The 533,388-nt window shown below is 41.5% G+C and overlaps 9 protein-coding genes across 20 annotated transcripts; 4 read left to right on the top strand and 5 right to left on the bottom strand.

The window, feature by feature from the left end:
* Positions 1-16,256: 16,256 nt before the first annotated feature.
* tmem151ba (transmembrane protein 151Ba) lies at positions 16,257-33,016 on the bottom strand. The gene is made up of 2 exons (XM_034162156.1): positions 32,711-33,016; positions 16,257-18,124 (listed from the first exon to the last, which is right to left on the bottom strand). The coding sequence occupies exons 1-2, from the start codon at positions 32,777-32,779 to the stop codon at positions 16,682-16,684; spliced, it is 1,512 nt and encodes a 503-aa protein (XP_034018047.1). The 5' UTR covers positions 32,780-33,016; the 3' UTR covers positions 16,257-16,681.
* A 21,656-nt stretch (positions 33,017-54,672) lies between these two features.
* nfkbie (nuclear factor of kappa light polypeptide gene enhancer in B-cells inhibitor, epsilon) lies at positions 54,673-85,831 on the top strand. Its single transcript, XM_034162157.1, has 6 exons — positions 54,673-55,283; positions 79,475-79,577; positions 81,625-81,835; positions 82,818-82,906; positions 84,320-84,568; positions 84,668-85,831. Exons 1-6 carry the CDS (start codon positions 54,970-54,972, stop codon positions 84,734-84,736), a joined length of 1,035 nt encoding a protein of 344 aa, XP_034018048.1. The 5' UTR covers positions 54,673-54,969; the 3' UTR covers positions 84,737-85,831.
* A 5,424-nt stretch (positions 85,832-91,255) lies between these two features.
* Positions 91,256-99,815, top strand: slc35b2 (solute carrier family 35 member B2). Its single transcript, XM_034162329.1, has 4 exons — positions 91,256-91,476; positions 94,332-94,519; positions 95,525-95,685; positions 98,534-99,815. The coding sequence occupies exons 1-4, from the start codon at positions 91,451-91,453 to the stop codon at positions 99,464-99,466; spliced, it is 1,308 nt and encodes a 435-aa protein (XP_034018220.1). The 5' UTR covers positions 91,256-91,450; the 3' UTR covers positions 99,467-99,815.
* An 8,405-nt stretch (positions 99,816-108,220) lies between these two features.
* hsp90ab1 (heat shock protein 90, alpha (cytosolic), class B member 1) lies at positions 108,221-115,613 on the bottom strand. The gene is made up of 12 exons (XM_034162568.1): positions 115,434-115,613; positions 114,711-114,851; positions 113,299-113,505; positions 112,933-113,092; positions 112,043-112,176; positions 111,667-111,960; positions 111,389-111,554; positions 111,109-111,299; positions 110,316-110,463; positions 109,958-110,226; positions 108,839-109,172; positions 108,221-108,759 (listed from the first exon to the last, which is right to left on the bottom strand). The coding sequence occupies exons 2-12, from the start codon at positions 114,849-114,851 to the stop codon at positions 108,641-108,643; spliced, it is 2,163 nt and encodes a 720-aa protein (XP_034018459.1). The 5' UTR covers positions 115,434-115,613; the 3' UTR covers positions 108,221-108,640.
* A 1,366-nt stretch (positions 115,614-116,979) lies between these two features.
* rbm25b (RNA binding motif protein 25b) lies at positions 116,980-130,907 on the top strand. 2 transcript variants are annotated; one of them, XM_034162135.1, is made up of 17 exons: positions 116,980-117,119; positions 117,461-117,564; positions 119,020-119,234; positions 119,500-119,557; positions 120,467-120,627; positions 120,756-120,935; positions 121,037-121,120; positions 124,855-125,114; positions 126,033-126,162; positions 127,940-128,029; positions 128,419-128,492; positions 128,660-128,810; positions 128,992-129,424; positions 129,560-129,855; positions 129,927-130,025; positions 130,102-130,149; positions 130,227-130,907. In XM_034162135.1, exons 2-17 carry the CDS (start codon positions 117,486-117,488, stop codon positions 130,317-130,319), a joined length of 2,451 nt encoding a protein of 816 aa, XP_034018026.1. In that variant the 5' UTR covers positions 116,980-117,119; positions 117,461-117,485; the 3' UTR covers positions 130,320-130,907. The 2 variants fall into 2 exon arrangements, with proteins under 2 accessions (XP_034018026.1, XP_034018025.1); XM_034162134.1 differs by having other exon boundaries at positions 116,990-117,119; positions 117,465-117,564.
* On the bottom strand, positions 130,710-146,467 carry eif2s1b (eukaryotic translation initiation factor 2, subunit 1 alpha b). The gene is made up of 8 exons (XM_034162137.1): positions 146,291-146,467; positions 139,656-139,898; positions 139,330-139,409; positions 138,780-138,931; positions 138,577-138,683; positions 137,984-138,081; positions 137,767-137,910; positions 130,710-131,494 (listed from the first exon to the last, which is right to left on the bottom strand). The coding sequence occupies exons 2-8, from the start codon at positions 139,894-139,896 to the stop codon at positions 131,369-131,371; spliced, it is 948 nt and encodes a 315-aa protein (XP_034018028.1). The 5' UTR covers positions 139,897-139,898; positions 146,291-146,467; the 3' UTR covers positions 130,710-131,368.
* A 40-nt stretch (positions 146,468-146,507) lies between these two features.
* atp6v1d (ATPase H+ transporting V1 subunit D) lies at positions 146,508-158,892 on the top strand. Its single transcript, XM_034162138.1, has 9 exons — positions 146,508-146,725; positions 149,816-149,933; positions 150,020-150,099; positions 150,176-150,243; positions 150,326-150,370; positions 150,460-150,563; positions 156,993-157,059; positions 157,135-157,213; positions 158,451-158,892. The coding sequence occupies exons 1-9, from the start codon at positions 146,685-146,687 to the stop codon at positions 158,593-158,595; spliced, it is 747 nt and encodes a 248-aa protein (XP_034018029.1). The 5' UTR covers positions 146,508-146,684; the 3' UTR covers positions 158,596-158,892.
* Positions 158,893-161,607: 2,715 nt separating this feature from the next.
* Positions 161,608-201,400, bottom strand: mpp5b (membrane protein, palmitoylated 5b (MAGUK p55 subfamily member 5)). Its single transcript, XM_034162136.1, has 14 exons — positions 201,263-201,400; positions 195,379-195,848; positions 190,686-190,894; positions 185,774-185,851; positions 181,625-181,747; positions 180,829-180,990; positions 169,578-169,655; positions 169,323-169,506; positions 167,932-168,000; positions 167,757-167,825; positions 167,019-167,180; positions 163,254-163,456; positions 162,560-162,670; positions 161,608-162,462 (listed from the first exon to the last, which is right to left on the bottom strand). The coding sequence occupies exons 2-14, from the start codon at positions 195,710-195,712 to the stop codon at positions 162,286-162,288; spliced, it is 1,959 nt and encodes a 652-aa protein (XP_034018027.1). The 5' UTR covers positions 195,713-195,848; positions 201,263-201,400; the 3' UTR covers positions 161,608-162,285.
* A 6,437-nt stretch (positions 201,401-207,837) lies between these two features.
* On the bottom strand, positions 207,838-513,234 carry gphnb (gephyrin b). Of its 11 annotated transcripts, none has more exons than XM_034162748.1 (25): positions 513,078-513,234; positions 418,853-418,931; positions 370,296-370,353; positions 370,119-370,211; positions 352,992-353,086; positions 352,853-352,919; positions 341,097-341,369; positions 330,235-330,369; positions 267,884-267,925; positions 262,379-262,453; positions 242,939-242,995; positions 239,473-239,515; positions 236,953-237,090; positions 233,330-233,461; positions 231,204-231,259; positions 230,093-230,212; positions 227,458-227,516; positions 224,830-224,983; positions 217,769-217,890; positions 217,525-217,612; positions 215,837-215,910; positions 215,496-215,563; positions 215,280-215,413; positions 210,870-210,966; positions 207,838-208,416 (listed from the first exon to the last, which is right to left on the bottom strand). In XM_034162748.1, the coding sequence occupies exons 1-25, from the start codon at positions 513,139-513,141 to the stop codon at positions 208,283-208,285; spliced, it is 2,457 nt and encodes an 818-aa protein (XP_034018639.1). In that variant the 5' UTR covers positions 513,142-513,234; the 3' UTR covers positions 207,838-208,282. The 11 variants fall into 11 exon arrangements, with proteins under 11 accessions (XP_034018639.1, XP_034018640.1, XP_034018641.1 ...); XM_034162749.1 differs by having other exon boundaries at positions 215,280-215,383; positions 513,078-513,233; XM_034162750.1 differs by having other exon boundaries at positions 215,280-215,383; positions 215,499-215,563; positions 513,078-513,233.
* Positions 513,235-533,388: the final 20,154 nt, after the last annotated feature.

Below are 533,388 nucleotides of genomic sequence, written 5' to 3'. Positions count from 1 at the left end.
CTGCACACTTAAAACAAGACAACAGTACAATGACGGAATGACCTGGTTCATCACAGCCACCTTCTCGGACCAGCCTAGATTTGATGTTTGATTTTATTATATTTATTTATTTGTTCATTAATTTGTATAATGTATAAACTAAAATTCACACAGTAGTGTTACTTATACATTTGAAATGTTTTACCTCAGTACGTTTTCTGTAGTTTTTTGTTTGTTTTTCCAAATCAGGATTTCCTTCCAGCAGATTTGGATGGGGGGGAGCCAAAACCATCTTTACTGTGACGTTCACATCCATTTTGTGTTATTTATCGTTAAACAGGATCTGATTTCCATGGCATCTATGAAATAGTAGCTGCTGCAAGTGGAAAGATAAATAAGTCAATTTCCCCAATTAACATGCTAATTCAAAAACAATAAATGCTATCATCTTATATGTCTCCAAACTAAAAGGAAATATAAGGAGAACAAACTGATTAAAATTTGGAGAAGTTTGATGCGACAGATGAACACAAAAAGTAACTTTGTTTTGCTTAAATATTATCTCAGAACTTCCAGGTGAACACTGCCACCTGCTGGACATGCCTGAGCTTGTTGCGGGGAATAATGTCAGATGCGTGATGGAATTTACATTGGAGCAAACAGTGGTGGTTATAGCTAACCAAAACGTTAGCATTGAGAAGTGCTAATCTTGAAACTAAAAAGTTAATTCGGTTAATGCTAAACTAATAAGCCACTAAAACATTTAGCTCAAGCTACTGTAAAACCACTAACATTTATTACATGAACTTAGCTTTGACTTGTTTTTATTGTTGTTGTTTTGTTTGTAAAACCCAGAAAAACACACCCCAAGAGCTAAAATAGTCAATTTTGCTGATTGGATTGGTGTATTTTGCCATTTAGACGAGGTGCTGTATTTTTAAAAATATGTTAGTGGAACTAAATTTAGTGGAAGCCCAATGGTTTTCAAAGTTAGCTGGAAAGCTTGTCCACTAAAGAACAAGTTAGTTTTGCTAATTAGCTGTTAGCTGATTAGCTGCGCCAACTACTGGGAGAAGGTTGAAGTTACATAGAGCTTGAAATGAGCTTGTTTGTTCACTTCTGTCATTTGTAAAGCCTAGAGCGGGTGGTCACCAAGTGAGTATAACTGTATGAAAATTCAGTAAGGTATATCGTATATATAATATTTCAATTCTAAGGAGGAACTATGCTAGTATACTACGGTATATTTAAATATCTAAAAAGGAAGAGTAAAATAGAAGAGTAAAAAAAAGAGTAGAGTAGAGCCACTTAGGTGCCTGGTCTTGAGAACCAGGGATGGTAGGTTGAAAAGCTTCCCATGGGAACTCTCCTTACCCACCCAAGCAGCTCAAGAAAAAAGGTATGACAATAATAAATAATAAGACATAAGAAAGATAAGACATCATATATATATATATATATATATATATATATAGGTCCATGACCTATACGGGATCTAGGCGCTCCCGCCATCACGAGCCTCCCAGCTGACTGGGTTATAGCAGTGGGTAGATGGGACTCATTAGCCCTGTTAAGGCGGTCCACCTAGGGGAAGGAAAACCCTGATTCCCACTTTAAGCAACGAGCGCAGGCGGGAAGGAAAGCCCTGCAGCGATGGGAAGAGGTGAAAACAGCAGGTGCATGATGGCACCGGGAGCTGCAGTCTCAATCCTGCATGCAGGCGGCTCAGGAACTATGGTCGTTTGATTGCTGACCCGAGACAACAGCATCATCCGGCAGGGCCCTGGGTGACCAAGCAGCCCTGTTTAGGGATAGCCCTGCTTGCTCCACATGGAGACAGACCTAGAAAAGGTGGTCTAAACATGGCTTGTCTCACTAGACCCGGTTGGCTCACCGCTGCCAACGGGCATCACTACACGCAGTGCGAAAAGAAAAAACAAAGAACCTGAAAATTGCGTGCTGGAATGTACGCACAATGATGGACTCAGACAATAGCGATCGTCCTCGAAGACGCTCAGCCTTAGTCGCCAAAGAGCTAGCAAGGCTTGACATAGACATTGCTGCACTTAGCGAGGTGTGCTTTGCAGACCAAGGGTCACCCACTGAGGAAGGCACAGGCTACACACTGTTCTGGACAGGGAAGGCTAAAGAAGATCGTCGACTCTCAGGGGTCGGGTTCATGATTAAGAGCGCTATAGCACATAGGTTACACAGTTTGCCAGTTGGACATTCTGACCGACTCATGTCACTCTGGCTCCCCATCAACAACAAGGATTTTGCCACTATTGTTAGTGTGTATGCCCCAACCATGCAGGCCGACATCGGAGTTAAGGAGGCTTTCTATAGCGATCTGCACAACCTTCTACAGCGCGTCGACACCCAGGACAAGCTCCTCATCATGGGAGATTTCAACGCCAGAGTGGGCCGCGACTCTGATGTATGGAAGGACATGCTAGGGAAACATGGCATAGGCAACTGTAACGACAATGGCCGCCTGCTGCTGGAGTTTTGCTCTGCACATGACTTGACGATCACCAACAGCCTGTTCCAACAGAAAGAGAGATTCAAAGCAACCTGGAGACACCCATGTTCCAAACACTGGCACCTTCTGGACTACGTTCTGACGCGACAGCGTGATAGAAGAGACGTACTGCATACCAGGGTGATGCCTAGCGCGGATTGCTATACGGATCATCGCTTGGTCCGTTCCAAGATTGCTTTCACTTTCAAGCCCCCTCCTAAGAAGAAAGGCCCACAGTTTAAGAAGCTACAAGTCCACAAGCTGCAAGACATAGACACAAAAAAGGAGTTCCAGGCCAAACTAGAGGAGAGACTGGGTGGAGAAGAAGGCCTGCCTGACGACCCTGAACAACAGTGGATGAGATTAAAGACCATCCTTCAGGAGACGGCAGCAGAAGTAGTGGGCTTCTCAGCCAGGAAAAATAAAGACTGGTTTGATGAGTCTGATGCACAAATCCAGGAACTACTAGAAAAGAAACGTGCATGCCACAAGACTCTTTTAGTTAAACCTGATGACCACTCTGCCAAGACAGCTTACAGAAATGCCTGCTCCACACTGCAAAGCAAGCTCCGCATACTGCAGAACGACTGGTGGCTAGCTTTTGCGGAGAAGACACAACAACATGCCGATGCCGGAGACATGCGCTCCTTTTATGAAGGCCTTAAGACCATCCATGGGCAAGCACATCAAGTGCAAGCACCCCTGCGCTCCTCAGACGGCTCCACCCTTCTGACGGACAAGGAAACCATTATGCAGCGTTGGTCAGAACACTTTGAAAACCTCTTCAGTGACAAGCGCACTGTGCAAGAGTCATCAATCGAGAAGATTCCCCAGGTGGAGGTGAAATGGGAACTTGATGACCCCCCAACACTTGAAGAGATCCGAAAGGCCACCACACAGCTGAATCCAGGGACGTCTCCTGGCATAGATAGCATCCCAGCAGAGGTGTACCAAAATGGAGGTGAGGCAGTCCTCAACAAGCTTCAGATTCTCTTCTCCAGTTGCTGGGAAAAGAGAATGGTTCCACATGACCTTCGGGATGCGGTCATTGTCTCCCTGTACAAGAACAAGGGTGACAAGTCCAACTGTTCTAATTACCGGGGTATCACTCTCATCTCAATAGCAGGTAAGATTTTGGCTCGAGTGCTGCTCAACAGGCTTACCCCTACCATAGCGCATGAAAATACTCCAGAGAGTCAGTGCGGATTTCGGGCCAACCTGGGAACAGATCCAGACAGATCCAGGAGAAGTGCAGAGAACAGAACATAGCCCTTTATGCAGCCTTCATAGACCTAACCAAGGCTTTTGACACGGTCAGTCGTGAGGGTTTGTGGAAGATTCTTGCATGCCTTGGCTGCCCTCCAAAGCTCCTCACCATCATCCGCCAGCTGCATGAAGGCCAGATGGAACAAGTGAAGTACAACGGGACTCTGTCCGGCAGCTTCCCCATCTCAAATGGCATCAAACAAGGTTGCATCCTCGCGCCCACTCTGTTCTCCATCTTCTTCAGCATGATGCTTCGTGAGGCCAAAGAAGACTTGACAGACGGCTTCTATATCCGCTTCAGAACCGACGGAAGTCTGTTTCTGCCTTCTGTCCCACACTAAGATCACAGAACAGCTAATCATGGAGCTGCTCTTCGCAGATGACTGCGCCCTCCTCGCCCATACGGAGCAAGCCTTGCAGCACATTGTCAACTGTTTTGCTGAAGCAGCAAGAGCCTTCGGCCTCACCATCAGCCTGAGAAAGACAGAAGTGCTATATCAAGCGGTCCCCCATACAGCATATACCCCACCCCAAATCAACATCGAGGGTACCAGCCTGAATGCAGTAGAGCACTTCACGTATTTCGGTAGTGTTATCTCAAACGACGCATCTGTTGCCAAGGACCTAGACAGTCGCCTTGCCAAGGCCAGCAGTTCTTTTGGTCGACTCTCTAAGAAAGTCTGGCAGAATCATGCACTGCGCCTTTCCACAAAAGTGCAGGTCTACAGAGCCATTGTGGTCCCTACCCTCCTGTATGGAGCTGAAACCTGGGTTCTGTATCGCCAGCAGATCAGATTACTGGAATGCTTTCATCAGCGTTGTCTCAGAAACATCTTCGGGATCAAGTGGCAGGACTACGTCTCAAATGAGGACATCCTTACCAGAGCCAAATTGCCCAGCATGGAGTCTATTATACTCAAACAACAGCTTCGTTGGGCAGGTCACGTAGCCAGGATGGATGATACACACATGCCGAAATTAATTCTCTTTGGTGAGCTCAAGGAAGGGAGACGAAACCAAGGGGCCCCCAAAAAGCGCTATAAGGACCAGCTGAAGAAACAGCTCTCCCTTGCAGGCATTCAGCATTAGTCATGGCGGCATCTAGCTACAGATAGACTCAGCTGGCGTTCCAGCGTCAAATCCGCCAGCCTGAAGTTTGAGGCAGAAAGAAGTGAGACCTCACGCCATAAGCGTCAAAGACAGAAAGAGCGGGCAGCAGCACAAGCCCAGCCTACTCAAGTGTTCATTTGCCCCAAGTGTAACAGGTCTTCTGCATCCTGCATCTGACTTTTCAGCCACCAGAGGGCTTGTAGAAAATAAACTAAAAAAAAAAAAGGCCTTCCCACTATCCTGAGGAAACTGCCAACAACAACAATATATATATATATATATATATATATATATATATATTAAGGGTAATAAACAACATATACAATAAATATGGTAGCAGGGGTGGTGGCCAAGTGGTTAATGCGCTTGGTTTCAGTTCGGAAGGTTCTGGGTTCAAATCCCACCTCTGCCACATTTCTCCATGTAATGTGGAGTTGCGTCAGGAAGGGCATCCGGCGTAAAACCTGTGCCAAATCAACATGCAGATCCACCTTGGATTTGCTGTGGCGACCCCGAGTGCAAACAAGGGAGCAGCCGAAGGGACTTACTATACAATAAATATGGTACTATATAATATACAGGAGAAGGTATTAAAATATAAATATTAATACAAGAGAAGATTGTAGTATAGGTAATTTAGTATGTAAACTAGTAGTAAAATTAAATTATTGTTAGTAGGCTAAGCTATAAATCTGGTATTTTATGATAGAAACAGAAGCTATGATGTAATGTGTATTGATATCTATCTAAAGTAACTCTGTTAGCATACTATAGGAAAATAAAAAGCATAATCTGTATGCTATCAAATGGAAACCTAAGAACGTAGGTACTATATGTTGATATCTTTGAAGGAACACATAAACTGATGAATCATTAAAAATGTACACCATGTAAAATAAAATTGTAAATAAAGAAAATAAGCTAGTTATAGTAGGAAGAGCTAAATTAGCCGTTAATAAGCCAACCATACCTAGCAAGCTAACAAGATAAACAAAAACGGTAATTAGTGTATAAAGTATAATAGCGTAGTTAAACCTATAATAATGGTATTAACAAATACCTATAAAAATAAATGTGGACAGAAGTATGAATTAATGTGTGTTATCTATGTCTAGTTTGCAAAGTGAGTGAATCTCAATTTATAGGACATGTAAAAATGATTTTTCACACACATTTTTGTGAACACTTCAGTTTATTGAGGTTTTCGGGTACACATTTGGGATTCAGACCTTTATATTGGAGATGTAACATCAAGGCAACGAGGTCGAGTTTAAACCTATACTAACAATTTTACGAGGCAGCCATAAAAATACTTCATGTAGTTCATGTACTTCATCAAAAATGACAATGAGAACTCAAGCTGCTCTGTAGGTTTATTTCAGCTAAAAGTACAGCAATCTGCATTTAAGAGAATACTGGTATTCCTTAAGATTAATAATCACTATCAAAAAGAGAGTGCAGTTTATTGTGAAAAGTCAAACAATAAGAGCCTCTTTTTTATGTATAAAATGTGTATTAAAGGAATCATTCAAAACAGTCACAAGGACGCTTTTAGCTGCGTCTCCTGAAACAATTGTATTGACGATTGTGACTCACACTCCGCACATGAAAAATGTCCCTGCACCAGTTACCTTGAAGTGGTTGTCACATTCAGCCAAGCACATTGCTAAAATAGTTACGGTATAATTCTGGCCTGTAGTCTCATAAGTACACAAAACCACAAACCCCAAAGCCTTCTTAAGTGAACAGTACACACGACAAATATTCTATTATCCTATTCTACGAAACACACGATGAAGGAGTCAGAGTTGTATAATGATTTTTTTAAACAGCTACTATCTCTTTATGACTTTCTATTAGCCTATCACTTATTTATTTATTTAATTGTTTTTACATCTGCGTCTGGTAAAATTTGTTAAATGTCAAGGTCATGGGCTAAGGTCAAAGTTTTTGCCCAGTGCTGGTATACAGTATATGCTAGGGCTGTACTCCGCCAGCGAAAGTTGGAGGAGGTAATGTTTTCACCTGTTTGTTTTTTTTGTTTGTCTGTTTGTGAACAGCCTGGAACCCACATTTTTTTTTTTTATATATATATCATTATGAAATTTTTATCGAAGATTCATATCCTGATAGACAAGAATGATTCAGTGTTCATGGTCATAGGTCAAAAGGCAAAGTCAGGAAAAATCTTGGAATATTAGAAAAATCCCTATTTTTTATCATTGAATGAATTTTCAGAAATTCACAACTCTGTCAAAAAAAGATCAAATTTCCTTGCATATTTGAGCATTATGTAGGATGGTATCCTTTATCAGTTGGCAAAGTTTGATCTAGATCTGATCCGGATTACAGATTTTGTGGCCATTTGAATTTAATATTGAACAGCCATTTGGTGTACATTTTGCATTATATCTCAATCAAAAATGTCTCAATCACTCTCATTTGTGACAATGAGATGCAGACTGGCACTTTGAATGAATAGACCAAGTTTGATCCCCATCTGATCGTTATTGCAGATTTAGCAAATATTTGATACTTTCTAACACTGAAAAGCCCTTTCGATTTGTATTTTGTATTATATTTTACCTTATGAAAAGCCACTTCTAACAGGACTTTGACCTTGAACATTTTTTCCAAGGTAAAAAAATTTGTGGAATTGTAAACTAGTGTTGGTGGAGGTTTGCGCTGTATGAGCACGGTGCTCTAGTTTGAAATGTATTCAAACTGACAAAACCTCTAATCGACCTAATCTTGCTCATCATACTATAACTTGAGGAATGTTTGTTTAATTGTATTTGTTTTACTGCTCATCTGAGGTTCTTGGGCCAAATTCCACCAAACGTACTGTGTACATGTAGGTTGACCCCAGAATTGCCCTTGTTTGAATTGTTTTGTCAAAGGTCACTGAGGAAAAAGTTCAAAATTTTAGTTTATCTGTTTGTTCCCATAATCCTGTGACTTCATGTGGCAGATTTCCACCAAACACGAGATGTGGATGACAGTCAACACTAGAATTGCCTTTTAAAAGGTTTATGTAGGTAAAGGTCAAGGTCATAGGGGTCAAATGTCAAAATATGATTTTCAGCTCTCATCTTCAACAAACCTGACACACACATATATATGTAGGCGGGCTCTGGAATTGCCCAGGTGAGATTAAATTTGCCAAAAAGTAAAGTCATCAAAATGTATGTTTTTCGCTCTAACTTGGCATGTGGTTTCGGAATTGTGCAGGAAGGATTGTGCAGTCACTGGGGTCAAGGTCATGTCTGCCTGTCTGTTTGTTGATGTACCCCTCCCAGGTCGTTTTGCTGATTTCACCCAAACTTGGTATGTCAGTGAAGTTTAACCCTGAAACTGCTATTTAAAAAAAAAAAATCAATTTAACAAAGGTCAAAGTCAAGGAATTTGATTTTCAACCCAATTTTGACCAAATCTGGCACATACTTAGGTGGATTTCAGAATTGTCCTGGCAAGGTCAACCAGAGGTCACTCATTTTGGTGAAGGTCTAAGTCACTAGAGTCAAATGTCAAATTGCTGTATCATTTACTGTCTTCATGCTCACAGGTATGCTGATGATGATGATGAATTCAGTCAGTGGTGCTCTGTGGATTGTCTGTTTTTTAGCTTTGTCCCTGTGATCCTAGCATATAATTTTTTTTAATTGGTTGAATTAAGTTTGAACTTAATTGAAAATAAATGCGTACTTACTGCACTTAGAAATGTTAAATAAATAGCTGTAAATTGTTTAAATATGCACTCCATTCTAAAAGAAAATCCTAACTATAATGGTCAGAGAACTATGAGGCCAGTGGCCAACAGAAGGCATATTAAGAAAAACAAAAATCATTCACTAATCATAATCACGGTAAAGAAATAATCATGATACTGAATTGGAGTAATATCACCCAGTGCTAGTATCGGTAATGAGTGACTATTTTGAAGAAGTAGCAAAAGATGATTGTAAATATAAAGTCACATATCTTTCTGTTGGTCATGTGACCTTTGGCCCTGTGTGACCTTGACAAAGTCACGGTCATAACTGTTCACTTCAAACAGTTTGGAGCCATTATGGAGTAAAGCTGGTGGAAGGGTTGTGTTTTAAGGATAATGTTTTTTGGTAAATGTTTATTCATTTCTTCCACATTATGTAAATGTCTCAGTGAAGTTTTTGGAAAGGATTTATCAGATTTTACCAATTTCACAGAAAGTTTGTTGACCATTTGCAACAGGATGTAAGAGCGAACCCAAACTAAAAGTTGTTTATCCACCACGTCCTTGTATAGTTTGGTTAGCGGGTCCCTTGTGGCATTTCCATGTTGTCCATCGTGATTTCCGTCGGACTCCACAGTTTCTCCCAACCACATTAAGCCAAATGTAGCCTGTGCCTTATTTACTGTTGCATGCTGGGAAATGATTAAGCCTGTAGTCTCTCTGTTTAAAATAAGAACGTAAAGAAAATTGGTCATTCCAATCTGCTAACAGCTATGACCATTCATTTAAATATTGTGTTGGTCAATTAGAATGTGTACTACATCTATTTCTGTAAGAGGTTTGTTTGGTGTTTTTACCCACAATTCCACTTTTATTTACAATTTTATTTACATTGATTTGGTGATGTTGCCTTTTAATTGCTTTGAACCAAACGGTTTGGGTGGATGTCCACAAGCCACTCACAACTTTTTAAGCGGGATTTTGCCTCGGTTGCTCTTTAAGAACTGCTGTAAATCACTCAGGTTTAAAGTGTTCTTGATCAAACACATTTGTTACATTTCAGTCCACATCTTTTTGTTTGTTCTTTGTTTTGTTTTTCTCTGGGATTCAGGTCGTTCCAGCATTTTGTTGTTTGTAAGCTATTACTTCACAACTTTGGATGTGTGTTTCGGTACTTGTCCTTTTGGACACAGTTGTGACTAAAACGTAAGCTTTCTAAATTCCTGAGGTGTTGCTTGAGAATTTCCAGAAGGTTTGTACTGCCATTAGCTTTTGGGCAAGGATGGTGGCCAAGCAGCTAATGTGCTTGTTTCCAAAGCAGAAGGTTCATGGTTCAAGACCACCCCAGCACATTCTCCATGTAATGTAGACTTGTGCCAGGAGGGGCATCCAGTGTGAAACACCACATTTCTGGCACTTAAAGGGGTTGATTTAAATCTGATTGATTTATTTCATGTCATTCCCAAAACACACCTATGAATAAGTACAACCCCTTTGTGCACCTTTTCACTAAAATTATGCATCATGTAATTAGTTGGATACTTAAGTCCAGAAGATGAACCTGAACACTATCCTGAGCTTTAAGGCACTTTGCATAGATCAAATGTTGGTTATGAAAAACCAAAGATAATTTCATTTTGTCAATTTGCTGAAGGAATCATTGAGATATACTTTATTTAATTTAATGATAGGTTGCTCTATTTACATGATAGCCCTGTCAAATTTACTAGAAACGTGTTTTCTTCCTCATAGCGTATGTAGCTACACGAACTGTGCAAAGTGTGAATTCTTCAGTGACACTCCATTTATGTTTGGCCGGTGTTTTGATTCTTTTCGTGCTGTGTGACCTCAATGTCAACTTTACATGAATACTTTTTAGCTAGTTAAATGGAAAGCATTAGACTTTTGAACGCTTTATGAATGAGAGATACAAATTTACTGTACATAAGTGTGACAAATCTTTGATTTCAGGTTAGTGACAAAATTGGCAAAGTTTAACTGGTTCCAGCAATCAAATTTTAGGATTTATCTACTTGTGTGTGTTTTCTAGTATGATGACTGAATGTCATTGAGTTTTGCATTGTTGCTCAGACAAAGCAGTCTATTGGAAGATGCTGCTGGGGGGTATGGGAAATTGTAGTTACCTTAAAAAAAAAAAAAAACTCCTAAATTTGAGAATTTGTCATGACTGAAAGTAAATCAATCAACATGTGTCAGAAATTACTTTTTATTAGTATAAATAAAGTTACAAAGAGGTCCAGCAAGTGACAAAAGTGCAAAGTTGTCTGCTTTCTGCTTTACAGTGCTGTTATTCTATTCATAGGATGGTCACAGGGGTTTGTCCATATCAGTGAAGCTCCATTATATATGGATTACACCAACTGATGGTCCTAATTGCACACTGATCTGGCAACAATACATGCTATATATCTGTTAGACCTCGTGTTTAGAACTGGTCTATAAATGCATGACTGGCGACTTGATTCGGGTCAAGTCAGGTCTTGGAGCAAGCAACCACACAGGCAGACAACCGGTCCATCATGTTTGCTTGAGTAGCCATCTGTCCACCACAGCTAGGCGAAACATGGACGTCCCCACCCAAGACTTCTCAAATGAGCTGTGCACTTATTTTCAACCTCTCATCTAATAGTAAAAGTAGTCTCACTTACTGAAAACTGTAGAAGGAACTGCAATGGTGAGTGCTTTTCATGACATTTATATAAAAAAATATAATTTATTTTGATTTTGGAAATTGTACATTTCTTGTCCATATCTAGTGTAACCAGATTTTAATGTAAACAATTAAAATGCACCAAAAAAAAGGGTTGTCTAAGAAACTACTGTACAAAAGACAGAAACTTTTTTTAAAGGGAATCCAGTTCATATTATTAAATCTGCCTGACCTGTCATAACGTCATAACGACTTTGCTCTGGCTGTGTGTCTGATATGAATCAGCAGCAGCACATAGATATATGAACACTAACAAGAAAAGAGTCTGATCTGTGGCGTTCTGTATATTTTAATGACTGAGGTGATTTACTTGTTATTACTAACACTTTCCTGTTCTAATCGTTTGTTAATTTTACACTAAAATGCATTTAATAGAAAATGCTAAGATTGAAACAAGTGTCTGTTCTAAATGTTAGCTTACTAGTTTAATCAATTTCAATTTATTAATTTATATAGCGCCATCTCACGGCATAGTCGCCCCAAGGCGCTTCACATAACACAATTTATGACAACACAAAGTAATTTAAAATCAAAATTTAAAATCAAAATGGCACAATAAAAAGGTAAAACACAGTAGAATAAAAAGAAATTACGAGGCAAAAAAAAACAGAATAGATTAATTACACAGTTAATTAGACAGTATTAATAAGACAGTCTAAAAAAAGTGGGTCTTCAGTCTTGATTTAAAAGTCTCCACCATGTCAGACTGCCCAATAACTGCAGGTAGATCATTCCAAAGAGTAGGGCCACGGTAGGAGAAGGCTCTATACCCCACAGACTTTTTATTCACCCTTGGAACACACAGAAGTCCTGCGTCCTGCGAACGCAAAGGCCGCTCAGGTACGTAGGGTTTAACCAAGTCCACCAGGTAGGAAGGAGCCAGTTCATGAGCAGTTTTATAGACCAGCAACAGGACTTTAACATCCAATCTGGCAAAAACTGGAAGCCAATGAAGGGACGCCAGAATGGGTGTAATGTGGTTTACTAGACTGAATTAAAAAAAATTACATTAAATGGGTCTTTGAGACTTTATATAAGACGTATTAAACCTGATGGATTCTGATGGCATTTGTGTGTTGTTATTTAGTTGGCTGTTATAAAAAGTGTACAGTTTCAGACATTGAAAAGTGATCTGACTGTGGATTCAGCTTGTCTGTCCTTTAGCCCCCCTATGCTAAATTATTCATCGACTGTGCTACTATATTTAGCAAACTGGGAGCGATAAAGTTATTGCAAGTAAGCCAATTCTAAGTCTACATTACAATATGTGCATGCATGCACACTCGTATTGGTAGCTCAGTAGATAGGAGCTCAATAGTTGGGCTATCATTCAATTCCTGGTGACAATACCTATCTGTATACTTGGACAATACTCATTGATGCAGCCCACCCAGCTGTAAATGGGTATGGTACCAGTCTTGGCTGGGTTAAGTAACCTATGGTGGACTGGGGTCCCATCCAGGGAGAGACTAAGTCTGATCTGCTTCACGCTACAGAATCCGGGAATAATTACAGCCACTAATGGGCTTCAGGACCCATGTAGGACTTGTTTTTTTATTACGCACGTAAATGGTGGTGTATTGGGCTTTCAGTAATTCCTCTGACCTATTCTTAACTGGGAGGCAAGAATGATTCAAACATTTTTAATAAAATAATTTGGTGCAGAAATTTTATTTAGAAGTTTTCTCAAATCAACATGGTCAGAAATATTCATATAGCTTCCTGGATGTCTCTTTGCAAGTTTCTCCTCCATCACATGCTTGTGGGCACCACCATGGGTGCCATCAACACATGCCTGGCAGATTTACAGTTGGTTGTTTGACCACTTATCTTGGCAGAATTGGTAGGGTTCAATAAAATTAGTTGGTTTCCTACCACAGACTCAGCTTTTAAGAACAGCCCAGATATTTTTTGACAGGGTTGAGGTTAGACCTATTGGAAGACCATGTCTTAAAGCTTCATGTCAGTCTGCTTTATCCATTCCACATTGAACTTGGATGTCTTTGGTGTCATTGTTTTGTTGGAGTACCAAGTTACATCCAATTTTAAATCATCTAGCTGACGGTTTGTGGTTTTGTTAAATAATTTGGACATACGAGGGCTGTCAATAAAGTAACGGTCCTTTTTATTTTTTTCAAAAACTATATGGATTTCATTCATATGTTTTTACGTCAGACATGCTTGAACCCTCGTGCGCATGCGTGAGTTTTTCCACGCCTGTCGGTGACGTCATTCGCCTGTGAGCACTCCTTGTGGGAGGAGTCGTCCAGCCCCTCGTCGGAATTCCTTTGTCTGAGAAGTTGCTGAGAGACTGGCGCGTTGTTTGATCAAAATTTTTTCTAAACCTATGAGACACATCGAAGTGGACACGGTTCGAAAAATTAAGCTGGTTTTCAGTGAAAATTTTAACGGCTGATGAGAGATTTTGAGGTGATTCTGTCGCTTTAAGGACTTCCCACGGTGCGAGACGTCGCTCAGCGCTCTCAGCCGCCGTCGTCAGCCTGTTCAAGCTGAAAACCTCCACATTTCAGGTTCTATTGATCCAGGACGTCGTGAGAGAACAGAGAAGTTTCAGAAGAAGTCGGTTTCAGCATTTTATCCGGATATTCCACTGTTAAAGGAGATTTTTTAATGAAAGACGTGCGGACGGGTCCGCGCGTCGGGACGCAGCCGCCGCAGCGCTCCGCCACAGGAAAAACACCTCTGTTGAAAGCCTTAAGGACAAGTTGGAACATGTCCTGCCTGTTAAACAATTTCTCATATACTCACTCCACTGAAAGCCATCAAAAGCCGCCTGGATTTTACAAATGGTTATCAACACGGAGGTGTTTTTCCTGTGCCGCCGCACCGCGTCGGCTGCGTCCTGACGCGCGGATCCGTCCGCACGTCTTTCATTAAAAAAATCTCCTTTAACAATGGAATATCCGGATAAAATGCTGAAACCGACTTCTTCTGAAACTTCTCTGTTCTCTCACGACGTCCTGGATCAATAGAGCCTGAAATGTGGAGGTTTTCAGCTTGAACAGGCTGACGACGGCGGCTGAGAGCGCTGAGCGACGTCTTGCACCGTGGGAAGTCCTTAAAGCGACAGAATCACCTCAAAATCTCTCATCAGCCGTTAAAATTTTCACTGAAAACCAGCTTAATTTTTCGAACCGTGTCCACTTCGATGTGTCTCACAGGTTTAGAAAAAATTTTGATCAAACAAAGCGCCAGTCTCTCAGCAACTTCTCAGACAAAGGAATTCCGACGAGGGGCTGGACGACTCCTCCCACAAGGAGTGCTCACAGGCGAATGACGTCACCGACAGGCGTGGAAAAACTCACGCATGCGCACGAGGGTTCAAGCATGTCTGACGTAAAAACATATGAATGAAATCCATATAGTTTTTGAAAAAAATAAAAAGGACCCTTACTTTATTGACAGCCCTCGTAGTTTTGCGTCTTTGTTATTCCTTCAGTAGTTTTTTTTCTTTGTCCATGTGTTGAGCTGCAAATTTGAATCAGTTTGAAGGAGTCATTTTTTTGGAGCAGTTGAGTGTTGACAGTAACACTGGTGTTCAAGGGGCTTCCGGTTTATAGCACATCTGTGCCTTGATGCTTCCTGATCATCCAGACCAATTTCCTCTCAGCTGAGGGTGACAGTTTGAAGCTTCTTTTAGACCTTGGCAATGTTCCACGCCTCCCAATAATTTGTACTTGCATAAAATTGTTTGACCTCATGATATTGGAATCTGCAGTTGTTTAGAAATGGCTCAAAGAGATATTTCTGACATGTAAAGCTACACTCATATGCTTGTTTTTCCTGTTACACTATATTGGGCAATCCTGTTAATGCTGTCAAACAAGCCTGCTTTATTTTGATACAGAGAAACTTGCAGCTGTACTGAGTCATGATTATGAACAGGAATTTAAGCGGGCACGCCAAGTTAAGACATTTTGGAATTTTCATCACTACTGAATTAATCTAAGTGGGTGTATGGATATTTTTGTCGCTGTGTAGATTTTTCTTTATTTATTACAGACGTACATTCATTCTACCCCAAAAAGACCAGTGGAATAAAATCATTGAAAGACCATTATTTCACCAACATTCATGACTATGATGAGTGTATTTAAATGTATGACCACAACAGTGTGTGTGTGAGTTTAAAAAATTAATTCAGTTCATTTCAGTTCAGACTTTAAATGATTGTACATACCCCTGCTTTGATTTTAGATTTTGGTACCTGATTGTGTACGATTGCGGGGTGAAATTGCATACCCAATCAAGTGTAATTGGCGGTAAATGTAGCGTTGTAGAACATTGTGGGCAATCGGGGAAAGTTTTAAACATGTTTTAAACATGTTTAAAACTTTTTGTTGCATTGGGATAAATCGTGAGCCAAACAAAAGTGGATAATTGGATTCATGTGGTGCAGATCAGAGGGTTATTTTGTGTAAAAGTAGCTGAAAGTGGACAAGCAGGGATAAGGAGGACATGGAATAAGCCTCCTGCTGATCCTCCTCTGTGACATGAAACCTGTGAAAAGCGTGTCGCATTTTTGATATTTTAACAGAGAAAGTTTGGCAATTTTGTAAAAGTGTGCAGAAAAAAGCATAAGTATCATTTTGCGCACGGTAATAGTAAGAACTGTGATTACATATGAATTTTGGCTGCTGCCTGATTTACTGCACTGACGTGATCATTTTTAATTCAGATTTTTATGATCGTTTTAGTATTTTGGTGTAACCGACTCACCCCGAGGTAGAGTTCATGACTTTGTGTGTGATGGTTGTTGGATTTTCCCTCATGATTCACACGACATGCACTGTTTGTTCCTGTTTTTCCATCACTTGTTCATTCATAATTCAGAAGTTAACAAGTTGTCATATTCCTTCTATTTCTTTGCATCTTTATAAGGTACCAGTGACCTAACCTACAGTTTGAGCTTCATATACTCCAGACATAATAATATCCTTGCAGATTGTCTGTGGCTGAGATCTACTGTACAAATATGGCATTTGCAGGAGAATACTACCCGCTAGGCTTCTTTCTTCATCTTCATAGAGGTTGTCTGCAGGTCAGTTTGGTATTTAAAGCCACATTTTAAACAACAGTCATATCAAGAGTATTAAATGTGTTTTCCCTGACATATTGAGTGTACTGAGAGGACTTTTCCAGGCATACGTTATGTCCGATTTGAGGTCATGGATTCTTTGGAAGTAGCTGAAGAAATCCTGATCTATGGTCACTTACGGGTGAGCCAGTAATCCTTGTTGTTAAAGGGAGAGGCAAATGTTTGAGGGTTATCTCCCTGTGCCCCCTTCAGTAAAGGGAATTATGACGTCCTTTCTCAGCCAGTAGGTGTGGCCGCCATCGATCATAGAGCGGTCTCAACACAGGAGCCATTTCTGTGCAGGGTGCGGTGGTTGTGGTTGAGGCAACCTTCACTGCTATGTACAATGAGCACTGGGAAGTACTGAGCATCCTGATAAGCTGGAGGGTTCTCCTCACTGGTCTGCTGGCCCGACAGGCATCGCGTGCTCTCTGACGGGCAGGACTGCTCGTTTAGGCTGCCGCCGCTCCTCCACAGGAAGCTGCATCGGGAGCCGTACAGCCGGCCCAGCGAGAAGCGGCTTGCGCTGAAGGGAATGCGCGGGCTCGCTGAGTTGCAGATGCTGAGAGCACTGCGAGAGAAGATGGAGGAGCTGCTGATGGCGCGGTGGCAGCGTTCACAGTTCTGCCTGTAGCTACTGTAGGTGCCACTTGTGGAGTAGTTATTGCAGCTCTCTGAGAACTGGGCCAGGTCCGTGAGAATGGCCTCCGAGTAGCTCGGTACCAGCTGTTGGTTGGAGCGGATGTGCCACTCCAACTCTGTGCTGTCAATTGTGTTGACCCGAGGGATGTGTCGGCAATATGGGCGATCTTCAGCTGCTGTCACCGCCACAAAGTCAAAGCCAAAGAGCTTCTCCACATGGTAGTGGACGTAGGCGGTATGGTACTCTGTAAACACCCGCAGAGGCCAGGAAAGGGTGACGGCAGCGGCCACCCAAAATGCGCAAGTGGATGTGTACCATGGAAGGTGGTTGGGGTCAGAAAAGGCAATCATAAACTCCTTAAAGTCTACATTCTTTAGATGCATTCCTTCGCGGGCCTCCATGTAGTCATCCAGGCCCTCGTTTTCTGTAAAAAAACGGGCCCGTTGAGTCAGGTACGAGTTCTCAGACTCCACATTGGCAAAGCTGAAGCACTTGGTGAATCTCAGCCTGGTGATGGGGAAGCCCTCCAGCCCCAGCAGGTGCTTTGAGACATCCTTAACGCCACAGTTCACATAGTCAAACTCTGCCTCGGCCACGTGGGTGTTGACTCGCTCATGGTAGACTTGTGTAGTGGTGTAGGCATCGCCGTTACGGTAGCGCGTCACCTGCCTGGTCCTCCTGACATAATGGTAACTGATGGCCTTCCACCAGATGCAAGGGGTTGTCTGCTGCATTCTCTGGATGCGCTCCGCCACGTTGTCCACATCCACCTTGTACTGCAACTCATTCCTGGTGTAGAAGTGCCAGCACTCCACCAGGTAGACCACGTACAGCATGACCAGGAAGGCCAGGGGGATGTAGATGTAGCCATTGGAGCAGGGACTGTCGTGGTACATCATGGACTTTCCTTTGTACGCGCTGTCGAAAGACAGACGCGTCACCTTGGTCACCTGACACCAAATCATGGCTCCGACACACCCATATATCAGCAGAGACAGCAGAAGACATTTCCAGTGGGTTTCCTGGCACAAAGATTTACTGAGGGTCTGTTTCAGTGGCCGCTGCTGCACAGAACATCAGACGACAACAACAATAAATCAGTTGAATAACACAACAGATGGATTTTCATTATACATTGTTCATTAAATCCAACTGTATTCTTGAGTGGAAAAATACAAAATACTTTACACTTCTTAGAAACTCAACTCAGTTACCTCATTAGCAATTAATTACCTCAACAAAGGTTATGTTACCATCAGTGTGTGTTTGTTGGGTTGATTGTGAGCACAAAACACTAAGAAGAACCTATTAAACAGTGGTCTTGGAGTCATTTTTGATCAGGATATGTCATTCAAAGCGCATATTAAACAAATATGTAGGACTGCTTTTTTGCATTTACGCAATATCTCTAAAATCAGAAAGGTCTTGTCTCAGAGTGATGCTGAAAAACTAATTCATGCATTTATTTCCTCTAGGCTGGACTATTGTAATTCATTATTATCAGGTTGTCCTAAAAGTTCCCTAAAAAGCCTTCAGTTAATTCAAAATGCTGCAGCTAGAGTACTGACAGGGGACTAGAAGGAGAGAGCATATCTCACCCATATTGGCCTCTCTTCATTGGCTTCCTGTTAATTCTAGAATAGAATTTAAAATTCTTCTTCTTACTTATAAGGTTTTGAATAATCAGGTCCCATCTTATCTTAGGGACCTCATAGTACCATATCACCCCAATAGAGCGCTTCGCTCTCAGACTGCAGGCTTACTTGTAGTTCCTAGGGTTTGTAAGAGTAGAATGGGAGGCAGAGCCTTCAGCTTTCAGGCTCCTCTCCTGTGGAACCAGCTCCCAGTTCAGATCAGGGAGACAGACACCCTCTCTACTTTTAAGATTAGGCTTAAAAATTTCCTTTTTGCTAAAGCTTATAGTTAGGGCTGGATCAGGTGACCCTGAACCATCCCTTAGTTATGCTGCTATAGACGTAGACTGCTGGGGGGTTCCAGTGATGCACTGTTTCTTTCTCTTTTTGCTCTGTATGCACCACTCTGCATTTAATCATTAGTGAGCGATCTCTGCTCCCCTCCACAGCATGTCTTTTTCCTGGTTCTCTCCCTCAGCCCCAACCAGTCCCAGCAGAAGACTGCCCCTCCCTGAGCCTGGTTCTGCTGGAGGTTTCTTCCTGTTAAAAGGGAGTTTTTCCTTCCCACTGTAGCCAAGTGCTTGCTCACAGGGGGTCGTTTTGACCGTTGGGGTTTTACATAATTATTGTATGGCCTTGCCTTACAATATAAAGCGCCTTGGGGCAACTGTTTGTTGTGATTTGGCGCTATATAAAAAAATTGATTGATTGATTGATTGGTCCTGATTTAAATGAATGAGTGATTCAAAGGACAGTGTTTAGGATCAAACACTCATGAATAGGTTCATGGGCATTGCCCTTTGATCCTGATTTCAGACTCAAAGGAATCACTATCAGCAATCAGGATCAATGTTGTGCAACTGTGATAGGCCAGGATTAGCATCAGAGTTCAGAGTACAGTATTGAAGATCAAAGGTAATCAATCAGGATCAGAGCTCAGGATCAAAGTTGTATGTAATGATCAGGATTAGATATCAGTGTCAGGACCCACTAACTAGGACCCACTGCTTCTGAGATCTGATAGGATCAGGCACACAGTAAACTTGCAGATATCAGTGTTCAGGCAAAAAAACAAAATCGTAAGGTCAGGAATCAGGATCAAAGTCAGTGATCGAGATCAGTGTTTGGGTACAGAAATAAAAAAAAAAGCTAAGGTAAGCAATCAGGATTGAAGTTCAAACTTCAGGCTCAGAGGTGTAGAAGATTATTAAAGATTAGTCATCAAAGTCAAACATCAAGATCGGTGATGGAGAAAAAATATCAGTGATCAGGTTCACAAGTCCGCAATCAGGGTTAAAGATCAATAACCAACATCTGTGTGATGTCTGTCAGCCACAGATCCAGAGCATTATGGCTTTGCTCAGGCAGTTCCTGTATGATACCTCAAATTTAAACTGTGGATTAGAATTAGGTTTGGAGTTTAACTAAATAAAGAGAATGTGATGGAGGTTTGAATCCTGTTGAGTATATTTTTTATAAAAACTTTATTGTAATTACTAAATGTACTGTAAATATGAGCAAATGTCTGTTAGGTATAAAATTAAAAACACTTAGGAACTGTGACTGGTTAATTAAATATTTAGGACAATATTCTGCATTCTAAGTGCTTTTTCATAGTTTATGCATGAAGTAAGCCAACTGCTTACATCCTGGTTTGTGTTGATAATCCAAATACTCTTTTTAAGAAAAGCTATATAAATATATTGTATGCAAGTCTGATTGAATAGTTATTTATCACACATTGGTACATTATATTTTGTAATTTAATTCAACTCTTTAGCTGCAGTATCTGATTACACTCTGGTATCACTAGTACTGGCCATCGTACCAGCAAATGAGACAGCATAGAGCCATAGGCGGAGACAGGGGATGTCTTTTAGGGGTATACCCCCCCTCACACATAGTCTTGACAGAAATTAGGCTTTTTGATGCTTTGAATGAAACAGACCAATTATTTGATTCATTGTTTTGAAACAGTGAAGCTATGAAATGAAACAGTTGTGTTAAGAAATGGTTCAATGTTTTGAAATGCTCAAAACACTATGATGATACCTCAAGGATAGTGGATAGTTTTCAAAAACTAAAAAAAGAGAGAAATTGTTTCAGAATATGGTTCAGAAAGACCTATTGATTTAGAAAGTAATTCTCCATTTCGAAACACTCAAAACACTTATGATGATAACATTAATAAGACAACAGAGATTCCTTTCTTGTGAAAATGTTTGTTTCAAAAAGCTCAACAAACCAAATTAAGCATTTTTTTTTTTTTTCAAAAACGGTTCATTATTTTGAAAGCTCAAAACAATGATGACATTTATTGGACAGTGGATGTGTATTTGTTCAGAAAATACTATGTTGAAAGTCTCCAAAAACAACAATGACAACAAATAAATAAATCAGTACAGCTAAAATTGAAATTAAAAATCAAAATTAAACAGTTGTTTCAAAAAAAGATTCACTGTTTTGAAATGCTCAAAAAAATTAATCAAATCAAATCAATTTTATTTATATAGCGCCAAATCACAACAAACAGTTGCCCCAAGGCGCTTTATATTGTAAGGCAAAGCCATACAATAATTACGGAAAAACCCCAACGGTCAAAACGACCCCCTGTGAGCAAGCACTTGGCGACAGTGGGAAGGAAAAACTCCCTTTTAACAGGAAGAAACTTCCAGCAGAACCAGGCTCAGGGAGGGGCAGTCTTCTGCTGGGACTGGTTGGGGCTGAGGGAGAGAATCAGGAAAAAGACATGCGGTGGAGGGGAGCAGAGATCAATCACTAATGATTAAATGCAGAGTGGTGCATACAGAGCAAAAAGAGAAAGAAACACACAGTGCATCATGGGAACCCCCCAGCAGTCTAAGTCTATAGCAGCATAACTAAGGGATGGTTCAGGGTCACCCGTCTGAGAGTGAAGCGCTCTATTGGGGTGATATGGTACTATGAGGTCCCTAAGATAAGATGGGACCTGATTATTCAAAACCTTATAAGTAAGAAGAATTTTCAATTCTATTCTAGAATTAACAGGAAGCCAATGAAGAGAAGCCAATATGGGTGAGATATGCTCTCTCCTTCTAGTCCCTGTCAGCACTCTAGCTGCAGCATTTTGAATTAACTGAAGGCTTTTCAGGGAACTTTTAGGACAACCTGATAATAATGAATTACAATAGTCCAGCCTAGAGGAAATAAATGCATGAATTAGTTTTTCAGCATCACTCTGAGACAAGACCTTTCTAATTTTAGAGATATTGCGCAAATGCAAAAAAACAGTCCTACATATTTGTTTAATATGCGCATTGAATGACATATCCTGATCAAAAACGACTCCAAGATTTCTCACAGTATTACTAGAGGTCAGGGTAATGCCATCCAGAGTAAGGATCTGGTTAGACACCATGTTTCTAAGATTTGTGGGGCCAAGTACAATAACTTCAGTTTTATCTGAGTTTAAAAGCAGGAAATTAGAGGTCATCCATGTCTTTATGTCTGTAAGACAATCCTGCAGTTTAGCTAATTGGTGTGTGTCCTCTGGCTTCATGGATAGATAAAGCTGGGTATCATTTGCGTAACAATGAAAATTTAAGCAATGCTGTCTAATAATACTGCCTAAGGGAAGCATGTATAAAGTGAATAAACTTGGTCCTAGCACAGAACCTTGTGGAACTCCATAATTAACCTTAGTCTGTGAAGAAGATTCCCCATTTACATGAACAAATTGTAATCTATTAGATAAATATGATTCAAACCACTGCAGCGCAGTGCCTTTAATACCTATAGCATGCTCTAACCTCTGTAATAAAATTTTATGGTCAACAGTATCAAAAGCAGCACAGAGGTCTAACAGAAAAGCACAGAGATGAGTCCACTGTCTGAGGCCATAAGAAGATAATTTGTAACCTTCACTAATGCTGTTTCTGTACTATGATGAATTCTAAAACCTGACTGAAACTCTTCAAATAGACCATTCCTCTGCAGATGATCAGTTAGCTGTTTTACAACTACCCTTTCAAGAATTTTTGAGAGAAAAGGAAGGTTGGAGATTGGCCTATAATTAGCTAAGATAGCTGGGTCAAGTGATGGCTTTTTAAGTAATGGTTTAATTACTGCCACCTTAAAAGCCTGTGGTACGTAGCCAACTAATAAAGATAGATTGATCATATTTAAGACCGAAGCATTAATTAATGGTAGGGCTTCCTTGAGCAGCCTGGTAGGAATGGGGTCTAATAGACATGTTGATGGTTTGGAGGAAGTAACTAATGAAAATAACTCAGACAGAACAATCGGAGAGAAAGAGTCTAACCAAATACCGGCATCACTGAAAGCAACCAAAGAGAACGATATGTCTTTGGGATGGTTATGAGTAATTTTTTCTCTAATAGTTAAAATTTTATTAGCAAAGAAAGTCATGAAGTCATTACTAGTTAAAGTTAAAGGAATACTCGGCTCAATAGAGCTCTGACTCTGTCATCCTGGCTACAGTGCTGAAAAGAAACCTGGGGTTGTTCTTATTTTCTTCAATTAGTGATGAGTAGTAAGATGTCCTAGCTTTACGGAGGGCTTTTTTATAGAGCAACAGACTCTTTTTCCAGGCTAAGTGAAGATCTTCTAAATTAGTGAAACGCCATTTCCTCTCCAACTTACGGGTTATCTGCTTTAAGCTGCAAGTTTGTGAGTTATACCATGGAGTCAGGCACTTCTGATTGAAGGCTCTCTTTTTCAGAGGAGCTACAGCATCCAAAGTTGTCCTCAAAGAGGATATAAAACTATTGACGAGATAATCTATCTCACTCACAGAGTTTAGGTAGCTACTCTGCCCTGTGTTGGTATATGGCATTGGAGAACATAAAGAAGGAATCATATCCTTAAACCTAGTTACAGCACTTTCTGAAAGACTTCTACTGTAATGAAACGTATTCCCCACTGCTGGGTAGTCCATCAGAGTAAATGTAAATGTTATTAAGAAATGATCAGACAGAAGGGGGTTTTCAGGGAATACTGTTAAGTCTTCAATTTCCATACCATAAGTCAGAACAAGATCTAAGGTATGATTAAAGTGGTGGGTGGACTCATTTACATTTTGAGCAAAGCCAATCGAGTCTAACAATAGATTAAATGCAGTGTTGAGGCTGTCATTCTCAGCATCTGTGTGGATGTTAAAATCGCCCACTATAATTATCTTATCTGAGCTAAGCACTAAAAGGTCCGAAAATTCACAGAGAAACTCACAGTAACGACCAGGTGGACGATAGATAACAACAAATAAAACTGGTTTTTGGGACTTCCAATTTGGATGGACAAGACTAAGAGTCAAGCTTTCAAATGAATTAAAGCTCTGTCTGGGTTTTTGATTAATTAATAAGCTGGAGTGGAAGATTGCTGCTAATCCTCCGCCTCGGCCCGTGCTACGAGCGTTCTGACAGTTAGTGTGACTCGGGGGTGTTGACTCATTTAAACTAACATATTCATCCTGCTGTAACTAGGTTTCTGTAAGGCAGAATAAATCAATATGTTGATCAATTATTATATCATTTACTAACAGAGACTTAGAAGAGAGAGATCTAATGTTTAATAGACCACATTTAACTGTTTTAGTCTGTGGTGGAGTTGAAGGTGCTATATTATTTTTTCTTTTTGAATTTTTATGCTTAAATAGATTTTTGCTGGTTATTGGTGGTCTGGGAGCAGGCACCGTCTCTACAGGGATGGGGTAATGAGGGGATGGCAGGGGGAGAGAAGCTGCAGAGAGGTGTGTAAGACTACAACTCTGCTTCCTGGTCCCAACCCTGGATAGTCACGGTTTGGAGGATTTAAGAAAATTGGCCAGATTTCTAGAAATGAGAGCTGCTCCATCCAAAGTGGGATGGATGCCGTCTCTCCTAACAAGACCAGGTTTTCCCCAGAAGCTTTGCCAATTATCTATGAAGCCCACCTCATTTTTTGGACACCACTCAGACAGCCAGCAGTTCAGGGAGAACATGTGGCTAATGAGAACAATTGCTTCTGATTGCAATTCAGTGTTCTGAAGCGCTTGAATAAATGAAACAATTTATCCAGGAAATGATTCATTGCTTTGAAATATTTTAAACACTAAATGAAGCACTTGCTTCATAAAAAGATAGATGACCTTGTTTTGAATGCAGATGCAGAATCAAATTGGGCAGAGGGCACAGGCTAATTTGGGGCATGCCCTAACACCTTTTGCTATTTGAAAAGTATCTGGCCCAGGGCATAAAGGGGTTGTATTTACCATGTTCTTTAGGCATAGGTATATGATATCCCAAACACATCAATCAATCGGAATGATACCTGCCCCTCCCTTTAAACCAGAGCATGCCAGCATTTCTGGAGAGTCCACAGATTATTGCCAACCTTTCACAGCGCACAGTGGACAGCGGCCACCAAAGCTCCCTGAGGTGAAGCAGTCCAACAGAAAGATGATGGCTGATGGTGATGGTCTTTATTTCATTCAGTGATTGTTCTCAGTTGACTTTCATTGTATATTTTACACATGTAATGTTAACTGTGTGCTTGAGAGAGAAGGAGCACACTCGTAAAATATGAGTTGTATTGGCCTCCATCCTATGAAGAATCTGTGAAGCAGGTGTCAAAGGTTTTGTGGTGTCTACGTATTATGATTATCAATCAACCTTTTTCTTATATAGCGCCAAATCACAACAAACAGTTGCCCCAAGGCGCCCAAAGTAGTTGGGTACTCACTCTACAGTAAGTCTTCTTCTTATAGAGCGTAGATTAATGTAAAATAATAATAAAAAAATTTTATTGCAGGGGCAGGCCCAACATTCCAAGTCAAGCAACCAGAAGAAGAAGGGAAAAAAACCCTCATAAAATAAAAAGCTGTCTAATCTCTCTGGCATCATAAAGCTGGTGCCATCTTTTATCACCTCGTGGCATTGCAAATCCCAGTGCAGGCTCTGCGGCCTAATCAAGCCTTCTGGGACCAACATCTAAAACCCACAGTCAAGATAGATTCAAGCCAAATTCAGTCACAGTCTTCACAACAGACATGGTGTGTCTAGGCAGGTCCAAAAGTATTCAGACAGTGACAGTTCCCCTCCCCCTGTGCATCACCACAATAGAGTTGAAATAAAGCAGTCACAAGATGCTTTGTAGTGTAGACTTTAAATGTTCATGCAAAGGGTTTTATAAAAACATGGATTAACGACCAATCAGAGATTTCTGATATCCGCCAATCTGGATCCGGATCACCTCCAAAATTGAAGTCATTCTTCAAATCGTATATAAAGGGAAATCTTGATCCAGAATCCGGATCACCTCCAAAATTCAGTGGAGTCTTCCATGCCCTAATATTTATTTGTAGTGCACATTTGGTGAGAATCCATGAAGTAGTTTTGACGTAATCCTTCAAAGCCTATATAAAGTGAAACTTGATCCAGAATCTGGCTCCAGATCACTTCCAAAATTTAATGGAGTCTTCCATGGCCTAATATTTATCTATGTTGAAAATTTAATCGAAATCCAAGCAGTATTTTTGACGTAATCCTGCTAAGAATAATCCTCCAAAGCTTATATAAAGTGAAACATGATCCAGAATCCAGATCCGGATCTGGATCAGCTCCAGAATTTAATGGAGTCATCCTTGCTCTAATATCTATCTGTGGTGAAACATTTGTCAAAATCCGTGCAGTAGTTTTGACGTACCCTTGCTAACAGACAGACAGACAAATAAATAAATAAATGTTAATGATTTTATTACGTCCTTGGCTGACGTAACCAGCCAGGAATTACAGACATTATTATGCATAGTCCATGTATTTTCAGAGCTCATAAATAATAGGACAAACTAAATATGAGGATTATTATTCACACAAATCATCACTTGTTATCTTTATATGCTTCAGGGGATGGATACATGAACATTTCCAACTCACTGGATACCTTTTGGACTTCACTTAATATGTCATTAACAAATGTAAACAGTGTGGTACTCTATGGTGAATGTCTCAAGTAGGACATTCTCAAAACCTGAGTGTCAGTACAATAAGGACAGTAGTGAAGGAAGCCACCAAGGCACCCATGACAACTCGAAAGGTGTTATAGGCCTTTGTGGCTGTGACTGGAGAAACTTTGCAGAGTGTAAATTTTGGTTTTTGCATCGCAAGTTGTTCAGTTTCATGGTGGAGTTGACTGAAGAAGAATACAAGAAAATGGATCAAATCCCTCACTAGTCTCATTTTTGCACATACTCACTTTTTGAGAACTATCCACTCCAGACAGATTTGCCATTCTGTTTGTATTTCTTAAAGACTGATGTAAATGAAGCCAAAGACGTGGAGTGACTTGGAAATGTTCATGTATCCATCCCCTGGATTCGTGTCAAGAAAAACGGCTGCAAAAGCGATCGCTCATATTAACGATAACAATCCTCATATTTCGTCTGTCGTATCACTTATGGGCTCTTTGACTAAAAGATGAAAGTGTACACAATAAATCAAGCACATCTTGATTGTTTCGTTTCCATTATGGTGGTGTACAGAAGCAAAATTACACTATATGAGGCAAAATTACATTATGTAAATAAATAAAGTGTCTTTCAGATCTGACTGTACGAATGTCAGCTATTTTAGATCAGCTTGAGAAAGCAGTTAAATATGCCTCTGTGTGTGCTCGCCGTGACCAAAAATAGTCAGCGTTCCCAGCTTGACTGCATTGTTGAAATGAATTCATGATGTCTGAGCTCTTCAAGCAGAGAAGAGCGTAAATAATAGATGCACTTTCTTCATAATTATCTTCCCCACCTTGCTCACATGCTTCATAAGTCCCTGTGCAGGCCAACACCCAAAGGGCAAAAGGGATTAACAGCGGAATTCCCTGTGGCGATGAGCGTACTGCGCAAAAACACTACACAGCTTGTGCAAACCTGGAACGACCATCAATATAATCATGTCAAATTTTATGGCTCCTTTTGAATTTATCGGCTTGTGTTTAAGTACCAGTTTGGTGGACGTGACTGGAGGATGGGTTTTTGCAGATACACAATACCTGCGTCAATTCAAAACATAATGCAAGACCAGCAAACATACCTTAAAATTACATCAGAAACAGGACTTGCAGATATGTACTGTAAAGCCACAGTGTGCAGGAGGTGAGGTTGCATTATGCCCCATCATAATTTGGCTGGTTTAGCTACTAAGATTCATGCACCCTTGCCTACTCTGTGATAAGCAACAATTCTGATCCTATAGCTTTGATGTTGCAGGTAAATGAACAGATGGTTATGAATTCTATATCCCATTTCTGTTCATAGATGCCCCTGAATCTCCATACTGTAGCTTTAAATTCAAGAGTTGTGTTTTTTTATTTGTTTCTTTCTTTGTTTTAATGAACACAGAAAATAAAGCCGCCTGTTAAAAAATGTTCCATCACAACCTTCTCGAATTCAGCCGCTGGTGCATTAACTATAAGTGCAACTTCATCGCACGTACACATTCTGCTGACACAGTAAGACCAGCAACGTTCCATAAAAAAAACCCTTTTAGCTAATATACAACACTGTGCAAAAGTCTTAAGCACCCTAATGTTATACTCATATACATATATGAGTTTTACTTTTTACAATTCATCTGAAATTCATATGTATATACAGTGAGGAAAATAAGTATTTGAACACCCTGCGCTTTTGCAAGTTCTCCCACTTAGAAATCATGGAGGGGTCTGAAATTTTCATCTTAGGTGCATGTCCACTGTGAGAGACATAATCTAAAAAAAAAAATCCGGAACTCACAATGGATTGATTTTTTTTTTTTAATAATTTATTTGTATGTTACTGCTGCAAATAAGTATTTGAACACCTACCAACCAGCAAGAATTCTGGCTCTCACAGACCTGTTAATTTTTCTTTAAGAAGCCCTCTTATTCTGCACTCTTTACTTGTATTAATTGCACCTGTTTAAACGTGTTACCTGTATAAAAGACACCTGTTCATACACTCAGTCAATCACACTCCAACCTGTCCACCATAGTCAAGACCAAAGAGTTGTCTACGGACACCAGGGACAAAACTGTAGACCCGCACAAGGCTGGGATGGACTACAGGACAACAGGCAAGCAGCTTGGTAGAACACAACAACTGTTATGATTATTTATTAGAAAGTGGAAGAAACACAAGATGACAGTCAATCTCCCTCGGTCTGGGATTCCATGCAAGATCTCACTTTGTGGGGTAAGGATGATTCTGAGAAAGCTCAGAACTACACAGGAGGATCTGGTCAGTGACCTGAAGAGAGCTGGGACCACAGTCAGATTACATTAGTAACACATGATGCTGTCATGGTTTAAAATCCTGCAGGGCAGCAAGGTCCCCCTGCTCAAGCCAGCACATGTCCAGGCCTGTTTGAAGTTCACCAGTGACCATCTGGATGATCCAGAGGAGGCATGGGAGAAGGTCATGTGGTCAGATGAGACCAGAATAGAGCTTTTTGGAATCAACTCCACTTAACCATTTTAGAGGATGAGAACAACCCCAAGAAAACCATCCCAACCATGAAGCATGGGGGTGGAAACATCATACTCTGGGGGTGCTCTTCTGCAAAGGGGACAGGATGACTGATCCGTATTGAAGGGAGGATGGATGGGGTCAAGTATTGCGAGATTTTGGCAAACAACCTCCTTCCCTCAGTAAGAGCATTGAAGATGGGTCATGGTTGGGTCTTACAGCATGACAATGACCCCAAACAGGAGGGGCTCCGTAAGAAGCATTTCAAGGTCCTGGAGTGGCCTGGCCAGTCTCCACCTGAACTCAATAGAAAATCTTTGGAGGGCACTGAAACTCCAAACCTGAAAGATCTAGAGAAGATCTGTATGGACCAAAATCCCTGCTGCAGTGTGTGCAAACCTAGTGAAAAACTACAGGAAACGTTTGACCTCTGTAATCGCAAACAAAGGCTACTGTACCAAATATTAACATTGATTTTCACAGGTGCTGAAATACTTATTTGTAGCAGTAACATACAAATAAATGATTAAAAAAAATCATACATTGTGATTTCTGGATTTTTTTTAGATCATGTCTCTCACAGTGGACATGCACCTAAGATGAAAATGTCAGGCCATGATTCCTCCATGATTTCTAAGTGGGAGAACTTGCAAAATCGCAGGGTGTTCAAATACTCATTTCCTCACTGTATATATATATACAACCCCTGGCAAAAATTATGGAATCACCGGCCTCCGAGGATGTTCATTCAGTTGTTTAATTTTGTAGAAAAAAAGCAGATCACAGACATGACACAAAACTAAAGTCATTTCAAATGGCAACTTTCTGGCTTTAAGAAACACTATAAGAAATCAAGAAAAAAAGATTGTGGCAGTCAGTAACGGTTACTTTTTTAGACCAAGCAGAGGAAAAAAATATGGAATCACCCAATTCTGAGGAAAAAATTATGGAATCACCCTGTAAATTTTCATCCCCAAAACTAACACCTGCATCATATCAGATCTGCTCATTAGTCTGCATCTAAAAAGGAGTGAACACACCTTGGAGAGCTGTTGCACCAAGTGGACTGACATGAATCATGGCTCCAACACGAGAGATGTCAATTGAAACAAAGGAGAGGATTATCAAACTCTTAAAATAGAGTAAATCATCACGCAATGTTGCAAAAGATGTTGGTTGTTCACAGTCAGCTGTGTCTAAACTCTGGACCAAATACAAACAACATGGGAAGGTTGTTAAAGGCAAACATACTGGTAGACCAAGGAAGACATCAAAGCGTCAAGACAGAAAACTTAAAGCAATATGTCTCAAAAATTGAAAAATGTACAACAAAACAAATGAGGAACGAATGGGAGGAAACTGGAGTCAACGTCTGTGACCGAATTGTAAGAAACCGCCTAAAGGAAATGGGATTTACATACAGAAAAGCTAAACGGAAGCCATCATTAACACCTAAACAGAAAAAACAAGGTTACAATGGGCTAAGGAAAAGCAATTGTGGACTGTGGATGACTGAATGAAAGTCATATTCAGTGATGAATCTCGAATCTGCATTGGGCAAGGTGATGATGCTGGAACTTTTGTTTGGTGCCTTTCCAATGAGATTTATAAAGATGACTGCCTGAAGAGAACATGTAAATTTCCACAGTCATTGATGATATGGGGCTGCATGTCAGGTAAAGGCACTGGGGAGATGGCTGTCATTACATCATCAATAAATGCACAAGTTTATGTTGATATTTTGGACAATTGAAAGGATGTTTGGGGATGATGAAATCATTTTTCAAGATGATAATGCATCTTGCCATAGAGCAAAAACTGCAAAAAAACATTGCTTGCAAAAAGACACATAGGGTCAATGTCAATGAGCAGATCTGATTTGATGCAGGTGTTAATTTGGGGGATGAAAATTTACAGGGTGATTCCATAATTTTTTCCTCAGAATTGAGTGATTCCATATTTTTTTCCTCTGCTTGGTCTAAAAAAGTAACCGTTACTGACTGTCACAATCTTTTTTTCTTGATTTCTTATAGTGTTTCTTAAAGCCAGAAAGTTGCCATTTGAAATGACTTTAGTTTTGTGTCATGTCTGTGATCTGCTTTTTTTCTACAAAATTAAACAACTGAATGAACATCCTCCGAGGCCGGTGATTCCATAATTTTTGCCAGGGGTTGTATATATATATATATATATATATATATATAATGGACTGCATTTATATAGCACTTTTCCATCTGCATCAGACGCTCAAAGCGCTTTACAATTATGCATCACATTCACCCCGATGTCAGGATGCTGCCATACAAGGCGCCCACTACACACCGGGAGCAATAGGGGATTAAAGGCCTTGCCCAAGGGCCCTGAGTGATTTTCCAGTATGGCGGGGATTTGAACCCATGATCTTCTGGACTCAAGCCCAACACCTTAACCACTAGACCATCACCTCCCCATTTTTTTTCTTAATAGTTCATCCAAAACAATTCACTTTACATTTCTTTTTTTATTTACTCTTAAATGCTGGATGGCGTCTATTATACAAATGATGAATGTTTATGAGTTCAATGGTATGAATATTTCATGAGGTGAAAGCTAGAACATACCTTTCAACGAGTGCAGTATTACTACTGTTACTTGATCTTTAGTTATTATAGACTATTTCTACAGTGCAGTATTACTACTGTTACTTGATCTTTACTTAGACTATTTCTACAGTGAAGTACTGTTAGTTGAGCAACAATGTCTTATGCAGGATCTTTACTTGTGGCTGAGTACTTCTACAGTGCAGCAGTATTCCTACTGTTGCTTGACCTTTACTTGTAACAGAGTCCTTTTACTGTGCAGTATTACTTGTGACAGAGTACTTCTACAGTGCAGTATTAGTACTGCTGCTGCTTGACTTTTACTTGTAACAGAGTATTTGTGCAGTGCAATATTAGTACTATTACTTAAGCAACAATGTCAATGCATAACCTTTACTTGTAATGGAGTACTTTTGCAGTGCAGTATTACTATTGGTACTTAAGCATCATCTATGCATGACTTTTACTTGTAACAGAGTACTTCTACAGTGCAGTATTAGTACTGCTGCTTGACCTTTATTTGGATCAGAGTAGTTCTACAGTGCAGTATTAGTACTTAGATAAACAATCAGAGTAACTTCTTCCACCAATGGGCGTGTCTTTGTGACATATGTCACAGACCTGTAAAACAAACATTTCAGGCCCAAATTTTGCTTTTACCATGATCGATTTAACACACAGATGTAGAATTGTCCAGCTTTTAGAATGTTCATCATGAAAAAAGCCTCCTATAGTTTGCTGCAAACATTAAATTAAAAACACATTCTGCACAACAAGACCCCTTTAAAAATTACGAGGATATTCCAGAGGCCTCTAAAGCCCACTTTGGAAACCATGCGGGAGGAGAATCACATAAGAAACCCACTTTATCACAAACATTCCGCGTATTTTGGACCCACTAATTAAAAGCATGACTCAGCAGAGTTGTTGTAATAAACGCTGAAGAAAAAAAAAAAAAATCACCTCCTCTCGGGGGCTGTCGGAGTCCTCCTCGGGGACGATGGTGGTTCTGTTTTCAGCTGCGGGGGACATGATGACAGCGGAACAAAAGCCGGGACATGGATCTCTTGTCGGGACGAGGGGTTTTCCAAATCAGGGCACAGATCAAACCCCGTGAGCATCATCCAAAAGGAAGCCAAAGCGAGACGCATCGTCCTGGCATGTTCCAGGTGAGAACACGTCACCGCGATGTGCAGCTTTTCGTCCGGTTATTGTGCGACACTCCTTCACAGGGATGGATGGAGAGATGGAGCGTGAGACAGGTTGAGATACATATAAGATACATATATATTTATTTCTATTTCCTTTCCAGTCATCAGGGTGTGAAGCAGAACAAAGACATCAGACAGCAGCACGTGCGACACCTCAAAGTAAATAACACCCAGCCCTGCTCAAGTCAATCAACCGACAGAGGCGGTGCAGAAGGGGGGGAAGCCCGCCCCCTGCGGGCTGCGTCACCTCATCTGCGGGCCAATCATCGCACGCCTTTTTCTTTTTTTTTTTTTCTTTTTTTTACAAATACAACAAAGGGTGGCGTAATAAAAGCGCCATGGCGAGAAATTTAAGCCATAAAAGATTAAATCAAATATCCAACCTCTTTATTGATCACATTATGATGGGAAGCAGCTGTAGTATAATGGACATCAGCATGGGAGTATGATCGGTTTCAAATATGGCGTTTGGGGCAGATTTGGTCTGAGAAATAAAAAAATGTAAAATAATAAATGTTCTTGTTTATTTGTTTGCTTTTATTTACATCCACCAAGGACATAATAAAATCATCTGCGTTTATTTATTTGTCTGTCTGCCTGTCTGTCGGTTAGCAGGATTATGTCAAAACTACTGCACGGATTTTGATGAAATTTTCAACACAGTCACATATTAGACCATGGAAGAATCCACCTCCAATTTTGGAGGTGATCTGGATCCGGATCCAGATTCTGGATCAAATTTCACTTTATATATGTTTTGAAGGATTATGTCAAAACTACTTCACGGATTCTCACCACATTTTCACCACAGATACATATTAGACCATGGAAGACTCATTAAATTTTGGAAGTAATCGTGAGCTGGATCCGGATTCTGGATCAAGATTCACTTTAGGCTTTGAAGGATTACATCAAAAGTACTTCACGGATTCTCATCAAATTTGCACCACAGATAAATACTAGGGCATGGAAGACTCCACTGGATTTTGGAGGTGATCTGGATCCGGATTCTGGATCAAGATTTCCCTTTATATAGGCTTTAAAGGTTTACGTCAAAACTATTTCACAGATTCTCATCAAATTTGCACCACAGATAAATATTAGGGCATGGATGACTCCACTGAATTTTGGAGGTGATCCAGATCCAGATTGACGGACATCAGAAATCTCTGATTGTTTTTAATGTGTTTTCCTGTGATTTACAGATCCAACATAGAATTAATGGAGTGAGTGGGTCTGCATAATTTCCATAAGCAACTTCATAAAAACTACTGCATATTCAGCTCTGAAATTTTGGTTTCTGATAGATAACAGATGACAGCGCTTTTCCATCTGCATCAGATGCTCAAAGCACTTTACAATTATGCCTCACATTCACTCCGATGTCAGGGTGCTGCCATACAAGGTGCTCACTACACACCGGGAGCAATAGGGGATTAAAGGCCTTGCCCAAGGGCCCTTAGTGATTTTCCAGTCAGGTGGGGATTTGAACCCATGATCTTCTGGACTCAAGCCCAACACATTAACCACTAGCCCAACATCCACTGAGCGGCAGTTCTCTGGATGAAATTGGTCTGGGTCTGGAACTGATGATGACAGAGGTCAGAGAAGAATTGCCAGGTTAGGTTGAGCTGATATATACGTATATATATATATATACATATATGACTGCTGGGATAGGCTCCACCCCCCTGTGACTCTTAATTGGAGTAAGCGGATATAGAAAATGGATGGATAGTTTGACTGGCATTTCTTTGTCTGTGGGCAGGATAACTCGGACAGTAATAAATGGATTTCAGTGGAATTTGTTGAGCAGATTGATTATATTCCTGGGAATAAGTGATTCAATTTTAGGGGTGAGCTGGAATATATTCTGGAACTGAGATGCAGAAAAATGTTTGGCAAGTAGCAACATTTTACTCAAAAAATTGTCAGAGGATGTTGGTGAAATTTGGTGAGCAGATTGATAATGTAGAAAATGACAGAAAAATGTTATGAATGAATTACGACATTTTATGAGCATATACCTAAATTCTTAGGAAATAAGTGAGATATATTTTTGGAAGTGACTCGGAATATCTTCTGTATCCAGGATCCGTATCACATCATCATATCTTCTAAGTCTTGATGCTAAATACATGTGAAAGTGTGTATTTTGGCAGTGGGGAACACAGGGCTTTGACGGAGGTATCCGTTCTCCGAGTGCCTTCACGTCTAACGTGTTTTCACTTTCTGAGTTCACATTTCGACTTTGTAACTGTACTGGACTCTGTGAAGCCAACACGACCCCTTGTAAAATGCTGGTATTGGCTCAAATACAGATACTTTGGTTCAGGACATTCAAAACTATTGTATTCTTTGAATAAGTGGCTTCCTGGTCAGGACAGAATGCAGCCAGTGGCTCTCGTCTAATTTGGTTTTGCGACCACTAATGTAGCTTGACACGTCTGTGGCTGAGACAACATGTACTCAAGCTTATTTTAGAAGTTGTACTAGCAAATGACTCTTAAACAGCAGTGAATGTTAAACATCCAGATTCCAACAAACCTCCGATGTGAGATCCCCATCATCAGCATCTGCATCTGTTGGGAAAGTGTAGTGACACGGACCCACAACAGGGGGCGTAAATGAACGGACAATAGAGGGAGTTAAATTAGAACACTTTACTGTTGTGAATGTCACAACCACACACAGCAGATTACAAAATGAATACAAGTCAACTAATGAAGGTGTCGTGTGGGCAGGCTCGACGAGAGGAGACGCCCGTCTGGAGATGAACCGGAACCACACGATTTCCACCGCCACCGAACCCGAAGGATACTGGAGCCGCCAAGTCCCGAAGTCCCCAGGTGGCCACCGTCTCAGCGTGTCGGATCTGGTACTGCTGGCGGAAAACATAGACAGTCAAGTGTGGGTGTGTGTACACCCCGTAACGATAATGGTGGGAATTCCACCTCCACCTTTAACACACACTCGTGCAGCGTCTATTTAACCACTTATCTGACGAGACGAAGGACGAAACAGTCGCGACCCATGCCGGTCTTCTGGTTGACAGCTGCAACACAATAGCTCTGGAAATCACTGAATGCTGGCAGAGAATATTACCTCTCACAGAAGTCGATATCTCGGCGATGTGGTGGAGGTGTCATCCTGCTTTTATCCCGGGTGAGATGCAGATGATCGGTGACAGCTGTCATAGTTGATGAGTGACAGCTGTCACCTCGGCTGTTCCTGACATCCAAGAGCCGGCGTACTGTCCAAGCCGGCTCCCCGTCGATGATACGGGCAGGAGGCGGCGCCGGACCGGGTGCACAGAGGGGTGAGGTGTGATGTGGTTTCAACCTGGAGACGTGAAAAACTGGATGGATCCGCAGTGAGGCCGGGAGTTGGAGCCTCACTGCGGAGGGACTGAGGACCTTGAGGATGCGGAACGGCCCTATGTAGCGGTCTTTCAACTTCGGGGAAGCCACTTGGAGAGGTATGTCCTTGGTAGATAGCCATACCTCCTGCCCGGGCTGGTATGCGGGGGCCGGGGACCGTCGACGTTCTGCATGGGCTTTTGCCCTCGTCCGGGCCCTCAACAAGGTCGAACGGGCGGTGCGCCACACCCGACGGCATCTCCGCAGGTGGGCCTGGACTGAGGGCACACCGACCTCTCCCTCCACCACAGGAAACAAAGGGGGTTGGTACCCCAGACACACCTCAAACGGGGAGAGGCCGGTGGCAGAGGAAGCTTGGCTGTTATGCGCGTACTCGATCCAGGCCAGGTGTTCACTCCAAGCCGTCGGGTGTGCGGATGTTGTACAACGCAGGGCCTGCTCCAACTCTTGATTGGGCCGTTCAGCCTGTCCGTTAGTCTGAGGGTGATACCCAGACGAGAGGCTCACGGTGGCCCCCAGTTCCCGGCAGAAACTCCTCCACACCTGCGAGGAGAACTGGGGACCGCGATCCGAAACGATGTCTGTTGGTATCCCATGCAGCCGGACGACATGGTGGACAAGGAGATCTGCCGTCTCCTGGGCCGATGGGAGCTTTGGGAGGGCCACGAAGTGGGCCGCCTTGGAGAACCGGTCCACTATCGTGAGGATGGTGGTGTGCCCCCGGGACGGCGGGAGGCCCGTGACAAAATCCAGACCGATGTGGGACCAGGGGCGATGAGGCACAGGAAGTGGCTGCTGGAGTCCCTGTGCCTTCTGGTGGTCCGCCTTGCCCCTGGCGCAGGTGGTGCAGGCCTGGATGTAAGCCCGGACGTCAGCCTCCAGAGACGCCCACCAGAAGCGCTGCCGGACCACTGCTACGGTCCTACGCACCCCTGGGTGGCAGGAGAGCTTGGACCCGTGACAGAAGTCCAGGACGGCAGCTCTGGCTTCTGGTGGGACGTATAGTCTGTTTCTCGGTCCTGTTCCGGGATCCGGGATCCGGGTTCCGTGCCAGGGCCTCCCGGACGGTCTTCTCCACGTCCCAGGTAAGGGTAGCCACGATAGTGGACTCCGGTAAGATGGGTTCCGGTGAATCCGACAGCTCGGTCTTGACTTCATGTTCATGCACCCGGGACAGGGCATCCGACCTCTGGTTTTTGGTCCCGGGGCGGTAAGTGATCCGGAAGTCAAAACGGCCGAAAAACAGTGACCAGCGGGCTTGCCTGGGGTTCAGTCGCTTGGCGGTCCTGATATACTCCAGGTTCCGGTGGTCAGTAAAAACCGTGAAAGGCACTGATGCTCCCTCCAGCAGGTGTCTCCACTCCTCAAGAGCCTCTTTCACTGCAAGGAGCTCTCGATTGCCCACGTCATAGTTCCGCTCTGCTGGGGTCAACCTGCGGGAGAAATAGGCACACGGGTGAAGAACCTTATCGGTCTCTCCGCTCTGGGATAGCACGGCTCCTATCCCTGAGTCAGAGGCGTCCACTTCAACCACAAACTGGCGACTAGGATCGGGCTGCACCAAGACGGGTGCAGTCGAGAAGCGCTGTTTCAACTCCCTGAACTCGGCATCGCACCGATCCGACCAGGTGAAGGGAACTTTTGGTGAGGTCAGGGCTGTCAGGGGGCTATACCCCTTAATGAACCTCCTGTAAAAATTTGCGAAGCCGAGGAACTGTTGCAGCTTCCTACGGCTCGTAGGTTGGGGCCAGTCTCTCACCGCTGCGACCTTGGCCGGATCCGGGGCTACGGAGTTGGAGGAGATGATAAACCCCAGGAAGGACAAAGAGGTGCGGTGAAACTCACACTTCTCGCCCTTCACAAACAGCCGATTCTCCAACAACCGCTGCAGGACCTGACGTACATGCCGTACATGGGTCTCAGGATCTGGAGAAAAAATGAGTATATCGTCCAGATATACGAAGACGAATCGGTGCAGGAAGTCCCGCAAGACGTCATTAACCAAAGCTTGGAACGTCGCGGGGGCGTTTGTGAGGCCGAACGGCATGACCAGGTACTCAAAATGACCTAACGGGGTGTTGAATGCCGTCTTCCATTCGTCTCCCTTCTGGACCCAAACTAGGTGGTATGCGTTCCTAAGATCCAGCTTTGTGAAGATTTTGGCTCCATGCAGGGGGGTGAACACCGAATCCAACAAAGGCAACGGGTATCGGTTGCAAACCGTGATCTCGTTCAGCCCCCGGTAATCAATGCATGGACGAAGACCGCCATCTTTTTTGCCCACAAAAAAGAAACCTGCTCCCATCGGGGAGGTGGAGTTACGAATCAGCCCGGCAGCTAAGGAGTCCCGGATGTAGGTCTCCATCGATTCGCGCTCAGGTCGGGAGAGGTTGTACAGCCTGCTGGACGGGAACTCCACGCCTGGCATCAAATCGATGGCACAATCGTACGGACGGTGCGGGGGAAGGGTGAGTGCCCGATCCTTGCTAAAAACGTCAGCAAGATCGTGGTACTCAACCGGCACCGCCGACAGATTGGGGGGAACTTTGACCTGCTCCTTAGCCTGGGAACCGGGAGGAACCGAGGATCCCAAACACACCCGATGGCAGGTCTCGCTCCACTGTACCACCACCCCGGATGGCCAATCAATCCGGGGATTGTGTTTTAGCATCCAGGGGAACCCCAGAATCACACGGGAGGTAGAGGGAGTCACAAAAAACTCAATCTCCTCCCGATGATTCCCTGACACTACCAGAGTTACTGGTAGTGTCCTGTGTGTGATTAAAGGGAGTAGGGTGCCATCTAGTGCTCGCACCTGCAATGGTGAAGGAAGCGCCACCAGAGGGAGCCCTACCTCCCTGGCCCATCTGCTGTCTAGCAGATTCCCTTCTGACCCTGTGTCTACCAGTGCTGGGGCCTGAAGGGTTAAATCCCCGCTAAGGATTGTAACTGGGAGCCGTGTGGAAATGTGTGTGTGTCCCACGTGAATTTCTTGGCCCACCCTAAGCCCAGTTTCTAGGGGCGGGCGTTGGTGTTTAACCGTTCAGGGCAGTCTCTCAATTGGTGCATAATTGAGCCTCAAACAAAACACGCCCCGCGGGGAAGCCTCCTCTGTCTATTCGGTGGTCTAAATGTGGCCCTGCTCGTGTCCATAGCTTCGTCAGCAGGGGGAGCTGTCGCCACACGGGGCGTAGAGGCCAGGGAGCGTGGGAAGGGCGGACCTTTTTCGGACCCGGAAGGAAGAGGGATGGCGCGCGCCCGGCCACGCCCTTCGTCTTGTTCCCAACGGCGTTCTTCCAACCGATTGTCTAACCGTATAACAAGATCGATAAGCCCATCTAATTCCCGCGGTTCATCCTTGGCCACCAGGTGCTCCTTCAGGACCAATGACAGTCCGTTTACGAAGGCGGCGCAGAGCGCAGCGTTATTCCAGCCGGACCTCGCAGCCGCAATGCGGAAGTCGACTGCATAAGCGGCTGCACTCCGGCGTCCCTGTCTCATTGACAGCAACACAGTCGAAGCGGTCTCTCCCCTGTTAGGGTGATCAAACACAGTCTTGAACTCCCTCACAAACCCAGTGTACGTGTGAAGGAGCCGTGAATTTTGCTCCCAAAGCGACATAGCCCAAGCGCATGCCTCTCCCCGAAGCAGATTAATCACATAAGCTACTTTACTAGCATCTGACGCGTACATGATGGGACGTTGTGCGAAGACGAGCGAACACTGCATGAGAAAGTCCGCGCACGTCTCCACACAACCTCCGTATGGCTCAGGGGGGCTTATGTATGCTTCAGGGGATGGTGGGAGGGGTTGTTGAACCACCACTGGAACATTCATATCCTGCACAGGGTCGGCAGGAGGAGGAGCTGCAGCAGCGCCCTGAGCACTCGCCGCCACCTGCGCGGAGAGAGCCTCCACCCTGCGGTTCAGGAGGATGTTTTGCTCGGTCATTTGATCCAACCGAGCCGTAAAGGCGGTGAGAATGTGCTGCAGCTCACCAATCACGCCTCCTGCAGACGCCTGCGCTCCCTGCTCTCCCATTGGTCGTTCAACAGCTGGGTGACGCCCCTCGGAGTCCATGACGCTGGCCGAGATATCCTGTTGGGAAAGTGTAGTGACACGGACCCACAACAGGGGGCGTAAATGAACGGACAATAGAGGGAGTTAAATTAGAACACTTTACTGTTGTGAATGTCACAACCACACACAGCAGATTACAAAATGAATACAAGTCAATTAATGAAGGTGTCATGTGGGCAGGCTCGACGATAGGAGACGCCCGTCTGGAGATGAACCGGAACCACATGATTTCCACCGCCACCGAACCCGAAGGATACTGGAGCCGCCAAGTCCCGAAGTCCCCAGGTGGCCACCGTCTCAGCGTGTCGGATCTGGTACTGCTGGCGGAAAACATAGACAGTCAAGTGTGGGTGTGTGTACACCCCGTAACGATAATGGTGGGAATTCCACCTCCACCTTTAACACACACTCGTGCAGCGTCTGTTTAACCACTTATCTGACGAGACGAAGGACGAAACAGTCGCGACCCACGCCGGTCTTCTGGTTGACAGCTGCAACACAATAGCTCTGGAAATCACTGAATGCTGGCAGAGAATATTACCTCTCACAGAAGTCGATATCTCGGCGATGTGGTGGAGGTGTCATCCTGCTTTTATCCCGGGTGAGATGCAGATGATCGGTGACAGCTGTCATAGTTGATGAGTGACAGCTGTCACCTCGGCTGTTCCTGTAGGCGGCAGCGCCCTCTCGTGCCTGAAGCCTGCACTTCAGGCAGGGCGCCCTCTGGTGGTGGGCCAGCAGTACCTCCTCTTTTGGCGGCCCACACAACAAGCATCATTATCATCATACAGAAATAATGTAGAAATTTAAAATATCAAAATTAATATAATTACAAACACATTCAAACAGGAACACTGACGTAAATTATATCCAAGTAAGTTGTACTGTGGATACAACCATCACTTTTTCCCCATCACTTGCTGTAGTTCAAATCAACACAGAACATGAAATTATGCAAAATCGGGGAACAGTCGCTGTTGCCATACGTTGGCACATCCACCACACAGTGGAACCATCATGGGTCCCTGATGGTATCCACCCAGGCACCGCTTAAAAGTAGGCAACTATCAGAACATCCAGGCAGTGGCGCCACCAGGGATTTTGGGCCACATGAAAATAAATCTTACTGGGCCACCCCCCCCCATATTATTTTGTCAGTATTATAATTGTATTAGGGGCATCTCTGGGCCCCTGTCAATCATGGATCCTTCGACTCCTCCTCCTTATTCTCTCCTTTTCAGCACCCCTTGTCCTTGGCCTTCTCCAACCGCTGGGATCATCAAAACTGAGGCACCCATGCTGGGTCATGCACAGAGAAATGTGGCACATGACCACAATGTTGTAGATGATGCTCCAAAATCATGAGCAGATATCATTAAGCACCTCATAGCAAAAAAAAAAAAGTCCTCATTAAACCAGCCATGCAATTTGATACTGCAAAGCGTGGGACGGCACATAAGGAAGGCTTCACAATATCTGGGAAATAAGAGCGTGCACTATTATTCAGTAGTTTATAAATGTTTTTAAAGCCTTGAAATCTTATTTCATGGGCACATGCTACCTCTCTGTGTTGCTCCCATTACGAGTCACGACAGCAGATCGTCTGTCCCCAAACCCTGTGCTCTGCATCTCTTCTGTCACACCAACCACTAATATTTGAGTAATGTGATCAAATTTTCTAGTATTAGTTAGAATTCTAGCACCTTCATATTTAGCCCATTTAACACTTCTAGTGCAATTTGAGACAGGCCAGAAAACAAAACATTATAGAATATACTCTGGATGAAACAAAGCATGTGTGGATGAACCATTGTTTATGCATCTGCAATGGACTAGTTAGGCCAAATCTTTGCAATATTATGCAACTGGAAGGAAAAAAATCCTCCTGCTAGTCTTTCTACTAATTAGATCAAATGATGAAAAAACTATCCACAGTGAACCAGAGATGCTATGTGAAGTGAAAATCGCAGCGGGCTCTTAACAGAACCATGTGGTACACTGGAAAAGAGTCTGTTGGATTTACATGATTTAAATGTGCACAATGGATCATGTGCAATCAAAGTACATATTTAATTAATGTTTCCTTTTTTCAATGTAAAGAACAACATATGACAATGATCACACAGTTTTTAAAAATGAAAAAACAAAACAAATTATCATCCAATTTTTTATTATTATTTTTACTTTTATTAAAATAATAATAAAACTTTAATTTTAAATTCAAATACTCTCACTTCAAGCCTCAGTTTAGCCATGACCTTAGTTCCGCTGGATGATGATTGTTATTTTTTCACTGTAGCTTTAAATTAAAGGCAAATAAAAAAAAAAAAACCTTTCAGATTAAAGGTTAGTTTCCCTCTGGTAGATCCCGAGCAGCCGGGAAAGCAGGCCGACTGGGTGACTGTGAGGAGGAAGCGTGGTTCTAAACAGAAGCCCCGTGTACACCGCCAACACGTTCACATTTCTAACCGTTTTTCCCCACTCGACGACACACCCGCCGAGGATCAAACTCTGGTTATTGGCGACTCTGTTTTGAGAAATGTGAAGTTAGCGACACCAGCAACCATAGTCAATTGTCTTCCGGGGGCCAGAGCAGGCGACATTGAAGGAAATTTGAAACTGCTGGCTAAGGCTAAGCGTAAATTTGGTAAGATTGTAATTCACGTCGGCAGTAATGACACCCGGTTACGCCAATCGGAGGTCACTAAAATTAACATTGAATCGTGTGTAACTTTGCAAAAACAATGTCGGACTCAGTAGTTTTCTCTGGGCCCCTCCCCAATCGGACCGGGAGTGACATGTTTAGCCGCATGTTCTCCTTGAATTGCTGGCTGTCTGAGTGGTGTCCAAAAAATGAGGTGGGCTTCATAGATAATTGGCAAAGCTTCTGGGGAAAACCTGGTCTTGTTAGGAGAGACGGCATTCATCCCACTTTGGATGGAGCAGCTCTCATTTCTAGAAATCTGGCCAATTTTCTTAAATCCTCGAAACCGTGACTATCCAGGGTTGGGACCAGGAAGCAGAGTTGTAGTCTTACACACCTCTCTGCAGCTTCTCTCCCCCTGCCATCCCCTCATTACCCCATCCCCGTAGAGATGGTGCCTGCTCCCAGACCACCAATAACCAGCAAAAATCTATTTAAACATAAAAATTCAAAAAGAAAAAAATAATATAGCACCTTCAACTGCACCACAGACTAAAACAGTTAAATGTGGTCTATTAAACATTAGGTCTCTCTCTTCTAAGTCCCTGTTAGTAAATTATATAATAATTGATCAACATATTGATTTATTCTGCCTTACAGAAACCTGGTTACAGCAGGATGAATATGTTAGTTTAAATGAGTCAACACCCCCGAGTCACACTAACTGCCAGAATGCTCGTAGCACGGGCCGAGGCGGAGGATTAGCAGCAATCTTCCATTCCAGCTTATTAATTAATCAAAAACCCAGACAGAGCTTTAATTCATTTGAAAGCTTGACTCTTAGTCTTGTCCATCCAAATTGGAAGTCCCAAAAACCAGTTTTATTTGTTATTATCTATCGTCCACCTGGTCGTTGCTGTGAGTTTCTCTGTGAATTTTCAGACCTTTTGTCTGACTTAGTGCTTAGCTCAGATAAGATAATTATAGTGGCCGATTTTAACATCCACACAGATGCTGAGAATGACAGCCTCAACACTGCATTTAATCTATTATTAGACTCAATTGGCTTTGCTCAAAATGTAAATGAGTCCACCCACCACTTTAATCATATCTTAGATCTTTGTTGTGGGCTGGGGTGTTTGGCTGGCTTGGTTTTTGTTTTCTGTTTCTCCCACCAGGTGGTATGCATTCAGGACTGAGTGGCTGAGCATTAGGACCTCACCCTGAACACCTGAGGCTTGTTTTCACATGCAGGTCATCAGGACTCACAGCTGTGGTGTATTTTGTCTTAATCAGAGATTGCTGCATTTAAACCTTGAATGCACAGTGTGTGATTGCCAGAGACTCGACCTTGTGAGCAGACGTGTGAGATCGGCGTCAGGAGAACAATCTCACCATCACGGACGCAGAGACCGCTCCAGGTTTGACGCCACAGTCTGTGAAGGAGGATTGGGTGAGGTCTCACGTTCTTCAGCACACTTCCTCAGGTAATTTGGTTTTGGTGACTTTTATGAAGTAATGACAGTGGATTTGGTGTCCCTCACACCTTGTGTTAGTGAGCTGTCACGTTATACTAATTGTCTAATCAGCCTCTGCTGCAGTGGAGATTTGAACTGAGTTGTTCCGTGCCTGCAGGGTGAGAAGCTGATGTATAGATTTAAGCCAGGAAGTGTTTGCTGATTGCGTGCACCTTTGAGTTGTGTCTCTCTGTGTGGAGTTGGACTCATGTTTTCTTTCTTCACAGACTTGGTTTGTCGCGGCCACCTGTGGGGTGTCGGCGGGGTCCCTGGGTCCGAACTGCTGTGGCTCCGGACCATTTGTGCTGTTAAGAGCGCGCCGTGTTTCCACCTCACCAGACCGCGGACTTTTTCGTTGTTTAGCACTACACACTGTTATGTTTATTAAATTCTGTTATCTTTTGAACCGTGCTCTGCTTATTTTATGCTGGGTCCTTTCAAACGTTGGGTCGGTGCTCCGACCGCGTCCGAAACATAACAATCTTGTTCTGACTTATGGTATGGAAATTGAAGACTTAACAGTATTCCCTGAAAACTCCCTTCTGTCTGATCATTTCTTAATAACATTTACATTTACTCTGATGGACTACCCAGCAGTGGGGAATAAGTTTCATTACACTAGAAGTTTTTCAGAAAGCGCTGTAACTAGGTTTAAGGATATGATTCCTTCTTTATGTTCTCTAATGCCATATACCAACACAGTGCAGAGTAGCTACCTAAACTCTGTAAGTGAGATAGAGTATCTCGTCAATAGTTTTACATCCTCATTGAAGACAACTTTGGATGCTGTAGCTCCTCTGAAAAAGAAAGCTTTAAATCAGAAGTGCCTGACTCCGTGGTATAACTCACAAACTCGCAGCTTAAAGCAGATAACCCGTAAGTTGGAGAGGAAATGGCGTCTCACTAATTTAGAAGATCTTCACTTAGCCTGGAAAAAGAGTCTGTTGCTCTATAAAAAAGCCCTCCATAAAGCTAGGACATCTTACTACTCATCACTAATTGAAGAAAATAAGAACAACCCCAGGTTTCTTTCTTTTCAGCACTGTAGCCAGGCTGACAAAGAGTCAGAGCTCTATTGAGCTGAGTATTCCTTTAACTTTAACTAGACTTTCTTTGCTAATAAAATTTTAACTATTAGAGAAAAAATTACTCATAACCATCCCAAAGACGTATCGTTATCTTTGGCTGTTTTCAGTGATGCCGGTATTTGGTTAGACTCTTTCTCTCAATCAATCAATCAATCAATCAACTTTTTTCTTGTATAGCGCCAAATCACAACAAACAGTTGCCCCAAGGCGCTCCACATTGCAAGGCAAGGCCATACAATAATTATGAAACACAGTCTACGTCTAAAGCAACATAACCAAGGGATGGTCCAGGGTCACCCGATCCAGCCCTAACTATAAGCCTTAGCGAAAAGGAAAGTTTTAAGCCTAATCTTAAAAGTAGAGAGGGTATCTGTCTCCCTGATCTGAATTGGGAGCTGGTTCCACAGGAGAGGAGCCTGAAAGCTGAAGGCTCTGCCTCCCATTCTACTCTTACAAACCCTAGGAACTACAAGTAAGCCCGCAGTCTGAGAGCGAAGCGCTCTAATGGGGTAATATGGTACTACGAGGTCCCTAAGATAAGATGGGACCTGATTATTCAAAACCTTATAAGTAAGAAGAAGAATTTTAAATTATATTCTAGCATTAACAGGAAGCCAATGAAGGGAGGCCAACACGGGTGAGATATGCTCTCTCCTGCTAGTCCCCGTCAGTACTCTAGCTGCAGCATTCTGAACCAACTGAAGGCTTTTTAGGGAACTTTTAGGACAACCTGATAATAATGAATTACAATAGTCCAGCCTAGAGGAAACAAATGCATGAATTAGTTTTTCAGCATCACTCTGAGACAAGACCTTTCTGATTTTAGAGATATTGCGTAAATGCAAAAAGGCAGTCCTACATATTTGTTTAATATGCGCTTTGAATGACATATCCTGATCAAAAATAACTCCAAGATTTCTCACAGTATTACTAGAGATCAGGGAAATGCCATCCAGAGTAACGATCTGGTTAGACACCATGCTTCTAAGATTTGTGGGGCCAAGTACAATAACTTCAGTTTTATCTGAGTTTAAAAGCAGGAAATTAGAGGTCATCCATGTCTTTATGTCTGTAAGACAATCCTGCAGTTTAGCTAATTGGTGCGTATCCTCTGGCTTCATGGATAGATAAAGCTGGGTATCATCTGCGTAACAATGAAAATTTAAGCAATACCGTCTAATAATACTGCCCAAGGGAAGCATGTATAAAGTGAATAAAATTGGTCCTAGCACAGAACCTTGTGGAACTCCATAATTAACTTTAGTCTGTGAAGAAGATTCCCCATTTACATGAACAAACTGTAATCTATTAGACAAATATGATTCAAACCACCGCAGCGCAATGCCTTTAATACCTATGACATGCTCTAATCTCTGTAATAAAATTTTATGGTCAACAGTATCAAAAGCAGCACTGAGGTCCAACAGAACAAGCACAGAGATAAGTCCACTGTCCGAAGCCATAAGAAGATCATTTGTAACCTTCACTAATGCTGTTTCTGTACTATGATGACTTCTAAAACCTGACTGAAACTCTTCAAATAGACCATTCCTCTGCAGGTGATCAGTTAGCTGTTTTACAACTACCCTCTCAAGAATCTTTGAGAGAAAAGGAAGGTTGGAGATTGGCCTATAATTAGCTAAGATAGCTGGGTCAAGTGATGGCTTTTTAAGTAATGGTTTAATTACTGCCACCTTAAAGGCCTGTGGTACATAACCAACTAACAAAGATAGATTGATCATATTTAAGATTGAAGCATTAAATAATGGTAGGACTTCCTTGAGCAGCCTGGCAGGAATGGGGTCTAATAAGCATGTTGATGGTTTGGATGAAGTAACTAATGAAAATAACTCAGACAGAACAATCGGAGAGAAAGAGTCTAACCAAATACCGGCATCACTGAAAGCAGCCAAAGATAACGATACATCTTTGGGATGGTTATGAGTAATTTTTTCTCTAATAGTCAAAATTTTGTTAGCAAAGAAAGTCATGAAGTCATTACTAGTTAAAGTTAATGGAATACTCAGCTCAATAGAGCTCTGACTCTTTGTCAGCCTGGCTACAGTGCTGAAAAGAAACCTGGGGTTGTTCTTATTTTCTTCAATTAGTGATGAGTAGAAAGATGTCCTAGCTTCACAAAGGGCTTTCTTATAGAGCAACAAACTCTTTTTCCAGGCTAAGTGAAGATCTTCTAAATTAGTGAGACGCCATTTCCTCTCCAACTTACGGGTTATCTGCTTTAAGCTACGAGTTTGTGAGTTATACCACGGAGTCAGACACTTCTGATTTAAAGCTCTCTTTTTCAGAGGAGCTACAGCATCCAAAGTTGTCTTCAATGAGGATGTAAAACTATTGACAAGATACTCTAACTCCCTTACAGAGTTTAGGTAGCTACTCTGCTCTGTGTTGGTATATGACATTAGAGAACATAAAGAAGGAATCATATCCTTAAACCTAGTTACAGCGCTTTCTGAAAGACTTCTAGTGTAATGAAACTTATTCCCCACTGCAGGGTAGTCCATCAGGGTAAATGTAAATGTTATTAAAAAATGATCAGACAAAAGGGAGTTTTCAGGGAATACTGTTAAGTCTTCTATTTCCATACCATAAGTCAGAACAAGATCTAAAATATGATTAAAGTGGTGGGTGGACTCATTTACTTTTTGAGCAAAGCCGATAGAGTCTAATAATAGATTAAATGCAGTGTTGAGGCTGTCATTCTCAGCATCTGTGTGGATGTTAAAATCGCCCACTATAATTATCTTATCTGAGCTAAGCACTAAGTCAGACAAAAGGTCTGAAAATTCACAGAGAAACTCACAGTAACGACCAGGTGGACGATAGATAATAACAAATAAAACTGGTTTTGGGACTTCCAATTTGGATGGACAAGACTAAGAGACAAGCTTTCAAATGAATTAAAGCTCTGTCTAGGTTTTTGATTAATTAATAAGCTGGAATGGAAGATTGCTGCTAATCCTCCGCCCCGGCCCGTGCTACGAGCATTCTGACAGTTAGTGTGACTCGGGGGTGTTGACTCATTTAAACTAACATATTCATCCCGCTGTAACCAAGTTTCTGTTAGGCAGAATAAATCAATACGTTGATCAATTATTATATCATTTACCAACAGGGACTTAGAAGAAAGAGACCTAATGTTTAATAGACCACATTTAACTGTTTTAGTCTGTGGTGCAATTGAAGGTGCTATATTATTTTTTCTTTTTGAATTTTTATGCTTAAATAGATTTTTGCTAGTTATTGGTGGTCTGGGAGCAGGCACCGTCTCTACGGGGATGGGGTAATAGGGGGATGGCAGGGGGAGAGAAGCTGCAGAGAGGTGTATAAGACCACAGCTCTGCCTCCTGGTCCCAACGCTAGACAGTCACAGTTTGGAGGATCCCAAAAAATTGGCCAGATTTCTAGAAATGAGAGCTGCTCCCTCTAAAGTGGGATGGATGCCGTCTCTCCTAACAAGACCAGGTTTTCCCCAGAAGCTTTGCCAATTATCAATGAAGCCCACCTCATTTTTTGGACACCACTCAGACAGCCAGCAATTCAAGGAGAACATGCGGCTAAACATGTCACTCCCGGTCTGATTGGGGAGGGGCCCAGAGAAAACAACAGAGTCCGACATTGTTTTTGCAAAGTTACACACCGATTCAATGTTAATTTTAGTGACCTCCGATTGGCGTAACCGAGTGTCATTACTGCCGACGTGAATTACAATCTTACCAAATTTACGCTTAGCCTTAGCCAGCAATTTCAAATGTCCTTTGATGTCGCCTGCTCTGGCCCCCGGAAGACAATTGACAATGGTTGCTGGTGTCGCTAACTTCACATTTCTCAAAACAGAGTCGCCAATAACCAGAGTTTGATCCTCGGCGAGTGTATCGTCGAGTGGGGAAAAACGGTTAGAGATGTGAACGGGTTGACGGTGTACACGGGGCTTCTGTTTAGGGCTACGCTTCCTCCTCACAGTCACCCAGTCAGCCTGCCTTCCCGACTGCACGGGGTCTGCCAGGGGGGAACTAACGGCGGCTAAGCTACCTTGGTCCGCACCGACTACAGGGGCCTGGCTAGCTGTAGAATTTTCCACGGTGCGGAGCCGAGCCTCCAATTCGCCCAGCCTGGCCTCCAAAGCTACGAATAAGCTGCACTTATTACATGTACCGTTACTGCTAAAAGAGGCCGAGGAATAACTAAACATTTCACACCCAGAGCAGAAAAGTACGGGAGAGACAGGAGAAGCCGCCATGCTAAAACGGCTAAGAGCTAGCAGCCACGCCAAGCTAGCGGATTCCCAAACAGGGAATCCGACACCAGACAGGCTGCGGAGCAGCACAGGCAACGCACGACAACAGTGCTAAAACAAAACAAAAATCCACTAGACAGGCTGTGGAGCAGCACAGGCAACGCACAACAACAGTGCTAAAAAACAAAATAAAATAAAAATAAAAATCCACTGGACAGGCTGTGGAGCAGCACAGGCAACGCACGACAACAGTGCTAAAACAAAACAAAAATCCACTAGACAGGCTGTGGAGCAGCACAGGTAACGCACGACAACAGTGCTAAAATAAAACAAAAATCCACTAGACAGGCTGTGGAGCAGCACAGGTAACGCACAACAACAGTGCTAAAAAATAAAATAAAATAAAAATAAAAATCCACTGGACAGGCTGTGGAGCAGCACAGGTAACGCACAACAACAGTGCCAAAAAATAAAATAAAATAAAAATAAAAATCCACTGGACAGGCTGTGGAGCAGCACAGGCAACGCACGACAACAGTGCTAAAACAAAATAAAAATCCACTAGACAGGCTGTGGAGCAGCACAGGTAACGCACGACAACAGTGCTAAAACAAAATAGAAATCCACTAGACAGGCTGTGGAGCAGCACAGGTAACGCACAACAACAGTGCTAAAACAAAATAAAAATCCACTAGACAGGCTGTGGAGCAGCACAGGTAACGCACGACAACAGTGCTAAAACAAAATAAAAATCCACTAGACAGGCTGTGGAGCAGCACAGGTAACGCACGACAACAGTGCTAAAACAAAATAAAAATCCACTGGACAGGCTGTGGAGCAGCACAGGTAACGCACAACAACAGTGCTAAAAAATAAAATAAAAATAAAAATCCACTGGACAGGCTGTGGAGCAGCACAGGCAACGCACGACAACAGTGCTAAAACAAAATAAAAATCCACTAGACAGGCTGTGGAGCAGCACAGGTAACGCACGACAACAGCGCTAAATAAAAATCCACTGGACAGGCTGTGGAGCAGCACAGGTAACGCACGACAACAGCGCCCAAAAAAATAAAATCAAAATCAAAATCCACTGGACAGGCTGTGGAGCAGCACAGGTAACGCACGACAACAGTGGTAAAAAATAAAATAAAAATCCACTGGACAGGCTGTGAAGCAGCACAGGTAACGCACGACAACAGTGCTAAAAAATAAAATAAAAATCCACTGGACAGGCTGTGGAGCAGCACAGGTAACGCACGACAACAGTGCTAAAAAAAAAAAATAATAATAAAATAAATAAAATAAAATAATAAAATAAAAATCCACTGGACAGGCTGCGGAGCAGCACAGGTAACACACGACAACAGTGGTAAAAAATAAATAAAAATCCACTAGACAGGCTGTGGAGCAGCACAGGTAACACACGACAACAGTGCCAAAAAAAATAAAATAAAAATCAAAATCCACTGGACAGGCTGTGGAGCAGCACAGGCAACGCACGACAACAGTGCTAAAACAAAATAAAAATCCACTAGACAGGCTGTGGAGCAGCACAGGTAACGCACAACAACAGTGCTAAAAAATAAAATAAAAATAAAAATCCACTGGACAGGCTGTGGAGCAGCACAGGTAACGCACAACAACAGTGCTAAAAAATAAAATAAAAATAAAAATCCACTGGACAGGCTGTGGAGCAGCACAGGCAACGCACGACAACAGTGCTAAAACAAAATAAAAATCCACTAGACAGGCTGTGGAGCAGCACAGGTAACGCACGACAACAGTGCTAAAACAAAATAGAAATCCACTAGACAGGCTGTGGAGCAGCACAGGTAACGCACGACAACAGTGCTAAAACAAAATAAAAATCCACTAGACAGGCTGTGGAGCAGCACAGGTAACGCACAACAACAGTGCTAAAACAAAATAAAAATCCACTAGACAGGCTGTGGAGCAGCACAGGTAACGCACGACAACAGTGCTAAAACAAAATAAAAATCCACTAGACAGGCTGTGGAGCAGCACAGGTAACGCACAACAACAGTGCTAAAACAAAATAAAAATCCACTGGACAGGCTGTGGAGCAGCACAGGTAACGCACAACAACAGTGCTAAAACAAAATAAAAATCCACTAGACAGGCTGTGGAGCAGCACAGGTAACGCACAACAACAGTGCTAAAACAAAATAAAAATCCACTAGACAGGCTGTGGAGCAGCACAGGTAACGCACAACAACAGTGCTAAAAAATAAAATAAAAATAAAAATCCACTGGACAGGCTGTGGAGCAGCACAGGCAACGCACGACAACAGTGCTAAAACAAAATAAAAATCCACTAGACAGGCTGTGGAGCAGCACAGGTAACGCACGACAACAGCGCCCAAAAAAATAAAATAAAAATCAAAATCCACTGGACAGGCTGTGGAGCAGCACAGGTAACGCACGACAACAGTGGTAAAAAATAAACAAAAATCCACTGGACAGGCTGTGGAGCAGCACAGGTAACGCACGACAACAGTGCTAAAAAAAAAAATAAAATAAAATAAAAATCCACTGGACAGGCTGCGGAGCAGCACAGGTAACACACGACAACAGTGGTAAAAAATAAAATAAAATAACTCAGATTGTTCTGTCTGAGTTATTTTCATTAGTTACTTCATCCAAACCATCAACATGTCTATTAGACCCCATTCCTACCAGGCTGCTCAAGGAAGCCCTACCATTATTTAATGCTTCGATCTTAAATATGATCAATTTATCTTTATTAGTTGGCTATGTACCACAGGCTTTTAAGGTGGCAGTAATTAAACCATTACTTAAAAAGCCATCACTTGACCCAGCATCTTAGCTAATTATAGGCCAATCTCCAACCTTCCTTTTCTCTCAAAAATTCTTGAAAGGGTAGTTGTAAAACAGCTAACTGATCATCTGCAGAGGAATGGTCTATTTGAAGAGTTTCAGTCAGGTTTTAGAATTCATCATAGTACAGAAACAGCATTAGTGAAGGTTACAAATGATCTTCTTATGGCCTCGGACAGTGGACTCATCTCTGTGCTTGTTCTGTTAGACCTCAGTGCTGCTTTTGATACTGTTGACCATAAAATTTTATTACAGAGATTAGAGCATGCCATAGGTATTAAAGGCACTGCGCTGCGGTGGTTTGAATCATATTTATCTAATAGATTACAATTTGTTCATGTTAATGGGGAATCTTCTTCACAGACTAAGGTTAATTATGGAGTTCCACAAGGTTCTGTGCTAGGACCAATTTTATTCACTTTATACATGCTTCCCTTAGGTAGTATTATTAGACGGCATTGCTTAAATTTTCATTGTTACGCAGATGATACCCAGCTTTATCTATCCATGAAGCCAGAGGACACACACCAATTAGCTAAACTGCAGGATTGTCTTACAGACATAAAGACATAGATGACCTCTAATTTCCTGCTTTTAAACTCAGATAAAACTGAAGTTATTGTACTTGGCCCCACAAATCTTAGAAACATGGTGTCTAACCAGATCCTTACTCTGGATGGCATTACCCTGACCTCTAGTAATACTGTGAGAAATCTTGGAGTCATTTTTGATCAGGATATGTCATTCAATGCGCATATTAAACAAATATGTAGGACTGCTTTTTTGCATTTACGCAATATCTCTAAAATTAGAAAGGTCTTGTCTCAGAGTGATGCTGAAAAACTAATTCATGCATTTATTTCCTCTAGGCTGGACTATTGTAATTCATTATTATCAGGTTGTCCTAAAAGTTCCCTGAAAAGCCTTCAGTTAATTCAAAATGCTGCAGCTAGAGTACTAACGGGGACTAGAAGGAGAGAGCATATCTCACCCATATTGGCCTCTCTTCATTGGCTTCCTGTTAATTCTAGAATAGAATTTAAAATTCTTCTTCTTACTTATAAGGTTTTGAATAATCAGGTCCCATCTTATCTTAGGGACCTCATAGTACCATATCACCCCAATAGAGCGCTTCGCTCTCAGACTGCAGGCTTACTTGTAGTTCCTAGGGTTTGTAAGAGTAGAATGGGAGGCAGAGCCTTCAACTTTCAGGCTCCTCTCCTGTGGAACCAACTCCCAATTCAGATCAGGGAGACAGACACCCTCTCTACTTTTAAGATTAGGCTTAAAACTTTCCTTTTTGCTAAAGCTTATAGTTAGGGCTGGATCAGGTGACCCTGAACCATCCCTTAGTTATGCTGCTATAGACTTAGACTGCTGGGGGGTTCCCATGATGCACTGAGTGTTTCTTTCTCTTTTTGCTCTGTATGCACCACTCTGCATTTAATCATTAGTGATTGATCTCTGCTCCCCTCCACAGCATGTCTTTTTCCTGGTTCTCTCCCTCAGCCCCAACCAGTCCCAGCAGAAGACTGCCCCTCCCTGAGCCTGGTTCTGCTGGAGGTTTCTTCCTGGAGTTTTTCCATCCCACTGTCGCCAAGTGCTTGCTCACAGGGGGTCGTTTTGACCGTTGGGGTTTTTACGTAATTATTGTATGGCCTTGCCTTACAATATAAAGCGCCTTGGGGCAACTGTTTGTTGTGATTTGGCGCTATATAAATAAAATTGATTGATTGATTGATTAAAGCACGTGTCGCTATCGTGCAGTTGAACGAAGGACATTGTCTATCGAGGGTTTTCTGTCTTGGAGTTTTATTTTGAAAATCATATGCGCGCGCGTGACCCTGCACGCGCACTGGGGATTCCCCCGCGTAACAAAAACAGCTTCGCCTTTCACGTGTCAGCTCTCTTCCTCTTATCGCGTTTCACTGCTCGTTTGTAGTTCTTCGAATAAAAAGCGATTTTAACGGCGTTTGGAATGTCTTCAGAAAAAGCACATTTAAGGTTTTTTTGCTTTGAGGTCGAGTGTGTTTATTGGGGTTAGGGTGGCATGCGACGCGTCGGCTGCTTCCGTTGGTTTCACGCTGCTTTCCTCGGCTTTCTGTCCTCGTAAAAGCGGCTCCGACGCCCGCGAGAAGGCTTCGAATCCTCGGGCAGAGCGGGTGGGAAAGCCAGCCGGGTCACCATGGCGAGAAACGAGGGCAAGAAAGACGACCTCCTGGAGGACAACCGAGCCGACTCCGGGATAGACTCGTACCGCTCTCTACTCAAGGACGAGCCCCGAGAACCGAGGTCCGGCCCGAGCGGGCCGAGGGACAAATTCTCCACCGCAGACGAGCGCCTGGACTCGGCGTACAGCTCCTCGTCCCTCACGGTGGACCTCCTGTCGGAGATCGTGGAGGGCTGCACGATTTCCAGCGTCCAGGAGGATCAGACACAGAACACTGAACTGACCGAGCAGGAGAACCTGCTCACCACCATCACTGAAGATGGAGACACGTAGGTTCCATTTTTATTCAGATAAGTTGTGGATTTTTCTGAAAAGTTGCAGAAAATCGGGGGATCGCTTTCAATTAAAAAGCAGGGGCTTTTTTTTTTTTTTTTTTTGGGTTATTACAAAATAATTTAGGGTTGTGTGTGCGAAGCATTAACTATGCGGTACCGTGGACAAACCGCATTTTGCTATTATTAGTAGGTCACCCATTGTTGTTTATTTTTAAACTACCCAACGTCACACTTCATGCACAACCCTAATGCCAAGTTTTGAGCTTGAAATTCATCACGTATGTCATATAAAACTTCAGTGCCCTGTTGTCACTCTTTATCTTGCAATAATCACAAGATTTGCCCTTCAGTCATGATGGGTTCTTACTGGGTGCCGTATGAAGTGATGGCGTATGATACCCTATCAATAGCCACTTCAATCCAGACTGCACTTCCAGTTATTCATGTACACTGGGTCCAATGTCTCTCGATTTCTATATACACAGTACAGTTTGCAGAGTAAACTATACTCGAGTTCCAGTCCAAATAGAGTTAAATATACTCGTTCACAGTGCTAAATCAACTCTATCACAGTGTAAAATTAAGTCTATCATGCTGTGAATGACTCTTATTGGAGTTGAAAAACTTGATTTGACAAGATGGTAGAGCTGATTTCACTCTATAATAGAGTGTATATAACTCTGGACTGGGACCACATGTTGTCCCAGCAGAGAATATTTTACTCTGCAAAATTTGCTGTGTACTACCTGTTCTTCCAGGACTTCCACTTGTGCTTGTATGCTGGTCTAACATGGTTTTAGATCTCTACTTCCAGATGATTCCTCCAACATTTCTAGTTTTACTTGCAGATTGGGCTAACGTGGTTATAGATGACAATGAACCAAGAATTCTTCCAACATTTTGCACACTGGAGCTAACGTGGTTGTAGACGTCTATGTACAAGGATTCTTCCAATATTTCTAGTTTTACATGCCCACTGGCTCCAGTGTGGTTGTAGATGTCTATGTACCAAGGATTCTAACCAACATTTCTAGTTTTATGCGCACACTAGATCTAACATGGTTGTAGATGTCTATGTACCAATGATTCTTCTAACATTTCTAGTTTTACGCGCACACTGGGTCTAACGTGGTTGTAGACGTTTATGTACCAAGGATTCTAACCAACATTTCTAGTGTTACACGCACACTGGATCTAACATGGTTGTAGACGTCTATGTACCAAGGATTCTTCCAACATTTCTAGTTTTACAAGCACACTGGGTGTAAATGTGGTTCTAGATGTTTGCTTCCCAATGATTCTTCCAGCTAGAACTTTAGTGCTGCATGGAGTATGCAAATATGTGATAATCTGGAATTACCTGCATTATTAGAACGCTAGTGTTTCTACTTTTCAGTGAACTTTAACCAGAGCCAATATCCTAATTATAACCATAAGCCATTTTAAGAAAAAGGCATTTGCAAGTTTGCTGGGCACTTGAGACGTCAGGTTTAGAGCCTCGTTCCGATACCAGAAGTGTACAGCAAACTTCCACAAATGGCGGCCAATATTGGGAGTGCACAATCTTGAGTTTGTCCTCTTTCACATACTGTGCAGAACACATGTACATTGTGTCCAGTGTGGGTCTAGACGTCTATCTCTTCTGTCACTGGCACTTACAGTTGTCAAACATGAACTGTCACTGAGCTCCTATTGGCTGCTAATACAGTTGATCTTTTAACTCAGGCATTAACATAAACTGAGGGTAGAATCAAGGTTTTCAAATCAAAAATTACCTCCACAGCTTAACCCTATACAAAGTTAACATAGTACAGTTCTGTTCCAGGTAGCAGTCTGCTGTAATTCTTATAGTGTAGATTACTTCCATCAGTGTGCAAAGCTGTTGTGTGCAATTTTGGAAGTGAGCCACATTAGAAGTATTGTTTAATTTTCAAGACTTTTTGTGCACTTCAGAGAAAATTAACTTAAAATTAAATTAGAAAGCGATTTATTTGAAACATCACTAGACATGTGAAACTTTTCTGATTTAAAGAGGTGCGCAGTGCACTTCCTGAAGTGGTGGGCCGGCCATAGCAACCAGGTGGCACCCGTGTCACTGGTTATACATGCTTCAAAAAACTGGGATTTTTTCTTTTTTCTTTTCCCCCCACTTCCTTCTCTGACTGCCGTTTGCAGGATCCTGCATGCTCGCTGTGCTGTAATGAAGTTGCCTAGCAACCTTGGAAATTGCTTTATCCTAATAGGGTTAGAATTGTGATGAGAGTTGGTTTAATTTTTCTGAAAACCATAAAAAAGTTAAGAAATCTGAACAGTACTTTTGCATCTGGACCACAGCTTTGAGCACTTCCAGAAGTCTTGCACAGTAGCAGTATTTCCGTATGGTTCAGATCCAGTTCTGAAGATTTCAGATTCACTTGAATGGCTGTATAAAAGCATTTTCCTTTATCAATTTCTGATTATGAATTGAGTTGATTTGAATGAAAACGAGGACTTGTTAGAGTTTCTGGAAAGCTACAGAGGGCAGAAATCTGCTACTTAAATGTCTGTGATTTTCTGTATTTGTAGTATGAGTCCTAATGCCATCACTTTTAAATCATCTGGTCATCGTTCCAGGTGGTTTTATTTGACATCCACTCTGGTGGTTCATCCAGCTGATCGTCCAGTCGGCCCTTTTTGTTTTCTGCTGCCAGACACTATGAAGTGAAACAGCCATCAGGAGCATTTTTCTGGAGTCTGTAAATCTCACTCAACCTGAGGCCCGGTTTTGCTGGGGATTTCACTGAAAGCTTGTTTTATGAACTTTGTCATGGATTTGGCCACGCTCCACTGGGGCGTCTCTGTCAGAAAACAGAAGTGAAACAAATAGGCCTGGACTTCCCCACGAAGCACAGACAAAGCGCATGCTGTCAGGCACCCGCCGTCTTTTTCTTTTCATCCAAGAAACTTGTTGATCAGGATTGGACGTTGTGCCTTTCGGTGTGTTATTCTCTCCCTCTCATTCTCTCTCTTTCGGTGTAATCCTTAATTCAGTAGCTGCTGTGGTTATTTTTTTGTCAGAACAGTAAAAGGGGATGTGACCATCTCTCGCTTTAAGTCATGGAAACTGTCACTGTGTGCACACCATCACCGTCCAGACACGCCTACCTCCACACGGTCTCACCCGCCCGTGTTGACCTTCCTGTGTGACCCGCTCAGCCTTCGACATTAAAGTGGATGCTTCAGCCGCTTGCTGTAATTAACATCGTCGACGTAGCCGCGGCTCTGCCTTGCAGAGTATTGTTGACGCTCTCTGACCTCTTTTTGTTTCCGCTCGCTGCTGCCTGTTGGTGCCACACACGGTTTCATTCTCACACATTAACTATAGATACTTTATAGATGGGAAAAATAGACGAAACACTCCGTACAATGCTGCTTTAAACTGAAAAACAATCATGCAAATCGTAATTTTCCCCTGTGGGATTTTTCTTTTTTTTTAAAGTTCTTATTCATTCAAGTGTTACTCAAACCAGGAAGTTCCTGTGACATGAAGAGTTTTTGCTCACAAGCTGGCAGATCGGTTTGTCTGCAGATGCTTGAATCTGGGTCAGAGTCGCCGTTATGATAATGAAAGAATGCAGCCACACTCTTGAATAATGACAATTTGATAAGTAATATTTAATTCGAAGAGGTTGTATTGTATATCGTTTATCAAGCTAATAACAGTCACCAGGACTTTAACAATCATTGTTTTTAAAAATACACCAGAGATACTGCAGTTCTCTCGCTCTTTCTTTCTTTCTTTCTTTCTCTCTCTCTCTCTCTCTCTCTCTCTCTCTCTCTCTCTCTCTCTCTCTCTCTCTCTCTCTCTCTCTCTCTCTCTCTCTTTTCTTCTTTTTAGGTCATAAAAAGACCCAGTTTCTGTGTCTGTTACCTTAAATGGAAAGGAACTGCTGCTTGCCATGCCCCTTTTCCTTTAGGAATATGACATCCATCTTTCTCATAGTGTGTGTGTGTGTGTGTGTGTGTGTGTGTGTGTCAAGTCAAGTCAAGTCAGCTTTATTGTCATTTCTACAATACATCACAGACATATTGAGAACTGAAATACCTGATCTCTGGACTCCCTGACCTCACAAAAGAAGGTATTTAAGAAATATAATAGCAAAGTATAAATATCAAGTGTAGAGATCTAACAGCTGTAAAAAAAAAAAAAAAAAAGTTGTAATAGTGTAATTGTAACAAAATTATACAAAAGGTAAATTGTAAACAAACAAATACTTGTAGTGCAAAGTGGCAGGACAACATTCAGCAGTAATGGATATGTGCAAATTCCATGGCCAGAGCAAGAATATATACAGTTGTTGATCATTGTGCAGAGAGTATTGTATGTATAAAGTGCAATATCTTCACAGCAGCTTAGGTTAGGGAGGTTAGGGAATTGGCGGGAGTGGAAAGTGAAACAGTCCAGTTTGTGTTTATGTGTGAGTGGAGGGCAGCAGGGAGAAAGGGGGCAAAGCAGGGAGGGAGTTGAGTGTCCTGACAGCCTGGTGGAAAAAGCTGTCTCTCAGCCGGCTGGTCTTGGCCTGGAGACTGCGCAGTCTCCTCCCCGACGGCAGCAGGCTGAAGAGACTACGTAATGGATGAGTGGGGTCACTTACGATCCTAGTGGCTTTCCGGGTGAGGCGGGTGTTGTACAGTTCTTGGAGGGGTGGGAGAGAGGTGCCCGTGATCTTCTCCGCTGCTCTCACGATGCGTTGAAGGGACCTACGGCAAGTCGCTGTGCAGGCGCCGTACCACACCGTGATGCAGCATGACAGGACACTCTCGATCGTACCCCTGTAGAACATGCACATGATGTGTGGTGTTGCTCCGACTCTTCGAAGCTTGCGGAGAAAGTAGAGGCGTTGATGAGCCCTCTTGGCCAGTGATGCGGTGTTAGTGGTCCAAGAGAGATCCTCCGACACATGCACACCCAGGAACTTGGTGCTGCTCACCCTCTCCACAGCAGCACCATCGATGGTCAGAGGGGAGTGTTGGGTGTGCACTCTCCTGAAGTCCACAACAATCTCCTTCGTCTTCTCCACATTCAAAAGGAGATTGTTGTTCTCGCACCACATGGTCAGCCGGCTGATCTCGCTCCTGTAGTGGGTCTCGTCGTTGTTCCTGATGAGACCCACCACGGTTGTGTCATCCGCAAACTTGACGACGATGAGGTTTGAGCTGTGAAGTGGTGTGCAGTCGTGGGTCAGCAGTGTGAAGAGGAGGGGGCTCAGCACACATCCCTGGGGAACCCCGTGTTCAGAGTGATGGTGTGGGATGTGTTGCTGCCGACCCGCACTGCCTGAGGTCTCCCGGTCAGGAAGTCCAGCAGCCAGTTGCACAGTGAGGTGTTCAGACCCAGTTGGTCGAGTTTGATGACCAGCTGCTGAGGGATGATGGTGTTGAATGCTGAACTGAAATCAATGAACAGCATCCTAACATATGAGTCTTTATTGTCCAAGTGTGTGAGGACTGGATGGAGGACAGCACTGATGGCATCCTCTGTTGAGCGGTTGGACCGGTATGCAAACTGGAAAGGGTCTACGGAGGGGGGGAGTGCAGACTTGATGTGTTTCATGACTAACCGTTCGAAGCACTTCATGATGATGGGGGTGAGTGCGACAGGACGGTAGTCGTTGAAGCTGGATGGTGTGGACTTCTTCGGCACCGGGATGATGATGGTGGCTTTGAGGCACGTGGGAACGACCGACTGGCGCAACGAGGTGTTAAAGATGTCCGAAAAGACATCTGCGAGTTCCCCCGCGCAATCCCTCAGTACGCGGCCAGCAATGTTGTCAGGACCAGATGCTTTCCGGGCATTGATCCTGCTGAATGTTCTCCTCACACTGTCTGCAGTCAGTGTGATCACCTGGTCACCCAGGGGGGGGGGGGGGGGGGACTTGTGCGCTGGTGTGGTGTTAAGGGCCTCAAAGCGGGCGAAGAAGTTATTAAGGTCATTCAGCAGGGAGGTGGAGTTGCCGCAGGTCTGTGGCGGTGGCTTGTAGTCGGTCAAAGGTCGGTGTGTGTGTGTGTATATGTATGTATATATATATATATATATATATATATATATATATATACACACAAGGGTAGGCTGAAAAGTTCTAAGGCTCACTATAATGCAGTTAATGCATTACTCCTTCATGGGGAGCCTTAGAACTTTTCAGCCTACCCTTGTGTGTATATATATGTATGTATTTATGTATGTGTGTGTGTGTGTGTGTGTGTGTGTGTGTGTGTGTATGTATGTGTATATATATATATATATAATGTGTATATGTGTATATGTATATATATGTGTATGTGTATATATGTATCAATCAATCAATCAATCAATTTTTTTATATAGCGCCAAATCACAACAAACAGTTGCCCCAAGGCGCTTTATATTGTAAGGCAAGGCCATACAATAATTATGTAAAATCCCAACGGTCAAAACGACCCCCTGTGAGCAAGCACTTGGCTACAGTGGGAAGGAAAAACTCCCTTTTAACAGGAAGAAACCTCCAGCAGAACCAGGCTCAGGGAGGGGCAGTCTTCTGCTGGGACTGGTTGGGGCTGAGGGAGAGAACCAGGAAAAAGACATGCTGTGGAGGGGAGCAGAGATCGATCACTAATGATTAAATGCAGAGTGGTGCATACAGAGCAAAAAGAGAAAGAAACAGTGCATCATGGGAACCCCCCAGCAGTCTACGTCTATAGCAGCATAACTAAGGGATGGTTCAGGGTCACCTGATCCAGCCCTAACTATAAGCTTTAGCAAAAAGGAAAGTTTTAAGCCTAATCTTAAAAGTAGAGAGGGTGTCTGTCTCCCTGATCTGAATTGGGAGCTGGTTCCACAGGAGAGGAGCCTGAAAGCTGAAGGCTCTGCCTCCCATTCTACTCTTACAAACCCTAGGAACTACAAGTAAGCCTGCAGTCTGAGAGCGAAGCACTCTATTGGGGTGATATGGTACTACGAGGTCCCTAAGATAAGATGGGACCTGATTATTCAAAACCTTATAAGTAAGAAGAAGAATTTTAAATTCTATTCTAGAATTAACAGGAAGCCAATGAAGAGAGGCCAATATGGGTGAGATATGCTCTCTCCTTCTAGTCCCCGTCAGTACTCTAGCTGCAGCATTTTGAATTAACTGAAGGCTTTTTAGGGAACTTTTAGGACAACCTGATAATAATGAATTACAATAGTCCAGCCTAGAGGAAATAAATGCATGAATTAGTTTTTCAGCATCACTCTGAGACAAGACCTTTCTGATTTTAGAGATATTGCGTAAATGCAAAAAAGCAGTCCTACATATTTGTTTAATATGCGCTTTGAATGACATATCCTGATCAAAAATGACTCCAAGATTTCTCACAGTATTACTAGAGGTCAGGGTAATGCCATCCACAGTAAGGATCTGGTTAGACACCATGTTTCTAAGATTTGTGGGGCCAAGTACAATAACTTCAGTTTTATCTGAGTTTAAAAGCAGGAAATTAGAGGTCATCCATGTCTTTATGTGTGTAAGACAATCCTGCAGTTTAGCTAATTGGTGTGTGTCCTCTGGCTTCATGGATAGATAAAGCTGGGTATCATCTGCGTAACAATGAAAATTTAAGCAATACCGTCTAATAATACTGCCTAAGGGAAGCATGTATAAAGTGAATAAAATTGGTCCTAGCACAGAACCTTGTGGAACTCCATAATTAACTTTAGTCTGTGAAGAAGATTCCCCATTTACATGAACAAATTGTAATCTATTAGACAAATATGATTCAAACCACCGCAGCGCAGTGCCTTTAATACCTATGGCATGCTCTAATCTCTGTAATAAAATTTTATGGTCAACAGTATCAAAAGCAGCACTGAGGTCTAACAGAACAAGCACAGAGATGAGTCCACTGTCGGAGGCCATAAGAAGATCATTTGTAACCTTCACTAATGCTGTTTCTGTACTATGATGAATTCTAAAACCTGACTGAAACTCTTCAAATAGACCATTCCTCTGCAGATGATCAGTTAGCTGTTTTACAACTACCCTTTCAAGAATTTTTGAGAGAAAAGGAAGGTTGGAGATTGGCCTATAATTAGCTAAGATAGCTGGGTCAAGTGATGGCTTTTTAAGTAATGGTTTAATTACTGCCACCTTAAAAGCCTGTGGTACATAGCCAACTAACAAAGATAGATTGATCATATTTAAGATCGAAGCATTAAATAATGGTAGGGCTTCCTTGAGCAGCCTGGTAGGAATGGGGTCTAATAAACATGTTGATGGTTTGGATGAAGTAACTAATGAAAATAACTCAGACAGAACAATCGGAGAGAAAGGGTCTAACCAAATACCGGCATCACTGAAAGCAGCCAAAGATAACGATACGTCTTTGGGATGGTTATGAGTAATTTTTTCTCTAATAGTTAAAATTTTATTAGCAAAGAAAGTCATGAAGTCATTACTAGTTAAAGTTAATGGAATACTCAGCTCAATAGAGCTCTGACTCTTTGTCATCCTGGCTACAGTGCTGAAAAGAAACCTGGGGTTGTTCTTATTTTCTTCAATTAGTGATGAGTAGAAAGATGTCCTAGCTTTACGGAGGGCTTTTTTATAGAGCAACAGACTCTTTTTCCAGGCTAAGTGAAGATCTTCTAAATTAGTGAGACGCCATTTCCTCTCCAACTTACGGGTTATCTACTTTAAGCTATGAGTTTGTGAGTTATACCACGGAGTCAGGCACTTCTGATTTAAAGCTCTCTTTTTTAGAGGAGCTACAGCATCCAAAGTTGTCTTCAATGAGGATGTAAAACTATTGACGAGATACTCTATCTCACTTACAGAGTTTAGGTAGCTACTCTGCACTGTGTTGGTATATGGCTTTAGAGAACATAAAGAAGGAATCATATCCGTAAACCTAGTTACAGCGCTTTCTGAAAGACTTCTAGTGTAATGAAACTTATTCCCCACTGCTGGGTAGTCCATCAGAGTAAATGTAAATGTTATTAAGAAATGATCAGACAGAAGGGAGTTTTCAGGGAATACTGTTAAGTCTTCTATTTCCATACCATAAGTCAGAACAAGATCTAAGATATGATTAAAGTGGTTGGTGGACTCATTTACTTTTTGAGCAAAGCCAATTGAGTCTAATAATAGATTAAATGCAGTGTTGAGGCTGTCATTCTCAGCATCTGTGTGGATGTTAATATCGCCCACTATAATTATCTTATCTGAGCTAAGCACTAAGTCAGACAAAAGGTCTGAAAATTCACAGAGAAACTCACAGTAACGACCAGGTGGACGATAGATAATAACAAATAAAACTGGTTTTTGGGACTTCCAATTTGGATGGACAAGACTAAGAGTCAAGCTTTCAAATGAATTAAAGCTCTGTCTGGGTTTTTGATTAATTAATAAGCTGGAATGGAAGATTGCTGCTAATCCTCCGCCCCGGCCCGTGCTACGAGCATTCTGACAGTTAGTGTGACTCGGGGGTGTTGACTCATTTAAACTAACATATTCATCCTGCTGTAACCAGGTTTCTGTAAGGCAGAATAAATCAATATGTTGATCAATTATTATATCATTTACCAACAGGGACTTAGAAGAGAGAGACCTAATGTTTAATAGACCACATTTAACTGTTTTAGTCTGTGGTGCAGTTGAAGGTGCTATATTATTTTTTCTTTTTGAATTTTTATGCTTAAATAGATTTTTGCTGGTTATTGGTAGTCTGGGAGCAGGCACCGTCTCTACGGGGATGGGGTAATGAGGGGATGGCAGGGGGAGAGAAGCTGCAGAGAGGTGTGTAAGACTACAACTCTGCTTCCTGGTCCCAACCCTGGATAGTCACGGTTTGGAGGATTTAAGAAAATTGGCCAGATTTCTAGAAATGAGAGCTGCTCCATCCAAAGTGGGATGGATGCCGTCTCTCCTAACAAGACCAGGTTTTCCCCAGAAGCTTTGCCAATTATCTATGAAGCCCACCTCATTTTTTGGACACCACTCAGACAGCCAGCAATTCAAGGAGAACATGCGGCTAAACATGTCACTCCCGGTCCGATTGGGGAGGGGCCCAGAGAAAACTACAGAGTCCGACATTGTTTTTGCAAAGTTACACACCGATTTAATGTTAATTTTAGTGACCTCCGATTGGCGTAACCGGGTGTCATTACTGCCGACGTGAATTACAATCTTACCAAATTTACGCTTAGCCTTAGCCAGCAGTTTCATATTTCCTTCGATGTCGCCTGCTCTGGCCCCCGGAAGACAATTGACTATGGTTGCTGGTGTCGCTAACTTCACATTTCGCAAAACAGAGTCGCCAATAACCAGAGTTTGATCCTCGGCGGGTGTGTCGTCGAGTGGGGAAAAACGGTTAGAGATGTGAACGGGTTGGTGGTGTACACGGGGCTTCTGTTTAGGGCTACGCTTCCTCCTCACAGTGACCCAGTCGGCCTGCTTTCCCGGCTGCTCGTGATCTGCCAGGGGGTAACTAATGGCGCCTAAGCTACCTTGGTCCGCACCGACTACAGGGGCCTGGCTAGCTGTAGAATTTTCCACGGTGCGGAGCCGAGTCTCCAATTCGCCCAGCCTGGCCTCCAAAGCTACGAATAAGCTACACTTATTACAAGTACCGTTACTGCTAAAGGAGGCCGAGGAATAACTAAACATTTCACACCCAGAGCAGAAAAGTGCGGGAGAGACAGGAGAAGCCGCCATGCTAAATCGGCTAAGAGTTAGTAGCTGCGCTAAGCTAGCGGATTCCTAAAAACACGCAAAGTGAATAATGTGTAAATAATTTAGAGGTGATTCAGCAGAAGGAGTGCTTTAGTTAAGGCACGTAAAGATTACACTGGGAAACAAATCGTAATCTAGATAACTAGATCAATCTAACTGCGCAGATTTAATAGCTAACAGATACAGAAAAACACTGCTGTGCTCCGGAACAGGAAGTGATACAATACCGCAGTGAGAGCCAACCACCAGTAGAGGCAATATTGTATATTGCATATACATATGTATATATATGTATATGTATATATATGTATATGTATATATATGTATATATATGTATATGTATATATGTATATGTATATATATGTATATGTATATATGTATATGTATATATATGTATATGTATATATATGTATATGTGTATATATATGTATATGTGTATATGTATATATATGTATATGTATATATATGTATATGTATATGTGTATATGTATATATATGTATATGTATATATATGTATATGTATATATATGTATATGTATATATATATGTATATGTATATATATATGTGTATATGTATATATATGTATATGTATATGTATGTATATATATGTGTATATATATGTGTATATATATGTGTATATGTATATATATGTGTATATATATGTGTATATATATGTGTATGTGTATATATATGTGTATATGTATATATATGTGTATATATGTGTATATGTATGTGTATGTGTATATATATGTGTATGTGTATATGTATGTGTATGTGTATATATATGTGTATGTGTATATATATGTGTATATATATGTGTATGTGTATATATATGTGTATATATATGTGTATGTGTGTATACATGTGTGCGCAGTGGTGGGCACAGATAACCAAAAAATTAAGTTCGATAATAGATAATCAGATAACTGAAAAGTTATCGTCGATAAAGATAAAACAATAAACCACCCAAAAATGTATCGGAAGCTACAGATAACCGATAACAGATAAATTCCAATATTGTCTCTGGTACATTTACAGTACTAATAAAACAAATTTAAGTTTTAATGCCACAATAGCTTCTAGTAATATTAAAAGTAACAACAGACCCAAACAATGAGACCACACTTTCGTCTTTGAACATTCTGCCCCTGCTGGAAGCGCTTGTTTACTACAGAGCTCCCAGCACAGAGGCACTCTGAGAGCAGCCATAAAGCCAACTCTCTATCAATCACAACGCTCCAGTCAGGCGGAGGTCTTGAAAAATAAAGTCATGGTGACTTACGGTTTTGATTTATAAATAACATTAATACTGATAGAATAACTCCATTAATGTCAATTCTGTCATTTGTACAAAGTTAAAATATAGCATATATCATTTTATGTTGAATAATGCACTAATTCTGAGGTTTTGTAACAAACACAGACAGATCGCAAAGGATTCTGGGTAAAAGTGCCTCTGCTAAACACTGATTGATTCAGTCATTCATTATGTAAACCAACACGTTAATGTGACGTCTGTCGTGTGTTGGTGTTTACAGATAAATGTGCTTTTGTAAAATATTCCATTTTTTTTTTATTTGTAAAAACAGGCATTTTTACGGAGCCCTGGAAGTGTCATCGCAAAATGTTTTGCATGTGGAGAGAATGTGCGCACGTTTTATGATGTTGTAAAAAACGTGCTTTACACTGTGCGAGATGATTTTTCATGCAGGAATTTTTTGGACCGAGTTTCAGGTTAATCGCGCGTCCTGCATCGTGTAGTGTACATGGAGTAACAAGCTACATTTAACATCTCACGACCACCTCCTGATCGCCAATCGTATGGTCCTATGAAAATCAAACCTGTTTGATATTAGTCTGGTCGGCTGTCGTGAGGGTATCCTACTGCTGAAAAGCTACAAGCATCTAACCGCTTGCACTGTGCCTGTGCAAACACCGCAGAGCTGTCTTGTAATGTTACTATTTTTATATATATATATTTTTTTTTTTTTTATATTTTTTTGCTGTTGTTTTGTTTAGTTTTTAAACTTCATTTGTTTGAAAAAAAAAAAAAAGCCATTTGCAAAGCCAAAAAGTTGATTTGGTGCCCAGACGCTTAGTTCTTAGGGCGAATACTACCATGAACACTACTGGCCAGTAGAGGCCTTGAAAACAAAATTCCAGATAATCCCTGTCTGCTACATTTAAACTGCGTGGAATTTAACAAACGCAAATACAATAACAACGTCTATAAACCCAGAGAATATATTCATGAGAGTTTTGGGCACTAGAGTTTAATGCTGTTGTCTGTGGAGCCTGAACAGAGTATCTGAAATGCATTTGTCCTGTCGTGAACGTACTGAGATTACATCATCCTACCCATAATGCACTGCTGGACACAGCATGTGCTCACAAAACCTTAAAAATTAGTACATTACTTTAAAACTAAAACATATATCTGATATTTTCACTTTATAAAACTTCAGACATGACAGTAATTTTAAATAACTTGTCCAAAATTAGTTTGGTTAAAATTTGAACCATAAGTTAAAAATGTATGCCTCTGGATGACTTAGGTGATATTGCCAGCATATCGGTATGGTGTTAAAGGAAATTATTATTGTTATTTTTTTGGCCATTTCTCCTTTGTCTATTTTTTGGCCATTTCTCCTTTGTCTACAGAGGATAGAGACACTTTTCATAGAAGCAGCTCTCTTCTGTTAGTAGAGGGGATAACTGTCCATCTGTTACAAAACTTTTAACAGGTAGGTGCCGAACTGATTTTAAATTTTAAAAATGCTTGTCGCTGTTCAGCTTTGTTTACTTTGTTTATCGGTCTAAAAATTATCGGACAAAAATTAATCGGAAGATAATTGGTTCGATAATGGTTTTTAAAGTTATCTAAAAACATAATCCAATAAAACATTATCTTCGAAAATTATCTATTATCGGAAGTGTGCCCACCACTCTGTGTGTGTGTGTATGTATGTGCGTGCGTGCGTGCGTGCTGTGTGTGTGTGTGTGTGTGTGTGTGTGTGTGTATGTATGTATGTATGTATGTATATATATATATATATCACACTAACTGTCAAAATGCTCGAAGCACGGATCGAGGAGGAGGAGTAGCAGCAATCTTCCACTCCAGCTTATTAATTAATCTAAGACCCAGACAGAGCTTTAATTCATTTGAAAGCTTGACTCTTAGTCTTGTCCATCCAAATTGGAAGTCTCAAAAATCAGTTTTATTTGTTATTATCTATCGTCCACCTGGTCGTTACTGTGAGTTTCTTCATGATTTTTCTGACCTTTTATCTGACTTAGTGCTTAGCTCAGATAAGATAATTATAGTGGGTGATTTTAACATCCACACAGATGCTGAGAATGACAGCCTCAACACTGCATTTAATCTATTATTAGACTCAGTTGGCTTTGCTCAAAATGTAAATGAGCCCACCCATCACCTTAGCCACACTTTAGATCTTGTTCTGACATATGGCATAGAAATTGAAGACTTAACAGTATTCCCTGAAAACCCCTTTTTGTCTTATCATTTCTTAATAACATTTATATTTACTTTAATGGACTACCCAGCAGTGGGGAATAGGTTTCATTACAGTAGAAGTCTTTCTGAAAGCGCTGTAACCATATACCAACACAGTGCAGAGTAGCTACCTAAACTCTGTGAGTGAGATAGAGTATCTCGTCAATAGCTTTACATCCTAATAGAGCACAACTTTGGATGCTGTAGCTCCTCTGAAAAAGAGAGCCTTAAATCAGAAGTGCCTGACTCCGTGGTGTAACCCACAAACTCGCAGCTTAAAGCAGATAACCCATAAGCTGGAGAGGAAATAGCGTCTCACTAATTTAGAAGATCTTCATTTAGCCTGGAAAAAGAGTCTGTTGCGCTATAAAAAGGCCCTCCGTAAAGCTAGGACATCTTACTATTCATCACTAATTGAAGAAAATAAGAACAACCCCAGGTTTCTTTTCAGCACTGTAGCCAGGCTGACAAAGAGTCAGAGCTCTGTTGAGCCAAGCATTCCTTTAACTTTAACTAGTAATGACTTTTTGACTTTCTTTGCAAATAAAATTTTAACTATTAGAGAAAAAATTATTCATAACCATCCCAAACTGCTTTCAGTAATGCTGGTATTTGGTTAGACTCTTTCTCTCTGATTGTTCTGTCTGAGTTATTTTCATTAGTCACTTCCTCCAAACCATCAACATGTCTATTAGACCCCATTCCTACCAGGCTGCTCAAGGAAGCCCTACCGTTAATTAATGCTTCGATCTTAAATATGATCAATCTATCTTTATTAGTTGGTTATGTACCACAGGCTTTTAAGGTGGCAGTAATTAAACCATTACTTAAAAAGCCATCACTTGACCCAGCTATCTTAGCTAATTATAGGCCAATCTCCATCCTTCCTTTTCTCTCAAAAATTCTTGAAAGGGTAGTTGTAAAACAGCTAACTGATCATCTGCAGAGGAATGGTCTATTTGAAGAGTTTCAGTCAGGTTTCAGAATTCATCATAGTACAGAAACAGCATTAGTGAAGGTTACAAATGATCTTCTTATGGCCTCAGACAGTGGACTCATCTCTGTGCTTGTCCTGTTAGACCTCAGTGCAGCTTTTGATAGTGTTGACCATAAAATTTTATTACAGAGATTAGAGCATGCCATAGGTATTAAAGGCACTGCGCTGCAGTGGTTTGAATCATATTTATCTAATAGATTACAATTTGTTCATGTAAATGGGGAGTCTTCTTCACGGACTAAGGTTAATTATGGAGTTCCACAAGGTTCTGTGCTAGGACCGATTTTATTCACTTTATACATGCTTCCCTTAGGCAGTATTATTATAAAGCATTGCTTAAATTTTCATTGTTACGCAGATGATACCCAGCTTTATCTATCCATGAAGCCAGAGGGGACACACCAATTAGTTAAACTGCAGGAATGTCTTTCAGACATAAAGACATGGATGACCTCTAATTTCCTGCTTTTAAATTCAGATAAAACTGAAGTTATTGTACTTGGCCCCACAAATCTTAGAAACATGGTGTCTAACCAGATCCTTACTCTGGATGGCATTACCCTGACCTCCAGTAATACTGTGAGAAATCTTGGAGTCATTTTTGATCAGGATATGTCCTTCAATGCGCATATTAAGCAAATATGTAGGACTGCTTTTTTGCATTTGCGCAATATCTCTAAAATTAGAAAGGTCTTGTCTCAGAGTGATGCTGAAAAGCTAATTCATGCATTTATTTCTTCTAGGCTGGAATATTGTAATTCATTATTATCAGGTTGTCCTAAAAGCCTTCAGTTAATTCAAAATGCTGCAGTTAGAGTACTGACAGGGACTAGAAGGAGAGAGCATATTTCAACAATATTGGCATCTCTTCATTGGCTCCCTGTTAATTCCAGAATAGAATTTTTAAAATTCTTCTTCTTACTTATAAGGTTTTGAATAATCAGGTCCCTTCTTATCTTAGGGACCTCATAGTACCATATCACCCCAATAGAGCGCTTCGCTCTCAGACTGCAGGCTTACTTGTAGTTCCTAGGGTTTTTAAGAGTAGAATGGGAGGCAGAGCCTTCAGCTTTCAGGCTCCTCTCCTGTGGAACCAGCTCCCAGTTCGGATTAGGGAGACAGACACCCTCTCTACTTTTAAGATTAAGCTTAAAACTTTCCTTTTTGAAAAAGCTTATAGTTAGGGTTGGATCAGGTGACCTTGAACCATCCCTTAGTTATGCTGCTATAGACTTAGACTGTTGGTGGGTTTCCCATGATGCACCCAGTGTTTCTTTTTATTCACCTCTTTTTGCTCTGTATGCACCACTCTGCTTTTAATAATTGGTGATTGATCTCTGCTCCCCTCCACAGTATGTCTTTTTCCTGATTCTCTCCCCTCAGCCCCAACCAGTCCCAGCAGAAGACTGCCCCTCCCTGAGCCTGGTTCTGCTGGAGGTTTCTTCCTGTTAAAAGGGAGTTTTCCTTCCCACTGTCGCCAAGTGCTTGCTCATAGGGGGTCGTTTTGACCGTTGGGGTTTTTCTGTAATTATTGTATGGCTTTTGCCTTACAATATAAAGCGCCTTGGGGCGACTGTTTGTTGTGATTTGGCGCTATACGAGGTCTATTAGAAAAGTATCTGACCTTATTATTTTTTCAAAAACCATATGGATTTGAATCACGTGTGATTACATCAGACATGCTTGAACCCTCGTGGGCATGCGAGAGTTTTTTCACGCCTGTCGGTTACGTCATTCGCCTGTGGGCAGTCTTTGAGTGAGGAGTCGTCCACCCGCTCGTTGATTTTTTTCATTGTTTAGGAATGGCTCAGACTGTTGCTTTGTTTGATAAATTTTTTTTCAAAACTGTAAGGCACAACTGAGTGGACACCATTCAATAAATTCAGCTGGTTTTCGGTAAAAATTTTAACGGCTGATGAGAGATTTTGGTCTGGTAGTGTCGCTTTAAGGACGGTCCACGGCGCCTGACGACGATCTGCGCTTCGAGGCGGCAGCGTCTCGCCGTTTCAAGTTGAAAACTTCCACATTTCAGGCTCTGTTGACGCAGTAAGTCGTCAGAGAACAGAGAACTTTCAGAAGAAGTCGGCATCAGGAGTTTATTCGGACATTCCATTGTTAACGGTCATTTTTTAATGAAAGAACGTGCGGGCAGAGTCGCATGTCGGTTGGACCCGACCGCGGGGAGTCGCGACAGGAAAAACACCTCCGTTGGAAATCTTAACGGGCAAGTTGGAACATGCCCAAGCTGTTAAACAATTTCTCAGTTACTCACTTGTTGAAAGCCATTAAAAGCCGCCTGAATTCTACAAATGGTTTTCAACACGGAGGTGTTTTTCCTGTCGCGGCGCACACAGATTTGCCGAGTCGTCACGGAAACGACTCGGCGAATTTGCGTACACGTCTTTCATTAAAAAAATGTCCTTAAACAGTGGAATGTCCGCATAAATTCCTCATGCCGGCCTCTTCTGAATCTTCTCTGTTCTCTCACGATGTCCTGGGTGAATTAAGCCTTAAATTAGGATGGTTTCAGCTCGAAACAGGCCGACGACAGCGCCTGGAAGCGCTGCAGGATGTCCCGCTCCGTGGGAAGTCCTTACACCGACAGAAACACCCCATAATCTCTCATCAGCCGTTAAACTTTTCACAGAAAACCATCTTAATTTCTCGAATAGTGTCCACTCGGATATTCCTCACAGGTCCAGAAAAAAATTTGATAAAGCAACGCGCACCGTCTCGAGCAGCGTGTGAAACAAAGGAATTCAGCCGAGAGGGCGGGACCACATCTCACTCAAGGCCTGCCCACAGGGAAATGACGTCACCGACACGCGTGAAAAAACTCACGCATGCGCACGAGGGTTCAAGCATGATTGGTGTAATCGCATGTCATTCAAATCCATATAGTTAAAAAAAAAAATAAAAGGGTCGGTTTATTATCTAAGAGACCTCGTATAAATAAAATTGATTTGATATATATATATATTCTCAACATAGCCTCTGTGACCATTTTGATAGTGTTGGACTTTAAATGCGTTTGCTGTTCTGTCATATTCAAATCTATGTTGCTTTCATTAAATACAATATATTCCCTCACACTGATAACAAGATGGAGATTATAAATCAGAAAATATATATGAATAAGTGGGTCACTTGCTCCCTGCCAGATCTTATAACGGCCACAATCTGAAAACTATAAATGCTACATCATCTTGTAACTTACCGAATTAAAAGAGGACATAATGATGATTAAATGATTAGACACTGGTCAGCCTTGATTGATCAGATTAATTAATAAAGCAGCTTTGTCTGGCCTGTTTAATATCACCGTTCATCTTCAAGTCGGTTAACAAGACGAGCTGCCACTAGAAGAAATTTGATGTTCAATATATGGGATAAAATATACAACAGAATGTGAATGTAAAATGGTAATTAAACAATCCGTAGAACACGTGGCTGGGTATGGTAGGAATTTGTTGCAGAGAAGAAAGGTTTGAAGGATTGTTCAGAAATATTTCAGAACCTTTGTAACACCTGTGTGTGGGAACATTGTATCAAAGTGACACCATGAGCTGTGCTAAAGGGAGCTTCATTACATCACCAGATGCTTTGAAACATTGCACCTGATTTGCAGCCTCTGGTGTTCAAACATAAAAGTTAGCACAGAATCTGTACAGTGCTTATGTAATCTTTTTTTGGTAATGCGTCATACTGGAATCGACTTTATGACCTGCAGTGCGTACAGGGGTATTGTCTTCAGTCCAATGTGTCCAGTTTGGACCAAACTTTGTGGAATGATTGTAGTTCAGCCAAAGAAAACCTGTCTTTGTTTTGAGAAGAATCACTTAAAAGGTGTGTGTGTGTGTGTGTGTGTGTGTGTGTGTGTGTGTGTGTGTGTGTGTGTGTGTGTGTGTGTGTGTGTGTGTGTGTGTGTGTGTGTGTGTGTGTGTGTGTGAGAGAGAGACTTCTGTTCACAAATGACCCTTCTACACTGTGTTTTTATTTACAGTGGAGCCCTTGATTGACAGAGTAACGACATGACAATTCGAAAAAAATCTGTCACATGACTCCTGGCGCCATCTTGGGTTCAAAATAGTGTTCGCTGTTAATCTATCTGCATATAAATCCAGCCATTTTATTTGCTGAAAATGCCGGGTTGTTGTCACAACAAGGGCTTCAAGATGTACAGATTCCCTTCAGATCCGAACAGAAGAAAAATTTAGGAAAATAGTCAGCTGTGTGGGATGGAAGCCGACATCATCTTCAGAGCTTTGAGAGGTAAATTTATTGTTCAGTCCCATGTACAGTAAAACTCACCTAAACTGTCATCGTATAAACCAGATATTCACAGTCACCAGACAAAAAAGTCCCAAAGTTTTTGTATCGTTTTCCATGTAATAAACACCGTATATATCAGATTTTGTATAGCGGATTTATCACTCACATCAGATAAAATGTCCCGTCCGATCACAATGTATTTCCAATTAAAAAAAACAAACAAACAAACAAACAAAAAAAAAACAATCAGTCTGGATGTGCACAGTAACATAGGTACAAATTAAAGTTCAGCTCTGACACGTGCTGATTTGAGGAAAGTGGGACCGGAGTCATTTCTGAGATTAAAAGCCCAAGTGTTTATTTTGCTTGTTGAGGGTCAAATGAATCCATAATAAAGCATAATCCAGCTACGGAGAACTTTAAAACAGTCACACGTCATTGCATGACACGGAGTTACAGAGCAGCAGAAGCATAAATCAGGCTTTAAATGAAATAAAGCATCATAAATTGTAAATTTGATAGCTTAACTATTTTATTTTGATAGCACCTGTACCTGGATGTGTTGCTGTATGTGGTTAAATGATTTTAAAAAATGTTGAAAACATAAAAGGTTCATTCAGCAGTTCAGCGCAGTTGGAATCAAAATGGCGCCATGTTCTAAATTGACAGTACTCTCCTCAATCAAGGGAGTCTAATTTGCAGTGGACAGGGGCATGTGTATTATTCTATCTATAAATTCTCCCTCCGAGCTACCATAGGGGGCGCACTATCATTGTTGCCTTATTGTGGCCTGACTTACAGTCGACCTGTTGCTGGTTGGGCTGTAACTGGCACAGCCAGCGTTAACAAATCACACAAGTGTAAACCAGACTGGACAAACCACGTAGTGGATATTAATTGCGTACCCTGCAACACATTCTGATGAGTTTACGTCTCCTGAAGTGAAACAGAGCGACCACGGAGGGTATCGTCCTGCTGTACAATGCTGCTTGTGCCTTCACAGGGCTTTGTACGAATTAACGCTCCCAAGTTCTTCAAGTTGTAACGGCCAGTTGTCATCATCACATTTAGGGAATAACCCTGTTGTGTCTGATGATTTGTGGACGTTAATGCTGGATTTTACGGTCGCAAATTGAGTTTTAAAAAAGGAGTTTTGCTGGCGACCGTAATCCAGGATTAATGTCCACAAATCATCAGACACAAGGTGGTTATTCCTATTCTTATCAAAGCGCCTTGGGGCAACTGTTTGTTGTGATTTGGCGCTATATTAATAAAATTGATTTGATTTTGATTTATCCAATTTCATCGTTTGCACGGTTTGTTTTTCTGTAAGTAATTCGGATGGCGAAGCTTACCGTAGCAACAGCGTCTTCATGCCAAACTGGAAATTCTGTGAGCAGACCCACAGATTTCTCCATCTCGTCAGCTGTATTGAGTAATTCTGTATCAGAATGCACATCATCCTGTTCACGCCATCAGTTTCTCTCACTCTCAGCTGACAGTAGCATTATTGACATCTATGTAGCAACGCGGTCAGGGCACGGAGTAATACATCAAATGTGAAATAGTTGAATAGTTTGCCACAGTTTGCCATCTGATTAACCAATCAGATTTGCAGAACAAATGTATTTGGATTCGAATTGTTTAATTTGTCCAATCACATCAGCAGGTAAGCATGGACCTCGCTAACAGTAGCAGTGTTAACTGCCTCAAAGTCCTGTGTCCACGGTACAGCTCTCCCGTTGCGATCTCCAACCTGCCGCTGCCTTCATGGTCACACGTGGCCTTCTCATCGACACGTGGAGAAATGTAACGTAGACGTCAGGCACATTCGGTTGACTGAAAGAACAAAGAAACACTGGATGTTGATGGCGCAATGCATTCTGGGTCGATTTTTAACTACAAGCGATTGGGAGTATTGCTTTTAAACCACAGAAGGCAAGTCTGCAAATATGAAAATAACTGTGTTTAATCAGGGATCTGGTGGTAGAAATGTTCACCTGGTTTAGTTATTTATTTATGTTGTTGAGGTGAAGACAAATGGAGATGCAACTCTGCTAATTTGGCCCCAAATGTCCAACTTACATTTTTGTTGTTTAATGTGAGAATATTTTCTTGAATGTGTTGTATGAGCTTTGGTCAGTGCTGAGCAGTCCACCATGCTTTGTGTGTGTTACGTATCATATATTCTGGTATCACTGAATCACACGACTCTGTCAGACACATCAGGTGTGAGTGTCCATCCAAAATGTCATTGTACATGATACATGATGACTGTGAAGTACCTCCAATACAGGGATTGTGTTGGTATTGTGTAGAATCATGACATCAGCTGTTGTTGACAGCTTGCCCATGTTATTGTCTGGTTGTGGAGCAGGTAGATTAGTGGGTTGAGGAGCATGGTTCGATTCCTCTTCACATCCTTATCAGTCCATGTCGACATTCCTGTGCGACCCGCTCAGCCTTTGTGTTGTTGTGTTGTTTCTAATGTTAAAATGTCCTTTGATGAGAACTTTTATAACTCTGTCTGCATTGTATCAGTCCACCCAGCTGTAAATGGGTACCAGCCTTGCTTGGGGATTGAACCTGTGATGGACTGGCGTCCTGTCCAGGAGGAGTCGTGGACTCTCATCCGCTTCTCACTATGGAGTCTAGGCCACAGATAAACACCATCACCATTGATGGTTTTCAGGTTGTTCTTTTATTGTCTACAGGTTGTGTTTTGTGATTCTAGTACTCCAAAACCTGCACATATTTACTTTATGCTAATATAAAGTGCAGAAAAAGTATCAAACCCTCACTTTCAGGAAACATGATATGACTTATGTCATCACAGCTGATGGCCAAAGCAACAGTCATGATGATGCAGTTGCTTGAAACTTACAAAGAAAATTCTGAGTTTGTAGAAGAACCAACTTCTTCAAAAGGTGTTTGCACTTTGTTTGGTTTCCGACTCAAATTTTCAGTAAAATATCACAATCACAATGAACCGGTAAAGCAGTTTAGTCAGATATCATCCCGTCAGTTCACATGTGACTCAAGGTGATAGAGATTGTGATGTTCATTGTGGTTTGAGTGACATTCTGTGTATAGACTGATCCCTACACTGGTTACAATGTAGAGCTTAGACAGCAAAAATATAGACAAGTAGGTGAGTGAGTGAGCGAGCACATCCTATCCAGCTTGTGCAGACAGCAACTCAAACACAATAACTGCTGTCATTCTGTAACTCACCAAAATAAAAGTAAGGTGCATAATCAGGATGAAGTGATTCATTTGTGGTGAACGTTGATGGCCCACGTCAATCCAAAAACAAGCTTTGTTTTGCCCGTGTGTCATCACGTTGCTGTCTTCACTCCAACATTCCTTTAGCAACAGCTGTGGGGAGAAACATGATGCCCTGTACAAAGACAAATATGTCTCAAAATACAGAACAGAAAAAAAACAGAATTAAAGAATGGATAGAACGTGTGGCTGGGGATGGCACAAATGTTTTTATTGATCGTCCAATTTAGGATTGCTAACTGGAAAAACGGCTTTCAAACATTTTGAATGCTTTGAGACAACAGTGTTTGGAGCATTATTCCGGAGCCTGCATGATGAGGAAGATGGGCATTACTGCCACCTGCTGGACAGTGCCAGCATGTGCACCCATATCAAATTATGAACTTCATATTTAAAAGCTATGGAAGCAGCAGCACGTGCATTGGCTGTATTCGGTGAAAAATCTACCTAAATGGTTTTCATTGATCTTGATGTATAATTTAACCCCTTAACGCCTGAATTTATATAGCTGTATATAAAAAAATGTTTTGTGTGTGTTTTTGTAGATGGTAAATAATGTTGAGATTATTAATTACACTTTTGCACAAAAATTAAATAGTAATTTTGGTATTTTGGTAATTTATGTTATAATGTTATAATAATAATAATAATAATGGGATGTTGCAAATTTGCAGCAACAGGCATACTGGTCAATTTGGTATGTTGCATATTTGAGTCAAATATTGTGCGACAATATGCAACAATAGGCGTTAAGGGGTTAAAGATGTTGCACCTATTTTTCCTGTGCATGTTTCCTTGAGTGACTTTGAGTCAGTTTCGGGCTGCGATCTACTCCATGACATTGGAGAATGAATGAAAATGAAAAGTCATGGTGACTTAGACAGAAGATGGGGGGGGTTAAACATTTTTTTTCCCCTCTGTAATAAATGAAACCAGCAGTATGTTGTTCTAGGTAAGTCTAAATTAAGCAGTAATGCATTGTTTCATTTCCTGCTTTTTGTTTGTGCAACTTCCCACTAAGGGTTATGTGGCTTTTTTTTTTTTGATCCCCTTTCTTTTTTTTTTAAAATTTAATCTAAATTCCACAGCGCTGCAGGCTCTGATAATCCATTTTATTGCGCGGGTTTGTTTTAACGCCTAAAATCTCGTGTTGCTCAATTGTCAAAAGAAATGTCGCTGCTGTGTGTCACCGTTCCATGTAGTCTGAAATCAGTAATGTGGAAAATGATGAGGCAACAATTTTTGTCTGTTGCTAAAGTCTGAAGTCGCCCCAGCGTTTCATAAGAGTGTCACTTGTGGATTGATTGCTCAATACAAGACCAGATGGGTGCAGGTTGTCACAAGCTTAACGTGAGTTTTTCTATCTCTCTGTCGCACTTGTAGAATCCTGCATTTAGCGATCATCCACGAAGACGACGACATCGCTCACCAGCTGATACAGATATTCCCCAAAGATGTCCTGGACATCCAGAACAACCTGTACCAGGTCAGTGAAGGTCTTTAAATGTGGCTTTTGTTTATTCCTGTCTGAATTCCTCACACCCAGCATTGCAATTGTGGAAACTGTGGCTTTTCTGTAGTTCCAGAGAACTCTTGTTCCTCTTTATTTTCAGTCCGTCCTCTCTGAGGGACGTCAGCGTGGGCGGTTCCGCTGTTCGCTCTGAGAGGACTTTGAATGGAAAGTCCCTTCCTTTACCTCCTGCAGAAATAGAACCACGGGGAACAGTGGAGTGGGGATGGATTGATTATCTTTTGTCATTATATTTCTGAAAACGAGAACAAAAAATGCAACATTCAGGCTTTAGCACACTGATTCACATCTGTCCGTTTTTGTTAAGTCTTCCACTAAAGAAATGACATTTGCAGTTATTATTAACCTATTGACCCAAAAATGTACCCTAAACGACTGATTAAAAACATCATGCGTAATTACATTTTATTTATTCTCTTACACGTAACCAAATATTAAACTAAACATAAATAAAGCACGTGTGTATGTACCGTGCTGTGAAAATGTTTGTGCACCCTTGAGGTTTTTACCCATTTAATTTTTGTTTTAGCATCAAATTTAGAAAAAGAATTCATGCTTTATGTATAAAAAAAACAATAAAAAAATTTCAAAATAATGACCGAACTCGCAGTAAAGACTGATCTTTATACCATGATATAAATTAAATAAAAATATACAAGTCAAAAGAGTGGCATGCGTATGTATGGGCACCTTTTTAGTTTCTTTTCGGATAGTTACATGAACTTTTTTTTTCAAGTCACTAAATATGTGTCCTGGATTTCATTTAAATCAGTCATTAACAAATGCAAACATTATGGAGCTATGTAGTAAGTGTGTGTGGGGTTGGCTGTTCTGAGCACTGAGTGACCGTGCAAGAAGGAGACTAGTGAGGGAAGCCACCAAGACGCCCGTGATGATTTAGAATAAGCTCCAGGCTTGTGTGATTGGCAAAACTGTGGCGACTGCAAGTTTTTGCCTGTTATGAAGCCTCATGGGTTGAACAGAGAAAGATTTTCATATTAAAATAAATCAAGTTGTCAGTTCTCCCATGTGCCTTCTGACAAACTTGAGCTTTATTGCACATTGACACACATTAACATGGGCGCATTCGTACCTGCTTATTCCAGTAAAGGGTTTTAGGGCCTGAAGCGGGATGCACCCTTGACAGGATGCCAGTCTGTCGCAGGCCTGGGTGCATTCATATACGTATGTGCACATACCGGTAGATAAACAGTACAATGCAGAACTATTAGGCATGAGTTAAAAAAAAAAACCAACAAAGTTCAAACAGCAACGCGTATTACAGACTAGAATAAAATATCTGTCATGACTCCCACCTTTGAAACTGAATTCTTTGTTGTGGTTTTACAATACCATCATGTTGATCCTACATAGGCCTGTTAGTCTCGGTTTACCTCCAGATTCCACAGCAGCAAGTGGATGAGAATTTATGATTCCCCTGGATGGGACGTGAGTCCAGCGACAAATAATGTGGTATAGTTTTCAACATGATTGGAGCATTTTTACATTTTGACCTCTGTGTAATTCTTCATTGACCCCTAGCTGGCTACAGCTACCACCCTGGGATGGTTAGCATACATTTTTTTGTGTAGACCATGGTACACTGAGGCTGGATTCTAAGTGTTGTTTCATCACTTTATAAGTGGTACCGAAAACCTGCTTGGCGAATGAACTAATGGCAGTACACTGATATTGGTGTGTGAATGTGAGGCATCATTATAAAGTGCTTTGAGCTTCTGATTCAGATGGAAATGCTCTGTATAAATGCAGCATATTTACCAAACGGTACTTGCATAGTGAATTCTGTTTAAACTTCACATTATTAAAAGTTATTCATGCTCAGATCAGGTCCATGGTTTTTGTCTGTATATCTGCATGCAAATGCTTTGGTTTAAGAGTGATTCTCTGGAGGTGCTTAATAGTTGAACATTTAGATGGACTTTGTTGTTGTTGATAAACCTCTGTGTTTTGTTTTTTTTGTGTGTGTGTGTGTTATACGCAGACACCCTTGCACTTGGCCACATACGTCAACATGCCCGTTGTGGTGAAGGATCTGGTGGAGAATGGTGCCAGCCTGGAGCTTCAGGACCAGGACGGGAACACGGCGCTGCACGTCGCGTGTCAGTACAGGAAGACTGACTGTGCCGCCGAGATGACCAGAGAGGTTTCCTGCAACAAGCTGGTGCCGGTCCTGCAGACCCAGAACTGGAAAGGTGAATGGAAGCACTGCAGAGGCTCAACTGCCAGTTATTTGTTCTGCTTATTCATTGTGATTTTCATTTTTGTGATCCTTCACATTGCTCAGTTGAAACCACCTGTTATGTCCAAAAACATGAAGGACTTACTGTAGAATCAATCATCAGCCAGCCAGCCATCAACTGCCCATGCAGTGTTGGGTTGAAGGACATCTTTAATTTTTAATGCAATAAATCAATATAATTAGATTGTTGCCAGAGATACACATTGCTCAAAGCAGGAAATATTATAATGCTGGGTTGCTGAAAAGAGGCTGCAATTTTCTTGTTGGTTATGATTTAAAGGTGTTTATTTACATAAATAGAATATAACAAACAAAGCCATGTGTTCATTAGAGCGTAATGACAATTACACAATTAAAATCATTGTTTTCATCAACTTTGAATGAGCCTTTTATATGTACATGGGAGTGGGTTCCCTAGGGGAGGCCGCCATCTTGATACAGTAGCTCAGAAGGGACATAGAGGGTGACCCCCCCCCCCCTCAAAAAAAACCCCAGAACCCATAAAAATTGTGATAAATCCTACAAAGGTCCAGCAAATTTCTTGAAATTTGTTGGACTTAAACTTCAGTCTGTATACAATCATACTGTAAAGTTTCAGTTATCTTGGTCGCTTTGCATAAAAGTTATGTTCTTTCAAATGTGTGCTCCAAATGGTAGAATTTGTTGGTGAAATAGGCCTCCAGGCAAAGGAGTTGTCTTCCCCAACATCTCTTGGACAACCAAGAAAAAGACTCCCTCAATTTCCCTGAGGGAGTCTTCCCAAGGCATTAATAAAGTTCTGTCTAATCTAATCTAAATCCTCCACACTGTAGCTTTAATTCAGAATTTCCTTTAATTTTTTTGTGTGTCATTTATAAAACCTCATAGTTTGTATTTTGCATTGATTTTTGTTGCCCAGTCTTCCACATTATTAACCACGTGTGCGCACTTTTCAGGTCTTACCTGTCTTCACTTGGCCACACTGAACAGACAACATCATATTATGAGGCTCTTGATGGGTAAAGGAGCAGACCTCAATATTCAGGTTAGTCTGTGGAATGAGTGCTTCTTCATGGCAACGTCTGGTTTGAATAATTACAAGCAAAGCTGAATCTTTCAAATCACAGAGCAGAAAAAATCAATTCTCATCTTGTGTAATTATTCAACAATCTTCTCAATAAGGTTGTGATCCACTTCAGATAATAAAAGACATGATATCCCCAGTAAATCACACAGGTTTGTCACTGAAATTCTACTACTTTGACATTAAAAAAACTGTTTTTTCCCATTTTTCTCTGCTTTTTTTTTTTTCTGGCCCTGAACTGAATATCTTTGGGTTTTGAACAAGACAACACATCTGAAGGTGCCATCTTGGGGTCTGAGAAAGATTGATGACATTTTTTGTCATTTTCTAACCCCAAAAACTCATTGATTAATCGAGAAACTAATCAGTTGATTTATGAAAATAATTGTCAGTTGCAGACCCAGTTTACATTGATAGTTTACAGCAAAAGCAACATTTTAAATTGACTGTAGACCTTTTTTTTTTTTTTTCCTTATAATTGCAGCATGTCTGTTAACTTGTAATCTTTCAATAAAGGGGTGCCACATGTCAAATGTGCTTTCATTGTTGTGGCCTTAACTGGTGTAAAATAACATACCCTCAAATTAAAGCTGAAACTCTGCACTTTGAGCTCATGGTTGATTTTGCCTCCAGCGTGATGTCATAGATGGGGGAGGGGGAGGTGATGGTCTAGTGGTTAAGGTGTTGGGCTTGAGTCCAGAAGATCATGGGTTCAAATCTCCACCTGACTGGAAAATCACTAAGGGCCCTTGGGCAAGGCCTTTAATCCCCTATTGCTCCCGGTGTGTAGTGAGCGCCTTGTATGGCAGCACCCTGACATCGGGGTGAATGTGAGGCGTAATTGTAAAGCGCTTTGAGCTTCTGATGCAGATAGAAACGCGCTATATAAATGCATTCCATTTACCATAGATGGCTAAAATAACAGTCTTTGTCAGTGGTCGCCCTGGAGTGCGCTGGGTTTGATCCATTAATGCCGCAGTATTTAGAATCGCACAGATCTCGTTCGAACACTGTTTGCTGCACATGGCCGTATGTTGTAGTCTCCTCTATAAATCTGCTGCACCTGTGCAATGGTGACAGTGATACGAGCTGAGCTCAGGGCTTCTCCCAGAATTCATGTCGACATAATTAGATTTGATATATGATTAGTGTGAGCCGGACAGGGAAGGGAGCAGTCAGTCCCAAACTATCGCAGACATTCTTCACGGTTTAAATCAGTGCACCAACATAACTCACCGGGTCACATACAGCTTATGGATTGTTGCAGAACATTCCCATGAAAAATTACAAATAGGTGCACGCTTTAAGACTAAGAAGTTCGATTTAACATTGCATTTCTGTTCTGGAGTCAACTGTTTACCGCTTTGCTTGCAGGAAGGAACTAGCGGGAAAACCGCTCTTCATCTCGCCGTGGAGCTGCACGACATCATTTCAGTGAAGCTTCTGCTCAACCATGGTGCCAACGTGGACGTTACCATGTTTAATGGCTGCACGCCGCTGCACCTGGCAGTGGGACGGCAGGATGCCGCCATCTCTAACCTACTCTACCAGTTCGGAGCCGACACAATGCTCCGAAACATGGAGGATGAAACGGCACTGGATCTGGCTGATGGCAACGATGATGTATGTTGTGGTTCCTGCAGATCCACAACTGTAGACTCTGACATATCGTATTCATGGTTTCTATCATTAAATATGAAATCCCTTCTTTCTGTCTTTCAGATTCTGGCTCTATTTCCATTTGATGACATCCAGATCTCTGGGAGGTCGGTGGTTAGTGTGAACTTTTGAACTGGGTGACTGCTGAACTACAGACGTACCTGGACTCTCACTGCCACCGGTGTTTTCATGTTTCATTAAACAGCTTATCTATATATTTTATTTGTAATACATTCTGGTTTCATCTGGATTTTTTTTTTCTTTTAAGACTAATATGGACACCGTACATTTTGACTTCCTGCTGAAAAAGAGTAATTCTGTTTCATGGTCTTGAACTGTTTTTTTTGTTTGTTTTTTTTACACCCACTAGAATGGCACTAAATAAAGTACATTCCTTTTCCAAGGCCCAAAACACACCATGTCACCATGTTAAATGTCTTCTAAAATTTATTGACTCAAAGTGTGAAGCTCCAAATTCAGATCAGCTTGAGTTTTCACAAAACTTCATAAATCCTCTTTGTTAAAATGGTCCGTCTTAGAATGTTGTATCCGGTTCAGCCTTAATTTGGAATGTATCCCAGAATAGACCAAATCTAGTCAGCATGTTGGGTGAAAATTATTAACAAAACCATCATACAAATAGAAATGGGTGGAAATGTGACCTCCTTGTTGGGGTAAATAGAACATTTATACATTTTCACTGTATGTTTTGTTAATATATAATTTTCCTCATAGATGAGTCTGACAAAACCAGCCATCTGATTACCAAACAAACAAAAAAATCTACCTCTTAATCGGATTAACCCCAGTTTTCACGTTTCTCATATTTTATCATTGCTATGCCTTTTTTTTTCCCTCTAATGGAAACGGGACTGTTGGCTTTTATGCTTCTGTTCATATCTTTAAAGATCAATTGTTTCCACAGAGACTTTTTGAGAAGACGCATGCTATAATTTAACAAATGTAAAAGAAATTGTTCTGTTAAAATAAAATCCCAACCCCTTGCTTTCAAAGGTTAGGCCATACAGAAATCTAATATATAACACAATGCAGCTTCATCTTTGATGCCTACGTTTGCCGTGTCGATGCTGTAACAGGCTGCTCTATTTAACTTTATCTGCAGAAATATGTCATGTTCTTTGGTGTCTATGTGCACCTGCCTGTATAGGTAATACAAGAAGGTTCTGCACTCATTTATTTTGTAATAAAATTAAGATATTATCATTGTAGTCATTTATTCTGTATGAGTGCTATCTGCAGTGTTTTTAGTAGGTGGAAAGTCAAGATAATAAACGTTCTGGACTGGTTTATCAAAAAGGATAACTGCAATTTATAATATCAGACTAATTAAACAGTGTTTTATGTCATTTTAGCAGTGGGGAGACTTAAACTAAAAGTTAGCTTATATAACCAATAAGCTAGTATTAGCATTTATCTTCAGCTAAATAGTTTCATGGTTCAGCATTATCAGAGTTGCTGGAATTTTTCCGTTAGCCTAACGGATAAGTGGGTATTGAAGCTAACTTTTAGGTTAGCTGTCCAAACCCCTGCTCAAATGACATAAAACCTGCAGTTGCCTAATTTTTTTTATATGCTGTAGTATAAATATGGAGGTTCTCAAAACGGTACAATTCAACAGTTTCCATCCAATACACTGTTTATTCACAGTACAGAAAGTATTAGTGTATAACCTTCAAAAAGAATGTGTTTGACCATTAAACTTATATTTATAAAATAAATCAATTAGCGGAACTAACTAGCCTGCTAGTGGTTTTCAAAGTTGTCTGAAAAGCTAATCCGCTAACTGGCCCACCTATATTTGAGTGATAATCCCCTTTGTTTTAGCTTAAATGTAAAATGTTGTGATTGGTTATTTTTCTGTTTTTTAGTGTTTTTGTGAAAACACATGTTCCCATAAATTTCATATTTCAGTAATGTGCAGTTAGTTTCTGAAAAAAGCCCTGTTCCTTTTCCTGTAAGGTTATTTTGTAAATGGCTACTTCCTGATGTCTCGTCAAGTATAATGACTGGAGTGGCTGGAAATTCCACTCAGCTGCAGTCTCTGTTCATGCCTTTCTTTAATTTAGCTGCACATGCAAATTATCTGTGCTCATTCTCAATTACACCCATCAACAGTAATGATTCATCTGTGATTTCACAGTCTGAGGAAAACGGGAAGAATGAGGTCGAATTGGCTTGACTGTAACAGATTCCTGCGGATTTAAAATAATATAAGCAAACCTCTGTGGTCAACAACTCACTGAACCTGCAGCTTCGTGCTGCCATTATCTCTGCTTTGTTAAAACAAGAAGTGTAGAGATGCCGGATCAGCAGGTGTTGCTTGTGACAGGAATCGCAGAGAATATTTTTCAAGCTGAGCTGGTTCCCATTGCCACGAACAATACAATGAGTACTGAGAAATTTCCAACACCGGCATTAAATGCATTTACCGTATGTTTAAATTCGCAAGTCGTATCTACACTACTACTTAGTCTAATTAGTTTCCACACTCCAATCAAATAAAATATATTTTTTGTACAAACACTGTAAAATGCCGTGAGTGAATGAATAGACGGAACAAATCAGCTATGGATTATCATGATAACTCAAAACCAATAAGTACTATCATTGTGTACTTCTACAAGTTGAAAGGGTATATAACGTGAATAAACGGATTAAAATTTGGTTAACTTTAATGCATCAATTGAACTTTTTTAGTGGGGGGAGTGGTGTTGGAAAAGGTACTTTACCTACCATAAAACTTTGGTACTGAAAAACTCGGTGTTCATCAGGGATGTGTTCTGGTTCTGACACTGTTCAGTGTTCGCATGGACTTAATGTTGGGTACAGTTGTGGTAACCAGTGGCTAAGGTTCTGTTGGTGAGGAAAGGTTTACTGACCTTGACATTGCAGACGACACAAGATCCGGACTTTTAATGACTTCCTGGACTTAGCCATCGGGGCTGTATCTATACGTGGGAAAGTGTTGAGTTTGTGAAGACTTTGAGATGGTCCTTGATGGGGACAAATCCATGTAGCAGTTTTTTTTCCACACAACTTTCAAGGGAAGTCCACTACAATTCCACTGATCTCAGTCTGCTTAGATCTAAATTATCCCAGAAGTGTCCCACTCTTGCCAAGTTGCCTCCCTGCAAAGACAGCTTCAAGCAGCATATTTTAAGATGCACATGCCAAGTGAAGGCTTGGATAAATGCACATGTAGCCAAGCCTAATCTGGGATCACCTCTTGACCTCCAACCCGTATTATTCACTGGTTTGTCAGCTTTAGTGGTCATTGATGATCTCACAAGTGCTTTTGAAATTTGTGTGCAACAATCACAATGAGTGGTGTCCATGTGAAGGTACAGAGTCTTGCTGTAATGTTCTAACTCATGAACAAATGGAAGAAATGACATAATATTGGTTTAGCTCTTGGGTTAATTATCATTGACATTCTGGGCCTGTCTCTACTCATCTATTAGGGACACTCAGATCTTGTATCATGAGGGGACATCTAGCAGTGACATTTTGGCCATGTGGTGCATTTCTATCTGCATGAGTCAGCACGTAGGTGCCTCAGCAGCTGAAGAAAACCAAGGGGATGCCCACTATTTTTCACATAGCTGTGGCAAATAGATGGTTATTATTGAGCGGTGCGGTGGACCAGTTGTCTGCCTAGGTGGTTGCCATCCAGGACCCAGAATACCTGTGTATGTGGTGGATGTGGGGATGTGCAGCACCGGTGCCTACTCCCAGACCTGACCTTTACAAATCACTAATCTCTGCTGCACTGACGTAGATATGATTTTTACCCGAGTCCAAAATATGGCCATCGAGTATTGCGAAGACATTGCGCCCGTCGTCCGTCTGTCTGTCTGTGCTCAGCAAAACTCCATTTCTATTACTGCTAGAGTTTTCCAATTCACAGGAAGCATTCTTGGGACACAGACCTTGGACATATTCAAAGTTGGCTAACCTTGACCTATTCTAAGGGGTCAAAAAGTCAGATTCTTTCTATACACACTTTCAGTGATTACTCATATGTCCGAGGGTATTTTATCATTGCTTTATATTTAAAAATTACAGACTTATGTATTTAAGACTGCTCCTTCCCAAGTGCAGGACCAACAGACTGAAAAACCCCTTTGTCCTTCAGGCCATCAGACTGTACAACTCCTCACTCGGGAGGAGGAGGAGTAACAGGAAGACCGAGGACAGGAAGGACAGGACCAGCAGTAGGCAGTAAGCCAGTAGTAAATGGTAAATGGACTGCATTTACAACCCCTGGCAAAAATTATGGAATCACCGGCCTCGGAGGATGTTCATTCAGTTGTTTAATTTTGTAGAAAAAAAGCAGATCACAGACATGACACAAAACTAAAGTCATTTCAAATGGCAACTTTCTAGCTTTAAGAAACACTATAAGAAATCAGGAAAAAAAATTGTGGCAGTCAGTAACGGTTACTTTTTTAGACCAAGCAGAGGGAAAAAAAAAAAAATGGAATCACTCAATTCTGAGGAAAAAATTATGGAATCATGAAAAACAAAAGAACGCTCCAACACATCACTAGTATTTTGTTGCACCACCTCTGGCTTTTATAACAGCTTGCAGTCTCTGAGGCATGGACTTAATGAGTGACAAACAGTACTCTTCATCAATCTGGCTCCAACTTTCTCTGATTGCTGTTGCCAGATCAGCTTTGCAGGTTGGAGCCTTGTCATGGACCATTTTCTTCAACTTCCACCAAAGATTTTCAATTGGATTAAGATCCGGACTATTTGCAGGCCATGACATTGACCCTATGTGTCTTTTTACAAGGAATGTTTTCACCGTTTTTGCTCTATGGCAAGATGCATTATCATCTTGAAAAATGATTTCATCATCCCCAAACATCCTTTCAATTGATGGGATAAGAAAAGTGTCCAAAATATCAACGTAAACTTGTGCATTTATTGATGATGTAATGACAGCCATCTCCCCAGTGCCTTTACCTGACATGCAGCCCCATATCATCTATGACTGTGGAAATTTACATGTTCTCTTCAGGCAGTCATCTTTATAAATCTCACTGGAACGGCACCAAACAAAAGTTCCAGCATCATCACTTTGCCCAATGCAGATTCGAGATTCATCACTGAATGTGACTTTCATCCAGTCATCCACAGTCCACGATTGCTTTTCCTTAGCCCATTGTAACCTTGTTTTTTTCTGTTTAGGTGTTAATGATGGCTTTCGTTTAGCTTTTCTGTATGTAAATCCCATTTCCTTTAGGCGGTTTCTTACAGTTCTGTCACAGACGTTGACTCCAGTTTCCTCCCATTCATTCCTCATTTGTTTTGTTGTGCATTTTCGATTTTTGAGACATATTACTTTAAGTTTTCTGTCTTGACGCTTTGATGTCTTCCTTTGTCTACCAGTATGTTTGCCTTTAACAACCTTCCCATGTTGTTTGTATTTGGTCCAGAGTTTAGACACGGCTGACTGTGAACAACCAACATCTTTTGCAACATTGCGTGATGATTTACCCTCTTTTAAGAGTTTGATAATCCTCTCCTTTGTTTCAATTGACATCTCTCGTGTTGGAGCCATGGTTCATGTCAGTCCACTTGGTGCAACAGCTCTCCAAGGTGTGATCACTCCTTTTTAGATGCAGACTAACGAGCAGATCTGATTTGATGCAGGTGTTAGTTTTGGGGTTGAAAATGTACAGGGTGATTCCATAATTTATTCCTCAGAATTGAGTGAGTCCATATTTTTTTCCCTCTGCTTGGTCTAAAAAAGTAACCGTTACTGACTGCCACAATTTTTTCCTGATTTCTTATAGTGTTTCTTAAAGCCAGAAAGTTGCCATTTGAAATGACTTTAGTTTTGTGTCATGTCTGTGATCTGCTTTTTTTCTACAAAATTAAACAACTGAATGAACATCCTCCGAGGCCGGTGATTCCATAATTATTGCCAGGGGTTGTATATAGCAGTTTTCCATCTGCATCAGACGCTCAAAGTACTTTACAATAATGCTTCAAATTCACCCCAGTGTCAGAATGCTGCCATACAAGCGCTCACCACACACCGGGAGCAACTAGGGGATTAAGGACCTTGCCCAAGGGCCCGTAGTGATTTTCCAGTCAGGCTGGGATTTGAACCAAGGATCCTCTGGTCTCAAGCCCAACGCTTAACCACTAGGCCATCAACAGTAGTGAGCAGTATTTCTGGTATTTATATTTGTATTTACATTTTGCAAATTGCTTTTTGCTTTTACTTTTGATACTCTGTGTGCTTCTTACCCTGTGTGCTGCTATACAACGCTGCTGGAATCTGTTTCCCTGAGGGAATCTTCCCAAGGGATTAATAAAGTTTTATCTAATCTAATCTAATATAACATAATATGTTTATACGTATTATAGATAACCTTGGTTATCAAAAAAATAAATTTGAGGTATCCAGCTAAAACCAAATGTGAGGGTTTTTTTAAATCATATATATTTTATTCATTTTGTTTATTTACTTAATTTATTTACGTTTGAGTGTGGGCACAAAATCCACCCGTGTAGTTCCACCTCCGCTACGACAGGTGGCAGCTCTCTACGGTCGATGCCGCTCTTTGCCTCCGGCGTCGTTGACCGGCGGAGGGCGGGGGGAGGCGGATGGGGGGAAGCGTTCCTGCTCAGTAGTGAACGAGGCTAAAAGTTGAAGACGCTACACGCGGCTCCGCTCCGATAAGACGGCTTTTCAGCCGTTACATTCCCTCATTTGCCGAGTCGGCGCGGCTTCATGTCGAGTTCCGGCGGACGAGTTTGATAGTGTCGGCGTGTGCTCGGCGCCAGGTGTCGGGTCACAGAGAAGTGATGAAAATGTCATCTTTATCATGGAGGTAACGGTAGAAAGCAGCAGCAAGCTAACTGGCAAATGTGCTAATTGAGTACTGTAAAGTGACAGTGAGGTCAACAAAGTGTGTGTTATATAGAACATGTGGATTTGGCTGTTACAGATGTGTTCTGGCTGCTGTTCTCATATGGGACAGTCGGTGGGCAGCAGCCAGTCTGTGCTCCATAATAACCTGTGTGTCTGTGGCGTTCCTGCTGCCTGTTTGGGGCCCATGCAGGTCTGACTGGGCTGCCCACAGCAGACCCACACAAAGAGGCTCTGTGTGTGTGTCAGGGCCCCTTTGGGAGGAGGCCCTCCATCTGAAAGAGATGGCACATACACACACATACTGTGCCACGGCAGCAAGGAACACACCTTTGTTACAGGAGTTTAACAGAGGTGTGTTTGAGTCATGAATGTTTCCTAAATTGTCTCTGGACTGCCAAACGGGACTAACTCGATTTATAATTGTCTTTTTTATAGCTTTTGGCATGTGCATATTAATGTGGCACATTCTCTGGTGAAGGCTCATGTTAAAATACTATCTCAGGGTGCACCGCTCTTTTATTTTGAATGACAAGGTGTCAGAGGGCTGACGCATACTCTGCACGCTCTACATACCACATTATAAATGTACTTAATATTCATGCGTCTGTAATGGTGTGTGTGTGTCTGTTTAACTATGTAGGACTTCGTCGTATGATTTTATTATAAAATCATTGTCATTTTTTACCATGTTTTCCTTGACCTTTTACTAACCTACTTTAAACTCGAATCATGTTTATCCAAGTAATATTCCAACCAAGTTTGAAAGAAATTTGTGCAGCCATTTTTGAGTTATCTTGTCCACAGAAGCACACGCATGCCCATACCCTGCTCCTGTCATTGCATTGCCGATGCACACCGTCATGAAAATGCTGGATACTGCGACAGTTCTTTTCTTAGTGTAAGCCAGCAGGTGATGCAGATTTTATTTAGCCTCTTATGTCTCAGCATTGAAGATGAAATGAAGCTATCAAAATAATTATCCATTCAGGAAGTGGGAAAACACACATAAATTGTTAAATACAATTGTATTGTATTTAACAATACAGTTGTTATTGTATGGCCTTGCCTTACAATATAAAGCGCCTTGGGGCAACTGTTTGTTGTGATTTGGCGCTATATAAATAAAATTGATTGATTGATTGATAAATCCAACATGTCAAAATCCATTGCAATTCTGTACAAAACATTTCCTCTCTCAGTATTCATTAATTACTTTATATTATGCATTACTAGTTCCATATATGACATATTGCATTGAGGTTTGGGGACACACATATAAAACAAATACTAAGTCAATATTTCTATTGCAAAAGAAAGCCATAAGAATTATCAGTAATAAATCTTACTGTGAGCCAATCAACCCATTATGTAGTTGCTTAAATAATTCTGAAATTCATGGACTTAATTGATTATATTACAATAGAAACTATGTACAAAGCAAAAAACAAACTTTTACCTCAACATGTCCAAAAACCTGCTTAATATGAAGGACTCCAGTTATAATTTGAGAGAAATATTGATATTTGATAAACCAAGGACACTTGGTTTATCAAGGACACTGTGTCCCTGTAAAAGGATTTAACCTTTGGAACAACTGTCCCGAGGGTATTAAATTATGCTGTACTCTAGTCAGCTTTAAAACACTTTATCAAAACTGCGTGCATAGTTTCTGGTTATCGTATGGACAATTAAGTATATTGATTTTGTACTATTATTTTTTGGATTGTGCAACGTGCGCTACTACTGATTTTGTTGTGATGAGAAATTTAAGTTAATTGATTATCTTACAATCTTTATGTTTTGCTTGTTCTGCTCGTTTTACTTTTGTTGTGAGGAGTAAAATGTACTGAGACAAAAGGGGTGTATATAAGCTTTTGCTTCTACCTACACCCTTTCAGTTACTTAAGTTAACTGAGAAATCAGTCTTGTTGTTAATTATTTATGAAAATTAATTTTATTGGCCCAGTTAGTTGGCTACCTGATGAACTGAGCTACCAAAATATGTAGTGTATATTTAGTGGTACCTGGTTGAGACTTCTGGTACACATCAATTTTTATGACACTTATAATATATTTTTGTAACTTTGCCTTGTGTTTTATGGTTTGACCAATATTTAGATGATTGTAACTCGATGTAAAATGTTCAATAATTGGATCTTTTCCTAAGCAAATCAGTAAAATATTTCAGAAAACATGTATTTTTATCTGCAAGTCATGTTACTGAATCAGATGTAACGTCAGTCACATGGAATTTTTCACAACCCTGAAGGCAGTGCTGCCAAGTGCCTCACTGTTTGTTCTCTACTGCTGTCAGTATATTAGCGAGCTGACTCCACCTATATACCTGGAGTTCACAAGCATGAATCATTGTTAGTTTTCAGAGAATTTTGAATTAAAGATTGAGAAAATTTTCATGTCTTTTTCTGTAATGTCCATCACACTCATGTTTTTTGTTTTCATAAAAAACAAACAAACAGAAGCATCACTGGATATCTTTTCTCCCCTGCCTAAATACCTCAAGACTTTAATATGCCCACACACAAGATTAGGGAGTTATGGCTTCAACTTTTAGTGTGAGACGTGTGAGCTTGACGTCACCTCAGTAACTTGGTTAGCATTAAGCGCGGTAGTGTTTGTTGACAACAAACTGACAATCCTTCAAGGATGTCAAAGTTTATTCAGCAGCATTACTTGATGTGTATGTATTGAAATGCTGCAACACAGGACACTTCCTTGCTGGAATTTTTTTAAATTTAATTCTTTGTTGTTTCTGTTTTTGGAGTGACGGCTGTGCCATGTTGTGTTGCTCTGCAGGATTTGGCCTGCACTGGTGCTGCTTCTTTTCCCTTCCGCCGTGGCTGCAGAAGGTTTATTTCTCCCGGAAGGATGGTACGAAGTCTGGGTGTTTCGTTTCCTCATCAACATACTGGGATATTCCACCATCATCATCCCAGGCTACTTCCTCATTCGCTACTTCAAAAGCATCAATTACTTAGATACAGGTTTGTAGTTGTGAGATAATGAGCTCCATTTTGGTAAAGCACTTAATGAAAAAAATAAAATAAATGAAATCCTGCATTCTTTTCTCTGTGTATGATTGGTTTAAATAAACTGTTTTGCTTCTTTACTGATGATCTCAACTTGGACGTGTCCTTTTGCTGATAACACAGCTGCAGCCAGGCCCGTAAGTATTTGGACAGTGGTACTATTTTGTAATTTTGTCTCTGTACGCCACCACAATGGAGCTTAAATGAAACAGTCAAGTTGTGTATGTAGTGTAGATTTTCAACTTTAAAGAGTTTAATAACATAATATTACATTTACAATTTTGGAATTGTAGTAATTTTTTTTATACACAGTACCTCCAATTTCAGAACCCATATGTAACTGGACAAATTAAATGTGTTATTGTTGATGCCAATAATCACTTCTACAGGCGTTTTTCTTTATATGAGTCATCAGATGAATACATGAATGTTTCCAAGTCACTATGTCTTGGACTTGATTTTCACCATGAATGAATACGAAGAGTATTTTACGGTTACAGTGTACCTGTCTGCAGTTATTACTTTTCAACAACTGAGTGGCTGTGCAAGAAAGAGTCTAGTGAGGGGAGCCACCAAGGCACACAGACATGTTGTCATTTTAACTCCATTGTGGTGGCACAGAGAGGCAAAATTATCACTTCAAATCCCTATGGGCCGCAATGTAAAATGCACATTTGCTCAAAACTTTCAAACTGTTATCCCCAACTGCGCACAACTTATTTGATCAAATAATATGTGTTAAGTCTGTAACAAACTTTCTAATAACTTCATATAAAACTTGTCATAGCCAGGACATTCTGATGTACCGCACACATTATTAGATAAAGTGTAACTTGGCGGGAGGAGAAAATCGCGTTTGAATGGTTTTAGACTTGGTGTATATAAGATAACATTCATAATATTGCTACATTGCTGTTTTGACCTTCATGATCTTACGCTTTGTTCCCTCTCCCTCCTCAGGTCACGGCTTTTGCTTCCCCGTTATAAAGACCTGCGTGTTTGGCAGCGAAGCCAAGTCAGGGCTGTTGGACGACGTGTCTGTTTCACCCAGGAATGAAGCTAATTCCGTTTCCACAGTCAGACAAGCCATGAAGTTAATTTTGTGTACAGCTGGACTTCAGGTGGGGATCCTGCCAAAAACGACAATCACTGAACACATAGAGAGCTGTGTAGAAGTTTGAGGCATATTTAGTGCACTTGAAACAACAGCAGCAGCAACACAGGCTAAAGCGCGCCATCTACAGACTGATTTCTGTCACATTATGATCAGCCACTTTGACGTTTGTCTCACGAAATACAGAAACGGATCATCCGAGCAGCACGGTACATAGTGATATGAGCCGAGTTTGCTTTTGAATTGCCATGGTAAAAAATATAAAAGTCTTAAAAATTCTGGCAGTACAACTGTCAAAAACTAGGATTCCTGTCTTTTTGATGAATAGTAATAGTGCAGCAGATAATTGAAACAATCCTGCAAATGGTGATACAAGCATCAAATTTGGGACATATACACATCAGACATTACTCTTTTGAAATAACTAATTAGCCACCTGAATTTTCAACAGGCAGCCAGGTAGGGGTCAATTTAAAAATTACACAGGGGTCAAAATTAAAACATGCTCTAATAATATTTAAAACTATATCACATTATTCGCAAGTCTATATGATGTGAAAATAAATTATCTTTTTTCTTCCTCTTCCTTTCTTTCTGGTAGTCTGCTTGCAGAGGATAGAGCTCTACCATTCATCACTGTCTGTCTGCTACAAAACGTGGAACAGGCAGGCACTAAAATCTTTAATTTCAGACTTTACAAATGTTTTTAACTGTTAAGCGTTATTCACTATACCCGCAAAAATATGTTAGCAGTCTAAAAGTTATCAGAACTAAATTTATTGGAAGCTAATTGGTCTGCTGATAGTTTTCAAAGTTATCTGAAACGCTAATCTGCTAACAAAAACGTTAGCTTTGATAATTAGCAGTTAGTGGATTAGTGGAACCGTGCCCACCACTGATTTTAAAGCATCTAATTCCCAGACCCCCCTAGTAGGAGGGGTGTTTAACCTCTCGCACTGTTACCTCTCAGACATTCCACCCTTGGATGGGTGGTTCGCGTCTGTACTCCTCCACTGTAATTTTACGTAAAAAAAAAACAAAAAACAGTTTCGCTGTCACATTATGACAATGGTAATAAGGTGCTGAATGTCAATTATTTCTAAATACTTTTAAAAATACCTGTGTTATTTTCAGTGGTGTCCTAGAATTTGACAGAAAGTTGAATTACATTTAATCATGTTTTCATAATTTTATTATTCAATGATCAACAGCTGTTTGTGTTTTTGTACACTGACAAAACTTGCAAAGAATTTTAGTTTTTTTTTTTTCTTTTTAAATAGTTTACACCTTGTTCATTCATTAGTTTTTTTATTATTACAAAAAGACATTTGATTTTGTTTTAGTAGAGCACAAATCTTTTTACATTTCAGAGTAGGTTTTCTGTTGACCTACTCGGATAAACTAAATTTCTTTCAAAGGTCTGTACTGTCTAAAAATTTGCACATTACTACATCCTGCTTGCACGTAGTATTGTCTCGTACTACTAGTGCTGTCCTCCTTTTGTTTCTCTCTTTGAAGAAGGGGAGTGCTGGTTTGTTTTATTTTGTATGCTTTTAAAAGATGTTTCAGTGCTGTTTGAATTAAGGGAGCAGCAGATTAAGATGCACAAGTGTAACCGGACCAGCAGTGATCTCACGCCGTGCTTCATGTGCATAATAACTTATAGTAACGGAGGGAAAAGTACTTCAGGGTGCAACAGCTTAAACATAACGTACCATTAGAATGTTCTATACAGACGTGTTACAGTGAAGCTGTAGAGACAGCACTGCAATGAAATGTAACTGGAGTTATGATTAATTGGAATTACATTTGACAGAAGTTTCAAGTTCACTAGAAAGACATTTTGGGTGTACAGAAGGAGTTTTGACAAAGCACATTTTCTTTCTTACCTTTTTGTGTAATTAGTGTAGATATTCTGTTTTTCCATTTCCAAATTTTGTTATCTGACTTCTTACACTTAAATGAAGAAGAAAACTGAATGCATTGTGTTTGAGGATAGGGAAAAGTCTGGTTTTTGCACAGTGCCTTCTGATTTTTAAAACTACTCATTTGACAGTGTTTTTAAATTTGACAGACAAACTGACACAGTAGTCAGATCTAACTTTTTTGGTTTCTGAATTCTTTTTCAGATAATTTTCACAGAACATTGGTTATTTCTGTTATGCACAATTTGTCATTGCTTTTTGGCACTTGGTTTCCAACTGATAACTCAAACAGGCAAAAAAAAAATTGGAACCTCCGTCCAATTTTGGTGTTGTAGGTAAATCCATAACAGAAAAATGAGTGACTGAGGCACTTCTGATTAATGCAAAGTGTACACATTATATATATATATGTATGTATGTATGTATGTATATGTATGTGTATGTATGTATGTATATGTATGTATGTATGTATGTATAAATATACATTAAATGCGGTTTTCAATGTTAAATTTAAATGTCCACAAAATCTGTAATCTGGATCAGATCCAGATCAAACTTTCAGTCGATAAAGGCTACCATCCTACGTAACGCTCTCAAATATGAAAGAAATTCTATCTTTTTGAATTTTTTCAACTTTGTTCAATGTTAAAGAATAGGGATTTTTCCAATTGTACAAGATTTTTCCTGACTTTGACCTACAACCTTGAAAATTTAATTAGTTCTTGCTTATCAGGATATGAATCCTCTGTAAAAATTTCATAATGTTATATGGGAAAACTGTGGGTTACAGGTTGTTCACAAACAGGGTGAAAACATAACGTCCATCCAACTTCATTGGCGGAGGTTATAACAGTGATTCTTTCTCATGTGACACAGTGTATGATGTGACAAAGGCCGCTAAATATCTAAGAAATCTGCTTTCATTCTTAGGCGTCCTACCTGACATGGGGGGTCCTACAGGAGAGGGTGATGACCCGTTCTTATGGAGCCTCAATGGCAGAAGAGGAGGGGGAGCAGTTCAAGGACTCACAGTTCTTGGTCTTCATGAACCGTATCCTGGCTCTGACCGTGTCTGGACTGTGGTGCATCTTGTTCAAGCAACCCCGCCACGGTGCACCCATGTACAAGTACTCTTTTGCCTCTCTCTCCAACATCATGAGCAGCTGGTGCCAATACGAGGCTCTCAAGTACATCAGCTTCCCAACACAAGTTCTGGCCAAGGCCTCCAAGGTCATTCCCGTCATGCTCATGGGAAAAATTGTCTCCCGGAAAAGCTATGAGTACTGGGAGTACTTCACCGCCATGCTGATCTCTGTAGGCGTCAGCATGTTCCTGCTGTCCAGCACGACCAGTAAGCACCCATCTACCGTCACCACCTTCAGCGGCATCGTCATCCTCATGGGCTACATTGTTTTCGACAGTTTCACCTCCAACTGGCAGGACAACCTGTTCAAGTACAAGATGTCGTCAGTGCAGATGATGTTTGGGGTCAATTTGTTCTCTTGTCTCTTCACTGTGGGCTCGCTGCTGGAGCAGGGCGCCTTGTTCGACTCTGTGGCCTTCATGATACGCCACAAAGAGTTCGCCTTCCATGCCGTGTTGCTGTCAGTCTGCTCGGCATTTGGCCAACTCTTCATCTTCTACACCATCAACCAGTTTGGTGCTGCCGTCTTTACCATCATTATGACCCTGCGGCAGGCCATCGCCATCCTGCTCTCTTGTTTCCTTTACGGTCATGCTGTTACTCTCGTGGGTAGCTTTGGCGTGGCCATAGTTTTCCTGGCTCTCTTCCTGCGGGTGTATGCACGTACACGCATGAAGGCTGGCCGACGGCAGTCACAACCGCTCGCACAGAAAGTGTAAAACTGAAAACTGAGACCACATTTTCTGTGGTGTCTATTTGTGTATATCAGAGTTTTTTTTCCATGATTCTTCTTTATTTTTATTTCAGTTTGCAAAGGTACAGAAAAGGAGTCTGCATTTTTCACTGTTACACAAAGATTGTGGTCCTTGACATTTTTGTGTTCTTCTGGTTTTCAGAGTTTTAAGATTAACACGATTCCCAATCTACAAATTGTACAGCTTCCCCATCAGTCGTTCAGTTTACTGCAGAGTAGTCTTCTGAACCACTGTCGGGATTGTGCGGTCAAACAAAGGTTAATCCTTCATTTTAAACCTTTTATGACATCAAATACTTGAAGCTTTCCTAAAATTGTACATAGACTGTTACCACCTGTAATAGCAGCACTTTTTAACCAATGGGTTGTCTTTTAGTTTGACGCTCCTCACGTTCCTTCCTCTTGGCTAACTGCAGCCTTTGAGTCTTATTGTTGGATTTTATGATTTTAAAAACATTAGAAGGGCACTCTGTGTGTAACCTCCACCAGCGCTCTCTCTTTTAGGTCAAGCCGACAGTGTTAACATTTATTGGTGCCATATCACCACTCCCAGGGTAATAATCAGGTACCTCAGTGGGATGGCTACCAGTCCAGTTCACGCTACCTTTGTCAAGACACCACATCTGCATTGTCCCAGTCCACCAGTCTGTAACTGGGTGCCAACGTTGGCTTGTGGATCAATCTGTAAAGGACTGGTGTCTCATCCAGTGGGAGTCACAGACTCTCATCTGCTTCATGCTAAAGTATCCAGGGATAAACACCGGCACCAGTGGGCCCCAATATGACTTACCTCTTCTCATGAAAGGCATGAAAGGATTAGTTCACCCATGACGCAGTCAAAATCGAGGAAGCTGTAAAAATGTCCATTCTAAGAAATGTATGATTTTAGCTTCAAATCTGATAAATTACAATAATCCCCTTTTTTTTTTTTTTTTTTTTTTTTAATGACTGCCAAGGTCTTCATACTTGTAGACTTCAATCTGGTGATCGCATAATCGATCCACGACGTCATACGTGCATTAGCTTCCAAGCATGACCTGCTTCCACTGCGCGATGAGGCTGTTCTGACATCCCCATTTCTTAAAATGAAGGATAGAAATTGGGGAAACCACTGTTCTAAGTCACGATGACCTGGTTCTTTCTCACTCCATCAATCAATCAATCAATTTTTTTATATAGCGCCAAATCACAACAAACAGTTGCCCCAAGGCGCTTTATATTGTAAGGCAAGGCCATACAATAATTATGTAAAACCCCAATGGTCAAAACGACCCCCTGTGAGCAAGCACCACTGCATGTGGGGAAAAAATGAAACTAACCCCCTGCTCGAATGGGTAGTTTCTAAGGGGCCCGTCACACTTAACATGAATGAAGTCGATTCAGGCTGAATTGGGGGGGGGGGGGTGACTTTGAGGTGCAGTCAGGAAGGGACAGATATCCAGACAGCCGTGTATAAATGCCGTACGACCACTTAGTATGTGAGCAGATCCGGCCTCGACTGATTCGTGCACAACCGTGTGTATGCGTACAATTGCAGTCCAAACATGGTTGGAACACAGTACAAATACCTAGAATGCTGTCAGATTGCAGTAAGAATAAGAAAAAATGCATGTCAAAAGCCGTACAAGTGCAGTTTGATTGTCACCTGAGGTCTGATTAGAAGGCAAGCAAGGGGGAGCGCCGTCATCTGCTGTTTGTCAGCTGCTGTGTTCCTGTCATGTAAAACAGGTAACTCGGATCATGGCAGTGCTGTCCTGCATGTAAGAGGACCGATCAGATGATATGAGCTCACACCTTTCCTCCCTCCAGGATGTTAGATCCATGAGATGACCACACTGTGGTTCACACGTGCGTCCTGGCAATCAGTTAATGCTTTACATGACGTACTGTCTGGACTTTATGATCGCAAGTGTTAAGTGTCCTGACGCGTAGCGGGGTGTCCCACTGTCTGGCTGGATGGAGTGCATTGCGCCACTGGACGGCGCGTCATATGGGATATGTTTCGTGGTGGATGAGGTATGTGCCATCGATACTTGGTTGATGTAACCATCTCATGGCGCTCCCAGGATGACAGGGATTTTATCACAGGCTGAAGCCTGGCTGTTGTTCACCCTGCACTGTGAGACGCATCTGGAGTTGTTCCAAAGGTGATTTTCCTTTTTATTTACATTGTAATGGCTTGGCAGTACAGTTGAAATGTCATTCCTCCTAAAGAGTTTGATGGTGTACATTACGTATATTACAGCTGTGACACCCTGTTCAGCTGTGCTGTGTCGCGCTGAGCCCCTGAAACGCAGTGAAGCGTGACATGGTGCCTCTGCTCGTGGTGTTGCAGCTATGATGATCATGATATTTCATATGCATTATCTAACCCATGGGAGGGAATGGCAGTGTGTCTCTAATATACAATAGTGTTCAGAATACAAGTAGTGCTATGTGACTAAAAAGATTAATCCAGGTTTTGAGTATATTTCTTATTGTTACATGGGAAACAAGGTACCAGTAGATTCAGTAGTCTCACAAATCCAACAAAACCAAGCATTCATGATATGCACACTCTTAAGGCTATGAAATTGGGCTATTAGTTAAAAAAAAAAAGTAGAAAAGGGGGTGTTCACAATAATAGTAGCATCTGCTGTTGACGCTACAAACTCAAAACTATTATGTTCAAACTGCTTTTTTAGCAATCCTGTGAATCACTAAACTAGTATTTTGTTGGTTTGAAACCAAGATTTTGCTCATTTACTAGTGTGCTTGGGGTCATTGTCTTGTTGAAACGCCCATTTCAAGGGCATGTCCTCTTCAGCATAAGGCAACATGACCTCAAGTATTTTGACATATCCAAACTGATCCATGATACCTAGCCCAACACCATAGTAGGAGAAACATGCCCATATCATGATGCTTGCACCACCATGCTTCACTGTCTTCACTGTGAACTGTGGCTTGAATTCAGAGTTTGGGGGTCGTCTCACAAACTGTCTGCGGCCCTTGGACCCAAAAAGAACAATTTTAATCTCATCAGTCCACAAAATATTCCTCCATTTCTCTTTAGGCCAGTTGATGTGTTCTTTGGAAAATTGTAACCTCTTCTGCACGTCTTTTATTTAACAGAGGGACTTTGCGAGAGATTCTTGCAAATAAATTAGCTTCACACAGGTGTCTTCTAACTGTCACAGCACTTACAGGTAACTCCAGACTGTCTTTGATCATCCTGGAGCTGATCAATGGGTGAGCCTTTGCCATTCTGGTTATTCTTCTATCCATTTTGATGGTTGTTTTCCATTTTCTTCCATGCGTCTGTTTTGTTTTGTCCATTTTAAAGCATTGGAGATCATTGTAGATGAACAGCCTATAATTTTTTGCACCTGCGTATAAGTTTTCTCCTCTCCAATCAACTTTTTAATCAAACTACACTGTTCTTCTGAACAATGTCTTGAACATCCCATTTTCCTCAGGCTTTCAAAGACAAAAGCATGTTCAACAGGTGCTGGCTTCATCCTTAAATAGGGGACGCCTGATTCACACCTGTTTGTTCCACAAAATTGACAAACTCACTGACTGAATGCCACACTACTATTATTGTGAACACCCCCTTTTCTACTTTTTTGTTTTTTCTTTTTTTACTTACTAATAGCCCAATTTCATAGCCTTAAGAGTGTGCATATCATGAATGCTTGGTCTTGTTGGATTTGTGAGAATCTACTGAATCTACTGGTACCATGTTTCCCATGTAACAATAAAAAATATACTCAAAACCTGGATTAATCTTTTTTGTCACATAGCACTATTATTCTGAGCACTACTGTAAGGTACATTATGGATATACTACCCCATTCAGATGTGCGGGAAGCCAGTGCACAGTGGATCAGAAATGTTTTGTGGCAGCTTAAACACATTATGCATAGGTTTAGGTCATTCTGTTGTGGATTTAATAGAGCAAGTTATTGTTTATAAGGCTGTGTTATTTATTTCTCCCCAAGTGTAATTTACAGGTGTTTAAAATCAATGTTATAATTTTTGATTCAGTGTGTCCCAGACACTATTTCACGGGGCACAGTGAATCAACAATTCTAAATCAACAATTTCTTCAAAATTATTAAATATATGCTGATGCGTATACAAGCTATAATCCAGCAAACCAGCTATGTAATGTGTGATTTCTGTTCAAATGTGAAAACAGCTGTTTTTATACACAAATTATAGAAATAATTCATGGAAAAAATAAATGTATAAGCTTCAACAAATAATATTTGTCATCCACTTGATACTGGGACTTAGTAAATCACTTTCTAGACTGATTCATTGTGCCCCGGGTGCATGTGACATACACGGGTCATGTTATCAAATAGTTGATAGCCTGGAGAAGACATAACACATGCTCATCAGTTGGACGGGGTAGTCTTCTAACTAATAATTTCTTGGGCCACCTTTCCTCTGTTGTGAGAAATAAATACACACTGACATCCACAAACTTTACTTTTGATAGGAAGAAAAACTGACTTCACTTGCCACTTAGTTTTACCCTTAATGTATGCAAAAACAATACATGAATTTATAAGGGGAATGTCTTTAGACATAAAAATGTCATAACCGCTGCAAATATATATGTCGTTCAGCAAATATAGTGAGTGATTCACCATGCCCCGGTTTCCCTTACGCACTGTTCTACAGCTCTGAGACACATTGAGTCACAGTGACACACGGTGCTTACAGTTTGATTGCGCAATGTTCACATTTAGTTCACAAGATGAATGCGTGCCAGACATTTCCTTTGCGCACCCCAAACAGGATCCAGTAGAGGTGCACATACAGCTCATCCGTGGCACATTTGGGACATGCCTGCAGGGTTTGATATGCCTGACCATGGCAGATTTCTCTCAGACGTGATCAGACTGTTTCGAATGCTGTTGTGACGCCATCAGAATATTTAGAATGCAATCGGACTGTGGTCAGACTGCACTTCGACTCCTGTTAGAGCTTTTTCCACCTCGAATGCACCTCAAGGCTTGGGAGCATGTGCTCTACATTCGGGCTGGCCGCACAACTGTGACCAACTGTTTGGAATGCACTCAGACTGCTGTCGGAGGTTTTCGAGAGCGCCTTGGTTTTGGCTGAATCGACATCAAATTTTCATTCGGGTGGCATTCTGGCTCATTCAGCCTCTAATGTGACGGGGGTGTAACCAATCTTCTTGAATGTGATGCACAGCAATAATATACTAGCGTAGCCCATAATCCGGCTTGTCCTTTTTGCTAACATTCAACAGCAGGAGCTTCGCTGTCTGAGTGGTTGCTGTCTCCCCATTGTGACTGAAGGCAGGATGACCGTACACCTCTGCTGTTGTCCTGATAAACAACCTCTCCCCCACCCCCCTGACCTTACACACATATTTGCACTTCTGATCAAATCACGTGTCTACAGAACATTACTGCACCCGTTGTTTCTTGCATAATAAATTTTACAAGGAAATTATAAACCACATTTATGCAACAACCAACATTCCCTAATTGAGTGGGTGAACTTTCCCTTTAAAGGTACATCAGCACGCTCTCAACTCCTACAGTGCAATAATACTCTGAACTAACAACTGTTACAGTATGTAGAAAATAATAAATTAAAAAATAGAGGCTCCTTTTAATTGCATAATACAGTAGTGTTCAGAATAATAGTAGTGCTATGTGACTAAAAAGATTAATCCAGGTTTTGAGTATATTTCTTATTGTTACATTGGAAACAAGGTACAAGTAGATTCAGTAGAGTCTCACAAATCCAACAAGACCAAGCATTCATGATATGCACACTCTTAAGGCTATGAAATCGGGCTATTACTAAAAAAAAAAAAGTAGAAAAGGGGGTGTTCACAATAATAGTAGCATCTGCTGTTGACGTTACAAACTCAAAACTATTATGTTCAAACTGCTTTTTAGCAATCCTGTGAATCACTAAACTAGTACTTAATTGTTTAACCAGTTTTTCTTGATTTCTTCACATCTGCGACGCATGGGGTCAACCAACTTGTGGCACCTTTCAGCTGTTATTCCACTCCAAGATTCTTTAACAACATTCCACAATTCAGTCACATTTCTTGGTTTTGCTTCAGAAACAGCTTTTTTGATGTCACTCCACAAGTTCTCACTTGGATTTAGGTCCAGGGATTGGGCAGGCCACTCCAAAACATTAATTTAGTTGGTTTGGAACCAAGATTTTGCTCGTTTACTAGTGTGCTCGGGGTCATTGTCTTGTTGAAACACCCATTTCAAGGGCATGTCCTCTTCAGCATAAGGCAACATGACCTCTTCAAGTATTTTGACATATCCAAACTGATCCATGATACCTGGTATGCGATATATAGGCCCAACACCATAGTAGGAGAAACATGCCCATATCATGATGCTTGCACCACCATGCTTCACTGTCTTCACTGTGAACTGTGGCTTGAATTCAGAGTTTGGGGGTCGTCTCACAAACTGTCTGCGGCCCTTGGACCCAAAAAGAATAATTTTACTTTCATCAGTCCACAAAATATTCCTGCATTTCTCTTTAGGCCAGTTGATGTGTTCTTTGGCAAATTGTAACCTCTTCTCCACGTCTTTTATTTAACAGAGGGACTTTGCGGGGGATTCTTGCAAATAAATTAGCTTCACACAGGCGTCTTCTGTCACAGCACTTACAGGTAACTCCAGACTGTCTTTGATCATCCTGGAGCTGATCAATGGGTGAGCCTTTGCCATTCTGGTTATTCTTCTATCCATTTAGATGGTTGTTTTCCATTTTCTTCCACGTTTTTTTTTTGGTCCATTTTAAAGCATTGGAGATCATTGTAGATGAACAGCCTATAATTTTTTGCACCTGTGTATAAGTTTTACCCTCTCAATCAACTTTTTAATCAAACGACGCTGTTCTTCTGAACAATGTCTTGAACGTCCCATTTTCCTCAGGCTTTCAAAGAGAAAAGCATGTTCAACAGGTGCTGGCTTCATCCTTAAATAGGGGACACCTGATTCACACCCGTTTGTTCCACAAAATTGACAAACTCACTGACCGAATGCCACACTATTATTGTACTTTTTTTTTTTTTTTACTAATAGCCATAAGAGTGTGCATATCATGAATGCTTGGTCTTGTTGGATTTGTGAGAATCTACTGGTACCATGTTTCCCATGTAACAATAAGAAATATACTCTAAACCTGAATTAATCTTTTTTTGTCACAACACTATTATTCTGAACACTATGTTTCTTTTCCCTTTCCTGTCATTTTAAATGCTCCTGTGGTTGTTTTGCACCATATTTTTTAATATGCTTTTGTCATTGGAGTTTTAATATTTTAAATTGGATTTTTTAAAAAGTTACTGTAAATAGGCTTAAGTCATTGGTATTTCAAAGGAAGTTGTCATTTCTGTACTTTTGTAAAAGTGCTGCTTTGGTGTCTGACTTGTTTTTTCCTCACATGAATGTTTGGGGGTAATGAATAGGTCATGATCCAGAGCGAGTGTGTACAGCAATGTGCACGCAGGGGAAATGCAGTTTCACATATTTACTCTGGTAACTGCATTAATAATAAACCTCATCAAGTTTAACTTAAAGATGTTTTGACTTTACTGTGTGCAGTCATTTATTGGTCGTTTTGGGGACACTGCTGTTACTAAGAGGTGCTCCTCGATATTCATCCCAAATTAAACAATGCTTTTCCTAAATCCTCTGTACATCGCCACAATGGAGTTAAAATGAAACAAACTGAAAGATTGACCTTGAGCTGTTTTAAGTATTAGTTTTCAGTTTATTTTTATGTAGGTGGGGGTGAGGTGGCGGCCGTTCCCCTCATGTTCATGATTTTAGGGGTACTGTATAATCTCACCTTGATTTAATACTACTAAATGTTTAATATTGCAAATATTAATACACAGTTCTTGCATTTATGCCTGGAACAATCTTGTAATATTGAGACACCCACTTTAATGAACAGAGCAAATTACAACTTTAACCTGTGCTTGCAAGCAGAAAGTACATCCTTCTGGCAAACTTTAGCATCTTAAAACTGTAAAACTATTAATCTAAAAATTTGTACATTAATACTGAGAGGTCAAAGCTCAGCATACAAAAAAAAAAAAAAACCCTGACTTTTATTTCACTGCTGTTACAGAAGGCACATGGAAAACCTGAGCCTAGACTGGATCCGTTTTCCTGTTTTACAATCCTCCAACATGAAGCTGTTAATGGGGACACAGTCAAATGTCCCATCAAACATTTCTACACATCCACAGAAATACATAATTCCTTCAGTGCTGTCAGAGTTGTCTTGGTGGCTTCTCTGACTAGTCTCCATTCAGCAGTCACGTCTTGGAAAGCTGCCTTGACACAGACTTGCCATACAGTAAACCGTTTAATGATTAGTTATCATTGAAGTCCAAGACATTCAGTGATGTGGAAGTGTTTGTATCCATTCTCTAACTTCAGAAAAAAACCCAGCTGTAAGTGATTTAATACTAAATTGGCCTCATCTCAAAATGTGTTGTAGAAATTTAGATTTTCCGTATGGTCCCAACCTTTTCTGCTTTGCATACAATGGATCTTGGGCAATTGCCAAGTAAGCCATGTTCCTGCTTTTTTTTTTTTCCTGTGCAAGTGATGCCGGTGCTGATCCTTCAGTTTGATAATGTGGCAACTTCCACTATTCAACCTTTGCACTGTAGCAATGATAGAAGCAAACACTAAACTTCAGGTTTTAAATCTTTTATTTTATGCAAAAACAAGACTGAATACAGATGAGGCCTGGACTCAGGCAAAAGAAACTGAAGTCCTCTCTCCATGCAGCGTTGCACGTGAGCAGAACCCAACCCATAGCTTCCAAAACCGACCCCATAATGGAATGTACCACTGCCATGTTGACACACTGAACCACTCCATCTTAGAACTCAGTGCAACAGGATTTTATTTAAATGTTTGTTTTTTTTTTTTTTTATAAACGAACGTGTGGTCACTGAACCTACAGCAGAAACAGATTTTCTTTAAAATGTCTTATTACGGACTCGTCCTCTGGACACGACACTGGTCCACCACACAACATGAATAACTTACTGGAGTTAAGGATGAACAAACTGAACCATGATGTTGAGGATTACAGATCTGGGGACGTCTTAATCTACTTCTTCCATGCGTGATGTGTCTTCATCACCCTCACCTTCTAGAGGAGGGATCTCTTCTTGGACACCTGCAGTGCTGATCTCTTCTACAGGAAGATCGTCATCATCAATACCTAATGAAGAATTCAAAGAATTTGTATTGGTGTGTTTCATTTGGAACAACTTAAAACCTCTGAGCAAAGAGAATCTTACCCAGCCCAAGTTTGATCATTCTGTAGATGCGGTTTGCGTGCGTCTGTGGATCGTCCAGGGAGAAGCCAGAAGACAGCAGGGCGGTTTCGTAGAGGAGGATGACGAGGTCCTTCACAGCCTTGTCGTTCTTGTCAGCCTCACACTTCTGTCTGAGTGTTTCCACAATGGGGTGATCTGGGTTGATCTCCAGGTGCTTCTTGGCCATCATGTAGCCCATGGTGGAGTTGTCCCTGAGTGCCTGGGCCTTCATGATTCTCTCCATGTTGGCCGTCCAGCCGTAGTTACTTGTCACAATGCAGCAGGGTGATATTACCAGTCTGACAGATACGGTCACCTGAAGATTTAAAGCAATACATGTTGGATACAAGGCCAAATGGAAGATTTAGGAAAACCACATATGCACAGCCATCATTAGAACATCACAGGAACAATAAGAATGCAGCTTAAACACACAGTTCTTAAGACACACACCCCCCACCCCATTTTGGAAAAATATCTAGAGTTTTTGAAAATGGTAATTAAAGTACGTTTTTATGGGCAGCCTCAGTTCCTGCCCACTTTCAGGACCAGACTAAGCTTTTCTAAGAGCATCTTTGGTCCCAGCAGAAAAGCACCAACATTTCTGCAGAGGAATTCACCCGTGTAAAAAAAAAAAAAAAAAAAAACACGGGATAAACTGTTCTGCTAACAATGCACATGGTGATTTTATAAAGTAGCCCACAAGGAGAGGTGGGTCACTAACTACAGCTATTTTGTGCCAACTACAGTTACAGATGTATTGACATGTAAAATCTACACCCTGAATACAAGTCAGCCTCTTTTTTTTTTTTAGATTCATTTAAAAGAAAGTCTACACCATCTTATATTCAGAAAAATAGGACATGGCTAAAACAAATAGGACAAACAAACAACCCACATTTTGCAATTGTTAGGAAGTGACAACTCCAAACAAACCACAGCGCATTAGACTACCTCAAACATTTATAAAAGAACTCACCAGAACACAAGGTATGATCAGTTCAGTACCTGTTCCCAGATAAACAACCATCAGCTACTGCAAAAAACTGGCGACACAGTATATCATGGGCAAGGAAGAAGCAGCTCTTTAGGAGCACTGACCTTCTCAACTTTCTTATCCAAGATCTCCTTCATGAGCTTGCAGAGGCTTTCAAATTTGGCTTTATCCTCCTCCATCTTTTTCTTCTCCTCCTCTTCCTCTGGGAGCTCCAGACCCTCTTTGGTGACAGAGACCAGGTTCTTTCCGTCAAACTCCTTCAGCTGCTGGACACAGTACTCGTCGATGGGCTCAGTCATGTACAGCACCTCGAAGCCACGCTTGCGGACGCGCTCCACAAAAGCGGAGTTAGCCACCTGGTCTTTGCTCTCGCCTGGAAAAGTGAAGGTGGTGTTATGTTAATGCCACGTGGGATAATGTCACAGCATCCTAACAATAATCTGATCCACGAGTCACACACACCAGTGATGTAGTAGATGGACTTCTGGTTGTCCTTCATGCGGGCCACATATTCTGTGAGTGATGTGTGTTCATCTCCAGACTGGGAGCTGTGGTACCGCAGCAGCTCAGACAGCTTCTTACGGTTCTGAGAGTCCTCATGGATACCCAGCTACAGACAACCAATAAATGCACAATTGTTACACATTAGTCAAAAACCCACACAAGCCTGAAGGTTTTCCTGGGAGTCTCACAGCAGCACACTGCAGACACCAGTTAAGCTAACACGTCATGACAAATTACACATCTGCCCCTAGAAGGTGGAAAATGTCAAGCTCATGTCTTGCCAGTTCCAGTCTCTGTGGGTCCAGCTGCCACAGATCTAAATGTTTAATAGATTATGTGAGCAGTAAGCGCCTTAATTTCCTCTGTGAGGTATACATGATTAGACTGAGCAGTTATTTTAAGTATTGACACCATCCAAGTGGACTCTGGATATACATTTTGATTTAGCGTCACTTATACGCGCGTCAATTTCATTTGCTTCATATGGGGTTTACTTGGACTCCAGTTTCATATAATGGCACCTGGCTGGACTCCAAAGCAAAATTTTGGAACTTTGTTTCAATTTTTTATAGCCATTTCAGTACAGTGCCGTTATTAATGATGTCTTCAGACCAACTGCTGCAAGCAGGGTTAGGTCTTGAATTACCATTATTTTCTTGTTCTCTTGAAAACTCACATTTGGGGGCCAAAATAAATAAAACACAACAACAACACACACACACACACACACCAAGACGTCATGGTGGGGTACCTTCATGTTCTTGGAGAAGGCTTCATAGAATTTCTTGTAGTTGTCCTTGTCCTCTGCCAGTTCAGCAAAGAGCTCCAGACACTTCTTGACGATATTCTTCCGAATGACCTTGAGGATCTTGCTCTGCTGCAGCATTTCTCTGGAGATGTTGAGGGGCAGGTCCTCAGAGTCCACCACACCACGTACAAAGTCTGCAGGTCAACACAAAAGACGTATTCTTGACAAAATGGTTCCGATTTCACAAATGCATCACAACAGGTCGGCGCTGTGCGGTTCTTACTCAGGTACTCTGGGATGAGCTCCTCACAGTTGTCCATGATAAACACTCTCCTGACATAAAGCTTGATATTATTCTTCTTTTTCTTGTTCTCAAAGAGGTCAAAGGGTGCACGGCGAGGAATAAAGAGCAGTGCCCGGAACTCAAGCTGACCTTCTACTGAGAAGTGCTGGAGGGGAGAGAGAAACAGACATTACACAACTCTGAATTTAGAATGAGGTCAGGATGACATTTTGCCCATTTTAGTAAAGATGCCTACTTTCACATAGTTTGTTAGTTACCTTTACAGCAAGGTGATCCTCCCAGTCATTAGTCAAGCTCTTGTAGAACTCTCCGTATTCCTCGTTGGTAATGTCATCAGGATTCCTGGTCCAGATGGGCTTCGTCTTGTTCAGCTCCTCCTCGTCAATGTACTTCTCCTTGATCTTCTTCTTCTTCTTTTTGTCTTTGTCCTTTGAGTCCTCTTCTTCATCTGACCCGACATCTTCAATGTTGGGCTTGTCCTCACCATCCTCCTCTATTTTCTCTTCTTCTGCCTCATCATCACTGATCTCCTTATCGCGCTCCTTCTCCACCTACCAATCAAAATGGTATGATTTTTCAAACTTCTGAATAATTTATTTTGGATTTATTGAAGGGCACACAGCCAACACTTACAAAGAGGGTGATGGGGTAGCCAATGAACTGGGAGTGCTTCTTTACTATTTCCTTGATCCTCTTCTCCTCAACGTACTCAGTCTGGTCCTCTTTCAGATACAGGATAATCTTTGTTCCACGACCAATAGGTTCTCCTGTGCAAACAATGTCACAACCATGAATATAACTCATCCAGAAGTGATGCAGTGACGCAACTGTCCTCTGGTAAGTAGCTTGCAAATGCAAAAGATAAACTGTAAAAACTTTAGAGCATATATATGCACCAAGGTCCAGTAATGTAAGAGTCCTCATCCTTCAGAGATGAAGGCTAACAGAGTCTGCTGTTAGCCCAGTCCCCTGCAATTAGGCCTTCGTAATAAAGCAGTTTACTGTGCCTCAAGTGCAGCTGCTGATCGTCTGACATCTAGTACATTCAGGAGAACAAGTTATCCGCAGTAGCTCAAGGACCAGTCATCCGCTGCTCTCATCAATAACAATAAACCTACATGGTAACATTTTCTTCTCCCCAATGCGTCCAAAAGCTGCACAAAGTAGTTTCTTGGAACCTGGCAGCAGTCATGTAACCCATGTCTGTGATTTATTTCGCATTCATACAAAAGTCCAGTAAAAGGCTTAATTATTCAACGTTGCTGGTATGATTTGAAAATGACTTCAGTTTTTGCCTGCATGCTGCGTGAACGATACACAGCTTTTTTGATATGGCTACAATTTAAGCTAAAATTAAAATACAATGCAGATTTTTTTTAAACTGTCCAGAGCTGTGCAGACAATCACAGCTGTCCACAAAAATAAAAGCGCAACAGACTTTTCACTATTACAGGATGTTTTCTTGTCTCAATGTTTAATCTTTACAGGTAATTTGTGATAAACTGCAGTCCCAAACCACGTACCGCTGCCGAGCTTCACAGTAAATGAGCCTCCAGCAGAAGACTCCCAGGCATACTGCTCATCATCATTGTGTTTGCTGATGACCACCACTTTCTCAGCAACAAGATAGGCAGAGTAGAAACCCACACCAAACTGACCAATCATCGAGATGTCAGCTCCAGCCTAGAAGGAAGAAACAATATATAATGACTCTGTGTGGCATTACTAGGGTGTATGTGCACACATCTTCATAATGAAATCTGTTTTAAAATCCAAATTTACTAATGTATACATGTGGCCACTGCACATGCCTATGGTTCAAGGTAACAAAAGTAACTAAGTAACTGCGCGGTGGGTCCTTGTTTTCATCCTGTAAATCTCTACAGTACCTGCAGGGCTTCCATGAAGGCCTTTGTGCCAGACTTTGCGATGGTACCCAGGTTGTTAATCAGGTCAGTTTTCGTCATGCCAATTCCAGTGTCAATTAGAGTCAGTGTGCGGTCAGCTTTGTTAGGAATGATATCGATCTTCAGATCCCTGCCGCTGTCCAACTTGGAAGGATCAGTCAGACTTTCATAGCGAATTTTGTCCAAAGCCTGTAAAAACAGCCATCCACTGATTAGGTAGGGACAATAAATAAAAAAAAAAAAAAAAAAAAAAAAAAAAGCAGAAGCATGTTACTTTTTCAAGTAATCAAGTCATATCATAAATAAATGTACTGTTGGCAGATATTTTTGGGCATGAGTTGTACACAGTTTGTGACATGGACTTGGGGGACTTCTGGAATGGGTTAAATTTCAAGACTTCTCATGTGTTTAACAAAGACACTATCCCTAAACCACTTACAGTAACTCCCAAGGTTACCAGGCATTTGAGTAGCAGGTTTAGAGCCTCATTCTGGCACCAGATTTGGGATTGGGGAAGGAGAGAATAAATATAATAAAGTTTGATTTGTGATCTGTTTATTTATATGTTGTGTTAATCTCACTGAAAATACTTGTAAATTGTAGATTACAAAAAGAGCAAGAACAGCACAGCCTTCAGTCATCAGTTGTTATGGGTACCAGACTTTAAGATGAGACTTTATTGATCTCACAATGGAGAAATTCACAATGTACCACAGTAACAGAGAAATTAAATCTGAAGACTGATAAAAGAGGAGATATCCAGGAGCCATCTTGGGGAGAAGTCAGTCTTGCTCTTTCCCTATTGGTTGGGAGTCAGGTACTACCATCTTAAGCTAAAACTCAGAAATATGCAAAGTCGGAAACACTGGCAGGAACCTTGAATACAGAGATCTTCAACATCACTTCCTCCCCCTTCCAAAAAACATGCAGGTTAGATTAAGTGGACATTTTACATTTGCCTATATGTGGCTCCGCAATTGAATGGCATCCTGTCCCTGCCTCTGGACATACGACTGCTGAGACAGGCTCCATCCCCACCCTCAATGATCCATATTTAGAGTAAGCGGTATAGAAAATGAATCAATGTAGCATTTGATGGAAGGCTTAGCTATATCTGAAGGGTCCTGACTTCAGTCATGGACCATGGTGTTGTTCTCAGTACAGTGGTGGGTTACAAACATGTGACAAACTCCACCTCCTAAGACAGAACAAAACTTTCGTAGAAAGTTGTTTGATGTCATTTCCCGAGCAAACAGACTGAATTCACAATTTCTAGTGTGCAATTGAACACAACATCCAGAGTTTCATTTTGCTCTTTTAAAACCCCAGTACATCCATGATAGTGTCACAAACCCTAAAGGATGAAAAACAGAAGAACACTGTTGGAAACTTACATCAGAGGCATTGGAGATCAACTCCCTGAGGAAGATCTCTTTGTTGGAATAGAAGGTGTTTATGATCAGGGACATGAGCTGAGCGATCTCTGCCTGAAAGGCAAAGGTCTCAGCCTCCTCTTGGTGCACTTCTTCAGGCATCTGCACACAAAGGAACATGTCAATTGACAAGTACTGAAATAGTCACCTTTCACAGGCTGTGGCTCAGATGCTACAGCTCTTCAAACAGTCACAGTTAAGTGTGATGATGATGTGGGTTTCATTCATCCATCCTCTATGGCCGTGGGCGGAAACTGTTTCATAACATCACAATCCAACATGGTGCCAACAGACAATGGCTTCTGCAAACACGTGCCCACAATCGGCAACGTGCTAAGAACGTCTAAAAACCACAGTGAAGATAATCTTATTTAAAAATAAATAAAAAGTGACTGCGTACAATTAATGTTTGTCTCAATCAGGTACTGCGTCGTTTCCCGAGAGCTAAATGAAGCAATACAAGCTTCAACAACACCTGCTTCGATCCCGACAGCCGTGCTGCGATCAAAGCATCGCTACCTGTTATTTCCCTGAAAAGTAAGCGATATTGTAGTTTATTATGCGAGAACATTAATACACGACGAGCAAACAACTTGTGATGGTTTCTGTCCTAGACGCATATATTTGAACGAAAAAAAAAATAAACACATCGTGTCCCGCATTTTATAAAATTGATTTCCATACCTTGTGTGTTCCGCTGACTTATATATATATATATATATATATATATATCTTGAATGAAATGCAACCAACGTCTTGTCCCTACTGCTCTCTGACGCAGTGAAATAGGGAAAAGGACTTCCTTATGACAGACCAGAATCTTTATATGATGCAGCGTGCGGTCATATCCATCCGCATCCTGCCGCTAAAACTAGCCCTTTGATAAATGAAGGATTTAGATTTAAAAGAAAACAAAAATTGTGATCCATGGACAAAAACGTGGAGGAGTATGTTAATTCTTTTTTTTTTTTTAATGATATAATTTGTTTCACAGGTGAAAAGAACTGGAGAAAATGGAACTATTATAAGACTTTATCCCATATGCGCCAGTAATCAGTTAAAAAGCCCCATATGTTATTTTAAAAATAAATTAAGCTTTCTTCAGCATTTTATAGCACAATACTTTATTTCAACCTGGCTGCCAAAGGACTTTTGGTTTCTTTAAATAACTTAAAACATATTGAGAGAACAGTTTTTGTCACAGAGGCATGAATTTATTCGCTGTGGTAGGAAACATTTCGAATTTCAACCACAGGTACAGTACTTGATTCGTAGTAAATTCACAAAGTTCGGATCTTTATAACTTGATGGAGGAATATTAACATCCAAGTATGTGTGCTTCGATTGTTCTAGCGCCTTCCACCAAGCTCCCTGCCCCGCCCTCGCTTAAAAGTGACGTCACTGGCGGCCACGAGGCTTTCGAAACTTTGAATCAATTGCTTCAGAAAATACCTCGATAGCGGCATCAAGTGTATGTATGTATATATAAAAAAAGGCCTGCCATATTCAAGATGATAGAATTCACAACAGAATCAAATGAGCCAGGGGCAAAAAATATCTAAAATAATAAATAATGAATATAAATAAATAATAAATATAAAAATTACAGAATAGCAAATAGGAAAATAAATAAAGAGCACCAACGAAGAGAAGAAATAAATAACGACAATGAAAAGAAGAAAGAAAACAAGTGGTCAATCAAAAATGAAGGTGCTATTGGCCTTAAAAAACATTTTACTTATTTTGAAAATTTTATATATGATGTTATTTATCATTTAGATCTGTAGCAACTATAGAATCTTTTAAAAAATAAACACCAAATTTGAATGAAAAAGTTGAAAATAATTAACTTGCTGTTCCAAAAATCAGATCCCCCCCCCCCCCCCCCCCATTTAAAGACCAAATTTTATGTTTTCTCTGTTAAAATCTGAATATTTTGAAAATTGGAAAATATCTGACACTGAAAATCCTCTCAGAAAGTCTTGATAAGTTTACAAAATAAAAAAAGATATGTTCTGTGATTTAACTGTCTGAAGTACAGGAGGTACAAATATACAAATACATGTAAATCTTTCATGTAAGATGTCATGACATGGGTAAATCACATTAAACATATAAAGCTAGCCCTTTGGCCTTTTATTTTATTTTCTTCTCTTTAATTTTTTTTTTTTTTTTTTTTTTTTACAGTAAATCCGCTGTTGCACACTCCAGTACGGTAGATGGCGGTAATGAAACTTTTATGTTGGCTGAGAGTAGGAAGACGAAAGGTTTGGTCACGCTAACGGCATCGTGCTAATCCGACGTCCTATCTTTACGCAAAATCTATTTGATAGTTGTTTTGAAGTCGCATTATATACTTCTTGGGTTGCGGTAAGTAACTATGAACATATTCACGTTTGTTCAAAACACCCAGTTGGCACTCTGAGAGTCCTGTTGGTCAGTAGCAATAATGTTAGCCTCGGTTAGCGTTGTCGGGTGCCTTATCCTTTTGAGCTAGCTAAGATGCTTGCTCTTTAGTACCGATAACTTCAGTTATTTTCGTAAGTTGTAATGTATTGTGTCTTGTTGCATAACACCGCCTGTTTTGTGGCATGAATGCTTCCTGCTCACGTTTATGAAGAGTCAGAAGGTCAAACTGGTCAAACGGGTCGTGTCCCAAACTGGTGATATTTATATTGGAAAGGTTTGTGATGTGTGTCATTGTTCGTCAGTCAGGTCGGTCCGATCAGCACCAGGATGTCCTTCCCCCCTCACTTAAACCGGCCCCTGCTGCCTCCTCCAGGGATCCCCCCTCAGTATGCTGGCTTCCCCTCAGGTAAGTGTCCCAGTGTACTACAATTAAAAGTGAAGCATTGCAGGCACGCAGGGCTTTAAGAAGTTAAAGGTGTGTTCCCTTTTGATTTTCCACCCTATTGCCAACATTCATGTGTGATTATATAATTGTGAAAGAGCACAACACAGACACACTCACACTCGTCTTCACCCGCTTGTCCGATATCTGGTCACAGGGGCTGGTGCCTATTCCATCAGTCACAGGGCATGAGGCAGAGTACATCCTGGACAGGATGCCAGTCTGTTGCAGGGCCACATATAGACAAACAAACAGTTTCCACTTTACCTAACCTGCATGTCTTTGAATGTGGGAGGGAACCCATGGAGAGAACATGCAAACTCCACACAGAAAGGCCACAGATGGGAAGTGATCCCATGACCTTCTCACTGTGAGGCAACAGTGTTGACCACTAAGCCACTGTGCTACCCTGAAAGAGCACAATTTAAATGAAATCACTCAGTGCACCCCTCTGTCATCTGCATGGTTTAAAAAGCAGACATCACCCCCCAACTCAGAGAGGTGGCTGTCACTGCGAGATGTTTATTGTATATATGTTATAATGGTTAAATGGCTATCGAATGAATTCCTTTTATAAATGTTTGGAGAATGATAAATCTCTCATTGTGAGTTTAAGCCTACTGCTATACTGCTTTTTTCTATTCTATTGCATTCTCATGGATGTAAATCACTGTAAAATTGATTATCAGGTAAAATAAATACTTAAGTGTTATGCAGATATGGTTTAAATAATTATGTTCTGTCAGTAGCAGACCTTTGCGCTGAAACCTGCACATTGCTCCTGAAGTGCTCATTATCACAGTATTTAACCATGTAAAACTTAAATATGAAGGTTTCATTGAGTTTTAAATTTAAAGGATCCAATTTGAAAATAAAATATTCGGTATTAAGCTCTTAATCAAGTGCGATAATTATTAAATGTGTAAAAACATGAAATTCTTATGTTCATATTGGATCCCATGCAAAAACTGTAAACTCTGATTTTCTACTTTCAGTAAAGAAAGAAAAAATACATTACTAAAACTGATTTAAAAAATACACTCACTGATTTCTTTAGGCAAATGAAGGAAAGGCATTGTAATTGAAGCTAGTTTTGACACCTGTGTGAACAGACCTGTGAGTAGTTTCATACTTGTCCAACAGGTAGCCAGAACAAACTTCATGTAAAATTTGTCCAGATAATATGTTCTTCGCAACACGATCTCCAATTTTCCTATGTTTATTAGCTTTGTCTGTTTGTATTTGTTTACTTTTATCAGTTTAGATTGATTTTTAGAGCCCAGTTAAAATTGTGCTTCCTGCAATTTGAAAATCATGCTCTTTGCTCTTGTTTTTGAAAACTGTTGTAGCTCTGCATTTGTTTCTGGACTGCTTGAAATAAGGTGCTCTTTCAGAGTTGATGTACATTTCCTGTTGCAGGAGCCCCAATGATCCCAGTTCACATGGGCATCATGGCCCCCGCTCCTGCTGTGATGGTACCTTCTGTGCCGGTCGTCAGTAAGCCACCGATGCCGAAGAAAGACATCGCTGCCCTACGAGCTCGAGATGACGAGAGCAGTGGCCCCACCACCACCGTGTTCGTGGGGAATATATCGGAGAAGGCTTCAGACATGTTGATCAGACAACTGCTGGCGGTAAGAGGAGTTTAAGGTCAAGGAAAAGTTGCTCTGAAAAACAGTTTTACAATTTTACAACAGTTCTAAAATTTGTTAAGGTTGTTTTTCATGCAGAGCAATGATGTAAATAGAGCCTTGCAAATAACAAAATTTGAGGAGCAAAATAACATTGGTTGATTATTGTTGTTAAATGTATGAATTGCAGCATTTCTGTAATTGTATTCTAGATTGAGCACTAAGTATTTTTTTGTCGCCCCCCCCCCCCCTTTTTTTTTCTTCTTAGAAATGCGGAATTGTTCTGAGCTGGAAGAGAGTCCAAGGAGCATCTGGCAAGCTCCAAGGTATTTCCGATAGTACTCATGAATCACCATTGGAAATGCTAAAAGCTTTAAATTTCCAGAATATTTTGGCTGTATACGACCCAGCTGTTGTTATGTCTATATATTAAACAACAGTTACAGATTAAAATGTACCAGTTTATTAGTGACTGGCATTGTGCACGCTGACAGCCATGGTAGTTGTGGCGTTCAGCCTGAATTATTGAAGGAAATTAATTTTTGTCTCCCACTGGTCAGCAGAAGGATGTAGAATTGGGTTTCATCTGTGTGTAGAGTAGGTACCTGAGTGGATAAGGAGCTGGTCTCATGCTACCTGTCCGTGTACTTGGAAAAGACACTTAATCTACATGGCCTCAGGCCTGCATTGGACTGGCGTCCCATCCAGTGGGAGCTGCAGAGTCTCTTCCGATTGAGGCTATGGAAACTGGAGATAAGCACTGACTCCAACTGGCCTCAGGGCCTATATAGAAGAATCACATTAAGAGACATTAACAGCGTCGGTTTTGGCTCTGGTTTGGACATAAACATTAAAATGCCTGTCTGGTGTAGTCACTGTTCTGTCAGACACGCGTCTGGTTTGGACAGAAATATGAGCCCCAAACTGCAATTTACATATATTTACATATTTTTCCCTCAGCCCCAACCAGTCTCAGCAGAAGACTGCCCCTCCCTGAGCCTGGTTCTGCTGGAGGTTTCTTCCTGTTAAAAGGGAGTTTTTCCTTCCCACTGTAGCCAAGTGCTTGCTCACAGGGGGTCGTTTTGACCGTTGGGGTTTTTCATAATTATTGTATGGCCTTGCCTTACAATATAAAGCACCTTGGGGCAACTGTTTGTTGTGATTTGGCGCTATATAAAAAAAAAGTTGATTGATATACTAATCTACCTCCACGTTTCTATGTCGGTCTGTTGCAGCCTTTGGTTTTTGTGAATACAAAGAGCCAGAGTCCACGCTGCGAGCACTGCGGCTGCTTCATGACCTGCAAATTGGAGACAAAAATCTGCTGGTGAAGGTGGACGCCAAGACAAAAGCTCAGCTGGATGAATGGAAGGCAAAAAAGAAGACTGCTAATGAGGTATGAAGCTTTCTGAAGTGTACATGTTGGGTGGTCGGTCTTCTTCCTGTGATCAAATGAGATTCGCGCAATTGTTAACCCCCCCCCCCCCCCCCCCGTTTTTTTTTTTTTTGTTTTTTTTGCTGTAGAAAGAGAAAGCTGAAGATGGAGCAGATGATGAAGAAGTGCTGGATGAAGAGACTAAGAAGAAAGATCAGATTGTAAAGGGAGCTATCGATGGGTTGATGCGAGAATATGCCGCAGAGCTCAATGCGCCACAGGATGATGAGTCCCAACGAAAAAAGAGAAGGAAAGAGAAAAAAGAAGAGGTATTCCACCCTTTGCTTTTCTGCTGTGGAAACATGAAATACGAGCATTATTCTTTAAGGCAGATAATGGACGCGCTCCCCCCATTTTCCCCTTCTTATAGGATGACATTAACACTATTGACATGGAGGAGGACAAGAGAGACCTGATTTCCAGAGAGATTAGTAAATTTCGTGACACCCACAAGGTACAGTGGCTCTTTTGGTCTTCTAGCTGACATTCCAGGGTTTGGGCAGCAGCAGCTCACATAGTTTGCACATTTAATGATAGCTGACACATTTGTCCAGCTTTTCTTGGGTTCACTAACAAATTATAAATTGGTTACTTAAAATCAGTTGGTCATACTTAAAGTTCGTACAACCTAGAATCTAAATTCGATCTGCACATGAAGTTCTCCTCATACAAATACACAGATAGCTAGTATTTTTTTTTTTTTTGTCACATTTATCAGACCACCATAGCAAAATCATATAGGTATGACCATTATAGAGCCATTCTTATAATTCTCACAGAAAAATGCATGGAGACAATGTAAAGTTACTTAAAGGCTAATCTATTCATTAAACCCCACCATTATGATAGTGATCATATGGTGACTAAAGCAAGATGAATCTCAGAGCTTTGGAAAAAGTTGCGAGGATAGGATGTAAGTATCAGCCTTCATTTACTATATACATATATTGGGCGCTCCCCCTCTTGAGGACTCACATCGGGGCAACTGTGATGCACTTCAGAATGTTTTCCCAGGACTATGCTGTTTTGTTGAGCAGAGCGGTTAGCGCTGCATAGAGTTCTCTATAGGTCATGTTCTCCTCTGAAGCTGCAGCTTCAGTGAACCTGTGTGAGTCCTCTGTCAGTTATGGTCTGTCTTAATGGTGTTCATGTTCAAACACAGACGCTCTTGTCAATAACTTGGCGTTTATGATGCTAGTGCGGGGGGTGGGGGGCGCCCTCTCCACAGCAGCATGTTGATCTGAAGACTGTCAAGGTACGTGCCGCGTGTTTGTGTTGTCAGTTCTTCTGTCACTTTTCACCAGTCTGTGACTTCATGTTTAGTTCACATAAGCAGGATAATGCAGTGAGTTCACACATCATGTTAAACAGAAACAAACAAGTGTCAGGCCGCTAGAGGAAACGTTACACATTTTTAAATAAGTGAAATTCACAGTCAAATATCTGCTCATTTCCATAACATTTACTATTTGATCCCCACCAAAGTGAATTCACTATCTGCCAGGTGTGATTATAATCTGATAAGGCTTTCTTAAACCTACAGTGTGTAGGATTTAGTCTCGCCTAGTGGTTGCACATTACATTGTGCCATTGCCATTCATCATTTTGTTTCCTCTCACATTTTCACTTCTTTGGTGAAGGGGCCTCATGCTCCCTTGCCTTCTCTTGTGACAACTTATTAACCTGCACTAGCAAACAGCAGATGTACAGGAGAGCAGCCACTGATTTCTGTTTTAGTTATTTGCACGTTATTACACTTATACACACATCATCAATTTCCCTGGTGAAAGTCACTGAGGTGGTCGAACAACTCCACAGTGGCAAGGCCCCGAGGGTTGATGAGATCCGTCCAGAAATGCTGAAGGCTCTGGGTGTGGAGGGACTGTCTTGGATGAGACGTCTCTTCAACATTACGTGGAGGTCTGGGACAGTACCAAAGGACTGGCAGACTGGGGTGGTGGTCCCCATATTTAAAAAAGGAGAGAAGAGAGTGTGTGTGACAGCTACAGGGGCATCATATTACGCAGCCTCCCTGGTAAAATCTACTCCAGGGTGCTGAAAAGGAGGGTTCGGCCAATAGTTGAACCTCAGATTGAAGAGGAACAATGCAGGTTCCATCCTGGTCATGGAACATCCGACCAGCTCTTCACTGTCACAGGGATCCTGGAGGGGGCCTGGGAGTATGTCCATCCAGTCTACATGCGTTTTGTGGACTCGGAGAAGGCGTATGATCAGGTATCCTGGGAGAAACTGTGGGAGGTGCTGCGGGAGTATGGAGTGAGGGGGTCACTTCTCAGGGCCATCCAACCTCTGTACTCAGAAAGCGAGAGCTGTGTTCAGGTCCCTGGCAGTAAGTCGGATTTGTTTCCGGTGGGGGTTGGCCTCCACCAGGGCTGCGCTTCGTTACCAATCCTGTTTGTGATATTCATTGGTGGGCTCAAGGTCTCATCGCTGCTTTTTGCAGATGATGTGATCCTGTTGGCTTCATCGGCCTTTGACCTCCAACACTCACTGGATCAGTTCACAGGGCTGTCATCCGATCGAGGCTATGGAAACCGGAGATAAGCACCGGGGGATGAGGATCAATCTTCGTTCTGATTCTCACCTGTAGTCATGACCGAAAGAACTAGATTGTAGGTACAAGCGGCCAAAATGGGTTTCCTCAGGAGGGTGGCTGGTGTCTCCCTTAGAGATAAGGTGAGAAGCTCAGTCATCAGTGAGGAGCTCAGAGTAGAGCCACTGCTCCTTTGGGTTGAAAGGAGCCAGCTGAGGTGGTTCGGGCATCTGGTAAGGATGTCGCCTGGGTGCCCCCCTATGGAGGTGTTCCAGCACATCCATTTGGGAGGAGACCCTGGTGAAGACCCAGGACTAGTTGAAGAGATTATATCCCCAACAACCGTGCCATTAAATCTCAAGTATCATGAAGAGTAACATGAAGTTTTTCCTTTTATATGCCGCTAGATCAGAAGAGCTGAGTATTATTAAAAGTACTTTCTGTTGAGTCTTGTGGACTTGTTTTACATGCTGGTAGAGATGCTTCAGAGGTAAGTAAAGGAATCCAGAATTCAAAAGTCAGGTTTTAGTAAAGACACACAATTAATATTCAACCCACTCCGACATCTCAAGTTACAGATTTGTAACATAACATCTTTCCTGTGTCATGTTTTTCTTAACTGGAGCTGCATTAGACCCAAGGCTTTTCTAAAACAGTAACTTTAGTCATTCAGCATCTTATAGATGGCTAGAAATATTGGACATTTTTGAAAAGTATAGCAGATAATACCTGCTGAAGACTAAATTACTGGTATCGAGGACCGTGGGCTTGGTGTGTTTGATGTCATTGTTTTCCAACATTAACATGTTGACACTGTTTTCAGTGTTGCCCAACAAAGCCTTGTGTGTAGTCGCTCATGAAGTTGTTTTGTGTGGATGCGTGGGCGTGCGCGTGTGTCTGAGTACCGAGTTGTGAAGAGCTGCTGAAGACTCCTGCAGGGGTAAGACTGCTTCTCCAATTCTACTTATCTGTGCACAAATGTAACTGCTGATGATGTTGATAATGTTGTTTTTAGCCATTCAGTAAAGGTTGTTGATAATGATGCTGATTCTTAAGGAAGACAAAAATCCCATAATGTTTTTCCCTTGTATACCGTGTGACCTGCTTTCCTCCCAGGCCTAACTTAAAGGCTTGTAGGGGCAGCGAAGGGCTGAGTCCATAGTTCAACACCTGTAAGTCACAAACAACTAGTTCAACAAGACTGCCACCTGTTTTCTGTGTTTGTTTGCTTTGTACTGAGAGGACGACTCTTAGAGAGAAAGAACAACAACTTTTTATTGGGAACATGTTCCACAGATCTTTGTGACAGTTGAGGTGGTTTCCACTTGTGCCTTTGCTAAGCTGTAGTTTACATTACATGAACTAACATTCATGTTAGTTGGATGTTAGCGGAGAAGTTGTCTCTCCATGTGAGTGAGAACATCTTGATCATTGCAGGACTCCAGAGTGTATTGAGTTGTAGGATTTCAGCTTCTGTTACAAGCTTTTGTACTGACTAGTAAATTATTGAAGCTTTATAATCTGACGAGTCTGGAAACCACTCGATCTGTGCGCAGTAGAAAATTGATTAAGAAGCTCTTTGCTCCTGGACGATGTGTGACATTGGCTAAATCCGTCTGTGTTTTGCTCTGCAGAAGCTGGAAGAGGAAAAAGACAAGAGGGAGAAGGAGCGTTTGGAGTTTGAGCGAGAACGGAGGGAGCGGGAAAAAGAGCGAGAGAGGGAGAGAGAGCGGCGAGACCGGGAGCGGGAGAAGGAGCGCGAAAGGGAACGTGAGAGAGAAAAAGAGCGGGAGAGAGACAAAGATCGCGACCGCAGGACCAGAGAGAGAGAGCGGGAGAGAGAGTGGGACAGGGACAGAAGTCGGGACAGGAGCAATGAACGCAGCAAATCCAGGTATTTATTAAAGAACATTTTACAGTTGTAATCTCTGTTCATCTGTCCGTCTCTCTGTTCACCAGATGTGCATGAACTGTTAATGCAGAAAAGTGCATTGAGATTTCACAGCAGCATGGTGCCTTCAAGATGACAGCTTTTCTGTGGTGCAGCAGATAGCAGAATATTTTCAGAGGAATCCTTCCAATGGTGAAACAAGCACCAAAGTCGGCACAAATACTCCTTAGACGTTACTATTTTGAAAAAAAAAAAGACTGGCCACTTGAATTTTCAGTAGGCAGCCAGGTGTGCACTGTCAAATGAAGAATTACACAGGGGTCAAAATTTAAAAATGTTCTAGTCATATTGAAAGCTGTACCACATTATTTGTCTGAACATAAATATTCCAAAAAGGTATAGTTTGGACAATCTATGACTGAATGTTATGGGGTGAAAACAGCAAGAATGGCGATAAAGGTCCATTTGAGTTTGTATAGTGGTCAGACGTTACTCCAAATATTGTAAAACATGATGCAAATTATTGGTTGAGTTAATGGGGTTTTACGTTACAGTGTAACATATGTCACACATCATAGAATCCAATGAGCGTCGACTATGTTTGACCTTTACTCTGCAGACCAAACATTCAACACAGTCAAAACTATTCCATGTATTAATCCTATTAGTTCATATATGTATGCTAACAACGTGACTGTGAGGGGGCATTTCACTTAAGATAATTTGTTTTGAAGAAACCTGTCACTTTGGCCTGATCATGTAAATGTTTTTGAGTTGATACAAGATATAAGTAAAACTCCTATTGTGTAATAAATAATTGGTACTGGGCTGTCCTTGAGTTGCTTTCATTGCAAAAATCAATTCTTCGTGTTTTTTTTCTTCTCCCCAAAAGCTAACAAATACTTTTTCTTGTGTCTCTAGGGAAAAGAGTCGAGACAAAGAACGCGAAAGGGAAAGGGAAAAGAAACGAGATCAGGAGGATGAAGAGGAGGCATATGAACGCAGAAAGCTGGAGAGGAAGCTCCGGGACAAGGAAGCAGCCTATCAGGAGGTAGGGAAGACGGGATCCGAAGGTGTTTAATGACGAAGATGACTGATATCGCTCGATGCAACAGAGGTGTTCCAAAACGTGTTGTTGCCCTTGAATGGTCGTTAGAATGATCAGAAAATAACATGTTTCTCTTGACAAATTTTTAGCAGTGTTGAGTTTTCAGAGGCCTCAGAGTAGGACTCAAAAATTACACTAGATTGTTTTAGCTCATTCAGTATTGATATGTTTACTCAAATAGCTGTACTCACAACCAGCCAGTAGTGTTATTTGCTGACTTCAGAGGGAAGGCTCAAGTATTCACAGCACTTCATTTTTCCACATTTTATGTTATCTTACAGCTTTATTCCATTGCAAATTTATTAAAAATGAAAAAAGTAAGAAATGATATGTACAGTACATAAGTATCTCATACTTACGTACATACTCAGCCTTTGCTGAGTATTTTGTTGATGCACCTTTGGCAGCAATTACAGCCTCAAGTCTTCTTGAATATGATGCCACAAGCTTTGTGCACCTATCTATGGGCAGGTTTGTCCATTCCTCTTTGTAGCACCTCTCCAGCTCCATCAGGTTGGATGGGGAGTGTTGGTGCACAGACATTTTCCAATCTCTCCAGAGATGTTTCAATACTGAGGTTTCATGGAGTAGAGCTAGCAAAGGTAGATGAGTTTAAATACTTGGAGTCAACTGTGCAACATAATAGAGGTGAAGAAGAGAGTGCAGGCAGGGTGGAGAAGAGTGATTTGTGACAGCGTATTTGCCAGAATGAAAGAGAAAGTTTGCAGGACTGTGGGTGAAACCAGCTATGTTGTATGGCTTAGAGGTGGCACAAACAACACAACAGGTGCCAGAGCTGACGATGCTTCAGTTTTCTTTGAGCGTGACAAGGATGGACACAATAAGGAATGAACACATCAGAGGGACAGCATAAATGTAACATTGAAATGCTGCAGGACAAAGAAACATTTAATGTGCATTTTACATTATATCTTAATCAAACATGCCCCAGTCACTCTCATATTTGAAAGTGAGGTGCAGTCTGGCACTCACTGTCGCCTGACAAAGTTTGATCAGGATCTGATCTGGATTGTGGATTTTGTGGACATTTACTTTGTTTCCATGCAAACTGTAGTCTGCATGTAGTATTTCAAAATTTTGTGGGGAGGCCCCCCACACCCCTCCAAGGGCCACTGAATTCTGTAACTTAGTAAATTGTAAACAGATTCCACATGCAGTTACAAGTAAAAAAAAAAAAAAAAACTCTGAAGATTGATTGTTGCCATGGAAACCCAGTCCTGCACTGTTCATGTTCTTGTTGTTCCTGTATGCACCACTCTGCATTTAATCATTAGTGATTGATCTCTGCTGTCTTTCACAGCATGTCTTTTTCCTGATTCTCTCCCCTCAGCCCCAACCAGTCCCAGCAGAAGACTGCCCCTCCCTGAGCCTGGTTCTGCTGGAGGTTTCTTCCTGTTAAAAGGGAGTTTTTCCTTCCCACTGTCGCCAAGTGCTTACTCATAAGGGGTCGTTTTGACCGTTGGGGTTTTTCTGTAATTATTGTATGGCTTTTGCCTTACAATATAAAGCGCCTTGGGGCAACTGTTGTTGTGATTTGGCACTATATAAATAAAATTGATTTGATTTGTTGTTTACTGTGGGAACATCAGTTGCTCTGACTGTTTCTGTAACAGCCGAGAGGCTGCAGGTTTTTGGGAACCGCTTTGAGACCCGTTTGCATTATTTGTCTGTGACTAATTTGACTCTGTTCCAATGCCAGCGTCTAAAAAACTGGGAGATGAGAGAGAGGAAGAAGGCACGAGATTACACGAAGGAGGCTGAGAGGGAAGATGAACGCCGACGGGAAATGGTGAGAACTCTGATCACTCACAGGTTTTATACATTTGGAGTTCATTTGTCAGTCTTCAAACCTATTTGAGAGTAGTTACTGCAACTCAGCACGTCACCTTTGTTTTTAAAAATCAGAACCACCACACTCGGACAGCCTCACTGTCCAAGATCTTATTCAACAATCTGGTTTAAAAACTCATCTCTCCAAACTATCTTCATGTCCTGCTGGAACCAGACTTTTTTCCCATTTTTTTGACAGAGTAAAACGAATTTAACAATTTGCAGTTCTCCCATATTTACAGTATATTTGTGTGGTGGAGAAAAAAATTCAGTAAATGACTAACATTTTAAAAGGAATAAATATTTGTCTGGGATGAAATTAAAACATGAATGTTTGTGGTCCTTCAGATAAAAGAGGGCAAGCGGCTAAAAGAGTTTCTTGAAGACTATGATGACGACAGAGACGACCCAAAGTTCTACAGGTGAGTAACTGATTCATGGTGCTGCTGCATTGTCCAACGTCCTCCAGCGTCCGAATGTGAATTCTGTGCCACACCGGAGATGTCGTCACAGAGAGACTAATCCATAGAGGCTGGATCAGCAGTCCGGCTTTTGTTCTGAAGGCTGCTGTAATTCTTTTGACCCCTAGGGGCAGTGCACTGCAGAAGCGTCTCAGAGATAGGGAGAAGGAGATGGAGGTGGACGAGCGTGACAGGAAGAGAGAAAAGGAGGAGCTGGAGGAGATCAGACAGAGGCTGTTAGACGAGGGACACCCAGATCCTGACGCAGAGCTACGCAGGGTAGGATTGGTTTTTTTTTTAATGTGTGTGTGTGTGTGTGTGTGTGCGTGCGCACTGTTCCCTGTCTGAAGGTCATTTCGTCATCTCAGTCGCTGCTGTTTCAGATTTCATCATCTGACGGTTTCTGTGATTCATATAATCAGGCATCAGTCTTGTGCTTCTCTGCTTCTGATTGGACCAGATGGAGGAGGAAGAGGAGGAGCGTCTGAGGCAACCTCCCATCATCCAGGAGCCGGAGCCTGAGGAGGAGCGAGAACGCCACAGGAGTTCACGAGACCGCAGAGACCATCGGGACCATCGAGATCGCCGTGGGGACCAGGACAGAGTCGAGTCACGTCCACGTCCACGCCCCGCCCCCTCAGAGGATGAAGTAGAGGAGGGCGAAGAAGATTACGAAAATGATGAAGGAAACGCTGAGGTTAAGCCGTGCCTGAAGCCTACGATGCGGCCGATTACAGCGGCGCCCTCTGTGTCGTCTGCCAGTGGTAACGTCTCCCCCACCACACCTGGAGAGGAGTCACCATGTGGCATCATCATCCCCCATGAGAACTCGCCGCCAGACGCTCTGCCGCAAGATGAACACAGACCGAAGATCGGCCTGAGCCTCAAACTCGGTGAGTTGGAGAACCGTGTTTTCATAAGGTTCCAGTGTATTTCATTAATTGAATGTCAGTTTTCTCTTTTAGCGGTGGCTGGATTATTTTATTTTTTTTTTTATTTTTCTTGACGCTGCTTTTCCTCCTCACCAGGTGCCACAGGGAGTCCCAGCCAGCCCATCACAGGGAAGCGGAAGAAGCTGGCAGTGGACAGCGTCTTCAACAAGTTTGAGGAGGAGGAAGCGGACGAGCAGCCCCGCAAACGGAAGCTGGTGCCCCTGGACTATGACGACGAGAAAAGCCTGGGAGTGGACGGGGCTGGTCTCACCGGCATAAAGGGAGCCAACGCCGAGGAGAAACGCAAACACATCAAGAGCCTGATCGAGAAGATTCCCACAGCCAAGCCGGAGCTGTTCTCGTACCCGCTAGACTGGTCCATGGTAGACACGGTGAGTAGAACCCCCACCCACCCACCCACGTCTCACTGCACTCGTTAACACGTCTGCTTCTGTCCTGTTAGACGTTAATGGAACGACGCGTCCGACCCTGGATCAATAAAAAGATCATCGAGTACATCGGAGAGGAAGAGGCCACCTTAGTGGATTTTGTTTGCTCCAAGGTACTGATCACATGACCTCAGGTTAGTGTGAGAAACAGGAAGTGACAAATTTAATGCTGCTGATGTTTTTGTTCAGGTGATGGCTCACAGTTCACCACAGAGCATTTTGGATGATGTTGCCATGGTGAGTGTCGTTCCCTCCCGATAGTGAAATGACGAAATATTCATAGTGCAGTTTGTGAATGTGACTGTCTTCTATAGGTTCTGGATGAAGAAGCTGAAGTTTTCATTGTGAAGATGTGGAGACTGCTCATTTATGAGACTGAAGCCAAGAAAATTGGTCTGGTGAAATAATCCACTCACTAACACCCTCCCCTCCCCCCGATATCAGATCACATACTCCGAGGTCTCCTCATCAGACTGGAACATGTCTTATAGTCCCAACTGCACCAATTCTTCAGTTCATTGTCTCCTCCAAAACCACACTCAGGTTTTAGTCACATCCTGGTTGCAGGTTGTTATTTCTTTTGTGTAAATCACGATTTTCTTAAGAAAAAAGGACAAACCTCTTATGATCACTTTCTGCAAGCGCTGTGTTCTGGACATTTTCCACCAGGTCACTTTTTGCTCCATGTAACAAAAGGTTAAGTTTTAGGAACATTTGCTGAATGTGGTACAAACACAACCAAGGATGTGATATTTTTGCAGGTTTTATTTATTTGAGTTTTTGGACATTATTTTAACAGGTTTGCCGTGTTTTTCCTCGACACATTCCTGTTCAATGTGTTGGCATGTTCTCGTCCGGAGTCGTCCATCACGTGGTGACATCACTGCAGCACACAACAAAACCGCTGTACAAAAAACATGCTAATAGGAGACAGCATGCAGTTGTGAAACCTCTTTTTGTAATGAACATTTGAATTAAAAACTTTTTTTAATAGGTTTGTGCCACCTGAGTTCTTCACAACATACTTAAGAGTTCAGTTCTGAAATTGTAAAGACGTTCTTCACCTTTAAAGCAGCTGATAGATTAAAACTTCCAGGTTTTTACTGTTGCAGCGTGAGCAGAAGATGGGTTATGTAAAAAAGAAAAAAAGCAGTAAACAAGCTCACATTTACCTGTTAATCTGTGAGCAGACTAACAGGTATTCTGTGGATTCTAACGAAGTAAGAGGGCCACTGCGCTGAGACGGTTCAGATCGTTTACTCAAAAATACAAACTATAGACGTAATTTAACTCTGGTCGTGTTGCCACTTTCACAGAAGCAAACCTGGTCACCATTTGCCAAACTGCCCCCCCCCCCCCCCAAAAAATGTTGAAAGGTGACACCTTCTGGACTGATTGGTCAGGTCTGTCCATGATTGGAACACTTTCCCCCACCAGCCCTCCCTGTGGACCAACTTCAGTCTTCAGCTTTAGCTTCCATCTCCTCCACATCGTCGTCTCCATCCACCTCAGCGTTCTCGCGCTCCAAGCGCTCCAGCTGCCGTGCAAGCTCTGTCTCATCAGTGTCTGTCACCACCTTTGGCTAAGGGACAGAGTTGTGCATATTAAAATTGAATGTGATCACTTCCACAAACATTAACGTGCAAACCTCCAACACTAGTTTCCAATTCAGTTTTTTTCTTTTTACCATGGAAAAATTTTTCACAGTCAAAGTCCTGTTAGAAGTGGCTTTTCATAAGCTAAAATACTTGGCTTTCAATTCAATGTAACATCTAAGAGCAGTAAAAGGACACAAACTAGAATAAGTCTCTGCACTAGATTGTAGGGCAAAGACAGGCAGGGTAACCGGCTGGCTAACATGAAAAGCCAAACCTCACTGTGGAAGAAATAGGGATGGGTATTGATAAGATTTTAAATCAATACGAGGTCTATTAGAAAAGTATCCAACTTTTTTTTTTCCTCCAAAAACCATATGGATTATTACAGACATGCTTGAACCCTCGTGGGCATGCAAGAGTTTTTTCACGCCTGTCAGTTACGTCATTCGCCTGTGGGCAGTCTTTGAGTGAGGAGTGGCCCACCCTCTTGTCGATTTTTTTTTTCATTGTTTAGGAATGGCTCAGAGACTGCTGCTTTGTTTGATCAAAATTTTTTCAAAACTGTAAGGCACAACTGAGTGGACACCATTCGATAAATTCAGCTGGTTTTCGGTAAAAATTTTAACGGCTGATGAGAGATTTTGGTCTGGTAGTGTCGCTTTAAGGACGGCCCACGGTGCCTGACGGCGATCTGCGCTTCGAGGCGGCAGCGTCTCGCTGTTTCAAGTTGAAAACTTCCACATTTCAGGCTCTGTTGACCCACGAAGTTGTCAGAGAACTTTCAGAAGAAGTCGGCATGAGGAGTTTATTCGGACATTCCATTAACAGACATTTTGTAATGAAAGAACGTGCGGGCAGAGTCGAATGTCGGGCCGGACCCGTTGGAACATGCCCAAGCTGTTAAACAATTACTCACTTGTTGAAAGCCATCAAAAGCCGCCTGAATTTTACAAATGGTTTTCAACACAGAGGTGTTTTTCCTGTCGCAGTGCACACAGATTTGCCGAGTCGTCACGGAAACGACTCTGCAAATTTGCGCACACGTCTTTCATTAAAAAATGTCAAACAGTGGAATGTCCGCATAAAGTCCTCATGCCGGCCTCTTCTGAATCTTCTCTGTTCTCTCACGACGTCCTGTGTGAATTAAGCCTTAAATTAGGATGTTTTCAGGTCGAAACAGGCCGACGACGGTGCCTGGAAGCGCTGCGCGACGTCCCGCTCCGTGGGAAGTCCTTACACCGACAGAAACACCCCATAATCTCTCATCAGCCGTTAAACTTTTCACCGAAAACCAGCTTAATTTCTCGAATAGCGTCCATTCGGATATTCCTCATAGGTCCAAAAAAATTTTTGATAAAGCAACGTGCCGTTTCGAGCAGCGTGTGAAACAAAGAAATTCAGCCGAGAGGGCGGGACCACGTCACTCAAGGCCTGCCCACAGGGAAATGACGTCACCGACACGCGTGACAAAACTCACGCATGCGCACGAGGGTTCAAGCATGATTGGTGTAATCGCACGTCATTCAAATCCATATAGTTTAAAAAAAAAAGTGTCGGTTTCTTATCTAATAGACCTCGTATCTATACCATTATCCCTTATTGATTCCCTTATCGCTATCTCTTGTGAATTTTCTGTGTACTAGTAAGCTTTACAGGTTTTCTATGTCAATAACATTTTATTGAGTCTATGAATTTAATACACACAAAAGTTACATTTTACACAAAAACATTTTAATAGCTTTGCGAGGGGTTAAGAAGCGGACTTGCTGCTTATGAAAAGCAGCGAATTAAAGAACCAACAAGCCAGCAAATCGAAGCACTGCTTCATTGGTTCATGATTCAAAGTGGAGTCACGCTACAGAAGTGCTTGATGACAGAGCTACTGCAGGGCCTGCAATCAAAGTAGAGAAATGATCATTTTCCCGACAAACACCCTCAAAAACAACGGCCGCTCTGCAGGACCGATAAGGGAATCGTGAAGCAAAAACTATTGATATCAGTGGATCGAATAGTTTCTTAATGATACCCGGAAAGAACTGGTTCGATATGCAACCCCAAGTAGAAAGGACCGGTGAGGACACACAGTGAGGCATCAGAATTCCACTGCACACAGTTCTCAGTGACTGACAAGGCATGGAGCTCACCAACACACCTTTACAGATGAAATTGCAAGGAGGAATGCAGTCAGAGAGACAACCATCTGATGTCACCGCCTCTCAGTGGCTCAAACGGTGGGGAACAAAAGCCCTCTAGGACCAATGGAAGATCCCAGGACGGCAAACGTGCAACCCTTGGAGCCAGCAACTGGAGAGCACTTTTGAAAAATGGCACATCAAAGAGTGAGTCTCACTCTGGCAGGTCTCACTCCGCTGTCAGTCCTGCCAGTCATTTCTGTGAGATGGGCTGCTGGGAGGGCTGATGAGCCTGACCCTAGGAAGCATGTCTGTTTACATGAAAAGATGGAAGGGCAGAAGCCACCTGTGTGCTCAGATTGGTGCCTGGGAGTTCGTTGTAATTTGGTTAATTGCTGGCGGGACTCATTTGGAGCGTCCTGGACAGCACGCTCCAAACAGACTGCAAGCCCATAAACCTTGCCTTGGATGACAAACAGGATGTGTCGTGATCCCCTGCAAGCCTAAGAAAGTGAGGACTGGGCCAACCACACTTGGTGTCAGGCAATGGTTAAAATGTACATTAACCTGCCAAGCTCTCGTGGCATGCAAGTGAAAGCCTCAGGCTGTTTCACTGTCAGTGCCAGCATCCTGGAGAGAGTGAGTGCGGCAAGACAGAGGGAGTTCCAGAGATGACCAATACAGCTGCTGTATAAACAGCAGGAAACACTTGTAACATGCAGTTTAATTTAAAAAATATGCCAGCAGTCTGTGGACTAGCACAAATAGCAACATGTTTAGCCACCATTTATTTGTAGTAAGTCTACTCACTGAGTGGTTGATTTAAAAAAAAAAAAGGAAGCGGAGGCTGCAAGGTGACCAAAATGGTTGGGAGACCAGCAATCCGAAAATTTAGAATATTCCGACCTGCTGCTCTATGCGAGAGGTGTAGAAAAAACAGAATGCTGGGTGACAGTCATATATTGTTGCCAACGTCACCCAGGTCACGTGGCTATGTTGGTATAAGATCTCAACCTCTGCACTCGTGAGATAATGGCAGGTGCTAAGCACTGCCCTCTTGCGACCAGAAGGAACATAACTTTTGTCTGTTGGTGGAGGTAAAAACAAAACAAAAAAAACCACGAGGTTCTGGCAAAAACAGAAATGTGGTTGCGAATTGTTCAGTAGATTTAGATTAAAATTGCAGCCAGTTACATATGCAACTACTCCAGCAGATCACCTTATCTTGAGACAGTCCTGTTTACCTTGTATGTACGTGGAAAAACTTCACGCTGGCCCTCACCAAGAAAACAGGCATGTTCTTTTTTTAAAATCCTCTGGAATACATTGATTGTGTACACTACCTGCAGGATTTCACTCTGTGGCTCTGCTACCTGGAAGCACTGGATACTTTGGTATTCACCCTTTATTTACAGTTGTACTCAAAAGTTTACATACCCTGGCAGAATTTCAGATTTTTTTTTGGGGCCATTTTTCATAGAATATGAAAAACACAAAAACCTTTTTTCCCCCCCCCACTCATGGTTAGTGGTTGTATGAAGCCATTTATTGTGATGACAACAGGGTCCAAATGACCCTGATCAAAATTTTGTTAAAAAAACTAAGTTGAAGCCATATCCTGGTGATTTTGGCCTGACAACATGCACACAAGTTGACACAAACAGGTTTGAATGGCCACAAAAAGGTAACCATCCTCACCCGTGTGATCTGTTTGCTTCTAATCAGCGTGTGTGTATAAAAACTCCGGGCCAAGTTCTGGGCTCCTGACAGACCCTTGCATCTTTTATCCAGTGCTGCACTGATGTTTCTGGTTTCTGAGTTATAGGGAAAGCAAAAGACCTGCCAACGAAAAAGGTAACTACTCAACAAAAATATAAACGCAACACTTTTGGTTTTGCTCCCATTTTGTATAAGATTAACTCAAAGATCTAAAACTTTTTCCACATACACAATATCATCATTTCCCTCAAATAGTTCACAAACCAGTCGAAATCTGCGATAGTGAGCACTTCTCCTTTGCCGAGATAATCCATCCCACCTCACAGGTGTGCCATACCAAGATGCTGATTAGACACCATGATTAGTGCACAGGTGTGCCTTAGACTGTCCACAATAAAAGGCCACTCTGAAAGGTGCAGTTTTGTTTTATTGGGGGGGGATACCAGTCAGTATCTGGTGTGACCACCATTTGCCTCATGCAGTGCAACACATCTCCTTCGCATCATCCATGAAGAGAACACCTCTCCCACATGCCAAACGCCAGCGAATGTGAGCATTTGCCCACTCAAGTCGGTTACGACGACGAACTGGAGTCAGGTCGAGACCCCGATGAGGACGACTAGCATGCAGATGAGCTTCCCTGAGACGGTTCTGACAGTTTGTGCAGAAATTCTTTGGTTATGCAAACCGATTGTTTCAGCAGCTGTCCGAGTGGCTGGTCTCAGACGATCTAGGAGGTGAATATGCTGGATGTGGAGGTCCTGGGCTGGTGTGGTTACACGTGGTCTACGGTTGTGAGGCTGGTTGGATGTACTGCCAAATTCTCTGAAACGCCTTTGGAGACGGCTTATGGTAGAGACATGAACATTCAATACACGAGCAACGGCTCTGGTTGACATTCCTGCTGTCCGCATGCCAATTGCACGCTCCCTCAAATCTTGCGACATCTGTGGCATTGTGCTGTATGATACAACTGCACCTTTCAGAGTGGCCTTTTATTGTGGGCAGTCTAAGGCACACCTGTGCACTAATCATGGTGTCTAATCAGCATCTTGGTATGGCACACCTGTGAGGTGGGATGGATTATCTCAGCAAAGGAGAAGTGCTCACTATCACAGATTTAGACTGGTTTGTGAACAATATTTGAGGGAAATGGTGATATTGTGTATGTGGAAAAAGTTTTAGATCTTTGAGTTCATCTCATTCAAAATGGGAGCAAAACCAAAAGTGTTGCGTTTATATTTTTGTTGAGTATAAAACAGGAAAGGGATGTAAAAAGATACCCAAGAGAGAATGCCAATCAGCAGTGTTCAAAGTCTAATGAAGAAGTGGAAAATAAAGGATTCTGTTGGAACCAAACCATGGTTGCATAGACCAACAAAAAAATTTCACAGGAAAATTGTTCGGAATACAAAGAAAAACCCACAAATAACCAGCTGAAATACAGGACTCTGAAAAAAAGTGGTGTGACTGTTTCAAGATGCAATAAATAAATAAATCTAAAATTCTGCCAGGAACATTTGAGCACAACTGTATGCTAATTTATGAAAATGCCACCAGGGGGCAGTTATGTAGAAGTACAGACCATCACCTATGCATGTGATTCAATAATTTTCAAACGCTTATCCAGGTCTAGGTCGCAGTGGCAACAAAGCAAGCAGCTCATCCCACACTTTCCTATCCTCGGCCAAGTCCTGCAAATTTCTGAAAGATCCCAAGTCGTTCCTAAGGAAATATAATCTCTCCAGCATGTCTTAGGTCTTCCCCAGGCAGAGAAAAGGAGAGATGCAACTCTGAGATCACCAACGTGGACACCCTTCAGTCCCTGACTGCACCTTGAAATCCCACCATGAATACCACAGGATCTGAAATGGGGGGGGGGTCTTCTTTGAAAGTGGAGTTTTGTTTTTGCAGCAAATCTACATCTGAAACATCGGAAACATTTTTGAGGAAATCTCAGTCCCATTTGGTCATATAGAGACCAATCTGGTATCCCCCACAGGATACCGGTCAAATGCCTTTTCCAAGTCCACAAAACACATGTAGACTCTCAAGACCCCTCTAATATCCTTACAAGGGTAAAGACCTGGTCCAGTGTTCCACAACCAGGATGGAACCCACATTCCTCCTCCTGAATCTGAAGTTTGACTAATGTTGTAAGCCCCTTCTCTCGTTCCCCTCCGTAGACTTTCCCAGGGAGGCTGAGAAGTGCGATTCCTCTATAATTGGAACACATATCATTCTGCTTTTTATTAAATTATTCTTAAACTGTTACTTTGTTGTACACTGACCATGCTTCTCTGTAGTTACCAGATGCTGTTTTTGGTGAACAAATTTTTATTGAACAGTTTATGTAAATGATACATATTGCAAACACACAAATGATGAGTGAACAGTTTTCTCACCTCCATCTGGATGTTGAAGACGCCCCTCTTCTCCTCTATCTTCTCCTTAATGGCAGCCATGGCCTGGTTGAGCACGGACAGACCTTCTGTACGCTCCAGAGTGGTCGTGGTCATCACGTAACGTGGAGGAGCGATGAGATTGATCTGTCAAAAACAACATCCTGTACCTGATGCATTTCAGACCATCAGAGGAGCAGGTTACAAACTAAAGCGTTACCTTGATGGGCATAGCCTCCGTGGAGCAGTTCAGCCCCGCCCTCAGCGCGTCCTTCACCGCGTCGATGCCCTCATAGCCGTAACACGCCACTTCAATATCTGCACACAAGCAGCAGAGATCACGTAGTCACACATCAACTCTCAGACATTCTTCATATTCTGAGTGTAGTGAACCTGTCCATCCGGATGAATCCAACTTTCTATGGTGATGTTTAAGTGTATTATAAATCACATTAAATATGAACAACATGAACTAATCTCAGATCAACACCGCTCTCATGTCAATCCATTTCTGAAGTGATGTGCTTGACAGAGCTCATGGCCGATCAATGTTTACAAGCTCAAATAGCTCATCTTTAGAGGAAGCAGCTTCAAATATCTAAACTCACGAGTGGCCACATTCACCCCACTACAGAACAACCTTGGGTCCTGGATGGCAACCACCTGGGAACACCAGTGCATTACAACATGCAGGTGTCCTCGCTGAGGACGGGTCATTGGCAGCAGTGATGACACACCGTGTCCGTCTAGTCAGTACGGACTGACAGCACTGAAACCAGAGCACGTTTCCGTGCACTATGGAAGGCCTCCTACCCGCCCTGATTTTGACGGCCTGTGGAGTGAGTCGTCTATTGATGTTGTCAATCAGAACGTTCCTCTCCTCTTCTGTCAGGTCCAGCCCGTCCAAGATGGAGGGGTCTCTGAAGAATACAGAAAAACAAATGCGCAGTTTAAAGGTGAAGCACGAGGAGGTTAAAAGGTCCCAGCAGACGTCACACTGTAAAACAAACACTTACGACACAGCCTGCTTGAAGACGTCATAAGCTCCGTATCCGGGCCGCTTGTACTTCTCATCAAAGACCCAGGCGGTGCGCTGGTACAGGCTCTCTAACTGCTCGTCTTTACTATAATCCAGCACCTCCGCCACGTGCCGCAGGATGCTGTACACCTGCAAACAACAATCACACGTCTTCACAGCAGAGGATCAACCTTCATGTTCTGTGACATTGAGCAGACGGGTCAAAGTGACTTTGGGTCACCTGAAGGGCACTAAATCATGGTTTTGGTGTCGCCTCCTCACAGTGGCGCCTGTTTATTATGTTATTAAATATGACTCTTGACCAAAGTGCACAACCTTCCCACATTTAAGGTGACTCCACAGAAGGTCACACAGGTCAAACATTGCACTCCTGGACTTTACATGACTTCTGAATTATTACCACCACTTCTCCCCAAAAACCCAACATTTGCAACCTGGGACACACAAGCCAAACTTTGTTCAACGACCTACAGGCGACCCAAAATCACATCCAGAAAGGCCAGACTATCAGGCACAGTTTGACTTACAGTTTTAGATTTGGTAAATTTGTCTTCACACTTGATGGCCTCTTCAGGAGAAACTCTTCTTTTTGATAAATCGATGTATCCTGAAGAGACAACAAGTTGCAAAAAGTTTTTTTCTTTAAACAATGTTCTGAGAAATGATTTCACTGTCACAGCAGTTTGTTCATGATGGTTAAAACAGCACAATGTGTACTTTTCTCCCATTCATACCACAAACCAATTATCTTTTTTCATGTGATCTTCAACAAACTACTGTCACAATAATGTTGCTTATTTTCAAGTAAAAGTTTTTGCACTGTATTTTGTTTGAGCCATCTTGATACACACACCTTTCTCTTTGTCTACTCGGATCACCACCACACACTCATTGCGGCCGATGCGGATGAGCTTGTTGATGGAGCGGATACGTCGGCGTGACAGCTCGCTCAGGAGGATCATGCCCTCAATGTTGTTGTACTCCAAAAGGCTGACGTAGGCTCCCATCTCAGCGATGGACCTCACGTTCACCATCACAACATCTTCCACCTCCGGGAACCGGTGCTGGTAAAAGCGACAACTGAGCCCCGGCATTGCTGCAAGCACAGAAACAGAGGGGTTTTCTTTAAGATTACGTTTATAAAACAACCCATTTACTTTGTGTGTGTGTATATACTCTCTTTTTTCAGAAAGTCCTGTATTTCACCTGGTTATTTGTGGGTTTTTCTTTGTATTCCAAACAATAAATACAGCTGGTTTGGCCACACCTCTTTACGGCCAGGTATAATTTGGTTTTGGTTACAAATCTACACCGCAGCAACAAACTAATTTTCAGTTCAAACTGCTGAAATATTCAAACTACTTTACTTGTAAAAACATACTTTCTACCTGTATCGAGATGAATTTTAACAGGTATAAAACATCCACGTTTCCTTCTTACTGAGCAGCTGCTGGTGTGAACAAAAGCCACTTGAGCATAAAATAACTTTGATAAGCACGGGTACTGTAGGAATTAAGGGTTCAGGGACTCTTGATCTTTTCTACATTGATTTCCCCAAAAATACACACAGCTACATCCATCGTGCACCCTGTTGAAACACAGATCAGAACTGAACTTATAAGTAAACTCAGGATGCCCTGTTCTCATTGAATCTAATCAGAATAAAGGTGTTTTTGATTGGACAGTATGGGATAAATAAAGCCTGATTCACTAAAACAAAGTCTGCGGTTCTGCTCCCTTTGTTTGATACCCGCGACCAACCAGTCTGTGCTACTGCTGGAGCAGAGTGTACGTTTTAAACACACAATAACCATATTTAATTCACACAGATCTTAAACAGTGTGTGGCACTCTCACTGTTTCATAGCACAAAAACAGCCAGCGCACCAGTTTTCTCTTCATGTCTGTTGTTCTGCTGCTCATAGAGTGTTTAGGCACAGAGCCAGAGGAGTGGCAATGCCCCCCCCCCCCCCCCCAAAAAAAAACACCACAAGGTTTCTGAAATATCTGCAACTGCATGTAGACATGTACCAACACTCACTTTTCACCCTCTAAAATGCATTGCTGTATGTGGAAATACCTTCTGCAATCTCAATCTGTGAATGTAAATAACCCATAAAACTCTAAAAATCAAATGAATCTTTAAAAAAAACAGAACCTGCGCATATATTTTGGTTGGCCAATAATATGAGTCAATATGAGCCTTTTATGACCATATTAGTTGTTGTTGTCCATTCGGCTGCTCCTGTTTTTTTTTTTTTTGGGGGGGGGGGGTGTTCGCCACAGCGGATACAGCGCATTGGTATTTGGCACAAGTTTTATGCCGGATGCCCTCCCGTATCCACATCGATACGGGAAAGACAAAGCAACCAGCTGACATTCTTTTTAAATCAGAGTGGGTGTTTTAACAGCAACATCTGTGGTGAGAATATGTGAAGTAGTTTTGACATCAATCAATCAATCAATTTTTTTATATAGCGCCAAACCACAACAAACAGTTGCCCCAAGGCGCTTTATATTGGAAGGCAAGGCCATACAATAATTATGTAAAACCCCAACGGTCAAAACGACCCCCTGTGAGCAAGTACTTGGCTACAGTGGGAAGGAAAAACTCCCTTTTAACAGGAAGAAACCTCCAGCAGAACCAGGCTCAGGGAGGGGCAGTCTTCTGCTGGGACTGGTTGGGGCTGAGGGAGAGAACCAGGAAAAAGACATGCTGTGGAGGGGAGCAGAGATCGATCACTAATGATTAAATGCAGAGTGGTGCATACAGAGCAAAAAGAGAAAGAAACAGTGCATCATGGGAACCCCCCAGCAGTCTACGTCTATAGCAGCATAACTAAGGGATGGTTCAGGGTCACCTGATCCAGCCCTAACTATAAGCTTTAGCAAAAAGGAAAGTTTTAAGCCTAATCTTAAAAGTAGAGAGGGTGTCTGTCTCCCTGATCTGAATTGGGAGCTGGTTCCACAGGAGAGGAGCCTGAAAGCTGAAGGCTCTGCCTCCCATTCTACTCTTACAAACCCTAGGAACTACAAGTAAGCCTGCAGTCTGAGAGCGAAGCGCTCTATTGGGGTGATATGGTACTACGAGGTCCCTAAGATAAGATGGGACCTGATTATTCAAAACCTTATAAGTAAGAATAAGAATTTTAAATTCTATTCTAGAATTAACAGGAAGCCAATGAAGAGAGGCCAATATGGGTGAGATATGCTCTCTCCTTCTAGTCCCCGTTAGTACTCTAGCTGCAGCATTTTGAATTAACTGAAGGCTTTTTAGGGAACTTTTAGGACAACCTGATAATAATGAATTACAATAGTCCAGCCTAGAGGAAATAAATGCATGAATTAGTTTTTCAGCATCACTCTGAGACAAGACCTTTCTGATTTTAGAGATATTGTGTAAATGCAAAAAAGCAGTCCTACATATTTGTTTAATATGCGCTTTGAATGACATATCCTGATCAAAAATGACTTCAAGATTTCTCACAGTATTACTAGAGGTCAGGGTAATGCCATCCAGAGTAAGGATCTGGTTAGACACCATGTTTCTAAGATTTGTGGGGCCAAGTACAATAACTTCAGTTTTATCTGAGTTTAAAAGCAGGAAATTAGAGGTCATCCATGTCTTTATGTCTGTAAGACAATCCTGCAGTTTAGCTAATTGGTGTGTGTCCTCTGGCTTCATGGATAGATAAAGCTGGGTATCATCTGCGTAACAATGAAAATTTAAGCAATACCGTCTAATAATACTGCCTAAGGGAAGCATGTATAAAGTGAATAAAATTGGTCCTAGCACAGAACCTTGTGGAACTCCATAATTAAATTTAGTCTGTGAAGAAGATTCCCCATTTACATGAACAAATTGTAATCTATTAGACAAATATGATTCAAACCACTGCAGCACAATGCCTTTAATACCTATGGCATGCTCTAATCTCTGTAATAAAATTTTATGGTCAACAGTATCAAAAGCAGCACTGAGGTCTAACAGAACAAGCACAGAGATGAGTCCACTGTCCGAGGCCATAAGAAGATCATTTGTAACCTTCACTAATGCTGTTTCTGTACTATGATGAATTCTAAAACCTGACTGAAACTCTTCAAATAGACCATTCCTCTGCAGATGATCAGTTAGCTGTTTTACAACTACCCTTTCAAGAATTTTTGAGAGAAAAGGAAGGTTGGAGATTGGCCTATAATTAGCTAAGATAGCTGGGTCAAGTGATGGCTTTTTAAGTAATGGTTTAATTACTGCCACCTTAAAAGCCTGTGGTACATAGCCAACTAACAAAGATAGATTGATCATATTTAAGATCGAAGCATTAAATAATGGTAGGGCTTCCTTGAGCAGCCTGGTAGGAATGGGAATGGGGACATAATCCTTCAAAGCCTACATAAAGTGAAACTTGATCCAAAATCCAGATTAGGAACTGGATTAGTGTGGCAGAAGAGGTAGCTGTGAGGTGGGGCCAAAACAGACAAGTCTATTTGGGCAAATGCTGAGCAAAGTGACACAGTGGCTGCCAATCCAAGTGAAGGCAACGTGACATACACTGGGCGATTCTACCACTTATCCAGGTTACGGTAGCAGTAGACCAAGCAGCTCACTCCACACTTCCCTATGCTGGGCCAAGTCCTCTAACTTTTCTTGGGGGATCCCACAGCATTCTCACGGCAGCTGGTAAATATAAGCCGTCCTGTGTGGTCACCAGTCATGTTGCTTATTAATACTGTGGTTTACTGTTTTGATCTTTATCTTTGGCTGCTTTCAGTGATGCCGGTATTTGGTTAGACTCTTTCTCTCCGATTGTCCTGTCTGAGTTATTTTCATTAGTTACTTCATCCAAACCATCAACATGTTTATTAGACCCCATTCCTACCAGGCTGCTCAAGGAAGCCCTACCATTATTTAATGCTTCAATCTTAAATATGATCAATCTATCTTTGTTAGTTGGCTATGTACCACAGGCCTTTAAGGTGGCAGTAATTAAACCATTACTTAAAAAGCCATCACTTGACCCAGCTATCTTAGCTAATTATAGGCCAATCTCCAACCTTCCTTTTCTCTCAAAAATTCTTGAAAGGGTAGTTGTAAAACAGCTAACTGATCATCTGCAGAGGAATGGTCTATTTGAAGAGTTTCAGTCAGGTTTTAGAATTCATCATAGTACAGAAACAGCATTAGTGAAGGTTGCAAATGATCTTCTTATGGCCTCGGACAGTGGACTCATCTCTGTGCTTGTTCTGTTAGACCTCAGTGCTGCTTTTGATACTGTTGACCATAAAATTTTATTACAGAGATTAGAGCATGCCATAGGTATTAAAGGCATTGTGCTGCAGTGGTTTGAATCATATTTGTCTAATAGATTACAATTTGTTCATGTAAATGGGGAATCTTCTTCACAGACTAAATTTAATTATGGAGTTCCACAAGGTTCTGTGCTAGGACCAATTTTATTCACTTTATACATGCTTCCCTTAGGCAGTATTATTAGACGGTATTGCATAAATTTTCATTGTTACGCAGATGATACCCAGCTTTATCTATCCATGAAGCCAGAGGACACACACCAATTAGCTAAACTGCAGGATTGTCTTACAGACATAAAGACATGGATGACCTCTAATTTCCTGCTTTTAAACTCAGATAAAACTGAAGTTATTGTACTTGGCCCCACAAATCTTAGAAACATGGTGTCTAACCAGATCCTTACTCTGGATGGCATTACCCTGACCTCTAGTAATACTGTGAGAAATCTTGGAGTCATTTTGATCAGGATATGTCATTCAAAGCGCATATTAAACAAATATGTAGGACTGCTTTTTTGCATTTACGCAATATCTCTAAAATTAGAAAGGTCTTGTCTCAGAGTGATGCTGAAAAACTAATTCATGCATTTATTTCCTCTAGGCTGGACTATTGTAATTCATTATTATCAGGTTGTCCTAAAAGTTCCCTAAAAAGCCTTCAGTTAATTCAAAATGCTGCAGCTAGAGTACTAGCGGGGACTAGAAGGAGAGAGCATATCTCACCCATATTGGCCTCTCTTCATTGGCTTCCTGTTAATTCTAGAATAGAATTTAAAATTCTTCTTCTTACTTATAAGGTTTTGAATAATCAGGTCCCATCTTATCTTAGGGACCTCGTAGTACCATATCACCCCAATAGAGCGCTTCGCTCTCAGACTGCAGGCTTACTTGTAGTTCCTAGGATTTGTAAGAGTAGAATGGGAGGCAGAGCCTTCAGCTTTCAGGCTCCTCTCCTGTGGAACCAGCTCCCAATTCAGATCAGGGAGACAGACACCCTCTCTACTTTTAAGATTAGGCTTAAAACTTTCCTTTTTGCTAAAGCTTATAGTTAGGGCTGGATCAGGTGACCCTGAACCATCCCTTAGTTATGCTGCTATAGACGTAGACTGCTGGGGGGTTCCCATGATGCACTGTTTCTTTCTCTTTTTGCTCTGTATGCACCACTCTGCATTTAATCATTAGTGATCGATCTCTGCTCCCCTCCACAGCATGTCTTTTTCCTGGTTCTCTCCCTCAGCCCCAACCAGTCCCAGCAGAAGACTGCCCCTCCCTGAGCCTGGTTCTGCTGGAGGTTTCTTCCTGTTAAAAGGGAGTTTTTCCTTCCCACTGTAGCCAAGTGCTTGCTCACAGGGGGTTGTTTTGACCGTTGGGGTTTTACATAATTATTCTATGGCCTTGCCTTACAATATAAAGCACCTTGGGGCAACTGTTTGTTGTGATTTGCCGCTATATATAAAAAAAAAAAATTTGATTGATTGAATTGATAAAGATGATGACCTTGTTTGGGGTTTTATTTATTTATTATTATTTGTTTTTGTGATCCCGGGAATACACAATTTATGTGACGTGACCTTTGAACTTATCCAGCAGCCCCTGTGGTGATTAAACTCAAAACTGGCTTATGTTAGCATCAGCCCTCTGAAACCCATCATCAGTCAGGCTCCAGAAAAAAAAAGGGAACAAAATAACACCCCAACACACTTCTGGATGTTAACAATATAATCGATAGTATCCAAAGTGTCTGATTTTGAACAATTTTCTACTAAGGGAAAATATGTCTTCATTTTTGTGTTAGATGTCCCATGCATATTTAGATGTCCTAATAATTTATTATAATAAGTGCATGGAAAAAGTGATATTTAAAGAAATGAGAGTGCTGAATTGCGTTTATTTCAGATTTTAGGGGTGATGATGATGCAATGAAGGTAAACTCTAAAAAAGAAAAACCCAGCAACATAAGTGAAACCAAAGCATTGTTATAACAGGAGCTAGTGACGGTTAACACTTTTAATACAATAACAAGAGAGTACTAGATGCAAACAGTGTATTAATTATTTACTTTACTTTAGTGCCCGTTAGCTTAGCAGCTTTTTGGTTTCCATGAGGTACTACTGCTGCTAGTTAGCATAGCCATCTGTTAGCCACTACCCAGCAAACGACATTCCAAATAAAAACTCACCTGTGTCATATGGTAACAGAACAACACACCGGAACGTTCCGTATTAAAACGTCTAAACGTGCTAACAGAGCTTCTTTTTACTTTCTTTATCTTTTACGTGTTTTCAGTGAAAGTTTTCGGCCTGCTAGCTCACATTCACGCCTTCTGTGCTAATTTCATGACCCGGAAGAGATCAGAACTTCCTTTTTCACGCACGCACCCCCGCTGAAGTAAGAGTCACGTGACGAGAGAGGTCAGCTGATCACGGAGTCTGACAAGATCGTCTTAACCTCCAGATAGAAGAGCCAAAACATCCCGACAGTTATAAATCCGGATAAAAGAGAACGGGTTCACTGTTTATTGGATCAAACTGAGCTAAACACAGGAGCGACAATATCGAGCAAAAGGCGACAAGATGTCTGGGAAAGACAGGATCGACATATTCCCTTCCAGAATGTAAGCGGCTTGTCTGGTAGCTAGCTGCTAGCTCATTTGATGCGTTCATTTAACTTGCTGTTTTTCCGTCTTTTCCTGTCTGTAAAAACATTGTCATCGGTTTTGTTCTGTGGCCTGAATGAAGTGACAAACTGCGGCAGATGGCTGTTTAAAAGAGGAAGAGCTTCGTGTTGTCATGTGATGTGGAGGATGCAGTGTTAGGCTGCGTCCACATTACCGTTTAACGCGACCTGAATCTAATTTTCTGCACAAAGAGGTGTTATGGGTAGTTCCATGTCAGATCAACCAAGAATTTTGTATATCTTTGTGGGATGATTGAGATTCATGAAAATTCAGTAATGTATATCTTATATATTATATTCCAATTCTAAGGTGAAATTTATGATTAACACCCAGAACTTGTATTTTTATTTTTTTTTACTTCTGCCAAGGACATAATAAAAAAAAATCATCTGTTTATTTGTCTGTCTGTCAGCAGGATTCTGTCAAAATTACTGCACAGGTTTTGACAGACGTTTCACCACAGATACATATTAGGCCATGGAAGAATACATTACATTTTGGAGGTGATCTGCATCCTGATCCAGATTCTGAATGAAGTTTCACTTTTTATAGGCTTTGAAGGATTACTTTTACCAGGATTATGTTAAAACTACTGCACAGATTATGACAAAATTTTCAATACAGATACAGATTAGGCCATAGAAGACAACATTAAATTTTGAAGGTGATATGGATCCGGATTCTGGATAAAGTTTCACTTTATATAGGCTTTGAAGGATTATGTCAAAACTACTTCATAGATTCTCACCAAATTTGCACTACAGATATATATTAGGGCATGGAAGACTCCACTGAATTTTGGAGGTGATCCAGATCCGGATTGGTGGACGTCAGAAATCTCTGATTGCTCTTGTATCTCATGTCCTCTTAATTATTGAGGTACCTTCTACGGAAGATTCATTTGTGTACCCTCACATATCTGAATGCACATATCTCAGAAGATAAAGTAGATACAGAGCAGACACAGAGATAGAATTGGTATGTTTTAAAAGCGCTTAACAAGCTCTCAAATCTCTCCAACATCTTTCCTATTATCAACCAGATGAAAGGTACAACAAACTTAATTCTTCAAATGTGAATCCATAAACTTTTTCAAATTCCTGTTAAAGTTAAATTGTGTCAACATTCTCTGATAATTTTGTCTGTTGTTTTGTCCGACAGCCTCTGAGTGACAGACAAATATATGCATCATGTTCACTGGAAAATCACATATATAACATATATAACATAGTAACATATCTTAATTACTTTCATTTTCAACTTTCCAAACACCCATATTTCCTGATGTTATGGGCATTTAAGGTCTGAAGGATGTGCCTCTTTGTGGCAGTTGCTTCACTTGATACACATTCACTTCAGATCTGGATATGCTGCATTCAAATTATCAGCTGAAGTAACAGATGTCTAATTTGTCAGATCGGATCTTTTCATCAGGATTTGATTACACATTTGAAACTCTTTTCATCAGGACATGTTACATGTTTGAAAGTGACTCATACAAATAATTTCTTTGTGAAGCAGGGTTCCGCATATTTGAGCAGTTCTATCCAAAAGTAAACACTTTTATAATTGACGAACACACCAAAGTAACTGCCGTGTTTGAAACGTGTGTCATGTGTTGGCTCAATGCTGTTATGACCTTGATTTTGACCTTTTGAAGGTCTTCATTGGGTTAGAGCCGCTCACAGGACCTATGACTTAATATTACTGATAATAGTAGACAGGTACATCTTTAATCATTGATTCATTCATTCATCTTTGTTGCAGTGGTAGCAGCTCATCCCACACTTCACTGTCATTGGTCAAGTCCACTAACTCCTCCTGGGGGAGTGGTAGGTGCTCCCAAACTAGCTGGAAGTTGTAGTCCCTCCAATCAATGCTATCATCTTGTAACTCTTGAACCCTTACAAGGATATTAGAAGTATGTTGGGAGTATGACCAACTAGTCAACTTTATGGACTTGGAAAAGGCAAATGTCTGAGTCCCTCAAGGTGTCCTGTGGGGGCACTGTGGTACAGTACGGGATACTGGAACCACTGCAACATGCAATCCGGTCTCTATGTGACCAAAGTAGGAGCTGTGTCGACATTCTCGACATTGCGTCAGACCTGTTCCCAGTGGATGTTAGACTTCACCAGGGCCGCCCCTTGTCACCAGTACTATTGGTGATCTTCACAGACGGGATTTCAAGGCGCAGTCATGGACCGGAGAGTGTCCAGTTTGATGACATCAGAGATGCATCTCTGCTTTTTGCAGATGATGTGTTTCTGTTGACTTCATCAGGCAGTGACCTCTGATGCCCACTGAGCAGATTTGAGGCAGCGTGTGAAGATCAACACCTCCAAATCTGAGATCATAGTCCTCTGTTGGAAAAGGGTGGACTTTCTCCTCTGGGTCAGGGGACAGTTATTGTTGGAACAGTTTAAGTGTCTTGTGGTCTTGTTCACGAGTGGGGTGTAAGTTGGAGCGTGAGTTCGATAGATGGATTGGGGCGGTGTTTGATGTTTTACGGACGCTGTACTGGACTGTCACGGTGAAGAAGGAACTGACTCAGAAGGTGAGACCCTGAATTTACCAGTCGATTTATGGTTATGAGCTTTGGGTAATGACTGAAAGAACCAGATCACAGATACAAGTTGCAAAAATGAGATTCCTCCGTCAGGTACCTGGGCTTAAACGCCTGGACAGGGTGAGAAGCTCAAGTGTCTGGGAGGGACTCAGTAGAGCCGCTACTTCTTTGTATTGAATGGAGCCAGCTGAGGTGGTTTGGTTCCACCTGGTCATCACCCTAGGGAGGCCTTCCAGGCATGTCAAACTGGGATGAAGCCACAGGTAAAACCCAGGACACGCTGGAGTAATTACATTTCCCAGCTGGCTTGGGAATGCCTCGGGATACCCTGGAAAGACATGACTTGGCCAAGGATAGGGAAGTACGGTATGAGCTTCATTGATCCTCTGGTAGTATTGGTCTCATGGATGTTCTGATTAGTTCTCTGGTCACGTCAGCCTGTGACTTTGTGGCAACAGGGCTCAGACCATCATGAAAGCTCGGCTCAAAGGAGCACAGACGGGGCGCAACCTGTTGAAGAAGAAATCCGACGCCCTCTCCATGCGGTTCCGTCAGATCCTTCGCAAAATAATTGAGGTCAGTAGAAACGGTCTCAAATCCTTCACAAACTTTATCTTTTTTGATGAAGCCACAATTTACCTTCTTATCTCCCAACCTGTCAGACTAAAACCAAAATGGGGGAGGTGATGAGGGAGGCAGCGTTCTCGCTGGCGGAAGCCAAGTTTGCTGCCGGCGACTTCAGGTATGAACCCAAACAGAGCGTCTGGTTTAAGATTGCCTGAAGTGCTGCTGCATCTCCCATCTGATTCTGTCCACAGCACAACTGTAATCCAGAATGTCAACAAAGCCCAGGTGAAGGTCCGAGCCAAGAAAGACAACGTGGCAGGTCAGTAAAAAATAACATTTGAACTTCATCATCAACCCTGAGTCACTCACGTTGACCGAATTTGTTTTTCTATCGATTCCAGGAGTCACTCTTCCAGTGTTTGAGCACTATCAGGAAGGTGGCGACAGTAAGTGATTTTTGTGTTTCTCTCTTACACTGACATTTAACCGCCACGATTGGTCGCCCTCACTGTGCCACCGTATGTGTGTCCTCCAGGTTACGAGCTCACCGGTCTGGCTAGAGGAGGGGAGCAGCTCTCCAGGCTGAAGAGGAACTATGCCAGGGCTGTTGAGCTGCTGGTGGAGTTGGCCTCCTTACAGGTAGGAGGCGCTGTTGCAAATCCATCAAACTTAAAGGATGAGTGATTTAAAAAAAAAAAAAAATCCAAGTTGCATTAAAACATAAGCGCTCTACTAACCCTGATAGGTATCATTTGAGATGTCAGTTTTCAATGAAGCGCCTATAGTGTACAAATAATGAATGTTTACAAATGCAATGGAAAGAATATTTCATGAGGTGAAAGATGGAATGTTGCCTCATTGAATGGAGTAAAGTACGTTGTGTTACAGAAAACTGTACACACAGATCTTTGGACAGCTGCACCCAAATCCATCCATCCATCCATCCATCCATTTTCTTCCGCTTTATCTGGAGTTGGGTCGCGGGGGCAGCAGCTCAAGCAAAGCCGCCCAGACCTCCCGATCCACACACACCTCCCCCAGCTCCTCCGGGGGAACCGCAAGGTGTTCCCAAGCCAGCCGAGAGATGTAATCCTTCCAGTGTGTCCTGGGTCTTCCCCGGGGCCTCCTCCCAATGGGACGTGCCCAGAACACCTCTCCAGCGAGGCATCCAGGGGGCATCCGGAAAAGATGGCCGAGCCACCTCAACTGACTCCTTTCGACGTGGAGGAGCAGCGGCTCGACTCCGAGCTCCTCCCGAGTGGCCGAGCTCCTCACCCTATCTCTAAGGGAGCGCCCAGCCACCCTGTGGAGGAAACTCATCTCGGCCACTTGTACCCGCAATCTCGTTCTTTCGATCATGAGCCAAATCTCATGACCATAGGTGAGGATCGGAACGTAGATCTATCAGTAAATCGAGAGCTTTGCCCCCTACTCAGCTCTCTCGTCACCACGACGGTCCGATACAGCGACCGCATCACTGCAGACGCTGCACCGATCCGTCTATCGATCTCATGCTCCATCCGTCCCTCACTCGTGAATAAGACCCCGAGATACTTAAACTCCTCCACTTGAGGCAAGGACACTCCACCGACCTGAAGAGGGCAAAGCACCTTTTTCCGGTCGAGAACCATGGCCTCGGATTTGGAGGTGCTTCATGCACCCAAATCCCTCTGCCTTTATTATACATTCTGCAAACAAATTTGGGGGTGTATATCAATCAATCAATCAATTTTATTTATATAGCGCCAAATCACAACAAACAGTTGCCCCAAGGCGCTTTATATTGTAAGGCAAGGCCATACAATAATTACGTAAAAACCCCAACGGTCAAAACGACCCCCTGTGAGCAAGCACTTGGCGACAGTGGGAAGGAAAAACTCCCTCCTAACAGGAAGAAACCTCCAGCAGAACCAAGCTCAGGGAGGGGTAGTCCTCTGCTGGGACTGGTTGGGGCTGAGGGAGAGAACCAGGAAAAAGACATGCTGTGGAGGGGAGCAGAGATCAATCACTAATGATTAAATGCAGAGTGGTGCATACAGAGCAAAAGGAGAAAGAAACACTCAGTGCATCGTGGGAACCCCCCAGCAGTCTAAGTCTATAGCAGCATAACTAAGGGATGGTTCAGGGTCACCTGATCCAGCCCTAACTATAAGCTTTAGCAAAAAGGAAAGTTTTAAGCCTAATCTTAAAAGTAGAGAGGGTGTCTGTCTCCCTGATCTGAATTGGGAGCTGGTTCCACAGGAGGAGCCTGAAAGCTGAAGGCTCTGCCTCCCATTCTACTCTTACAAACCCTAGGAACTACAAGTAAGCCTGCAGTCTGAGAGCGAAGCGCTCTATTGGGGTGATATGGTACTATGAGGTCCCTAAGATAAGATGGGACCTGATTATTCAAAACCTTATAAGTAAGAAGAAGAATTTTAAATTCTATTCTAGAATTAACAGGAAGCCAATGAAGAGAGGCCAATATGGGTGAGATATGCTCTCTCCTTCTAGTCCCTGTCAGTACTCTAGCTGCAGCATTTTGAATTAACTGAAGGCTTTTCAGGGAACTTTTAGGACAACCTGATAATAATGAATTACAATAGTCCAGCCTAGAGGAAATAAATGCATGAATTAGTTTTTCAGCATCACTCTGAGACAAGACCTTTCTAATTTTAGAGATATTGCGTAAATGCAAAAAAGCAGTCCTACATATTTGTTTAATATGCGCATTGAATGACATATCCTGATCAAAAATGACTCCAAGATTTCTCACAGTATTACTAGAGGTCAGGGTAATGCCATCCAGAGTAAGGATCTGGTTAGACACCATGTTTCTAAGATTTGTGGGGCCAAGTACAATAACTTCAGTTTTATCTGAGTTTAAAAGCAGGAAATTAGAGGTCATCCATGTCTTTATGTCTGTAAGACAATCCTGCAGTTTAGCTAATTGGTGTATGTCCTCTGGCTTCATGGATAGATAAAGCTGGGTATCATCTGCGTAACAATGAAAATTTAAGCAATGCCGTCTAATAATACTTCCTAAGGGAAGCATGTATAAAGTGAATAAAATTGGTCCTAGCACAGAACCTTGTGGAACTCCATAATTAACCTTAGTCTGTGAAGAAGATTCCCCATTTACATGAACAAATTGTAATCTATTAGATAAATAGAATTCAAACCACCGCAGCGCAGTGCCTTTAATACCTATGGCATGCTCTAATCTCTGTAATAAAATTTTATGGTCAACAGTATCAAAAGCAGCACTGAGGTCTAACAGAACAAGTACAGAGATGAGTCCACTGTCTGAGGCCATAAGAAGATCATTTGTAACCTTCACTAATGCTGTTTCTGTACTATGATGAATTCTAAAACCTGACTGAAACTCTTCAAATAGACCATTCCTCTGCAGATGATCAGTTAGCTGTTTTACAACTACCCTTTCAAGAATTTTTGAGAGAAAAGGAAGGTTGGAGATTGGCCGATAATTAGCTACGATAGCTGGGTCAAGTGATGGCTTTTTAAGTAATGGTTTAATTACTGCCACCTTAAAAGCCTGTGGTACATAGCCAACTAATAAAGATAGATTGATCATATTTAAGATCGAAGCATTAAATAATGGTAGGGCTTCCTTGAGCAGCCTGGTAGGAATGGGGTCTAATAGACATGTTGATGGTTTGGATGAAGTAACTAATGAAAATAACTCAGAACAATCGGAGAGAAAGAATCTAACCAAATACCGGCATCACTGAAAGCAGCCAAAGATAACGATACGTCTTTGGGATGGTTATGAGTAATTTTTTCTCTAATAGTTAAAATTTTATTAGCAAAGAAAGTCATGAAGTCATTACTAGTTAAAGTTAAAGGAATACTTGGTTCAATAGAGCTCTGACTCATTGTCAGCCTGGCTACAGTGCTGAAAAGAAACCTTGGGTTGTTCTTATTTTCTTCAATTATTGATGAGTAGTAAGATGTCCTAGCTTTATGGAGGGCTTTTTATAGAGCAACAGACTCTTTTTCCAGGCTAAGTGAAGATCTTCTAAATTAGTGAGATGCCATTTCCTCTCCAACTTAGGGGTTATCTGCTTTAAGCTGCGAGTTTCTGAGTTATACCACGGAGTCAGGCACTTCTGATTTAAAGCTCTCTTTTTCAGAGGAGCTACAGCATCCAAAGTTGTCTTCAATGAGGATGTAAAACTATTGACGAGATACTCTATCTCACTTACAGAGTTTAGGTAGCTACTCTGCACTGTGTTGGTATATGGCATTAGAGAACATAAAGAAGGAATCATATCCTTAAACCTAGTTACAGCGCTTTCTGAAAGACTTCTAGTGTAATGAAACTTATTCCCCACTGCTGGGTAGTCCATCAGAGTAAATGTAAATGTTATTAAGAAATGATCAGACAGAAGGGAGTTTTCAGGGAATACTGTTAAGTCTTCAATTTCCATACCATAAGTCAGAACAAGATCTAAGATATGATTAAAGTGGTGGATGGACTCATTTACATTTTGAGCAAAGCCAATTGAGTCTAATAATAGATTAAATGCAGTGTTGAGGCTGTCACTCTCAGCATCTGTGTGGATGTTAAAATTGCCCACTATAATTATCTTATCTGAGCTAAGCACTAAGTCAGACAAAAGGTCTGAAAATTCACAGAGAAACTCACAGTAACGACCAGGTGGACGATAGAGAATAACAAATAAAACTGGTTTTTGGGACTTCCAATTTGGATGGACAAGACTAAGAGTCAAGCTTTCAAATGAATTAAAGCTCTGTCTGGGTTTTTGATTAATTAATAAGCTGGAATGGAAGATTGCTGCTAATCCTCCGCCTCGGCCCGTGCTACGAGCATTCTGGCAGTTAGTGTGACTCGGGGGTGTTGACTCATTTAAACTAACATATTCATCCTGCTGTAACCAGGTTTCTGTAAGGCAGAATAAATCAATATGTTGATCAATTATTCATTTACTAACAGGGACTTAGAAGAGAGAGACCTAATGTTTAATAGACCACATTTAACTGTTTTAGTCTGTGGTGCAGTTGAAGGTGCTATATTATTTTTTCTTTTTGAATTTTTATGGTTAAATAGATTTTTGCTGGTTATTGGTGGTCTGGGAGCAGGCACCGTCTCTACGGGGATGGGGTAATGAGGGGATGGCAGGGGGAGAGAAGCTGCAGGGAGGTGTGTAAGACTACAACTCTGCTTCCTGGTCCCAACCCTGGATAGTCACAGTTTGGAGGATTAAAGAAAATTGGCCAGATTTCTAGAAATGAGAGCTGCTCCATCCAAAGTGGGATGGATGCCGTCTCTCCTAACAAGACCAGGTTTTCCCCAGAAGCTTTGCCAATTATCTATGAAGCCCACCTCATTTTTTGGACACCACTCAGACAGCCAGCAATTCAAGGAGAACATGCGGCTAAACATGTCACTCCCGGTCCGATTGGGGAGGGGCCCAGAGAAAACTACAGAGTCCGACATTGTTTTTGCAAAGTTACACACTGATTCAATGTTAATTTTAGTGACCTCCGATTGGCGTAACCGGGTGTCATTACTGCCGACGTGAATTACAATCTTACCAAATTTACGCTTAGCCTTAGCCAGCAGTTTCAAATTTCCTTCACTGTCGCCTGCTCTGGCCCCCGGAAGACAATTGACTATGGTTGCTGGTGTCGCTAACTTCACATTTCTCAAAACAGAGTCCCCAATAACCAGAGTTTGATCCTCGGCGGGTGTGTCGTCGAGTGGGGAAAAACGGTTAGAAATGTGAACAGGTTGGCGGTGTACACGGGGCTTCTGTTTAGAACTACGCTTCCTCCTCACAGTCACCCAGTCGGCCTGCTTTCCCGGCTGCTCGGGATCTGCCAGAGGGAAACTAACGGCGGCTAAGCTACCTTGGTCTGCACCGACTACAGGGGCCTGGCTAGCTGTAGAATTTTCCACGGTGCGGAGCCGAGTCTCCAATTCGCCCAGCCTGGCCTCCAAAGCTACGAATAAGCTACACTTATTACAAGTACCATTACTGCTAAAGGAGGCCGAGGAATAACTGAACATTTCACACCCAGAGCAGAAAAGTGCAGCAGAGACAGGAGAAGCCGCCATGCTAAACTGGCTAAGAGCTAGTAGCTGCGCTAAGCTAGCGGATTCCTAAAAACACACAAAGTGAATAATGTGTAAATAATTTAGAGGTGATTCAGCAGAGGGAGTGCTTTAGTTAAGGCACGTGAAGATTACACTGTGAAACAAATCGTTATCTAGTTAACTAGATCAATCTAACTGCGCAGATTAAACAGCTAACAGATACAGCAAAACACCGCTGTGCTCCGGAACAGGAAGTGATACAATACCGCAGTTCCTTATATAGGAATCCCCTTGTCTGTCTGTCTGTTAATGAGTCTGGTAAGTGCAACTCCTGATCCGTTTGGTCAGTTTCCATGACAGATCACACAGTGGGGTCAGAAGACGTGAAGATGTGCATGAATGAAAGCGTTTCTGATGCAACTTCTAAAAGGGGGAGAAAATTGGACCTTTTTCATTTTTTTACCTGCAGCATATTGATAAACTGGGGTTGTTAGCAAAATTCTATTGTACCTGCATTAAATGTCCACCAGGTGGAGATATTGCTCCATTTCAAGAGCTGTGGGACACAATAAGTCTGTTGCTTATAATAGCAGATTACATATGCAGTTAATCAGTTTATTTCATTCAATTCAAAAGACTGACTACCACCTTTAGTCAATATATGCAAGCAACTAGTGTAGTAGAGTGGCGGTGGTAAACGTCACTAATAACGTAAAAAAAAAGACCAGACCAAAGCTTGTCAGACTGGTACGAGATTCATAATTTGACAAGTTTTTTTTTTCCCCCTTGTCATTGTAGCATGGAAATGATTCCGAAGTGGTTTTCAGGTTGGCTGCCCTGTTCACCTGTTTTCCTTAAGTAATTGCTACCAATGTTTTAACGTTATTTAATTCCTAATTTAGCAGTGGTTTTAGTTTTGACTGTACATGTCAAATAGAATACTTTTTAACTAAACTGACGTGTACGGTAGCGTTTGTATTATTGCTTTGCTCGCTTCCTGTTTGCAGACGTCCTTCGTCACTCTGGATGAAGCCATTAAGATTACCAACCGCCGCGTGAACGCTATCGAACACGGTACAGTCGGAATTCACATTAAAATTGCTTCTTTTTTCCATCCTCAAATAATTTGAGAACTCTCTCGCTGTGCAGTGATTATCCCTCGGATCGACCGCACCCTCACCTACATCATCACAGAGCTGGACGAGAGAGAACGAGAGGAGTTCTACCGGTAAAACATGTTTAATCCGTTACCCTGTTACGCGTTTGAATAAGTGTACTGTTTTGGCATCATCAGTTAGCATTCTGAGCAGGAACCTCATTGAGATCATGTGTTGGGCTAGTGGGATGTTTAGAGTCCGATTCAGGGTACCAGTCTGCTTCCCAGCCCTTCCAGCTTTAATTAAAGTGGGAGGACTTTGCTGAGCATGTAACCTGCATCAGACTGGAGTCGCGTCCAGTGTAATTCAAAAGACAAGAACATAAACTGTATTAAGGTTCATGGCAAAATGATTGGACTGAGACAGGAAGCCGAGATGTTCTGCCACGATTCAGAAATGGTACAGCCCACATTAGAGACGCTTGCAATCGTATTCTAAGATTGTTACAAACATAAATATTGGAAATGTAGTATTTACAATTGCAGGTAAGGATATCTAAATTTTGAATCCTCCAAACTGTTGATTTTTACTAGGGATGGGACGACTAGTTGTAATAGTCAACTACAACTAGCTAACATCCAACTAGTTGACTATTTTTTTTATTCGTCGAGTAGTCGAAAGCCATTTATTAAGTCCATTTAACCCTTAAAGGAACAGACCTGCCACTGCTCCCTTCACTCATTGAAGAAAGTGTGTGAACTTTGGCAGGTGTATTTGTCATCTCAAACGAGTCGTCTGTGTCTAGTACATGAATGCAGGTATTATCTCCATGCTAATGCTGTTTTTTTGTATTTGATTTTGTGCTTATATTTGTTAAACATAGATTCGAAATTAGCTTAATTGTCAGTGTCAAATCTAGTCGTCGCTTAGTCGATGAGTAGTGGCACTCAACTAGTCGTCTCAACCCTAATTTTTACCTCCCTTTTGGTTTACCAAGTCTGAATTCAACCAAAAAGCAAATTTTTGGTATAGACGGTAACATAAACAGCTGTACTTTTACGAAACGCCACATGTGGAATAATGGTCATAATATTCAGAATCATATCTTGCAAAAATTAGCTTTAGACATTGAGGACACAATCTGAAAATGCCTGAATTATAAGACCCACCAAAGCAAAAGCATTTTGGAGCGCCCCTGTAGGCAGTACCTGAAATTGCCTACCTAAATTTTTAAATTTTCCAGAATGCCTTTCATTGCACGATGCTAATCAATGCATTTGTCTCTGACCTTTAATGTCGATAGATTTTTTTTTTTTTTTAGTTGTACCTTGCAAATATTCACGTTTGACAATGTCTCCCCTCCACCAGGCTGAAGAAGATCCAAGAGAAGAAGAAGCAGCTGAGGGAAAGGACTGATCGTGAGATTGCCGCCCGCTTGGCTGAACTTGGTCCCATCTCTGAGCCCTCTAACATGCTGACCGAGGAGACCGACGAAGACTTGCTATTTGAGTGACGAGAACTTCAATTCATGTTCAATGCTTATTTATTTCGTGCCTCTCGGGCCACATCGATGTCTTTTGTGCAAATGAGAACACCTCTGTGTACGTGTGTGCTGTGATTTGTCATATTGTTCCAGTAATGCAATGTTCAGTTTGGATCTCGGGGTGTTGCATGCTGTTAAAAGTCCTTAAGGTGTTCAAGTTTGTGCTGTGGAGCCTCGTGCTGACACTGACCTCATGTCAGTTGAAGGTTTGTATTTCACCAGAACTCTTATTGTGATCCTGTTGTAAAACTTCATGCACAAGTCACAAAAGCTCAACAATTCATCCAAAATAAAGACCTCAAAATCCAATTATTGCTTAGATTGCTTTTGGGGGAAGAGCTTTTACAAGTTGCAGGACAGGACAGATGGCTGGGATCATGTTCTGGACTTGGTGCCATTTTTAGTTCAGTAATGGAGAGCAGTCATTTAACACAAAAATACTGCATCAAACACATTAGATATTAGCAAGCAATTATTTAGTGCCCAAATGGGTAACATTTTATATTATTTACTAGCTGATTACCCGCCCCAGGGCAGGTTTGAAAAGAAAACTTACATCTTCACCAACAAAGCTATCACTTCCCACCTATCCTGGAATCCAGGGACGTAGTGGGGTGTGACTAAAGCTGCCTCAGCTAGACCGCTGCTACTACTACTATGCTACTGTTACTTCCAAATGAAGAGCAAAAACTTCAAAGGAAAAAGAAAAGTATGACACCAGGCTTTGAGCACCCTTTCTGGTGATGATTCAGCAGAAGTGTCTCTCCCCTTTGCTACTACTACTACAGTGCTCATGTCACTTCCTGTATGTCAAAGTATACGTGTACCAAGTCTGTCCCATTTCCAAGGTGCTGTTTGGACAAGAGAGGGACACACACACACACAGTTGTCTCTTAGTATATATTTATACTGTAATGAGCATTAGCTTAACAGATGCAGAAATGTATAACTATTGTTTGCTGCCATCTAGTGTTGAGGTTTCAAATCACAATGGGCACAGCTAACTAAAAAGTTAGCTTTGCTAACTGCTAATCTAACAGAAAAGTTAATGGTGATAATGCTAACCACTAAGAGAAAAAAAAAAATGTATGAATTTAGCTTTGGCTTACATTTTTTGGCTCTAAAACCCTGAAAAAAGACTAAGAGCTGAAATTTCAATCTAAACTCTTACCTTACTCTGGAGTTTTGCTGGTGCCTTCGTGGGACATCTTGTGGCACCAGTGGTCTGAAGAACCTTACATATTAACATTACCTTACATACTTCAGATGTTCTTGTTATGTGGACTTTTATGTTTAACTCGGTTCAACAAAAAATAACCATTTATGAATTACAGGCATTTTTATACACAGTTCCTAGATCAACTAATTTGACAAAGTAGGGGTGTAACGATACACTAGCTCCATGATACGATACATAAATACATCACATTTCACACTAATTATGTAGAAAGTAATCTGAGGTGACAGTTTAACTTGAAACAAATTATGTACTCTGAAGTATAAATTGTAATCCTTGATGTTACCCATTTCCTATTAATAGGAAATGAGCAATAAAAACAAGGATTTTTTGCCTGTGGTCCCGAATAAACACAAGATGTCCAATGATTTGTCCTGTCTACTCTTCCAAATTCATCCAGATCAGTGATTCTCCTGAACACATCGTGGATCAACTATGATCCATTACAACTACTTTTCTTTGTAGAATTTATAAATCATGACTCTTCTCTCAGATCATTATTTCCTCCATGCAGGAGCTGACTTTTCATGGTGTCACTACACACTTAAAAAAAAACACTGATTTGATACAGGTTCCCCGATATGATTATCACAATTTACAATGTATTGTTACACCCGTTACACCACTAGGAGAAAATCAATGTGAGGATTACTGTTCATACAAATCATCACTTTTATAACCAGTTGTCATTACAGAAGTCAGGAGACGGACATGTCGCTAAATTATGACAATTTATATTAAACAGAAAAAAATAAGCTAATTCCACCCCAAGATGCCCTTTAACCCTAATTCTGTGCACAGTAACTTTGTAAACACGAAAAAGATAATACTGCTTGGGCCTGTGAACGGGAACTTTCTATTGAAAAAGATGCTCAGATTTATTCTTGACAGCAGCACTGTCCTGTGCAACATCTGCACAATCAAACACTTCTAAACCGCTGGAGATTTGAATGCCTGAAATATCATCTCAAAGTACTTAGCAACAAGCTAAAAGTCAAGGATTAGAATAACGACGCTCGATCAGGCACACTTCACAAATCTGTTCTGCTCGCAGCTTTAAATCCCTTTTTGATTTGGACATTCTCCTGTGAATTTATGCTTCTAATATTGGTGAGCTATCCATATAACTGCAGGGTTTCTTTTTTGTATGTTTTAATCATTTTTAATGCTGTTATTATATTAAATATGATTCATTGGCTACCTGGGGTATTTTATTTTGAAAACTAACCAAACTGATGATGCTGGCTTCCTGTTGGGCTCGATCTGCCTTACAACAGCTCGCCTTTCATATCAAAAATTTATATGCGTGTTTAAGTTGGGTCAATTAATGCCAAAGCATGTAATTAATTACATTTTTTTTTCAATCACCCGAAAGCTGTATACAAAATATACCTTGGGCTTTATTTACATCAGTCAGCAGGAGGAAATTCTCAAAAAATGAAGGAGACAAGTGAGGGAAGCCACCAAAATACACATTGCAACTCTGAAGGTATTATAGGCTTTTGTGGATGTGATTGGAGAAACAGTTGCATCACAAGCAATACAGCTATGAATCACTGATGGAGAAGTTCTGTCTGCCAAACTCTCCTCTCATTTGCTATGGAGTGCAGCAGAGCAGGACTTTAGCACAGGAACTAGAGCAAATCTAGGGCGAGAGTATCAATTCCACTCTGGCACACTTAAGCTATAATTTCACTTTTTTTTTTTTAACCCATTTTGCCCCACTGGCAACAATTGTTGCCGAAGTGTATCTCTGTCATTTTCTACTCACAATAAAAAATTAAAAAAAAATCTCAAAGGTACTAATGCAACTTTTCCCACTTATTAAAAAAAAAAAAAATCTGGGTCATAAACGGGTTAAGTTGCGACATTTTCAGTGACTTGGAAATAACTTTTTAAAGGAAATTCAGCTGTTAAAGTGATGATATGTGTGAAAAATAATACATTTTGTCTGCCCACTTACTCATGGACTCTGAAAATTGCCACAATATAAAAATTATAACACTTGAACTACTTTCTGACCCGTGAAAGGTAAATAATTTATGCACAATGTGGGTCTTTAATAACAGTGACAGCTGAGTGCATCATTTTGTTTGTACTGTACATCACACACAAAATATTAACAATACAAGTGGTTTCCTTTTGTCTACAAAATATATGTATTCACAATTATAAATAACTATTAAGAACATGACAAATATTTACACATCTGATCAACGGTTTTGCATAAAACTGAGAGAAGGTTCATAAAACGGGGTAAAAATACCTGCAAAGACAAAAACCAAGAAAAACAAATGGAGACCTGAGTCTGTCTAATGAGTGTCAATGATCACGTCGTCTACAGACAAGGAGAATGTGCAAGTTTAAAGAAACAAACAAACAGTGAGGCGTTACCGCTGTCCAAACGGGAGACCCTCTGCGCTCTAACACAGCCAGGACGTGGGAACCCACTGTGGTTCTGTGTGCAGCTTTTCAATCAGCCTCCGCAGTTCGTGGAAAGCTGCGTCCGGATCCGCGTTCACGACGGTCGCGTCAAAGAAGTGGCCAAAATTTTGCTCCATCTCGCGGGCCTTTTCGATAATGTCTTTCAGCTCCTCGGGCTGTGCACGGAAAGCACGACAGTCAAGAAAAAGTGGCAAATTTATACAACAACCACCCCCCAAACTGTTCTATTTACGAAAGCGACAAATCTGCTACCTTTGGCGTTTTCCCCTCAATGGCCAGCAGGGTGCGCAGTCTTTCCTGAGAAGGAGGAGCGATGAAGATGATGTAAGGCTTCAGTTTAGAGGACCTTAACACCCGCAGCGACTGAAGAAACAACACAAAAAGAAGCATTCAGATGTTTCATCTCACCCCTCGTTTGTGGGCAAATTCTGAAAATACAGCAGCAGCCACGGAAAATTATAACGGCGATGATCACAACAAATCACAAAAGGAGGGAGCAAAGTTAGTAAATACTTATTTACGAGGCTGACTGGTGACGACAATTCATAACTATGTCAAAATGATGACATTACCATCAATATAAAGTTTATTTTCTAATTTATCCTTCTAGCTCTTCTGGTTTCAGCATCACAGGATAAAAAAAATGGTTTTGGTTTTATTATTTCATGTCGTATGACGTCATTTGGTGATGTCACCATGACATCACAAAACAAATCAGCTGAGAAAAAAAAAATGGTTGACACACCATTCCATGATCTTTATTGACCTTGACCTTTGACCTCATAACACCACCATGCTGAGATCTTATCATGAATAATTCACACATGTAATATGGTCAAAATTGGCCGAGTGATTCCTGAGATAAATAAGTTAAATTTCAAATTACATTCTCCCAAATCAAACACGGTAAACATCTGTAGTAAGACAGAAATAGAACATCTCTCACTCTGTTGTGCAGACACAGCAAACAGATGCGCCCAGCGTTGATGACGTGCCGGACAGAATCGGTGCTGGTGCCGTACAAATTCTTCTCATATTCCCCTGATTCGATAAACTTCCCTGCAGCCAGGTCGGCCTCAAAGGAAGATCGGGTCACAAAGTAGTAGTCCCGCCCATTCTTCTCATGTATCCTTGGATTCCTGGTAGTATCTAAGAGTTGGACAAATGACAGGTTTTTGACACACACACAAAAAAAAAAAAGCTGTAGCCAACATTGACACATACACAATATGATAAATTTAAGCACAAGTGATTCCCACAAACAGCTTCCTTCTGGCTATATTTGGCACAGTGCTCCCGAACAGGCACACAAAAAAATAAATAAATAAAAAATCATTTTTGTCGAGAAAACAACAGTGCTCAGAAGCCTGAGCCCCACCTGCACTTGTCTCAGACGTGGTGGCAACATCTTCAAAAACGCACAAATTTATATGAACTTTCTCAAGGTGCAGTGTACTGTGCTGAGCAGAACAACCATCTCTGCCCACGACACACATGAACCGTGCTGAAGTGCTGCTGGAAATTTCCTCACCACTTGACCTCCAAATTAGAGAAATTATGAAAAATGCTTCATTTAACTTGGGTAAAATTCCAACAATTAGTGACGCAGCCTGATTTTCTTCTAAGGCTACTTATTTTTGGAGTTGTTCTAGTATTTACAGAAAGTGTGCAATAATTATCCATCCATCCATCGTCTTCTGCTTTATCCAGAGTCGGGTCGCGGGGGCAGCAAACACAATTAGGCAGGTGCATAAATTTGTGTACCCTTGTCATTTTATTGATTTGAATACATTTAGCACTAATTATTGGAACACAAAATTGGTTTGGTAAGCTCATTAACCCTTGACCTCCGTACACAGGTGAATCCAATCACGAGAAAGGGTATTTAAGGTGGCCATTTGCAACTATTTCTCCTCTTTGCATCTCTTCTAATGAGTTGCAACATGGGAGCCTCTAAACAACTCTCAAATTACCTGAAAACAAGGATTGTTCAACATCATGGTTTAGGGGAAGGATACAAAAAGCCATCTCAGAGATTTCAGCTGTCAGTTTCCACTGTGAGGAACATAATGAGGAAATGGAAGACCACAGGCACAGTACTAGTTAAGGCCCGAAGTGGCAGGCCAAGAAATATCTCAGATAAGCTGAAGCAAAGGATGGTGAGAACAGTCATAGTCAACCCACAGACCTGCTCCAAAGACCTACAACATGATCTTGCTGCAGATAGCGTCTCTGCATCGTTCAACTATACAGGGCACTTTGCACAAGGAGACGCTGGATGACAGAGTAATGCAGAGGAAGCCTTTTCTGCATACACGCCACAAACGGAGTCACTTGAGGTATGCTAAAGCACATTTGGACAAGCCAGCTTCATTTTGGAATAAGGTGCTGTGGACTGATGAAACTGAGTTATTTGGACATAACAAGGGGCGGTATGCATGGCTGAAAAAGAACACAGCATTCCAAGAAAAACACTTGCTACCTACAGTAAAATTTGGAGGTGGTTCCATCATGCTGTGGGGCTGTGTGGCCAGTGCAGGTACTGGGAATTTTGATAAAGTTGAGGGTCACATGGATTCCAGTCAATATCAGCAGATTCTTGAGAACAATGTTCAAGAATCAGTGACAAAGTTAAAGTTGCGCCGGGGCTGGATCTTTCAACAAGACAACGACCCTAAACACTGCTCAAAATCTACTAAGGCATTCATACAGAGGAACAAGTACAACGTTCTGGAATGGCCACCTCAGTCCCCAGACCTGAATATTATTGAAAATATGTGGTGTGATTTTAAGCGGGCTGTCCATGCTCGGAAACCAACAAACCTGAGATATATTGTAAAGAAGAATGGTCCAAAATATCTTCAACAGGAATCCAGACTCTCATTGGAAGCTATCGGAAATGTTTAGAGGCTGTTATTTCTGCAAAAAGAGGATCTACTAAATACAGATGCATTTTTTTCCTGTTGGGGTGCCCAGATTTATGCACCTACCTAATTTTGTTTAAAGAATTATTGCACACTTTCTGTAAATCCTATAAACTTCACTTCACTGTTTGTCTGCTATATGACATATATATATATAAAACTGAAATTGCTGATCCAAACAACCAATGATTTATAAAGAAAAATCATGGAGATCATCAGGGGTGCCCAAACGTTTACATGCAACTGTGTATAGTTTGTGTTAATGATGATGACATTACTGCTTGTTCCTACATATCTACAGGAGTTGCACTAGGAGTTGTGACCTCTAATTTGAAATATCAGTGTGCTATATTATTTGAACAGTAGATGTCAGTAGTCTCTAATGAGCTTGTAAATTATGCTTTTAAGTAATTTAGCCTTAATTTGTAATAATAAAGGTTATTGTCAACTCCTCCCTACCTGTATTACTATTCTCTAAGTTGGAGAAACCAGAGGATTCAAAGAGGCTGAGCTTTGTTTTGAAACACTGCCAGGATCCTTAATCAGCTCAAGAAGATCCTGTGTTCCTAACACCAATCTGTCACAATCACTCATTTCTACCTCCATGGTCTGACGAGGTCTATACCTCCTGGAGAGAGAAAGGACTGATTTCTATCCAACACCTTTACATAGATAGACAGTTTGCATCATTTGAATCACTGATGGAGAAGTTCAGTCTTCCACACTCTCCTTTCGTTCGCTATCTACTGGTTAGGCATTACATTCAATCCAAAATATCCAACTTTGAGACCCTCAAAAGGGAGCACATCTTTTTGGATATTGTGCAGAATTCCCCAGATTCTAGGTGTCTAGTGTCCATGTTTGTGAATGTTTTTGATGAGGGTGAACCAGCCTCCAGTATTAAAATTAAAGAGACCTGGTCTAAAGAGCTGGGTATCGACATATCGAATCAAATCAATTTTATATATATATTTTTTTTCATTTTTCATCTAGCATGAGCTGTCCATCAGACAGCCAGGAGACAACTTTCACATGTCTAATGGCACATTTTACAGGCCGTGAATCATTATTTTATTTTAATTACCATGCAAGTACAAGCATGTAACTTCATGACAAATGGTAATGCTTAAATTTTTTGTTTTTCTGATCTTTTATGTGTCTGTTGTGACTGTGCTTTTTATGCGTCAAAAGTTGCAGTTCTTCAAATGGCCACTTGAGGCTGGCTCAAAAAGAGTCAATCCCCCATAGAACCCCATGTTAAAATGTCCAACTTTACAGCAGAATTGGGGGGGGGGAGGGGTTGAGATTTTTGCCTCTACAGCTGCATATAACTGAACTGAGTTCACCCAATGAGTCATTTGTTTGTGTGATACACTCATTGGATTGGAATCAGTCTAGCGGAAACAGTAGGATAAATTTTATGTAGATTAGATTAGACAGAATTTTATTAATCCCTTGGGAAGACTCCCTCATGGAAACTGATGTTCTAGCAGCACACAGGGTAAGAAGCACACAGAGTATTAAAAGTAGAAGTAGAAAACAATTATCAAAATGTAAATACAAATATAAATACCAGAAATGCTTGCTATTGGCTCACTGGCTACTAAAGTTCCTCTCCTTCCCGTCCCCCATCTCCCTGTTACTCCTCCTCCCCGCGAGTGAGGAATTGTACAGTCTGATGCCCGAACACAGCATAAGAAGCCACAGCGCAACATGTCAGCGTTTAAAAACGTCTTGGTGTTACTGCTGAGTATTTAACACCGGCGTGTCTCCTTGCTTGGACCTACGTGGAACAGCAACAGCAAACTTTTCTGGTTCAATGGAGACAAGTCGTCTATGCAGATCATCGTGGCCGCTGTTTGTGGGACCAACCAAAGCAATGGGGCGTTTATGGTGGGAAGGCTGATGATACAGGGACATCTCCTCGTAGGTCAGGATGTCCTCATCCTCTGAAAGATAGAAGACGGATTAATTTCCTGTGTAACATATTTCTATTCAGCAACTCCAACACTTAACATATCTGTAAATTAATAAGTAAAGTGAGTGGATCCACAACATTTCCATCAGTAACTATCACATATTCAGCTCTGACATCTCAGGTTCTGATACATGCAAGCGATGTCCTGTGAAGTTCTTATTTTGGGACACGTTAACGTCTTTTGACATAACTTACAGCTATTAATTGGCGTGTTTGTTTAAACAGGACAGTGGGACATGTCTGGAGCGTGTTCTCACAGGCTCTTTCAAGACAGACAAATTCCAGTGAGGTCTCGGGTCCTTCGAGCCATTCAGACTCCTGCTGGACACCTGTTGGTGTCTCATCTGATCATGTCTCCGGAGTCTAATCTGTTCTCTGACGCGTCACGTCTGGACAACCTGCATCTACGGCAACGAGATGCCTCACCTCCAGCTAGCGTGTGGCGTTAATGCTGACATTGTTTTGACACTTTGCCACCTGCTGGTGATGATGGGGCACAGCGCATGCTTCATGTTTGGAAATTGTGTCGTGGCTATGAGATCCTCACCGAGGCTGTTCAAATTCAACGCGTTCTTCTTCCTCTGTTTTTTGCTCTTCTTTACGTACCAAAGCTTCCCTGGAGCAACAAGACATCACAAGTTTTATTTCACTTTATCACAACAATTTGGAGCTTTAGTTTGATGTCTTGTCACACTGTTTGTGTTCCAGCTGTCTCCTCTTACCCTGCTGCTCCCGACTCCTCTCAGTCACCGTTTTCTTTAAGAACTCTCTGTGCTGCTGGAAGCTTTTCCCTGAGAAAAAGGAAATCAAAACAATCACAATGCAAACTATCCAATCCTTCCAATCCTTAGTCTACTCCTAGTGGATCATCCCATCCCAAAATACATTTTTGTCCAAATCCAGATCATTCTCAACAACCAAAGTACACTTGTGGGTTTACAATTATGGGATGCTGATCGCTGAGATGAGAGCCTGATCCCACATCACTGATCCTGTTTACTGCACTCTGATCACCCATCTTTAATCATGTTCCTGATCTTTGATACTGATTGCTGTCCTTTGATTCTGATCAATCATCTTCACTAACTGTCCTAATCTGTCATCCTGACATCTGCCCTTTGATCCTGATTACTTGCCTTTAATCAAGTTCCCAGTTTTGGTCCCAACAGTTGTCCTTTGATCCTGATTACTTACCTTTTTTCATGTTCCTGAGCTGTAATCCTGATTGTGGTCCTCTACTTATTACTAATCTTTGATCTGGACCTCACAACTTTAGTCACGTTCCTGGTGTTTGATTCCAATTGCTGCCCTTGGATCCTAACAACTACTGTTTGATTATAATCACTTTTCTTTAATCATGGCCCCAATCTCTGAAGCAGACTGCCTTTCGATCCTGATCACTAATCTTCACTCATCTTTAATCGTGTTCATGATCGTTGATCCTGACTGCAGTCCTTTGAGGTGGCCTTTGATTGAGACCTGTGCCAAAATTTCTTGGTCATTGACCCACCTCTCCACCAAGTGTCAATTTTTTCCTAGTCCTGCTCACAAACAGACAAACACACACACACGGGTAAAAACATTTTCAATTTCAATTTCATTTCATTTATATAGTGTTTATTTATAGTGCGTTTCATTTATATATGGTGTGTGGTTTTAAATCAGTTTATCTCCTTGTTGATTTCAGGCATTTTACACACCTTTTATAGGATAGCAAGTGGTAGCGCAATGGTAACGTTTCTGGCTGGCAATAAGAGCTTTTGTAAATTACAGGTTTGAATCCCGTGGGTGGCATGTATTTTTATTTTTTTCCACAGCAGCTGTGCGATCTGGTTCCACATGCTCCAGCTGCTCGCACTGTGTTCCCACTGTGACAGTTTTGTCACAGTGGGAACACAGTTTCTCTGTACATTTGGAAAACATACAGAGAAACAAAAACAGATGGGTTGGAGCTCAGAGAAAACACACATAATTGTCAGCTGTGGTTTAATCTCTGCTACATGCCGACTCTGTGTCATTTCCTGATTGATCACCCGAGGCCAGGATAAGTCCCCCACTGGGCGAGTCCTTGCAGTTATACTTGTCTTAACTGTTATTTATCACCAATCCTTACCTGGAACGAGCCCCGCGAATGGCTGATTGTCTTCGTCTCCATCCCTGTAGGCTTGCCACCAGTTGGGGTCATCTTGGCTGATGATGTGGAGAATGTCTCCCTTCCGGAAGGACAGGCCCAGCTCCCGACACGGCACAAAGGGGTCATCAGAGGGATCATAGTCAAAGCAAGCTCGCACGTGCATCTGAAGACAAATATCAGCACATCATGGGTGTGAACACAGGCATTTTGGCAGACGTGTAAGTAGAGACTTACCACAGTCTGTCTGTGTGGAGCAGGTTTGACCTGACAACTGGGGATGAGGAGGAAGGTCAGCGTTCCCTGCATGTGTTGCTGACAAATAACATGAAAACAATATATTAAACTTGACCAAGAGTTAATTTCTAAACAAAGCAATAATCTCATAATTTGATACAGATGTACATTCCTATACCGTACAGCAGGTGACAACTCAGCATGTGATGTGGTCCTTTTCATACACTCAATCACTAATTTATTAATGATCCATCACTAATTTGCAATACAAACAAATCCCTTTGGTATCCCACTCACATTTTATACCAGCTGTTTTCTTATGGTTTTACTTTTCCTGTTCTGCTGTATATTTCATGTTGTATTACGTGATGTAGTGAGCAAGGAAAACTAGAAGGGTGGAAGTGAGAGTCGGGACTTTGAATGTTGGCAGTATGACTGATAAAGGGAGTGAGCTGACTGGCATGATTTAGGGGAGAAAAGTAGACATATTGTGTTTGCAAGAGACCAAGTGGAAGGAAAGTAAGAGCAGGAGCATTGGTGGTGGGTTCAAGTTGTTGTATCATGGTGTGGATAGGAAGAGAAATGGTGTTAGAGTCACTTTAAAGGAAGAATATGTCAAGAGTGTTGGAAGTTAAGTGAGTGTCTGACAGGGTGATGAGTGTGAAGTTGGAAATTGAAGGGGTGATGATGAATATCATCAGTGCATATACCCCACAGGTAGGTTTTGAGACAAAGGGGAAAGATTTCTGGAGTGAGTTAGATGAGGTGGTGAACAGTGGACCCAAGCATGAAAAAGTGGTGATAGGAGCAGACTTCAATGGGCATGTTGACAAAGGGAAGAGAGGTGATGAGGAAGTAATGGCCATCATATGGTATCAAGAACAGGAATGTGGAAGCGCAGATGGTAGTTGATTTTGCAAAAAGAATGGAAATGGCTGTGGTGAATATCTACTTTAAGAAAAGAGAGGAGCCTAGGGTGACATATACTCAACAAAAATATAAACGCAACACTTTTGGTTTTGCTCCCCTTTTGTATGAGATGAACTCAAAGATCTAAAACTTTTTCCAAATACACAATATCACCATTTCCCTCAAATATTGTTCACAAACCAGTCTAAATCTGTGATAGTGAGCACTTCTCTTTTGCTGAGATAATCCATCCCACCTCACAGGTGTGCCATATCAAGATGCTGATTAGACACCATGATTAGTGCACAGGTGTGCCTTAGACTGCCCACAATAAAAGGCCACTCTGAAAGGTGCAGTTTTATCACACAGCACAATGCCACAGATGTCGCAAGATTTGAGGGAGCGTGCAATTGGCATGCTGACAGCAGGAATGTCAACCAGAGCTGTTGCTCGTGTATTGAATGTTCATTTCTCTACCATAAGCCGTCTCCAAAGGCGTTTCAGAGAATTTGGCAGTACATCCAACCAGCCTCACAACCGCAGACCACGTGTAACCACACCAGCCCAGGACCTCCACATCCAGCATGTTCACCTCCAAGATCGTCTGAGACCAGCCATACATCGAAGAACATCACCTCATGTTGCAGCAGGATAATGCACGGCCCCATGTTGCAAGGATCTGTACACAATTCTTGGAAGCTGAAAATGTCCCAGTTCTTGCATGGCCGGCATACTCCCCGGACATGTCACCCATTGAGCATGTTTGGGATGCTCTGGACCGGCGTATACGACAGCGTGTACCAGTTCCTGCCAATATCCAGCAACTTCACACAGCCATTGAAGAGGAGAGGACCAACATTCCACAGGCCACAATTGACAACCTGATCAACTCTATGCGAAGGAGATGTGTTGCACTGCATGAGGCAAATGGTGGTCACACCAGATACTGACTGGTATCCCCCCCAATAAAACAAAACTGCACCTTTTAGAGTGGCCTTTTATTGTGGGCAGTCTAAAGCACACCTGTGCACTAATCATGGTGTCTAATCAGCATCTTGATATGGCACACCTGTGAGGTGGGATGGATTATCTCAGCAAAGGAGAAGTGCTCACTATCACAGATTTAGACTGGTTTGTGAACAATATTTGAGGGAAATGGTGATATTGTGTATTTGGAAAAAGTTTTAGATCTTTGAGTTCATCTCATACAAAATGGGAGCAAAACCAAAAGTGTTGCGTTTATATTTTTGTTGAGTGTATAAGAGTGGAGGAAGGTGCACACAGGTGGACTACATTCTCTGTAGGAGATGCAAGCTAAAAGAAATTAGAGACTGTAAGGTGGCGGCAGGGGAGAGTGTAGGCAGACCGCACAGGATGGTGGTTTGTAGGATGACTTTAGAAGTAAAGAAGAAGAAGAGGAGAGTGAAAGCTCAACAAAGGATCAGATGGTGGAAGCTGAAGGAGGAAGACTGTTGTGTGAAATTCAGTGATCAGGTGAGAGAGGCACTGGATGGAGGGGAAGCAGTTTTGGACAACTGGAACAGTACTGCAGATGTGGTGAGGGAGACAGCTAGGACAGTACTGTGTGTGTGACATCTGGACAGTGGAATGAAGATATTCAGAAAAGCATAAGGAGAAAAAAGTTGGTGAAAAAGAATCAGGATAGTCGGAGTGATGAAGACAGACAGGAGTACAAGGAGATAGGGGATATGGTGAAAACAGAAGTGGTAAAAGCTAAGGAAAAGGCATATAGCGAGCTGTAAATGAACTTGAACATGAAGGAAGGAGAAAAGGACTTACAGCAGGTTAGGGTGGTAAAGGATAAAAGGATACAGATGGTAAAGTGCTGACAAGTGAGGAGAGTGTGTTGAGAAGGTGGAGAGAATATTCTGAGGAGCTCATGAATAAAGAACACGAGGGAGAGAAAAGGCTGAATGATGTGGAGAGAGTAAATCAGGAAGTACAAGAGATTAGTAAGGATGAAGTAAAGGCAGCTATTAAGATGATGAAGAGTGGAAAGGCAGTCGGTCCAGATCGACATTCCAGTGGAGGCATGGAAATGTTTAGGAGAGATGGCAGTGGAGTTTCAAACCAGATTGTTTAATAAAATCTTTGAAATTGAGAGCATGCCTGAGGAGTGAAGATAAAGTGTGTTGGTTTGTATTTTTAAGAATAAAGGTGATGTGCAGAGCTCCAGTAATTACAGAGACATTAAGATGAATGAAGTTATGGGGAAAAGTAGTAGAAGTTAGGCTTAGAAAACTGAAGAAGATCTGTGAGCAGCAATATCGTTTCATGCCGAGTAAGAGCACTACAGATGCAATGTTTGCTCTGAGAGTACTAATGGAGAAGTGTAGAGAAGGCATTGTGTGTTTGTGGATTTAGAATTTAGAGAATGACAGGGTGGCAAGAGAAGAGTTGTGGTATTGTATGGGGAAGCCTGGAGTAGCAGAGAAGTATGTCAGGGTAGTGCATGTACAAGAATAGTGTGACAGAGGTGAGATGCGCAGTAGGAATGACAGATTCATTCAAGATTAAGGTGGGATTACACCAAGGATCAGCTCTGAGTCCTTTCTTGCTTGCAATGATGATGGACAGCTTGACTGATGAGATCAGACAGGAGTCTCCATGGACTGTTGCAGATGACATTGTGATCTGCAGTGAGAGTAGAAAGCAGGTTGAGTCTAGCTGAGAAATGTGAATATTTGCTCTGGAGAGCAGAGGAATGAAAGTCAGTAGTAGCAAGACTGAGTACGTGTGTGTGAATGAGAGGGAGTCCAGTGGAATAGTGCAGTTACAAGGAGTAGAAGTGGTGAAAGTAGATGAGTTTAAATACTTGGGATCAGCTGTCCAAAGTAATGGCGAGTGTGGTAGAGAGGTGAAGAAGAGAATGCAGGCAGGGTGGAGTGGGTGAACAAAGGTGACAGGAGTGATCTGTGACCATCAATCAATCAATCAATTTTATTTATATAGCACCAAATCACAACAAACAGTTGCCCCAAGGCGCTTTATATTGTAAGGCAAGGCCATACAATAATTACGTAAAAACCCCAACGGTCAAAATGACCCCCTGTGAGCAAGCACTTGGCGACAGTGGGAAGGAAAAACTCCCTTTTAACAAGAAGAAACCTCCAGCAGAACCAGGCTCAGGGAGGGGCAGTCTTCTGCTGGGACTGGTTGGGGCTGAGGGAGAGAACCAGGAAAAAGACATGCTGTGGAGGGGAGCAGAGATCAATCACTAATGATTAAATGCAGAGTGGTGCATACAGAGCAAAAGGAGAAAGAAACACTCAGTGCATCATTGGAACCCCCCAGCAGTCTAAGTCTATAGCAGCATAACTAAGGGATGGTTCAGGGTCACCTGATCCAGCCCTAACTATAAGCTTTAGCAAAAAGGAAAGTTTTAAGCCTAATCTTAAAAGTAGAGAGGGTGTCTGTCTCCCTGATCTGAATTGGGAGCTGGTTCCACAGGAGAGGAGCCTGAAAGCTGAAGGCTCTGCCTCCCATTCTACTCTTACAAACCCTAGGAACTACAAGTAAGCCTGCAGTCTGAGAGCGAAGCGCTCTATTGGGGTGATATGGTACTATGAGGTCCCTAAGATAAGATGGGACCTGACTATTCAAAACCTTATAAGTAAGAAGAAGAATTTTAAATTCTATTCTAGAATTAACAGGAAGCCAGTGAAGAGAGGCCAATATGGGTGAGATATGCTCTCTCCTTCTAGTCCCTGCCAGTACTCTAGCTGCAGCATTTTGAATTAACTGAAGGCTTTTCAGGGAACTTTTAGGACAACCTGATAATAATGAATTACAATAGTCCAGCCTAGAGGAAATAAATGCATGAATTAGTTTTTCAGAGACCTTTCTGATTTTAGAGATATTGCGTAAATGCAAAAAAGCAGTCCTACATATTTGTTTAATATGCGCATTGAATGACATATCCTGATCAAAAATGATTCCAAGATTTCTCATAGTATTACTAGAGGTCAGGGTAATGCCATCCAGAGTAAGGATCTGGTTAGACACCATGTTTCTAAGATTTGTGGGGCCAAGTACAATAACTTCAGTTTTATCTGAGTTTAAAAGCAGGAAATTAGAGGTCATCCATGTCTTTATGTCTGTAAGACAATCCTGCAGTTTAGCTAATTGGTGTGTGTCCTCTGGCTTCATGGATAGATAAAGCTGGGTATCATCTGCATAACAATGAAAATTTAAGCAATGCCGTCTAATAATACTGCCTAAGGGAAGCATGTATAAAGTGAATAAAATTGGTCCTAGCACAGAACCTTGTGGAACTCCATAATTAACCTTAGTCTGTGAAGAAGATTCCCCATTTACATGAACAAATTGTAATCTATTAGATAAATATGAATCAAACCACCGCAGCGCAGTGCCTTTAATACCTATGGCATGCTCTAATCTCTGTAATAAAATTTTATGGTCAACAGTATCAAAAGCAGCACTGAGGTCTAACAGAACAAGCACAGAGATGAGTCCACTGTCTGAGGCCATAAGAAGATCATTTGTAACCTTCACTAATGCTGTTTCTGTACTATGATGAATTCTAAAACCTGACTGAAACTCTTCAAATAGACCAGTCCTCTGCAGATGATCAGTTAGCTGTTTTACAACTACCCTTTCAAGAATTTTTGAGAGAAAAGGAAGGTTGGAGATTGGCCTATAATTAGCTAAGATAGCTGGGTCAAGTGATGGCTTTTTAAGTAATGGTTTAATTACTGCCACCTTAAAAGCCTGTGGTACATAGCCAACTAATAAAGATAGATTGATCATATTTAAGATCGAAGCATTAAATAATGGTAGGGCTTCCTTGAGCAGCCTGGTAGGAATGGGGTCTAATAGACATGTTGATGGTTTGGATGAAGTAACTAATGAAAATAACTCAGACAGAACAATCGGAGAGAAAGAGTCTAACCAAATACAGGCATCACTGAAAGCAGCCAAAGATAATGATACGTCTTTGGGATGGTTATGAGTAATTTTTTCTAATAGTTAAAATTTTATTAGCAAAGAAAGTCATAAAGTCATTACTAGTTAAAGTTAAAGGAATATTCGGCTCAATAGAGCTCTGACTCTGTCAGCCTGGCTACAGTGCTGAAAAGAAACCTGGGGTTGTTCTTATTTTCTTCAATTAGTGATGAGTAGTAAGATGTCCTAGCTTTACGGAGGGCTTTTTTATAGCGCAACAGACTCTTTTTCCAGGCTAAGTGAAGATCTTCTAAATTAGTGAGACGCCATTTCCTCTCCAACTTACGGGTTATCTGCTTTAAGCTACGAGTTTGTGAGTTATACCACGGAGTCAGGCACTTCTGATTTAAAGCTCTCTTTTTTAGAGGAGCTACAGCATGATTAAAGTGGTGGGTGGACTCATTTACTTTTTGAGCAAAGCCAATAGAGTCTAATAATAGATTAAATGCAGTGTTGAGGCTGTCATTCTCAGCATCTGTGTGGATGTTAAAATCGCCCACTATAATTATCTTATCTGAGCTAAGCACTAAGTCAGACAAAAGTTCTGAAAATTCACAGAGAAACTCACAGTAACGACCAGGTGGACGATAGATAATAACAAATAAAACTGTTTTTTGGGACTTCCAATTTGGATGGACAAGACTAAGAGTCAAGCTTTCAAATGAATTAAAGGTCTGTCTGGGTTTTTGATTAATTAATAAGCTGGAATGGAAGATTGCTGCTAATCCTCCGCCCCGGCCCGTGCTACGAGCATTCTGACAGTTAGTGTGACTCGGGGGTGTTGACTCATTTAAACTAACATATTCATCCTGCTGTAACCAGGTTTCTGTAAAGCAGAATAAATCAATATGTTGATCAATTATTATATCATTTACCAACAGGGACTTAGAAGAGAGAGACCTAATGTTTAATAGACCACATTTAACTGTTTTAGTCTGTGGTGCAGTTGAAGGTGCTATATTATTTTTTCTTTTTGAATTTTTATGCTTAAATAGATTTTTGCTGGTTATTGGTAGTCTGGGAGCAGGCACCATCTCTACGGGGATGGGGTAATGAGGGGATGGCAGGGGGAGAGAAGCTGCAGAGAGGTGTGTAAGACTACAACTCTGCTTCCTGGTCCCAACCCTGGATAGTCACGGTTTGGAGGATTTAAGAAAATTGGCCAGATTTCTAGAAATGAGAGCTGCTCCATCCAAAGTGGGATGGATGCCGTCTCTCCTAACAAGACCAGGTTTTCCCCAGAAGCTTTGCCAATTATCTATGAAGCCCACCTCATTTTTTGGACACCACTCAGACAGCCAGCAATTCAAGGAGAACATGCGGCTAAACATGTCACTCCCGGTCTGATTGGGGAGGGGCCCAGAGAAAACTACAGAGTCCGACATTGTTTTTGCAAAGTTACACACCGATTTAATGTTAATTTTAGTGACCTCCGATTGGCGTAACCGGGTGTCATTACTGCCGACGTGAATTACAATCTTACCAAATTTACGCTTAGCCTTAGCCAGCAGTTTCAAATTTCCTTCAATGTCGCCTGCTCTGGCCCCCGGAAGACAATTGACTATGGTTGCTGGTGTCGCTAACTTCACATTTCGCAAAACAGAGTCGCCAATAACCAGAGTTTGATCCTCGGCGGGTGTGTCGTCGAGTGGGGAAAAACGGTTAGAGATGTGAACGGGTTGGCGGTGTACACGGGGCTTCTGTTTAGAACTACGCTTCCTCCTCACAGTCACCCAGTCAGCCTGCTTTCCCGGCTGCTCGGGATCTGCCAGGGGGTAACTAACGGCGGCTAAGCTACCTTGGTCCGCACCGACTACAGGGGCCTGGCTAGCTGTGGAATTTTCCACGGTGCGGAGCCGAGTCTCCAATTCGCCCAGTCTGGCCTCCAAAGCTACGAATAAGCTACACTTATTACAAGTACCGTTACTGCTAAAGGAGGCCGAGGAATAACTAAACATTTCACACCCAGAGCAGAAAAGTGCGGGAGAGACAGGAGAAGCCGCCATGCTAAATCGGCTAAGAGCTAGTAGCTACGCTAAGCTAGCAGATTCCTAAAAACACGCAAAGTGAATAATGTGTAAATAATTTAGAGGTGATTCAGCAGAAGGAGTGCTTTAGTTAAGGCACGTAAAGATTACACTGGGAAACAAATCGTAATCTAGATAACTAGATCAATCTAACTGCGCAGATTAAACAGCTAACAGATACAGAAAAACACCGCTGTGCTCCGGAACAGGAAGTGATACAATACCGCAGTGAGAGCCAACCACCAGTAGAGGCAATTCCTCAGAATTGAGTGATTTAAGCTGCGAGTTTGTGAGTTATACCACAGAGTCAGGCACTTCTGATTTAAAGCTCTCTTTTTCAGAGGAGCTACAGCATCCAAAGTTGTCTTCAATGAGGATGTAAAACTACTGACGAGATACTCTATCTCACTTACAGAGTTTAGGTAGCTACCCTGCACTGTGTTGATATATGGCATTATATACATTACATAAAGAAGGAATCATATCCTTAAACCTAGTTACAGTGCTTTCTGAAAGACTTCTAGTGTAATGAAACTTATTCCCCACTGCTGGGTAGTCCATCAGAGTAAATGTAAATGTTATTAAGAAATGATCAGACAATCAATCAATCAATCAATTTTTTTTATATAGCGCCAAATCACAACAAACAGTTGCCCCAAGGCGCTTCATATTGTAAGGCAAGGCCATACAATAATTATGTAAAACCCCAACGGTCAAAACGACCCCCTGTGAGCAAGCACTTGGCTACAGTGGGAAGGAAAAACTCCCTTTTAACAGGAAGAAACCTCCAGCAGAACCAGGCTCAGGGAGGGGCAGTCTTCTGCTGGGACTGGTTGGGGCTGAGGGAGAGAACCAGGAAAAAGACATGCTGTGGAGGGGAGCAGAGATCGATCACTAATGATTAAATGCAGAGTGGTGCATACAGAGCAAAAAGAAAAAGAAACAGTGCATCATGGGAACCCCCCAGCAGTCTACGTCTATAGCAGCATAACTAAGGGATGGTTCAGGGTCACCTGATCCAGCCCTAACTATAAGCTTTAGCAAAAAGGAAAGTTTTAAGCCAGAAGGGAGTTTTCAGGGAATACTGTTAAGTCTTCAATTTCCATACCATAAGTCAGAACAAGATCTAAGATATGATTAAAGTGGTGGGTGGACTCATTTACATTTTGAGCAAAGCCAATTGAGTCTAATAATAGATTAAATGCAGTGCTGAGGCTGTCATTCTCAGCATCTGTGTGGATGTTAAAATCGCCCACTATAATTATCTTATCTGAGCTAAGCACTAAGTCAGACAAAAGGTCTGAAAATTCACAGAGAAACTCACAGTAACGACCAGGTGGACGATAGATAATCAAAGAATATCTGCAACAGTAAAGGGGAAAGTTTACAAGACAGTAGTGAGACCAGCTGTTGTAGAGCTTAGAGACAGTGGCAATAACAAAAAACAGGAGGCAGAGGTGGAGGTGGTAGAGCTGAAGATGCTGTGATTCTCTTTGGGAGAGACGAGGATGGACAGGATGAGGAATGAACATATCAGAGGGACAGCTCAGGTGGGATGGTTTGGAGACAAAGTTAGAGAGGTGAGACTGAGATGGTTTAGACATGTGCAGAGGAGAGACCCAGGGTATATAGGGAGAAGGTGGTTGGTGTGACAGGACAGGACAGCCACAACACCCTCCCTTCCATCTGGATGCGCCCCTAGTTTGCAGTCTCTGAGCAGGAACAGTCACGAATTTGTGTATTTATGTGTAAAGTGTGACCTGATTGAGAGGTCAGAAGGTTTTATGAGCACATTTTATGCTACGTAGTCCTCAGAAATAGATTTTAGGCACATTTTGTGGGGGAAAAAAAAAAGCATTACTGTTTGTTCTTAACGTATCACGGGTCTGCAGCTGTGTGTTAGTTTAACCACAGCAAGGACACTCACAGAGACACTCAAAGCAGAATTTGAAAGAAAAGAACAGTGTAAAAATGTGTTTGGAAAACTTTGCGTCAGTCATCAGTGCTCTGTGATACACTCGAACACGCCGCCCCTTCCCCCCTCTTGCAGAGAGGACACAGACAAACAGACACAGGACTCACTACCGGGAGACAAAAAAACAAACAAAACAAAAACAGAGATGTTATTGTAAAAATTGATTTTTGAATGCAGTAAATGTTACATCTTGTGTCCAGCCTTGATTTTTCATCAGGACGGTGTCAGCGTGAAATATGCCTTTTGGCAACCCAATTGATGGATATCCACTGTAGAGACAGAGAACTTTAATCCCTGTACAAGAGACAGAGGCAAAGCGACCAGCTGCCATCCTTTCTCAATCACAGTGGCTGTATTTTGAGGCAAGAAACAAGTGGTTGATATGTCGTTAGCCAGGTGTGGCCAAAATGGACTGAAGTTAATTTTATGCAACTGCTGAGTGATGCGACACGGTGACTACGAATCTGTGCAAAGGTAGCATGACGGCAGCATGACATAGGTTGGTTGGTTCTTGGTTATACAGTAAAACTCACCTAAACCGTCATTGTATAAACTGGACAAAAGCAAAAGTCCCAAAGCTTTTATCATTTTACATGTAATAAACACCATATATACACACCAGATATTGTCTAACGGATTTTCACTCGTATTGGACAAAATGTCCCACCCCATCGCAATGTATTTAATTAAAAACCCCTCGCATGTACCGGACAGAGCAGTCTGGACGTATCCAGCCCCAACAGAGATATAAAGGAAGTTCAGCACTGACACTCACTGACTGGAGGAAAGTGGGACCGTATTTGCATGATTAAAAGACTGGGTGTTCATTTTTTCAAACAGTGCTCAGACTTGGCGCCTATATGAGGCAGACCTTTATTCAAGGCGATTGTTGACAAAATACTGCTTGCACTGTAATATGATGTTAAGTTTCACACATATCTCTGGGTACGGAGAACCAAAGACAACCGCTTTAGATCACAGCCCTCTGCGTGGCTGCGAACCCTCTCTGGCGCCTGACGTGCACCTGCTAAACGACAGAGACCGCAATGGCTGTCACTTGTCGCTTTTACGTTTTCACTCCTTCCTCTCCCGTCATATTTTAAAAGTTTTTGCACTCCATCCTCTGATTAAATTTCAATCAAATATGTTTGAAGGAAACATGTCCGCAAACATGACCAACTTTGAACGCGGAGTCTAAAAACTACAAAGACGCCTAAATGACCTGTAATTCATGAAGACAACCAATTCTAATTGGGAAATACTGAGCTATTTTTCATGAATGACTAAATCAAATGTTCCACAAACTGTAACTCTGACTGTTATCACGTACCTCTTAACACTTAATGATTCTTACCAGTAAATCATGGACTTCATTGATGTGTTTTCCCCGAATTGGAATTCCGTTGATCTCCACGATCTCGTCTCCCTCGCTTAGGAGGCCGCTCCGCTCCGCCATCCCGCCTTTCACCACACGACTCACGATCACGCTGTCTATGTCATTACGTACTGTTGCACCCTGGTGTGCACACATACACAGTTCATATAGTTGACATATATGACCTTGTGACATGGGACAGACTGTATAATTGACATGTCGCATAAAATACAACACGCCAGAGGTGAAACCACAACAATCTCCAGAAATGATGTTATTACATCATGAACTCAGACTACTGACAGACACTTTGCTGCTCAGTGGGGCTGTCGGTTAACCGATGTGAATCAGAAATCAATTTTAAAGTAACAAAAACGATGTCATTGTTACAAAGACCCCCAAATTGATCTAATGTACTCAATTTTAGCATCATGCATTGGTTGAGGAAAGCCGTTTTGCTGCTATTTTAGTGTCTTCAAACTGTCAAAAGTTTAAAGGTTGGCATGAGACTTGAGATTGGTCACAGGAACACTTGAGAGGTTAAAAACAATATCAACAGGTCCAATAGTAGATTTCTTAACATTGTCAAGACTTCAGTGCGAGTCAAAACTTCACACATTATCGAGAAATGCCGGCTTCTCAGAATGCAAAAGATGGAGAACCATGCCTTAGTGTTCCTGGCTCAGGCTCAAAACTTCTCAATAACCCCTCATATCATCCAATAGACATGCATCAGAGAAAAACAAAAACAAACAAACAAACAAAGGTGGAATACCAGTGGAGTATCACGAGCTTTCTCCAGCCGCACCAGTTTAACCGTCTCGCCGAGGTAATGGGTCACATTTACCGCCTCTGCCATTTCCTGCACTGCCACATTGTCATGAGCCTGCATGAGTGCCTGTCATGAACAAACAAAAAACATATGTAAACTGACGAAAGAATAGAAACAGACCGGCAAGCATTATGCAGCAGGCAGCATGAGGCAAAGATCTGCCCACATTTTTATCCCTAATGCATTGATGATTTGCACGGTCAAGAAAGGATAAATTATGCAGCAGTGCAGCTTCTGCTACCTTGTGCACGGTTTACTGCACATTATTATCTGCACTGGCAGGCGTAATATGATTAGAACAGTCAAGTAATACCAAACATATTTCCAGATCGCTTGCTGAAACACTTGCAACTGTCATCAAATATCCAACCTCAGCTCAATCAGTAAACACACCTCAGAAGATACATAAATAACAACAATATAATCAGTTCAATTAATAAGCGTCACTCCACGTGACTATCCTCCAGTGGAGTGGACCTGACAGAACAGAGGCTGGGTGTAACGCTGGCATACACACAATCCATCTTAATCTCTGGCTGCGCTTAGAAGTGAGTATCTGCCACCATCAATCAAACCCGTCTGACTTTCCTGCTTGTGAAGAAACAAGAGTCCAGGAAAACTCCGAAGCAAGAAATGTGGAAGGACTGGTTCTCACCTGTCCACATATGTAGACTTCACCATGTACCTGACCCTGCAAATGGTGGGTGAAAGGTTGTTTCTTGTACACGCCACAGAGTGAGTGATCAGAGATAATCCACTCCCGCTCAGCAGGTCACAGCCGCTGGTAACACACATCCAACTCAGCGGAGGGACTGGTGGCCCAACTGAGGATTGGTACTTGACACAATCATCAATTCTCGACCGATCCCAACACTCCCAGGTCAAGACTGTCAACCTTAATATTGCACTACTACAGTAAATTAAATCTGAGGTGCTACTGTACTGAAGACAATCATACAGAATTCACAGAACGTCTGCGGTGGCAAAAAAAAAATTACTCCAACTGGGACTGACAACATTATTATGCGCAGTCTTGTTATTATGACATTATTATGTGCAGTCTTGTCTGAACCCTGAGTGATATTGCGGGATTTGACCACTTATGGGGACCTCCGCTCCCGTTGTGCAATATATACACACAGCATAACACACGGGAAAACGGTGGACTGCTTTGCTTGCGGCAGCAGTCACCGAAGCAGTCGCGAGAAGTGTTTTTTGTTTTTCGGTTCATAGTGGAGAAGATGAGGCAGATGGGAGACGTTGTGTTGGTAAGTGTTAGCCTACACAGCTAACCAGAGTAACTACGTTCTCTCACCTGCAAAACCGCCTCGGCATGTTCGTGTTTCGAGTCATAAACAAACCACAACACATGTCCACTTTCCACCATATCGTCACTTTTTCTTTGCATTTTCACTTTGTTTGCGTGTAATTTGCCCAAAAACTCGAAGAAAATGCTGTGTTTTTGTCCCTGAAAGTAGAGAAATTACACCATTTTTTACCCCTTTGGCACTTGTCCTCAAATGAGACTGCGCTGCCCAATTCCAACGATCTGTAAACGCACCGTCTAACCTTCTTCTAATGCATTCACTCACCCCGATCTCCCTCTTTTCTAATTTAAACTGTGAGCCGTCAGTCGTGTAAGATCAGTTTCTGCCAAGTGTGTCTTCACGTCATCATGTCTGCCAACATCCTCGGAACTAACTAACTACCAGTTTGTACGACTGCGGCGTGGAATGTGGTTGTAGCTTCTCAATTTACCGTCTAAACGCCAGCGTAGAAGTTTGATGATAAATAATCCGTAAGTATATGGTTCATCTGTGGCAAGAAATGGAACATTTTGTGTCAATTCAAACAAGTCGGTGATTAAGCAGATTTTCCCTGCAGGCAGCAGCAAACAAAAAATCCAACAAAATGAAACCAACAAAGGGAAAGTTTATCCTCCAAACCGATAAAAACGCAAAATACTGTGACAAAGGCATGTTTAAAATGAACTCTTCACAAACCCCAAAACCAACATATGGAATTTAGTCATAAAAACATTAGTAAAGAATAATCCTCAATGTACATGTTGGCAATAAAATTTCAAAATTGTACTTTTTTGTGTCTTGAGGTGCTTTTTTGAGCGTAACAGCGATTACCTCCCAACATGAGGTCTGTTGCCGTCATAAAACGCAGTACTTATATTTTTTATGACACTGAGTTGTGATTTAACCCTCAAGTGCCCAAGCTATTTTAATGATCAAATCAAATCAATTTTATTTATATAGCGCCAAATCACAACAAACAGTTGCCCCAAGGCGCTTTATATTGTAAGGCAAAAGCCATACAATAATTACAGAAAAACCCCAACGGTCAAAACGACCCCCTGTGAGCAAGCACTTGGTGACAGTGGGAAGGAAAAACTCCCTTTTAACAGGAAGAAACCTCCAGCAGAACCAGGCTCAGGGAGGGGCAGTCTTCTGCTGGGACTGGTTGGGGCTGAGGGGAGAGAATCAGGAAAAAGACATACTGTGGAGGGGAGCAGAGATCAATCACTAATGATTAAATGCAGAGTGGTGCATACAGAGCAAAAAGAGAAAGAAACACTCAGTGCATCATTGGAACCCCCCAGCAGTCTAAGTCTATAGCAGCATAACTAAGGGATGGTTCAGGGTCACCTGATCCAGCCCTAACTATAAGCTTTAGCAAAAAGGAAAGTTTTAAGCCTAATCTTAAAAGTAGAGAGGGTGTCTGTCTCCCTGATCTGAATTGGGAGCTGGTTCCACAGGAGAGGAGCCTGAAAGCTGAAGGCTCTGCCTCCCATTCTACTCTTAAAAACCCTAGGAACTACAAGTAAGCCTGCAGTCTGAGAGCGAAGCGCTCTATTGGGGTAATATGGTTTTATGAGGTCCCCAAGATAAGATGGGACCTGATTATTCAAAACCTTATAAGTAAGAAGAAGAATTTTAAATTCTATTCCAGAATTAACAGGAAGCCAATGAAGAGAGGCCAATATGGGTGAAATATGCTCTCTCCTTCTAGTCCCCATCAGTACTCTAGCTGCAGCATTTTGAATTAACAGAAGGCTTTTCAGGGAACTTTTAGGACAACCTGATAATAATGAATTACAACAGTCCAGCCTAGAGGAAATAAATGCATGAATTAGTTTTTCAGCATCACTCTGAGACAAGACCTTTCTAATTTTAGAGATATTGCGCAAATGCAAAAAAGCAGTCCTACATATTTGCTTAATATGCACATTGAAGGACATATCCTGATCAAAAATGACTCCAAGATTTCTCACAGTATTACTAGAGGTCAGGGTAATGCCATCCAGAGTAAGGATCTGGTTAGACACCATGTTTCAGCGATTAATATGATAGGATAATTATAGCATCAAATATAGAAGAATTGGTGACAATACTTTAACACAAATCTCAATGAAGCCATCAGTCATCCTTTGTGACAATCATGAGCTATTTTCATCCTCACTCTGGGCATCAAGAATCAGTCTCATTGTGCAGCTGTAAATCTTGCTATTCTAGGTCTGTTGGCCAGGCTTCCTTGCAAAACAGTAAAATATAACGATTAGAGTTGGCAAATTACAATACCATCTGAAGCTATAATGTTGAAAATCTCATAGATCTTCCCAGGGTGTCATAAGTGACCCAGCACAAGTTTGGATTGTACTTGTCCCACACATCGGCTGAGCCTTGCAAAATTCTATGAACAAATGCAGGACAAATAGACTGACAAATTCATGGTGGGAAACTTTTTAGCGATTCAAATTAGAAAAATGGTGCACAAAAATACATGCATAAGTGACCCCACTCGGTCGCTTGAGGGTTAAGAAAGCCACAGTGTGGATTATTTAGTAACGGGGCTTCTGTTGGAACCAGTGTTGGTACAATCAGACCAGAGTGAGAGAGATGCCAAACCAAAAAGATATTGAATCTCTTCAAGTACAAATGTAAACGATACCACACTTCACTCCAATCTGTTCTTCCAGTGTAGGTATCACACTTACAACATTTCAGCGACTACTCAAAACCATTAAACCAACAAGGTGCTGGGTGGGATTCAGTGTGAGATTATGGTGATGTCACAGCTGACCTGGAGATGAGGACTGGTGAGAAGAACCCTGAGTTCCAAACCCTCCTGCTGCTGGCTCGACTGCAGCATCTTCTGCACCTGAACGGAAACACCATAAATAGTGACTTTATAAAAATGAGCTGGTTACAGTTTAATTTGTCTCTACCATACAGCACTGGCTTTATTAACTATACCTGGTGGAACGTTACCCCACATCTGGCAGTTGGTGACTCACCCCGCTGTATTCTTGGGACTACTCACAGCAGGCATTTGTTCTTCATTTTTTAGCAAAAATAAGATTGTATTACAACCCCTGGCAAAAATTATGGAATCACTGGCCTCGGAGGATGCTCATTCAGATGTTTAATTTTGTAGAAAAAAAGCAGATCACAAACATGACACAAAACTAAAGTCATTTCAAATGGCAACTTTCTGGCTTTAAGAAACACTATAAGAAATCAGGAAAAAAAAAATTGTGGCAGTCAGTAACGGTTACTTTTTTAGACCAAGCAGAGGGAAAAAATATGGAATCACTGAATTCTGAGGAATAAATTATGGAATCATGAAAAACAAAAGAATGCTCCAACACATCACTAGTATTTTGTTGCACCACCTCTGGCTTTTATAACAGCTTGCAGTCTCTGAGGCATGGACTTAATGAGTGACAAACAGTGCTCTTCATCAATCTGGCTCCAAATTTCTCTGATTGCTGTTGCCAGATCAGCTTTGCAGGTTGGAGCCTTGTCATGGACCATTTTCTTCAACTTCCACCAAAGATTTTCAACTGGATTAAGATCCGGACTATTTGCAGGCAATGACATTGACCCTATGTGTCTTTTTGCAAGGAATGTTTTCATAGTTTTTGCTCTATGGCAAGATGCACTATCATCTTGAAAAATGATATCATCCCCAAACATCCTTTCAATTGATGGGTTAAGAAAAGTGTCCAAAATATCAACGTAAACTTGTGTATTTATTGATGATGTAATGACAGCCATCTCCCCAGTGCCTTTACCTGACATGCAGCCTCATATCATCAATGACTGTGGAAATTTACATGTTCTCTTCAGGCAGTCATCTTTATAAATCTCACTGGAACGGCACCAAACAAAAGTTCCAGCATCATCACCTTGCCCAATGCAGATTCGAGATTCATCACTGACTATGACTTTCATCCAGTCATCCACAGTCCACGACTGCTTTTCCTTAGCCCATTGTAACCTTGTTTTTTTCTGTTTAGGTGTTAATGATGGCTTTCGTTTAGCTTTTCTGTATGTAAATCCCATTTCCTTTAGGCTGTTTCTTACAGTTCGGCCACAGACATTGACTCCAGTTTCCTCCCATTCGTTCCTCATTTGTTTGTTGTGCATTTTCAATTTTTGAGACATATTGCTTTAAGTTTTCTGTCTTGACGCTTTGATGTCTTCTTTGGTCTACCAGTATGTTTGCCTTTAACAACCTTCCCATGTTGTTTGTATTTGGTCCAGAGTTTAGACACGGCTGACTGTGAACAACCAACATCTTCTGCAACATTGCGTGATGATTTACCCTCTTTTAAGAGTTTGATAATCCTCTCCTTTGTTTCAATTGACATCTCTCGTGTTGGAGCCATGATTCATGTCAGTCCACTTGGTGCAACAGCTCTCCAAGGTGTGATCACTCCTTTTTAGATGCAGACTAACAAGCAGATCTGATTTGATGCAGGTGTTAGTTTTGGGGATGAAAATTTACAGGGTGATTCCATAATTTATTCCTCAAAATTGAGTGATTCCATATTTTTTTCCCGCTGCTTGGTCTAAAAAAGTAACCGTTACTGACTGCCACAATTTTTTTTTTCCTGATTTCTTACAGTGTTTCTTAAAGCCAGAAAGTTGCCATTTGAAATTACTTTAGTTTTGTGTCATGTCTGTGATCTGCTTTTTTCTACAAAATTAAACTGAATGAACATCCTCCAAGGCCGGTGATTCCATAATTTTTGCCAGGGGTTGTATAACTAAACTGCTTCCAAAGTGCAGGTTGGTTAGTGCACTTCTAGTTAGAAAGCAAAACTGCTCATCTGTCTGACTTTTAGCAAGATATCTTAAAAACACATAAACGTATTTAAATGAAATTCGATGGAGAAGAAGGCCTTGGCTCAAGACTGAGCTGATTTGATTTTGAGGTAGATTTAACAGGATAATTTAATTCATACTTTTTGAACAACCTTCATTTGTCTGCTGGGTATGTGTGCTAAAAATGCCCCTAAGTTTCATATGTCTTAATACAGTGGTGCTTATTTATTTATTTTTATTTACAATAAGTACCATCTTAGAAAATATTTGGTTTTCCAAGTACCACCATTACAACTGGAATTAAAATAATTTAATTCAACTCAATTTATTTATATAGTGCAAATCACAAGACAACTGCCCCAAAGCACTTGACAAGGCTAAGGTCTAACCTTACCCACAACCTGAGCAAGTGTTAAGGAAAACCTCCCTGGAAGAATTAAAGTGTACAAAGAAACTAAACTGGCATAGAGTGATTTGCACATCTTGATTTGCCTGCTGCATTGTGGGATCTTGGTTACGACAGCTCAAAATAGCAGAAAGCATATGGTTGATGATGATGATTTAGATCAGATTAAACTGAAGTTGACGGCTCACAAAGTGTTTGTACTTTCGTGGTGGACGGCCTGTGACATCCTGGACTGTGTCCGGCAGTGAAGAAGAACTGATTTCTCTCACATACACAGAATCGGTCCAGAATCTGCAGTGCATTTTGACAGAGGAGGACAGAGAGGTTGTCAAAATGACTGCATGTTCTTGCAAATTAGAGCGCGGATACCCGATCTGGGCCCGGCAGGTTGGGTCAGGTTCAGACAAATATTTCTAAATGATACTCGGTTGGGTTCAGTCACGTCAGCACAAAGAAACTTAACGTACAGGCTTTTTGTGCCCTCAGCTGCTGATAATTAATGACATTATTGTTGTTAACTCAGACGTCAATCAAACCCGTTGATTAAAACCTCCACATTTGTCAAAGATGCTGACTGATCTCACCTTGATCACTGTAAAAAGTCAACTCAGAAATGATTATCACTAATCACTTATCTCAACACTCTCGCTGCAGGGTTTGAGTGCCCTTTAGCAAGTCATGGGTTGTTTATTCCGTTTATTAAACTGTGATTGTTGGGTTTTTTAAGTCATCTTTCTGCCTCATCCGTCTGAAGCTTCTGTTGCACTAATCGAAGCTCTGACTGACGAGCTGACGCACTTTCCCCTCCCTCCCCCAGCGACGCTGCACCTCGTGCCATGCTGCTGTAAAAGCTGCTGGAGTTTCTTTTTCTGGCCGTCTGGATCCTGGCCTCCTCCCCGCTGTGCACTGCACCGTTCAGCAAGCCCAGGGGCTTCTGAGAGATTAGTTTGACTCAAAGGCCAATCTGAGCCACTGTCACTGCAGCTCGACGTATTGCTCAGTGCTTCAGAAGGTGCACCTGGTGGGTGAATGCACATAATGTGTGTTCGAACGTGTCACCCACGCCCCCCCCCGTCTTAAAGTGACATCTGACGAGACTGGAGCCAGCAGACTGTTCTGTCAAAGGAAGATGGACGACACCTCATACACAGCCATCAGAGCAACAGAAAACTGATCTGTGACCATGTACAAAATGATACCACCCTCCCACTTCTGACCAGTGTTAAACTGGTAATAAATCCTTTGTGATGAAATACTTCAATTTATAAATTAATCAACAACTCCACATATGGAAGAATATGATGCATAAAAAAATGATCTCCCTTTAAGACAGGATCATCATCCTGCACTGCCAGTAGACGAGAAGCAACCTTGAGAACTGTAGACCAGCCACCCAACCAGATAATGCGTCCAAATTCCTTGCTCATGAGTGTGAGGCTGCCCTGTGACCATGAGACATAGAACCCAACCCTCAGTCCCAAGGCCAAACAGAACCCAAAACCCCACAGAGCTAGAGCCAATGCCTCACTTGGGACCGCCCACCAAAGCAAGAGCCAGCAACACCCCCATGCACCACGCTAACAGCAAAACTAGGAGGCATAAATCCCCAAGGCCACACACTGCTAAAGGCTTCTTCTGGATCGTGTCTCCAAACTAGGCTTTGTAACAAATTCAAAATAAAATCCAGCATTTTCTAGGACATTTATCCATTTGCTCACCAAATTTCATCAACATCCTCTCACAACTTTCTGAAAACTGAATTACTCCTCACTCAAGAAGAGGAGGAGTAACAGGAAGACAGAGGACAGGAAGGAGAGGAACAGCAGTAGCCAGTAAAACAGTAGTGAGTAGTATTTGCAAATTGTTTTTTAACTTTCACTTTTGATGCTCTGTGTGCTTCTTACCCTGTGTGCTGCTATACAATGCTGCTGAAACCTCAATTTCCCTGAGGGCGTCTATCTAAATGAAACTAATCTTTTGTTTCCAGAAACATTATTTATCTGCTCACCGAATTTCATTAAGATCCGTTTGTTGCTTTTGGGTTATCCTGCAAGCAAGCAAACACTGGTAAATAAATAAAATAATAATAATAATAATAAAAAATGCTTACATTTAGTTTTTCCAGGATAATGTATACAAATAACTTTAAATCCTAAATGGGTAATGCCATGTTTTTGTTAAAGCCCAATAATTAAAGCAGACAACCTGCACACAAGAACACTTCAACACTCTCACGGTGGTCAGAGGCAACATCACAAAAACGGTGTCACTGTCCAAATACTTATGGACCGGACGGAACACATGAACAATGATCAGCAGCATCTTTCAGATAATTGGGAGTCTTCAAAAAGCTTTAGATCTACAATTCAGGTGAGTGAACCGGAACGGCAAGCTGAACCCAGCAGCTGGGTGTAAAATGATTTGATAGAAGTCGTCGTTCTCTTTTGCGTGAACCCTCTGAGTGCATGGTGCATACCTCCTGGCAGAGGTCCTGTGCCTGCACTGTGAGGGGTGACGTAGGGCTGACTCTGCTCATCTGCTGGGACACGGCACTGTAGACGGCGTAGGCGTTCTGGAAGTCTTCCTTGGTTAGGAGCTGCAGCAGCACCTCCACATCGTGCTGGCTCTGGTCGTCAGTCAGACAGCGCTGCGCGCACCTCACGGCCTGCAGCAACTCCTCCAGCTCTGAGAAGGAGGCAAAGGCAGTGTGGAGGATCACGACAACCGTGTAAGAGGAGGCAACGTGATGACACCTTCTGGGTTCGAGTGGTCGGCAAAAGTGAAAACTCCTGATTATCAGTGCTCGCTACTCATTCATTAGCAGTGCAGTGGTGCACGTTTAAAAGCATATTCATGCTCTGATCCAATTCAAACATACAATAAGTCTGATTCTGATGGATGGTGCACGTGGTACACTTCATACCAGCCAATCGGGTAGCACTTCCCATATGAGTGCACACGTTTTTCTCGTCATCTCATCTGTGTGTTCTTCCTAACAGGCGCTGTACAGGCCTGTAGCCAGAAGGGCAAAGGTCAAATGCCACATGGGTAAAGTGTTGATGTGAATACATCAATAAAACATTACTGTTTTCCCGTTTTACTACTACAGTGCTACAATAAGTGGAATTGTGAGCCATTTAAAAAAAAAAAAAAAAAACTGGTTTGCTTTGTAATAATCCAAATAAAAAAAACATTCATAGCAGTTTGGATTGAAGGTTCTTTTTGTTCTTAATGCACAGTGGAGCTGTTCAGTTGTCAAATGTACACACTGGATTGATTTTAATGTACTTGCAGTGTAAGTATATTATCGAAAAAATAAAAAATACAAGTATCACGATCAAATGACTCCGGTCTGGAGAGGAAAAATTTGAACAGAATATCCCTAAATATAAAACATTTTGAACTGCACACAGGAGAAAAATATGACTGAGCCACATGTGAGTGATTGCAAACTATTTAGTCACAAAAGAAAAAATGATTAAAAAAGTGTGAAATGCCATTGTTCAAACAGACAACAATTTGATATTTTAAGAATGTTTTGTAAGATTTTACAGAACATCAATGTTTTGTCAGGTGGGGAAAAACTAGTCCATAATTTGCCATCCATAGTTCTTATTGAGAAATCCTTGTGTAGTCTGTAAGAAGTGATCCTTGGGTACTTGACAGGGTTTTTCTCTATATTGTCAATATATGTATTATCAAATATTAATGTCTTCACTTTGATGTACTCTCTGTAATCATGTCTTTGATTCTGTTCTCTATTTTTCATATACATATTTTTCTCATATACTTATATGCATGTGTGAAAGTTCATGTACCATTATTCCGTTAAATAATTACTTAGTGTCAAAAGCAAATCATATACACTGAATGGTTCAAGTGATCATTAAAACTGTCAAATGAGAAAAGTGAGCAGATGATCTTTGACCACTCAATGTGCAGACTGTTTTGCCAGAATGTGCTGACCAGTTGGCTAGGGTCATGTTTGGCTAATCGCAGATGTGTACTTTTGATTAATGGTTCAGCCTTGAAGAAGAGCATTGTAACTGGAACACGGTTCAAGGGCTGGACATTGTTATGGAAAGCTCAGGAGACTGAGGGCTCAAAAGCCATAACAGTTTTCATATCAATGTGAGACCAGACTTTGTGTCTTTCCATTGTTTTGTGATATTGTCACTCCTATATGCTGTATGTAACGATATTCAATAAAAAGGAGAGGCAAATGGGCGGGACCTTTAGGACGGACAACAGTTCTTTCTGAAGGAGCTTCTCGTTTGTCCTCTCCTGTACAGGACAAAGAAATTCAGTGTCTCTTGCGTGATCATTTCTGTGTGTGTAAACTGAGTTCAGGTCCAACTCTGAACAACTCTGACAGTACTAGTGGAATGACTGTGTGAAACAAATGGTCACATGAGCACAGCGAAACCTGACTTTCAGTATCACAATTTGGAATCAGCCAATCATAAGCCTGGATGCAAAAGAACACAAGACTGGAGATCCAGGTCAGGTGTTACTTGGTGCCAGCATTGTTAGTTAGATCAGCGATGAAGTGTGTGTGTGTGTGTGTGTGTATATATAACAGTGGCGGCTGCTTGTCTTTCAAAGAGGGGAAGCTCATTGTAGGTTTACATCATTTTGTTATTAAACAACAGAAAAAGCAGCAAACCATTATTGGATCACTGCTTAAAAATGTTCTCTGAAATCTAACGAATTTGTTGCTTTGAGACACTTAATCTTTTACTAATGCCACATCACCTCACAAAATAAATAAATAAATACATGTTAATACCATATATTGTCTGAACTAATATGTAGAATTACTATTAGTGTTACACTTGTAAAATGAAGGGGGCAATGATGGGAATTAATTGTTTTGACACTTTTTAACTTTTCCTTTTTTGGCATGATAAGATTCATTGACATCTATACCATTATTGATTCTGTCTACCAGTCCTTATTGATTTTTTTTTTTTTTTTAATGGGGCATTTTCACATTAAAGGATACACAGTGAAAAATGGGTATTAAGAGTAAAACTGTGCTAAGATTCTTTCATTTATTTCAGTAATATTCATTTATTGTACATCAAGCCCACATGGTGAATAACTCTGGCAATTATCTGAGCTCTACCATGATTTATTAAATAGTTATGGCTGCAAATGTGCCTGTTTTGTGTGTAAATTTGTGTGTGGGAAAAAAAAAAGTGTATATCCCAACTTGCACTGTTATTAAATTATAAGAGGCCAGACTATCATAAGTCCCTTTGGCCACTCCCTTGTTTTTCCACTCGAGGTCACCACAGCAGATTCAAGGTGGATCTGCATGTTGATTTGGCGCAGGTTTTACACCGGCTGTCCTTCCCGACACATTACATGGAGAAATGTGGCTGGGATGGGGTTTGAATATGAGTGTGTTTTATTTACATTGTAAGAAATGTACAAGAGGAATATTTCAAGTAATTTCACCAATCAAATACCAAGAAATGGATCACAGTTTATTTTTCAATTTCACTTGCAAAATCCACAATGGGACTGAGCTCCCGATGATTAAATGACGGTGAATATCTCAAAATAGCTGTTAGTCCAAATGGAATTCAGCCTTTTGACTGATCTTCTGATCATCAAACAGAAGCTCAGCATCCAGGCCCGCCCACAGCTCCATCCACCTCCAGAGATGCTGAGCATCCAGGGGCGGGACAAAATCATAGCATTTATCCAATGGCTGTTGAGTTTCAAGGAAATGAAAAAACTCCCACTGAAGTGAACAGATGCTCAACTTCTATGGGTAAACGCATTGACGCTATGGGAATGTATGAAAAGTTAATAAAATCGAGTCATTTGATTTGTGATAAGTAGCTGATTCTGAACAAACCCGTCTTCAAGATGAACGCGTTCTAACGCATTTGTAGTCAATGAAATGTTAACACAACTGTACATATTTGACCATTTAATTTTTGACATTGTAGGGGAAGCTGAGCTCCTCTTGCAGTCTTAGAGACGTCGTCTGGGACTCCGAAGCTCATGCACTCCCTCATTAACATACACCAACATCGCACTTCAATCCCAGAGCTGGTGATGAAGTGCTACAGTGCAGAGAAACCATGAATGGAAAACAGAAGTTCATCTTCTTGATTCTTGTGTTCTTCACTGTCAGACAAACCCTCACCTCCCCCACCCCCCCCAAAAAACAACCCACTGGAAAAACTTCAACTTCATCCTGATTGTTTTCTTTTGCCAAATTGCTGATATTTGCAAATTTGCATCACTCAGGCAGTGAAATGAACTGTAAATGATCCCAATGTACCATTCTTGCCTGACCACACTGCACATTCTCTCTTAAAAAAACAAAAAAACAACTCTAATATTAAATCATACTGAAGAATCAAGGATTTCAGTGCTCCACTCACCTGCGACAAAAGCTTTTATGAAGAAAACATTTTCTGAAGAAACAGCAATACTTACCCACACTGGCATTGCAGAGCCCAACATCAAACTTGACCTTGTGTGCTACTTTTCACCTTGACACACTGTTTGTCAAGATTTCTCATACACATGGTTTCATGGATTCTGCCCCCTTGTGACAACAATTAATACCAAAACTTACCCAACTTATAACTTGTCCAAGGTCTTAGTCAAGTGACCCCGTTTAAGCTTGATATATGACGTCTTTGTCAAGCAAGCACATAGACATCAATCACATGGACATCCTGAATGCCCTGATATCGGGTTAGGGAGACCCAGAAGCCGACATACACCAAACGGTCCAATACTGACCAGATGTACAATCAGAGCAGCTTAATTCTGGCTGGTTCTGCTGTGCGGCACTGAGCACTTTTTCTCAATAATTTCTGAGGGAAAACTATTGAAAACAAAATATTATTTGTGTGCCATTTTAACATGGCAGCAGAAGGGAAGACAGAGGAAGAGGTGTGTTTGCCATTCAACAACAGCTTAATGTCGATACATTCCAAGACGCTGACCACAGAATCGGCGGATGCACCTCCTCCGCTAATGACCTCTGCTTAACCTCCTTTGTTTTGCCTCCTTTTGTATTCAAAGAATTTGTGAAACCTCACAGCTTCTTGTTGCTCACTGTTCTGTGCATCCCTCCTCGCCTTTGTAACCTCTGTTCCTCCTCAAACACAAACCCACATCAACACGCCATAACTCACCAATTACAGGTTCCGCCGGGCATCCTTCCTCTTTGGTTGAAGCTCTGTCTTTCCCCTCGAAGGTGGGATTATCGACGCCCACTTTAGGGTTCTGTGACAACTTCTTGAGTCTCACTGATGCGTTGGGGTCGATTTCATGCTTGGCCTTGTTGTCCGCCTCTCTCCGCTTCCTCAGCTCCTCCTGGTAGTGCTGGATCCTCTCCATGTGGGCGCTGCTGTGTGGACACTGGACTAGGCTGTTCTGCTCACCTGGACAGTCGATGGCCCTCTCCCTGTGGGCGTCGGCCTGATCAGAGGCCTCCTGCACGTAACCATTCATGTGGGACATGATCATCCCTGCTGCAGCGGCGTACAGCTCGAACCAACCCAGCTTGTCTTCAGATCTGTTCGAGGTTTAACAGGTTAAACTGATACTGCTCACGTCTACAGCTATACCAACCTGGGTGATGTTCCTCCTGTTGGCCGTCATTCTGAAACAAAAAGTCAGAAGAGGTGTTTACGGCCACTCGTACAGCCACAAAAGGTCAGAGGTCAGTGAACAGTATCTGTACATCCCCTCCTTGCTTTAAAAAGCTTTTTACAGAAATACAGCCTGTAACATTTTCATTAACGTGACGGCACTGTCACCTGTGTGCAGAACACCTCATGTGATTTGGTCAATTCAATTCAATTTCAATTTATTTTCATTTATATAGCGCCAAATCACAACAGAGTTGCCTTAAAGTGCTTCACATAGGTAAGGTCTAACCTTACCAACCCCCAGAGCAACAGTGGTAAGGAAAAACGCCCTCTGAGGAAGAAACCTTAAGCAGACCAGACTCAAAGGGGTGACCCTCTGCTTGGGCCATGCTACAAACATAAATTACAGAACAATTCACGAACAAATATACAAGAAATGCTATTGGCGCACAGGACAGGAGGATCGCCGACACAAATACAACTCCCATCTCTGGATGGAGCTGCACCTTAAACAGAGAGAAAAAAACAGAATCAGGCATCAGAAAGACAAAAAAAAAAAAAATACTGTATAATTTGCCAGCATTAAACAACAAGAAAAACAGAAGAAATACTAAGGTGATTGCCTTAGTATTTACTTACTAAAAGACCCAGAATTTAGGTAAAGTTGAGGCCGCAGCCCACTCCAATTACTAATAAAATGAATTAAAAGAGTAAAAAGCGTAAAACAAAGCTGTACCAGTATGCTAGCCATATGAAAGGGAAAATAAGTGCGTCTTCAGTCTGGACTTGAAAATCTCCACAGAATCTGACTGTTTTATGGATGCAGGGAGATCATTCCACAGAACAGGGGCACGATAAGAGAAAGCTCTGTGACCCGCAGACTTCTTATTCACCTTAGGGACACAAAGTAGTCCTGCACCCTGAGAACATAAAGCCCAGGCCGGTACGTAAGGTTTAATTAGGTCAGCTAGGTAGGGAGGTGCCAGTCCATGAATAATTTTCTAGATTTAGTAGCAGAACCTTAAAATCTGATCTCACTGCGACAGGAAGCCAGTGAAGGGATGCCAAAATGGGTGTAATGTGGTCGAACTTTCTGCTTCGTGTCAAAAGTCAGGTTGCAGTATTTTGAACTAATTGGAGACCCCTAATGCTAGACTGCAGTAAACCAGAAAATACAACATTGCAGTAGTCCAATCTAGAAGAGATAAATGCATGGATCAGGGTCTCAGCATCAGCCATAGACAGGATGGGATGAATCTTCATTATATTTCGCAGATGGAAGAAAGCAGTCCTAGTAATATTTCTAATGTGGAGGCCAAAGGACAACGAAGGATCAAAAATTACCCCAAGGTTCTTCACTTTGTCAGCGTGATGTATGACACACGAGTCGAGGCTGAGCGTTAACTGGTCAAATTGATGCCGATGTCTCACTGGACCAAGAACCATCATTTCAGTCTTATCAGAGTTTAAAAGTAGGAACATGTTTGGACATCATCTTTCTCCGCTCTGCTGGCTAGCACTGAGGCTCACGTCATATAATCAGCCATACAGTCATGTCCCCTATCACCACAAGCTAGCGCTAGCCCCTTCACCCCACCCCCGTTCTACTTCCCACTGCTAATTACGTCTGGCAGGTCTATCCCCCTCAGCCTTCTTGGTCCAAGCTCCCAAACTCCTCCCCTACAGAAGCGTTTAGCTGCGTTTAGAGTGGCGGCGTGTGGCTGGCACACAGTGGAGCCTGCCAGCAAGCCATCTGTTCCTGCAGACTTAATTACGCCTGGGCTCTCATGCTTTGCTCGAGCTCAGCAGTCACAACAGCACGGGGTAAGATGTCTGGGAAAAAACCGAGCTATGTGGATAGAAGGACGAGAAGAAATGAACAAGCAAACTCCTGCCTGATAAGAACACACAAGACAAAAGTTAACAAGCCCCGCCCCCCCAAGCTCCCACATGAAGTATAGCTAAAGCACCTTTCACACCGGGGCTGCTCCCAGTTGCGTCGTGCGTCGTTATGACGTTAAAGCAAACTAGTGCCGAGATGATGCAGCTCTGCACTACAACAGCGCGAGGGGCGCAAACAAAAATGAAACATGTTTAATTTTTTTGCGTCCTCTGCTCAACGCAGAATTAAGTGGTTTCAGCGCAAGTCAGAGCAACAGGACGGTACTCTGCGTGAGTGGAAGCCACACACTCACAAGACAACGTTACCCGACGCCAATTTATGATTTCTGCTGTGTTCCATTGTTCCCTAAGTATAAATCACGCAGGATTGTTTTTATACCGTGTACTCAATGCAGTAAAAACTACACGCTTAAAAAAGAAAGACCACAGGAAAAAAAATGCTGATTGCAGCTGCTGCTCCTCTCTGTGTGGAGCTGTCTGGTGAAGAGAGGCACTGTGAAGCAGCTTCTTCTCCCACAAATGTGTTTAAATAAAATCCATAAAAGTCCTGCTCACAGACTGATTGCCAGAGACATCCAGTAAAAAGTCCGGACATCTCCAGTCCACTGATGGTTCGTTCACGCGCGCACATGTGAACAATAAAGAAAGGGAAAAAAACTGTCTGGCTGCAGGCATTAGTTCCTTGTTCTCCCCTCAAACTCTCATAACTGTGTTTAAAAAGGACAAAAAGGACATAGGTCCTGCTCACAGACTGATTGCCAGAGACAGGACATGTCAACATCAAGTAGAACTCCAGACATCTCCACATTTGCTCACGGACGGTTCGTTCGCACTTGTGCACGCACCTTGCGGTCAAAGGAGGAAAGATAAACTATAACAGAACTCAGAGTGCAGATCTGCAGCTCAGCACAAGAACAAATGTAAAGTAGAAGACAAGTCAGAGTGCACAGTCTGTCTGCAGCCAAACTGTGCACTCTGATTTCTCTGTGCAGAGAACCTGCAGGCTGCGTCCTCACTTCCTCTCTGCCCCCTGCTGCGCACACCTGACGCAGAAATTCCTGCGTCATCATGACGCAACAGGGAGCAACTGGGAGCAGCCCCAGTGTGAAAGGGGCTTAAGTCCTAAGACCCCAAGTCCCATCGGACTGGTGGTTATAACAGGATACTGTAGTGTGAAGTGGACGAGAGTCTATGAGTCCCCGTGGACTGGACATCATCCAGGCTGGTACCCACTTACAGCTGGACAAGATGATGTATCTGGTCCAGGGACATTGACAGGCAGCCTGAAGTACACACCTGAAATCAAACCAAGACTCAATCTGCTCTGCACCTTATGAAGGTGAAACAAGTTTACACCCCTTGTAAAATTTCTGTCAAATTTACAGTGACAATAAGCGAAATCAAAATCTTACCTGGGATTGACGTGAGGTCATTTGAGGTAAGATTTGACTCGGAGGGGCTACCGTTTTAGGAGCGAGTAGTACTGGGAGGCAGGTCAAAGGAGATCAACATTTGTGCGTTTTTTGGTCAAAATGTGGTATGTCAAGGGTCACTGAGGAGCCAGCAATTATGTTGGATAATTTTAGAAGGTGAAGAATGATTCCTTTATAATGTGGGTGATGGTGGGTGATAAAGAGGAGGATCTTGTCACCCAAAGTTTTGTAACCTAGCAACTTGGGCTGTAACCACAACTTTTGTAATAATGTAATTTACCTTTATTATTAATCTAATGACTTTTTAAAAAAATTATCTATTGATTATTTGCTGATTAGTCAATTATCCTTTTGTTAATCTACCAGAATATCATAACCATAAATTCTACCAATAAGTTTCAATGTTATACATTCAAATAAATATTTTTCAATAAAAAACTATTTAAAAAAAACTTTAAGTAAACTATTATTATTAGAAATTATAAAATGCCAAAAATGTTCTGGGTTAATCCAGAAGTTGTTTCATCTATAAAAAGTCAGGAAATTATGAAAAATATCGATCAGTGTTTGTCTGTTATGTGTTGTATGCAAACGCGAAAAATTCTGAAACTGGACTTAGACCAACGGAATTCTGCTGTGGTACAAAACTTATGAAAATGTGTAAAAATGCTGTCCAGATTTGAATGGACTGTTCAAATTTCCACACTTTTTATGCATTTCAGAAAAATTTAATGGACTGCATTTATTTGTATTTTTCCATTTGAATCAGAAGCTCAAAGCTCTTTACAATAATGGCTCACATTCACCAAAATCAGGGTGCTACCATGCAAGGTGCTCAACTGCACACCGGGAACAAATGCGGGATTAAGGACCTTGCCCAAGCGCAGTTAGTGATTTGCCACTCTGGTGGGGGTTTGGACCAAGGACCTTCTTGTCTCAAGCCCAACACTTAACCACTAGACCATCACTCAACCCTTATAATGGTCCAAAACTGGTTGTCAGTTCCGAACCTTCCCCTGCTGTGAGGAACATTTCAATTCCAACCCAGTGCAGCACACTTTCAGATGTTCCAATACTGGAAGCACAAACACACAGAAAACCAAACCTTTCCAGTTTTTGTGAACCCCCCAAAAACAACAAAAAAACAAACAAAAAACAATGCCACCACAGATGCTGGTGAAACCTAGGGCTGCAACTTACAAATATATTCATCATCCATTAATCAATTACTTTCTTAATTAGTTGATTCCATTTTAGGTCCACAAAATGAAAAAAAAAGAAAGAAAAAAAAGTTGATCAATGTTACCAAACATGGTGCCAAACATTGATGCCAATGTCTCGTTTTGTCTACAACCGAAACATATTCAGTTTACTGACAGATTAAAGCCGATAATAAAATAAACAAAGAATATATTTACATTTAAAAAGCTGAGATCAAAGGATATGGATAAAAAAAATACTCAAAATGATGAATCAATTATCAAAATAGCTGTCAATTAATTTAACAGTTGACTGTTCATCTCAGTGTAAACATCAATTTAGGGAACGCAACAAGTCCATGTAATTAATTTCTAACTTTCTTTTTTCATTTCTAGCAGTCTTAGCAGGAAATGTAAAGGAATTTACAAAAACAAGCACCACATCCAATGAGCCAAAAACAAATAATAGCAAAAATTGTACTTCAGATTTATTCACAAATTCCACACAGGATGCAGCTGAACCTCATTATGGGCATCATTAGGCCCGCGGGCCGGCACTTTGTGACCTCTGGAGTAACAACTGGGAAATATAACAAGGAAACATCTGCAATGTTACCATGACAACCTGGACGTGACCATCTTAGCACGCGACACCGGATTTGGATCTAAATCCGGATCGAATTGTATTTATGGACCACTTGATAATCAGTTTTATAAGCAGCATATATATATATATATATATATATGTTGGCGTAATAAATGGAAAATGACCCAAAAGACAAGTTGGACACAGTGATATAAAGTCGTGGATGTAGATCCGGATCCCAGCAGAGTGTCAGCGCGTGCTGATAAAGTCAGCTAGCGGCGTCTGGAGCTACTCGGTCAACTCACCTGACAAATATGACTTCTGGGCGAAAACCTCAAGCAGTTTTTCTTTTATAATCCGACGTTTTTCAAGCGTGTGTTTTTAGTTCTCATTCATGGAGCAGACGGTGCTCCTCGCTGTAGACGGAACAACTCGGACCCAAAGTGACTTCTGTCCGGTATCAGGACGCCTCGAATCCGCCGAAGGCTGAGCAGTGAAACACCGCCCCCTGCTGTTCGTCTCCTTTACAACACTATAACTCAACAGTGCCACCTCTCGACCAGGCGTGTATTTGCAGCCTTAATTTGCCAATAAAGGGCTTTAGAAAACAAAATATATATTTTGACCTCTGCAAAAATATTTTAAAATGAACCGATATTTGGCAAAAATATTAAACTTGATTTGTTACCTTATTTATTTATTACTTTTTAAAGTTTTATTAGCAGAACAGAGTAACTAAATGGAAATAAACGTGTATTTACTCATTTATTGTGTGTGAGAGTGCTATAATTAATACCTGCTCTTCCTAAAGCATCCTGACTGGACCTCATTTAAACACAAAAACCAGAATGTGCTCCGCGGTATACTTACACTGATCCATACAAAACCAAAAAGTACCTTCAAGTATGAATCAAAGAGGAAACACTTAAAAAACTAAAGCATGAGCTCATGAAACACAGAAAAAGTTGAAAGGGGCCCTCAGAGTGTCTGTCACACTGACTGACAAGCACACCTGCTCCTAATTCATCATCAAAAGTATATATATTCACTTAACTGCCCAGCAGGTGGCAGACATGTCTATAGGATATTAGATAGAGAATAAAGTTATGTCCTCATTATATGTCCTTTTAATCTGGTATAGACTGTTCCAGGTTAGAAAAGTACCGTACAGTAAATGTCACAGTATTTTATCATATACTTACAGGAACACACCATAATTCAGTGGGTATAACTGTTGTTCTCCATCAAAAATGTCAACACATCAATTCCAAAGTATCCTGGAGCACATCAAGGAGTTCCAAGTGTTGCAGCTACAGTTTGAACATAGATATTTAATCATATTACACCAGTGCTATCATTGTTCCATTGATTTCCTGGGCATGAAATCAGACTTCTATGTTTTGTTAACATATAAAATACTGAACTGTCAAATGCCCTCTTACCCAGCAGATCAAATAAAACCTTATGTGCCTTCTCTTGCCCCATGTTCTCAACATGCTTTCCAGTGCTGCAAAAGAAGTCAGCAGGCTACAGGCTCTTTTCCTGTTTTTTAAATAAGATGCTAAAATAAGACAGTTCTATTCTGTTCAATCCTTTATATCCAGACTTTGAACATATATTCTTTTCAACTTACTGTCAGCTATTGTGCATCATGGCTGTTCTTATGGCTAACATTAGCCATAGTGAGTTCAGTCTAAATATACTCAAACTTTAGGTAAACCCTCTGAGGCAAATCGTACACTCAGTTGTTATTTTTCACACTTGATTGTAAATAAGTGACCATGAGCGCTGCCTGACTCTTGGAGCCATAGATCTGATCAGATACTAATCAACTTCAGATGAAACACTATGGTTACAGCATTCTGGCCTGAGCTCATCTTTGCCTCATCTCTCAATTGGATGTGGTTCCATAAGCACAGATTGTTTTTTTGGGGGGGGGGGGTTTCCAGATGCCTCTTGGTAAACTAACTAAACTCTTTATTTATTCTCTTCTCTTTTTGATTTTGACATTGATGCTCCAACTTCCTGGAGGATGTTCTTGATCTGGCAGTTTATTGTGAAGATGTTTTCCACCAGTTTAGAAAATCTCATTGTCCACTACAGTTTGTATCTACAGCTTTTTGAAGGTTGAAAATGTACTAAACACCAAATTAAGTCACGCATAGTCCAAATGTTATTGCTAGTTTCCAAAATATGTATTCTTCATGCCCAGAACACATTATTAAAGTCAAACTCATGCTCATCTGTGCATCTGTAAGTGTGCTGGTCTTAAAACGAGGTGTGGTTAGGTGGTGTTGGTGCATCATTATTGTAAGGCAGTAGAAAGCGACCGCATGATTGACTACCAAAAACCAGGTCTAAAACCAAGTTAAATTTTTTGTTATTATACAGTGCAATATTCAGACAGGCTTCACAAGGGTACGTGCCTTAGTGCTCATCTTCCTCATCATGTCAGTCATCAAACTAAAATTAAACAGAACTGAACAAAAAATTAAAAGCAAAGTAAAAGGTCAAAACTAATGGGAAAAACACAAAAATGGAAAATAACCTTGGTACCATTTATCTTCCTCTGGTTCTCAAGCAGGGAGCACCAAGACTTAACTCGACACTCAAGGGTCTAGAACCTGCAAGAGGCGTGAGGGGCTGTCTGTGCCTGATTGGTTATGGAGGTGATGGGGCGGTAGTAGGAAGTAGTGTAGCAGGAACGACACACTCGACTGCATCACCTCAGGTTTCCTTGGTGTACATGGACTGCTTGTGTGCTTGAACTCCGATGAGTAGATTCATTTCCTCACCAGGCAGAAAACCTCTTGTGTGACATGGATCTGCCATCTAAACAGCAATATGTCAGAGTCATGGTGCAGGCGGCTGTGAAAGGCAGGTGACACTGTGCTCAGCAGAGCTGAAGACGCCCCAAATGCATTTGCACAATGCACTTTAGACTGTGTGCAGTTGAGTGCTTTGCTTGGAAACATGCTGACGTAGGTGTGCGAGCACGTGGGTGAATGTGAGTTATCTTTGTAAAGCGCAATTGGATAAAAGTGCTATATAAATGCAAGTACAGGCATAATACGATCAGCGAGTTACTCTACGGTACAAGAGACAGCTGCAAAGTGACCAGCTGCCTTTGTTTTTCAGAGTGGGCATTTTACACTGACATGAGACAAAAGGCTGCTATGGTGAGTGGCGCAACATGGCACCTCCTAATCCATATGAAAGCAGCATGGCAACATTGTAATGTAGTGGTTGGTTGCTCAACTGGGGGAGGATCCAAGATGGTGGAATAATCTCCCAGACAGCTGTATTTTTATATAAATGTTTTTTTTCTTTATATTTTGCATGCTAGCAAGAAACATTTTTTTAAAGTAAAACCCATGTTTTTGTAACCAGGTAATACTTCTGAAATGATTTACAAGATACGCTACCTGGAACAACATGTTAGCAAGCTAACTATTGATACGGGAGCGTCACCATGACACACATTTTGCTGAAACAAATCAACCTAACTTTGGTTCCATCAACCAGTCAAGCATGGAGAAAAACTCTGTCGTGTTTCTTCAACCTTTATAATCATTATGCCTCGACAACCAAGTAACCACAAGATAGGCACATCCAGGAACCCCATCAGTCAACAAAAACCAACTGCTTGTTGCCCTCATTTGTAGCTAATCTGAACTGAGGGTAGGTGGGTCCTCAACATTTGCCTCAGTAACTCCATAAAAACTACTGCATATTCAGAATCTGCAAATTTGGATTCTGATCGATGCAGGTGAGGACTAGTGAACCTTTTATTTTGGGATGTTTGCATTTAACTGCCAATGAAAGAATGAGGAGATAATATTATTTGAGGAGCCAATTGTCCAGTAACTTTTGATCCTTCAAGACAGGTGCAATCACACAGGAAATGACATAAATACCCTCAAATTAAAGTTGAACATCTGCACTTTGACCTCACATTCATTATTAGTTTTTACTCCTGCAGTGTTAAATGGCAAAAAATAAACAAATAAATAAAATGTCCAAATATTTTTGGACCTAACAGTAATTCCCTGACGGATGGCAATATTGAGATGTTCCATGATCATCCTCAGGCTGATCTCTTTACAGTCAACACGTTACATTCATTGTGCTCGATTTAAGCGTGGTCTTTTCAGAGCGTTATTAATCATTGCTGGCTAATGGGATCTGCTGTCGTTTCACATCACCTAGCAGAACAGAAATGCTCTAATCTCCTGCTTCCTCAGAAATATCTCCAGCAAAGCCGAAAGCGCCACCCCCACACCACACACGGTGCACTTTCTATTAGGTTAATCCTTTCTGACACCTCCGCACTTAACCTTGCTTGCTCATTAGGCTCCCGGTTCTTGCTCGCCTTCCTGGGAAGAGACAAAGCACCTTAGCTTTGATTCGATTTATGTCAAGGAAGTCAGGTTTAGGAGTGTGCACAAGTCTGCCCCATGTTGCTATGACCACCGCGCTATGGAAGCACCCTGGACGGTCCATCCCCACCTTTCCTAAAGTACAATTTGGAATAATGTCAGACCTGATGATCGTTCACAATCTAAGTGACACTTCTCATCTGAGCATGTGCTACCTACAGATTCTGCGAAGAGGCCTACTACAGAAGATACCCTGCCGTTGCCTTGGACAACTGGTTAAGCAGCCAAGTCTCACAACCATGCAGTAAGACAAGTAGGTCTAGAACAAGACGAGGACATTTGTTCACCTCACTCCATAATAGTCCATGAGCCAGTCATCAGTTTTGACATTATCAGTACCACTTAAGGGGATGAAACGACACTTAGAATCCAGCCTCAGTGTATCATGGCCTACACAAAAATGTATGACAGCCATCCCAGGGTGGCAGCTGTAGCCAGGTAGGGGTCAATGAAGAATTACACAGAGGTCAGACTTTAAAAAAATACTCCAGTCATATTGAAAACTACATCACATTACTTGTCTGATCATAATGATTCCCAAAAAGCATAGTTTGGACTATGATGGAATGTTCTGGAGTTATGGGGTAAAGTTACAGAAAAATGGTGACAAAGGTCAATTTCAGTTTGTACAGGGGTCAGAAGTTAAAGTTGCTCCAATTTCAGCAAAAAATGATGCAAATTACTGGTTGAAATAAAATGATTAATAAATGGAATAGTTTTGATTGTGTTGAATGTCTGGTTTCCAAAGTAAAGGTCAAACATCCGTTGGATTCTATAACATGACATACAGTATGTTACCCTGTAACATGATAACTAAGCATGACAGATGGTGCAAACTATTCCTCATATGAACCCTGTTAACCCAAACAATTGTTTAGACCCCTGTACAAACTGAAATTGATCTATGTCACCATTTTTGCTGTTTTTACCCCATAACTCCAGAACATTCCATCATAGATAGTCCAAATTATACCTTTTTGGAATCATTATGATCAGACAAGTAATGTGATATAGTTTTCAATATCACTGGAGCATTTTTAAAATTTGACCCCTACCTGGCTTCAGCTACTACAATGGGATGGCTATCAACTATACATTTTTGTGTAAGCTATGATACACTGAGGCTGGATTCTAAGTATTGTTTCATCCCCTTAAGTGGTACTGAAAACTTGCTTGGCTCATGGACTATAAGCTCTACCTAGGCGTCTCTCGATCTCAAAGATCGAGGACCCAGAGACTCGAACGTCACTGCTAAGTTCAACACTTAGACACGACATAGATACACTTCCAGAGCTGCCAACCGTCCCGTATTGGGTGGTATTTACCCCCGTGTCCTGCACAAGTGTATATTAGACGCCCATTAGTCCTGCAAGTTCTGTGGATCCGGGCACGCTGCTGGACCCTGCTACACTACGCGCCATTCAAACGTTGGCAGGTATGCACTTCTGATGGGCGAGTCCAGGACGTCACTGACAGCTTGGACCTTAGCGCATCCATTGATGCCACATTACCCATGATGTCAACGTTCTTAAAACTGCATGTCAAGGAAGTTGTTCTTTAATATTTATAAATCTAAGGGAAAAACTGGTGGATACTCCCCCCCCCCCCCCCCAACAAAATCAAGAACCAACAAAGAGGAAAATCACTTTTTTTTCTTTCAATATATTTTATTTAAAAAAGGAAACCCAACAAGAAGTTTTTTTTCTTTTATCTTTACATAATGATCAAGGATTTTTATTCTCTTAGTCTCTTTCATCAGTTTCATATCATTACAGAAAATGTTATAGTACAGCGTTGTTCGATGTCTCCTCATTGCTTAATAATTTCCTCAGGAGTGCTGGTCACATATCTGTACAATATGAGTCTTGGGTTTTTTTTTTTTTTAAACTCTGTACATTTTTTTGTGTTAAAAAGGCTGTCAGCACTTAAAGAAGCTGTTTCTTTTCCTTCCATTTATTTGAAATTTCTTAAATAGTTGATCAAAGGAAAAAAGAAAAAAAAAGAAAAAAAAGAAATAAGTATTTTCCCAGGTTCAGCTTAGCCCCCCCCCAACCTCGGGGGCGGTGTTTATACCCGAGTTGGCATGAGTCCAGGTAGGCTGGGGTGCCCCCCCCCCCCCCCCCCCAAAAAACAGCACCTCGTCCCCGCCCAGGCTTTTGGCACCGCGCACATAAACAAGACTCACAAGATAAACGACAAGCAAAACTCTTTGTGAAGCCATTATGATGCGTACTAATGAGAGTAAAACTGAAGTGCCGCCTCCACGGGCGCTCACAGGAGAAAAGTGGCCCAGATGTCCCCCCCCACCCCGCAGTATTTTTCCCCTTTTAGCTGAACACCATGGGAAATCTGAAAATGTTCCTCTATATTTTCTTCATTTAAAAAATAAATAAATAAAATACTTTTTTACCCCCACTAAAGGTGAGATTTTTTTTTATTTATTTTTTGTTCTGGCAGGCACCTACCGCTGTCTATTAAAATGCTACTGCTATAGATAAGGTCTAGCATTGAACACACAAAGCAATTGCAATGAAAGGAACAAAGTTGCCTTAATATAATAATGATAAGAATAATAATGGTAATAATAATAAGAATAATCATAATATATTACAGAATAAATCTCTTTTTATAATTTGATTTTTTGTCATTAAAAGTTATATTTTCTTTGTTTGAAATACTAGAATCTTTTTAAATTAATTTTCCCACCCATATGTATATAGGTTGTGATCAAGATGTTGACTATACCTCAACGTTATCCAAATCAATAAAAACTAGCTGTGCCGTTGCATATTACAGAATAGTCAATGATATGTGGACATGCACCGTGGACCACCCATTCCAATGCTTGCTATATGACGCCAACTCTCCATTCCCACTGTGATGACATCATAGCCGGCCGATGACCATGACGTCGACCACCTCGCCCTTGTGCAGCTCCACGTATTGCTCTGTTTTGGGAGGTAGCATCAGGAGCCCGTTGGCGCTGCGCATGCTCATCAGTCTGCTGCTCACCTGGTTCCCTGTAGCGGTAACAACAGCAACGTGAAATATATTAACTGAATGTTTTAAAGGGGTCCTGCTGTTTTGCAGCAGTTACGCAGCTTCATGGTGGAGTGAAACAGAGGAGTGTAGAGCGCTGCGCTCGCAGCGCGCAAACCTCTGCCAACACTAGCATCCAGTTCCATAAATTTTTAACTTGGAAAAAATTTTGAGGTCAAAGTCCTGTTAGAAGTGTCTTTTTATGAGATAAAATATAATACAAAATATAGATCAAATGGGCTTTTCAATGTTAAAAGGAATCAAATAGCCACAAAATCCACAATCCGGATCAGATCCAGATCAAACTTTGTCAGGCGATAGCGATTGCCAGTCTGCACTTCACGTTCAAATATGAGAATGATTGAGGCACTTTTGATTGAGATATAATGCAAAATGTACACCAAATAGGCTTTTCGATAATAAATTCAAATGTCCACAAAATCCACAATATGGATCAGATCCTGATCAACCTTTGTCAGGCAATAGTGAGTGTCAGTCTGCACCTCAATTTCAAATATGACAGTGATTGTGGCACATTTGATTAAGATATAATGTAAAATATACATTAAATGGGGTTTTCAATATTAAATTTAAATGGCCACAAAATCTGTAATCTGGATCAGATCTGAATCAAACTTTGTCAGTCAATAAAAGATACCATCCCACATAACGCTCTCAAATATGAAAGATATTTGATCTGTTTTGACAGAGTTATGAAGTTTTCAATATTTGTTCAATGTTAAAGCTTAGGGATTTTTCCAATTTTCCAAGACTTTTCCTGACTTTGTCCTTTGACCTTAAAATGTGAATCAGTTCTTGGCTATTAGGATATGAATCTTCAGTAAAAAAGTCCTAATGATATATGAAAAACTGTGGGCTCCAGGCCGTTCACAAACAAACAGACAAGCAAACAAACAAATAGGGGTGATAGCATGACTTTGACGGAAGTAAAAAACAAACAAACAAACAAAAAAAAAGTAAAAAAAAAGTAAAAAAAAAAAGACAGGACATTTCAGCTACAGTTTTGCCAAAAGGGGACACTGGAGACTCAAGCCTAGATTTGATGTTTTCTTGTGTCAAAGATCCTTTCTGAATTCATTCCACTATGAATCTCTAAGTGGTCTGTGCCTGGTGGTTCTTCATGCACTGACGCCAGCCTCAGTCCACTCCTTGTCAAGCTCCTCCAAGTTCTTCAGTTGGCTTTGCTTCACAATCTTCTCAAGGCTGCGGTCATCCCTGTTGCTTGTGCATCTTTTCCTATCATACTTTTCCCTTCCAATCAACGTTCCATCAACATACTTTGACACAGCACTCTGAACAGCCAGAGCTTTCAGCTGTGACCTTCTGTGGCTTTCCCTCTTTGTGGAGGGTGTCAATGCATGTCTTCTAGACAACAGTCAAGACAGCAGTGTTCCCCAGGCCAGACTGAGAATTTTGTTGTATTCATACCGCATAAATAATGGGTTCCTCAAACCTGAAATGAAATTGTCGAATATTTTGATATACAGCCTTTATAATATATATTTTTTAGGATCTTTAGGTCCTAATTATCAAATTTGAAATGAGAAATGCTTAATAACATTTTAGTTTACATGTAATGAGCATGCAATATATAAAATTAGAATTCAGTAAAATACCTGACAAAAAATATAGATTTTTTTAAAGGATATTTAGACTTTTTTGAGATGCAGTGCACAAAGGTGAGATATAAACCTTAACCAGACCCTCTGAGCAAACACATTGGCAACACATTCAATGACTTGGACATGTTCATGATGTGATATTTTGCTGAATTAAGGTTGAAAGTCGATTCTGCAAGCACATCTTAACGGTTTCATTTGAGCATTGAGAATGGGAACCTCCCACTAGTCCAAGGATCCACTAGTCGTAGGGTCCACTTGGGCTAGTCCTAGTATTAAGGAGAGAATGTTGATGTTGTTTTTGCATTGATGGTAGGCTATATGTTGCACTAAAATAGGTTAAGTAATGTTACAAAAGTGTGACAATACGTTTGGGGTTGTAATACACACCTACAAATAATATAAAGAGGGTAGGACCCTAGGATTAGTAGACCCCCCCGCTGGAATCATCACCATTAGCTAGCAAACCTAGTGCTAAAGTTAGCAGCTCATTTGAATCCCTTGTTGACTTTTGGCGCCTCAACAGGAACGTGCAAAGAAGCATGCTATGCTAGAGGATGGTTCATTTGATAAAACTTGTATTTGAAAAACAAGCTAAACTAGAGATGCACATAATTAAAGCAGAAACGCTGTTCTGCAGTGTTTCAGTTCAATGACCATACAACGCCTAATTTAGGCTAAATGTTGGGTTTTTTATTTGACGTGCATCCACCATGTTGCGTTACATTGGACAACAGGCTGATGTGGACGTAGACAGAGTGCACAGCCCTCGTCCCTCACACTGACTGTGGTACCTGTGCTCTGTGCCCATGGTAGAGGCTCCTGGTGATGCCATGTCAGAATGCAGCGGTGGTATTCAGGGCGAGGGTCCAACTTCACGTCACAGGATAACTAGACAACAACACAGAATTAACAAACAAACAAAAACAATCGGATTCTCCATGGATACCTGTATCTGGATGCCAATACTGGATGATGTCGGTGATGTCACTGGTGTCCTGCTTTGCACCAGTATAATGCATCTTATTGGAAACTGGTGCACAGCTTTGTCTCTGTGGTGCTGAGTGGATTGTTAATTTTCACTTCTATCCAATTGGAACCCTCAACGTGACGGGGTCAAAACAAACAACCACAAACACCAACACTTTTCCTGATTTAGTATACTGACGGTTTGTCTGAATTGTTACTTTTACACATCGCCAAAGTCCATGAGACAGAATAAATCGTTGCTAAATTGGCTGAAAGATTATGTTCTAAGACTTTCAGGTACTCACTTTATTTCTGACACAAAAATAATATGAGTATAATCGTAGCAAAAAAAAAAAAAAGCATGCACACATTTGTAATATTTTGTAACTTTTTACTGTTCCATGTGACAAAAACCATCACTGTGGCCATTTATTTTACACACACTTTTCAAAAACATGCCTAAGTGGTCCTTCAGGTGAGCTGTCCATGGTGCTGATCACTACTTCGTGTGGAGCATTTAAATGGCTGTCAGCTGCATATGTAATATGTAAAATAAAATGGCAAATGTTGCAAATATGACAAATGTGCGATAGATATAATTGTTACAGAATTTATCATTAAATGGAGTTTTATGTGCAGTTTGCAGATGGAGTATCACCCCCCCGGTTGTATTTTATTTATTCATTCATTTCAAACATATTCCATCTTCAGGAAAGTTGACTACAATTGACTAAAAATAAGTCTTCATAAATTTTACATTAGTGGAAATGGCCTTTCATCATTTCAGGATTGTGTGCTACAAAAAGGAAATAAGGCGCACGCAGCAGCCCTTATGTAACTTGGACGTTTTAACATGGGGTTCTATGTCATTTCTAGGTGGGTTCTGGAATTGCCCAGATGAGGTCAAAATTGCCAGAGGTCAAGGTCACAACTGACGTTTTTCACTCTGATTTACACCAAACGAAATATTCATTGTTGAACATTTTATGAATGTTTTAGTTGCTTCAAAACATTGCTGACAAGTTTTTACAGAATCTAAAATTCACAAACAAATATAATGCACATTTGAGCATAAAAACAATTGTATTTTATCTAAAAAGTATATTTTGTACAGCTATTGCTTGGAATAATATCATGTAGTGAATTTAAACCAGCTAATATGTTGCGAAATATAGATACAGCCGCCATATAAATAGTATGATTGAGGGAAAATTATATTTTGTAAATTTATACCATCTTTTTCACGAAAATGTTTAAAAATATACATACAATAATAAGTGTAAATAGCAGTGTACAGGTAATTTGAATGTATATGTCCAGTTAATAGAACATTGTATTGACACAGATCTTTTGGTAGTTACCCCCCCGTTTTACTTTATTTAGTTTTTGGCGGAGATAGGGTTTGCAATCAAGATTTCCTGAAGTAATTGACTTGTAAACTATTTAAACTGAAAGAAAATATATATCATGACTGATATTTATGTTTCTGTCCGTCTGTCCCAAGAATAAATGCAGTACAACCCCTGGCAAAAATTATGGAATCACCGGCCTCAGAGGATGTTCATTCAGTTTAATTTTGTAGAAAAAAAGCAGATCACAGACATGACACAAAACTAAAGTCATTTCAAATGGCAACTTTCTGGCTTTAAGAAACACTATAAAAAAAATCAAGAAAAAAAGATTGTGGCAGTCAGTAACGGTTACTTTTTTAGACCAAGCAGAGGAAAAAAATATGGAATCACTCAATTCTGAGGAAACAATTATGGAATCACCCTGTAAATTTTCATCCCCCAAACTAACACCTGCATCAAATCAGATCTGCTCATTGACATTGACCCTATGTGTCTTTTTGCAAGGAATGTTTTTGCAGTTTTTGCTCTATGGCAAGATGCATTATCATCTTGAAAAATGATTTCATCATCCCCAAACATCCTTTCAATTGTCCAAAATATCAACATAAACTTGTGCATTTATTGATGATGTAATGACAGCCATCTCCCCAGTGCCTTTACCTGACATGCAGCCCCATATCATCAATGACTGACATGTTCTCTTCAGGCAGTCATCTTTATAAATCTCATTGGAAAGGCACCAAACAAAAGTTCCAGCATCATCACCTTGCCCAATGCAGATTCGAGATTCATCACTGAATATGACTTTCATCCAGTCATCCACAGTCCACAATTGCTTTTCCTTAGCCCATTGTAACCTTGTTTTTTTCTGTTTAGGTGTTAATGATGCCTTTTGTTTAGCTTTTCTGTATGTAAATCCCATTTCCTTTAGGCGGTTTCTTACAGTTCGGTCACAGACGTTGACTCCAGTTTCCTCCAGTTTCCTCCCATTCATTCCTCATTTGTTTTGTTGTACATTTTTCGATTTTTGAGACATATTGCTTTAAGTTTTCTGTCTTGACGCTTTGATGTCTTCCTTGGTCTACCAGTATGTTTGCCTTAACAACCTTCCCATGTTGTTTGTATTTGGTCCCAGAGTTTAGACACAGCTGACTGTGAACAACCAACATCTTTTGCAACACTGCGTGATGATTTACTCTCTTTTAAGAGTTTGATAATCCTCTCCTTTGTTTCAATTGACATCTCTCGTGTTGGAGCCATGATTCATGTCAGTCCACTTGGTGCAACAGCTCTCCAAGGTGTGTTCACTCCTTTTTAGATGCAGACTAACGAGCAGATCTGATATGATGCAGGTGTTAATTTGGGGGATGAAAATTTACAGGGTGATTCCATAATTTATTCCTCAGAATTGAGTGATTCCATATTTTTTTCCTCTGCTTGGTCTAAAAAAGTAACCGTTACTGACTGCCACAATCTTTTTTTCTTGATTTCTTATAGTGTTTCTTAAAGCCAGAAAGTTGCCATTTGAAATGACTTTAGTTTTGTGTCATGTCTGTGATCTGCTTTTTTTCTACAAAATTAAACAACTGAATGAACATCCTCTGAGGCCGGTGATTCCATAATTTTTGCCAGGGGTTGTAATATATTGAAATATATTTTTTCTAATTACTTTAAAAGAGTGTAGTTTGACATGACCCTGGACAGCATGAATGGAGGCAAATTACCAGTCCTCTCAGTCTATAGTGCTCACTTGATAAGTAAGTAAGAGATTTGCGATCAAGCCCACAAAGCGATGCAACCTTTTTATGTTAAGCCATCCTCAAAAGAGATTTTAGGTGTATTTTGAAAAAACAAACAAACAAATGAACAACAACAAAAAACATGAGTGTTTGTTGTTAATACGTCACGGGTCTACAGCTGGGTTTTTAGTTTAACCACAGCGAGGACGCTCACAGAGATACTCAGAGCAGACTTTGAAAGAAATTAACAGTTTAAAAATGTGTTTGTAAAACTCTGCTCTTTGCTCACTGTGGGCTGAGAGACATCTACACTTAAACACACGCCGCTCCCCACCCCCAATGTCCTCCTGCAGACAGAACATGATTCACTGCCAGGAGAAAAAAACAAAACAAAACAGAGATGTTATTCTAAAACTCAATTTTTGACTGTTTTGAAAGCAATAATTTTTACATCTTGCGTCCGACCTCGATTCTGCGTCAGGACGGGGTCAGCGCGAATGCTGCCTTTTGGCAGCCCAATAGAGGGAACTCCATTGTAGTGGCTGAGAACTTTAATCTCTGCTCATGACATACAAATTGAGGTTTGATGTTTTATATATAAAACATGAACTTTAGTCTCAACAACCGACCAATGTATGTCACATTGCCTTCACTTGGATTCGTGTTGCATTACTCAGCATTTGTATAAAATAGACTTCTCATCTATTTTGGCCCTGACTAGCTGGCGGCATAGTGACGAATTGTCTGTTGTCACTGTAAAACGCTCACTCTAGTTGAAAATTAATGAAAGCTGGTCACTTTGCCTCTGTCTCTTGTAGCTCATGTAACCAAGGGGTGATGGGGGTCCCAGACATGCTTGATAGAATTGGAAACAATGCAGTTGAACCGTCCTCTGCTGGACAAACTGTGCAATGACACAATTTTCAACATTAAAAATATTTTCTGCATTGGCAAAAATAATGCAGATACTGATATGTTTGTGAAAGGCTCATACTGGCCGATATTAATAGTCAACTGATGTATTAGTTGGGCTCTAGTCACAATTATGTCAATTGGAATTTGACTCATGTTCATGTGCTAAAAATCACCTATTTAAACTTTACTGGACCATTTTAGAATGTGACACAAACAGAACGTGGCCTACCCTTGCTTTGATGATGGTGGGCCTTGGGTCCAAAATGCCCTGCATCTTCCTCAAGGCAGGGATGACGAAGAGATTACAGGTGACAACAGCGGATACGGGGTTCCCTAGGACAGAGGGACAGGCGGAGGGGATACCAGGGGATTGGAGAGAGAAGAGATGAGTAACACCTCTTCAAAACGAGCAGCGTAACTCACTCTTTCTCTCAACTTCACACACTACCTGGGAGGGCAAAGATAAGTTTGCGAGCACCATCGATATCCAAGGTGGCAAATGTAGTTGGGAGACTGAAAAACAAAAAGATCTGTCAGATTTGACATCTTGCCAGAAGGCATTAATTATCCTATTTTATCTTAGTTGACCGCTCAACTTTAAAATTTTTTAATGTGAATGGTCTCTGATGGATTTGGAAAAGGCCGGTTTACATTTCTTTGCTACATCAGCGCCTCTGAACACTGGTTAAGATGATTCCAGTGTGCAGCAGTACAAATGTGAAAATTGAGGTTAATCAATTGAAAAAGATGTGCAAGAATAAAGACATCTCAACTTTTCCAACTTACCCTGGTTTCATGAAGACACGACCAAAATGGATCTGAGCATGAAGATCAATATCCAGCACCTGCTTAAGGTAGTCCTAAAAGACACCACAAACTAAAATCAAAAGGGGTCGCTCTGTCTCTGTCATGTGATAAACATTTGTTTATCTGTCTGTCTAGACACAGACACAGACAGACAGACGGACGGATGCAAAGTCTTCATAATACCCGATGGTCATATTTGATGCCTCCCGTAACAAAAGAACTTTAAAACACCCAATTATACAGGGAGGGGTGTGACTTATCCTTCTTCCTGTTTGGTGATGCCACTCTCCAATAAATCCACACAAGGCGATTAACGAGGAAGGAAGGGGTCATGCGTCTGATTACAAAAGCAACGAGCCGCTCATCGACAATCATTGATAGAGCAGCAGATAACTGAAACAATCCTTCAAATGGTGATGCTAGCACCAAATTAAGCACAAATACTCCCTAGACTTTACTCTTTTGGAGAAAAAAAAGATTGGCCACGTGAATTTTCAATAGGCAGCCAGGTAGGGGTCAACTGAAGAATTACACAGGGGTCAAAATTTTAAAATGCTCCAATCATATTGAAAACTACACCACATTATTTGTCTGATCATAAAGATTTCAAAAAGGTATAGTTTGGACTATCTGTGACTGAATGTTCTGGAGTTATGGGGTAAAAGCAGCAAGAATGGTGACAAAGGTCAATTTCAGTTTGTACAGGGGTCAAAAGTTAAAATTACTCCAATTTTTGTAAATAGTGGTGCAAATTACTGGTTGAGCTAATAGGATTCATAAATGGAATAGTTTTGACTGTGTTGAATGTTTGGTCTCCAAAGTAAAGGTCAAACAATGTCAACACCCATTGGGTTCTATGACATGTGACATGATAACTAAGGATGACACATGGTCCAAACTATTTATTTTTGAAACCCTATTAATTCAACCAATAATTTGCATCACGTTTTCCCAAAAGTGGAGCAACTTCAACTTTTGATCCCTGTACAAACTGAAATTGACCTTTGTCACCATTCTTGCTGTTTTTGTCCCATAACTCCAAAACATTCAGTCATAGATAGTCTAAACTATACCATTTTGGACTCTTAATGATCATACAAATAATGTGGTATAGTTTTCAATATGATTGGAGCATTTGACTCCGGTGTAATACTTCAATTGACATTGAATACCTGGCTGCCTATTGAAAATTCAAGTGGCCAGTTGTTTTTTTTTTCAAAAGAGTGACATCTAAGGAGTATTTGTGCTGAATTTGGTGCTTGTATCACCACTGGAAGGATTGTTTCAGTTATTTGCTGCACTATGAGTAAAACGTTGAATGGAAATTTTTTAAAAACTTTTTTTTTAATCCCAGAATTCCCCTTTAAACTTTAGATATATCTCACGGAATATCTTATAAAACAAATATATCATTTCTCAAGTATGACAACTGGATCAACTTTAGCCAAATAATATTGAATTAAAAAAATAAAACTGAATATTTAGTCTGAGACACATTAATCCTTTCAAGGAAACACAGAACCCAATCTTAATTTATCCAGCAGAATCCAGTTAATTGAAGTATATTTTTTGGTACTTCGGTGTCAAATCTATTTCACTTCCACATTCTGCCACTAATTGTCAGTGTAACAACATCATTACTGGATATGTGCTCTTCTGTTTCCTACCTTCTCTCCCATGGACACGCCTCCTGAGGTGATGATGACATCAGCACGGCTGATGCCTTCATTCAGAGCGTTAAGAAGGTCATCGGGGCTGTGGATTGCATTTACGTGTTAACTACCGACTCACAGAGAGGAAAAACAGACAGAAAAGTGTGACGTGTAGTGAGACAGCAGACACCGCAAGGATTAGAGTGACGGCTCTGCAATTATAACTTCAGGAATATATTGTAGTGACGACACGACGTACTTGTCTCCCACAATGCCCAAGTTGATGGTGGGGTAGCCGTGTTCCTGGATGGTCGCCAGCAGGGTGGAGCGATTGCTGTCTCTGATCTTTCCAGGATGTAAATCATCTTCTGGGTTCAGCAGCTGCAGTGATGCAAAAGGGGAAAAGAAAGATGATAAAAAAAATTTGACTCCAGAGCAAGAGGGGTTGATCACACAAGTGATCACAGACACAAATGGAAGATATTTATTGTCGGGACTATCCTGCACAATCCTGTTGTTCTGGTGAATGTCTAGGCTCCAAATTTTGATAATACCCAGTTTGCTGTTAACCTTCTGGGGATGATCCCCGATTTAAATGCACACCTTCTGATTTTTGGTGGTGATCGAAATTGTATTACTGATCCTGTACTTGATATGCCTCTGGTATAAAAACCCTCTCTCCTATGTCCAAATCTTTTTCAGACTTTTTGACCCAAAAAAGATATAATGATTCTTGGAGATTTCATAATCCACAAGCCAGAGAATATTGTTTTTGTCTCACATGTTCATCTCACATATTCTTGTATAGATTTTTTTTAATTATTATTAATGGATGTTTAATTTAAAAAAAATCATAATTCTGAATATCTTCCAGTTGTCTTCTCAGATTATGCTCCTTTGGGTCTTAATATTGCCTTGTCTGGTCACCATACATCTTGACCTTTTGCTCCTCACTGACTCTACCATCTGTGAGTATGTTTCATCTTCTATCGCTAACTTTTTAATTACTAATAAATCTGGTGCCATCTTGAATACTTTATAATGGGAAACTCTCAAGGCTTAATTTAGAGGCCAAATTATTCCTTATTTGTCTCACCTGTCCAGGTCCAGGAGAGATAGACAAAAAGACCTTACAACAGAATTTTTAAAACTTGTCCATCAGTATGCCCGGAAACTTTCCTCAAAGTTTATAAGCAACATCTTAACTTGTAACTTGAGTTTGACTTGATCTCAACGAGGGAAGCAGAGCAGTTGTTACTACAGTCTTGTGGTAACGTTTATGAATATGGTAATAAAGCCACTCGCTTATCAATCAATCAATCACGCTCACGACCCCCTGTGAGCAAACACTTGGCTACAGTGGGAAGGAAAAACTCCCTTTTAACAGGAAGAAACCTCCAGCAGAACCAGGCTCAGGGAGGGGCAGTCTTCTGCTGGGACTGGTTGGGGCTGAGGGAGAGAACCAGGAAAAAGACATGCTGTGGAGGGGAGCAGAGATCGATCACTAATGATTAAATGCAGAGTGGTGCATACAGAGCAAAAAGAGAAAGAAACAGTGCATCATGGGAACCCCCCAGTAGTCTACGTCTATAGCAGCATAACTAAGGGATGGTTCAGGGTCACCTGATCCAGCCCTAACTATAAGCTTTAGCAAAAAGGAAAGTTTTAAGCCTAATCTTAAAAGTAGAGAGGGTGTCTGTCTCCCTGATCTGAATTGGGAGCTGGTTCCACAGGAGAGGAGCCTGAAAGCTGAAGGCTCTGCCTCCCATTCTACTCTTACAAACCCTAGGAACTACAAGTAAGCCTGCAGTCTGAGAGCGAAGCGCTCTATTGGGGTGATATGGTACTATGAGGTCCCTAAGATAAGATGGGACCTGATTATTCAAAACCTTATAAGTAAGAAGAAGAATTTTAAATTCTATTCTAGAATTAACAGGAAGCCAATGAAGAGAGGCCAATATGGGTGAGATATGCTCTCTCCTTCTAGTCCCCGTCAGTACTCTAGCTGCAGCATTTTGAATTAACTGAAGGCTTTTTAGGGAACTTTTAGGACAACCTGATAATAATGAATTACAATAGTCCAGCCTAGAGGAAATAAATGCATGAATTAGTTTTTCAGCATCACTCTGAGACAAGACCTTTCTGATTTTAGAGATATTGCGTAAATGCAAAAAAGCAGTCCTACATATTTGTTTAATATGTGCTTTGAATGACATATCCTGATCAAAAATGACTCCAAGATTTCTCACAGTATTACTAGAGGTCAGGGTAATGCCATCCAGAGTAAGGATCTGGTTAGACACCATGTTTCTAAGATTTGTGGGGCCAAGTACAATAACTTCAGTTTTATCTGAGTTTAAAAGCAGGAAATTAGAGGTCATCCATGTCTTTATGTCTGTAAGACAATCCTGCAGTTTAGCTAATTGGTGTGTGTCCTCTGGCTTCATGGATAGATAAAGCTGGGTATCATCTGCGTAACAATGAAAATTTAAGCAATACCGTCTAATAATACTACCTAAGGGAAGCATGTATAAAGTGAATAAAATTTGTCCTAGCACAGAACCTTGTGGAACTCCATAATTAACTTTAGTCTGTGAAGAAGATTCCCCATTTACATGAACAAATTGTAATCTATTAGACAAATATGATTCAAACCACCGCAGCGCAGTGCCTTTAATACCTATGGCATGCTCTAATCTCTGTAATAAAATTTTATGGTCAACAGTATCAAAAGCAGCACTGAGGTCTAACAGAACAAGCACAGAGATGAGTCCACTGTCCGAGGCCATAAGAAGATCATTTGTAACCTTCACTAATGCTGTTTCTGTACTATGATGAATTCTAAAACCTGACTGAAACTCTTCAAATAGACCATTCCTCTGCAGATGATCAGTTAGCTGTTTTACAACTACCCTTTCAAGAATTTTTGAGAGAAAAGGAAGGTTGGAGATTGGCCTATAATTAGCTAAGATAGCTGGGTCAAGTGATGGCTTTTTAAGTAATGGTTTAATTACTGCCACCTTAAAAGCCTGTGGTACATAGCCAACTAACAAAGATAGATTGATCATATTTAAGATCGAAGCATTAAATAATGGTAGGGCTTCCTTGAGCAGCCTGGTAGGAATGGGGTCTAATAAACATGTTGATGGTTTGGATGAAGTAACTAATGAAAATAACTCAGACAGAACAATCGGACAGAAAGAGTCTAACCAAATACCGGCATCACTGAAAGCAGCCAAAGATAACGATACGTCTTTGGGATGGTTATGAGTAATTTTTTCTCTAATAGTTAAAATTTTGTTAGCAAAGAAAGTCATGAAGTCATTACTAGTTAAAGTTAATGGAATACTCAGCTCAATAGAGCTCTGACTCTTTGTCAGCCTGGCTACAGTGCTGAAAAGAAACCTGGGGTTGTTCTTATTTTCTTCAATTAGTGATGAGTAGAAAGATGTCCTAGCTTTACGGAGGGCTTTTTTATAGAGCAACAGACTCTTTTTCCAGGCTAAGTGAAGATCTTCTAAATTAGTGAGACGCCATTTCCTCTCCAACTTACGGGTTATCTGCTTTAAGCTACGAGTTTGTGAGTTATACCACGGAGTCAGGCACTTCTGATTTAAAGCTCTCTTTTTTAGAGGAGCTACAGCATCCAAAGTTGTCTTCAATGAGGATGTAAAACTATTGACGAGATACTCTATCTCACTTACAGAGTTTAGGTAGCTACTCTGCACTGTGTTGGTATATGGCATTAGAGAACATAAAGAAGGAATCATATCCTTAAACCTAGTTACAGCGCTTTCTGAAAGACTTCTAGTGTAATGAAACTTATTCCCCACTGCTGGGTAGTCCATCAGAGTAAATGTAAATGTTATTAAGAAATGATCAGACAGAAGGGAGTTTTCAGGGAATACTGTTAAGTCTTCAATTTCCATACCATAAGTCAGAACAAGATCTAAGATATGATTAAAGTGGTGGGTGGACTCATTTACTTTTTGAGCAAAGCCAATAGAGTCTAATAATAGATTAAATGCAGTGTTGAGGCTGTCATTCTCAGCATCTGTGTGGATGTTAAAATCGCCCACTATAATTATCTTATCTGAGCTAAGCACTAAGTCAGACAAAAGGTCTGAAAATTCACAGAGAAACTCACAGTAATGACCAGGTGGACGATAGATAATAACAAATAAAACTGGTTTTTGGGACTTCCAATTTGGATGGACAAGACTAAGAGTCAAGCTTTCAAATGAATTAAAGCTCTGTCTGGGTTTTTGATTAATTAATAAGCTGGAATGGAAGATTGCTGCTAATCCTCCGCCCCGGCCCGTGCTACGAGCATTCTGACAGTTAGTGTGACTCGGGGGTGTTGACTCATTTAAACTAACATATTCATCCTGCTGTAACCAGGTTTCTGTAAGGCAGAATAAATCAATATGTTGATCAATTATTATATCATTTACCAACAGGGACTTAGAAGAGAGAGACCTAATGTTTAATAGACCACATTTAACTGTTTTAGTCTGTGGTGCAGTTGAAGGTGCTATATTATTTTTTCTTTTTGAATTTTTATGCTTAAATAGATTTTTGCTGATTATTGGTAGTCTGGGAGCAGGCACCGTCTCTACGGGGATGGGGTAATGAGGTGATGGCAGGGGGAGAGAAGCTGCAGAGAGGTGTGTAAGACTACAACTCTGCTTCCTGGTCCCAACCCTGGATAGTCACGGTTTGGAGGATTTAAGAAAATTGGCCAGATTTCTAGAAATGAGAGCTGCTCCATCCAAAGTGGGATGGATGCCGTCTCTCCTAACAAGACCAGGTTTTCCCCAGAAGCTTTGCCAATTATCTATGAAGCCCACCTCATTTTTTGGACACCACTCAGACAGCCAGCAATTCAAGGAGAACATGCGGCTAAACATGTCACTCCCGGTCCGATTGGGGAGGGGCCCAGAGAAAACTACAGAGTCTGACATTGTTTTTGCAAAGTTACACACCAATTTAATGTTAATTTTAGTGACCTCCGATTGGCGTAACTGGGTGTCATTACTGCCGACGTGAATTACAATCTTACCAAATTTACGCTTACCCTTAGCCAGCAGTTTCAAATTTCCTTCAATGTCGCCTGCTCTGGCCCCCGGAAGACAATTGACTATGGTTGCTGGTGTCGCTAACTTCACATTTCGCAAAACAGAGTCGCCAATAACCAGAGTTTGATCCTCGGCGGGTGTGTCGTCGAGTGGGGAAAAACGGTTAGAGATGTGAACGGGTTGGCGGTGTACACGGGGCTTCTGTTTAGGGCTACGCTTTCTCCTCACAGTCACCCAGTCGGCCTGCTTTCCCGGCTGCTCGGGATCTGCCAGGGGGTAACTAACGGCGGCTAAGCTACCTTGGTCCGCACCGACTACAGGGGCCTGGCTAGCTGTAGAATTTTCCACGGTGCGGAGCCGAGTCTCCAATTCGCCCAGCCTGGCCTCCAAAGCTACGAATAAGCTACACTTATTACAAGTACCGTTACTGCTAAAGGAGGCCGAGGAATAACTAAACATTTCACACCCAGAGCAGAAAAGTGCGGGAGAGACAGGAGAAGCCGCCATGCTAAATCGGCTAAGAGCTAGTAGCTACGCTAAGCTAGCGGATTCCTAAAAACACGCAAAGTGAATAATGTGTAAATAATTTAGAGGTGATTCAGCAGAGGGAGTGCTTTAGTTAAGGCACGTAAAGATTACACTGGGAAACAAATCATAATCTAGATAACTAGATCAATCTAACTGCGCAGATTAAACAGCTAACAGATACAGAAAAACACCGCTGTGCTCCGGAACAGGAAGTGATACAATACCGCAGTGAGAGCCAACCACCAGTAGAGCTTATTGGCCCACCAACTCAGGCGTCACGTTGCCACTCATCAAACTGTACAAATAAAAAATACATCTGGTACTTTTACATCTAACCCAACTGAAATTAATGCTGTTTTTAAATCATTTTATGCCACTATTCCCATAAAATATCCAGCAATTCCTTGATGACCTAGAAATCCCTGCAGTTTATACTTTAAAAGCTCCTCTTAATCTGGAAGAGAGTTTATCATTGATTAAATTGTTGCAGTCAGGCAAATCCCCTGGCCCTGATGGATTCCCTTCTGATTTTTATGAGATATTTCATATGAAATTAGCACTGTTACTTTTGTCAGTTTTTGAGGAATCACTAGAACAGGGTTCTCTCACCACAATGCTGAAATAGGCCTCCATTTCATTACTGCTTAAGGAAGAAAACGATCTGACTTCCTGTGCTTCTTATAGACCTATTAACCTCCTTAATGTAGATGTGAAAATTTTGGCCAAGCTATTAGCGGTCCATATAGATGGAATCCTCCTCCTATCTCTCTTCTGTCTTGTGATGTTATAGGCTTCACTGAGATTTATCACGTAGTGGTCCACTTTTGACTTTGCAAGAAAAATGATTTTGTAGTAATTTCAGCACCGCCATGAATTAGACAGTTTCTCTTCTGTTGTCTGATACGATGATGCGGTATGCTGACCTGCAGACTGTTGTGCACATGTGATTCAGATCTGGAGTGTTAAATCTAGATTGTTGACCTCTTAAAATATTTCTAATACAATAACCAAATTCATTTATTACGTATGCCAAAGACGTGATAAAATTATCTGCGTTTATTTACTTATTTGTCTGTCTGTCAGCAACCTACTGCCTGGATTTTGATTAAATTTTTACCACAGACAGATATTAGGCCAAGTAAGTCTCCATTATATTTTGGAGGTGATCTTGATCCGGACTATCGATCAAGTTTCACATTATATAGGCTTTGAAGGATTACGTCAAAACTACTTCATGGATTCTCACCAAATTTGCACCACAGATACATATTAGGCCATGAAAGACTCCCCTGAAATTTAGAGGTAATCTGGAACTGGATTCTGAGTCAGGATTTCTCTTTGGAGGCTTTTAAGGATTATGTAAAAACTACTTTACGGATTCTCACCAAATTTACACCACAGATAGATATTAGGGCATGGAAGACTACACTGAATTTTGGAGGTGATCTGGAGCTGGACTGGCATATGTCAGAAATCTGTGACTGCTCTTGTTTGATTGTAAAATCCAACACACAGTTGAAAAAAAAAATCTATATAGACTTAATAGTGTGGGTGCTTGCATGTGTATGATTGCGTGCATATGCCTAGTAACATGTGCGTTGGGTCCATTCATATGCTGAGGCTGCTACACCACTGGTGCTAGTGTTTTGTCTTTTGATGGAAAAAAATGACAAATAAATGTTTCAAAAAAGAAAAAGGTGTCACGAGACCTTACCTCATTTCCTGTTGACATGACGGCTACCACAGGGAACTTCTGAACTTCCACTTCAGTAACTCCCACAGTAGCCAGGAGACCGATCTCAGATGGGCCCATGTGAGTGCCCTTGGCCAGTACACACTCTCCACGCTTTATGTCATGGCCAATAGGTCTATGGAAGAAAAAGGAATGTCTGTGTGTAGTAAGAAACGGATGATGAGATGGGACACCAGTCCATCGCAGGTTACTTCCCCAGCCAAAGCTGGTACCCATTTACAGCTGGGTGGACTGGGACAATGCAGATGAAGTGTCTTCTCTCAGCCTCCTGAACTCCTTATTTCCGCTGAATCTTCCTTGAATCAAACACTTTGTCTGCATTGCCCTAGTCCACCCAAGTGTAAGTAAGTTCTGCCCTTCTCTGGGGAAATAACCTATGATGGACTGACGTCCCATCCAGGGGGAGTTGTAGACTTTCATAAGCATCACACTAGAAAATCTGGAGAAAGGCACCGGGCTTGTGGGCTTAAGGACGTGTACAGGACTTACTTCTTACTGTGTAATTACATTCTGTAAATGTATTTTAATCTGAAATGTAGCTTAGTCCAATTAAGGGTCGCGGGGGGGCTAAGGCCTATCCCAGCAGTCATAGGGCGCGAGGCGGGGTACACCCAAAACAGGACGCCAGTCTGTCGCAGGGCCACAAACAGACAACCAAACACAGACACACCCACACACACACCTACGGACAATTTCTTAAAGATTCCAATCCACCTAACCCGCATGTCTCTGGATGTGGGAGGAAACCGGAGCACCCGGAGGAAACCCACGCAAACACGGGGAGAACATGCAAACTCCACACAGAAAGGCCACGGGAATTGAACCCATGACCCTCTTGCTGTGAACAGTGCTAACCACTAAGCCACCGTGCCGCCCAAATGTAGCAATTGTTTTAAAATATTTATCCTTGAAGATATATTCACATGTACTGTGTCTTGCATGTGCTAAGAAAAAAAAGTCACTGGATGATGTCCAAACTCTGAACCAAAAACATCCCAGTGAGCACAAGATGTAATTTCAACGTAAATTTTTGGTTGAAAACTGGGTGATATCCTTTTGAACGTCTTTTCACCCACTTTTAAAACCAGTGAAAATGTGGCTATATTATCATCATGTCACAAAACACAAATTTCTTTCATCAAATGGGTGATTTCCTCAGTTTAAGCTGTAAACAGAGACGATACCGACTATTGTGGTGAAATTTCTCCAACTTAATTTTTCACTGCTCGGTAAAATCTGGTTTACAAAAAGACATCTTTTCAACGCATTTAATGTTTGACATAAACTGCCATGAACACAGAGCTGTGTCGGTGAGACGCCGTCAAAAAGAAGCCTCCAGAACTCTGTAATGTGATCACATTTAAGGATTATTTTCAAATAAGTATTTGCATTTATCGTTATAATGCGCACGCGCGAACACTTAATTTTTCTGGAGTTCATCTGTTTGCTCAGTAGCTGTAGTATCGTAGTTCGGAACACTATAACAAAGAGACCTGTAACGTGAATGAACCAAAGAAATGTGAGACTTTATGATAACAACACACTCTAAGTATCTTTACAACTATTTATAGACGTTGGATTAACGTTCGTTTTTAGACCAGTTTTCAATGGGGTTTTCATTGCCAACTTTTAAATGCTAAATGTGGGCGTGCCTTGCTAGCTAGGCTTCAACTTTATGATTTGCGATAAATTTACTTATTGTACAGGTTGAAAAATACAACTATCCAAAATCACGGTTAAAAACAGTCTAAACCAGAACGCTGATTAAATGTCTACAATCAGATGTAAATGTGTTCTGTCCTTGGCTACGATGGATGTATCCTCATGCCGTAGACTCTCCACCACTTTAAGCTACGATAACCCGGGCTAAACACTGGCGCCAAGGGGCCTCCGGGCCTATACAGGACTTCTATGTTTTTCTTTTTGCCGAAAGTGAAGCAATATGTTTGTCAAGTTTTGAAGTACTGTATTTTCTGGAGTATAAGTCACATTTTTTTTTAAAAAACTAATGTGGGAGGTCCTGCAACCTATACTCTGGGATGATTTGTATACTAAAAAAAAACAAACTAAAAAACAAAACATGTGTTAGTTGTTATAATTATTAGTATTATTATTATAACTACAGAATTTTCACAGAACCAAAGTACTAAACAAAATAAACTCCAATAAGGAAAGAATAAATTGCAATAATAAAAAGTACACTCCAAGAATGGAGAAAAATCCCAAATTAAAGAGCTGATGATTGAGAAAAAAGGTGCAATTTATTCTCCAGAAAATATGGTAAATACAAAACATTCAAATTTACAGTGTAGCACAATGATCTGGCTCATAACAACAGCCTTTGAAAACTTCACTGTCAAATTATTCCCAGTGTGCTGACCTGACAGCAGCATCATTTTGTATGATTAAAAATGTTGTTTTTTTTTGCCTTTATTTATTTAATTTACCTCCACTAACTGGCAGAGGGTGTGTCTATTTGTGGACAAGATTACTCCAGAAGAAACACTGCCTGGTAGAAGTGTGTGAGTAGATGGGTTTGGTTGCCTGAAACAAGTTAATTTCATTGGCAGCTGTTCCTTGGAGACTAACCTGATGTCCTGGCCCGGGCGAGCCTGCACTAGGATTCGTACCTCCAGCTCTTCTGTGCCCTGAGGAAGACAAACCAGCAGTGAATACACACAGGTTATAATCAGGCCTGGGTGAGTACAGTACTCCAGGATAGACGATGTATTTATTCCATGGCAAGCTCAAGAAGGCTCTTCTGAAATCTCCTCCTCCAGTGACAGACTTCTTACAAGTTAGGACAACCACTTGTCCATTGATATTCTTAAATTAGGCAGGAAAAGTAATATACCTTTGGATGCCATGTACTGTTGCAGTATGTAGCTGCTGCCCTCACAGACAGCTGTAGTGGAATTTTTCATCAACCTCTCAATGAAAACAATGAAACATCTGGTTTGCGGTTTGCCGTTCGGACATTTGCATTGTCCGAAATGGATGTTTGCACCACCTATCGGAAGCATCTTTACCTCCATGTTAACCCACCAGGGACCGGTTTCATAAAGCGGTCTAATCTTGATTAGTCAACTAAACTCACTTAGCTGACTAATCTTTCGACATTAGTCAATGAACAAAGCACTTAGTTGGCAAAATGTTTGCGTTAGTCGACTGAAGTTTTTAGGCTGGTACAGAGGAGGCTAATCTTACTCAACAAAAATATAAACGCAACACTTTTGGTTTTGCTCCCATTTTGTATGAGATGAACTCAAAGATCTAAAACTTTTTCCACATACACAATATCACCATTTCCCTCAAATATTGTTCACAAACCAGTTTAAATCTGTGATAGTGAGCACTTCTCCTTTGCTGAGATAATCCATCCCACCTCACAGGTGTGCCATATCAAGATGCTGATTAGACACCATGATTAGTGCACAGGTGTGCCTTAGACTGCCCACAATAAAAGGCCACTCTGAAAGGTGCAGTTTTATCACACAGCACAATGCCACAGATGTCGCAAGATTTGAGGGAGCGTGCAATTGGCATGCTGACAGCAGGAATGTCAACCAGAGCTGTTGCTCGTGTATTGAATGTTCATTTCTCTACCATAAGCCGTCTCCAAAGTCATTTCAGAGAATTTGGCAGTACATCCAACCAGCCTCACAACTGCAGACCACGTGTAACCACACCAGCCCAGGACCTCCACATCCAGCATGTTCACCTCCAAGATCGTCTGAGACCAGCCACTCGGACAGCTGCTGGAACAATCGGTTTGCATAACCAAAGAATTTCTGCACAAACTGTCAGAAACCATCTCAGGGAAGCTCATCTGCATGCTCGTCGTCCTCATCGGGGTCTCGACCTGACTCCAGTTCGTCGTCGTAACCGACTTGAGTGGGCAAATGCTCACATTTGCTGGCGTTTGGCACATTGGAGAGGTGTTCTCTTCACGGATGATGCGAAGGAGATGTGTTGCACTGCATGAGGCAAATGGTGGTCCCACCAGATACTGACTGGTATCCCCCCCCAGTAAAACAAAACTGCACCTTTCAGAGTGGCCTTTTATTGTGGGCAGTCTAAGGCACACCTGTGCACTAATCATGGTGTCTAATCAGCATCTTCGTATGGCACACCTGTGAGGTGGGATGGATTATCTCAGCAAAGGAGAAGTGCTCACTATCACAGATTTCGACTGGTTTGTGAACAATATTTGAGGGAAATGGTGATATTGTGTATGTGGAAAAAGTTTTAGATCTTTGAGTTCATCTCATACAAAATGTGAGCAAAACCAAAAGTGTTGCATTTATATTTTTGTTGAGTATATTTTAGTTGACAAAACTTCAGTGTCTTACCTCAAAAAGGTGCCTATCATGTACCACCACTTGATGGATGAGGAAGGAAAGAGAGACTTGCGGCGGGAGCGGGTGTTCCAAGACCGGAATAATCCATTGGAGATGTTTACGGATGCTGAGATCAGGAGTGCTTCTCTGCTACAGCGGACTCGCAACCATGTTTGTAGCAGACCACCAACCCAGAAGTAAACAAAACTGAAGTACATTGAAGGCGTTTCTTGGAAACAGCACTTGGAAGCTGCTATGACCATAAAAATCATGGACAAACACAAGACAGCTAATCTACAAGTTTAGCTGTCGATGTGAAACGGAGACTAGACAGATAAATGTTGGACGACTAACCTTAGTCGACTAAAAAATTAGACTGATGAAACCGAGCCCCAAAGGACCTCAGGACATCACCAATCCCCTTCCCAGGGTGCGTGGATATATTGCGTAACTAACGGCTGCGTCGTGGCTGTTGTAGCTGATAACGACTACTCTAGATGACACTTGCACTTTTCAGGCACGTCCTAGAATTGACTCTGTGCTCTGCAAGGAATACGTGTCAAGTCTATTTTTGACGGAACACACATCAACCTACACAGAACACACTGAACCAGACAGGAAGTCACCCTATGGAATGAATCCGGGGAATTTTCAAAATAAAACACTGGACTACAAATTGGATTTTACTTCATTAATTCAATATGACATCACATTCAGAGGAAGTAACAAACATGACTAAAACAGATGAAAGAGTAACCATGAAAATATGCAGACGACACACCCGTGACAGAAACAAGACTTGAAAATTGAACTGAAAAAAACATTTGCAATAAGGAAAAATGACCAAATCAACAAGAAAAACAAAGGTTAGAGGTTAGACTCACGTCCTCAGACTCGCGGAGCAGCTCGGTGTCTTCAACCTGAACCACAGCGTCGGCTCCGCAGGGGATAGGGGCGCCCGTCGTTACTCTCATCACCTGGCCAGGCATCACTGTGTGGGTGGGCTGCAAAGACAGAGATGGCAGCAATGACGTGAAACGGACTTTATTCAATTCATCACTCTCACATGCTACCATCATGTAAGGTGCTCAAGTGATGGTAAATGGCAGTGAGACAAGTTCTGTGACCTTTTCCTCCCACATTTCCTTAGTGTCATTGGGGGATTGAACCTATGGCTTTTTGGTCAGTCCCTATTTCTCTAACATTTGGGTTCACAACCACGGACCGGAAACCAGGGCTTCAAACCAGCATTTTTTTCCCTTAATGCATTAGTTCCAAGCAGAATTGGTATTTTAACATTCCACCTTAAACTTGTTGTTTTTGCACTGGGTTTGAACTAAATACATTCAGCTTCGTCTCACTTTTTTTTCCCGCGATACATCACGAAATGCGTCACTTTCTCATGATACGGTTAAGTTTCAATCACCATTTTTAACCCTAACCGTAGCATAACCTCAACACCCCCCCCCCCCCCCCCCCATCATCCCAAATTTTGTGATACAACACGAAAATGTAACACATTTCCTGACGGATGAACTAACACGTTAAATCACTTTTCGTGACATCATCACGAACTTGGCAAGAGATCAGGTTGATAAAATACTGATTAATGATGTTACATTGTAAAGCTGTGTGACATAATGTGCATCTTTTGGCTAAAATTATAAAAATGTCTATACAGGCTATATTTAACTAAAGCTGCACATCAGTTAGCTGTTTTTTAAAGTGTTTTTGCAAAAAAAATTTTGTTTGTTAATTAGTTACATTTTAAAACTACAATTATTTGGGAAAAAAAAGTCACAACTTGAAGACTACAAAAAATAAATCCGCTCTAATTGTAGATGATAACATCAGCCATCTTTGTGATGCCACAAAGATCTACTGACCAAAGTTTAAAGCTCTTATATCAGGTACTTTGGTTGAGGTGAGCGCTCTGAGTGCACCTTGCAGTTCTTATGTGTGTTTTGCGTGTCAAATATCAATAAGAGCTCCTACCTGCTCTCCAGCTTGGGACTCTCCAATGATGAAGCGATCACCAGGACCGTCAGCCGCTGAAAACAACAACAAAAAAAGAAATAGTTTGACGACCCGACTCCAATTCCGGAGAACTTCAACTCTGCTCCACACATTCATAACAAGAACAAACAGAGATTTCTGATGTCCACCAATCCGGACCCAGATCACCTCCAAAATTTAATGGAGTCTTCCATGCCCTAATATCTATGTGTGATGCAAATTTGGTGAGAATCCGTGAAGTAGTTTTGACGTAATCTTTCAAAGACTATATAAAATGAAACTTGATCCAGAATTAGGATCCGGAACCAGATCACCTCCAAAATTTAATGGAGTCTTCCATGCCCTAATATGCATGTGTGTTGAAAATATAGTCAAAATCTGTGAAGTAGTTTTGAAGTAATTCTTCAAAGAGTATAGAAAGTGAAATCTTGTTCCAGAATCTGGATCCTGATTACCTCCAAAATTCAATGGAGTCTTCCATGCCCTAACATCTATCTGTGGTGCAAATTTGGTGAGAATCAGTGAAGTAGTTTTGACATAATCTTTCAAAGCATATATAAAGGGAAATCTTGATCCAGAATCTGCATCTGGATAACCTCCAAAATTCAGTGGAGTCTTCCATGCCGTAATATCTATCTGTGGTACAAATTTGGTGAGAATCAGTTAAGTAGTTTTGACGTAATCCTTCAAAGCGTATATAAAGGGAAATCTTGATCCAGAATCTGGATCCGGATCACCTCCAAAATTCAGTGAGTCTTCCATGCCGTAATATCTATCTGTGGTACAAATTTGGTGACAATCCATGAAGTAGTTTTGACGTAACCCTTCAAAGCGTATATAAAGTGAATTCTTGATCCAGAATACGGATCTGGATCACCCCCAAAATTTAATGGAGTCTTTCATGGCCTAATATGTATCCATGGTAAAAATTTGGTGAGAATCCGTGAAATAGTTTTGACATAATCCTTCAAAGCCTATACAAAGTGAATCTTGATCCAGAATCTGGATCCTGATCACCTCCAAAATTCAGTGGAGTCTTCCGTGGCCTAAAATCTATCTGTGGTACAAATTTGGTGAGAAACAGTTAAGTAGTTTTGACATAATCCTTCAAAGGGTATATAAAGGGAAATCTTGATCCAGAATCTGGATCCGGATCACCTCCAAAATTCAGTGGAGTCTTCCATGGCCTAATATATATCTGTGGTACAAATTTGGTGAGAATCAGTTAAGTAGTTTTGACGTAATCCTTCAAAGCGTATATAAAGGGAAATCTTGATCCAGAATCTGGATCCGGATCACCTCCAAAATTCAGTGGAGTCTTCTGTGGCATAATATCTATCTGTGGTACAAATTTGGTGACAATCCATGAAGCAGTTTTGACGTAACCCTTCAAAGCGTATATAAAGTGAATTCTTGATCCAGAATACAGATCTGGATCACCCCCAAAATTTAATGGAGCCTTTCATGGCCTAATATGTATCCGTGGTAAACATTTGGTGAGAATCCGTAAAGTAGTTTTGACATAATCCTTCAAAGCCTATACAAAGTGAATCTTGATCCAGAATCTGGATCCTGATCACCTCCAAAATTCAGTGGAGCCTTCCGTGGCCTAAAATCTATCTGTGGTACAAATTTGGTGAGAATCAGTTAAGTAGTTTTGACAGAATCCTTCAAAGGGTATATAAAGGGAAATCTTGATCCAGAATCTGGATCCGGATCACCTCCAAAATTCAGTGGAGTCTTCCGTGGCATAATATCTATCTGTGGTACAAATTTGGTGACTATCCATGAAGCAGTTTTGACGTAACCCTTCAAAGCGTATATAAAGTGAATTCTTGATCCAGAATACGGATCAGGATCACCTCCATAATTTAATGGGCTCTTCCATACTACGTGCAGTAGTTTTGACGTAATCCTGCTAACAGTCAGACAGACAAATAAACGCAGGTGATTATTATGTCCTTCAGGATATAAATAGTAAATCAACATGAAAACAGGATCAAACAATCCCGACTTATGTACACATTAAGAACATCAGCTCTCCTTCAGAACAAATATGGACTGAATTTGGAATTCCCGCCCTCTTCCATTATGTGTGGTTTTACCTCTCACAGCATAGCCATCTTTGACAGAAGCGGGGAAGGGTGGCAGGTTGTCTTTGGCATAAACGTCCTGAGCCAGGACTCGGCCCATCCCATCTGTGGAAGAGAAGGAACAACACGGATGTGAGGCGGAAGCTGGAGGAGAGACAGAGAGGGAGGGGGAGACAGAGATGGGGGCGATTAAAAGGCAGAGATGAGTGTGCCAGAGGTGAGTACGTTTGTGTGTGTTCACAGCCAGGTCCACAAACATTTGGTCCGTGACACAATTTTTGGATTTTTACTCTGTACACCACCATAATGGAGCTGAAATGAGACAACCAATATACACGATCAGCGAATCGTCCACACAGTCCCTCTACATACAGAGACCGTATGTAACTGGACAAAATAAGTAAAAGCATTCCTGCAGATAATCTTTTTTTTTTAAACAGGTCAGGATGGATACATGAACTTTCACAAGTCAATGAATATGTGTTTGACTTGCATTTGCATTTGGCCAAAGAAAACTGGCTTTAAAAGTGATGACTTATTCAAATTAAATCCTTATTTTTAGTTTGTCCAATTACTTATAGGCTCTAAAATTGGGAGTGACTGTGTATAAAAATAACTCCCAAAATGTTTAACAGTATTTTTGTTGAAAGTTGACACTATAAGCGCATCTCGATTGTTTTATTTCAAACCTGCTGTTGCTTCTTGCGGGGGGGGACAAACCTGTATAACTGTCCAAATACTTATGGACCTGACTGAATATGGAGACAGAGTGTGACGTCACGCGTCTTAATCTCTCTGCATGACTCACCGAGTGACCGACATGCGCCTTCTTTTAGTGATTGAGGTCGAGCGAGTTGCGCTGAGCAGCGCAGCAATCAAAACCTCGAAACCTTTGCATCCGCCAAACAAACAAACAAAAAAGACGAAGCGCTTCTGCACTGAGACAACAGCAGAGTGAGAGAAAGAGTGAATGAAGAATCGATGGAGCGTGGGCGGCGCTAAGATACTTTAAGCTGCTGTGCGGCTATATATAGCATTTCTCTGAGTCCTCATGTTGTGATGATGTGGGTGTTAATATGAAGATCTGAGCTTTGATATTAATGGGCTGAAGGAAGAAACTGTGCTATGAATAAGACATCGCAACCTCTGCTGAGGACTTTTCCTTTTAATATCAACATTTTTATCTTTAATATTCTCTTGGATTTCCACAAGTGCTATTCCTTCCCAGATAACCTTTTAAACAAAGTGTGAATGAAAAAACAACAACAAACAAACAGGTGTGAGGGAAAGCACGTAATCAAAACATCACCTACGCTGGGGTCGCATTTCGAAACGGTTACACAGTGATTATTAAAGCGAGGGAGCGTCACCAAATAATCCGCTCAAGAAATGAGCTCCATCAGACTCTTAAGACTGTAACACAGAACTCCTGCAGCCAGACAGGCAGAGGAGAAAACTCACATTAATTCACATTTACAGTCAGATCCGTAAGTATTTGGACAGCAATGCATAAAAGACATAAAGGTCAGATGTGTGAATTATTGTACACCACCTATAATGTAATTTACATAACAGCTGAGTGGATCCTTGTCACTTGATTGGTGCTTTGTATGTCACGTGACATGGATTATTTGTCCCATTTGTGCTGCGTTGCATTTAAAGTGCAATTTGGCTCCATTCAGGGCTAGCGGCCAGCAATCACCTTAGTATTTCTTCTGTTTTTCTTCTTGTTTAATGCTGGCAAATTATACAGTATTTTTTGTCTTTCTGATGCCTGATTCTGTTTTTTCTCTCTGTTTAAGGTGCAGCTCCATCCAGAGATGGGAGTTGTATTTGTGTTGGCGATCCTCCTGTCCTGTGCGCCAATAGCATTTCTTCTATATTCGTCTGTGAATTGTTCTGTGAATTGTTCTGTAATTTATGTTTGTAGCATGGCCCAAGCAGAGGGTCACCCCTTCGAGTCTGGTCTGCTTAAGGTTTCTTCCTCAGAGGGAGTTTTTCCTTACCACTGTTGCTCTGGGGGTTGGTAAGGTTAGACCTTACCTGCGTGAAGCGCTTTGAGGCAACTCTGTTGTGATTTGGCCCTATATAAATGAAAATAAATTGAAATTCATTTTGTACCATTGCACACTGTGAACCCCGCCCACTATTGCGGGCAGCGTCCAGCTAAAAATGCGGAGTTTGTTTTGGCCGACGGTTTGAAGGAGCTAATTGACGGTGCTAATTCCTGAACTGAGTTCAGCTGCAAAATATGTTCCCATTGGTGGGGATTAAACAACACGTCTTTGTACCCACGATGCAATCCAAGTTGTGACACCTAGACGCACCGCAATCTTCAAGAGCTGGTGTCAAAAAACATAATGTCAAGATAAACTTAAACTGTCAGAGGCCAATATTTGGGTGTCTCAATAGGTATTTACTGTTTAAGGGGTGTGCACCTCTCCCTTTTAAAATGATACAATACATATCTAGACGCATGAGCAATTCAGGCACAATACTTTTTATTACACAATGCTTTTATGATCCAATTTGATTCAGTGCAATATGCTGCAATCTCATACAATTATTTTTTAATTGAGATATTTCATTTTCCATGATAAAATACAATGAGACAAAATGGCCTTGCTTAAGGTGTAGCAGGTGTAACAGATTGACTAAACTGATCAGTAACAGATTTAAATAATTTGCCCAGTGCAAAAATTGCCTAATCCGTCAGACTCCGGTGGATTTGGGGCTCTGATGGAATAAGTGGACAACCAACGAATGCGGGTGTGCAGCACTTGTGGACATGAAGAAGAGACAAACAAATAACACACGGACAAAACTAACATATACCAAACATCCACAGGGAAGCTACGAACAAGTACAGGATCAAACAGTAAATAAATGTGCAACCACCAGGGACGCTCTGCGTCTGATGTCTGCTCAAAGTTTTGAGCATACACAAAACTTTCCATTGGCATCAGAGGGACACAAAAGAATATCTACATTTCATTTACATTGCTAATACTTTTCCTCAATCTGTTGCATTGTGACAGCTGCTTTACCTTCAAATACATTTTTCAAGAAAAACAGGGGCCTTCTTGATGCTTTTACTAGTGTGCTGCAGCACATTGGTGTTGCCTCTGATTCATTTTTGTTCACCATTTGGGGAAGCACTATATGCAGAAAGTGCAGCATAGAAAAAGCTGTTGTTATCAAAATTCTCCTGGTCCAATCCAGTAGGACCATTATGAACAAATTCTAAACTCATCTTAAAGTTCAAATGGGCACATTTGCCCATTATACCGCTTATCACTACTGGATATGTGCATTTAGCTTTGATGTTGCAAAGTTAACGTTTGTGTGATCCAAACTCGTGAGAGCCCCAAACCAACCTTTGAATATTTACAAGAGTTTGAAGATGTGAAAGCAACAGCAGTAGTTAACTAAGCCAAACTATCATGTTAAAATCACTAGCTGCTATCACCCGGTTGACAGTACATTTAGATTGATTCGGGGATCCGTGTATCGATGAAGGTATATCTATTACTTTAAAATGGATTTTTGTTTATTATCAGTTAATAGCTATACTTCTAGTTTTTATAGTTACAGGTAGATATCGAATTTTGAACTTTGGACAGTGGTCCCCTCACCCCTGTAGTTGATGATCTCAGTGCCCAGGACGGCAGTCATCTCTAGCACAGTGATGAAGGCCTTGTCCATGGAAGTAAGGGGGAAAGGTGACATGCGGTGCCTTCGAGCCACCTTGGTGATGTCCACTGCACTGTGACCTGCAAAAAAAGACAACGTCATGCGTGCTGCCATGAAATCAGTGTTTTAAACAAAAAAGTACATCGCAAATTCTACATTCAAGCAATTCGACTGCACAACCTGCAGACAGATCTGACTAAACTGACACAATTCAACTCAATGAAGATCCATGGATGTTATGCAATATCTCAGGAGCCACTGGTCATCATATGGTGTTAATTTTGGTGTCAAAGTGTGTGTGTGAGAAGTCATCTCATATTGTTTCTTACTGTATATTTGTTTTGTTTTTTACCTTGCGCTTTCGCAAATCAGTGATAGCAGTGTATTTTCACTTGGTGGGAATATTACTTGGGTAGATTTCTAGTGTTGATTCAAATTTACAGTAGATTTTTCAGGTATTTTGGTCAAATGTCAAAGTCAAGGAAAACATGTTCCAAAAAACAGTTGTACTAGTCGTTTGTTATGATATTTCTTTTATTCACATACTCAAGAATGTCTTCCAGTGTCTGTCTCTGTGCCATAAATGTCTGTTTATATCATTACAAACTCAACTTTTGTGCTATTGGCTGAAACTGTCCAGTTTTTGTGTTGTCCATCCGTTTTGACGCATGTGCACAAAGTGCTATAACCTTCACTGTGATAAGGACTAGGAAAGCTTGAAGTCTGCACTTCATGCCCTTCTTGGTTGCATCTTTACAGGTGCATTGTTACAGTGTGGGGTGGCACAACTATAAACCGGTGTCAGTGCTACTTATATTATAACACTGTATGACAGGCCCACAATTAATTGGACATTTAAAGGATAGCCAAAAAGTGATAAAGTTTAGTGATAAAGCTAAAACTCTTTGTATGACTTTCCACTCCCCATTTGTCCTTTAGCCCATGTCCTTTAGCCCATGTCCATTATTGTAAAGTATTGCAGTTTTGATTGCCGCACACCTTTATCAGAAGTCTTCAATTTGTTCAGGATGTTGCTGCAAGAGTTTTGACCAGAAAAAGAAAATTTGGCCATTTTACCCCAATCTTTTTTTTCAGATTTTAAAATATAATTATTTTTCAGCACTGGACTATGTAGCAGCAGTGGTGGGCACAGTTTTGCTAATCCACTAACTGCTAACGTTTTCATTAGCGGATTAGCTTTTCAGCTAACTTTGAAAACTGTCAGCAAACCAGTTAGCTTCCGCTAAATTTAGAACTGCTAACTTTCAGTCAGCTAACTTTTGTTTTGTTTTTTTTTGCTGGTAAAGTGAGTAAATATAATGCTCAAAAACATTTGTAAACCCTTAAATTATACATGTTAGTTCCTGTTTATGAATGCAGAGATAGCTAGAGATAGCTAGCACTTCCAGTTCACAGGTCAAAGCACACAAAGGCTGTTGTTGCAACATAGAGCAAAAATAAGTAAAACTGTGGACAAAAACGGTTATGTAAGCAGCTCAAAACTCAGTATTTTTATTTATTTAATTTTTGTGTATTTGTTTTGTATTTGTGAATTCTAAACACGTGAGCCGTAGCTCCGTTAACAGTTTATAAATATATAATATAGAGATAAACTGTGACTTCTAATTCTGCGTGTTACTGCTTTTGATAAAGATGATGACAGTGTTTGGGGTTTTATTTTTTGATTCATTTATTTTTCATGCGTTCGATTTGTGTTTGTGATCCTGGGAATTGCTAGCAGCCACTGCGGTGTTTAAACTCAAAACTGGCGTATCAGTAGCCGACAGCGTAATAGAATGTGGCCGCGACCGAGTCAATACCAAAAGTTAGCAGTTAGCGGCAACTTCGACTAATTTTTTTTTAGCGGTTTATCAGTTTAGCCTTATTAGTTAACTTTTCAGTTAACAGTTTAATGGCTATCGAAGCTAACTTTTTGGTTAACTGCACCCACCACTGTGTAGCAGTAATGGTTAACATTTCAGGCAGAGGAAGAAGATGCACATACGGTACATTAAATAAATAAAAATTATGTCTAGATTGACAAGAAACTGTTTTCAGGAGCTGTTGAAACCATCCGAATGGGGGAGGTGCTAGAAAGCAGTCGCATTGATCTAATAATACCTCTCTAATAATTCAAAGTAAAAGGTGCGACACAAAGTGTAACTAATGTGTAATGTACTCTCTCGCTCTCTCTTTCTCTTTATCTTTCTCTGGCTCCCTCTGCTTCTCGCTGTCTGCCTCACAGGGAAGAATCGGTGCTGCGCTCTGATTTCTCCTGACCTAATTCCTCCTGTTTAAACGCACACCTATGCTTCGGCAGCGCGTTGTGATGCTTAACACGAAAAGCCTAACAACCTCTGGCCAAACAGCATGCACGCACATGAACACACCGCGAGCACGTTCTCTCGGGAGCGCACTCTGACATTCAGACAAGATTGGGGAGTGGAGGGGGCAGTACTCACTTGATCTTAAGATATTTTCTTTGCTGCTGCATCGCGACTGCACCTACAGTCAGAGAGAGCGTGTGGACAGACAGAAAGGGGGAAGGGGGGTGTGAGACGGAGAGCAGAAAGACAGATGGCAGCTGTAGCGGTAACTTCAAGACAAACCGGGCTTCTTTTTTTCACATGCTTGAGATAAGAAGCCGTTTCCACGACAGTCAGAAGCACCGTCACACTACACTGTGCACTTTGTCCCGCTGCTAGGAGATGCCTACATCTCCGACATTCCCACTACCACCACTTTACGGGAACACTACGCCATCACATCACAAGGTGAACGTCAAACTGATAAATGCACTGACATCGAACGCTACCGTTAGGTTACAGCACTAAAAATAAATATACGGACAAAGGCAATGACATATAAAGTGACAATATTGTACCACAATGTTATAACACATGTATTAGCTGTGCTACAGTGTCACATCAAATGTAGTGATGTTGAGCTGAGATAGTGGCTGTTCAGATGTGGTGCAAGATGCTGAGAATCGCTGACATTTCAACACCAGTTGCACTTGTGCTGAACTACTTAGAATCTTGGGTAAGGTGGGAGGAGAGCAGAGTAGGTTCAAACTGGACTGAGTTTCTCAAAACCACATTGAGACGACAGCTTAAAACGTCTTTATCTCATATCGGAGCATTTGAAAACATAGCCATGTTTGCCTTTGTATTTTGTCTTTAAAAGGCCTATAAGTTATATTTTAAACAGTCATATGCTTGGAACCATTTGACATGTATAAATAGCTAATGGTGTAATGGCGTCGTGCAAGGAAAATTAAGTGACACTCCCTCTATGTGTGTTGTATCCTGAGCTTTTCTGTTCCTTGTTTTGATAGCTAGCCATGTCCTGTGGAGCAGGTGCCCCCTCCCCCATTTGGAAAGAGACAGTTGTGAGTTGCCAACGTACATCCAAGATGGCGGAGAGTAGCAAAAGCCGCTACTTCCAGAAATTCCTCCTGCCCTAAGAACCACATTCAAAGGCTAAAATGGCCTCTGATTTAGAATGTGGTCAGACTAGAACATAAGTTTTGAGCTTCTAAAGCGCTCCAACTTAAAGCAGAACTGGTGCTCCTTCTCTTCAATGTGGAGGAGTGGCAAAAAGGAAGCCTGTGCTCTTAATTCAGCTGATTGGCTGATTTGTGGGACATCTGAGAGGTCAGCAATAAGATGCTGAACTTCATAGCTGGTCTATAAACAGGTACTGCGAGTGCTGTATGGAAGACCTGCTGAAGACAGAGTCTTTAATGTCTTCCTGGTGAATTCTGGTGTTCCACAGGGATGCATTTCCTTCTATGTTCAGTGCTTGCATGGACTTGGCATTGTGTCGTCTTGTAGAGACCAATGGTGTAGATGCCTTTGTCAGTGAAGAATAGTTTACCAAGCTTGACTTTGTAGAGGAAGCTGAGTTTTCCTGAATCAATAGAGGGCTTTTCAGAAGACTTCCTGGACTCTGCCACCAACGGTGTGTCTGTATGCGATGAGTGTCAAACATTTTGAGATGTCCACTTATCTCAGCAGTGATGTTCATGTCTCTCAAAGCCCAGGTATGAGAAACAGTTGATAGAATCACGGGGTCACTGGACAGAGGAGTTTGGTCTCCAAAGGCGAATGAAGATCAGAGTTTTTACATGGTTGTTAGACTTCTATGATATCCAGTCAGCCATGAGCATGACTGGAAGGCTTTGGGATTAGGGCTTGCTGGAGAATCCTTGGGTACCACTGAAATGACTTTGTAATGAATACGCAGTTACTTCAGGGGACCCAGATGAGGCATACTATTGCAATGTAGAGGAATGCTAATTTCAACACTAACACCATGTAGTGTGTTTTCCTGTGCATGGTCCAGCAGGTGATCCACTGCTAAAGACCCCAGCAAACTGGATCAACCCAAGAGCACATCCATGTATGTTCAGGCTGCAACGCATAGATGTTACCTTTGGGACTTGAGGATGGGCCAGTGGTCTGCCTCATCCTATCTCGGCTGGAGATAGGACTAGGCAGGCAGAATATGGGTGTCTGGTTGGACACCCATATTCTGGTGTCCAACCAGAATATGGGTAAAAACAGCCACTAATGCCAGTTTTGGCCTTAGACCAGAATAAACAGACAGCGAATTTTGGGCTTAATTACTGAGGTACCTCAGGTTCAGCTGCCATTGAGCATTTTTTCCTGAAATTTGACTTCTTACCCACATGAAATGGCCCCTCACAACATATCATTGATGTCATATGGTTGAGTGTTAGGATAAAGATGGTGCTGTGCTGCAAGTATGCTTTTGAGAAACTCAGTTAGTGGGAAGGACTTCATTTGTGAAGGTGAATCACAAGTTACACTCAAATACACTAAAGGATTGGCAAGGAAATGGAAAATCTGAATCTGCTATATTTCAATATAGGTCAACATGAGCCAAACTGGGCACAGTGAAAATAAGAAGATTCAACCAAAACCAGCCCGCTGCAGATGTTTACATTTGTTTGCATCTCTTCGGGGAAATCCAGGTGTAGTGTCGGTCTACCTGTGTGTGGTTCTGCGCTATATACATGCATCTGATTCGCCTGCATGTCCTTCTCTCTGGTGTCTGATAGTCCTTTCTTTGGTTGCAACAGTTAGCATCTAACCCATGTGAACTGCAGGCACCTCAATCGAGTAAGTCAGGCGTGGGCAGTGTGTGGAGAACCGAAACACCCGTGATGAAGGTGAAGGTCTCTCTAAACCCCTTTGTCTCTCCTCCCCTTCCTCACCACCATCAGAACTAGGCTACTGTGACACCACTGGGCACCAAACAGCCAAGGTGATAGGGTGGGAGATGGGTATGGGCGGGGCGGGGCGGGATGGTCAAAAGAGTTGCAAGGAAGAGGAAGGATGGAGAGAGTGAGAGAGAGAGTGACACAGAGATGAGAAACAGAATGGCGTGGTCCCACAGCCCAGAAGTAACAAAGAAACAAAAAAAGCACAGGCGAGACAGACTTCACTAAGCTACAGAATCAAGACAGCGGAAAAAAGGGTAAACGGTGAGAAAGAACGAAAACAATAAAGAAACCACTTGAGCGGCCTGATGGCATCTACTGAACAAGACATCCAGCACACCAGACTACTGGAAGCAGAGCATGTTAACTGGAAAGACAGAAACAGAAGTAGACAGACAGATGAAGGGACATCGCACGGGGGGGACGACAAAGAGAGAAAGAACCCAGACAGACATTGTGAGACAAAGAGTGAAAGACAGCCGGAGAACAAGAAAGAGATCAGTGGCAATAAACAGAGCAACGGACAGATTAGAGGTACATATAGAGCAAGAGAGCTGGAGAGATGCGAGGCAAGCGGGAGGAGGGGGTGAAGGGGGAGGGACACAGAGTGAGGCATTTGTATTGCGCGCTCCTCAGAGGAGGGTGAGGGAAGGGCAGGGGTGGGGGAGCGGGATAGTTACTCGAGAGCTGAAGGTCCTCCTGCGATCATCTTTAAGCCCCTCCAACCTACACTGGAGCTAGTGGAGATAAAGCATCGAATCACAGGCATCAGTGCATCTGTCCCGGCAACCACAACACTACAAACAAACAAACGAACAAAAAAAAGAACCATACAGACGGACGGATGGACAGACAAACAGACAAGCATCCACAATGACAAGAAACCCTAGCAGAAGAAGGTAAGGAGGGAATTGGAACAGACAGAAAAGTAGGGAAGGAATTCAATAGGTGAGTTTAATTTTGTTAAGATTGTATTTTTTTTGGTACTGAACGATATTAAGAATATTACCTCTGATAGGTGACTTACGGGGGTTGGGCACTGTTGCGTCCCCTTGCCAACAGGTGAAGCAAGATAATCTCAGCGAGTTTGACTTTGAAACAACGCAGGCTAAATGTAACACAGCAGCGTTTCACCTCAAACCAACATGGCAAATGCAAGTAGATTTCAATAAACTTTCACAAAAAGCACCTTCAGGGTGACCCAGTTACTCCAATGAACTGGACAATAATGTAAAACATTTATATGTAGCTAAGTTACACGCGGTTGTAATGTCTGAAAGGTCAGGCACCATTACCACATCAACGTGGAACTGCACCAGGTCCTGGACAGCAAACACCCAGACAGACAACTTCTCAGTTGTAGCCATCTATCTCTTGCGTCCAAACAGCCAGTATGGTGGGTCTTGTTCAGAGAATCGCACCACGTGGCCAAAGCGGAGTAGCTGATGTTCCCTCAATATGCAACTCCTCATCCAAGTCTTCCTAATTAACTGCTTGCTTGACACAAAGTCAATCCATTGGTACCTTAGGATTCTCAGAAGAGACCTGACACCAAAGACAACCAGTCACTATCTTAGGTCACTAAGTCTAACAACCACATAGTCAGACATGAAGTCAGAATCAGAATCAGAACAGCCTTTATTGGGCTAGTATCCACAAGAATACAAGGAATGTTCTTCAGGTGGTTCAACACCAGCCGTTCAAAAGACTTCATGACTACAGATATCAGGGTGATGGGCCTGTAGTCATTTATTCCTGTTATGGAGGATTTCTTTGGTACAATAGTGGAGCATTTGAAGCAGGAGAGGACCTCACACAGCTCCAAAGATCTGCTGAAGATGCGGGTGAAGATCAGCGCCAGCTGATCAGCACAGGCTCTTAGTCATAAGGAAGAGACACCATCAGGTCGTGGAGCCTTCTTGATCTTTTGTCTGCAAAACTGCTGGCATACTTCCTCTTTGCAAATCCTTAGTGAAGGTGGGGTTGCAGAATGGATGGGGAAAGAGGTGTCCAGGGGGGCAGGTCGTCTATTGTTTGGGTGGGTGAGATGCATGTGAGGGTCTCCTTCACACCTGGTGTAAAATAGGTTCAACTCCTCAGCCAGTCGGGGGTTCTCCACAGGGTGGGGACCTCGCAACACAGGGTCGCAGGATCGTTGGCTGAGAATTGTTTTTTCAGCCTATCACAGCTCCTCTTTGCTACTCTGATCTCCTTTGTCAACATGTTTCTGGCCTTCTTGTACAGGAGTCTGTCTCCAATTCTGTAGGCCTCCTCCTTGGCCTGGTGAAGCTGCAATCCATGCAGTCAAAACAGGCCTGCAGCTCCTGCTTCGACTCATCCATCCAAAGTCAGGACTTTGACCTTCATTCTCCTACAAATGTATTAGCATTTCCAGATACCTCTATCCTGGCTGTTTGGAAGACTGATCGTAAAATATGGACACATAATAACACATCTTTTTATTTTTTTGTTGCCCTCGGTACAGTTGATCTGGGACAGATCCACATATGGTGCAAGTTTCACACCAGATACCCTTCCGGACACAACTTCAGTTCTACAGGTCTTGTTGTTCCAAAGAGGCCTCCCAGTTGAATAGTAACTAGGTCCTACTTTGGCTCACTTCTGCTATGTGACAGGATCAGGTGTACCTGGAGCAGTATGCAGAGTTTATGGTGAACAATCTTCAGTCGATGTGTGGGGAGTATGTTCCACAGAGTTTAGCAGTTGAAAGTTTACAATGAATTGCCAAATTTCCAGGACTGGAATCGGAGTGTCTGCATTTGCAATGGTCTGGGATCAAGACTAAGATCCAGGATTCCAGTGACTTCCTAGACTCAGCCATCAGAAGTGTATCGGTATGGGGTGAAAGTGTTGAACTTACATTTGCTTATCTCAGCAGTGACATTCATGTCTCTGGATACTCTGCCTTTGAGATCAAGAGACATCTAGCAACATCTTATGGAGTCATGAAATTGTTGGACATGTTGTATGGCTGGGGGGGCCTGGCTGCCTTTTTGTTTCTGTCTTTTGTTTTTCCTTCCAGGTGGTGTGCATTTGGGACTGAGTGGCTGTGTAGCTGAGTTTATCAGGACCTCACCCTGATCACCTGAGGCTGATCACCTGCGGCTCGTCAGGACTCACAGCTGTGGTGCATCTACATGGATTGGAACATGGTGGCATTTAAGACTGGAGTACACAGTGTGTATTTGCCAGAGACTAGACCTTGTGACCAGACGGGTGAGATCGTCATCTCTAGAGCCATCTCCCATCAGTGGATGCAGAGAACGTCCAGGTTTGATGCATGGTCTGTGAAAGAGGAAGGGGTGAGGTCTCACACTCGTCAGCACACTTCCTGAGGTACGTTAGATTTTGTGACTAACATTTATACAGTCAGTAAATGTGGTGTCCCTCACACCTTATTATATTGAGCTGTATGTTAGTCGTTTAAATCAGCTTCCACTGCAGTGGAGTTTTGTGAACGGGGTGTTCTATGCCTGCAGGGTGGGAAGCTGATTTGCAATTAAGCCAGGAAGTGTTTGCTGTTTGTACACCTTTGAGTGGTCTCTCTGTGTGTTGAGTGTGGACTCACATAATGATTTCTTCTTTCACAGACTCGGTTTGTCGCGGCCACCTGGGGGGTGTTGGCGGGGTCCTTGGGTCCGAACTGGTTCTGGCTCCGGACCGTTTTGTGCTGCTGGGAGCGCACCGCAAATCCGCCACGCCAGACCGCGCACTTATTTGTTTGTATTTTTTCACATCACTGTTATGTTTATTAAACTCAGTTATCCTTTGTACCGTGCTCTGCTTATTTTATACTGGGTCCTTCAAACGCTGGTCAGTTCTCCGGGCTGCGTCCGACACATAACAGGACAGATGCGTTTGGTGATGCCGGTATTATTGCAAGAGAATGAAAGTCCAAGTCTTTAGCTACCTGGTGATTCTTATCTCACTGTATTGTTGACAGGATTGGATGATGACCAGTGACCTAAGGTGATGAGTGGATGTCTTTGGTATTTGGTCTCTTTGGATGATCCTTGGGTACCACTGAAATGATTTTGCATCAAGCAATTTTCTGTGCATGATAAGGCAAGGGTAAGTTCACATTTCACCTGACTGTGGATAACAGACAGTTATTTTCAAGAGGTGACCATGGACTGGCTGTCTTCCTGGGTGGTTGCCATTCAGGACCCAAGGTGGTTCTGCAGTTTAGTGGATGCGGCTACAATTAATTTGCATGGACTTCTATTTCTACCGGACATCGTTACATCAACACAGGTGTTTGTTCAATGCAGAGTCATATTCATTAAGAAGCAACAGTGGCTGTGGGGCCACCAGGACCCTGTGACTAACAAGAGGTCTTCATAAATCCCATGCAAGCAAAAAGCCTACTTTAAACGTGCCTGCAGGAACAAGCCCAGACATGTCCCACTGTGCCAACATCCCAACTTTACTATACTATACTCAGTGGTGGGCACAGCTAACCAAAAAATGAGCTTTGATAACAGATAATGAGCTAAATGAAAAGATATCTTTTATAAAGCTAAACCGATAAACCACCCAAAAATTTATCGGAAACTGCAGAAACCGATAACTTCCAGTATTGTCTCCGGTACACTTGCAGTTACTAACAAGCTGATTTTGAGTTTTAACACCACAATCCCTTTTGGTAGCATCAAAGGTGACTACAGACCCAAACAATGAGTGAGCACTTCTGTCTTTGAGCCCCCTGCTGGAAGCTCCTGTTTACTACATAACTTCCAGCAGCGACGCAGTTGAGAGGGGCAGCGAAGCTCAACTCTCTACTCAATAACAGTGTTGCCGTGAGGCGGAGGTCTTGGAAAATAAAGCAGTGCTGACTTATTATGGTTTGGTTTATAACTAAAATTAATACTGATTGAATAACTCCATTAATGTCAATTCTGTCATTTGTACAAAGTTAAAATATAACATATCTTTTAATGTTGAATAATGCACTAATTTTGAAGTTTTGTAACAAACATGGACAGATGGCAAAGGATTATGGGTAAAATGTGCCTCTGCCAACACTGATTGGTTGACCCATTCATTCTATGTAAACCAACACGTTAATGTGAGGTGTGTCGTGTGTTGGTGTTTACAGATAAATGTGCTTTTGTAAAATATGCCATTTTTTATTTGTAAAATTTTTATTTGACATAACCGGTGTCAAAATAAACAGAACACTGCCAACTACTGGATGCTCAGTACTAGGGCAAATACTGCCATGAACACTACTGGCCAGTAGATGGCAGTAGAGACTGTGAAAACCTGCCAAAACAAAATTCCAGATAATCCCTGTCAGCTACGTTAAGATGAGTAGAATTTAATAAACGCAAACGGAATTTCAGACATCTTATATATATTACTCTGGAACAAAGACGACAGACAGTGTTTGACATAAGCAGGACTCTAATAGCAAACAGGAATCGATTGCTATGATTCCAACTGAAAATAATGGAGGAGCAACCTGAGCTGCTTCTGGCATTTTTACATAAAACAAACACAATAACGTCTATAAACTCAGAGAATATATTCACAAGAGTTTTAGGCACAATATACAAAGAGTTTAATGCTGTTGTCCATGTGGCGCCTGATCAGAGCGTCTCAAATGCATTTCTTCTGTCGTGAATGCACCTGAACACAGCATGTCCACACTAAAACCTTCAAAATGAGTGCATTATTTTAAAACTAAAACATATATCTGATATTTTCACTTTATAAAACTTCAGACGTGACGTTAAAATTAAATAACTTGTCCAAAATTAGTTTGATTAAAATTTCAACCATAACTTAAAAATGTATGTCTCTGGATGACTTGGGTGATATTACCAGCGTATCAGTATGGGGTAAAAAAAAAAAGAGCTTTTTTCTTTTTTGTGACCAGTTCTCCTTTGCCTGCAGAGGATAGAGTGGTTTCTTCTAGAACCAGCTCTCCTCTGTTTACAGAGGATGGAAGTGCACATCTACTATAAAACATTAATTTTAACTGATTTTAGATTTCATAGAAGTTTGTAACTATTCAGCTTGTTTACCACATCTGCAAAAATACGTTAGCGGTCTAAAAATTATTGGACCAAAACTTATCGGAAGATAATTAGTCTGATGACGGTTTTCAAAGTTATCTGAAAAACTAATCCGATAAGGAAAACATTATCTTCTATAATTAGCGATTAGCGGAACTGTGCCCAACACTGACTATACTACATTGAGATATAAAATAAGGGCTGCAAATTATGTTACAAGATAGCAGCATGGTCCCAAAAAATAAGGTGCACTGGTCTTCACCTGTCTCTATCAGAATGCTAAATGCGTGCTGAATTTGTGAGTAGGCCCACTAACTGACTGACCCCATTATGCCTATGCAGGCCATAGTAACCACAGGGAAACACACAAACTGTTTTTAAATGGTCTGCAGACAAAATCAGGTTGCACTTAAAGGTGCCGTCCCTTTGGATTTTTTTGCCATTTAAGTCATAAAAGCATTTAATTCCTTCGACATTAACTTTGTTCTTTAGCATTCAAATAAAGGATTCACACATTTATATTGCCAACATGATCAATATTCACCTTTTCTGGAAACAATTTAGGACTCTGCTTCATGTGGGATAAAATAGAGACAAGCTGCCACGACACACTGGGAAACTCAAGTCAGCCACTTACCACGTGATGATGCAATACAAATGTATATTTTCCCCAGGAGGTAACTGGAGACCTTGGAACCAAACGGCCTCGGTAACAGCGGTATCGATATGATCTCCAAGCCACTACATTGTCTGAACCGCTACAAAGCAAAGCGCGTTTTCTGCAGTGGACTTTAAGAAAGGTTGAAGAGTACACCCATACAGTGTTACAAATGACGCAAAAAAAAAAAGAAAACAAAACAAAACAGGAGATTAAATTTTGTGTAGTGGTTCCAAGATTGTAGTGATTCCAAGATAACTGATCCCGGGGGCGCATGTTTCCAAGGTCTTTAGAAGCCTCCATGATTGTACAAAAATGCACATTGTATTGCAAGGTGTGCAGAGCTACTAGAACTCAGCATTTCGAGCATGTTCAAAACTTCTGTGATGCGACCGCTGGGGTATTTCCTGTATTACATCATAATGTGCATGGCGTGATGTTGCACAGATGCACAGATGTTATACAAGCAGAGTGACACATACAGGGGTGCACAGGTGTGCACGCACACACACAGACACACATTTGCACTTGCCAAACAAAAGGCTCTTGTTTGAGCAGACAAAAATAAATATATAACACACTCACCTGTGGCTAAAGTCCACCAGACATCCATTAAGACTTTGTGTGCACTGCAGTAGAGATGCACATTGAAAGCCCAAATAAAAGCAGCTGAAATGATTTAAAAAATAAGAAATACGTGACTTTCAAGGTGTGCATGGTGTGCAGGGCATGTTGGAGCGACCGCAGTAAGGAGAAAATGGAAAATCTTATTGCATGCAATAATGATTCATTTCCACAGTTTGATTCATTTGTGTGCATTAAGTAAATGTCTCAACAAGTTCATGCGGCCACTTAAAAAAGTGATGTGGGTCACGTATTTCCATGTTTATTATCGATGGAGACACAGGGTGTTGTTTTCTATCTCAAGTCTCTGCACATGCTTTGTAATTTGGCAAAGCACAAACACATGTGAGTAAACTGGGGTTGCAAAATTCTGAGAATTTTCAAAATTGGAAACTTTCCAAATACGGTATATAGGAATTAATGGGAATAAACTGGAAAATTAGCAAAATTACAGGTCAGCCTATGACAGGGAATTTAAGTGTAGTTTTGAAAAATCATTTTACAGCATAATCTTGATAAAACAGCCAGATTTAATGCAAATTCAGTTGAATTTCTACCATGCACTGTCAATCACTTGAGCACACTTTACTGTAGAACTATTGCATCCATAACCTTGAGAGTGAATGCTTTCATTTTACATTTTGAATGGGATTTAGTTTGAGTTGGAATATTACCGACTGTTTAAAAAGAAATGGTCAAAATTTCTAAGATTTACTTCACATGGAAAATTTCTGGAAAGTTTCCCAAAATTTACCAGAAATATTCTGCCCCTTTGCAACCCTAGTATAAACTGATAAAAAGTGGGAAAGAATAATTCTTTTGCACACAAAGTAGATTTTTTTTTAATTATTTCTCTCTCACAAACAAAACTCTGCACAGATGGGAAAACCTGTGCTGGCCTTTGCCTCCTAGTCCTTTGCTGGGCAGCAACATGCGCCGACTGTAATTTATATGCTGCGTTCCACATTTCTTCTGAAATATGTTTCTACATTAATAAACTAATGTGTAACACAGGTAAAGCAATGTCACATTGTTTCTTTGTGTAGTGAGTGGCCAGTTTCAGTTTCCCAGCATGTTGCTCAAGGGTCAAATGTCAGGGCTATGCTACATATGCTTTTGTCAGCATTAGAGATCCAAAGAAATGTGGTAGACCTTCTATTGTGATTGAAAGGGCCAAAACACAACATAAAAAGGAAACAAAGACAGTGATGGACAGAGGAAATAAACATAGGTCATCAGGGATTTAAAAGATAAGCTTGAAAGATAAAACTTGGACATATATCTCACAAAGATTTTGCTCGATATCACCCAGACCCATAACACAATAGGGTGACTGTGTCATTTATCAATACTAACATTTCTTATAGTTACAATATTTGAACTTAGTTTGTCAAAATCAGTCAGTGGAAGAAACTGGGGAGAGCTAACATTTACCGTTTGTATTTTGGGTCAAGGATAAACATCGCTAAAATGGAAAGTTGATAGGACTAAAATTTTTGGAGAAATTAGGGATATTAGATCACAGCACTGAACAATAGATGTTGATAATTAAACTCTGGACTCACGCCATTCCAGCAGGGGGCAGTAAATCATCTATACATTAAAAGCCAAGTGGCCTCTGTGTACATTTGTGCATGTGTGTGTGTGTGTGTGTAACTTCAATCACAGACAAACTGGGGAGAGCTGACATAACGGTAAGTTAACAGGACTAACATGTTTGAAGAAATTAGGGATATTAGGTAACACAACAGTGAACAATGGACGTTGCTAATTAAATTCCGGACTCACACGCCATTCCAACAGGGGGCAGTAAATCATCTATGTATTAAAAGCCAAGCAGCCTCTGTGTATGTCTATGCGTGTGTATAACTTTGATCATGGAGAAACTGGAGAAAGCTGACATTTGCCATTTGGTACAGTTATGTATTTGTGGGTCAATCTAGAGCCCCACTGGCAACAAGCTACTATGTGTGCGCGCGCACGCAATATCATCTATGGCCACAAGATGGAACCATCTACATGCATGACAAGTTGCTTTGATATACTAAATGAGGTCGTGTGATCCACACTCCAGAGCAGAAATTGGCACCATTACGTTGGATATCAACTGCTAGAAACAAGAAGAAGAGGAAGAAGGAGGAGGAAGAAGGAGGAGGAGAAGAAGAAGCTCCTCTAAGTGAGAAAAATGTTCTTTGTCTTACAGTAGAGAACAAGTGAATTTAATAATCATGCTCTCAAACCGAAAGACCACGCTCTTGGATGAAACAGGGAACTGTGTGAGACAACAATAACAGCAACCTGGGTCAGCTAGGCTAAGCTGAGGTAAAGCTATTATCTTTTAGAAATATTTTATGAAAGAGTTTAGATCAAGATTTTGATCCAGGCTTTCCTCCTGAACCCAACCTTCAAAACCTGTATCCAATCAAAGTGCTGAATTTGTAGAGGTTTACTTGTCTCGGCGGTGATGTTCATGTCTGGATTCCAGACCTTTGAGATCAGAAGATGCCTGTAAAGCCCTTAGTCATTTTAAAAAGGTGTTTGGTGATACAAATTCCTTTAGAGGAGGACACCAAAGGTCCAAATCTTTAGGGTCTTGGTGCTTCCAATTTTATTGTGTGGTTGTGACAATTAGACGCTAGCCTAAGGTGACAAATGGATGTCTTTGGTATTACTGAAATGACTTCATATTAACCAGTGGTTACTTAGGGAGATTCCAATGAAGCATTTCACTTGCAGTGTGATCAAGCATCAGCTTTGACATTTTGGCTATGCAGTGTGGTTCTCTGGGGATGATCCAGCACCCAGGTGCCTCATTGTTAAGGACTCTAGAAACTGGAAAAGGCAAATGGGACGCCCAGGCTTCACCTGGCTGTGATGGTTACTTTTGAGAGGTGGGGATAGACCGGTTGTCTGCCTGGGTGGGTGCCAGTCAGGACAAAAAGCAGTTCTGTAGTGTTGTGGATGTGGTGACATGTGATACCAGCTGATGCTCCCAGACATGAACTGGTCCATTTGCATCAAATGCAACATAAACTGGCACATGCACATCCTCCATTATATCATCTGCAGGACGTCATGAAGTGAATTCAATTTATTTACCTCAATTTTTTTTGTTTTTTGTTTTTGGCTTGTTTACTTGTTGTTGGCCCACTTGCTCAGGTTTTTCACAGTGGGCCCAGTACAGATCTGTGTTGGGATTTGGATGCCCTTCTGGACACAACTCCAGTTCCACATGGAAAAATTATGCAGTTCCTGGTGTTCCAAAGTGGTCTTCTAGACGAGTACTAATGAGGACTTAATGTCTGACACCTGAGAGGATCAGGTGTGTTCAGAGTGACATGGCTGTATTGTCTGAAGGTAAATGGCCCTGATTATAAGACAACCCCTTTTTTTCAAGACTTTGTGAAAAGTAATTCCTGAAACCAAATCATCTTTTTTTTTTTTAAAGAAAATGTTACTATTTTCAAGTAAAAGGGATGCGCTTTTTCAATGTGCTTTAATTAAATACTAATAAAAGAAAATCAGAGGGGAAAAAATAGGCAAGACTGAATAAAGTAGTAGAGCAATAAACAATGCAAAGTGGCCTACCTTGTCTCCTCAGATCACCATGTTATGTCCTCATGCCATCAATCAGCTCTCCACAGATAGAATTTTTTGAGCATGCTCACCACTTGTGTAATGACGTAAGATGAATGACGTACTTTGAGGACTTTTCAGATGGGTAAATGCCCAAAAAGACCTCAGAGGTCCATTAAAGGGACAAGGAAAGCAGTTATAGAGATTTTAAAAAAAGGCTGTTTTGATGGTTAGAAAAAGAGTCTAATGGAGTCTAGTGAGGAGGAAAAAAAAAAACAGCTACAGAATGTAGAGAAAGTGCCATTCCAGTTTTTCCAGCTCCCATACAGAGAGAGAGAGAGAGAGAGAGAGAGAGAGAGAGAGAGAGAGAGAGAGAGAGAGAGAGAGAGAGAGAGAGAGAGAGAGAGAGAGAGAGAGAAAAAAAACTCTGAAGTAAAATGTGGCGCGATGTGATTTGGGAAAATTGCTAATAACTGTAAATAAATGAGTTAATGTGTTATTTGTAAATGTTCTACACTGTTCTAGTGGTGTTCTTGTGAAAGTTGTGCAGAAAACTAATTTAAGTTTAAAATGCAGACAAGTGTCATTTGGCACTGTAAGTGTAAATTGTGCCTAAGCCTATGACATTCACCTGCTGTTGAGAGAAGTACACGGGTATCTTGCATATTTGGCTCCACTTACTGTTTGGGATGTATGACAAGTAAAAGACCAGTCCATGATTATAAGATGACTCTAAAGTTTTTAGATTTGTTTTAGAAATAATATTTGGGGCAATATGCTACTTCAGCAGCGGGAAATTTTTGTGATACACCACTGAAATAAAATTACTCAAAAAGATTTTAACACAGGAAAGTTTGGTGAAAATGAAAAATTGAAAGGCACTAACCATTTTATCAGGATTTCAAAAATATGTTGTTATTGGGTGACCAATCGTAAGTGATTAAATAGAAAAAAATTCACTTTTTACACACAGTAATTTTTCTTTTTCTTTTTTTTTTTTGGATTGGGACGGCGGGGGAGGGGGGTGTCAATAAAAAAAAATAATTGGGATTTTTTTGGAACAGTTCTGTATGGACAGGACAAGAGTGCACGGAAAGGAAATAAGGAAAAGGCAAAGGTCACAGGTGGGAATTAAGGGAACTAAATACAGCTACAGCAAGAAAGATCAAACTTGCAAATACTGAAATCAAATATGTAAAAAACAAGCTTTGGAACATTATCATTTGCCTTACAAAAAAGAAAACAAAGCAAAAATAAAATAAAAAATCAAAAGTGAACAACATATAACTCCCCCCCAAAGAAAAACAAAAAACAAAAAAAACACCAAGGACCTGCAAAATCGAAATCAGCATTGACCAACTGAGTGTCTGAACGAACACACAACCAGACCACAAGAATCAACAGGTTCAGCTTTTCGCTCCCTAATCGAGTTTCACACGGCTGGTTGTGGTGATGTATCATTAGTCTGTCCTGCAGCTGCAGTTAATTTACACTTTAAGCATTAACTAAAAACCATGACGAGGATGAAATAATGACACTAATCCTGACACGTGTGGAAATTAAAGAGGAAGAAGAAAAAACGAAACAAAACATAAAAAGCCCGGCGGAAACGCTCATATCATCTGAGAGCCGTGGCTGGGGGGGGGGGGGGGGGGGGGTCGGGGGAGCAGTTTGCCTGTGAAGATGAACACAGTGGAGAAGCTGCAGGGGTCGTTAGAAAGTCGGTGAAATATGTGGAGAATGAAGGTGGAAGCAGAACGCGGCATGAGACGAAAGTGAGGGAGGGAGGAGTCAAGAAGCAGACTGTCAAACACTTTCAGGCTGGCTTCTAAAGCCTCCACTGCAACACCCCTGATTACTAGAGAGAGAGAGACCAAGTGAGAAGAAGTGGATGGGCTCATATGACAGATGCAACACACACACAAACACTAAAGAGCAGAATCCACCTTTTAGAAATGGTTAAACTGCTAATAAAAATAACATAAATCACCGGTTGCCATGCCATATAGTCATTCTGCATCCCGACCCCATTGTTGCCCTGGAAACAGCCTGCCGACAGGTAGTCATGGAGATCTGCGAGCAAAATCAGAGGACTTAAGGGTGAGGAGCTGAGTACTGTGTGTGGCCGGGTCAGTCAGACATGTGACCCAGAGTGGAAAATCAATGGGTTGATAACCGTAGATAAGCATCAAGGAGATGATGGGAAGCAACCGCGATGATGCTGAGCTCAGCACAAAACAAAGGAGCTGTCTGACAAGTTATGCAAAATACAGATTTATCCACTCGCTGTGAGAGGGCACAGAGGCTTGCCTCATCTGGTGCCAACCGCCTCGTCTTGTGGGACCTTATAAAGAGGGATGGAGCAGAGGACAAAACGCGTGAGTGATTGCAACAGAGTGGTAGAGGGCAAGACAAAATACTGCGGTGGCAATCCTCAGCCAAATCCTCCTCCCCGGGGGATTGGAGGCGAGAGCCTGAGGGCGAAGACAGCGGTGGAAAAGATGAGGAGCGACAGCGAGCGAGGCCTCTGCGCTCCGCTCTCGGGTTCTCTCGGGCTGCCCAGTTGCTGCCCCACGGGGCTTCTGTGAATGCAAATGCACATTCGCGCCTGCATGTACGCTCAAAGTCCATGCACATGGATATGAGGGAAACCCCAAAGTAAACAGAACTGGACTACAGGGGGCAGTGTACATCCATCAGAAAGTCAGGGGCACCTTGTGTGTCCATGTCGAGCCTCATATGCCGGCCTATGTACAGGACATTCTGACGTCAACATGGCACATTAACTCCCGTCAACTGGGAACAAATTACTAACCACGTTGACAGTAGCTGTAGACAATGCTACCATCAACCCAAAGGTTAACCTAATTAACCAATGATGTCAAAAGCCCTCTCCAGTATACATAGGATCCACATGGGAGGAGAAAGATCTTAGGTTTTGAGGGAACAACTCCCAAGGTATAGTCTCAACTTTAAAGCTGCGTTCACACCGAGCGTGACGCGAGCGACAGCAGCGACAGGTTGCCATGCAATCCCTATGTAAGGACGCGTTTTGGCGCCAAGTCACACAGCGCGACACGATGGACGCAAATGAAGCGACGCGAGTGAAGCGATTTTGAGCGATTGGCGCATTTGTGGCGCGATATTGCGTTGTATCACGTCGCGTTGCCCTCCTCCCCAAGTTGAAAAATCGGAACTTTTTCGTCTTGTCGTGCCACCATGACCAATCAGGGACTGAATATGTAGTGACATGGAGATGTCTGGAGTTTGACTGAAGATGTGAACATGTTCTGTATCTGGTAGCAGCCTGTGAGCAGGACTTATGTCTCTTTTGTCCCTTATTTCAGAATTATGACAGAGTTTTTGGATCGAGCAGCAGCCCCACAGCAGCGGGAGCGGAGTGTTTTTTTTTTTTTTAACGTGGGCGCGAGCGAATCGTCCGTGGACATTATTTTAGTTATTAACTACACAGATGTATAATAAAACAAATGGTGACTGGTTTCTAAACACAATTATGACAGAGTTTTTGGGGGAAGAGCGAGCAGCATCCCCGCAGCAAGCAGTGGAGTTTCTTTCTTTTTTTTTACGTGCGCACGCGCGAATCATCCATGAAGATTATTTTACTTATTAACTACACAGATTTATAATAAAACAAATGGTGACTGGTTTCTAAACACAATTATGACAGAGTTTTTGGAGCGAGCAGCAGACCTACAGGAGGGGGAGCGGAGTTTTTTTTTTACATGCACGTGCGAGCGAATCGTCTGTGGAGATTATTTTATTAATTAATTACACAGATGTATAATAAAGCAAATGGTGACTGGTTTCTAAACACAATTATGACAGTTTTTGGAGCGAGCAGCAGCCCTACAGGAGGGGGAGCGAAGTTTCTTTCTTTTTTTTACGTGCACATGCGAGCGAATCGTCTGTGGAGATTATTTTATTAATTAATTACACAGATGTATAATAAAGCAAATGGTGACTGGTTTCTAAACACAATTATGACAGAGTTTTTGGAGCGAGCAGCAGCCCCGCAGCAAGTAGCGGAGTTTCTTTTTTTTGTTGTTTAATTGTTTACATGTGCACGTATGAACGGGACAGGAGGTCCTCAAACTGGGTCCTGCAGAGACGGAAGGACCGCTGAAAGCAGCCGTCATCCAGACGCAGCTCCTGCAGCAAATAATCATACTCCCCGAATTGGAAACGTCTCATGACGTTTGTCAGCTTTCCACAACAACTCGCTCTGTGTGATCAAGGTCCGTCATGTTAACTTGACTGACAACCGGAGCCGGCAAGCAGAATCAATCAATCAATCAATCAAATTTTATTTGTTAAGTGCCTTACAACAACCTAAGTTGACCAAAGCGCTGTACATATAAAAATCATATTTAAAATATAGTTAACAAGAAGAACACAGATACATTTTATTCCCAAGTCTAAACAAGACTAAGTATCAAAAGCACATCTAAACAAATACGTTTTGAGTTTTGTTTTAAAAAGGGGCAGATCCAAGATGGCACGCAAGTCAAGGGGCAGCGAGTTCCAAAGTTTAGGACCTACTACTGCGAAAGCATGATCACCCCACTGTTTGCTTCGAGACCTGGGCTGCTCCAACAAGTACAGCTGTGCAGTCAGATTGTAGAAATCTGCTGGGCTGGTGAAGGGTCAGAATCTCACATAGATATGCAGGTGCGAGGCTGTGGATGGAGCAGAAAACGAACAGGAGAAGTTTGTATTGGATTTTGTATTGCACTGGCAACCAGTGGAGAGAGCGCAGAATAGGTGTGATATGGTGATGTTTACGAGAATTTGTGAGGAGCCAGGCAACAGCATTCTGTACCAGTTGTAATCTGTGTAAGGAATGGAAGCTCCTCCTATTTAATGACTCACTGGGGTGAATTTTCGCAGCAAAAGCAGAGTGACACACCGGGTGATGGTGGCGCGTCCGTCACCACGCAACCCCCACGAATTTGTAGCGTCTGATTGCACCCAGTGTGAACGCGGCATAACACTAGTATGGTATCACGACGATTCCTGAACGAAGGGAAAGTAAAAAAAAGTCACAATTCATTGAGAAAAGGTGGACGAAAGATCACCGAACATTCTGCGAATCAAGAGCGCAAAAAGGGGCGAAAGAGGAACTTAACAAAACCGAAGCTAATGATCTTAACGCTTTAAACGAAACACGCCTGGAGCCACAGCTGGAGCAGTGTGTGTCTGCATCTCTGAGTTCCAGGACTCGGCGTTGAGATGGAGCTCATAGCGCCTGAGTCCTGGAGAAACTGCAAACAGAAGCTGTGGAGAGCTGTGTGCACGTCGGTGGACCCACCTGCTTTGGTTCCTCGTCCAGAACAAAAGAGGGATCATCTCCATCATCATCAGAACCCACATCGTCTGTCAACACGCTGCGCGCTCCGTCTTGCCCCAATTAAAAAAAAACCCTCTGGTGTGCCGTGGTCACTGCTGTATCACTGTATTACGTTACTAAGCCATATATATTTATTTATAACTATTTATTTATTTATATATTTTAATATGTCAAAAGGGGGAATAAATATAAGTGTAAAGATGATTGAATATATCAGAGCAGTAAATTGATCAGTGCATGTGAACGCGCATTGACTCGTGCGGTTATTTCACCCAGATACAGCTGATCCACAATGTGAATTCTGCCTTCCAGAACAGCTCTTTATATAATCATTTGAATTATCTACCTGTTGCCACATGTACATGAGGGCTGGATTGTCATTCCTACACTATATTGTTATATTTAATAAAAAATAATAAGCGCATGCAGCTGCTGCTGCCGCTAATGTTGCTTTCAAGTACCGTCAGAAATTACACAACTTTTGTTGTTTCAAATTCAGCAGTTGCTGAATTGTATCCACACAAAAGATTCATTCTTCCCTATATAAGGTGCCCGAGCCCAGTGAAGCTGACCCACACCCAGATAAAAAATCTAAGCAAAAGGCTGAGTTTGCCCTGTAATTTCTGACAGTACATGAACACAGCAGCAGCCTCAGCGCTCACAAACCGGCTTCTGCACTGTGTGAAAACATTCAGCTGGTCGAACGAAGTCAAACTAAACAATAACGTCCAGATTAATCCAGTTTCATAATAGTCCAAATTTCTTGTTTCGTCAGGGCTTCGTTGCCCTTCGTTAAGTGCCGTGTGACTGGGCCATAAGTCTAGTATGGTATGCTGTCCAGTGATCTGTTTCAATATTTTCAGATGACACGCAATGAATGGGGACAAAATGGGTGAAACTGCCCAATTTGTACACTATTGGATTGGATGGTAAGTAATTAAACATATCCAAGCAAAGCAGTATCTTGTCCATACAGTAGGATTAGGATAGACTCTACAGACATTCGATGTTAAAAGTAAATGGGACATATAATGTGTAGGAGAGGTCTTGGTGGTCTTGGCACAAATGCTTAAAGCCCCTTTCACACCGGGCCAAGAGTTGTGTAATGTGGGGTACTGAGGATGCCGAGCTTATGCAGCCCTACGTGGCAATATGCTGAGGAACACAACGGGGGCCGCGAAATGGACGCAAAATTTAAACATTTATTTTTTTCACGGACATTCGGCGTAGAGCACTGGATGTAGTTCTCTATGTAAGTCTACGCAACACTCTGCAAGTCTACGTAACACTGCACTACTATACACCATGCCTCCGCAATTGTATGCTACCCTATGCCAGTCTGGCGAAAAATCCTTTTAGGTTTTTTTTAATCAGTACATACCTGTATTGCTAGATTTTATTCATCTCGCTGGAGTCTGCTGAACTTTGTTGGCAGTGAAGCTTCAAAACCACAGAAGAAGAAGAGGCAGGTCAAAGCTTCCCCCCTACGCGCAACATGAACAGCAATTCCTGCATAATAGATAAGCAGCACAATGCAACTCTACACAAGCCTGGTGTGAAAGTAGGCGAAGTTGGAAAAATTTTTGATTTCATTTTGAGATTGAGAATCTTTTTTTTGTTGTTGTTTTAACACTGTTAGTAATCTCCAACTCTGAAAATAAATCAGATCATCCCTGCTGGAGAGGATGTGGCTTAAGGTTTCATTTATGCCCAACGTTAAGTACAGGTGTGGATCCAGGTGTTGAGTTCCGTCCACAGCTTGTTGCAAAGTATCCGATGAGTGCACGGACCACCTCCTTCTAAACTGCTGCCTACACATTTGTCTCTTTTGCAGAAGAAACATTACAGCTTCTTCAACCTTACAATGTGTGACGCTGTCAACAAGAACATCTGTGCCAATGTCAAGGGTGTATGGAAGTACGTGGTTAGTGACAGTTCCACCGTTTGAAAGATGATGATAGATTTATGTGTGTAAATGGAGCATAGATGAGGTCTCATTAGGTAGCTTTAGCCACATTTTTAAAAATAAACTAAAAGATTAATGGCAGAAAGTAAAAACAAAAAAAAAATGAATTGGGGTAATTCTGAAATTGGACAGACATGTATGCTCAGATCATTTGTGAAAAAGCCAATAAAATGATAATAAGCTTGCTTCTACCTCATCCACTGGCCTTGGAACAACGGACCAACGGACTCAATGACTTGAGTTAGTGAACTGTGAGTAGAATATCATGCAACCACTCAGGCAGAAAACAGGTCCATCATCACCTCTTGAAAGTAACCATCCATCTGCCACAGCCATGTGAAATGTGAGCGTACCCTTGGCCTTTGTCAACCATTGGGGCACCTGTTGGATCATGCACAGCACATCGCCAAGATGCTGTAAGCAACACTCCCCTCCCAAGTGGTTCTTCTCATCTGAGTCTCCCTAAATACCCATTGGTCTGACACAAAGTCATTTAAATGGCAGCCAAGGAGCCCCCCCAAGAGATTGAGGATGAGTTTGAGTCACCACCTTAGGTCACTGATGAGCATCTAAGTCTCACAAGCAGATATTAAGACAGGTAGCAGCAGGACCATAGAAATTTAGACCTTCATTCTCTTGCAAAGATGCCAGCATCAGCAAAGACCTCTGTCCAGCAACCTCATGATGCCATAAAATCTTCACAAGGAGCTCCTAATCTTAAAGGCAAAGAACCCAGAGACATGAACAGTCAATGTTGAGATAAGTGAATATCTCTACGAGTTTGACACTTTCATTGCATCCAGATGCACTTCTGATGGCTGAGACCAGGATGTTATTGAAAGTCTGGATGTTAGACTTGATCCAGGATAATCTCAATCCTCAACACTCCTCCCTTAACTTCTCAGGTGCTACAATCAGGGCATTCAGTGAAATATCACAGCATTATCTGCAAAGTCAAGGTCAGTGAACCTCTCCTCACCAGCAAAGGAACATCAATCATGGGATTCCTCAACTATTGAACAGTGTCCAAGCCAGAACACATCCCTGTTGAACCCCAGTATTCACTGGAATAAAGAGACATTCCATCAATGTACCATGCAGCACTCACAGTACCTATGTTTAGGCTGGCTATGATGTCCAGCAACTTATTAGGAATCCCGCGAATCCTCAGACTATCCCAGAGACCAGCCCAGTCATCCAAAGCAAACACTTTGCAAAAACCAACAGACTGTAAAGAAGCGCTACTGATATTCATGTAATGGTACAAAACCTGACAACATGTGAAGCTTGACACCCACAGTAGCCACGACCCGACAAATCCCTATACCACGCCCTCTACAGGCCAGTTCTGCTTTTTTATGGGTTCATCCTCCCCAACACTCACACACTCTGCAGAGACAAATGCTAACATTTCAAAAACATCCGAAACCAACATAATTTTAAATGACAGCGTGGGTGATCGATGACAGAGAATGAGTGTGAGTGAGATTTAGGAGTGGTGGGAGGGGGGCAGGGCAGGACAGTGGGAAGAAACATAACTGACCACTAATGCTGGTGATATGCAACATCACATCCAACACAATTACGAGAGACCTCGACATCTTAATTATTTTAATTTTGCTGGATTTTGTCCACTAAACTGCCACATGTATCGTCACACGTCATCTAACCGGCTGTGATCTGTCCCGCCGTGGCGCTCTGGACTTTCTAACCACTACTTCACACACTGTGTCCTTACTAGCTTTACTGGCTTTCATAAGGAGAAGCTGCCTGAGAAATCTGCGTCAGGTTTCTGCCGGTGGCTGTTTCTGTTGCTGTGTGTCCCTAATGTGGTGAACTATGACACAGATACACAGATAGACGTTTAGAGAAGGTTAGCAAGTTTACCTGGTCCAAGGTAGAGTACCTTGACTTGAGTGTGATGACCTCATCCAGGTGAGCCCTGAATTCTCTCCGTGAGGCCTGGGGGAAGCCACAGGATAGTCACTCACCTTCATGCCACAGACATACACACACGCGTGTGCACACACAAGCAAAACAACATGTATACGCACAGACTTTACTGTTTTGTCAAAATGTCAGACAGTGGTGCGCTTGCAGTAGAGATATACACACATCGTTGGACTAAGCCAGTACTGACCCGACTGCTTGTCAGGTCAGTACTGGCTGCATCCTTTGACAATCAGGTCAAAGAAAAAAAAATAAAGATGTGGCAAAAAGTCTTGAGAAGGCAGTCACCAATAATACAAAGAAACAAAAGAAATGAAGCAGTGGATATGACAACAGTCCCACAGTTGAGTACTGCTGGAGTGGTGACATCTGTCAAATACAGGACGAGTGAGAGGAACTTAAGTCACGATCACCAACGAGTGCTCGACTTCTGGACCTATCCAGTGCTGTTGTCTGGGATTACAGGGACAGATTAAAAGCAATAAGACAAAAATCGCCCAATTACAGTGACCAGTTTAGGAACTTCTATTAAGGGTTAAAGCTACAGCATGTAGGATTTAGTGTCATCTAGTGGTGAGGTTGTAGATTACATTATGGTGTTGCTGGTCTTGATTTAGTTTCTCTTCATGTTCTCGCTTCTTTGGGGTAAGGGATTCATGTTTCCTTGCCTTTTTTTTGTGATAAGCAATATGTATAATCCTCCGTTTCACAAAAGTAGGGTTCTCAAATATGTTAGCTTGAACTAGCAACCAGTAGACGGCGTACAGTGACCGCAGAGTCCCCTGGATGTGCTGTAAAACTGTGAAAGAGTGAATATGTCCCTTTTGGGCTACTGTATCAATATGGTGGTGCAACATGGTGCCCTCCATAGGAGGGGGCCTGCTACCATACAGATATGAATGGCTCGTTCATTCTTAGCTTATTAAAACACGTTGATTTGTCATTTTGAGTAATTACACACCAATGTTGCCACAGTTCCTTTGAAAAGTTACTTTATTAGTTACTTTTTAGTTTCTTATACATTTACTTCATTAGCAGCTGCTAATGAAGTAAATGTTAAAAGTAACTTTTCTAAGTTGCACACTAATGAACAAATCGTTATGAATGCTATATTCTTCTTCTGCTAATAAACACCCCTAAATCTTACACACTATAGCTATGAGTAAATGGAACGCAAGTATTTTTAATTGTATTTTTTTTTTTTTTTTTTTTACAAAAATGGTGATCAGATGAGGTTTCACCTCCATCAAGGTGATTATATCTTCATCCCGTTGGTAGGTTGGCTTGTTTGCTTGCCAACAGTGAGACTCAAAAGATTATGGACCAATTATCATGAACTATAGAGTAAGGATGGGGGCATGGACCAAAAAGAACCCATGAAATTTTGGTGTGGATCCAGAAAATGACTGTCCTTTTTTTTTTTTTTTTTTTTTTTTAATGTGGGGGGGGGGGGGTTCTGTCATCACCACAACATAATTTGGCATGCAGAGAGAAATACCATTATGCTTTGTTTTGGAAAATATTCACATAAGAAGACAGCAAGCAAATTCTCAAATTCACAAGTATAGCAGATTAAGTTATCCTGATTTTACTGTGCAGCACAGTGCCAACTGGTTAACTGGACGACTCCACGGATATCGTATGATGACAGAGACGCTGACTATCTGGAATGCAGGTGACAAAAATGGCTCTGTTGCCTGTCTCAAAATAAAGAAAATGATTCATTCATCTCAGGCTCGTGAGCTACGTACTGAGTGTGGACAGGTCAGTGAGACACGTGACCCAAAGGCACCAAATGAGTCAGGGAAAGTCAATGTAAACCCATAGGATGTCAGGAAAACAATAGGGAAAAAATATGTGAACTGATGGATGCTACAAGGCTTCCATAAAGAAGGTTTAAATGCAAAGGACACCTTTTTTTTTGTATATAAGGAACAATGGTAACAAGGCAACTCATGGTTGACACCCCCCCCCCCCCCCCCCAACTGGAAGGAAGAGCTCGTCAAGTTTAAATGACACCAATTTTTTTCTTTATGTGTTTCCTCACAACGTGGTCCCAAGCCCACATCCTAACTTTGGTTCTGATACATCAAAATGTTACTGAGATAAGACGTCACTTCCTATTTGAGTTGGTCACTAAATCCATTGGGCTCTGATGGATAACTACTTTGAAAAAAAAAAATCAAACAACCACATAAACAGAAGTGTAAGGCTTGGTCTGAAGATTAACTGTGCCATGTTTGAACTGTCAGGAGGATCAGGCAAAATTTGGGGAAGGTCAAAATTTCGTAGACTTACAAACAACAAGAAAATTACAAACCCAAAAACAATATGGCTGAAAATTTGGTATGGCAACATAAATTAAGTCATAGGGTGTACTGAAATGTGGTTCATCCAGAGAATCCAACAGGACCTGATTTTTTTTTTTTTTTTTTTTAATTGGGCATATGATTCAAAAGTTGCACACCTCCAGGTTTGATCCAATAAGGGTGTTGGAGCACTGGAGGTGAAGACATTTAACTTGGTGAAAAGAATCAACAGGACTGTCCCCAGTAAGTATGCCAAATTTGACAACTTTTTACCATATGGTTGTAAGTGTTGGCATGAAGCGTTACGGACAGATGCACACACACACCGATGGACGTTGCATGTTTCTTTATCCCCTGATATATCATTATCCAATAAAGGCATTTTTCCTCATCTTCTTGGAAAACTTTCACCACTGCATTTTATTTTTTGAATGAATTTTTTTCTGGATTTTGATGTCATGTTGGTCTCATGTCTTGTCACTGGGCTCTGACCACAGTAAAAAGCACCGGGAGAGCTGAAAAACATTCTCTTTGACAGCAGCCCCTTGAAGGCAATGAAGGAAGGTAAAGTGAGATCCATAAGTATTTGGACAGCAATGTAATGTTCTTTTTATTTTGCCTTGGCCCACATCACAGTGAAACAATCAAGATGTGCTTGTAGTGAAGACTTCCAGCTTTAATTCAAGGGTTTAACAAAAATAACACATTAACCAGTGAGTGAGGAATCAGAGTGGGATTCAGACTTTTAATGACTTGATTATCACAAGTGTATTTGTATGCCATCAAGGTTTTGAACTTGTTGACAAATTCACTTTTCTCGGCAGTGACATTTATGTCTTTGGGTCCTCTTTTAAGATGAAGAGATGCCTAAGAACAGTTCATGAAGTCATGAAGTCATTGGACAGAGTGGTTTGGAAATGCTAACACCTTTACAGAAGAACAAATGTTCAAGTCTTTACCGTCCTGGTGCCTTCGGTTTGGATGTCAGGCTCGGGCAATAACAGTGACCTGTGGTGATGACATATGTTTGGTACTAGGTCGCTTCAGAGGATCCTTGAGAACCGTTGGAAAGACTTTGAATCAAATGGACAGTTAATTCAGGAGAAGACCATATGGAGTATCACTTGCATTGCCAGGAAATGCCAGCGTTGACATTTTGGACAAGTGGAACATTTCTCTGGGCATGATCCAATATGGAGGTGCCTCAGTGTTGAGGATCCCAGTCACTGTGAAAAAGACCAAGGGGATGTCTACGCTTCATCTGGTTGTGGCAAATAGACAGACTTTTGAGAAACATACCTGCCAACATTTGAATGTAGCAATGCGGGATAACCACGTGTGGCCACAAGCGCCAATGGCGCAAAGCGTAACTGGGGGGTCCAGGGGAGTGCCCAGACCCACACAACTGTGGGACTAATGGGTGTCTCACACACACACACACACACTCATGCGGGATGCGGGACACGGGGGGTATATAGTACCCAGTGCAGGACGTTTGGCAGCTCTGGAGAAGTGGGGATGTACCGGTTGTTTGCCTGGATTTTTGCCATCCAGGACCCAGGATGGTTCAGTGACTTGGTGGATGTGGCAACACGTGGCACCAATGCATGCTCCCGGACCTGACCAGACCATACTGTTAGGTTATTTTATGTGGTGAGTGATCCCAAAAAGAACTGGACAGGAAACGGACTTCAAAGTTTAGATGTTGTATTGAAAAAGTTCCCACACTGATACAGAGCGTTATCTGCAGTTCTGGGGTCTTTGACCAGATCATATGCTACATCTGGAACAAAGAGCCCAGAGCTCCTTTCTATGCTAACTTTTGTTCCTCCATCCGGCCCCATGTGGGTGGTCCTTAATCTGTCGTGAATCAGTGGCTATGTGATTGGCTGCAAAAGTGAAGTAGGCGGTTATTAGCAGGTGTAGTGCTTATGTTGCCTTCAAGGCCGGTAGGTAAAAATCTTAGCGTTTGTGTATGTCGATGCCAAACAATAAATCAGTATGTTCCATCATGCTGTCCAAAATAGATACAAATACTTTGGTTTTATCAATTAGACATCAATAAAAAGATCAGATGGTTTTATCAATTAGACAGCTATAAAAAGATCACATAGTCGTGCCAAATACAAGGACATTTTGTATGTCAGCCATTTTGAAAAGCAGTTAGGTAGAGATCAGATAGTTACAAGGACATTTTGATGTGTATAGCCATTTTGTGATATGCATCATGGAACACTAACAATACTGATTGTACTCCTGAATGATTGATGTAAATGTAGAAGAAAGCAGATTAATTTACTTGGAAATGTTCAAGTATCTATCCCCAGACTTGTCTAAATTTAAAAAGGCTTAAAAAGTGATGATTTGTATCTACAATAAGCAGTTACGTGTGCTTGTTTCCAGTGCAGAAGGTTTCCCGGTTCAAACCCACCGCTGCCCATCTCCATGTAACACAGAGTTAGGTCAGGAATGGCATCTGCATAAAACGTGCCAAAATAACGTGCAGATCCACCTGGCGACCCCGAGGGAAAACAAGGGAGAAGAAGCCAAAGGGACTTACTGTTTCTGAGCTCTGAAAATGGAGGCACTAAGTATACAAATGGTTGTAATTCGTAAATGGATGATGCCATATTATTGTCAAACTGCTTGAACTAAAGCTGAAAGTCTACAATGTAAGTACGTCTGAATTGTTTCAATTCAATTCCATTGTGGTTGGCCCACAGAATAAAATTACAAAAATTGTGCTACTGCCCAACTACTTATTGCCCTGGATGTAGATAATTTCCATTTGTTTGTGCAAGCAATATCACTTTCCATTCATATAAATGATTCAAGCATTTTTCAACATCAATTCTGAGGTTGAAATGCAGTTGAGAGATATGCCAAGTGATGTTTATTTATCGAAGGCCAAGTAAGTGTGAAGACAAGGCAATAAGGGAGAGGACGAGAATCAGGCAAGGAGGCATTCTGGTAAAATATAACGTGACCACATTCACACAAACAAACCACAAAGAGACAGCAAGGGGGCAGCAATCATGCTAGGCAGAAAGTAATAAGTGGGGATGGAAGGGATGCAAACCGATGCTGTGATGACGCTACGATGACGGCTGCGTTAGAACACATGCAGGAGTACCTCAGCAATGCTTAGGGTAGATGAACAGGAGGGGAGCCGCGCCTGGTGCCACGAGAGAGAGAGAGAGAGCGAGAGAGAGAGAGAGAGAGAGAGAGAGACAGAGAGAAGGGGAGAAGAGGGTTAACAGAGCCAAAGCCGGGTTGAGCGGCGGACAGATACACACAGAGACAGCGGGCTGCGGCAGCCAAGAGAATGATGGACAGGACAAGACAGGACAGGACAGCAGGTAGGAAAAGTTACAGGGTTTCACCCCCAATGTCATCGTTAGTACAACTGCTGAACAGCTTTAAAAGGAGACATTGCACGTTTTCAGAAGTGTCTCAAACAGCTCAGTTTGGCCAAAGGAGCAAAAATACTTCACCTTGTGTGTGGAGACAAAAACAAAAAACTAAACAAACAAGCAAACTGCAAATTTGATTCATGTTTAAGAGACCCAAAGTATTTCTTTCACCTGTAAATGCTCATCCTGATCCACAAGCTACCTCAGTGTTGCTTTGAAAATCCAAATGTGAGTCAAATTAATATGGACCATGTGTAACATGCATGGAATCTTCAACACAGACAGAAAAAGACTAGTTAAAAGCACCCCCTCCAAATAAAAGACTTTTTAAAAGCTAAAAAAGTACCAAGTGTATCACTTTGTGATATTGACCGAGCAGAGTTTCAATTGGCTACATCTATGTTCATGCTCACTTACCAACAGGAACCATGGGTAAGTTAACTATAAAAAGGCATTGCACCATTGTTTGCTGACCATTTTTGTCATGAGCTCACATCCATAAACTAGGAACACACACTTTTGTGTGGCGCACCCCCCCCACTGATAATTTGTACCATACCATGGCAATCAACTGTTTTAGTGTTGGCTTGATCACTTTGGTCGATATTTGGGTGATTCTTAGACTACGGGCACTTATTATGTCCTTTGATCATATTGTACGAAAAACAGAAAAAAGGGGAAATTTCACACTTTTATAGTTATCTTTACAATGAAAGTGTGTTAAGAAATTTGTTCTAGTAGTCTATGATGACTTTTTCACCTTTTTTCAGCATCATTATATGCAAATATTGCTGTTTTGTGCTTGTCCCACACCCAGACTTTTGATCTTCAATGATAAAAATGAATGGTAAAGAAACGTTTTTTCTAATGTTTTAAAATATCTCTGAATAATAATAATAATCAAAACATAATTGGGGTATTCAATGTCATACAACTGTTGTGATTTTTTTTAAACAAAATGTAGTTGTCCCACACTATTGCCGTAATTTCCACCACAACACTGTAATGTCCCTTTAAACAGTTTGTATGAAAGATTGTTTGGGTAGTTTCTATGGAGATAAACAGTGACATCAGAGCACATGTATATAGCGCCAAATCACAACAAATTATTATTGTAGGGATATAAATAAAAAAGCCAGCTAATACAGACCAAAAAAAAACTAATTCTCTGTTCAGTAATGTCAGCCATCCTTAAGAAGGTCTTAATTGGAAGGTCTTAAATCAGATCTTGCCAAAATTCAAACTCACTGGAGATACACCCATGTATGACATCCATGTAAAATTTTAAGAAAATCAGAAACAGTTTGCTCATGTTATCATGTCCAGAAGAAAATGTGACTGATGGATCAATTCAATTTATTTATCCAATGTGATTTAAAGTAATCTATCTGGACATCCATTCTAACAGTTGAGAAGTAACTCATTCATGTGGTCATCGTTAAAAATAGTCTTAGCATGCCGTTTTGCTGCACCACAGGTCTTTCCACTAAAATGTACAAGTCATTAAGATCCATTTTTTACAAATATGACAGCTATTCCCAAAAGAGTAGCAGCTCCAAGTCAAACTCATTACCAATTATTAGGACACTTGAGATGATTCCTGGCCGTTCTTTAACAAACACATTTTGAATTTTATCATAGATTGGCCATTTGGAGCATCATCTCCTCCCAAAAGGAAAGAATGCAAATGCACAGTGGCTGTCCTCATCTAACCCACCTAACGGACACTAGCGGGAAGCCACAGGAGGTTACAAACTAAAACTGAGGAGTAAACTACATAAGTAGCTCCTAAAGCCTGTGGCAGCAAAGGAACACTCCGTCCAGGTAAAGCTGGGCACTCACTACACGAGGATATGATGCAACTGCACCTTAGAGACATAACACAGGAAAATATTTCAGAGGAAATGCAGAACACAATGTACACATTATGGTGCACCTGTGTCCACGGAGTGAACGACGAGCTCCATTGTGAGAGAGACATAAATATGTAATGAGGGCAAGTTTTAGTTAGAACTCAAAATGTTATTGTGCATGCAAAAGATAAAAATATCAAGTAATGCTGAAAGACCCTATGCTGTATGAGCATCTTGATAATCTGCAGTTATTTAATTGGTTTCCCAGCGCAAAGTGTGTGTGTGTGTGTATATATATATATATATATATATATATATATATATATATATATATATATATATATATACGCACACTGTATATACAGTGGTGGGCACAGTTCGGCTAATCCACTAATTATCGAAGCTAACGTTTTTCATTAGCAGATTAGCTTTCCAAATAACTTTGAAAACCATCAGCGGACCAATTACCTTCCGATAAATTTAGTTCCGATAACTTTTAGACCACTATCATGTTTTTGCAGGTATAGTGAATAAAGCTTAATGGTTAAAAACATTTGTAAAATGTGAAATCAAAGATTTTAGTGACTGCGATGACAGTTATGAATTGTAGAGCTCTAGCCTCTGCAGTAAGAGAAGAGCTGAGTCCCAGAAAGGGGGGGAATTCACACCATACAGTGCCATGAACACTGTTATCTACTGCCAGCAGATGGCAGTGTGAGCAGCCACACATTTGCTAAAAGTGATGAAGGACTTAAACAGAATTTTCAGTTTTCAAATTGCCTTTTTTTTTTTACAAATGAAAAAATAAAATAATTACTAATACAGATTTATTTGTAAAACCCACCACACGTTTCAGTAACTGGGTGCTATACTGACCAGTCAACCACTGGCATCAGGAAACTAATGTACCCATAATGCAATGTGGCATGTGTGTCTAAACGCTAAAACCTTCAAAAGTAGTGCATTACGCTAAAACTAAAACATATAGCTGATATTTTCACTTTGTAAAACGACAGACGTGATGCTAATTTCAATAACTTATCCGGAATTAGTTTGTTTAAAATTAGAACAATAAGTCAAAACTGTCTGCCTGTGCATGACGCCAGTGAAATAACCAGCAGGTCTTTATGGTGTGAAGAGAAATTATCTTTTTTTTCCTCTCTCCTTTCTCAATAATCACCAGGTCTCTTTTGCTGAGAGAAGGCTGATCTGAGACATAAGCGCTGACTCGTTGTTGTGTCAGTAGCTGCTGTGTACTGAAATCAACACTGAAAGTTATCGGTTTAGCTTTTATCTGCAACAGTATAATTAATTCTAATCTAATTACATTTGTTTCGCAAATCTGATTGGTTAATCATGTGAGATTTCCGACCATAAAATATCAATTTGACGGTGGTAAAATATTCGACTGTTTGACATTTGATGTATTACTTTGCGGCCTAACCATTTTGCTATGCAAATGTCAATAATAGCGTTGGAGCGACGCCGCTGTTGCTACAGTAAACTTTGCTGACCGAATTACTTACAGAAAAATAAATCATGCAAACGATGGAATTGGATTAGAATGGGAATAACCAATAACCCCCTTGTGTTTGATGATTTGCGGATGTTAATGCTAGATTTTACGGTCGCAAATTGAGTTTTACCGGCGACGCGTTACAGCCGGTAAAATGGCTATTTGCAACTGTAATCCAAACAGGGTTATTCCCTAATTATACATTTATTGTTATCAGCAGTAATTATTAAGATGCTATTGCCTTATGTACAAATTGCACATGTTCATTCAAGCCCCTCTATTTTGTCACAAGATAATTTCACAAGGACCACAATGGAAATCAGCATTTATGTTTTATTGTGTTATCCGTGTATCATTGATATATTCTCCTCTGTATGTTTACATTGGTGTTACAGAATAAACTCAATCAATCAATTATAAACTATTTTATTTACATTTTAACTGCATCTGCAGGAGGTTGTGCATGTGCACACACATGAGCTTTTGACAAGCGTGGAAATTAGCTTTGAGTTAGCGGAAGTTAGCGTGCATGTTAATGTCCGTGAAATGTCTTGTAAATCACTCCAGAGGCATTATCAGGTTCCAAAAACAGCATTTTCAGTTTTAGAAGTGTTTCTTTCTCATTAGCTTTTACATAATATATGTGAAATATGTTATATTTACATATAAATTAAGCAGTTTGGTTGCACCAGAGACCAGCCACTGACGTCACGGTCCCACTCAGTGCCACCTGGAGGTAATAATATTTAAGGATCAATGCTTTAAAAAAAAATAAAAAATTCTGTCCTCTCTTCGGTCACTCCAACATTCTGTGAACACCTTTGTGTGTTCATTGTGGAAGTCAGGCCCTTTAAAAATGTGTACTGTTTCTTTTTGGGTACTCCTGGTTTGCTCGGGTGCACATGTGCTCTTCCCTTTACTAAACCACCCCCTTGAACACAAGCTCGGGGTGATCATGACTCTTCAACACAGAGCCCTACAGGTGCCCACAACTACAGAGGGAAGGGCTAAAGAACAACAACATGTCCGGAAAGCCCTCACAGTATGTGGGTACCCACGATAGTCCCTGGATAAATTGCAAAAGTCCCAAAGAACAAAGAAACCAGATGGACAGGAGACGGAGCCAAGAAGAAGAGGAGTGTCTCTCCCTTATTTAGCAGGAGTAGGGGAAAAACTACAGGGGATCTTCAGACAGCACAAAATCCCAGTTTACTTTAAACCTGATAACACCTTGAGACAGAAATTAGTTGACCCTAAGTACAGGATCCCTAGTTACAAACAGAGCAATGTAGTGTATTCTATCAGATGTCAGGAAAACTGTAACGAACACTACAAAGGTGAGACTAAGCAGCCGTTGCACAAAAGGCTATACCAGCACTGTAGAAAGCGCCGGTGGACCTCAGTCTGCAGTTCATCTCCACCTTAAAGACAATAACCACACATTTGAGGAAAAGGAAGTTAAAATCTTAGCCAGAGAAAAGAAATGGTTTGAGAAGGGAGTGAAGGAAGCATTGTATGTGAAACAGTTGAAACCCAGCCTTAACCGGGGAGGTGGTCTGAGACACGCTTTGTCCCCTGTTTACAATGGGGTATTCAGGTCAAAGCAGTTTCAGTCTTTTGTTCATGGTAATGAGTCATTCACGTTGCCAGGAGAGTCGTCAGGAGATGCGTCAGTCCCATCGTTAGGTGGGACAGCTGCCCTGTCATTAGGAGGGTGCTAACTAGAGCACAATAGTTGCTAATTAGAGCAATTATTAATCACTAGCCAATAGCAGTTTGCGTTTCGGTAGGAGGGTCTGGTTAGGTTTAAAACTCCAGCTTTTGCTGGCTTCTGTTATTCTTCTCTGCAAGAGTCAAGACAGAAGTCAGACTACCAGAGCAAGAAATTTAGCCGAGGAAGCTTCTACGATTAGAAGCAAAACATCCTCGCATCAAGCAACCAAGTCTAGTCGAAGATTCAAGCTTCTCTACTCTCTCCTTTATGTATGTCTGTACTCATCTACGGAACGACATGCAATGTGTGTTGTGATGTAATATGGGAATACGACACTGGCCACATCGCAAATGTTTTGAACAAACTCTAAACACCGCATTGTGGTCTCATCTCACCAGGGCAAAATAGTTATTGCGTTTAAGATTAAGAATAATAAGAATACAGAGCAACTTTATTTATCCCAAAGGAAATTATTTTGCCAGAGTACTGAAACAGTGACAGTAAAAAGTGAACAATTTTTTTAAGTCACTTGCACAAGATGTTCAACAATATTGCACATAACTCTGAGCAACTGAATACCTCTGAATAACTCTGTTCATTATGTATTCATCCTGCAGAGGGGGGACAAATTATACAGCCCGATTGCCACAGGTAGGAAAGGCCTCCTGTGGCGTTCTGTGGTGCACTTCAGTGGTTTCAGTCTGTGACTGAAGGTGCTCTGACAGGAGGTCAGAGTAGCATGCAGGGGGTGGGAGGTGTTGTCCAGGACTGAGCAGTTTACTCAGCATCCTCCTCTATGACACCTCCACCACAGACTCTAGCCCAACCCCCAGGACAGTGTGTCAGCTGCTGCCCCAGCACAATACAGTACAGAAGATAATGCTGGAGACCACCGAGTGGTAAAACATCTTCAACATATTTCTGCAGACATTGAAAGATCAGAGCCTCCTGAGGCAGTAAAGTCAGCTCTGTTTCTGTAGGATCCGGCTGTGATGTGCATTTACATCACACCACTGTGTAGTGATTGACTGGCTTTAGTTCAACTTGCCAAAACCAGTGAAACGTTTTGTCCCCCCATGTTTTATGCACATTTACAAGTCAGTCAGTTGCATCATTTCTGGGCACTGATTTTAACAACTCTTTTTTGTTAACAGTGCATTTAGCAGCAACATTCTGCCAGTGCAGGCTTGTGTTAGAACCAAACTGTTCCTACATTATGTAATCAACAATCTGGAGAAAAATGGCCGTTATGCCACCTGACCAATAATGAGAATACACCACGAAACACAACTTTTAAAAGCTTATTTTTCCCTTCATGGAAGAAAGCGCACAATTATAGAATGATGAAGAAAAAATACATCACACTGATGACAAAAATGCAATGTTTTATCTTTTAAGTTATAATTCCCTGCACTGGTGAGTGAGTGACCTGGTCTATCCCGGGCATCTTGCACAGACAATAAGTCACAAACAATAAATGATATCACCTTGCAACTCACTAAATTAAAAGAACACATCATGAGAACAAACCTCACTGCATTTGGTGAGCTTTGATGCACCAGATGAATCGAAAAAGCAACTTTGTTTTGCCTCTGTAATATTCCACAGAAATGTCTGCCACCTGCTGGACGGTTAATGGAGATGCCTGCCTTCACATAAGTCAGCTAACAAGTTACAGGCAGTTAGCAGATGCTGCTTTTATTACCGAAAATGAAACCTGTAGTTTGTTTGCAATCTGCACATTTGTTGTGCTTGTTGCACCACAATACCCAGCTAACAAGTTAGCAACCGGAGGGAAAAACATGAATCCCAGTGTATGGCAAGTACGAGACAAATATGCAACAGACCAGGAAAGTAAAACTGGAATTAAACAACAGATAGAATGTGGGGCTGGGAATGGTGCAAATGTTTTCAACAATACTGCTAATTGGTGATGACCAACTCAAAACACTGCTCTGTAATATTTCAAAAGTTGTTCTGAACATTGTGCCGGAGTCCATATCAAAAGGAAAGAGCTGTGCTCAGCCTCAATATGTCACTAATGAATTAAATGTATGAATACAGTTGTATAACTCTATCTCAGTCTGTGTACATAATTAAGTTATCATATTAATATTCCACTGGGCTCCCTCTCATTCACACACATGTACTCAGTTGTGTCCTACTGACTTTCATTCCCCTTCTCTCCAGAGCATATCTCTACCTTTCCAGGTTAGACTCAACCTGTTTTCTACTTTCACTGCAGATCACAATGTCTTCTGCAAACATCAGTCCATGGTGACTTCTGTCTGATCTCATCAGTCAAACTGTCCATCACCACTGCAAACAAGAAAAGACTCGATCCTTGGTGTAATCCCACCTCCGCCTTGAATGAATCTGTTATTCCTACTGTGCATCTCACCACTGTCACACTATCCTTGTACATGTCCTGCACTACGCTCAAATACTTCTCTGCCACTCCAGACTTCCTCATGCAATACCACGACTCTTCTCATGGCACCCTGTAATAAGCTTTCTCTGAATCCACAAACACACAATGTAACGCCTTCTGGCCTTCTCTATACTTCTTCATCAGTATTCTCAGAGCAAACATTGCATCTGTAGTGCTCTTTCTCGGCATGAAACGATAATGCTCCTCACAGATCTTCACCTGTTTTCTAAGTCTAGCTTCTACTACTCTTTCCCATCATTTCATGCTGTGGCTGATCAACTTTATGCCTCTGTAGTTGCTACAGCTCTGTACATCACCCTCGTTCTTAAAATAGGAACTAGCACACTTTAATTTTTGCGCTTTTTACACCGGATGCCTTTCCTGACGCAACCTTCCTCATTTATCTGGGCTAGGGACCGGCACTCAGAATGTGCTGGCTGCACACCCCATGTGGCTAAGTTAAAGATGCAGAGGATTCATGATCGTAAATGTGGTTATTTTCACATATAATAATTGTATAGTAAAATCTGATATGCGATTTTACTGTTATCATGTCCACATTTCAGGGTTACAGAAATATTTTTTTGAGCCTACTGGTCAGATCCAGTAGCACTAATTTTGTTACTGGTCCTCCTGGTCTGAGGTAGTGGCCCCAGGTATTTGGAAGGTCAGAGCCTCTGACGGCAAGCCGGCGAGCTTCAGTGTAGCATTAATTATCACATGTACAATACACAATCAATACTGTATTTGTAAATCTATAGCATGACAGAATGTTTCCATTTTGTGCTGAATGTAAAGTTTGTTTTGTTTTTTATAACTCCAAATCAGAAAAGTTTGGATGATATGAAATATGTGGTGATCCTGACACTTACTTTAACTTCTATTTACTGCAGACTGTGTGAAACCTACACATTTCATGATTTGTGAGGTCAGCTTTATTTTATTTGTTAATATATATCCATTCCTATATTTTAAGTCCTGGAGCAGTTTCTGAGAAAAAAAGGGTTGGGACAGGGCAGTTTATTCTAAATGTAAGAATTAATTAATCATTTTTACAGCCAGTTTTCTTGAGAAATGTCAGAGGATGAATACATGAACATTTCCAAGTCACTGTCTACTTCTTAGACTTCATTTACATCAGAAATACAAACAGTATGGTACTTTATGGTAAATCTATGTCAGTAAATCTAAATGTCCATGCTGGAAAAAGACAAGTGAGGGAAGCCACCAAGACACAACTCTGGAAGAACTTTTGCTTTCTGTGGGTATAAGTGGAAAAACTGGGAAGAGTGCAACATTTTTGTATTTTTTCATCTTCATTTTACATATAGTCCCAACTTTTTCTCATTCGTGGTTGTTTTCTGTTGCATTTCTGAAATTACAGAACTGCTATAAAGAAAAGTGTGAAGGTAAATACCAAACTCTTATAAAGCAGGAAAAAAAAATACCAGGACATGTGCAGGAAAACTTAGATATAAACTGAACAGAACAAAGCAGGCTGATTTGACTCCCCATGTTTTTTTTTTTTTTAATAAGAATAAAACAAGAGGTAACTTACTTTGAAATAATTAAAACATATAGCTGCAGCCTAGTAACTTTGAAAAATAACAAATTAGCAGCTTGTATTTTTATTCTGACTGGAGTACATTTTAATGTGATGATGGAATTTATCCTGTTCTTTTCTCCTCCTCAGTCACGTTTTGTGCTTGAAAATAAAACAACTACATTACTACATCCACTGGTCCGCGACCTCGGACCAGTGGATTTCTCTACCCCTGCAGTTACAGATTTGTGCACACATGTACAAATGTTAATACACTTGCAAATCTCTTTGGACATTTACAAGTCTGATTCTGCACACACAGACTGAGTTACCGTCGCAGAGCGCCCTGCACTTGCAAATAACGGCCCCGCACGGCGGAGAGTGAGAGCTCACACACAGCCAATCTGACAGGCCTGTGTTGTGCTGCTCGCCAGCCTCCCACGCTTCTCATCAGCAGGTCACATGGCGAACGGGCACTCTCGGCGCAGCTGGCCAGACCGTCTCATCCACTCCTTGTTTCCTGTCAGCCCTCCCCTTCCTGTATGACTGATCATCTCTCTCGTTCTCTGCCATTCAAAGCTCTCTCGTCGCGCTCGCTCAACATTCTGCCAAAGGCAAAAACTTGCAGTCGGTGGGCGTAAGTAACACAGCACTGCACATACTTAGTAATCATTCACGCTCATAAAGGAGACGCCATTTTATTACTAACATATACGCCTGGATGCACAACCAGGTCCATGTGGATTTGAACAGTAACAATTTTACCACTGAACGCCACAATGGAGTTGAAGATGTTCACAGCGTGTTCCATCATGCTGTCCAAATAGATGTGGATACTTTGGTTTTATCAGTTCAACAGCTATAAAAATATCAGATGGTTGTGCCAAATACAATTTCAATTTATTTTCATTTATATAGCGCCAAATCACAACAGAGTTGCCTCAAAGAGCTTCACACAGGTAAGGTCTAACCTTACCAACCCCCAGAGCAACAGTGGTAAGGAAAAACTCCCTGAGGAAGAAACCTCAAGCAGACCAGACTCAAAGGGGTGACCCTCTGCTTGGGCCATGCTACAAACATAAATTACAGAACAATTCACAGAACAATTCATGGACAAATATACAAGAAATGCTGTTGGCACACAGGACAGGAGGATCGCCAACACAAATAAAACTCCCATCTCTGGATGGAGCTGCACCTTAAACAGAGAGAAAAAACAGAATCAGGCATCAGAAAGACAAAAAATACTGTATAATTTGTCAGCATTAATCAACAAGAAAAACAGAAGAAATACTAAGGCGATCGCCGGCCACTAGCCCTAAAATACAAGCACATTTTGTGCGTCATCCATTTTGAAAAGCAGTTAGGTTAAGATGAGATAGTTACAAGGACATTTTGGATGTGTGTCAGCCATTTTGTGATATGCATCATGGAACACTCTGATAGTGGCATTTTCATATTATTTAATTTGTATGTTAGTGCCATTAGGATTAACTAGTAGGTACAGATGACTCGGTGACTTTAGCTTCGTTGATGGTGCCACAGTTATTGAGGCAATATGCAGGTCATAGGTTTTAATCCCCACACCCATTATGAAAACCACCATCCAGCCTCTAAAAATATGCGTTAAACAAACCAGCGATAGCCTGTTAGCATTAGCATTTTCTGTAACTGTAAAATATGGGGATGTATCCAGGTTTTAGGTCACGCTGATCTTGCCCATGCAACACCTCCTTACCATTTATAGATTGGCCAGGCGTTAGGCGGAGTCAGGCACTGCCAAAATCTATCTGCTCTGTACAGAATTTGACACTCAAAGATTTGTGTCTCTCTAGATCCTCTCCTGAATCGGCTTCAGACTAAACGCATTTTAACGTCAAAGAGGTGAAAGCTGCACAGTTAAGAAGCTTGATTGTAAAGAATGCCGCAGTGCTTAACACGGAGACAAGCCAACATTAAAGTTTTCCAAAAACAGGATCTTGTGTTTCATGAAAGTCCGTCTCATGTCATCATTTGGTGGTTCTATCGAGTATCAGTGGAAGTATCGCGGTGAACTTATTAGCTTTGCCATCAAGTGGGAACAGATGATTGCAATGGCGATATTTTTCTGTTTGTTGGTCTGTCCGCTGTGATTTCTTCAAAATACAAAGAGCTATTTCAGTGCAACTTGGTAGATAAAGTCAGTGGACCTCCCACTCACAACACAGGTCATGTGAATGTAATAGGTCAAACATCAAGGTCATATCAGAGGTAGTCATTGACTGTTCATGGCGACATCTTCAAAATACAAAGAGCAATGTTAATCCAGTTTAGTGGATACATGAAGTGGACCACCCACTCACAACATAGGTCATGTTGAGGTCATAGATCAACGGTCAAGGTAAAATCATAGGTCACCTTTGACTTTCTGTGGCGAGATCTCTAAAACACAAACATCAGTTGTAACCCAGTTTGGTGGATATACTCAGTGGATCACCCACATGCAACACAGGTGATGTATAGGCCAAAAGTCAAATCAGAAGCCATCCACAATGTCCATGGCTACATAGTCAAAAAACAAAAAGCAATTTTAACCCAAATGGTTGTATAAAATTAGTGGACAGCTCACTCACAACACAAGTCATGTCAAAGAGTTAGATGAGATACTGAAACATGTTTTTCTGCACAGACCTATGCTCTCCTGAAGCTAACACTTCATTCATCTGGGTGTTTTGCTTTATGTGTCATGACCAGCTGATTGCATGTCAATATGAAAAAGGCAGCATTCAAACAACACTGTGAGGCTTTTCTTAATAGAAAGAGCAAAGATGGACAGTAACATTATTTACAGTGATGTTGGACGTATCAAAATGTAATGTCCAGTCATGTAATGTACAGCTGCAAAAATGGTCATTCTTGACAACTGTTACAATGAGAGCTGCGTCAGTCACAGTCAGTCAGAGCTGCGTGTCGTCAGAGCGAGCTGCAAAAAGTTTGTACCTGAGTTTTCTGAGGTGGTGTTTGTAGTTGCCATCTGCCACGCCGGTGTTTGCCAACCCGGACAGTGGGAATACCACCTCAACCGGCAACTTAGCCCAGCGACTGGACAGCAACAACGTCCGAGGCCCAACGTGGTGAATTCACTGAGGCCGCGCACTGCGTCATTAGAGCCGCGCGTCACGAGTGCCGCTTCCCCGAGGCCTCGTGCAGCCACCGCGGATCCATCAGCGCGGAAACACCGAGGCCGCGCGGCACCAGCGCAGTGCAGATCCATCCCGGTGACAAACAACGCAGGCTGTTAACATCGGCGATCGACAAGCTGCTCATAAGCCGACCATGGGGCCTAAGAAGGTTCTGACAGCGGAGGAAGGTGACGATATTAAAAAATCTCTGGACTTTTTATCAGAGGAGATTTCTGTTGTGAAGCAGCAACAGAAATCAATCATGGATCTGGTGGAGGAGGTGAAGGCATTACGGCTCCAGAATGCCGAGAAAGACCGGCATCTGGTGCAGCTGGAAAATAGAGTGGCTGAATTGGAGCAGTACACCAGAATCAACGACGTCATCATCACAGGTCTTCACATCAAACCACGGTCCTACGCACGGGCGGTAACAGATGAGAGCGGAGGGGAGCCCAGTGAACAGGAGGTCAGCTCTGTGGAAAAACAGGTTGTTGATTTCCTCCTATCTAAAGGTATAGAAATGGATTTAAATAACATTGAAGCGTGCCACCCTCTGCCCCGGAGAAATGACGGTGATAAACGAACCGTCATCATGAGATTCATCAACAGAAAACACAAAACAGCACTGTTAAAACAAGGAAGAAAACTGAAAGGGACAAACGTATTCATCAATGAACATCTCACCAAACGGAATGCCGACATCGCCAGGAAAGCACGCTTCTTGAAGAAACAGGGAAAAATCCAGCACACATGGACTTCAAACTGTAAAATATTCATCAAACTGAACGGATCACCAGAACAAGCAAAAGTCATGGCAATAAGGAACATCGAGGAGCTGGACAAATATGAACAATAGTGTTTCTTAAAGCGAGGATCTGGACAGATATGACCAATAAGGTATGAGGACACAAACACATCACAACACCATGACACAGACCAGAGGAACCTATTCATCTACTACCTATTCATCTACATCTGGAGACAAGAAGGATATAACTCAAAGGATTGCTGATCATGGAAAAGTAGAACTGAGAACATTTAAATACACAGACCACAATGTACTGGACTTGGAGCACGATATAGACCCGGACAATAATTTCTTCTCAAATATCAATGACAGTTGTTGCTATTATACAGATGAACAGTTTAATCGGATCATTAAAACGGATAACAAATTATCAATAATCCATTTCAACAGCAGAAGTCTATATGCAAACTTTAACAACATTAAAGAATATTTAAGTCAGTTTAAAAAAATATTTAACATAATTGCTATATCAGAAACATGGATCAATGAAGATAAAGGAATGGATTTTGAACTGGATGGATATGAATTTAATTGTGTAAACAGAAAAAATAAGAGTGGAGGAGGAGTGGCTGTGTATGTGGATAAGAACATGGATTATAAAATAGTAGACAATATGACAACTGTGATTGATAACTTATTAGAATGTATAACTATTGAAATATGTGAAGAAAAAAGCAAAAATGTATTAGTCAGCTGTATATATAGAGCACCAGGATCTAGTATTGAAACATTCACTGACTGTATGGGAAAAATGTTCTCAAAAACTAATCAAAAAACTGTGTTCATTTGTGGTGACTTAAATATTGATCTGCTCAATCCAAATAAGCATAAAATAACAGATGAATTTATCAGTATAATGTACAGTATGAGTTTATATCCAAAAATCACCAGGCCAAGCAGAATTACATCCCATAGTGCTACCTTAATTGATAATATATTCAGCAATGATATTGAGAATAACACTGTGAGTGGATTATTAATCAATGACATTAGTGATCATCTACCAGTTTTCATCGTTTATAATAGAAACCATCGGCGGAATCAGCCAGAGGAGAAAATAAAATACAGGCGAGTGCGGACAGAGGAAAACATGAACACACTAAAGAAGGATTTACAGGAGCAAAACTGGGAAAAGGTATACAGTGAAAGTGATGTTGATAGTGCATATGAAACTTTTTTACAAATATTTACATCATTATATGATAAAAATTGTCCAATTAAACAAGATTACAGAAAACAAAAAATCCAAGCTCGACCATGGATGACGAAAGGGTTACGAAATGCATGTAATAAGAAAAATACACTGTATAGAGAATTCATAAAACTAAAGACTAAAGAGGCAGAAAATAGATATAAGAAATACAAAAATAGATTAACTAATATTATACGGGTATGTAGGAAGGAATATTATAGTAACATATTATATAATAACAAAAACAATATTAAAGGAATATGGGATATATTAAATAGCATTATCAAAAATGGTAATAAAAACAGAGTTACCCTCAGTATTTCATTGATAATAATGTCAAGAAGGAAAATAAGGATGAGGTAGTCAACGGTTTTAATAATTTTTTTGTAAATATTGGACCAAGCTTGGCAGAAAAAATTCCAGATTCCCAACCTGAGGATTGGGATAATAATCTCATAGAAAGAAATCCCTGTTCAATGTTCCTCACAGCAGTGGATGGAAATGAAATTATAGACATTGTGAATAATTGTAAATATAAAACATCTACCGATTTAAATGAAATTGATATGGTGGTGGTAAAACAGGTCATTGAATGGATTGTAGAACCATTAACATACATCTGTAACTTATCATTTCAAACCGGTAAATTTCCCAATCAAATGAAAATAGCTAAGGTTGTGCCGCTGTATAAGACTGGGGATAGACACCACTTCACAAATTATAGACCTGTTTCTTTGCTTCCACAATTTTCCAAATTATTAGAAAAGTTATTCAATAATAGATTAGACAAATTCATAAATAAACATAAATTACTTACTGATAGTCAATATGGATTCAGAGCACATAGTTCAACATCACTTGCATTAATAGAATCAGTTGAGATTACAAACGCCATAGACCACAAATTACATTCAGTTGGAATATTTATAGACCTTAAAAAGGCTTTTGATACAATTAATCATGACATATTAATCAATAAACTTGAACAGTATGGGATTAGGGGGTTGGTGTTGCACTGGGTGAGAAGCTACTTAAGTAACAGAAAACAGTTTGTGAAGTTGGGGGAATATACATCATCATGCTTGGACAATGCTTGTGGCGTCCCACAGGGGTCAGTATTGGGTCCAAAACTGTTTCTAATTTATATAAATGATATTGTCAATGTTTCCAAAATATTAAAATTAGTATTATTTGCAGATGACACAAGCATTTTTTGTTCAGGGGGGGATTTGCAGGAGTTACTGAGGAGGATCAGTATAGAAATGGGAAAATTGAAAATATGGTTTGACAGAAATAAATTATCATTAAACTTAAGTAAAACAAAATACATGTTATTTGGCTATTGTAATACAGACATACAGGTTCAGTTACAAGTCGAGGGGGTAGATATTGAAAGGGTACATGAAAATAAGTTTCTGGGGGTGATAATAGATGATAAGATAAACTGGAAGACTCATATAAAACATATACAAAGTAAACTGTCAAGAAGCATTTCAGTTCTAAACAAAGCGAAACATATTCTGGACCACAACTCACTCCGCATTCTTTACTGCTCACTGGTTTTACCATATTTACAGTACTGTGCAGAGGTATGGGGTAATACTTATAAAGGTACAACACAATCACTATCAGTAATGCAGAAAAGAGCTATAAGAATTATTCATAATACTGGCTATAGAGATCATACAAATCCACTATTTTTACAATCCAAATTCTTAAAATTCACAGACTTGGTTCATTTTCAAACAGTACAAATTGTGTATAAAGCAATAAACAATTTACTTCCAGCAAATATTAAAAATATGTTTTTTAACAGATCAGGGGATTACAGTCTGAGGGGGAAATTTAATTTAAAGCATCAGTGGGCACGAACAACATTAAAAGGTTTCTGTATTTCTGTCTGTGGGGTGAGGATGTGGAACAGATTGGGAGTGGGGCTCAAGCAATGTCCAAGCATGAACCAGTTCAAACAGCGGTACAAAAATATGTTTTTTTCTGGGTATAGGGAGGAGGAAGGGTAATGAGGGTTAGGGTGTTTTTGTTTTTTGCTTCGGCTTGTAAATATATAGTATTTTGTATGTAAGTAGGTATGTGTAGGTGTATATTTATGTTTGTGTATATATATGTGTATATATGTATATGTGTATATATGTGTATGTATATGTGTATGTATGTTGATGTGTATATGTATGTGTATGTGTATATATATGTATATATATATATATTGATATCGGTTTAGGTGTGTAGGAATTTATGTGTATATGTGGCAAAGGGTATTACTGGTTGTGGGGAAGAAGGGGTAGGGATAAATAAGCTGATGCTTCACCCTACCCCTTTTCGGACATGTTGGGTACACAGTAGGAACTTTTTTGTTGTTGTCTTTACTGATCTATCTTGTAATTGTTGTTGTATCAAATGTTCGAAATAAACAGTTTTCATTCATTCATTCATTCATTCATTCATTCAATGTTCCTGCACTTATTAAGAGCAGATTCATCTTAGCATGAAAATGTACCATTACCAGCTGAGCTATTGCGATTTTTTTTTGCACTGTGTTAAATGGTGCCCTTTGAAGACTTGAAAAATGTACCAAATTGTACCATTTTGAGTGTAATTCTAAACATTTTACCCATTTCCCAGCTCTCCTGGTAGCCCAGTTGCATTGCAGCAACACAAATGCCGTGACAGTGTTGGCATTACAGTTGGCCCACTGTCTACCAGTTTGCTTTTGCTGTCTACTCTAAAACATACTGAAAGTCCTGCAGTAATCATGCTAGCATAGGATGTAGGCAATCCATAGGTGGCTACAGAATGTTGCCCTCAGATTGAAATCTTGCTTGCAACCTCTCAACCAAGAAATTCTGACATTGTGCACCAGGAAGAGCAGCCACTTACAAGTATGATGCTCTGCTCTCAGAATGCACCATATTACATCACTCTGAGTGTAATTTGTAACATTGTTGTCCATTTGTCTGAGGTTAGGTCACAGACCATTTCATTGCATTCACCACACTACAGAACCATCCTGGATCCCGAGTGGTGACCACCCAAGGAGACAACTGGTCCATCTCCAAGTCTTAAAAGTGCAAGGGTATTTCAAAAAGGTCTCTACCTCACCTAGAATCAAAGGGCAAACCTCCCTCAAGATCTGACCTTCTGCTGTGAAGGGACAGTGAAGCTTGAACATCGTTGGACCAAGTGCACTGAAGTTAAGGAAGTCTATGTTGAAAAATGGCGCAAGAACAATCTTACTCCTATGGCATATTCTTGATGAGGCTGAGAACTTTTTGAAGTAGCCTTGTAACCATCTTTCTACTGCAGACAGGTGATACATAGGTTTTTCCTGGCATTTCCACTTGTTTGAGACTCAACACTGAGGCACCTGTGTGCTGGACAGTGCACAGAGAACCATACAACATGTCCAAAATACCATAGCTGATGTTCCTTTAGAGATAGGGTGAGGAGCTTGGTTACTTGGGAGGAGCTCGGAGTCGAACCGCTGCTCCTCCACATCGAAAGGAGCCAGCTGAGGTGGCTTGGGCATCTTTTCCGGATGCCCCCTGGACGCCTCGCTGGAGAGGTGTTCCGGGCACGTCCCATTGGGAGGAGGCCCTGGGGAAGATTCAGGACACGCTGGAGGGAGTATGTCTCTCAGTTGGCTTGGGAATGAGGTCTGGGCGGCTTTGCTTGAGCTGCTGCCCCCGCGACCCAACCCCGGATGAAGCGGAAGAAAATGGATGGATGGATGTTCCCTTATGACTCAAGTAAGTCTCCCCAACTAACTGTTAGTTTGATCCAAAGTAATGCCCCCAGCACCCAAGGATCCTCTAAAGACACCAAGCACGAAATACATCATCATCACCTTAGATCACTGGTTACCATCCAAGCGTCACAACCACACAGTAAGACAGGAACTACCGACTAAGTCGCTAAAAACTTGGATTTTCATTCTTCTACAAAAGTATCGGCATCGCCATAAAACTGTCCAATGACCTCATGCCCCATTAGCTCTTCCCAAGCTTCTCTCGATCTCAACAGCTGAGGATCCAGAGAAGTGAACGTCACTCCTGAGATCAGTGAACCTCTCAGCAAAACCACCTTTCTCTCCAGCCCCCCCCCCCCCCCGCCGCCGCCGGTAAGAGAGTCAACAGTGCCATCGCTGCATTACTCTCCATAACCTCCAGGCAAACTCCTCCGGCGCAACGCCATCAGTCTCAGCAGTGGAGGTGCAGGTGCACAAATATGCACCCAAGTTCTATTTACAAAATGCACACAGTGTGCACCCCCCACCCCCTACTTCAAATAAAATCTTTAAAATCTTCTGCTTTCTTAGAAATGAGGGAACAAAGCCATGACTTACCATCTTCTGGCTGGTGTCGGAGCAGAATGAGCGGAACGTGCACGCAAAAATGCACGCACGTGTGCATGCTCACTAAGTGGGAGGGGACGGCGGGCAAACAGTTGCGAGAGAGAGAGACAGAGAGAGAGAGAGAGCGAGAAGAACAGATGGTTGGAGTAAGAAGGACCACACGAGAGAGTGAGAGCACAGGGAGGCAACGCAACAGCCAAAGACACAACAAGGAGGACAAAGAGGAGGACCTGCTGCTCTAAATCAGAAAGGCATGACTGAGGAGTGTGTGTGTGTGTGTGTGTGTGTCTGTGTGTGTGTGGTTGTATATGATGGCACACATATGAAACAAAGGATATGACCGTTACTTCATCCTTTCCTCTCGTCTCCTGATTGGGAGCGAATGCACCAGATGGACAGACGGACAAAGTCAGAAAAACTGGTTCATGTACCCAAACTCTTCACATTCGCATCCATCTCCTCTTTCTCACCGCCCTCTTTCTGCAGCACTTCCTCACACTCATTAGCTCTCCTCCTCGCTTTTTCCCAGTCTCTTTCTCACCTCCCACTTCTCCTTCTCTCTTCGCTGTTCTTTCTCGCTCACTTCCTCGAATAAATCCTCGCCACCTCCAGCAGACCAGCAGATGAAGAGTCGCTTTTATGGAGGAGGACAATAACACAACCTCAACGCATGCAGAAAAGCAAAAACAAAACTGTGCGTGAATACTTTTGGGACATGTGGAGGAACATAACGGCTCCTATTTATCATTTCCACGGGAGGATAAAACTTAAAGGAATGCCGACGCTGGCTGTAAAACTGGGCAGACAATCCACGCTGCGCCAGGCCTCCATGTCCTCGCGTGAATGAGCCGATAAAATCAACTGCAGCAAATGGCGACGTGCAGTAAACTCTGTCCAAAGTCACAAAAATAAGAGAAAAAAGAAAAATTCAATGACAAGTTTTATGACTACATTCCAGCAAGAAAGCCACACCCCCGTGTTACGGAATTCTGGGTCCTACTCCGGGCGCAAATCCGTTTGGGATCTGTCCAAGCACACACTGCAATTGAAGAGGCGGACAATACCAGCGCAAAGCTGAATGCTGGGTGCAAAGGGTTTTGATTTACTGCGTTAATAAAGCAATGGGACGTTGTAATCCAAAGGTAATATAACACCATGGTATCAAGGAAGAGGACGTGACTGAAATGATTTCTGGCACATTCTGCCAGTCTGCCAGAGTGCACAATGGGCAGTGGCCACCAAAGCTCCCTGAGGTGAAGCACTGAAGCAGCATTTTTGAGTGTCTGCATTTTTCCTTGAGTTGTTTTTGCATTTCTCTGTGCATGATCCAGCACGTAGGTGCCTCACAGTGTTGAGGGCATCAGTTCCTGGAACTAAAACTAAGGAGATACCCATGATCTCTCTGGCTGCAGCAGATACTGTAGATGGTTATTTTTGACAAGTGGGGACAGACCAGTCGTCTGCCTGATTGGCTCTATTCCAGGAACGGAGTGGTTCTGTGGTCTGGTGGGTGCGGCACCAGCACATGCTTCCAGACATGATGACATCCATCCCTTGACTTGCCTAAAAAAAAACAACCAAACAAAAAACCCAGGCTATATAGGTGATGGATGACTTGTACTAAAATAATTCTTATAATAAATCAAAAAAAAAAAAAAAAAAAATCAATTTTATTTATATAGCACCAAATCACAACAAACAGTTGCCCCAATGTGTCCAATTACTTACGGTCTCTGAAAATAGAGGACCAATAAGTGAGCTAAGTGTAGCTTATGCGAACATGATATCATGCCTTTAAATCACTCCTATGCTGCTCTGAGTCGCAGTCGGATCACTGAACCATCGCGCAACCGCCAGCTGATCTGACATTGGAAGAGCGTTTAAACGTAGAGCCAAGACATAAATTCCTTAACTGCTTCTGTTTGATCAGTTCCGCGTGTCAATCGTCCGCTGTCACGGCTCATTTACAAGTTATGATAGTGGATACACCAAACACCATTTACATTTTTTTTATGCTTGATTTACACACCCATCAATCACGTTTGTTATGAGTGCTGCCAAAAATCTGCCAACAGACAAACCACCAAAACTGTCAAACTATCAAACACGTATTAGTTTGTGTGAGTATCGTGTCAACCAAGTCAAACAAATGTATGCATAAAGAATTTTAATCTTTTTTCAGCCTTTAACCAGAGTGGGTTTATCATTGACCAGTGACAATATTTAGCAAACAGGACAGCCGATGTTTGATTTTATAAAGTAACACAGCACGGCTTGCTGCAGTCCAAATAAATAAGGTGACTCCAGGTCACGTTGAGCTGATGAGAATTTGTGATACAGACAACCAACATCAAGAGGTCATGAAACATTTCATTTGATGCTAAACATTTCTACAAAAGTCTACAGAAATCAGTTTTTAAGTTCCAGGTTACTGCTTTTTATGTGACAATGCAGAGACTTTCTAGCTGTCACTCAGGAATAATAAAATTATTGCAAACATCTAATTATTATTATTATTTTTTTTGTAATTTCAGGAGAGTGCTTAAAAGTAATTTTAAGTTTGATCACCTAAAAAACAGAGAACATCATTCAACAGAGCACATGGTTTTGCATTTCATCCTGGTTATTAATGATATTTAATCCTGATCTTTGACCATGATTACAGATTTTTGACTGCGATTGTTACTCTGACCATGAGCACCGATTACACATCTTTGACTGCAATTGTTACTCTTTGACCATGAGCACTAATTACAGATCTTTGACTGCGATTGTGAATCTTTGACCATGAGCACTAATTACAGACCTTTGACTTTGATTGTTACTCTTTGACCATGAGCACTGATTACAGATCTTTGACTGCGATTGTGAATCTTTGACCAGGAGCACTAATTACAGAGCTTTGACTTTGATTGTTACTCTTTGACCATGAGCACTGATTACAGATCTTTGACTGCGATTGTGAATCTTTGACCAGGAGCACTAATTACAGACCTCTGACTTTGATTGTTACTCTTTGACCATGAGCACTGATTACAGATCTTTGACTATGATTGTGAATCTTTGACCAGGAGTACTAATTACAGACCTTTGACTTTGATTGTTACTCTTTGACCATGAGCACTAATTACAGACCTTTGACTTTGATTGTTACTCTTTGACCATGAGCACTGATTACAGATCTTTGACTGCGATTGTGAATCTTTGACCAGGAGCACTAATTACAGACCTTTGACTTTGATTGTTACTCTTTGACCATGAGCACTGATTACAGATCTTTGACTATGATTGTGAATCTTTGACCAGGAGCACTAATTACAGACCTTTGACTTTGATTGTTACTCTTTGACCATGAGTGCTGATTACAGATCTCTGACTGCAATTGTTACACTTTGACCATGAGCAGTGATCACGGATGTTTGACTCTGATTGTTAATGTTGGACCATGCTGCTGACTTTTATCCCGATCACTGTCCTGTCACACTGGTTGCTGACCTTTCAATACAAACTTTGATGTCAATTACTGTACTAATCTTTAATCATGCCCCTGAGTTTGAATCCTAATCTCTGACCTTTGAGATTGATCACTGACCTTATATCCTAAATACTGTTCTTCTAATCCTCCCCTTGACCTGGATTCTAACCAATATTGAACTGGTTGTTTTTTGGTTAATTAAAATTGGTTGCCAGTGCCCTGGAAGCACCATGAGGCAACTTTGTTGTGATTTGGTGGTATACAAATGAAATAAATTGAAACTGAATCTTGTGATTTTGTTGGACCTGTATCAGGATCACGTCAACACAAAATGTCATGCTTGAGCGAATTTTGTTTTGGAGAAAGTAAGTTATCCACAGATATTCAAATATGTTTTATTGAGAAAACGCAATTGCAAAATGTGCTACTCCTGAGCCTGGACTGCTCCAGTTTTAAGGGGTTAACTGTTGCAATTCATTTTGCATATTTTTACCCGAGGCCAAAATATGGGCATCAGGTATTGCGAAGGTCTTGCGTCTGTCTGTGCTCAGCATAAATCCAGTCCTATTACTGCCAGGGTCTTCAAATTCACAGGGAACATTCTTGGGACACAGACCTTGGACAAGTTCAAAGATGGTTAACCTTGAAAAGGTCAAAAGGTCACATTCTGTTTCCCATTTTTATGCTCATATGGCTGTGGGTAATTTATAGGGGTGCCAGAAAAAAATCGATTCACGTCCGAATCGCGATTCTTATTTATTAAGATTCTGAATCGATCCAAAATGTCCAAGAATCGATTTTTAAAAAGCATTTTTTAAAACATTTTCTTGCTTATTCACTGCATATACTGTTTGTCAGGCAACGGCCTCCGTACTACAGCGTCTCCGCGAGAGGAGGGTCCGGCATGCTTCAAACATTTGTGAGCTGCAGCTTAGCATGGCGGATGAAGAGCTAATTCAGGCAGCACCGTCTATGCTGAAGGCAAATGTTTGGATGCATTTTGGATTTTATTATTTGGTGCGTAAGAAGGAGCCTGACATGACTTATGCAGTGTGCAAAATCTGCAAAATGAAAGTCAAGTACTTCGGAAACACTTCAAATCCGCAAGCCCACATGCTATGCCATCACCCGGAGCTAAAAGAAGTGGAGCAGCGGTATCTGCTGACTACTGACCAGTGCTTCGCTAAACTGCTAGCCAACTCCGAACGAGCAAAGTAGATAAGTAAATTTACATCTTTAGAATCATTGATTAACATCGTAAAGCTGCATTTTCTTAAACAAACATTTTTTAAGTAATATAACTATTTCTCAGAGCTCTTTCAATTGAAAATTGAAAATCGATTCTGAATCAAATCGTCACCCCAAGAATCAGAATCGAATTGAATCTTGAGATGTTGTAAGATGCACATCCCTAGTATTTTAGCATTACGTTATATTTATATTTGAAGTATAATGCAATGTAATGCTCAGTGTAATACAACGCTAAGTTTAGATGGGTGGCCAGCTCTAGGAAGAGTCCTGGTGAATCTGAACTCCTTCCATTTACAGATGTTAGAGGCCACTGTGCTCATTGGGACCTTCAAAGCAGCAGAAATGTTTCTGTACCCTTCCCCAGATTTGTGCCTCAAGACAATCCTGTCTTGGAGGTCTACAAACAATTCCTTTGACTTCACGCTTAGTTTGTGGAACCTTATATGTAGACAGGTGTGCCCCTTTCCAAATCAAGTCCAATCAACTGAATTTACCCCAGGTGGACTCCAGTTAAGCTGCAGAAACATCAAGGATGATCCGTAAAAACAGGATGCACTTGAGCTCAATTTTGAGCTTCATGGCAATGGCTGTAAATACTTATGTACATGTATTTCTCAGTTGTTTATTTTTTAAAAAAAATTGCAAAAATTTATTTAAAAAAATCACATTGTCATTATGGGGTATTGTGTGTAGAATTTTGAGGAAAAAAATTAATTTCATTCATTTTGGGATAAGGCTGTAACATAAAGAATGTGGAAAAAGTAAAGCACTGTGAATACTTTCTGGATCCACGGTACTACGTTCATGACTCCATCCATCACCACGCCCAGGACAATGCGTAACAAATATTATATTTTCGCGCAATCCCAGCAGATAAAACCACTGTAATCTGTCTGAAATTCCCCAAAATAAGTGTCAATTTATTAAGTTAGCAGGTCATTAAAACATCACAGCCAATACATTTGGCTAAAAATCTGTTGAATCATCAGTCTTTCCTCACAGAAATTACCAGGAAAAAACAGAGAAACATGCTCCAAGGGTTTTCTAAAGTATATATTTAATACTGTTGTGATTCCATATTTTAGCAGAAACAGTCTTTAGTGCCTCCACTGTGAGCAACAGGACTTATAATGTGTTTAAAAATTACATATATACAAACTTTCTAACATAAATACATACATGCTAACGTTAGCCTATTTGCGATGCTAATCTGATGGTGGTCAGATATGATATTTTGCAAATACAGCACCATATCCCCAGTGAAGGTCACGGAAGCACCGTGGGCCGCGCTGTGAGTCATTTCCATAAGCCTCTGCCTTGGCTCCAGAGCCGCACTGAACGGCGTTAATCAAAAATGAGTGCGTGTCCTCCAGGCAGAGTCCGCTGCCAACATCACAGAATGGCGCTGTGACACAGTGTCAACACTGGAATACTTTAATCAAAATAAACGCCAATATGAGTCAAGCTGATGGGATGTTTGGAACGGTAAACAATAAACAAAGCGTTAATAATGTTGATGCGGCTTACGGACGGCTCCCCGGTAACTGACCGAGCAGCCGCATCAAGGTGAAACATCTGCCTAGAAATCAGGATTCAAACTCACATAAGCAATGAGGGGAAAAACACATTTTAGCTCATTGTATTTTGACTAACGTTCTACTGGCAAAGAAAAACACTCAATAATAAGGTTAATAATAAGGAGGATTTCAATGACAGAGGTTCTGAACGCGTGCCCGGTGAGTGACATCCAAGGTATCCATGATGACATGACCCTAATTTGCAACCAGTAGCCTACAGAGGTGGTTTGGCCCTGACAATGTGGCTGAGGGTGAAGACTGGACTGCAGTACATATGATCGATCACACCAATCATTCAGTATGACAGATCACCAACCTGACCTCACGCTTAACCTGCCAACGTAACCTCATTCTGTTTGCACCACTGAACTCAGATGGAAAGAAAGACATCAGGCAGAAGACCCTTAATTCTGCTGTTGAGTTTAAATGTTTGTGTCCACCTCCACTGAAACCAGGCTGGGCCAATGCAGATGAAGTGTCTTGTTCAAGGACAAAGACAGGCAGCATGACTGGGAATCAAACTCAGGTCAAAATATTGCGCGTCTGACATTTTATCCCATCAAGTTATCTACTTTCCAACTCCTCACTCAGGGGGAGGAGAAGTAACAGGAAGACAGAGGATGGGAAGGAGAGGAACAGTAGTAGCCAGTGAACCAGTATTGATCAGTCTGTCTGTTATTTATATTTGTGTATTTATATTTATATTTGCAAAGTGGTTTTCTTTCGCTTTTGATACTCTGTGTGCTTCTTACCCTGTGTGCTGAAATACAATGCTGCCGGAACATCAATTTCCCTGAGAGAGGGTCGTCCCACGGGATTAATAAAGTTATATCTAGGGCTGAAACGATTAATCGAGTAATTTGAATATTTCGATTACAAAAAATGTTCGAGGCAAATTCTTTGCCTCGAAGCGTCATTTAAAGCTGTAGTACATATGCCAGGCCTGAAGGTGGCACTGTAGCACTCCCACAAAAAACTGAGAAGAAGACCGTAGAGCATGCCCATAACTAATGTAAGCGCTAATCAATGTAGCAGGCGATGCTACAAGTTTACAAAGCCACATGCTGAGTAAAATAAAGCCTTTTAAGAGAAAGGGTCTGTGCTGATCATCTGAAACTGACTTATTATGCATTTAAAGTGAAGCAATGTGTTTATATATATTTTTTTTAAAACGTGGTTTGCTCCAGTGGCTGCTCTCCACCTCTGCAGATGAAGCGAAAGGAAGTGCACTTTAAATTATTAATCATGTTTAACTATTTACAAAAATGGCTATATTCAGATTTGATAAGAGTTTTTATCAACAGGCTGTAGAGTTAATTTATCAGTGCAGCTGTTGTGGAAATGTTGCACTCCACAGCCGTTTTTTCAAAGGCTTTGTTATTCGCCATGTGTCCACAGAAAACAAGGAATTTGACTTCGGTTTGAGCTGCTCTGTACGGCGTAGAAATATACACTAAACACCGAATAAATCACAGCAATAAAAAGTGCAAATGAAATGTGCAATAAGAAGAAGAAGAAAAAAAGAATGTGCTGTCTGCAGACTGAAGATTTTACAGAGCGCCTGGGCTTACGGTTTGGCAAAGCTCCTAAACTCTTAATAATGTGAACAAATAAATAATTACCTGGGAAAACAGAGAGAGGGAACATCCTAAACTTAAAAATCTGCATGATGGCACAGCGACATTGTGCCATTGCTTAGGTAGAGCCCTGCTACTACTGATAGTTTAAAAATACAAAAGTACTTTTTTTATCCAATTACTCAATTAATCGATAAAATAATCTATAGAATACTCGATTCCAAAAATATTCGATAGCTGCAGCCCTAGTTCTATCTAATCTAATCTAAGAACCCTGGACAAAATCTGGACATATTTAATATGTAGGTTTTGCTTGGATATCTGCTGGACAAGTAAGACAACACTCACACTTCTGCTGTGTCCTTTATACATAGTAACGTCTGTTACAGTTACAATGTTTTTACTTGCTTTGCCAAAAGGAGTCAGTGTGGAGATTAACAGATCATCATAGTTTTATTCAAAGTTTTATGCAAACTGCAAGTTGGAAATTCAGAGTTTCCACTGAATGCAACATGAACTTTGAAAGTGGGGTATACAGTTTCTACTTCATGTGCAGGACCTCTGATTGAACACAATATCAACAATGGACCCGCCCCCCCAAAAATACTTTACCAGCGATAAAATTCGCTGTGATGTTTCAATATACCACAGAAATAAAGGCACTTTCTAACAGTTCAATTTCAACACAAAGAAACGTTGGTCAATTTTGTGAATAATCGAAAGGGATGACACCCCTAAACCTATTTTTATGGCAAACCAGACAGACCGAATTGAACGCTAACATTCCGTGAAGCCGGTTTTTGTTTTTAAATGTGGTCTTGACAGGAAACAAATTTGTTGGAATGCAATTCTGTAAATTCAGACGTGTTTTTCAGCATTAGCCTTTCTTTCACTGTGAGCAGTCACCTCCCGATTCTACGTTCACTGGCTGCACATCCAAACATCAGCGCGTTTTAAGGGATAAAGCTACAGTGTGCAGAATTTAGGGACATTTATTAGCATTAATAGAATATAGCATTCACAATCATCTATTCAATAGTGTATAATTACCTACAATTAAGTGATGTGTTTCCATAAGTTTAGAATGAGGCCTTCATAGCTACATGGGGGAGCGCCCTCTCATGGTGGCAGCCATGTTGCTGCACCATGTTGATACAGTAGCTCATAGGAACATAATTTGTCTTTTGCATTTTGCAGTGCAACCAGAAGACTGAAGAAAAAAAGATAAATTATTGGTTGCTGCCTTATACGCTGTCTACTGGTTGCTAGCACAGGCTAACGCATTTATGAACCCTCACTTTCATGAAATAGGTGATCAAATATTTCGCTTATCACAAAAGAATGCAAGGGAGCTTGAATCTTCTTCACCAAAGAACTGAAAACGTGAAAGGAAACAAACTCATGTCCAATGACGGCATAATGTATTTTACAATCTTACCACTAGATGGCAATAAATCACACACACTGTGGCTTTAAAATTGAGCCTATGGTATTTGTACTTGTGATGTGATTCCCCTCCACAGTGCTCCTCTGGTCAAGAACGCAGTGCAAATACAATGACGTAGGAGACGAGAGAACAATAAGCTGTGCTGCGAGGGAGGGAATGATGTAGAACAGTACATCTGAACCCAAAACCACACACACACACAATGCTGACCATCTCCAGTCAAAGCCCGTTTGCTTCATTAGCCCACCGTTACATAACTGTACTAAATGCTCACAAGCACGGAAAGGTACAACAACCCTCCCAGTAATGTCTACGTGTGTGCGTTTGCGCACATGCACGGATAAGACACACTGTGAGCGACAAAGGAAAATGTGGAGACACGAGTGGCTGTTGAGATGATGGGCTTGAAACCTTCATACGTTCTTGTGTTAGAGTGAATGAGTGAGGCAGTGATGATTTGGTTTCAACTTTGTGCAAAAGAAAAATTACAAAAGTCTACACAAGGATGAGAAAAATATCAGCATTTGTATAAATGCTACAGACAGACTCACTGGGCCTGATATTTTTTGTATCATCAGTTAGGTTGGTATTGCTCTATGATGAAGCAACTGTCACTGTTACTTATGTCACAGATGTCTTAAAGGAGCTCTTTTAGGTTTGAATGATGCCTAAATCACATTTAAAGTTGTGGGACTATTGAGATGTTGAACATTTAACAGACACATGAAAATATAAAAAGCTGATTAAAATGTGATTTTGTACAATAAGTCCCCTTTAATAAGTATCTAATTTCATCTGCACTATTGTAATCTGCTCAGCAACATGAATCAAACATGCACCATGTTTCATTGGTAATTAGCTGTTTAACAAAACACGACTGAATACACAATTTCAATTTATTTTCATTTATTATAGCGCCAAATCACAACAGAGTTTCCTCAAGGTGCTTCACACAAGTAAGGTCTAACCTTACTAACCCCCAGAGCAGCAGTGGTAAGGAAAAACTCCCTCTGAAGAAGAAACCTCAAGCAGACCAGACTCAAAGGAGTGACACAGACACACACAGAAATAATTTGTGATTTCCAAAATAATGATATTTACCATAATTTTACATTGGAGCACTGAAAAAAAAAAATATGAGTGATGAGAGAAATCAATTCAACTTCTGGGATATTGATCTGATCAGTCAAGTAGCGGGGGGGGGGGGGGGGTTAATCACTTTCAGCTGCTTTGGTGTTAATGAAATTAACAACAGATGCACTCGAAGTGCAACAATGAGACGACACCTTTTCTTCTAACATTAAAGCTTCGCTTTTCCGAGATGAGGACGTTTTGACAACAGGAGGCGTTTTTCTTTGTTGTTTTGTTTACTGGAGTAATCGCACAAGCTCACGTTTGCGGGAGACTTTTGACACGACTTCTGTGGGAAAACCCGATTGGGAATTTCCACGGAATGACCGCTGTTGAGTGGATTTTCATCCTTTTGAGTGGGCTGCTGGCCATGTTTGAGGGGTGACCTCTCTTGAGAGGTGAAATCAATAGAAAGACATTTGTTGCAGTAGAAATGTGGCCATATGTTAATATCCCCAGATATTAACACCAAAATTATTTTGACGCTGTTTTTCCAATGGCTGATTATTAGTCCCTGGTACCACACTGGTGGTCTGTAATTAATAAATTTATTCATTAATGAGTGAATAAATTTCCTATCTGTGAATCACTACAAGCACATCCTGATGGTTTCACTTCAGCTCTACTGTGGTGGTGCATAGAGCCAGAATTATGTAAAAAAAACAAAACAAAGCTATCCATCTAAATGTGCATATTTTCCCAATAAGCCAAAACAGCTGAGAAAGGACCTTGTGCGCATTTATGGACGACTTTTCTTTCTCCTGTTTTGTTTCATAAGTAGAGCCCGTCTCCGTGGGAACGGCGGATGGCCCACCACCGACAAGGTTAAGACCCACTTCTGCACCTTTTCTTCTCCGAGCCACCGCGTGATGTTGTCAACAAGCCCCACACTAACAAACTAACACAGCCTGCAGCGGCACATGAAACGCATCGCTGAACAGAGCCGTCGTGGATCCCGCTCCGGGGGCGTTGTGTACATACTGTCAGCGACACGATGCAATGTGGGAATTTCAAACATATGGCAGCTTGTCTCTGGGAAACAGCCTGTGTCAGAGTCGAAACAAGCCGAGAGCGCCGTAAACCTCACTAATCCATTAAATGTTTGTTATCTACCCACACAGAAATACACACAGAAATGCAAACACGTGGGCCATAAGTATTTGGACAGTGACAATTTTTGGTTAAATAAAAATATTGCATTGAATGAGAGGAATAGAGAGACCCATGAGGGAAGCCACCAAGACATCCCCAACAACTCTGAAGGACTTATCCGATTCTCTGGATGTGAGTAGTGAATGTCTCTTATCTGTTGCGTCACTAGTTGCAGCTTTGTGGGTGGTGTGGAGCAGAGACATGTTTTAATACAAGAAAACATGTCAAATCGAGGGTAAAATCTCCCATGTATCTTCTGGCAAAACTATAGCTGAAATTTCACATCTTTCTAAGAAAATCATTCTCTGTGCCACATTACAATAAAGCTGAAGAAAATAAGAACAACCCCAGGTTTCTTTTCAGCACTGTAGCCAGGCTGACAAAGAGTCAGAGCTCTATTGAGCTGAGTATTCCATTAACTTTAACTAGTAATGACTTCATGACTTTCTTTGCTAACAAAATTTTGACTATTAGAGAAAAAATTACTCATAACCATCCCAAAGATGTATCGTTATCTTTGGCTGCTTTCAGTGATGCCGGTATTTGGTTAGACTCTTTCTCTCCGATTGTTCTGTCTGAGTTATTTTCATTAGTTACTTCATCCAAACCATCAACATGTTTATTAGACCCCATTCCTGCCAGGCTGCTCAAGGAAGTCCTACCATTATTTAATGCTTCAATCTTAAATATGATCAATCTATCTTTGTTAGTTGGTTATGTACCACAGGCCTTTAAGGTGGCAGTAATTAAACCATTACTTAAAAAGCCATCACTTGACCCAGCTATCTTAGCTAATTATAGGCCAATCTCCAACCTTCCTTTTCTCTCAAAGATTCTTGAGAGGGTAGTTGTAAAACAGCTAACTGATCACCTGCAGAGGAATGGTCTATTTGAAGAGTTTCAGTCAGGTTTTAGAATTCATCATAGTACAGAAACAGCATTAGTGAAGGTTACAAATGATCTTCTTATGGCTTCGGACGGTGGACTCATCTCTGTGCTTGTTCTGTTGGACCTCAGTGCTGCTTTTGATACTGTTGACCATAACATTTTATTACAGAGATTAGAGCATGTCATAGGTATTAAAGGCACTGCGCTGCGGTGGTTTGAATCATATTTGTCTAATAGATTACAGTTTGTTCATGTAAATGGGGAATCTTCTTCACAGACTAAAGTTAATTATGGAGTTCCACAAGGAACATGCTTCCCTTGGGCAGTATTATTAGACGGTATTGCTTAAATTTTCATTGTTACGCAGATGATACCCAGCTTTATCTATCCATGAAGCCAGAGGATACACACCAATTAGCTAAACTGCAGGATTGTCTTACAGACATAAAGACATGGATGACCTCTAATTTCCTGCTTTTAAACTCAGATAAAACTGAAGTTATTGTACTTGGCCCCACAAATCTTAGAAGCATGGTGTCTAACCAGATCGTTACTCTGGATGGCATTTCCCTGATCTCTAGTAATACTGTGAGAAATCTTGGAGTTATTTTTGATCAGGATATGTCATTCAAAGCGCATATTAAACAAATATGTAGGACTGCCTTTTTGCATTTACGCAATATCTCTAAAATCAGAAAGGTCTTGTCTCAGAGTGATGCTGAAAAACTAATTCATGCATTTATTTCCTCTAGGCTGGACTATTGTAATTCATTATTATCAGGTTGTCCTAAAAGTTCCCTAAAAAGCCTTCAGTTGGTTCAGAATGCTGCAGCTAGAGTACTGACGGGGACTAGCAGGAGAGAGCATATCTCACCCGTGTTGGCCTCTCTTCATTGGCTTCCTGTTAATTCTAGAATAGAATTTAAAATTCTTCTTCTTACTTATAAGGTTTTGAATAATCAGGTCCCATCTTATCTTAGGGACCTCGTAGTACCATATTACCCCATTAGAGCGCTTCGCTCTCAGACTGCGGGCTTACTTGTAGTTCCTAGGGTTTGTAAGAGTAGAATGGGAGGCAGAGCCTTCAGCTTTCAGGCTCCTCTCCTGTGGAACCAGCTCCCAATTCAGATCAGGGAGACAGATACCCTCTCTACTTTTAAGATTAGGCTTAAAACTTTCCTTTTCGCTAAGGCTTATAGTTAGGGCTGGATCGGGTGACCCTGGACCATCCCTTGGTTATGTTGCTTTAGACGTAGACTGTGGGGGGGTTCCCATGATGCACTGTTTCTTTCTCTTTTTGCTCCGTATGCATCACTCTGCATTTAATCATTAGTGATCGATCTCTGCCCCCCTTCTCGGCATGTCTTTTTCCTGGTTCTTTCCCTCAGCCCCAACCAGTCTCAGCAGAAGACTGCCCCTCCCTGAGCCTGGTTCTGCTGGAGGTTTCTTCCTGTTAAAAGGGAGTTTTTCCTTCCCACTGTGGCCAAGTGCTTGCTCATAGGGGGTCGTTTTGACCGTTGGGGTTTTTCATAATTATTGTATGGCCTTGCCTTGCAATATGGAGCGCCTTGGGGCAACTGTTTGTTGTGATTTGGCGCTATATAAGAAAAAAGTTGATTGATTGATTGATTGTATAACCAGTGATGCAACAGACAAAACCTGCATGATGCAGATTTTCTCCAGTCAAATCCACAGAAGCCTATAACTCCTTTAGAGTTGCCAAGGTTGTTTTGGTAGCTTCCCTCACTATTCTCCTTATTGCACAGCCTGTACCACACAGTACTATACTGTTTATATTTCTTCATGATTGATGTAAATGAAGTCCAAGACAAATTCAATGACATAGTGTATCCATGCACTGAAGATATCTAAAGAAACCTGGCTTTAACAGTGATGATTTGTATGAACACCAATACGGGTAGTAGTTTACTAGCTCAGCAAATGGAAAGATTCTGCAGATTTGGACCCTAGAAGTCCAAAAAGTGACTTATTTTTCTCTTGCCAGACGTCTCTTGAGCTCATAAGTTAAGCTCCTACACACGACTCTCACTGCTGTAGTAAGTGAATCTCATGAGTTTGACTCTTTTACCAAAGTAGGTACAATGATGACAGGAAGTTGCAAGTCCAGGAACTTTCTGAAAGACTCGATCCTGGTCTACAGTCAAGATAGTCAACAACCTGTGCATTCCGATACCTCACTTCGCTTCTTCAGGGCTGCAACCAGGTGCCAGAAAGATCGCAAGATCATCAGCAAAGTCATCATCGGTGAAGGTTTCCTCAGCGACAAATGCATCCAATCACTGGACTCCACAACCTGAACCAGCACCTAGTTCATGCAAGGTTTAAACTGAGTCAGTGCCAAAATACACGGTCTCCATGTTGCACAGCAGACACAGTCCAACGTATCAACCAGCTATGAAGTTGTGCAACTTATAGCGTATTCAGCAAATTCTCACAGAAACGTCACCAAATGAACCAAACACTTCGTGGAACTCAACACAGACTGCAAACAAACACTATCAAAATTCATACATACATTTAGTAAGTATCCAGAGAGCCAGGATGGGGTCAGTGAAAACAGACCCAGTAGAGACTCTTGCTTGCCTCTACTGGTGGTTGGCTCTCACTGTGGTATTGTATCACTTCCTGTTCCGGAGCACAGCGGTGTTTTGCTGTATCTGTTAGCTGTTTAATCTGCGCAGTTAGATTGATCTAGTTACCTAGATAACGATTTGTTTCACAGTGTAATCTTCACGTGCCTTAACTAAAGCACTCCCTCTGCTGAATCACCTCTAAATTATTTACACATTATTCACTTTGTGTGTTTTTAGGAATCCGCTAGCTTAGCGCAGCTACTAGCTCTTAGCCGGTTTAGCATGGCGGCTTCTCCTGTCTCTCCCGCACTTTTCTGCTCTGAGTGTGAATTGTTTAGTTATTCCTCGGCCTCCTTTAGCAGTAATGATACTTGTAATAAGTGTAGCTTATTCGTAGCTTTGGAGGCCAGGCTGGGCGAATTGGAGACTCGGCACCACACCGTGGAAAATTCTACAGCTAGCCAGGCCCCTGTAGTCGGTGCGGACCAAGGTAGCTTAGCCGCCGTTAGTTTCCCTCTGGCAGATCCCGAGCAGCCGGGAAAGCAGGCCGACTGGGTGACTGTGAGGAGGAAGCGTAGTTCTAAACAGAAGCCCCGTGTACACCGCCAACCCGTTCACATTTCTAACCGTTTTTCCCCACTCGACGACACACCCGCCGAGGATCAAACTCTGGTTATTGGCGACTCTGTTTTGAGAAATGTGAAGTTAGCGACACCAGCAACCATAGTCAATTGTCTTCCGGGGGCCAGAGCAGGCGACATTGAAGGAAATTTGAAACTGCTGGCTAAGGCTAAGCGTAAATTTGGTAAGATTGTAATTCACGTCGGCAGTAATGACACCCGGTTACGCCAATCGGAGGTCACTAAAATTAACATTGAATCGGTGTGTAACTTTGCAAAAACAATGTCGGACTCTCTAGTTTTCTCTGGGCCCCTCCCCAATCGGACCGGGAGTGACATGTTTAGCCGCATGTTCTCCTTGAATTGCTGGCTGTCTGAGTGGTGTCCAAAAAATGAGGTGGGCTTCATAGATAATTGGCAAAGCTTCTGGGGAAAACCTGGTCTTGTTAGGAGAGACGGCATCCATCCCACTTTGGATGGAGCAGCTCTCATTTCTAGAAATCTGGCCAATTTTCTTAAATCCTCCAAACCGTGACTATCCAGGGTTGGGACCAGGAAGCAGAGTTGTAGTCTTACACACCTCTCTGCAGCTTCTCTCCCCCTGCCACCCCCTCATTACCCCATCCCCGTAGAGACAGTGCCTGCTCCCAGACCACCAATAACCAGCAAAAATCTATTTAAGCATAAAAATTCAAAAAGAAAAAATAATATAACACCTTCAACTGCACCACAGACTAAAACAGTTAAATGTGGTCTATTAAACATTAGGTCTCTCTCTTCTAAGTCCCTGTTAGTAAATGATATAATAATTGATCAACTTATTGATTTATTCTGCCTTACAGAAACCTGGTTACAGCAGGATGAATATGTTAGTTTAAATGAGTCAACACCCCCGAGTCACACTAACTGCCAGAATGCTCGTAGCACGGGCCGAGGCGGAGGATTAGCAGCAATCTTCCATTCCAGCTTATTAATTAATCAAAAACCCAGACAGAGCTTTAATTCATTTGAAAGCTTGACTCTTAGTCTTGTCCATCCAAATTGGAAGTCCCAAAAACCAGTTTTATTTGTTATTGTCTATCGTCCTCCTGGTCGTTACTGTGAGTTTCTCTGTGAATTTTCAGACCTTTTGTCTGACTTAGTGCTTAGCTCAGATAAGATAATTATACTGGGCGATTTTAACATCCACACAGATGCTGAGAATGACAGCCTCAACACTGCATTTAATCTATTATTAGACTCAATTGGCTTTGCTCAAAATGTAAATGAGTCCACCCACCACTTTAATCATATCTTAGATCTTGTTCTGACTTATGGTATGGAAATTGAAGACTTAACAGTATTCCCTGAAAACTCCCTTCTGTCTGATCATTTCTTAATAACATTTACATTTACTCTGATGGACTACCCAGCAGTGGGGAATAAGTTTCATTACACTAGAAGTCTTTCAGAAAGCGCTGTAACTAGGTTTAAGGATATGATTCCTTCTTTATGTTCTCTAATGCCATATACCAACACAGTGCAGAGTAGCTACCTAAACTCTGTAAGTGAGATAGAGTATCTCGTCAATAGTTTTCCATCCTCATTGAAGACAACTTTGGATGCTGTAGCTCCTCTGAAAAAGAGAGCTTTAAATCAGAAGTGCCTGACTCCGTGGTATAACTCACAAACTCGCAGCTTAAAGCAGATAACCCGTAAGTTGGAGAGGAAATGGCGTCTCACTAATTTAGAAGATCTTCACTTAGCCTGGAAAAAGAGTCTGTTGCTCTATAAAAAAGCCCTCCGTAAAGCTAGGACATCTTACTACTCATCACTAATTGAAGAAAATAAGAACAACCCCAGGTTTCTTTTCAGCACTGTAGCCAGGCTGACAGAGTCAGAGCTCTATTGAGCCGAGTATTCCTTTAACTTTAACTAGTAATGACTTCATGACTTTCTTTGCTAATAAAATTTTAACTATTAGAGAAAAAATTACTCATAACCATCCCAAAGACGTATCGTTATCTTTGGCTGCTTTCAGTGATGCCGGTATTTGGTTAGACTCTTTCTCTCAGATTGTTCTGTCTGAGTTATTTTCATTAGTTACTTCATCCAAACCATCAACATGTCTATTAGACCCCATTCCTACCAGGCTGCTCAAGGAAGCCCTACCATTATTTAATGCTTCGATCTTAAATATGATCAATCTATCTTTATTAGTTGGCTATGTACCACAGGCTTTTAAGGTGGCAGTAATTAAACCATTACTTAAAAAGCCATCACTTGACCCAGCTATCTTAGCTAATTATAGGCCAATCTCCAACCTTCCTTTTCTCTCAAAAATTCTTGAAAGGGTAGTTGTAAAACAGCTAATTGATCATCTGCAGAGGAATGGTCTATTCGAAGAGTTTCAGTCAGGTTTTAGAATTCATCATAGTACAGAAACAGCATTAGTGAAGGTTACAAATGATCTTCTTATGGCCTCAGACAGTGGACTCATCTCTGTGCTTGGTCTGTTAGACCTCAGTGCTGCTTTTGATACTGTTGACCATAAACTTTTATTACAGAGATTAGAGCATGCCATAGGTATTAAAGGCACTGCGCTGCGGTGGTTTGAATCATATTTATCTAATAGATTACAATTTGTTCATGTAAATGGGGAATCTTCTTCACAGACTAAGGTTAATTATGGAGTTCCACAAGGTTCTGTGCTGGGACCAATTTTATTCACTTTATACATGCTTCCCTTAGGCAGTATTATTAGACAGCATTGCTTAAATTTTCATTGTTACGCAGATGATACCCAGCTTTATCTATCCATGAAGCCAGAGGACACACACCAAGTAGCTAAACTGCAGGATTGTCTTACAGACATAAAGACATGGATGACCTCTAATTTCCTGCTTTTAAACTCAGATAAAACTGAGGTTATTGTACTTGGCCCCACAAATCTTAGAAACATGGTGTCTAACCAGATCCTTACTCTGGATGGCATTACCCTGACCTCTAGTAATACTGTGAGATATCTTGGAGTCATTTTTGATCAGGATATGTCATTCAATGCGCATATTAAACAAATATGTAGGACTGCTTTTTTTGCATTTACGCAATATCTCTAAAATTAGAAAGGTCTTGTCTCAGAGTGATGCTGAAAAACTAATTCATGCATTTATTTCCTCTAGGCTGGACTATTGTAATTCATTATTATCAGGTTGTCCTAAAAGTTCCCTGAAAAGCCTTCAGTTAATTCAAAATGCTGCAGCTAGAGTACTAACGGGGACTAGAAGGAGAGAGCATATCTCACCCATATTGGCCTCTCTTCATTGGCTTCCTGTTAATTCTAGAATAGAATTTAAAATTCTTCTTCTTACTTAAAAGGTTTTGAATAATCAGGTCCCATCTTATCTTAGGGACCTCATAGTACCATATCACCCCAATAGAGGGCTTCGCTCTCAGACTGCAGGCTTACTTGTAGTTCCTAGGGTTTGTAAGAGTAGAATGGGAAGCAGAGCCTTCAGCTTTCAGGTTCCTCTACTGTGGAACCAGCTCCCATTTCAGATCAGGGAGACAGACACCCTCTCTACTTTTAAGATTAGGCTTAAAACTTTCCTTTTTGCTAAAGCTTATAGTTAGGGCTGGATCAGGTGACCCTGAACCATCCCTTAGTTATGCTGCTATAGACGTAGACTGCTGGGGGGTTCCCATGATGCACTGTTTCTTTCTCTTTTTGCTCTGTATGCACCACTCTGCATTTAATCATTAGTGATCGATCTCTGCTCCCCTCCACAGCATGTCTTTTTCCTGGTTCTCTCCCTCAGCCCCAACCAGTCCCAGCAGAAGACTGCCCCTCCCTGAGCCTGGTTCTGCTGGAGGTTTCTTCCTGTTAAAAGGGAGTTTTTCCTTTCCACTGTCGCCAAGTGCTTGCTCACAGGGGGTCGTTTTGACCGTTGGGGTTTTTACGTAATTATTGTATGGCCTTGCCTTACAATATAAAGCGCCTTGGGGCAACTGTTTGTTGTGATTTGGCGCTATATAAATAAAATTGATTGATTGATTGCTGTCCACTGGCAGCAGATCGACACTTTGTAGCTAGCGGAGGTCAAAAACATTTTTGCTGAGACCCAGTCAGAAATGTCAGAGCAGGTAGCTCAGTGGAATAGGAGGTGGGATGTCAATAAGTAGGCCTGGGTTCCACAAACCCAGTCATGCTATCTGTCTGTCTCATTGGAGAAGACACTTCAGCCCCAATGGGTCTCACGGCCTACACCAGACTTTTTTTTTTTTTTTTTTGGTTTTGAGGCTAAAAGGTCAAAAGTCAAGACCACATTGTAAAAATCTTGTGACAGCAATATCTTCTTTTTTAACTCACTGATAGTCAAACTGTTAGATATGTTCACCCCAAGAGGCCTGCTGACTTTGGGGTCAAAGGGTGATGTCAATGGCACATACTTTATAAAAAAATGTTGTGAGCGCACTAAAGACTTACGTCATTGCCCAATTGTCACTAAACCTGATGAGTGTGTTAGGCACGGTGACCCCAGAAAGCCCATTTATTTTGGGTTCATAAACAAACCCAAAAGGTGTTCACTTGTCAATAGTAAAGCTAACCAATGTTTTCACTGGGTGCCATGGGTCAGTGGAGACCATGCACTTGTTTTAAGACGTATGCCTTAATGCTGTAAAAAGACTAGTTCTGAAGGGAACTGCAAGACTAAATCAAGGACCAGAACCTCTGGAAAATGTGAAGAGTCTTGGAAGCAGGGACTCAATCCAGACTGGAAAAGATGGCCACCAGACTGAAGCTTGACAAAGAGGTTTGAACTGTACAAAGACTACGCCTCATCACAATATCGCCTGTGTCATCTGCTCGTTTCTCTACTTTTTAAAAAGTGTATTTGTTTTTGCATCTGGCTGGACTATATGTGCGTGTGTTACTGGAGCTTGATGGCTCTTCAACAAACAATGGCCCCTTACCACTCGATGATCGTTCAAGTATCGAGAGAGAGAGGGAGAGAGAGAGAGATAGAGAAATTTCTTTTGCTGCCCTCTTCTGTTGGATGACCTGCCTATGCTCTTGTTTTCCCTCCTCTGCTAACATTCCATTCCTCTGTTCCCATAGCAACCGCCTCATCTATTCCCATGGCACCTGCCTGCTGTCCGAGAGACACATGGAGACGTGATTCTGACAGATGAGGTGTGAGAGAGAGAGACAGAGAGAGAGAGAACAGAAGAGGGTGCTGGTGCAAATTTGCATTTTAAAAACCTGCATGCTTAAACCTGCAAAGCTTATACAGGATGTTAAAGCACAGAAGCATTTCAGGTCGAATTTACTGCACTTAAACGTAAGTGGTGACATATGTTTACCCATAATGGCAATTTTGTTAAATGGAAAACTTGAATAAAAAATAAAACAGTCTTGGCGTTGACTATGTTTACACAAACAACTATAAATGAACCATTTACCTGAATATTTCCCTAAATAGTCCGTGCATTTATCTGCATTTAGGCAGGTAGACGCGGTGATGACATCTTGCTGAAGTTCAAACTGAGCATCAGAATGGGGAAGAAAGGGGATTTAAGTGACTTTGAACGTGGTTGGAGCCAGACGGGCTGGTCTGAGTATTTCAGAAACTGCCGATCTTCTGGGATTTTCATGTACAACCATCTCTAGAGTGGCAGCTGTGTGGACAAAAATGCCTTGTTGATGTTGGAGAACGGGCAGACTGGTTGAATGGGTGACTTCATGATACTATCATGTCAATATGGACCAACATCTCTGAGGACTGTTTCCAACACCTTGTTGATTATATTATATGTCACAAAGAATTAAGGCCAGTCTGAAGGAAAAAGGGGGTCCAACTCAGTACTAAGGTGTAGCTAATAAAGTGGGCATAAAGTGGTGAGCATATAACGACGCTGCAAAAATACCAACAGGATTTTATGGTGCAATTACAGCATATGCATGTCAACAATGCACTTCAGTGTGACTAATCAGAATACCTCATATATTAATCTGATTATTTCTTACACACAGACTGGAAGCTATCTACTGTAGGCTGGGAACAATCTACTGTACAAACCCTGTGTGATGTCACCAACAGGTTTTCTGAAGAGTGATCTTGAATCTGAAATGGGGCAACTTCAAAAGAAGGCCAAATAAACAAAACAAAATAAAGAGAAGATTAAAGATTAAGATTAAAGGATATTTTTGCGGACTGGGTAGAGGTTGTTCATAATGGGTGCCTTGAATATGTTGTGTGGGCCGCTGAAGAGGAGGTACTGCTGGCCCACCACCAGAGGGCGCCCTGCCTGAAGTGCGGGCTTCAGGCACGAGAGGGCGCCGGAGCAACCAGGAGTGACAGCTGTCACTCATCAACAGCACCAGCTGTCATTCATCATCACCAGCACCATAAAAGCCGGGCAGCAACTCCACCTCGCTGCCGAGATATCATCTACCACTTAGGTAATATTTTCTGCCGTATCTGAACTGTGACTTACGTCTGATCTGTTTGCAGCCGTTGTTCTGTGGTGCACTTTCAGCTGGGTTGGCGGTCAGTGAGAGAAGCGACGTTTTCGCCTCTCACTCCATCCAGATAAGTGGTAACAGGAGCTGCTAGTGTGTTCCTACTTCGGAAGTGGAGGTGCTCCCTCCTGGAGGAACTGTATCAGTGTCTGAGGATTTACTGGGTGTGTATCCACACACCCACCATTAACTGTCTCTGCTTCCTGCCAGCAGTACCAGGTCTGACAGCTGGAGATGGTGGCCACCTGGGGACCCAGGACTTGGCCGCTCCGGTGTTCTTCAGATCCGTTGGCGGTGGAAGCCGTGTGGGGACCCGGCTCTTCTCTGGACAGACGTCTTCTATTCTCGAGCCTGCCCACACGTCACTTTTCATATAATTGACTGTCATTATCAAACTGCATTTGTCTGTATTCCGTTGTGCACAATTCACAACATTAAATTGTTATATTTTGGCTTATCCATTGTCCGTTCATTTACGCCCCCTGTTGTGGGTCCGTGTAACTACACTTTCCCAACAGGATATCTCGGCCAACGTCATGGATACCAAGGGGCATCACCATCGAGTGAACCACCAATGGAAACGCAGGGTGCACAGGCGCCGGCAGGAGGCGTATTAGGTGAGCTGCAGCATATCTTAACCGCCTTCACTGCTCGGTTGGACTTGGTGACCGAGCAGAATGTCATACTCAATCGGAGGATGGAGGCTCTCACCGCCCAGTTGGAAGCGTACACGCAGGGCGCTGCTGCAGCACCTCCTCCTGCTGTTCAGGCGCCGAATACAGATATTCCACTGGTCGTTCAACGAACCCCCCCACCGTCCCCTGAAGCATACATAAGCACTCCAGAGCCGTACGGAGGTTGTGTAGAGACGTGCGCAGACTTCCTGATGCAGTGTTCGCTTGTCTTTGCACAGCGTCCCGTTATGTGCGCGTCAGACTCCAGCCGGGTGGCTTATGTTATTAATCTGTTTCGAGGTGAGGCACGTGCCTGGGCTACGGCGCTCTGGGAGCAGAATGCACGGCTCCTAACGATATATACTGAGTTTGTGAGGGAGTTCAGACTGGTGTTCGATCACCCACAAAGAGGCGAGACCGCTTCGAGTGTGCTGCTGTCTATGAGACGGGGCATCGGAGTGCAGCTGAGTATGCAGTCACCTTCGGCATCGTGGCAGCGAGGGCCGGCTGGAATACTGTTGCACTCCGCGCCGCCTTTGTAAACGGACTGTCTCTGGTCCTTAAGGAGCCCCTGGTGGCTAAGGACGAGCCGCGGGATTTAGACGGGCTTATCGACCTGGTAGTACGGTTAGACAACCGATTAGCAGAACGTCGACAGGAGCGGGGCGAAGGGCGTGGTCAGGCACGAGCCGTCCCTCTTCCTTCCGGGTCCGAAAAGGGAGCCGTCTTCCCCACGGTCCACAGCCAGAGGGCTCCGTGTGGCAACAGCTCCCCCTGCTGACGTTGTTAGGGAAACGAGCAGGGCCAAAATTAGATCAGATGACAGGTTGAGGAGGCTGGCCCGCGGGGAGTGTTTTCTCTGCAGCTCAAAAGAGCATATAGAACAAAACTGCCCCAAACGGCCAAAACGACAACACTCGCCCTTAGAGACTGGGCTAAGGGTGGGTCATAACACGCATGAGGGGTGCGCACGTAAATCTGCACGACTCCCAGCTACTATCCTGAGTGGGGATCTAACCCTTCACGCCCCAGCACTGGTGGACACGGGGTCGGAAGGGAATCTGTTGGACAGCAGATGGGCAAAGGAAGTGGGGCTCCCTCTAGTGGCCCTTCCTTCACCATTGAAGGTACGGGCACTAGATGGCACCCTTCTCCCTTTAATCACACACAAGACACAGCCAGTAACATTGGTTGTGTCTGGGAATCATCGGGAGGAGATTGTGTTTTTTGTAACACCTTCTACCTCCCGCGTTATTTTGGGCTTCCCATGGATGATAAAACACAATCCCCGGATTGACTGGCCGTCTGGGGTTGTGGTTCAGTGGAGCAAAACCTGCCACCGGGAATGTTTAGGATCCTCGGTTCCCCCCGGTATGACCGCTAACGAGGAGGTTAAAGTCCCCCCCAATCTGACAGCGGTGCCTGAGGAGTACCATGATCTTGCTGATGTCTTCAGCAAAGATCTGGCACTCACTCTTCCCCCACACCGTCCGTATGATTGCGCCATTGATTTGATCCCGGGCGTCGAGTACCCGTCCAGCAGGCTGTACAACCTCTCACGTCCAGAGCGCAAATCAATGCAGACCTACATCCGGGACTCGTTAGCTGCCGGGCTGATCCGGAACTCCACCTCCCCAATGGGTGCTGGTTTCTTTTTTGTGGGCAAGAAAGATGGCGGACTCCGTCCATGCATTGATTACAGGGGGCTGAACGAGATTACGGTTCGCAACCGATACCCGTTGCCCCTGTTGGATTCAGTGTTCCCGCCCCTGCATGGAACCAAAATATTTACAAAACTTGATCTTCGTAATGCGTACCACCTGGTTCGGATCCGGAAGGGAGACGAATGGAAGATGGCATTCAACACCCCGTTAGGTCATTTTGAGTACCTGGTCATGCCGTTTGGCCTCATCAATGCGCCCGTGACGTTCCAAGCCTTGGTTAATGACAACTTGCGGGACTTCCTGCATCGGTTCGTCTTCGTATATCTGAACGATATACTCATTTTTACCCCGAATCCTGAGACCCATGTCCAGCATGTACGTCAGGTCCTGCAGCGGTTGTTGGAGAACCGGCTGTTTGTGAAGAGCGAGAAGTGCGAGTTCCACCGCACTTCTTTGTCCTTCCTGGGGTTCATAATCTCCTCCAACTCCGTCGCCCCTGATCCGGCCAAGGTTGCGGCGGTGAGAGACTGGCCCCAACAAACAAGCCGTAGGAAGCTGCAACAGTTCCTCGGCTTTGCAAAGTTCTACAGGAGGTTTATTAAGGATTACAGTCAGGTGGTTAGTCCCTTGACAGCCCTGACCTCCTCCAAAGTCCCCTTCACCTGGTCGGATCGGTGCGAAGCCGCGTTTAGGGAGTTGAAACGCCGGTTCTCGACTGCGCCAGTCCTGGTGCAGCCCGATCCTAACCGCCAGTTTGTTATTGAAGTGGATGCCTCTGACTCAGGGATAGGAGCCGTGCTGTCCCAGAGCAGGGAGTCCGATAAGGTCCTCCACCCCTGTGCCTATTTTTCCCGCAGGTTGACCCCGGCTGAGCGAAACTATGACGTGGGCAATTGAGAACTCCTTGCGGTGAAAGAGACTCTTGAGGAGTGGAGACACCTGTTGGAGGGAGCTGTGGTTCCATTCACGGTTTTCACGGACCATCGGAACCTGGAGTACATCCGGACCGCCAAGCGTATGAACCCCAGGCAAGCCCGCTGGTCACTGTTCTTCGGGCGTTTTGACTTCCAAATCACCTACCGCCCCGGGACCAAGAACCAAAGATCTGACGCCTTGTCCCGGGTTCATGAAGAGGAAGTCAAAGCTGAGCTGTCAGATCCCACGGAAACCATCATCCCCGAGTCCACTGTCGTGGCCACCCTCACCTGGGACGTGGAGAAGACCCTCCGGGAGGCCCTGGCACAGAACCCGGACCCAGGAACTGGCCCGAAGGACAAGTTATACGTCCCACCAGAAGCCAGAGCTGCGGTCTTGGACTTCTGTCATGGTTCCAAGCTCTCCTGTCACCCAGGGGGTGCGAAGGACCATGGCAGTTGTCCGGCAGCGCTTCTGGTGGGCATCTATGGAAGCCGACGTCTGGGAGTACGTCCAGGCCTGCACCACCTGCGCCAGGGGAAAAGCTGGCCACCAACGGTCACAGGGACTCCTCCAGCCATTACCTGTGCCTCACTGCCCCTGGTCCCACATCGGCCTGGACTTCGTCACGGGCCTCCCGCCGTCCCAGGGCATGACCACCATCTTCACGATAGTGGACCGGTTCTCCAAGGCGGCTCACTTCCCGAAGCTCCCGACGGCCCAGGAGACAGCAGACCTCCTGGTCCACCATGTCGTACATCTGCATGGGATTCCATCTGATGTTGTCACCGACCGTGGTCCCTAGTTCTCCTCGCAAGTCTGGAGGAGTTTCTGTAGGGAACTGGGGGCCACCGTAAGCCTCTCGTCCGGGTACCATCCCCAGACGAACGGACAGGCAGAGCGGACCAACCAGGATTTGGAGCAGGCTCTCCGCTGCGTGACCTCCGCGCACCCGACGGCCTGGAGCAACCATCTGGCCTGGATCGAGTACGCTCACAATAGCCAAGTTTCATCTGCCACCGGCCTCTCCCCATCTGAGGTATGTTTGGGGTACCAGCCCCCATTGTTTCCGCTCGTGGAGGGAGAGGTCAGGGTGCCCTTGGTCCAGGCCCACCTCAGGAGGTGCCGTCGGGTGTGGCGTACTGCCCGCTCTACCCTGCTGAAAGCCCGGATGAGGGCCAAGGCCCATGCAGACCGCCGTCGTTCCCCGGCCCCTGTATACCAGCCCGGGCAGGAGGTTTGGCTATCCACCAAAGACATCCCACTGCAAGTGGAATCCCAAAAACGTAAGGACAGATTTACTGGACCGTTCCCCATCCTCAAAGTCCTCAGTCCGGCCGCAGTGAAGCTGAAGCTACCAGCTTCACTGCGGATCCATCCTGTCTTTCACGTGTCACAGATTAAGCCCTACCACACGTCACCACTCAGCACCCCCGGACCAGCTCCGCCTCCTGCCCGGATCATCGACGGAGAGCCGGCATGGACAGTACGCTGGCTGGACGTCCGTCGGAAGGGCCGGGGGTTCCAGTACTTGGTGGACTGGGAGGGGTATGGACCTGAGGAATGCTCCTGGGTGAAAAGGAGCGTCATCCTGGACCCGGCCCTCCTGGCTGACTTCTACACCCGACACCCCAACAAGCCTGGTCGGGCACCTCCCGGCGCCCGTTGAGGGGGGGGTCCTGTTGTGTGGGCCGCTGAAGAGGAGGTACTGCTGGCCCACTCCCTGCCTGAAGTGCGTGCTTCAGGCACGAGAGGGCGCCGGAGCAACCGGGAGTGACAGCTGTCACTCATCAACAGCACCAGCTGTCATTCATCATCACCAGCACCATAAAAGCCGGGCAACAACTCCACCTCGCTGCCGAGATATCATCTACCACTTAGGTAATATTTTCTGCTGTATTTGAACTGTGACTTATGTCTGATCTGTTTGCAGCCGTTGTCCTGTGGTGCACTTTCAGCTGGGTTGGCGGTCAGTGAGAGAAGCGACGTCTTTGCCTCTCACTCCATCCAGATAAGTGGTAACAGGAGCTGCTAGTGTGTTCCTACTTTGGAGGTGGAGGTGCTCCCTCCCGGAGGAACTGTATCAGTGTCTGAGGATTTACTGGGTGTGTATCCACACACCCACCATTAACTGTCTCTGCTTCCTGCCAGCAGTACCAGGTCTGACAGCTGGAGACGGTGGCCACCTGGGCACCCAGGACTTGGCGGCTCCAGTGTTCTTCAGATCCGTTGGCGGTGGAAGCCGTGTGGGGACCCGGCTCTTCTCTGGACAGACGTCTTCTATCCTCGAGCCTGCCCACACGTCACTTTTCGTATAATTGACTGTCATTATCAAACTGCATTTGTCTGTATTCCGTTGTGCACAATTTACAACATTAAACTGTTATATTTTGGCTTATCCATTGTCCGTTCATTTACGCCCCCTGTTGTGGTTCCGTGTAACTACACTTTCCCAACAGAATAAGGGTATTAAAAACTATGACCGGCGTATGAATCAGTAACTATTGCGGCACTAATGTCACCAAGCTACCTGCTAATTTTTGCTAACCTGGTGCTAACATACAAAATAAAAAATACTAAAATTTCACTCTAAAGAAATACTGATGCACAGGTTTCTTAGATGTCTGTGTGTACAAGTACCTGCACAGCCATCCTATCTCAGATGTTTGTTATAAAATGCTCAGAAAAGACAACCACTTTCAAATCCATAGCAGCAGGCAGGGGCGCGCACCCAGATTTGGCCCTGAAAGTGCTCACCTATTAGTGCAGCAGATAACTGAAATAATCCTGGAAATGGTGATACAAGCATCAAATTCGGCGCAAATACACCATAGACATTACTTTTTTGAAAGAATCGATTAGCCACCTGAATTTTCAATAGGCAGCCAGGTAGGGGTCAAATGAAGTACTACACAGTTACAAGTATTACACAGGGGTCAAAAAAGGTGCTCTGATCATACTGAAAACTATATCCCATTATTTGCTTGACCATAACGATTCCAAAAAGGTATAGTTTGGACTATCTATGACTTAATGTTATGGAGTTATGGGGTAAAAACAGCAAGAATGGTGACAAAGGTCAGTTTCAGTTTATACAGGGGTCAAAAGTTAAAGTTGCTCCGATTTTGGTGGGTACCCCAGCTAGTTATTCATAGATTTATGGCTTAAAAAAAGCTTAAACTAATGAGTTTTTGGAGCCAGCCTCAAGTGGCCTTTTAAGAAATTGCAAGTTTTGGCACTTCAGTGTTGGCATCACTTTCCAGGACTGGAGTTGGGGCTTCCTTACACCATGTATGATCTTATTCAGATTAAGAAGTAAGGCCTATACAGGCTTTGAGGTCCACTGGGCTGTTGTCCCATTCCCTTAGCATGAAGTGTAAGAAAGCTTACAACTCCCCTTCAACAGGATGCCAATTCATCACGGGTTGCCTCTCTAGCCAAGGCCAAGGCACCCAGTTACAGCTGGACAGACTGAGATGATGCAGATGAAGTTTCTTGTGCAAGGACACAAAGCTATTTACATGGTTCTGTCTGTTCAGAGAATTGCCTCAAATGGGTTACTATTGAAAAATTACCATCTGTGTAAACATAGTGAATGATTTAATGTAGTTCAAGTTTACCAGAGATATTAAACATTACATTGAAAAACCCAAGACATTTATAATGTTCCTAAGGCTACTTTTAATAATGATTTAAAGAGCCAAAACATACAAAGATCCAGACATCTGTAGTCATTCACACACTTCCCTGCTGTCTACTCTCTATGTAATATTGGTCATCTTTGAAGAACTAATAAAGGTACAAAGGTACAAATGTTCAAAATCAGTATTTGTAGAGATGCTTGATATAACAATAGTGTGTATTCGAAGGAAGTGCCATGAATAACTTGGCTAATGTGAGTAATGTTTAGCTGGAAAAATGGTATAACTGATGGCAGTTTTGGCATTAGGTTGTACAGTTAATTGGGTACTGATAAAAAAAAACCATGACCAATGTATACAAATAATGAATATTTATGAGTTCAATGGTACAAATATTTCATGAGGTGAAAGCTGGAATGTACCATTCAACAAGCTTCGGTGAATGGTACATTCCAGCTTTCACCAAATTAAATATTCGTTCCATTGAAAGAACGTAAAAAAAAAAAAAAAAATCATTATTTGTTTTATATGACGGCTAAAATAAATCCTTGTCATTTGATATTTTTATTAATTTATAAACAACAGAAAAGGGACTTACATTTTGGTGTTCATCAATGGTGCTTTGACGTCAACAGTCCAACACGAGCTTTAAATAGGAATCCAAAATTGTTCCCAGTCAACTTGGAAAAACAGTTAGATAGTTCAAAAATAATTCTGATGATGTAGTCCGTGATGCCGTGCACTGACTTTGTGTACTTCAAAAAAAAAAAAAAACCCTCAGTCCTGTGAAAAATCACTTCAGAAATTAGTCCAGCTCTTCATCCTAACAGCTCTTCATGTCTCCAGATGGCTTACAGCGTAGTGGATTTGTTTTTTGTTTTTTGTGTGTATGTGTGTGTGTGTGTGTGTTAGAAGAATTAGCACCGTTAATTAGCTCCTTCAAATCGTCGTCCATCAGCAAAACAAACTCCGCCATGTTTAGCTAAATGCCGCACCCACTAGTGTGTCTATGGGTGGGGTTTGCAGTGTGCAATGGTACAAAATGTACTGAACCAAATTTGCACGGTAAATGGAACCAAATTGTATGCTAAATGGAACTCAACACAAATGGGCCGAATAATCCATGTCATGTGACATACAAAGCACCAATCAAACGACAAAGATCCACTCAGCCGTTATATAAGCAATACTGAATAACACCTGTGTCCATATAGTGTCTTTCTGTCAGAAAAGTACTTAGACAGTACCCACAAACTCTTGATCACAGTGGTTTCTGTGTTTTCAGTGGGGGAAAACACGCTATGGAAGGGATTTGATTCTACGACATCAATAAACAACAATGACTAGCTTATAATATACAACAATACAAAGTACTCACCCTCAGCAAGAACAAAGCATCTATCAAATCTATGAGGTTTTTTTGTCTCTATTGTGAAAGATTTTGAGTGTCAAATCAGCAAAAATAAACCTTCCCTCCCATTTTGCAGAAAAGGTGCTGCACTGACATCAGAGCATCTTTCTGAAAAGTTCAGGGATTTTCAACTTCAATACACAGACACACACACGTGCGTACAGACAAAAAGCAGTCCTCTCTGAAAGAAGATGCTGGGTGCTGCAGTTTTTCTGGAGGTGGCAGCATGCGCCACATACACTCCGTTTTCATTTAATCAATCAATCAATTTTATTTATTTATATAGCGCCAAATCACAACAAACGTTGCCCCAAGGCGCTTTATTGTAAGGCAAGGCCATACAATAATTACGTAAAAACCCCAACGGTCAAAACGACCCCCTGTGAGCAAGCACTTGGCGACAGTGGGAAGGAAAAACTCCCTTTTAACAGGAAGAAACCTCCAGCAGAACCAGGCTCAGGGAGGGGCAGTCTTCTGCTGGGACTGGTTGGGGCTGAGGGAGAGAACCAGGAAAAAGATATGCTGTGGAGGGGAGCAGAGATCAATCACTAATGATTAAATGCAGAGTGGTACATACAGAGCAAAAAGAGAAAGAAACACTCAGTGCATCATGGGAAGCACCCAGCAGTCTAAGTCTATAGCAGCATAACTAAGGGATGGTTCAGGGTCACCTGATCCAGCCCTAACTATAAGCTTTAGCAAAAAGGAAAGTTTTAAGCCTAATCTTAAAAGTAGAGAGGGTGTCTGTCTCCCTGATCTGAATTGGGAGCTGGTTCCACAGGAGAGGAGCCTGAAAGCTGAAGGCTCTGCCTCCCATTCTACTCTTACAAACTGTTGTGTGGGCCGCCAGAAGAGGAGGTACTGGTGGCCCACCACCAGAGGGCGCCCTGCCTGAAGTGCGGGCTTCAGGCACGAGAGGGCGCTGCCGCCACGGACACAGCCGGGAGTGACAGCTGTCACTCATTCTTCATCATCTCACTCCATAAAACCCAGACGTCATCTCCACCTCATCGCCGAGATATTGTACTTCATTGAAGGTAATATCCTCAGCCGTTTTGTGTTACAATATATCTGTATATTGTGAGTGTTTGCAGGAGTACCGGTTCCTCTTTCTGTGGAAGCTGAGTGAGTGCAGGACGGCACTCTTTTCCCCTGAGGAATCACTGCGGTACTCATCACATATTGAGTGAGAGGTGGAGGTGGCATTCCCACCGTTGTTGTTACTGGGTGTACACACACCCACACTTGACTGTCTTTGTTCTCGCCAGCAGTACCAGATCCGACAGTCGGGGACGGTGATCACCTGGGAATTCGGGACTTGGCGGCTCCAGTATTCACCAGGTTCGGTGGTGGCGGAAATCGTGTGGTTCCGGCTCTTCTCAGGACAGACGTCTTCTATCCCCGAGCCTGCCCACACGTCACCTTTGTAATTTGACTGTAATTATTTTCTGAGATTGTCTGTATATTCGTTGTGCACATTTCACAACATTAAATTGTTACTTTTTGGCTCATCTATTGACCGTTCATTTGCGCCCCCTGTTGTGGGTCCGTGTCACTACACTTTCACAACACAAACCCTAGGAACTACAAGTAAGCCTGCAGTCTGAGAGCGAAGCGCTCTATTGGGGTGATATGGTACTATGAGGTCCCTAAGATAAGATGGGACCTGATTATTCAAAACCTTATAAGTTAGAAGAAGAATTTTAAATTCTATTCTAGAATTAACAGGAAGCCAATGAAGAGAGGCCAATATGGGTGAGATATGCTCTCTCCTTCTAGTCCCCGTTAGTACTCTAGCTGCAGCATTTTGAATTAACTGAAGGCTTTTCAGGGAACTTTTAGGACAACCTGATAATAATGAATTACAATAGTCCAGCCTAGAGGAAATACATGCATGAATTAGTTTTTCAGCATCACTCTGAGACAAGACCTTTCTAATTTTAGAGATATTGCGTAAATGCAAAAAAGCAGTCCTACATATTTGTTTAATATGCGCTTTGAATGACATATCCTGATCAAAAATGACTCCAAGATTTCTCACAGTATTACTAGAGGTCAGGGTAATGCCATCCAGAGTAAGGATCTGGTTAGACACCATGTTTCTAAGATTTGTGGGGCCAAGTACAATAACTTCAGTTTTATCTGAGTTTAAAAGCAGGAAATTAGAGGTCATCCATGTCTTTATGTCTATAAGACAATCCTGCAGTTTAGCTAATTGGTGTGTGTCCTCTGGCTTCATGGATAGATAAAGCTGGGTATCATCTGCGTAACAATGAAAATTTAAGCAATGCCGTCTAATAATACTGCCTAAGGGAAGCATGTATAAAGTGAATAAAATTGGTCGTAGCACAGAACCTTGTGGAACTCCATAATTAACCTTAGTCTGTGAAGAAGATTCCCCATTTACATGAACAAATTGTAATCTATTAGATAAATATGATTCAAACCACCGCAGCGCAGTGCCTTTAATACCTATGGCATGCTCTAATCTCTGTAATAAAATTTTATGGTCAACAGTATCAAAAGCAGCACTGAGGTCTAACAGAACAAGCACAGAGATGAGTCCACTGTCCGAGGCCATAAGAAGATCATTTGTAACCTTCACTAATGCTGTTTCTGTACTATGATGAATTCTAAAACCTGACTGAAACTCTTCAAATAGACCATTCCTCTGCAGATGATCAGTTAGCTGTTTTACAACTACCCTTTCAAGAATTTTTGAGAGAAAAGGAAGGTTGGAGATTGGCCTATAATTAGCTAAGATAGCTGGGTCAAGTGATGGCTTTTTAAGTAATGGTTTAATTACTGCCACCTTAAAAGCCTGTGGTACATAGCCAACTAATAAAGATAGATTGATCATATTTAAGATCGAAGCATTAAATAATGGTAGGGCTTCCTTGAGCAGCCTGGTAGGAATGGGGTCTAACAGACATGTTGATGGTTTGGATGAAGTAACTAATGAAAATAACTTAGACAGAACAATCTGAGAGAAAGAGTCTAACCAAATACAGGCATCACTGAAAGCAGCCAAAGATAACGATACGTCTTTGGGATGGTTATGAGTAATTTTTTCTCTAATAGTTAAAATTTTATTAGCAAAGAAAGTCATGAAGTCATTACTAGTTAAAGTTAAAGGAATACTTGGCTCAATAGAGCTCTGACTCTTTGTCGGCTTGGCTACAGTGCTGAAAAGAAACCTGGGGTTGTTCTTATTTTCTTCAATTAGTGATGAGTAGTAAGATGTCCTAGCTTTACGGAGGGCTTTTTTATAGAGCAACAGACTCTTTTCCCAGGCTAAGTGAAGATCTTCTAAATTAGTGAGACGCCATTTCCTCTCCAACTTATGGGTTATCTGCTTTAAGCTGCGAGTTTGTGAGTTATACCACGGAGTCAGGCACTTCTGATTTAAAGCTCTCTTTTTCAGAGGAGCTACAGCATCCAAAGTTGTCTTCAATGAGGATGTAAAACTATTGATGAGATACTCTATCTCACTTACAGAGTTTAGGCAGCTACTCTGCACTGTGTTGGTATATGGGGAAAGCAGGCTGACTGGGTGACTGTGAGGAGGAAGCGTAGCCCTAAACAGAAGCCCCGTGTACACCGTCAACCCGTTCACATCTCTAACCGTTTTTCCCCACTCGACGATACACTCGCCGAGGATCAAACTCTGGTTATTGGCGACTCTGTTTTGAGAAATGTGAAGTTATGTGACACCAGCAACCATTGTCAATTGTCTTCCGGGGGCCAGAGCAGGCAACATTGAAGGAAATTTGAAATTGCTGGCTAAGGCTAAGCGTAAATTTGGTAAGATTGTAATTCACGTCGGCAGTAATGACACTCGGTTACGCCAATCGGAGGTCACTAAAATTAACATTAAATCGGTGTGTAACTTTGCAAAAACAATGTCGGACTCTGTTGTTTTCTCTGGGCCCCTCCCCAATCAGACCGGGAGTGACATGTTTAGCCGCATGTTCTCCTTGAATTGCTGGCTGTCTGAGTGGTGTCCAAAAAATGAGGTGGGCTTCATAGATAATTGGCAAAGCTTCTGGGGAAAACCTGGTCTTGTTAGGAGAGACGGCATCCATCCCACTTTGGATGGAGCAGCTCTCATTTCTAGAAATCTGGCCAATTTTCTTGGATCCTCCAAACTGTGACTGTCCAGCGTTGGGACCAGGAGGCAGAGCTGTGGTCTTATACACCTCTCTGCAGCTTCTCTCCCCCTGCCATCCCCTCATTACCCCATCCCCGTAGAGACGGTGCCTGCTCCCAGACCACCAATAACCAGCAAAAATCTATTTAAGCATAAAAATTCAAAAAGAAAAAAATAATATAGCACCTTCAACTGCACCACAGACTAAAACAGTTAAATGTGGTCTATTAAACATTAGGTCTCTCTCTTCTAAGTCCCTGTTGGTAAATGATATAATAATTGATCAACGTATTGATTTATTCTGCCTAACAGAAACCTGGTTACAGCAGGATGAATATGTTAGTTTAAATGAGTCAACACCCCCGGGTCACACTAACTGTCAGAATGCTCGTAGCACGGGCCGGGCCGGAGGATTAGCAGCAATCTTCCATTCCAGCTTATTAATTAATCAAAAACCTAGACAGAGCTTTAATTCATTTGAAAGTCCCAAAAACCAGTATTATTTGTTATTATCTATCGTCCACCTGGTCGTTACTGTGAGTTTCTCTGTGAATTTTCAGACCTTTTGTCTGACTTAGTGCTTAGCTCAGATAAGATAATTATAGTGGGCGATTTTAACATCCACACAGATGCTGAGAATGACAGCCTCAACACTGCATTTAATCTATTATTAGACTCTAATGGCTTTGCTCAAAACGTAAATGAGTCCACCCACCACTTTAATCATATCTTAGATCTTGTTCTGACTTATGGTATGGAAATAGAAGACTTAACAGTATTCCCTGAGAACTCCCTTCTGTCTGATCATTTTTTAATAACATTTACATTTACCCTGATGGACTACCCTGCAGTGGGAAATAAGTTTCATTACACTAGAAGTCTTTCAGAAAGCGCTGTAACTAGGTTTAAGGATATAATTCCTTCTTTATGTTCTCTAATGTCATATACCAACACAGAGCAGAGTAGCTACCTAAACTCTGTAAGGGAGTTAGAGTATCTCGTCAATAGTTTTACATCCTCATTGAAGATAACTTTGGATGCTGTAGCTCCTCTGAAAAAGAGAGCTTTAAATCAGAAGTGTCTGACTCCGTGGTATAACTCACAAACTCGTAGCTTAAAGCAGATAACCCGTAAGTTGGAGAGGAAATGGCGTCTCACTAATTTAGAAGATCTTCACTTAGCCTGGAAAAAGAGTTTGTTGCTCTATAAAAAAGCCCTCCATAAAGCTAGGACATCTTTCTACTCATTACTAATTGAAGAAAATAAGAACAACCCCAGTTTTCTTTTCAGCACTGTAGCCAGGCTGACAAAGAGTCAGAGCTCTATTGAGCTGAGTATTCCATTAACTTTAACTAGTAATGACTTCATGACTTTCTTTGCTAACAAAATTTTGACTATTAGAGAAAAAATTACTCATAACCATCCCAAAGATGTATCGTTATCTTTGGCTGCTTTCAGTGATGCCGGTATTTGGTTAGACTCTTTCTCTCCGATTGTTCTGTCTGAGTTATTTTCATTAGTTACTTCATCCAAACCATCAACATGTTTATTAGACCCCATTCCTGCCAGGCTGCTCAAGGAAGTCCTACCATTATTTAATGCTTCAATCTTAAATATGATCAATCTATCTTTGTTAGTTGGCTATGTACCACAGGCTTTTAAGGTGGCAGTAATTAAACCATTACTTAAAAAGCCATCACTTGACCCAGCTATCTTAGCTAATTATAGGCCAATCTCCAACCTTCCTTTTCTCTCAAAGATTCTTGAGAGGGTAGTTGTAAAACAGCTAACTGATCACCTGCAGAGGAATGGTCTATTTGAAGAGTTTCAGTCAGGTTTTAGAATTCATCATAGTACAGAAACAGCATTAGTGAAGGTTACAAATGATCTTCTTATGGCTTCGGACAGTGGACTTATCTCTGTGCTTGTTCTGTTGGACCTCAGTGCTGCTTTTGATACTGTTGACCATAAAATTTTATTACAGAGATTAAAGCATGTCATAGGTATTAAAGGCACTGCGCTGCGGTGGTTTGAATCATATTTGTCTAATAGATTACAGTTTGTTCATGTAAATGGGGAATCTTCTTCACAGTTCCACAAGGTTCTGTGCTAGGACCAAATTTATTCACTTTATACATGCTTCCCTTAGGCAGTATTATTAGACGGTATTGCTTAAATTTTCATTGTTACGCAGATGATACCCAGCTTTATCTATCCATGAAGCCAGAGGACACACACCAATTAGCTAAACTGCAGGATTGTCTTACAGACATAAAGACATGGATGACCTCTAATTTCCTGCTTTTAAACTCAGATAAAACTGAAGTTATTGTACTTGGCCCCACAAATCTTAGAAGCATGGTGTCTAACCAGATCTTTACTCTGGATGGCATTTCCCTGACCTCTAGTAATACTGTGAGAAATCTTGGAGTCATTTTTGATCAGGATATGTCATTCAAAGCGCATATTAAACAAATATGTAGGACTGCCTTTTTGCATTTACGCAATATCTCTAAAATCAGAAAGGTCTTGTCTCAGAGTGATGCTGAAAAACTAATTCATGCATTTATTTCCTCTAGGCTGGACTATTGTAATTCATTATTATCAGGTTGTCCTAAAAGTTCCCTAAAAAGCCTTCAGTTAATTCAAAATGCTGCAGCTAGAGTACTGACGGGGACTAGCAGGAGAGAGCATATTTCACCCGTGTTGGCCTCTCTTCATTGGCTTCCTGTTAATTCTAGAATAGAATTTAAAATTCTTCTTCTTACTTATAAGGTTTTGAATAATCAGGTCCCATCTTATCTTAGGGACCTCGTAGTACCATATTACCCCATTAGAGCGCTTCGCTCTCAGACTGCAGGCTTACTTGTAGTTCCTAGGGTTTGTAAGAGTAGAATGGGAGGCAGAGCCTTCAGCTTTCAGGCTCCTCTCCTGTGGAACCAGCTCCCAATTCAGATCAGGGAGACAGATACCCTCTCTACTTTTAAGATTAGGCTTAAAACTTTCCTTTTCGCTAAGGCTTATAGTTAGGGCTGGATCAGGTGACCCTGGACCATCCCTTGGTTATGCTGCTTTAGACGTAGACTGTGGGGGGGGTTCCCATGATGCACTGTTTCTTTCTCTTTTTGCTCTGTATGCATCACTCTGCATTTAATCATTAGTGATCGATCTCTGCCCCCCTCCACAGCATGTCTTTTTCCTGGTTCTTTCCCTCAGCCCCAACCAGTCTCAGCAGAAGACTGCCCCTCCCTGAGCCTGGTTCTGCTGGAGGTTTCTTCCTGTTAAAAGGGAGTTTTTCCTTCCCACTGTAGCCAAGTGCTTGCTCACAGGGGGTCGTTTTGACCGTTGGGGTTTTTCATAATTATTGTATGGCCTTGCCTTACAATATAAAGCGCCTTGGGGCAACTGTTTGTTGTGATTTGGCGCTATATAAAAAAAAAAGTTGATTGAAGTTGATTGATATGGCATTAGAGAACATAAAGAAGGAATCATATCCTTAAACCTAGTTACAGCGCTTTCTGAAAGACTTCTAGTGTAATGAAACTTATTCCCCACTGCTGGGTAGTCCATCAGAGTAAATGTAAACGTTATTAAGAAATGATCAGACAGAAGGGAGTTTTCAGGGAATACTGTTAAGTCTTCTATTTCCATACCATAAGTCAGAACAAGATCTAAGATATGATTAAAGTGGTGGGTGGACTCATTTACATTTTGAGCAAAGCCAATTGAGTCTAATAATAGATTAAATGCAGTGTTGAGGCTGTCATTCTCAGCATCTGTGTGGATGTTAAAATCGCCCACTATAATTATCTTATCTGAGCTAAGCACTAAGTCAGACAAAAGGTCTGAAAATTCACAGAGAAACTCACAGTAACGACCAGGTGGACGATAGATAATAACAAATAAAACTAGTTTTTGGGACTTCCAATTTGGATGGACAAGACTAAGAGTCAAGCTTTCAAATGAATTAAAGCTCTGTCTGGGTTTTTGATTAATTAATAAGCTGGAATGGAAGATTGCTGCTAATCCTCCGCCTCGGCCCGTGCTACAAGCATTCTGGCAGTTAGTGTGACTCGGGGGTGTTCACTCATTTAAACTAACATATTCATCCTGCTGTAACCAGGTTTCTGTAAGGCAGAATAAATCAATATGTTGATCAATTATTATATCATTTACTAACAGGGACTTAGAAGAGAGAGACCTAATGTTTAATAGACCACATTTAACTGTTTTAGTCTGTGGTGCAGTTGAAGGTGCTATAAGGTAGAGCAATCTAAAAAAATTGACATTGATCCTGGAGCTCAGAAGAAGACTGCAATGTGAACACGGAACCTTAGAATATTTTGAAAGAATTTTCAGTATAGCTGAAGTATGCTTAGCAGGAAAAACAAATTAGATCAGAAAATTAGCAATGAGAAGGATTGTGTTAGTTTATGGTAGAAGTGTGTTGAGGGTGTTTGATGGTATTTCAGTGCAATCCTGATTATAATCAAACTGATCTGTTTTTATTTAAGTTAAGTCCATGTTATACATTTCCACATGCCATTGAAAGATTAGGTTTAAATTTGTGCTCAGGTACAATAGTTTGAGCATTAGTTTGTGCCTAATAATGCAGCTTCACACACCTGCAGGCTTGAACAGCACCAACAAGTACACAAAAAGTTAATTTGAACTTCATACATTTGATTCTGATCAATTAAGTTGATAGCACCACATTTAAATGGGCAACAAAAAGTTAGACCCAAAGATATCAAACAATGCAGATTAAAGATGGATACAAACCTGCAAAGCACTTAAAGAAGTAGTAGTAAGAAGTTAAAGTTGCCCCAATTTTGGTAAAGCGTGCCGCAAATTATTAGTTGAGTAACCGAGTTTTAAAAAGGAATAGTTTGGACCATGTGTCATGCTTAGTTATCATGTTACGGGTTGACATATCAGAATCAGAATGCCTTTTATTGTCGTTATACATTGGTACAACGAGATTAGGGCATCCAGTTGCAGTACAATAAAATAGAATAAAAATAAAAATAGTGCAAAAAAAGAGATAAAAAATAGTGCAAGAGTATGTATCAAAAACAAGATATAAAGAAAAACTCAACAATGTAAGGAAAAATATATATAGAATTGACACTAGTGCAAAGTGCGGCTAGGATATAAATATATTGCACAGAAATGTATATTGTCTATGGGTGATTGGGTTATTGCACATTGTTAGGATTGCACGAGGAGGATCAGTGCATGCTAGAGTTCAATGTGGTTATGGCTTTGGGGAATAAACTGTTTTTCAGTCTGTTTGTTTTTGTCCTTGTGAGTCTGTAGCGCCTCCCTGAGGGCATCAGGTCAAACAGGGCAGAGGCAGGGTGAAAGCAGTCTTTGGAGATCGCTTTGGCTCTGCTGAGGCAGCAGGAGGTGTAAATGTCCAACAGGGAGGGGAGAGGGCGGCCAATGATCTTCTGTGCTGCCTTAACAACCCTCTGCATTCTCTCCCTGTCAGCAGCGGTGGAGCTGCCAAACCATACTGTGATGCAGTATGTCAGCAGGCTCTCAATGGATGAGCGGTAGAAGGCCAGCAGCAGGTCGGTGTTGAGGTTGTACTTCCTGAGGACTCTCAGGAAGTGTAGCCGCTGCTGAGCCTTCTTGAGGATAGAGGAGTTGTTGGACCAGGAGATGCAGTCTGAGATGAGAACGCCGAGATCCCTGAAGGTGTGGACCCTTTCCACACGCTCGCCGTTGATGAGAAGGGGGGCAGGGTCGGTGCAGTGTTTCCTGAAGTCAATGATGACCTCTCTGGTCTTCCTAGTGTTCAGAGCGAGGTTGTTCTCTGAGCACCAGGCTGCCAGCTGCCGGATCTCCTCTCTGTAGGCAGCCTCATCACCTCCGGAGATGAGACTGACCACTGTGGTATCATATGCAAACTTGATGATAAGGTTGTTCTTGTGGGCTGGTCTGCAGTCGTAGGTGCAGAGGCAGTAGAGGAGGGGGCTCAGCACGCAGCCCTGTGGAGAGCCGATGCTCAGCGTGCGGGTGGAGGAGAGGTGGGGGCCAAGGTTTACCAACCCTGAGTCTCACACATATGTGACGTCATAGAATCCAATAGACGTTGAGCTTGTTTGACCTTTACTTTGGAAACCAAACATTCAACACTGTCAAAACTATTCCATTTATTCATCCTATTAGCTCAACCAATAATTTTTGATGCTTGTATCACCATTTGCAGGATTGTTTCAGTTATCTGCTGCACTATTAGGGTCCCATTGAGTTTAGAGATGAACACTCCTTGGGTCCGGTAAAGTTCAAAGAGGACAAAGGATCAGGTAGACTTTAGAGATGGGACATTTTAGTGACAGATACAGTTTAGAGAAGAGAGTTTAGAGGTAGAGTTTAAAGATGGGATAGTTCAGAGTCAGGTAGATTTTAGATATGAGAAATTTGGGTCTTAACTTAAAAACAATTTTAGTGTCAGGTTGAGCTTAAAGATGACATATTTTAGGGTTACAGTTTGAAGACAAAAGAATTTAGAAAGTATAGAAACAAAAGCTTAAGATCAGGATTTTAGACACAGAAGAGTTTCATGTCACGTAATATTTATAGATGACAAGAATTTAAGGCCAGGTAGGATATAAAGATAGAAGAGTTTAGAGTCAAGAACCGTTTAGAGACAAATGTTTAGGGCCAGTGTGGTTTCAGCAATGCAAGAGTTTAGTTGAGAGATTAGCATCAGACAGATTAAAGAGAAGACAATATAAGGTCAGGTAAAGTTGAGAGATGAGATTTATAAGGTCAGGTAGAATTTAGAAATGAAAGATCAGGATCAGGTGGATTTTAGAGACAAACGAGATTTGGGTCAGATTTGGTTTAGAGATGAGATTGTAGGACCAGAGAGAGGTAGAGATGAGAGTGTAGAGTCATCTTAGGATCAAGCAGAAGCTGGCAGACTGTAAAGCCAAGAGAGTTTATGGTCAGAAAGAGAATGCAAATGGGAGTTTAGAGTCAGGCAGAGTTTAACGACAAGAGCATTAATGGTCAGGTAGAGTTCTGAGATGGGAGTCTCGGGTGAAGGAGAGGTTATAGGGTTATGGAAAGTTTAAGTTTACTAAAATTTAGGGTCAGGGAGATTTTAGAAATGGAAGAATTTGGGGGCCAGGTGGAATTTAGAGAAGCTTTAAGAACGGGTATAATCTAAACACAACAGAGTTTAGGGTCAGGTAGAAATAAAAATGGAAAAGTTTAGAGGCAGGTATGATTAAAAGATTGGAGTGCTTAGGAATCAGGCAGTTTAGATATGAAAAGTTAAGGTCTGTTACAATTTAAAGAGAACACCATTTCGGAAGAAACAGTGTTGAGATGATGGTCTAGGGCCATGGGTCATGTCTAAAGACAAGAGTTTAGGGTCAGGTCAAGCTGAGAATAGAAAGAGTTTAGGATCCGGTAGAACTGGAAGATGGCAGGCTTTCAGGTAGAGTTTAAAGGCAAGAGATTTCAGGGTCATGGTGAGAGTTTCGGGTCAGCGAGTGCTTAAAGACAAGAAACTTTCAGGTCAGATACACTTTAGAGATAAGAGTGTTTAAAGTTCAGTAGAGTGCAGGGTCAGGTAGAGTTTACAGACAACAACGCTTTGGGTCAAGTACAGTTTGGAGAGTGTTTTGGGTCATCTAGAGTTTAAAGAGAGAGTTTAGGATCAGGAAGACTTTAACCCTCTGGGGCCGATGCCGTTGTATGCGATGAATGAGACCAAGTTTTACTAAATTATAAATAACTTTTTAATGATATGAGATAGAAACTTACTTTTGTTGTTGCTGAAAAGTTAACTCCGCAGACTTTCGAACCAGCTGTCCACCATCTTTGTTCTCCTCATAGAGGCTGTGTGATGACGTGCACAATGTGAGTGTCCAATCGGAATTGGTTTGGAGGGCCTCTGATGACAATCTCACGTGGTCAAACAAAGAGTGTGTGAGTATCAGGATTGCTCCACTAGTTTGCCTGTGAAGCACTGTTTACCATATCAATGGAGCGGGGGGGGGGGGACTCTGAGACCTGATGACGGGTCCCTGTGAGTGATGGTTGTGCATATACTCAAATTTTTCCCCAGTAAATTTTGGTGTTCGCTGGGATGCGTTATGGCTCCTATGTTTGAATGGACTGGGTGCTGGGTTGGGTTTGGTTCTGGAGACCGGCACCTCAGTGCCTTTGTCAACTGGGGAAGGCTTACCAACCCTGACTTCTGAAACGACACTTTGATCTTTGCAGAATCGATGGATGCCCTGATTGTAGCACTTGGGAAGATGTGTGATGAAACTGCTTTGAGATGAAGACAAACAAAACGCATAGACCATTTTGTATATATTGTTCAAAATGTGCATTTGTGTTTATTGTTTGAACCTTTTTGTTGTATAGCCTTTCACACAAGACCTCAAATTACCTTTATAAAGTGTCAAAACAGTTGTTTATTACAGTTTGCTGTTTGTTTTGAATAAATGTCTGTGGAAAATTATTTTCTGCTTTACTTTTTCCCTTCTTCTTTCTGATTGTAAACCTTTATTACACTTATAAAACACCACTATAGCATATATATTCTGAAAGTACAGGTTGTCCTGAAAAAAGAGACAGAAAACTTGATTGTGGGATGCAGGGAGAGCTGTTAACAGCAATAATAAAACATTTATGCCAAGCGAGTGAACTGTCCAAAAAATGCCCTCGGACCCCAGAGGGTTAAAGATCAGAGAGTTTATGAGACACAGAAATAAATATTGTGACTAGAAGGTCCCCACAATTACAAATTTGTAGAAACAATGTTTGAGTGCGTATGTGAGCTTACTTTGGGTGTGGGACAGGAAGCAGTAGAGAGGCGGGAGGTGGCCTGGGCGCGAGGTGACTCTGAGGGCGTGGTGCTAAGAGACGCTGTATCCCTGGGCAACACCTGCACACCCCGCGAGATAATGGAGTCTGGAATCTAAGGTCACACACAGACACACACAAACATACAAAGATACACATGCATATATATATATATATATATATACTCAACAAAAATATAAACGCAACACTTTTGGTTTTGCTCCCATTTTGTATGAGATGAACTCAAAGATCTAAAACTTTTTCCACATACACAATATCACCATTTCCCTCAAATATTGTTCACAAACCAGTCGAAATCTGTGATAGTGAGCACTTCTCCTTTGCTGAGATAATCCATCCCACCTCACAGGTGTGCCATACCAAGATGCTGATTAGACACCATGATTAGTGCACAGGTGTGCCTTAGACTGTCCACAATAAAAGCCCACTCTGAAAGGTGCAGTTTTGTTTTATTGGGGGGGGGATACCAGTCAGTATCTGGTGTGACCACCATTTGCCTCATGCAGTGCAACACATCTCCTTCGCATCATCCGTGAAGAGAACACCTCTCCAACGTGCCAAACACCAGCGAATGTGAGCATTTGCCGACTCAAGTCGGTTATGACGACGAACTGGAGTCAGGTCGAGACACCGATGAGGACGCCGAGCATGCAGATGAGCTTCCCTGAGACGGTTTCTGACAGTTTGTGCAGAAATTCTTTGGTTATGCAAACCGATTGTTTCAGCAGCTGTCCGAGTGGCTGGTCTCAGACGATCTTCGAGGTGAACATGCTGGATGTGGAGGTCCTGGGCTGGTGTGGTTACACATGGTCTGCGGTTGTGAGGCTAGTTGGATGTACTGCCAAATTCTCTGAAACGACTTTGGAGACGGCTTATGGTAGAGACATGAACATTCAATACACGAGCAACAGCTCTGGTTGACATTCCTGCTGTCACCATGCCAACTGCACGCTCCCTCAAATCTTGCGACATCTGTGGCATTGTGCTGTGTGATAAAACTGCACCTTTTAGAGTGGCCTTTTATTGTGGGCAGTCTAAGGCACACCTCTGCGCTAATCATGGTGTCTAATCAGCATCTTGGTATGGCACACCTGTGAGGTGGGATGGATTATCTCAGCAAAGGAGAAGTGCTCACTATCACAGATTCAGACTGGTTTGTGAACAATATTTGAGGGAAATGGTGATATTGTGTATGTGGAAAAAGTTTTAGATCTTTGAGTTCATCTCATACAAAATGGGAGCAAAACCAAAAGTGTTGCGTTTATATTTTTGTTGAGTGTATATATAAAGACCATGAACACATATACAGGCACAAACACAGATAATTTATGTCAAAAAATACAGAATCTAGACACGTACGTACAAGCAAGTGTAGACACATTTATACAAACAGTCAAGACGACGAATACAACGTCTCCAATGCATGGTGGTGTATCATCTAACGACCATGCTCAGTTATGGCTGATGCAGATGAAGGGAAAGTACGATCAAAAATATGACAACATAATGATTCTGAGATATCAGGGGGCGGAGTCTTACCAACATCCATTTGTGACTGCACAATGAGGTGTGATGTTACCCTGTCAACAGAGCCATAATGCAGGGTCCAGGCTGCAGACAGGGTAGGATAGGATGGTGGGTATGCAGAGATACTTGATGTTACATGAGTGTTCACATACATGTACACACAGTCATGCTATGTGTTCTATAAGATACATGCCATAGGTACGTTTATGAACAGGTTTACTCGTTTTCAACTCAAGATCTTCTTGCACCTTTAACAACCATTGCGAAACTGGTGCCTCAAGCCGGAAACACATGGTATCCTCAGACATGCCTTTAAGCTTTGCCTCATTTTTGTCAGGGTTTGAGATTTTGCTATGTCTTCTGCTTTATTTTCTGATCTGTTTTGTTATTTTTTTGTTCATTGGTTTTCGGGGTGTGTTTATTCTCTTGCTGGGTTTTTTCCTGCTTGGGTCTGTCTGTCTCTATCTCTTTTGTTTGTCTCCTGGTGCTTGGTGGTGGGCGTTTCCCTCTGTCTGGCCACACCCTTGTTCTGGCACTTTCTACGCCTGTGTTTCTATTTGTATGAGCTATGAGCTATTTGTAGCTCATCCCCTGGATATATTTAAGATCCACTGGTTGCCTTGTTCCCCACCAGATCGATGCGCCTTGTGCCTTAGTTTCCAGCTCTTTTCATTGTGTTTCCTCATTCTGCTAGCCTCCTTGTGTTTATGACCACCTACTTGCCTGTTTTCTTGACCACGCCATAGCCTGATGTTAGTTGTACCTTTGCTCTTGTTGGACTGCCTTTATGTGTAATGAACCCATCTTACTGTTTCAGTAAACTGTTGCCTGATAATTTTTTCTGATTTAACTGCTGGAAGCATCCTCACACACACTCATCTTCAACTACTTATCAAAGATCAGGTCATGGGGGGCTGGAGCTTATCCCAGCAGTCAGGACGTGAGGCAGGGTACACCCTGGACGGTCTGTCGCAGGGCCACATACAGACAAACAAACACATTCACACCCGCACACCTACGGACAATTTAAAGTTTCCAATTTACCTAACCTTCATGTCTTTGGATGTGGGAGGAAGCTGGACCACCCAGAGATAACCCAGGCAAACACGGAGTGAACATGCAAACACAGAAGGGCCACAGGTGGGAATCAATCACATTACCGTCTTGCTGTGAGGCAACAGTGCTAACCACTAAACCACCATGCTGCTCTGAAAGCATTCTGTTAAAACTTATTTTTAAATTTCTTGGTTCTGCACTTTATTTCTTGGATAAGACCTAAATGGTCATATAGCCATGTCAGGCCAAGCTCAAGCTTTTCACTAGGTGCAATAATATCCATTCTATGTCCTCACCCTACCATTATTGTTTTAAAAATTATACATTTTAAATGACCCTAGCTCCACCCCTTTATCCAAACCCTTTAAAACATAATTTTAGGTATTTGTTCTTTTATAAAGTCAATTATAAAGACACTACCCAAATTCCAAAACACCCATCACTTGTTTTGTTTTATATCATGGTTTATTCTTTGTTGAAATTTTATTGTCTATGTTATTCTTGAATATGGCTTAATTCTGGGAGTTCTCTATTCTGATAGTCAGAGACCTGATGACTGGTCCCTGTGAGTGATGGTTGTGCATATACTCAAAATTTTCCCCAGTAAATTTTGGTGTTCTCTGGGATGTGTTATGGCTCCTATGCTTGAATGGACTGGGTGCTGGGTTGAGTTTGGTTCTGGAGACCGGCACGTCAATGCCTTTGTCAACTGGGGAAGGCTTACCAACCCTGACTTCTGAAACAACACTTTGATCTTTGTAGAATCAATGGATGCCCTGATTGTAGCACTTGAGAAGATGTGTGATGGGTTTGTTCTCCAGAGTTTGTAATTGTACTCGATCGAGACTAAGATCTAGGCACTCAATGACTTCCTGGACGTGGCCACCAGAAATGTATCTGAATGCGATGAAGCAGGGATTTTCATATATCAGCAATGACATTCATGTTTCTGGCTTCACAATCTGGGAAGAGTGTATGGAGGTATGACACTGGTGGACAGAAGTTATTGGCAATGCTGTGCAGGAGATTGAAAATACATGTCTTTAGAGTCCTGGTGCTACCTATCTTACAATATGGTTGGTAGACTCAGACACTAACCAGTGACAAGTGGAAGTCTTTGGTACAAGGTTTCTTCAGAGAATCCTTGTCCCCCACGAGAATGAGTTTGTACCAAATGAATAGTTACTTGGGGAGACTTGGATGAGGAGGATCACTTACATTGTGAGACAACCTCAGCTATGAGATACTGGCCATATGGCGTGCTTCTAGGCATGATCCAGCACAGATGTACCCCAGTCAGGAAGACCCCAGCGATTAGAAAAGGCCAAGGGGATGCCAAGACAGAAGCACAGATGGTTAACTTTGGGAAGTGGGAATGAACTGGCTGTGTTTCTGGGTGGTTCCATAATGTGGTGGATGTGGAAACACATGGCAACAACACGTGCCTTTCTGCTCTCTATCTCTGCTCCGACCTTCAAAGTCCCAGCTTCACCAGACTGAATTCTTCAAATTATGATTTGGATTAACTATGGAATTGATCAGCTGGTCTCTCAACGCCATTGACACCATTTGTTTTCGACAAGGAGATCAGGGTTTGGGGACCCTGTGTGCCCTGATGGAACCTACCTAGCGGGCTTTGCTCTCGACGCCTGAGAGAATGGAGTGTGACATGCGGCTCCACTCTCTGTGGAAGACGTTGAGGATTCATTCCTATTTGCTTTTATGGTGGGGGGTTTGGTGCTGATTAGTTTATGCGCTGCCCTGACCCACAGGAATATTAGCAAGATAGCTGCTTCCAGAATTTTGTCCCCTCATCAGTCCGTCATGATTAATGAGTTGGGCAATGCTGTGTAATCTCAGACTGTGTGAACTCTTGAGCTCAAATGCAAAATGGATTCAATCTCAGAGCAAATCACTGCATTGCATAAGATTGTACTGCTGAGGACCACAGAATATTCTTCATACACTCAACAAAAATATAAACGCAACACTTTTGGTTTTGCTCCCATTTTGTATGAGATGAACTCAAAGATCTAAAACTTTTTCCACATACACAATATCACCATTTCCCTCAAATCATGTTCACAAACCAGTCCAAATCTGTGATAGTGAGCACTTCTCCTTTGCTGAGATAATCCATCCCACCTCACAGGTGTGCCATATCAAGATGCTGATTAGACACCATGATTAGTGCACAGGTGTGCCTTAGACTGCCCACAATAAAAGGCCACTCTGAAAGGTGCAGTTTTATCACACAGCACAATACCACAGATGTCGCAAGATTTGAGGGAGCGTGTAATTGGCATGCTGACAGCAGGAATGTCAACCAGAGCTGTTCATTTCTCTACCATAAGCCGTCTCCAAAGGCGTTGCAGAGAATTTGGCAGTACATCCAACCAGCCTCACAACCGCAGACCACGTGTAACCACACCAGCCCAGGACCTCCACATCCAGCACGTTCACCTCCAAGATCGTCTGAGACCAGCCACTCGGACAGCTGCTGAAACAATCAGTTTGCATAACCAAAGAATTTCTGCATAAACTGTCAGAAACCGTCTCAGGGAAGCTCATCTGCATGCTCGTCGTCCTCATCGGGGTCTCGACCTGACTCCAGTTCATCGTCGTAACCGACTTGAGTGGGCAAATGCTCACATTCGCTGGCGTTTGGCACGTTGGAGAGGTGTTCTCTTCACGGATGAATCCCGGTTCACACTGTTCAGGGCAGATGGCAGACAGCGTGTGTGGTGTCGTGTGGGTGAGCGGTTTTCTGATGTCAATGTTGTGGATCGAGTGGCCCATGGTGGAGGTGGGGTTATGGTATGGGCAGGCGTCTGTTATGGATGAAGAACACAGGTGCATTTTATTGATGGCATTTTGAATGCACAGAGATACTGTGACGAGATCCTGAGGCCCATTGTTGTGCCATACATCCAAGAACATCACCTCATGTTGCAGCAGGATAATGCACGGCCCCATGTTGCAAGGATCTGTACACAATTCTTGGAAGCTGAAAATGTCCCAGTTCTTGCATGGCCGGCATACTCACCGGACATGTCACCCATTGAGCATGTTTGGGATGCTCTGGACCGGCGTATACGACAGCGTGTACCAGTTCCTGCCAATATCCAGCAAATGGTGGTCACACCAGATACTGACTGGTATCCCCCCCCCCCCAGTAAAACAAACTGCACCTTTCAGAGTGACCTTTTATTGTGGACAGTCTAAGGCACACCTGTGCACTAATCATGGTGTCTAATCAGCATCTTGATATGGCACACCTGTGAGGTGGGATGGATTATCTCAGCAAAGGGGAAGTGCTCACTATCACAGATTTAGACTGGTTTGTGAACAATATTTGAGGGAAATGGTGATATTGTGTATGTGGAAAAAGTTTTAGATCTTTGAGTTCATCTCATACAAAATGGGAGCAAAACCAAAAGTGTTGCATTTATATTTTTGTTGAGTGTAAATTTGGACTCTCGACAGTCAGGGGTGCAGTAAATAGAATTCTGTATCTCTCCGCCAAACATCAACATGGCAGCCTTATCAGCTCCTGAAGGCCAAATTCCCTGCTCTTCCCCCAGAAGGATCTACAGCCTTGGTGAAGGAATTCGGCTCCCCCCTTCTCATCTACCCCCCCAGCCTAGCAACATCAGACTTTACACATACACGGACAGAAACTGTCAGACTTTACACACACACGGACAGAAATTGACAGAAATTTAACTCATCTGCACACGACGCATGTCTCCCTCCATCCCTATTACACCCCCCCCCCCCCCCGTGTCTCTCCACTCCCCCCACCCTGGCTTCCTTCTTGCCACCTCGAAGGCAGCGTGGTTTTTACTGCTGCAGCCTTCAACCCCAGGCTGGGCGGTGCGGGTCCCTCCTGCTGCAGCCTTCACCCACTTTGCCTCAATTCGGAAGATGGACTACTTCAAGTTTAGTGCACATAAACAATGTCAAATGTATATGTGTTGTCTTTAATTTTGATGTGTGCCATTATTACGGTAAACAAGTAATAACTGTGGATTAATTGCTGTATCTGGTCTGAGGTAATTGGAGTGTAAACGTAATTGCCCTTTTTTGGGATCAATAAAGTTGTCTGAAGTCTGAAGTCTGCTCCCAGTCATGACCTAAAGTCAGTTATTCCCATTCTTTTTCCAAATTTGAAATCTGCTTATTTCATTTGTTGTATAAACGGCTTGATGAAGAGCACTCTGAGCTGCCTATCTTGTTTGAAAAACGATTCAAATAAATCTTATTATTATTAATTTCACTATATATATATATATATATATATATATATATATATATATATATATATATACATACATACATACATACATACAAGGTCTGTTAGAAAAGTATCGGACCTTTTTATTTTTTTCAAAAACCTGATGGATTTGAATCACGTGCGCTGAGCCAACCTTGAACCTTTGTGAGCGTGCGTGAATTTTTTCACGCCTGTCGACTGCGTCATTTCCTGGTAAGCAGCCTTTGTGTGGGACGTGTGCTGTGTGCTCGGCATTTTTTCATTCCAAGGAAAATGGTGGAATGATTGGAGCAGCGCGACTGCATCAAATTTTGCCAGAAACTGGGCGACAGCCAGGTGGAAACCATTCGGATTATTCAGACTTCTTTTGGTGACAATCCTATGGGCATCACACAGATTAAGGAGCGGTACAACCGGTTTAAAGATGGCCGCACAATGGTGGAGAGCGAGCCGCGTTCCGGTCGGCCATCAACATGCTGAAGTGACCAGATCATTTCCAAAGTGAGCGCTGTGGTGATGCAGGACCATCGTGTGACTATCCGAAAAAAATTGCGGAAGAGGTGGACATCAGCACTTTTTCGGCACATTCCACTGTGACAGAAGATTTGGCCATGAAAAGAGTTGCAGCGAAATTCATGCCGATGGCTTTGGCACGAAGCTGACCGAGCAAAAGCGCCACCGTGTTGAATTCCCAAAGGACATGCTGTGACGTGCCTACCTCTTCCACAATTTCTCAGATGGTCACACGACTGAAAAGCCACCGAAACATGTATCTTGCCTCTTCCCTAAAATACACAGTAGATACTGCAGGACAGGTATGTATTTTTTTCCAACTTTTGTGAAAGTTGATTATGAATAAGGAGTCTTATTGCAACCATATTTGCAAATCTACCTCAAAATTTAGTGGTTTCTCTTCCAGATCATATACATTTTTCCACAACATTTCATAAAAATCTACTTGTTTTTGAGCAATTCTTTACATTAATTTGAAGGTTGTAAAAGGTGCATCAAGCAACAGTTAATAATTGTTGTATCCACACATGTAAATAAGAAGCCTTGCTACTTTGTTCGACAAAATATATTTACCATGTTCACTTCACACTGTTCAGTTATCACCTGTCATCATGTGTCATAACTGAACCCTCACACTTCATATCACATTCTGCAATACTGCAAATGGCCCCAGATATCACAGTGCTGACTTATTTGCACTGCTCGTAATGCTCGTGTGGATGTGAGGAAAGAGCTCTACATTTGGGAAAAAGGTCTTGGATTAGTGGATCTTCCAGGTCCTCTAAAGGATACTTTGGACCTTCTTCCAGAATTGGTACACGCTTGCATCGTAATTAGCGAAAGACATGTTTGATAACACTATCTCTCAAAAGCCCTTGGCACCAACTGGCTGTATACAATTCGCTTTGATGGGAAACACTTTGAATGGGTTGAAAATGAGCAAACTTACAATTTAAAGGTGACACTTGTAGCATTCATAACATCAGGAAAGCATGTTTAAAGTAATGAGATTTTGAGCCCATCGGTTACAGATTTGCAGGAATTTAACTATTTCCCTTGTTTTATCTTAACTACAAAATAAGACATTTGTTCTCTTTGTGTGGCTGCATGAAATTTGAAGGTATGTTCAGAACTGAAACAAGCCCATTACTAATTAATGGCATTTATTGGCTTGGGGCAACTCTTCTGCATCCTTGTCATCCTTGTCGTCATGCATCCTTGGACTTATTCGCAGATATATTACAGGACAAAAAAACCTGCAATTAAATCCTGGAGCTAACCATGGACAACAAACTCTTCTGTCAGGAAAACTAACCAAATCTAAGTGAAATGTCATTTAAATTCTACTAACGCATTGCCCTTGGGGATCCACGGGCTCTAGATTGAGTAGTGTTTACAAAATAGGTAGCTGACATTTTCAAGGAGTTTCAATAATGAGTTGGAATGGTGTGTGAGTCCAGAATGTTTTTATAACCTTAGGCCTTACACCTCAAACAGTTCGTAGAAGAAGCACTCAACCCTTATATTTCCTGTTAATTACGTAAACTTTTAATGTGAATTCACTGTCTTAATTTATTTATAAATTTCTTCAGTTCTTGTTAGCATATACACACATTATTATTATTATTATTAGTAGTAGTAATAGTAGTAGTATTATCAGTATTGTTATTTTATTTTTACTTCTATTTTGTCATTTGATTTTTAAATGGGGCATAATGGAAATAAGTGTTTTCACTTTCTTGTGTCATCCATGTATTTTTAACATATTTACAATTATACTATTTACTTACATTGAACTTACTAAAAATCATGCACACACGCTTTTAATATATAGATGATTTACCATCCCCTGCTGGAATGGCGTGTGAGTCCAGAATGTAATGATCAATGTCCATTGTTCAATGTTGTTAGCTAATATCCATAGCTTCTCCAAAAATGTTAGTCTTATCAATGTTGCGTTTTGGCAGCATTCATCCTTGACCAAAAACACATAAGCATACCAAATGGCAAATGTCAGCTTTCCCTGCTTTCTTCATGATCAAAGCCATACACACACATTGCACGCATACACACAGAGGCCTTGTCTTTTCTGCATTCTGCCCCAAGCGGGTGCTTTTAATTTTACACACCCACAAACAGAGACATGACGGAAGACATCAAGTGCACTACACTTCCCACTCATTGTAACAACAACATGACACCTAACTAAACTGACTAAACCAATTGACCTACAAAAAAACACAATAAATCAATAACACTAACAACACAGTTAAACTAACATGAACCATAATAATATTTAAAACAGCACAATGTCCATTGTTCACTGTTGTTCGCCAATATCGCTACTTTCTCCAAAAATATTAATCCTATCAAGTTTCCATTTTCGCAGTGTTCATCCTTGACCAAAAATAAATAAACATACCAAACAGCAAATGTCAGCTGTTTCTCTGTGATCTAAGCCATACACACGCACGGACGCACGCAGAGGCCACTTGGCTATTATAATATAGATGTCTCATTTAAAGTCTGCCAAAAATAAATGGTTTGCTGTATCAATATTTTGACAAAAAAAAAAAAAACAGCTGAGCTCCTCAGCCCAACTGCAAAGCTTTGACTGGTTGAACTGAGATCAAGAGTCAAGTGACAAAAACTTGCCTAATTTTTTAACTGAACACTGCAGAACAGAGAAGAGCACAAAAACAATGAAGAGTTCTGAGGAGGGAGAAAGTAACACGAAACGTGGCGTCCGCATTGTTTACCCAGTATTGGTAACACTTGTGGACAACTGGAAAAATGCTGTATAGCTAAATTTCAACTTTTTAAAACTGTATTAAAACAAATGATCAAAGATCAACTTACATTTTGTTCTTTTGTTATGATTTATTACATTGTAACTTCTGAACTCTCTTTATTTCAAGTAATCAGAGTGCCATAGCGATAAATGTGCATGATTTGCAGATGAAAACTGAGGCAACAGTGAGTACAAATGAAGAAAAAAAACTGCTCCATGGTCACGGGGTTAAAAACAGCCTTGGAAATGGAAGAAATGGACAAGATTATTTCAAGCTACATGCAACTTCAAAACCACACTTCTGCTGAGAGAGACCAAGTACCAAATACAAAATTCTTATCGCTTTACTATTATTAATATATATATATATGTAAAGTTTTTGGAAATATATCAGTTTTGGGCTCTGTATCGAATGGTAATCAATATTCAAAGGTTTGAATCATGGGCCAGAAAACGGGATCGACGTGTCCTTCAGTGATTTGTTGATGTTAAAATGCTACGATGTGTGTGGCACCTTTAAAACATGCGTGTACAAATAATATGTCTGAATGAAGACAGAAACGTGAGAAAACGGCTCAAAATGGATGAAAGCAAATCTAAGAACCGCCCTTTAGCAGTGTCGCTAACCCTCCCCCACTCTTCTTGTCCGCCCTGGTACCTTGGCGGCTATGGATGCGGCGGTGATGTGAGAGGAAGAGCTGTCCTCTGTGGACGCCACACCGCTGTCCTTCTTCTCCTCGTCCTCCTCCTCACACTGGACCCCTTTGTCTTCCGTCTGACGGCGCGGCGAACTGTTGGGCGGCGGCGACAAGGGCGGAGGTGGCGATGGCAAGTCTTCTAATTCGTCTGCGGCCTCCTTGACTTTTACAACAGCATCCCGGAGGAGGTCGATGGCATGCGGTAGTGCTGGGAGGATGAACTGGAAACATTCCTTAGATGAAGGGGAGGGAAAGTCGTGAAAGTCAAAACATGAACAGTTTTTACAACCGAGAAAAACCAACAAAAAAATATCATTGTCAGCAATGAATAACCATAAACAAGAAGTTTATTACAACAGCCATTGATGCTGCGAAAACTGTACAGAGGTTGAAACATTAAGCGCCTTGGGGCAACTGTTTGTTGTGATTTGGCGCTATATAAATAAAAGTGATTTGATTTGAAACATCAGAGCGAGAATTAGTGAGAATTTTACTACTGTACACCACCACAATAAAAAATAAATAAATAAAAATCCCCAAACAAAGCTAATCGAGCCTCAAATTTTCCATGTGCCTTATGGTAAACTGTGGTAAAAATGTCAGTTCTTGTCTTTCAGAAAACCCCTTCTTTAGATTAAATGAATGATTAATCATCACAATGTGGTCATCGGCAGATGGTTAATTGCACCACTGGTTTCCTGTTCACCACTTTTGCACACAGCGCCTCCCATTGGTCACATTGGTGTGCATTTCCTTCTGGGCCTGTGAGCTTGTCAGCTTTACTGAACACTTTCTCTTCACACAAGACTATGAAATGTTATTATCTACCCATTCATTTCAAGCGCTGAAAAGATGAATTATTAATCAACGCCACACTTTAGAGGATCCACATTTCTATTGGATTTAATAGGATGACGCAAACCTGGATTTAAAATTAAAATTGCATGTGATTATGATTCACATACATTACACACAAGTGCACCACTGGTTGGATGCATATTAGGGGTGGAACAATACATCATGTATCATGGTAATTGTATGGTGGTGCCTGTATCAAATCGTATTGTTATTTAATATGAATATTGTGATGCCATTATGAGTCAGCTGCACTGTGGAAGAAATAATGGCCTCTTGAAGAATAAAATATGCAAACAGGGAACGGGTAACGTCAAACATTACAATTTATATTTCAGGATAATTTCTTTCTTTAATGCTTGACGTTTGCGACAGATTACATTTCTGCACAATTATTGCGAACAGGAATGTAATTATGTATCGTGATATATACTGAATCATGACAGGTGTATCGTGATATGCATTGTATTGTGGAGGTAGTGTATCACTCCATGCTTAATAGTGCAGCAGAAAACTGAAACAATCCTTCAAATGGTGATACAAGCACCACATTTGGCACAAAATACACCTTAGACATTAGTCTTTTGATAGAACTGACTGGCCACTTGAATTTTCAATATGCAGCCAGGTAGAGGTCAATTGAAGAATTACACCAGGGGTCAAAAATTTAAAATGCTCTAATAAAATTGAAACCTACATCACATTATTTCTCTGATCATAAACATTCCAAAAAGGTATAGTTTGGACTATCTGTGACTGAATGTTATGGAGTTATGGGGTAAAAACAGCAAGAATGGTGACAAAGGTCAAAATTTAACTTGTTCCAATTTTGGTAAAACGTGATGCAAATTATTGGCTGCACTAATACTGATTAATAAATGGAATAGTTTTGACAGTGTTGAATGCTTGGTCTCCAAAGTAAAGGTCAAACAAGGTCAACATCCATCGGATTCTTTGACATGCGACATATGTTACCCCGGAATGTGGTAACTAAGCATGATACATGGTCCAAACTATTCCTTTTTTAAAACCCTGTTAATGCAAATAATAATTTGCATTACTTTTACCAAAATTAGAGCAACTTTAACTTTTGATCCTGTACAAACTGAAACTGACCTTTGTCACCATTCTTGCTGTTATTTTTAATCCCATAACTCTGTTGTGTGGGCCGCTGAAGACTTGCGGGACTTGCGGGACTTCCTGCATCGGTTTGTCTTCGTATTATCTAGACGATATACTCATTTTTTCTCCGGATCCTGAGACCCATGTTAAGCATGTACGTCAGGTCCTACAGCGGTTGTTGGAGAACCGGCTGTTTGTGAAGGGCGAGAAGTGTGAGTTCCACCGCTCTTCTTTGTCCTTCTTGGGGTTCATCATCTCCTCCAACTCCGTCGCCCCTGATCCGGCCAAGGCTGCGGCGGTGAGAGATTGGCCCCAACCAACGAACCGTAGGAAACTACAACAGTTCCTCGGTTTTGCAAATTTCTACCGGAGGTTCATCAAGGGTTACAGTCAGGTAGTTAGCCCCCTGACAGCCCTGACCTCCACAAAAGTCCCCTTCACCTGGTCGGATCGGTGCGAAGCCACGTTTAGGGAGTTGAAACGCCGGTTCTCAACTGCACCAGTTCTGGTACAGCCCGATCCCAAGCGCCAGTTTATTGTTGAAGTGGATGCCTCTGACTCAGAGATAGGAGCCGTGCTATCCCAGAGCGGGGAGTCCGACAAGGTTCTCCATCCATGTGCCTACTTTTCCCGCAGGTTGACCCCAGCTGAACGGAACTATGACGTCGGCAATCGGGAACTTCTTGCGGTGAAGGAGGCTCTTGAAGAGTGGAGACACCTGTTGGAGGGAGCGTCGGTACCATTTACAGTTTTCACGGACCATCGGAACCTGGAGTACATCCGGACCGCGAAGCGTCTGAACCCCAGGCAAGCCCACTGGTCGCTGTTCTTCGGGCGTTTTGACTTCCAGATCACCTACCGCCCCGGGACAAAGAACCAACGATCTGATGCCCTGTCCCGGGTGCACGAAGAGGAGGTCAAGACCGAGCTGTCAGACCCCCCTGACACCATCATCCCCGAGTCCACTGTCGTGGCCGCCCTTACCTGGGACGTGGAGAAGACCGTCCGGGAGGCCCTGACACGGAGCCCGGACCCGGGGACCGGTCCGAAGAACAAACTGTACGTCCCACCAGAGGCCAGGGCTGCGGTCCTTGACTTCTGTCACGGTTCCAAGCTCTCCTGTCACCCAGGGGTGCGAAGAACCGTGGCAGTGGTCCGGCAGCGCTTCTGGTGGGCGTCTATGGAAGCCGACGTCCGGGAGTATGTCCAGGCCTGCACCACCTGCGCCAGGGGCAAAGCTGACCATCACAAGGCCCAAGGCCTCCTCCAGCCTCTGCCAGTGCCTCGTCGCCCCTGGTCTCATATCGGCCTGGACTTTGTCACGGGCCTCCCGCCGTCCCAGGGAAACACCACCATCCTAACGATAGTGGACCGATTTTCCAAGGCGGCCCACTTCGTGGCCCTCCCGAAGCTCCCGACGGCCCAGGAGACTGCAGACCTCCTGGTCCACCACGTCGTGCGTCTGCATGGGATTCCATCAGACATTGTCTCGGATCGTGGTCCTCAGTTCTCCTCCCAGGTCTGGCGGAGTTTCTGTAGGGAACTGGGGGCCACCGTCAGTCTCTCGTCTGGGTACCACCCCCAGACGAACGGGCAGGCAGAGCGGACAAACCAGGAACTGGAGCAGGCCCTCTGTTGCGTGACCTCCGCGCACCCGACGGCCTGGAGTGACCATCTGGCCTGGATCGAGTACTCTCATAATAGCCAAGTCTCGTCTGCCACCGGCCTCTCCCCATTTGAAGTGTGTTTGGGGTACCAGCCCCCATTGTTCCCGCTAGTGGAGGGAGAGGTCGGGGTGCCCTCGGTCCAGGCCCATCTGAGAAGGTGCCGTCGGGTGTGGCGTACCGCCCGCTCTGCCCTGCTCAAAGCCCAGACGAGGGCCAAGAACCATGCAGACCGCCGGCGTGCCCCGGCCCCTGCGTACCAGCCTGGGCAGGAGGTTTGGCTTTCTACAAAGGACATTCCCCTGCAAGTGGAATCCCAAAAGTTGAAGGACAGATACATCGGACCTTTCCCTATCCTCAAGGTCCTCAGTCCAGCCGCAGTGAAGCTGAAGCTGCCAGCTTCACTGCGGATCCACCCGGTTTTCCATGTGTCCCACATCAAACCTCACCACGTGTCACCCCTCTGTGCCCCCGGACCGGCGCCGCCTCCTGCCCGGATCATCGACGGGGAGCCGGCTTGGACCGTGCGCCGGCTCCTGGACGTCCGTCGGAAGGGCCGGGGGTTCCAGTATTTGGTGGACTGGGAGGGGTATGGACCCGAAGAACGCTCCTGGGTGAAGAGGAGCTTCATCCTGGACCCGGCCCTCCTGGCCGACTTCTACCGGCGGCACCCGGACAAGCCTGGTCGGGCGCCAGGAGGCGCCCGTTGAGGGGGGGGGGTCCTGTTGTGTGGGCCGCTGAAGAGGAGGTACTGCTGGCCCACCACCACAAGATGGCGCCCTGCTTGAAGTGCGGGCTTCAAGCACGAGAGGGCGTCGGCTTTGCTGGAGGTGACAGCTGTCATTAATCAACACAAGCTGTCACCCATCACCACCACTACAAAGACCGGACTGCAACTCCACCTCCTCGCCGAGAAATCAACTACCATTCAGGTAATTTCTCTGCTGCCTGACACTGTGTGTGTTTAACCTGAACTCCTATTTGCAGCTGTTTTCCTGGAGTTTTTTCCTTATCTGGAGGATTGGCGTTTGGTGTGACAGCGACGGCTTCGCCTCACACCCCAACTCAGATAAGTGGTTGACCAGGAGCTGCACGAGTGTGTGTGATTGGAGGTGGAGGTTTTCCCTCCTTTACTTAATACAGACTGTGGGATTACTGAGTGTGCGAACTCACACTCATCTGGACTGTCTCTGTTCTTTGCCAGCAGTACCGGGTCTGACTGCTGAAGACAGCGGCCACCTGGGGCGCAGGGCTTGGCGGCTCCGGTGTTCTTCAGCTCCGTTGGTGTTGGAAGCTGTGTGGGGATCCAGCTCTTCTCTCTCCAGGCGTCTTCTATCGTCGAGCCTGCCCACACGTCACCTGGTGTATGATTGACAGTCCACCATATTGTTATTGTCTGTACGTTGTTGTGCGATTCACAACATTAAATTGTTACTTTTTGGCTTATCCATTGTCCGTTCATTAACGCCCCCTGTTGTGGGTCCGTGTCACGACACTTTCACAACAAACTCCATGGAATTCAGTTACAGATAGTCCAAACTATACCTTTTTGGAATCTTTATAATCAGTCAAATAATGAGGTATAGTTTTCAATATGATTGGAGCATCTTTTAATTTTGACCCCTGTGTAATTCTTCAAGTGACACCACCGCTGACTGAAAATTCAAGTGCCCAATTTTTTTTTTCAAAAGAGGAATGTCTAAGGAGTATTTGTACTAAATTTGATGCTTGTATCAACATTTGCAGGATTCCGCTCTAAATATTCTCTTATCTGCTACACTATAATGTATGTATGACTGGATTAGTATTATATATCATAACTGCCAATCACTCAACTGGATCAAAACCACATGTATCCCCTCGCAGAGGCCTCCTCTGTGCAGGAAATCAAAAATGAAGGCGTTAATCTGACTGACCAACCAGCAGCCTGTGAGATCTGCCATGCCACCTCAAGACAACATTTTCATCTGCTACTCCCACCTTCTTTTACAACCCCACCGATGCTCATTCATGCGCATCTCAAACTTCTCAGGATGCCGTTTATGCCTCTTGTTGGTGTGTTTGAAAGCCAGATCTGAGCATTTTTGGAGGATGTGGAAAGGGTGATTTGGAGTGAAGAAATAGCGGGAAACAGAAGAGTGAGGATCGGGTAAGAGTCTGGAGACATTCTTCATTCCCATTTTAGGCTTTTATTGCGTGCTGGGAAAATTACTGAGGTAAGCTTGTTTTGCTGTTTTTTTTTCCTCCTTCTGTTTTGTCCTGGAGGAGAGGAACTGTCAAGAAGACTAAACAGCAAAATCCCTGGATGTACTGACGGCGGATGAGAAACAAGTGAGAGATAGACGAAGGAGGATGGTGGTGGGGGGGACTGCTGTTCTGTAGGGTGGTGGCAGGGGGATGACAAAAAGAAAGAGAAAGACCTGGACAGACAGAGATGGAGACAGAGAGCGAGAAGGACGAGGAGGACAAGATCCTGAGAGATTAAACGAGATAGCAGGAGCAACCGTGAAAAGAAATGGCAAAAAAGGCAGTAGGATGGACAGAAAAAGTAAAGCAAGGGACGGAAGGATGTAAAATAACAGAAGATGTCCTGCAAGACAGATATAAGAGAGTGAGAAAGAAAACAGACACAACTTTAGACATGACAAAGAACATAGAACAAGCAGAAAAGAAAGTGGGGCCAATAACAATACCCTCAATCCACAAAAATCCATAATACCTGCTATCATAGTTTAGCATTTATGAATACTTTAATTTCTGCACATCATAGATAACAGGCTAATGAGAAAGTGTATATATATATATATATATATATATATATATATATATATATATATATATATATATATATGACCAAGTAATTGACAGAATGATTCCATTAATGGCAGAACCGCTGGGAGATGTGTGTGTGAGAGAGTAGGGAGCCTGATGAATCACAGGAGTATTGTATTATATTGTGGTCAGGAAAGCCTGAATTAGTTGAGCAGAATAAGCGGCTGTGAGACTTACAGATGTAGCTGCTTCACCTCCACTGTCAGCAGCTTCATCAAGAATTTCACTGACACTCTCCACATGCCCGAATCCTCAGTCAAAATAGAATCTACCCGTGTTAAGTTCTTGCATGGTGACAAGATGGTCATCCATGACCACAGTCCGTATTCCGTCAATCACTTTTTCATTTTGGCTTGTGGTGGCCTCAAGGTGTTCTGTCACGTTACAGCAAATGAAAATCGTCTTCACTTGCTGCTTGTGACTGACGTGCTTTGCGAGTGAAAAAATATTCACGCATGTGCAAGAAAATTCCCCACCCTTCCAAACCAAATGACAACTCACACGCCTAATTTGTTTCTGTGGGAAAAATAAGATAAAATCCTTTTTGGATGCACCTCGTATTTCAATGTATGCAACGGGAAAAAGAGAAATTTATCGAACATTTTGAAAATTCTGGCACAGTTGAAACAAGATCACGGCACATCGTTGGAATATCCCGGTTCATCACAGACACCCTCCCAGAAGCTCTATGCTTTCCAAGGTATAGACAAGGATTCAAACTGTGAACTTTCATCTATAGGAATATGGTAATTATTATATACCCCTGTCCATGTTGGCACGTAATATAACAACACTGTCTGCAAAACCAGACAAATTTTTTTGAGCAATTTATCACCAAAATCCCAAATCACCAAAAATGGGGGGTAGTGGGAAAATTTAGTTGTTTTGACCATTACCATGGAAATGCTAATATTTCTGACATCATTTTCCATTAGAGCTGATGGAAACTTGAATCTAACTATTTCTATAATGTGACAGCAAAATTAGGACCACAGAACCAGCAGATCCTGAGATACAGTAGTGTTCAGAATAATAGTAGTGCTATGTGACTAAAAAGATTAATCCAGGTTTTGAGTATATTTCTTATTGTTACATGGGAAACAAGGTACCAGTAGATTCTCACAAATCCAACAAGACCAAGCATTCATGATATGCACACTCTTAAGGCTATGAAATTGGGCTATTAGTAAAAAAAAAGTAGGAAAGGGAGTGTTCACAATAATAGTAGCATATGCTGTTGACGCTACAAACTCAAAACTATTATGTTCAAACTGCTTTTTTAGCAATCCTGTGAATCACTAAACTAGTATGTAGTTGTATAACCACATTTTTCCATGATTTCTTCACATCTGCGAGGCATGGACTCAACCAACTTGTGGCACCTTTCAGCTGTTATTCCACTCCAAGATTCTTTAACAACATTCCACAATTCATTCACATTTCTTGGTTTTGCTTCAGAAACAGCTTTTTTGATGTCACCCCACAAGTTCTCAATTGGATTTAGGTCCGGGGATTGGGCAGGCCACTCCAAAACATTAATTTTGTTGGTTTGGAACCAAGATTTTGCTCGTTTACTAGTGTGCTTGGGGTCACTGTCTTGTTGAAACACCCATTTCAAGGGCATGTCCTCTTCAGCATAAGGCAACATGACCTCTTCAAGTATTTTGACATATCCAAACTGATCCATGATACCTGGTATGCGATATATAGGCCCAACACCATAGTAGGAGAAACATGCCCATATCATGATGCTTGCACCACCATGCTTCACTGTCTTCACTGTGAGCTGTGGCTTGAATTCAGAGTTTGGGGGTCATCTCACAAACTGTCTGCGGCCCTTGGACCCAAAAAGAACAATTTTACTCTCATCAGTCCACAAAATATTCCTCCATTTCTCTTTAGGCCAGTTGATGTGTTCTTTGGCAAATTGTAACCTCTTCTGCACGTCTTTTATTTAACAGAGGGACTTTGAGGGGGATTCTTGCAAATAAATTAGCATCACACAGGCGTCTTCTAACTGCACTTACAGGTAACTCCAGACTGTCTTTGATCATCCTGGAGCTGATCAATGGGTGAGCCTTTGCCATTCTGGTTATTCTTCTATCCATTTTGATGGTTGTTTTCCATTTTCTTCCACGCGTCTCTGTTTTTTTTGTCCATTTTAAAGCATTGGAGATCATTGTAGATGAACAGCCTATAATTTTTTGCACCTGCGTATAGGTTTTCCCCTCTCCAATCAAGTTTTTAATCAAACTACGCTGTTCTTCTGAACAATGTCTTGAACATCCCATTTCCAACCTTTCAAAGAGAAAAGCATGTTCAACAGGTGCTGGCTTCATCCTTAAATAGGGGACACCTGATTCACACCTGTTTGTTCCACAAAATTGACGAACTCACTGACTGAATGCCACACTACTATTATTGTGAAAACCCCCTTTTCTACTTGTTTTTACTAATAGCCCAATTTCATAGCCTTAAGAGTGTGCATATCATGAATGCTTGGTCTTGTTGGATTTGTGAGAATCTACTGAATTTACTGGCACCTTGTTTCCCATGTAACAATAAGAAATATACTCAAAACCTGGATTAATCTTTTTAGTCACATAGCACTACTATTATTCTGAACACTACTGTACGGGAGAAAGTCCACTAAAGTGCAAAATCGTGGAAGAATTTCTTTGTCTTAGTATAAATCAAATGTGTTTCATTTTTGCTATGTGGTTTGCAAGCGTTTCTCTAAGCCACAAAGGCTAAAAATATATATATTTTTTAAGTCTCACAGTTGAGAGAGAGAGAGAGAGAGAGAGAGAGAGAGAGAGAGAGAGAGAGAGAGAGAGAGAGAGAGAGAGAATGGTGATATAACGTCTAACTTAAACATGTAGTCCCATTTGAATTTTCAAAAAAATTGAGTTTGTGTTCATATCTAGTTAACGTACTGTATTTACCAGCATATAAACTGTGGGATCTCCCAGACTAATAAAAAATCCCAGGAAATTTACACTCTGGAAAATACAGTACCTTTATTTCTGTGGTATGTCATCCTTGATAAAATATTTTATCAGAAGTTTACCTGGCAGATATCGTGTGTTCACTCATTTGCAACATGAATGATTTAAACGTGTGAACGGTTTGAAGTTCACGCTACAGTCAATGGAAACTGGGAAGCCAGAATTTCAAATACATCTGATAAAACAACAACAAAGCATTATTCTCCCCAAACACTCATTCTGGCAAACCAAGTAAAACCGATGTAACTAACGTTACTATTGAGAATTGGCACAGAGGCCTGTGTGAGTTTTGTTGTACTCCTGTGTCCAGCAGATATCCAGCAAAAAGTCCGCGTGAAATATGCCTAGATTTTATCTGTAGATCTTGATGTTTATGAGCTATGTCCGTCACTGCCTGTTTCCACATTATGTCTTTTTATTTTTTGACACTTTCAATCACAAATGACGGTCGATCTTGCTTCTTTACCCTCATGGTTCAACATTCAAAAAAATCTTTCCAGGCAAGGCAAATTTTGATCATCCTGGAGACATAAGACTATGACATGAATCTGAACAGTAAGGAGTAAAATTTAGTGGTGCCAAATAATATCAGTTTTATGACTAAAATCATAATTTAAAAAAAAAATCCAATACATTTTTAACCGTGCTCAACTGACAGCTGATGTTTTCCAAACCTTGTCACAGGAGATCATTGCAATAAAAGCCCTTAACTTTAACTGGGGGTTGACGAGGGAGACTCTGCTGTGGCAGGGAACTGGGAGAGGTGGCGTAGATGATTAAAAAGAAATACTGAAATCAATCACGAGGAGCGAGTGCGTAATGAGACAGACACAGATACAGATGTGCAGGTCAGCACAGTAGTGCCCGGAAAAAATGCAGAAAAGCGTGAGTGAGCGAGTCCATCCTAGCTAGCTAGCTAGCGTACAATACAGTAACTCAAAAACAATAAATGCTCTAATCTGTTCGGTGGTACTGCAAATTAACAACGGCTAACTTTGTCAAAACAATTTGAATGGTTATTTTTGTAGTTAACAGGCAGATTGCAACTAGCTTCAGGTGCATAGCGCCACCTAGTGTAAAGGCATCTGCAGAAAGAGCACAGCATAAGTGCTATCTGAAAGGAAAAAACATCTTCCTCTGAATCCAGAGTATTTAAGGAAAACAATCTGTGCCATAGTATTATCTCTTTCCATTCTTTATTCATCCAGGACATCTTCAGTTCGAAGGTCTTGAGTTGCCATTGTGAGTTCATTTAAGGTCGTGTTTTGAAGACTGTTCAGGACTCCACAAGAAAATGAATGCACCACATGCTGTGCTGCCACCTGCAGGACAGTGAAGTCATTGGCACCCCTATTATTTTGTTTATTAGCCTTTACGCGTGAGATTCATTATATAACATTACCAATACAATCATTGTCATACAAGCATTGTCTCGAAAATATGTATAAAAAGTTCCCCAAAGGGAAAAATTTCAAAAGAACAGATGGGCTTGAAGTACTTATATACAGTTGAGACTGACAGTGACATCAAATGTCATGTGGTGGGCTTCCCCAGATTTCTGCAAAGTATTATGCGAAGGATAAAGTATCAGCCAATCAGAGTGGAGAGGTACAGTGACATCACTGGTTGGTCTCCCTGTGGCTCCTAATACAACATGGTGGAAAACGCCCCGAAACGGTGGCATTTCTGTGCAAATCTAAGCTGTTTCTCATATTTTATGTAAAAGATAGCCAGAAATAAACACTTCTAAAATGAAAAATGTTGTTTTTGTAACCTGATAACACCTCATTTCACAAATGTGAAATGTCATGCACACGCACGTCCTCCTGCAGATGGCGCTAAAAAGAAAAAAATATTAATTATAGAATTCTCCCCAACACTTATGCATTCTCCTCCTTAAAATGAGTTGTAATTTTACAAGATGTTTCTAAAATAAACCAACATTATAATGCTTTGATTTCATGAGAAACCATATTTTGTCAGTTTAGTGAAATATAGGTGGCACTCTAGCTTTAATGCTAAAACTCTACAGCACAAGAACATCTCGACTGCTTCATTTCAACTCCATTGTGGTGGTGTGCAGAGGCAAAATTACAAAAAAACTATTGTGCCATTGTCCAAACACTTATGGACCCAACTATCATGCAGACAGGAGGAAATAAAAATGCATTTTTCATGTTATCCGCCAGGTCGCATAAAGACGGTGGTCAAGCTGCTTGCAGTGTAACGTCCTACCTGGGAGCCTTTCTTGCTTCCCGGTAAATTAATGATGAGCGTCTTCCCTCGGATACCGCATACAGGTCTGTAAGAGACGGTCCAGACTGAATACCGAGCGGGACAAAGCAAGCGCACGTTTGCTGAGTGCACGTCTTACCTGGAAAGCATGCCTAGAGGTGTGACGTTGAGGGATCCCATCAGCATGGCCAGAGACATGCCCGGGGCCTCTCGCTCTATGACCTCCTTTGTGGCCTGAAGACAGACAAGAGACAGAGCCTTTGTGATGGTTGGTGCCAGTCCACAGTGCTGGTTATTACAAATTCATCAAACAGCTGGGTTACATGTGATGAAGATGCAAAGCAAATATAAACAAATGAACACACACACACAACAAACAATAACAAAATGTATAAAAATATACTAAACCATCTTTCTACACTTTGCACGGGGGTGAGGTCGCCACCGTAGATGACATCCATCTCCATCTCTCCCTGTCCTTTGTATCATCTCTGTGTCTGTCACACCAGCCATCTACATGTCCTCCCTCAGCAAATCCATAAACCTCAGCATCCTTCTCCATATAAACCCTGGATTTCTCCTCTGCACATGTCCAAACCCTCTCAATCTCATCTCTCTGACTTTGTCTCCCAACTGTCCTACCTATGCAGTTCCTCTGATATGTTCATTCCTAATCCTGTTCGTCCTCATCACTCCATGAAGAAAATTGCAGCAGCTTCAGCTCCGTCTCGTGTCTTGTTTGTAACACCACCTCAAAGCCATACAACATTGCTGGTTCACTAGCATCTTGTAAACTTTCCCTTTCACTCTTGCAGATACCCTTCTATCACAATTCACCAGTGGTGGGCACAGCTAACCAAAAAGTTAGTTTCGATAACCGTTAATCCGCTAACTGAAAAGTTAACTTTTATAAAGCTAATCCGATAAACCCCTAAAAAATTTAGCAGAAGCTACAGCTAAAAGCTAAACCGATAACTTTTAGTATTGCCTCCAGTACACTGGCAGCTACTGACACTTCTGAGTAAATTAAAAAACAATCAAAAACAACAACAAGCAAGCGCTTCTGTCTCAGATCAGTCTTCTCTTAGCAAAAGAGACCTGGTGACCAGAGAGAAAGGAAGAGGAGCCCCCCCCAAAAAAACAAAAGATCATTTATTTTCACAGTCATACACACTTGCAGATGTCTCACAGGAGACATGCACAGCAAGACCGTGTTGACTTATGGTTAAAATTTTAAACAAACTAATTCCGGACAAGCTATGGACATTAATGTCACCTTTGTTGTTTTTACAAAGTGAAAATATCAGCTATATGTTTTAAAGTAATGCACTAATTTTGAAGGTTTTAGTGTTTATAGACAGATATGCCGAAAGGCATTATGGGAAAATTATGTGAAAACACTGCCCTAGATGGCAGTGTGAATACCAATTGCCACACATCTGCTAAGAGCTGAATCACAAACAAAATTTTCAGTTTTCAAATTGCTTTTTTTTTTACAAATGAAAAAAAGACATATTTACAAAGACAGATTTATTTGTAAAAACCAACACACAAGGTACTGCAATGTGTGTGTATATAAACCGACCAACCACTGATGACAGAAAACTAATTTTTGTAAAAATGGTGTACTGTTTTTGTTTTCGGCTGCAACCGCGGAAGCAGTTGCGATAAGTGCAGTTTTTACAGTTCCCCGTGGAAAAGGGAAGACAAGGCAAATGGAAGAGGTCGTGTCGCTAAGTTTTAGTCTACACACCTTGACAGAGTAGCTGCAGTCTCTCACCTCCACAACTGTCTCGACATATTTGAGCTGTGGGTCATAAACAAACCACAACACATGTCCACTTTCTGCCGCATCTTCACTCTTTCTTTGCATTTAGATTTAGTTTGTGGTGTAATTTGCCAAAAAAAACTCAGAGAAAGTGCCATGTTTCTGATGGGGACTGACGAGGATGGTCCCTGGTTGTAGGATTATTGCGTCATAGTTTAACCCTTTAGCGCCCATCCTCAAACAAGACTACGGCACCCAATTACAACAAATGCACTTCCACATATGTTGACATCTTTCTTTGCAAGGTGTTACAATGTTCATAGTGTCTTATGTAACCAAATAATTCAATAAGAAAATCTAAAATTAAATTAAGACAAATTGAAATTATAACACTGAAACTAACCAATGCAAATAAAACATATACAAAAACCTCAAAAACTCATGAGTTATATAAACATTTATGTCCATACATTTGTCTTATATGGGGAAACTAGCTACAGAGACCAAAACTGTTTTTTTGTACGAGGCTGTAAATGTTTGTGTTGTAAAGTTGGCCATTTTAACATGATGACCAAGTGGCCATTCTTGGAACTACAGGTTTGGACACTTGCACATCACTTTTCAACACTGGAGGTTGGTGCTGGTTTTAAATCAAGACACCAGCTGTTCATCTTATTTTGTACACACTGTGTCCTTACATGATTATACAGTGTGTGCACTGATGAGCAGTCAGGTGGGAAATAAATTTCTCTGTCCTGGCCTGCTGTGGAACCTCAGGGCCACTGCTGGGGAAAATGTCCAACAGAGAAAGTAGTGTGCTATGGAAATGTTGGTGTTATGTGTATTGATTTATTTTTTTGGTGCAGCACATTCGTGCAAGATAAGACCATGGAGGAGACAGTGGCTGCTCCTCCAGCTGTGCGCTGGGTGCCCTTGAGTTTAGTGACACTTCAAACGCACCATTAGCAGAGGGAGCGGAGAAAGAAAACACTTCAAAGGAGAAGAGGCCCTGCACTGCATTGTGGGCTCGGACTGGGGAGCGAGGGAAGAGGAAAGTGAAGAATGTGGAGGCACAAGAGCGGAAAGGTGAGGGCAGGGCTTGATTTGTCTTTCATCATGAATCATACAATGCCACTCAACGGAAGAGAAGGGAAGTGGTTTGGTTTGATTCAACAGTTCTTACTGGCCTCCATGTGGAAAGAGTGGGTAAGATGTGTTCCATAATTTTGCCAGAATATTTGGAATACTTATAGGTGAGGTTTAGTTTAAAGGTGGTGTCCATTTTTCATGTTTTAACCATGTAAGTCATAAAAAGTGTCTTCTTTTGCATCAGTTTAATTGATTCAAACACAGGGTTTACAAGGTTGTAATGCCAATATAATCAAAATTCATTTTTTCTGTAAACAATCAAGGATTTTGACCCACTTGGGTTAAAATATGGCACTAAGACAACAATGTCAGTTTCCCAATGAGTTGACGTAACGATACTGAAGCAAACGATTTCCAATAAAGCACCTATGTTGGTTGTCCGTCATTCATGATGTTGACCATGATTTTCTGGCAGGTGATGTTGCACATGACTTAAGCTGTGTCTGTGGAGGCCAATTTGAGCGTGGAGTAGCAGCCGCATGTTGAGCACTGGTGTGGTGTGCAGCCAAACTTTGATATGATTCTCCTAAGCCCCTGGCGGCTGACTGTGTCAAAGGCCTTGGTCAGGTCTACTAAGGTAGCGTAATGATGTTGGTGTTGCTCTAGACATTTTTCTTGGACCTGACAAACAGAAAACATCACATCCACCGTGCCTCGGCCAGCATGGAAACCACGTGGACTCTCTGGTAGGAGAACCTACTCAAGGTGCTGGATGGGTCGGTTAAGCAATACTCTTGCGAGGATCTTCCCAGCAACGGACAGTAGTGATATGCCTCTGTGACTGTCAAAGGACTGTCAGTTCCCTTTACGTTTGTACAGGTGGATAACAGAGGTGTCTTTAAACTTTTGAGAGAGGATGCCTTTGTCCCAGAGTGACATGAACAGTTCTGTTAACTTCTGAATGAGTGTAGGACCACCGGTATTGTGTATGTCAGTTGGAATGGCATCCAAACTGGGGCCTTTGCCACAGGACAGTTGTTTGACAGCATTCCCAACTTCAGCTTCAATTGACGGAATGTCTAGCTCGGTATTTATCTCTACCTGTGGTAGGCAGGAAATATCAGCTTAACTGACAGATGATTGGCGGTTTAGAACTCCACTGAAATGTTCAGCCCATCTGTTATTATTTAAAAATCATACAATGTGATTTTCCATTTTTTTTGTTTTAGATTCTGTCTCTCACAGTTGAAGTGCACCTATGATATAAATTACAGACCTCTCCATTCTTTGTAGGTGGGAAAACTTGCAAAATCGACAATGGATCAAATACTTATTTGCCTCACCTTTAATGTATATCTCAGTAGTTATCCTTTAATAATTTCTCATCTGGAGGAGGGAAAACAGAATTATGCAATCAAATAGACTTTTTGGTGTGCTGATCTGAAGCTTTCCCAACTGTCAGCAGTGTCAAAAAAAAGCGGTTTGGCTGACTGTACCAGAATAGTCAGGTGATGGGGTTGAACCTCACCAAAATAATGGAACAGGCAGAGCAGCTTCATGTTTACATTAAGCCATGTTTACATGACCATAACAATCAGATAACTGTAATAATCTGATCGCTCATGTTTACATACACTTCAGTAATGTGATAATTGGGAACCGGGTTTACATGATTTCAGTTCATTAGTTGGATTTCTTTGGAAGTAGAGAAAGAAGAAAGGCCAGCTCCTGAAGAAAAAACAGACTGAAAAAATCTCTCTCTCTCTCTCTCTCTCTGTCTCTCTCTCTCTCTCTCTCACACAGAGTTGATGTCGTTGGGCCCAAATTATGACATCATGGTTTTAGAAATCCACTCAACTATAAACTATTTGTCTATAAACCGCATAGATCGCAAAGAAATTTGCTCTTTAGTACACTGAAACAACACACAGGGCTGTTCAAGGACGCTTGGTCACCCTGTCAAATTATTATTTTTTTGGACACACGATTAACAGACTCTCTGAACTTTGTGATCTGATGATGGATGCTAAGAGGAGCTACGAGACAACAGATTGTTCTGCTGCACCTCTGGAAATGTGAGTCAGTCACAACTATTTTTACAGTTACGCACATGTAAAACAACAACAACAACAAAAAAACCCTGATTAATGATTTATATGTACAGGAGAAATCGGAGTATTGGGGAGAAATCCAGGTGTGTTAATCCCATTTCTCATAATCAGATAACGATCATCTGATTTTGCCGTTTACATGATATGCCCAAAATGTGCATGTGCAGCAGGTCCTGCTATGGAAACAGGTGACAGAAAAGCACACACACAGAAGGAGTGTCACTTTATGACTGGAGCAGGATGCCATTCAGAAATAAATCTTTCTTAGAAAATAGCAGCTGGCTGCAGCAATGTTTAAAATGTCATTTATTGGACCTTGAAAAGATGCGTTCAGTATTAAATGACAGGTAGGGTCAGCTGATATGAAATGACACCAGGTCCACTCTGACAGCACGCACTGGACATCCACCACACAATGGAACCAACTCGATGCCTGGATGGGAACCACCCAAGCAAACATCTGGCCCTTTCCTATATCTCAAAACTAAATTTACCTGCTGCAGCCAGGTGATGTGGGCGTCTCCGTGACCTTCTCGAGCGACTGTGGTCCTGAACACGGAGGCACTTGAATGATGGGATATTACCAAAGAAATGCGCTACACTGACAAAATGTCAAAGCTGATGTTACCACATGATTCAAGTGATAATCCCCATCTGAGTCTCCCTACGTAACTGTTCTCGCCAGTGTTATCCAAAGATCCTCCAAAGAGCTCGAGTACCAAAGACATCCAGCAGTCATCTTAGGTCACTCGTTAGTCTCATAGATATCATCATCATCATAGATCCATAAAACAGGCAGCACTCGGACACAAAAAGTAAACCGGAACTTTCCAGCGATGTAGTGAATATTTAAGTTCTGCCTCTCCATCTACAAGGCAGAGGACACAGAGGCATGAATGTCAGTGCTGAGATGAATGAATGTCTCCAAAGGTTCAACACTTTCACCACATACAGATTGATTTCTGATGGCAAGGAAGTCACTGAAAGCCTGGATCTCGGTCTTGATTCAGAACAATCCTAAACCCAGATACTCTGACTCCTCAGATTACACTGTAATAAAATGTATTAGCACCCATTAGAATGAGGCACACTGTTCACCATTTTCATGAAGGAAAACAGAAACAACGGATTTATAAGTATAAGTAGAAAGAAAGCCTATTTTTAAGCAACGATAAACAGCTGTACATCTCAAACGTGGACGTAAAAGTCAATTTTCGAGGGAACTTATTGCAGTAATAGAATGTAAATACACAAAGACATCTGATTAGGGTAATGACGCGATATAAAAATGTTCTGTCCCGCTCAAGCACAGAATCAGTTCGGTATTTCTTGTGTAACATCAAACCCAGACCGAGACTCACTGCTCCGGTGTGCAGGGTTGAATCAGATACTGAGGATTATCAGTGACTACAGTGCCTACAACACTTCCCTCTTCCACAAAGGTTGCTGCTGTCGGCCGTGATTGATGAGGACCAGCGATACTGCTGAGAGCCAAAGCTCATCTCCTGCCAACTCAAATGTGTGTAGGTGTGTGTGTTTGCATATTCTGAGGTTGGTGACAGGAATTATGAAACAGCAGTGTGAATCCTAAACATTTAATAAGGTGAAATAATGTATAAAATCATGCAGTTAATGACACGTGAAGGGGTTACCCTGCTTCTAAGCAGGGATTTTGACCTTATTTTGATGCATATTTCCAACTCCAATTTATATAAAACCCAAGAAAAATTAAGTTTCATAAAGCAGTCTAATCTCTTAGTCTACTAAACTTACTTTGTCGACTAAGGTTAGAGCTGTCTAATCTCTGTTTCACATCGACGGCTAAACATGTACATTAGCTAGGGTATAAGCGGCCTCACCAGTGCTGTTGCCAAGAAATACCTCCAATATAGAGTTTTGTTTCCTCCCGGTTGGTCCATCTGCTACAAACATGGCTGAGTCTGCCGCACCAGAGGAGAAGCGCTCCCAGCCTTGGCGTCCGTAAACATCTCCAATGGATTATTCCGGTCTCAGAACACCCGCTCCCACCGCAAGTCTCTCCTACCTTCTTGCTTCCATCAATTGGTGGTACATGATAGCCGCCAATTTAGACACAAGACACTGAAATTTTGTTGACTAAAATAAGATTAGCCTCCTCTGTACCAGGATAAAAGCTTTCATTGGCTAATGTGAAACTTTAGCCGACTAAGCACTTTGTGCAACGACTAACGTCAAAATATTCGTTGTCTAAGTGAGTTTAGTAGACTAAACAAGATTAGACCGTTTCAGGAAACCGGGCCCAGAAACCCATTATCCTCCAGTGTCACCACATTTCCGAACTGTAACCTACCTAGAGTGTCCAGAAGTACAAGGTATTCAGTGCTCAGAGACATGGCCAAGGTAAGGAAGGCTGAAACACAACCACAACTGAACAAGACTCGTAAGTTGAAATGTCAAGATTGGGGTAAAAAAAAAAAAAAACCTCATCATAAGATTCAAAGGTTTTATGGACAAATACAACCCAAAGGCTTGTGCCCAAAAGCACCACTTCAAGTCAAACACCGGCAGGTTGGAAGAGGGGCACAAGTATGTGCTACTCTTATTAAGGATGTTGGATCATTTGAGGTTTAAGACAGACTTCAAATCAACTTCCAAACCTCCTGCCAGTATTTAGAGGATACTTCCTTCACGCAGTGATACAGCATAAAGTCTGCATCATTCAATAAGGCTGTGATTTTTATGCAGGCCAACACTCCATCACACATCAAAGTACTCCACTGCTTGGCTTGCTGGTAAATGCCTCAAAGATGACAGAATAATGACATTGCTCCCCATCTTAACCTAATTTAAATCCGACTGAGAAGTTGTGGGCCCTTCTTGAATGTGAGGGAAAACAATGCACCTCTTTGGGCAGTATTTCGGAGGCTGTGGTTGCTGCTGCATGAAAATTTTTTCTTTATTGCTCTATTTACCGTTAACCATTTAATCCATGGGCAGTCATGCCATGGCTACAAATAGCCTGGCAGTGCTTGCTCTGCTGTTGGGGACTGGGTGGTGGTTTTGATGATAGGTGGCCTAGGTGTGGGTATTAAAAATTATGACCATTTTACTTCCTCATGCTAACCCAATTACCTTTTTCCTCAAATCTGATTGGTTAATCATGTGAGATTTAAGACCGTATAATATCAGGTGTAAGGTCGCAAAATATTCAACTGTTTCACATTTAATGTATTACCCCGCGCCTTGACATGCAGATGTCAATAATGGCGCTGTTAGCTGAGAGAAAGTCGCCTACTGACAACAATGCCGAATGGGTGAATTTAAGCGACCATACAAAAGTATTGATGTGGATTCAGATACAGCCTTATCATTTCATATTTGATGGATTTTCACATTTGATGGATTATTCCGTGTCCTGCCTGCTGTTGGAGCGATGCTGCCTCGGCTCAACGGTAAGCCTCGCCGACCGAATTACCTACAGAAAAATAAACCATGCAAATGATGGAATTGGATTTGAATGGGAATAACCATGTTGTGTCTGATGATTTGTGGACGTTCATGCTGGATTAATCGTCCATTAGCTGCTAATATCCGTTTTACCGCTTCCGCTAGCTCAATTTGCGACCACATAACCAGCACGAATGTCCGCAAATCAACAGACACAACATGGTTATTCCCTAATTAACCTGGACCCCGTTTGATAAAAGCAGTCTAATCTTTTAGTCAACTAAGCTTATTTAGTCAACTAAGGTTAGTTGCGCAACGTTAGCCATCTAATCTCTGTTTCACATCAACGGCTAAACTTGTAGATTTGCCATATTAAGCTAGTTGATGTTTTTCACGGTCATAGTGGCCTTGTGAGTGTCGTTGCCAAGAAATGAACTCCAATGCGCAACAGTTTAGTTTCGGGTTGGTCCGTCTGCAAGAAACATGGCTGAATCCACCGCAGCAGAGAAGCACCCCTGACCTTGGTGTCCGAAAACATCTCCAATGGATTACTCTGGTCCTGGAACACCTGCTTCCGCCAAAAGTCTCTCCTTCCTTCCTCCTCCATTAAGTGGTGTTATATGATAGCAGCCTTTTTTGTGATAAAACACTGAAGTTTTGTCAAATAAAATAAGATTAGTCTCCTCTGTACCAGACTACAAACTTTAGTCGGGTAACGCAAAACTTTAACCAACTAAGCGCTTTATGCAACGACTAACATCAAATGATGAGCTGACTGAGTTTAGTCCACTAAACAAGATTATACCGCTTTATGAAACAGGGCCCTGGATTACCTAACAACATCAAACAACATATAGTTGATAAAAATACTAATGTTGCAAACATACAAAAGTAATTAACAGAAAAATTTCAGTCAACAGAAATACTAGAGCACAGACCTCTTTGATGATCTGTTAGGAAAACTAACTGTGCAGCAAGCCATATTATTACAGATATTTCATACCCAGTTACATCCACTGCTAGCAACTTCTGCAAACGGAGCAATCTGGAGTTGGTTCACAACACACAATCCCTAACACTCACAGCAACCCCGCCCCTAATTATTCATACCCTATGATTTAAACCCCCCTAATCTCAGCCTGTACAGTTGTCATGGAAGGAGAAATTAGCTATAGAGACCAAAACTGTTTTTTGTAACACACTGTAAAAACGTTAATTTCTAATCTAAAGTTGGGCATTTTAACATGGGCTTCTATGGTAATGCGCTCTTTATTGGATCCAGCCTCAAGTGGCCAGTCAAGGAACTGCATCTTTTTCCATTTCTGGTGAGGCTTCATTTTTGACAGATGGAGGTTGGTGCTTGGCGTACATCGCAATTGTTTACGTAGTCTCACACCCAGGCACTGACACCCAGGTACACTGCTAAGTAGAAAGTACTGTGCGCATCTGTTCAGAACAGTCACACACAGGAGCTGACAGCACCACAGTCTATGGTTCAAACCATGGACAGCATTGTGGACAGTATGGGCACCTATGTACAAAGCATACACAAATGATTCTCATCCTATATCACATCCTCGATGATTATGTGAAACTGAAGAGATTATAAACACTGGAGTGAAATATGCTCCCTTGTGGGAAGGCGCATTTGAAGACTGTCACTTTAAGCAGTTTAAGCCAAGCGGTTCTGAATTTGGACTTCTGTGAAACACTACACACATCCTACGACAAACCATTTTCAAGGCGCATTCATTTTTGATTTCTTAAATGTTCAATAAATGACAATATGTGTTTGTGTGATGTTGCATATACCTGCAAGAAATTATCACTTAGTTACTGCTGTCTACATCATGTTACCACCCATTGTTACATGCTCAATTATTCTTAGGAAGTCAGCAAACCGATGTGGAAAAGTTTGGAAAACCTACTCAATTTAGCACTCCTGATATGGGATCTTAATAAATCAGGCCCTCAATGTACGTACTGTAGACGTATTGTGTAAAGGTGAGTACACAATACATGTTCACTAATTACTTCGATTTTTCAGAGTTGTCTCAATTGACTCAGTCATTCATAAAATAAACTAACAATGACTAATGTCAACACTTCATACACTTCAAGAATTTAATTTAGTGGAAATAGCATTTTATCCAGTGCCAACTGGCCCCATTTGAAAAAGCTTTCTCCACCTTTATTAGTCAACCAATACACAAATTTAATTGATAGTTTAATTCAATTAGCCAATTGATTGCTGGCAGCGCCATTAAATCCAAGCATCACTTAAACAGAACCATTCCAGCAACATGAATTCTTTAGGTTCCTCGACTATGCCACAATCCAAAGAACACCAGTGCAGAAAGAAAACAGTTTGCAAAAATCTTAAGTGTGGAACAATAACTGAAAGCACGTCCAGTACCGACCCTGAGGCCGACTGATGCTCAGGTTCATCTCAGGTTCCATGGTGTGAAGCGGATGAGAGTCTACAAATCCTCTTGGGTGGGGCACCCGTCCATCACAGGTTACCTCACCAGCCAACGCTGGTACCCATTAAAAGCTGGGTAGAATGGGACAATGCAGACAAAGTGTCTTGTCCAAGGACATGTAGAGGTGGCATGACCAGGAATCAAACTCAGGTCTACATATGAGCAGCTAAACTCCTACTCCACTGATATACCTGCACTGCATAAGAAAGCTATTCTAAACTTCAAAGTTTAGAATAATATGAAATCTTTCATTCTTTACCCTTAAACGGTCCTTAAAACTGGTTTGTGTTTTAAAGAGAACACTGTGTTGGCCAATTGTGGCAAACAAAGCAACCCCTGTCAGAGCATCTCTTACCAGAAGCGGCCACCCTAGAGGTTACCTTAGATGCACCTAATTTGGCTTTTTTGGTTCCTTTTCACGACGTGGTCCAGCGGGCTTGTACCACATTTGTTTTTGATACAGAGATATGACCTGACTTTCTATTTATCAGCTCTTCCCCCAACATTTTAATTGGCTGTGATGGATGCACACTTTGGAAAAATTAAACAGATATACAGGTAGAATCTTGAGGCTTGGACTGAAGATCCGCTGTGCCAATTTTTGTTGAGACTGAACAGAATCTGTGGCCTGTAAAAAAAAAAAAAAAAAAAAAAAATTTGCTTTTCCCCATCAAATCCAATATGGTGGAAAATGCAGTCTTGATAGACTATGATGTCTTGGGATGCTCTGAACCAACAGTACCTAATTTTTTAAAATATGTTCAAAGGTTGCATCATTCATAATGCACACCTCCATATTTGACCCATTGGTGGTGCTACAGCCCTGGAATTGCAGATATGAAACTCTGTGAAAAAAAATAGGACTGTCCCAAGTAATTCTCATAAATTTGACAACAATTAAATGTGACTAACTTGCAACAGCCCACAAAGACATGGTTTCCCACCAGTTCATCTGTTTCACCTATTGTCTCCATGTCCAAGCAACTCTCCAGTCTGCACATTCATAGCAGCAATTACACCGAAATCACCTGCTCTTCAATGTTCACTCACTGCCAGTATGTCCAACTCTCCCGCTTACTATTTTCCAACCAGATCCTTGTTACTAATCCAGTCAGTACTCAATGTTTTGGCTTTTTTGGGCCAGTTTCTCAGAATCACTATGATTTCCCATACACTGCTTGTTCCATCAGGCTCCTGCCTGTTCCATGTTCCTGGTACTGAACTTCCCGGGCCCGGTTTCATAAAGCAGTCTAATCTTGTTTAAGTTGACTAAACTCACTCAGTCAACTCATCTTTTGACGTTAGTCACTACACAACGCACTTAGTTGGCTAAAGCTTTGCATTACCCGACTAAAGTTTTTAGTATGGTACAGAGGAGGCTAATCTTATTTTAGTCAACAAAACTTCAGTGTCTTACCTCAAAAATGCCGCTATCATGTACCACCACTTGATGGAAAAGGAAGGAAGGAGAGACTTGCGGCCGGAGCAGGTGTTCCAGAACCGGAATGATCCATTGGAGATGTTTATGGACGCCAAGATCTGGAGTGCTTCTCCTCTGCTACGGCGGACTCAGCCATGTTTGTAGCAGATGGACCAACCCGGAAGTAAACAAAACTGTTGGGCATTGGAGACATTTCTTGGCAACGGCACTTGTGCCAATGGATTATTCCGACTAAGTGCACTTAGTAGACTAAACCGTCAACTAACGTAATATGTAATCTACAAGTTTAACCGTCGATGTGAAATGGAGATTAGGTGGATAATTTTAGTCTACTTACTTAGTAAGCTTAGACTTAGCAGTCTAAGCTTACTAAGTAAGCTTAGACTGCTTTATGAAACTGGGCCCTGGTACTGAACCCTGCGTAGTGCCAACTTGACTCTTCTTCAGCTCATTGCCAGTCTGGTCTTTATGTGGTTTGCCTGCATTGATGACTTAACTTCTTGGTTATCAACCCACTGCCTAGTTGACCTGCCACCAGCCTGGTGTGTGTTCTTCACTGTCTCTCTCTGGTTCATCCACTCCCCCTACTGTGCTCATGTCTCCATCTCCCCACTCAGTAGCTCAAGCCTCCATCATCTGTCTCTGAGACCAGCTCCACAGAATCTGACTGTCTACCACTTGTTGTGTGGGCCACCAGAAGAGGAGGTACTGCTGGCCCACCACCAGAGGGCGCCCTGCCTGAAGTGCGGGCTGCAGGCACGAGAGGGCGCTGCCGCCACGGACACAACCGGGAGTGACAGCTGTCACACAGCAACTCATGACAGCTATCACCCATCATTTCATCACTCCATAAAAGCCAGATGTCATCTCCACCTCGCTGCCAAGATATCATCTACCTGTGAAGGTAATATTCTCTGCTGTATCTGAACTTAACACTGACTTTATAGTCTGAACTTCTTTGCAGCCGTTTTCCTGTGGGTGTTTCCTTATCTGTGGGATTGGCGTTTTGGTGTGATCAGCGACGGCTTCGCTTCACACCCCAACCAGATAAGTGATTAACAGGAGCTGCACGAGTGTGTGATTAGAGGTGGAGGTGACTTTCCACCTTCTGACTGTTTTTGTTACTGGGTGTGCACACACCCACATCTCACTGTTTGTGCTCCTCACCAGCAGTACCAGATCCGACAGTCGGGGACGGTGATCACCTGGGAATTCGGGACTTGGCGGCTCCAGTATTCACCAGGTTCGGTGGCGGCGGAAATCGTGTGGTTCCGGCTCTTCTCAGGACAGACGTCTTCTATCCTCGAGCCTGCCCACACGTCACCTTTGTGTATTGACTGCTATCAGATTCTGAGATTGTCTGTATATTCGTTGTGCACATTCACAACATTAAATTGTTACCTTTTGGCTCATCTATTGACCGTTCATTTGCACCCCCTGTTGTGGGTCCGTGTCACTACACTTTCCCCAACACCACTGGTGGCATCAGAATCTAACCTGAGTTGGTCCTGACCAGTGCTCCAGAACCAAACCCTGTCCTTCCTTGGGAAAGCCTTAAAAAGTCCAGAATGGTGTTTGGGATGTTTGATCATTGTGCTGTAGTTTTGTTATGACTCTGGCAGAAGATGTTTGAAGATTTTTTCATTGCGACCTATGACATACTTTGGAGATCCCTGGCATTTCTGTGAAGCCCATAAAGTTGTCATCCATGCATTAATATCACAAAGTTTTCCAGATGTGCCACAATTGTGCCAACATTATACGAAGTCTGTTAGAAAAGTATAGGACCTTTTTATTTTTTGCAAAACCCTGATGGATTTGAATTACGTGTGCTTGCATGAGCCAACCTTGAACCTTCGTGCGCATGCCGCATCAAATTTTGCCAGAAACTGGGCGACAACCAGGTGGAAACCATTCGGAAGATTCAAACGGCTTTCGGTGACGATCCTATGGGCATCACACAGATTAAGGAGCGGTACAACCGGTTTAAAGACGTCCGCACAACGGTGGAGAGCGAGCCGCGCTCCGGTCAGCCATCAACATGCTGAAATGACCAGATCATTTCCAAAGTGAACGCTGTAGTGATGCGGGACCGTCGTGTGACTATCCGAGAAATTGCGGAAGAGGTGGACATCAGCACTTTTTTGGTTCATTCCACTGTGACAGAAGATTTGGCCATGAAAAGAGTGGCGGTGAAATTCATGCTGCTGCTGACGGCGGCGCAAAAGCGACTCCGTGTTGAAGTCTTACAGGACATGCTGTGACATGCCCACCTCTTCCACAATTTCTCAGATAGTCACACGACTGAAAAGTCACCGAAAGCCGTCTGAATCTTCTGAATGGTTTCCACCTGGCTGTCGCCCAGTTTCTGGCAAAATTTGATGCGGCGCTGCTCCACTCTTTCCGTCTTTTTCCTTGAAATGAAAATCCGCCGAGTGCCAGGGTGTCGAGAACGAGCTGGTCTGCTAAAATGTAAACCTAGGTTTGATTCCCACTCACGATACCTGTTTGATATAGGACTCACATCTTTCAAGCCTGGTGGGTTATGCCATCAAACTGTGCGCTACATCACATTTGTGGGCAACCATGATTTTCACATGCTGATTGGTTATGTTACAAATCATGATGCTCCAGGACGCATAGTGATCACAGAGAATGGGGCTTAACACCTGTCAAAGAGATACAGACAATACCACCAATTGAATATGGACGTCAGCCTCACGCTTTCTTCCTCTTAAGGTTAAAATCTCCTCCTATATGTAGTGTAGCAGTTAATGCTGTACAGTCTCCAGTAGGTAATGCAAGTTCAATTATTGGTGAAGCCTTGTTGCTAACAGCAAGGTCCTGGCAGTCACTGTTGCCTGATTTCAAGCAGGACACACAATTTATGTTTTGTCCATTCATGACAAAAGTGTCCTTTTTGTTTCCTGAAATGCCTCTGTGCTACAAAACAAACACAAAAACCAATTTGGATTCAGGTTACGGCCTGTGCATATCTGGAAAATGCAGAAAATATGGTTTGCTAAAGTGATACGTTTCTGTAAAATGGTTTGAAACAAACACAAACAGAGATTAGAGTTACATAAACTGTCACCAACTATGGTTAACGCCAACTATTAACCTCAGCTAACTAGTAGCAATAGCATATGCACTTGTGCTAAGTGTGGTTAGCTTTTCCTTTAAGATTAATGTAGACGTAACAGTGTCCAGACCTTTAAAATGATTTCTGTAATCTTCTTATTTGGCATGAATACAGTCAACTTATTCAGAAAAGCTAAAGTTGTATTACCAGCTTCATCTGTAATCACTCTCCACACACCCATTCTGACACCTGACACCTATTATCTTTCAATTGCTCGCAACATGATCCCATATTATTTTAAGGATGGGGCAATAAGGACCAAACGCCTGCCTCTTTATTTCCCGTGTGACTGTTGAAATGATTACAGCGTGTAATCATCATGTATCAAACATGTTCAATCAGCAAAAACAGGCAGCAACTGGAGAGCAGGTATTCAACAGCCTTCATTCAAAACACCGTCACATCGACAACTCAACATCTTTTCTTATACACGACTTTCATCTGTTTTTTGATCCAACTATCAGTCTCTTCTGGATGTAAATGTGAATGTTAGATCAGGTGATGATGGACACTATTTGGCCAGCAGAATGACAGCTATGTGGGAAACTAGGGGAGCACTCAATAAGAGTGGTTAACTCTGCTAAGGTCCCAAAACTCCATTTATTTTAAATTCAACTATAAACCATAAACCTTTGTCTACTCTACTGGACCAGCCCTGTCCAAAAATACATTTTAGTCCACCAAATTTGGATCATTATGTTGATTTTAGCTAAACTACAACTCTGGAGGGATTATCACAAGTTCCTGAACCCTCACCTAATCATGATCACTGACTTTTGATCCTGACAGCTGAGCTTTGATCCTGACCGCTAAGCTTTAAAACTATACTCGTAAACACCAATCTTTGAAACTGATCACTGACTTTTGATTGCTGAAAATTGATTCTGATCACTGAGTTTCAAACTGAACACCAACTTTTGACCCTGATATCTGAGCTTTGATCCTGATCACTGAGTTTTGAAACTGAACACCGATCTTTGAACTGGATCATTGACGTTTGATTGCTGAAACTGAACATTTATCTTTGATCCTCATCGCTGAGATTAGAAACTAAACACTGATCACTGATCCAGATCGCTGAATTTTGAAACTGAACACTGATCTTTGATCCTGATAGCTGAACACTGGTTTTGACGCTAAACACTGAGCTTTGAATCTGATCAGTCATCTTTGATCCTGATAGATAAACTCTGAAATGGACCCAAATATTGGATCCTGATTACTGATCTCTGAACTAGATTACTGCCTTTGATCCTGATTGCTGAACTTTGAAACTGAACTCAAATCTTTGATCATGTTCTCTGGCCTTTGAACCCGAATACCCATCATTAATAATGTTCTTGACCTTGGTAGATTACGAAACTGTTAATCAGTCCCTGACATTTGAACAGTGACCTTTTACCCATATTACTGATCTTTGATCTCATCACTCATCCTTGATGATATTCCTTTGATCTCAAAGACTTTCAGCCTGATCAATGACCTTCAAATCTGAATCCACATCCGCATCTGCACTAAACTTGAATGGGCTGCTCCTTCTCCTAGTCCTCACCCCTCCGACAAGATTGGTTAAAATTGGTTTATTAGTTTGGGTGTAATCCTACTAAAACAAAAGCAAACAACAAACCATTCAGCCACACAAAAACACACACACACACACACACACACACACACACACACACACACACACACACACACACACACACACACACACACACACACACACACACACACACACACACACACACACACACAGGTGAAAACACAAATCTTTGGTAGAGGTAAAAAGAGAATATTAAACCTCACCTCTGGTGTCACATCTCTCGGGGCAAAGCCGGTGCCACCTGTGGTTAGGATGAGGTTAAGTTCTTTTTCATCACACCAATCCACTAGAGTCTCCTGTTGACACACACATGCACACACACACAGTTCATGAAAAATGATGACTTCCCCGAGTCAGACAGCTGCAGTGGTGATACATACTTTGATGTCGTCTATCTCATCTGGTACTATCTTGTAAGCTGCGATCATACCTCCTAACCTGAGGAAAAAAAGACACAAACATTAGATAAAAGATCTGGACGTTCTTTCGTCATCCTGTAATTCTGCTTAGTCTTGTATTTTTGGATCAGGAAGACACAGAGTTCAGCTGTGGAACCACAAACATCATTAGATGTCAGTACAACAGACAGCAGTAAAAATCTTAAAGGGGTCATAATGTACATGTGTTAAAAAAAAACAACAGAAGAGAAAATATGAAGGAAAACGATATCGCTATTGGTGATGCCAAGCTGCAATATGCAACCTCACCACCAGATGGCACTAACTCATACACACTGTAGCTTTAAAGTGTTATTATTATTAGAAGAAAAGTACATGCTAGTTCATGTAGAGAACACACAATGACTATAGTTTTTTAAAGATAAAGATAAAATTCAAAAAGTGTGATCTTAGTTAATTTGATTGAGGTCAGTTTCAACACCAGATGGCACAAATCAAATGGAATGTTTATAAACATGAGCTCAGAAACAGTTGAAGCCCCATTTTACACATCAAGGCCCCATTTAACACAGCTCTTATAGAAGTAAATCTGTGCCATCAGAGTTTGAATTTTTAAGGTTGAATGTTTTTAGCATCAAAATCAGAGTTTGAAGTTGAATTTCTAAGGCTGAATTTGTTTAGCATCAAAATATTCAGCCTCCAAAACGTCAACCTAAAAAAAAAAAAAAAAAAAAAAAAAAAAAAAAAAATCAACCTAAAAAACCCCAACCTCAAAAAAGCCAACGTAAAAAAAAATCCCAACCTCAAAAAAGTCAACCTAAAAAAAATTTCAACCTCAAAAATTCGACAAAAAAAAAAAAAAAAAAAAAAAAAAAAAAATTCAACCTCAAAAATTAGAAAAGCAGGGAGAAGCAATGACACCGAAATGGATTAATTTAAGCTACCATATGAAAGTACTGATGTGGATTCTGCTCACAGAATTTCCAGTTTGGCATGAAGACACTGTTGCTATGGTAAGCTTTGATGAGCTGACCACACCGTTAGTCTGCGTAACATTTTTACCAAACTATATTATTATGTGGACTAAGATTATGGATTGTCCTGTGCACCGGCAACATATCCTGTATATTAGTTTTGTGATCTGTTTTGTAATTTGTGTTGGTAGCATGGCCCAAGCAAAGGGTCACCCCTTTGAGTCTGGTCTGCTTGAGGTTTCTTCCTCAGAGGGAGTTTTTCCTTACCACTGGTGCCTGTGTGCTTGCTCTAGGAGTTGGTAAGGTTAGACCTTACTTGTGTGAAGCACTTTGAGGCAACTTTGTTGTGATTTGGTGCTATATAAATGAAAGGAAATTGAAATTGAGATTGAAAAATTAAGATGAACCCTTCAGTGGTGGACACAGATCTGTGCAAATGTTGGAATTGGATTAGAATGGGAATAACCCTGTTGTGTCTGATGATTTGTGAGTGTTAATGCTGGATTACGGTAAAACTCAATTTGCGACCGTAAAATCCAGCATTAACGTCCACAAATCATCAGACACAACAGGGTTATTCCCTAAATTTAACTCCATAGAAAGTTAGTTTTGAGTGAGCGGACATTAGCATGCACGCTAACATCCGCTAAATGTCTTATAAACAGTGGTGGGCACAGATAACCAAAAAATTTACTTCGATAACAGATAATTAGATAACTGAAAAGTTATCTTTGATAACAATAAAATGATAAACCACCCAAACATGTATCTGAAGTTACAGATAACCGATAAATTCCAATATTGTCTCTGGTACATTCACAACTACTAATAAACTGAACTTGAGTTGTAACGCCACAATAGCTTCTAATAATATTTAAAGTGACAACAGACCCAAACAGTGAGGTCACACCTTTGTCTTTGAACATCCTGCCCCTTCTGGTAGCTCTTGTTTGCACAGCTTCCAGCACAGAGGCACCCTGAGAGCAACCATAAAGCCAACTCTCTATCAATCACAACGCTGCAGTCAGGCGGAGGTTTTGGAAAATAAAGTCATGCTGACTTATGGTTTTGATTTATAAATAACGTTAATACCGATAGAATAACTCCATTAGTGTCAATTCTGTCATTTGTACAAAGTTAAAATATAACATATATCTTTTAATGTTGAATAATGCACAAATTCTGAGGTTTTGTAACATACACAGACAGATCGCAAAGGATTCTGGGTAAAAGTTCCTCTGCTAAACACTGATTGGTTCAGTCATTCATTATGTAAACCAACAACTTAATGTGACGTGTGTCGTGTGTTGGTGTTTACAGATAAATGTGCTTTTGTAAAATATTCAATTTTTTATTTGTAAAAACAGGCATTTTTATGGCATTTTACACGGTGCGAGTTTTGACCCTTTTTCAGATGATTTTTCATTCGTGCCAGAATTTTTTGGACCGAGTTTCAGGTTAACCACGCGTCCTGCATCGTGTAGGGTACATGGAATAACAAGCTGCGTTCAACATCTCACGACCACCTCCTGATCGTGTGGTCGAATGAAAATCAAACCTGTTTGATATTATTCTGGTCAGCCGTCGTGAGGGTTTCCTGCTGCTGAGGGGCTACAAGTGTCCAACCGCTCACACTGTGCCTGTGCAAACACCGCAGAGCTGTCTTGTAATGTTATTTTTTTGTTGTTGTTTTGTTTTGTTTTTAAACTTAATTTGTTAAAAAAAAAAAGCCATTTGCAAAGCCAAAAGGTTGATTTGACAACCATCTGATATAACCGGGGTCAAAATAAGTAGAACACTGCCATCTACTGGTGCCCAGATGCTTAGTACTTAGGGCGAATACTGCCATGAACACTACTGGCCAATATTGGCAGAAGAGGCTGGAAAACCTGCCAAAACAAAATCCCAGATAATCCGTGTCTGCTACATTTAAGATGCGTGGAATTTAATAAACGCAAATACAGTAACACCTATAAACCCAGAGAATATTTTCACGAGAGTTTTAGGCACTAGAGTTTAATGCTGCTGTCTGTGGAGCCTGAACAGAGTGTCTGAAATGCATTTGTCCTGTTGTGAACATACTGAGATTAGACTATCCTACCCATAATGCATTGCTGGGCACAGCATGTGCTCACTAAAACCTTAAAATTAGCACATTACTTTAAAACTAAAACATATATCTGATATTTTCACTTTATAAAACGTCAGACATGACAGTAATTTTAAATAACTTGTCCAAAATTAGTTTGGTTAAAATTTGAACCATAAGTTAAAAATGTATGCCTCTGGATAACATGATGATTTTGCCAGCGTATCAGTATGGTGTTAAAGGAAATGATTTTTTTTTTTTGTGTGTGAGACCAGTTCTCTTTTGCCTGCAGAGGATAGAGTGGTTTCTTCTGAAAGCAGCTCTCTTGTGTTTGCAGAGGGTAGAACTATGTATCTGTTAGGAAACTTTTAACAGGTAGGTGCTCAATGTATCTTATATTTTAAAAGTGTTTGTCACTGTTCACCTTTGTTTACTATGTTATCAGTCTAACGGACAAAAATGTATTATAAGATAATTAGTCCGATAAAGGTTTTTAAAGTCATCTAAAAAGATAACATCTTCGATAATTATCTGTTATTGGATTATCTGAACTGTGCCCACCACTGTTAGGTTCCAAAAACAACATTTTCAGTTTTAGAAGCGTGTATTTCTCACTAGCATTTACATAATATATGACATAGGATATACAATTTCTCGGATAGTCACACGACTGAAAAGCCACCGAAAGCCGCCTGAATCTTCCGAATGGTGGAAGAGCTGGGCATGTCACAACATGTCCTGTGAGACTTCAACAGGAAGGTGCTTTTGCTCCGCCATCAGCTTTGTGCCCAAGCCATCGGCATGAATTTCACTGCAACTCTTTTCATGGCAAAATCTTCTGTCACAGTGGAATGTGCCGAAAAAGTGCTGATGTCCACCTCTTCCGCAATTTCTCGGATAGCCACACGACGGTCCCGTATCACCACAGCGTTCACTTTGGAAATGATCTGGTCATTTCAGCATGTTGATGGCCGCCCAGAGCGCGGCTCGCTCTCCACCGTTGTGCGGACGTCTTTAAACCGATTGTACCGCTCCTTAATCTGTGTGATGCCCATAGGATCGTCCCCGAAAGCCGTCTGAATAATCCGAATGGTTTCCACCTGGCTGTCGCCCAGTTTCTGGCAAAATGTGATGCAGTCACACTGCTCCAGTTGTTCCGCCATTTCCTTGCAAAGAAAAAACGACGAGAGACTCCACCCATCCTCACACAAAGGCTGCTTACAAGCAAATGACGCAATCGACAGGCATGAAAAAATTCACGCATGCGCACGAAGGTTCAAGGTTGGCTCATGCAAGCATACGCAATTCAAATCCATCAGGTTTTTGAAAAAAATAAAAAGGTTGGATACTTTTCTAACAGACCTCGTATTTACAAACAAACGAAATGGAGTTTGCAGCTAGCTAGCATCCTGTAATGCCACCATGCTAACACCCACTAAATGTTTTGTATATCCTTCCAGAGGTGTTATCAGGTAACAAAAACAGCCTTTTCACTTTTAGAAGTGTTTATTTCTTGCTTGCTTTTACATAATATATGAGAAAAGTGCTATTTCTAGGCAAAAACAAAGCAAAGTTAGGAGCTAGCGACACTACAAAGTGACATCTGCAGGATCATCATGCTAACGTCCGCAAGCTCATACCATAAAAAATTGGAGCAGAATGTGACTTTTTAACGGTTAGCGTTAAAGGTTAGCAATTTTTGATCTTGTTCAAGGTCTATGTCGCAAGAATGTTCCCTGTGAATTTAAAGACTCTGGCAGTAATAGGACTGGATTTATACAGAGCACAGTTGGACGGACAAACGGACAGATGAAAAGCCTTTGCAATACCCAATAGCCATATTTGATGGCCTCCGGTAAAAATGGTGCCACCGTCCAAATACTTATGGACCTGAAGATCTATTTTGTGCGCTGTGTGTGAATTAACATGCTGGTAATCAGCACTTGAAATGTACAATTTCTTTCACATCCACCATAATCATTCATTCACCAACACCATCAAGGGGAGAGAGAGAGAGAGAAAAAATCCTAGGCTTTTAAAGATTCCTGACAAATTTCCATTTGAGACACACATCCTGTAAAACAGTGATAGAGAGAGAGAGAGAGAGAGAGAGAGAGAGAGAGAGAGAGAGAGAGAGAGAGAGAGAGAGAGAGAGAGAAACCGCAGTATCTGAAAAGAAGAGAGAGAGAGATGGAAAGATGAGAGCAAAAAGAGAAGCAGTGAGAGAATGCCCTTGAACATCTGAAAGACTTCCCAACAGGACGGGCCCATGACAAGGGGAGCTCCAACTGATGCTCATCACTGAGCTATGGCGCCCTCCGGTGGCTAAACCTGCGATAGCATCCGCACAACAAACCCAGGCTCAAGGTGACGACGACTCTGCACAGACACTCCTTATATAACCCTTTTCCTTTTTTAACAAGCACTATTTCTGGGACACGATTGCACGTTCCCTCTCTGCGTCACTCCCCGATACCTTCCCTCGTACAAATCCCGCTGAACGCCGGGAACAATAAAGATGTGTCACCACTGCACGCACTTAACCACGCGGCCTCTTCACACACCCACTTAAAAAGTGAAATTCTGCAACCCAGAAAATATCAGTCGCCCAAATCCGACCTCACTTTTCTAAAAAGGCGCGGAAGAATGGTTTATGTCGAACTCTAGACTTCGCCAACGACATTGGTGTGACAGCACACGTGATTTACGGCTGTCGCAGGACTTGGTGGAGTGGAGGGGAGGGGGAGGGTGGAGGCGGTTGTCGGCGTCTCTGCGTTTGCATGCGCTCGCCATGCGTGCTTGCGTGTGCGTGCTGCACCTCAGGAGAGCGAAGGATCTGTCGGGACAAATCACCTCCCTGCCTCTCCCGGGATTCTCTCGCCGCTCTCTTTCAGTCCAAATGAAAATATGCTCAACACAAATAACCAGGCTTCCTTCCCACCGTTTCCACGGCAACCCCTTCTGTCTGAAGCCTCTGCTTCCTCTGTTGCTCACTGTGGGAGTATGTGTGCTTCTGATTTTTTATTTTTTTGTAACTACCGGGGATGCCATGTCTGTGTATTTATGGAATATCAACATATCCAAGCATGAACCTTGAGCTTCTTTAACGAGTGTGTGAACAGTTTAGGTGTCTTATATTAAACCACAGACTTGATTTTAGGTGTTTTGCATCCCTGTGATCGCCTTTATTTCAGGTTGGACAGGTGGACTGGGAAGACGCAGATCAAGCATCTTTGCCAAGGACATAGACCAGGGGTATTCAACAGAAAGGGTCGAGGGGGTGCAGGTTTTCTTTGTAACCATCCTCTCCACCAGGTGATTTCACTGATTAACTGATTCCATCTGCTCAAAGTGATGTTAATGGACGTGAGGCACCAGCATGTTTTCCCATGCTTGACTTGTCATAGTGCTGATATTTCAAGTCTTTTCAAAGACATAAGCAACTTATTCCCAGACCGAGTACAAGTACGAGTACTTACATTTGGGTACTCATCGACACCGAGTACCGATACCATAAATGATAACCTGTTTCGCCAATACTCACTTTATAGTCACCCTTTCTTGACTTCAATACACATAAATACTTGTTTTATAAAAAATAAAATAAAGACATCTTTCTTGACCTCATATTTAAATGTTGACAGCACTGTAACAGTAAAACTTAGAATTTATAATCTACATTGTTTATAAATGAAATGATTAGCAGTTTTATGATTACAAGTACAAGTAAATACATACAGGATCGGGCCGATACCCGATACTGGTATCGGGATTGGTGCATCCCTGTAAGCAACTATTTTGATGTCCTGAGTCAAGGTCATTTGAGGATCAAGGTCACTGCCCATTGGTACCCATATCATTTTTCTATCCCTCGAAGCCTTGGGGGAGTCTTGTTAACAAGATACCTCCCTGTGCCATATTTCAATGTTCCGAAATCAAGGGTGACTTGAACATCAAGGTCAAAATGAAATGCGATACTATCCAGTTAATGAATGTTTGAGTTCAATGGTACAAATATTTCATGAGGTGAAAGCTGGAACATACCATTCAACAAGGCATTCCATTGAAAGAATGTAAAATCATTAATTATTTGTTTTATATAACGGCTAAAATAGATCCTTGTCATTTGATATTTTATTAATGTATAAACAACAGAAAAGGGACTTATATTTTGGTGCTGCTAAAGTCCAACACAAACTTTAAATAGGAGTCCAAATTGTGACGTGTAGTACAGTGGTGCTGTGCACTGACTTTGTACTTTGAAAATAAATAAATAAATACATAAAAAGATTTGTGTAGTTCCTCAGTGCAGCGAAAAATCGCGTCAGCTTCTCAGCTTTACAAATTCCGCCATGTTTGTTTTAAAGCGCTTGTGCGCGCATGTACTTCCAAAAACAAAAAGCAAACAGAAAACAAAAAACTGTGTACTTCCTCAGTGCAGCGAAAAAAAAACACCTCAGAAATTAGTCCAGCTTTTCATTCTAACTTCCTCCTAACAGCTCTTCACGCCTCCAGACGGATTACAGCGCAGTGAATTTGTTTTGTGTGCGTGTAGAGTGTACTGGTACCAAACTTATGGAACCAAGTTTGCACACTCAATGGAACCAAACTGCACTCTAAATGCACTGCAACACAAATGGGACAAATTACACTATGTAACAAATTTTTATTTTTGTTTTGTTCCTGGGTACACAGTGTGTTTTCCTAACCTGTTATGACTTAAATAAATAGAAAATAGCTGTTATTCCACAGAAACTTTGCTTCTGTGATCAGGACAATGATATTTTGAAATTTGTCTGTTTTCAAGAATATTCTTGATTCGCCTTCACTACTACTGAGTAGTCTTCTAGAATATTCTTTAACTGCTAGAACTGTCCAGAATTTTCTAGAAGTTTCCAGAATTATCTAGACATTTCAAGACACTTTTAGAACGTTCTAGAACGTTAAAAAAACTAAAAGTTTGTGCTGAATGTAGTCATTTTTCCATAGACTTTAGACATAAGCAGTTGAAATATAAGACTTAGAAGCCAGGAACAAAAACTGTGTTACATAGTGATGTCATGTGACATACAAAGCACCAATCACCACCGCCATCCATTTCCAACCAGAACATAATTATATGTGCAGCTAGTGTGAGGGGAACTGTGTTAATGAGATTTCTTGAAAGACTGACAGTCTGGCAGACTGATGGATAGACTCTAATCCTACAGCTGCCACGGTGTGTTGGGGCAGGGTCAGAAAAACAGAATTCCTGGCCAGATTCATGACTTTAGTGCTTTTGCAGGTGATGTTTATGTAGATGTTCTTTCCATTTTAATACGCTGCGTCCAATCTATTCCACACCTAATTTCACTTCACAAGTTCATTTATCGCTATACTGCAAAGCATGCAGGCCTGGAAACAGAAGAGCAGTGGAGAGAGTGGAGAGAGAGTGTTTGTTACGGTAGCAAAGGTTTGGGCCTAAAAGCTCGGACACCTCGTCCACCACTTCCTCTGAATAAAAGAATAAAAACAAGTGCAGAGGAGAACACAGAGATAAAAGCAAATGAGAGAGAAAAAGAAGGAATGGACTGTCAGGCGTCGGTGTGCGTGTGAACCAGTTGCAAATCTCAGCGGTTGTGGGACGCTTCCAAGATGAACCCCATCTGTTACGGTATTTCATTAATATTACAGAGTCTTTGTACAGGGCACTCAATCTCTCTGAGGGGAGTCTCAGCCATCTCTACCACTCGCGGTAGTGGTACAAAGTCGAACCCATTACAACCGTCCGTATGCACGGAAAGCTCTCGCGGGGTCACGTCTCAACACGTTAACAGATGGAGGGAAGAAATGAAGGATAAAAGAGGAGGAAGTGGAATGGACCAGACTACCTCTTCAAACTTCGACTGTGATGAGAGCTCTGAGTGCTCAGCGAAGGGCTGCAATCCCATGATTCCACTCACTGCCACTAAACAACGAGCAAACAGCACCGGCGCCATAACATATTCTACCGACTGCTTTCTATTTATTATGGAACACGTCTTCACGGTGCGTTTCTAGATTCTGTCTCAATTTCCTCTTTCCGAACAATCTCAACGACACTCTGACTTCACATATTTAAGATGCAACGTTAGTTAGTGGCAGCTACGACTGCGGTGAACACACAGTAAAGCTGAGTTTATGCTATCAGAAGCAAACACGTTGTTGTCTGCGCCACCTCCATTATTGGGTATGTATGGGGCATTGCAACGGTCTTGTTCAGTTCAAATTTGTGGAACTTTGCTCTTGCAAACTTGTTAATAACTGTAGAGTGATGACTGTGCTCACAATGAGGAAGAGCCTAATGCTAATGCCAGAATTTACAGAATTGCGTAGCAACAAGTTAAAATCCTGGTGACCACAAAGAGAAAAACGTAAGTCTGTAAGCTGTCAAACGCAGATGTTCTGTTCACAAGGAAAATAGTCTGTAGTCCAAACTAGAGTAACTAACATACCCAGTCTAATGATTAGGGATGTCCCGATCAGGTTTTTTGGCCCCGATCCGATTCATCTGATTTTGAGTATCTGCCCATACCGAGTCCCGATCCGATACTTTAAAAAACTGAATGAACAATGAACAAATGTTAAATATATAATATTTTCATTTTAATTACCTTATTTTATTATTTATCACTTAAACAGTGCACTTCTCCTTGAGGTAGCTTGAACAATCAAGTAATAATCTACCAGACTTAAAAATGTACAAATTTCCATGTTATTTTATTTGTCTAAAAATAAATGTCTGAGGTTCCTTATGTTAAACAAGAAATTATCTTTTCTGAAATCACAGGTGGTTTTAATTTACAGATGAAAGGTTTCTAAAGAACCATTTATTGATTTAGCTATTTTAATTACAAGTTTTCTAAACTTTTTTAAACAGTAATCAGAAATTTTGAGGTAACAAACAACAACAACAAAAAACATTTCCAAGGATTTGTTTTTTTTTTTTCAGAAAACTGCTCCTGTTTTGTACAGATCAGTGGTTTCTACCACTAGTCTTCCGTGTTTTGGCCCGACGCGTCGTTCCTATTGGACAGCGCGACGCTGCTTCACAGCTCAGAGCGTTGAAAGTTGGATTGGGTTGAATTTATGTTTTTTCTTTTGTTCAATTAAAAAAAAAAAAAAAAAGATTGGGTTGAACTTTGACCGTGTCAGCCTGCCGACAAGCGGCAATGCTTTAGTTCGGCTTTTGACGCGACGCTTTTGACGCCTCCAAAAAGCAACACGTCTCATTGAAAATAATGCTTTTTAGACCGATTCGTGATGCTTCTGATGCTTCCGACACATGAAAGGCCCATTATTCTGCAATAATGAGCTTGAAATAGCGCTGATCAAAATAATGAGGATGAAATCTATATCGGATTCCTGATCGGGATGCAACGTCCGATTTCGATCAAGTCTGAAACCATGTGATCGGGCCCGATTTCCGATCATGTGATCAGATCAGGACATCCCTACTAATGATGTAGCTAATGCTAGCAATAAAAGCACGCACTGAGAGTTTGGGTTATCAATCAATTCAATCAATTTTATTTATATAGCGCCAAATCACAACAAACAGTTGCCCCAAGGCGCTTTATATTGTAAGGCAAGGCCATACAATAATTACGTAAAAACCCCAACGGTCAAAACGACCCCCTGTGAGCAAGCACTTGGCGACAGTGGGAAGGAAAAACTCCCTTTTAACAGGAAGAAACCTCCAGCAGAACCAGGCTCAGGGAGGGGCAGTCTTCTGCTGGGACTGGTTGGGGCTGAGGGAGAGAACCAGGAAAAAGACATGCTGTGGAGGGGAGCAGAGATCAATCACTAATGATTAAATGCAGAGTGGTGCATACAGAGCAAAAAGAGAAAGAAACACTCAGTGCATCATGGGAACCCCCCAGCAGTCTAAGTCTATAGCAGCATAACTAAGGGATGGTTCAGGGTCACCTGATCCAGCCCTAACTATAAGCTTTAGCAAAAAGGAAAGTTTTAAGCCTAATGTTAAAAGTAGAGAGGGTGTCTGTCTCCCTGATCTGAATTGGGAGCTGGTTCCACAGGAGAGGAGCCTGAAAGCTGAAGGCTCTGCCTCCCATTCTACTCTTACAAACCCTAGGAACTACAAGTAAGCCTGCAGTCTGAGAGCGAAGCGCTCTATTGGGGTGATATGGTACTATGAGGTCCCTAAGATAAGATGGGACCTGATTATTCAAAACCTTATAAGTAAGAAGAAGAATTTTAAATTCTATTCTAGAATTAACAGGAAGCCAATGAAGAAAGGCCAATATGAGTGAGATATGCTTTCTCCTTCTAGTCCCCGTTAGTACTCTAGCTGCAGCATTTTGAATTAACTGAAGGCTTTTCAGGGAACTTTTAGGACAACCTGATAATAATGAATTACAATAGTCCAGCCTAAAGGAAATAAATGCATGAATTAGTTTTTCAGCATCACTCTGAGACAAGACCTTTCTAATTTTAGAAATATTGCGCAAATGCAAAAAAGCAGTCCTACATATTTGTTTAATATGCGCATTAAATGACATATCCTGATCAAAAATGACTCCAAGATTTCTCACAGTATTACTAGAGGTCAGGGTAATGCCATCCAGAGTAAGGATCTGGTTAGACACCATGTTTCTAAGATTTGTGGGGCCAAGTACAATAACTTCAGTTTTATCTGAGTTTAAAAGCAGGAAATTAGAGGTCATCCATGTCTTTATGTCTGTAAGACAATCCTGCAATTTAGCTAATTGGTGTGTGTCCTAACCAAATACCGGCATCACTGAAAGCAGCCAAAGATAGCGATACGTCTTTGGGATGGTTATGAGTAATTTTTTCTCTAATAGTTAAAATTTTATTAGCAAAGAAAGTCATGAAGTCATTACTAGTTAAAGTTAAAGGAATACTCGGCTCAACAGAGCTCTGACTCTTTGTCAGCCTGGCTACAGTGCTGAAAAGAAACCTGGGGTTCTTATTTTCTTCAATTAGTGATGAGTAGTAAGATGTCCTAGCTTTACGGAGGGCTTTTTTATAGAGCAACAGACTCTTTTTCCAGGCTAAGTGAAGATCTTCTAAATTAGTGAGACGCCATTTCCTCTCCAACTTAAGGGTTATCTGCTTTAAGCTGCGAGTTTGTGTTATACCACAGAGTCAGGCACTTCTGATTTAAAGCTCTCTTTTTCAGAGGAGCTACAGCATCCAAAGTTGTCTTCAATGAGGATGTAGAACTATTGACGAGATACTCTATCTCACTTACAGAGTTTAGGTAGCTACTATGCACTGTGTTGGTATATGGCATTAGAGAACATAAAGAAGGAATCATATCCTTAAACCTAGTTACAGCGCTTTCTGAAAGACTTCTAGTGTAATGAAACTTATTCCCCACTGCTGGGTAGTCCATCAGAGTAAATGTAAATGTTATTAAGAAATGATCAGACAGAAGGGAGTTTTCAGGGAATACTGTTAAGTCTTCAATTTCCATACCATAATTCAGAACAAGATCTAAGATATGATTAAAGTGGTGGGTGGACTCATTTACATTTTGAGCAAAGCCAATTGAGTCTAATAATACATTAAATGCAGTGTTGAGGCTGTCATTCTCAGCATCTGTGTGGATGTTAAAATCGCCCACTATAATTATCTTATCTGAGCTAAGCACTAAGTCAGACAAAAGGTCTGAAAATTCACAGAGAAACTCACAGTAACGACCAGGTGGTCGATAGATAATAACAAATAAAACTGTTTTTTGGGACTTCCAATTTGGATGGACAAGACTAAGAGTCAAGCTTTCAAATGAATTAAAGCTCTGTCTGGGTTTTTGATTAATTAATAAGCTGGAATGGAAGATTGCTGCTAATCCTCCACCTTGGCCCGTGCTATGAGCATTCTGGCAGTTAGTGTGACTCGGGGGTGTCGACTCATTTAAACTAACATATTCATCCTGCTGTAACCAGGTTTCTGTAAGGCAGAATAAATCAATATGTTGATCAATTATTATATCATTTACTAACAGGGACTTAGAAGAGCGAGACCTAATGTTTAATAGACCACATTTAACTGTTTTAGTCTGTGGTGCAGTTGAAGGTGCTATATTATTTTTTCTTTTTGAATTTTTATGCTTAAATAGATTTTTGCTGGTTATTGGTAGTCTGGGAGCAGGCACCGTCTCTACGGGGATGGGGTAATGAGGGGATGGCAGGGGGAGAGAAGCTGCAGAGAGGTGTGTAAGACTACAACTCTGCTTCCTGGTCCCAACCCTGGATAGTCACGGTTTGGAGGATTTAAGAAAATTGGCCAGATTTCTAGAAATGAGAGCTGCTCCATCCAAAGTGGGATGGATGCCGTCTCTCCTAACAAGACCAGGTTTTCCCCAGAAGCTTTGCCAATTATCTATGAAGCCCACCTCATTTTTTGGACACCACTCAGACAGCCAGCAATTCAAGGAGAACATGCGGCTAAACATGTCACTCCCGGTCCGATTGGGGAGGGGCCCAGAGAAAACTACAGAGTCATGTTGAGATCCACGTGGACAGTGTGTGACACTCACCAGCAGATTGCAATTACGTAGACCCGCCTTAAAGCATGCGGGTCTGCGGGTTAGGAGGTAAACTAGCAAGTCAAGTATTCAATTCAATTTATTTCATTTATATAGCGCAAAATCACAACAAAGCTGTCTCAAGGCGCTTCACACAAGTAAGGTCTAACCTTACTAACCCCTAGAGCAAACACACAGGCAACAGTGCTGAGAAAAACTCCCTCTGATAATTTGAGGAAGAAACCTCAAGCAGACCAGACTCAGAGAGGTGACCCTCTGCTTGACAGTAACCTGTAATGGACCAGCATCACATCCAGGCAGAGTTGTTGACTCAACTACTCAACTACTGTGGTATCCACTTATTTTGTAGGACCTCAAAAACAAATCACTGCCCATGGTGTGTGTAGTTGTTTCACTGCTTGAAATGAAAACAACTGGTAATTCCACATTTCCAAAAGTAGAAGCAGAGGTGTTTGTAAACGGATTGCATTTATTTAGCACGTTTTCATCTGAATCAGAAGCTTGAAGTAATTTACATTGATGCCTCGCATTCACCCACACACACACCGATCTCAGGGTGCTGCCATGCAAGGTGCTCAACTACATACCAGGAGCAACTGAGGCATTATGGACTTTGCCCAAGGGCCCTTAGTGATTTTCCTTTCTCGGGGGGTGTTAACAGAGGATCCTCGGGACTTAAGCCCAATGCTTAACCACCAGACCATCACTTCCCCTGCCCTTCTATTATCACAACATCATTGAAGTGTTTCAAAGAAAAAGTCTTGTATTTTTTTTTTTTGTAGTTTTACCCATCAGACTACAATGGGCGTAGGGGTATTGTCACATTCACCATCTATTTGTTCATTTTTCCTTCGATTTCCACACATTTGCCAGATAATGGATTCAGCGATCAAACCCAAAACTTTAAGGCTACAAGGAGGACCAGAAACTCAAAGATCAGGGTCACGAGGAGCGTTTTGTAAACCAAAACATGCCTTACATAGCCGATTACTACCAAAAGTCTTATGTATGTTAGGTAACAACAACCCTAATAACTTTTGGGTCCAGGTGTCACAACTCAAGATAAGTGGAAACAATTTGAAAATCACAAATTTCTCTTGAGTGCAATGAGATCTGCTGTACATACCGATTCTAAGTATGTGCGTGATACATATCTCAACTCGATACGTATCATATCATTTCTCCACCCCCGAAAAAAGTAGGGATTTGATGGCGGTTCTTCAGTGGTCTTCAAGTGTGTGTCCCTGTCTCCTGGTTGTCTCCACTGTAAGTTATGCCTTGTGAATCCCAATCAAACATCTGATTGAACTGTTAACATGTTTACACAGAATAACTTGTAAAACTGACATGAAAAAATATCATAATTGAGGCAACAATGAATGGCTCAGGATCACAATTGTATAGATAGTAATATATGCATTGCTTTGTTCGAAAAAGGTATATTTTGCAAGCAATTTGCATTCCAACCTTCGCTGTTGCTCATGAATTTTGGGTGGGATCCAAAAGAATGTGATTGTGGATGCAAACAGCTGACAGCTGAAGTCACCCACAGAGAGCAGGGTGAGGAGCTCTGAAGGATCTCAGAGCAGAATCACTGATGCTTCACATTAAAAGGAGTCACTTGAGGTGGTGTTGACATCTGATTAAGATACCTCCTGGACTCCTAACTTTTTACCAGGGTCATCCAACTGGGACAAGAGCACTGTCGACACTATTATAGCTGTAGCAATTATATATCACATTTGTAGTATGAATGCTTAAGATTCCCAATACAAGGAACTCCACGATGTGCTGGGTCCAATGCTGCCTTCTCAATAGCAGGTGATGGGAAGCAATTTCGCCGTTAACCTGACTACAAACTCTGCAACTGGTGAGTCAGTGACATTTCAGTTCTTTTAATCGCTTGGCATATTTAATGAGGTTTCAGTTAATTGTACTGCAATCACAGCATGTGACAATGACGGAGCTGTTCTATAAGTAAATACCTGTGCATGTGTGGCTCAAAGACCATCTGATAATCGTTTCTCTCAGTCAGTGCAGCAGTGTACATTGAGGACACAGCGTTCCAGCTGGTCAACCTGATGGAGCCACTGACTCATGTTGCGCCATAGATTAATATGTCATTACGGATCTCAGGCTAAAGGAGGTTAGCCAGAGCCAGCCTGCATCAACCGATTTCCCCAAACACAGCAGGCAGATGGCGACGCCAACACTAACTCCAAATGTTCAATTTTAACATACACCAGCACCCACTTTAACACAAGCCACAAAATTTCAGTCAGTTTTGTCTCTACTGTGTTTCTGACCCTGCAGTTTCGTGAACATGTGTCTCTAGTCACATACAAGCGAGTTCCAAGACTCCTATAAAATCTAGGGTACCTATGTTAGCAATCTGTGACCCCACTTTGTTTCTCAAATATCTTGATGAATCTTGGTTGAATAAACTGAGGGACCCATTTGACTGCTCATTCTGCTTCATGACCCATTATTTAACCACAATAATATCTTGAGAGGAGACCAAGTCTGGGGGCATGCACTCGTACCGATACTACAATTTCAAAGTTGATACAGATAGCCGAGAAAATAATTGATACCATTTTCAATATCACAGGGGGGAAAATGACAAAAATTGAGGGATTTAAAAAAAATATTAGAACAGTATAAACAATAACACGGCTATCTCTGACTCTACTGTTTGCCCTAGTGATGCGCTGTGCTATGAAGCATTGGTTCTTCATCTGCTTCGAACGGGAAGGAGAGAGGTCTGAGCTTTTTTTGTGCTTGGAATTTAACAGCAGTTAAACGAGTAAGGGGAGGGCCTGTGTACGTGTGTGTGTGTGTCTGTCTTCTGCAGCTGTGCCGTGTGAAGTTATATGTGTTAACTGGAGGAGGCAAAGATAGCACTGTTGGTATCAGTACTGTAGCAAACGAGTATCTAAACAGATTAGTATCGATCAGCATTTGAGAATCAATTTGTTTTGACCACCCTAATCCACTACAGTATGGAATCACCTTGGGACCTGGTTGGGAACCACCCAGGCAGATATTCAATCCATCCCCATTAACTACTAAAAGTAGCCAACTGTCTGCTACAGCTTGGTTAAATGTGGCCATCTTCTTGGCCTTCTGCGACAATTGGGTCCACAACATGGAGGCACCTGCGTCAAGGATCATGCCCAGAGAAACATGCCACATGGTCAAAATATTGTAGCTGACGTTTTTATTGATACTCCTCATCTGAGTCTCTCTAAATAACAGTTGGCTTAACCCAAAGCGATGAAGCGGTACATCAATCATCTTCCAAGAGACCTAACACCAAAGACATCCGGTCATCACTTTAGATCACTGGTTAGTGTTCAAGCCTCACAACTATACAATTAAACAGACTCCAAAGACTTGAACCTTTGTTCTCATGCAAAAGTATTAGCATTGTTAAACACCACTGTCTAGCAAACTCATGACTACATAAGCTCTTCGTAGGAATCTCTCAATCTTAAAGACCAAGAAACTTAGCTACTGTCAAGTAAAGATGCATGATCCACAATTTTCACTTCCGATTCAATCCCGATACCTGAATTTGGATATCTTCCAATACCAATACTTTTCCGATCCGATACCAGAGCTCTGTTTGCTTTAATATTACTATTATCATTATTGTTAATTTTATATGAGGATTTTCTTAAAAAGACCTGAAAGTTCAGCTACAATTGCCAGAAGGTGTATCTAAGATGAAAGCTTAGATTTGATGTTTTGGTGAAAGAATTAAGTACTTTTATTTTTTTATAGACTTTTATAGCCTTATTTTTATAGGCTTAAAGAGAAAAGACAGCACTCACTCTCTCTCTCTGTGTGTTTTCGTGCTGCGCAAACTTCAAACTTATTGGAAACATGAAGCCTTTCAAATGTAAAATAAATGTATCATCAGTGACACTCACGCGCAGGATTTTAATGGAGACTTTTTCACCTTTCAGTGGACACAATCTTTGTTCGCTGTCCTCAGCTGCATGCTGAGGTGGCTTTTCATGGAGTTTGACAACCTTGGAACAGTGAAGCGGCTAACTTTTTAGCACACATTTTCAGCAACAATTCAGTTAATTTTTTTGGAAAATCCGTGCTTAACGAACAGACAATTTGAACCCGAGAGCCAGGCAGAAATTTGTCGCTGCCCTCAGCTTCGAACACTGTGGAAGAGAGCTTTCTCAAACAGCCTGGCTTCAGAAACCTTCCCTCCTCCCACTCAGCAGTAAATAAGCAGAGAGCAAACAGCAGTTGAGAGGATTCACAGGGGCTATTCTACGGTATTGGAAAAATGTCACGGGTTGGATCGGTAATTACCTATACGTGAATTACATTGGTATCAGAACCTGATATCGATCCGGGATTGAATCGGTCCCATCCGTGCTTTCAAGAAGGGAGATGGATTAATTATCTGGATGATTGGTTGCCATCAGGATGGACCCAGGGAAGTTAAGTGGTGTTGCACTGACACATGTTCCCAGGTCTTGCCTGAGGTAAGTGTTCTACCTCACAGCCATTTAGTTTAGATAATGCTATATTAAAACAGAAGTGGAAACAAATCAGTTGATCATGCACAAGTATGAATGCAAACAAAACGAAAAAGCCCCCAAAATGATCGTACGTTTTTCTCAAAGTTGTTGCATTCGCCATTCGTCTTTACTTGTATCTGTTGGGGATGCTTGTTTTTAACTAGGATTTCTTCATCACCATTACCATTATTGTACATAATAATATCTGTACATGGCCAGAAATAATACCTTAATGATAATAAATGTAGTATTGGGCTTGATTTGGTCAAACAACAACAACAACAACAAAAAACATGTACATATGTTCTGCAAAATGTGTGAGGTCTTTTTTTTTATTTAGAATTCATGCTTGAGAAAAGGCGTACACATGTTTTTTGAATGTATACACATTCATAAATGATGCATCACACTATTAATGGTTTGGCACTACATCTTGAGGCAGAATTTAACTTTGATTCATGAAGTTTTTCAACCAGATTTACCTTTGCAGATTTGAGAAGTACTCAAAAATTCCTACAGTTTTACATAAAATAAATAAATAAATGAATCAGTGCCTTTGTTGTTTTGGGCTCAAACGAACGTGCATGCAGTGCAAATGTCCGATTGTTCACACAAAAGAATCACAGCCATTTCCATGACTGTTAAGTTATGTCTTGTGGAAATTACTTTATAGCCAGTTAAATCTATAAGAAAAGTATATTACAGGTGTTTTGACTGATGCGTGGAGGTCAGCATAACAGAATTATTAATGGCCACAGAGGCCACGACCATCTCAGTCTGTGTTCACCACAGCACAAATTTGGTGTATTTTCTATTTTTTGTGATTTTGTTGACATTATCTTTAATCTGGATCATTAAAAATGAAATAAAAAATAAAAATCTGGCCTGGATAGAAGTGTTAATATTAGCTTGTAGTGGACTTAATCCCATACATGCTACTTGTCTATGTCCTTGGGCAAAAACACACTTCATCTGTGTTGTCACAGTCCACCCAGCTGTAAATTACATACCAGCATTGACTGAGGAGGTAAGTTGTGTCAGACCATCCAGTGGGAGTTGTACATTAACATCCACTTCAGGGTAACGGGTCCGAGGATAAACACGAACGCCAATGGGTCTCTGAGCATATCTTCCTCATCACCACCTTGGTTTACTTTACAATTTAAACAGGACATTTTTAAATGTGCAGCTCTTCTTAAAGGCAATGAAATACTTGGATAAACACACGATCATGTGCGCATAAAGTGCCAACACCAATATGCAACAACTTTAAAGGCCCTATGTTGATGAGCTACAATATAGCACATCATCTAAAGTACATAAACTAACCCCAGTGTGTTATTTACAGTTTGTGTAATGTGAATATAAAGTAGGGCAGAGTATGTAAAAAGCCCATTAATTAGTCATGGATGTGTTTTGGGCTTAACATGAATCTGACTGTCATTTGTAATCCCCTTTAAGAGCGTTAGAAGCTGGTGTACTGTTACTCAGTGAGAAGTTTTCTGGAGAGGTAATGGACCTGAATGCAACATGGCCCAGTGAATGATCAGAAAAAAGCCACCAAAGCACCTTGAGGGGAAGAAATAAAGCAGTAAGGTTTGTTTGTTTTTTCTGTTTGTGTTTGCTTTAATTTAATTGCCATTTTCAATTCGGTTTCATTGTGTGTAGATGGATTTTGGAGTTTCTATGGCGAGATCACTTTCTGCTGCCTCACGACCAATGCGCCATCACCATGCCTGATCACACAAATGAGTGAAAATGCACCTATAATTTAAAGAAGGAGAGCAATGGGTGTGAAAATAAGAACTGTGCCGGTTTGAAACTATCAATGACACTTGCTTTGTGTGAGCTGGGCCCTGGATTTCTTTCCCTTGCTGTACAAACACATAAGTGTGTGATGGGTTCCAAACCACTCTCACGCTCTGGCTATCATGATGCACATGACATGACACGAGCCTGCCTTGCACTCCTTGTGTCTGTCACCTACACTCGGTACACAGTGCTCGCCAGCCTCAAAATAAACATTATGTAAAAGTACACAACATGCCCGGTACCACAGGGTGACTCATACCGGGGTCACAGTTTGTTCAATCCACCGGCTGATGGGGCCTTCAGAAGGCAATGTGTGATACATGCAGGCTGAGGGTCAATTATACTTTCTCCCAGTTGCAATTCCACATTTGGCAAAAGACGACTGGAACAACAGTCTTCCCCAAAATGTCTTGGTCAACCAAGGGAAAGACATTTTGCTTGAAAGCTTATTTTGCCAACAAATCATACCATTTGGAGCATAATTTGGAAAGAACATGACTTTTATGCAAAGTGACCAAGATAACTGAAACTTTGGGGAATGACTGTACACAGACTGAAGTTTTGTGGGATTTATTAAAATTTTTATGGATTTGTTTTTCTTTTTTCCTGGGTCACCCTGTAGACAAACACTCACGCCCGCACGCATACCTACGGACAATTTAAAGTTAACAGTCTCCACTTAACCTGCATGTCTTTGGATGTGGGAGGAAGCCGGACCACCCAGAGGGAACCCACGCAAACACAGGGAGAACATGCAAACTTCACACAGAAAGGTCACAGGTGGGAACTGATCTCATGACCTTCTTGCTGGGAGGCAACAGTGCTAAACAAAAAGCCACCGTGCTGCCCGGCACCAGATCAACAGTTCATTAACAGTATGTTTTAAATGTTTGAGTTAAGCCTCTTGAGATGTATCATCTCTTTTTCAAGAAGGTCCTGACCGACATGATGGTACAAAAGTTTAAAAACAAGACACTGAATGTATTTCAACTGTACATTAAAGTCCATCATGAAATGTGTTTGTTTGTGATCGCATGTAATTACTATCAGGTGGTTGTTTAAAGGTCTTAGGGTGGTCTCCCCGTGTTAAGTATTGGATCAATGCCTGGCCCGATTTCAAAATTGAGGAAATCAGGCCAGATTTTTTTAAACAGACCAAAATCATGTTACCTATTACAGGACTTTATATCTCCTTACACGGGTGTAACCGAATATTGCTGAATACACCGGAGTAGGAACAATTCCCAATACATGACTGTTTTTGTGCACGAGCTGACACATGTGCATCAGTGGTTGGTCTAGCTATCTCCAAACTCCATTTCGTTTGTGTGTAAATATAACCTCTTTGTCATGTATTATGTAAAGTTAGCGAGAAATAATCACTTCTAAAACTGAAAACAGATTTTGGAACCTGCTAACACCTATGGAGTGACTTACAAGACATTTCACAGACATTAGCATGATGACATTGCAGGCTGGTCTAGCTACCTGCAAACTCCATTTTGTTTGTCTGTAAATATAACCTCTTTGTCATATATTATGTAAGAGCTAGTGAGAAATAAACACTCTTAAAACTGAAAACACTGTTTTTGGAACCTGATAACATCTCTAGAGTGACTTACAAGACATTTCGTGGACATTAGCGTGGTGATGTTGCAGGCTGGTCTAGCTACCTGCAAACTCCATTTTGTTTGTCTGTAAATATAACCTGTCATATATTATGTAAGAGCTAGTGAGAAATAAACACTTCTAAAACTAAAAACACTGTTTTTGTAGCCTGATAACACCTCTGGAGTGACATATAAGACATTTCGTGGACATTAGCGTGGTGACGTTGCAGGCTGGTCTAGCTAGCCGCAAACTCCATTTCATTTGTGTGTAAATATAACCTCTTTCTCATATATTATGTAAAAGCTAGCGAGAAATAAACACTTCTAAAACTGAAAATGCTGTTTTTGTAAATTAATGACACCCCTGGAGTGATGTACAAGACATTTCTCGGATGTCAGCATGCACACTAACGGCCGCTAACTTAAAGCTAACTTCTGCTGTCAAAACTCATGTATGCGCACACGCACGCCCTCCTGCAGATGCCATTAAACCGTAAATTAAGCTATGCAGGAGAAGCGTACATGAGGACTGACGTTGAGAATCACTTTTACATGTAGAAAACACAGAATGCTTTAGTTCAACATTTCTGTCTACGGGTTGAATTGTCCGGAAACAAAAACAAGAAAGTACTTACAGGGAGGGATCATGGACAAGATCCTTGAGGTTCACGCCACTGCGGTCCTCTGCAAGGTTTTGAAAACAGCTGTCGCTTACTGGATGCATAAAGACAAGGGGCAGGGAAGGTGCAGAAAGAGGAAAAAGAAAAAAAAAAATGGTTTCATCCTTCAGTGCTATTATTACATCATACACAGACCAGAATGTACATGTACGCGTACGTCAAACAAACCTGAGATCACAAATGAAAGAGATTATGCTTTACAAAAACTGACATAACATTTCCCCAAATATGTAATCTTGTATCAATTCACTGACTAAGTCTGCAAGAGTAAAAAAGAATGTAAAAGTGAACCACGGAGCTCCAAATCAGATTTATCACTGAAAACACCACTGATGTTTTGGACATTTTCTACAGTTTGACTTCATGTGCACACAGATAAATCAAAGAAATCTGAGCAATGTGCAAAAGTTTGAGGTAACTCAGACTTTTGATTAAAAAAAATACAAACAAAAAACAATTGATAATTTTTCCCCTTCATAGTTCAACAGAAAATCAAGTTTGAAACATAAAATAATAATAATAATTGAACTTTGCTCTGTTTTGTTAAATAATTAACGAAGTAGAACAAACTTCAATTATACTAAAAACCTGATTATTCAGGTTTTCAGTATTTTTTTCAAATAACAAAAAGCAGGAAAAACAGGATTCTTTCTGGAATCGCAATCTCAACACAATGACAGTTGTTGATGATGAGCAAGATGATGATAAAAACCTGATCAGAAGAAAACATCAACATTTCTCAATGCAGTTTCAATGAATTCAATCACCACATTATTCATTATATGAAGGATGCCCCGAGCCGAGTGAAGCAATCGGAATCAAGCCCAATTAAATCATTTTTAAAATTCTTCGTATTGGATAATTTATACTCGTGTCACAAAATTAGCACATTTCCTCTTGTTTAGCTTTCAAATATCTGGTGTCTGTTCAAATTAGAATATTAAAATTATTATTATTAAAATACCCCATTCCAAAAGCCTAGAAAAGTTCAAAAATTTGAAAATCTCTGCATCATGCATAAATACCACCAATTTGTTTTATACGTTAAACGAGTCTTTAAATATATATGTTAAATTTTTTGTTTGTTTGTTTGTTTATTTGGCTAATAATGAATCATACAAAGAGAACATGTACATATGACATTAAAAAAACCAGGACAACACACGAAAGTGGAAAGGCGCTTATTTCCAGTGTAGTCCTTAGCCACACTGGAAAATACACTTCACACTGCTTTTGCGCCAACGAGTGAAATAGAATTCAACAATGTATATGCACTAGAGGTCAACTGGTTATCAGCACCAATAATTGGCCAGGCTGATAACAGGTCAGCCCCAAATTTTACACATACAGAAAGTATTCACAGCACTCTCAACTGTTTTCACATAGTCATTATGGGGTACTGTGTGTAGAATTTTGAGAGAGAGAGAAAGAAATTTCATCCATTTTGGAATATGGCTGTAACATAACAAAATGTGAAAAAAGTGAAGTCCGTGAATACTTTCAGGATGCACTACATACTGTATATTGGCCTGGCCAATAACTGGCACAGATAATCGGTCGATTCTAATATGTACTATATCACAGTGGCAAATTGAAATTGCAGTACTTTCCACAATAATCACAATAATACTTTTTCAGCTAATCATGTGGCCCTATAAAGAATTCCATAATTTTCTGGGATCTTCCATGCTGTTTAAAGAGACATTCTTCATAGTGTGTAAACTGTTAATCCAGTAAAAAGCTGGCATAGTGAGAAAAAACTACCTTTTTTTTTTTTTACCTTTATTACCAGGTTAGTCCCATTGAAACTGATCTCTTTTGCAAGGGAGACCTGGGCAATAATAAAGTTATAAATAAATATATTTGTTAATGACAGTATAAATTGATATGGACATCAAGTTGAAATTGTAATTGGCTTAACATGTGTTGTTTGATAAAAAGGAATATGTGCAGAAGGGAAAAGTGAAGAATTTATGTCCTCAATTGTACATTACCATGCTTTCCTTTTTAAATGTAACAGTAACTGTTAGCACTATCCACAGTTACATGACTGCATATGCTGAGCACAGGCAGCATTATCAATCAATCAATCAATTTTATTATATAGCACCAAATCACAACAAACAGTTGCCCCAAGGCGCTTTATATTGTAAGGCAAGGCCATACAATAATTACGTAAAAACCCCAACGGTCAAAACGACCCCCCTGTGAGCAAGCACTTGGCGACAGTGGGAAGGAAAAACTCCCTTTTAACAGGAAGAAAACCTCCAGCAGAACCAGGCTCAGGGAGGGGCAGTCTTCTGCTGGGACTGGTTGGGGCTGAGGGAGAGAACCAGGAAAAAGACGTGCTGTGGAGGGGAGCAGAGATCAATCACTAATGATTAAATGCAGAGTGGTGCATACAGAGCAAAAAGAGAAAGAAACACTCAGTGCATCATGGGAACCCCCCAGCAGTCTAAGTCTATAGCAGCATAACTAAGGGATGGTTCAGGGTCACCTGATCCAGCCCTAACTATAAGCTTAGCAAAAATGAAAGTTTTAAGCCTAATCTTAAAAGTAGAGAGGGTGTCTGTCTCCCTGATCTGAATTGGGAGCTGGTTCCACAGGAGAGGAGCCTGAAAGCTGAAGGCTCTGCCTCCCATTCTACTCTTACAAACCCTAGGAACTACAAGTAAGCCTGCAGTCTGAGAGCGAAGCGCTCTATTGGGGTAATATGGTACTACGAGGTCCCTAAGATAAGATGGGACCTGATTATTCAAAACCTTATAAGTAAGAAGAAGAATTTTAAATTCTATTCTAGAATTAACAGGAAGCCAATGAAGAGAGGCCAATATGGGTGAGATATGCTCTCTCCTTCTAGTCCCTGTCAGTACTCTAGCTGCAGCATTTTGAATTAACTGAAGGCTTTTCAGGGAACTTTTAGGACAACCTGATAATAATGAATTACAATAGTCCAGCCTAGAGGAAATAAATGCATGAATTAGTTTTTCAGCATCACTCTGAGACAAGACCTTTCTAATTTTAGAGATATGCGTAAATGCAAAAAAGCAGTCCTACATATTTGTTTTAATATGCGCTTTGAATGACATATCCTGATCAAAAATGACTCCAAGATTTCTCACAGTATTACTAGAGGTCAGGGTACTAGAGGTACTAGAGGTCCACTGTCTGAGACCATAAGAAGATCATTTGTAACCTTCACTAATGCTGTTTCTGTACTATGATGAATTCTAAAACCTGACTGAAACTATTCAAATAGACCATTCCCTGCAGATAATCAGTTAGCTGTATTACAACTACCTTTCAAGAATTTTTGAGAGAAAAGGAAGGTTGGAGATTGGCCTATAATTAGCTAAGATAGCTGGGTCAAGTGATGGCTTTTTAATGGTTTAATGGTTTAATTACTGCCACCTTAAAAGCCTGTGGTACATAGCCAACTAATAAAGATAGATTGATCATATTTAAGATCGAAGCATTAAATAATGGTAGGGCTTCCTTGAGCAGCCTGGTAGGAATGGGGTCTAATAGACATGTTGATGGTTTGGATGAAGTAACTAATGAAAATAACTCAGACAGAACAATCGGAGAGAAAGAGTCTAACCAAATACCGGCATCACTGAAAGCAGCCAAAGATAACGATACGTCTTTGGGATGGTTATGAGTAATTTTTCTCTAACAGTTAAAATTTTATTAGCAAAAAAAGTCATGAAGTCATTACTAGTTAAAGTTAATGGAATACTCGGCTCAATAGAGCTCTGACTCTTTGTCAGCCTGGCTACAGTGCTGAAAAGAAACCTGGGGTTGTTCTTATTTTCTTCAATTAGTGATGAGTAGTAAGATGTCCTAGCTTTACGGAGGGCTTTTTTATAGAGCAACAGACTCTTTTTCCAGGCTAAGTGAAGATCTTCTAAATTAGTGAGACCAACTCCTCTCCAACTTACGAGTTATCTGCTTTAAGCTGCGAGTTTGTGAGTTATACCATGGAGTCAGGCACTTCTGATTTAAAGCTCTCTTTTTCAGAGGAGCTACAGCATCCAAAGTTGTCTTCAATGAGGATGGAAAACTATTGATGAGATACTCTATCTCACTTACAGAGTTTAGGTAGCTACTCTGCACTGTGTTGGTATATGGCATTAGAGAACATAAAGAAGGAATCATATCCTTAAACCTAGTTACAGCGCTTTCTGAAAGACTTCTAGTGTAATGAATCTTATTCCCCACTGCTGGGTAGTCCATCAGAGTAAATGTAAATGTTATTAAGAAATGATCAGACAGAAGGGAGTTTTCAGGGAATACTGTTAAGTCTTCAATTTCCATACCATAAGTCAGAACAAGATCTAAGATATGATTAAAGTGGTGGGTGGACTCATTTACATTTTGAGCAAAGCCAATTGAGTCTAATAATAGATTAAATGCAGTGTTGATGCTGTCATTCTCAGCATCTGTGTGGATGTTACAATCGCCCACTATAATTATCTTATCTGAGCTAAGCACTAAGTCAGACTAAAGGTCTGAAAATTCACAGAGAAACTCACAGTAACGACCAGGTGGACGATAGATAATAACAAATAAAACTGGTTTTGGGACTTCCAATTTGGATGGACAAGACTAAGAGTCAAGCTTTCAAATGAATTAAAGCTCTGTCTGGGTTTTTGATTAATTAATAAGCTGGAATGGAAGATTGCTGCTAATCCTCTGCCTCGGCCCGTGCTACGAGCATTCTGGCAGTTAGTGTGACTCGGGGGTGTTGACTCATTTAAACTAACATATTCATCCTGCTGTAACCAGGTTTCTGTAAGGCAGAATAAATCAATATGTTGATCAATTATTATATCATTTACTAACAGGGACTTAGAAGAGAGAGACCTAATGTTTAATAGACCACATTTAACTGTTTTAGTCTGTGGTGCAGATGAAGGTGCTATATTATTTTTTCTTTTGAATTTTTATGCTTAAATAGATTTTTGCTGGTTATTGGTGGTCTGGGAGCAGGCACCGTCTCTACGGGGATGGGGTAATGAGGGGATGGCAGGGGGAGAGAAGCTGCAGAGAGGTGTGTAAGACTACAACTCTGCTTCCTGGTCCCAACCCTGGATAGTCACGGTTTGGAGGATTTAAGAAAATTGGCCAGATTCTAGAAATGAGAGCTGCTCCATCCAAAGTGGGATGGATGCCGTCTCTCCTAACAAGACCAGGTTTTCCCCAGAAGCTTTGCCAATTATCTATGAAGCCCACCTCATTTTTTGGACACCAATCAGACAGCCAGCAATTCAAGGAGAACATGCGGCTAAACATGTCACTCCCAGTCCGATTGGGGAGGGGCCCAGAGAAAACTACAGAGTCCGACATTGTTTTTTGCAAAGTTACACACCGATTCAATGTTAATTTTAGTGACCTCCGATTGGCGTAACCGGGTGTCAATACTGCTGACGTGAATTACAATCTTACCAAATTTACGCTTAGCCTTAGCCAGCAGTTTCAAATTTCCTTCAATGTCGCCTGCTCTGGTCCCCGGAAGACAATTGACTATGGTTGCTGGTGTCGCTAACTTCACATTTCTCAAACAGAGTCGCCAATAACCAGAGTTGATCCTCGGCGGGTGTGTCGCCGAGTGGGGAAAAACGGTAGAAATGTGAACAGGTTTGGCGGTGTACACAGGGCTTCTGTTTAGGGCTACGCTTCCTCCTCACAGTCACCCAGTCGGCCTGCTTTCCCGGCTGCTCGGGATCTGCCAGAGGGAAACTAACGGCGGCTAAGCTACCTTTTATCATAGCTAGCTATTATCATTAATTTGATTTGTAAGTACCGGTAGACAATTCGCCATGTCTACACAACAATGCCCGGTACAAATACCGGAGTACTCCACAACTGAAATCCGGTGATTCATGGAAAACCTTCATCACTGAGGCATTTCATGTTCTTTCAGAGGCTTGTAACACTCATCTTTTTTTTCAAAATTTATGTATTTATTGTATTTATTATTTGGGACTAAAAAGAAAGTAAAATATTTTGGTTGAATTTTGAGAATTTAATATTTTTCAGCACTTGGAACTTAATATTTCTGGAAAATTCATTTTAGCCAAGAAGGCATTTCCACAGATATATACACAATTTTGCAAGATTGCAGTCTCATTTCCCAGCAGACCCAAGTGACTCAAGGCTTCAGCACAGGTCATATTTTCAGTTATGGGCCTTTGAAAAATTTTGGGAAAAATTTGCCAACTATTCATAATTCTGTACTCTTGGGTTCAGTGAAAAACCACTAAAGTGTATACCAATGGAACTGTCCATATTTTCAGCCAAAAGAACCCAAGTATTTTTAACTAGCGCATTGCCTGTGCATAACTAGCACATTGATCCACAGGCTGTAGGTAGTGTTTATTAAAGAAGCAGCTGAAATTTTGTAAAGGTGGTAAATTGTCAGCTCTCCTCAGTTTGTCTGTGATCAAACACATGCACGCACATACGCATGGAGAGCTTTTTGTCTTTTCCGCATTCTGTCGAAATCAGGTGCTTCTATTTTTAGCCATACAGAAAGAGAGACAGAGGTGGAAGACATCAAAAGCAATAGTCTTTTCACTCATGATGCCTGCAACATGACACTTAACTAAACTGACTAAACCAATTGAACTACAAACAATAAATCAATAACACTAACAACACTGTTAACTAACATGAACCACAATAACATTTAAAACCCAAAATCCTGATTTCCCTTGGTGCATTGCAGCACAACGTCCATTGTTTACTGTTTAACTAAAATAGCCAATTTCTCAAAAAATATTTGTCCTATCAACTTTCTGTTTTCACAGTGTTCATCCTTGACCCAAAATACATAATCCTACCAAACGGCAAATGTCAGCTGCCCCGGTTTCTGTTGATCAAAGCCATACATACGTACGCACGGACACACGCACAGAGAGGCCACTTGGCTATAGAATGATGATTTTGTAACAACTTTAAGATTAATTTTTAAGAGCTCCAACATCAATCTGTATATACTGTATCTAACCCTGTTAAGGTTTCTGCACCCACACCTACAGAGGCAGCTCAAAATTTTTTGCTCCCACTGACAGTCCACATACTTCCACTGCAAAATGTCAGACACTTCAAGAATCACAGAATTTCACAATTTGACCCTTTCTGAGTGACAAACCCCTCACATTTGTTGCCAAACAGAACCAATGACACTTTCAGGATCATTCGCCAAAGTTACAGCAAATAATTCTACATACATTTGGCAGAATTAGCCTTTTTTCTAGCAGATTGAAACTCAAACTGTTCAGAATGCTGTCATCCATTACAGGGACACCCCTCATTGTTATGACTTGAAAGCCAGATTGGGGTCATGTCGTTTTGTTTACATTCTGTTGCCAAAGTGAATTCCCCAGAACCCATAGATTCCAGTGAAAGAATCCATGACTCAAGACAACAGTAAAAAAGCAGGTACCATTTTCACTTTTGGGCTTCAAAGGAAGAAAAGAAGAGACACAACACAGAAATTGACTATAAGGGGGAGGGAGGACATCTTCCTGTTTAATGCCACTGATTTGCATTGCAATTTTTTTCATTTGGAATACATATGGACCATTTCTTTTGGAAAACTTAGACCAATGGCATGGTACTTCACTTCAGCAATAACCAAACAAAAATAAACAAAATTATTGAAAACGTCAGCCAATAGTATGGTATATTCACTACTAATAATCTAGTCACTCACCATTTTCAGTGTATGCAGTATTTTAAGTTGTACACAATACACTCACCAACTTATATACTATACTCTCTCCACTTACACCATAGTTATTGGATTTATTGGTTTACGGCAGAGGTGGGACAAGGTCACCAGCAAATCACTCTCAAGTCATGAATCGGCAAATCTCAAGTCCCTAATCACAAGTCTCAAGTCAAGTCTCAAGTCATAATGGCCACCAATTGTTTGCAAGGTGACTTGAGACTTGTGACTAGGGACTTTAGACTTGCCGATTCATGACTTGAGAATGACTTGACGTTGACTTCGTCCCACCTCTGGTTTACATATCCACCAAGTACTGAAAAAATGGCAGACCTCTGAAGAAAATTCACCCTGGGCACTTTTTAAAAAAAAATTTCCTGCCGACTGCTTGGTGATGCACAAAATTTCAAGACTCAAGAGTGACTTCAAGAGTGGTGTTATGTCCTGGGTTTGTGAGCTGTAACCGATACCCTACATTATGGATTAAACTGAATTTTCATCGGAGCGCTTACAAGGACCATGATGCCCTGTGCATCCTGGAGGAGCTGCGCCACCTATGGAATTACGTTTTAATGGTGGACAAGCTGTGCACACACAGTCCAGCTGTGCACACTGGATGTGTGTTGTTTGGCCATGGAGTCATTGCACGAACTAGATTTATTGTATTTTTCTCTTTTTATTTATTTATTTTTCTGAGGACCACTGTGGAATTAGTCTAATGCTTCCGGGCCTGCAACAAACCCGTGCACGCAGTGACAGCAGGCTACACCTGTGTGGACAATGTGGATGAGGCGATACGGATTTATTATTTTTTTGTCTGTGAAGATGTCAACAGAAGTTCAGAGACAAATTTTAAAAAAAGAAGTTCAGAGACACAGCTCCTGGACATTAACAGACATGTAAGTGTTCTGCGGAAATGCGGATTTCCACTTTTTAAAAAATGTGTCCCAAAAAACATATCACGCGATCTGCGGGTCCACCACAAATGACTGCTTTTGCAGTAGTCATCAGCTTGCGTGGCACGCGTCAATAGCGCACTGTTTTGATCTCTTACGTGTCCAAAAGCTGCATCAACACGTTAATATTTAAATCAGTCCTACATTTTTCCACGGTGTGAACTGTGGCTCAATTGCAAAGATTACAGAATTGTGATTTGGCATCATGGTGACTTGATATTAAAGTTATAAAAAAAAAATAAAAAAAAATCACGGTCTGTTCGGAAGATTGTTTACAATAAAAGTGTAAAACTTTCCTTAAAAACTGGAACCCATAAATTTCTGAAAACAACAGTTGCTATTATTTAAACTTAATTTTTTTTTTTTTTACTGCCAACAACTGTGGCCTATATAACTATACTGCCCTTTTCCACATCTATTATTTTTATGATTCCATCCAATTTGAAATTATAGGCTCTTTGTGATGCAGACAAAAGATATATGATCAGTGATTGTGACTTTGATGCAATGAGTGATGAAGTCGTATGTGAAAAGTAGGATTTCCGTGAAGGAGTGTTACTGTATATAATATAAATATGTGTCCAATTGTTACATTTTTGCATCCTAAAATAATCAGAATTATTTTCTATCAATTTTAAAAGCTCCTTACATTTTTGATGTATTTTGTGACCAATGTTTAAAAATATATTTTTTGCTTCATTTCAGACCATTCAAAATGACAAGAAACATACATAAATAGGAAATCAAAGGAAAGTTTTGGGTGTGTTAAATGAAGTAACAGCTGAAGAGAAGGAAGAAGAACTGGAAAAGCAAATGAAAAGAATGAAAAAGTTATATTATTCAAAAACTGGTGAAGAAAAAGAAGAGCTGCTGCAGGATAAAAGAGAAAGGGCATCCAAGCTGAGGAAACATAATCCAAGACGTGCCAGACAACAAGCTGCTGACATCCTTTATTTGAAAGACGATGTAACATAAAGGCTTTAGCATGATAAGATTTTTTCGCGTTCTCCTTTAATAATAATACTCATAGTAGCATCCAGGGGGGGTATGATGCCCGCCACATTGCCAGATATGAGAGGATTTACACAAATGAAAAATTAAAACAGGAACTGAAACAATGGACCAAACCAACACAGTTCACAGGTTCTTGGGGCAAAGTCAAAATTCTGCTCTTAAACATTTGGAAACTTTTGAAACATTCATGTTTTGAATATTTGAGTCCACATGAAGAACAAGATAACACATACTGTGGCAGCCACCTGTTGAAGACTGCCACCTGTTGGACAGAACACTTCAAGGCTACAGTCAATTCCATACACTAGGATGTACGTTGCTAGTATTTGAACCAGGATTTAAATTTTGTGTTAAAAGCATTGAAAAAACAAAACCCCCAAATAACAAAATCCAGGGATGAAAAATTGGTATTCAGGGGACGACAAATGTGCAAAGCTACAATTTGTCGTCATGTTGAAATTTAACAAGACGCGTTTGACTTTGTGAAAATGCCGCACTGTCTTCCACATCATGCCTTGCTTCTCGAGTGTGTTGCAAATATGCAACTCGTCACCACGGACGTCTTTACTTTTGATCACGAGGAGCCAATGTTTAGCCAAGCCATCATTGTCTCCAACATCAGCTTCTAAACCACTGCGGCCCCTCGACTGCAGAGCAGGTGCACACTACATGAGTCATCATAGTGATCACAGACGGAGAGAGTGAGACGGGGAGGAAGGCGACAAGATGGGAAAATTTTTAAAGAGAGAGAGAGAGAGAGAGGCAAGGAGGATGACAAGAGGGACAAAATGTTTCATCCTCTGACGGGGCCAAACAAGAGCGGACATGCCACGGCCCAAAAATAGACATAAAACTCAAACACTGCGGGCGATGGTGCAACGAATTAATCCCCCAAAATCCTCATGCGCCACTTGTACACAAGACTGGAAATGTCAAGATATTCCTTGAATGAAGTGCCACGAGCCGCAAGGCGCAGAGGGGAGGCGCGAGGTTTACGGTGACCCCGATGGGTGACACCATGAAGGATCCTCAGGTGCGGAAATGTGAAAACAAATGTAAGGAACATAAGTCATAGAGGAGCTGATACAGGAGAGAGAGGAAGGGGTGATGAGGGGAAAAGGAGTGCTGGTGGGGCCGGGCGAACGGAGGGTGCAGGACGTTGCTTTCGGCTCATGCACACAAATGCGAGAGTGCTGACATTTGCACACCGAGCCAGTTCAGAAATCGCACCAGAGGGGATTGCAGGGGGAGCAGGAGAGAAGGAGAGAAACGGGGGATGGAGGATGATGGAGTACCCTACCCTGGTTTTAGAGGGCCACTGCTGCATAAGTGCATGTGTGTGTATGCATGTGTAGGAAGAGGGAACTTCCTTCTAGACTGCAGTATTCCTTACAAACACGCACGCCGCCCTCCACAGTCGTTCTCTGCGAGCTACCCCTTGATCTAAAAATAGCTGCTCCTCTCTCCTACAAGAGGCAGCAACCATTCTGAACCAATCAACACGCTCTGTCAAAGGCATTGCTATCCGCCACCCCTCGTTGTGTGCGGACATCCACGCGGGGCCACGCGCACTCAACAAGGAGGAAGTCCTCCTCTGTAAAGGTAACAAATGCACCCCCCCCCGCCCGCTGCAGCGGTTAGCACAGACGGTGGGGAAAGCGATCCCTCCTTGAAAACAATGGCAGTGAAGAGAAACAGAGCGTGCGAATCACGACGACAGCGAGAAGGCGCGAAGGGACAGCGATCTGGCTGCGGCGAAAACGAGCTTCAAAGGAATATTAATGTACAAGAGAGAAAAGGGAGTAAGAATGGGCGAGAGTGTTCATGAAGCTGTTTTCCTCCCACTGCCCAAGCCCCGCCGTGCGCCGTTCTCCAGGTGAATGTTCGGCTCGTCCTGCAACCGCCTACGTGGGCGCAAACCTTCCAAGTGATTCAGACTCGCAGCCTGATTCTGGAAAAGCATCAATTTGTTCTCAGGTCACGACAAACTGGCCGTGCCGAATCAAGATTCTGCAGTCATGTGTCCCACCTCTGACGGTGCTCGTTCCCTATCATACATCACTAAAAACAAGGGCAAAGGTAGATTCTTCTAGGCAGTTGAACACCCCCCTCCCGCCCCCCCCCCCCCCTCACAAAATACGGAGCTTTGGCTGGGCATTCTTACAGTTTAGACTGGATCACACTCGGGAATACCAACATCTTGTGCTGTTATTCTGTGAAACAAAGTCGAATTTAAGCCATTACTTTGTTTTTCAAGTGGCTGGTCTAGAGTATTTTAAGGGTATCCCCAGCCTTAGACAAACAGTTAAGGCAGCAAACATAATCAGTTTGGTTAAAACAGTGAGGATAGCAAATAATTCTTGGATTAAGTCAATTAAAATGTCTATTTAATTCTATAAATTGTACGTTGATTTAAATGAACTTGGTATGTCACAGCAAAAGAGGAATGACAGCGTCTACACCTGGTTGATACTCTATTCAGATACAGTCCCCCCCCCAACTGTTCCCTGCAATGTAAGTAAGGAAACTTTAGGAGAATGACCAATGATGTCATGGGGTGTGGTGTAGAATCTGCCGTGTGGTAATATCTATGCAAAATATAAAGTATCCAATTTTTAACATTTGTAACTTTTAATTGGTGCAATACAGTATTCTTGAGGAGAATGGAAAAATTTGTTTGTAGCTATTGCAAATCTGCAGTACCATTTCAAATTTTTGGCACCGTTTCCAGTCACAAGTTCTCTCTATGCTATAATTCTGGTTTTACTTTCCCGTTCTGGTGTATATTTCATCTCATATTGTGATGACTGCCTTTTCATGCACTCTGAAAACAAAAGCTCAAATCATAGATTGTCAAAGGTTTCAAACATTTTAGAAGCAGTGTTCAAGTTAGCCACGTGTAATTTCCAGCAATGGCAAAACGTTCTGGCACCATCCCCAGTCACACGTTCTATCTACTTCTTTAATTTACTTTTACTTTCCCGTTCCGCTGTATATTTCATCTTGTATTGTGATGACTGCCTTTCATGCACTCTGAAAAAACAAAACAAAAACAGCTCAAATCATAGATTGTCAAATGTTTCAAACATTTTAGAAGCAGTGTTTCAAGTTAGCCATGTGTAATTTGCAGCAATGGCAAAACTTTTGGGCACCATCGCCAGTCACACGTTCTATCTACTTCTCTAATTTACTTTTACTTTCCCGTTCTGATGTGTAGGTTGGGTCAGATTGTTGTCTTCCTTTTCATGCCAGAATCTGAAACAATATTTGAAACGTGTATTTCAAAGGTTTCAAAACTTTTCAAAGTAGAGTTTTGAATTAGCCAACAGCCATTTGCAGTATTAATGAAAATATCTGGCACCATCTCCAGGCACATGGTTTATCAGTTTTATTTCTGTTACTTTCCTGTTTGACTGAGACTCTTTTCTCAACAAATACACACTTTATGCAGGCTTCTCTGGAATTTCAGTCACATCTGTCGGCTCAGCGGTAACTACTGAGCTAGCTGGTGTTGATCTTTAATGTGGAGAAAGTAAGGAGTTGGGTTACCAGTCTGTAGATGTGGGTTTGATTCTTTTTTTATGCCATCTGTTTGTGTCTTCAGACAACACACCTCAACTACAACACCCCAGTCCACCCAGCTGTAAATGGGTACAGACTTGGCTGGGAAAGTAACCTGCATTGGACCGGGTCCCATCAAATGAGTCAACTCTCATTCGTTTCATGCTACAAGATGGCACCAACACCAATGGGCCTAAGGGCTTATATCGAACCCGCTTCTTATACTTGTGTATTGCAGTAGCTGAGTTAGCTGGCATGCTAACTGCCCATGTGCCGCGTGTCCTTCAGAAAGCAGTAGTCATTTCGGTCATTGCCAGAATACAGAGCAGTTTGTGCTCACCGTCTCTTGGGGATCCCACACTAATTGGGTTTTTCCTGATAAGTCTTTCACACAAACACTAATGCATTAATATAAACAAGATTTACAGAACAAATAACTGAGACACACATCATTTGTTCCAGACAGTAATAGTGCACACACACACACACACACACACACACACCACACACACACACACACACACACACACACACACACACACACACACACACACACACAACACACACACACACGTGGATCTGCTCTATAATCACTGCGAAAGACAGAAATTCTCCAGTTACTTGTGCCAAATTCAGCCCCAGTCCAATTACGACAGTGCTTATCTATCATTATGACACTGCAACTCTTTAATAATAAGCATAGTGGTCTTTCTGTCATGAGGGTTATGGACATCAAGTGAAGTTCCACTAAATAATGTGATTGTCCTTTCAGGTAAGAGTACTTTCACACCTTGAGTTTCTTTGGTTCAGGAACCAAAATGCTACACTGGCGTACCTTTTCTTTTGTTTGGTTGACTTTCATATGGTGATATTCTTTGGTGGTCCTCATTGGACAGAAGTACTGTGTTTATATTATATTATATATAATATATGGCACAATGGCAACTTCTAATATCAGTGATATCACTAAGCCTCAACTGGTCTGATCCTGATGAGCCTCCCCGACATGATAAACTACTATCATTTCTCAACAAATCTGACTGAGGCACTACATCGAGTCATAGCGCATTCTAAAGGTAACCGATCCATAGGAAACCACATGTGGTCAAGTATTTGGCCCACTGCTTCAATTTTCACTTCCACCCTAAGTGAATTGCACTGAGGTCCACTTGGTGGAAATTTCTCCTTTTCAGGCATGTCATGAATGAATTTTTTTGATTGATCACTATTATTTGGTCCACATGCATGGTCACACCTTTCTAAACAAACTAAACTATCATATTGCCCAAATGATAGTCTGCTTTTTTACTCCTTGCTGAGACATCTGAAAAAAATACTGGTGTCTTATATTCAGGATCTAGACTTTTTACATCATATACATCCAAAACAGTAGGTGTCACCAAATACAGGTGAAAACACTTTCTTCCCAGGACTGAAGACACCCATCCCTCTAAGTAGTTTACACTGCTGCATGACATTGTCCTGACAAGACAGCACCTCAAAAGTGAGGTGCTAAACCAGAAAGTTATTTCACAAATTTTAAAGGGCAGGGTTATAAATACAGCAGAGTCATCAAACAACTCTCAAGCAGCCAATAGATGCATTGTGACACAATGTAATGTTAGCAGATGGCAAGCCCACATCGTAAAAACTGTAACAATCAGAAAAGCTTACTGTGGTTCTAATAAGCACATAGTTGAGAACATGGCCCACTCCTTGCTCAGAGTCGCTCTCAGAAACTTCCTGAATCACTCATAGACTAAGATTCCTTGCTAGGAATGTTTAGGCTAAGTTGGGAGCTTTCTGAGAGGACTCTGAGATGCTTTGTGAATATGGGCCCTGGTTTATAGAACGTCTTCTTAAAAATATGCCTTGCAAAAAGGGGGGGGGGTGGGTTGCATTACCATCAGGGTTGTGATAGTCAGAACAAGATGGTACATGAAAGTGGTCCGTTTCCTTGCCCCTTGTTTTAATAAAGTAGTCAGAAAAAAGATCAATGTACAAAAGGCTTAAAGTCCTCCTGTGTCAGGGGTTGGATTCAAATATATTCTGTAATATTCTGTTCTTATATTCTTTCTTCTATGAGAAGCACCAATGGCACCTGTGGAGAAGCTACTATGGTGGTCAAACACTGGAAAGCACTGACATCTGTTGGTGGGAGGGACAACGCCTCTGCACACTAATCAACCTCGATGAATGATATCACTGCCTCCTGTCTCCTATTTTACTGGCATGTTCTGGTTAAATGCAAACACTGGGCCCCAGGCCTAGGATTAAATAGGCTTAATGATGAATGGAAGTATGGATCCGCCTCGGGATTGTAATGGAGTGGAGCAGACATCTGACTGGGCGGCTTTTTCTTAATAAAACCTCCCTCCAAGCCAGGAGAGGAGAGGAACACTATTGCACCAATATACCAGCATCATCATTCCATGGCAAGGTAAATTTCCAAATAATAAAGGCTTCGTGGTGCTGGGTAAAATATAGTAACAGCAAAAGCAGCAGATAATCTAATCTAATATATGAACCACCGTATCTTAGCAACCTTGTTAATTCTGTGAGGAGCAGTAGGGTAAGCAGCAGCAACCATCATCAACAGACACACCCAGCAGCAAGGCGCACACAATTACTCACAAATTCTCACCACCCGACGTGCTAGCTGATCATTACCCGCTATCTCAATCATGCTGTGATGGAGATGAATGCCCACACGTGTGGGGAATCACTCTCAGGAACGTACCCAGAGATCCTCGGAGCTTACTGTAACTGGCCAGGAAGGCGTGTGTTGTGTGTGCAGTGGTGGTGGTAGCAGTTTTGGGGGGCAGAAAAATTTGGAAATGAATCATTGGTTCCATTTCAAAGCATCTCCGCTACACAAAACTGTTCTAGATAAGTCTCGAAAATTGCTGTTTACATCCGTTAAGAGTGGAGCCAAACAATGCTTGATTTTCATTCATTTGAACGTCTGATCAAACTGTCGTGGACACATAATGGAATCCGTGCGACACGCCACCTGCTAGACAGAGGCCGCCGCGGAACATTTCCAGGAAACCACCCAGAACAACTACGCTTGGCTAATAATTAATAATTACATTATCATCCTAATGACCAGTTGCTTACTACACCGGAGAATTGCAGCTCATTTGTGTGGGTATATACCATCTGAAATCCACAAACATACTCCAGCAGATCTGGGATAAAATCCAATATTTATGCTGAGCCAAGAAACAAACAACACAGCGCAACATAGCCCGCTCCCACACAGTGCTCTCAGATGTGCCAGAGTGAGAAAAGACACGGGGAGAACTGCTGTTTTTTTTTCAAATTGGTCCCAGATAGGGAGCCAAGGTTCCTCATCGGGCCAGGCTTTTTCCAACTATCCCGTTCTTCAAATCCCTGGACAGACAACTTGTTTAGGGCAATGCAAATAAAAAGCAGAAGATGGACATGCTCATTGCCAGTGGGTGAGTTTGAATGTAATCTGAGGGAAGAGGGAAGTAGGTCTGGGAATACTCAAGAAAAAAATGATAAGAGGAAGGTTGAGGACATATTATAGATCGGAGCCCCGAGAATAGGTGAGCAAGTCCAATATATGCCTCAGGCCCATGGGTGCTTTCCCAGATTCTGCATTGTGATGTGTATGAGAGTCTACGACTTCCCCTGAATGGGATGGGCCTTCATTGCAAGTACTTCCCCAGCCAGTGCCGGAACCCACTGACAGCTAAGTTTAGCAGGTCAGGGTCTTGTCTAAGGACACAGTCAGGTAGCATGACCAGGAGTAGAACTAGGTCCACACACTGGTAGCCCACGTCCTATTGATGCCTTTACAGTGTCAAATCTTGCATGTAATCACGTTCTTGCCGGGGAAGTTGAGATTTCGTTGTCAGCGTAAACAAGTGTTGGCGGCAACTTGTTTGCAACATTGCGTCGTTATGGAGGCAGTTCAACCAAAATATGTATTTAGGTGTTTAACTAAGATAATTATGAGTCTTTAATGTGATTTTTATAAAAAAAAAAAAAAAAAATAAAAAAAATTGCTGTTAGGGTTGTGTGTCAGGAACCGGTTCTTTTCAGGTATCCTTTAGATATGATTCGATCCATCGACATTCAACAGCCTTTTTGCTTAACGATTCCCTTATCGGTCCTTCAGAGTGGCCATTGTTTTTGGGGGTGTTTGTCAGGAATATGATCATTTCTCTACATTGATTACAGACCCTGCAGCAGGTCTGTATAATCAACCGTTTCTGCAGTGCGACTTTGCTTTGAACCTTGAACCAATGAAGCAGTGCTTCGATCTTCAACTCGTTGCTTCGTGGTTCTTTTTTTATTTCGCTTTATCTTAATTTTTCCCAGATAAACCCCTAAAGAGCATATGTCTGAGTAATATTTACCTTTTCATGTTAAACCGACCTGTATGGTCTTCTGAAACAGTTGATTATAACTTAAAAACGGGACAATGCTATCGCGTTAGAATGTCTATGTCATTTTCAATGTTAAAGTTAGCGTTAAGCTGAGCCATTATCAAACCTCCCTGCCCAGTGTGCAAAGGATTCTGGGATACTCTAAAACTGTGAATACTACTGAGCTACCTACTCTGTCGTCCCCCCTCCCATAGGACACAAAAACACAAACCAATTTAACTGAGGCGAGAGACATGTTGTAAAGTAATTTGCTAACAATACTTTTCCTCATCAGAGAACCATTAATTCTCAGTCCTTTAATAGAGTGATAACCGCAAAGACACGAGCATGTAGGCAGGAAAAACTCTTGGGTAAAGTCTAAAATTCAAAGCTAAAACTTCGGTAAAGTTTCAGAGACATATAAAACAGGCTGAGACAAAACATGTTAATATGTGCAGACTTTAGCCATCACGCTTTCTTACTACAGTTTGAAGAGCATGAAGGGAAATTGTTGTCACATTGCTGAACCTAATAAGAAATGTCAAAATGGCGGAGGACATCGTATTAATTAGCCATGAGACATCAGCTAATTTTATAACACTGTACCCAGCCAAAGTATAAACTGGTCTATGAAGACATAAATATAATCTGCAGGCTGTTGTAACACAATATGCAAAAATATAATATAATTGCTTCAATTAAATCAATCAATCAACATGCTACTAGCAAGTTACTGTCACTGAATGATTACAGCGTCCTCCATGCTGGCTCATAGCAGCAGCTATTACATTAGCATGCCAGTGTACATCTTACAATATTCTACCTCGCTGCTGTCAAACCAAATTGATATCATTTTCACAAAACTGGCTTGGACTAAAACATTCATATAGTAGCTAGTAGCTACACAAACTAAGCGAGACCAAAAGGCCCTGTTGCCGTAATGTCTCTCCATGCTAGCTTAACTGGTTAGCATGCTGCTGGCTCAGAAATGAGCCTGTTAAAATAGTTTATGAGCACCTACCCAGTTTGTACATTTATAAAAGGCTTACCCTTGCAGTTGTAACATTATTTGTGTGCAATAGCTTCAGATTGACAATACAACAGTTGTAGCACCATGCTAACAGGCCTGCCCAATTTCAACAGATCATTCACTAAAACAGAATTAAAACTGCAGAAAAGGTGTGTAAAAAACAAAAACAAACAAACAAAGGAGTTGTATTGCCAGCCTACCAACAAGATGGTGACAGTTATTAGTCCAATTAAATGCCAAAGTCTTAATTACAGAATACTGTGTATGACATTTACATTGTACGGTGCATCTTTAAAACCAGCAAAGTTAAAAACAAAGTGATGTTTTATTTTAAACTAACATTCACTCTCGCACCACAGATGACAGAAACATCTTTTTAATTGAAATGAAAAGCACATGTACGTATACAGCTAGTAGCACAGCCTACTGAAACGTGGCATCAAAATATATTCATTTATTGACATGAACCTTTGGACTAGTGGGATGGTCCCCCAACGACAATGGACCTAGATGGCTCTAGAATGGCAATGATTAATAATCGATTATTAATCAACTATTAAATAATCAACAACCATTTTGTTACCCAATCAATTGTTTTGAGTGTTTTTTATCCAAAATCTCTGATTTAAACTTCATAAATAAGAATATTTTCTGGTTTATCTGACTACTTTCCATGCTTCTCTCTTGCAAAAAATTGAATACCTCTGAGTTGTGTACAAAAGAAGACATATGAAGGCATCATCTTGGGCTCTGGAAAACGTTAAATGACATTTTCCCAATTTTCTGACATTTTACTGCAATAACAACTAATCGATTAATTGGCCGATTATTATCTAGAGAAATCACTAAAATAAAAAATACTGAGTCAGTGACATTTCAGTTCTTTTAATCGCTTGGCATATTTAATGAGGTTTCAGTTAATTGTACTGCAATCACAGCATGTGACAATGACGGAGCTGTTCTATAAGTAAATACCTGTGCATGTGTGGCTCAAAGACCATCTGATAATCGTTTCTCAGTCAGTGCAGCAGTGTACATTGAGGACACAGCGTTCCAGCTGGTCAACCTGATGGAGCCACTGACTCATGTTGCGCCATAGATTAATATGTCATTACGGATCTCAGGCTAAAGGAGGTTAGCCAGAGCCAGCCTGCATCAACCGATTTCCCCAAACACAGCAGGCAGATGGCGACGCCAACACTAACTCCAAATGTTCAATTTTAACATACACCAGCACCCACTTTAACACAAGCCACAAAATTTCAGTCAGTTTTGTCTCTACTGTGTTTCTGACCCTGCAGTTTCGTGAACATGTCTCTAGTCACATACAAGCGAGTTCCAAGACTCCTATAAAATCTAGGGTACCTATGTTAGCAATCTGTGACCCCACTTTGTTTCTCAAATATCTTGATGAATCTTGGTTGAATAAACTGAGGGACCCATTTGACTGCTCATTCTGCTTCATGACCCATTATTTAACCACAATAATATCTTGAGAGGAGACCAAGTCTGGGGGCATGCACTCGTACCGATACTACAATTTCAAAGTTGATACAGATAGCCGAGAAAATAATTGATACCATTTTCAATATCACAGGGGGAAAATGACAAAAATTTGAGGGATTTAAAAAAAATATTAGAACAGTATAAACAATAACACGGCTATCTCTGACTCTACTGTTTGCCCTAGTGATGCGCTGTGCTATGAAGCATTGGTTCTTCATCTGCTTCGAACGGGAAGGAGAGAGGTCTGAGCTTTTTTTGTGCTTGGAATTTAACAGCAGTTAAACGAGTAAGGGGAGGGCCTGTGTACGTGTGTGTGTGTCTGTCTTCTGCAGCGGTGCCGTGTGAAGTTATATGTGTTAACTGGAGGAGGCAAAGATAGCACTGTTGGTATCAGTACTGTAGCAAACGAGTATCTAAACAGATTAGTATCGATCAGCATTTGAGAATCAATTTGTTTTGACCACCCTAATCCACTACAGTATGGAATCACCTTGGGACCTGGTTGGGAACCACCCAGGCAGATATTCAATCCATCCCCATTAACTACTAAAAGTAGCCAACTGTCTGCTACAGCTTGGTTAAATGTGGCCATCTTCTTGGCCTTCTGCGACAATTGGGTCCACAACATGGAGGCACCTGCGTCAAGGATCATGCCCAGAGAAACATGCCACATGGTCAAAATATTGTAGCTGACGTTTTTATTGATACTCCTCATCTGAGTCTCTCTAAATAACAGTTGGCTTAACCCAAAGCGATGAAGCGGTACCTCAATCATCTTCCAAAGAGACCTAACACCAAAGACATCCGGTCATCACTTTAGATCACTGGTTAGTGTTCAAGCCTCACAACTATACAATTAAACAGACTCCAAAGACTTGAACCTTTGTTCTCATGCAAAAGTATTAGCATTGTTAAACACCACTGTCTAGCAAACTCATGACTACATAAGCTCTTCGTAGGAATCTCTCAATCTTAAAGACCAAGAAACTTAGCTACTGTCAAGTAAAGATGCATGATCCACAATTTTTCACTTCCGATTCAATCCCGATACCTGAATTTGGATATCTTCCAATACCAATACTTTTCCGATCCGATACCAGAGCTCTGTTTGCTTTAATATTACTATTATCATTATTGTTAATTTTATATGAGGATTTTCTTAAAAAGACCTGAAAGTTCAGCTACAATTTGCCAGAAGGTGTATCTAAGATGAAAGCTTAGATTTGATGTTTTGGTGAAAGAATTAAGTACTTTTATTTTTTTATAGACTTTTATAGCCTTATTTTTATAGGCTTAAAGAGAAAAGACAGCACTCACTCTCTCTCTCTGTGTGTTTTCGTGCTGCGCAAACTTCAAACTTATTGGAAACATGAAGCCTTTCAAATGTAAAATAAATGTATCATCAGTGACACTCACGCGCAGGATTTTAATGGAGACTTTTTCACCTTTCAGTGGACACAATCTTTGTTCGCTGTCCTCAGCTGCATGCTGAGGTGGCTTTTCATGGAGTTTGACAACCTTGGAACAGTGAAGCGGCTAACTTTTTAGCACACATTTCAGCAACAATTCAGTTAATTTTTTTGGAAAATCCGTGCTTAACGAACAGACAATTTGAACCCGAGAGCCAGGCAGAAATTTGTCGCTGCCCTCAGCTTCGAACACTGTGGAAGAGAGCTTTCTCAAACAGCCTGGCTTCAGAAACCTTCCCTCCTCCCACTCAGCAGTAAATAAGCAGAGAGCAAACAGCAGTTGAGAGGATTCACAGGGGCTATTCTACGGTATTGGAAAAATGTCACGGGTTGGATCGGTAATTACCTATACGTGAATTACATTGGTATCAGAACCTGATATCGATCCGGGATTGAATCGGTCCCATCCGTGCTTTCAAGAAGGGAGATGGATTAATTATCTGGATGATTGGTTGCCATCAGGATGGACCCAGGGAAGTTAAGTGGTGTTGCACTGACACATGTTCCCAGGTCTTGCCTGAGGTAAGTGTTCTACCTCACAGCCATTTAGTTTAGATAATGCTATATTAAAACAGAAGTGGAAACAAATCAGTTGATCATGCACAAGTATGAATGCAAACAAAACGAAAAAGCCCCCAAAATGATCGTACGTTTTTCTCAAAGTTGTTGCATTCGCCATTCGTCTTTACTTGTATCTGTTGGGGATGCTTGTTTTTAACTAGGATTTCTTCATCACCATTACCATTATTGTACATAATAATCTGTACATGGCCAGAAATAATACCTTAATGATAATAAATGTAGTATTGGGCTTGATTTGGTCAAACAACAACAACAACAACAAAAAACATGTACATATGTTCTGCAAAATGTGTGAGGTCTTTTTTTTAATTTAGAATTCATGCTTGAGAAAAGGCGTACACATGTTTTTTGAATGTATACACATTCAAATGATGCATCACACTATTAATGGTTTGGCACTACATCTTGAGGCAGAATTTAACTTTGATTCATGAAGTTTTTCAACCAGATTTTACCTTTGCAGATTTGAGAAGTACTCAAAAATTCCTACAGTTTTACATAAAATAAATAAATAAATGAATCAGTGCCTTTGTTGTTTTGGGCTCAAACGAACGTGCATGCAGTGCAAATGTCCGATTGTTCACACAAAAGAATCACAGCCATTTCCATGACTGTTAAGTTATGTCTTGTGGAAATTACTTTATAGCCAGTTAAATCTATAAGAAAAGTATATTACAGGTGTTTTGACTGATGCGTGGAGGTCAGCATAACAGAATTATTAATGGCCACAGAGGCCACGACCATCTCAGTCTGTGTTCACCACAGCACAAATTTGGTGTATTTTCTATTTTTTGTTTTGTTGACATTATCTTTAATCTGGATCATTAAAAATGAAATAAAAAATAAAAATCTGGCCTGGATAGAAGTGTTAATATTAGCTTGTAGTGGACTTAATCCCATACATGCTACTTGTCTATGTCCTTGGGCAAAAACACACTTCATCTGTGTTGTCACAGTCCACCCAGCTGTAAATTACATACCAGCATTGACTGAGGAGGTAAGTTGTGTCAGACCATCCAGTGGGAGTTGTACATTAACATCCACTTCAGGGTAACGGGTCCGAGGATAAACACGAACGCCAATGGGTCTCTGAGCATATCTTCCTCATCACCACCTTGGTTTACTTTACAATTTAAACAGGACATTTTTAAATGTGCAGCTCTTCTTAAAGGCAATGAAATACTTGGATAAACACACGATCATGTGCGCCCAAAGTGCCAACACCAATATGCAACAACTTTAAAGGCCCTATGTTGATGAGCTACAATATAGCACATCATCTAAAGTACATAAACTAACCCCAGTGTGTTATTTACAGTTTGTGTAATGTGAATATAAAGTAGGGCAGAGTATGTAAAAAGCCCATTAATTAGTCATGGATGTGTTTTGGGCTTAACATGAATCTGACTGTCATTTGTAATCCCCTTTAAGAGCGTTAGAAGCTGGTGTACTGTTACTCAGTGAGAAGTTTTCTGGAGAGGTAATGGACCTGAATGCAACATGGCCCAGTGAATGATCAGAAAAAAGCCACCAAAGCACCTTGAGGGGAAGAAATAAAGCAGTAAGGTTTGTTTGTTTTTTCTGTTTGTGTTTGCTTTAATTTAATTGCCATTTTCAATTCGGTTTCATTGTGTGTAGATGGATTTTGGAGTTTCTATGGCGAGATCACTTTCTGCTGCCTCACGACCAATGCGCCATCACCATGCCTGATCACACAAATGAGTGAAAATGCACCTATAATTTAAAGAAGGAGAGCAATGGGTGTGAAAATAAGAACTGTGCCGGTTTGAAACTATCAATGACACTTGCTTTGTGTGAGCTGGGCCCTGGATTTCTTTCCCTTGCTGTACAAACACATAAGTGTGTGATGGGTTCCAAACCACTCTCACGCTCTGGCTATCATGATGCACATGACATGACACGAGCCTGCCTTGCACTCCTTGTGTCTGTCACCTACACTCGGTACACAGTGCTCGCCAGCCTCAAAATAAACATTATGTAAAAGTACACAACATGCCCGGTACCACAGGGTGACTCATACCGGGGTCACAGTTTGTTCAATCCACCGGCTGATGGGGCCTTCAGAAGGCAATGTGTGATACATGCAGGCTGAGGGTCAATTATACTTTCTCCCAGTTGCAATTCCACATTTGGCAAAAGACGACTGGAACAACAGTCTTCCCCAAAATGTCTTGGTCAACCAAGGGAAAGACATTTTGCTTGAAAGCTTATTTTGCCAACAAATCATACCATTTGGAGCATAATTTGGAAAGAACATGACTTTTATGCAAAGTGACCAAGATAACTGAAACTTTGGGGAATGACTGTACACAGACTGAAGTTTTGTGGGATTTATTAAAATTTTTATGGATTTGTTTTTCTTTTTTCCTGGGTCACCCTGTAGACAAACACTCACGCCCGCACATACCTACGGACAATTTAAAGTTAACAGTCTCCACTTAACCTGCATGTCTTTGGATGTGGGAGGAAGCCGGACCACCCAGAGGGAACCCACGCAAACACAGGGAGAACATGCAAACTTCACACAGAAAGGTCACAGGTGGGAACTGATCTCATGACCTTCTTGCTGGGAGGCAACAGTGCTAAACAAAAAGCCACCGTGCTGCCCGGCACCAGATCAACAGTTCATTAACAGTATGTTTTAAATGTTTGAGTTAAGCCTCTTGAGATGTATCATCTCTTTTTCAAGAAGGTCCTGACCGACATGATGGTACAAAAGTTTAAAAACAAGACACTGAATGTATTTCAACTGTACATTAAAGTCCATCATGAAATGTGTTTGTTGTGATCGCATGTAATTACTATCAGGTGGTTGTTTAAAGGTCTTAGGGTGGTCTCCCCGTGTTAAGTATTGGATCAATGCCTGGCCCGATTTCAAAATTGAGGAAATCAGGCCAGATTTTTTTAAACAGACCAAAATCATGTTACCTATTACAGGACTTTATATCTCCTTACACGGGTGTAACCGAATTGCTGAATACACCGGAGTAGGAACAATTCCCAATACATGACTGTTTTTGTGCACGAGCTGACACATGTGCATCAGTGGTTGGTCTAGCTATCTCCAAACTCCATTTCGTTTGTGTGTAAATATAACCTCTTTGTCATGTATTATGTAAAGTTAGCGAGAAATAATCACTTCTAAAACTGAAAACAGATTTTGGAACCTGCTAACACCTATGGAGTGACTTACAAGACATTTCACAGACATTAGCATGATGACATTGCAGGCTGGTCTAGCTACCTGCAAACTCCATTTTGTTTGTCTGTAAATATAACCTCTTTGTCATATATTATGTAAGAGCTAGTGAGAAATAAACACTCTTAAAACTGAAAACACTGTTTTTGGAACCTGATAACATCTCTAGAGTGACTTACAAGACATTTCGTGGACATTAGCGTGGTGATGTTGCAGGCTGGTCTAGCTACCTGCAAACTCCATTTGTTTGTCTGTAAATATAACCTGTCATATATTATGTAAGAGCTAGTGAGAAATAAACACTTCTAAAACTAAAAACACTGTTTTTGTAGCCTGATAACACCTCTGGAGTGACATATAAGACATTTCGTGGACATTAGCGTGGTGACGTTGCAGGCTGGTCTAGCTAGCCGCAAACTCCATTTCATTTGTGTGTAAATATAACCTCTTTCTCATATATTATGTAAAAGCTAGCGAGAAATAAACACTTCTAAAACTGAAAATGCTGTTTTTGTAAATTAATGACACCCCTGGAGTGATGTACAAGACATTTCTCGGATGTCAGCATGCACACTAACGGCCGCTAACTTAAAGCTAACTTCTGCTGTCAAAAACTCATGTATGCGCACACGCACGCCCTCCTGCAGATGCCATTAAACCGTAAATTAAGCTATGCAGGAGAAGCGTACATGAGGACTGACGTTGAGAATCACTTTTACATGTAGAAAACACAGAATGCTTTAGTTCAACATTTCTGTCTACGGGTTGAATTGTCCGGAAACAAAAACAAGAAAGTACTTACAGGGAGGGATCATGGACAAGATCCTTGAGGTTCACGCCACTGCGGTCCTCTGCAAGGTTTTGAAAACAGCTGTCGCTTACTGGATGCATAAAGACAAGGGGCAGGGAAGGTGCAGAAAGAGGAAAAAGAAAAAAAAAATGGTTTCATCCTTCAGTGCTATTATTACATCATACACAGACCAGAATGTACATGTACGCGTACGTCAAACAAACCTGAGATCACAAATGAAAGAGATTATGCTTTACAAAAACTGACATAACATTTCCCCAAATATGTAATCTTGTATCAATTCACTGACTAAGTCTGCAAGAGTAAAAAAGAATGTAAAATGAACCACGGAGCTCCAAATCAGATTTATCACTGAAAACACCACTGATGTTTGGACATTTTCTACAGTTTGACTTCATGTGCACACAGATAAATCAAAGAAATCTGAGCAATGTGCAAAAGTTTGAGGTAACTCAGACTTTTGATTAAAAAAAATACAAACAAAAAACAATTGATAATTTTTCCCCTTCATAGTTCAACAGAAAATCAAGTTTGAAACATAAAATAATAATAATAATTGAACTTTGCTCTGTTTTGTTAAATAATTAACGAAGTAGAACAAACTTCAATTATACTAAAAACCTGATTATTCAGGTTTTCAGTATTTTTTTCAAATAACAAAAAGCAGGAAAAACAGGATTCTTTCTGGAATCGCAATCTCAACACAATGACAGTTGTTGATGATGAGCAAGATGATGATAAAAACCTGATCAGAAGAAAACATCAACATTTCTCAATGCAGTTTCAATGAATTCAATCACCACATTATTCATTATTATGAAGGATGCCCCGAGCCGAGTGAAGCAATCGGAATCAAGCCCAATTAAATCATTTTTAAAATTCTTCGTATTGGATAATTTATACTCGTGTCACAAAATTAGCACATTTCCTCTTGTTTAGCTTTCAAATACTGGTGTCTGTTCAAATTAGAATATTAAAATTATTATTATTAAAATACCCCATTCCAAAAGCCTAGAAAAGTTCAAAAATTTGAAAATCTCTGCATCATGCATAAATACCACCAATTTGTTTTATACGTTAAACGAGTCTTTAAATATATATGTTAAATTTTTTGTTTGTTTGTTTGTTTATTTGGCTAATAATGAATCATACAAAGAGAACATGTACATATGACATTAAAAAAACCAGGACAACACACGAAAGTGGAAAGGCGCTTATTTCCAGTGTAGTCCTTAGCCACACTGGAAAATACACTTCACACTGCTTTTGCGCCAACGAGTGAAATAGAATTCAACAATGTATATGCACTAGAGGTCAACTGGTTATCAGCACCAATAATTGGCCAGGCTGATAACAGGTCAGCCCCAAATTTTACACATACAGAAAGTATTCACAGCACTCTCAACTGTTTTCACATAGTCATTATGGGGTACTGTGTGTAGAATTTTGAGAGAGAGAGAAAGAAATTTCATCCATTTTGGAATATGGCTGTAACATAACAAAATGTGAAAAAAGTGAAGTCCGTGAATACTTTCAGGATGCACTACATACTGTATATTGGCCTGGCCAATAACTGGCACAGATAATCGGTCGATTCTAATATGTACTATATCACAGTGGCAAATTGAAATTGCAGTACTTTCCACAATAATCACAATAATACTTTTTCAGCTAATCATGTGGCCCTATAAAGAATTCCATAATTTTCTGGGATCTTCCATGCTGTTTAAAGAGACATTCTTCATAGTGTGTAAACTGTTAATCCAGTAAAAGCTGGCATAGTGAGAAAAACTACCTTTTTTTTTTTTACCTTTATTACCAGGTTAGTCCCATTGAAACTGATCTCTTTTGCAAGGGAGACCTGGGCAATAATAAAGTTATAAATAAATATATTTGTTAATGACAGTATAAATTGATATGGACATCAAGTTGAAATTGTAATTGGCTTAACATGTGTTGTTTGATAAAAAGGAATATGTGCAGAAGGGAAAAGTGAAGAATTTATGTCCTCAATTGTACATTACCATGCTTTCCTTTTTAAATGTAACAGTAACTGTTAGCACTATCCACAGTTACATGACTGCATATGCTGAGCACAGGCAGCATTATCAATCAATCAATCAATTTTATTTATATAGCGCCAAATCACAACAAACAGTTGCCCCAAGGCGCTTTATATTGTAAGGCAAGGCCATACAATAATTACGTAAAAACCCCAACGGTCAAAACGACCCCCTGTGAGCAAGCACTTGGCGACAGTGGGAAGGAAAAACTCCCTTTTAACAGGAAGAAACCTCCAGCAGAACCAGGCTCAGGGAGGGGCAGTCTTCTGCTGGGACTGGTTGGGGCTGAGGGAGAGAACCAGGAAAAAGACGTGCTGTGGAGGGGAGCAGAGATCAATCACTAATGATTAAATGCAGAGTGGTGCATACAGAGCAAAAAGAGAAAGAAACACTCAGTGCATCATGGGAACCCCCCAGCAGTCTAAGTCTATAGCAGCATAACTAAGGGATGGTTCAGGGTCACCTGATCCAGCCCTAACTATAAGCTTTAGCAAAAATGAAAGTTTTAAGCCTAATCTTAAAAGTAGAGAGGGTGTCTGTCTCCCTGATCTGAATTGGGAGCTGGTTCCACAGGAGAGGAGCCTGAAAGCTGAAGGCTCTGCCTCCCATTCTACTCTTACAAACCCTAGGAACTACAAGTAAGCCTGCAGTCTGAGAGCGAAGCGCTCTATTGGGGTAATATGGTACTACGAGGTCCCTAAGATAAGATGGGACCTGATTATTCAAAACCTTATAAGTAAGAAGAAGAATTTTAAATTCTATTCTAGAATTAACAGGAAGCCAATGAAGAGAGGCCAATATGGGTGAGATATGCTCTCTCCTTCTAGTCCCTGTCAGTACTCTAGCTGCAGCATTTTGAATTAACTGAAGGCTTTTCAGGGAACTTTTAGGACAACCTGATAATAATGAATTACAATAGTCCAGCCTAGAGGAAATAAATGCATGAATTAGTTTTTCAGCATCACTCTGAGACAAGACCTTTCTAATTTTAGAGATATTGCGTAAATGCAAAAAAGCAGTCCTACATATTTGTTTAATATGCGCTTTGAATGACATATCCTGATCAAAAATGACTCCAAGATTTCTCACAGTATTACTAGAGGTCAGGGTACTAGAGGTACTAGAGGTCCACTGTCTGAGACCATAAGAAGATCATTTGTAACCTTCACTAATGCTGTTTCTGTACTATGATGAATTCTAAAACCTGACTGAAACTATTCAAATAGACCATTCCTCTGCAGATAATCAGTTAGCTGTATTACAACTACCTTTTCAAGAATTTTTGAGAGAAAAGGAAGGTTGGAGATTGGCCTATAATTAGCTAAGATAGCTGGGTCAAGTGATGGCTTTTTAATGGTTTAATGGTTTAATTACTGCCACCTTAAAAGCCTGTGGTACATAGCCAACTAATAAATAGATTGATCATATTTAAGATCGAAGCATTAAATAATGGTAGGGCTTCCTTGAGCAGCCTGGTAGGAATGGGGTCTAATAGACATGTTGATGGTTTGGATGAAGTAACTAATGAAAATAACTCAGACAGAACAATCGGAGAGAAAGAGTCTAACCAAATACCGGCATCACTGAAAGCAGCCAAAGATAACGATACGTCTTTGGGATGGTTTGAGTAATTTTTTCTCTAACAGTTAAAATTTTATTAGCAAAAAAAGTCATGAAGTCATTACTAGTTAAAGTTAATGGAATACTCGGCTCAATAGAGCTCTGACTCTTTGTCAGCCTGGCTACAGTGCTGAAAAGAAACCTGGGGTTGTTCTTATTTTCTTCAATTAGTGATGAGTAGTAAGATGTCCTAGCTTTACGGAGGGCTTTTTTATGAGCAACAGACTCTTTTTCCAGGCTAAGTGAAGATCTTCTAAATTAGTGAGACCAACTCCTCTCCAACTTACGAGTTTCTGCTTTAAGCTGCGAGTTTGTGAGTTATACCATGGAGTCAGGCACTTCTGATTTAAAGCTCTCTTTTTCAGAGGAGCTACATCATCCAAAGTTGTCTTCAATGAGGATGGAAAACTATTGATGAGATACTCTATCTCACTTACAGAGTTTAGGTAGCTACTCTGCACTGTGTTGGTATATGGCATTAGAGAACATAAAGAAGGAATCATATCCTTAAACCTAGTTACAGCGCTTTCTGAAAGACTTCTAGTGTAATGAATCTTATTCCCCACTGCTGGGTAGTCCATCAGAGTAAATGTAAATGTTATTAAGAAATGATCAGACAGAAGGGAGTTTTCAGGGAATACTGTTAAGTCTTCAATTTCCATACCATAAGTCAGAACAAGATCTAAGATATGATTAAAGTGGTGGGTGGACTCATTTACATTTTGAGCAAAGCCAATTGAGTCTAATAATAGATTAAATGCAGTGTTGATGCTGTCATTCTCAGCATCTGTGTGGATGTTACAATCGCCCACTATAATTATCTTATCTGAGCTAAGCACTAAGTCAGACTAAAGGTCTGAAAATTCACAGAGAAACTCACAGTAACGACCAGGTGGACGATAGATAATAACAAATAAAACTGGTTTTTGGGACTTCCAATTTGGATGGACAAGACTAAGAGTCAAGCTTTCAAATGAATTAAAGCTCTGTCTGGGTTTTTGATTAATTAATAAGCTGGAATGGAAGATTGCTGCTAATCCTCTGCCTCGGCCCGTGCTACGAGCATTCTGGCAGTTAGTGTGACTCGGGGTGTTGACTCATTTAAACTAACATATTCATCCTGCTGTAACCAGGTTTCTGTAAGGCAGAATAATCAATATGTTGATCAATTATTATATCATTTACTAACAGGGACTTAGAAGAGAGAGACCTAATGTTTAATAGACCACATTTAACTGTTTTAGTCTGTGGTGCAGATGAAGGTGCTATATTATTTTTTCTTTTTGAATTTTTATGCTTAAATAGATTTTTGCTGGTTATTGGTGGTCTGGGAGCAGGCACCGTCTCTACGGGATGGGGTAATGAGGGATGGCAGGGGAGAGAAGCTGCAGAGAGGTGTGTAAGACTACAACTCTGCTTCCTGGTCCCAACCCTGGATAGTCACGGTTTGGAGGATTTAAGAAAATTGGCCAGATTTCTAGAAATGAGAGCTGCTCCATCCAAAGTGGGATGGATGCCGTCTCTCCTAACAAGACCAGGTTTTCCCCAGAAGCTTTGCCAATTATCTATGAAGCCCACCTCATTTTTTGGACACCAATCAGACAGCCAGCAATTCAAGGAGAACATGCGGCTAAACATGTCACTCCCAGTCCGATTGGGGAGGGGCCCAGAGAAAACTACAGAGTCCGACATTGTTTTTGCAAAGTTACACACCGATTCAATGTTAATTTTAGTGACCTCCGATTGGCGTAACCGGGTGTCAATACTGCTGACGTGAATTACAATCTTACCAAATTTACGCTTAGCCTTAGCCAGCAGTTTCAAATTTCCTTCAATGTCGCCTGCTCTGGTCCCCGGAAGACAATTGACTATGGTTGCTGGTGTCGCTAACTTCACATTTCTCAAAACAGAGTCGCCAATAACCAGAGTTTGATCCTCGGCGGGTGTGTCGCCGAGTGGGGAAAAACGGTTAGAAATGTGAACAGGTTGGCGGTGTACACAGGGCTTCTGTTTAGGGCTACGCTTCCTCCTCACAGTCACCCAGTCGGCCTGCTTTCCCGGCTGCTCGGGATCTGCCAGAGGGAAACTAACGGCGGCTAAGCTACCTTTTATCATAGCTAGCTATTATCATTAATTTGATTTGTAAGTACCGGTAGACAATTCGCCATGTCTACACAACAATGCCCGGTACAAATACCGGAGTACTCCACAACTGAAAATCCGGTGATTCATGGAAAACCTTCATCACTGAGGCATTTCATGTTCTTTCAGAGGCTTGTAACACTCATCTTTTTTTTCAAAATTTATGTATTTATTGTATTTATTATTTGGGACTAAAAAGAAAGTAAAATATTTTGGTTGAATTTTGAGAATTTAATATTTTTCAGCACTTGGAACTTAATATTTTCTGGAAAATTCATTTTAGCCAAGAAGGCATTTCCACAGATATATACACAATTTTGCAAGATTGCAGTCTCATTTCCCAGCAGACCCAAGTGACTCAAGGCTTTCAGCACAGGTCATATTTTCAGTTATGGGCCTTTGAAAAATTTTGGGAAAAATTTGCCAACTATTCATAATTCTGTACTCTTGGGTTCAGTGAAAAACCACTAAAGTGTATACCAATGGAACTGTCCATATTTTCAGCCAAAAGAACCCAAGTATTTTTAACTAGCGCATTGCCTGTGCATAACTAGCACATTGATCCACAGGCTGTAGGTAGTGTTTATTAAAGAAGCAGCTGAAATTTTGTAAAGGTGGTAAATTGTCAGCTCTCCTCAGTTTGTCTGTGATCAAACATGCACGCACATACGCATGGAGCTTTTTGTCTTTTCCGCATTCTGTCGAAATCAGGTGCTTCTATTTTTAGCCATACAGAAGAGAGACAGAGGTGGAAGACATCAAAAGCAATAGTCTTTTCACTCATGATGCCTGCAACATGACACTTAACTAAACTGACTAAACCAATTGAACTACAACAATAAATCAATAACACTAACAACACTGTTAACTAACATGAACCACAATAACATTTAAAACCCAAAATCCTGATTTCCCTTGGTGCATTGCAGCACAACGTCCATTGTTTACTGTTTAACTAAAATAGCCAATTTCTCAAAAAATATTTGTCCTATCAACTTTCTGTTTTCACAGTGTTCATCCTTGACCCAAATACATAATCCTACCAAACGGCAAATGTCAGCTGCCCCGGTTTCTGTTGATCAAAGCCATACATACGTACGCACGGACACACGCACAGAGAGGCCACTTGGCTATAGAATGATGATTTTGTAACAACTTTAAGATTAATTTTTAAGAGCTCCAACATCAATCTGTATATACTGTATCTAACCCTGTTAAGGTTTCTGCACCCACACCTACAGAGGCAGCTCAAAATTTTTTGCTCCCACTGACAGTCCACATACTTCCACTGCAAAAGTCAGACACTTCAAGAATCACAGAATTTCACAATTTGACCCTTTCTGAGTGACAAACCCCTCACATTTGTTGCCAAACAGAACCAATGACACTTTCAGGATCATTCGCCAAAGTTACAGCAAATAATTCTACATACATTTGGCAGAATTAGCCTTTTTTCTAGCAGATTGAAACTCAAACTGTTCAGAATGCTGTCATCCATTACAGGGACACCCCTCATTGTTATGACTTGAAAGCCAGATTGGGGTCATGTCGTTTTGTTTACATTCTGTTGCCAAAGTGAATTCCCCAGAACCCATAGATTCCAGTGAAAGAATCCATGACTCAAGACAACAGTAAAAAAGCAGGTACCATTTTCACTTTTGGGCTTCAAAGGAAGAAAGAGAACACAACACAGAAATTGACTATAAGGGGGAGGGAGGACATCTTCCTGTTTAATGCCACTGATTTGCATTGCAATTTTTTTCATTGGAATACATAGGACCAGTTCTTTTGGAAAACTTAGACCAATGGCATGGTACTTCACTTCAGCAATAACCAAACAAAAATAAACAAAAATTATTGAAAACGTCAGCCAATAGTATGGTATATTCACTACTAATATCTAGTCACTCACCATTTCAGTGTATGCAGTATTTAAGTTGTACCAATACACTCACCAACTTATATACTATACTCTCTCCACTTACACCATAGTTATTGGATTTATTGGTTTACGGCAGAGGTGGGACAAGGTCACCAGCAAATTCACTCTCAAGTCATGAATCGGCAAATCTCAAGTCCCTAATCACAAGTCTCAAGTCAAGTCTCAGTCATAATGGCCACCAATTGTTTGCAAGGTGACTTGAGACTTGTGACTAGGGACTTTAGACTTGCCGATTCATGACTTGAGAATGACTTGACGTTGACTTCGTCCCACCTCTGGTTTACATATCCACCAAGTACTGAAAAAATGGCAGACTCTGAAGAAAATTCACCCTGGGCACTTTTAAAAAAAAATTTCCTGCCGACTGCTTGGTGATGCACAAAAATTTCAAGACTCAAGAGTGACTTCAAGAGTGGTGTTATGTCCTGGGTTTGTGAGCTGTAACCGATACCCTACATTATGGATTAAACTGAATTTTCATCGGAGCGCTTACAAAGGACCATGATGCCCTGTGCATCCTGGAGGAGCTGCGCCACCTAATGGAATTACGTTTTAATGGGTGGACAAGCTGTGCACACACAGTCCAGCTGTGCACACTGGATGTGTGTTGTTTGGCCATGGAGTCATTGCACGAACTAGATTTATTGTATTTTCTCTTTTTATTATTTATTTTTCTGAGGACCACTGTGGAAATTAGTCTAATGCTTCCGGCCTGCAACAAACCCCGTGCACGCAGTGACAGCAGGCTACACCTGTGTGGACATGTGGATGAGGCGATACGGATTTATTATTTTTTTGTCTGTGAAGATGTCAACAGAAGTTCAGAGACAAATTTTAAAAAAAGAAGTTCAGAGACACAGCTCCTGGACATTAACAGACATGTAAGTGTTCTGCGGAAATGCGGATTTCCACTTTTTAAAAAATGTGTCCCAAAAAACATATCACGCGATCTGCGGGTCCACCACAAATGACTGCTTTTGCAGTAGTCATCAGCTTGCGTGGCACGCGTCAATAGCGCACTGTTTTGATCTCTTACGTGTCCAAAAGCTGCATCAACACGTTAATATTAAATCAGTCCTACATTTTTCCACGGTGTGAACTGTGGCTCAATTGCAAAGATTACAGATTGTGATTTGGCATCATGGTGACTTGATATTAAAGTTATAAAAAAAAAATAAAAAAAATCACGGTCTGTTCGGAAGATTGTTTACAATAAAAGTGTAAAACTTTCCTTAAAAACTGGAACCCATAATTTCTGAAAACAACAGTTGCTATTATTTAAACTTAATTTTTTTTTTTTTACTGCCAACAACTGTGGCCTTATATAACTATACTGCCCTTTTCCACATCTATTATTTTTATGATTCCATCCAATTTGAAATTTATAGGCTCTTTGTTGATGCAGACAAAAGATATATGATCAGTGATTGTGACTTTGATGCAATGAGTGATGAAGTCGTATGTGAAAAGTAGGATTTCCGTGAAGGAGTGTTACTGTATATAATATAATATGGTCCAATTGTTACATTTGCATCCTAAAATAATCAGAATTATTTTTCTATCAATTTTAAAAGCTCCTTACATTTTTGATGTATTTTGTGACCAATGTTTAAAAAAATATATTTTTGCTTCATTTCAGACCTTCAAAATGACAAGAAAACATACATAAATAGGAAAATCAAAGGAAAGTTTTTGGTGTGTTAAAATGAAGTACAGCTGAAGAGAAGGAAGAAGAACTGGAAAAGCAAATGAAAAGAATGAAAAAGTTATATTATTCAAAACTGTGAAGAAAAAGAAGAGCTGCTGCAGGATAAAAGAGAAAGGGCATCCAAGCTGAGGGAAACATTAATCCAAGACGTGCCAGACAACAAGCTGCTGACATCCTTTATTTGAAAGACGATGTAACAATAAAGGCTTTAGCATGATAAGATTTTTTCGCGTTCTCCTTTTAATAATAATAATCAATAGTAGCATCCAGGGGGGGTTATGATGCCCGCCACATTGCCAGATATGAGAGGATTTACACAAATGAAAAATTAAACAGGAACTGAACAATGGACCAAACCACACAGTTCACAGGTTCTTGGGGCAAAGTCAAAATTCTGCTCTTAAACATTTGGAAACTTTGAAACATTCATGTTTTGAATATTTGAGTCCACATGAAGAACAGATAACACATACTGTGCAGCCACCTGTTGAAGACTGCCACCTGTTGGACAGAACACTTCAAGGCTACAGTCAATTCCATACACTAGGATGTACGTTGCTAGTATTTTGAACCAGGATTTAAATTTTGTGTTAAAAGCATTGAAAAAACAAAACCCCCAAAATAACAAAATCCAGGGATGAAAATTGGTATTCAGGGGACGACAAATGTGCAAAGCTACAATTTGTCGTCATGTTGAAATTTAACAAGACGCGTTTGACTTTGTGAAAATGCCGCACTGTCTTCCACATCATGCCTTGCTTCTCGAGTGTGTTGCAAATATGCAACTCGTCACCACGGACGTCTTTACTTTTTGATCACGAGGAGCCAATGTTTAGCCAAGCCATCATTGTCTCCAACATCAGCTTCTAAAACCACTGCGGCCCCTCGACTGCAGAGCAGGTGCACACTACATGAGTCATCATAGTGATCACAGACGGAGAGAGTGAGACGGGGAGGAAGGCGACAAGATGGGAAAATTTTTAAAGAGAGAGAGAGAGAGAGAGGCAAGGAGGATGACAAGAGGGACAAAATGTTTCATCCTCTGACGGGGCCAAACAAGAGCGGACATGCCACGGCCCAAAAATAGACATAAAACTCAAACACTGCGGGCGATGGTGCAACGAATTTAATCCCCCAAAATCCTCATGCGCCACTTGTACACAAGACTGGAAATGTCAAGATATTCCTTGAATGAAGTGCCACGAGCCGCAAGGCGCAGAGGGGAGGCGCGAGGTTACGGTGACCCCGATGGGTGACACCAGAAGGATCCTCAGGTGCGGAAATGTGAAAACAAATGTAAGGAACATAAGTCATAGAGGAGCTGATACAGGAGAGAGAGGAAGGGGTGATGAGGGGAAAAGGAGTGCTGGTGGGGCCGGGCGAACGGAGGGTGCAGGACGTTGCTTTCGGCTCATGCACACAAATGCGAGAGTGCTGACATTTGCACACCGAGCCAGTTCAGAAATCGCACCAGAGGGGATTGCAGGGGGAGCAGGAGAGAAGGAGAGAAACGGGGGATGGAGGATGATGGAGTACCCTACCCTGGTTTTAGAGGGCCACTGCTGCATAGTGCATGTGTGTGTAGGCATGTGTAGGAAGAGGGAACTTCCTTCTAGACTGCAGTATTCCTTACAAACACGCACGCCGCCCTCCACAGTCGTTCTCTGCGAGCTACCCCTTGATCTAAAATAGCTGCTCCTCTCTCCTACAAGAGGCAGCAACCATTCTGAACCAATCAACACGCTCTGTCAAAGGCATTGCTATCCGCCACCCCTCGTTGTGTGCGGACATCCACGGCGGGCCACGCGCACTCAACAGGAGGAAGTCCTCCTCTGTAAAGGTAACAAATGCACCCCCCCCCGCCCGCTGCAGCGGTTAGCACAGACGGTGGGAAAGCGATCCCTCCTTGAAAACAATGGCAGTGAAGAGAAACAGAGCGTGCGAATCACGACGACAGCGAGAAGGCGCGAAGGGGACAGCGATCTGGCTGCGGCGAAAACGAGCTTCAAAGGAATATTAATGTACAAGAGAGAAAAGGGAGTAAGATGGGGAGAGTGTTCATGAAGCTGTTTCCTCCCACTGCCCAAGCCCCGCCCGTGCGCCGTTCTCCAGGTGAATGTGCGGCTCGTCCTGCAACCGCCTACGTGGGCGCAAACCTTCCAAGTGATTCAGACTCGCAGCCTGATTCTGGAAAAGCATCAATTTGTTCTCAGGTCACGACAAACTGGCCGTGCCGATCAAGATTCTGCAGTCATGTGTCCCACCTCTGACGGTGCTCGTCCTATCATACATACACTAAAAAACAAGGCAAAGGTAGATTCTTCTAGGCAGTTGAACACCCCCCTCCCGCCCCCCCCCCTCACAAAATACGGAGCTTTGGCTGGGCATTCTTACAGTTTAGACTGGATCACACTCGGGAATACCAACATCTTGTGCTGTTATTCTGTGAAACAAGAGTCGAATTTAAGCCATTACTTTTGTTTTTCAAGTGGCTGGTCTAGAGTATTTTAAGGGTATCCCCAGCCTTAGACAAACAGTTAAGGCAGCCAAACATAATCAGTTTGGTTAAAACAGTGAGGATAGCAAATAATTCTTGGATTAAGTCAATTAAAATGTCTATTTTAATTCTATAAATTGTACGTTGATTTAAATGAACTTGGTATGTCACAGCAAAAGAGGAATGACAGCGTCTACACCTGGTTGATACTCTATTCAGATACAGTCCCCCCCCCAACTGTTCCCTGCAATGTAAGTAAGGAAACTTTAGGAGAATGACCAATGATGTCATGGGGTGTGTGTAGAATCTGCCGTGTGGTAATATCTATGCAAAATATAAAGTATCCAATTTTTAAACATTTGTAAACTTTTAATTGGTGCAATACAGTATTCTTGAGGAGAATGGAAAAATTTGTTTGTAGCTATTGCAAATCTGCAGTACCATTTCAAATTTTTGGCACCGTTTCCAGTCACAAGGTCTCTCTATGCTATAATTCTGGTTTTACTTTCCCGTTCTGGTGTATATTTCATCTCATATTGTGATGACTGCCTTTTCATGCACTCTGAAAACAAAAGCTCAAATCATAGATTGTCAAAGGTTTCAAACATTTTAGAAGCAGTGTTCAAGTTAGCCACGTGTAATTTCCAGCAATGGCAAAACGTTCTGGCACCATCCCCAGTCACAACGTCTATCTACTTCTTTAATTTACTTTACTTTCCCGTTCCGCTGTATATTTCATCTTGTATTGTGATGACTGCCTTTTCATGCACTCTGAAAAAACAAAACAAAAACAGCTCAAATCATAGATTGTCAAATGTTTCAAACATTTTAGAAGCAGTGTTTCAAGTTAGCCATGTGTAATTTGCAGCAATGGCAAAACTTTTGGGCACCATCGCCAGTCACACGTTCTATCTACTTCTCTAATTTACTTTTACTTTCCCGTTCTGATGTGTAGGTTGGGTCAGATTGTTGTCTTCCTTTTCATGCAGAATCTGAAACAATATTTGAAACGTGTATTTCAAAGGTTTCAAAACTTTTCAAAGTAGAGTTTTGAATTAGCCAACAGCCATTTGCAGTATTAATGAAAATATCTGGCACCATCTCCAGGCACATGGTTTATCAGTTTTATTTCTGTTACTTTCCTGTTTGACTGAGACTCTTTTCTCAACAATACACACTTTATGCAGGCTTCTCTGGAATTTCAGTCACATCTGTCGGCTCAGCGGTAACTACTGAGCTAGCTGTGTTGATCTTTAATGTGGAGAAAGTAAGGAGTTGGGTTACCAGTCTGTAGATGTGGGTTTGATTCTTTTTTTATGCCATCTGTTTGTGTCTTCAGACAACACACCTCAACTACAACACCCCAGTCCACCCAGCTGTAAATGGGTACAGACTTGGCTGGGAAAGTAACCTGCATTGGACCGGGTCCCATCAAATGAGTCAACTCTCATTCGTTTCATGCTACAAGATGGCACCAACACCAATGGGCCTAAGGGCTTATATCGAACCCGCTTCTTCTTATACTTGTGTATTGCAGTAGCTGAGTTAGCTGGCATGCTAACTGCCCATGTGCCGCGTGTCCTTCAGAAAGCAGTAGTCATTTCGGTCATTGCCAGAATACAGAGCAGTTTGTGCTCACCGTCTCTTGGGGATCCCACACTAATTGGGTTTTTCCTGATAAGTCCTTTCACACAAACACTAATGCATTAATATAACAAGATTTACAGAACAAAATAACTGAGACACACATCATTTGTTCCAGACAGTCATAGTGCACACACACACACACACACACACACACACACACACACACACACACACCACACACACACACACACACACACACACACACACACACACACACACACACGTGGATCTGCTCTATAAATCACTGGCGAAAGACAGAAATTCTCCAGTTACTTGTGCCAAATTCAGCCCCAGTCCAATTACGACAGTGCTTATCTATCATTATGACACTGCAACTCTTTAATAATAAGCATAGTGGTCTTTCTGTCATGAGGGTTATGGACATCAAGTGAAGTTCCACTAAATAATGTGATTGTCCTTTCAGGTAAGAGTACTTTCACACCTTGAGTTTCTTTGGTTCAGGAACCAAAATGCTACACTGGCGTACCTTTTCTTTTGTTTGGTTGACTTTCATATGGTGATATTCTTTGGTGGTCCTCATTGGACAGAAGTACTGTGTTTATATTATAATTATATATAATATATGGCACAATGGCAACTTCTAATATCAGTGATATCACTAAGCCTCAACTGGTCTGATCCTGATGAGCCTCCCCGACATGATAAACTACTATCATTTCTCAACAAATCTGACTGAGGCACTACATCGAGTCATAGCGCATTCTAAAGGTAACCGATCCATAGGAAACCACATGTGGTCAAGTATTTGGCCCACTGCTTCAATTTTCACTTCCACCCTAAGTGAATTGCACTGAGGTCCCACTTGGTGGAAATTTCTCCTTTCAGGCATGTCATGAATGAATTTTTTTTGATTGATCACTATTATTTGGTCCACATGCATGGTCACACCTTTCTAACAAACTAACTATCATATTGCCCAAATGATAGTCTGCTTTTTTACTCCTTGCTGAGACATCTGAAAAAATACTGGTGTCTTATATTCAGGATCTAGACTTTTTACATCATATACATCCAAAACAGTAGGTGTCACCAAATACAGGTGAAAACACTTTCTTTCCCAGGACTGAAGACACCCATCCCTCTAAGTAGTTTACACTGCTGCATGACATTGTCCTGACAAGACAGCACCTCAAAAGTGAGGTGCTAAACCAGAAAGTTATTTCACAAATTTTAAAGGGCAGGGTTATAAATACAGCAGAGTCATCAAACAACTCTCAAGCAGCCAATAGATGCATTGTGACACAATGTAATGTTAGCAGATGGCAAGCCCACATCGTAAAAACTGTAACAATCAGAAAAGCTTACTGTGGTTCTAATAAGCACATAGTTGAGAACATGGCCCACTCCTTGCTCAGAGTCGCTCTCAGAAACTTCCTGAATCACTCATAGACTAAGATTCCTTGCTAGGAATGTTTAGGCTAAGTTGGGAGCTTTCTGAGAGGACTCTGAGATGCTTTGTGAATATGGGCCCTGGTTTATAGAACGTCTTCTTAAAAATATGCCTTGCAAAAAGGGGGGGGGGGGGGGTTGCATTACCATCAGGGTTGTGATAGTCAGAACAAGATGGTACATGAAAGTGGTCCGTTTCCTTGCCCCTTGTTTAATAAAGTAGTCAGAAAAAAAAGATCAATGTACAAAAGGCTTTAAAGTCCTCCTGTGTCAGGGGTTGGATTCAAATATATTCTGTAATATTCTGTTCTTATATTCTTTCTTCTATGAGAAGCACCAATGGCACCTGTGGAGAAGCTACTATGGTGGTCAAACACTGGAAAGCACTGACATCTGTTGGTGGAGGGACAACGCCTCTGCACACTAATCAACCTCGATGAAATGATATCACTGGCCCTCCTGTCTCCTATTTTACTGGCATGTTCTGGGTTAAATGCAAACACTGGGCCCCAGGCCTAGGATTAAATAGGCTTAATGATGAATGGAAGTATGGATCCGCCTCGGGATTGTAATGGAGTGGAGCAGACATCTGACTGGGCGCTTTTTCTTAATAAAAACCTCCCTCCAAGCCAGGAGAGGAGAGGAACACTATTGCAACCAATATACCATCATCATCATTCCATGGCAAGGTAAATTTCCAAATAAATAAAGGCTTCGTGGTGCTGGGTAAAATATAGTAACAGCAAAAGCAGCAGATAATCTAATCTAATATATGACCACCGTATCTTAGCAACCTTGTTAATTCTGTGAGGAGCAGTAGGGTAAGCAGCAGCAACCATCATCAAAGACACACCCAGCAGCAAGGCGCACACAATTACTCACAAATTCTCACACCGACGTGCTAGCTGATCATTACCCGCTATCTCAATCATGCTGTGATGGAGATGAATGCCCACACGTGTGGGGAATCACTCTCAGGAACGTACCCAGAGATCCTCGGGCTTACTGTAACTGGCCAGGAAGGCGTGTGTGTGTGTGCAGTGGTGGTGGTAGCAGTTTTGGGGGGCAGAAAATTTGGAAATGAATCATTTGGTTCCATTTCAAAGCATCTCCGCTACACAAAACTGTTTCTAGATAAGTCTCGAAAATGCTGTTTACATCCGTTAAGAGTGGAGCCAAACAATGGCTTGATTTTCATTCATTTGAAGTCTGATCCAAACTGTCGTGGACACATAATGGAATCCGTGCGACACGCCACCTGCTAGTACAGAGGCCGCCGCGGAACATTTCCAAGGAAACCACCCAGAAAACTACGCTTGGCCTAATAATTAATAATTACATTATCATCCTAATGACCAGTGCTTACTACACCGGAGAATTGCAGCTCATTTGTGTGGGTATATACCATCTGAAATCCAAACATACTCCAGCAGATCTGGGATAAAATCCAATATTTATGCTGAGCCAAGAACAAAACAACACAGCGCAACATAGCCCGCTCCCCACAGTGCTCTCAGATGTGCCAGAGTGAGAAAAGACACGGGGAGAAACTGCTGTTTTTTTCAAATGTGTCCCAGATAGGGGAGCCAAGGTTCCTCATCGGGCCAGGCTTTTTCCAACTATCCCGTTCTTCAAATCCCTGGACAGACAACTTGTTTTAGGCAATGCAAATAAAAAGCAGAAGATGGACATGCTCTTGCCAGTGGGTGAGTTTGAATGTAAATCTGAGGGAAGAGGGAAGTAGGTCTGGGAATACTCAAGAAAAAAATGATAAAGAGGAAGGGTTGAGGACATATTATAGATCGGAGGCCCCGAGAATAGGTGAGCAAGTCCAATATATGCCCTCAGGCCCATGGGTGCTTTTCCCTAGATTCTGCATTGTGATGTGTATGAGAGTCTACGACTTCCCCTGAATGGGATGGGCCTTCATTGCAAGTACTTCCCCAGCCAGTGCCGGAACCCACTGACAGCTAAGTTTAGCAGGTCAGGGTCTTGTCTAAGGACACAGTCAGGTAGCATGACCAGGAGTAGAACTAGGTCCACACACTGGTAGCCCACGTCCTATTGATGCCTTTACAGTGTCAAATCTTGCATGTAATCACGTTCTTGCCGGGGAAGTTGAGATTTCGTTGTCAGCGTAAACAAGTGTTGGCGGCAACTTGTTTGCAACATTGCGTCGTTATGGAGGCGAGTTCAACCAAAATATGTATTTAGGTGTTTAACTAAGATAATTATGAGTCTTTAATGTGATTTTTATAAAAAAAAAAAAAAAAAAAATAAAAAAAATATTGCTGTTAGGGTTGTGTGTCAGGAACCGGTTCTTTTCAGGTATCCTTTAGATATGATTCGATCCATCGACATTCAACAGCCTTTTTGCTTAACGATTCCCTTATCGGTCCTTCAGAGTGGCCATTGTTTTTGGGGGTGTTTGTCAGGAATATGATCATTTCTCTACATTGATTACAGACCCTGCAGCAGGTCTGTATAATCAACCGTTTCTGCAGTGCGACTTTGCTTTGAACCTTGAACCAATGAAGCAGTGCTTCGATCTTCAACTCGTTGCTTCGTGGTTCTTTGTTTTATTTCGCTTTATCTTAATTTTCCCAGATAAACCCCTAAAGAGCATATGTCTGAGTAATATTTACCTTTTCATGTTAAACCGACCTGTATGGTCTTCTGAAACAGTTGATTATAACTTAAAAACGGGACAATGCTATCGCGTTAGAATGTCTATGTCATTTTCAATGTTAAAGTTAGCGTTAAGCTGAGCCATTATCAAACCTCCCTGCCCAGTGTGCAAAGGATTCTGGGATACTCTAAAACTGTGAATACTACTGAGCTACCTACTCTGTCGTCCCCACCTCCCATAGGACACAAAAACACAAACCAATTTAACTGAGGCGAGAGACATGTTGTAAAGTAATTTGCTAACAATACTTTTATCCTCATCAGAGAACCATTAATTCTCAGTCCTTTAATAGAGTGATAACCGCAAAGACACGAGCATGTAGGCAGGAAAAACTCTTGGGTAAAGTCTAAAATTCAAAGCTAAAACTTCGGTAAAGTTTCAGAGACATATAAAACAGGCTGAGACAAAACATGTTAATATTGTGCAGACTTTAGCCATCACGCTTTCTTACTACAGTTTGAAGAGCATGAAGGGAAATTGTTGTCACATTGCTGAACCTAATAAAGAAATGTCAAAATGGCGGAGGACATCGTATTAATTAGCCATGAGACATCAGCTAATTTTATAACACTGTACCCAGCCAAAGTATAAACTGGTCTATGAAGACATAATATAATCTGCAGGCTGTTGTAACACAATATGCAAAAATATTAATATAATTGCTTCAATTAAATCAATCAATCAACATGCTACTAGCAAGTTACTGTCACTGAATGATTACAGCGTCCTCCATGCTGGCTCATAGCAGCAGCTATTACATTAGCATGCCAGTGTACATCTTACAATATTCTACCTCGCTGCTGTCAAACCAAATTGATATCATTTTCACAAAACTGGCTTGGACTAAAACATTCATATAGTAGCTAGTAGCTACACAAACTAAGCGAGACCAAAAGGCCCTGTTGCCGTAATGTCTCTCCATGCTAGCTTAACTGGTTAGCATGCTGCTGGCTCAGAAATGAGCCTGTTAAAATAGTTTATGAGCACCTACCCAGTTTGTACATTTATAAAAGGCTTACCCTTGCAGTTGTAACATTATTTGTGTGCAATAGCTTCAGATTGACAATACAACAGTTGTAGCACCATGCTAACAGGCCTGCCCAATTTCAACAGATCATTCACTAAAACAGAATTAAAACTGCAGAAAAGGTGTGTAAAAAACAAAAACAAACAAACAAAGGAGTTGTATTGCCAGCCTACCAACAAGATGGTGACAGTTATTAGTCCAATTAAATGCCAAAGTCTTAATTACAGAATACTGTGTATGACATTTACATTGTACGGTGCATCTTTAAAACCAGCAAAGTTAAAAACAAAGTGATGTGTTTATTTTAAACTAACATTCACTCTCGCACCACAGATGACAGAAACATCTTTTTAATTGAAATGAAAAGCACATGTACGTATACAGCTAGTAGCACAGCCTACTGAAACGTGGCATCAAAATATATTCATTTATTGACATGAACCTTTGGACTAGTGGGATGGTCCCCCAACGACAATGGACCTAGATGGCTCTAGAATGGCAATGATTAATAATCGATTATTAATCAACTATTAAATAATCAACAACCATTTTGTTACCCAATCAATTGTTTTGAGTGTTTTTTATATCCAAAATCTCTGATTTAAACTTCATAAATAAGAATATTTTCTGGTTTATCTGACTACTTTCCATGCTTCTCTCTTGCAAAAAAATTGAATACCTCTGAGTTGTGTACAAAAGAAGACATATGAAGGCATCATCTTGGGCTCTGGAAAACGTTAAATGACATTTTCCCAATTTTCTGACATTTTACTGCAATAACAACTAATCGATTAATTGGCCGATTATTATCTAGAGAAATCACTAAAATAAAAAATAACCCCTATATTCCTTATTTATGTCTCCCTAAGTAACCACTTGTTTGACACAAAGTCAATCGATTGGTAACCAAGGATGCTCCAAGGAGACTGAGTAGTAAACTTATTTTGCATCATCTTGGGTCTCTGGTTAGCATCCAAGTGTTGCACCCTTACATTAAAACTCGGACCTACGTTCCCCTGCAAAGACATCAGCATCACCAAACAAGCTTGGTCGAGTGACCGAATGATTCCAGTAGCAATGGTGCTCAGGGCCTATATAGGACGTGTAGGTCTAAAAACCATCTGTCTGCTTCACCCCAGTTAGCCAGCTCTCAGTGACTCGGCGTACTCTGCAAAGCAGTCACCTGAATATCTCTATCATCCGAATATCAGTAAGAAGCCAGAGACTGCAGCACCCTACAGCCTGCAGCTCTCCACAAAGGCCTCTCGTATTGATGTTTTATTAACACGACCATAAATATTGAAAAGACACTTACTAATGAAGCCGCAGAGAAAAGTTCCAGAGATAATTTACAGCAGCATGCGAACAGGCACCTTGACTCCAGCACCCCGCGCCGTTCTGCATTACTATTCCATCTTGTATTCTACATCACGGTCCCTCCCACCTCTATATCCGACCCCACACCCACATTCCCCATCAGCATCCCCCACTTTCTTCCCCGTCTGTGTATTTTCTTTACCCAGTGAAACCAATGGATTGAAAGGGCTCGACAATCCACCACACCCCTTTCCGAATATTAATCAGAATGAATCTGAATGATAAGGCTGGTTTCAATTTCAATTTATTTTCATTTATATAGCGCCAAATCACAACAAAGTTGCCTCAAGACACTTCACACAAGTAAGGTCTAACCTTAACAACCCCCAGAGCAAGCACACAGGCAACAGTGGGAAGGAAAAACTCCCCTTGATGATTTGAGGAAGAAAACTCAAGCAGACCAGACTCAAAGGGGTGACCCACTGCTTGGGCCATGCTACCAACACAATTTACAAATGAATATACAGGAAATTTTGGGAGTCCATGCTTGTGCACAGGACGGGAGGCTTGCAGATGTAGACACAACTCCCATCTCTGGATGGAGCCGCACCTCAAACAGAGAGAAAGATCACAATCAGGCATCAGAAAGTCAACAAATGCAGTATAATTTGTCAACATTAAGCAACAAGAAAAACAGAAGTACTAAGGTTACAGCTGGCCACTAGCCTTAACCTTCACTAAAAGACCCAGAATTTAGATAAAGTTGAGGCCACGGCCCACTCCATTTCCTAATAAAATTAATTTAAAAGGGTAAAAAGCATAGTAACATACGATGCCAATATGCTAGCCATACGAAAGGGAAAATAGGTGCGTCTTAAGTCTAGACTTGAAAGTCTCTACAGAATCTGTCTGTTTTATTGAGGCAGGGAGATCATTCCACAGAACATGGGAGGTGATGGTCTAGTGGTTAAGGTGTTGTGCTTGAGTCCAGAAGATCATGGGTTCAAATCCCTGCCTGACTGGTAAAGCACTAAGGGCCCTTGGGCAAGGCCTTTAATCCCCTATTGCTCCCCTATTTAATCCCCTATTGCTATGTAGTGAGCGCCTTGTATAGCAGCACCCTGAATGTGAGGCATAATTGTAAAGCGCTTTGAGCGTCTGATGCAGATGGAAAAACGCTATATAAATGCGGTCCATTTACCATTTATGTGGATGAGATTACCAGCAGTTATCAGCTGAGTGTCATCAGCATAACTATGAAAGTGCCGCAATATGTGCCCAAGGGGTGCTATATAAGGGACAAAGGCAGGGGGCCTAAGACGGACCCCTGTGGAACCTCAAATTTCATGTCATTAAGGTTAGAGGTAGTGTTATTGTCCAACCACACTGAGAACAACTGGTCAGGTATGATGTCAACCATGCAAGGGCATTCCCAGTAATCCCAAAATGATTCTCCAGCCTATTGAGTAGAATATGATGAGCCACGGTATCAAATGCAGCACTAAGATCTAACAGCAACAGAACCATAGTGGTGTCTGAATCCATTGCAAGCAAGTAGAGGCAAGCAAGAGGAGCTCTTGCTTGCCTCTACTGGTGGTTGGCTCTCACTGCGGTATTGTATCACTTCCTGTTCCGGAGCACAGCGGTGTTTTTCTGTATCTGTTAGCTGTTTAATCTGCGCAGTTAGATTGATCTAGTTATCTAGATTACGATTTGTTTCCCAGTGTAATCTTTACGTGCCTTAACTAAAGCACTCATTCTGCTGAATCACCTCTAAATTATTTACACATTATTCACTTTGCGTGTTTTTAGGAATCCGCTAGCTTAGCGTAGCTACTAGCTCTTAGCCGATTTAGCATGGCGGCTTCTCCTGTCTCTCCCGCACTTTTCTGCTCTGGGTGTGAAATGTTTAGTTATTCCTCGCCTCCTTTAGCAGTAATGGTACTTGTAATAAGTGTAGCTTATTCGTAGCTTTGGAGGCCAGGCTGGGCGAATTGGAGACTCGGCTCCGCACCGTGGAAAATTCTACAGCTAGCCAGGCCCCTGTAGTCGGTGCGGACCAAGGTAGCTTAGCCGCCGTTAGTTCCCCCCTGGCAGATCCCGAGCAGCCGGGAAAGCAGGCTGACTGGGTGACTGTGAGGAGGAAGCGTAGCCCTAAACAGAAGCCCCGTGTACACCGTCAACCCGTTCACATTTCTAACCGTTTTTCCCCACTCGACGACACACCCGCCGAGGATCAAACTCTGGTTATTGGCGACTCTGTTTTGAGAAATGTGAAGTTAGCGACACCAGCAACCATAGTCAATTGTCTTCCGGGGGCCAGAGCAGGCGACATTGAAGGAAATTTGAAACTGCTGGTTAAGGCTAAGCGTAAATTTGGTAAGATTGTAATTCACGTCGGCAGTAATGACACCCGGTTACGCCAATCGGAGGTCACTAAAATTAACATTAAATCGGTGTGTAACTTTGCAAAAACAATGTCGGACTCTGTAGTTTTCTCTGGGCCCCTCCCCAATCAGACCGGGAGTGACATGTTTAGCCGCATGTTCTCCTTGAATTGCTGGCTGTCTGAGTGGTGTCCAAAAAATGAGGTGGGCTTCATAGATAATTGGCAAAGCTTCTGGGGAAAACCTGGTCTTGTTAGGAGAGACGGCATCCATCCCACTTTGGATGGAGCAGCTCTCATTTCTAGAAATCTGGCTAATTTTCTTAAATCCTCCAAACTGTGACTATCCAGGGTTGGGACCAGGAAGCAGAGTTGTAGTCTTACACACCTCTCTGCAGCTTCTCTCCCCCTGCCATCCCCTCATTACCCCATCCCTGTAGAGACGGTGCCTGCTCCCAGACTACCAATAACCAGCAAAAATCTATTTAAGCATAAAAATTCAAAAAGAAAAAATAATATAGCACCTTCAACTGCACCACAGACTAAAACAGTTAAATGTGGTCTATTAAACATTAGGTCTCTCTCTTCTAAGTCCCTGTTGGTAATGATATAATAATTGATCAACATATTGATTTATTCTGCCTAACAGAACCTGGTTACAGCAGGATGAATATGTTAGTTTAAATGAGTCAACACCCCCGAGTCACACTAACTGTCAGAATGCTCGTAGCACGGGCCGGGGCGGTGGATTAGCAGCAATCTTTCATTCCAGCTTATTAATTAATCAAAAACCCAGACAGAGCTTTAATTCATTTGAAAGCTTGTCTCTTAGTCTTGTCCATCCAAATTGGAAGTCCCAAAACCAGTTTATTGTTATTATCTATCGTCCACCTGGTCGTTACTGTGAGTTTCTCTGTGAATTTTCAGACCTTTTGTCTGACTTAGTGCTTAGCTCAGATAAGATAATTATAGTGGGCGATTTTAACATCCACACAGATGCTGAGAATGACAGCCTCAACACTGCATTTAATCTATTATTAGACTCTATTGGCTTTGCTCAAAAAGTAAATGAGTCCACCCACCACTTTAATCATATCTTAGATCTTGTTCTGACTTATGGTATGGAAATTGAAGACTTAACAGTATTCCCTGAAAACTCCCTTCTGTCTGATCATTTTTAATAACATTTACATTTACTCTGATGACTACCCAGCAGTAGGGAATAAGTTTCATTACACTAGAAGTCTTTCAGAAAGCGCTGTAACTAGGTTTAAGGATATGATTCCTTCTTTATGTTCTCTAATGCCATATAACAACACAGTGCAGAGTAGCTACCTAAACTCTGTAAGGGAGATAGAGTATCTCGTCAATAGTTTTACATCCTCATTGAAGACAACTTGGATGCTGTAGCTCCTCTGAAAAAGAGAGCTTTAAATCAGAAGTGTCTGACTCCATGGTATAACTCTCAACTCGTAGCTTAAAGCAGATAACCCGTAAGTTGGAGAGGAATGGCGTCTCACTAATTTAGAAGATCTTCACTTAGCCTGGAAAAAGAGTCTGTTGCTCTATAAAAAAGCCCTCCGTAAAGCTAGGACATCTTTCTACTCATCACTAATTGAAGAAAATAAGAACAACCCCAGGTTTCTTTTCAGCACTGTAGCCAGGCTGACAAAGAGTCAGAGCTCTATTGAGCTGAGTATTCCATTATCTTTAACTAGTAATGAGGTTCATGACTTTCTTTGCTAACAAAATTTTAACTATTAGAGAAAAAATTACTCATAACCATCCCAAAGACGTATCGTTATCTTTGGCTGCTTTCAGTGATGCCGGTATTTGGTTAGACTCTTTCTCTCCGATTGTTCTGTCTGAGTTATTTTCATTAGTTACTTCATCCAAACCATCAACATGTTTATTAGACCCCTTCCTACCAGGCTGCTCAGGAAGCCCTACCATTATTAATGCTTCGATCTTAAATATGATCAATCTATCTTTGTTAGTTGGCTATGTACCACAGCCTTTTAAGGTGGCAGTAATTAAACCATTACTTAAAAAGCCATCACTTGACCCAGCTATCTTAGCTAATTATGGGCCAATCTCCAACCTTCCTTTTCTCTCAAAAATTCTTGAAAGGGTAGTTGTAAAACAGCTAACTGATCATCTGCAGAGGAATGGTCTATTTGAAGAGTTTCAGTCAGGTTTTAGAATTCATCATAGTACAGAAACAGCATTAGTGAAGGTTACAAATGATCTTCTTATGGCCTCGGACAGTGGACTCATCTCTGTGCTTGTTCTGTTGGACCTCAGTGCTGCTTTTGATACTGTTGACCATAAAATTTTATTACAGAGATTAGAGCATGCCATAGGTATTAAAGGCACTGCGCTGCGGTGGTTTGAATCATATTTGTCTAATAGATTACAATTTGTTCATGTAAATGGGGAATCTTCTTCACAGACTAAAGTTGATTGTGGAGTTCCACAGGGTTCTGTGCTAGGACCAATTTTATTCACTTTATATATGCTTCCCTTAGGCAGTATTATTAGACGGTATTGCTTGAATTTTCATTGTTGCGCAGATGATACCCAGCTTTATCTATCCATGAAGCCAGAGGACACACACCAATTAGCTAAACTGCAGGATTGTCTTACAGACATAAAGACATGGATGACCTCTAATTTCCTGCTTTTGAACTCAGATAAAGCTGAAGTTATGTACTTGGCCCCACAATCTTAGAAACATGGTGTCTAACCAGATCCTTACTCTGGATGGCATACCCTGACCTCTAGTAATACTGTGAGAAATCTTGGAGTCATTTTGATCAGGCTATGTCATTCAAAGCGCATATTAAACAAATATGTAGGACTGCTTTTTTGCATTTACCGCAATATCTCTAAAATCAGAAAGGTCTTGTCTCAGAGTGATGCTGAAAAACTAATTCATGCATTATTTCCTCTAGGCTGGACTGTTGTGATTCATTGTTGTCAGGTTGTCCTAGGGGTTCCCTAAAAAAGCCTTCAGTTAATTCAAAATGCTGCAGCTAGAGTGCTGACGGGGACTAGAAGGAGAGAGCATATCTCACCCATATTGGCCTCTCTTCATTGGCTTCCTGTTAATTCTAGAATAGAATTTAAAATTCTTCTTCTTACTTATAAGGTTTTGAATAATCAGGTCCCATCTTATCTTAGGGACCTCGTAGTACCATATCACCCCAATAGAGCGCTTCGCTCTCAGACTGCAGGCTTACTTGTAGTTCCTAGGGTTTGTAAGAGTAGAATGGGAGGCAGAGCCTTCAGCTTTCAGGCTCCTCTCCTGTGGAACAGCTCCCAATTCAGATCAGGGAGACAGACACCCTCTCTACTTTTAAGATTAGGCTTAAAAACTTTCCTTTTTGCTAAAGCTTATAGTTAGGGCTGGATCAGGTGACCCTGAACCATCCCTTAGTTGTGCTGCTGTAGACGTGGACTGCTGGGGGGGTTCCCATGATGCACTGTTTCTTTCTCTTTTGCTCTGTATGCACCACTCTGCATTTAATCATTAGTGATCGATCTCTGCTCCCCTCCACAGCATGTCTTTTTCCTGGTTCTCTCCCTCAGCCCCAACCAGTCCCAGCAGAGGACTGCCCCTCCCTGAGCCTGGTTCTGCTGGAGGTTTCTCCTGTTAAAAGGGAGTTTTTCCTTCCACTGTAGCCAAGTGCTTGCTCACAGGGGGTCGTTTTGGACCGTTGGGGTTTTACATCATATTGTATGGCCTTGCCTTACAATATAAAGCGCCTTGGGGCAACTGTTTGTTGTGATTTGGCGCTATATAAAAAAAAAATTGATTGATTGATTGAATTGATTCCCCACTTTAGTGAGAGCCGTCTCTGTGGAATGATATTTTCTAAAAGCAGACTGCAGTGGCTCAAAAAGATTATTCTCAGTAAGGTGGTCCACGAGCTGCTGTGAAACCACCTTTTCCACAATTTTAGAGCAAAATGATCAGCCTATAGCTCTTCAATACACTAGGGTCAAGATTAGATTTCTTCTAACAAGAACAGGAGTGATGCCGTGTCTGCGGCTCAACACGGCATCCCACCTGTTAAGCTCAGGGTTATAAATGCAGCAGAGTCATCAAACAACTCTCAAGCAAACAAGAGATACGTTGTGACAGAATGTAACGCTAGCAGATGGCAAGCCCACATCTTAAAAACACTAACAATAAGAAAAGCTTACTGTGGATATATGACAATGCCGTGTCCTGCGGGTCGACACGTGCTGTGGGAGGATGAGGTAGCACAGCTTTACCCTGGTGTAGCGTGACATTTCAAGAGCAGAAGGCCCACTGCACGCCACAGCTCTGTGGCATTTCGGACAGCTGCTTGCACACATACTCTAGCAAAATGTGTGCATGTATGTGCAGCGTGTGAGTGCAGTCAAGTCTATCAGGTGCAGCTGGAGCAGTGAGAGAAACAGAATAATAAAAAAAAAATGAAGGAAAAAAAAAGAAACTCTAGCAGTATTTGAGTACTGACAGCCAGGATAGGTACCGTACACTAACAAAACACTGAAGCGACACAGGTTATAAAACTATGATGGCAGCTGCTTCAAAATAAAAGTATTTTAAGGTAAAAGCAACCGCTGACGCAGTTAGGAGTTTTACTTTGAAAATCTTAGCATGACAATGGCGCCAAGCATTTGTAGGTTAATGGAAAAGGTGATATTAGAACTTTGTTAGCAATCAAGCCTTTGACTGCTGGGCTTATCTTTGACAATTCTGCCACACGAGAGAAATACATTTTTCTACAAAATTTTAAAAAGAAAATAGAGCCCTAAAGGAACCCAAGCTGCATTTTTCTGAACATTAAAGGTGTACTGCCACTGGTTTTTAAAAAAATCTAAGTCATATAAAGTATTTTCTTTGGCACTATTGTAAATTTATTCCTTAGCCTTTAAATAAGGGATTCATAATATGACATTGCCCATATGATTAAATTTATGCTGTCTGGAAAAAAAAATATTCCCGAGGGGAAAAAATTCAAGTGAACAGATGGCCATGAACTACATTTGGTAGCAACATAACTATATTATAAATCATGTCGGAGCTCCCTCCGACTTGGAGAGGGATGCTGGGAAGCACACGGTGACAGCCAATCAGAGGTAAAGAAAGGCAGCATGACATCAGCTGGCTGCTTGCTTGAACACTTCTAAATCTAAAATGCTGTTTTTGAAACCAGATAACACCTCCTAAGTGATTTACAAGACATGTTCAAGATGTTAGCATGCACACCCTGGACATCAAAGGTATTTTTAATTCCCATGCATGTGCATATGTTTCCTTGTGAAGAAGGTGCTAAAAGGAAATAAACATTTGTTATGGAATTCCCCCCAGGTAAATATAATCCCTTCATTAAAGTGAGCTATAACTCTTCAACACGTTACAAAAATATCCCTCTTACTCACTCATGACTCATCTTCAACCGCTTATCCGGGATTGGGTCGCGGTAGCAACAGCTCTAGCAGGGGACCCTAGACTTCCCTTTCCCGGGCCACATTGACCACCTCTGACTGGGGGATCCCGAGGCGTTCCCAGGCCAGTGTGGAGATATAATCTCTCCACCTAGTCCTGGTCTCCTCCCAGATGGATGTGCCTAGGAGGCACCCAGGGGGCATCCTTATCAGATGCCCGAACCATTAACTAGTAAAAATGCGATTTATACTCCGGAAAATATGGTAAATTTTTGTAATTGGTGGCGCTCTCACTGTAACGTCTGGTCACAACTCAATGTCTTCATTTTAACATTTAAACATTGTACAATGCTGAAAAAAAAAGTATACACGCATTCTCATAACTTATTTTTTTACATAAAATGTTTTTAAAATGTTTTCAAAGTGGACCTTAACTCAAAAATAGAGGGGGCACTTCAGACCCCTTCACCCTTCTGGCTACGGGCCTGTACAGTGCCTGTTAGCGGAGAAAAACACAGACAAGGTGATGAAAATACGTTGTGAGGAAAGCACTACCTGACTGCCTGGTAAGAAGCGTATCACTGTGCGCCATCCATTAGAAATATACTGTCTTTGAATATGAAGCAAAACAGAGCATAAATACGGTTTTAAAAAGTGAACCACAACGCTGCTGAAGGACTGACAGAGCAGTGGCTCCATCTGCACAGAGTTTATGAAATGGAGACTGAATGAACTCATCTAAGATGTGTTTAATGAATCCAATACTGATCAGTCAATCAAAACAACTGAAAAAATAACTGCATATAAGATGCAAACATGCCCCAAAATAGGAGGTTCACCTGGCCAATAAGAAATGGAACTAAGTAACTAGCACTAACCTACGACAACATACAGTTGCACATAAAAAAAAACCAAACAAAAAAAAACAAAAACATATTCACTCCCTCCTTTTTTCTTTTTTAATCATTACAGATATTCAAACAAAATACAACATAAAACAATGACAACACAAAACAACCTATGGAGCTCCCTAAACTGCCTGGGTCCCAAATTACTGAGTGGTGCAACTGATGATACAGGCGACAATATTACCCCTCAGGGGGTGCGCACACTCAAGCAACATAATATTTTCTGATTTTTTTACCCACCTTAACCATATCCCATTGCATTATCTGCGTTACTGCATTAGCGAGCCAGGTAATATTCTGTTGTTGGAAGTAAAAACGAGCTGGAGAGCAGCAGTATTGATTTCAATAGAAATGTGCTTACACCGGCATCAGTGCAGCTGCACATTTGTGATACCTCTCGTTCGTTCGAGGCTTCCCTAAACATCCCTTCATCTCTCTGCCCCTCCTCTTCTTTTCACCTCCTCCTACTCCTTCCCAAGCTGCTGATGCAGGGAAACCCAGAACTGCACCACGACTGCCGCGAATTAGCCACACAATCGGGGCTTCCGTCTTTGGACAAGCTGCGCAAATCTGGGCAGAAAACTCAGCTCATTAATTTCACTTCTTTCAACGTGCCAAAAGACAGATCTGGAGAGTCGACTGGCTCTTTATCTGCTGGCTTTTAACGAATGCGGGGAAACATACATGATGAATTAGATCAGGTATTAATTGGTCTTCACACATAAAACTTTATGTGTTCAGTTTCTGGGTACTTCTTACAGTCATATCTGTTTTGGGAAAAGATGACAATTGGGCACCCGCAGTCCTCGTTTGAGGGTGGGCGCTAAAGGGGTAAAATATGACGCATATGATGCAATTTCTCTACTTTAGGGGAAAAAACATGGCATTTTCTCTGAGTTTTTGGTCAAATTACATGCAAACAAACTGAAAAGTGGACACGTGTTGCGGTTTGTTTATGACACGGAGCACAAAGATGTCAAGGCGGTTTTGCAGGTGAGAGAAACGGAGCTACTCTGGTTAGCTGTGTAGGCTAACAGTTACGGACACGACGTCTCCCTTTCACCTCGTCTTCCTTTCTTCACTGGGAACAAAATAAAAACAACACTTTCGAGACTGCTTCAGTGATTGCAGCTGAAAACATAGCAGTCCACCATTTTCCCGTGTGTTATGCTGAGTGTGTATATATTGCACAACGGCAGCGGAGGTCCCCATAAGTGGTCAAAACCCGTGATATCACGCAGGGTTCAAATGAGACTGCGGTGGCCTATTGGTCTTCACGCAGCAAACTTTATGTGTTCAGTTTCTGGGTACTTTCTTACAGTCATTATCTGTTTTGGGAAAAGCTGACAATGGTGATCAAAATCAAGAGCTTGTAAACAGTTTTGTGATGTTGTATTATCTATATTTTAATTGTGACCTGCCAAGGGAATGTAGATGTAAATTAGCTTTAAGCTAAAGCCCCGTTTACACATAGACGGTAAGATCTCCCGGAAGCGTCCCGGAAGAGTTTTTGGCTCCTCCGGGCTGTCTTAGGGATCAAACGCCATTGTTAATGCTGGCACTGGGGGCGTGGCTTAGTTCCAGCTTCACCGGGAATCGTCGAAAAAATTATTCAACATGTCGAATAATTCCGGGAGCACTCCCGGAGAATTCGCGTGACGACAGAGACAACGCGAACAACAGCGTTTGATACTTTTTAATTGCCGTTTCATCCTGTCCCTTCCTGTAGTGCCACAGTTTACACCGCCGTTATTCAGCGGCCGGCGTTGTATCCCTAATCAACGGCATATAAAATGGAGATAGAGCCCACATAGGCGTACACAACAGCGTTTTAACCGGCGACAGAGGCAGACAAAACAGCGGCGTGAGCGGACAGTACGCCGTTCTAAATGCCACCTCCCGGTTAAAACGGCGTTCCAAACGGCCAATAGGCGGCGGTCAGTATAAAAACGCTAGCGCGCTTCATGCAGGCCTCTCACTCGCGGCCAGCTCCAGATATTTTTGCAGAGAAGCTCCAGTATGCCTCCTAAAAGAAAGTTGGCAGAGGCAAGGACTTAAAGAAGAAGGAAACCAAGAAGTCTGGTTCAGAAGCAGAGGGGAGGCCTGTGGTGGAGATGGAGCAACACATTGAGGAGGGGGAAAGGAAGGAGAAGAAAAGGTTGAGGATGATCTCCCTCACCCTGCAGTGACAGAGGCATGTATTCCTGCTGCTTCAGCCTATTATACTCTGGGGGCGGTGCCTATATGCAAATGATCCTGGAGTAACGCAGGATTTGCCTGGATAAAAACCTGGGTTTTAACCAGCGGTACACAGGGCATTATCAGCGGCAGCAGAACACCGCCATTCTCATGCGCGTCTTAACCTGCAATTGTAAAGGATAGAACTGGGTATTAACCCCCGTTGCCTGACGTGTGCCGGATGCTACGGCGTCAAAACGGCGCTTTATTCGGCGGATTTAGCGGCGTTTTATCTGCCTATTTGCGGATAGTACGGCGGTCAAAATGCCGGCGAAATGCTCCACCCCTTTCCACCGCGAAAACAGCCGGAACTACCGCGTACTTCAGTCTACGTACTACCTGCTGACAAAACCGTCTATGTGTAAACGGGGCTTAACTCTGGTACAATTCATCAAATGGAAACATTTATGGTTTTATTGTACATGGTCCCTTTACAAATAAACATATAAGAAAGATGGCTGTAGCCCTCGTCCTATTTGGTATTGTCAAAGTCGCTACCCCTTCCTTCTAACAAGGTTGTGCTTTAACCTATAGCCTTTCTTGTAAACTGCGTGGCATACAGGCAGAGATTAGTACAAGATGGCAGCTTAGTTTGTAGTCCAGTTGCTTCAAACACATTCTTAGATGGTCTATTCTATCAATTAATAGTACAGCAAGCCACATAAGCTCAAATATTTGAAATAAAATGCTCAGAAAGTACAAATACGACTGTGTCCATAGTAGCGAGCTGCCACTGCTAGTAGAGCTCTGTACTCAGCAGTCCTTCAAAGCAAGCATGTCCCCAAATAGTCGTAACGTTATGACTTAAAATACCCTAAACTGATTAGTTTTATATATATATATATATATATATATATATATATATATATATATATATATATATATATATATATATATAAATTTACCTCCGTACATTGTTATGAACAGGGAAGCTAACAACAGAAGAACCTGGAGGGGTAGGGGGAATTTTCCAATTTCAAAGTAGGTCCAGGCATTCTTAATGCTGGAAATATCTAATCTACAGAAGACACAATCTGAGCACAGGGAAAAGCGCATGGCACAGAGGGGTTGTATTTAGTCATCTAGCCGCAGGTATGTTTTGGGTGTCACATGAATATAATTGTCACGGTCATTTGTTATTCCCTTTAAGAGCCAAGGTGTGCCAACAACTGGCATATTGCAAGTCAGACGGTAGACTCAAGTGAGAGATTTTCAAGTGAGTTAAAGAATTTGCGCTAATGTATCAAAGTGCATGAGCAGACAGCAGCTGTGAAGCAGTGAGGAAGGAAGGGTAAGTTTTGCAGTTTTTCATGCATTTAATTTAATGGCTGTTTCAGTCAGTTTGTTGAGTATATAAACAGCGTGCATATGTATCATGAAACCCACCTCTATAAGGTGAATCGGAATATTGTGCTGTATTAATAGCAGGAAACTTTGTGCTTTGGAAGTTTTTGATGATCTAAGGTGCAATCATTTCTTACTTCTTCAGTATACTCATCCACCAGAACTGTACCTGACCTTACCTCATTTAAGACAAACACGCCTATTGTCACACAGATGAACACAAGTGCACTCACTATCTAAGGAACATGCACCCTGTGCGGGTAAATGAAAGCTGATTTTCAGGACCTTCTTCAGGAGCAAGATGACTTCCTGCTCTGGAGTAGGTAACTTTATTCAACTTTGAAAAAGCAGTAGGTGGGGCTTGATACTGACTGGGCTTAACTTATGCCGGAGAAGATGATAACAAACACCAAGTCAGATTAGCAAAACAAGAGCAGAGAAGAAGATTTAGAAGCGGCAGATGGACCAAAAAGTTGGTACAGGTGCTGTTGGTGTTCTTCTCGATGGACAAAATCCAGCAAGGATTTGAGTCCTTGAGGAGCAATGGCAAAAACTACTGACTTGTTGGGTGCAAATGGTTATCATACACTCAAGGGTGTAGATGAAACATTCTGGGGTGGGGTGGTGTGGTGTGGGGGCCCAGTAGATGCCACTTTGATAAGACTTATTGTAAGGTTTTGAGAATATCAAAACAATGGCTCATTTCTTGAGTTCAATAGAAGTAAAAAAAGAAAAATGCTAGCAATAGTGGTTGTCCGACATCCACTTGGGACACCTATCTTCAAGCCCCACTTCAAATCTGCCCAATGCCGGTTACAACACGGTAAATAGGATAACAGATTCATTGTCTGCAAATGTGCGAGACAAGAGTATAACGGTTTACATCATTATATTATTGCTCCATGCTGGGATGCAAAGTAGATACAAGACCAGTGGTTGGAAATTACCATTTCATGCATTTTTCCTACAGTTTGTTCCTTTCCCACATTTCTATGAAGGAGAAGTGGCCTTCAACAAGCCAGAAACGTGGTTGCTCCAAGCCTCAGAAAGATGTTAGCGATTTTCTTACTTCATTAGAGAAACTGAGACACAAGACCCTTACTGTTTCATTTAAGTGTTTAATAAGTCAATTTCTAAAATACCTGTTCATTTACTTGTTTGAATCTTTAAAAACTAAGAATAATTTTTCTGACTCAGTCATCACATTCCACAAGATATCACCTTCAGTCCTTCCAACATTTACAGTGCATCTGGAAAGTATTCACAGTGCTTCCACCTTTTCACATTTTGTGATATATAGACTTATTCCAGAACAGATGAAATTCAATTTTTTTCCTAAAATTCTACACCCAACACCCATAATGACAACGCGAAAAAAAAAAACCTTTGACATTTTGCTAATTTATTAAAATAAAAACTAAGAATTCACAGGGAACATTCTTGGGACACAGACCTTTGATAAATTCAAAGATGGCTAACCTTGACATATTTTAAGAGGTTAAAAAGTTGCTTCTGTTCCTATTTTTATGGTATGGTCTCACAGATGTTAGCGGAGTGAGATCACTTCCTGGTATCGCTAGCTGCTAACTTCACTTCTTTTTGGCTAAATATAACACATTTATCATATATTATGTAAGAGCTAGTGAGGGAAAAAAAAAAAAAACACTTCTAAAACTGGAAATGCTGTTTTTGTAAACTGATAACACCTCTGAAGGACATCTAGCGGATGTTAGCATGGTGACATCACTTCCTGGTCTAGCTAGCTGCTAACCGCTTTGTTTGTGTTTAAATATAACCTTTTTGTTATATATTATGTAAAGGTTAGTAAGAAATAAACACCTTCTAAAACTGGAAATGCTGTTTTTGTAACCTGATAAACCTTCTGAAGACGCCGCGGACGTTAGTATGCATGCTACTGTCCACTAACTCAAAGCTAACTTCTGCTCTTGTTTAAGCTCAAAAATGTAAATATTGTTTATGATTGATTGACTAATTGAAGAGGTGCTTGATTGAAATGTAAAAATGTAAGACAATAGGATCTTAATAATTATGTAAATAACAAGTGTGTGTGTGTGTGTGTGTGTGAGTGTGTATATCTATAGACATAAAGGGCTACGTCTGTCTGTCTGTCTGGGATAAACTCCCTAACTATAATATGTAGCCCTAAAAACTATATATATTCTGAATCCTCATGACATGGGGAACAAACTTACCATTTTTTTTAAAAAGTTGAACGGAAAATTACCCCCAAAATAGCTGGCTGTGGGTATGGCCAGGCAGATTCAAATTTCCAGCCTGTATATGTGTTGGCCATCTCTGTTTATTTAATCCCTTTCTACAGCACACTCAGCACAGCCACAGCACACTCAGTAAAACAACAACATGCTTAGGCTGAGGCTGTGGGTATGACCAGGCAGGATTCAAATTTCTAGCCCTGTATATGTGTTGGCCATCTCTGTTTATTTAATCCCTTTATTCAGCTACTTTATGTTCTCAACTGTTAAGCACCTGACTGTCCTGTACAACCTGACTGTTCCTGCCTTCCTGTATGAATACATTCATTTTATGTTTGTAAAATTACAATGTAAAAACGGTGAAATACACCACTACCTCAATTTTGATTCATTGATATTTACATTACTGTTACCTACCTTTTGCATGTAATTCTGTTATAAATTTGATTGCAAAAACAAAGTCTGCATAAAGGACATCAAATGTGTTTGTCTTTTAACCAAGCTATTTCCACTTAGTTTGGGGAGTCCACCTTTCAGAGTTCGACTGGACAAACTTAGCCCATTAACTATTATATTTATAAGACATCAGCAATACAAAAACAAATGTTGGGCAATTGTTTTGATTAAAATGATTGGCATTTGGCTTATGTCTAAAACAGGTTAACTGGGCAGTGCCGGGTACCCCAGCTAGTGTGTGTGTATATGTATATATGAACACACACACACACTTTGCACTGGGATCGTAATTGCTTCATTTTGCTTTTGTTTTGTTACACAAAGGCATTTATTGTGGAATGGTTTAGGATGTATTTAAACCCAAAATCCAGGCCCTCAGCTGCACCCATAACACTAAAATCACCCTGTGTTCACAAAAACCAATCGGCAAGAACAAACGCATGTTACAGATTACGCCGTACATTCACATTTCGCCTGTGTTTGATAATGACATTGTTACGGTGTGAGTGGGTGGTAATACATGTGTGTGCTCCCCATCATTTGAATCCCTTTATTTCCCAGGATGCAGAGTTTTCCATGCTGGCACACGCATGTGCACATACACGGGGAGTGCCTCAGGGCTGCTGTGCTAATGAAGCAGCCTGCAAGCAGCTACTACCTTCATTACATTCAATCCTCTGGACAGTGTCGGCAATTACACTGCAGCTTCCACTGTCACACCACACACATACACACACCACACACACACCACACACACACACACACACACACACACACACACACACACAACCACACACACACACACACACGCACACGGCTGAAAGCCGTCCTACTCAAAGCTAATGTGAGCCAGTGATGGTTGTAGGGAGTCAAACTGATCGCGATGACTGCATTAGTACAGCAGTGTGGAAGCAGAGAGAGCAGAGACGGACGGAAAAATCAAAGTACGAAACAACACGGAACCAACAAATAAGGAAGTACCTGGAGAATTATTTTTGGCCCAAGTATCACTTTGGCACCATGTGGGAATAGAGGCTTTGACCTCTAACCATCAAGCCAATCTGTTTCCGAAGAGATGGAACTGGAAAATCACTCCTTTCCCCTGCGTAATGTAAATCAGAAATGTTCATAACATTCCTGCCAGGAATGTTTTCCAAGAATTTCTTGGATCTGCTCCTTTATCCAGACTTGTTATGACTGGCTTTTTTTTTTTTTCAGGACAGACACAAACATTTCATTGAGCTGAGTGAATATTTAATTAGTTGTTGGAAACAAACATACTGGGAATTTAAATGAAAAGAGACTAAAGATGTGAAAATCTCACTTTAAAGAGTTAACTTGATAAAATTTCAGCGAAAAAGTCTCATGAAACTGTATCAGGTGTCATGAGGTAGCATGATTCAAACCCAGGACCAGGAAAGTCTTTTTTTTGGCAAATTTTGAATGACAATGTACATGAAGGGGCACACAGAGACTGCCACACCTATGCTTTACTTTTGACGCAGAATTGTGCAAATGAATTGCAGACTGCAGCGGGGTGGCCGCCTGGTTGAAGCTTGAAGCAACGAGCAGCAGTTCGACCTGCTGTTCGCTGGTTCTCCGCTTTGCTGGTTTTCAAAAGCGGCAAGTCCACTGGTGTGATCACCATCTGATGCGTAAACTGAAGCTGTTCCATCAGGTAAAAGGATATAATAATAATAATAATAATAATAATAATAATAATAATAATAATAATAATAATACTTAGAGCCTACCGATATGGATTTTTGAGGCCGATGCTGATAACGTATTTGGAATGAAAAAATGCAGATAATCGATAAATCGGCTGATTTGCTGATAGCCAATAAATCTGGCCGATATAATTTTTTTTTTAAATGAATAAAATGTTCTTTTTGGACCCTAAACAAAAAAGGTATGAGCTAAAAGCTGAAGCTTTATCCTCATATTGATTAACTTTATAACAGAAAAGAATTTTCAAGTTCAAAAAATGCAATCGAGGTTAACCTTTGTGAATTTAGCAAATACATATCCTTAAAAAAGAGTTGTGAAATACATCTGATCTTGTACCTCTTGTTTGCTGCAACTTAGATATAGGTTCAGGATAAGGATATAGATCCTTATAAACTTATTTGTATGCTTTTGTCAGCCGATCAGTGCCGTGTGACAGTGAACTACGGGGGCTGGTGATGAACACATTTTAGCAGGGGTGTAAGCAGCTCTCAGTTGAATGGAGTCAGAGCTCCATCTACTGGACAAACGGTGCAATGACATTTTTCATTGCAGACACAAACATTATTTCAGTAACTGTTCTGTTTATGAGAAATTATCGGCGTTCTATCTGCAAACTTTTGGCCGATAGTGAGTACTTTGAAAAGGGCTTATATTGGCCGATAACATCGGCTGGCCAATATATTGGTCGGGCTCTAATACTACTACTAATAATAATAATATCCTCTGTTTTGTGGGACTAAGTGCGCAGCTCCAAAGAGCCGCACAGATTTCGGTCGGAATTAATAACTTCAGAGAGAACTGCCGTTTTAAATCAAATGACACCTCTTTCCAAACATTATAAAACAAACAATGAACTACAACCAATCAAACCCTGTTTTTTTTTTTTTTTCCAAAATGAGACATCCTGCATTTTTATGAATTCCATCCTGACGTGCAGCGCAGCCAGCTGAGCTCAGCTCAGAGGCTATGGAGGAATACAACCGTTGGCAATAATTATGGAATCGCCGGCCTCGGAGGATGTTCATTCAGTTGTTTAATTTTTTGTAGAAAAAAGCTGATCACAGACATGACACAAAACTAAAGTCATTTCAAATGGCAACTTTCTGGCTTTAAGAAACACTAAGAAATCAGGAAAAAAAAATTGTGGCAGTCACTAACGGTTACTTTTAGACCAAGCAGAGGGAAAAAAAATATGGACTCACTCAATTCTGAGGAATAAATTATGGAATCACCCTGTAAATTTTCATCCCCAAAACTAACACCTGCATCAAATCAGATCTGCTTGTTAGTCTGCATCTAAAAAGGAGTGATCACACCTTGGAGAGCTGTTGCACCAAGTGGACTGACATGAATCATGGCTCCAACACGAGAGATGTCAATTGAAACAAAGGAGAGGATTATCAAACTCTTAAAAGAGGGTAAATCATCACGCAATGTTGCAAAATATGTTGGTTGTTCACAGTCAGCTGTGTCTAAACTCTGGACCAAATACAAACAATATGGGAAGGGTTGTTAAAGGCAAACATACTGGTAGACCAAGGAAGACATCAAAGCGTCAAGACAGAAAACTTAAAGCAATATGTCTCAAAAATCGAAAATGCACAACAAAACAAATGAGGAACGAATGGGAGAAAACTGGAGTCAACGTCTGTGACCGAACTGTAAGAAAATGCCTAAAGGAAATGAGATTTACATACAGAAAAGCTAAATGAAAGCCATCATTAACACCTAAACAGAAAAAACAAGGTTACAATGGGCTAAGGAAAAGCAATCGTGGGCTGTGGATGACTGGATGAAAGTCATATTCAGTGATGAATGTCGAATCTGCATTGGGCAAGGTGATGATGCTGGAACTTTTGTTTGGTGCCGTTGCAATGAGATTTATAAGATGACTGCCTGAAGAGAACATGTAAATTTCCACAGTCATTGATGATATGGGGCTGCATGTCAGGTAAAGGCACTGGGGAGATGGCTGTCATTACGTCATCAATAAATGCACAGGTTTACGTTGATATTTTGGACCCTTTTCTTATCCCATCAATTGAAAGGATGTTTGGGGGATGATGAAATCATTTTTCAAGATGATAACGCATCTTGCCATAGAGCAAAAAACTGTGAAAACATTCCTTGCAAAAAGACACATAGGGTCAATGTCATGGCCTGCAAATAGTCCGGATCTTAATCCAATTGAAATCTTTGGTGGAAGTTGAAGAAAATGGTCCATGACAAGGCTCCAACCTGCAAGCTGATCTGGCAAACAGCAATCAGAGAAAGTTGGAGCCAGATTGATGAAGAGTACTGTTTGTCACTCATTAAGTACATGCCTCAGAGACTGCAAGCTGTTATAAAAGCCAGAGGTGGTGCAACAAAATACTAGTGATGTGTTGGAGCGTTCTTTTGTTTTTCATGATTCCATAATTTTTTCCTCAGAATTGAGTGATTCCATATTTTTTTCCCCTCTGCTTGGTCTAAAAAAGTAACCATTACTGACTGCCACAATTTTTTTTCCTGATTTCTTCTTAAAGCAGAAAGTTGCCATTTGAAATGACTTTAATTTTGTGTCATGTCTATGATCTGCTTTTTTTCTACAAAATTAACAACTGAATGAACATCCTCCGAGGCCGGTGATTCCATAATTTTGCCAGGGGTTGTATTTGCATCTAAAAGGAAATGCTTTGACAAAAACAACAAATATTGTTTATTTCTATTTCTGTCCAGAGATCAAGGATCCAGTGACCAATTTCATACTTATTTACTTTAAGACTCAATAAAACGTCGTTGACATAGAAAATCTGAAAAGCCTACTTTTGGTACTCAGAAAAGACACATCGATAAAAGAATTGATAAAGAATCAGATCAATAAGCAGAATCAATAATGGCATCAATATCGATAAAATCTTATCAATACCCATTGCTAATCGTATTGCACCAAATCGCATCATATCACATTGTGAGGATTGAATCGCCATCAAATACACATCAATCGCATTGAATATGTATCGTATCGCTGGTAGTGTATCGAGGTGCATATCGAATCGTCAGTGATGAGATTCACATGCCTAGTATGTACTGTACGTGTTGGTTCTGTGACAGACTGGCGGCCTGTCCAGGGTGTACCCTGCCTCTCACCCAATGTCTGCTGGGATAGCTGGAGCTAGTTTCAACAAGCTCTCAATGCCTGCTAATAGCGCTAACAGCACCAACATACAATTTAAATCTCATTAAAATGTCACTCAACAGAAGTACTGGAGTACGGACTTGTTTGATAGTCTCTTTGTATAGTTAACGATAATAAAAAAAAAAACAAGGTATGTTATTGTTGATATTTGTAAATAAAATGCTGAGAAAGGACAAACATGGTTGAGTCCACAGCAACTAGCAGCCAGTAATGGACTAGCTAGCACATTAGTTGTCACTAATCATGCTCCTATTTATTCATACATTTATGGCTGAAAATTCGACTGATGTGTTTCAGACTCCATACAGTTGTCAAGCAGAAGAGAAAACTACCAATACCAGGTTACCAGGCTGTAAACATGTTTACAGTTGGACATTTTAACATGGGGTTCCATGGAGAATGACTCACTCAGCTAGCCTCAAGTGGTCACTAAAGGAAATACAAGCTTTGGCACTTCTGTATTGGCTTAATTTTTCAGTACCGGAGGTTGGGGCTAGGCGAAATCAGTTTCTAATCAGACTTCTCCTTCTAGATTTTCTGGTACCAAAATGTACTGCTGTCCCCACACAGCACTATAAAGGCCATCATGCTGCATTGTGGAAATAAAAATCAGTCTTAACAAAAACCAAGCAATCAACAAACAGATGTAGAAGAAAACGTGATCTGCTTGGCGGACATAACGTAAAAGTGAGGTGAGGCAATGAAGCGGAACTAAGGAATGGAGTCCGATTCGGTCTTTGGCGTGCTCACGAGCAATCAGGAAAGCACCAGTCACGCCTCTCATGAGAGCATAATAATGCAAAAGGCCAAGTAGCCACTGAGCCACGCCGAGGCACGTCAATTACACGTGTGTCTGCAGCGTTTGTGTGAGAGTGCGGGAGTGAGTGTCGATTAACATTTGATTACCTGATGCTGCGATCTGAAAGGGTTCTGTGGTCGACGCGGAACGGGATGACGCTGAATAATGGAGGAGAACAGGAAAACACCTCAGCCACACACTCGGCGGGCCATGAGCCACACTTAGGGAGAAACCGGCCTCCTCTATTATTCACACGTTCACGCTCCCTTTGGTCCTCTCATTCTGGTGTTGGGACGGACTCATCAGTGAGCAGGTAAAGCAGTGATGGACGTCAACATGGAGGCAGAGAGGTGAGAGGACATGGACAAAAATAGTGGGTGAGAAAAGGGTAGATAGTAGAGGTAAAACAATATAGATGGGGGGGGGGAGTGGGCAAATGGCCCAAAAGTAATTGGACAGTGACTTTTTTTTTTGTTGTCATTTTGCTTCTGTACACCACCACAGGCCTAACAAAAACGCATTTATATCCACAGTCCCTCCATTTTCAGAGGCCACAAGTAATTAGACTAACTATTACTATCAATCATCACTTTTACAGCCAGTTTTCTATTAACAAGTCAGGGGATGGATAACTCAGCCACATGGGGTGTGCAGCCAGTACATTCTGAGTGCTGGTCCCAAGCCCGGATAAATGAGGAGGGTTGCGTCAGGAAGGGCATCCGGCGTAAAACAAGCCAACCCAACTATGCAGACTAAGAATCGAATTCCCATACCGGATCGGTCACGGCCCGGGTTAACAACGTCCGCCACCGGTGCTGTTGCCCAACAGGGTGGCGGTGGAAATTGGGCTACTGCTGGGAGAAAATGACGAAGAAGAGGAGGAAAACGTTGCCACAAACAGCGGGAGAAGAAGAACATTAGAAGGGTGGAAATGAGAGTGGGGACTTTGAATGTTGGTAGTATGACTGGTAAAGGGAAAGAGCTGGCTGATATGATGGAGAGGAGAAAGTTAGATATATTGTGTGTGCAAGAGACAAAGTGGAAGGGAAGTAAGAGCAGGAGCATCGGCGGTGGGTACAAGTTGTACCATGGTGAGGACAGGAAGAGAAATGGTGTTGGGGTCATTTTAAAGGAAGAGTATGTTAAAAGTGTGTTGGAGGTTAAGCGAGTGTCTGACAGGGTGATGAGTGTGAAGTTGGAAATTGAAGGGGTGATGATGAATATCATCAGTGCATATGCCCACAGATAGGTTGTGAGATGAAGGAGAAAGAAGATTTCTGGAGTGTGTTAGATGAGGTGGTGGAGAGTGTGCCCAAGCATGAAAGAGTGGTGATAGGAGCAGACTTCAATGGGCATGTTGATGAAGGGAACAGAGGTGATGAGGAAGTAATGGGTAGATATGGTATCAAGGATAGGAATGGGGAAGGACAGATGGTAGTTGATTTTGCAAAAAGGATGGAAATGGCTGTGGTGAATACCTACTTTAAGAAAAGGGAGGAGCACAGGGTAACATAAGAGTGGAGGAAGGTGCACACAGGTGGACTACATTCTTTATAGGAGATGCAAGCTAAAAGAAATCAGATACTGTAAGGTGGTGGCAGGAGAGAGTGTCACTAGACAGCATAGGATGGTTGTTTGTAGGATGACTTTAGAGGTAAAGAAGAAGAAGAGAGTGAAAGCTCAACAAAGGATCAGATGGTGGAAGCTGAAGGAGGAAGACTGTTGTGTGAAATTTAGCGAGCAGGTGAGAGAAGCACTGGTTGGAGGGGAAGCAGTTTTGGAAAACTGGAAAAGTACTGCAAATGTGGTGAGGGAGACAGCTAGGACAGTACTGGGTATAACATCTGGACAGTGGAAGGAAGACAAGGAGACTTGGTGGTGGAATGAAGAGGTCCAGGAAAGCATAAGGAGAAAGAGGTTGGCGAAAAAGTTTTGGGATAGTCGTAGAGATGAAGAAAGTAGACAGGAGTACAAAGAGATGCGGCGTAAGGCGAAAAGAGAAGTGGCAAAAGCGAAGGAAAAGGCATATTGCGAGCTGTACAAGAAGTTGAATAGTAAGGAAGGAGAAAAGGACTTGTACCGATTGGCCAGATAAAGGGACAGAGCTGGAAAGGATGTGCAGCAGGTTAGGGTGGTAAAAGATGCACATGGTAATGTGCTGACAAGTGAGAAGTGTGTGCTGAGAAGGTGGAGGGAATATTTTGAAGAGCTGATGAATAAAGAAAATGAGCGAGAGAAAAGGCTGGATGATGTGGTGAGAGTAAATCAGGAAGTAAAAGAGATTAGCAAGGAAGAAGTGAGGGCTGCAATGAAGAGGATGAAGAGTGGAAAGGCAGTTGGTCCAGATGACATTCCAGTGGAGGCATGGAAATGTCTAGGAGAGACGGCAGTAGAGTTTCTAACCAGACTGTTTAATAAAATCTTGGAAAGTGAGAGGATGCCTGAGGAGTGGAGATGAAGTGTGCTGGTCCTATTTTCAAGAACAAAGGTGATGTGCAGAGCTGCAGTAACTACAGAGGCATAAAGCTGATCAGCCACAGCATGAAGTTATGGGAAAGAGTAGTAGAAGCTAGGCTTAGAAAACAGGTGAAGATCTGTGAGCAGCAATATGGTTTCATGCCAAGAAAGAGCACTACAGATGCAATGTTTGCTCTGAGAATACTGTTGGAGAAGTACAGAGAAGGACAGAAAGAGTTACATTGTGTATTTGTGGACTTAGAAAAAGCTTATGATAGGGTGCCAAGAGAAGAGTTGTGGTATTGTATGAGGAAGTCTGGAGTGGCAGAGAAGTATGTTAGGGTAGTGTAGGACATGTACAAGAATAGTGTGACAGCGGTGAGATGCGCAGTCGGAATGACAGACTCATTCAAGGTGGAGGTGGGATTACACCAAGGATCAGCTCTGAGTCCTTTCTTGTTTGCAGTGGTGATGGACAGGTTGACGGATGAGATCAGACAGGAGTCCCCATGGACTATGATGTTTGCAGATGACACTGTGATCTGTAGTGAGAGTAGAGAGCAAGTTGAGTCTAGTCTGGAGAAGTGGAGATATGCTTTGGAGAGAAGGGGAAAGTCAGTAGAAGCAAGACTGAGTACGTGTGTGTGAGTGGGAGGGAGCCCAGTGGAATAGTGCAGTTACAAAGAGTAGAAGTGGTGAAAGTAGATGAGTTTAAATATTTGGGGTCAACTGTTCAAAGTAATTGAGAGTGTGGTAGAGAGGTGAAGAAGAGAGTGCAGGCAGGGTGGAATGGGTGGAGAAAGGTGGCAGGAGTGATTTGTGACCGAAGAATATCAGCAAGAGTGAAGGGGAAAGTTTACAAGACAGTAGTAAGACCAGCTATGTTGTACGGTTTAGAGACAGTGGCACTAACAAAAGACAGGAGGCAGAGCTGGAGGTGGCAGAGCTGAAGATGTTGAGATTCTCTTTGGGAGTAACAAGAATGGACAAGATTAGGAATGAACATATCAGAGGGACAGCTCAGGTGGGACGGTTTGGAGACAAAGTCAGAGAGGCAAGATTGAGATGATTTGGACATGTGCAGAGGAGAGACCCAGGGTATATAGGGAGAAGGATGCTGAGGATGGAGCCACCAGGCAGGAGGAGAAGAGGGAGGCCAAACAGGAGGTTCATGGATGTGCTGAGAGAGGACACGCCTCTACTGGTGGTTGGCTCTCACTGCGGTATTGTATCACTTCCTGTTCCGGAGCACAGCGGTGTTTTTCTGTATCTGTTAGCTGTTTAATCTGCGCAGTTAGATTGATCTAGTTATCTAGATTACGATTTGTTTCCCAGTGCAATCTTTACGTGCCTTAACTAAAGCACTCCTTCTGCTGAATCACCTCTAAATTATTTACACATTATTCACTTTGCGTGTTTTTAGGAATCCGCTAGGTTAGCGTAGCTACTAGCTCTTAGCCGATTTAGCATGGCGGCTTCTCCTGTCTCTCCCGCACTTTTCTGCTCTGGGTGTGAAATGTTTAGTTATTCCTCGGCCTCCTTTAGCAGTAACGGTACTTGTAATAAGTGTAGCTTATTCGTAGCTTTGGAGGCCAGGCTGGGCGAATTGGAGACTCGGCTCCGCACCGTGGAAAATTCTACAGCTAGCCAGGCCCCTGTAGTCGGTGCGGACCAAGGTAGCTTAGCCGCCGTTAGTTCCCCCCTGGCAGATCCCGAGCAGTCGGGAAAGCAGGCTGACTGGGTGACTGTGAGGAGGAAGCGTAGCCCTAAACAGAAGCCCCGTGTACACCGCCAACCCGTTCACATCTCTAACCGTTTTTCCCCACTCGACGACACACCCGCCGAGGATCAAACTCTGGTTATTGGCGACTCTGTTTTGAGAAATGTGAAGTTAGCGACACCAGCAACCATAGTCAATTGTCTTCCGGGGGCCAGAGCAGGCGACATTGAAGGAAATTTGAAACTGCTGGCTAAGGCTAAGCGTAAATTTGGTAAGATTGTAATTCACGTCGGCAGTAATGGCACTCGGTTACGCCAATCGGAGGTCACTAAAATTAACATTAAATCGGTGTGTAACTTTGCAAAAACAATGTCAGACTCTGTAGTTTTCTCTGGGCCCCTCCCCAATCGGACCGGGAGTGACATGTTTAGCCGCATGTTCTCCTTGAATTGCTGGCTGTCTGAGTGGTGTCCAAAAAATGAGGTGGGCTTCATAGATAATTGGCAAAGCTTCTGGGGAAAACCTGGTCTTGTTAGGAGAGACGGCATCCATCCCACTTTGGATGGAGCAGCTCTCATTTCTAGAAATCTGGCCAATTTTCTTAAATCCTCCAAACTGTGACTATCCAGGGTTGGGACCAGGAAGCAGAGTTGTAGTCTTACACACCTCTCTGCAGCTTCTCTCCCCCTGCCATCCCCTCATTACCCCATCCCTGTAGAGACGGTGCCTGCTCCCAGACCACCAATAACCAGCAAAAATCTATTTAAGCATAAAAATTCAAAAAGAAAAAATAATATAGCACCTTCAACTGCACCACAGACTAAAACAGTTAAATGTGGTCTATTAAACATTAGGTCTCTCTCTTCTAAGTCCCTGTTGGCAAATGATATAATAATTGATCAACATATTGATTTATTCTGCCTAACAGAAACCTGGTTACAGCAGGATGAATATGTTAGTTTAAATGAGTCAACACCCCCGAGTCACACTAACTGTCAGAATGCTCGTAGCACGGGCCGGGGCGGAGGATTAGCAGCAATCTTCCATTCCAGCTTATTAATTAATCAAAACCCAGACAGAGCTTTAATTCATTTGAAAGCTTGTCTCTTAGTCTTGTCCATCCAAATTGGAAGTCCCAAAAACCAGTTTTATTTGTTATTATCTATCGTCCACCTGGTCGTTACTGTGAGTTTCTCTGTGAATTTTCAGACCTTTTGTCTGACTTAGTGCTTAGCTCAGATAAGATAATTATAGTGGGCGATTTTAACATCCACACAGATGCTGAGAATGACAGCCTCAACACTGCATTTAATCTATTATTAGACTCTATTGGCTTTGCTCAAAAAGTAAATGAGTCCACCCACCACTTTAATCATATCTTAGATCTTGTTCTGAATTATGGTATGGAAATTGAAGACTTAACAGTATTCCCTGAAAACTCCCTTCTGTCTGATCATTTCTTAATAACATTTACATTTACTCTGATGGACTACCCAGCAGTGGGGAATAAGTTTCATTACACTAGAAGTCTTTCAGAAAGCGCTGTAACTAGGTTTAAGGATATGATTCCTTCTTTATGTTCTCTAATGCCATATACCAACACAGTGCAGAGTAGCTACCTAAACTCTGTAAGGGAGATAGAGTATCTCGTCAATAGTTTTACATCCTCATTGAAGACAACTTTGGATGCTGTAGCTCCTCTGAAAAAGAGAGCTTTAAATCAGAAGTGTCTGACTCCATGGTATAACTCACAAACTCGTAGCTTAAAGCAGATAACCCGTAAGTTGGAGAGGAAATGGCGTCTCACTAATTTAGAAGATCTTCACTTAGCCTGGAAAAAGAGTCTGTTGCTCTATAAAAAAAACCTCCGTAAAGCTAGGACATCTTTCTACTCATCACTATTGAAGAAAATAAGAACAACCCCAGGTTTCTTTTCAGCACTGTAGCCAGGCTGACAAAGAGTCAGAGCTCTATTGAGCTGAATATTCCATTAACTTTAACTAGTAATGACTTCATGACTTTCTTTGCTAATAAAATTTTAACTATTAGAGAAAAAATTACTCATAACCATCCCAAAGACGTATCGTTATCTTTGGCTGCTTTCAGTGATGCCGGTATTTGGTTAGACTCTTTCTCTCCGATTGTTCTGTCTGAGTTATTTTCATTAGTTACTTCATCCAAAACCATCAACATGTTTATTAGACCCCATTCCTACCAGGCTGCTCAAGGAAGCCCTACCATTATTTAATGCTTCGATCTTAAATATGATCAATCTATCTTTCTTAGTTGGCTATGTACCACAGGCTTTTAAGGTGGCAGTAATTAAACCATTACTTAAAAAGCCATCACTTGACCCAGCTATCTTAGCTAATTATAGGCCAATCTCCAACCTTCCTTTTCTCTCAAAAATTCTTGAAAGGGTAGTTGTAAAACAGCTAACTGATCATCTGCAGAGGAATGGTCTATTTGAAGAGTTTCAGTCAGGTTTAGAATTCATCATAGTACAGAAACAGCATTAGTGAAGGTTACAAATGATCTTCTTATGGCCTCGGACAGTGGACTCATCTCTGTGCTTGTTCTGTTAGACCTCAGTGCTGCTTTTGATACTGTTGACCATAAAATTTTATTACAGAGATTAGAGCATGCCATAGGTATTAAAGGCACTGCGCTGCGGTGGTTTGAATCATATTTGTCTAATAGATTACAATTTGTTCATGTAAATGGGGAATCTTCTTCACAGACTAAAGTTAATTATGGAGTTCCACAAGGTTCTGTGCTAGGACCAATTTTATTCACTTTATACATGCTTCCCTTAGGCAGTATTATTAGACGGTATTGCTTAAATTTTCATTGTTACGCAGATGATACCCAGCTTTATCTATCCATGAAGCCAGAGGACACACACCAATTAGCTAAACTGCAGGATTGTCTTACAGACATAAAGACATGGATGACCTCTAATTTCCTGCTTTTAAACTCAGATAAATCTGAAGTTATTGTACTTGGCCCCACAAATCTTAGAAACATGGTGTCTAACCAGATCCTTACTCTGGATGGCATTACCCTGACCTCTAGTAATACTGTGAGAAATCTTGGAGTCATTTTTGATCAGGATATGTCATTCAAAGCGCATATTAAACAAATATGTAGGACTGCTTTTTTGCATTTACGCAATATCTCTAAAATCAGAAAGGTCTTGTCTCAGAGTGATGCTGAAAAACTAATTCATGCATTTATTTCCTCTAGGCTGGACTATTGTAATTCATTATTATCAGGTTGTCCTAAAAGTTCCCTAAAAAGCCTTCAGTTAATTCAAAATGCTGCAGCTAGAGTACTGACGGGGACTAGAAGGAGAGAGCATATCTCACCCATATTGGCCTCTCTTCATTGGCTTCCTGTTAATTCTAGAATAGAATTTAAAATTCTTCGTCTTACTTATAAGGTTTTGAATAATCAGGTCCCATCTTATCTTAGGGACCTCGTAGTACCATATCACCCCAATAGAGCGCTTCGCTCTCAGACTGCAGGCTTACTTGTAGTTCCTAGGGTTTGTAAGAGTAGAATGGGAGGCAGAGCCTTCAGCTTTCAGGCTCCTCTCCTGTGGAACCAGCTCCCAATTCAGATCAGGGAGACAGACACCCTCTCTACTTTTAAGATTAGGCTTAAAACTTTCCTTTTTGCTAAAGCTTATAGTTAGGGCTGGATCAGGTGACCCTAAACCATCCCTTAGTTATGCTGCTATAGACGTAGACTGCTGGGGGGTTCCCATGATGCACTGTTTCTTTCTCTTTTTGCTCTGTATGCACCACTCTGCATTTAATCATTAGTGATCGATCTCTGCTCCCCTCCACAGCATGTCTTTTTCCTGGTTCTCTCCCTCGGCCCCGGCCAGTCCCGGCGGAGGACTGCCCCTCCCTGGGCCTGGTTCTGCTGGAGGTTTCTTCCTGTTAGGAGGGAGTTTTTCCTTCCCACTGTGGCCAGGTGCTTGCTCGCAGGGGGTCGTTTTGGCCGTTGGGGTTTTGCGTAATTGTTGTATGGCCTTGCCTTGCAGTGTAAAGCGCCTTGGGGCAACTGTTTGTTGTGATTTGGCGCTATATAAAAAATAAAAAAAAAAATTGAAATTGAATTGAAATTGGTTGGTGTGACAGAGGAAGATACAGAGGACAGGGTGAGATGGAAAAGACTGATCTGCTGTGGCGACCCCTAACGGGAACAGCCGAAAGACAAAGAAGAAGAAGAAGTCAGGGGATGGATACATGTACATTTCCAAGTCACTGAATGTGTATGTCTTAGATGTTGTTCATGTCAATCATTAATAAATACTGTGTCAAAGTAAGTCCGTCTAAAGCATGCAGTTCTCAGAAACTGTGACCGTGCAAGGAGACGAGTGAGGGAAGCCACCAAGACAACTGTGAAAGACTTACAAGCAGTTGTATCTTCATTTTGGAGTGGAACACTGACGGATTTTGTTTTAAAAAATATGAATGGGAAACTCAAGCCTAGATTTGATTTGCTATCTTGTATTTTAGATTTTTTTTTCACAATTTTTCAACAAAGTGTCTAAATGCAAACCACTGAATGGATTTCAGATTCAGTCACTTGATGAAATAAAGTTCACTGATGTCAGATTTATTTGATGTGTCCTTTTTGAGTGGATTAAAGCTGTTAATTAGTCTCCAGTATTTTTGGTTCGATCGTAATTATTTCTTGGTTCACATTCAAGCTGTCCAGAAATATGTTTAAAAGTATTCATTCATTCATGCACCTTCAAAAATAAAGCCCTAACATAAATGGAGGTTTCCAGGAGCGGCACTCAAAAAGTTTGACTGGTGGGTGTGTGTGTGTGGGGGGGGGGGGGGGGGCTTATAAATAACAACAGTAAGAATTACAGCCATAGATTCTCATATATATATATATATATATATATATATATATATATATATATATATGTAATTTATAAGTGAAATATAATGACATTTTTAATTCTTATTTTAGTTGTGGAAAGACTTCAGAAACTACAGACACATACTGTAGAAACGGAAAATGTCCCTGCAAGAACAAGTGTACCATAATTACATTTTCACTCAAACTTCTACTTCCTTCCTTAATGAAACTCCCATTTCTGTGCATTTATTACAAATATCTGAGATAGCGTGGCTTGTTGTACTGTTATTTGTACTAACAGACCACTTAAGAAGTCTGTGAAATTTTAGTATTTTATCTGAATGTTACTAGCATTAGCACTAATTAGCATGTATCAATAGCCTGGTAACGTTAAGTACACTGATAGCGTACCTAACATATATGGTTATTGAGGGTATGTGTTGGTCAAAGTTTTTAAAACCTGCCCCTTATAAGAGCCACTGCCACCCAGGATGTAATAATTCAATCATTTGAATTCAAGTGACTGAGCCTGTTAGCCTATGCTAACTTGGTAATGTCAAGATGGGGAGGGTCCACTAGTCTTAGAGTCCATTGGTCCCAACCGCTTTATATTATTTGATGGTGTTATTACAACCCCAAACAGATTTTAAAATTCACAAATTAATGTAATACTTTTGAAGAGCTAACAAACCAGATCCAGTTTTGTTTCATTTACAAAAATGAAACATAATTCTGTTGACATACACCATTTTTTACCCGAGGCCATCAAATATGGCCATTGGGTATTGCGAAGGCTTTTCGTCTGTCTCTGCTTAGCAAAGGTCCAGTCCTATTACTGTTAGGAACTTGAAATTGACAGGGAACATTCTTGGGACACAAACCTTGGACAAGTTCAAACATGGGTAACCTTGACCTATTTTAAAAGCTATTTTCAGAGGTTAAGTCATATTCTGTAACTAATTTTATGGTAAGATCTCGGACATTAGCATGTCACTTCCTGGTTTTGCTAGCTGCGAAGTTTGCTTTGCTTTTGGCTACAAATAACACCTTTCTCATATATTATGTAAAAGCTAGCAAGAAATAAACACTTCTAAAACTGAAAATGCTGTTTTTGAAACCTAACAGCTGAAACAAACTGATTTACAAGACAATTCATGGATGTTAGCGTGCACGCTAACTTCCAATAACTGAAAGCTAACTTCCTATGGAATTAAATTTCTCATTAACACCTGCAAATACACAGAGGGTGATTTACAAATATTTGCACAGCTTCCGCTCGTGTCATATGCACACATGCAAGGGCTCCTGCAGACGATGTTAAAAAGTAAATACTGTTTTTGACTGACTGAACGATAGAGGAGCTTCATTGAACATGTGCAAACTGCACGTAAGACAACAGGATTTTAATAATTAAACAACTTCAAATTATAAAGAACACAATGCTCATACCGCCAAGGGTATTTTAGCATTGCGTTATAGTTTTATTTGTCACACTTTTGTAACATTACTTAACATACTTTAGTGCAACATATAGCCTACCATAAATGCAAAAACAACTTCAACATGCTCTCCTTAATACTAGGACTAGGACTCATGGACCCTAGGACTAGTGAGAAGTTCTCCATTGGGATAAGTTGGGGTGTTCGAGCTTCACTCATCATGCTCATGCTATTTCCTAAGCTCCACCTCTTTATCTATTTATTTGTTAGGTGAAAGTTGGGCGGAGTCAGGCACTGCCAAGATGGCAGCAAATGGAGCCACCCAATTTGAGTTTTAAACCGTCTATTCAGATAACTTGTAGGATACATCATAGAGAGTTTTTCCAGTATATATACAGTCTACTGGTCCTCAAACGGACATAAACTCTCTCAGTGGTAAAAGAATCCTTTAACATGGTTGCTTGCGGGAATAAAGCCCATTTGGACCCACCCTCCCTCCCAAATAATGATATTTAAAACGGCACCCACTCCTCCACACAATTTCCCCGTTATAAATCACAATCATCTTCAAGATGAAGGTGCCATTAACACTCCGCTATTAAGCATAATGGGGAATGCAGAGCACTTAAAAGCTGTGAATGGTGAAATATTGAAAATAAACTGACAAATCCAAGTCCCAGGCATCACCAGCCGCATTTGTGTGCGGCTCGTTTGCCTGTCGCACGTGAATGCACCCAAGCGTGGGCATTAATACCGCGCCTCTCTCAGAGATAAATTACAAACCCGAATAATAAACTCACAACCAACTCCAACAGCACCGCTCCACATCCTGTTGAACCACGAGCTGAAATCAGAATATCTCATATAACTCAGGAACAAACAGGTATTTATCGTGACAATATCTGGACTGTAAGCTGCTAAATTTAGAACTAATCATTTCCGATAGAGGAGGGCTGCACAACATAATGAGTCAAATTGCAGTTATTGTGGAAAATACTGCAATTACGATTTGTGTGACCCTTCAAGGAGGACACGAGTGACATAAGTCACCAAGACAGCCAATGACAGCTCTGCAGCAGCTGTACGCATCTGTGGGTATGAGTGGATAAATGGTGAATGGTATAATTACAGATTCAGAAACTGACAAAAACGTCCTGATTCCTTGCTGAGAAAAGTAAAAAAATATTTCTTGAATCTGCGTAAAAGTTTAATCATCTCTGTTTTTGAAGCTTAGGATCTGCCCCAAATGTGATTAATATCAGTACATACGTTTTTGAATAAGTGCAGCAATGACACTGCGCACAGGTGTACCACGTGATCGTGTTTACACTGCACACAGGTGTACCACGTGATCGCGTTTACACTGTGCACAGGTGTAGCACATGATCACGTTTACACTGCGCACAGGTGTACCACGTGATCGTGTTTACACTGCACACAGGTGTACCACGTGATCGTGTTTACACTGCGCACAGGTGTACCACGTGATCGTGTTTACACTGCGCACAGGTGTACCACGTGATCGCGTTTACACTGTGCACAGGTGTAGCACATGATCACGTTTACACTGCGCGCAGGTGTAGTACGTGATTGCATTTACACTGCACGCAGGTGTAGCATGTGATCCTGTTGACACTGCGTGCGGGTGTAGCACGTGATCGCGTTGACACTGTGTGTAAGTGTAGCACGTGATCCTGTTGACACTGAGCGCAGGTGTAGCACGTGATGGCGTTTACACTGTGTGTAAGTGTAGCACGTGATGGCATTTACACTGAGCGTAAGTGTAGCACGTGATGGCATTTACACTGAGCACAGGTGTAGCATGTGATGGCATTTACACTGAGCACAGGTGTAGCATGTGATGGCATTTACACTGAGCACAGGTGTAGCATGTGATCCTGTTGACACTGTGCGCAGGTGTAGCACGTGATCCTGTTGACACTGTGCGCAGGTGTAGCACGTGATGGCATTTACACTGAGCGCAGGTGTAGCACGTGATGGCATTTACACTGAGCACAGGTGTAGCATGTGATCGCTTTGACACTGCGCAAGTGTAGCATGTGATCCTGTTGACACTGTGCACAGGTGTAGCAAGTAATCATGTTGACACTGTGCACAGGTGTAGCAAGTAATCATGTTGACACTGTGCACAGGTGTAGCAAGTAATCATGTTGACACTGTGCACAGGTGTAGCAAGTGATCATGTTGACACTGTGCACAGGTGTTGCACGTGATCCTGTTGACACTGTGCACAGGTGTTGCACGTGATCGCGTTGACACTGCGCGCAGGTGTAGCATGTGATTGCATTGACACTGCGTGCATGTGTAGCATGAAAGTAAGGACAAGGTTTTTGGGGTGCAGATCTGTGAAAGTGAGAACAGGATGGACTAATATCAAACTTGTTTAAATCAATCTATCCAATCAAACAAACAAAAGACATTATGGCTGCGCCATCTTCCTGTCTTTGGTGGTGGAAACTACTCATAAAATCACTGAGTCAATATGTGGCTGTGCTCACCTTCAAAGTGCCTAAAACAGCCAACACTATAATGCTAATGAAGGTAGCATTGTTCGCGAAGCCTGTGCTCTCCTGTGACATCATTACTCTGTCAGCCTATGACAGTCCGGCAATACAAATAGAGCCGCCCTCCACATCTGAGTGAAACTGTAGTGATGTATCCATTTCAGACACCTCTTGGATGGCGCAGGTCTCTATGCTTCGCTCAAGAGGTCACTTGCTATGACGGATAAGTTGGGGGTCAGCTGATCTTGCCGCATGGCAAGTAAGCCAATTTAACCAAGTAATCCAAATCTATATATGGGCGAGTGAGAGCTGTGGAGCATTTGTCCGATTGCACCGTTCACTCACCAATGTCGAGTGGACAAGTGTTACTGTCAAACCCTGTGATGGCAGATAAAAGATGTGAGGCTTCACCACATGAATATTCTTTTAGCAAATCCCGCTTGCCTTCTTTTTAATTCTATCAACCACCTGCATCCTTTACTCCCTTCAGCCCAAATTAACACCTCAAGCCGGGACACGATCCAGTGGAATAGAACTCTAGAGTGACTCATCAGTTGTATCTTAGATCTTGATCTCTATCTCTCCCTGGTGTCTCTCCTCGCACAGGTTATTATGAGGGACCGACCCAAGCAATGGTGGAGAGACCGACTCATCTTCTCTGCAGAGCCAATCAACTTTCTTCTGGCACACAAGCGAAAAGGGCGCTGGATGATGTGGGATGTAATTAATGGATTAAATAGCAAAACTGCACACAATTTAATTTGGGAGGAGGGATTCATTTAGAACATCACGGCAGGTTGATTAGTATGGGAGTGTGGGCTTTGGCCTGTCCGCCCGTTACACACCACTGGGTGTCCAACTCTCTCCTCTCTCACACACAGAGGCAGGAGGGTTGAATGTCTCCGGCAGCACTTTGACATACGGAGCACCTGGAGGGACGCCTTGAGAAAACATACGGCAGTTTAGGATGAAAGAGCAACCCAAGGCGACCCAAGCGCCCCCACCACAGTCGCTGACAAACATGGTGGAACGCACCTTGCGATCCCGCCGTTCCTCAGTGGCTATGCCTGTTTGGCAGTTGCTTCATCATCAATCAGGGATGCGGCTGGGGTCGGTCACAGGCCAAGGATGGGCCTTTGTCTACCCTAAATGCAGCAGCACATCTGGATGGAACACCTCTTTACAGCTGGATAGGCTTTGATGATGGAAGTATCTTATACAAGTACAAGGACACAGATAGGTACTGAACCTCGGTCTAAAGATTGGTAGTCCAATTCCTACCACACCTGCCCTGCATTTAAACAGAGACCATTAACATTATCTAGACATCCCCATAACTGCATAATACTTTTCATGACAATTTCTATGGTCTCCCAACTCAACGTCCCACACATGGTCCACAAGATGTCAGATGGCCATTGAACAAACGTTTACTGTAATGTTCTTGGTCCAAATGTTGGCTTACAGTGTTTCCGCAACATTTCAGCAAGGTTACAGCAACATTAAATTGTCAGCTGGGTGGTGGGAGGATCAGTGGGTATGGGTAACGGTTGGGGGTGAAGCTGGAGGAGCTACCCAGAACTCATCGGGGGAGAGGGGGTGGTCATCTATGTCAAGAGTGTTTGTTGGGATGGGGACAACAGTGCTGTGTTGCAGCCAAAACCTCGAGTCCAAGTCAAGCCTCGAGTCCCTAGTGTTTGAAGCAGAGTCAAACTCCAACTCACTGGAGATGAATCAGAGTTCAAAGTTGAGTCTGCCTCAGTATTAGTGGATCTGCCTCCCATACCGGAGACAAAGTTCCCATCCAGTTAGGGACAAATAACGGTGCAATGACGCAGATGGAAGTGAGGTTTAGGTGAGTGGAGAGAAAACGTATGCAGTGGGTAAATCTCAGTCCCCAACTCCAAAAGACGTTCTGGCGACAGATGCTAAGGCTCTTTCCCTTTTAGCATTTTTATTGGGTAACTACGAGTACCTGTGCTAGTAGTAAAACACAGAGATGTGTCATGAGTCCAGATTCAAATGACTCAGACTTCCACCATCTTATCTCCACTATCAGATTGCTCCATAAAATAGTCAGCATGATCAGGAACAACTCTATAGCCTGCTTGCTTCTTTTTCACCTTTTGGAAACAGAGCAAGCCTGAACCTGTAGCTCTGAGCTGTACACATCCGGTGATGATTTGTGCACTGAAACAAAACTGATACTGACACGCAAAACTGCAACACACTCATCTTGGAAAAAACCTCATAACAGAGGAGAACAAAATACCATCTGGTTCATAAGTCTCATACCAATTAAAGACTACTTCCAGCAACAAACACAAGACGTGAAAGCAGAGACAGAAAAGGGTAGTTTATCTTGAGACGCGTCCGGTAAGCTCCTCCCACTCAAACTCCACTCCCCATTACATAATGCTGAAAATAATTGGTTTGCACTGAAGACTAACAGTATTTCTCATTCTGTGCTCATGTTCCTGATGCCATATTGTCTATTCCAGTCACATGGTCTGCCTGCCTTACTGCTGTCCACAGTGACAGCTGTGTGTGGGTGTGTGTGTAATGCAGAGAAAGGACAAGAAAAAGGTGTGTCCCTCAGCCCTTTAACTACAGCCACGGCACAATCATCACCTTTGATATATTTTCATACTTTTTTGGCCACTTAATCAAGAACAGTGGTCTCAAACTGGCATCCTGAGGGCCACCTGAGGCTCATAAGATTATAGTTATAGTCGCCACCAACAGAGTAATAATAACAACCAATGGAAATATTATCTCAGCCTACCGGAAACTGGAATTCTGATACCAAAACCACACAGCAGTGGAACTGTTAGAACAGTTTGGATCAAGACCAAGGCCAAAGCTTTGACCTCCAAAGCCAGTAGTTCAGTCCTCATAGCCAAGTGTTTGACCCCTCAAGGCCAAGGCTTTGACCTCACAAGGTAAAGTCCAAGGCTTTGAACCCTCAAGGTAAAGGCTTTGACCTCACAAGGTAAAGTCCAAGGCTTTGAACCCTCAAGGTAAAGGCTTTGACCATTCAAGGCCAAGACCAAAGCTTTGACCCCCAAAGGCAATAGTTCAACCCTCAAAGCCAAGGGTTTGACCCCTCAAAGTTAACCCCAAGGCTTTGACCCCTCAAAGTTAATCAATCAATCAATTTTTTTATATAGCGCCAAATCACAACAAACAGTTGCCCCAAGGCGCTTTATATTGTAAGGCAAAAGCCATACAATAATTATGTAAAACCCCAACGGTCAAAAAGAGAAAGAAACAGTGCATCATGGGAACCCCCCAGCAGTCTACGTCTATAGCAGCATAACTAAGGGATGGTTCAGGGTCACCTGATCCAGCCCTAACTATAAGCTTTAGCAAAAAGGAAAGTTTTAAGCCTAATCTTAAAAGTAGAGAGGGTGTCTGTCTCCCTGATCTGAATTGGGAGCTGGTTCCACAGGAGAGGAGCCTGAAAGCTGAAGGCTCTGCCTCCCATTCTACTCTTACAAACCCTAGGAACTACAAGTAAGCCTGCAGTCTGAGAGCGAAGCGCTCTATTGGGGTGATATGGTACTACGAGGTCCCTAAGATAAGATGGGACCTGATTATTCAAAACCTTATAAGTAAGAAGAAGAATTTTAAATTCTATTCTAGAATTAACAGGAAGCCAATGAAGAGAGGCCAATATGGGTGAGATATGCTCTCTCCTTCTAGTCCCCGTCAGTACTCTAGCTGCAGCATTTTGAATTAACTGAAGGCTTTTTAGGGAACTTTTAGGACAACCTGATAATAATGAATTACAATAGTCCAGCCTAGAGGAAATAAATGCATGAATTAGTTTTTCAGCATCACTCTGAGACAAGACCTTTCTGATTTTAGAGATATTGCGTAAATGCAAAAAAGCAGTCCTACATATTTGTTTAATATGCGCTTTGAATGACATATAAGACCAAGGCTTTGAACCTTCAAGGTAAAAACCAAAGCTTTTACCCTGTCAAGGCCAAGGCCAAGGCCAAAGCTTTGACCCCCAAAGGCAATAGTTTAGCCCTCAAAGCCAAGGGTTTGAACCTTCAAGGCCAAGACTTGGCCAAGACCAAGTCACATTAAAAGAAAATTAATTATATAGGCGTTGACCCCTCAAAGTTAAGCCCAAGGCATTGAACCCTGAAGGTAAAGGACAAAGTTTTGACTCCGTCAAGGCCAAGGCTAAAGCTTTGATCCCGCCAAGGCCAAGGCCAAAGCTTTGACCCGCAAAGGTAACAGTTTACCCCTCAAAACCAAGGGTTTGACCCTTCAAGGCCAAGGTTTGGCCAAGACCAAGTCACATTAAAAGAAAATTAATTATATAAGGATGGATGTTGACACACAAAAAGAGACAAAGGTCATAGACTTTTATGTAGCACAAAGTGCAATTAAACAGATTCTATGTGGTCAGGTTCAAATTTTATTTAATATTATTAGTTATTCGTGTAATCATGATATTTTAAGTGTGAAATCTGGTCAGTATGATTTCAAATCCATGTTTAGTAGTGGACTTTTTGGCACTGCAGGTTTGGAAATAAATTTGGAAAACTTGTTTTATTCATATAAATTACACCCACAATGTACAAATCTAAATAAGTGATCAAAGGTTTTTGGTCAGCTACACAGCTACACTTGTTCCGACAGCATACTCAATTTTAATCCCATCATCCCTTGCAATGAAAGAACAGTGATGGCACCACTGAAAGAGCATTTCTGTGCAATCAGCATCTTTTATAGGCCATATTTTAATTGTCTTGGCCCATTATGTTTACTTAGAACTTGTACTCGCTTCATGATATTATCGCATAAATCAACCAGACTATTTTAAAATTTACTTTAAAATGGCAATTCCATAGGCCTTAGAAATGCCTTGAATTTTCTTGCGATGACCCAGTGTTTGAACCTTCAAGGCCAAAGTTTCCAAGACCAAGATGTAGCTCAATGTGTGAGGGAAAAAAGGGGTCTGAAAACAGAGGGATGACAAATTTGATTACACGCTCCGCACTGGGGGTGGGTTGGTGCCCCATGTGAAGAAACTCAGGTATTTTTAAATCATGTTCACAAGTGACAGTACATTTAGGCCTCAAAAGAGCAAGATGAGCCAGAAGGCATAGCTTTTAATGAACAAGTTTATATCTGGGCAATGACAACAAATCTGGCCATATTTTGGTTTACCATTAAAATTTGCTTGGATTATAATTCCATTACCGTAGAATCACCCCTATATTTAAACCCTGGTCTATGGTCCTGAACTTTGGGTAGTTACAGAAAGAATAAGATTATAAATACAAGCAAATGAAAGCCGAGTGTGGAGGATCGCCAAGGTGGTAGGATCACCTGTAGAGACTGAGGTGTTCTTTAAAGTAGAAGGGGCTTAGAACAGATCTACTGTTCTTTTGCACTGACAGGCGCCTCCTGGAGACTTCCCTTTGAAGGGACAAGAACTCACGGTAGGCGCAGAATATAGTGGAGCAATTATATAATTCCATCTGGCCTGAAAATACCTTGGGATGCCCCAGGAGGAGCTTTAGGATGTGGCTAATGAGACAGAGGTTTGTGCTCCCTTGGCTGTATTGGAAAGTGGATAAGTACTATCATGTTTTTAACACTTAATACTTTAATACTTTTTTTTCCTTGCACTGGTAACAGTGTGGTGCTTGTATAGCAAAAATGTAGATTAGTGGGTGGGTGAATGAATGAGTGGGTTAGTTCATTTGGCCAAGTTGCATAAGCAAGAACTCAAAAACAATACATGTGATCATCTTGTCCAGTATCTTAACAAATTAGCCTAGGATGAAGTAACTAGACAGAATCGAAAAAGTAATTCTGTTTTGTCTATGTAATACCCCACAAACATGCCTACCACTAAAATTAAGCTTGCAATTGTGAAGAGACACAGATACAGTCCGAAATATACAACAGAATGGCAAACGAAATCTAGAATTACAGACAGAACATGTGGCTTTTACCAAAACTTTTATTTGACATTGCAAATTACTCATAGAAAACTCTAAACATTTCAAAACCTTTACAACACTCATATTTTAGAGCTTTTTCCAGAGTACTTATCGAAAATACATTATGAAATATACAATAGAAGGGGAAAGTAAGTTTAAAGAATTATGTAAAGAATGGATAGAATGTGCGACTGGGGATGATACTGAAACCTTTGGCTGATACAGCAAATAGGTGAAGGAAAACTCCAAACACTTTTACATAATTCAAAAGCTTTGCATCATCTGTGTTTTCCAGTATTTTCCTGAATTCTCTGTGAAAAAGAAGACACGCTGAACACTGGTTTTCAGTGCTTAGTGTTCAGGTGTTTTAACCATACAGTAAGAGAGGCAGATCCATGACTCTAAAGATATGGACATTCATTATCCTGCAAAGATACTGGCATTGCCAAGTACCTCTGTCCATTGACCTCAAGTCCATCAAGTCTGTCCCAGGCATCTCTTGATCTCGGAGGCAGAAGACCCAGAGACATGAATGTCAGTGCAGCGATAAATCAATGTCCACACAAGTTCAAAGTTTTCACCACATACAGATAGACTTCTGATGGCCAATAACCTGGATATAAACACCAGTTACACACAAATAAGGCTGTCTGTAATTTTGAGTCACCAACCATTTCTGATGCAGTGGTGGACTTTAGACTTAGACTTGTTTTTATTGTCATTCAGTAAAAAAGAAAACATCAGAGATGCTGAAATATGGATGCACTGCACTAATAGATAAAAACAGAATAAAAACACATAGCTATGCACTCTATCATGCAAAGTGAAAGACATACATCAACAACATCCAGAAACGCCGCCACCTTCTCTGGGCCCGAGCTCATTTAAAATGGACAGACACAAAGTGGAAAAGTGTGCTGTGGTCTGATGAGTCCATATTTAGGGCCAGAGTAGGCAACGTCCTACGAGGACCCTATTGTAATTGCGCTGTTTATTATTTATTATTATAATTTATTATTATTATTATTATTATTATTATTATTATTCTCACTTTTGAAATCGAAATTTCAGCCTCTTCCCATGCTCAAAAACTCAAACTTTCCAAAGTTGTCCGGCCGGATCCGAAATTCGATATTAAACTTTGGTGAGCTTTTCGGAGCACGCCATTTCACTTCGAACGGCTGTCACGCCCACATACTTCATCGTAGATCCTTCAAACTAGCTGGACATGATGAGGGCTCCGCCCTGAACGTCTACATATCTTAAGTTCCCACCTGCGCCATAGCATCCCCTGGTGGTGGCGGGAAATGTCCTATTTTTACTTTAAGAGGTCCCGATGTCACATACTTAACCCAATCAACTTCATTCCACTTCTAAAACATGCAGAACAAATTGGTGAATGTAGGCGATGAATGCCGTGAAGTTACGAGTAACGGCGTCCGTGTAGCGGCGTGCCAAATATTGCCCATTCGCCATGAAATTACGTTCTTCCTTTTGACGGCTTTAATTTTGTCACATCATCATGAAAATTGATACACAGGTCGAGCACAGCAACCTCTTACAATTCATAGGGGCGTTGCCCATGGGTGGGGCAAAATGCCTCAATAGCACCCCCTTGAAACTTTCAAAAACCCCTCCCTATAGGGGTTTTTATGGAGTAGGGAGATGAAAATTAGTACACATGTGTGACTTGCATAGATGTACAAAAAAGTCTCTTGCACCATCAGTCTACGCCAAACAGGAAGTCGGCCATTTTGAATTTTGTTCTCGTTTTGCGATGATTTCCGCATGTTGTATTTGAACGAACTCCTCCTAGGGATATTGTCCAATGCACTTCAAATTTCTTTGACAGCATCAAGAGATGACACTGACCAAAAGTTAGTGAAAGCTTTTCTCTATATTGAAGGGTGTGGCCGCTATGGTGCCGCCATTTTGACCATTTGCCATGGAACATCAAGTCATGATAACTCCTTCATACTTTGACTGACTGACTTGAAACTTCACATGTATGATGATGGTTGGCTCCTGAACACACCCAGCCCCTCTGTTTGTACACTGAGTGCCCCCTAGTGGATGAACAATCAACATGTCATAATTCCTTGATGCATTGTTTGATTTGTTTAAAATTTTAACTGTGGGATGACTGGTTTCCCCTGTGCGCACATGCCCACATCTGGTCACAAGGGCATGCCTTAGCCTGGGCAGGCGGTCGCGCGGAACGAGGGCCCGTATATGACTGCTTGCAGTCCTAGTTCAAATTGTTTTTGGAAATCATGGACGTCATGTCCTCCGGACAAAAAAGGAATAAGACCATCCAGATTGTTACCAGCACAAAGTTCAAAAGCCAGCATCTGTGATGGTATGGGGGTGTGTTAGTGCCCATGTCATGGACAACTTACACATCTGTGATGGCACCATCAATGCTGAAAGGTACATCCAGGTTTTGGAGCAACACATGCTGCCATCCAAGCAATGACTTTTTCCAGGGACGTCCCTGCTTATTTCAGCAAGACAATGCCAAGCCACATTCTGCACGTGTTACAACAGCGTGACTTCGTAGTAAAAGAATGCGGGTACTAGACTGGCCTGCTTGCAGTCCAGACCTGTCGCCCATTGAAAATGTGTGGCACATTATGAAGCGCAAAATACGACAATGGAGACCCCGGACTGTTGAACAACTGAAGTCGTACATCAAGCAACAATGGGAAAGAATTCCACCTACAAAGCTTCAACAATTAGTGTCCTCAGTTCTCAAACGCTTATTGTGTGTTGTTACAAAGAAAGGTGATGTAACAGTGGTAAACATACCACTGTCCCAACTTTTTTGAAACGTGTTGCAGGCATTCATTTCAAAATGAACAAATATTTGCACAAAACAATCAAGTATATCAGTTTGAACATTAAATATCTTGTCTTTGTGGTGTATTCAATTGACTATAGGTTGAAGAGGATTTGCAAATCATTATATTCTATTTTTATTTACATTTTACACAACTTCCCAACTTCATTGGAATTGGGGTTGTATTTTGCGGAGGTTAGCATGGTGACGTCACTTCCTGGTGTAACTACTTGTTAACAGCGTTGTTTCTTGCATATTATGTAAAAGCTAGTGAGAAATAAACACTTCTAAAACAAAAAATGCTGTTTTTGTAAACCGATAACATCTCGAGTCATTTACAAGACATTTTGCGGACGTTAGCTTGCACACCAATTTTCGCTAACTCAAAAGTAACGTCCTGTGGAGTTAAATTTGTCTAATTAAAAACTTTAAATGCACAGAGGGTGATCTACAAATATTCTTTGATTTATACATGAACAAATGATTTGATTTGTACATGTACAAATTGTACATAAGACAATAAGCTCTTAAAAATTAATTCAATTATAAAAAACACAATGCTCATACAGCTGAGGGTATTTTTGGATTGCGTTATATGTTATGATTGTGGACCTTTGAGGACTAATGTTAAAATGACACACACGGGTTACGAGAAACACATTTTTGCTCACGTCCAAACTGGATGTTCTGTGGTAAGATATCAAGATGAAACACCATAAAATTAATAATCCTCAACTTTTGATCTCAAACCCAAATATCTTAAATGATTGTTCCATTACTTCAGAGTCATCTGCATGTTATATAGTTTGCATTTACACTACAGGCAACCGTGCTAGAAATTTAGGAGACACTGGGAAGCGAATAGTCCATAACTTGGCAGTCACAGACGTGCCACGCGGCGACAGACAGCGTCTCCTGCTTTGGGTGAACGCACTCTGGCACTCTAGACAGCCCCTCACTGGCTTTACTCCTGTTTCTCTAGTAAGCCTTTTTTGTGCCTGTTCAGGTGATCTTGGGATAAACTCCAGAGATTAAATTATGTGGAAAAGCAGATTAAAAATAGTCATTATCCCATCTGTAACAACAAGTACATGCATTCATGTGCATACACAACACGTGTAGACAAAGCTGGTACATACACAGTGTCAGACAAACAACAGCACAAGTAACCCACACACTATTCTTAATCCCTCTACCCCTTATTACACATTCACATAGTGGATAAAACCGCCGTAAGGTTAGCAGTGGGTCTTCTGAAGATCTGGTTTGAAGCTCGAATGGGGTGGTTCCAAATGTTCTACAAAAAAACGTATTTTCTGTGTTTGCCGTTTTAAACAAAAAGAGCAAGGATGAAGCTTTTCTGGAAAAAGAGTAAAAGGCCTTCAAGGAACTCAACATTCCAGATGACCAGACTCAACCTACTTGGATAACAATGACCTGTATGACAATCTCCACATACGTTGATCGAGAGCAACATCAACGGATGTGTCTCACACGGACAACAAGCAGGGACTGACTGCCTAGCAGAAGCAGAAAAGCTGGTTGGACACTAGGGGTTATGCTATTACACGGTCCAAATTGGAAGCACAAATTTGTAGCTTAAAGTGGTCAACAAAAGGTCATATTTTTGAAATAAGTGTACTTCTCATGTTTACAACCCGTAAACAAACAGCATACAACAACAATCCTGCCATTCAGCTGTAGTACGTGGAGGTTATGTGTTTAGGGACTCTTGCTTCCATAGGCCTCCCTGCCAATGGCTATTATTGTTATTATTATTAGCAGTAGTAGTAATAGTAGTAGTAGTAGTCATAGTATATCAAATCAAATCAATTTTATTTATATAGCGCCAAATCACAACAGCAGTTGCCCCAAGGCACTTTATATTGCAAGGCAAAAGCCATACAATAATTACAGAAAAACCCCAACGGTCAAAACGACCCCCTGTGAGCAAGCACTTGGCAACAGTGGGAAGGAAAAACTCCCTTTTAATAGGAAGAAACCTCCAGCAGAACCAGGCTCAGGGAGGGGCAGTCTTCTGCTGGGACTGGTTGGGGCTGAGGGGAGAGAATCAGGAAAAAGACATGCTGTGGAGGGGAGCAGAGATCGATCACTAATGATTAAATGCAGAGTGGTGCATACAGAGCAAAAAGAGAAAGAAACACTCAGTGCATCGTGGGAACCCCCAGCAGTCTACGTCTATAGCAGCATAACTAAGGGATGGTTCAGGGTCACCTGATCCAGCCCTAACTATAAGCTTTAGCAAAAAGGAAAGTTTTAAGCCTAATCTTAAAACTAGAGAGGGTGTCTGTCTCCCTGATCTGAATTGGGAGCTGGTTCCACAGGAGAGGAGCCTGAAAGCTGAAGGCTCTACCTCCCATTCTACTCTTACAAACCCTAGGAACTACAAGTAAGCCTGCAGTCTGAGAGTGAAGCGCTCTATTGGGGTGATATGGTACTAAGAGGTCCCTAAGATAAGATGGGACCTGATTATTCAAAACCTTATAAGTAAGAAGAAGAATTTTAAATTCTATTCTAGAATTAACAGGAAGCCAATGAAGAGAGGCCAATATGGGTGAAATATTGTCAGTACTCTAGCTGCAGCATTTTGAATTAAATGAAGGCTTTTCAGGGAACTTTTAGGACAACCTGATAATAAAGAATTATCAGGCCAGTCCAGCGTAGAGGAAATAAATGCATGAATTAGTTTTTCAGCATCACTCTGAGACAAGACCTTTCTAATTTTAGAGATATTGTGCAAATGTAAAAAAGCAGTCCTACATATTTGCTTAATATGTGCATTGAAGGACATATCCTGATCAAAAATGACTCCAAGATTTCTCACAGTATTACTAGAGGTCAGGGTAATGCCATCCAGAGTAAGGATCTGGTTAGACACCATGTTTCTAAGATTTGTGGGGCCAAGTACAATAACTTCAGTTTTATCTGAATTTAAAAGCAGGAAATTAGAGGTCATCCATGTCTTTATGTCTGTAAGACATTCCTGGAGTTTAACTAATTGGTGTGTGTCCTCTGGCTTCATGGATAGATAAAGCTGGGTATCATCTGCGTAACAATGAAAATTTAAGCAATGCTTTCTAATAATACTGCCTAAGGGAAGCATGTATAAAGTGAATAAAATTGGTCCTAGCACAGAACCTTGTGGAACTCCATAATTAACCTTAGTCTGTCAAGAAGATTCCCCATTTATATGAACAAATTGTAATCTATTAGATAAATATGATTAAAACCACCACAGCACAGTGCCTTTAATACCTATGGCAAGCTCTAATCTTTGTAATAAAATTTTATGGTCAACAGTATCAAAAGCAGCACTGAGGTCTAACAGGACAAGCACAGACATGAGTCCACTGTCTGAGGCCATAAGCAGATCATTTCTAACCTTCACTAATGCTGTTTCTGTACTATGATGAATTCTGAAACCTGACTGAAACTCTTCAAATAAACCATTCCTCTGCAGATGATCACTTAGTTGTTTTACAACTACCCTTTCAAGAATTTTTGAGAGAAAAGGAAGGTTGGAGATTGGCCTATAATTAGCTAAGATAGCTGGGTCAAGTGATGGCTTTTTAAGTAATGGTTTAATTACTGCCACCTTAAAAGCCTGTGGTACATAGCCAACTAATAAAGATAGATTGAAAAACATGTCTTCAAAAGTGGACCTTTAAGCCCCGTTTACACATAGACGGTAAGAGCTCCCGGAAGCGTCCCGGAAGAGTTTTTGGCCGTCTTAAGGATCACACGCCGTTGTTAATGCCGGCACTTGGGGGCGTGGCTTAGTTCCGGGTTTACCGGGAATCGTCTAAAAAATTATTCAACATGTTGAATAATTCCAGGAACGCTCCCGGAGAATTTGCGTGACGACGAAGACAAAGCGAACAACAACGTTTGATACTTTTTAATCACCGTTTGATCCTGCCCATTCCTGTAGTGCCGCAGTTTACACCGCCGTAATTGGCGGCCGGCGTTGTATCCCTAACCAACGGCATGTAAAATGGCGATAGAGCCCACATCGGCGTCCTCAAGGGCGTTTTAACCGGCGACAGAGGCAGACAAAACGGCGGCGCTAGCGGACAGTACGCCGTTCTAAATGCCACCTGCCGGTTTAAACGGCGCTCCAAACGGCCGATAGGCGGCGGTCAGTATAAAAACGCTGGCGCGCTGCATGCAGGCCTCTCACTCGCGGCCAGCTCCAGATATTTTTGCAGAGAAGCTTCAGTATGCCTCCTAAAAGAAAACTGGCAGCGGCAAGGACTTAGGCAAGAAGAAGGAAACCAAGAGGTCTGGTTCAGAAGCAGAGGTGAGGCCTGTGGTGGAGACGGAGCAACATGTTGAGGAGGGGGAAAGGAAGGAGAAGAAAAGGCTGAGGATGATCTCCCTCCCCCTGCAGTGACAGAGGCATGTATTCCTGCTGCTTCAGCCTATTATACTCTGGGGGCGGTGCCTATATGCAAAAGATCCTGGAGTAACGCAGGATTTGCCTGGATAAAAACCTGGGTATTAACCAGCGGTACACAGGGCATTATCGGCGGCAGCAGAACACCACCGTTCTCACACGCATCTTAACCTGCGATTGTAAAGGATAGATAGAGGTGTGTAAAGGATTACACACCTCTCTGCAGCTTCTCTCCCCCTACCATCCCCTCATTACTCCATCCCTGTAGAGACGGTGCCTGCTCCCAGACCACCAATAACCAGCAAAAATCTATTTAAGCATAAAAATTCAAAAAGAAAAAATAATATAGCACCTTCAACTGCACCACAGACTAAAACAGTTAAATGTGGTCTATTAAACATTAGGTCTCTCTCTTCTAAGTCCCTGTTAGTAAATGATATAATAATTGATCAACATATTGATTTATTCTGCCTTACAGAAACCTGGTTGCAGCAGGATGAATATGTTAGTTTAAATGAGTCGACACCCCCGAGTCACACTAACTGCCAGAATGCTCATAGCACGGGCCGAGGTGGAGGATTAGCAGCAATCTTCCATTCCAGCTTATTAATTAATCAAAAACCCAGACAGAGCTTTAATTCATTTGAAAGCTTGACTCTTAGTGTTGTCCATCCAAATTGGAAGTCCCAAAACCAGTTTTATTTGTTATTATCTATCGTCCACCTGGTCGTTACTGTGAGTTTCTCTGTAAATTTTCAGACCTTTTGTCTGACTTAGTGCTTAGCTCAGATAAGATAATTATAGTGGGCGATTTTAACATCCACACAGATGCTGAGAATGACAACCTCAACACTGCATTTAATCTATTATTAGACTCAATTGGCTTTGCTCAAAATGTAAATGAGTCCACCCACCACTTTAATCATATCTTAGATCTTGTTCTGACTTATGGTATGGAAATTGAAGACTTAACAGTATTCCCTGAAAACTCCCTTCTGTCTGATCATTTCTTAATAACATTTACATTTACTCTGATGGACTACCCAGCAGTGGGGAATAAGTTTCATTACACTAGAAGTCTTTCAGAAAGCGCTGTAACTAGGTTTAAGGATATGATTCCTTCTTTATGTTCTCTAATGCCATATACCAACACAGTGCAGAGTAGCTACCTAAACTCTGTAAGTGAGATAGAGTATCTCATCAATAGTTTTACATCCTCATTGAAGACAACTTTGGATGCTGTAGCTCCTCTGAAAAAGAGAGCTTTAAATCAGAAGTACTTGACTCCGTGGTATAACTCACAAACTCGCAGCTTAAAGCAGATAACCCGTACGTTGGAGAGGAAATGGCATCTCACTAATTTAGAAGATCTTCACTTAGCCTGGAAAAAGAGTCTGTTGCGCTATAAAAAAGCCCTCCGTAAAGCTAGGACATCTTACTACTCATCACTAATTGAAGAAAATAAGAACAACCCCAGGTTTCTTTTCAGCACTGTAGCCAGGCTGACAAAGAGTCAGAGCTCTATTGAGCCGAGTATTCCTTTAACTTTAACTAGTAATAACTTCATGATTTTCTTTGCTAATAAAATTTTAACTATTAGAGAAAAAATTACTCATAACCATCCCAAAGACGTATCGTTATCTTTGGCTGCTTTCAGTGATGCCGGTATTTGGTTAGACTCTTTCTCTCAGATTGTTCTGTCTGAGTTATTTTCATTAGTTACTTCATCCAAACCATCAACATGTCTATTAGACCCCATTCCTACCAGGCTGCTCAAGGAAGCCCTACCATTATTTAATGCTTCGATCTTAAATATGATCAATCTATCTTTATTAGTTGGCTATGTACCACATGCTTTTAAGGTGGCAGTAATTAAACCATTACTTAAAAAGCCATCACTTGACCCAGCTATCTTAGCTAATTATAGACCAATCTCCAACCTTCCTTTTCTCTCAAAAGTCTTGAAAGGGTAGTTGTAAAACAGCTAACTGATCATCTGCAGAGGAATGGTCTATTTGAAGAGTTTCAGTCAGGTTTTAGAATTCATCATAGTACAGAAACAGCATTAGTGAAGGTTACAAATGATCTTCTTATGGCCTCAGTGCTGCTTTTGATACTGTTGACCATACAATTTTATTACAGAGATTAGAGCATGCCATAGGTATTAAAGGCACTGCGCTGCGGTTGTTTGAATCATATTTATCTAATAGATTACAATTTGTACAATTTGTTCATGTAAATGGGGAATCTTCTTCACAGACTAAGGTTAATTATGGAGTTCCACAAGGTTCTGTGGTAGGACCAATTTTATTCACTTTATACATGCTTCCCTTAGGCAGTATTATTAGACGGCATTGCTTAAATTTTCATTGTTACGCAGATGATACCCAGCTTTATCTATCCATGAAGCCAGAGGACACACACCAATTAGCTAAACTGCAGGATTGTCTTACAGACATAAAGACATGGATGACCTCTAATTTCCTGCTTTTAAACTCAGATAAAACTGAAGTTATTGTACTTGGCCCCACAAATCTTAGAAACATAGTGTCTAACCAGATCCTTACTCTGGATGGCATTACCCTGACCTCTAGTAATACTGTGAGAAATCTTGGAGTCATTTTTGATCAGGATATGTCATTCAAAGCGCATATTAAACAATATGTAGGACTGCTTTTTGCATTTACGCAAATATCTCTAAAATTAGAAAGGTCTTGTCTCAGAGTGATGCTGAAAAACTAATTCATGCATTTATTTCCTTTAGGCTGGACTATTGTAATTCATTATTATCAGGTTGTCCTAAAAGTTCCCTGAAAAGCCTTCAGTTAATTCAAAATGCTGCAGCTAGAGTACTAATGGGGACTAGAAGGAGAGAGCATATCTCGCCCATATTGGCCTCTCTTCATTGGCTTCCTGTTAATTCTAGAATAGAATTTAAAATTCTTCTTGATTTGGCGCTATATAAATAAAATTGATTGATTGATTGAACTGGGTATTAACCCCCGTTGCCTGACGTGTGCCGGATGCTACGGCGTCAAAACGCAGCTTTATTTGGCGGATTTAGTGGCGTTTTATCCGCGTATTTGTGGATAGTATAGCGGTCAAAACGCTGGCGAAATGCTCCGCCCCTTTCCACCGTGAAAACAGACGGAACTACCGCGAACTTCCGTCTACGTACTACCCGCCGACAAAACCGTCTATGTGTAAACGGGGCTTTACTCTATGGGTGTGTGTTTGTTGCATTCCATCCTCTTTCCTTGCTGGCTACGGCCCTGACCTGCACAGTCTCAGCAGGGAAATATGGAGAACTCATGTACTTATGTGGAAAGCAGTACCTGACTTACAGGGAAGAATGTTTCATCCATGCTTTATCTTGTGCATACTCACAAGAGACTTCCTACGTATTAAAAAAGAGGAAAGTGTTAATAAAGTGTTAACTGGCAACCGGCTCTATGCTAACACAGCCAGATGACATGCACAGAGTTTGTGCATATGTGAAAGAAACTAAAGTGTAAATATGTTACCAAAATGCACCGCAGGTGTGCTGCTCTTGTTTGACACATAGCTATCATGCTGTGAGACAGACCAAGATGCCCCAAAACTTTTAAAAATTTTTTGGTGTGTCAGTTAACGCTTAAAACCTTCAGAATTAGCGCATTACTTTGAAAGATATGTGTGATATTTTCACTTTGTAAAAATAACAGAGTTATCATTAATGTTGATAAACTGTCCAGAATTAGTTCTGTTTATAAATGAAACCATGAATGACAAGTGCCTTGCGTTTGATGTCTCCTGCCACCTTCTGTGTTGATGTGTGTGAAAAGTAAGTGAGATTTCTTTGCAGCAGCAAGCAGGGTACATAAAAGATAAAATCTCTGTCTCATTGTTCGTTTTGGGTTTGTGATCACCTTTGAATTTGCTTAGAAGCCCCTGCGGTGCTTAAACTTGGAACTGGATTATCAGTAGCCAACAGTGTACCGAATCAATATTGAAAGTTAGCGGTTAGCTCTAACGTCTGCCAATTTTTTTGTAGTTTAGCATTACAAAAGTTAACTTTTCAGTTAGCGGATTGGCGGTTATCGAGGCTAACTTTTCAGTTGGCTGTGCCCACCACTGGATTACAGATATACATACTGAACATCTTATACCAGAGGCTTCAATAATATCATGAGCCGTATAGCCCACTTGAAACTACTGACATCTACTGGTCTAATAATGACTCCTGTTTCTCTAAGATATTTCTATCACTCTAAGATAGATCGATAGATAGACAGATAGGTAGATAGATACATAGATATCAATAACAGATTTGTAGGTTTTTTCATATTAACTGAGAGTTTGATCATTTTAATTATAGATAAATCTCAGCATTGGTTCTCATTTATTGACCTGCCATTGTAGTACAAGTCCTTGTTTCTGTAGGTCAAGTAAATATATTGTCAGATGGGTTAAAATGCTAAATGTTGAAGCTTGTCAAGTCTAAAATGAGTAGTTTAAGACCTGGATTTAAAGGAAAAGAAAACTCACTGATAAAATACAGCTGAGAAGATCGACTGTGCTATAAACTAACAACTGATGCATATAAAATGAAAATAAGGAGCCCTTACAACTGAAATATCCACCTCCGAAAGTCAGAATTCAGCCATCAGACGATTTCAGAAATACTGCCATTGACAAACAATTTTAACCAATCAGAAAAAATCTCCCGGATCGCTTGCAGAATGCTGTGACGTAGCATGAGCACAGAAAGGTAAGTACTGTAATTTCCGGACTATAAGCCGCTACTTTTTTCCCCACACGCTTTGAACACTGCAACTTAATTATGGGGCTAATTTATGGATTTTTACGGGCTTTCTGATAAGTCGAAACATGTCAATTGATGCCGTCCATTAATTGGCTGAAAGCGTAATGTGGCGTAAATTCACACACACAATAAATATAAAGTCTTACCTGTTAGTTGTAGTGGATTCATCGACACATCCTGCAGAAAATGACGTCTGAAAACAATTAAATCCTTGTCGTGGAAGAAGAAAAGCCCCTCTGGCACTTTGCACTGCAGTCACGCCTCCCATCAGATCAGTCAGCTGAGTCTCCCCCCCCCTACCGTCTGACTACAAGTTGAAAACGTAATCCACCTTTTACCACAGACAACATGCGATCCTGACTGCAGGATGACATTATCTCATGATGCACAAAGAAAAAAAAAATTAAAATTAGCGGGATTCAGTTCTGCAAGTGGAGATCAGATGCCGCGAGACACCATGCGCGTGCTGGATGACATGCGCATCAGAAAAACAGCATTTATGGTACATATTTAAAAGTTAAAAAAATGTTTCTGTCTAAGACGTCTCAAACTCGTTCCAGAAAGGGCCTAGAGGGTGTTGGCTTTCTTTGCAACCAGCCACTCCACCACGTGATCTCACTGAGTAACTGATTCCACCTGCTCAAAGTGATGTTGGTGGAGTGGGTGGCTGCAAAGAAAACCTGCGCCCTCTCGGCCCTTTCTGGAATGAGTTTGAGACCTCTAATCATCTTTGCCTCTTCTATACTGCAGGGTGACACTGGCGGAGTGTTCAACCTCTGTGCCCATGTGACATAACACATCGCTGTTACAGCAGCCAACATGGCTGCCTGCTGGTGGCTTTAGACCAGCCATACAAGAACGCTCTTAACTTTAACATAACTGATTACACATGCCTACAACTTTTCATATGGGCTCTCAATATCAATATCTACCAACCTAATGGTAAAATTATCAGTGGGCTTTCTTTTCCTTTAAATTATACCAAAGACGTTTCCAGGGATTCTGCCCAAAATGACTCAAAGTGTGGGGGCAACAGAGCAGCTGGCAGAGGCAACCAAGCATGCCGTAGGGGCAACAGAGGGCAGGGAAGATACTGTACATTTAAATCACATTAGTAAAAATATTGACCTTCGCAACTGTTCCTTGCAGAATGGGCCATCCAGATCAGCAGATGTCCTTCACCAACTTCAACAAAAATGGTTTGATCCATAATATTTCCAAGACTAGGGATAGTAAGACCAATAAAGATCCTGATGCCTGAGGTTTATTGGATCAGTGCTTGCTTATGTCTGTATACCTCAGCTAACATGTTAAAGCTGGGTGGACTGGGACAACACCGATGGTAGTGTGAACCTCGGTCTATATAGAGCTCATCCAACACCAAACCCTTAACGTTTGGATGAACAAAGCAAGTGATATTCCTCATCCAAGCCTTCCTAAGGTCATCTGAGACAAAGTCATTCTCAGAGTAACCAAGGATTCTCTGATGAGACCAAGTATGAATGACACCTAGTCACCCCTGTAGGTTGCTGGTTAGTGTACATGTCCCTCAAGCAACAGGAAGCACCAGGACCCAACAAAAAAAACCCTTAAAAAAAACTTCATCTGATGACTCCCCAGTTATACAGCTTAATGGTCAAGTGGTACAAAGAACTTCTTAAAACTTCCTATATTTAGTTTGCCAAATTACTGATAATCATAAGATGTCAATCCAGACGTGGTTGTTTGAGGAACCTGCCTTGTGCCAGTTCATGTCTTTCTGATGGACATGTAGGTTTGGAAAGACACACACATACTCTAAGTGTCAATCAGTTGTTACAACTGTAGCTGACAAAAAAATAAGCAAGAGATAGAGATGAATGGAAACTTGTGTCGTCTGTTGTAGACAAACGCCTTTCTGCCCTTGTCGGTGGTAGCACAGTGGCAAGCGCATTTCCATGTTGTCTTTGAGGACGAGCTGGAGTCAACCCACAGACTGTTAGCAGACGCCATCAACGGGAGTTCTGTGGGATGTGAATGGAGCCACACATGCAAGAACATCCGAGGCCTATGCTTGGAGCGCTGCCATGCAATAATACCACACAGCCCCTTGTATATGCACAGAAGTGGCACACGCGCGAGTCGCGACAGAGTCCCTGCATGTCTCCTACTTGTGTTTGTTTGTTTTAATGTGCACTTTTATACACTGTCATACTGTGGATTAATTAAGCCATAAACCAATAACGTGTTGGCCCTCTCCTTGAACTGAACCAAATAGTTTTCCTGTTCATACCAAATCACTTTGTTGGCCGACTTAACCCAACACACTGCTTGCCAGATAGTTTGGCTCACCTACACCCTGGACTTTTTAAGTATCGGACTCCCTTCATAGCATCCTTGCTTCAAAGACACGTAGCTGTTACCACCCGAATATGTCCGAGGCAAAAACGGCAAAACAAGGAAACATGGGAGGAAAGGCGGAATCCGGGAGTGGATTAAAAGGCAACCCTACAGACAGTCTCTTCCATCTGTCATACTCGGTAATGTCCAAAGCCTATGGAACAACGTGGATGAACTGCCGCCTGCACTGAGTACTTCTCGGACTACTGGCGATCCTGCCTTATCTGCCTGACAGATAAACCTGGCAGACCCTGATTCTGCAGCTGACCTGGAAGGTTTCATGCTGGAAAGGATGGACCGCAACCAAAACTCCGCAAAAAGCAAGGGTGGAAGTGTGTGTATGTATTAATGATAAGTGCTGTTACCCTGCATTGAAGCACCAAGTATGCACGATGGACACTGACTTACTAGCGCTCAGCTTAAGGTCCTATCATCTGCCTAGACAAATACACCAAGTAAGACTTTTTTGTTGTGTATATCCCACCATCTGCTGAAACACAAGATGCTGCTTCCATGACCCATGATCTTGTAGTTCAGGCGGAGTAAAAGGCTCCAGATTCTGCTACCTTTGTGATGGAAGACTTCAATTTATGCAGCCTAAAGGAGCACTTACCCACATACCAGCAATATGTCAATGATCCCACTCGTGACACTATCCAGGACACCTTCTACTCTAAAGCACCGCCCGGGCAAGGGAACTCAGATCACATGTTCAAATTGATGCCCGCCTATGCGTGAGAAAGTCAGAAAGGTGGAGATTAAGCGCTGGACTGCTGCTGCATCCCAGTCACTGCAAGATTGGCTAGAGTGCAGGGATTGGAATGTAGTGACCGACGGGACCGAAAACTATGCGGCACTTGCTATCTCGGGGTGCATAACATTCTGTGAGGACATAATCATTCCCAAAAAGGTTGCTAAGATGTTTCCCAACAACAAGCCCTGGGTAACCCCAGAAATAAAACTTCTTAAAAATAAAAAGCAACTGTTCAAATCAGGAGAAAAGGACTGTGTAGAAAAGCATAGAAAGTATGATTATGGACTGTAAAACAGCATATAAACGCAAATTAGAGAACCATTTCAAAAATGATGCTAGGAGAGCATGGCAGGGAGATCAGGCAATTACAGGCTACAAGCCTAAGAAATATCTCATGGCCGTGGAAAACCTACTTGAAATGGCCAGTGACTTGAATGATTTTAACTGCAGATTTGATATTTATGTTTTTGAGCAGGGATTGGTTTATAAAGAAATCAGTCGTATGAAGTGTGTGGACACTGACATTTCTATAGACGATGTTAAGTCTTAAGCTGCGTTTACACATAACGACGACAAGTCACGAATGCCACGAAGTACACATTCTTGGCCACTGATCACGAATGTGATGATTCGGGGCAGAGGTGTCAGGTGTCCTCAGGAACTGCTGCAACCTGTTACCACACGTTACGATTAATGGCACATGTTGCTGGAGAATGATCAGGAACCATTACGCATGGTCAAGAATAGTGTTCCGCGTTGTTGCCCATAACAGCGTATCGTTAAGTTCTGTCACATTGTGAACGAGGTGAATTGTCTCCACACACACACCCATATTCATCCAGATCGCTCCAGTTTTTCAGAAGAACTTTGTGACTGCATGCGTAGTTGTGCTCTGTGCCATGGAGTGGTGCAGAGAGGAGGAGGAGGAGACGGACAGAGCCAGATGTGGGGCTTCATGTGGCTCGCGGCTCGCGCATTTTCCCAAACATCTGGCACAAGCAGCAGGTGGAACACCTGCAGGAGCGCGCTGAGGAGCTTCAGCAGGAACTGTGGGACGACACTTGGCTGACTTCGCGTCACTGTTCTTCTTCGGCAAGTGACAGAAAACTGATTTGTCGTGCGTGCAGTGAAATGGTGACGCCACGTTACAAGTTGTGTCAAAACTTGACAGTTTTCGTGTCACTTCGTAATAACACGTGACAGTTTGGGCTCCAAGAACCATCACAGGAACCACTACGAACGTTGTCACGCTCTATTAAGGATCACTACTCATCAAGACGGATCAATACGCTCAGTTGCGACCTACACGAAATGTGGATGGTGTGTGACATTCGTGGAAGATTTTGTGACAGGCAAAAACATGCTCCACGAATATCAAGAATTTCACGCACCAACACGCATTATTAAGAAACCTATTCAGATGCGTTAAGTCACGTTAAGAATGTCAGGAATGTGTCACGAATGACAGAAAAATGACATTAGTAACGCGTCTTGCTCATGTGTAAATGCACCATTACCTTAGACATGTGAACCCCTGTAACACCCCCGTCACACTAAAGCACGAATGCCGTCTGAATGGACATTTGAACGACATTTGTGCAGTTTGAGCTGCATTCGAGCACCTCTAACAGCATTCCGGACATTCATGTGGCCAGAGCACATTAACTCTACATTTGTGTTGGGAAACATTCGAACGGAGATCGAGTTGCAGTCATACCACATTCTGACTGCCATACGAATGTGGTATGGCATTCATATGGCAATTCGTATGCAATTTGAACTGCATTTGTGGGGCTGTACGAATTGTTCAAGCATGTTGAATCCTGGCTGAATGTCTGCGACCATCCTCCCATCACACTAGAGCATGAATGCTGTACGACATTCAAACAGCATTCATCATCTACACATGCACTCCAGTGATGCAATGGTCAGCGGACCCTGGTTTACATGTAATCGGCCCATAGGTTGGATGTCATTTGACAACCAACAGTGTGACACAGCAGGTCATCAACAAAGCGGACCACAACGCTCGACTGCCAGGCCCCCCCACCCCCCTATCGACTTGCCTTCCACCTAGACCTCAGGCAGCACTTGCACAGTGGTACGAATGTCTGTCCTGTACAACTGCAGCTCTGTTAGTTTTTCCAATTTGTGTGACTCATATGGCATTCATGCTCTCGTGTGACGGGGCCCTAAAGCTAGTGTGCCTGAAGGTATTTACAACAGGACATCATGAGTGGTGTGTAGATCAGTTGGCACAGCCCTTGCAAAAGCTGTTCCAGCTGTCATAGGCACTGGTGTAGTTTCCTTGTCTATGAAAAAAGTTCTGATGGTGCCCGTACCCATCAGAATGTAAAACAATAAACCTAGGGAACTTAATGACCTGCGCCCTGTTGCTCGAACATCTACACCAATGAAATGTTTGGAAAAAATAATCCTGAAACAGCTTTTATGTGAGGTCACACCATCCTTAGACCCAAACCAATCTGCATATTGCACAGAGAGACGGGATGAAGAGGCACTGCTGGCCTTGACAACAAACATATTTGAGCACCAAGAACAGCCAACTCGTCTTGCCAAGATTGTGTTCATAGACTTCAGCAGTGCCTTTAAAACAATCCAACTTCACCTGATGGTACAAAAACTGGTACAGTTTGCAGTTAACCCAAGATTAATTTTGTGGAGCTTTAACTTTTTGAGGAACCGTAGTCAACAAGTCTATTTTAACTCATGTGTCAACGCTAAAAGCTATAAACACAGGGGCACCACAAGGGTGCCTTCTGTCCCCTATTCTGATCACCTTATAGACCAATAACCAGTGGTGGGCACAGATAACCAAAAAATTAACTTCGATAACAGATAATAAGATAACTGAAAAGTTATCTTTGATAAGATAAACCGATAAACCACCCAAAAATCTATCGAAGTTACAGATAATCGATAACTGATAAATTCCGGTGTTGACTATGGGACATTTGCAGTTACTAAAGAGCTGAAAGTGATTTTTAACACGATTGCTTTTGAAAGCATCAAAAGCAGTAAAAGACCTAAAGAATAAGAAAGAATGTTTGACCATGCTGCCCCTGCAGGAAGCAGCACAGACAAATCCTGAGAGCACCCACGAAATCAACTCTTTACTAATCATAATCATTTTTCTTTCAACATTATGCCCCTGCTTGAAGCTCTTGTTTACAACAGCGCTCTCACCACAGAGGCACAGTGAGAGCAGCCATAAAGCCAGCACCCTATCAATTTCAACACTCCGGTCAGGCGGAGGTCTTGAAAAATAAAGTCATACTAACTTACGAGGTCTGTCCGTAAAGTATAGGTCCTTTTTATTTTTTTCAAAAACTATATGGATTTCATTCATATGTTTTTACGTCAGACATGCTTGAACCCTCGTGCGCATGCGTGAGTTTTTCCACACCTGTCGGTGACGTCATTCGCCTGTGAGCACTCCTTGTGGGAGGAGTCGTCCAGCCCCTCGTCGGAATTCCTTTGTCTGAGAAGTTGCTGAGAGACTGGCGCTTTGTTTGATCAAAATTTTTTTCTAAACCTGTGAGACACATCGAAGTGGACATGGTTCGAAAAATTAAGCTGGTCTTCAGTGAAAATTTTAACAGCTGATGAGAGATTTTGAGGTGATTCTGTCGCTTTAAGGACTTTTCACGGTGCGAGTAGTTGCGCAGCGCTCTCAGGCAGCGTCATCAGCCTGTTTCAAGCTTAAAACCTTCACATTTCAGGCTCTATTGATCCAGGACGTCGTGAGAGAACAGAGAAGTTTCAGAAGAAGTCGGTTTCAGCATTTTATCCGGATATTCCACTATTAAAGGAGATTTTTTTAATGAAAGACGTGCGGGCGGATTGCAGCGTCGGCTCGCAGCCGCCGCGATGCTCCGTCACAGGAAAAACACCTCTGTTGGAAGCCTTGAGGACAAGTTGGAACATCTCCAGCTGATAAACAATTTTTCATATACTCACTCCACTGAAAGCCATCAAAAGCCAACTGGATTTTAACAAATGGTTATCAACACGGAGGTGTTTTTCCTGTGCCGCCGCACCGCGTCGGCTGCGTCCCGACGCGCGGACCCGTCCGCACATCTTTCATTAAAAAAATCTCCTTTAACAGTGGAATATCCGGATAAAATGCTGAAACCGACTTCTTCTGAAACGTCTCTGTTCTCTCACGACGTCCTGGATCAATAGAGCCTGAAATGTGGAGGTTTTAAGCTTGAAACAGGCTGACGACGGCAGCTGAGAGCACTGCACGACGTCTCGCACCGTGAAAAGTCCTTAAAGCGACAGAATCACCTCAAAATCTCTCATCAGCTGTTAAAATTTTCACTGAAAACCAGCTTAATTTTTCGAACCATGTCCACTTCGATGTGTCTCACAGGCTTAGAAAAAATTTTGATCAAACAAAGCGCCAGTCTCTCAGCAACTTCTCAGACAAAGGAATTCCGACGAGGGGCTGGACGACTCCTCCCACAAGGAGTGCTCACAGGCGAATGACGTCACCGACAGGCATGGAAAAACTCACGCATGCGCAGGAGGGTTCAAGCATGTCTGACGTAAAAACATATGAATGAAATCCATATAGTTTTTGAAAAAAATAAAAAGGACCTATATTTTACGGACAGCCCTCGTATGGTTTTTGAAAATACTGATAGAATAACTCCATTAATGTCAATTCTGTCATTTGAACAAAGTTAAAATATAACATATCTTTTAATGTTGAATAAGGCACTAATTCTGAGGTTTTGTAACAAACACAGACCGCAAAGAATTCTGGGTAAAAGTGCTAAACAGTGATTGGTTCAGTAATCCATTATGTAAACCAACACGTTAATGTGACGTGTGTTGGTTTAAAGATAAATGTGCTTTTGTAAAATATTCCATTTTTATTTGTAAAAACAGGCATTTTACGGCGCCCTGGAAGTGTCATCGCAATTGCATGTTTTAAAACTTTTATGATGTTGTAAAACGTGCACTCAATATTAGTAAGTAAGTAAGTAAATTTATTTATATAGTGCCTTTCACAGACATAAGGCCATGTACACGCGTTGTCGGGTATTTGTAAAACCGAATATCTTACCCTTTCAGTTTGGGGAAAAAACTTCATCCACACTACGTCATTTAAAAGAAAAATCCATCCACATCGAACTGTATAAATGTGTTGTAAATAGTCTGCCAAACCTTTGGGTGGCGGTACTGATTGAAATTCTATCCAATCAGGAGCCTTATTCTCTTGTCGTCACTTCCACAAAAACTAAAAACACGGCGCCAACCTCGTTCGTGTGGACCGATAAGGAGTCGGAATTACTTCTAACCGTAGTTTTAGAATACAAAGTTAACAAATATATGCACACAAAAAGCGCCTGGACAATGGACAATCAATCAATCAATCAATCTATTTTATTTATATAGCGCCAAATCAGAACAAACAGTTGCCCCAAGGCACTTTATATTGTAAGGCAAGGCCATACAATAATTACGTAAAAACCCCAACGGTCAAAACGACCCCCTGTGAGCAAGCACTTGGCGACAGTGGGAAGGAAAAACTCCCTTTTAACAGGAAGAAACCTCCAGCAGAACCAGGCTCAGGGAGGGGCAGTCCTCTGCTGGGACTGGTTGGGGCTGAGGGGAGAGAACCAGGAAAAAGACATGCTGTGGAGGGAAGCAGAGATCAATCACTAATGATTAAATGCAGAGTGGTGCATACAGAGCAAAAAGAGAAAGAAACACTCAGTGCATCATGGGAACCCCCCAGCAGTCTAAGTCTATAGCAGCATAACTAAGGGATGGTTCAGGGTCACCTGATCCAGCCCTAACTATAAGCTTTAGCAAAAAGGAAAGTTTTAAGCCTAATCTTAAAAGTAGAGAGGGTGTCTGTCTCCCTGATCTGAATTGGGAGCTGGTTCCACAGGAGAGGAGCCTGAAAGCTGAAGGCTCTGCCTCTCATTCTACTCTTACAAACCCTAGGAACTACAAGTAAGCCTGCAGTCTGAGAGCGAAGCGCTCTATTGGGGTGATATGGTACTATGAGGTCCCTAAGATAAGATGGGACCTGATTATTCAAAACCTTCAGTTATTCAAAAACTTCAGTTTTATCTGAGTTTAAAAGCAGGAAATTAGAGGTCATCCATGTTTTTATGTCTGTAAGACAATCCTGCAATTTAGCTAATTGGTGTGTGTCCTCTGGCTTCATGGATAGATAAAGCTGGGTATCATCTGCATAACAATGAAAATTTAAGCAATGCCGTCAATAATACTGCCTAAGGGAAGCATGTATAAAGTGAATAAAATTGGTCCTAGCATAGAACCTTGTGGAACTCCATAATTAACCTTAGTCTGTGAAGAAGATTACCCATTTATATGAACAAATTGTAATCTATTAGATAAATATGATTCAAACCACCGCAGCGCAGTGCCTTTAATACCTATGGCATGCTCTAATCTCTGTAATAAAGTTTTATGGTCAACAGTATCAAAAGCAGCACTGAGGTCTAACAGAACAAGCACAGAGATGAGTCCACTGTCTGAGGCCATAAGAAGATCATTTGTAACCTTTACTAATGCTGTTTCTGCTAAGATAGCTGGGTCAAGTGATGGCTTTTTAAGTAATGGTTTAATTACTGCCACCTTAAAAGCCTGTGGTACATAGCCAACTAACAAAGATAGATTGATCATATTTAAGATCGAAGCATTAAATAATGGTAGGGCTTCCTTGAGCAGCCTGGTAGGAATGGGGTCTAATAGACATGTTGATGGTTTGGATGAAGTAACTAATGAAAATAACTCAGACAGAACAATCTGAGAGAAAGAGTCTAATCAATCAATCAATCAATCAATCAATCAACTTTTTCTTATATAGCGCCAAATCACAACAAACAGTTGCCCCAAGGCGCTCCATATTGCAAGGCAAGGCCATACAATAACCACGAAAAACCCCAACAGTCAAAACGACCCCCTATGAGCAAGCACTTGGCCACAGTGGGAAGGAAAAACTCCACTTTTAACAGGAAGAAACCTCCAGCAGAACCAGGCTCAGGGAGGGGCAGTCTTCTGCTGAGACTGGTTGGGGCTGAGGGAAAGAACCAGGAAAAAGACATGCCGAGAAGGGGGGCAGAGATCGATCACTAATGATTAAATGCAGAGTGATGCATACGGAGCAAAAAAAGAAAGAAACAGTGCATCATGGGAACCCCCCCACAGTCTACGTCTAAAGCAACATAACCAAGGGATGGTCCAGGGTCACCCGATCCAGCCCTAACTATAAGTCTTAGCGAAAAGGAAAGTTTTAAGCCTAATCTTAAAAGTAGAGAGGGTATCTGTCTCCCTGATCTGAATTGGGAGCTGGTTCCACAGGAGAGGAGCCTGAAAGCTGAAGGCTCTGCCTCCCATTCTACTCTTACAAACCCTAGGAACTACAAGTTTTGGACACCACTCAGACAGCCAGCAATTCAAGGAGAACATGCGGCTAAAACATGTCACTCCCGGTCTGATTGGGGAGGGGGCCCAGAGAAAACTACAGAGTCCGACATTGTTTTTGCAAAGTTACACACCGATTTAATGTTAATTTTAGTGACCTCCGATTGGCGTAACCGAGTGTCATTACTGCCGACGTGAATTACAATCTTACCAAATTTACGCTTAGCCTTAGCCAGCAATTTCAAATGTCCTTCGATGTCGCCTGCTCTGGCCCCCGGAAGACAATTGACAATGGTTGCTGGTGTCGCTAACTTCACATTTCTCAAAACAGAGTCGCCAATAACCAGAGTTTGATCCTCGGCGGGTGTGTCGTCGAGTGGGGAAAAACGGTTAGAGATGTGAACGGGTTGACGGTGTACACGGGCTTCTGTTTAGGGCTACGCTTCCTCCTCACAGTCACCCAGTCGGCCTGCTTTCCCCGACTGCACGGGATCTGCCAGGGGGGAACTAACGGCGGCTAAGCTACCTTGGTCCACACCGACTACAGGGGCCTGGCTAGCTGTAGAATTTTCCACGGTGCGGAGCCGAGCCTCCACTTCGCCCAGCCTGGCCTCCAAAGCTACGAATAAGCTGCACTTATTACAAGTACCGTTACTGCTAAAGGAGGCCGAGGAATAACTAAACATTTCACACCCAGAGCAGAAAAGTGCGGGAGAGACAGGAGAAGCCGCCATGCTAAATCGGCTAAGAGCTAGTAGCTACGCTAAGCTAGCGGATTCCCAAAAACACACAAAGTGAATAATGTGCAAATAATCCAGAGGTGATTCCGCAGAAGGAGTGCCCCAATCAAGGCACCAAACAGGCCATGAAGCAGCACAGGCAACACACGACAACGGTGCTAAAATAAAATAAAAAAAATAAAAAAAATAAAAACGAAAGCGTTAGCAAGCTAGTTAGCCTGCCAACGCTAATGAAGGTTAGCTGATAAAGTGCTCCGTCGCGATGTCTAACCAAATACTGGCATCACTGAAAGCAGCCAAAGATAACGATACGTCTTTGGGATGGTTATGAGTAATTTTTTCTCTAAGAGTAAAATTTTATTAGCAAAGAAAGTCATGAAGTCATTACTAGTTAAAGTTAAAGGAATATTCGGCTCAATAGAGCTCTGACTCTTTGTCAGCCTGGCTACAGTGCTGAAAAGAAACCTGGGGTTGTTCTTATTTTCTTCAATTAGTGATGAGTAGTAAGATGTCCTAGCTTTACGGAGGGCTTTTTTTATAGAGCAACAGACTCTTTTTCCAGGCTAAGTGAAGATCTTCTAAATTAGTGAGACGCCATTTCCTCTCCAACTTACGGGTTATCTGCTTTAAGCTGCACGTTTGTGAGTTATACCATGGAGTCAGGCACTTCTGATTTAAAGCTCTCTTTTCAGAGGAGCTGCAGCATCCAAAGTTGTCTTCAATGAGGATGTAAAACTATTGACGAGATACTCTATGTCACTTACAGAGTTTAGGTAGCTACTCTGCACTGTTTGGTATATGGCATAGAGAACATAAGAAGGAATCTATCCTTAAACCTAGTTACAGCGCTTTCTGAAAGACTTCTAGTGTAATGAAACTTATTCCCCACTGCTGGGTAGTCCATCAGAGTAAATGTAAATGTTATTAAGAAATGATCAGACAGAAGGGAGTTTTCAGGGAATACTGTTAGTCTTCAATTTCCATACCATAAGTCAGAACAAGATCTAAGATATGATTAAAGTGGTGGGTGGACTCATTTACATTTTGAGCAAAGCCAATTGAGTCTAATAATAGATTAAATGCAGTGTTGAGGCTGTCATTCTCAGCATCTGTGTGGATGTTAAAATCGCCCACTATAATTATCTTATCTGAGCTAAGCACTAAGTCAGACAAAAGGTCTGAAAATTCACAGAGAAACTCACAGTAACGACCAGGTGGACGATAGATAATAACAAATAAAACTGGTTTTTGGGACTTCCAATTTGGATGGACAAGACTAAGAGTCAAGCTTTCAAATGAATTAAAGCTCTGTCTGGGTTTTTGATTAATTAATAAGCTGGAATGGAAGATTGCTGCTAATCCTCCGCCTCGGCCCATGCTACGAGCATTCTGGCAGTTAGTGTGACTCGGGGGTGTTGACTCATTTAAACTAACATATTCATCCTGCTGTAACCAGGTTTCTGTAAGGCAGAATAAATCAATATGTTGATCAATTATTATATAATTTACTAACAGGGACTTAGAAGAGAGAGACCTAATGTTTAATAGACCACATTTAACTGTTTTAGGTCTGTGGTGCAGTTGAAGGTGCTATATTATTTTTTCTTTTGAATTTTTATGTTTAAATAGATTTTTGCTGGTTACTGGTGGTCTGGGAGCAGGCACCGTCTCTACGGGGATGGGTAATGAGGGGGATGGCAGGGGGAGAGAAGCTGCAGAGAGGTGTGTAAGACTACAACTCTGCTTCCTGTCCCAACCCTGGATAGTCACGGTTTGGAGGATTTAAGAAAATTGGCCAGATTTCTAGAAATGAGAGCTGCTCCATCCAAAGTGGGATGGATGCCGTCTCTCCTAACAAGACCAGGTTTTCCCCCAGAAGCTTTGCCAATTATCTATGAAGCCCACCTCATTTTTTGGACACCACTCAGACAGCCAGCAATTCAGGGAGAACATGCGGCTAAACATGTTCACTCCCGTCCGACTGGGGAGGGGCCCAGAGAAAACTACAGAGTCCGACATTGTTTTTGCAAAGTTACACACCGATTCAATGTTAATATTAGTGACCTCCGATTGGCGTAACCGGGTGTCATTACTGCCGACGTGAATTACAATCTTACCAAATTTACGCTTAGCCTTAGCCAGCAGTTTCAAATTTCCTTCAATGTCGCCTGCTCTGGCCCCCGGAGACAATTGACTATGGTTGCTGGTGTCGCTAACTTCACATTTCTCAAAACAGAAGCGCCAATGACCAGAGTTTGATCCTCGGCGGGTGTGTCGTCGAGTGGGGAAAAACGGTTAGAAATGTGAACGGGTTGGCGGTGTACATGGGGCAATACCAACACTTTGAGAGCAGCCATGTACCCAGATGTTTAATACTGCCATGAACACTCCTGGCCAGTAGATGGCAGTAGCGGCCTTGAAAATTCCAGATAATCCGTGTCTGCTACATTTAAGATGTGTGGAATTTAACAAACGCAAATACACTAACGTCTATAAACCCAGAGAATATATTCACGACAGTTTTAGGCACTAGAGTTTAATGCTGTTATCTGTGGACCCTGACAGAGTGTCTGAAATGCATTTGTCCTGTCGTGAACGTCTGAGATTACCTTATGCTACCCATAATGCATTGCTGCCTGGCACAGCATGTGCTCACAAAACCTAAAAATTAGCACATTACTTTAAAACGAAAACATATCTGATATTTTCACTTTACAAGCTTCAGACATGACAATAATTTAAAATAACTTTTCTAAAATGAGTGGGTTAAAAATTTGAACCATAAGTAAACATGTATGCCTCTGGATGACTTGGTGACATTGCGATTATATTAGTATGGTGTTAAAGGAAATGATTTTTTTGGTCACCAGTTCTCCTTTGCTTACAGACGATAGAGTGGATTCTGATTGCAGAGGATAGAACAACATGCCTATTAGGAAAACTTTTAACAGGTAGGTCTCAACAGCTTTAACAGTTTTGAAAATGTTTTCCACTGTTCAGCTTAATTTAGTACGTTATCGGTCTAAAAGTTATCGGACGGTAATTCATCGGAAGATAATTAGTCAGATGATGGTTTTTAAATTCATCTAAAAAGATAATCCGATAATGAAAACATTATCTTCGATAATTATCTATTACCGGAAGTGTGCCCACCACTGCCAATAACTACCAAGCAACCTCCTCAGACCACACCTATTTAAAATATGCTGATGATACAGCATTAGTGGGTTGCGTAAACTCTAACATTGTATCCCTAGAGGGTTTTGAGAAGGATTATTAAAGGGTGTACAGAAAATTTTAGGGTTAATGCGAAGAAAACAAAGGAGATCAATCAATCAATCAATCAACTTTTTTCTTATATAGCGCCAAATCACAACAAACAGTTGCCCCAAGGTGCTCCATATTGCAAGGCAAGGCCATACAATAATTATGAAAAACCCCAACGGTCAAAACGACCCCCTAGTGAGCAAGCACTTGGCAACAGTGGGAAGGAAAAAACTCCCTTTTAACAGGAAGAAACCTCCAGCAGAACCAGGCTCAGGGAGGGGCAGTCTTCTGCTGAGACTGGTTGGGGCTGAGGGAAAAAACCAGGAAAAAGACATGCCGTGAAGGGGGGCAGAGATCGATCACTAATGATTAAATGCAGAGTGATGCATACGGAGCAAAAAGAGAAAGAAACAGTGCATCATGGAACCCCCCACAATCTACGTCTAAAGCAGCATAACCAAGGGATGGTCCAGGGTCACCCGATCCAGCCCTAACTATAAGCCTTAGCGAAAAGGAAAGTTTAAGCCTAATCTTAAAAGTAGAGAGGGTATCTGTCTCCCTGATCTGAATTGGGAGCTGGTTCCACAGGAGAGGAGCCTGAAAGCTGAAGGCTCTGCCTCCCATTCTACTCTACAAACCCTAGGAACTACAAGTAAGCCCGCAGTCTGAGAGCGAAGCGATCTAATGGGGTAATATGGTACTACGAGGTCCCTAAGATAAGATGGGACCTGATTATTCAAAACCTTATAAGTAAGAAGAAGAATTTTAAATTCTATTCTAGAATTAACAGGAAGCCAATGAGAGAGGGCCAACACGGGTGAGATATGCTCTCTCCTGCTAGTCCCCGTCAGTACTCTAGCTGCAGCATTCTGAACCAACTGAAGGCTTTTTAGGGAACTTTTAGGACAACCTGATAATAATGAATTACAATAGTCCAGCCTAGAGGAAATAAATGCATGAATTAGTTTTTCAGCATCACTCTGAGACAAGACCTTTCTGATTTAGAGATATTGCGTAAATGCAAAAAAGGCAGTCCTACATATTTGTTTAATATGTGCTTTGAATGACATATCCTGATCAAAAATGACTCCAAGATTTCTCACAGTATTACTAGAGATCAGGGAAATGCCATCCAGAGTAACGATCTGGTTAGACACCATGCTTCTAAGATTTGTGGGGCCAAGTACAATAACTTCAGTTTATCTGAGTTTAAAAGCAGGAAATTAGAGGTCATCCATGTCTTTATGTCTGTAAGACAATCCTGCAGTTTAGCTAATTGGTGTGTATCCTCAGGCTTCATGGATAGATAAAGCTGGGTATCATCTGCGTAACAATGAAAACTTAAGCAATACCGTCTAATATACTGCCTAAGGGAAGCATGATAAAGTGATAAAATTGGTCCTAGCACAGAACCTTGTGGAACTCCATAATCAACTTTAGTCTGTGAAGAAGATTCCCCATTTACATGAACAAACTGTAATCTATTAGACAATATGAATTCAAAAACCACCGCAGCGCAGTGCCTTTAATACCTATGACATGCTCTAATCTCTGTAATAAAATTTATGGTCAACAGTATCAAAAGCAGCACTGAGGTCCAACAGAACAAGCACAGAGATAAGTCCACTGTCCGAAGCCATAAGAAGACATTTGTAACCTTCTTGTTACATGAGATGACCATAGATTTTATTAAAAAGGGAATTATAGTTCCACCTTCAAATATAAATGGTGTAGTGGTTGTACATTTGGTAACATGTACATTAAGGACCAGAAGAAATTGTAACAAATAGTTAAAACAGCCAGTAAGTTTTTAGGGCTCTCTCTCATTGTTACTGTGACAATGTGTGATCATAGGAGGTGTGTATACAACAGCTGCTTCTGGGGCTGCAGGTCAGGAAGATTTGCTAAGCTATGCTTTCCAACAGAGCTCAGCATCTGTGCACAGTAACAAACAGCAGAGCCAGTAAAGCACAAGCAAATGTGACATATGCATGTTTTACATATCCACAGTTAGGTCAACAATATCAGCACAATGGACAGCTTTGATTTTATTTTTATAAAGCCGTCTTAAGGTGGAGTTGAAAGCAAACGATAATTTGGGGTGACAATTGCAGATTTTGAAATATGACAGCAAGTCTGCGTGATCAGCGCAGGAACAAATATAACTATTATTAACACTTTGGGATCCATGGACACGCCGGCTCGTCAAAGTGTGCTTTTCATTGTGTTTCTAATCATAAAACAGTGATAGAATGTCACAGATCCTACATTCAACAATTTCCTGAAACTGTAAATTCTCAGCTGGAATATCCATCTGCTCTCCAGATGATTTTTGACTCACAGCCTATCCTAGAGGCAGGAGAGTTTCACATGGTCATATCTCCCCCAGTCCCCACGAGAGGCTGCACTCTGCCCTGCAGCATCTCTTAGTAAGAGATCTCACAGAAAAATATACCAGTAAACACTCAAACTCTCTCCCATCAACCTGAAAACACTTTTATTATTTAGGCTCACAAAGAAAATCCTCGTGGAAAAACATGAAGGGATTTTGTTTGTTTGTTTTTTAAGGATCTGTGCAGCAATTACCCCACCCCCAAGGCTGTAATGGACATTTTTTGACATTGGTTTTCATCACTAATGCACTTTATTAATTAAAAAGGGAATGAATCCAAAAGAGAAGCCATCCAGTAGATAGATAAATGATATTATTTTACAAATATGCTGTTTAGGAATGCAATTCCGAGTGGGTGGTACTGCTGCACTGCATGGGACATATTCATTTATTTTAATTTATTATAGATTGTTTTAAAATATTTTTCATATATTACATTACTTTTGTGACCTAAATACTTTGGTATACCCATTTCTAGCACCAAAACAGTGCATCCACATCAATATTTGAAGAATTTCCAAAAACACATTTCATATTTTCAGGTTTTGAGCCAAATTATTTCTCTATACAGGGCTCTACAGAAATATGTGACACATTTTCAGAATGCTGAGATTGCTGTGAACATTTTGATATGCACCATATGGGCATTATACTGAAGGAAAGTACCATCAAATGGGAATTAATGGGAAAAAAAAATAAAATACCCTTGGACCCCAGAGGAATGAAGGATAAAAAGTATGTTAGCCCATGAGGCCGCAATCAAATTTGATTTAATCAGTGCCACATGGGGTCATTTATGCCCATTTACACATATTTAAATCCATTCACAGATTTCAAACAGAGGAACGTTGGCACAGATGTTACGGAAAATATCCATTAGGTGGCACTGCAGAATGCCTTGAAAGTTTTTGACAACAAGGCTGTGGTTAGAGAGAGTAATAAATGACACTTTCACTGCCACTGTCCTTTTAACAAATCAGAGAATGACTCAAGGAACACTTCCAGGGCACCAAGTATATCTTGGACTCCATTTACACCAGGTCAGGTTGGGGATCACACACACTGGTGTTGCACACTCCCGTATGCATCCATGCTACGGCCTTGGGTGTTAGATGTAAACCATCCACGTAGACAATCGTCCATCCCCACCTCCACAAATCAGCCATCTACTGACGGCAATCAGGGGAAATATAAATGTTCTCATGATCTTTTGCAGTTGTTGAGGTCCTCAACACTGAGGCACCTCCATGCTAGATCATACACATAAATGCACCACATGACCAAAATGTCATACCTGGTGCTCCCTCACAATGCAAGAGATATGCCTCATCAGCGTTCTCCATATGAACAGTTGTTCATTTGAAACAAAGTCTTTCCAGTGGTACCCAAGGATTCTCAGAAGAGACCTAGTACAAAAACATCCACCTTAAATCACTGGTTAGCCTCCAAGCCTCACAACCACACAGTACAATGGAAGCACCAGGATCCTGAAGGCTTGGACCTTTGTTATCCTGCAAAGGCATGGCACTGCCAAACACCTCTGTCCAGTGTCCTCATGACTCCATAGGCTCTTGCCAGGTGTCTCCTGATGTCAAAAGCCCAAGGACATGAATGTCACTACCAAGATAAGTCAATCCTCCTACAAGTTCAACACTTTCATTGCATACAGACAGACGGCTGATGGTCAAGTCTTGAAATCACTGAAAGCCTAGATCATCTTCATCTAGAACCACTGCAAACTCAGAAACTCTGATTTCTCACTCAGCTTCTCAAGTGCCTCAATCAGGGTATCCATTGATTTCTAGAACATCTCAGCATCGTCCACAAAGTAAAGCTCACTAACCCTTTCCACACTGTTAAAAGCACCAAAGCTGCCGATTTCCACAATCCAACACCCAGTCCGTGCAAACATTGAACAATGCAGGAGCCAGAACACACCCCTGAGGAACGCCAGTTTTCACTCTCAAAAATGCTGAGGTTCTGCCTGTGATACTTAAATACTTACTGACAATTAATTGTTGCCAATTGATCTCCGAAAAGAGATGGGTACACCCCTAAACTGCACACAAGCAGCAGATAAATAAAGATAATATTCAAATTCTGTAGCAACTGAAACTTTGTCCAAACTGTGGAAAACATCCATACGTTCCTTCACGTAGTTCTGCACATCTGGCTTTCATGTCTAATGAGCGGACATCAGCGCCAGAATTTAACAAACAGGAGGTTGTTGGCTGCTGCCACATTAAGTCGCCTGCTTTATCAACGTTTTCACAAATATCCAATTTCGAATATGCAGCATCGCCAAATGACTTTCCAGCGCTGCCTCTGCTTGCCTTTTTCAACCACTGGGGGCAGCACCACATACAGCAGCAGAAGGCACAGCATAGAAGCCCAGAAATAAAAGCCAGGTGTTATTAATAATACATAACGTTCTCATTCTGCACCCATATGACAGTATTAACAAACTGTGCACACACTGATAAGTTCAAAGGGTACATTTATCTGTTATACTGCGTACCACTGTCAGATATGCTGACTTTGTTTTGACCTCACAGGCAAAGCTAACGATTCTGTAACCAGTCTTGTGCCGGAAGTAGCTGCAATCACAGAAATAATCCTGTAACTCGCTCAAGAGTTGTCATGGCTGTCTTGGTGGCTTCCCTCACTAGTGCCCTTCTTGCACTGTCCAAGCCCAAGGATTCACAATTTATTATTCCTAATTATTTTGGTATCTATCCAATCACAGCCACAGAATCCTTCAAAAACCCTCAGAGTTGTCATGGCTGTCTTGGCGTCTTCCCTCACTACTCTATTTTTTATGCTGTCCAAGCTCAAGCATTCATATTATCCCCATTATTTTGGCTTCTCTCCGAAAAACACCCACAGAAACATATAACTTCTTCAAAGTTGTCATAGCTGTCTTGATAGCTTCCCTCAATTATTGCCTTCTGGCACGGGCCAAGCCCATGGGCTCATATACTTTATTAGCCTCATTGTTTTGGTAAGTAAGTCCCTTCGGCTGCTCACTTGTTTTGTACTCGGGGTCGCCACAGCAAATCCAAGGTGGATCTGCATGTTGAATTGGCACAGGTTTTACACCGGATGCCCTTCCTGATGCAATTCCACATAACATGGAGAAATGTTGCAGGGGTGGGATTGAACCCGGAACCTTCTGCACTGAAACCAAGTGCATTAACCAATTGGCCACCACCCCTGCTATCCTCATTGTTTTGGCATCTTGTCAATAATAGACAAAAAAGCCAATAACACCTTCCGCGTTGTCATATCTGCCTTGGTGGCTTCCCTCACAAGTCTGCTCCTGTCACACTTCAAGCCCAAGAGTTCATATACTTTCTAGCACCACTATAGTCAGATGAGTGAGGGTGTATTCGTGCACATCGGACCCTGGGGGAGTCTTCAAACTTGTGCTAAATAGGAAGAAACACTGACAGCTAGAAAGTCAGCACAGAGCTTCTATACAGCGTGCGCACAGGAGCACACAGATAGAAAAACAACCCAAAAACCACAGACTGAGCAGTGTGAGAGGCTTTCATTCCGCTCGTAACAAAGCACACATTTCCATCTGACATATTTGACAACTGACAGTGCGTTCACCCCAATTATCCTATTTCAAGTTTCCTGCACGTATCTCCTCACAATAACCCTCTTTTCCAAACATTACACAAAATACATGTGTACATTACTTGACGCGTCATCTCAGCTTCGCGTGCTTCAAGTTCAAATAGGAGATGCCAAAATGTCCCAAAGGGCTCCATCACCTGTTGGAAGGGATGTGGAAAGCCAAGGTCAAGGTCATGCCCCGTCCCCACCCTCCCACCTTCAGAGGAGAGGGGAGGGCGGCAGTGTGCAGGAAACACTACTGACCTTGACCCTCCCAGTAAGGAGATCAAGTTTAGCATTCAGCTCACACCAGACCCGATCTCACGGCGAGGATGCTGCGGTGACTGCACGGTTGTACGAGTGATGCAGCCTACCTGAAAATTCACAGCTGCAGAGATCACATCCAAAAAAAAAAAAAAAAAAAAAGGCCTTAAGGCGATTTTTCTCTCCATCACACCTGTATCTCAGCAGCGCGATACAGATGCAGGAAGTGTGAACGCGGCACTGCGAGATCAACCTGGAAATCTGTCACAATGAGTGATGACACACAGGGAAACAGGGAAAGGAACCTCAGCTGATGAGGAGACAAAAAGGACAGAGTTGGTAACCCGGCACAAAGCAAACAACGCGGTGAGAGGAGTAGAGGAGGGAAAAAAAAGGGGGCTCTGCGCCTCCGTGCTGCTATCTGATGCAGTATTTACCGGAGAGGGTCACAGCACCGCACTGATTGGTGAGCGATGCTGAGTTTCAGCACCATGGACAGCGGCTCTCCATCTCAGCGCTCCGGTGCAGGCAGGAGGAGGAGGAGGGATGAAGGAGGAGAGGGGCGGCTGTGGTGATGGAGGTGGGGGTTTCCCTGACAGATTTCAGGAGGGTCCACAGTCCCCACATCACCTCCGAAGAGGCCCGATCAAGGCGCTCATGAAATATTGATAGATCCAGCCTCACTCAGGATGGACACGGGAGGGGCGGGGTCCTGTGATTCCATCCACACGAAAATACTGATTAACAAAAAAAATCCTGATACCTTTGAATCCCTGTTGTGATGGTGATCAGAAAACAATGACAAAGCAGAAGCTGCAGAGGAGAAGACGCGCTGGAAAAAAAAAGAAGCAAAACACATCACATCCAAGCGCAGGTTTCCGCTGAGCTCCAGACACGCCGTCATCACCGCGGGAACGTCAGGAGAATTTACCCGAACCGAACTGGACCGACCGAGCCGAGCCGGCGCTGCGTCGGTGCCGCTCAAAAACAATAGTCACACAAACGCACCATCGGATTTCTGTTCAGATCAGCCGATGCTTTTAAAGGCCAAAGATGCATCACCATCATTATCATCATCAACATCATCATCAGCAAGTGTCGTGAGCGACACGAAAGAGGATTTAAAAACCCCACTGTGATCAACTGTGTGTGTGTGTGTGTGTGTGTGTGTGTGTGTGTGTGTGTGTGTGTGTGTGTGTGTGTGTGTGCTTGCGTAATGTGTTTTTATTCTGCTGTCATTTTCGGCTCGGACATGAATTATTCAGCGCACATCAACACCTCGGCACGAGCGCACACGCACCAGCGCAGAGCGCACGTTCCCATGTTCCCGGCGTTGACTGCATGCGGACGATAAAGAAGAAAAAAAAAAAGGGTGAAACGAAAATAAATAATTAAATCACTCACACAGATAAAAAAAAACAAAAAAAATCAGCGTGGCCGACAGCCGCCGCGAGAACCAGCCGCCGCGCACGAAGCTCCAGACGGCACCGGAGGATCGGCGGGGTGCTGACGGGAGGCGGCGGCGCGTTTTACCTGTCAGGACTCCAACCCGGATTTGGTGGTCGTGGTTGGTTAAAATCATCCCGTCCGACGCCATGTTCAGCAGCGCTGTCGCCCGCACCGACAACTCACGGCAGGGCCCAGAGCCGAGCGCATCGAACTTAGAGAGGAGAGGGAGCCGGAGCACCAGTAGGAGGAAGAGGAGGAGGAGGATGAAGAGGTGGAGGGCCGGGATTACGGCAGCCGCGCCAGGCCAGAGGAGTCGAGCGCAGAGCGATCGCGGGGACACCCACGGAGGCGCGCGCGCGCACTCGCTCGCTCTCCGCTGGTCGCGTGCAGCACTGTGTGTGTGGGAACCACCCCCCCCCCGCGTGAAATATGATGGAGAACAGTGGCGGCGCCAAGGGGGGAGGGAGCTTGGGAGGGGGAGGGAGCTTGGGGGGGGGCTTAAGCCCACCCAATAATGAGCCAAACCCCCCCTCAGCTCCCCCAATAATTCTGCCAATAATGTGAATAGCGACTGACTATTTGTGGATCTCAACTGCAGTTTGCACTGAGAATGTCTCAATATTGCATAACTGAGCAAAGTGATGAATGTGTGTGTTCGGTGATCCACCAATGCAAAACAGAATTTTCAGTTTTGCAAATGAACATTTATTTGTAAAAACCCACACACGTTACAAATCAGAAATTTGTGTTTGTGGATCACAACACACGTGTACAAATCAAAGGATATTTGTACATCACCCTCTCTGCATTTGAAAGTATTAATGAGACAAATTTAACTCCACACTCCAAAAATTTAGGTTTCCTAAATATTTATTCCAGCCACTCTTAAAACTTCACTTATCTTTATTTATACCTATGTGCAAGTTTACTGAACTTGCAATCATTCTAAGTGATGTGTGTGTGCATTGATACCACATTTTAGAGGAGCCGGGTGACTAAAACATATACCTTGGTAGTTATAAAGCGATTACTATATATTGTTAATTTCGACGACATTTTGTGGAGCCCCTCCAACTTTTACCCCAGCCCCCTTCAGCTCCCCCAACAAACATTTCCTGGCGCTGCCACTGACAGAGAGAGAGAGAGAGAGAGAGAGAGAGAGAGAGAGAGGAGAGAGAGAGACCACCGCTGACTTTATACTTTAAGGAGACAAACACAGGCAGCAAATATGACAACTTGAAACATTAAATTAATCTATTTGGATCATAGGCGGGTCCAAGTTTGGGCTTGATGGGGCTGTGCCCCCTCCCTTGGTGCACCCCCACAAACACTACCATAACCTCACCAGATAACTAAACACTTGTCCATTCCAGATCCTGTTTCACATTTCTGCGCCCGCCATGTTCCGGAAGTGATGACATCACAGCTTCTTTGACAACCTTTTGTAGTTCTTCACAAACAGTTGCTTTGGGGGGGGGTGAAGGACATCACAATTTTGAACATTTCAAATTTTTTTTCTGCGCAGCAGCACGCACCCTCGCAGGTTATGCACTTTACAACCGTTTACGACAAGTTTACTCATTGGCACGCAAGACTGCGTGCTAGTACAGGGATCAAATTCGTGCAAGTGTCAAGGTGGCTTAAGCATCTCATGATCTCATAGTGCCGCAGTTTCCATATGGCTAAAAGCGTATGTAGAAATGCTCTCTGTCCGTTTGAGCATTTCTACGTTAATCACACTTTCTTGTGCCTGTGATAACTTTGACAAAGTTTGGCAGATTTTCAATCAAATTTGAACCTAACATCCCAAATGACAGTATCTTTCACGAGTTCAAATTTAAACCTGATCGAGTTTTAATAAGACTGAGCAGAGCATGTTTGGAATATTAACCACAAAACCTGGACAAAAGTGGAATGTGGAGAGGTACAGTTGTGGTCGGACGTTGACATACACTCATGTGCATGAAACGTTGTGGTAATTTAGAGCTTTTAATGATGTCTTTGAACTATTCTTTTTCCAGGGTAGAATGATTGTACAACATACACCATTAATGAATTAAAAAAAACCCAAACACAACAAGAATTGGGCCCACAGGTTTGAATTTATGTTGGATCTTCTCTAATCCACATAGGGTCAAAATTCCAGCCTAAAAAGGACGTATTTGACAGAACTCAATGGATTGACCAACACTCAGAACAATGGGAAAGTCCCAAGAACTCAGTGAAGATCTAAGAAGGGGAATTGTAGATTTACACAAGTTGGGAAGGTCTCTTAGAGCCATTTCTAAACAACTGCAGATTCCAACATCATTAAATCAAGCAACTGTATGCAAGTACAAGTTAGTCAGATGTGACTTTGTCAAGATCTGGAAGAAGACCTAAAATGTCACCCACAGATAAGAGGGGAATTGGTTAGGATGTTCAGGAACAACCCAGGAACCACCAAGGAAATGTTGGAACACCAGCATCACTACAGTACACTACATTCGTCAACAGTGATGCTAGTTTACATCACCATGGAGTTATTGAGATATTTTGGCCACAATGGAAAGAGGTGTGTTTGGAGGAGTAAAGGTGAAGATTTTGAACCTAAGATCACTGGACCAACTGTCAAGCGTGGTGGTGATGGTACAGTCATGCTGTGGTACTGGTGCATTGCTCCAAGTAGATAGAATGGTGGAGGACTACCTCCAAATACATCAACGCCACCTTAAGTCAACAGCTAGATGGTTGAAACTTGGCCACAACTGGGTGTTCCAACAGGACAATGATCTCAAACACACATCAAAACAGGTTCTGGGTTGGAGAAAACAGGCTAACATTAAGCTTCTGGACTGGTCTTCCCAAAGCCCCAACCTCAACCCTACTGAACATTTGTGGCCTACACTTAAAAGCTAGGTCTGTGCCAAAAACCAACCAGTTTAAATGAACTTTACCAATTCTGCCAAGAAGAGTGGTCAAATATCCAGCCAGAATTATTTTCAGCTTGTTGATGGACGGTTAACCAAATTTTAGTGGGGGCATATTTATATATTTGATCCTGTATGTGTAATTTTGCCCATGTGTGAATTAGAGAAGATCCACCATAGATTAAACTTGTCGACCCAATTCTTGTTTTTAAAAGTAAATGATGTTTGCTGTACAATGTTCCACCCTGACAGAAGAACAGTTCAATACATCATAAAGCTCAAAATTACCATGATGAGTGTAGGTCAATGCCCAATCACAACTGGGTATAAATGTGAAGTCGGAGCTTTTCTTTTTTATTTTATTTTATTTATTTTGTTCAGTTGTTCCAGTTTTACCTTGTGTCGCCACAGTCAATCCCCACGTCTTGCACAGGTTTTACACCGGATACCCTTTATGATGCAACTCTAGATGTACACGTTTAATGTCTTTACATAAATTTCTGAAGATTCTTTTTAATTTTGTTGTTGCACATTACTAAGAAATGCTCAAAGTTACATAAAATAATACAAAATTTATATTTCTAGAAAAAAATGGCTGCCAAGAAATTCTAACTTTTAATACTGACTAAAAATTTTAGTGACAAAGTCGTGTGTGTGTGTGTGTGTGTTGTGTGGGGGGGGGGGGGGGGGGGGGGGGGGGGTCAAGATAAATGAAGAAATAGGCACTCTCAAAAAGTCATGATTAATTAATTACAATAAAAAATGATTGATAATTAAATGATTTACCATTTGTGTGGAATTCTATTTTGTTCAAATTGGCAGAAATTCACTGGATGAAATTTAATTATGCAGCACATTTTTGATTCAATATATTTCATAAACACATTCTGTGCTGATAGCTCCACTAAATACATTACGCTAATTTCTCATGTCATTATTTCATACAAACTCTTCAGGTTTTTTTGTTCCCCATGCTCAAATCCTAGGCCATGTCTTTTCTGGATTTGAATCTCATTTGTGGCCTCCCCAAGTCCAACAAGGAATTTCTCCTCCATGAGTCGGGGCCCTTTCGAGAGGGTTCAGCGCATGCTGGAGGGTGTGAGTGACGGCGGCCTCAAGCATTTGTCTGCTGTGTCTGAACGTGAGAATACCACAAGCTGACCTGTAAAAACGTAACTGCTGTCCCCAAGTTAAACAGTACAGCTGCTATTTATAAACGAGCTGCACACTTCCATGCTGTATAATTTCACCTTTTTATTGTCTCTCCACACACACACACACACACACACACACACACACACACACACACACACACACACACACACACGATCTTCCAGCTTTTGTTCGACTGATACACATGATTCATAAATGCACCTACATGAACACTAACTGTAAATATAACGCAATGCTAAAATACCCTCGGCCATATGAGCATTGTGGTTTTTATAATTTGCAGTTGTTTATTAAAAGCCTATTGTCTTACGTACAATTTATACATGTACAAATCAAATCATTTGTTCATGTTGTGCAAATCAAGGAATATTTGCAGATCACCCTCTGTGCATTTGCAGTTATTAATGAGACAAATTTAACTCCATAGGATTTCAGCTTTGAGTTAGCAAAAAATAGTGTGCAAGTTAACGTCCACAAAATGTGTTGTAAATCACTTGAAAGGTGTTATCCAGGTTACAAAAACTGCGTTTTTAGTTTTAGAAGTGTTTATTTCTCACTAGCTTTTACATAATATACCAGAAATGAAGCTGTTAGCAAGTAGCTACACCAGGAAGTGATGTCACCATGCTAACATTGGCGAAATGTCTTGTAAATAGTTCAGAGGTGTTATTAGGTTCCAAAAACAGTGTTTCGGTTTTAGAAGTGTTTATCTCTCACTAGCTTTTACATAATATACCAGAAAATGAAGCTGTTAGCAAGTAGCTACACCAGGAAGTGACCATCACCATGCTAACCTCTGCAAATGTCTTGTAAATAAGTTCAGAGGTGTTATTAGGTTCCAAAAACAGCGCTTGCAGGTTAGAAGTGTTTATTTCTCACTAGCTTTTATATAAAATACCAGAAATAACGCTGTTAGCAAGTAGCTACACCAGGAAGTGGACGTCACCATGCTAACCTCTGCAAAATGTCTTGTAAATAAGTTCAGAGGCGTTATTAGGTTCCAAAAACAGCGTTTGCAGGTTAGAAGTGTTTATTTCTTGCTAGCTTTTACATAACATATGAGAAAGATGTATATAAACACACAAAACAAAGCGGTTTGAAGAGACCTGCGACTGACGTTGCGGTGCAGCTCTACTCTGATTGGCTGTCACCTGTGTTACTGAAACAGGAAACAGCTCAGATTTAAAAGAATATGACTTTTTTACCTCTCAGAACACATCATGGTTAGTCATCTTTGAACTTGTCCAAGGTCCTATGTCCCAAGAATGTTCCCTGAGAATTTCAAGAATTTGGGAATAATAGGACGGACTTATACTGAGCAAAGACAGACAGACAGAAGGACGAATGGACAGACAGCTTTTTCGCAATACCCGATGGCCATATTTGATGGACTCGGGTAAAAATGCCATTGCGAGGTGGGGATAGACCGGATGTCTGCCTGAGTGGGTTCCATCCAGGATCCAAGTGGGTCCATAGAGGAGTGGATGAGGTGATGTGCGGCACTTGCAAATGCAACCCGAGTATATCCACAGTACTTTGCTGTAACAATTGGTTAAATTCAATTTTACAGAATTAACCTCTTAAACTCTGGGCTGGAAAATGTTATATGCAGGGAAGAATCCCCCTAGACTGATTTTTTTTAAGTGTACAAAAGCCACAGGATGTGTACATGCACCCACACAAACATTGGGTTGACATCAAAGGGTTGACGCATACCCTGCATGCTCCACTCACAACAATATAAATGTACAAATAAATATACATTGACTGATAGCGTTTTTGACTATGTATGCACGTATCAAATTAGTTCATTTTGAAGTCACACATATCAATTGATCACATATTTGCTGATCAATATATGGCTTTAGATCATCCATCCAGCCTTCTTTGTTATTGAGCTACACAAGGTCAAAGCAAAAAAGTGTTTATCGTACCATATTTTCCTTGACCTTTGACCAAGCAACTCCAAACTCTGATCACCTCTAGGTATCTATCAAAGTAATATTTCCACCAAGTTTGGTCTCGCTAGACTTCTTGGTGAGGAGATATAACAACAAAACTAAAACAAACAAAAACATTTTTCCTGAATTTTTTTTCTTAACCTAGACATTTGACCTTTGACCAAACTACTACAAAATCTAATCACTGATAGATATCCATCCAGGTAACATTTCCAGCATGTTTGAACCATCTTGGGTTCTTTGATGTTGGGACTATACAAAAAAAAAAAAAAAAAAAGGTTTTTCTTGACCTTGACTTTTGACCAAACAACTCTAAAAATGCAATCATCTCTAAATATCTATCCAAGTCACATTCCCACCAAATTTGAAGGAAATCCATCAAGCCATTTTGAGACTTCTTGCAAACACCCCTCTCCCGCTTTGCCGTGGTGCAAGATTAAAAAAAAAACTGCAATTATGACAGCACAAGCATATAGATCCAAAAATATCAGTAGCCATCAGACTGCGCATGAGAGCATTATTTACCTCAACAGGAAATGATACGGCTCTTCTGTTTCATGACATTGTGAAATCCCCAAAAGTGCGAAGAGGCAGGAAACGGTGCACATCCACAGTTGTCACAAGGCATCGATGGACACCGAGCCAAAGAGCCATAAAGCTTTTATTTCTACCCCAGTGAGCTTCTATGCCTGAAAAAGAAAACACCTGGCAAAAGTAGTCAAACGCACAATAAAGTGTGCAGCTGCACATTTCATAGTTCCGCTAAGTAAAACTCCGCTTTATGATACATAAAGAGGAGAAGACGGCTTTACCTCGTCGCTTTGGACCCGATCAAACGTTTCATTGAATATTAATGAGGGTTGTGACAATACAGTACATTCAGTACATGACACGTGGGCTCATGAGGTCAATGTTTTCAAGAAAATGGTGGTGATTATAACTCATTTTCAGAACGGGAGGGTAGAGCAGGTCGCTAACATGTGCAAACTATTACTACGGTTGTACATTTATGGTAAAAGCACCAAATTTTGTGCAGACATTGTATATATTTCTTAGCTATGCCATGCTTAATTTCCCCCTGAGGGTAATAAATAGCAAAATCCAAGATGGCCGCCATGGTGTTCCTGAAATGTATCCAAAATGCTCTCTTTATTACTATGGCATACAAACAACAATGGGTTCATTTTCTATTATTTTATGCACTGAATCTGTTCCAAACACAATTACAGTTCTCAAAAAAGCTTGGCATGCTATCATTTTTAAAAATTATATATAAAACATGGACTATGCTAAATTTGGTGCTTTAACCATAAGCCGTATTGTTTTGACGTATCTGCTGTGCTAATATGTAGACCTGGGTATGATTCCTGTTTACGCTACCCATCTGGATATTTGGACAAGACATTATCTGCCTGTTCCAGTCCACCCAGGTTTAAATGGATACCCAGCTTTGGACGATGGAAGTCCATGGAGAAGTCATAGGTGCTCAACCCTTTCTCGCTTCAGGATCCAGGGATAAGCACCAACACCAACGAGCCTCAGGGCCAATATCAGTCAAAGCATCCTTAAGCAAGACAGTTAATGCCAAAAGTACCAAAACACAACACATCAACCACATTGAATTTGGCAAAAGGATGCAGAGAAAGAAAATAACATCTCTCATGTTTGTATTTTGGTGAATTTTCTGGATCTAGCCACCTTGGTTCCATTCATGCTTGGCTCAGGATGGCGCAGAGCAGGTCAAGAGCAAGTCAGTGGAACTCTTGATGAACTCTGTCCTCAACTCTTCCTGGTGGTGTAAAGGGTTTAGTAGCAGAGAGTATTTTTGCTTTAAAGTCAGCCATGACCTTTGGATGAACACTAGTCCTCACTACTTACCTATGTGGGTCCAAGTAGTTGCTTGTGCACTGCAATGGTCACACCCCAGTAAACAGCATTGGCTTGTGGGCTAAACTCAGTGGTGAGCACAGTTCTGCTAGCCGCTAATTAGCGAAATTGAAGTTTTTATTAGCGGATAAGCTTTTCAGCTAACTTTGAAAACCATCAGCGGACAAATTAGCTAAATTTAGTTCCGCTAACATTTGTTGTTTTTGCTGGTAAAGTGAGTAAATTTAACAGTCAAAAATGTTTGTAAACCCTAAAATCATACATGTTAGTTCCTGTTTATGAATTGCACAGCGCTAGCTAACACTTCCGTTAGCTAGCGCTGTGCATTTGACCTGTGAACCGCTAGTGGTTCACAGGTCAAAGCACACAAGCGCTGGTAAGAAGACAAGAAGTTACACTGTGGATAAAAACGGTATGTAGGTAGCTCAAAAGTTATTCATTTTATGCCCCGCGCGGCACTTGCGCCGCAAGGCGGGGCATATATCATCCGGGTTGCCCGTCCACCTGTCCTTCCGTCAGTTCGTGTGTCCGGCCGCAATTCGTTCGTCGCAACGTAGCTCGGCACCTATTGCTCGCAGAAACTTCATATTTGGTGTGTACATGCCTTGGAGGAGTACTTCGCATGGGTTCGAAGGCCAGTGTCCTTGACCTGCTTTTCAAGGTCACCAATGGTCACAACTGTCAAATCATTTGCCACAATGTAGCTCGGCACCTACTGCTTGCAGAAACTTCATATTTGGTGTGTACATGCTTTGGAGGAGTACTTCGCATGGGTTCGAAGGCTGGTGACCTTGACCTAATTTTCAAGGTCACCAATGGTCACAACTGTCAAATCTTTTGCCGCAAAGTAGCCCCGCACCTATAGCTCACAGAAACTTCACATTTGGTGGGTACATGCCTTGGAGGAGTACTTCGCATGGGTTCGAAGGCCAGTGACCTTGACCTACTTTTCAAGGTCACCAATGGTCACAACTGTCCAATCCTTTGCCACAACGTAGCTCAGCACCTTTTGCTCACAGAAACTTCATACTTGGTGGGCACATGCCTTGGGAGGAGTACTTCACATGGGTTCGAAGGCCGGTGACCTTGATCTCCGTTTCAAGGTCACCAGTGGTTGCATTTGTTTTGAAGGCTGCCGACCATGACCGGCTTTTTATGCTCACTGTTTGTCACATCCTCTAAATAAATATTATGCCAATCTCCAATTTTTTCATTGTACATCCCAGTTTACATCAAATACATAAGACTTCAACCAAATACCCACCCCATACAAGTACATATTACTGCACTTTGCATGGAAAATAGTACTGCCCGCGGGGCATTTCGTGATGAATGTCTCTAGTTATTTATTTATTTTTTGTGCATTTGTTTTGTGTTTGTGAATGCAATACGGGCGAGCCGTAGCTCCGTTAATGGCTTATAAATATATAGAGATAAACTGTGACTTTAATACGGCAATTTACTGCTTTTCATAAAGATGATGACAGCTTTAGGGGTTTTATTTTTATTTCTTATTTTTGTGCGTTTGTGATTGCCTTTGAATTTACCCAGGAGCCCCTGCGGCACTTAAACTCAAAATTGGCTTATTGGTAACCGACAGTGACCGAGTCAATGCTAAAAGTTAGCGATTAGCGGTAACTTCCACTAAATTTTTTAGCAGTTTATCAGTTTAGCGTTATAAAAGTTTACTTAATTTTTAATGGGTATCGAAGCTAACTTTTTGTTTAGCTGTGCCCACTGCTGGCTAAACTAGGTGAAGGTAGCACAAAGAGAGATTCTCTGTGATTGACTTTGCTTAGACTGGGACCTTCCAGAATGGACTGCTGAACAGATGAAACAATCGCTTCAACGTTATACCCGTCCCCTGAAAAAGTGAGTGTCCAGCACAACCAGGGCACACTGATGGCCATGATGGACCTCTGCCACCTACAGAATGATTGCTTGGATCTGTTCAGACAATCCAACTGGTTGCTTGCTGAACAAATCATATGCAGTTTTGAAGAGGCGCCCCGCTGTCGGTGGGAGGCTCGACTTTAATTAAAACAATGAGGAAATGCAAAACGAGAGAGGGGAAAGTCAGCCCGAGGCTTGCGCCTTCACGGGAATACCTCAGTGCTGTTATATGGCTGGGGGGGCCTGGCTGCCGGTTTGTTTCTGTTTTTGGTTTTCCTCCCAGGTGGCGTGCGTTTGGGACTGAGTGGCTGTGTTGCTGAGGCTGTCAGGACCTCACCCTGATCACCTGCGACTCGTCAGGACTCACAGCTGTGGTGCATCTGGATGGATTGGAACATGGTGGCATTTAAGACTGGAGTGCACGGTGTGTATTTGCCAGAGACTCGACCTTGTGACCAGACGGGTGAGATCGTCGTCTCGGGAGCCATCTCATCAACAGCGGATGCTGAGAACGTCCAGGTTTGATGCACAGTCTGTGAAAGAGGAGGGGGTGAGGTCTCACGCTCGTCAGCACACTTCCTGAGGTACGTTAGATTTTGTGACTAACAGTTATACAGTCAGTAAATGTGGTGTCCCTCACACCTTATTGTATTGAGCTGTTTGTTAGTCATGTATCAGCTTCCACTGCAGTGGAGTTTTGTGAACGGGATGTTCCATGCCTGCAGGTTGGGAAGCTGATCAGTAATCAAGCCAGGAAGTGTTTGCTGTTTGTACACCTTTAAGTGTTCTGTGTGTAGAGTGTGGACTCACATAATGGTTCCTTCTTTCACAGACTCGGTTGTTGCGGCCACCTGGGGGGTGTCGGCGGGGTCCTTGGGTCCGAAACAGCTTCTGGCTCCGGACCGTTAGCGCTGCTGGGAGCGCACCACGCCAGGCCGCACCTTTTTGTTATATTATCACTGTTATGTATTAAATTTAGTTAGCCTTTGTACCGTGCTCTGCTTATTTCATACTGGGTCCTTCAAACGCTGGTCGGTTCTCCGAGCTGCGTCCGACACATAACAAGTGCACTCAGAGTAAACCTGCCGTCAGCTGACGAGGCGGTGCCAGATGTGCTAAAAGAAACAATTATCCATCAGAGAACGAACAGCTGACATGTGATTTAGGTAGGCTGGGACCTCTCAGATTGTATATGGACCACTAGGTTTGGGGGGTGTGGGTGAAATAGAAGGCCTGTGTAGATTATTTGCATAATTAACAGAATGGTATTTGAAAATCAGAATGTCAGCACAAATAAATGAGCACCATAATAGCAAATAAATACATAAATATATAGTATATACATTTTAAAAAGTACTTTGTTAATGGGGTCAGGATTCGGCAGGTGTCATCCCTTTCGGTTTTCCACCACACTGGCAAAAATTTGCTTTAATTTTGTTGCTGGTGAAGTTTTTTGGGGGGGTGGGGGGGAAAAATTCAATAACAAATCCAGAAAGGTACTAATCTGGATCTGTAAACCATTGTTTTTGGATTGTTTAGCACTGGTACAGTGTTAAATTCAGATAGCAGGTTTGTACGAGTATCTCCATACAAGCCAGCTCTCACGGGCCACAAAGAGTGTGGCCTGTGAGAGAGAGAGTGTGTTTTTGCTCAGAAATGTGCTATATCAGAGAAATAAGTCATTATTTTTATATTTTTTTTTAGAGAGAGGTTACTGAGGTGTGCAGGACAAATGGTTTATCAGGTACACCAGTATGAATGTGCTGTACAGGATGGATTTTGACTAAACCGTGATAAGTGACAGAATCAACCTCATTGCCATCAACCTGTATCAGCGAATCCTTTATAATACTTAGGACTAGTGCGTAGGGCTTCAGACTCACCACCTGTCACCATGGGAGCAAGTTTCACTGCCTTGCTGAAACCTCCAATGACTCTACATCAAAAGTGGAAATAATAAATTTGAGAAAGAAAGGTGGATGAGAGAGAGAGAGAGAGAGAGAGAGAGGTCAAATTCCACAAAAATCAGAGGAATTAAAGGTTATCTTGAGATAATCTCACACAATTAAATGTGGTCACATCTCAGTGTGTTCTTCTTCCTGCTGTCGTTCTTTAGCCATAAGCGTGCATGTGTAGTGCTGCCCAATTTGGGGCTTGTGGACCACATTTGACCCACCTTCCCTTGTTGTTACCCGCATCAGCAACTGACAAGATCTGTGGGAGTTAAGAAATCACTGGTAAGCATATTAAGAAGTTGTGTTTTTTATTATGTAGAAATTGTTTTATATTTAGAATGTAATAAAAAAAAACAAATATCTAATTGTAATGCAGTTTTAATTAATTCACATGATAACTCAAAACAAATAAATGCTATCATCTTCTAAGTCTCCACTGTAAACAGACATATAATGAGGATAAACTATTAGAAATTTGGTTAACTTTAATGCACCAGATCAATTAAAAAAGCAAATTTGTATTGGAGACCTATATTAGTTTGCTGGAAAAGTATATAATGTGGCCTTTTTAACGCCATTTAAAACCACATTTTGTGGATATGATGGGTGTACAGTTTGTTTTTGTCCGTACTACAGTGAAGGTAACATCTATCCATCTCTGCGGCTCTGCATGTGACTTGTCTGATGAAATGCTTGCATCAGTGCGCATACTCTCGGCATCATGCACACACATCTTGTTTGACAGCGACACACATCATGAAATTGGTAGAACATAAGGTAAAAAATTGAGTGGATGTTGTGCATCAGTGGAGATACATTTGTTCACTTGATGTTGCTGCACATTTTAGAGTGTTACTTACCAAGCCAAAAGTAAGAGGTTGTGCAGTTCTGTCATTCTGAGAATTTGCGGGATCCCCAAGAACATGCTGGACCTACAAAAGTGAACAGCCAAAAAACAAGCGTTTTCCAATCTGGGCTTTTTTTTTATTTTTTTTTTTAAGTTTTTTGTTCATCTTTTCACTCAGAACAAAATAAATTTTAACTGGTGTAGTATTGATTTAGAATACAAACACTGTCATGGGCTAAACAGCTGCCTAATGTAATGTATAGAGCAAGCTAAAAACAATAAACCGCTTACTACTGAATAGGCGAAAATGCAAGTAGTACCTCGTTACATGGACAGGATTCAAACAGAGGCTGCATATTTTTACCCCACAAAATGGAAAAAAACCTTTAAAAAAATTGCACAGTTACTTGCTTACTTTCCATAGTGCTACTCTCTATTGAGCCTTTACAAGTTGATTGTCAATGAGTGACTCAGACTTCTGCTTACAACACAAGGTGTGACAATTACATTTTCATCTGCGTCTGTGTGCTGTTTTCTTTGCTTATTTGATGGCAACATTACAGTAAATCTCGAAAACCAATATAATAACAGGGCATCTGTTTTTTTTTTTTTTATTATGCTTAATCGAGAAGTGAGAATGGGATTATGCATTTCTATTTATTCATAATATTATCAGCCATCTTTCATGAAAATTAACTGAATTATCCTCCTTTTCCAAGAAGCAAGTCCTTTGTAGGCCTTGAGACCCATTGGTGCCAGTCCTTATCCAAGCACTCTGCATTGTGAAGCAGATTCTATGACTCCCAGTGGATGGGATGCCAGTCCGACACAGGTTATTTCCCAGCCAAGTCCAGTAACCATTTGCAGCCGGGTGTAATGGGACAATGCAGATGAAGTGTCTTGTCCAAGGACATGGACAGGTAGTGTGACTGGGAATTAAGTCCAGGTCAACATACTGGTAGTCCAACACCCTACTGAGCCACCTGTTCTGCAAGGAAAACGTAAATGTTGACATTTATCAAGAGGTCACTGTATATTCCATATAATTTTTTTTTTTTTGGTGTTCTTTCCATAGTTAGAGAATTCAAAGCCAAACCGGAATGATCTCTCAAAACAAACAAACCTTTAAATTGTTTAGGTTGGGAACTGGATACAGATTCAGGAGCTTTACTTTCTTCTCATGAAGTCAGATTGAGCCTTTAAATAAAATACTTTTCCCAAGAAAGTAATGCACAGATCTTGGTAAAACTGGACAAAATTAAGACGGTACAAGCAGCAGTTCCTAAAACTGTATATGGAATAATGTCCGTGAATGCATGCATGTGCAGATTCCCAAGTGCAATACTGTTATTGTTGCTTTTTCGTGTTTTGTGTTCATCCTTTCATTAGTTGGGTCGTCTTCGTTGGGTCGGTATGCGATTCGTGCAATCACAGGTATGTGTGCAGGTGTATAGCCATGACTCTTACACACATCAAAGAAAGGACTGACGGACTTAGTTTGAAGTACATGCATGCTTTCCGTAGCTAGGATTTTTTTTTGCATGAAAATGCGCGTAGTAGCCGGGCTTTCCGTAAAGAATTCTCTGTAGGACAATGTCCAATCCAGTAAGGCAGTCCCACTAATTCCATTCCACTGATTCTGCTCCCAGACCCTTTCAGGTTCACTTTTCTCCCTCTTTGTCTTCATCACTCTCCACTCCCCACCCCCCTCATCCCAAACCACAGAGCTGACAGCTCGGCCCCAACAGCACTCTAACCACATTACCTGAACGCACCACAGTCATTATCCTGCACTGCACCCACTGGAGCCTGAAAGTCATTCCAACTTCTCCGCTCATAGAGGTTAATAGGTGTGCGGATATGAGATTACATCCTGAAGGCCGCGTGATGTCCGGCATAGCGCGGTACTCATTTCTTTCCTGGGAGCATCTTGGAAGGACGTGTACCTTTGGTGGTGTTGCTGTTCACAGTTTATATGTGTCAGATTGGATGACAAGCGACAGCAACAAGTTTTTGGAAGGTCTGAAGGCAAAAATGCATCAAATCAACAGTCATTTCAATTTAAACACAATACTTTGGCTACTAAAACTTGCCAAACATTTCCATGTATTCAAAGACTTTCAATAACAATAAAGACAGAAAACCTGAGCTGTAATAATTTATGGAGGAGGGATAAAGTGGCCTTAAAGTTAATGTTAGTCTGTTTTGATGGCAAGTTTCTACTTTCACAAACTGAACAATTTCCCAAAAAAACTGATAACTGGACTGGGTGTTGTGTAGAGTTGTGGAAACCAGCGGTTTTGCTGCCTTTGTTGGTGAGAAAAGGTACCCTGACCCTGAAGGATGCTGAGATCTTTATGGAATCAATGGATACCATCATTGAAGCACTCAAGAAGCTGAGTGAGAAACCAATCTCTAGATGAGAGATGGTCCTAGATCAAGATTAACATCTAGGCTTTCAATGACTTCCTAGACTTGGCCATCACAACTTAATCTGTACGCAGTGAAAGTTCAATTTGGGATTCTGCTCCACTGAGACCAAGAGCCGCCTTAGAAGTGCTTATGGAGTCATAACATTGTTGGACAGAGGAGTCTGGCAACATAGATATCTTTGAAGGAGAACAAATGTCCAAGTCCTGAGGGTCCTGGTGCTTCCTGTCTTACTGTGTGGTTGTGAGACTTGGACGTTAACCAGTGACCAAAGTGACAACAGATCTCTTAAGCGGAACCTTGGGTACTGACTGAGTTTGTGTCAAACAAAGGGAGACTTAGATGAGGCGTCTCACTTGTATTGTGAGGAAGCGTCAGCTTCAATATTTTGGCAACAGGGCACATTTTTCTGGCCAGGATCCATCCCGAAGGTGCCTCAGTGTTGAGGACTCCAGTGGTCGGAGAAGGCCAAGGGGACACCACGCATCACCTAGCTGTGGCAGATGGATGTTTGAGATGCGGAATGGACCAGTTGTCTGCCTGGGCAGTTGCTATCTAGGACCCAAGGCTGTTGGACAGTGTAGTGGATGTGGTGACGCCGGACACCGGCGCGTGTGCCCAAACTTGACTTGACTATTAAATTGCAATGGGCAAAAAATGCTGAACTACAATAATCTTTTTTTTTTTTTAGAAGACAGGCAATAATAAAGTAAGAAGAGTAATTATCTGTTTTCTCTTTGTATCTTAAATCCTGAACTGACGTCTGTGGGACCCGTTTGTGTCATCGCCGGGCCAGGGGATTTAAGATAATCCGCAGCAGCTGAAAAGGACTCTTCTGAGAAAACACTCTGGGCTGGGAGGTGGTAAATACATTTCTGCAATGCATTTGCATTAGATGGGGCGCACGGTGTTCAAACAGGAGGCAGAAGAACGGAGCTTTGGCTCCTCAAGGGCCGGATGCGCATGTTGTGCTTCAGCGCAGACATGTTTTCAACAAGTACACCCTCCATTCAACCTTGAGCTGCAGCGAAGGAACATCAGCAGCTCGCTAAGATCTAAAGTGTGTCTATTATAAGAAGCGTGTTTTTTTTTTCCCCGAACCCACATCTGCAAAGCTGCAAGTTTTGAAGAAAGATCACAACGCCATAATGTGCGCATGCCCCAACGCATAAATGCACAAGCAAGACACGATCATGCAACAGTGGACTGTGCATGTGCACAACAATGCGCAAATGAGAAAACGGTACAACTAGTTCCTACGGTGCAACAATAAATAGATTTTTGGACTGGCTTCATAGTGCTGATTTGAGTAACCTCCCTTCTGTATTACATCACCAGTTCAGTAAACAGAAAGGGTGTTCTGATCCGCCACAGAAATACAGCGGGGGTCGCGTCACATCAATCAATCAATCAATAAATTTTTTTATATAGCGCCAAATCACAACAAACAGTTGCCCCAAGGTGCTTTATATTGTAAGGCAAGGCCATACAATAATTATGTAAAACCCCAACGGTCAAAACGACCTCCTGTGAGCAAGCACTTGGCTACAGTGGGAAGGAAAAACTCCCTTTTAACAGGAAGAAACCTCCAGCAGAACCAGGCTCAGGGAGGGGCAGTCTTCTGCTGGGACTGGTTGGGGCTGAGGGAGAGAACCAGGAAAAAGACATGCTGTGGAGGGGAGCAGAGATCGATCACTAATGATTAAATACAGAGTGGTGCATACAGAGCAAAGAGAGAAAGAAACAGTGCATCATGGGAACCCCCCAGCAGTCTACGTCTATAGCAGCATAACTAAGGGATGATTCAGGGTCACCTGATCCAGCCCTAACTATAAGCTTTAGCAAAAAGGAAAGTTTTAAGCCTAATCTTAAAAGTAGAGAGGGTGTCTGTCTCCCTGATCTGAATTGGGAGCTGGTTCCACAGGAGAGGAGCCTGAAAGCTGAAGGCTCTGCCTCCCATTCTACTCTTACAAACCCTAGGAACTACAAGTAAGCCTGCAGTCTGAGAGCGAAGCGCTCTATTGGGGTGATATGGTACTACGAGGTCCCTAAGATAAGATGGGACCTGATTATTCAAAACCTTATAAGTTAGAAGAAGAATTTTAAATTCTATTCTAGAATTAACAGGAAGCCAATGAAGAGAGGCCAATATGGGTGAGATATGCTCTCTCCTTCTAGTCCCTGTCAGTACTCTAGCTGCAGCATTTTGAATTAACTGAAGGCTTTTTAGGGAACTTTTAGGACAACCTGATAATAATGAATTACAATAGTCCAGCCTAGAGGAAATAAATGCATGAATTAGTTTTTCAGCATCACTCTGGGACAAGACCTTTCTGATTTTAGAGATATTGCGTAAATGCAAAAAAGCAGTCCTACATATTTGTTTAATATGCGCTTTGAATGACATATCCTGATCAAAAATGACTCCAAGATTTCTCACAGTATTACTAGAGGTCAGGGTAATGCCATCCAGAGTAAGGATCTGGTTAGACACCATGTTTCTAAGATTTGTGGGGCCAAGTACAATAACTTCAGTTTTATCTGAGTTTAAAAGCAGGAAATTAGAGGTCATCCATGTCTTTATGTCTGTAAGACAATCCTGCAGTTTAGCTAATTGGTGTGTGTCCTCTGGCTTCATGGATAGATAAAGCTGGGTATCATCTGCGTAACAATGAAAATTTAAGCAATACCGTCTAATAATACTGCCTAAGGGAAGCATGTATAAAGTGAATAAAATTGGTCCTAGCACAGAACCTTGTGGAACTCCATAATTAACTTTAGTCTGTGAAGAAGATTCCCCATTTACATGAACAAATTGTAATCTATTAGACAAATATGATTCAAACCACCGCAGCGCAGTGCCTTTAATACCTATGGCATGCTCTAATCTCTGTAATAAAATTTTATGGTCAACAGGATCAAAAGCAGCACTGAGGTCTAACAGAACAAGCACAGAGATGAGTCCACTGTCCGAGGCCATAAGAAGATCATTTGTAACCTTCACTAATGCTGTTTCTGTACTATGATGAATTCTAAAACCTGACTGAAACTCTTCAAATAGACCATTCCTCTGCAGATGATCAGTTAGCTGTTTTACAACTACCCTTTCAAGAATTTTTGAGAGAAAAGGAAGGTTGGAGATTGGCCTATAATTAGCTAAGATAGCTGGGTCAAGTGATGGCTTTTTAAGTAATGGTTTAATTACTGCCACCTTAAAAGCCTGTGGTACATAGCCAACTAACAAAGATAGATTGATCATATTTAAGATCGAAGCATTAAATAATGGTAGGGCTTCCTTGAGCAGCCTGGTAGGAATGGGGTCTAATAAACATGTTGATGGTTTGGTTGAAGTAACTAATGAAAATAACTCAGACAGAACAATCTGAGAGAAAGAGTCTAACCAAATACCGGCATCACTGAAAGCAGCCAAAGATAACGATACGTCTTTGGGATGGTTATGAGTAATTTTTTCTCTAATAGTTAAAATTTTGTTAGCAAAGAAAGTCATGAAGTCATTACTAGTTAAAGTTAATGGAATACTCAGCTCAATAGAGCTCTGACTCTTTGTCAGCCTGGCTACAGTGCTGAAAAGAAACCTGGGGTTGTTCTTATTTTCTTCAATTAGTGATGAGTAGAAAGATGTCCTAGCTTTACGGAGGGCTTTTCTTTATAGAGCAACAGACTCTTTTTCCAGGCTAAGTGAAGATCTTCTAAATTAGTGAGACGCCATTTCCTCTCCAACTTACGGGTTATCTGCTTTAAGCTACGAGTTTGTGAGTTATACCACAGAGTCAGACACTTCTGATTTAAAGCTCTCTTTTTCAGAGGAGCTACAGCATCCAAAGTTGTCTTCAATGAGGATGTAAAACTATTGACGAGATACTCTATCTCCCTTACAGAGTTTAGGTAGCTACTCTGCACTGTGTTGGTATATGGCATTAGAGAACATAAAGAAGGAATCATATCCTTAAACCTAGTTACAGCGCTTTCTGAAAGACTTCTAGTGTAATGAAACTTGTTCCCCACTGCTGGGTAGTCCATCAGAGTAAATGTAAATGTTATTAAGAAATGATCAGACAGAAGGGAGTTTTCAGGGAATACTGTTAAGTCTTCTATTTCCATACCATAAGTCAGAACAAGCCTTAGCCAGCAGTTTCACATGGCTTCAAAGGTCCACACAGACATTGCACTTTAATATTCCACTGGGTCAAATAGAAACTTTGGGTTATTGAGTAATTTACGCCCCAAATCTGCTCTCTAGAGTCAATGCTTAAGATGTGAAAATTGGGTTTATTATGTTTCTCACTTTTGTCATGGTAACGCAAAATGCGCCAATGGAAAGTTGTATGTGGCAAATAATTTGACAGCACAAATGGATTTAAAATACATCCTTGACTGACACACAGCCCTTTCACCAAGTCTTATTCAGAACTGGCTCTAGACTGTTTGTGTTAAACGGGGTTGACCTCACGTTTGACCTTTCAAGGTCAGTCATACGACCAATAGAAAGGTGATACATGACTTCATAATACCTTTTCATGGTATCCACAAGTGTATCTTTTAACCCGTTCCTCCAAATACCAATTCAAAATGATTCTGACCTTGCAAGGTCTCCCAAGGTCTAAGGTAGTGGTGCGCGCAGAACACTGTGCGCACTAATAGAAAGGTGATACATGGCTTCATGACAGTGTTTCATAGCATTTCATTGGAGGATCTAGGACCAGTTCCTCAAAATGGCCATTCTGAGTTTGATCTTTCAAGGTCATCTGGGTCCAAAGGTCATGTGATGAAATTAAAGGTGATCTATGATTACATATATAGCGTTTCATCAAAATCTAGGTAGTTCCTTGAAATAGCCATTCTAAATTCATTTTGACCTTTCATGGTCACTGAAGGTCAAACGTCATGTCATCAACATGATGGTGATATGGCTTCATGATTTGTGCTTAACAGTACCCATGGGTGAACTTTACAGCAAATACTCAAAATAACCATTTTACCAGTAGTGACACTGACTCCATCCAAATGCAAAACTCGAGAAACATCTGTCAGAAAAGATGACGAGAGAAAAAATAAAATAAAAATAAAAACGATTTCTGTTTTGGGTGTCATGTCATTGTTGCCCCTCTAGTGCACCTGTTGTTAATTTAATTCACACCAAAGTAGTTGAAACTAATTCACACCCCCTGCTACTTAACTAACCAGATCAATATCTCCGAAGTAGAATTCACTTGATGATACACTCTGATTAAAAAGTGTTTGTTTAATTTTTGTGAGCAGTATATACACAGTGGGACAAAATTTGACCTTGACCTGTGATCTTGAGATTTAATCTTTTTT

This window comes from Thalassophryne amazonica, chromosome 21 (genome assembly GCF_902500255.1).
Source record: "Thalassophryne amazonica chromosome 21, fThaAma1.1, whole genome shotgun sequence".
NCBI classification, from domain to species: Eukaryota; Metazoa; Chordata; class Actinopteri; order Batrachoidiformes; family Batrachoididae; genus Thalassophryne; species Thalassophryne amazonica.
This window is presented reverse-complemented; position numbering and strand designations above follow the sequence as displayed.

Excerpts from the sequence above, each read along its gene's own strand:
- atp6v1d (XM_034162138.1), top strand. The coding sequence starts at position 146,685 with ATGTCTGGGAAAGACAGGATCGACATATTCCCTTCCAGAAT. Across the intron at positions 150,564-156,992 it reads TGGAGTTGGCCTCCTTACAG|ACGTCCTTCGTCACTCTGGA; the intron begins GTAGGAGGCGCT and ends TCCTGTTTGCAG. Across the intron at positions 157,060-157,134 it reads CGTGAACGCTATCGAACACG|TGATTATCCCTCGGATCGAC; the intron begins GTACAGTCGGAA and ends CTCGCTGTGCAG.
- mpp5b (XM_034162136.1), bottom strand. The coding sequence starts at position 195,712 with ATGATCATGTCCCACATGAATGGTTACGTGCAGGAGGCCTCTGATCAG. Across the intron at positions 167,826-167,931 it reads GAGGAGTCGGGAGCAGCAGG|GGAAGCTTTGGTACGTAAAG; the intron begins GTAAGAGGAGAC and ends TTGTTGCTCCAG. Across the intron at positions 162,671-163,253 it reads TGCTGTGTCTGCACAACAGA|TCGCTGCGGGTGTTAAGGTC; the intron begins GTGAGAGATGTT and ends TTGTTTCTTCAG.
- tmem151ba (XM_034162156.1), bottom strand. The coding sequence starts at position 32,779 with ATGTCCCCCGCAGCTGAAAACAGAACCACCATCGTCCCCGAGGAGGAC. Across the intron at positions 18,125-32,710 it reads CCGACAGCCCCCGAGAGGAG|CAGCGGCCACTGAAACAGAC; the intron begins GTGATTTTTTTT and ends TGTTCTGTGCAG.
- slc35b2 (XM_034162329.1), top strand. The coding sequence starts at position 91,451 with ATGAAAATGTCATCTTTATCATGGAG. Across the intron at positions 94,520-95,524 it reads CATCAATTACTTAGATACAG|GTCACGGCTTTTGCTTCCCC; the intron begins GTTTGTAGTTGT and ends CTCCCTCCTCAG. Across the intron at positions 95,686-98,533 it reads TGTGTACAGCTGGACTTCAG|GCGTCCTACCTGACATGGGG; the intron begins GTGGGGATCCTG and ends TTTCATTCTTAG.
- hsp90ab1 (XM_034162568.1), bottom strand. The coding sequence starts at position 114,851 with ATGCCTGAAGAAGTGCACCAAGAGGAGGCTGAGACCTTTGCCTTTCAG. Across the intron at positions 113,506-114,710 it reads TGATCTCCAATGCCTCTGAT|GCTTTGGACAAAATTCGCTA; the intron begins GTAAGTTTCCAA and ends CTGTTTTTACAG. Across the intron at positions 111,555-111,666 it reads AGGATCACCTTGCTGTAAAG|CACTTCTCAGTAGAAGGTCA; the intron begins GTAACTAACAAA and ends TCTCCCCTCCAG.
- nfkbie (XM_034162157.1), top strand. The coding sequence starts at position 54,970 with ATGGCGAGAAACGAGGGCAAGAAAGACGACCTCCTGGAGGACAACCGA. Across the intron at positions 55,284-79,474 it reads ATCACTGAAGATGGAGACAC|AATCCTGCATTTAGCGATCA; the intron begins GTAGGTTCCATT and ends TCGCACTTGTAG. Across the intron at positions 82,907-84,319 it reads GAGCAGACCTCAATATTCAG|GAAGGAACTAGCGGGAAAAC; the intron begins GTTAGTCTGTGG and ends CTTTGCTTGCAG.
- rbm25b (XM_034162135.1), top strand. The coding sequence starts at position 117,486 with ATGTCCTTCCCCCCTCACTTAAACCGGCCCCTGCTGCCTCCTCCAGGG. Across the intron at positions 129,856-129,926 it reads ACTGGTCCATGGTAGACACG|ACGTTAATGGAACGACGCGT; the intron begins GTGAGTAGAACC and ends CTGTCCTGTTAG. Across the intron at positions 130,150-130,226 it reads TTTTGGATGATGTTGCCATG|GTTCTGGATGAAGAAGCTGA; the intron begins GTGAGTGTCGTT and ends TGTCTTCTATAG.
- eif2s1b (XM_034162137.1), bottom strand. The coding sequence starts at position 139,896 with ATGCCGGGGCTCAGTTGTCGCTTTTACCAGCACCGGTTCCCGGAGGTG. Across the intron at positions 138,684-138,779 it reads GTCTTCAAGCAGGCTGTGTC|AGACCCCTCCATCTTGGACG; the intron begins GTAAGTGTTTGT and ends TGTATTCTTCAG. Across the intron at positions 138,082-138,576 it reads GGCCGTCAAAATCAGGGCGG|ATATTGAAGTGGCGTGTTAC; the intron begins GTAGGAGGCCTT and ends GCTTGTGTGCAG.
- gphnb (XM_034162748.1), bottom strand. The coding sequence starts at position 513,141 with ATGGCGTCGGACGGGATGATTTTAACCAACCACGACCACCAAATCCGG. Across the intron at positions 418,932-513,077 it reads CCGGGTTGGAGTCCTGACAG|TAAGCGACAGCTGTTTTCAA; the intron begins GTAAAACGCGCC and ends TTATGCATCCAG. Across the intron at positions 210,967-215,279 it reads CCACCATCATCAAAGCAAGG|TTATCCTGTGACGTGAAGTT; the intron begins GTAGGCCACGTT and ends GTTGTTGTCTAG.